Genomic DNA, 564,191 nt, shown 5'->3' on the forward strand with positions numbered 1-564,191 from the left:
CTTAAAAAAGAAGGAAATCCTGGCACTTGTGACAACATGGATGAACCTAAAGGATATTATCCTTAGTAAAAGCCAGACAGAAGGACAAGTACTACATGACTACTCAACTTACATGCGGAATCTAAACTAGTCAAACTCAGAGAAGTAGAGGGTGTAATGGTGCTTACCAGGGCCTGGGAGGAAGGGAAATGGAGGGTTATTAGTCAATAGATATAAAGTTTTAGTTATGCAAGATGAATAAGCCCTAGAGCTCTACTGTATAGCATAGGGCTGATAGTTAATAGCATATGCCTCGGTTATATATTTAAAAATTTGCTAAGAGGGTAGATCTTATGTTGTGTTCTTACAACAAACTAATCATAATAAAGAAGGTGGGAAGAAACCTTTAGATGTGATGGATGTGTTTATGGCACAGATTGTGGTTGAGAGTTTCACAGGTATATATTTATCTCCAAAATCATCAACTTGTATACATTAAATATGTACAGTTTTTTTTGTATGTCAATCATACCTCAATAATATGCTTTTAAAAAAAACTCTGAAATATTAACAGAAAAAAAACAAAACACCTCTAATTAGAAAATGGGCAGGGACTTCCCTGGTGGTCCAGTTAAGAGTTTGCCTTCCAGTGCAGGAGGTGCGGGTTCAATCCCTGGTCGAGGAACTAAGATCCCACATGCCTCACAACTGAAAAACCAAAACATAAAACAGAAGTAATACTATAAGAAATTCAATAAAGACTTAAAAAAAAAAAAGAAAAGAAAATGGGCAAAAAGTGTGAACAAACATCACCAAAAAAGGATATGGAGATAACAAATCAGCCTATGAAAAATAGTAAGTATCATTAGCCATCAAAGAAATGCAAGTTAAAACCACAGTGAAATATTAATACATTTATCAAAATCACCAAAGTAAAAAACAGTGACAACACCAAATGCTGTGGAAGATGAGGAGAAGCTGAATCATTCATATACTGCTGTTGGCACAGGCCTTCTGGAAAAGAGTACGGCAGTTTATTACAAAACTAAAAATGTGCTGATCATATGACCCAGAAATCTGTCCTCTGGGGCATTTATCCCAGAGAAATGAAGCTACTGTCACACAAAATCCTAGACGCAAATGTTCACAGAAGTTTCATTTATAATAGTGCAAATCTGGAAACAACCCAGATGCCCTTCAATACATGAATGGTTAAACAAACTGTTTACCATTATGGTAGCTCCATGGCATAGATAAAAAGAAGAACCCACAATAAAAAGAAGGACCTGAAATAAAAAGAAGGACCTATTGACACAATGACTTGAATGAATTTTAAGGGAATTATGCTGAGTGAATAAAACTGGTCCAAAAAGGTACTAGTATATAATACCATTATACATGACATTCCTGAAATGACAAAGCTAAAGAAAAATGATTAGTGGTGACCAGCCCGTCTCTCCCCCAGGTGTGACTTCAGAAAGGCAACAAGAGGGATCCTGTGTGTTGAAATAGTTCCCTACCTGACTGTGGTGGTGGCTATGGACCCACACACATGTTAAAACTGAATAAAACTAAATACATACACACATGAATACAAGTAAAACCAAAGAAATCTAAGTACCACCAGTGGATCTGCTCAATGCCAGTATCCTGGTTAGGACACTACCATAGTTCTGGGAATTGCTACCACTGTGGAAAACTGGGTAAAGGGCGTGCAAGATGCCTTCTATATTGTTTCTGAAAGTGCATATGAATCTACCATCAGCTCAAAATACTTTGATATTATTTTTAAAGTGCAAATGTTCCTGGGCTATTTTTTTTTTATTATAGTTGCCTTACACTGTTGTGCATTTTTTTTTTAATAAAGGACAATCCTCTTTAAAATGCCATGACTAGGGGCAGAAAGCTATTTCATAATTTTTAAGAAACCACCTAGCTCCTGAGTGCCACTCCCTCACCTTGCTGTCAGCGACGTGATGTGCGCTGCACAGTGCTGGAATTAGGAGTTGGAGAGCGATCCCGGCCTTGGCCTGCGGTGCTCAGGTGTGTGTGTGTGTCTATAGGTGGGCACTGGTGTGGTGGTGAAAAAGAGACAGCCAAGGGAGAGCTGCGCCTCCCATGCTGTCGGGGAGGGTGGCCAGCTGATGAAGGTGCTGCGCTGAAAGCCAGGGAAGGATTTCTGAAAGGTGCTGGCGCCTCAGGAACGCCCTCCTGCTGCTGTCTCCAGGAGGCCGTGGGCGGTGGCTGAACAGCCAGGGTGCAATGACTGAATCCCACCCTCCACAGGAAAAGGTGAGTGCGGGACGCGCGCGGGAGGTGCGGCCTCTGGGCAGCGGCCCGCAGGCGTGCTCTGCAGCCCAGCTGGCAGACGCGGCGCCTGGTCTTGGATGCTGCAGCAAAGGCGCCAAGGAGACTCCGAACGCTGCGAGCGAAGCGTGGTGGCCGGGGAGGGTGGGGCCGCCCAGAAATCCCGGCGGCGCCAGCCGGGTAGCTTCTGCAGGCCCGGGGCGCGCACACGCGGGGCACGTGGGTGTGGGGGAACCGGCGCCGCTGGGCCTCCTTCCTGCAGCGCCGCGGCGGCCGGGTGCCGGCGCTGGAGGAACCCAGGGTGGGTTACCCGCCCCGCGCAGGCGGCCCCCTCAGCCCCAGCCCAGCACCCAGCTGGCAGGCCAGGGGCGGGGACCGCACCAAGCCCGGCGCCTGGAGGCGCTCTCCGCGCGAGTCTCTTAGCCAGTGCGGGGACGAGGAGGGGGAGCCTCCTTCCCGCGCCAGTGCGGGAAGCCCGGCGGCTTTGTCCGGGGATGTCTGGGGGCGCGGAAGGGAGACGAAGGGACTTCCCTACCTGCCAGACCCTGGCATGGAGGAAAGACTGGGATGGACAGAGCCTGGTGGGATCACCAAGGGGCTCCGAAAGCTGCACCCTCAGCCCAGTCCGGAGACCGGCGCGGGGGGACCGGCGAGGGCCGGTGGGCTCCACGTGGGTGGACCCCGAGCTGGGCGCAGTGGTGGGGTCGCGGGTCGCCGTTGCGTACGCTGCCCTACGCCAGCGCACGAACGCGGGCATATAGCCCCTGACTGCCACCCGCCAGTGGAGGGGCTGGCGCCGGGAGCGCGCGGGGAAGGGCAGGCGGCCGTGTTGGGTGGTTGGCGGTGGGGGGCGGAAAGAGGGGGGTGGTTCGCGACTGAGGTGTGGCTGCGGGGGAGGGGGCGGGAGGCACCGCAAGGCTTTGGCCCTGCTGCCGCAGCAGCCCCGCAGTCCCCGCCCGGCTCTGAGGAGGCTGCGGCGCGCGGCGAGGTGCCTGCCGGCCGCACTGCAGTCCCACTCGGCGTTAACCTGCCCTCGGATTAAAAGCAAAAGGCAAAAAGAGTCCATTAAAGGGGCGTGGGCGGGCAAAGACTTTTGCGGGTTCCAGCCGGCGCTAAGAGGTTGGCCGTAGGGATGTGGGAGTTGCAAGGTACCGCCAGGTGTCATAATGCGGGGAGGTGCCTCCACCTGGGTTAAGCTTCCCAGTGCGCGACCTGAGACGGGGGAGATCTTGAAGTCGGGCATTACCCATCGTAGTCCTAAACCTAGCATTAACCCTTTCCCACCCCCGCTCTACACACCTTCAAATTCTTATTACTCTTTTGAGAGCTCAGTATTACCAGCCTCATTTTATGTCAAAAACCAGGACAAATTCTTTCCTCTATTAACCTCTCCGTGCCGAAGACCCCAGAGGCAGCTCTCCATATCCCAAGACGTGGTCACTCCAAACCCACAGTGAGCGGCTCCTGTGCTCGGCTTTTGCTCCACAAACTCGCTAGAGTGCCACCGGAGGATGCTGAAGGCAATGTCTCGGTGGCCGCCCGGGGCCGGTGAGACTACCGCGCGAGCTCAGTGTGGTCGAGCCTCGCGTCCCCCTCCCCAAGCGAGTGAGTCGGCCCTGCACGGACCCTTGGTCACTCTCTCTCTCTTTCACTCCCTCTTGGGTATCGCGCATTTTCTCAGCAGAGCGTGACCTGGTAGACAATGAACTCGGATTCCCTGAGAACCCGCTCGCTCTTGTCCGGTTGGCCTCCCGACATCTCTGCCCTTCACTGCGGCGGGCGCTGTGTGGGCACCTGGACCGCCCTGGTACCTCGGTTCCCAGCTCCCTCCTCCCCGAGCGGCGGGAGAAGGGCCTTTCCGAGTTACCTGACTCAGGTCAGCAGCCACAATGAGGCCGTCCCTCTCGCTCTGATTCCCAAGGGCAGAGCCCACAAAAGTCCGAAGCGTCTGTGGCACTCACCTCCGCCCAAGCGGGGCGATGCCCTGATGGTGTGTGTGTGTGTGTGTGTGTGTGTGTGAGTGTGTGTTTGTGTGCGCGCGGTACGCATGTAACCGCACAGAGTAAATTTCCAGACGTGCAAGACAAAGCATTTCACGCAAAGATGGCCCAGAGTTCTAGTAAAACAAACAAACAAACAAAGAACAACAACCCTCCGCCCCCAACACCACGTCTCAAGGCACGGAGTCAGGGCTCGCCGCCTGCGGAGGCTTCTAGAACGTCTGCATCCGGGAGAAAGGATTTTAACTCTGCATCTCCGCCGAATCCGCTTGGAAATCACCTCCTCTGGCGATGCCGCAACAAGTGGCCCCGCTGCCTACCCAGAGTTACAGCCTCTCGGTCCCCCAAGTCCTTATGGAGTAGCTGACTGGGATCGGCAGATGGGGGTGAATGCAGGGAGGAAGACTTTATTTTCAATTGTGAAGATTCTGTCTGTCTGCGTCCTGTGGGCTGGGATTCTCCTGTCACCATTAACCTCCAACGTTAATGTAGTGGTATCATTAAGACTTGGAAATGGAAAGCTTACCCATCTTCCTATTAAAAAGGTGTTGATTTTTAACCAAGCATTTTCCTCTCGACAGACTTACACTTTACTGATGGGATTTCCCCCAACCTTTTGCGGTTTGGAGAAGCGGGGTGGTGGGGGACGTAATGGTAGCAAGGCGTTTATTTTCAAAACAGATAGTTCTCTCCCCACGCAATTTACGAGTGAGTAGGCTTCCTCAAAGGTTCCCTCTCTAGATGTGTGCCAGAAGCCTTACGGGTAAAGCCCTTTGGGGGGTTGGTTAGTCTGCCCACCACTTTTTCCCTGCCCAGCGAAACCCAGGTACCAAGGGGTCAAGGTTCCACACTGTCACATTCCTGTTAGAAATTCCCTCGGGGGAGCAAGACGGATTGCCGGGCAGGTCGAAGTGGCGAACAGAGGCGACAGCGTCCAGGGACTAAGGGCCTCGGTCTTCCTCCCGGCGGTTTCCTGGACTCAACTGAGCGCCGCGGCGGCCTCGGCTAGAGACCGCCTCGCCCTAACCGAGTACGAAACTCCTTTGGACTAAAGTTTGAGAGAATCCAGTGTAGAGACAGACCTCCTCCAATCTCGTTATAACAAATAATCTTATAAGTTTACCCACATAACCACGCAAGCGGGGAGCAGGCACCCAGATCCACCGCCCCCACGTGGTGTTGGAGTTGGCGCAGACGCGTCCGTGGTCACAGCGGGGAACGTGACACCGCATTTTCTCTGAATTCCTGCCTTCTAGGGTGGTGCGGCCGGGTGAGAGGGCCTCAGGGAGGTGGGAAAGAGGCTGCGGAATTCATTCGCTCTGCAGAAGCACTGGGGCTCTAGCACAGCGCGCAACTCCGGGGGCTTTCCCACGGCCCCATTCCCCCACTTGAGACAAGCAGTGGTGGTTATGAGTGATTAATAGCCGGGCTTCCCACGACCGTGCGGCGCGTCCTCGCCAGCACCACTAGCTTAGCAGTTTAATCTGACCTTTACTATGAGCCACGCGTTCCCACAGGCTGGAAACTGGATTCGCACCCCAAGACCGTCCTCTAAACCACCCTCCCCCCCTGCTTCCTGAAGAGGATCGGAGACTTGCAGCTCTCCGGTGGTGCCCCTTCTCCAGAGGAAGCAGGCCCCAGCTCCTCTGAGACTAACCCGAGGGCCATCAGACATCCCTGGGGGGTCTCCCGGGCCTCCGAGTTGGACGGTGTCTGCAATGCATCGTCTTGGGTTCTCTCTAGCACATTGTGCCGGTGTGCAGAGAGAAGGGGGGGCGGGGGGAAGAACCACTTCTAAGTGCCACCGGCATCTACGGAGTGGCGATGGTCTATGCAGAGCGCCGGTGTCTGGAGTTGTGGGGGAGGGTACTGCGGCCAAGGGCAGGTTGGGAGGACCGTGAAGGCCGGCTGGCCGCAGGGGAACCTTTCCTCTCCGGGTTCAGGGGCCGGGAGCAAACCCCGAGCTGCGGCAAAAAGGGCTGGTAGGCTCTCCTGCACCCCCGCTTGCTCCCCCGCCTTCCCTGTGTCCCCCGGCTTTTCCAGGAGGAAGATGAGGTACCCAGCGGGGGTGGGGCGCGCCGGGCCGCGAAGCCGGGCTGTCACGTGCCCCCCTCTCCCCACACCCCCCGCCACTGCGGCGGGAGTTCCAATCAGAGCGCGCCAGGGGGCTCCTCCCGGGCAGGAACCACCCGGCTCGGCGGCGGAGGGTGGGCCGCCGTCACCTGACCGCCCGCCCCCGCCCCCCGCGAGTAAGGGGCGGTGGTAGCGTCTGCTCGGTTACAAATGGCCCCTCCCGCCCCGCTCGCCCGCTCGCTCGGGCTCGGCGCGGACCCGCCCGGGAGCGCTCCTCCCGCCGGCTGCCGGCGTCCCGCCGCCCTGCCCGGAGCCGGCCGGCGGTCCCCGCCAACCCCCGAGGGCGCTCCTGGCACCCAGCACGGAGGCTTGCCCGCGGAGGTCGCGCCGGGAGACTGGACCGCGGTGGCGCGCGGCTTGCCTTCCCGCAGGTGAGTGTGCCGTGTGGGCGTGGGATGCTGCGGGGAGAGTGCAGGGGCGACGTGTGAGTCCTCGGCTGTGGACGCGGGTCCGTGCAATGCGCAGGTTAAGTTTGCAGAGCGAGTCCGAGGTCTCTCTCCATCTCAGCCTCCTCTTGCGGCTCCCGCGGGTTGGGGGCTCCAGCGAAAGCCTCGATTTGGGGGCGGGGGGGGAAGGGCTTCAGGAAATTGTTGCCTTGAGATACTTGACAAAGGTTGAAAAGACACATCAGGTGGAGCTAGTAGCTACAGCTTATGGGGGTTAGACAGGTGCATTCGAGTTTGCCTGCGTTTGCGTGGCTCCCGGGCGAGTAGGGTGAGCCGGAGATGGGGTGAGCCTCTGCGGTGGGTCATTCCGTCCCCCAGAGCCACTTAGATGCCCAAGAGGAAAATTGCGCTGCTCTGAGGTGGTCACTGGATGTTAAAGCAGCAAACCGGTGACCCCCGTATTTCTGATATGCTCCTGTAGTAACAGAAGAGCAGGTGGCTTCAATAAAGAGTGTATGAAGCTTTAAGGCCCCCCAAAGATATTCCATTTACCTTTTAACTTCTTGGCAGGATTTTGAATTAAAAGTGCTGAATCATGCAAAAAGACATGGAACGGGAAAATAATGAAATAATTGAATGAAAAATAATTTACTTCATTTTTTGGTAAAGTTTTTCAAAGCTAGTAGTCATTTTTTAAATAAATGCTATAAGTTTAGGGCATAGGCACCAGGTATTTTAAAATCATGTTTTAAGACTGCCCTTGGCTTCCTGGCTGTGGGTTGCTCTTCTGTCTTTAGAGTGAGTTGTATCTATTCCTTTATTTCATGCCACTCTACTGCCTCAAAAAAAAAAAAAAAAAAAAAGCCAACCCAAGACATGGTTTTTTTTTTTTTTTTTGGTGTGTCCATGATTGTAAAGGGAGTGGATGAAACCAGTCCTTGGAAATAAAAAACTCCTTCGTTGATAAATGCGATGATGGACAATTTGATTTGTCATATGCCTCTGAAGGGAATGTCAAGCTGATAACATGCAGGCTGGAGAGAAACAGAAACAGGAGTTGCCCATCGAGGAAGAAATGAGCTCTAATCCAGTTGTGTTCAGTAAAAGAGCTGAAGGGAAGTGATTCCACCTGGGAGCCTGAGTCCGTGATGGTGGAGATGGAAGGGTGCCGTTTTTGATGCAAGTTCTGCAGTCAGACACCAAGTAGCATAAAGATGATAAAAAAAAAAAAAATCAGAGTGAGAATGAGCAAAATGGGTGTGTCCAAAGACAGCTCTTGCCCATTTACTCTGTCTGAACTGCTCATGGCCTGCTGACTCATAAGGAAGCCAGCATGCTTCAGGAGGGTTGGATTTGACTTCTGAATAACCATACCTGTTTAAAAAAAAAAAAAAAAAGAATTTTTTTTAAGGAAAAGAAAATCTTTAACAGAGACATCCATAAACAGGAAAGCTTGTCTCCTCCTCACATCTCTTCTTGAGGGAGGTTTTCCCAATTCCTTGACTTGTCACCTTCATTCCAGTCCCTGTCATCCATACTTGTGCCCGGAACATTTGGGTTGACACCAGAGATTTTTGTCTAAATCTTGACACAAGAAATAGTGGCACTCCTACCAATAGGATTATTTCAAAGGTGTTTGTGAAGGATGCTGAAACCCTGGACTATGAACGATTAATTGAATTTTCTTTGCAGCACCGTCTCCCTTGACATGGCATGCAGGGGCAGGGAGCCCCACCCTGTTTCTGAGCATCTGCATGAAAGGCCAGGAAAGGAATTCGACAATTGCAGTGGTGCAGACAGAGGCAGTTGCTAGACTTGGGTGTGAACGTTTATTTAAATAATCACTAAAAGGTTGGGGGATAGGCTTCAGTTCATAGGTGGGTCTTGGAAAAGCACAGTATTAAGTCCGTGTCGCTTGTCAGCGTGTGAAAATATCCATTTAACTTTGAGAGGTTGGTTTGGAAGAAAAGGAGTCTGAAGTGAATGCTGCTTCCCCATTTTAAGATCCTGGGGTTAGAAGACACTCTTGGAAGGACAAATATCAAAGCATCTGGTGAAGCCCCAAAGAGTTCTTTGTGCTCTGGTATTCTTAATAGAATTTCTTTATCAAAGTAAGTGTTTTAGAGAGGTTTCCTTTTCAGGCAATAAACCTGCTTGTGGAATAGACAAGCACCAGGCATCTCAGAACAGAGATGCACAGCGGAAGCAGGAAGCAGATGAATGAGTTTACCTTTTGCTGCTTGGTCCTTCCATCAGAAGCCAGTCATGTCACGTCAGGTGAGAGGAAAGCCATTCCTGCAACAGAACAAGGCGATTTCAAACCTTATTTCCAATCTATGGGAAAGAAAATATTTTGCGCCGCTCTGAAGAAAGAGGCATTCATTTATTGTCATTTAATTCATTTATTGTCATAGCCCTGCTAACCCGTGTCGTCTACTGCAGACAGCGGGTCTGACCATGAGGAAGAGAGAGAGCAAGATGACCTCTTTCCTTTTCTTCAAAAAACAAGAACAAAATTTTTCAAAAGGATGCCCACTTAATGTTAATATTTATTAATGCAAATCACTTACATAAGAAAAAATTCTACTTTTCCCCTGATGGCTGGAGTGAATGAATGCCTTTCTGAATCTGGATGTGGTGCCCATTTATGTAACAGGATAACTGTATCTCAGTAGTTATTCCAGTCTGAGGTGAGACTCCAGGTGAAAACTGCGTGTTCTGCTCAGATTGAATGTAAGTTCAAAGCTGCTGGGACCACCTTCTGCTTTTTGCCTTCTTCCTCTAATACTATCTTTCCCCTCTCTTAAATCCTACCTAATCCTAGCACCTAGAAGGCTTTGCGGTTTCACCAGGAACACACAATCAGGTAAATTGCCAGTGACAATGGGTCATTCTAAAATCAAAATAGATTTCAGCTTCAGTCTAAACATTCATTGGGAGGATGTCTCTGGCGCTTTGCTCAGACACCAGTGGCCCCAGTAGCCTGGTTTCAAAGAGGGACTTGTCCTAAGATTTGCAAGGATTATTTTGTGGAAGTTAGCCCTTCCCACTTGCATCGTTAATGTCAGAGCAAGAAGGTTCCAGAACACTACCTCCTTGAGTTACAACAGTAATGTGTACACAGCATTGTATGAGGAGCATTCCAGAACTCCCACCTCCCGGTGAAGTGAATGTGCTGCCTGAATAAACACCTGGGCTGCCTTGGCCCGCCAACAGATCTCATTTTTTATCATAAGAGATGGTTTTAGTGTACACTGAGCTTTTTTAGGACACTAGAGAGCCTTGTAGGATGGAGAGAGCCATCTGATGTCTGACTTCTTTTAGAACTGGCCTCCAAGGATCTACCTTTTCCCTTCCAGAATGTCAGGTTATATGTGTTTTTCAAGGAAATCAAAGAAAAACACACTTTGCTAAGCCACTTACTATAGGGAGTTGGAAGGTTAGTCATATTAGTAATATCATTGGCTGTAAGCATGTAAAAATTAAAAATTCACAGATTTGTGGATATGTGAGTGTTAGTAGGGAGTTGCCTTTAAAAAACTGTTTGGAAATCGATGCTTTTTAAAAAATCATGTGACGTTAAGTACTTCCACATTCATCTCTGTAATATGAAAGAATATACTTCAGTATGCACAATTTGCCACAAATGCACACATCCTACACAAACTGGAACTGCCCTTTAGAATTATTTATTTTGCAGCAACTTGGGGTAGTGGGGAGAGTTTTTCTTTTTTTCCTGGTGGATGCTGGGCTCTGATTCTGCTGTGCTTAAGTATCTTAGTGCCTACGACCCTCAAGAAGGTGCAGTAGACATATACAGTTGTTCGTATCATGAGTGAAGGAAATTTTGTTTTTTTTTTTTTTTTTTTACAATATGTCTTCCTTTAGGTTGCCAGTTTAAAAGTAGTCATGCTCTAGGTTTTAGAACTAAAAGTATCACAAGAAACAGGTTTTGTCCAGATGTAGCTCGGATACATTTCCTTTGGTCACATTGCAGTAAATCATCTTTGCTTCTCGGGGCTTCCCAGGTCGCTCAGTGGGTAAAGAATCCACCTGCCAGTGGAGGAGACATAAGGGACATGGGTTTGATCCCTGGGTGGGGAAGATCCCCTGGAGGAGGGCATAGCAACCCACTCCAGTATTCTTGCCTGGTGCATGCATCTTTGTTACTCACAAAATTGGGAAGCTACCTGGACTGCTAATGACCTAAATACGTTGGTCTTACAGATGTCCTTTGATATGGTGGATGGTGACTCTTCTCCTGCCTGCGAGTGGTGGTTCAAACCGTAAGTTCAGCAAACCAAATAATCAGATATCAGTAATTTTGGAGCTCTATGCAGAACCGTTCTTTCTATTTTCATTCCTTCTGCCCAGGACTCTAGCCTTATAAGTAAGAGTCAAGAAGGAAGTAACATCATCCTGTTGGGTAGGTGGAAGGATGTCCAACTTAGACCAAGTTACTTTGTTCACTGTAGAGCAGTGTGACTGCCATGACAGCCGCCCATTGGCGTTTTTCTCTCCCCGTCCCCGTCGCATTCTCTTTCTGGTAACAGAATATGAACCTTTAGTGTCTGGGCAGTGCTGAATTGATAATTCTCCAGATGTCACGTCTTTCTGTGTGGCCCTGCCCCTTCTGATCTTCTCCTGGCTCAAGCAGACAGATCCCAATATGTAGACACACGTAGGAGCAGCACCAGAAAATGTCGGATGAAATCTTAAGTCCGCTGTCGAGCTGGCTGTCCTACCATATCCATTAAGCAAAATATTTCTTTAGCTCAGCTGACGAAGGTCACGCTCTCAGGACTGGTCCGCTTCAGTTATAAAATGGAAAGTATTACAGTACACAAGAGACCGTTGCTATTTCATGCAAAGACATTGGATGGTGTTGGACTGTAGATTTCCTGGGGATGGGTCCACCTTCTCCACTTCTGGGTATCAGGTACTTCTAAGTATGGCTCTTTACTGTCTGTTCTCAGAAAGGGACCCAGAGGAAGACCCTTCCCTGCTTCTTCAGAGACCTCAACATGTAATTTAAGATTTTTGGAAAATCCTTAGGCATTTCAGGTGTTTATTTCCTGTATGTTTCATCAGTGGTCAGGTTCTAGAAAGCTGGTTGATTAGGAAAAAAATTTTCCCTGCCTGCTCTTCTCCTTGCTTTTCTGTCTCCCTGTCTCTGTTCCCTTTGCCCCAAATACGGCTTTCCGTGTAATTCAGTTCACTAAATATTTCTCCATTTTTGGTTTCACTGCAGAGTTTATTGCTAGAGCGGGTAATAGACTTTCAACACAAATAGTATATTGATCACTTGAAATCTTGTTTGAGCTTGACTGAATATACATAATGGGGTGTCAATCGGGGAAAAAAATCTCATAATAAATGGCAGGTGACTTATATTCATGAGAAAAAAAATGTCTTAGGCAGCACACAAAATATCATGTTTACTGTAGCATGACAGACTGATTCCGCCAGTCTCCTCATGTTCTTCGGGTGGCTATTTAATAGCAAAGGCAAGGTTAGAATACCAAGATTTTGGAACCATTCTTTCTTTGTTTATATGGGAAGGCATTTCTGCACACTCTATAGAGTATAAACATCTTCTCGAATCACAGCCAGCAAGAAAGATCTTTTCTACCTGAGGAATTCAGAAATTGCAAACAAATCTGTTGAAGTTGGTGTATATTTAAAATCAGATACTGATTTATGCAGTCCATATTTTTTAACTTTTTACCATGTGTGTATCAGTGCATACCCTCGCTGTATGCAAATATCATTTTCAATGTGTACATGGGAGAGCACAGTATATTTAGAGAAAATCCTGCTTTACATAAATTATTTTTAAGAACAACCGAGCAGAGGAGTAGCCATGCGTTAGGAAAGTGAAATCTTTTTTTTTTAATTTCCTATCGAATGCTAAGTAAAGGAATCTCAGCTTTAAAGTATTAAATGTAATTCTTCAAAATCGATTTTCTTGATAGAGCAGTGATTATGATGGCAAGTGTTTCTGGGAAAGTAGGATTTTTGATCACCTTCTGATGCTGACTTTCCTCTGACTCCATTGCTGCTGGCTGTCTGTGTGGAATCTGGCCCCAGAGGGAATGTGGGGTGTTGTGGGAGCTGTCATCTGGCTTCCCCCCAAAACTCGGTGGGGTACATTACACTGTCCCAGTCCACGGGGCGGGGTCAGCCTAGCTTCTCTCAGGAATTCTTGGTCTCTTGTAAGTGAATGGAGCCAACATGCTCTTTGCTTATCAGGTTTTAATTTGCCTTTTTTAACGGCAAAAATCAAATAATACTCTTGACGATCAGACAATCGTCTCTTCCAGTTCCTTTATTCTATTCAAGATTTTTAAAAGTGGATTATGGCAGAATTTTCACTTCTTAAATCTCAGGTCATGTCTCAACAACCGGAAGAACCTACTTATCCCAGAGTGTGTATAAAGGACCGATGAGGCTATGAGGGTATAAAAGACGTGACATCAGGCTCTGATCTTATCTGCTGTTTTTCTGTAGGGCTTTGAGCACTTTTGCCTGTTTTCATCTACTTCATTAAAATGCTTCTGATTTTTTGTTTTTTTTTTTTTTTTTTTTTGGTAAGGTTTCTGATTAGCAGTAAAAGAGAAATGCAAAGGTTGCTGAGAAAATGGGATTATCTGAGAACTAGCCAGTTGCAGTGATTCAACAGTATATGATTATAGGGGAGCTATGGATTTTAATAATACCTTTCGTAAGTAAAACATTGCCTCCATATCGTCCCTTAGGTACGTATACTGTTTTGTGACAAGTTAGAAACAATTTATAATGTGTGCTTTTTTGCACAAAGAAAGGCAATCACATTGAGTAGTCAAAGCTTGGGGAAGTACGCTGGTGAGATTTTAGCAGAAACTACCTTATATGAGATTTTAAACTTGGGATTTAGATATTTGAAATACGTTCTTAACTTTTAACCTGCAGAGAAATAAATGTCTGCAAATGTTAAAACTTGAACTTACTGGGTGTCACTAGTAAAAGGGAAAAATAAAATTGCAGGGCAGAGAGAATGGGAAGGAAAAAATTTCTCAGAGAAATTTGAGTCTAAAACCTGCATTTACAGTCCTTGCTGTTCTCTTAAATTTTGGATCATTTTACCGATTTATTATAATCAAGTGAAGGGAGAAAAAGAATAGGAGTGAAGTAGAAGCTTTGTGAGCTATTTTCTGATTAAAAGATATTCAAGATTACATGTTGGTAATATAAATACCTACTTTTAATAGATAGCTTTCTTACCAGTTTGTACCATCTTACAGTGAGAATATTTAAAGACAAGTTTAAGCACATACCTTTTATAGACCTTGTCAGTAGAACTGAAAACAACACCATATACTCACCAGGTGCTTGCTAAGCTTTTATGTTATTGTTGTTCTTGTTGTTTAACACCTTTATTTAACACAGATTTTTAATATCTAGTTGAATTGGCAGTCATTTCAGAGAAATGGACGTTACAATTTCTGGGGTTTGATTTCTACATACGCTTAGTGAACATCAGGGAGTAACTAAAACTCCTGGATTTTTGCTTGCTTGCAAATACAGCATTTTCAGAAGCAAGAATCAGAGCTCTCTTCTGTTAGAAGCTGCTCATTTAAAGTGATCCTCATTTAATAGAAGAATTGCAGTGGGACAACTTTTCCTTCCAACAATGATTTAAATAATAACTAGGCTGATGCAATGGATTAGGGTAATACTACTTTTTTAAAAATTGTTTTTTTCACTTTAATAAAGAACACACGGAGGCAAAATAAAGATAAATTACAGTGTATTACTTCAGTTATTAGTGAAGTAGTAGTTTGTATATTACTGCTAATAAATCTCACTTTACAATTAATAAAAAGTTTATTTTCAGGTTTAATTGCTCATGTTAAGAGAGAATCAACAGATAAAACTTGCTTAGGGCATAGAACTGCTGCTGAGCTTTGTGTGAATTCAGTTTATTAAACCCCAGAGCCTCTTAAGAATGAAATTTTGCTATTTGCAGCAACGCAGATGGACTTGAAGAGTATTATGCTCAGTGAAATAAGTCAGACAGAGAAAGACAAATACTGTGTGCTCTCATGTATATGTGGAATCTAAAAAATACAGCCAACTAGTGACTATAACAGAAAAGAAGCGGACTCACAGATACAGAGAGCAAACCAGTGGTTACGGGTGGGGAGAGGGGAGGGAGTGGGGCAGTATAGAGTTAGGGGACTAAGAGGTACAAACTGTTAAGTATAAAATAAGCTACAAGGGTATACTGTAAAACACAGGGAGTGGAGCCAATATTTTATAGTAACTGTCAATGGGATATAACCTTTAAAAATTATGAATCACTATATAGTACACCAAAAAAATCCCTATCTGCCACATAAAAGGGGATAACTTGGGGTCACAGTCAGCTGATGACTTACTATATTAATATGTTAATGATATGTTAATATATTCTCTATATCATGTAAATGTATACTTATTACAAATATAGTGTTATACTATAATTATTAACAAGCCAGAACCATTTCGGTTTCATTGGAAACCTAATCCTGAGAAATGGACATAGCCAAATGTCCTATAATATGAAAGAATATAGGCTCAACTGTTTGCCCAGCTTAGTGTTAGCTTGAGGTACACGCTATCGCAAAAATCATTTTCTTAGTGACAGGCTGATCCACCATGGTTATGTAAGAATTTGGTGAAAGGTACTTCATGATGGTTTTTCTGGGATCATTTTGATTTTCGTGTGTATATTTGGGGCGAGGGCACGTGGCTTTCAGGAATGATAGTCTCATTTTTAAAAATAAAAAAAGTGAAACCAGTTAATCCCATTTTCAGGTTAAACTTCTTCATCTTGCTGTGGTCTTTCCTCCCTTAAGACCGTGCTTTGGTTGCACTGACAAGCGTGGACCTGCAAACCCATTGTCTGATGGGCTTGATTTTGTCTCAGCCAAACAGAGGGAGTGGTCAGCCTATGAATTCTATCCCCACGCCAGGCATTTGAAATTGATGTTTTTCTCCAGCAAGCGGCCACACCCTCTTCAGAGTCATTGTTTCATCCCCGTGCCGCTTGTATGCTCCTACAAACACACCTATGCCTCTCCGAAAGTTCTTCAAAATCATTTTTCTCTCATATTGTTAAAAAGATAAGCATTCAAGATAAGACTTAAAAATATGAAACCTCCTGTAGACACACAATGTCAGGCTCGTCCACTCATACAGACTCTGGAAATAACCTGGAGAGCTTGAATTTTCAGCCTGGGCAGAGCTCTGACTCAGGACTTTATATGAATGCTCCTTAGGAGACGGAGTTTAGCCAAGATTTGCAGAGTTGAGATGCTGGATTAAAGCAGACAGACAGACAATCTCTCAGGCAAGGATTTAACTGGATTGTTAAAAAAAAAAACCCAGCACAAAGGTGAACATGTATAGAGATAGATGTTCATTCTTCAGAGATGTTAATGAATGCAGGAGAATCAGCCAAAATTCCAGAGTTTTCTTTTTCCTCTTTTGTAACAGTCCAGGGACATCATTGCCAGTGACCACAATGACTAATCATTCTTAATTTTTCTAGCTCTAAACCCAAGGCTGACTGATCCCTTCGAGAGCGGCCTTCTTGAGCAGCATTGTTCAATGGAACTTTCTGCAATGACAGGAATGTTTGCTTTCTGCTCCATCCAGTACAGAGCCACACGCCATGTGGAGCTACTGAGCGCTTGAAGGTGGCTAGTGTGACTCAGAAACTGACCTTCACAACCTTATTTGATTTTAATTAAAATGTAAATTAAAAAAGCCACATGTAGCTGGGGGCTGCATGTATTAGACAGTGTTACCACAGACAGTCAGAAAAGTGAGTCAGCTTTGCATAGAGTCCTCTTTATGGGCGATATGAGCAAAAGGCCCTGCACATTCCAGAAACAGGGGACCACCCCAGTGCTGACCACCGTGTGCGCGCTCTCCGTGTGGTGGCCTCCGCAGGGCTACCGGGCACATCATGGCTGTGCCGTTGCTGTCGTGCTTCCAGGTTTTTATTTATTTATTCATTTAAAATTTTCGTTGGAGTATAGTTGATTTACAACATTGTTAGCTTCAGGAGTACACCAAAGCACATCAGTTAGACATATAGCTATATCTACTCTTATTTTTAGATTCTTTTCCTCATATTTTAAAATAGAACTGCATCCTCCCAGATCAGACCCAGTGCATGATACTGTTTGTTGTCATTGTTTAGTTGTTCAGTCGTGTCTGACTCTTTGCGACCCTGTGGACTGTAGCCCGCCAGGCTCCTCTGTCCATGGGATTCTCCAGGCAAGAATACTGGAGTGGGGTGCCATGCCCTCCTCCAGGGGATCTGCCGGACCCACGGATTGAACCCACATCTCCTGGGTGGCAGGCAGATTCTTTACCACTGAGCCATCAGGGAAGCCCCCATCACCAAAAAAAAAAAAGATGATACTGTTATTCCTCTTTTTTTTTTCTTTTTGAATTGTGGAAAGAACGCTTAAAATGAGATCTAGCCCCTTCACAGATTTTTTTTTTCCCCCATGTACAGTATAGTATTGTTATCCATAGGCACCGTGCTGTACAGCACATCTCTAGAATGTATTCCTGTGGCATAACTGAAATTTCATACCCGTTGGTTAGTAACTTCCCATTGCCCTCTACCCCCGGCCCCTGGCAACCACCACTCCATTCTTTGCTCTCCTGAGTTGGACTATTGTTACTCAGAGACCCCGTCCCCAACGGGGTGGTCTCTCCTTGTCCCAGAACCTCTCTGGGTCCTGGCTAGCTTGTTTGGTTGTGACTGTACGTCTGAGGTACTCTTAGAATTCTGGCTTTAGGATATGAGGTTTAGGGGCACACGTCTCGATTTGCCCTTCTAGAAGGTTCTTCCACTACTTCGTCCTTCTTTTTGTTTCTGCACCCTGTTGCCCACGACTAAAGCTTCACCATGTATTTATCAACACATGTATTTATCTCCGTGTCTGAAAGGGTTTTACCTCCAGCGTTCTTCAGTACGGACCCCCTCAGACAAGACTGATTAAGAAGTTACAGCAACTCACATTCTGCAGACACAGGCCTCTTCCTCAAGGCAGTGAAAACTTCCTCTATAAATGGAGAGGGTCTTCTAACTGAATTGCCGGTGACGTTTTCAGAGCCTGTCCTTGAGTAAGTGGACTTCTCCAGGTGGAGCTCAGCTTTCTTTGGCTCCCATCACTCTGAGGTCTTCACAGACGAGGCAAGTGGGAGAGAAAGGGGATGGAGGGTACCTGGCAGGTGTGACCGTCTTGTGTTGCCAGGGAGACCCCATGCGTCCCGGCACACAGAGGAGGCTTCCGTCTGTGCCTGGGAGAGAGCCTGACTGAGGTGTGCATGTTTGGGTGGAGCTGCTCTGTCCTTAGGCAGCCCCCAGCATGCACTCCACTGTCTGCCCCAGACCCGAGGTCCTCCTGTCAGGTCCTGCCGCAGGATCACCCAAGTTTCTTTAGGAAAAACTTATTCCTAAGCAGATTCCTGGGCCACACTCCTCGTTTGTGGAATTAGACCATTTCTCTCAGTACTCTCAGCCCTGTCTTCACAGTTAGGGGGTTTCTAAGACATGCTGCTGCCAGGGTTGCACCCCCGACTGAGAATCTCTGGGGTGGGGTCTGGACATTGATGAATTTCAAGCCGTCCCCCTCCCCACCCCAGCACGGCTGATGCAGCCTGCATCTGGCTTCATCCCGGAGCTGCTCAGGGTGTGCAGTAGGGGTCTTGGCTAGGATGACTCCCTTAGCTTACATGTGCATGTTGTTTGTGCGTGCTCAGTCTCTCAGTGGTGTCCGACTCTTTGTAACCACAGGACTGTAGCCTGCCAGGCTCCTCTATCCGTGGGATTTTCTAGGCAAGGGTACCGGAGCAGGTTGACATGTTGAGTACCTGCTATGCATCCAGCCCCCCGCTCTATGATGCTGGGTTTCAACATCTTTGCTTCATCTGCTTTTCACAGTCTCATCTCTTTGGCTCCGCCCACTGAGCATATGACCTCTGGGCCTGTGTCTCTGCGGTGACCTTTCCAGATCCCATTTTCCAGCTCCTGCCAGCTGTGTCCTTCAGTGACACTGGGCCAAGTCCCCTCCCCCATGCCTGGCAGTCGGGGTGCCAACCTTGGTTGCTCCTCCTCCCCCAGTGTGGTCCCCGAGTCCCGCAGCTGTGGTCCCCTAGCAACATCCTGTTCTCTAGTCACTCTGATGCTGACCTAGTTCCAGCCTGTGCTGTCTCGTGCCCCGGTTGATTAGCAAGGCCCCGAGTCGGCCTCTACCTCCTTAGCTGGTTCTTCTCTCCGGTCGTCTTTCCTCAGTGAGGAACCATAGGCCAGTTCACAGAACTCACGTCAAAGCTCCTTAGGACTTCTTGATGAGCAAGGGCCATCCACACCTCCCCCACCCACCCCACCCTGCCTTCACAACCCCTGGCCCCCAGGGCTGCTCCCCCAGGCCTTCGTGTGTGGTCCTCCTGTCCGCCACCCCACTCTGTGTTTGCTGATCTACATCTCCCTCACGGCCTGGTTCACAGGTCAACTGCAAGCTTCCTTCCATGCCTTTGGCCAGACCCCTCATTCCCAAGGCCCCACACCTTCACCTGCACTTCTAGTTGTGGGCTCACTTTCCTCATCTTCCGGGGCTCCTATGTAGCTACTCACAGGGCCCCCACTCCCACAGCCGCCCCAAGTCCATCCTGCAGGCAGGATCCACAGTCAGTGTCTGTACCCGAAGGACAGGGGTCCTGCAAAACCCCTGTCAGCATCACATGCTCCCACCCAGGTGCCTGTGCCATGGGTTCTTTATATATTTTAATGTATCTGGCTACACCAGTTCTTAGTTGCAGCATGCAAGCTCTTAGTTGTGGCATGTGGGATGTAGTTCCCTGACCAAGGATCGAACTGGGGCCCCCCTGTAATGCCACAGGGAAGTCCCTATGGCATGGTTTTTAAGTGCCCCAACTGTATGCTCTCAGCAGTGACCAGGCTTTTGGTTTTCCCCTGCGTGTGGAGGTGCTGGACCCCAAGCCCGCTGACCAGACACGTACACACAGCGTCGTCCTCCCATGAGTGATCTCTGTTCCTCTCCCAGCAGAGAGGCTCACCCCTCCCTGTGTTCTCAGAGCGGCCTCCTAGCACCTTGGTGGTACCTCTGGAAAACACTTCTCCACCAGCCTTCTGTGAAGGAGCGAGAATTTTGAGACGCGGTTGGCAAGTCTTGGTAGTAGAAGGAGAGGGATGCCAGGACCCCTCCCACTCTTGTCGCCTCCCTGTGTCATCTGTCCCTGCTCCACTCCTGGCTTGGACTTAGCCAACCTGGCTGGACCCTGCACCCCCTTTTTGAGCAGCTGCTTTGAAAGTAACCTCAGATGACTGAGCCAGACCCTTGAAGGCATCTCCCATCTCCTGAGGAGAGCCCGTAGGGTCCCTGGGGACAGCCAGGGCCCCCTACTCTGGACAAATGCATAGAAATGAAGGATGTTTTTCTATCTCGCATTCCCCTGGGGAGAAAGACCGGCAGCCCATCAGAAGAGGGGGAGAAACACTGGCAGGGGTTGAGCCAAGGCTCTGAGGGCTTCATCCAACTAGGCTGAACTGGAGAAGCTTCCAGAGCTCAATGCTGGTGAAGGAGGAGGAGACAGAAGGCATCCTGAGATGCCTGCAGAGGCCTGAGGGAGGGTGCGAAGGCTGGGCTTATTTGAGGAACTACAAACACGTCAAGTATTTCAGTGTGGGGTGGACTTAGGGGTAGGACAGGCAGAGACAAGAGCTCCGGGTCTTAGAGCCCATCCTCAGGGGAGAGGGAGTGGCTGCCCAGCGGGCCCTGCAGAGCCCCTGGAGACCCGCACTAGGGACTTTCCCCTCCCGGCGCCACCACACTGGCTGGGCCTGGGTGTGGCCCCCCTGCGCCCTGCTCTCGTCCCACCCCTGAGCCTTGCCAGGTGGCAAGCCTTTGCTGCAGTGGCTGCCCCCGTGGTCAGGCCAGGGGATCCCCAGGCTTACCCCCAGAGGGGAAATGACAGTCAAGCCCCAGGGCACTGTGGCCTAAGGATGAACCACCATGCATTCCAGACTTAACCCTCAGCCCAGAGTCCCTTTGGCATCTTTTATGGGGAAGAGCATGGGCCATTTCCCCTTCCCCACTTAGGTTTCCTCTGCTGTGGCCCCACAGGGCCAGGAGCACATGGGCAACCCACCTTCCCAGGCCCCTCCAGGACCACAGCCTGAAAGGATGTGGGTGACTCCGCATGGCCCCCTGGAGCACCTCCCGGCGAACACAGCCAGTGCCTTCTCGGCTCTGCTGTCAGTCACTGGCTTGACAATCAAGGCACTGAAAAAGGACAATTCACAACAAGCCTACACAGAGAAGCCCTTTTATGCGCAAGAATGGCCCCATCGTTCACTCCAGCACCATTTGTATCTTTCTTGATAGGAGTTACTGTACTTGAGAATGGTTGAGCAGCGTGGCTTTAAGCAGGGTGTTGGGTCATTCGATGTTAAGGACACTGAGAGGGTTCATTGTCCCCGGGCAGCGCAATCGCCTGAGCCAGCATCCCCGGGTTGGATCCGAGTTGGCTGGGTGTGTGGGCAGTGCCAGCAGAGCCTTTGTCGTGGGGTTCGTAGGCTTTGGGGGTGGTGGGGGGCTGCCTTGTGGACACAGGCCTGGGACAGGCCCTGCCAGCCCAGGGTCCCTCTGCAGAATGACACAGGGGCCTATGTGGGCAGTGGGGAGTCGTCCTCACCTACTCAAACAAGCCAGAGAGGAAGCAGGCTGGTGTACGATGAAAGGTCCCTGCTAGAGCTCCACCTGAGAAGGACAGCGGTTACTTATAACCCTGGTTGTTGGCGTGAATGCTCCGTCAGCTGGTGAGGGAGACCCACACACACCCTCTGAACTTGCCCCTGACAGGTGGGCTGTAGGAGGGGTCTGGACTGAGACCCAGTGCAGTTTTGGAAATAGTCCAACATGCAGGAGGATCCAAAGACCCTGGGAATCTTTCTTGACCTGGACGCATCTACCCCTCCACTCTGCCCCCACCATCACGGCGGGACCCCTCCTTCCCAGCTCCCAGGCCTGCCATTCCTGTTCTGCCCAGCATCCAGGGCTCCCGTTCAGGTCAGGACCACAGCCCACAGTTGGCTCGAGCTCCAGGGCCATCATTTGAATTGGGAATGCCCAAGGTGCGTGCTCTCCATCTCGGGGCTAGACCTGAACTGGCCACCTGGTCCTTGGGTACTGTGATCCAGGACATAAAAGGGTCTGCCAGCCTTACTATGACTACCGTCATTAGTTATTACTTGGTAGTGTTTCCTTGGCCCTTGGTGTGGGGAATTTCTTTTTATTTTGCATCTTGATAACCATCCATGTAATAGGTACTGCTCTCACAATTTTTTCAACAAAGAAGTTGGCTCAGAGAGGGCAGGCCAGTGGCTGGAGGTCACACGGCTAGGAAGAGGTAGAGGTGGACCAAGTTGCTGTCCCACCTCTCCAAGGGCTGGACTCTGAGCAGTCTGAGCCTAGGCTCCTAAGCCCAGCTCACCCCCATCTCCAGGTGCTTCTGAGTCATGAACTGTGGAAGAAGCAAAAGAAAGAACAAGTCAGAAGCTCAGATGGGAGCTCCAGGGGCCTCACTTGCCTGCCTCCTCCTCCCAGCTGGGCCTCGAGGCTTCTGTAAACCACCCATTGGCTCCTCGGGGCCCACTTTCTCTCGCCTCCGTACACATCAGTGAGTCATTTCCTCAACTTTTTTTTTTTTTCCTTAGTTGTTTTTTTTTTTTTCCCCCTATTAGGAGGAAAAGTTTCCTTCACAATGATGATTTATGTCTGCCTCTGCAGATCAGTTTTTTGAAGTGTTTCAAAGACTTGCAGAATTACTTTCTGTTGGAATATTAGATTTCTATCTCTGTAAAATTTAGAACCATATGCTCTCAACCCTGGATATTGGCTTCTGTGCGGTATCCATCCTCAATTTTTTTTTTTTTAATCCTAGATAATGATCCCACATCTGTCTCAGGGCAATTTATACCTTAGCTGGAGGAAGACTGAAAGAATGGGAAATGGGTTCCTGAGCTGCTGGCTGCTCCTGCTGCTAAGTCGCTTCAGTCGTGTCCGACTCTGTACGACCCCATAGACGGCAGCACACCAGGCTCCCCCATCCCTGGGATTCTCCAGGCAAGAACACTGGAGTGGGTTGCCATTTCCTGAGCAGGGACACATAAGGAAGACGGGAAACCCGAGTAGGCGGGCACAGGCTTCAGGGCTGGAGGAGCAGAGAGGCAGGGTAAGCGGCTGTAGCACTCAGCACAGCGCTGAGCTCCTGAGCCTGTTGGTGAGAGCCCTGGAGTACAGGGTTGAATTCAGATCCTGGGTTCAAATCCTGGCTGTGTCATGGGTCAGTGCTGTGTGCCCTTGAGCAAGTTGCTTAAACTCTCTGTGCATCAGTTTTCAAATCTATAAGATAGTGGTACTCCCTCCCAGGGTGGATACAAGGACGAAATGAGTGTGTCCGTGTAGCTCCCTGAGAACTGTGCCCAGCACATATTAGGAGCTCAGCCTTGTTGCAGTGAGAACAGACTGGCTTCTGGAAAGGGCTCTTCAGAACAGTTGGGATGTTTTCCATCCAATGAAAAGCAGGAGTAATTCCTGTTTTTATATAGGCAGAGACAGTTGACAGCTTTAGCAAAGTGCCCACCCAAAATCAGAAGATTCATATCACAGCCGTCCGGGAGCTGATGTGATCTGTTGTTTGTTTAACGTGTCTCTGCCACACCGAGCTCCATGCGGGATCTGGGCTGTCTTCCTCTCTCTGGGTGTGCTGTTGCTTCTTGGTGAATGAGATCAGGTCTGGGATTGGCCCCGGTTCTGGAAGCTGGACTGGTCCTAGGAGTGCCCTCGTTCTTTGTGTATTTGCACTTGATTCATTGCTTTTGCTTGTGACTCCCTGGGCCACCGGTCAGGGGAGAGGGGAGTGTCTCAGTGTCACCTGCCGTTACGTACTTTGCTCTGTCTTTGAAAGACGTGTGCTTACCTGACTCCCGTCTGATTGGAGAAAGCTCCTCTTGCGATCCCAGCCAGGATCGGTTTCATCCAGCGGCGTGGTCTTCTCTAGGCCAGCTGGGGATCTGTGGGCCAACTCAGGTTTCTTATGGGTGCTTCTGCCCCATGCACCCCATGGGTGCTTGAGTCCCGCAGGTGAAGCAGACATCCGATGATGGCCTGAGGGGTTCAGGCCATTATGTACAATAAGAGGTGTGGTTCAGGGACCCACCCAACCCTCCCTGCCTCAGATGTTCCCTCTGGGATATCCTTGCCTAGTGGCCAAGAGGTGGGCGCCTGTTGAGGGACCACAGATCTCTCCTGTAGTTTCCAGGGACCCCAGCGAGCTGACTGCATGCCCCAAGCCTGCTGTCATCTCTGGCACCTTTGTCTCCCTGAGGCCTGTACCCACCCCATCTCCAGAACTGCTACTGGAGCAGAGGCCAACACCTCCCTTCTTGGGCCCCGACCCTGGCCTCAAGGTCTGCCTGTCTCCAGCCTCTATTCCATCCCCATTCATACAGCATCCAGGGTGGGCCTGAGAAACACAAATCTGATAACATCATGTCTCCCGTTTCCATCTTGGCGGCCTCGGGCTCCAGCTTCCTGTATTTCTTCATAACACACTGCAGTTTCGGCAATCTGCTTTGTTCTTCTTGCCCCCACTGGCTGGTAAGGGCCCTGAGGCAGGGCCCTGTGTTATTTATCTCTAGAGTGGGCTTACAACCATGGCTGGGGTGGACAGAGAGGGAAGCCCTAGAGAGTCAAAAGACAGGAATGTCTGGGAACCCATCTGCTAAGAAGCCAGGAGGACCTAGTGGAGGTAACAGGGCTGGTACAGGCAGGTGGAGAAGTAAGCACCCCCGCCCCCCTCCAGCCTACCACCCATCTGCCATTTCTCCTGACAGCCAGCCAGGGGCTCCCCAAGGCAGCTGGTGCACATGCTTCTGGGGAGCTTGGAGGGCGGGTCTCTTCTCACCAGGAAAAAGATGGTGATGCTGGACTAGCTCCTGGTGGCTGAAATCCTGGCTGAGTTAGAGGATGAACAGAGATTTGCCTTTGGTGCCAGATTTCTCACACGTTATCTCAGTTCCTGCTTGTTCAGTCACTCGGTCATGTCCGACTCTTTGCAGCCCCATGGACTGTAGCCTGCCAGGGCTCTTCTGTCCATGGGGTTCTCTAGGCAAGAATACTGGAGTGGGTTGCCATTTTCTCCTCCATATCTCAAGTCATTTCTACTCAGACTTTGTGGGGTGGGTTGTACATTTCCCATGTGACTGATAAGGAAATTGAGACTCAGAGAAGCTGATGCGGCCCCACCCCAACCCCGACCTGGTCTATCAGCCAAGCCTAAGAGGAACTAACCTGCTAGAAACAAGTAAGCAAATCTTCTCTGCCATAATGGGATCAAACCACTTTTTCTCCAGGTCACGGCCAAGACGAGGTCCCTCAGTGAGGACAGCTCAGATATGGTGATGGTCTGTGAAGGCAGGTGGACAGTTTTCCTCGCAAAGAATCTAGGAACTGTCTGAGTCTGTCTAGGAGAAGAGTTGTTTAGTCTCATCAGGATGTCAGTGGGATGGCCCCTCACCTCATCTGGAGCTCTTGAGGTCTGACGACAGGTCAGGTGTGGTCAGTCTCCAGACAGAGCACTGACAGCAGCAGGAAGACAAAGAGCAGGGGAAAGAACAGCAGGAAAAGAAACCTCCCCCTGCAGGGCCTGGCCCTGCCCACGTCCATATCAGCAGTGAGGGTTTTGAGTTGAGATTTTCACCGAGTCCAAGCTTATACTGCTGGCCACGCAACAGATTGAGAGATGAGTTGTTGGGACAAGGAATGGCAACTTTATTCAGAAAGCCAGCAGACCGAGAAGATGGTGGACTAATGTCCCAAAGAACCATCTTGCCTGGGTCTGGGTGCTAGTCTCTATTGTAGAGCAAAGAGAGATGAGGTAAAATAACAAAGGTGATAAACTGTGGCAAATATTTCCTGGTTTTGACCAGAGTCCAGGGAGGATATATAAATTTCTTCTTTCCTACAGCCATTCACAGGTAGGCCTGGTCATGATGTTTCCTCTGACCTTAGACAAAGGTATTGTAGCTGAACACTCAGGCAGCAGGGGCAGGGTTCCTGGAGATGGGCCATTACATATGCCTTAAGCTATAGGCAGCATCCCTTTAGATTAACTTGTAGCAAAAAAAATCACTTCTTAGCCTTTTGGCTAAGATCAAGCATAGTAACTTGTAGCAAAAGAAATAAAGGGTAAAGTAAAAGAAACAGATTTGATATGGAGTCAGATTTGTTCCTCTGTGTTACAAGACCTTCACAGATGATGGCAGTGGGGTACAATGGAGTTTCAGGCACAGCAGCTGTAATAGTCGGGCCATGATAGAAAGATTTTAAGGTGGTAGTCAAAGGGGAAAAGACCGAAGAACTCAAAACGAGAAATGGAGGTGCTTCTTGACCTTGTCCTTGAGGGAGACCCTCGTGTCTCATTTTGCACTCATGATCAGGCCGCAGTTTTAGATGCTGGCATTGGTCACACAGACTCAAGTTCCATGCTGCACACAGATGGAATCCCAGGCAGATGGTGGCATCACACAGGGGTTACCTTTACCTGTTTGTTGTTATTTAGTCACTCAGTCGTGTCTGACTCTTTTGCAACCCCTGGACTGTAGCCCACCAGGCTCCTCTGTCCATGGAATTTCCTGGGCAAAAATACTGCAGTGGGTTGCCATTTCCTTCTGCAGGGGCTCTTCCTGACCCAGGGATCGAATCTGAGTCTACCTGCATTGCACGTGGGTTCTTTACCGCTGAGCCACCTGGGAATGCCTGCGCTTATGTAAATAAAGGAGCTTCCAGTCCAGGCTCCAGCTGCAGCCCTCCTGATGCTGACAGTGTGGGCCCAGCAGGGGATGAGAGTGGCCTTGAGAGTGAAGGTGAAGGGGGATTAAGGTTGAAAGATGGTGAAGAATAACACGAGGCCCTTGCTTCCAAGAGGAACCACGAGGCAGTCCCATCCCAGTATTAGCTGGGCATTCAGAGCATCAGAGACTCCTGAGGGAGACACCCTGATTTGGTAAACATAGTCCTGGACTGGGACACGAGCCGGCTCTGTCACCTCATCACCTCATTGCTGACACGTTTCCTCTTCTGCAAAATAGCACCACCACGTACCCTCACCTGCTGCAGGGCTGCCACACCATGTTTGTATAAACACCACCCGCATTCAGGTCTACAGTATTCTCCTTTCAAACACTGATACTTTAACGGCTTAGTCCACTCTGGCCCCGTAACTCGAAAAGGTAGTGTTGGTTTTTTTTTATAGTTACCATCTTGTGATTCCTCATGAGCAACTCACAAAGCACTTGTGATCCAACTGGACTGTCTCCATGAAAACGTGAGGATCACACACAGCCATTAATGATTAGCACCAGGGCTGAGGAAAGGAATAGCCAAGAGTCTAGACCAGGAGGAAATCTTGGGGCATTGCCGTGAGATGAGGTGTTGCAGGTGGTCCTCACTCCTCCTCTAGGGATGCCCCATTGATAGTCACAGCCCCCAACCCCACCCCTCCCCAGGCAGTCGACTATGCTAACTCTCCATCCTGAAATAATTTGGCCATGAAGCAAAACAAATGGCTCTTCTCCAGGCTGGGGTGGTCCTGACTCAGTCCATTTGTTTAAGGAGTATGGATGGACCAATGCTCCAATAACTTTATATCTGGTACTGTTGGGTGAAAAATAGAGGGGAATCATTAAATAGTCCCAGGGAGGAAAAGGGAGGCTGCCCCGCACTCGGGTGAACAGTGGCTTTGTGCAAGTAGAGTTAGATCCCGTTATGAGAGAGAAAGTACAAGGTGTTTCAATAGCTGTAAATCCTATGAGCAGTGAAAATATCCCCAACATCTTTAAAAAAAAAAAAAAAAAAAAAAAACTTCAATCCCTACAATAAACATTTTTCTATACAAGATAAAAAATTCTAAATTTTACTCTGTAGTCTTACAGTCTGTGATGGCTCTGAGAATACTGACAGTTTCTTTTTCTTCCTAGAACTAGGGGAAAATCGTTTATATTCCACCCGAGATTTTTTTTTTAGTACCAAAGAGGATATTGTTTATAATTAATATGTATTCTCCTGATGAATAATTTGATAAAAAATATTGTTTTCCTATAAAACAATTTATTTAAATGAGACAGGGTGAGGGTTTTTTTCCCCTCCTGCTAACATGAAGTTTTCTCTATTTTCAGTGGCATTGCAAGACAGTTGGGCAGTGGTTTCTATACTGAAAACAGAAATGACCCCATTATCCCACCTGGTTAAATTTATACACTCTTCAAAATTCTATTAATTTTTCTATTAATACTTGGTTCTGTGGAATCTAATAAGTGCTTCTGGAGAGTCTAATAAGAACCTTGATACAGACTTTTAGGAAACCCAGGCTTAGTTCCTTTCTAAATAATGAATTTATTGAACCCCTTCTCCTGAACATAGAAGCTGTAATATGGATGCCAAAGTTTCATGATAGAAATTTGATGAATATATTACAAATCCCAGCTGCACTCAAAGGAAGTAGTTTGGTTAGATGTTGAAGGCAGGAAGAAAATTCCACCGCTTTGTGAACTCAAGTTAGAATGTCAGTTGCCCAAAAGAGGGATTTTTTTTTTTTAATGGGAGATTCACTTTTAAAAATTGGCAGGCTAACTAACCACAGCAGATTTGGAATTCCAGTCCTGACCGGGAAGCAGGGAAAAAACATCCTCAAATGTGCTATTAAGAAGTGGCTGTGTATGGGGAGAATACAAATTGATGATAATGTTAGAATAAACACAGCATACATTTGAAATACCAGTCGATAATACGTACATTGTCTCCCCAAACCTATGATAGATTTGGTGGATGAACCCTGATGTTGCATCTTCTGAAGTGTGTAGGTAGGCGAGCAGGGGTGATGTGCGTGCCAGGCCCTCACGTTCAGACAGATTCTCGCTGGCAGCCATGTTCGTCTGTGAGTGGTGAAAAAAATAAAGGAATCTGAAGGTGATCGGTCCCATCGTGGGTCTGGTAAATGAAAAATTTACATGTGTGAGACAGTAGTTTTGCAGTCCGAGGAACACAGATAAGAAAGTGCAAGGCATTGAAATTGTGTCGCTTCTAACAAAGCTTTAGAAACAGACACACACAAATGAGAATGACTTAAATTGATTTTTTAAAAAAATCCTTTCTTCTGTGGAGTCGAGTGACCCCAAAGCCTTTGGAGGCATATAGGAGGTGACAGAGGGCTAGCAGCTTTCTGTTTTAGAAGAGCCCGAGCAAATTAGAACAGAAATGTTGCCCGAACAGTTTGTGTTTTCTGGAGACCTGCACAGGAAAACAGCACCCGTCAGTGGGAACAATGAGGCGATCGGCTTTGTTTGCATAGAGGGACTTTGCAGAAAAGCTCCAGCTATAAAATACCAACACCCTCAGCTTGCCCCCAAGTTCCTCATGTCACCCAGCTAATTCTGAAGAACAGTGTCCTGTAGGGGCTTAGTCTGTGTGTGTTTGCTGTACCACAGTCAACGCTCCTTGCCCCTAATTTTCTGAAACTGACCAATACTTTCCTGGGGACAGAGGAGGAAAATGGTGTGGTCCTGGGTATTCATTTTGTGACACTGCCCACAAGGGCACACTGGCCTTTGGGCTGGATGCCAGCCACCAGCCCATCATTTCTCAGTGAAAAGAACCTTTCAGCTCGGTTACCTCCTGGAGAGAGCTGATTTTCCAGCAGTCAGGCTTGATCTGGGTAAATAATTAGAGAGCTGGAGAGCAAAGACATCGCTCTAGTGCTGTCTGTGATTCTGCTAGTATAGCCAGACCCTGAGATTCCATCCTTGCTACAATCTTAACTGTTGTCTTTCTCTAAAGATGCAGAGAAAGAGGGCGGGGGGAGGGAAGGAGGAAGAAACAGCAACAAAGCTGGTTGCTTGCATTTGTCTTGGAAGAATTAATGACATTTTTCATTCTTTGGGTGAGAATAAGAAAATCGCTGCGGTTCTTTATCAGCACATAAGAAGGTGACTCTCAGTCTGCCTCCCTCTCCCTAACCACTCTTACCTCCCAGGCCATGCATGTTCAGTGCAATTACTTTGGCATATTGACTTATTTTTAAAACTATATTACCCCTCGTTTACTGGAATTTGCAGGGCTCTGGGTCATGCAGGAGAATCACATTTCTCATAAAGCAGACCCTGAAGTGGTTAATAGGTTATTCTTGAGCTTTTGCAGCTGCTCATTAAAAGCCAAATTAAAATATATATATATTGATGGTTATAGAGCATGTATGTCTCTCTAAAAATTTCCATTGTTCTGAAACTTTATCACATTTTATCCTGTCCTGTGTGAAGAGAATAAGGAATTGATAAAATTATTCCAAGGTTCTAGTGAAATTCCCAATTTTTCTCTCACTTGTGTCTTCTGTTGCAACCTCTATAGTTTATTAGACCATTAATTCTCATTGATTGAGAATCATGGTCACAGGAGCAATCTGATTTGCTGAAAAATAGTAATTATACTAGTGGAGTTTTACTACTTTGGAGGAAGCTATATAGATAAGAATGAAAACTAAGAAATGGGAAAAGGTAGCATAATTAAGAATAGTTATTAATGCACAACAAGCATGTTTAACATGGTTCCATGTTAGCTACAAAGGACCTCTAACAATTTCTGCACCAAGAACTGGAAGACACAATCAAGAAACAAAGGCTGTTAGTTTTGGTGGCTTCCTTTTCCAAGCATATAAGATTCTGAGGGTCAAGAAGGGTGGAAGCCAGGCACTCCCCTACCCATAGCCCACCGCCACAGAAGGGTTTATCACAGCTTGCAAAATTAATGAGTCCTTCCCTGAGTTGAACTACAGACTTTTCTAGCAGATAGCAGCTAAACTGGTAACCTGGCTTGCTTCGGTCACCAACATGGCAGGCCTTGCTGGGTGTTGGGGGTGGGTGTGACAAACCCAGATGGTCTGACCCATCCGGGAGTTAAGTAACCCCACTAAAGGGGCAGACACAATAGTGCCAGGTATGTCTCCTGCTCACCTGCATTCAGACCAACTCTCCTCACCAGAGATTTTTTTTTCCTTTTTTAATTTTTCATCTTTTCAGGGAAACATTTCATCTTGGAACTAAAAGCAGCAAAAGTTGATTGATATTAACTATGGCACTTCTGAACGGATTAAACCTAATCCCTTCCTCCTTCCTTCCTACCTTTTTTCCTTCTTTCCTTCCTTCTCTTCTTTTTTCCTCCCCCTTGACTCCCTTCCTCCTTCCCTCCCCAAACCCAAGGGAGGCTAGAAGGCTCTTCCTGGCAGGAGAGGGAGGTCCCTGGGGACCCCATGCCAGTAGGATAGGTGTGTCAGGAAAGAACATGGGGTGTCAGGAGTCTGGGGGCCAGGAGCCTCCCAAGTGCTTTCTGGTCTCACACAAAGGGGACGGGGATTTTTTTTTTTTTAATCATAGGACATGATTGTCCACAGCTACGGGACAGCCTCCCGCGCGGTCTCGGACTTGAGTATTTTGGGATGTCCTAAAAGAATCCTCTGGAGGTGAACGACATGTAGGACCCCCTCTCTGCAATGCCACTGGCAGGTTACCGCTTTCAAAGCAAAGCCAGACTCCGGCCCTGCCGGAGGTGAAGTCTTTGTCTGCCTGCGCGCCCGGCCGCTCCGGCTTCGGATTGATTTTTGGCCCCCGCGGCAGCAAGTTGGGGGCTGGCTCGGAGGGTGGAGGCGGCTTGGGGGCGGAGTGCGGATTGGCATCCCCGGCTGCAGGGAGCCCACTGCTGCTCCAGGATTTTTTTTTTTTTTTTTAACTTGGAATTTCCAGATGACAAGAAAGAGGTTTCTACTGGATCTGAGGGAGCCATTAACATCTATTAGTAACGCCGATGGGGTAAGTAGCAGAGTGGCGCTCGGGGCTCCAGTCGGGTGTGCGGTCTTCGCCCAGCTCGAGCATCGGCCGCCCAGCGCTCCGGCTGGATGCGCTCCGGGGCCGGCGGGGACGTGGCCGGCTGCCTGCCCGTTCCGACCCCTGCCCAAGGTAAGGGGTCCTCGCCGGGGCTTCTGCTGCTGACCTCGGCCCCCGCCCTCCCCACCGGGACTTCTTAGCAGGGCATCTTCTCTGGCGGGTGAATTACTTGTCATTTCTCCCGGGGCACTGCCGGTCGCCTTCCTGGGACCGTCCTTTCAGATTTGGTGATCCGCCCCGACACCCACCGGAGTCTCTCCCTGGAGGTGCTGCTTATGCATATTCATTTTCTCTGGTAGCCGCTCCCCGACTTACCATTGCAGGTTGATTTATCGATATGCGTGTAAAGTGTGCTTTATTTGAGTAATTAGCAATCTTGAATTCGTGGAATCGTCTGCGCGTTCCAGATCAAAGACAAAAGGTGGTCCTGCCACCTCCCCCCACCCCTTCATTTTCTACCTAGTGACCACTGACTTCTGTTGTTTTAGGGAAAGCTCGTTAGCAATGGCAGATCCCCCCCTCCGGAGGAATCACTGAATTCAATATTAGTGTTGGTAAATAAAGCATACGGTTATTTTTAAAAGCCCAGCATTTGAGAACTAACTTCTTCAGGGCTCTGTGTCCACTGAATGGACAGTGTGTTGTGTTCTTTCAGTTTGGGGTTCATTCCAGGATTGCTCTTACTTCTGTGAAACAGTCAACCGCATGTTCCCATCAGGGTCCATGAAAAGAAATGTTGCCTTTCATTACAAAGGAAACTGCAGTGAAAGGGAGACACGACTTCAACTGTATATTCTATTTTCTTATTTTGTTCTTCAACTGTGGTTTTCATCTTTCCATGCTCCCAGCCCTCTCACATCCATCTATAACCCCATCATTAAACAAAATATTACCTTTGCGGACTTGCTTGTATTTCTTCAGGAGCTCTATTATGCCTATAAATTTGACCTGGGTGATGTTACTAATTTGATAGGTTATTCTGTCATACAGGAAGTCACAGTCTATGGATCAGTATGTCCATGTGAACCACCGCCCTCCCCCCAGTCACATTAGCTAAATTGTTTCTAAAAGATATTTTTAGGCCAGTGAACACTTAGCAAAAATGTCTCTACAGATCCTGATAGAACTATTTTTAGATTCAGTACTTTAAAAGCCTGTTCAACCCAACCAGTTCCAATCAATGTAAATGTGCTCCTAACAAAAGATCTTTGTATTGTTAGTGATTAAATCATTACACATTTCCTTTATGGAATTAGCCGATCTAACAATAAAAAAATTCTCACCCCATGAAATATTATTCTGATTTTAAACTCTAGAAAAAAGTATGCATTTCTTGTATTTTCAAGGGAAGAAGTCATGTAAGACTGAATCACTAGAGTATAGAACATTTGTTTGGGTTTTATCTTTTCTGCAGACTTATTGTGTATTCTATTTGATATGCCTCTGTTACTTTTTTAAAATGATCTAAATTTTCAGTGTGTTGCCAATTAGTATTCTGTATAAAATAGATAAATGTGTAGTACATATATACGTGTAGGATTTAATCCATGGGTAGAAACAACAGCCATTAGGGTGAGACTGATGAAGCGTCTGCCTCAATGAGAAACACCACGAGGGAAACCACTCCAGATCAGTAACTTATAGGTAACCCACATGAAAAGGGGCCCCAGAGCTTTTCTCTTCAAATATTAAACAAGCTTTCCCTGTTGGGATCGTATGCATGTTGGGAGGGTTAAGTAAAAGTGGGAGGACCAAATATTAAGTAGGCAATATATTGTTTCTATGTTATTTACTACACACATTTTTGACATGCCTCAATTGCTGAAAAGTAATCATAACTTGATATTCTGAAAATGGCACGAGGCTAGATTTTTAACAGGAACAGCAGAGATGAGCGACTCTGGCATGTGGGCACAGGGTATGTTTGGTGTGTCTTTGCGCCTGCTTCATAGGAGGCACATTACCCTTGTCTGTGAGCTCTGGTACTGACGTATCGAACACAGAATGAATATGTAACGACTTAACACAGCAGTAATACATTTAGCATGTAAGCAGTTACATAGATCTTTCCCAGATCTTGGGAATAGCAGAAATTTACCATGGACAGAATGTCAGGAAGGAAAAAATTAGGGTGAGCTGGGTTGACTGTCTAAGCAGAGAGATACTCTGCCTTGAAATGTGTGTTTTTGAGTGAGAACACAGTAATCACCAGCACTGCCTTTCGTGGTACTGTCTGCGTGGTCTTTTGTTCACTGTACGTGGAGTTGGCACTAAATCCCTGGGGAGGATAATGGTGTATCTCATCTTGTACTGAGAGTCTGAATCCTCTTGGTGCTCCTACAAGATATACACAAATGTTTGTTTATTAGACAGTAAGCCATGCAAACATGCGTTTGTGCAGTCTTCTTTTCAATTCATTGAAAAAATTACAGGGAATTTTTTCTTGAAGCTCCATTCAAGGCCATTACCATCAGGTCACTAGTTGTGATTTTTTTTTTAAGCCTAGAAAGTGACCCTCTTCCCTACCAGAAACTCTTAAATATTAAAAAGACAGGTGTTTGATTTGGTTGGTTGGTTAGGCTTCTGTCCTAAGAAAGAACAGCAAATGAAATATTCCTCAGTATCAGAAACATTTGACACAAACCTCCTATTGGATTGATTCAAGGATTCACATATGTATTTTCACCCCCATTTCTGTGAATGATTGAAAGGTAACTGTTGAATATAAAAGCCTGTACTTGGACTACATGATACTATATCTGTCTGTCATGGTTGAATCAGAAGCAAGGGGAAGGTCATTTCCACTCTGCGACCACCATTGGTCCCCTCTTGTTTATCAAGGGTGATGTTGAGAATGAATTTATGGGGAGTATTTCACATAATAGACATTATGTGTGTACTTATTTATTGACATACAAAACTGTTGTTTTTTAAATGCAGCTCAACATAGGATGGAATTCTTTGTACTTTCTGTGCACTGGGGGCAGTTATTCCACTAGGATATTTTGAATTCCCCTAAAAATTAGATGGGATGAAAAAAAAATCTTCTTGTGTTGGTAGAGTTAGGCTCCCGTAGTAGCTGGTATGTGACCTCTAACCACCTTTGAGTCAAAGCTGTCTCTGGTCTCACTTTAACATTATCATTTTGGGGGTTATGATGCCCCCCTAAAAAACCCCACGTCTTCTGTATGCTTGAAAAGGACCTGATTTTGGTGTACTTTTGCAGAGCTTAGTTCCAGGGAGACAGTAAAATACCTTAGTGGTTTTATCTTTACATAATTTACGTATTTTAAGCTCTTTATTCCAGGTCAGTGGCCTATTTTGCTACTCTGGATGGTTGACCAATGTTAACAAACCCAGCGGATCTTAGGATAAATGAAGAGTGACTGTGGGCAGCCCCAGAGGCCATCAGTAACCAGTTTCTAATAGATTCAAAGAGAAAGCTCTCACCCTTTCTTCAAACTTGATCCTAAAGTCAATGCCCTCCTGCCTGAGAACCATTAATGATTCACATGGGATTTGAGTTCCAGTGAAGTTTCTATGTCTGTGCCACAGAGGATTTCCTCATAACAGTCTCTGGATGGCTGGGGGTTAAATAAGCACTTTCCCTCTATGCTTCAAGGATAACCACAGAAAAATCAAAGTGTACAGTAACATCAAGGTATTGTTTAATTTACTATACAGCTGATGGTCTTTGAACTGAAGAGTGAAACTTAAGAAATTTCCTAAATTGCATGGCAAATACTGGATACTAGATATCAGTTCAACAGCCTCAAGATAAACTTTGGTGCCATATTCTCACACAGAATTTAAAGCATCACCTTCACACCAGTGTGGAACTGATTGTCACACGCACCTAAGTAAAACGTGGATGTGTTGAAGCGTAGGAATGTGTGGTCATCTGGGCCGGGGGCTAAATCAGGCTGGGCAGTGCAGCAGTCTGCATTTTGCTTAACTGCAAAATCCTTACAACTGGGGCCTGTCAGGATGCAAATGGATGCTCGGCACTGTATGGGACAGGTATGCCGGTCAGTGGTTGTGGTCACCTCTTAAACAGACCCTCTCTCCTGTTCTGAAGACTTTCCCTTCTTCCACAGAAGCTAGAGTAAACATTGGAGGTGCTTGTGTCTTTTCGAATTATGGTGTTCCCTGGATATGCCCGGGAGTGGAATTGTGTTGGTCACCAAAGGGGAAACATGGAAGAAAGTGATAAGTTGGGAGACTGGGATTAATATATGCACTGCACTATAAATAAAATAGGTAACTATTAAAGACCTACTGTCTAGCACAGAGAACTCTACTCAATGCTCTGTACTAACCTATATGGGAAAAGAACCTGAAAAAGAATGGATATATGTGTATGTAATGTATGTAATATGTATATATGTAATGTGTATGTAAGTGATTCACTTTGCTGTACACCTAAAACTTCACACAACATTGTAAATCTACGCCAGTGAACATTTTTTAAAAAGGCTAGAGGCAGTCGGAGAAGTAAGAGCCTGGGAGGAAAGCCATGGCAGAGGCCCTCCCTTGTCTGTGTCTGTGATGGAGCAGATAAATATAGGTGGTCAAGGACATTGGTGGCAAGTTGGCAGAACATGAATAACCCAATACCCGGGAAGATGATAGACCGGAAACACTAACTGAGGGATCATTTCCTGTGTGCTGTGTGGGTTGTAGGGACCCAGCGAGACCCCTCTGCTGTTCTTCCGCCTCCATACCCCGGGGAGGTTCAGGTCCTCGTCCTGGTTCAGAGCGGTCGTCCCTGGTGCTCCCAGGGAAGCCCCCATGGTGGTGGCGGTCACCGCAGCCTTATTAAGATGCTGCTCTTGTTCTCAGTGACAGTCTTCACAGGACAGGAATCAGGTTGAACCAGTTGAAACCACTAGCATCCAGCCATTTCTGACCTACAAAACCAGCAACTACTCATTTCCCAGTTTCTCACCTTGCTCTCCTTCTCACACAACCAGATCACAGAATTCCCCTGCCTGCAAAATGTCCTACTGGCTTCTCAGTGGGCTCAGAATAAAATCCAGGCTCTTCGCCTTGGCCTCCTCTGATCCTTCAGGACCTGGCCCCTGCCTGCCCTTCTTCCCCTACCTTCCTCCCCTGCCCCCGTCCTGTCCCCCAGCTCCCTCTTCCTCCGAACTGGCATCCTAGACTCGGAGGAGTTCCTGGAGCTCAAGTCAGGATCTTTGTATCTGCCCTGTGCGTTCTGTCTAGCTCCTCATAATTTGAACCTAAACTCAGATGCCACCTCCTCAGAGAGGCCTTTCCTGGGTCTTCTGTCTAAAGAAAGTTTTCCTCCTAACCCTGTTAGCTCATTGTAATTTTTTTTTCCAGGTGATTTATCCCTATCTAAAATTACTTTTTCCCTTGCTTTTTTAAAAAATTGAAGTATAGCTGATTTATGGTGTTGTACCCATCTCTGCTGTACAGCAAAGTGACTCAGTTATACACAAAAACACACATTCTTTTTAATATTCTTTTCCATTATGATTTATCGCAGAATATTGACTATAGTTCCCTGTGCTATATGGTAGGACCTTGTTGTTTATCCATTCTAAATGCAATAGTTTGCGCCTACCACCCCCAGACTTGCAGTCCATCCCTCTCCCTCCACCCTAGACAGAGAGAACAGACTTGGGCTTTGCTTGCTGCTTAATTGTCATCTCCTTCACGACAGTGGAGAAGAGAACAGACACTCTGCCTGGCTTGTTCTTTGCTCCGTCTGCCCTGCCTGGCCACACAGCAGGGAGGGGCTTAGTAGGGATTTGTTGAGTGGACACCTTGTGGACGCCTCGCTCACAGCTCTGAACCCTCTGCAGCCCCAGCCACTGCAGAGTCTGGCCCCGAGCTGCCAGTCAGAGGAGTCTCCGCCTTACCCTGTGCCGACTGCCCCGCTGGTAACACCTCGTCCAGGAAGTGGGAGTGAGGGCTGGTGGAGGTCTGTTTCTCCATTCTTTCTTTGCCCGTATTGCATAAGGTTCCCTGGACAGTTCTTGTAAGATCCAGCCAACCTGTGATGCTTCCCCTGCTTGCTTGAGCTCCTTCCTCGTCTCACCCTCCTGCCCCACTCCTGCTAAACCATCCTCCCTTGAACGCCTGTTGCAGGCAGTGCCCTTGGGGGGAACTCAGGCTGATGAAGGTGCAGTAGATTTTGTGATGTTTTTCTAAAATTAAATCTTGTTCAGTAAGTCGCAGTACTACCGGGGTGATCTGGTAACAGTGAATGTGGTTAGGCAAATGTGCTTACCCGCAAATGCAGGACACACACGTTTGATGCCTGGGTTGGGAAGATCCCCTGGAGAAGGAAATGGTAACCCACTCCAATATTCTTGCCTGGAGAATCCCATGGACAGAGGAGCCTGGCAAACTACAGTCCACCGGGCCTCAAAGAGACACGACTGAGTATGCACACACTAACAGTGCATACGGACTTGGTTTTAAGTCTAAACATTTAACCCTTACAGCAACCCTATGAGGTATCGTCCCCATTGCACGGATGAGGAAATTGAGGCATGGTGACATTGAATAGCCGACTGCAGGTCATAGCAGTCGGCAGCAGAGCTGAGTGCAGGTGAACCACAGCCAGGCTGTCAACCTCCTCTCCCGACCACGGTACCCTTGCTCTTCACTCAGGCTTTTTGCCCACAGCCTCAGTCCCTCCTTTTGAGTCCCTCTGTTCCTGCCTTTTTTCCTTTCCTTGAATTCTTACACCACCTCCCCCCAAAGTGGCATGGGTGCCTCAGAGTGCCAGGAGGCCATGAAAGGTGTTACTAATTCATTTTGCCCCGTGACACTGGCCATTGCACTGAGGCCAGCTGCATGGACTTTGGTCCTCAGGGTCCACATCTGTGATCCAGTGCTTGTTTGTGGAGCTTCCACCCAGCCCTCTCCAGCCCTCAGAGCCAAACACATGCTCCTGCCCCTCTCAGCTGTGCTTCCCTTCTGTCCTCAAAGTGCCCACCTCCCAGGGGTATTCTAAGCATCAAACAAGAGAGCGTTTTTCAAGTGCTGAGAAATCCCGGCTCCCAGTAAGCGCTCAGTGGATATCAAGTGTGAATATTCTTTTTATAGTAGTTGTTAGGAGATGAGGACAGGCCCCACGGTGGGGTAGATCGAGGGGAGGGCTGTCTTCTCTACTGAACCTTTTTTTTTTTTTTTCAATTTATTGGATTTTAGTTGATTTACAATTTTGTGCTAGTTTTAGGTGTACAGCAAAGTGATTCATTTATACATATATTCTTTTTTTTTCAGATTCTTTTCTTGTATAGGTTATCACAGCACTGAGTTCCCTGTGCTATACAGTAGGTTCTTGTAGTTTATTTGTCTTATATGTAACACTGTATGTCAATTCCAAACTCCTGATTTATCCCTGCTTGCCACATTTCCGCTTTGGTAACCATAAGTTTGTTTTCAATTTCTGTAAATCTATTTCTGTTTTATAAATGAGTTCATTTGTGTTATTTTTTAAAAATTAGATTCTACATACAAGTGAGATATTTGTCTTCCTCTGACTTACTTAGTATAATCATCTCTAGTTGTACCCATGTTGCTGCAAATGATATTATTTCACTCTTCCTTATGACTGAGTAGTATGTCATTGTGCATGTGGACCACATCTTCTCTATCCATTTCCCTGCCGGTGGACACTTAGTTCACTTCCGTCTTGGCTCTTCTGTTGCATCTTTGCAAAGAGTTAAGCTGCCACTTGTTTTCTGCCGTCCTCTGTAAAGTCCAAGATGATGGAGGCACTTTTGTCTCTCCTCTCCTTCTCTCCTTAAATTCCCACTGCCCTGCCTTAGCCTGCCATGGGTTTCCTTTTGTTTTGGGCTTCTAGAACCCTAAGCATCACCCCATCTCTTCTTAAAGCCCATGGCATAGCTACAGAACATATGGAACTGGAGGGTAAGATCAGTTAGAGCAGTGTTGAGTGGCTTCTCCTGCCCTGGGTGCGCCACGTAGCCAGTGAGCAGCGGAGAAGCCAGGGGCTCTGAAGGGTGGGCACACCCCAGAGTTCCCATTTCAGCATTCACCTGGAGGGACTGCCAGTGTCCTTCAATGCTTTGGACTCCTAACTTGCTAGATTATGCTTTTCCTGTCCACACAGAGTCCAGATGCATTGAAAAAAAGAACACTTCAAAGGTGGCTTTTAAGTTATATGCTGTTCCTAGTGTTTGCAAAACCACGTGATAAAAACACCAGGCAAAATAACTGATACTGACAATAAAATATCTCTTCTTTCCAAGCCCTTCTTTTGGGAAATGTAGAATCTTTTACTTGACAAGGGATAAAGCATCCTGGTATCTCTTCTTTGGATTCTTAATGCAAAACACAGTCACACTTTGGTGGCTCCCAATCTTTGTCCTCAGCTTTGATGGAAGGTACAAGGGTCTTTATGGGGCGTGAATGACCAGAACCGTCACTTTTATTGTAGGCATACCATCATGCTCAGAAGAGAGTATTCTGAAAACTGAAATATTATTTCTAAAAACTGAAATGACTTCAGTTTTTTTTCCATTTGGGCCTTGTTCAATCCTACAGACCTGAATCGCCCATTGCCCAGTATTTTAGAGGAATTTAATTCGACTGTGTTCTAAGAGTTTTTTTTTTTTTTTAACATTATCTGTAAGATCTTGCTCATAATTCTGTTATCCTCTTGCTTATGAACATATCAAGTCAGATTTTGCAAAAGCAGGTCTTTCATCTCTCTCTCCTTCTGCCAAAGCACATTCTTCACATACAGAGCTTTGTGTGTTTCTGCCGACAGCTCGCGATCAACGTCTTTAGAGTAAAAATCTGCATGTAGACTAAAGATCGTTTATTGTTCAGGCCAACTCCTCATCTTTTCTAGACTTTATAGCCCCAGTTTATTTGTGACTCCATCCTCCATTTTCTTTGAGGAAATGTCCCTGTGTTTTCTATGTCAAATGTTTCCATCTTTTGCTTTGTTTTCTTAACCATATTTTCACCTTTCTGAAAGCCTAGAAGTGAGAAGAAAGAGCAAGGATGTGACAAGATGGAACTGTTAACTGGTCCTCAAACTGGAAGTGCAAAATTACCAATAACATAACACGTAGGTGTAGATACACAGAATGACCACCACACTGAGTAATTCATTCAAACGTGTTCTCAGTTATTCCTGGTCACTTTCAGGGGGAGGAAGTGGGTTGGCCCTGGACCCTTTGCATATGAACTACTTAACTTCCTTGTCCCTCTTCCATTTGCTTATTTGGCCATGCACAGTACCATTCTGAAATCCATCAGGTCCTCTTGGTTATTTTAAAATTCACATTGATATCTGTGTAATTCAATGAAGTACCTTACAAGTTAGCACTGTGCAGAGAGAAACAAAATAGGTAAGGTTTAAATTTTATGTTGTTGATGGAATGTACAAAACCAGGGAATAAAACCAGCAAAATTGCAGATATTAAAAATTAGTATTTCTTTTCAGACCTTCCTTTGGAAAAGGTAGACCCTTTGACCAGATAAAGTTGCCCCATACAGACTCTGAGTTCTTCTTCTGGCTTGGGTCCCAGGATGGTGGTTTAAAATCTGGCCTGAATAGAGTTGCTAGATGAGAATAGTTTATGGTTGATCAAGGGACAGGACACTGGGAGGTAAGTGGGGAGCTGAAGTGAGAACACCAGGGGTGATGCTTATAAATTCAGATCCCCAGGCCAGCCCCTCCCCAAACTTAAGGTTCTGATTCAATAGGTCTGAGGCCGGAGCCTGGGATTCTACATCTTCACAACAGCTCCAGGGGCTGGGGCTAGCAGACTGGTTTGAGTACTTCTCTCAGCTTCAGCTTCCACATCCCTAAAGAGAGGGTAAGAACGTCTGTGTCAGAGCTGTTGGCAGGAACTGAGAGAACATGTGGGAAAGGTCCCTGTGAACCGTGAAGTGAGACAGACTACGATGTTGAATGAGTGGGTTTGACTCTCCGCCTCCTGCTGAAAGTCTATAAAGATTGAGGTGGGCTCTGCCCACACATCCCAGGATGCTAGAAATTACTCTTGTTCCCGGTAGAATCCTCTTCTCGGTCTTCATCTTCCCACATCAAAATGCCAGGAAAGGCTTTATAACCCCCTAACTCTTTCCTTCCTTTAACAAATATTGATAAAATGGAGCATCCACTGTTCTAGTTGCTTGGGACACATTCAAGACTGGTTTCCTGTCTTTCTTGACCAGAGTGGTTAGAGATGTACTATGGTTTTGTCCATGGAAAGAATAAGGTCTGTCTGATTTCTGCTACTTTTCAGATAACCCTTAAAATAGTATTTGGTCAGAAATGTCTGTAGTTAGTCCTGAAAACACTTGGTAAGAGATGACTCAGAGCCCTTCTGAGCCAGTAGGAAGCAAGGATGGGCTTTCCCAGGTCACATCGTTACAGCTCTGTCACCCAGAAAATCCTGAGAGAGACTCCTCATAGCTGAGCCTCAAATTGGGGGTTTCATCTTGCCTTCCCTCATCCAGAACTCACAGAAAACCTTGACCAACACCTGTCTCTGGGAAAAAAAAATCCCCAAATATTTTCACTTGCTGGAGACTGTAACTTAGTCTAAAGACCAAGAACTAACACTTTAATATGGTATGTGTTTTCATGAAGTAACTTCTCGGCCATTGTGGAAGGCAGGAGGGTAGTTCTCACTCATGTGACACAGGAAGTCCTTTCTCAAATACTGTGTGATAATCATAATGCAGTAATAACAGTACATGCCCAGTCAACATATGCCAAAATCCTTATATGAATCATGGCTTAGAGTTGGTTGGAAGATATAAGGAAGGAATGATGGAAATACTGGGCAGTAGCTGAGAGAGGAAGGTTAAGTCGCTTGCCCAGGGTCATGCATCTTGTAAGTGACAGAGCTGGAATTTCCACCCAAGTGGATGTGGCCACTGGGCTCTGCTGCCTCCCTCCGTGTGGTAGAACTTCGTGTAAAGCAGTTCAGCCTTAGACTTCCCTGAATGAGCGGTATGGTTACTAAAATAACAAAAGGAGGTTACCAAATACAGTGTGAGCCAGCCTTTCTCAGTCAGTTCGTTGAACGTATTAGCCCCTCAGGCAGGCATGGTGTAGTGAGTTAACTGCTCTCTGATGCATCTAGGCGGGTACAGATGATAAACTGTTCTTGGGAGAATTGAGCCAGTGGTCTCTTTAAAGCTTTCTGTTACCTTTAAAGGAAGACCAAAATCCTTTATTGCTCTCAGGGTCTCATCCCATTGGGCCCCTGCCCACCTTCTTTCGTTTCTTCGGGTAAGCCATTCTTCCCCCCAACTTGGAGATCTTACCTTGAAAGATCCCTCTCTTCTCTTTTCTCATTCTTCAGACCTCAACTTGAAAGACTTTTTTTTTTTTTTTTTTTTTGGTCTTGTTTCTCCAGCTTTATTGTGATCTTATTGACAGGAAATAAATACCCCAGTCCAACATGTTAACTGAAAAGATTAAAAAACCTTTGGCTAAAACCCACACTCTGTTACCTGGACAGGGACTGTCTGGAAATTCAGCTGACCCGTTTTATGGGGTCCCTTGCCTCCCTGTCCTTGGAGCTTTGAGGTGTCCCCCTTGCCCTTTCTCCACTGATGGCTCCTGGCGGGTCTCAGTTTGGCTTGTCTGGGTGAGGACAAGGGCAGTCACAGCATCGTTGGCAGCACCCTCAAAGCAAGCTGGTGGGACAGGAGTGGCTGGGGACTGCACGCTGAGCTTTGTTCCAAGGGTTCAGGGGGTTTTCAGGACCAGATGCGTCCCCTGGCAGCGGCTGTGGTCCTTCTCAATCCATCCTCTTCCTCAGCCCCTCTCCACCTCTATCATTAAATAGTCCCCCTTCCCCTGGTGTCATATGGCGCATTTGCTGGGATAAGAGGGGATTCACTTTCTTCTTTCATGTTATCCTTTCAGGAACATTAGACACATTGAGATAAAGACCAAAAATCAAAGGCAATATTCTATTTTACATCTTTTTGAAAAGAGAAAAAATGCAAGTGTAAAATTCCACACAAAGTCCTCATTGTTGCAGAGATTTCGTATTCTTTTCCTTTAGAGGTAAACTCTAGTTTCTCATCTTTTCAGTTCAAAAATGAAAAGCCATCCTCACATTGCAGACAGTTTACTGTTTTACAAAATCTGATGATAATAGTATTCATGATCATAAAACAGGAAGGTGATCCCTGAATGAGTCTGTCTCTGTGTTACCAAAAAATAATTGTTGAGAAGCAGTCTTTCTCATTGAGAAACTTCTCTTGTGTCTTTTGTAATTGGAACTCTGAAATCACCCTGAAGGTTTTTCCTCTTTCCCTGTTGTCCCCGATTTCCAAGAGTGCTTAAGCAGTGCTTTGGGCTTTTGGTTCATCATTTTGGTGATCTTGAAACCCAGTTTCCAGCTTTTCTGCTGGGGTTGGAGTCAAAGGCTCTATATTTTTCCAGTGATAAGATGCCCAAGGTTTTTCTGTTCTGCAGAAAAACCCCAAACAGGTTTGGGAGTATAGTCCGTTAGTGAAAAACCTTATTTCCACAACACCACCACTTCTTATAAGTGCTGTCTGGCACACATTTATCTCTTACTGTGTTTTTTTTTTTCCCCTCTGATTCTAAAAGTACTACATGTTCATTTTAGACAATTGAGGGAATACAGAAAAGGATAAAAGAAAAATAAATACCACCCATAGTTGTACCCCTCGGGACGACAACCAATAACACGTTCATCAGGTTCGTCTCATCTTGATCTGTGCAGATATGAGCTATAAATTGAAATTGTATTCTACACACAGTTTTCTTATCCTGTTTTCTTCCTACTTTTTTATTTTGAGCATGTTCGCATGACATTAAACATTCTCTGAAAACGTAATTTTAGTAGACAAACGGCATTCTACTGCCTGGCAGTCCCTGAATTTATTTCATTGTTCGACTATGGCTGGATGTTTGTTCCTGTTTTTCACTAGAATGCAGACTACTTCTATAAATGTCATGATTAATAAACCTTCACATCCTATTCTTCCTCCTATAACTTTTAAGATTGAAGTATATTTTACATAGAGTAAAACACACAGATCTGTAGTGTACACTTTTACACATGGACACCATTCATGACATGTTTCAAGGGTCCTTTTACAGTTCTCTTAAAATTAGTTGTGCTTTAGGTTGTTTGTTTGCGAGTCTTCAAACACAGACATTTACTGGGGACTTTTTGTGTCTGATTTCATTTAATGCTGATGGAAATCCTATGATAGGGATGCTACTATTTGAATTTTCTACTAATAGTGGAGAAAAATGAGACTCTGAGCCTCTGAGTTGGTTGCCCAGTCTCACAGAGGTGGAGTTAGGATCAGATCCCAGGCTTGCCTGCACCCAGAGCTTTGGCTCTTTGTGATGTTTTCTCTTAGATAATTAAAAGGAAAAGCTGCCAGCATCTTTTGATAGAACACAAAGCTGTCGGAGTTGGTTTTGTCTATCCCTCCCTTTTAAACTAAGGTTGGGGGTCAGTAACTGATCGCACTGGCTCTCCCATTTATAGCTTATGTTTAAAGTCAGCACAGAGGGACTTTCCTAGTGATCCAGTGATTAGGGCTCCGCACTCCCACTGCAGGGGGCCTGGGTTCCATCTCTGGGTCGGGGAACTAAGATCCCGAATACTGAACACTGCTCACTTTCAAGGTACATTTTGCTCCTGGCTAGAAAAGGGCTATGGGCTTTCATCCATTAAAAGCCATAACCCACCCACTCGCCCGCCCCCCAACCCCCACCCCCTGCCCAGGCCAATCCTCCTAAGAGGAGAGCAGTTCTGAAGACAGAGGCTTAGGAAAGCAGTGAACAAGTTGTTTCAGGCTTGGCTGTCCAAGTGTGGAAAGAGAAGGCCTCAGTGAAGGTGCACAGTTGATTGGGGAACATGAGAGAAGCCTCTGGGTCATCTTGTCCAGCCCGCCCAGTTTATGAAACTGAAAGTAAGCCCTGCGTCCTCTGCCTGGGGAAGACAATCTGTCAAGGGCAGGCGTGAGACTGGAATGAAGGACATCTGCCTCGAGACCAAATTACAGCTCATGGCATCAGTGGACACACCAGGCGGTGGGTGGCAGGAGGGATGGCTTAGTCCTGTGGTGAGGCCGGAGTCACTGCCTCCGCCCCTGGACACAGTCTTATAAGGGCAGTCAGCTTGGATGGTCTTCCAAGAGCACTCCCCCTGTAGGGAAATTCAACAAGATGGAAAAGGTTGTCTTCCCAGGACTCCTCGGTGGATATGGTGAGAGGGATATCTGGGGCCTGCCATTTGGGGTAGGCTAGGCGATGACCCTGAGGACCCTCAAAGAGCAGGCTAGATTAACAGCAGATACCCAGCGAGCTGCTGGCCCAAGTCTGTGAGGCCAGTGAATCCCAGAGCTCTGGTTGGCTGGGTGGGCGTGCCAAGTTTGAGGCCAGAACTGTCTGACAGCAAAGCCTCCGACTCCTGGTAATTCAGACAGAGGGGCTGGGTTTGAGCTTCAGTTGTGTGTATCTGGTTGCTTCACCTCCCAGGGCTTCGCAAAATGGGGCTGTTAACAGTACATGCTTGCTTCCCTGCTTGACGAGCATAAATATTAAGCGCTTAGAGCAGCACCTGGCCCAGCAAAAGGACTCGGTCTGTGTGGGGCTCGCTGCTGATCTGATGACCGTGATGATGACCTAGTGCTTCCCGGGGACCCTCGAGGAGACACTGCCCCCTGCCATCCCACCCTCTGCACAACTCCCCAGAGCAGCAGAGAACCTTGCCTCTCAGACGTGCGGAACAATATTTAAAGTTTTGATTTAAATAGGTGGCAGTTCATCACCTCGCCTGGGGTACCAGTACACGTCAGTCTGCAACTGGACCCTCTTTCTAGGCCAGCCCCCTCATTCCAGCCCAAGGACCCGTGCATCTCTGGGAGGATATCACTTTTTCTCGGGTTCTTTCTGGGGAAGTGAAAGTGGTGGCTGGGCTTCCCTGGTGGCTCAGTGGTAAAGAATCCGCCTGCCAAGCAGGAGACACAGATTCGATCCTTGAGTCAGGAAGATTCCCCTGAAGAAGGAAATGGCAACCCACTCTAGTATTCCTCCCTGGAGAATCCCATGGAGAGAGGAGCCTGGCGGGCTGCAGTGCATGGGGTTGCAAAGAGTCAGACAAGGTTCAGCGACTAAACAACAGTAAGAACTGGTGGCTAAGAGGCCACCAAGCCAAAGCTGGTCACTGAACCCTGTGCGCCACTTCACACTGCCTCTCTGGGGCTGACGGGGCGTGATACCACCGCCGGGAGGCTGTCAGGAGATGAGTGAGTGGATGCAGAGCATTTACAGTGGCGCCCGGCACCACGGGTAACAACTGTTGGGTTTTCTTTCCTCTTCCTGTGTGTTTCCTTCGTTTTTTTCCTTCCTCCTCTCTCCCTGATGCCTTCCACACCGTTAGACATCTTTGCCAACATTCTTGACAGAAGACTTCAACCATGCCACTCTGTGAAATTCACTCAGCTTCATTATATCTAGAGATAAGCCTCTTCCCTTTTCTTTTCTTTTTTTTTTGGAGTGGGGAGGATGTGTGGTTTTTCATACTGCTCTGCAGTTTTCTAGGGCTTAAAATCTTGGTTTAAGTGGGAGAGTCTCCCAGGAGACTCTGTGCTCCTGGAAGGCGGGGCCTGCCGACCCCCAGTGCACAGCCAGCTCCTGGCCCTCGAGCAAACGCTAGCACATGTTTTCCGAGTCCATCATTTTCCTTACAGAGAAGCTGGAGAGAGAGGTCGCTTGTGGCCAAGGGACGTCCTTGGGTAATCCACAGAGACGCTCCTGGTGCCGTGATCTCAGCCCAGCAGCCAACCTGCCTCGCCATCCTTCTAAGCCCTTTACTTAGGATAAGTGACTTGACTCTGGGGCTGATGAAAAAAATAAGTTCTTCCATCTCTTCTGTTTCTCTGTAAAAGCAAGGAGAAGAGAAGATGCCAGGAACAAATGGGTCCCCCGAGGACATCCATTCTCTGTTTCCTGCCTGGGGCTTGAGGTTTTCCCTCTTGGTTTGTGGCATCTCTGAGAAGCGGGTAGAATGTCAACATCTTTTATTTGTTGAACTGGCTCTTAGAATACGGAGGGACTTCCCAGGTGACACTGGTGTTAAAGAGTCCGCCTGCCGACGCAAGAGACGCAAGAAACTTGAGTTCGGTCCCTGGGTCAGGAAGGTCCCCTAGAGAAGGGATTGGCAACCTCCTCCAGTATTCTTGCCTGGAAAATTCCATGGACAGAGGAACCTGGCAGGCTACAGTCCATGGAGCTGAAGAGTCAGACATGAGTGAGTGCGTGTGCGTGTACACACACACACACACACACACTTGCAGAGTCAGATATGACCGCATGCACATGTACACACTCACACACACACGCACACATGAATACAGGCCCCGGGGCACTGTGGGGTTGGTGTGGACAAACCCACCTAAGCCTCCTAAGCTCCTGCCATGGCCCCTGCCCTCACCCAGCAGGTGTGAGGTGTCTGGCTGGCAGATATAGTTACCGGAGCTGAGCTCTTTGGCTGTAGAGTTCAGTGACAGCAATTTCTGACATGCCCATTAACATTTTCAGATAAAATCAAATGTGTCTTTCTGGGGCATCTTTGGTAATAATCTTCTCTGAAAATAATCTTTAAACTTTTTTCACTACATAAATATAATTTGCTTTCAAAAATTGTCTGATGCTTCAAAAAGTATTCTTAAAATGTTATCCACAGGGGATCATATCATACATGGGGTGTGATATTTTTCACAGTGTACGTATTTTTTTTTTAAACAGCCCTTCTCCCTTCCCCTGTCTGCGCCACTTCCAGAATAACCAGCCTCAGGAGTCTGGTAGTCTCTTTCCATACTTCTCTGCACGGGTGTGTAATCCTGTGTGCATACCATAGAGAAACACGATTTGGTCATTGTTTGAGGCATGAGAAGTCATCCTACCTGTGCTTCTCTGCATTTCGCCTTCGTCCCTTCACAAACGGACTGCTCCCTCCAGGGAATGGTGAGGGCTAACCCCCGCCCCTCCGTGTGGGTGGCGGCCAGTTCCTTGGGGATGCGTGGACCGCAGCGCAGGCAGCATGTTGCTGCAGCAGCCTCCGCTGGGATAGGCGTGCGTGTGCTTACAGCAGGGCCCACTCGCTTTGATTTCAGCGGTATCACACCAGCTGGAGCCCTTGCTCTGAGGAGATCTGACTCAAACTGGCTTAAAAAGTAAGAGCTTAGTAAACACAATAAATGTGATACACAAATCCCAGATAATATATAAGTAAAATGGATCCAGCAGCTTATTAGTAAAGAATACATCAATACAAGGGAATGGAAGAATGGCTTTATATTTGGAAATCTATTAGAACTGAGCACAGATCCAAGGAGAAAAGAGTTCAAGCATCTCAATTAATGCATAAAAAGCAGAAATTCTACTCTTATTCCCAGTGTTTGAAAATTTTTTTTATCCCATGTGAGTAGAGGGCCTGGTAAAGGGCATCTGCCAAAAACCTACACTAAACACCTGCTTACTGGTGAAATGTTACATGCAGAAATACTGCAGAGAGGCCCAATTGGACCACTTCTCTTTAAAATCTCCACCGGCAGTCCTAGGCATTAAGGTGCAACCGAAGATAAATAAGGGCTGTTGAGGATTGAAATGTGACAAATTTATCATTTTTTGGAAACCCTTATGGTACTCAGTTTAGAAAAATCCAAGATAATCTATGCAATTAGAACTACTCCATGAATTCAGAAAGTTTTCTGAATACAAATTCAGTAGTATGCCTAAGCAATTGCAACTTCTAAATAGAGAGTGAAATTTAGAAGATGCCGTGAACTGCAAAATCTCAGAAATAAATCTGATTACAGACATATGACGTGTATGCAAATAATTTTAAAATTTATTGAAGAACAAGAAAGGATGGCTAAATAGACATTAATATATTAATTTCCCCCAATTAATGTATTAATTAAATACAAATTCAATAAAAGCTTTGATAAAATTTTGCTCAGAATTTGATGAGCTGATTAAAAAATTTACATGAAAGAGTAAAGGGTAACAAAACCCAGGACAAAGCTTAGAGAAGGTGGCCTTGTGTAATGAGAGAGGTTTTCTCAAAAAGATAGTAATTAAAATAACGTGTTATTTACAAAGATGTTGTATTTGCATTCTGTAGTCTGTCCCTTTGGTCAAAGTGTGTATTGGAGTTACAGTTCAGAGGTGGCGTTATTTATCAGTGGGAAAGGACGCCAAGTCAGTATAGGATGACTGATTTCTCATACAAGGAAATGTAAACCAAGATTGCTTTCTCACATCTCACACAAAAATAAATTCCAGATGGATCTAAGTCCTAAATATGAAAGACAGGGTTTTTTGGTGTTTAGAAGAAAACCAGGCAAATTATCCTTATGACCTCAGGCAGGGAAGGATTTCTTTCTTTTTCTGTTTCTTTTTAAAAATTTTCCTGCATCACTAAAAAAAAGTGGGCGGAGAACCAGCCCTAGTAACAATGTAACAAAGTATTTATTAGCGAAGACTCTTGAGTCCCTTGGACTGCAAGGAGAGCCAATCCTAAAGGAAATCAGTCCTGAATATTCATTGGAAGGACTGATGCTGAAGCTTCAATGCTTTGGCCACCTGATACAAAGAACTGACTCGTTAGAAAAGACCTGATGTTGGGAAAGATTGAAGGCAGGATGAGAATGGGACAACAGAGGATGAGATGATTGGATGGCATCACCAACTTGATAGAAATGAGTTTGAATAAGCTTGGGGGGTTGATGATGGACAGGGAAGCCCGGTGTGCTGCAGTCCATGGGGTGGCAGAGTCAGACACGACTGAGCAAATGAATTGAACTGAAAGACATGAACCCGTGGCTTTAAAAGCCAGAGGGATGCTGGAGACAACCTCATCTCACATTCCTTTTTTATTATTGAGATATAATTGAGGTACAGCATTGCGTTAGTTTCAGTTACAATGTAATGATTCAATATTTGGATATATTGTGAAATGATCGCCACAATAAATCTAGTTATTTGATACCACACATAGCTATATTTTTTCCCCTTAGGATCAGGATTTTTGAGATCTACCCTCTTAGCAACTTTCAAATATGCAATACAATATTATGAGCTGTAGTCACCATGCTATACATTACATGCCCAGGACGTCTCCCTTTTATGATTGAAAGGTTGTACCCTTTGGGTCCCTTCACCCATCTCACCTACTTCCCACCTGTAGCAGCCATCAATCTGTTCTCTGCATTTGTGAACTGGGTTTTGGGATTCTGGGTGATTTTTTGTTTTGTTTTGTTTTGTTTTAGACTGCATGTAAAAGAGAGATCATATGATATTTGTCCTTCTCTGACTTATTTCCCTTAGCACGATGCTGATAAGGTCCCTCCATGTTGCCACACATAGCAAGATGTCCTTCTTTGTATGGCTGAATAATATTCCACGTGTGTGTGTGTGTGTGTGTGTGTGTGTGTGTGTATATACATACCGTATTATCTGTATCCATTTCATTCATCAGTGGGCATTTAGGTTGTGTTCATGTCTTGCCTATTTGAAGTCATGCTGCAGTGAACATGGGCATGCAGGTATTTTTTCAAGTTAGTATTCTCATTTCTTCAGATGAATTCCCAGAGGTGAATGGCTGGACCATATGATAGTTCTATTTTTAATTTATTGCAGACCCTCTATACCGTTTTCCATAGCAGTTGTGCCAATTTACATGCCGACCAGCTGTGCATGGTGTTCCCTTTTTCCACATTATCATCAATACTTATTATTTCTTGTCTTTTTAAAATAATAGCCACTCTAACAGGAGGAAGATATATCTCATTGTGATTTTGATTTGTATTTGAAATCAAACCCATTCGTGATTAGTGATATTGAGCACTTTTTCATATACCTGTTGGCTACCTGTATGTTATGTTTGGAAAAATGTATATTCAGATCCTCTGTTCATGCTTCAAACCATATTGTTTAATTTTAGTGTTAAGTTACATGAGTTTTTTATGTCTTAGATGTTAGTCTCTTATCAGATAAATGATTTGCAAATATTCTGTCCCATTCAGCGGGCTGCCTTTTCATTTTGTTGATGGTTTCCTTTGTTGTGCAGAAGCTGTTTAGTCTGATATAGTCCCACTGGTTTATTTTTATTTTTCTTGCCTTTGATTTTGCTGTCAAACACAAAAAGTCACTGCTAAGACAGATATCAAGAAGTTTACCACCTACATTTTCTAATAGGTTTATGGTTTCAGGTCTTAGTATACTTTCAAGCCTTTAAATCTATTTTGAGTTCATTTTTGTGTTTGGTATAATATAGTGGTCCAGTTTTATTCTTTTGCCAGTGGCTGTTCAGCTTTACCAACACCAGGTATCAAAAACACTGCCCTTTCCCAATTGTTATAGTCTTGGCTCCTTTACTGTAACTGATTGACCGTATATGTATGAGTTAATTTCTGGACTCTGTATTCTGTTCCATTGATCCAGTGTCTGTGTTCATGCCAATACCATAATGTTTTGATTACTATAGTTTTGTGATATAGTTTGAAATTAGCAAGTGTGATGCCTCCAACTTTGTTGTTCTTTCTTAGGATTGCTTTGGCTATTCGATCTTTTGTGGTTACATACAAATTTTATGATTGTTCTATTTTTGTGAAAATTCCCATTTGTATTTGATAGGGATTGCATGGCTTCTGTAGTTTGCTTTGGGTAGTATGGACATTTTAACAATATTAATTCTTCAAGTCTATGAGCATGTCAGACATGCATGCATGCTCAATCATGTCTGACTCTTTGCAACCCTATGGACTGTAGCCTGCCAGGCCCCTCTTCTTCGTGGGGATTCTCCAGGCAAGTGTACTGGAGTGGATTGCCATGCCCTCCTCCAAGAGATCTTCCTGACCCAGGGATCGAACCTGCATCTCTTATGTCTCCTGCATTGGTAGGCAGGTTCTTTACCACTGATGTCACCTGGGAAGCCCCCTATGAGCACAGAACATCCATTTATTTGTATCTTCTTTAGTATCTTTGTTTAATGTCTTGCAATTTTCAGTGTACAGGTCTTTCTTCTCCTTTGTTAAATTTATTTCTGGGTATTTATTCTTTTTATGTACTTGTAAAATAGGATTGTTTTCTTAATTTCTCTAATAGTTCATTATTAGCATATACAACTGCAATAGATGTTTATATATTGATTTTGTGTCCTGCAACTTTACTGAATTCATCTATAAGTTTAACAGTTTTCTGGTAGAGTCCTCAGTGTTTTCTATGTATATAGTATGTCACCTGCAAATAATGACAGTTTTACTTCATCCTTTCCAATTTGGATGCCTCTTATTGACAGTTCTTTTCCTTGCCTAAGTGCCCTGGCTAGAACTTCAATACCCTGTTGAATAGAAGTTGTGAGAGTGGGCATCCTTGTCTTATTCCTGATCTTAGAGGAAAGCTTCCGCCTTTTCACCATTGGGTATGACGTTAGCTGCAGGCTTGTCACGGCCAGCAGATTAGCACACATGTTGAAGGCTGGCAGAGAGGAGGACGCTTTGGAGAGGAAGCTAAGAAGTAGGAGCTGTCTTACTGGATGGTAGGACTGTGAATGCAGATAACACCTAGTAAACCTCAAGATCCTGCCTCTCTGCAGGGGCTCCACTTGAGTGTTCTACCCTGGAGAGACTCCCCACGAGCACCAGGAGGTGCAGCACCTGTGATTTTAAAAAAATGGAAAACAGGTCAACACCCATCTATAAAAGATGTGAAAAATACTTTTATCACTCATCAAATCAGTGCAATTCTGAGTGGCAGTTAAAATGCCAGGGATCAACATGGATAAACTTCAAAAGTTACTAGAATTGCTAAATTATACATACAGTGATGCCATTTGTAAAAAAAAAAAAAAATGAGGTAGAAATATATAAAATGTAGATAAAATGCATAGGTAAAAATAATATTGATCAATTTGTATAGTCTAATATGTACATAACATAGAGATTAAAAGGTAAAGGGAAGGCAAGCTGCAAGATAGTGATTGCTTTTGTAGAGGGAGACAGAGGAACCAAGTCAGGAAAACCTACAAAGGGAGCTTCAAATGTGTCTAAAGTTTGATTTAACATGCAGAACTGGAGCATATGGCAAAATGGGAACATTTGTGAAATCTGAGTTGTGGGCACTTGGATATACTTCCTTATCCTCTGTACAGGCTTCCCTGGTGGCTGAGTGGTAAAGAATCTGTCTGCCAATGCAAAAGACGTGGGTTCAATCCCTGGATCAAGAAGATCTCCTGGAGAGGGAACTGGCAACCCACTCCAGTATTCTTGCCTGGGAAACCCCATGGACAGAGGAGCATGGCAGTCTACAGTCCATGGGGTTGCAAGGACTTAACGACTAAACAACAACTACCACAACCTCTGTACCTCTATGTGTGTTTAAAATACTTCATAAATACAAAGAAAACCAGTGAAAGAGATGCATTGGCAAGAAAGGTCAGTGGCAGATGGGGTTCAGGGAAGCCTCTGTCCTCTGGCATATTTGTGATTTATTCTCAAACTGAAACCAAGATTGGTACAGTCTTTCTGGCCTGGTCACTGCATGTGACAACAGCCAAAGGAAGAGAGAGGCTTCTGATGAGTCTCCTTAGAGTTCAGACTCATTTCCCCCAGAAGTCCCTAGAAAACTCTAGCTTCAGTCCCATTGGTCCGGCCAGGAGAAGGCCAGGAGTTGATTGGCTTAGGCCTGTGTTCCAGAGTCAATCATAGGCAAGTTACTTTCGGGGTTACTTTTGGATCATGGGTACTTGAAAGGAGCTGTAGGTGAGAACTGGGGTGAATTATGTGGGAGGCAGAGGTGGATACCCAGGAAACCTGGTATTCTATAATATTAGAAAGAAGGGAGAAGTGAATGCTGAGTAGGAAACCAACCCAACGGTATCTACGAAAGAAAAGTTTGCCAGGAGTGAGATTTGAATTTAAGTGTAGGGGAATGTGGAGAAGGCAATGGCACCCCACTCCAGTACTCTTGCCTGGAAAATCCCATGGACGGAGGAGCCTGGTAGGCTGCAGTCCATGGGGTCGCTAAGAGTTGGACACGACTGAACGACTTCACTTTCACTTTCATGCATTGGAGAAGGAAATGGCAACCCACTCCAGTGTTCTTACCTGGAGAATCCCAGGGACGGGGGAGCCTGCTGGGCTGCCGTCTATGGGGTCTCACAGAGTTGGACACGACTGAAGTGACTTAGCAGTAGGGGAATGTATTCTTTAAGTTGGAGTCTGTGTTGTCAGATTGCTTTCTAAGCAGATGGAAATACTTAGCATTTCCACCAGTGATTTTTTGAGCCATACCCCACCTGACCCCCAGGATTTCTCACTTATCAGATTGGTAAATTAAAGAGTGATAAGTGACAGCTGATTGTTGCTATGATTTACATTTCCTTGATAACTGCTAAGGTTTAACATCTTTCCCTGTGTTTATTGGCTATTTGAATGAGCGCTTCCATGAACTGTCTACTCACATTGCTTGCCAAAATCATAGTTCTTGTCATCAAGCTTTTGGAGTGCATCCGATTTAAATGTGTTTTAAGGCATTCTCTGAGCTGGGAGGTGGAAAATGATTATCCATTTCCAGAAGCAGCTTGGTGGGTTGGTAATAAGAATCAGTAAGCAGGACACCCAAGATTCTTGTCCCCACTCCTCTGCCCCAGTCACTCGTTTACGGTGTCATTTTAGGGATCCAGAGGCTTGGAGAAGAAGGCAATTACCTACCTATACAGTGAGAAGGCTGGGACTTCCCTGGTGGTCCAGTGGTTAAGAATCTGCCTTGCAATGCAGGGGATGTGGGTTAGATCCTTGGTGGGGAAACGGGGACCCCGCACGCCTCGGAGCAGCTAAGCCTGTGCCCCATAATTACTGAGAAGAAAAAAATAAATAAATACAGTGAAAGGGCTGCATGTTTATTTGTAAGGGGCTTTCCAGGTGTGGTATTTGGCTGCAGCTTTAGCCAGGTTGGAGGACCTTGGTATGCCCTTGACCCACCAGAAGTGCCTACCCCTCTGACCTCACGGTTCTCTTTCTCACTGGACACGGTGATCTCTGGGGCTCGTGTCTACCTTTCCGGGCAGACCAGGATCCTCAATTCAGTCTGTGGCACTCTGTTGGGCCTTGGTCTCATCTTGATTCCTCGGCCGGAGGGCAAGCCCTTGCCTGTGTGAACTGTCTGTCACTGCTCTGAGGTGCTTCCTACAGGGCACAGGTGGGAGCTTTGGTTCTGGCGGTAGATCAGACCTTTCTTTCTTTACAAAGCAGCTCTGTAAAAGCAAAGCCTGACCTCGGGGCCAGCGTTTGATGGCAAAGCAGCAAGGCACCGGTCACACATCTCACAAGCAGGACAGACTGAGGAAGGCCGGAAGAGATCACCCAAGAAGGGGACAGAGCAGGTTGTTCCAAGTCATGTGTGTCTCTTGCTCATTCAGATCAAAATCGCTCCTCCGAAGAGCACCTTTCACTAATGAACATGTCTCGCCATCACAGTGGCGCTGGTTAACGATCTGCGCCTCACAGAGAAAGTGGGGTGCCCTGCGATTGCAGGTATGCCTCAGCCCCTTAGGTGTGGAGGAGGGCAGGTCCCAAGATGTGTGCGGGAAAGAGGGGGTGTGTAGTGCTGGGGGAAATGTGTCCTGCTGCTCCCCCCTACCCTGAGGATGAGGACGCCAGGACGCTCCTCTGGTGAGCAAAGGCTGCTGTGCACCCAGAGAGGGGTGTGATGACTGGCTTTCCCATTTTGGCTTCTCAGCTGTGTAGAGAGGCCCCATGCTCAACTCTGCTTGGGCCACCGTGCACCTCTCTTTCTGTGTATCAGCGTAAACTGCTGTTCTGGTGGCCAACGGGGTCAGGCAACCCCCCAAATGGTGCTGGTTTCACTGGGGCTTTGTGACACCTAATTTGCCTGCCCTCATTTTGTTTTAGCAACAGACTTTCATCAGTTTACCTCTAATGTTTACTTCCAAATTTTGAAAGAAGTTCGTCAGTGTGTGACGAGTATAAAAATCCCCTTAGCATCTTCCTCGTCAGTGTCGGTACAGCTGGCTGTCATGAGCCACTGGAGCGTTGGGGGACAGGGATGAGGAGGGGAACTGGCCAGCCAGAAGCCAAGGTCAGTGCTCCTGGGTGCCCAGACGGGGCAGCAGAAAGGAGCACCCATCACCCCTTATACGAGCACCCCTGTGGCTGTGCGCCCACAGAACTTGAAATGATGAGGGTGACCCTGTCCCTGGCAGCCCCTCCGTGTGGCCTCCCCACGAGCCCTGGATGCTGTGCCCCTCTTGATACGGTGACTTCACAGAGCTGGGCCCTTTCTGTAGCTTGGAGAACACCATCTCCAAGGTTCCCTACCTGTTATCTTCCTCCCTTCTACAGACTGGAGCGTGTACTTAATTGCAGTCACACCCAACCTGCGAGGCTCACCTTCCCCAAAGCCAACGCTCCAGCCTCCTTCCTTACTGTCATGAGATCGTGTCACTCAGGATGGCTGATGGCAGTTTATTCCAGTCAGTAGGCATGACTGTTCCTGTGCAACTCTCTCCTGAGCATCTTCCTGCCTTTTCCTGGGTGATTGTAAAGGACTGAAGCAGACAGAGACTTCGTTTTTGTGGTATCTCATGGACATGCATATTTTCTTTCTTATTTTTTTGGTTTTTAACACAGTAAGATTGGGTCAGCTTAAGTCTTTACTGTATCCTTCTGGAAAAAGCTAAGTCATTATTTGCATGCAGTTGTTTCCTTTGCAACATTGTCTAGCACACATTTCTAGGCAGCCATAGTCAGTTTCTTGAGGGGAGATTCAGGTATAACATCCATAGAAAGTGGGATCTCTTTCAGATGGTTCTACCCAATCTGAAGTTCCTAACAGACAACCACGAGGTGTACGCGCCTACAGTGGCTCTGGTCGGCTCTGCTCCATGAGGCAGACCCCCTTCTGATCAGGCAAAGCGTGCTCTGCCCCATTATTAATGATTGCGAATTGGGAGGGGCCATAATATGGAACAGAAGTGATATTTTAACCTATCTGAGCTCATGAATTATTTTTGGATATTTCCTGTTTTCCCGCTGTCAGAGCTCTCTCTCTCTCTCTTGGTTCAGATTCAGTCATGTTTTCAAAAACTACCAAAGTCTGTGTCCTACTTAAAGTCAACTCATTTCCTTGTTGCCTGCAGGATGAAATGAAAATGCCTTCTGCAAGCTGCTTGCCAAGCAGTCAGCCTCCTCCTTTAGGCCTGAGCATCTTAAACTTGGCAATGTTCCCCATTGGCACGCCCCAGGGAGTGCTTCCTGTGCTGGGGGTCCCCCGACCCCGACCTACCTTGTTGAGCAGCTCCCTGTCCCCCATCCCTACTGGCCCAAGGGCAGCTTCAGGCCTTTCTGCTCACCCACAACCTCCTGCAGTTTGTTCTGACTCTTGTGAGAGCACGCTAAATGGACCTTCTGTGCTGATCCTCTTTCTTCCGCACTCTTCTGTTAGCTCTTGGAGGCCAGGAGTCTTTGTGTCATCTGTTTTCCCAGTATATATTTAGTTGTGTTTTGTTTTTTTGTTTTTTTTTAAATAGCCTCTGGAAGGCTCCGCATGTCTGTAAAATCTCTGGAGTACACAGGCTGAGACCCACACCTCAGTGATGTACTTTAGAATGTCAGGGGATTATTCATTCATGGTTCGTTGGTTCATTCATTCATTCCGCAGAGGTATTGCATTCCTGCTTTCTGCTAATTCTTGGATGTTAGATGAGGTACTCCAAATCCTGGAGATTCTTAAGAGCCTCCACCTAGCAAACATGGAATTGAGGTTAGCAGACATTTTATGAGATTTTGTTTTGGATTCACAGAGTTTGGGTTTTTTTGTTTGTTTGTTTAACTTCTAGTTTCCATCATCCTCCAGATTTGAACTTGAAAGAGCTCTCCCATGTCACTCAGAACTTGTTTGGAGAAAATAGAGAAGCACACATATTCTCAGAATTTCTTTTTTTACTATTTATTTATTTGTCTATTTGATTGGGCCAGGTCTTCATTGCAACATACGGGATCTTTAGTTGCAGCATGCAAGACCTAGTTCCCTGACCAGAGTTGGAACCTGGGCCCCTTGCATTGGGAACACAGAGTCTTAGGCACTGGACCACCGGGGAAGTCCCTTAGCATTTCTTATTGGCTTTTTTAAAAACAGATCTAGATGCAGCCTTGCACCAGGGTGTTTTGACTTTTCGTAATGTCCTAACATCAGATTTTTGTAAAAAACATTTAGAAACCTTTGATATGACTACTCTGACTGCCATCTATTTGTATTTAAGGCTTTCTGAGCAGAAAAAGAATCACTGAAGCTTTTCTGTTTTATCATCTTGTAGACAAGCCATATGAATAAACAGGGGAATGTTTCTCTCTCAGAAATTCCTTGGAGCCTCAGCCAGCTGTGCTGAGGTCCCCAGGCAGAGCTGCTCTGAATGTCGCTGTGGGAAGGGACTTTGAGCCCAGGAAAAAGAGTTCCTGCTGGCAACCTACCAGGTACAGGCTGTTGAGGCCATGCCGCTCATCTGGTTGGAGATTTCCAGTGTGTGGCCCTGCTACATGTGAGAGACCTGAATGGTGGGGTTTTATGGAGCCTCTCAGGTGGCAAAATAACACCAGCCAAGTCTTGCTGACCACTTTTTTCTCAGTTGGCTAAACATGAGATCTCCAAAGTGAGTACACACAAGATAACCCACCGTGAGCACCAAAAATGCGCTGGATCATAGGTCCAATATGGTAGTTGTCGTTCAGTCGCTCAGTCGTGTCCGATTCTTGGCGACCCCATGGACTGCAGCACGCCAGACTTCCCTGTCCTTCAGTATCTCCTGGAGTTTGCTCAAACTCTTGTCCTTTGAGGTGGAGAAGCTATCTAACCATCTCATCCTCTGAAGTTGCAATACTTTGGCCACCTGATACAAAGAGACAACTCCTTGGAAAAGACCCTGATGCTGGGAAAGATTGAGAACAGGAGGAGAAGGGGACAATGGAGGATGAGGCTGAGTATGTTGGTACAGCAGTGCATATACCTGCTTTAAAAATAAGCATGCATCCATCAGCGGGGTGAACGCGGTTTCCTTATGCTAGTGGGCTTGTGTGCTCAGCACAGATTGGAGGCCACTGTGTTAGCTAGTTACCATTAATCTAGAACAAAGAGGGTCAGTTTTCACATGAGTGTGTAAAAATAAGAAATTTAAAGTAAGCATCAGTTGTATAAATCAAGTATGGTAATTTCCCTCACAGCATTGTATGATGTATTGGTGTGCCCTTCAGAACACTTGTGTTGTTTCCTGCAAAAATCTAAGAGTGTGAGCTGTCATATTTCACATACTCTATTGTTAGCCTCTGGTATGCATAATAGAATGAAGAACTTTCTAGGGGGAGTAGACACAATCAGTGCTGTGATTGTGTATGATATAAAACTTCAGAGGTAGGTGGTAAGGGGGAAATTTGTCTTTAAGTGTATGCTTCATTTGGAGGTTACCAAGTTATGGGTATATTGAACAGTGTTTTATAAACCCCCATGTTTCTACTGTGTTTGTATTTTTTTTCCTTGTCAAAAAAGTGAGAATAAGACAGCCAGGCCAGGTAATAATCATGAAGGTCAGTGGTGGTGGTTTGGCTTCTTGGTTCTGAGACTTAGACCCTGGAAACCACACCCTTGTTGCTTACATTTCTTGGTAAACTAAAAAACCCATCAGATGCTTTGCAGTGAGAAATACAACCTCCACACACAGCATGATAGACCAGGGAAAGCCTTCTCTTTCCAGCACTAGAAACACCTTAGAAAACCGTATTGAGATGGGGAAGCCTTTGGAAGATGCATTGACTTGACTGCACCTGGAAGTCCTCCCCAGCCAGGTAAGATGTTGGACTCCCCAGGGCTGAGCCGTAACCAGCTGCTCCGAGCGACAACCTCTGTTCAGTTCCAAGTTGTCTGTCAGTATCTTTCTGACTGCTTCAGATAAAGTGTTTTTGTTTTTGTTTTTTCCTAGCTGCACGGCTTGGCTAATGGGATCTTAGTTCCCCGATCAGGGATCACACCCGTGCTCCCTGCAGTGGAAGCATGGAGTCTTAACCACTGGACCACCAGAGAAGTCCTGCTTCAGAAGGAATTCTTGTCAGCCCACCCCAATCACAGGCATGTTAACATTGACAAGTGAAGTAGACTTCTGTGGGTATCCTTAGATTCCAGCAGAACTAACAGTAAAATCTCCGGCAGGGGAGTAAAGCACAGAGGTACTTAACGATTGCCATCACTATTAACAGGACAAGGTTCATGGGTACTCACTGAGCACTATGGCAGAGACAAGCAGGCTGCCAGCTCCGAAAAGTTCCCTGGCAGTCACCAAAGTCACCCCCTCTCTCCCATTCCAGCATCTCATCGGAATGCAAGGGATGTGGCCATATGGATAGACCTGACAATGCTGTTTTTAAAAGCAAGTCTGATTCTTAAAATGTTAACACCTGACAAACTCTTACTAGTTTCAAGGCACTGCCTTGGAAGTTGAGCTGTGGATCATCCCTTTCTGATCATGCATCTTCTCTGCCGATTAACTAGTGAAACCTCCTCCATCTCTGCAGGAGAGGGCTTATGAACCGTAGGGACCTCGTTGGATTTTTGTATACCAATCAGGGTCCATAAGTGCCCTCAGCATCCACGTTTCTTGTACCCTAGTTAATAGTGTAAATATGTTTATGGAAAGCCATGGAGTCTGAGCCCTCTGTTAAGCAACCAGTTCCCAGGATTAAAGAGGCAGCAGGATATTCTTCCATCTTTAGAGCAGTCTCTGGGCTCCCCCTTTATCAACCGACAGAGGCTTGTGATGGAGGTTGAACAGGTGATCCAGCAGGCACATAAGCGATGTTACAGCCTCTGTGATTTCCTTGGTTATCTTTGGAATGCAGTTTGACAGGAAGGTTCTGGCCTCCAAATAATTCACGTTTTATCGGTCCTTCTCGTGGCCCGCCCTCCAGTGCTAATCAGTTTGGAGCAACCTAAGAGGTCTTTTGGTGAATGGTCATTTCAGCTCTTTGTAAATACTTCTGAATTGGGACATTTCTCTATGAACAGCCCAGATAAACAAAGGGTCCAGTGTACTGGGTTTAGTTGGTATTTTTAACAAGTTTGTTGAGCTGGCCTTCTTCATACCAGTCCATTCTTGGAATTCTAGACATGACTGCTGGGAGCCATCTGAATGCTGTCTTTAAGCCTAAAGCTTTTGTCATCTATTTTCTTAGCAGCTCCACCCTGAGTTTGTGGTCCAAAAGCTCTAGATGAGAAAATTGCTTTCCGGGTTTGGACTAGGGGATTTTCCTTGTCACAGAAGGGGGACCTTACTGAGATGTTAATACATTGCTGCCTGAGTCGGTGTTAGGAGGTATGAGGTTGCAGAAGATTGACTAGTAATGTCTTCCATGGATGCAGACAAGGAGTGGACTAGTAATGTCTTCCATGGGTGATAACCGGCTGTTGGTCTGTTACCCTGTAGCTACCACCCTAAGGTCATTCCACCAATACCTGAAGCTAGATATCCGGGGTTTCACAGCACCTGGGTGAGGTGTCCTATTAATGAAAGCGTCGCCTGAGGAACATCAGGAATTAGCCTCTGAATTCAACAATGTCTAAGGCTAGAACTCCCTCTCTCCCCAGTGAAAAGTAGCTTTTCTGCTATATATAGTGTTCATCCTGCATTTTCAAAGTTTTTTCAGTAGCATAGACTTTGGTTCTGTGAAGGATCTTCCAGATACCGGCATCTGAGCTGATGCCTGTTCCGTAGGCAGACAGGACCTCCCCCACAAATCTCTCCACTAGAGATAAGAACTTTTAATACAGATTAAACCCCACAGCGCCAAACTCACAAAGACTGGGTTCATCGCTTATGCTAGAACATGAAGGCTTCACAATATTGATTGGGATGTACACTGCTAAACAGAGATCTTCTGGTAATAGTTTTTATATGAGGATTTGATTTGGGGATAAAATTTCATTTACGATTTTTGACCCACTTGTACCTTTGCATGAAATTGTGAAAAACTAGGGTAAATAGTTAGGTACTGTTACTGACTTCTTTTGCCAGGGGTATTTTTATGCATCATGGAACAAAGACCCTTTTGGCTCATGGCAGAAAGATTTTTTTTCCCCCTGCTTTTAAGGGAATTTTATCTACCAACTCAATGGATATAATTTTTTAGTCTTCATGTTTCAAGGACGATTTCACTTTCAAGTGTCAAAATGCTTAATCCAGTTTCAAAAATCAACTTCGGTTCTACTTAGAAATCAACATGTCATTAAGCCACTGAGATTTCACGTGTGAGAATGCAGGGGTGGTGGGCGAGTGGCATGTGGTGCCCTGGGGACCATGCTCAGGGTGGTTACAGGAGTGTAGGGGAGAAGGCCTTGGGCAGAGATGTTGGCATGCTCTGAGTACCACCTGCAGAGGGGCAGTGGGGCCCTTGAGATGCTGCAGAATGGACCATCCTGAGCAGAAAGCAAGAGTGTGCCTATTTATCCCTCCGTGACTCTCAAAGTCCCCAGCTCCCTTGACTCGGGTGAGCGGTTGGACGTGCGGGGACAATGAGTGCAAACATCTCTGCTCCTCAATCGGTGCAGCTCGATGCCAGGGGCTCGGCTGACTGCAGCCCTGACACCACCGTCTTGTCTTCTGTCCCTCCCCGCCAGCCTCTCCCCAGGCTGAGCGCAGTGCCTTGCACCTGGTGGGACCTCAATACAGTCTTGTTGAATTGAAATGGGTCCTTCATGCCCGGTCCTTATATCCCGGCACCTGGGGAGGGGCCCATCACAAAGGGCTTTCCATGGAACCATTGACGGCTCTGAATTGGTCCTTAGCGCACCGCCCCCCCCGCCCCCCAACATCTCCGGCATTGACGCAGTGGATCTCCCCACCCTTTTCCAGTCAGCACATCTGTCCTGTCACTGGTACAAAGGACAGAGCTGGGGAGGGGGCAGGGGGCCTCGACTGAAGTCTGATATAACTTCCCCAACAAACCCCCACTGTCTGTCTGTGTGACGCTGCTGGCACAAGAAGGCCCGTCCATCTGTGGGTGCGGAAGCGTGTTCAGTCGCCAGCTTTGGGTCAGTTTTATATATGTTTTCCTCTGATGAGCTTCTGTAGCGTGTGGGGGTATGAAATCAATTTTAGGCCTATAGGATTTCTTACAGACTTGCCTGGATCTTACTTTCCAGAGAAGCAAACAGAAGCGTGATCCAAAATGAAATTAGATCTTTCTTTACAGGGTAGAGACTGTGTGTTTTCTGAGTTGCAAAGCAAGCAAGCAAACACAACCTGGTTTCCTAGATAACATGTTCTCAAACTGTTTATCGGGCTCTGCCTTGCTTTGGGGAATCAGAGGAGGAGGGCGAGGCTTCGGGTCTAAGAGGAGGTGGAGGACAGGGAAGCTGGGGGTCTTAGGCCCAGAAGAAGCCTCGTGGGTGAAGGCAGGAGGAGGGGCAGGAGCTGGAGGGAAGCCCACACGGGAGAGTGGTACAGGCTCCCCTCTCCCAGGGCTTCGCTCCAAGTTACACTGATGGGAACCTTTGGGGTTGATTTATCAGTGGGTTCCTAATCCCCCCAAGGAAAGCAAGGAAGCGGTGACCACAGGACACCCACAGAGGGAGAAACTGGAGACTTCTGTTTATCCAGATGAGTTTAGTCTGCGATTAAACGCCCTCAGGCCAGAACATTTGCATTTGTGGTCCAACGTGCCTGGCGCCCAGGCCGAACACAAGGCCTAGGGGTGGGCTCTGAGCAGCAGCCCACCTCCCCCGCTGCCAGCCCCTTGGGTCACCATTCCCACGCCCAGAGCACCGTTTGCCCAGCAAGGACCCGTCCTCTCACCCCCTAGGGCTCTAGAGACAGATGCAAAATGTCCAGACCAAGTGCCATGTCACCCTGCCAGCCTCAGGGGAAAGCAAGGCTCATCCTTTCTAGTCCCACCCATCTCAGGCCACTCAGCCAGCTTCCCCAGTAGCGAGACTGGGACCACACTGGGGGTTTTGCAGTTCCGTTCTGCCTGAGTCTGGTGCCGATTCTGTGTGCTGACCCCCGCCTTCCTGAGCATCCCTGTCTGTCCCCAGCGCATCTCCCTGCATGGCCCAGGCCACCACCTCCCTGGCCGTGAGGCTGCCACTGAGTGGCCTTGTTCATCCTTTCATTCACATCCGTCTCCCTGAGCACTGCTGCGGTCAGCCTGCCACGTCTCAACCCGTCAGCAGTTCAGAGACATGGAGCAAAGAAAAGGGGGACCCCATCACTCCACAGGCGCCCTGCCGGCTCCTGCCCCCTAAAGTTGGAGGAGGTCTGTCTTCCTTTCTCCCCCATCTGCAGAGACCAACCTGTAGAGACACAAGCCCCACCCCCACCCCAGGGCCCACCCTTTGGCCTTTACCCTGCCCCCGCTCTGGAGGTGTGGGATCGTAGTCCACTCCTGGAAACTCGGAAGTTACTTACACCACCCTGGCCTCGGCCTCTCTCCATCGCCTGCCCCGGGCCGGTGCCGCTAGCACATGGCGTATTTCTGTAGGAAGGACCTTTTAGCCTGAGACTCTACCATCATCCTCATTGACTGTCACTTTGTAACCCTCTTGTAAGGATGACCTGGCTCTCAGGTGGTCAGTGCATCTCCTGAGCCCAGGATGTTTGGCCATTTGATGTAGGAGAACAGGAACAAAGAGCATCTCGAGGAAAGTCAGTTGTATTATCACACACAGTTCTGTTTAAACGGAATGAGGCAGAATATCGAGGGGAAAAAAAAATCACAGAAAGGAAGAAGGGGTTTAAAAATAAAAGAGGTGACATTAAAACCAGAGAGATGATCCTGCTTTTTTTTTTTTTTTAAGTGATGCTTTAAAATATCTGGATCTAACAAAGAGAAGGCAAATAGATCCTTCTCTTCCTAAGACTTAGGGTAGCTACTGCCATTGATTGGGTTTGGCATCCCAGATGAAATGTGAGATCTAATCAGTGCTCAACAGAGAGTCCTGTAATTGATTATTAATGTCTGTCAAGGGCAGGAGGAGGAGGAGGACTGGCTCAAGTGTCATGCATTTGCCATCTTTCCTGACCAGGCTTTTCCACATCCGCCATCTGTCCTCCTGCCCTCAACCCGAGAAGATTATTATGAAGGTGAAACAGGGAAAGCATAGCTGGACCTAACTAAGCTGCAGTAAACTGGCCATTCATTCAGTTGTGCGTGTTCATTCAAAAAGTCACTCCATGGTACAAAAGGCCAGTATACTGGAAAAGGAGGAAAGCAAAGACTCACTTGCTGCTTCAAATCCCTCTGCATCTTAACTTCAGAGATAGAACTTGAAATATAACCGATTACAGTACAAGCAACCGCTAGTTATACTGTGTGCTTCAGTGCATGCTCAGTCGGTTGAATCATGTCCGGCTCTTCGCAACCCCATGGACTGTATGTTGCCCACCAGGCTCCTCAGTCCATAGGATTCTCCAGGCAAGAATACTGGACTGGGTTGTCATGCCCTCCTCCAGGGGATCTTCCCAACCCAGGGATTGAACCCATGTCTCCTGTGGTGTCTCCTGCATTGCAGGTGGATTCTGTACCCCTGAGCCACTGGGGAAGCCCCAGTTAAACTATAAGACACACTGATAGGTGATGGCTGTTCGGTACCTGATGAGCAGTTTATAAGTATCGTTTGTTTTCGTGTGTGTGTGTGTGTGTGTGTGTGTGCGCGCGCTGTCAGCAGCTAAATGCTTGCCCTCAAAAAGCACAAAAAGTAATGTTTGGGGTGAAGGAAGAGGATAGAGAAAAGTCGCGGATGGGTCACCAGATGAAGCTAAACGTATAGCTCTTTAGCAGAGCTTTCAGATACACCCCTAGGATATGTGGGTTGTTTTCCCTGAAACCGTTCATGCTTTTGTGACTTCAGGATTCTGTGCACGGTAACCTTGGGGAGAGACTCTCTGCACTCTTTCAGCTCCTCATTTCATTTCTGAAGACAGGCGGGATTTACCTAATTGCAGTAACCTAAGATAGAATACCCTGCAGTCGGGGAATTGATGAAATATTCCACTCAGAAGTTTATGTAAGAAAACCAAGTCTCTTTCTGAAGTGCAGTTGTGGTCTCTCCTCACTTTCCCTCTTTCCTTCTGTGGCAAAGAAGATGGGCAGAGGGAGTCAGCCAGTGCCAGGAAAAGCACGGTGGGAAGATGTCTTGCATTTCCCCCAAAGGTTGGTCGTTTTATTTTATATCATCGCCTAACGCCGTGGCTGTGGGGTTCCTTTGAGAGGGTTGTGTGCCTCGGCGTCCTCTGTGCAGGTTCTGTGGACGAATGTGGGGTGTGCAGGAGACCCAGGGCTTCCGCTCGGGACCCCCACGGGATACCTACCTCCTGGGGCTGTGGCTTTAACACGCAGGAGGGAGAGAGGACAGCCCATCCCGCTGAGAGTCAGCGCTAGTGAATCTCCGTCCACACGTTCACCTAAAAATAAGGCCTGTGAAGTGCTTGTTCCTTCCTGGAGACAGACCCTGTTTTCTTGATCCTCCCTGGTCATTCTGGGGCCAGAGTAACATGGCAGAGCTGCTGCCTGCTGAGGGAGAACCAGCTTTCCGAGACCTGGAAACCGTCCTCGCTTATGTCGGCACTGCCGAAGGGCCAGCCCTCTGAGTCAGGAGGCTGACCAGGCGCTCAGTTTTCTTTGGCTTTTACAGTGGACTCTTGTGCCCCCGTTTCGTTTTGTGACCCCACATAGGTCCCTGGTCCAAGCTCACAAGAGCCTGTATCTTTTAGCCCCATCACTTCAGATAAGGCTGTGTTGTTTGTGACGGCTGACATTGGCCTCTCACTGTACTTGATCCTGTGAGGTGTGCAGGGTTCAGCGATGAAGGCAGCTGCCTGGAGCCCCCTAAACAGGAAGACAGTTCTGCACCGAGATGCTCCTTTTCTCTGTGTATTTCCTGTTCCGGTTCCTCCCCTGCCCTCAAATCCTGAACCCCAGCCACCTACGTCTACTTCTCACTGGCAGACACGTCTCTCTGCTTTGTCCTGCGAGCCCCCGTCCTGTGAGTTCTGCCTTCAGCTTGTGTCTCAGCTCTGACCCTTCCCTTCCACCCCCACTATCCTCACCCGAGTCCCCCTCCCCACCCTGACCGTCACCCCCCACACCGGAGCCGTCATAGGCATCCGATGACCGTCTACTCTCATAGGGGTCTCGGGGAGGCTGCCAGCCCCGTTGCCTGCCCGTCATGAACTGCCTGGTGGTCCCAGGTGTCTGGGTGCCCCCAGCACTCCCCTTTGCCTCCTGCTGCCGGGCCATTCTCTGAGGCCCAAATGCCACCTCCACCAAGACTCTTCCTGGTCCCCCATCATCCTCTGTGTTCCATCATGTTTCTTGGACACCACTCTTCCATCTGTTACCTTATTCTGCAGTTTGATATACAGATGGTCCCCAACTTACAAGGGTTAGACTTAATGGTTTTGTAACTTTGTGTCAGTTTGGAAGTAATACACACTCAGTCGTAAGCGGAGTTCAGATTTTGAATTTTGATCTTTTCTGGGCTAGTGATAGGTGGTACAGTCTTCTCCTGTGATGCTCACAGGGGTCTCCAGCCACAGCTCCCAGTCAGCCTCTTGGTCATAGAGGGTCAGGCAACCAGCATGCTTACAACCATCCTGCACCCAGACCAGCTTTCTGGTCTTCACTTTCAGTGCAGTATTCAGTCAGTTACATGAGAGACTTCTTGATTATAAAGCAGTGTTTGGGGCTTCCCTGGTGGCTCAGTGGTAAGTAATTTGCCTGCCAATGCAGAAGACACGGGTTCGATCTCTATTCCGGGAAGATCCCACAGCCACAGGACAGCTAAGCTGGAGCATCATGGCTACTGCCCCCGTGTACCGCAGAGCCCGTGCTCCTCAGCAAGAGAAGCCGCTGCAATGAGAAGCCCGCACACTGCAGTTAGAGAAAAGCCCAGGCAGCAGTGAAGACCCAGCACACCCAAAAATAAATAATAATTTAAGACAAGCAGCCAGGCTTTTTTAGATTTTTCCTCATCCAAAGGCTAATGGAAGTGTTCTGAGCATGTGTAAAACACATTAGGCTAAGCGATGATGTTCAGTAGGTTAGGTGGATTAAACGGATAGAGAGGTAACCCGATCGTAAGTTGGGGAAGATCTTTACTTGCCTGCCTGCACCACCACCCCCACCCCCCACCAAGCCATCATCTTCCCAAGGGCTGTTTCTTATGCTTCTCTGAAGGTTTGTGGAGTCAAGTTGAATCTGTTCAGTTGGTTGGAGCCCTAGAAGGTGAATGACCTCAGGATTTTTAGATGAAAGTGACTTCTCAGAGTATCTTAAGCATGACTTGAAAATTTGGGAAACCACCTTCTGTTATCAGTTTTTAAAGATGAGGGACAGAATAAAGGGTGTTCATTATTCATAATAGTTATTACTATTAATTGGACTTCCCAGGTGATGCTAGAGGCAAAGAACCCACCTGCCAATGCAGGAGACATAAGAGACATGGGTTCAACCCCTGGGTCAGGAAGATCCCCTTGAGGAGGTCATGGCAACCCACTCCAGTGTTCTTGCCTGGAGACTCCCATGGACAGAGGAGCCTGGAGGGCTAGAGTCCATAGGGTTGCAAAGAGTCGGACACTACTGAAGCAACTTAGAACGCACTATTGATTAATAATCACACTAACATTCTCTCTCTTACCTCACCTTTTCTGCAAGGAATTCCAGTTATCCCTCCCCCAACATCCCACGGTCCTGCATGGGGCCCGCACTGATGCCCCGGCTGTATGTCGGGCAGCATCATTGCATCCACTCAGCCCCACACGTCTGCCACGTCGTCCTCCTTTCTCGTCCTCCCCGCCTGTCTCCTCCTGCTGCCCATGTGCCTGCTCCAGCGGCATGTGGGTCCAGGCCTGAGATCTTGCTTTTCCTTTTGAGGAGAGAGTTGCTCATCCCTGTGGAGGCAGTGAAACAGGAGCTCAGAAGTCAGAGGCAGGCTGTCCATCCCCAGAGGAGTGCTTCCAGGCACACTAGGTGTATTGTATTTTGTTTGTTTGTAAGTGAGACAAATGTGCTTTTCAAAAGACAGCGTGTGTGTGTGCTCGCACCCCCTGAGTCGGCTTGAACATCTAACACCTACCAGCTCCCTGACGGGAACATTCGTGGCAGATAAAAGGCATTAAGAAGTCCTAAGAGTGAAGCGGGATGAGTCACGGGAAAAGCGAGCCTTGCCAGCCCTGGGTGGAGCAGCCGGTTGCAAAATTTTGCTCACACCTCATGCGAAGCTGGGGGTGGGGGGCACCCAGGGGTGGGTGTAATAGTTTCCCTCCCTCGAGGTCCCCCCACCACCACCTCCCAGCATACCCAGGACACCCTCGCTCCCTGCATGCCCTGCTGGGCTCATCTGAGTCCTGAAGGCTTTCTTTGCCAGCTGTGGGCTTCTTTTGCCCCAGACATGTGAGACTGAGCCCTGAGTGTGCGTTTGTCACTCTGCATCTTTCGTCACCACCCTGGGAAAGCAGCAGGAGGGTGTGGCCCTGCCGAGGAGGCCAGAGGGATTAGAATAGTTGCCTGCCTGCTGAAGAGCTGAGAAGATTTGCAACTGGAGATCACAGGAAGAGTGGGTTTCCGGCGTCCCTGGGCATGCAGTGTGTGTGCTCTTCAAGGTTCTCGTGCACCCTGGCCACACTTGCTTTCAGCATTGCTTGTTGTCTTGCACCCCAAGGGGCAGGGAGGAGACTTGCACCCACCCCTCTGTGGGGCTGGGGACTTCTACAGAGCCTGCTGAGTTTTGAGGTCTGCGCAGTCATGCTCAGAGCTCCTCCGGAAACTGTGGGGTTCACCAGACTGGAATGAGCAGGGGAGGATGCCTAGACATTTGGTGGGAGATGGGCTTGGGGAGCAATGAAAGATGGACTTGGTGGGGAACTGGGGATTGGAGCAGCTGGGGAGATCTTGAAACCCCCAAATGTGCCTGGAAGAGCCTCCGCACCAAAGCCTGTTGTTCGTGTGTATCCACATCTCTTTAGAACCTGTGGCCAGTGCTTCAGGGGCCTTCACAAAAGGGGAACTCAGAGCCACAGGCTTGCCTTTCCCCAGAGGCTAGTGAGAATCCATGGTCACAGCCTCACAGGCCCCTGTGCACACATCTAGGGAAGAGATGATGCTGGCATTCAGTTCAGCATGCCCCCTTCCTGTTACTGACGTGAGTTGGGGCCACAGGATTAGCCCATGCTTTGATATAATACTGCTTTGGGGGTGCCTCCTGCCTGTGTTGGGGACACACCTGTGTCTGCCAGGTGCAGCTGTGCTCCAAAGACCATTTTGTATTCTGAGGTCAAGCTCTTCTGCAGAACCCCTGATGCCTTTGGCTAGGTTCTAGGAAATTCAGCCACGGGTGGACTGTTGACCTCTGGGGTTATGAGAACTCCGGGACTCTGGGCCAGCCCTCCGTGCCCCAGCCCGTGGCTTGGAAATTCAGTCAAATATGGGAAGCCGGTCCTTTCACCCTCGGAGTCACAATGTGACTCTTGTGAAGAAATGTGCTATGAAAACGTGTTTTCTTTTTCATTTATGCAAAAGCAGGAGATGGCAAATTTTAAACCCCAATTACAATCAAACCTGGAAGAAAACTCACAAGATTTGAACAACTCGTTGGAGCCTTGCCTCTGTCTTTTTGTTTCTGTGTAGGTCTGTTTCTTCATAATTACTGGTCTCACTAACAGAACGCAGTGTATTTAGCCAGGGTATAGAGTTCCCATTATTTGTGAGACCACAGTGGCCCCACTGGAAATTCAGAAATGGAACTTGTTTTATTAGAAAGCTTGGAAGAAGGTGTCAAAATGAGGGGCTTCCCAGGTGGCTCAGTGCTAAAGAATCCACCTACCAATGCAGGAGACCTGGATTCGATCCCTGAATGAGGAAGACCCTCTGGAGGAGGAAATGGCAACCCACTCAAGTATTCTTGCCTGGAGAATCCCATGGACAGAGAAGCCTGGCAGGCTACAGTCCATGAGGTCACAAAGAGTTGGACATGACTTAATGACTAAAACAGCAAGAATCAAAAGGGAAGGAAAGGAAGAAAAGCAAAGAAACTAGCCACAGATCTGCCTCAGCAAACACCTAAGTCACCGTATGCAGCGGCGTAGAAACAGCATTGCTGTAGCCAGCTGGCAAGATTTGGGGGTGTGGACTCCTTCTACCTTATTCATCTGACAGGAGCCCTGGGACCTGCATTCATCATTTGGGGCTTAAACAAGGGATGTCGTTGGGAGAAAGGGTTTTCTTTTTTAACCACTTTTTCAGGTACGGTGTTTTCCCCCACCCCGCCATACTGCGATTTACCCAGGAAGTTAATTGCCTTATTCTTTTCCATTGACCTTGAGAGGATTTCATATCTGAGAAAAGTGACATTTTGGTTTTCTCATTTAGAAGCACAAAGGAAGTTGGGAGAGATAGTGTTTGAACCTGATTCACACTTTGGGAAGCCATGCTTTGGTTAAATTACAGGCTCCTGGAACTGGGAGCAAAGATAATACTGTTAGAGGTGTGCATTAAATATGATTAATGGGGCAATAGGGATAACATTGACGCCCCTTTGTGAAGACAGCGGTGACTCTCACTTCATCTGTGAAAACGCATGCAGGTTGAAGGATGCGAGTCCATACCCGTGAAGGTCTGAGATCGCTTAAACTCCCCACTTCCCTGGCGGGAGCAAGCACTCCTAAAAACCCGTTGCCTGCAGCTTCTGAACATGCTGTTTCAGGAAAGGGAGGGATGCGTTCCCTGAGAAGCACAAGTAGAAATGCCAGCCCTTTGGTGGAGGGTCACTGGGAGAAGAGTTAATAGAAAAGAACAGCAGACATCAGTAGCCTGGGAAGACAAGGGGTTCAAACCAGCCCGAATCAATGATCGTGCTACTTGACGTTGGTGAAGGGTGGCTAGTTTGGTTTTGCCCGTGAAGTGAAGGCTCTGGTTCCTGTCGGATCCCACTCCACCCCGGAGCCGGGCCAAGGCCTGCTCATTTGTGGTGCCAGCAGAGGCTTCTGGAACACATGTGGGTGATGCTTTAGGTAGCCTCATCTCTAGTGGGGAGAATTGAAGCTCTTGTTCAGCTGACAAGAAAAACCCATGTTTAACATGCAGTCGTTCTGGAACGCTAATGATGGCGGGGCGAGGGCAAGATGGAGCTGTCACCTGGTGCTCTCGGGGATTTGTGATGTCTTAGTCTCTTCAAAGATGAATAAAATATAAGGTGGGTAGGACTTTCCATATATATATATGAGACTTTTTGGCCACATGGCATACAGGATCTTGGTTCCCTGACCAGGAATCTAATCCATACCCCCTGCATATGGAGTCTTAACCACTGGACCCCAAGGAAGTCCTTTGATAAGACTTTTCCTGGGTGTTAGGGTGATGGTGGATGCCCCCCCTTATACCCTACAAATTGTTTAGGGGCTCATGCAACAATCTTGAAAGGCAACGCAAACTTGAAATCATTTGTTTTTTCAGCATCAAAGTCAGAGTAGCTTTTTTGTATTTGTATACGTCAAGTAAAAAATAGAAGAGTTAACAAGTTAACCCTTCTGGGGAATTTTAATTCTTCTGTTTCTTAAAAAAATACTTTGTGGAACTTTTCCAGAGGTCCAGTGGTTCAGACTCCGCCTTCCAGTGCAGGGGGCTCAGATTAGATCACTGGTCAGGGAATTAAGATACCACATGCCACATGGTGTGGCCAAATACATAAATAAATAGGACTCTAAAGAAAAGATTGTTTAAAAACATACTTTGTTTCCTTTTTTCTTTGGAAAGCACCACAAGTGACTATTTGCTTTCAATTCTCTCCTAGATTCTGATTTATCTTCTAACCATTAGAACAGAAATAGTTGATATTCACCTGACTTTTAAAATACTTGGCAAAACTAATACAGTTATGTAAAGTTTAAAAATAAAATAAAAATAAAAAATAAATAAATAAAAAAATAAAAATGAAATTTACTGTTTTAACCTTTATTATTTTTGTATTACTGTTATCATCACCAGTACCCATGGCTCATTTATTGGGGTGTGAAAAACAAAATCGATCAAAATTAGTTCTTCTCCCCCAGTGTAGACCTACCCTCTCTGTTCACCAGGTCCATCAGCTAAAACACTCTGGATAGGTCTTGTTTATGTCTGAGTCCTTTCAAATGACTGATTCCTACCCAATAACTCCCAGGCTGGCTCTTAGGCACTTGTCTGCCAAAATATGCTGACTGCCTGCCTGAAAGTGGATGGTGTGTTAAGAGCTGCTGAGGGGCTCAGCAGGATCTGGGGCCAGGTTATCACAGGATCACAGTCGGGCTGACCGACCCCTGGACAGGCAGCACCGAACGCAGGGGACGATCCACTGAATCAAGATAGGAACCGAGGCAGCTCTAGGTTCATCAAATAAAGTATATTCACACGTATATATGGAGTCTAGAAAAATGGTACTGATGGACCTATTTGCAGGAAAGGAAAAGAGAAAGCAGATGTAGAGGATGGACTTTTGGACACAGTGGGAGAGGGGGAGAGTGGGACGAATGGAGAAAGTAGCATCAGCCTATATGCGCACTCAGGTGTAACATGGGCTGCTGGTGAGAGGTTGCTCTGTGGCACAGGGGGCCCCGTTTGGTGCCATGATGGCCTGGGGGAGTGGGAGGCTCCAGGGGGCAAGAGGGTGTATGTATAATTATGGCTGATTTGCACTGTTGTATGGCAGAAAACAGCACAACATTGTAAAAAAAAATTTTTTTTAGTATTTTTTAATGTATTAATAAAGCAAAAATAAAGGAAGGGAACAGAGGTCTGAGGGCAAGTGTGCTGAAAAGACAGTGAGAGAATTAGAAGGAGCGGAGGTGGGAGGCGCTGGGGGCGTGCGAGCAGCAGGGACAAGGCCTCCGACAGAGCGTGAGTGGAAATGTAGGAAAAAGAAGCAGCCAGCCAGGAAAACAGCTGATAGGATGCTGACAAGCAGGCATGCGTTCCAAGCCTATTCCCAAAAGTGGACGTGGGAGACGCTGGGAAATGGGAACACCAGGCATGACCCCCCTCCAGAGGCCTGGCAGGGTTGGCAGACACGGTGGGCAGCCGCTGCTGAGAAGCGGGGAGTCAGTCCTGGAAGGCTTGGGAAGCTGAGAGGGAAGGGGTGAGCAGGATAGACTTGGCGGGGACTGCCCAGAGAGGGCTGGCTGTGCCTTATTATGCAGCTGCTTTTTTAATGATATGTTATCTTTTGATTATATTGTTGGATTCAAGTTGTTAAAAATTTTTTTTTTAATTTATTGAAGTATAGCTGATTTACAATGTTTTGTTAGTTTCTGGTGTATAGCAAAGTGATTCAGTTATATATGTTATATATTTTTCAGACTCTTTTCCATTATAGGTTATTACAAGATATTCGATATAGTCCCCTGTATAACAGATCTTCGTTGGTCATCTGCTTTATGCACAGCAGTGTGTATCCGCAAATTGCAAACTCCTGGTTTATCCCTCCCTCCCCTTTCCCCTTCAGGACCACACGTTTATTTTCTAAGTCGGTGAGTCTGTTACTGATTTTGTCGGTAAGTTCCTTAATGTCATATTTTAGATTTCACGCCTAAGTGATGACATGTGGGTATCTGTCTTGCCCTTTCTGACTTTATTTCACTTAGTATGATCATCCCTAGGTCCATCCATGTTGCTGCAAATGGCACGATTTCATTCTTTTTATGTCTGAGCAGGATTCCATTGTACACACACACACACACACACACACACACACACACACACACACAGGGTCTGCGTTTGTAGCTGACTGACCTCCGAGGCGTCACCTGCACGCTGTCCCCAGCCTCCTCTGTGACAGTGCCGTCAGCTGTCTCTGGCCCTCCAGGGTCTAACTTTCCTCCAGGGACACAGTCAGGAAGGCGAGGCCAGTGTCGCTGTGTCGGTGATGGGAACTTAGTGAGGTAGACGCGGCTTCACCGCAGCCTCCGAGGTTGGGGAACTGCTGTTGAAGCCAGTACTTGGAAGGGGGGAGCTCCCAGACTGAGTGAAAGAGCCTGAGGCCGACAACACGTGTCTGGAAAGAGGATGTGTGGAGCAGGCTTTGGAATCTCAGAATCTAGAAAATTCTAAGAGTACTATCCCATCTTTGCCTGGTGGAACAGTCTGTTTTTTTTTTTTTAATCCTAGTTTTTCAGTATGTGCTGGGCATACTGTGTGTTCCTAGACAAGCAGCAGCCAGACAGAGTTGAGAAGAATTAGGAAACCAGTTTGGTTCCAGTGACTCCCCAGTGATTGTCTGGCCTCCATGGCGTCAGGCTGGAGGAGCTCAGAGAGGTCTGAGCATCTGGGCTCGTGTGGCATCAACTGCGGCCCCTCAGGCAAACTACAGGTCTCTCCACATGGTCACTTCCTTTAACTCTAGAATGTGAATGGCCAAATCCCAGATCACAGTAGGATAAAACAAAAGTGGGAGGCCCTTTACCATCGTTTGAGGAACCCAGGAATGGTGCACCCTTGGGATATGGCTCAGAGAGGAGCCCCAGCAGATGTTAGCCGCTGTTACCACATTGTCATACCTCAGCGGTGGCCATGGGGGTGCCACACACCTGCGTGGCAGGCACGATCTCATGCTTCTCATGAATTAACCCACCCCAGCTTCATATTGCAAGTTACCAACACACTGCCTATAATCAGAGATCTGAAAGGTGCATTTTTGTAACTGCCACCAAGGATGGAAGGAGAAGTGGAAAGATGCACAGAAGGAAAGATATAAGGAAATCTGGATGGATGGCTAGATGGTGGGGGGATGGATGATGGCTGGTTGGCTGGATAGAGGTTAGGTTGATGAATTAGGTTAGGTTAGGATGGATGGAAGATGGATGGACAGATGGAGGGAGGGAAGGAAAATGAATCCATAGTCCAACCTCTATTCGACTTTTCGATCCTCCTCCCATAGCAATATAGAGAATTAGTAAGACTTTGTTTCCATTTAAAAAAAAAGTTATCAGGCTCCTACTATCCCTGGTCCATACTCTTATCCCCATAGAGCTCACTCCTAAGAAAGGACAGTGAACATAGCTGGTAATGACTTGAATGCCCAGCGGAAGTGATAAGGGCCCTGTGCAAAGGGCGCATAGAGGAGGTGTAATGACTGCCCACTGGGAGTGGGTGATGGACAACACGCCACTGAAATGCCGCCCTTCCCTTGTAGGAAACTGCAGATAATTTCTCTGGTTTGAGTGTAGTTTCCATTGGAGGTGGCAGGGGGACCTCAGGGAAACAGTAGAAAATGTAGGTTGGGACCTTATTATGAACAGCCCTAAATATCAGCCTAAGAAACATGGTGTTTCTTTTTTTTCTGTTGAGCATGAAATTACTGGATCCATATTTTGGAGATTATGCTGCGTTTACCATATGCACCAACATCGATTGACTTCAAAGGCCAGTCGTCTAATGGAAAATGCAAGTTGCAGAAAAATATGCCCAGCGTGATATCACCAGTAGAAAAATCTCACGCAAAACAGCTCTTGTGAGCTGGTGTTCTCTGTGGATCTGAGGACCCCCTGGTCTTCTAATAGTAGTTGCCTTCGGGGCAAAAAGAAGGAACCAGAGTTTGAGGGCAGAGAGTGCTGAAGGGGGACGTCTGCATTATTTGGTAATCTTTCAGTTTTATTTTCACAAGGAAAATGTTATCTTGCCATTAAAATGTAATTTTAAAATTCAAAAGATAATGGAGTCATTGGCTTACTTCCTAGCTCAGAAATTTTCAATTGGAGCTTGCATATTCTAAGAATTGGGAAGATATTCTCTGAAACCCAACAAAATCCAGGGATGGGAAAAAAAAAAACAACAACGCTGTCCCCTCAAAGCCTCTTCAGGCCTCTTTTTCACAGGCCCGAGCAGCATCGTTGGTTTGGTTCCTCACTGGTCAGCTTCAGGTGATGAAGGACACTCTTCACCTACGTTGACCTTGTGGGATCATTCAACTTTCCTGCCCATGACTGAATTCCACCCCGTGTCGGGGACCGGCTCCAGGCAGCAGTGGCGAGTGTGTTTGTCTCTTTCCTTGGCACTGGGATCATTTTCTTGGAGAGTCTCTGTGGACGTTGGCAAATAGTTTTGGCCTTCTTCCAAGAGATTGGGTTTATACCAGTCTAAATGAGGCAGGCATTTAATCAGTCACCCAGGGAACAGGCTCGGGGCTCTCTGGTGTCTTCTTTATAATTAATTTTTAACATTTGTTTTCAGTATAAAATTTGGGCCTTTATCCTCTTTGAAATAAAAACATAGCATGCATATTAGACTGGATTGGCACTAAACTTCACACAGCCTCCTTTTATTCCCTTCCAACTATTAACTCCTATTAAGCGAGACAGAGAGATAATAAGATCCCCCTGCCCTCCCCCGACTTGCTGGCTTGCTCCATGTCTCATCCTCTGTAATTGCCCTTGGTGGCCAAGCTCTGCCCTGTCGTTCCTGGGCATCAGAGGCTACCTGTCACAGACCTACACACCTCCCGAGCCCCCTCCGCTGTGTAGCCTCTGCCCGGCCCCAGCTATTCTGCTCCAGCCTCTGGAAGGTCCTGGCTGACCAGAACTCTTGTTAACCAGATGCAGGGGTTATTTCTGGATTTTGAACTCTGGGATTTAAAGTTGGACTGCTGGAGATTTTTTCTTGTTGGTTTGTTGGATTTGCTCTTGGCTCCCAGGAGCCCAGGCCTGGGCCAAAGGCACCAGAGACCTCACAGTGAACCTTGATGTGTGCCGATACCTGGGACTTGATTTAAAATACAGCTTCTACGGCAGCCCTCCCCAGGCTTTGTGGCACCAGGGACCTGTTTCATGGAAGATGATTTTTCCCCAGACCGGAATGTGAGGGGGGGATGGTTTCAGGATGATTCAAGCACATCACATTTATTTCACACTTGATTTCTATCATGATTATATCTGTGACATCAGCTACACCTCACATCATCAGGCATTAGATTTTGGAGGTTGTGGACCGCTCTTCTCAGGCCTGTCCCCAGACCTACTGAATCAGAGTCTCCAGGGTGAAGGGGAAAACCATTGACTTTTTTCTTTTTTGAGTTGTGTGCTATACTTAGTCATGTCCAACTCTTTGTGACCCCATGGACTGTAGCCCACCAGGCTTCTCTGTCCATGGGGATTCTCCAGGCAAGAATACTGGAGTGGGTTGCCATGCCCTCCTCCAGGGGATCTTCCCAACCCAGGGATCGAACCCAGTCTCCCTCATTGCAGGCGGATTCTTTACAGTCTGAGCCACCAAGGAAGCCCTTTGAGTTGTGTAATTATTTGCAAGTTACCCAGTTAAGTGATCTATTTTGTTTTCATATTCTTTCAGAAAACTTTCAGTATAGATACAGCTTTAGCTTTAAGGACACTGGGCTTGCCCTCAAGATTACTGTAGAGCCTTTGTGCAAATTATGAGCAGGGACCCATTTTTCCTGACAGCCACAGGCCACATAGGAGACATGGCCTGGTGTGCAGAGCTTCAGCCCCAAGTCCTTCCTTGGCGAAGGGTTTTTGTGCAGTTAACACAGGGTTTATCTAGAACCCTGACAGCAACTCTTAAGGTTTTATGCTGAGGAAACTGAGTTTCAGAAAATTTGATCTTCCTCAGTTGACACAGTCAGAAAAAAGGTAAGCCAGATTAAGACCTGAGCCAGGCTCTGACAAGGCAAGCAGTTAGATGGATAAGAAATTATTTACAGTCAGTACTTTGCTTCTCCAACAAGGCCATGGGTCATACCTCATCCTTCTCTTCCCTCTGAGAAACCTATTAACTCAGGAGCCTGGGAATGGTGCTCCAGGCCAGGAGTTTGCTGCTGTCCTGGCTCTGGGAGTGATCAGAAGCCTCAGGCCTCCAGATGCTGAATGAGTGAGTGTTTATGGCGCACTCAGGGACCCGGCAGAAGGCATGTGACACAATAGAGCATTAAGCATCTCATGTTTATTATTAGCAAAAGCGTCACACTGTCAGCCAACCACAATGATTAAAAGTTCAGTTTCTCTTTCATTATGTGTAGGGATGTGAGCAGAAGGGATCAGAAAATTGGAGTCAGCGATGACTGTTGGTGGCTTTGTCCTGTCCCCTCAATTAGCGACTTGGTGATTTGTCCCCTCTAGAGTCGGGGGTTGCCCCGCAGAGCACTGACTTGGCAGGCTGAGTGTCTAATGGCCGTTGAGTGTCTCCTTGGTCATCCAGGGCTGCATAAGGAACCATTTCAGAACCAGATGGCTTCAGAAGCACTCGTGTTATCCCATGTCTGCAGGACTGCTGGGACTCAGCTGATGTAGGGTTGGCCCGGCGGGGTCCCGGTGCTTCAAGATGTGGAAGCTGTGCTCTGCTCGTCTCTCGTTCTCCATGGACCAGTGAGGAAGCCGGGCAGCTCTGCTCATGGCAAAGGTAGAGGAGTGAGAGGACAAGTGGAAACACACCAGACCACTTGTGATCTAGGCTCCGGACTGCCTGCCATCACTCCATCTGTCTGCTGGCCAAAGCAAGTCACGGGGCCGTGCACCCCTCCCCCTTTAGTGGGAAGAGTCAGCAAATTCATGTGGCAAAGAGCCGGGGTGGAGGGTCAGAACCAGGTCCATAATGCACCCTACCCCTCACTGGAGGCTCATCTGGCAGAACCCTCTTCCCCCGCCCTCTCCCACTAGCAGGCAGTGAGGGAGCCTGTAGGACCCCCAGCCTCTATAATACCATCCCCATAGCATGCTCTCACACAGCACAGATCACCCAGCGAGCTGCTCCCATTTTCAGAGAAAATCTGTCCCACCTCAGATGTTTTCCATTTGATTCTCAAAAGCTTTTCAAAGGAGCGTTTTCTTTTTCTTTTTTTTTTTTTCTAGAAATGCCTTCCTGTACATTCGTTTTGTTCCTTTTCCTCTGATAAATTCGGAATTATCCAGATTGCCCTTCTCAGCACGATGGTGGCTCATCTGTGGCCCTGCCTCACTGTGGGCGACTTTGGTTCTGTTCAGAGAAGGCAGTGGCACCCCACTCCAGTACTTTTGCCTGAAAAATCCCTTGGACAGAGGAGCCTGGTGGGCTGTAGTCCACGGAGTCGCTAGAGTCGGACATGACTGAGCAACTTCACTTTCACTTTTCACTTTCATGCATTGGAGAAGGAAATGGCAACCCACTCCAGTGGTTCTGTTCACAGAGATAGGGGGCAGGGACCCAAGCCCCCACCCCCGTTCCCCTCTGTTAGTAACGAGACAGGGCCTCAACTTCACCCTCCCACCATGAGCCCTTAATCCCTCCATCCCCAGGTGACACGTGAGCCGTCCGGTCTTAGCCGTTGTCTCAGGCTGTTGCACCATCCCAGACTGAAAAGGCAGTTTGAGGGGTCGGCTAAGCTGCTGGTCCCCCAAACTGGTCGGGCGTTTGAATCAGCTGGGGAACTGTCTACACGTTCAGTTTCCTGGATGCCCCGGAGGGCAGAGAGGGAGGCCCGCTCATTTGGGAACCAGTGGTCTCAGAGCCTCCGCTCAGGTACACTCAGACTGTTCCAAATCTTGCTACATGCGTGTGTCTGCTTGGTCACTCAGTCACGTCCGACTCTTTGAGACCCCGGGCTCCTCTATCCAAGGGATTTTCCAGGCAAGTATACTGCAGTGGGTTACCGTTTCCTCCTCCGAGGGAATTTTCCCACCCCAGGGATCAAACCCAAGTCTCCTGCACTGGCAGGTAGATTCTTTACCACTGAGCCACCAAGGAGGCCCCCTGATTATTTGTGACCCAGATCAGGAAGACATGGTTGCATTAAAGGATGTGCAGTGTTATCAGATGTCATCTTATTAAGGCAGAAGCCTTGCATTCCCACAGAATCTGTAATTTCTTGTCCTTGTGTGACCTCAGGGGACGGGGCAGCTCTCTTTCTGTGGCCCTAAGAGTGCTGTACTTGATGAAATCAGCCCTCTTGGTTCCTTCAGGAGCCCCAACAAAGAAATGGGTTCAGGGACTTCCCTGGTAGACCAGTGGTTAAGACTCTGCACCTTCATTTCAGCCCAAAAATAAAACAAGGTAAATAATTTTTCTGAAAGAAGAAAATAAAAATAGATTTGGCACTGAGAGGTCATTACTCTGAACTTTATATTCTCACTTTGGGCTTTCACTTGGAGTTCAAAACTCAGCAGCATAGCCAAGCAAAATGCTGTCTAAGACTGAATACGAGGGGAGGGCAGGCCGCTCACCCCTGTTGCTTCCATGGTTAACTAAGTGATTCCTTTGAAGGGATGCTGGGCCAGGAATCACAGACCCAGAAAGATTCAGCTCATTTCTTACTCGAACCATCTTTCCGAAAGTAATTGCCCCACTCTGGACCTCAGGGTCCTCGTCTAAAAATGCAAAGACTGAATCAGGTTACCTAGAATCTTGCAAAGTGTGGTCCAAGGCGGCTGGTTAGAAACACAGACCTTGAGACTCCACTTCAGACCTGCCCAGTCAGCATCTGCAGGTAACTCACGTGTGCCGTAAATTTTGAGAAGCGTGGTTCTGTAAGGTGCCTACATCAGGTGAGACCAAAGCAAGACCTTTGGATGCTGCCCCCAAAAGCTGGAGAGGCCAGCTGCTCACTGCACCCTGGGTTTCCTGGCGGTTGAGGGAGCTCCTTCTAGCTGAGATGGTCTTTCGTGGTGCCGGCTTAGGGGATGGCGTGACGCAGGCAGAATGAAACTCTCTTCCTGACTTCTTGTGTGGTTATTCTCAGGGCTTTTGTTGCACTGTGTTGCTGAAAGTTCTTACATGGACTCTGGACTCTCCCAGAGCTGTTCTGTTCATGGCCAGCCGTCTCATAGTTGATCTCGTCAGAGACAGAGAAACTAGGTCTTCCTCCATCACTGTTTTTCTGTAGGCTTTAGTGTAAGGGACTTTCTAGAAGCCTCGAATTCAGTGCCTTGGAAACCACTTTTATTCTCCTATACCTTCTCTGTTGTTCTCCCCCCAGTTCCTTTTGTGAAAATCTGTCTCAAAGACCGTTCTGGTTCCTTGTGCCACCAGAGGCAAGGCCACTGCTCATTCATACCTCTGGGTTTTTTTGGTACCAAGGACCAGAGGCCAAGAACACAGGAGAAATGGATAAGCTAGAACCAGTCAAGAAAAGAGCTGTGGTTGCACAATGAAATATTACTCAGCCGTTAAAAAGAATACATTTGAATCAGTTCTAATGAGGTGGGTGAAACTGGAGCCTATTATACAGAGTGAAGTAAGCCAGAAAGAAAAATACCAATACAATATACTAACGCATATATATGGAATTTAGAAAGATGGTAACGATGACCCTGTATGCAAGACAGCAAAAGAGACACAGATATATAGAACAGTCTTTTGGACTCTGTGGGAGAGGGCGAGGGTGGGATGGTTTGGGAGAATGGCATTGAAACATGTAAATTATTGCATGTGAAATGGATTGCCAGTCCAGGTTCAATGCATGAGACAGGGTGCTCGGGGCTGGTGCACTGGGATGACCCAGAGGGATGGTACAGGGAGGGAGGTGGGAGGGGGGTTCAGGATGGGGAACACGTGTACACCTGTGGCGGATCCATGTCAATGTATGGCAAAACCAATACAATATTGTAAAGTAATTAGACTCCAAAAAAATTAATAAAGTGAAAAAAAAAAAAAGGAAAAAGAACTGTGGTTAAAATTCTAAGCGAGCCTCAAGCATGCCTGGGTCACTGGACAAGTCAGCATCACAAAATAGATTGAATGTTGAAAGAGCAGACAGAGGCAGAAAGCAGGTTAGAGAAGCAACAGTCAGGAGAGTAGGAGCGTGCAGGAAGCCTATTTTCCATTACCGCTTGTCAGGAATATAGGCTGATATATGTCCAGGAAAAAAGATTGTAAATTTCCCTCACTGCTTTTTCCTGCACTGTTTTGAAGAGGACTTTGCCGGTGACTTGGAGCTGTGTTGATTGGCAATTTATTTGTGGATTGTTTTCTGCAACAGGGGCCTCTCTTCTGGGCTTTCTGCGGTTCACTGCAATTAACCGGCTGTTTGGTGGAAATTTCCATTCACCTCTAGCCAGGTTCTACATCCCATTCCACTGCACGGTACCACCTGCAGAGACTATGACCATTTAAATAGCAGGAAGGGGGAAGGGAGAGTTAGGGAGTTGGGGATGAACATGTATGTACACACAGCTGTATTTAAAATGAATAACCGAGAAGGACCTGCTGTATAGCACAGGGAGCTCTGGTCAGTGTTATGTGGCAGCCTGCATGGGAGGGGAGTTTGGGGAGAATGGATACATACATATGCACGGCTGAGTCACTCTGCTGTGTACTTGAAACGATCGCCGCGTTGTTAATCGGCTGTACTCCGATATAAAATAAAAAGTTTAAAAAAAAAATAACAGGCCCCAAAAGCTGATGGAGGCTTTCTTTGTCCTGTGCTCTGTTGGAGCCTGGTGAATTTTCTCCTCTTCATGGTAGTGTGGCAGCTATTATGTGCTCTCCTATATGATTCTACCCAAGAATACTGGAGTGGGTAGCCTATCCCTTCTCCAGTGGACATTCCTGCCCCAGGAATCGAACCAGGGTCTCCTGCATTGCAGGTGGATTCTTTGCCAACTGAGCCATCTGGGAAGCCATGATTCTGCCAGGAAGCATGGTCTGCAAAAACGAAAGGGTCAACTTTTATTCACGTTTCAAGCTCTGGTTCAGGAGCCAGGGACGCTGCCAAACTCTGAGACATTGGATGACGGGCGCATCCCGACCTTTGCTAGACCAAAGTGACTTACATAGTTGTGGTAGAAAATAAAGTGACTTCTTCATGCATCATTTGAATAAGCAGGTGATTGACCAGGTGCTGGGTGGGCTAAGGATAATGGTGAGGAGTAAATGAGATGGTGTGTGCAGTCAGCCTCCTCCTGGTGAGGAGACACGTGGAATCTTTGGTCAAGGTCCAGGCCCAGTAGGTGGGACCAAGGGTCCACATGTGGACCCTTGGGAGCCTCCAAGCTCCCAAGCTCCCACCTCCACATCCCTGACTAGGAAATGCCCTTCCTCCTTAGCCCCTTGTCCTGCATCCTTTTTTTTTTTTTTTAATTATTATTAACTATAAATTACTGCTATTTGGTGTTCAAGACCCCGCCGTCAGTTTCCTTCCTGGGGGCTCTCCCTGACTCCCTGTCACCCCTACCTGACTCCTGACAGGATCAGTGGCCTCTCGTGTAACCAGCGCTGTTATCATAGCATCCTTTTTTAATTTTCTTTTTTTAAACCTCAAGACTTAGGCAGAAATAGTTCTAGAAATTAGGAGTCCTCATTCCCAACCCAGGGCTTCAGTTCACTTCAGCCACTCAGTCATGTCTGACTCTTTGCAACCCCATGGACTGCAGCATGCCAGGCTTCCCTGCCCATCACCAACTCCTGGAGCTTGCTCACACTCATGTCCATCGAGTCGATGATGCCATCCAACCATCTCATCCTCTGTCATCCCCTTCTCTTCCTGCCTTCACTCTTTCCCAGGGTCAGGGTCTTTTCCAGTGAGTCAGTTCTTCGCATTAGGTGGCCAAAGTATTGGAGCTTCAGCTTCAGCATCAGTCCTTCCAATGAATATTCAGGACTGATTTCCTTTATCTTCAGTTTTATTTATTTATTTATTTATTTTTGGCCTCACTGTGCATCACAAGGGATCTTAGTTCCTCAACCAGGAATCAAACCTGTGACCCCCATGAGTTGGAAGTGTGGAATCTTAACCACTAGACTGCCAGGAAAGTCCCTATCATAGCATTTTAAAGTGAATTCCCTGGTGATCTTTCTCATTAGACTCTGAGAACCTCAGGTCAGAGACCATTGCATCCTTCCAGGTACCCGCCACACTGCCTGGCATAAATGTCTGTGTCTTTTCCGCCATCAATGAGGGATGGGTGAGTTGTTTGTGTTGAAACAACCCAAATGCAAGATGTGGTGGGGGGGGCAGGGCTTGCATATGTGCATGGGTATGTCTCTATGCTTATTCCGTTGTGTCATAGTCTATTGTGATCATCATACTTTAGAACATTTTTAACTTGGCAGAGGAGATGGGATGAGGCTATTTCAGTGACTCATGAAAGCAAGATGGCAAGACCTTGTCAAGTGGCTGCCCTCAGTGGTGGGAAGGCCTCTGTCAAAAATCAGAGCCCTGACATCCTGGTGAACATTTCATCAGACGTCTATGGCTTGTTTCTCTCCATCAGAACCCTGACTTTAGCCACTAGTCACACAGAGCTGCTCTGAACGGGGCTCAGAAGAGCCTAGGACATTCCAAAAGGTGAGCAGACTTCGTTTTCACACGTGGATTCCCCATGGAAGTGAGACGGGTCTATCCCGAGGCTCAGAAAAGGAGGCAGCACAGACAGTGACCGTGCGAAATGCCGAGGGCTGGGCACAGGGGTTCAGAGTATGGTGCTGGGACCTGCTGTCTGGGTGGGACCCCGGCCCGACCCTTGACGGCCTGCTGACCCTGGGTGAATTGAGGCAGTGGGGTCCCATCGCCTCCTCACTCCATGATGAGCACAGCATAGTACGTCCTTCTTAAAGGGCTGCTGGAGGATAGAGCAGATGGAAGCTTTTGGAAAGCTGTGGCACATTTTCAGCACTTGTTACTATGGGTTCTGACTGGTCTGCCCCTCACTAGACAGGAGGCTTGGGAGGGCAGGTCTCTTCTCACTCAGGCTTCTCTGTGCGTCCCCCAACCCAGCATCATTTATCAGAGAGGGTATTCAATAAGTACTTATAAATAGGATTGCTCCTGGCCTTGGTGGGCAGGTTGGACTAAGCTGACAGTGGATAAAGAAGGAGAGGAACACATGGACTTTGTGGAATTTAGTAAGTTTCATTTTTATAATCAGTGTTTTGTTTTGTTTTTTAATTTATTTGGCTGTGCCAGGGCTTAGTTGCTGCACGTGGGATCTTTAGTTGTAGCATGCAAACTCTTAGTTGACGCATATAGGATCTAGTTCCCTGACCAGGGATCAAACCTGGGCCCCCAGCATTGGGAGTACAGAGTGTTAGCCACTGGACCACCAGGGAAGTTCCAGTGTTGATTTCAGCCCTGCAGCCACGCAGGTCCATTCCAACTGGATCTGTGAAAAGCTATCATGCTCCCAGTGCCAGCCACTGAATCAGGAAAGAAGGGCGCAAGATCCGTGACCTTAGTAACGACAGGATGTCCACTTACGATTGTATCGGCAACTGCAGACAGGCATGGGAGCTGGCTGCTGCTTTAGAAGCCCTACACTCCGGCTCTTGCCTTTTTGGCATCAACAGAGCACAATGGCTGTGTCACTGAATCTTTTGCTGTAGTCAGGAAAGGGTTAGCATGGCTGAATGAGCCTTGAAAAGGGACAGGAAGGCAGCTGGGAGGTTTCGATGACTGAGTAAAACCCAGTCCTCGGCTCCTGTGGTGGGCGGAGGCTTGGTGTCTGGTCTGGACCCACCCCTCTGCTGGCCAGCCCCTGCCTAGACATCTGAGTGTTGGCACAGAGGGCATGACGAGCCCCCGAAGGAAGGTGGGCTCCCGGCTACAGGAGTGAGGTGTGCTTGGGGCCTGACTGCACTTGAGTCCTCCCTGTGTGGGGGAGACACTGCTCAGCTTGCTGGGTGGGGAGGCCCGGAACCGGCGGAGAGCAGCCGCTGTCGTGAGCCTGGGGCGGGCAGAAAGGACCCCCTCGCCGCTTTCCCAAGAGGCTTTCCCGGGTGACTTCGGTCAAGATCCCTCTACGGGGAGCTGCTGGGCGGCATGACCGTGCTCCTGTGGGTGACAGTAGGGTTCTCCATCCACAGAGCGCACCCTGCTGTGGCCGCCCGGCTTCTCCCCCCATTGTGGCCTGTGTGTGCGAGGGAGCCTGGTGCAGCCCTTAATGTGGATTCCCCCTGAGGCAGACACTGCAGGCGGATTCAAGAGCAATTGGTTTATCTGGGAGGCGAGCGCAGGCTGCGCAGGGAGAGGGCAGATGGGGAGGGAAGGGCAGGTGGGTACAGCCACGAGGGTGAGAGTGTCAGTGGGGCATTCACCCCCCAGCTCCCAGGCCATAAGGGCTGCTCCCGGGGCTGTGTACATACCAGCACGTCCAGCCTGCCCTCTGCAGCCTCAGGCAGAAAATCCAGGGCAAGAAGACTTGGGTGGCACAGCAGGTGCCAAGGGTATGTGAGCAGCATGTTAGCGGCACCTGCTCCATTTTGCTGGGGGAAGGGTTGGAGCCACCCAGGGTCAATGGACAGATGAATGGATAAACGCAATGGGGTCTCTGCATACAGTAGAATGTATTTCAGCCTTAAAGAAAGAACCTGCTACAACGTGGGTGAGCACTGAGGTCGTTCTGCTAAGTGAAAGGACAAATACCGCGTGGTTCCTCCTATGTGAAGTAACAGAAGAATCACAGAAACAGAAAGCAGAACGGCGCTTGCCAGGAGCCAGAGGGAGAGGAGGAAAGTGGGGTTTCATGGGTTCAGAGTTTCAGTGTGGGCAGATGAAAAAGTTCTGGAGGTGGGTGTTGGTGATGGTGAATGCACAAAACTGTGCATTTAGAAATGGTTAACTTTCTGTTACACATACTTTACTCCTATTTAAAAAGGAGGAAAACCAAGGCCCAACATCTGGGTAGCGTCCCCAAGGCTGCTCGGTGGCTGGCCGTCCCCGGCAGGGCCAGTAAAGAGCCTGAGGTGTCTGCTGCCACCGCGGGCGCCAGGCGCCCTCACTTAGCCTGTCACCTCCTCATGGCACAGACAGAACAGGGTGCCCTGCTGGTAGAGCTCTGATCACTTTGAGACAAGGATGAACGTTGGGGCATGTGGCATGGCTCGCCTCTCTCTGAATTCCCCGTGCTCCAGTTGTCTCTTGAGGAAAGTGAAACGCACACATTGGGGACCTACTATGTGCATGAAGTTCCAGATGCTGAGAAAATCGCACCAGACTCTCTGCCGCTTAGTTTATGCCTTGGGGTCAGGAGGGCCTGTAGACAGGGAGTAAGTGACATTTAGGCCAGAAACCTGATGGATGGGTTTACCAGGCTGCTAGAGGGAGGGGCTGAGCTGGAATTGGGGGAAGGGTGAGCCATCCTGACAGGAGACGGTGGGGGGGCATGGGAGTGGCCTTGAGGAACTGAAGGATCAAGGCCATGGAGGACAATGACACGATCAACTTGGCTGTCATAAAACCTTGCTGCAGGGTAGAGCAGGTTAGACTGGGTGATGGTTAAGGAGAGGCAGCCAATGGGCAGCGTGTGATGGGGACAGGGTGCTGGCACCTGAACAGCGGCCGTGTTGCTGGTCTCACATGAGGGTCTCGAATGAGGGTCAGAATATAGAAGCATTTCAGCGTCTTTGGATGAGAAGAATGTCTGGATGTCGTAACCTCTATTTAAATAGAATTGGCAATATATTTAATCAGGTGTAATGAGGCCAGATTTATATAAAACACAGAAGCCACAAACTGGAGACCTCGTTTTAGGTGGTTTGGAGGACAGCAGAGGTTGATGACTGTCCCTGTGCCTCCTCTGGTTCCCAGGGCACTCAAACTCTCCCAGAGGCCTTTGCCTTCTTTTATTCACGTATGCCCCCATTGTAAAGTGGAGGAGGGTGGCATGCTGCCTTTCCAGCACCTTCCGTGCGCATCCCACTCTGCTCGATGCTGGGCGAGGCGGAGAGATGCACACGATAAGAGCACTGCGGGTCTAGCTGGAATCGTTAGGCAGGGGCAGCTGAAGAGTTAAGTGTGTGTCTTTCATAGCCGATCAAGGCAGCCAGAAGTAGGACATGACTAATTGTTTAATGATAAATGGGACAGAAAATAAGGGACTGCAGGAAATGAGAGAGGGAGAGCCCCCTAGGGTTTTCCGAGCCAGATCTGAACGCTAGAAGGATACCAGGCCTGGGACAAGAGTGTGAACGGGAGCAGCGGGCAGGGTGGGTGTGCTGGGCTGGGCTGTGGTGGGCACACCCAGGAGCCTGCATGGAGGACTGATGTCTGCAGGTGAGAGGAGGCTGCAGGCTGCCCAGTGTCTGGGAAGGTGGCAGGACACCAGATTGCATGCTTGGGCAAGGGGCTTGTGCAAACTGGGAAGCTGGGAGCCACGTGGAGCTGGTGGGTAGCATGTTCAAAATGGTATTTTTCGGATGACTTCATTATCCCAGTGGGTGGAAGGACTTAGAGAAGCTGGAATGGAGAAACCATCAAGAGGCTGATAAAGGGTATTTTGGGAGAATCAAGAACTCGAGAGGGTAAGGAGCAGAGGTGCCCATCACTCTGAAGCAGCCATGTCAGGAAAGGGGAAATGGGGGAGATGGAAAGAGCCTGAACTTTTCATCCAAGGACCCATATCCCCAAACAGCCAAGGCCAGACCCTTGGGCAGCTTGCTCACCAAGCCTCAGTGTCCCATTGGGGCAGACCAGGAAGTCTCGGGGCTCCCCCAGCTTGATGATTCATGAAACTCTCAGACAGGGAGGGGTGGTGGAGGTGATGGCAGGGTAGAAGTCTGGATCGGGCAAGTGGTGACGCCCCCAGAAGGGGGTGGGAGGAACACATTTGGGGAGCAGAATGAGTTATTTCAGACATCCTGAATGTGACGTTATGGGTGGGGCTGGATCCAAGAGGAGCCGTCTATCAGATGAAGCAGAAAGGATGAAGGTCAGAGAAACCACCATTGGCTGTTTTGCAGGAGTCTGTGGGGATTGTTTTAAGAATGCAAGGTGTGTCGGATAGCAGAGCTGTGTGTCAGTGGTCAGGGGCCCCAGGAGGAGACGGATGGCCCACTCAGGTTGGGTCATTTGAGGAGAATTTAATCAAGGGATGGTGTGCAGAAGTGTGGGTAGGATGTAAGACATGTTGCAGACATAGGACCAGAGTAGGGTGCTGCTCCCAAAACCTGAGACAGAGAGTCTCGGCGGCGAGGGACCAGCAGAGGCTGAGCCAAGCATCAATATCTTATCCTCCCCCATCAGGAGGGAAGGGAGCCATCGATGGAGTCCCCACTGTGCGTCAGCCTTCTGGATCCCAGAGCTGGGTGACAAAAGGAGGAGAGGGGACCCAGGGGGCAAGCAGAAGACATGGTTCCCACAGCCAAGGATCAGGGAGAGAGGATGATGCAGACACAGTGGCAGGTTAATGGCAATGGTAAGAGCTGGAGTTGGGGTGGGGTGGTGCTGGGCAGCCTAAGCAGATGATGGTTGTTGGCTAGGAGTGGAGCTGTGCGCACCTTTGAGCAGGGGAGGAGTGAAAGATGATGGGAGAGCAACCAAATTGGGAAAGGGCTGCATTGGGGTCCAATAACCAGGCACTGGGAAATATCCCTGGTCAGTCCTACCTCTAGAAAAAGCACCATTAAAGGGATAAGAAAGAAACAGATTAGTAACCCACAAAGACTGAGTAATAGTGATGAAAAATGCAAAGTGAGCTCCCAGCAACTGATGAGCCTTTTGATCCTGGGAGGTGCTTTTATGAAATTGGCAGAAACCAGAATTTCCAAACTGTACCTGCTCTTAATTTCTTTTTCCTGAAAGTTGGACCTACCCGGTGCATGAGAAAAAACATCTTGAACAAACAGCCTGATAGGAAGCCGCCTGTCTCCCACTTTTCACTTCATCAGACTCTGCCCTTGAGCTGGGTTCCTCCAGCTTTCTTGTGCTCACCCAGGGATCTTGTTAAGTGCACATTCCGATCCAGCAGGCCAGGGGTGAACCTAGGGGTCCTCTTTTGCACCAACTCCTCAGTGAGATGCTCGTGGTCTCTGGAGCCACTCTGGGTCTTGAGGTTCTGGGAGGCCTTTTCTGTGATCAGTGGGGGAGTATGGAGCAGCAGCCATGAGTTCATCACAGGTATGAGAACCAGATAGTAAACATCCATACCAAAAACTGCTTTCCAAAGGAATGAACTCACCTGCACCCCCAAAGCCTCCCCACCGCCACCTTTCTGAGCACTTGAAGCTCTGCATGTTCAGCAGATGTATTCCGCTGGTACACACAGCTTAAAAGCAAATGCTTCTGCAGGCAGAACGGCTCCTGCACATTGTAAATTAATTGTTAATTGCAGCAGCACCTTAAATAGATTGGCCAGGGTGGTTTGCTGATTTCCTTCTTCTTGAAATGGTTCTCTAGCCCACATGCTAGATGACTTCTCACCACCACCCCTCTCTCCCTGGCCCCCTGCACACACTAGAAGTGGTTTTCTGCAGCTTCTTGAGATGATTTCCACCCATGGATGGAGGCAGATAGTTCAGGAGCTTCCGTCAACACCTCCTTATCACCACTGTCTGCAGAACTGGCCTCCTGCCCTTCTGACTGCAGCAGTACATTTCAGAAAAGGCAGCTCCCAAGCGTTCATTTCACTCATTAACTGAAGAGGGCGGTTACAGGCTAGTGGATTTGAAAAGCACAGGGCATTGGAGGCTGACGATGTCTCACACTCCCACTGAAGGCCCTCCTTGGCTGAGAATAGGCCCATCCAAGGGCAGCTGGTGCCCTTCTGGCCTCTTAGATCCCAAGGGTTGTAAACTGGGACCCACGTTTCATTTGTTATCCATTATTATTTAGTTCTAATGTTTGGGTGATGAGTTCAGAGCTAGGGTGTACTTATTGTCATGAGACTTTATTTTGAAAATTGAGGCCCGTGAAATAGAAAAATCCATTCAAATTTCTCCCTCAGGCACCGTGCCCACCCCTACCCGTTGCACTGCGTCTTCTTGAACTTTTTTCTTAAGAAGCAGAATGCAGCATTTGCCAGCATTTGGGGTCTGGATATACCTGGATATCCAGTCATCATTTTCTTCACTCTTTCCTGATGTCTTCATACCCACTCAGACTCATCAAGCAAAACAGGTTCACCCATAATCTCTGGTTCACACTAGATTGCGTGCACGCTAAGTCACTTCAGTAGTGTCCGACTTTTTGCAACCCTGTGGAGTGTAGCCCGCCAGGCTCCTCTGTCCATGGGATTCTCCAGGCGAGAATACTGGAGTGGGTTGCCATGCCCTCCTCCAGGGGGTCTTCCCAACCTAAGGATCGAACCTGCATCTTGTATCTCCTGTATTGGCACGCAGGTTATTTCTCACTACCCCTACCTGGGAAGTCCTCACGCTAGATTATAGAGAATTCACTTCAAGTGGAATCACCCCTCACTACAGCAGTATTCCAGTAATAGTGATTATTACTGAGTGCTTACTGTATGCCAGGGGTTGTACCAAGCCTTTCCATACAATGGTGCATTGGTGTGCCAGACAGCTCTATGGGGTGGGGGTGAATCACTTTCCAACTTCACAGGAAGGAGACCAGGACATACCGTGGATCAATACCTTTGATCGGGGGCACTCAGTTGGGAATAGCAGTATTAGGCCTGCCAGGAAAGAGAACCCCAGTTCCTAACCATGCCGTCTAGTGTTAAAGGCAGCTTGAGGGGCTTCCACCCTCATGACATATGCTCGGGGGAAATTCAGGAGGTGCTCTTGGAAGTTGAGGGGATGCACATTTGAACAGCCCCTTCAGTAGAACATGGCACATTAACAGTGTCCGCTGTGTGCTGACCTAGAGCTAACGGTGTGCGTGGTTCCCTGCGTGCTTCATAAGCATCTACCTCCAGGGCTTTTGTCTGGCTGTTATGGGGTCCACGCTCATACTGACTGCCACATGGCAGGTCAGTAAATTGAGAGTTGAGTACTTGGGGACAAGGAAGAGCAACTTTATTTAAAAACCAGCAGACCGAGAAAACGACAGACTAGTGTCCCAAAGAACCATCTTCAGGCTTTTATACTAAAAGTGGGGTGCAGACTTGGCGCTGGAATCCTTTGTTCTTGTAGCTGCCCGCCTAGGTCCAATCACAACCTTCCTAAAGACCTCCAACAAGACAAATGTTATTCTTTGTTCTGTAACTTTTTATCTCTATGTGGATGGACTCTTTAAGGTCAGAGCCTTTAGAATAGGCTACCCTTTGTGTTTCCGGCTGCCGGCAGCATTCTTTTACAAGAGGCGCAGAGTCAGCATGACTCAGCACAGGCTGTCAACAGAGCACAAAGGTTGAGGCTAAAAGAGTAGATTCAATATGGAGGCAGGTCTGTTCTTCTCTGTTAACATACCTAGGATGAAAAGTCCCGTTCCAGCCCCAGCCCACCACATACCTTGGCAGAGACCACAAGGGATTCTTGGTCAGACATCTTTCCCAGTGCCCTGGGCAAGAGGGCTCATGTCAGGTTCTGGGAGGGACTAGCTCTGGTACGTTTGTTTATGTCTGAGTGAGCTGGGCACCTAACACTACAGAAACTGTCGGACTCTGATTCGGGGATCTCGGAAAGCTGGGTTACTAAGGTCATGCGAGGAAAGTAACAGTTCAGCCAGAGCACGGGGTATATCTATTGAGTACAAGCCAAGGATGGGGTAAGGTGGAAAAGCCAGAGGGATAAATAAGACACAACCCCTGTGTCTGGGCCCCATGACGACCCGTGTCAGTCCATAACACACACCATGTGACTTCATAACCTGCTAGGGGAGGCCAAGGAAGGAAGGGGAGGGAGCTGGCCAGCAGGCAACCTGGGAGGCCTCAAGGGGGAGGTGGCATTTGAGGCGAGACTGGAATGAGGCAGTAGCTCTCAGATGGGCAAAGCATCCAGGGGGCGGGGTGTTGCCAGTAGAAGCGGGGAGTCCCCCTGTGGGACTTGGAAGAGTGTCAGTCAGTCTGGGTGTGCCTGGGCCTGCAGCCGCATGGCCATGTGGCCTTGGATAGGACTCAACATCCACATGCTGTAACATCAGAGCCAACATCTAGAGTCTTAAACCACTGCACGTTTTGGAGGCATCAGTTCAGTTTCTCTCCTCCCCCTCAGAGGTAGGTTTTATTACCTCCATTTCACAGATGGAGAAACGGAAGCCCAGAGAGGCTAAGGGACTTGCTCAAGGCCAAGTGAGGAGCAAAACCCCAGCTGGCACCCTCGAGAGGCCCTGGTCCTCACCTGGGCTTCCTGCCACACTGTCGACCCCTATCCGGGGGACCCGATGTGGTCGCAAAGCCACAGAGGCTGGAAGCAGTGAGAGCGGCCCTCACCATGTGTGAATGGAGGTGTTTCTGGGTCACATCCTGCGTGGTGTTAGAGGTGGAGGCACTTTTGGGACCTACCTGGGTGACACAAGCCTCCAGAGTGGAACATCCCCAGGTGGCCAGAAGCACAGGCCCCGCAGGCTTGTGCTCCCCCCGCAGCCAGCTGCTTGCAAGAATGTGTGCCGAGCCCCCACGCACCAGGGAGCTCCTGTCTCTTCAGACCACCCTCCCCCCACCAAGGCAGAAGGAGAGAAGGGCCAGCAAATTAAAACAATCGAAGTCACATCACTTGTGCCTCTTTGAGCCACCCATAAATACATAAATACTCGAGCCTGCTATTCTGACTCCAGCTAATATGTTGTAACCATAGTCTGTGGGCTCTGGAAAGCAGCTGTGAGGAGCAGAGCAATAAATTGGATTGTAAAAGTGCAGGATAGAAAAATGATTGCAGCATTTTTACAATTACCTGGTGTTCCTCGGTGCAGAGGGGTGAGAGCGCTTTCTCGCTGTACTTCGGCGGTTAAAAAATGTATCCAGGTTAAGTCCGTTTCATTATTGCACCATCATCGTCCAGCCTGTATTGATTGCTCCCCACTCACCCACTCACAGGGCATTGCTGCTCATCACCATTACAGCTACTCCAGCCGAGGGCCCTCCTGGCACTACTCTTTTTCGGGGGAGTCAGCCGAGGTTCAGAGAAGTCAACCAGTGTTCCCAGCCCAGGGGCTGGTGACTGTGGACCAGGACCCCAAGCCAAGACATCAGACACTGGAGCCCATGCCTCCTGAGGGTGAAAGTTTTTGCTTTTCATTCCCTTATTGCCAGGGAAAGGGAAATAGGTCAGTTTCCATCTGTCAATTGCATGTCCTTTTCACAGCCAAAGGGTTGGAACAGTCTCCTCCTTGGTACAGTGGATCCACGATCAGTTCTGTGAGATTGTCAGTTATGTGAGGGGGCCCCCCTCTGACTGGAGAGGCCAGGTCCCCTCATGGCATCCAAGCATGTGGCCATTTTCCTGGTCTCCTTCCACTTCATTAAGAATCTCACGGAAGTGAACTTTGATCCATTGTACCGCAAACGGGCTGCTGTCTATTTTTTGCTCTTCTACTAAAATTTTCAAAGAATCTAAAATAGCAGTTGCCAACTCTTCCCCCCACCCCCCGTGTTCTCTTCTGAAATATTTAATTCTTCCTCGAGCAGTTTAACATTGCTTCACCCAAGGATTAACTTCCATTTCTGAAGAGAGTCTATTAGCCAAGAGAGAGAGGAGACGTATTTCACTGAGTGGCAGAGATGGGAGGCTGGCAGTGCACGTGGAGAGAACCAGGGAGGCCCACGGCTCGCCTTGATGGAGCCACTTGCCCATCAGCAAAGCCGGGACCCACTCCCTTGATTAAACACATACTGACTTTTAAAAAGCAAAGTTTCCCTGCAAAGACCAATTTTAAGGGGATTAGTGCTCAATGAATAATGCATCAGGGAAAGAGCTACAACAGTAGTACTTAATTGGAAGAGGTAAAATCAACTGCGGTGAAGAGCTCACTTCACCTTGTAGACGCCGAGCAAGTTCTGGAGGGTCTTCAGCCCATGAGACAGACGGGAAAGCGGCTCCCGAGTCGAGTCACCGGCCAGAATGGTACTGCTCAGGATTGCAGGCTGCTGCTCGTTTTCTGCTTATTTGTTTCTTAATAATGGCTCAAGAACAGGGGACGGGGAAAAGCATGCGTGAGATCAAAGCTTTAGTCATTTCTGCCTTTGTTTTTGAAGGTCCGAATCACACACGTAATTTCTCCGTCTTCCGTAATGAAGTCAGATGATGCTGGTGTCAGATGATTCACCCAGCTCTTGCTTCAGTTGGGTCCTTGGCCTTCATCTCCTGCTCCCCTTGGGCGAGACCTAAAAAGTGTGAGGTTTCTTGCCCCATGAGGCAGCTTCTTCCAGCAGCCTTTGATGAATAGCTGGGATGGTTTTACTGCCTCCCTCTCCACATGTCTTTCTGTTCAGCAAACTGTACCTCGTTTAGACTAGGGGGTGGTATGCAGCGTTTTATATCTTTGACCAAAAGTGTCAGACTTCAATCACAGTGATAGCAAGAGAAAGGGATGGTTCCTCCCTTAATCTTAATCCACTGTAAAAAAAAAAAATGTCTAAGCTGTGACGCTGGAAATGTGCTTGCCAGGCACCATGGGAAAATGTGATCCTTAACCGATTAATGATAAGGCTGATTTTCCCATATCCAGATTGGGTAGTGATGAATTACTAACTGTTGTCAACTGTCACTTTTTTTTTTTTTTTTCCTTGAAAATGAAAGAGGATCTCTAAAAATTAAAGGGAGATCACAAGGGCCCTACTTTGAGCACATTTTTTATCCTGCAGCTGGCCCCCCATGAGACACAGTGGACACTGCCTATCTTCCACTTTGCTTTAAGATCACTGAATTAAAGCCCAGAGAGACGAGAGGCATAGTGAGCCCTAGAGAGTGTGCAGGGATGCCCAAGCTGCTTCACAGTGCGTTTTGCAGCTCCTGGGAAACCGGGCCCTTTGGCTCCCATGTGGTCAGCTCTCCCGGGGCCCCAGGTTTGCAGTCACCTCAAGATCAGGCACCGAGGGGAGGTGTGTGGAAAAGATGCCCATCGGTAGTATCTTGAGGTGGGGCGTTTTAGAAACCCTCTGACCAGTTTAATTAGCCCCATGCTAATTAAACTGAATTTCTGGGCAATGTAGGGACAGAGGCAGCTGTGCTTTTTTTCAAACAGCCCACTGGAATCCGCTGTGCAGCCAAGTTTGAGAGGCACTGATCTCAGGGCATCTCCTGAAACAACTTTGGGCAAGGTTTCATTCAGGGTGAGGCTTCCATGGTGGCTCAGATGGTAAAGAATCCTCCTGCAATGCAGGAGACCTAGGTTCAATCCCTGGGTCAGGAAGATCCCCTGCAAGAGGAAATGGCAACCCACTCCAGTATGCTTGCCTGGAGAATCCCATAGACAGAGGAGTCTGGCGGGCTACAGTCAGTCCATGGGGTCACAAAGAGTCAGACACGACTGAGCAACAAATACTTTCACTTTCATTCAGAATAATGCCTGCCTGCATTCCAGTCCCTCTTACTTCGTAGAATCACCAGGTTTACCATACTTATCCTATTGTGTGTGTGGTTTTTTTTAATCTTTATTTATTTGACTATGCCGGGTCTTAGTTGTGGCACGCAGAATCTAGTTTCCTAACCAGGGGTTGAACCCAGGTCCCCTGCATTGGGAGCACAGAGTCTTAGCTACTGGACCACCAGGGAAGTCCTCCCCACTGTGGGTTTCTTTCTTTCTTTTTGACACATTTCATTCTGTAATTCCGTTATTCCTCCATGGCCGACACAACATTTAATAGTCATGTTTCTCACCAAGAAGATGGTTTAAAGCTTTCAGCAGTATGTGACCTTACAGCCTTTGTCCAGCTTAGTAAATCTGCAGATTTGTGAGAGCCATCGCTAAGATTTCACAGTTGCATTGTTTTACTTATTGAGTTACTTTGTTTTACTTCACCAGTTTTTTTCTAAAGCATAGATGTGTTTTGGCTTTTCCTTGAAAAGATTATAATTCTTTAAAATTAAAGAAGCTCAGGGAGGGAAGAAGATTCTTTTATTCTAGACTTTTCTCAGCATTATTTCTATAGAAAGTGAATTAAGCTCTTCTACCACTAGAATATTGGGTCTCTAAACTGTTAAAGAGTAGAGCTTTACTAAATATCTGCCAATTTTTACAATTTACATCTAAGGAGAGAACAGGTGTAAAGTTGAAGTATTATGTGAAACAGGAAGAACAAAGTGAAACAGCCGTCATTGCAATTAAGCGTTCCTTTTTCACAAGACTGTAACAAACAATGTGTTTATTTCCCCACCAGCACACCTTCCAGAACACATAAAAGCTTGAGATAATGGGAGGCAGAAATCTCTGGTTCGGTTTCTGACTCATCCACTGTCTGAACGTGAAATGTTAGGTATAATATTTCGTTTCTTGAAAATGTTTTATACTGCCTACCTCATGGGCCTATTATGTCGTTTCAAAGAGATGTAGGTGAGCAGACACTGAAAAGCCTAAAGCATGATATGATATAACGTGAAATTAAAATGTTGTCAATTAAGGGTTCACTGTCTGCTATGGCCTTTTTGTACTTGGGTACAAGGCTGCCCTAAAGTAGGCACATTTTAGCCATGATCTAGCCAAAAGAACTGAAGTTAAAAGAGAAATGAATCATACAACGAATAATGTTTCAGTGCTTCTTCCCTGAGGGCAAGGGGAATTGACATCGCCACCTGCAGAGGGCAATTAATTGGTCGAAAGACCACTATCGCTCAAGTCACGGCCTTAAAAATGCCTTGCACCGCACATCAAGACAGAAAAGCAAGGGGTGTTGGGAAGAGAGAAGGAGTCTCAAATAGGTAGATTTTATTTACATAAAGTAATTTTTCTATTCTAGCTTCTTAAGAATTTATGAATGTTTTAAGTTACTTGGACTTGTTTCGTATGGAAGGTGCATTTTCCACCCTGAGGTTGACCGGTATGCATTTTCAGAGACAGCCTGAAAGGCAGGGAGATGCTATAGCGGGCAGTTTCTGCTGTGCCCCTGGCCTGGTTGCTGTCGCAGACTCACTCACTGTCCTGTGCTTATGCCACAAGACTCGACCACTTGAGACCGCTCTGGTGGTCCAGTGGTTAAGACCCCACACTTCCACTGCAAGGAGCGCTGGTTCCATCCCTGGTTGGGGAGCTAAGTTCCCATGTGTCACACAGCCAAAAAAATGTTTTTAATTAAAAATTAATAAAGATTCCCCACTTGGGTAACCTGGTGGCTCAGATGGTAAAGAATCCGCCTACAATGCAAGAGACCCAGTTCCATCCCTGGCTTGGGAAGGTCTCTGGGAGAAGGGAATAGCAGCCCATTCCAGTATTCTTGCCTGGAAAATCCCATGGACAGAGGAGCCTGGCGGGCTACAGCCCATGGGGTTGCAAAGAATCAGAGATGACAGAGCAACTAACACAGACCATTTGTCATCTGTCAGGACAGTAGAAGGAAGACGGTGGGGTTATTTCCTTATGCTGCTGCTGCTGCATCGCTTCAGTCGTGTCTGACTCTTTGCGACCCCATAGACAGCAGCCCACCAGGCTCCGCTGTCCCTGGGATTCTCCAGGCAAGAACACTGGAGTGGGTTGCCATTTCCTTCTCCAATGCATGAACGTGAAAAGTGAAAGTGAAGTCGCTCAGTCGTGTCCAACTCTTCGCAACCCCATGGACTGCAGCCTACCAGGCTTCTGCGTCCATGGGATTTTCCAGGCAGGAGTACTGGAGTGGGGTGCCATTCCTTATATATGCATTTATTTGCTTTTTTTTTTTTTAAGGATAAGCACATATTACAGTTTTTAAAAAATTATTAAGATGAGAAAGATCTTCTTTTAGAATGATGGAGGTAGAAATGTGTGGAAAACATACTTCTACTCTGTATTTCTGCCTTGATTATAAGATCTCCCTTTCCTCACCTCCTGCCAGCTTCATCTCTCCCCGTCTCTGTCCCATCTCTGGGAAGATTCACCATTTGCCATTGATAATCATATGCCTTTGCAAACAAAAGCCGAAAGTGGGACTCTCACACATGAGTATTCAGCCAGCCCCCGGATGTTAATTGAGCAGCTCCTACAGGCAAGGCACTGTTTAGGTGCTAAGTATACAACACCCAAGAATTGTTGCAGTCCCTGATTTTCAGATACCATATAGTTTAACCTTTAGTAGCTTTTTTAAAACCTTTTTCCCCCATAATAATAATGATAGATTCCCAGAAAGTTTAAAGATAGTATAGAAAGGTTCTATGCATACTTTTCCAAGTTTCCCCAGTATCATAGGTCATCGTGCAAACCAGTCTTATATAATAGAATTGCATTTGTGGATTTGTGTAACCATCATACAGTCGAGATGAAGAACTGTTCATGACCATGAAGACCTTCATGTTAGCCCTTTACAGTCACACTCACCCCTCACCCCCCACCCTCTCTAACCCTGGCAACCACTCACCTGTTCTCTACCTCTACAATTTTGCCGTTTTGAGCTTATTATATAAACGGACTCACACTCTGTGTGAGCTTTCCTAATTGGCTGCTGCTTTCCGTTCAGCATAATGCCCCTGAGGTCTGCCCCAGCTGCTGTATCCTTAGTTTGCCCCTCTCTGCTGTGGAGTACTGCGCCACGATATGCATGGACCACAGTTTCTCTAGCCTGTGTAGCAACATTTTGCTTGTTTCCAGTTCTAGATTTTTTTAAAGTAAATCTTTTATGAACAATTGTGTGTACAGGTTTCCGCATGAATGTAAATTTCCATTTTTACAGGACAAATGCCCAGGAATACCATTGCTGGGTCATATAGCAAATCTGTGTTTATTTTTTGAAGGAACTGCCAGACATTTTCCAGAGTGGCTGTACCATTTCACGTTCCCAAAGGCAATGTATGAGCAATATTGCCACATCCTCGCCAGCATCTTGTGCTGCCACAAGTTTTAATTTCATCTGGACTGAGAAGTGTGTAGTGACGGCTCGTCATAATCTCAATTTGCGATTCCAAATGGATAGTTGTGTTGGGCTTACTTGCCACCCACCTAGCCTCTTTAGTGAAACGTCTGTCTGTTACGAGTCTTCTCGTATCTTGCCCACCTTCTGATTGGATTGAGTTTTTTGGGTTTTTTAATTGACTTTCTTTTGTGGCTGTGCCATGCAGTGTGGAATCTTCGTTCCCCTAGTTGAACCCACACCCCCCGTGTTGGAAGTGTGGAGTGTTAAGCCACTGGACCACTAGGGAAGTCCTGTTTGAGATTTTAATACTGAGTTAGAGTTCCTTATATCGTCTGGATAAAAATCCTTTGTGGACTGTGTGGCTTCCAAATATTTTCTTCCAGCCCATATAGCACAAGGTTTTTATTCTATTAAAGTCCAGTCATCAACTTCTTTTTCTTTTATGGTGTCATGTCCTATCTAAGGATTTTTTGCCTAGCCCTAGATCCTAAAGATCTTCTCTCATGTTTTTTTTTTTTTTCTCTAAGTTTGATAGTTTTGCATTTTATATTTGTCTGTCATCCCCTTTGAGTTAATTTTTGTATAAGGTATGAGGTTTGAGTTGAGGGGGGTGGTTTTCTTTTTTATCTACGGGTATCCAACAGTCCCAGAATCATTTGTTGAAAAAGTCAGCCTTCTGCTACTAAATTACTTTTGCACCTTTGTCAAAAATCAGTTAGGCAGTAAAGTGGAGTTATTTCTGGGTTCTCTGTTCTTCCCATTGATCTCTGTCTCTCCTTCTGCCAATACCACACAATAGCTCTCCAGTAAGTCTTGAAAGCAGGCAGAGTGATCCTACTTTATTCTTCCTCAAAATTGTTTTAGCTATTCTAGTACCTATGCTTTTACATAAAAAAATTTTAGAATCATCTTGTCTATAGCTACAAAATAGAGGGACTTTGTAAAGCATTGCATTAAAACCTATATCAACTTAGGCAGAATTGACATCTTTACTATGTTGAATTTTCAAATCCATAAACACAGTATGTCTCTCCATTTATTTAGATCTTTGATTTCTTTCATTAGCATTTTGTGGTTTTCAGCGTCCAAGTTCTGTACAAATTTTGTTAAATTTACATGTAAGTATTTCTCCTTTTTTTTTTTTTTTAGCAAATGTAAGTGATATTACATTTTTAATTTGGTGTTCATATGTTCATTGCTAGCTTACAAAGTACAATTGATTGTTAAATATTGTATTTATCTAGCATTCTGCAACCTTGCTAAACTTCCTTATGAGTTCTAGGAGTCATTTGTTCATTTTTCTTTTGGTTTCTTTTTAGGTTCCTTGGAATTTTCTATGTAACCTCATGTTATCTAGAAATAGAGATATCTTTTGTTCTTTATAAATTTGTTTTTTCTCACCTTAGTGCACTGACTGAGAACTTCCAGTGCTGTGTTGAACAGGAGTTTTGAAAGCACATCCTTACCTAATTCAATTTTATGTGGAAGGCATTCAGTCTTTACCATGAAGTATGTTAACTATACAGCAATTTGTAGGTGCTTTTTTCAAGTTAAGGAGGTTCCTCTTTGTTTTTATTTTTCCAAGTGTTTCTATCATGAATGGGTGTTGAAGTCTGTCAGCTACTTCTTATGCATTAATTGATAACTATCTTGTAATTTTCTTCTTCAGCCTATGAATATGGTGGATTACGCTGACTGATATTTTTGAATGTTGAACTAGCTCGAATCCCTAGAATAAGGCCCACTTGGTCATGGTGTATAATTCTTTTTATATTTTGCTGAATTATATTTGCTAATATTTTTAAGGAGTTTTACATCCATTTCTATGAAGGCTATTGATCTCGAGTTTTCTTATTCATAGAGTCCCTGCCTGGTTTGGATATGAGGATAGTATTGATTTCATAAGATGAGAAGTTTCCTCCTCTTCTAGTCACTGAAAGAGAACGTATACAGTCGTTCTTAATTCTTCCTTGGTAGGCTTTTCCTAGGAGACCATGTGGGCCAGGAGATTTCTCCTTTGGCAGACTTTAAATTACAAATTCAATTTCCTTAATACTTATAAGGCCATTCAAATGATCTATTTTATATAGGGTGAGTTTGTGATAGTTTGTATTTTTGTAGGAATTGGTTCATTTTATCTAAATTGTGAAATTTATGTGTGTCTCATTATTCATAGTAATTCCGTATTCTTTTGATATCTTCAGGGCACATAGTAATAGCTTCTGCTTTAATTCATGATATTTGTAGTTCGTGTTTTCTTTTTTTTTTCTTTTTTGTTTGATCAGTGTTGTTTTAAAGAAACAGACTTTTGTTTCTCATTTATTTTTCTATTTTCAATATTACCGGTTTCTGGTCTTTATTATGTCCTTTATTCCACCTGCTTTGGGCTTACTTTGCTCTTTTTCTAGATTCTTGAGGTAAAAGCTTAGATTATTATTTGAGACTTTTTCTCTTTTCTAAAATAAGCATTTAGTGCTAAAAAATTTTCTTTTGGCACTGCTTTAGCTGTGCCTCACAGATTTTAATATGTTTTATTTCCATCTTAATTAAGTTCTGTGTGTTTCTATTTCCCTTGAGGCTTCTTCATTCAACCATGGATAGCTTAGAACTCTTTAGTTTCTCTTTGGAGAATTTTCAGTTATCTTTTTGTTATTTGTTTCTAGTTTGATTCCATTGTGGTCAGAGACATACTCTGTATGGTTTCACGGGTGTTGTTTTTTTTTTTAATTTGTTGATCACGGGTGTTGTTTTTTTTTGTTTTTTTTAATTTGTTGAGTTTGGCTCTAGATACTGTTTTTCTTTGACTACTTCCATGAGCGTTTGAAAGGATGTGTTTTCTGCAGTTATTACATGCTGTTTTGTATTGATACCAGTGTTGCTTAGTTCCTGTTGCTCAATGATGCTGAGTTCTTCTGTACCCTTGCTTATTTCGACTACCTTTTGGGAAAGGGATGCTGACGTGTTCAACTTTGACAGTGGCTTCTCTGTTTCTCCCTTTGGTTCTGTCAGGTTTTGGTTTTCCTTTTTGCAGCTCTGTTGTTTGGTGCATACACGTTTAGGATTTGCTGTTTTTGTTTGTTGGGTGTTTTTTTTTTTTTTTTTGATCCTGCTAACCTTATGTAATGTTCATCTCTGTCTCTGGTAATCTTCTTTGCTCTGAAGCCTATTTTACCTAATATCAAAATCCCACTCCTGCTAGTTTTCGATTAATGATTACATGATACATCTTTTTACATTCTTTTGCCTTTAATCTGTCTTTAACATTATGTTTGAAGTGAGTTTCTTGTAGACAGCACATAGTTGGGTCATGTTATTTTATCCAGTCAGCCACTCTTTGACTTTCAGTTGATATAGTTAAATCATTTACATTTAATGTAATTATTGATACGTTAGGGCTTAAGTTGACCATTTTATATTTCCTTTCTAATTGTACTTTACCCCCTCTCTTTTTTATCTCTGTTTTTTTCTTGTCTTCCTCTGGGTTGCTTGAACATATTTTATAATTCCATTTAATTTATATATAGTATTTGTGAGTGTGCTTTTGTTTAGACTTTTTTTAGTGGATTATCTAGGTACTACAAGCATAAATGCATATATATATGTGTGTGCTTGTGTACACGTGTAATCTATCATTCTGCTGGTATCAACATTTTACTGGTCTGAGTGACATATAAAAACTTTACTTCCCTTTATCTTCTTTCACTCTCTCCTGTTTATATAAACATTTCCTCTACCTACATTTAGAACCCATCAGACAGTTTTGTTTTCAACCATCAAAGATACTTTAGAACATTCAAGAAGAGAGGGATGACATATTATTTGTTGTTCAGTCTCTCAGTCGTGTCCAACTCTTTGTAACTCCGTGGACTGCAGCACACCAGGCTTCCCTGCCCTTCACCATCTCCTGGAGCTTGCTCAAACTCATATCCATTGATATTTTCTTGTTCATCCTAACATTCCAAGATCCCTTCATGTTCATTTCCTGTGTGTTTAGAGAACTTCCTTTATCCATTCTTATGGGATTAATAACACATTCTCTTAGTTTTCCTTCATCTAGGAATGCTTTGAATTACCCTTGATTCCTAAAAGATATTTTCACTAGTATAGCATTTTGGGTTGACAGTTCTTTGAAAAGCACTTGAAGAAGGTTGTGCCACTTTCTACTTGGCCTCCCTGGTTTTGGATGAGAAATTCTTTCCTCTTTCCCCTCTGATGTTGAGCCCATCCACTGAGCATTCTGTTTCACTGAATGTATTTTGCAGTTCTAAAATTTTCATTTGGTTTTTCTTTTATAGGTCTATGTCTTTGTTCTTTTTCCATTTGTTTCGAGAGTGTTCCTAATTGTTCACTGAAGTATTTTTTGATGCCTGCTTTAAAACCTTTAATAGATAACTGTAGCATCTCTGTCATCTCAGCATTGGCATCTGTTTGTTTTTTCATTCATTCAATTCATTCAAGCTGAGATTTTCCTACTTATTGGTCTGAGCAAGTTTAGATTGAGTCTAGGACACTTTGGGTTTTATGAGACTTAGAATCTTACTCAAAGCTTTTTCTGTTTTAGGTGGCTTCTTTTAACACTGTTCCGGCAGGGGAAGGGATAGATAGCCTCACCTTGCTTCTGCCAGATGAGTGTAGAAGTCCAGGTTCCCCAGTTCAGCTGCTATTGATACCTAAGGGAAGAAGGAGCTCTTTATTATTGCTGTAAAGGGGTGGAGGGTTCAGCTCCCCACTAAGCCTGGTACCACCTGGCTGGGAAGAATATGGGTGCTTTCTACTGCTCTTCATACGGTCTGCACTGGCAACTCAGTTTGAGGAGAGTGGCTTGCCTCATTAGCACTGTTGAAAGTCTTTACATTCCTAAGGCCTCCCGGACCCCATCCCAGCATGGGGTGGTTATGAAAGATCAGGCTTCCTACTTAGACTACTCTGACACCACCCCGGCAGGAGTCGGGGTGGGGTATATTAGGGGTACCTAGCACAGGCTGGCAAGGTTGAAAGTTTAGCTTTTCCACTTGAGCTTTGCTGGTGGGAGTGGGGTCACAGTTTTTTTCTGCATTGTTTGGCTGGAATGGATCAGTTATTGTCTAAAAGTTTTCTGTCTTGCTAGGATGCCTCTTTCTAGTCCTTCAGCTGTAAAGAGCAGCTTGTTTGGGGGTGTTTTTGCCTGTGGGCTTCCCAGGTGGCACAATGGTAAAGAACCTGCCTGCCAGTGCAGGAGACACAAGAGACGTAGGTTCGATTCCTGGGTCAAGAAGATCCCCTGGAGCAGGAGATGGCAACTCACTCCATTACTGTGGCATTTCCAAGTTGTTGGGTTCTTCACCTCCGAGTCTGGAATATAGGAGGCAAAAGGACAACCCAGGACAGTCATCACGGCGCTCTTCAGCACCCCAGGCCCCGGCCAGTCTTGTCTTCTCTCCGCGTCTCACCTCTCTGTCTCCATGATGTAGAGATGCAAGTATACAGATATAGAGAGCCTCTGTCTAGGCACCTTACCAAACCACTGTAGTGGTTCTGATCATTTTCAAATGATGAGTTGGATTTTGGAGAATGACCGTCACATACTTGGAAAAGAACTATCCTGTTCTCTTCCTGTACAGTATTTATACCTCACTTCCTGTTTCATCACTGCCTTACCCAGAATCACTGGCGTAATGTGGCAGAGTTGTGATGATAGCGGGCACTCGTCCTTCTCTTGCATCTAATCTCTCAGTGTCCAATAGATTGTTTTTTAGGTTTCTGTTTATATCCTTTATTGGTGTTTTCCGCAAACATAGCTTATTAAGAATTTTTATTCAGAATGGATATGCAGTTTTATGAAATACCTTTACTGAATTTACCAAGATGATCAATTGGTATCATCAAAAATCATGTGTTTTTTCTCCTCCGGTCTATTCATAATAGAATTCTGCTGCTGCTGCTAAGTCGCTTCAGTTGTGTCCAACTCTAGTAACACATTTTTCTAATGTTGAGTCTTCCTTGCATTCGTAGGACAAACCCTCCTAGGTTCCGGTGTGTTACTCTGTTAAGACACTGCGACTTTGGACTGGTTACTGTATTTAGGGCTTTTGCTTATGTACGCATTCATGAGACTGTTTCAAAGCCCTGCATTACACAGTGGGTTGACCTATTTCAAGTGGGGCGTGTGTTCTACGTACTGCCTCAGACCACACCCTAAAATCACTCTGTTAAATGAATACTACATTTCCTATTAAATACTGAGTTTCTTTTTATGAAGTGTCCGGTCTGGCTTTCACAGGCGCTTTGAGCTATCGGCCTGTACTTCGCTGTGTTAGCACCATCCTATCCATTTTTGGTATCTAGGTTACATTAGGTTAGTAGAATGAATGGAGAATCTTTACATATTTTCTACACTGCACAGCAGTCTAGCACAGGAATTAATATGTACTTTAAACTTTAAAGGTGTTGAAAGTGAGAAAAAAGGAAGAGTGAGTAGTAAAACCATCTGGTTCTGGGGCCTGGTTAGTGGGGATTGGAGGTGGAAGAGGGGTATCTAACTACCTTTTCTGTTTTCTTTTCCTATAGTTACTGGTCTTTTCAGGTTTCCTGTCTCTTACAGAGTCATTTTGGTCGTGTACATGTTCCTAGAAAATCATTTTCTCTTTCTTTGCAAATTTAGGTTTCTCAAATCTATTGGAACTCGCATATGTATTCTCTAATAATTTTGAAATGACTCCATGCCTGTAGTTTTTTCTTTTTAAATATTTATTGGCGTATGGTTGCTTTACAATGTTGTATTCGTTTCTGCTGTACAGCAGAGTGAATCGGCCATATAGCCCCTCTATTTTGAATTTCCTTCCCAGGTAGGCTGCCACAGAGATGGAGTGGGGCTCCTCGAGCTGTCCGGGAGGTGCTCCTTGGTTATCTGTTGTATACACAGTATCAGCAGTATCCCAGTACTGTTGGGGTGATAGTCAACCCCAATCCCCCAGCTCATCCCACCCTCCCTCTCACGTCTCTAGTTCAGCCCCTTTATTCTAATTTTGTTTGGTTTCCTTTCCTTTTTCCCCCACAGGCTGATCTCTTGTGTTGGTCTTTAAATAATCTCTTGGTTTTAATGATGAGGCCGACTTGTTTGTTTTTTGTTTTATCAGTTCCTGTTTTTCTCTTTATTGATTCCCTTCCTTCCACTTTGTTGAGCTCTAAGACATTTCTTGAGATGAATGTTTAGTGCAATTTTAATCTTTTTAGTTTTCCAAATGCACTTGAAGCGTGGAGTCCCTCTTTGATGCATCCTGTCAATTTTGAGCTGAGTGCTCTTATCATCATTCATTGCTACGTGGGCTCCAATTTCTTTTGATTTTCTTTTGTAAATTAACTCTTGGGTTAGAGTTCTAGGAGGCCTGTGCTATTTATCTTCCAGGAGTTGTACTGAGATTTTTATCTGTGGCCAAATGATTGGTCAGGTTTTTTAACTGTTTCATGAAAATTCAAACAGCTGGGAACTGAATTGCCTGTTAGTTGGGAACTGAATTCAAAAAGGAAATGTATTTAGTTTGATGATTGTGTATTGAAATCATCTCTATCTTTACCTCTTTTTCTGTCTACCTGATCTGTCAATTTGTGAGGAAGACATGCTAAAATTTCCCACTATGATCATGGATTTAATAGTTTCTGCTTGCATTTCAAACACTTGTTACGTAATTCCATGCTGTGGCGTTCAGTGAAAAAGCTTTGTGACTATTGTCTTCTAGATTGTATCTTTAATCCATGTAAAATAGTCCTTTGCTTTTGACCTTGAATTCTACTTTTTGTCTAATGTTAATACTTCATATTTTGCCTTTCTTTTTAATAACATGTACTAGGTATATCGGGCTTCCCAGGTGGCACAGTGGTAAAGAATCCACCTGCCAAAGCAGGAGATGCGGGTTCAGTCCCTGGGTCAGGAAGATCCCTTGGAGACAGAAATGGCAACCCACTGCAGTATTCTTGCCTGGGAAGTCCCATGGACAGAGGAGCCTGGCAGGCTGCAGTCAGTCCGTGGTGCTGCAAAGAGTTAGACATGCCTTAGCAACTAAACGACGACAATTAGGTTTATCTCCGGTCGTTCTGTTCTGTGCCATTCTGTCTTTTAAAATAACATACAGCTCAGTTCTTAATATTTCTCATCACAAAGTCTGTCTTTTAATAAGGAAGTTAAGCTATTTGTATTTATTGTAAACATCACTATGTTTGACCTTGCCTCTGTCATTTATTTTCACTTTCTATTTAACAGAACTCCCTTTTCTTTATTGCTGTACTCATAATGTCGTCTTTATCTTTTTTTCTTTTGGTGCTTTGGAATTTCTACGTTCTGTTCTTTAGTTGTTTCAGGCAGAGCATCTAATTCTCATCACTGAGAGGAAAATATCATTTTAATCAGAATTTGTAACCTACCCTTGCCACGATACAAGATCTTGAGTGAATTTTTACCTGTTTTTAACTTCCAAGGACTCTTTCTTGGTCTCCGATGACTGTGTTCACAACAGCCTGTTCTGGTTTTCTCAATGCAGTATTCCTCTGAAGATAGCAATTGCGTGTGTGCGTGTGTGTGTGTAAGTTCTCTTCTCTGCATTGGAATCCCATTTAGGTTATTTTCATCTTTCTCTAGGGTGTAAAGTATTTCCCCAAATGTCTCCTACTTCCTGCTTGTCCATTCATGTTAAAATGCAGAAAGCTGTGGATCGGTGTTGGTCACTGCCGTGTGCTTCCTCAGCATCACATGCTTAGTTTCTACTGCAGATCCCTCTTCTGAGGGGGAGGGATGGCTAAGAACCGCATGTTGGTTCATGAGAGGGCAGTGGTATGACAGCCGATTTCCCTTCCGGGCATCTGGGAAGAAGCAGCCAGGCCAGCTGGGGACCCTCGTGGGGTCCCATTGGGCAGCTTCGCCCTGAGACAAACCAGTTTCCCACAGCTGACTTCCATGCTGAGTTGTGTTTCTCTTTTCCCCACCTTCCCCTCGACTCTGTCTGCTGAGTGCTCTCCACCTGTTGCTCTAGACTCAGCTCCCAGGAGGACACCCCCAACCCCCTCCAGCTCCCAGCCTTCTTAAAGCTGTACGTTCACAGCATGCAGCCTTCTGCATGCCGAGGGAAGGGGCAGGGAAGGGTGGTCCAGGTTATTTAGAGCCCATCTTGTAACTCCTTTCGCTCATAAGGGCCCCATGGTCTGCCTTGTGTCCAGATTTGGAGGTTTTCAGCACACCAGTGAGAAGGCTCTGCTGAACGGCTGTTGTGCTGGGCTTGTTTGGGGCAGCAGTTTTCCCCATTCTCGTTTTTCTGTCAACCTGCCCTTCCTGTCAACATGTCTGGGGCACTGAGGACACCCTTTCAGTGCTCATAAGGATTTCTTTTCCTTCTTGGTGTGGGGAAGACAGCGTATGTGCTTGGTCTGCCATCTTGAAGCAGAAATCTCAAAGAGGGTTTAGGATGACACAGACAGGTGGCTCTTTTGCAATGGCTTCTTTGTTTTTAATTTTATTGAAGTATAGTTGATTTATTTGCAATACTGTTAATTCCTGCTATGCAGCAAAGTGGCTCAGTTAGACACACATGTACTCTCTTTCCTTTTCTCTTCTGTTATGGTTTATCATAGGATATTGAATATAGCTTGCTGAGCTATGCAGCAGGACATGGTTATTTATCCATCCTCAGTATAATAGTTTGCATCTGCTACCCTCAGACTCCCACTCCATCCTGCCCCCCGCCCCCCTTGGCAGCCACAAGTTTGTCCCCTATGTCTGTGAGTCAGTTCAGTTCAGTTGCTCAGTCATGTCTGACTCTTTGCCACCCCATGAACCGAAGCACACCAGGCCTCCCTGTCTATCACCAACTTCTGGAGTTCATCCAAACCCATGTCCATCGAGTCGGTGATGCCATCCAACTATCTCATCCTCTGTCGTCCCCTTCTCCTCCTGCCCTCAATCTTTCCCAGCATCAGGGTCTTTTCAGTGAGTCAGCTCTTCTCATGAGGTGGCCAAAGTATTGGAGTCTCAGCTTCAGCATCAGTCCTTCCAATGAACACCCAGTACTGATCTCCTTTATGATGGACTGGTTGGATCTTCTTGCAATCCAAGGGACTCTCAAGAGTCTTCTCCAATACCATAGTTGAAAAGTATCCATTTTTCTGTGCTCAGCTTTCTTTATAGTCCAATTCTCACATCCACATAGGACCACTGGAAAAACCATAGCCTTTGCTGCTGCTGCTGCTAATTCACTTCAGTCATGTCCGACTCTGTGCAACCCCATAGACCAGACGACCTTTGTTGGCAAAGTAATGTCTCTGCTTTTTAATATGCTGTCTAGGTTGGTCATAACTTTTCTTCCAAGGAGTAAGTGTCTTTTAATTTCATGGCTGCAGTCACCATCTGCAGTGATTTTGGAGCCCAGAAAAATAAAGTCAGCCACTGCTTCCACTGTTTCCCCATCTATTTGCCATGAAGTGATGGGACCGGATACAAACAGGTAGCTTTTTGAGTGAAGAAAACAAATCACCTAAAATTTTCTTCCTATAAAGAATTCCAAAAGAGACATCCTTCTTCCTGTACCTGAAAGTCAAATAAATAAAAGGCAAGAATAGAGTCATGTTTGTCTAGAACCAGAATGAAGGGGCGCTTACTACTGCCCGACAGAGACTGGCGTTGGGACTGTGTTTGTATTGGCAGCATCAGTCATGTACACTAGCAGCCTCTATTAAAATGTAACTATTAGCAAATGAAATTAAATACTTCAGTTGCCTAGTAACTAATCTGATCTGAGAAAGAAGCAAAAATAGAATACATAAATTTAGAACTTTTAGGCCATGTGCCAAGCAAGATATTCTTGCTTGAATCCTTTGGATCATCTGCCATTTGAATAGAAGGAAGGATGTTTTTAGTGTCAAATCGGCAACATTTGTGTTGACCTTGCTTGCTAAAAGTGAATCCCCTTTGATGATTAGACATATATGAGAGGTAGGCAGGTTTCTCAAGGACTTCCAGCTCCATGAGCCTCCGAAATTGCCAAGGTAGGGGTAGGAGCAGGAAGAAGCTTTGAGGGGGATTACTAGGAATTTATTTTTCAGACTAATTAAAAAGCCAAAGGGCATTGTGTGGTTTAAGCCACCTGATGCAATTAGGGGGTAAAAATGTATAAACTGTCTGTTTTATCTATTTCCATATAAAAATAAAATATATTTCCTCCCAAAGTGGCTTTTAAACAAGGCAGAAAATTAAGGAACAGTTTATGATTGGGTAGTACATCAAGTAATGACTTGGGTCATATAATATTGGCATTTAAAGAAATACCATGATAAATAAATGGACATTCAGTGTGATGTCAGTTACTTCAGGTATTACTTTTTCCTGCTTCTTTGAAAAAATTGAGAAGAAACTTAACCACAGTTGCCTGTATTTATGGATGACAGATTTCAAAAGAGAAAGAAAAAAAAAATTTTTTAATGGGTCCCTCCAAAATAATTTAAAACTTAAAACAGAATTGTGAGAATAGTGAAATGAATTCTATGTACTCTGGACCCAGATTAATAATTTTTTGATGTGGACCATTTTTAAAGTCTTTATTGAATTTATAACAATATTGCTTCTGTTTTATGTTTTGGTTTTTTGGCCACAAGGCATGTGGAATCTTAGTTCCCTGACCAGGGATCAAACCCACAAACCCTGCAATGGAAATGCAGAGTCTTAACCCCTGGACCACCAGAGAAGTCCCCAGATTAGTAATTGCTTTATCATTTTTCTCTCTCCCTTTCTCTTATATACACACACATGTACATTTATATGTGCACACATATACACATACATTTTTCCTAAACCATTTGAGAGTTTGGTTCAGTAGCTCAGTCGTGTCCAACTCTTTGCAACCCCATGGACTGCAGCACGCCAGGCTTCCCGGCCCATCACCAACTCCCAGAGCTTGCTCAAACTCATGTCCATCCAGTCGGTGATGCCATCCAACCATCTCATCCTCTGTCGCCCCCTTCTCCTCCCGCCTTCAATCTTTCCCAGCATCAGGGTCTTTTCCAATGAGTCAGCTCTTCACGTTAGTTTATCTTAAAATATTTCAGCTTGTATTTCCTGAAAACATAATCAAATACAATATTCAATTCAGGAGATTTAACATCAGTATAATAGTATTATGTGGATGCAACTGTATTAGTACTGTGTTGTGTTGAGGCTGTATCACAATCCATATTCAGATTTTGCCATCTGCCTCAGTAATATTCTTTAAAGTACTTTCATTTTCCATGCATCCAGGATCCCGTTCAGTGGTGCTTGCTTGTTACATGTGGGTGTCATATCTCTTTGATCTTCTGTAATCTGACTCCTCAGCCTTTCTCGTCTTCTGCAGCATTGACACATGAAGAGAGAACAGAGAATGTCCTTCATTGGGGGTTTTTCTGATGTTTCCTCATCATTAGATGAGAGCCTATTTTTCCATTATTAATGGCAGTGTTCTTTTAAATAATCCAAATTCATAAGAGAATCATGCAGTGGCAGATGGTTAGCAAGCCTCAGAGCCCTGTCACCCCAAATTGTGTCTAGATCGGCCGTGGCTTATGGTTGGGCGTGGCTGGCAGTCCTGCCATGTGCCAAGGACTCTGCCCTCTGCCCTGTCCCACACAGGAGGCATTTTCTAACAAAGTATCCAGGGACTCTTTCCAAAATAGGAAAGCAACCATTTCAGCCCAAAACCTATTTTTTCCTGCCCCTCTCTGTTTTGTTTTATGTTTTAATTTATCTTTATGTCTGGCTGCTCCAGCATAAAAGCTGTGGCATATGGGATCTAGTTCCCTGACCAGGGATTGAGCGTGGGCTCCCTCCATTGGGAATTCAGAGTCTCAGCCACTGGACCACCAGGGAAGTCCCTCCAAGTGTTTCAGAGATATAAGACGATCATGAAAGAAAAGGCCACATATATTATCAAAAATATTTCAGCCATATAAACGTTCTTCTATTACTGATAGTTATTAGCAAGCTAAGTTTTTAAACTGATACTGACATTATCTACTAAACTAAAGAAACGTTGGCTGATACCTGGAGGGGCTGGGAACTATGAGTAAACATCATTGGCAAGGCCAAGAAACCAGTGAACAAGACTGACAAGGGATGTTCACATTCAGGCCAGTAAGTGAAATCTATAGCCTTCTTGTCTTCAAGTCGAGACCTACCCCACACCCAGCTTTTGACTAGTGGGTTCGGTTAAGAGAAGTTTTTGCAGGAAATATGGGACATGTGTGTGAGAGTTAATGTTTACCTGTGGTTGGATCTAGAAGAAGAAATAGTCAAAGAGCTGTTTCTTGTCCTTGGAACTGAAGAGGTTCACGTCTGAGTCCTCAGGTTTCTCGGGGTGTGGGCCTGTTTCCCTCGTGCCTGCAGCACAGCACATTCTGAATTCTGAACAGCACCGCACAGTTCTTCTGGGCTTTGCTTTATGACTCTGCTTCGTGCTCACCTTCACTGATGTCTGTAACTTTTTCCTTTTCCTCCTCCCCTTCCTGTTTGTCTGCACTTATTTCCAGTCTTAAAGATGCAGACTGGAAACATCATAACAACTGCCCCTGGGCTGTGATACCAGAATCTTGAGGCTTTTAACCATGGTATTGTGTTGGCCCAGAAGTTCGCTCGAGTGTTTCTATAACATGGTGTGGGAAAACACTCAAATGAACTTTCTGGCCAACCGAATGCTTGGTGCCTCCTCCTGATTTATGATTCTCAGTTTAGTTAGTTCTGAGCTAAGTTTCTCCTTCAGCTTCCACAAGACTCTCCTGAACTACTTTCTGTAGCAGAACTACAGTCCTGCTCTGTGCAAAGCCAGGGTGGAGGGGTGGCAAAGATCAGAGGAGCGTGGGCATCCCTGTGGACTGACACTGCTGCTTCTCATTCATTCATTCAGCAAGCACACCTTGAGCATCTCCTGTATGCCCAGCACTGCTCATGGAGCTGGAGATACACAGATGATGGATCAGATCAGATTCCTACCTTCATGGAGCTCATATGACAGTGAAGAGTCATGTGATACATTAGTAAGTAAAGCCAGGAAGACACACTTCCCGGTGGTGACAAGCACCACGATGACAATCAAATAGGGTAGCGTGAAAGGCAGTGGGAAAGGGTGCGGGCGCTCACCTGGCTTCCCCAGGCACTGTCTCAGCCGGGTGTCCCCACCTTACAGGGAGAACTTGGGGTCAAGGAATTGGACAAGACACCATTTGATAATCTGAGAAATTACCTTCTTCCTGAAGCAGAAGACTGTTTATACCAGGGGAAGCTAATAGAGCATTATCATTTGTTTGATGTTTATATGACAGAGAATCGAGTTATGGACCACAGCTTTAGAATAGGTGTTGTCTTGCTTATGCTTTCTAGACATGATGTGACTATACCACGCAGTTCATTCCAGTGAATCTCTATGACTCTTAGCAAAGTAATTACCATTCCATTCACATCTGCCCTTGAAAACGGGCCATATGCAAGTCTCTCTTATAGTAGTTATCTTCCAAATCAAAAGGTAACAGACTGAAATGATGACTGAAAACCGGGTAGATGTTATTCTTCTCAGATCTTTTCAAAAGGTCACATCTTTGAGCTTTTGCAGTGCATCAGGCTTCCCAGGTGGCTCAGTGGTAAAGAATCCGCCTGCCAATGCAGGAGACATAAGGGACGTGGGTTTGATCCCTGGGTCGGGAAGATCCCCTGGAGGAGGGCATGGAAACCCACTCCAGTATTCTTGCCTGGAGAATCCCTATGGACAGAGGAGCCTGGCGGGCTACCATCCATGGGATCATGAAGAGTTGGACGTGACTGAGCATGCCCACAGGGTAGCCTGGATGGGGCACAAGAGGAAGGAAGGGCTGAATCTATTCAGGGCATGACAGGTAACGAGCCTGCAAGCCGTCATAACAAATGGATTCTAGTCTCTGGGTGTCAGCCTGAGATAGTTGCATTATAAATTTATCAGCAACGGGCTTTCTCTTGTGCATTATGGAAAAGTGCCCGCACACCCTCCAAAAAACGTATATGTGTTCACCAAAACTTGACCAGAGATGCTTACTGCAGGGTGAGGTAGCAAGGCAGGTCTGATGCCTGTGGTGGGGCGGAAAATGGCACCCCGCCCACAAGCTTTCCCCTGGGTGGGCGGCTTCTCCACCACTTTGAAGTCAACTCTCCTGGTTTCGCCTCCCCTCCACACCCCTGAGCAGAAGCCCCCAGGGCCCACAGTGTGAAGGGAAAGGGAGAGCTCCCTCCTGGGAAGAACTGGCTGAGGCCTTGCTACTGCAGCTTATCTCAGCCAGCCTGTCCTCCCCTCTGCTCTTCAGCTGATTCCACAAACCCTGGGAATGGCAAAAGGCCCAGTGGAAGGGCTGAAATGCGCACCTCTTGTGTATTTCCAGTCACAGTGGGGGACAACAGAGGCCACTGTTACCTACATGACCCTCACCAAGGTCAGTAAAGCCAAGCCTGGAAGGTCAGACTTCCTGCCTGGGGTGGTGGTAGCGGGAGGGGTTGTGGCGCTTCAAAGCTTAGAAATAGAAAGTTCATCAAGAAGAAGAGGACCTGGAGAAGCGAAAGGCAACCCACTCCAGTGTTCTGGCCTGGAGAATTCCAGGGACTGTATAGTCCATGGGGTCGCAAAGAGTCGGACATGACTGAGCAACTTTCACTTTCAAGAAGAGGAACTCTGGAAAGGCCCAGTACACAGATTTTATCACAGCCAAACACAAGACAAAGGGTATCCCTATGCCACCTACTCGCCAACAGCACCGTTTCCGCCATCAGAAGGCTCCTGAGCAGAGCGAGCATAAAATGGACAAGCTCAGGTGTCCTTGTGGGTCCCTGCTGACCTGTCCCAGCCCCCAACTGCCTGTGCCAGGGGTCAGCCATCACTCCTCCTCGCCCTGGGGTCCCTAAGCCTGCACTTGGCCAGCCACAGCCTCGAAAGTGGGGACCACTCACCTTGTGCCTTACCCCAAGAGTGCAGCCCCATAATCTAGAAAGAGACTGGGAAAAGCAGGAAAAATAAACAGGCTTCCCTCTCTGAGAGGCTTTAATGACTTCTAATTGTCAACACAATGCAAAATTACCCTGAAAGATAAAAATGTGAACTTGAAGAGTCCCAGAAGGTGAACTAGACCTGCGAGCGCTGTATGTAGGCTACTGCACTCGGCAACCGTCGTCAGCCGCAGCAGCGGGAATCAGGGTCCCTTGGTAATTATGCGCATCCATTAGCATGGCATCCGTTCTTTGTCACAAGCGTTTGGTGACAGTCTCTCTCCAGAGAAGCACACAGCCTTGTGGTCTGCAGCAACGTGACCACCAGGTACCATCCCGAGGGAGATGCTACCGAAAACACCGTCTTCAAGGCAGAGTTTGCTGGGTTTCTGTTCTTGTTTTAAAACCTCAGGTGCTGGTGCAGAGGCACAGAATGTTTATGACAGTTCTGTAGGCCCTGCTAACAAAAGCCACACTCACAGAGGAAAATTCAGTGTTAGGGTTTCGTGGCTGATGGTGGTGGGGTGGGGGTGGGTAAGCGGCAGAAGGTAGGGAAGGATGGGGGAGTGTCGTTGCCTTTCCTTTAGCGAAGGAAAATAGGGGGGCAGGCCATAAACAGAGCTTCATTCCCAAGCCGGCAATTCTTACACTTAATATGTTTTGTCAGGCAAGTCTTCAATACAGATTAAAATGAAATGCCAAGTAATTTCCACCTCTCGGCCGCTCATGTCTGCGAACAATGGAGAGTGTTTTGATGAATGTCAGTTAATGGCACTTGCGTGCTTGTAGATTTAGTCCCAGCAGCAAGGACTAGGGGAGCGGGGGAGGCTGTGTGTGTGTGTGTGCGTGTGTGTGTGTGTGTGTGCGTGTGTAGAGGAGGGTTGGGGAACATTGCTCCCTAATCTCCTCCTGACTGAGGCAGTTCATGACAACCCAAATTGAAAGTGAACCCACAACAAAATCGGGATGCCAAGATGAGATGACCTGTTGTTGTTAATTAGGCTCAAAGCAGAAAAGACGCCTGCCAAGAGCTGCCTCCCCCCGGAGTAGGATTTCTTTGCATGTAGGTGGCATTGTGGGGCGGATGCAGCTTCCGTGGAAGGAAAGTGGGCAGCTGCATTGCTGCATGTAAGGCTGCGGTTCAGCTAGGATATTGAAACCAAGCCTCAGTAGTTGTACTTTTTGAGTCTGTCTGCTTCCGGTTGGGTCCTCTCCCCACAGAAATCAGACCCTGCCAACCTACAGGTTAAGCTATGATTCCTCATTTCCTGTACATCCCTGCCTTTGCAACTTCGCATTGTAAACTCCCAGTGTGGGATAATCAGAAAAGCAGGATAAAGACAGAAGCTCCAGCAGACTCTGTCCCCCAGGGATTTAAATTCTCATCTTCCTCGTGACTAGTGGAGCTTCCCGGGTGGCTCAGATGGTAAAGAATCTGCCTGCAGTGTGGGAGATGGGGGTTCGATCCCTGGGTTGGGAAGATCCCCTGGCGAAGGGAATGGCTACTCACTCCAGTATTCTTGCCTGGAGAATTCCATGGACAGAGGAGCCTGGCGGCTACAGTCCACAGAGTCGCAGAGCCGGACACGACTGAGCGACTTAACACTTCCACTTTCCTTCGTCGTGACTAATGTGTGCTGTGTTCTTATTTCTCAGCCTGTTCTTCAGCTGGATTGGGAGGATTTGGTTTCTGATGATTTTCTTATTGTTCAGCATAGGAGCTTTAATGGGAAGTTGCTGACTAATTTTATGGTTGTGTAGGTAGCAATTAATACTTCTGTCCAGAGTCATTGTGAAGGAAGTTTCCATGTTCAAAGTCTAGTAGATTAAATTGGTTTTCTCTTTCAGTACCAGGGACCAGGCTATTAACTGGACTTCGGTGCTGACTTGCTTTTTGAATCATTTGGTTACCAAATTTTTTAGTGTCCAAGCTGATTTTTTTTTAAGACATTGAATCAGAAAGAAATTCTTGCAGGAATGCTTAGGACATGTGTGAAAATTCTCTTCCTGTGACCAGCAGGTGAATCCCAAGGGCAAAGAGACGAGAGGCTGAGTTGTGTTGGGCTCAACTGTTCTCACTGTTAAGTTAATAGCGTTTGGACCCTCTGTTTATCTGGTTTGATCCCTGCAGCAGCCCCCTGTGAAAGGGTTACCATCTGCATTTTATAATGAAGAGACTGAACTCTCATGGTTTCCCCAAGATATCACAGAGCAAAGAATCAAGTTTATGGGTCTGTCTGACCCAAAGTCCCAGCTCTCTCACCAAAGCCTTATCTTTGAGACATTTTCCAACTATTTGGAACTATTGCCCACTATTTCCAAGTAATTCAGGATTGAACTGACTTGCTAAAAGATGCTTGGGGAAAGAAGTCATTCTATACATTTATACACTGGCATTGAACTGTTTAAAAAATTTTAACTTGGTATCCTTTTGGTCAGTAATTTGTCTGAAAACATCAAACATGGTGGCTGACAACTGAGTCTATTCCTCAGAGGATTGCTTTGCATGCAGCAGTTCATTCATTTCTCAGGTACATTTCAGAAGTGGCATGAGTTTTTCAGTTCTTAGTCTGAAAAGTTTGTGTTGCTGCCAATTCTGGGCTTTTCATAGCCAACATTTAAGGAGGTACTTCTATAGCAAGAATAAAATGAAATGGCTTGAGTTTTTCCCTTCTGCATCCAGGGAATTTGGGAAAGCAGTAGGGAGTGGGCAGCCTGCCAATCTGTGAGAGGAAGGGTGACAGTTCCTGCCGGTGTCTGGAGGCTGGAGGACTGTGGCCAGAATGCAAGTCACATCCCTTGTGACTGACCCAGAAGCCCACTGTCCCTCTCACTTCCCAAACCCTCCTCCACCGTCCAGCTTTGTTGTCTCACTGTCTGGGTAAGAGAGAGCCAACCTCCCTGTCTTGTTATCACTACCGTTGGGAGCACGTATGATGTCGGGGAAGCACGTGGGTGAGGCCGAGTCTTCATTTCCTCATCCATGAGGGAGTGATACCTCCCTCCCCGGGTTACTGAGTCTTCAACAGAAAACCCGTGGGGCTCCTGGGCCACCCGGCACAGCCAGGCTTGGTGAGAGGTGGTTACTGCAGCAGAAGCGTTCCCAGAGCCCCCAGACATGGCTCTCCTCCTCCGCAGACCCGAGCTCACAGTCTGTCTTTGATAAGAATTCCAGATCTTCTGGCATTTGGAGAGAGTGCCAAAGTGAGCGTTTACACTGCTGGGGAGGTCAGCGGGGAGTCCCCGCCTGCAAAGGTGATTTCAGAGGCAACTGTAAAAAGCAGAACTGTCAGGTCAGAGGGCCCCTGGGCATTTCCTAAGACTCAGTCTTCTGAGACTTCTTCCTGATCAAAAGGATTCTTCAGTTTCAAAAATGAAAATAAAATCTCGGGCAAAATGCCAAAATAGAGTTGAGCCTCTCTGTCAGCAAATTTCACTTCCCCGAGAACCGTCTCCACAGGCAGAAACACTGGTGGTGAGTAGGAGCCAAAAGATGTGGGGCCCAGGAGCCCTGCTTCAGCTTAGACCTCCATCGGAAGGTGGACAGGATGGGGTCTGGTCCCCAGAGTACGGGTGTAGGGAGAGGTCAGAAGGGGTGTTCCTCCAAAGGAACTTGGAGATTTTGCTCGTTTATATTGGGGAAGTCTGGGGACCTCGCAGGTGTCTCAGTGATAAAGAATCCGCCTGCCAATGCAGGAGATGCAAGAGTCACAGGTTCGATCCCTGGGTCAGGAAGATCCTCTAGGGGAGGGCATGGCAACCCACTCCAGTATTCTTGCCTGGAGAATCCCATGGACAGAGGAGTCTGGCGGGCTACAGTTTATGGGGTTGCAAAGACTTGGACATGACTGAAGTGACCGGGCACACATATTGGGAAAAACCTGAAGAATGCAGGCTGGAGTGGATTCTGAGCAAATCAAACTAAGATGAAATAGTCTGAATGTAATATGTTCTCTCAAACAGCTGGAGGTGGCTCTCAGAGATGGCTTTGTTGGTGGGCTGAACGTTGGCCTCAGTGGGCCCACGTTGAGTGCAATTCTGGTGTGTCCCTGGCATATCACAGAAGGAGGGCATTAGAGGCTTAGCAAGGTTGGCAGGTTGGAGTGCGTCTATCACGTGTGCCCTGCACACCCACTTGTCACCTTGTCCCCAGGCTAGACTCAGAGGACACTCCCTGCTCAGGCCTGAGAAGCATGTTAATGGTGGGGTGAGGGGCACTAGCCACTCTGAGGCCTGGCTAGCCATTCAGCTCTGGGGTGGCTGAACTCTGCAGGCTGGACGTGCTGGGGCCAGGCAACCATTGAGGTACTGATTTTGATATGGGTGATAGGGGTCACTGTGTGGCAGAAGACACAGACAGCAGTGTTACCAGAACCAAAACTGGGGTCCACTCAGCCGCATGCAGTAAACTGTATCTTAAGGACACGTGGTTTGTGAAGGAAAGCGTGCTATTTACTGTAAGGCACCAGACAGGGAGTCTTGGACAGTTAATGCTCCCAAAGCCCAACGTCCCCGATAGGTTTCAGCAAAGCGTTTCTAAAGGCCAGGCAAAGGAGGGAAGTCCCAGGGTATGTGATTAGCTCATGCACAATTCTAGGATTGGTGGATGGTGAGGTAAAGGAAAAAGGTGGTTATGACCAACCTAGACAGCATATTAAAAGGCAGAGACATTACTTTGCCAACAAAGGCGGCCGAGACAAGCTACCCCACGTCTGAGGTCAGGGGCAGTGGCAGAGACGAGCTACCCAACGGCCGAGGTCAGGGGTGGCGGCCGAGACGAGCTACCCCACGTCTAGGTCGGGGGCAGCGGCAGAGACGAGCTACCCCACGTCCGTCTAGTCAAGGCTATGGTTTTTTCCAGTGGTCATGTATGGATGTGAGAGTTGGACTATAAAGAAAGCTGAGTGCTGAAGAATTATGCTTTTGAACTGTGGTGTTGGAGAAGACTCTTGATGAGCCCCTTAGACTGCAAGGAGATCCAGCCAGTCCATCCTAAAGGAGATCAGTCCTGTGTGTTCATTGGAAGGTCTGATGTTGAAGCTGAAACTCCAGTACTTTGGCCCCATGATGCAAAGAGCTGACTCATTTGAAAAGACCTTGATGCTGGGAAAGATTGAGGGCGGGAAAAGGGGACAACAGAGGATGAGATGATTGGATGGCATCATCGACTCAATGGACATGAGTTTGGGTAGGCTCTGGGAGTTGGTGATGGACAGGGAGGCCTGGTGTGCTGCAGTTCATGGGGTCGCAAAGAGTCAGACACGACTGAGTGACTGAACTGAACTGTTGCAGATATTTCCTGATTCGACCAGGCTCCAGAGGAGATGTGTCAATTTCTTTCATTTGATGAGGTTTTTTTAGCATCTGCAGAACAACTCAGGAAACGTGTATCAGGTGCTGTTATCTAGGTACTTCACAGAGGAGCTACAGCAGAGGATACGGGGGAGGGGTCTGTCCCAGAAGGTCCTGCTCGATTACAGGCACAAGGTGGCCATTACCTAGTAGCCATCAAAACATTTGTTCAGTATTGCTGACCAGCTCTCCTACCAACATCATTTGTAAAATGTTTCCTTATGCCATTATTTTTCTTTGCTTTTACTGTTGATACCTAAATATTCTGTAGCCTGTTCTAGCTATAAATCAACTGAGTGCTTCTACTTTGATCCCTTTTTCTCTCTCTCCCTTCATCTTTGATGTTGGAGAAAACCACGTCCCAAAACATAATGGGTTCTACCAACATGTCATCTCTGGCATACTGAACTGAGTGCAAGAAGTGTGATTGAGAAGGAACGTTCCAAGTGTTCAGCACTCCTCCAGGGCTCCCCAAGGAGGGCTGGAACACCCCACTGCCTTGGCTGGTGAGCTGCCTGCCGATGCCATTCATGATCATGGCTGTGTGTGTGTATCAAGCCCCAGGATTCACTCTTTTACTCCCTCTAGTGGCCAAGGAGGATATGTGCTGCTGTTGTCTTCATTTTACAGATGAGGAAACTGTCAGCTAATCGTTGAAAATCTCTCTCACTGACCTTAACCCTTCCACCCCAGGCAACCAGGGTGTCTCTGTGAGGGTTCCCCCGGACCTCCAGCCACAATGCCCTCTATTTGATGGGCATGAGATGGCCAGACACTCAGAACCAGCCACGAAAGGTGGGCAGTGTTACATAGCTACAGGCTCTTGGCAGAGGTTGGGGGAAACATTTTGTAAATTGCAAAGCCTTCCTTAGACATATGGTCTTGTTCAGTTATAATAACCCAATTTCCTGTTATACGTGATGCAGCTGAAGCTTGGGGTAGATGACTAAGTGGCCAGGGTCACATGGCGGGAAGTGACCAAAATTCTCACCTTCTGACTCCAGGGCTCCCTCTAAAGAAGCAAAGTCATGATCCCATGTCCTTCCGTAAGCTCACCATAGTCCTATTAACAGAGGATTCAAGTGGGAAAGGCAGTAAGTAATGTTGGAAGAGGTCTGTCCACATTCTGGGTGTCACCGTGATGAGCCTTCCTTCCAAGTCCTCAAGGGCAGCCCTCTGCCCTGAACTTCCTGCTAACTCAGTCTGAATTAGTGCTGTGGCCCAAACAAGCTGCCTCATTCTTTATCTCCTTTTCACTTGGCTAGTCTGAACCCATTATAGCAGTAAAGGAAATAGAAAGCATTAACTATTAAAATTTGCTTCAAAGAAAAGTTAAAAAACATTTACAAAATATGTGTGGCCTCCAGCAACCTGTGATTTTCATCAGGGTCAACAGGCTGCCCCCAAGAAAAGTTTGCTTTGGGCCCCATTGCTTCAGCTTTCCCCATCTGCGAAATGGACACAAAACCATGATTCAGTCCCCTCTGCATTTTTAGTACCTGTCGAGGATGAGGGGAATGGAGGTCAGGTGTATCTTCAGCTGAAAAGACAAGCTTTGCAAAGGGTCTTCTGGTATTCCCCCATTTCTCTCCAGCCTGCCTGCAAAGTCCACCCCCCCCCCCTCCAGAGACCCCAGGTCTGCAGCTCTTGCCTCTGGGAGTGAGGGGGCAGAGGAGTGGCATCAGCTAGGTTGCAGGCCTGGTACTTGGTCTACAGAGTGCTGTGTCATCGTCCTGTCTGTCTTTTCTCCCTAATAATGTGGAATAGGGGTGAGGGGAGGTGGGGTGGGTGAGAGTGCCCTGGCCCTAAACCGGAAACTCGTCTACTTGCCACCTATGCTTGAAGACACATAAAAGCATGTCACTAGAGGCGTTGAGTCAAACAGGAGCTAAGAGGCACTTAAGGGTGCTGTGATGATGTTAGCTGTGCCTGTCTCTCTGTCTTAAAAAATACGCATGTGCAGAAGAGAATCCGGCAATGAGGACCCAAGCTGGCAGGATTCCCCACCTTCATGCCCACCCCCCACACACACCCCCACAGTTGTTCAGCCCAGTTAGGAGAGCAGGTCAGTGGTTAAAGGTGGATCAGCCTTTCTTTTTACTTTTGTGAAGCAACCATCAAACTGAGCACATTTATTATACAATGTTACGTGTTCACCTACCAGCTAGTCCCAATCTCTACATCAAAACATTATTTTCAAAAAGTTAAGAACCCAACAATGCAAATATAAGACAAATACATGATGAAGATCTCTGAGCCCGTTAATAAGCAATCCAGTAAACGAGCCTTTGGAGCCACACAGTCTCTGTGAAATTCAGCTGAACCCCCAGGTTGCCTTTGCTGAGTCTGAAGTTAGTGTAACGATGAGGGTGACTGTTTTCTGGAAATTTCTTGTGGAATGAAGGAGGCTGGATATCCCGGTTTGTGTCCAGAAAGGACCAGCAGCGCCTCCAGGTCAGTAGGGTTTTTTCTGGGCCTCAGGATCGGGGCTCAGAGTTAACTGTAGCTGTGGCTGAGGGAAAGACACATGTCTGATTTTGAGGTCCAAGGGTCTTGTTCTTGTTTGAGCAGGAAGGAAACTGAGGCACAGAGTGAGGCCAGAGCACATGGACAGCAGTAGCAGGCTGTGCGAATGCCGCAAGCTCCATAGGGCGACAGGTCTGATGTCGGGGTGAGTCTTTACAAACCCATACTGATGGCCACCCTCCCAGGGCATCTACATCCTTGGTGGGAAGGGGTCCTCGATCTTTTCTCTGCTGTGGACCCCTTCTCATCACGCTACCTTTAAATGCTTAAGGTAAAATGTCTAGGGTTTCAAAAGTGCTTTGCTTTGAGCAAAATCTGGGAAATATTTGTCTAGGTGGTTGTTGTTTAGGTGCTAAGTCATGGACTGCAGCCCACCAGGCTCCTCTGTCCATGGGATTCTCCAGGCAAGCATACTGGAATGGGTTGCTATTTCCTCCTCCAGGGAATCTTCCCGACCCAGGGATCGAAGTCGTGTCTCCTGCATTGCAGGCAGATTCTTTACACTGAGCCATCAGGGAAGCCTATTTGTCTAAGTAGTCCTCGTTTAATTTGATCAGTTAAAAAGTTACACAGAGACGTTTTTTAAATAGTATTGCCAAGGAAAAACTGCATGGACCCCCACCCCATCCCCAGATTCTATCCTCTGCCTTGGTCCACACCACCTTCCTGCTCCTCTGAACAATGCCCTACCCCAGGCATGCAACCCTCCACCGGCGGGAAAGCTGCCACGACCCCCAGGACTGGAAGGCACCTTTGAGGTGTGGTCCGTGGGGCCGGAGTCTAGAGGACTTCACTAGCTGGCCTGGGTCTTCTTTAGGGGCTATAACAGAGGTGGACTGTGAGCTGCTCCAGTAATGATGTTTTGCCAGCGTCAAGTCAGTGATGAGCCTAGCTCTAGAATCTGGGGAGTGGTTCCTCCAAGAGGTGACTGCGCCCAGCCTCCAGAAACTGCTTAATAACCACAGGAAATTTGTGATTTGTCCCTCAATTTTGCTAGTGATCTCCCTGAATAATGTTCGGGTGATCTCCTAACAGACCATGAATAGGGGTGGCGGGGTGTCACGTGGCTGTGCAAGCCTAGATGTGAGTGTGTGTGAGAACCAGCATCTCTGCGAACCCTGGGCTACGCAGGTAAGTGAAGTGAGGATAATTCATACATTCTCATAAGCCTATTCCTCATTATCTTCTCTTGAGTATTTTCTGGTGCATAGAGATAACTCGTTCTGTTCAGAAGCAAAACCTCCCTTAGCTACTGTGTTAAATCACATTTCACTCAAAAGCTTCCTTCCTCCAAGACTGCATTAGTTGCTGTTTTTTTTTAAACTTTTGTTGGAATATAGTTGTTACAACATTGTGTTAGTTTCCAGTGTACAGCGAAGTGATTCAGTTATACATATACATATATCTATCCTTTTTCAGATTCTTCTCTCATATACATTATCACAGAATACTGAGTAGAGCTCCCTGTGCTCTGCAGTAGTCCCTGTAGATTATTTTAAATACAGTGGTGTGTATATGTCGATCACAACCTGATCACTTCCTCACACATTTCCCCTTTGGTAACCATAAGTGTGATTTTGAGATCTGTGTGTTTCTGCTTTGTTTAAAAAAAAAAAATGTGTCATGTTTTTAAAATTAGATTCCACTTATAAGTGATCCCTGGGTTGGGAAGATCCCCTGGAAAAGGAAAAGGCTACCCACTCCAGTATTAGGGCCTGGAGAATTCCACGAACTATACAGTCCATGGGGTCACAAAGAGTCAGACATGACTGAGTGACTTTCCCTGTCAGGATAAGTGATATCCTATGGTATTTGTCTTCCCCTTTCTTACTTGACTTAGTATGATCATCTCTGGGTCTGTCCATGTTGCTGCAAATGGCATTATTTCCTTCTTTTCTACAGAGCAAAGAGACTTCAGACCTGTGGTGACAGAGGCCTTAAAACCTCACAGGGAGACATCCTTGGAGCTCCATGGCCAGGAAGTGCGGGAGGAAACAGGACTTTCAAAGCAGAAAAAGTAGGTCTGCTGAGAACCAGAGCTGGCCAGCCAGGCCCCTGAGGTCTCAGTGCCAGTTAAGGTTTCAAACAACACCTTCTTTTCTTCCCTGAGAAAAATGGCTTGGGCACGCTTCCCCGGTGTGCGTTTTGTCTGACAAGAAACGCTTTTGTCCTCTGTCAGTAGAAACGCCAAGAATAAAGCCTGAGGGGCACTGCCGGGAGACAGGTGCTGGAGCCCCGACCCCCTCCGCTGGCACCTCTGCCCGGGGGTCTCAGCTGAGCCCACAGGGACTCTTCCCCAGGGCCTGGGCAGGCGACAGGACAGGAGCCATCAGTCACCCCATGGATGCCCCAGCTCCGGGAGAAAATGGAGATGGGGCTGTCTGGTTCATATATTAATAGGTGTTTGTCACCCACCAGGTTAGGAAATAATCCTCCCATCATCAGCCTGGCTTAATCCTGCCGTTGTCGATATGTCTTCCGGGACCTCGCGGGGAGGGGGCGCTCTCTTGGAAGAAATCCCTTTTCAGAGGGAGAGGCAGATGTACCTCTCTCACCGTGGGCCTGTCCCCGCCGGGAAGTGTGTGTGTCTCATGCACGGTGTTCAAGGCATTGAGGAAACCTGCTTTGTAACGAATGAAATCCTAGATCTCTTGAAGTCACCCCGTAGGTGGTTTTTGCAGAAGTAGAGGCTTCTACAAACTGGGTTTCTTTAAAGCAAGGGTTTTTTTTCCTGCATTTTGGTTGGTTCCTAAAATAGAAGCAAACAGCATGATTCAGGAAAGGGCAAGAAGGCTTAGCCTGCTCTGAAGAAGGCCTATGGGATTGTCACCCAACGATTATCAGCACCCCACCCCCGCCAACACAGCCCTTCAGCCAAACCTAGCAACTGAGATGACCACAGTGTCTCTCTCTTTTTGGCCATGCTGTGCAGCTCATGGGATCTTAATTCCCCAACCAGGAATTGAACCCAGGCTCCCGCAGCGGAAGTGTGGAGTCCTAACCACTGGACCACCAAGGAAGTCCTCACAATTTTTTTTTTTAATTAACCCTAAAGTGTTTTCGAATTCAGTGAAGAATGAGAAAAGCAGTGTCCTGAGAGCAAAGTCAAAAGCAGGTTTCTGTCAGTTGTATGAAATCATCACAGTGAAAACCTTTTGAGTAAAGAAACCCAAGTACGTTCTTCTGTCCTTCTGACAGGACGTGAGTGCTGAGGGCAACCCTAGAACCACCCAAGAGGCAGGAATGAGCCAACTTGGATTTGGCTAAAAAAGAACAGGAAACACACACACATCTAAGCACCCAATTCACACAGAGGTAGGCAAGGAGAAATGATAAACTCCCTCTAGGATGCTAAGTCTTTGGGGCAAAAGTGAATTTTTTGACAGTGAATCAACACCTCACAGAAGCTTCCTGCAGCCCGTGGCATGGAGCAGCCTCTCTCAGACTCCGGGCGCTGCTTATTCTGCTCTTGGCCTTTATTTGCCTCCCACCTCTCCCCCAAGAAGGCTGCACTCAGCTACAGCAATCCATCCCGAGGCGGAGCTTCGCCTCTGAGAGATTAATCGAGAGCGGGGATGTGTGATTGATCCTGCCACCCGCAAAGCAGGGGGACGCCGAGGCCGTCTTTTCTGCAGTAAGCAAAGTTCAGAGCTGTTTGAGTTCCGCTAGGTAAGCAGGACTCTCCAGACCCGAGCCAGTAGGCTGCCCTCTCAGCAGGAATTCTCGCCCTGGCCACGCACACGTGTGCCTCAGTGGAGGCTAGAGGGTCAGCAGTGCTCATTTGTGCAAATAGCCTGACTCCATCAGGTTTTAATTAGCGTGAAGTATGGCAAATGAAAATCGGATTAAGATCTGTCCTATAAACTTAGGCTGTATAGGGTTTTTCCTAATCCCAGCTAGAGGCTAGTATATCCTAATTTTTGCAGAAAAGGAATCTTGAGTTTTGTTTTGTTTTGTTTTTTTGTCATATCCTACCCCTCCCTCTAAAAAAAAAAACCTTAAGTACACGATTCATCCAAAAATTAAAGGGAAAGGGAAAATAATTGCATTTGCTGTGGATGTAACTTGGAACAAATAAATGCTAAAGAGAGCTGGTAATTTGGGAGGACCCTTGACTCAGATGCTCAGTAGAAGAAATAGTGTCACATCACAGATGGATTAGGTAGCCTAGTGGTCCAGAGTGCTCACAGGCCTGGGCTCAAACCACAGCTCTGCAGCCACTTTTGAGCTGCAGCTTTGGGTAAGTTCATTGTCATTTCCGAGCCTGTATTTTCTTTTTATTTAAATAGTAGTTTAGTACTTAGGCATTTCTCCATTTCTTCAAAGTAGAAAATCAGTAAAACAGTACTCTCACCTCAACTAGAATTCAACGAGATGATGCCTGTGGAGGATCAGGCCCAGTAACAAGGACAGCATAAGTCCTCAACTTACTGTATTGTTAGACTTGATCAGCAGGTCTAGCGGGACCCAGGAGAGGTAGGAGTGTGTTCAGTGGCTGAGTTGCCAAGGGAAGCATGTAGTAACAGCACTTCCCCGCAGCAGAATTCCCCTTTCACATGCGGGGCAGGAAGTCTGTCCTGATCTACTCAGTATCAGATGGGTTTAGTTCTCCACCCTCAAGGTTATCACGGAAATGGCTAAATGCTCACATACATTCAGCTCCGTCCAAACACCGGGCAGTTTTAAACATGCACACACACTGTCATTTACAGACCAGTCACACACCTTAGGGCTCAGCCTAAAGGCTGAGGCACAGGCTAATGTAAAAGGGATGGTGGAGCTGAGGCTTTGGGATAAATTACGGTTTAATGGCAGTGAGTGTGGGTCATCTTCTGACCTTGTATTGGAAGCCAGACCCTGCGCTGCTTTCCCTACACGACTCTCACAACGTCTCCATGCAAGCTGAGGGGAGATGAGAGGGTAGGCGGATGGAGAGGGAAGCCCGTTACCTCGCAGAAGACTCCATAACTCATAAGAGCCGTTACTTAAGGGGCGATGACTGTTCTTGCAGTGTGCCAGGCAGTTCTCACCTGCTCGTCACCTTGTCCTCCCCAAACCTCACAGCATCAGGATGGTAAGAGTCTCAAAGGTTGAGTACCTTGTCCTGAGTCACATAACAACAGGCCAGAACTGAGTCCCTGGAAATCTAATCACATATCCTGTGCTTCTCCACCGAGAACCCCTCTGACTGCCCACCAAAGCTGCCAGGGATAACTCAAGAGACTAGTGGTGGTAGGGAGACAGGAAAGGGCTTCTCACAGCCAGGTCTCAGTAACTCACTGGCAAGACAGCGAGGTTTACGTTTAGGGTCTGAAGCCCCTACGAGACAGGCTCGCGTGGAACGTGACCATGCTCAGCCTGTGTGCTGCAGGAAGCTGCAGGGCAGTGTGGTGATGGGTTTCGCCGTCTGTGCGAGTACTCGCCTACCTTCACAGTGTCTGCTGTGTGTGTGGCGGCACCGCCCTCAGTGATGAGCGTGTGTGAAGGCCCTGCACCCTCGCAGCGATCCCATGCGGTAGGTTTTGCCCATCCTGTGGAAGAAGAAAGGACTTGCCTGAGGTCACAGAGGTAGAAGTAGTCTGGCGGGGGTTGGAACTTGGGTGATCCTGGCTCCAGCGACACAGACTAGAAGCGCAGCGTGCTGTGGGGCCTGGAGTTGCTTCTCTTCCCCGTGGTAGGTGCGTGCCTGGCATGGGTGTTTGCAGGTAAGGATGCACGTTTTGTAATAATTCACGTGAATGATCCCACTGGACACTGAAGTGGTGGCACCAGAGAGGAAGAGTATGATACCAACAGCCTCCGTTCAGTCATCTTCAAGGCCTTGGAAAAGGTGGATCTTTTATCAGATTTTCCTGTTTGAACCCTTCCCACTTAGCATATTCAGCTGCCAGCTGGGTGAGGCTTCTGGAAAGAGTTTGGAGGCCCGCTGAGAGCCTTGACATCCTTGTCTGAAAGGCACTGCCATTGGCAGCTGTCCAAACACTGTGGTTGACTTTCAAACTATTTAATTGAAACCATATTTAAGGGGGGAAAAGAGCGAGAAGGAAGGGGTATGGGGTGCCAGAGCAGGAGAAAGATCTTGGCAAAAAACAAAACAAAACCCTTCTGTGCGCTGTTTGCACCATCGGATTGACCAGACAGGGCCACAAAGCTGATACAACAGGATTAGCAAAACTGCATTGTTGGCCGTGGGCGCGGCGTGACACGTGCTACAGCAAAGGCATTTGGCAGGATTAACCTGCCAGGGATAAAGATGTAGCAGACAAGGGGCTGAATTAATGGACTGGCATGACCGAGGCGGGGAAATCTATTTGCATGCGATATTAACTGTGCTAATAAACTCCAGGCTGGGTTCGGCAGCCCTGTGGGTCCTCTCAGAAACAGGATTTTTTATTTTAAAGCCCACCTGGAGTCTCCCAACCAAGACCAGCTAACGCAGGCAGGCTTCCCAGGCTGCCTTTAGGTTCACGCTTGCTGTCATCCTAGAATAAACAAATGCACATTCTTACATACCCATGGCAGCATCGGCGCCCACTGACTGCAGAGTGATCCTTGTACCCCGGGCTTGAATGCCAAAGGGTCCTCCGTTCAGAGGGTGATTGTCTCTGAAAAACAATGAACGATCATTAAGTATAACACACTTGACAAAATACCTTCTTGGAATGGTTGGTTGTGCCTGATGCGTGTATTCTCATTGTGTGGAAGTCAGGGCGAGAGCACGGTGAGCAAGCAAGACAGACCAAGGCATAAATTTTCAGAAGGTGCTCCTGGTCCTGGCCATACAAAGGGCAGCATCAGCACCTAAGAGCAAGTGCCTCGTGCCTCTCATCCTGGTCCTGCTGAAAGCAGCGGTGGGAACGAGGAAGATACAGGCATTCAAGATGCAGGTGCGCTTAGACACTCACCCTGTCGCTAATGCATAGCTGAGTGTTGGGGGGCAGCGCCAGGAAGAGGCCAGGCAGGTGAGAGGAGAGGGGACCAAGAAAGATGGAATTACCCTCCAAGTTACTGCTGTGGGCAGCTGGGGACCTCTGCCAGCCTGGGTGGGATGAGAGAGCAGGAATTTTTCCACCAGCTTCCAAGCATCACTGATGAGGGATGTTAACTCCTTGTACCCCACAGGCCCACCATGTTCCTGCCCAAGGGAGGCCGCGCCAGCCGAGGGTACTCTGTGCAGAGGGCCAGTGGGGCTCCATACAGTCAGCACCTGCCACGTGAGTGAGATTTCATTTTCATCTGAAGATGCTCTCTATCAGACTCTCATCACCACACCAGGGTTCATACAAATGTCCATTTTTCACAGAGCCATAGATTTAGAGCAGCAGTCCCCAAATCTGGATTATCAGAATCCCTGGGGGTGGGGGTGGATTCCTGGGCTTCACTTTCAAACCAACTGCAGCAGAAGCTGGGAGTGGGGAGGGAGGGAGCCCTGAATCCCACCTCCCCATCCTGAGCCAGTCAGCCACGTTGGGGGGATGTCAGCTGCTGGAGAAAATCTGCATTGACCCATGGACACCATGGGAGCTGGTTGATGAGGAAACACACCCTATTTCTATTGCCATCATCTTTTTCCAGAAGGAATGGGCAGGAAAATGGTTTGTTGATTTGAGACCTCTGATGTTATAAAGCTTAGATAAATGTCACGTCCTTCCAATTGCCTTCACCAACTGATCATTACGTGACGTTAAACATACACACGCACACTCACACACACCAGAATTAGCTAGCTTGACCTTACCAAGCAAATAGTAAAGAGGAAGAAGTAATATAAACAAGCCAGAGTGGGAAATAAAGAGATAAAAAGCTTTGGTTAAAATGGGTGCAGAATTCTGGAACACCAGAAATGTTAACATGCTCGTCAATGCCCCTGGCATGGCTGAGGCACTTCAGAGGCAACAGCAGGTAACTGGGCCCTGAGCGGAGAGGGAGGGGCAGCTGTGATGCACCAGCCCCCTGTTCTGGGGCATGGGGGGGCTGGGGTCCAGCCCAGGCCACCCAGCAGGTGGCCACCCATATACTCTGTTCTGCATCTGCATCTGCCCAGGGAAAGGGGGACTTTCTTGAGCTCACAAAAGGCTCCGTCCCCAAGATAGGCCAGATTGTTTCCCTTGTAGAAGGCGCTGCGTGCTCTAGCTGTGTGTGTCAAGATCTGAAGGAAAGACGCTGCGTAGATGAGCAGACAAGAGGGAGGTGGGCGGGGCAGGGCCACCGGGACCTGTGTGCTTCTGCTGGACTTGTGTTTTACTCTGGATGGACGGGGGGAGGGAAGCAGGGGACAAACAGGAGAGTGACAGGCTCTGAGTCATCTCTTAGAAGCGTCACTCAGGCTGCAGTAGAGTGAACCACCGAGGGACGAGTTCGATGTGCGGAGCATTGTCCAGGTGAGAGGTGGGGCACCGGCAGGGGTAGAGGGCTGGACTGGCCATGTAGGGTGGCCATGGAGATGAGAAAACGTCCTTCAGTGGCAAGATGTCGGCCATCCTGATGGCTCAGAGCAGACACTAAGGACAAAGCTGTGTCTCTGCCTCTAAGATTGCGGGGACTTCCTCCACAGGAAGAGCGTGGCCGAGCTGCAGGTCCTGCTGTCCAGCGCTGGGCTGTGGGGGACCCCACGATCAGGCTGAGGAGTGGCAGACCCTGGAGCCCACGAGATGGGGGAGGGTGTTCAGAGCCACAGAGGCAGGCACACGGGGTGTACTGGGGGGACGCCAGCTCCACGAGGGAGGAGGGGCAGGTGCGGAAGTAAGGAGCCATGGGATCTGCGACTTGTGGGCGTGATGGGGGCCTTGGAGAGATTAATTCTGATCCGACTGGCCCTCTGGAGGAATCCCCATGGTGATGTTGTGCATCAGGGCACGAGAGCCGAGAGGCGGGGAGGTGAGTGAGGAGGTCTGACAGTCAGCTGTTCATTACAGAACAGCTGTGTGCACGTCCTGAGGACGCTGGGTGCCAGCTTTCTTTTTCCTTTTCCAAACGCTTAGAAAAGACGAGTTGGACCACTCAAGTCTTAGTTTAAATGATACGTTCACTCAACCAGTATTTATCAAGCATCCCCTACATGGTGAAGGCTAGGGACCCGAGAGGGAGGCTGGAGTCGAGTGGCAACAGCTCGCCGCACACTGTGTGGTAAGAACCTTCAGGAAGAGTCCCAGAGGCCTGGAAAGCACGTGACAGCGGAGTTGGGTCTGGGCTGGAGGACGGTGTCCGGGAAGTCGTGTTGGATTGGAAAGCCGAAAGAGGAGTTGGTGTTAAACTATGTGAAATAGAGAAAGAGGCATTCCAGGAGGAGGAAGCAGCTTGTGGTGGAAAGGAGTATGGCATGTTTGAGAAGTCAGAACAGCAGATAAATAGATGGACCTAGCGTCTGTCATACAGAGTGAAGGAAGTCAAAGAGGGAAACAAGCATAGCATATTAACGCATATATATGGAATCCAGAAAAATGGTACAGACGAACCTATTTGCAGGGCAGGAACAGAGACCCAGATGCAGAGAGCAGACATGTGGGCACAGGATGGGAAGGGCAGTGGGCCAAGTTGGGAGAGGAGCACTGACATATATGCGCCCCCACGTGTGAAACTGATCACGAGGGGGGGCTGCCGTGTAACAGGGAGCACAGCTCCGTGCTCTGTGATGACCTGAGGTGGGGCAGGCTGAGAAAGGGAGGCTCAAGAGGGAGGAGATAGATGTGGACATAAAGCGATTCACGTTGTTGTACCGCAGAAACTGACAACATCATAAAGCAGTTATACATCAATAAAAAATTTTAACAGAATTTAAAATATAAACGAAGTCAACGGGGTATAGACAGAGGGGGAGATGAAAGGCTGACTCTGCTGGCATTCTGCTTCTAACCCCTGGCTGCTCTCTGCCCCCTCCGCACTCCAGAGGCAGCACGGAGGTCCGTCGGCTGGCACGGTGCGGTGGGGCAGCTGGTGTTGTGAATCAGGCCGTCGCCAATCAGAGAACGGCTACTTCACAACACCAGGGTCACACCCCACCCCAGGCAGCGCTCCCAGCTCCAGCCCCCATGCAGCCTCCACCTCGGCCGATGGCCATCGCTGGGGCACCGCCAAGCCCCCCAGAACCACAGCAGGCGGCTTTCCAGTTGACACCTCACGCTGTGCAGACACCTCCGCAAACACAGGAGCCCCGAGGCGGTGTCTCCCCAGACGCAGACAGCTCCACTTCGAAGTGAAAGGCACTCCCACCAGCATCGGCTTCCTGCAGAGAAAACGGAGCCACCAGCTTCCCACGGTGAGAACGGGGTTATGACCTCGGGAGGGTTGAGCACCACCGACCCGCCCGTTCCTCCTGGTGCTAAGAACACAGCCGTGAGCCGGGCCGAGATTTTGATACGTGATGGTGACCTCTCTGACCTGGGCAGAGTGGAGGGAAGGGAGGCCCTAGGGACAGGATGGTGGCTCTGGGGACAGTCCTGGAGAGAGGAGGGCCTTTTGTGGCCACACAGACCGGGGACACATCTATTTCCTAGATGGTCCCGGGTGCCCGCGTCGGAACGTGTCCGCACGCCGGACGAGCCTTACGAGGGCCCTTCCAGCCATCGGTGTGTCTCACACTCCCATCCTGGGTAATGTGATCGGTCAGCTGTGCTGACAGGTGGGTTTCCTCTCCCCAGGACCCCACAGCCAGGGACCTGGCGGCGGGCAGGGGGAGAGGGGTACTGACAGAGGCCTCCCGAGTTGGAGTGTGGTTATGTTTGAGTACCTAAGTGAAATCTTCTGTATGACACCGCTGTTTCTTAGAGCCAAGGAGGAGTTTAAAGCAGAGCGGCTGGTTGACTAGCATGCTTTCTGAAGCACTAAGCAAAAAGGAGGATGTCCACCTCTTTGGTTTTCTATGGGACAGAGCGAGATCCAGGGCTGGTGCGATGAACCCAGGCTTCCGTCTGTGTCACCTCGGTGCTTGCTGCTGTCCCCAAGGAAGCCAGAGGGAGGGGTAAAAACACATCCGGTGCAGAACAAGGTTACACAGAGCCTGGGTTAATCATGGCCCTTGAAGCTTCTGTGAAGTTCTGTCCTTGACCCCAAACCGCTCAGGCATCTCTGAAGTTTGTAGTGTGTTATGCTTGGGGACAAGCATCTTTAGAGTGAAGCGCCCCAGTTTTTCCCAGAAAGGCTTCCCCCCGCCTTTTTCTTGAAGCATATAAACAGCATGTCTCTAAGAATCCGTCTACTAACCTGTTCTCCTTCTACCTCCAGTGTCCAAGTAGGCACCATTCAGGGTGTGGTCCACGGTGGTGGCATCAGCACACTGGGAAGGTGGCCCACACACACCTGCTACATCACAGTCCTGGGGCCTGGAGCCCAGCCTCGGCTCAGGGACTGGGTGTTAACACGACCAGCTCCTGTTGGCCACCCCACATCCTCTCCCGCTTCCATTCCAACCTCATCTCTTCTGCTTGTTCCAGCCAGAATGGTCTTTTCCAAACACACGCCTATATCGTGGGAACCCCTCCAGTCCGTGCCTTAAAACTGCTCAGGGAGCTGGCCTCACCTTAACAGCACTGGCCCCCCAAGTGGCCTTCCCCCCACCCCAACCACCTCTCCATTCACGCCCTTCCCCCCGCCAGCACCCCTGCCCCAAGACCCCTTTCCAGACCCCCACACCCTCCAAGCTCCCTCCTGCCCCAGGGCGTTCGTACAGCTCATCCCTGTCTGAATGCCCCCAGGATACTCCCCCGATTGGTGACTTCCTGTCCTCCAGATTTCAGCCAGCATTGACTCCGCAACCCGGGAGGCCACGTAAGACAGCTGATGTTCAGAGCAAGCTGAATTCTGCCCCTGCAGAACACTCGTCCCATTTTGTCATGATGCCTTCACTGGTGGCAATCTCTGCTGAATGTAATCCTCCCCGCTGGCTGAATGCTTCCTGTGGGCAGGGACCCTCAGCTGAGTTCAGTGTCTGGCACTGAGTAGTGACTCAATAATGAATTTGTTCAGTCTGTGTTCTTGAGTGTCCTTCAAAGTCAAATGGCTCTCTCTTGCTCATTGGAGCTTTGGGTCCTTGTTTCCTTCCAGTGACACTATAGTAACAGCAGCAAGCACTTAATAGAAACCGGGGCACGCGCTGCTCTGAGCCCTTTGCATCATCAGTTGCCTCCAAGTGGCAGGTCGTGTAGCCGCCTGTCAGGTAAGAAGCGAGGCCACTCCATCCCTACTGTTGGTAGTTGGCGCCACCCGGACCTACTACCCTGTTGCTGAGAAGCCACAGGGGACAGAGCTGGAACCCGCCTTCACTGTTGGTGGGAATGTAAATTGGTGAAGCCACTATGGAAAGCAGTATGGAGGTTCCTCCAAAAAAGCTAAAAAGAGAGTTTCTCTATGATTCAGCAATCCCACTCCTGGGCATATATCTAGATGAAAAGATAACATGCACCCCAGTGCTCACTGCAGCACTGTTTACCAGAGCCAAGACATGGAAGCAGCCTAAATGTCCATCAACAAACGAAAAAGACGTGGTACATACATACAATGGAGTATTACTCAGCCCAGAATGAAACAATGCCATTTGCCGCAACATGGATGGACCTAGAGATGATCATACTAAGTGAAGTCAGACAAAGACAAATATGCTGTCACATGTAGAATCTAAAATTGGACACAACGGAACCTATCTATGAAACAGACTCACAGAGAGAACAGACTCGGGTTGCCAAGGGGGAGATGGTGGGAGAGGGGGGATGGAGTGGGAGTGTGGGGTTAGCAGATGCAAGCAAGTATATATAGAATGGATGAACAAGGTCTTACTGTACAGCACAGGGAACTCAATATCCCCTGAAAAACCATTATGGAAAAGAATATGAAAAAGAGTGTGTGTGTGTGTATATAACTGAACCAGTCTGCTGTACAGCAGGAATTAACACAATATTGTAAATCACCTACACTTTAAAAACAGGAGGACAAGGCTGGACATGAAGGTCCCCAGGGCTTGCTCCCAGGTACCCAGCAAAGCCCACTCCCTTCTCTCTGGTCTCTGAAACCTGGCAGACCAGGCAAGTATTCTTCCTGTTTGTACGTTTCTAAAAGGTTAAATTCCAACCTTGTTTAAAGTACTTCATAATGAAACCTGATTAAAAACCTAATGAAATATAAAATAGGGTCAAGTCCAGAGAGAGAAAACTGCTTAAGAACCAGAGGAAGTGCTGCTTAATTTTGTTGTTAAGCTGGTGAATTCATTCGAGGTTTGCTCAGTTACCTTCAGAGGTCAGCGCTTCTGGAACAGCAGGGTTTAGAAAGGAAGTTTCCTGAGGAAGTATTTAATGTCAGATTGAGCCATGGTTCTCAAAGTGGGGTTTACCTTCAGAGGTCAGCAGCACCTGGGAACTTGTTAGACACACACATCCTCTCCACGTCCCCACAGCCCTGCTGAACCAGAAAGCCTGAGGGGAGACCCTGCAACCTAGGTGTTAATAAGCCCTCCAGGAGATTCTGAAATGCCTCAAGTTTGAGAACCACTGAAATATGTAAAAGGTAGGGGAAACCCGTTCGTTACCAAATGTAAAAGGGGCAAGGTTGTGGAATACCCATGCGGTCCATTCAAAGCAGTGTGAGAAGCCGAAGGGACTTACTGTGAGAAATGGAGTATTTCTTGACGTATCAGTTCACAAGGATGTCATAGTTATCAACGATTCCAGCCCTCCGTGTGAGCTAGTGAGCCTGAGGAAACTCAGGATGTTAAAATGTAGGGTACTGGCCCCAGATAGATGAGGCACATATCAAAGGCATGCTTTCAGTGAGCCCAGACCCTTGCATCTCCCCATACATAGAAAAGTGCTAAATTCCTTAACCTGGGGTATCTGGTTTTCTTTAAATAACAATCAGCTTTTGGCGTTTTTTGCATAACTTCTATATAACCTGGCTTCCCCCACCGCCCACCTCAGTGCAGTTCTCTCAGTGTTACTTGAGATGCTGTCTCCTGTGCTTCAAGTCCTAAAAATTCCCACCAAATAAAACATAACTCTCAACTTTTAGGTTGTCAGTATTTTTAAGTCCAGACTGATGAAGTGACCGGAGCAGATTCTTCTCCTTTGCCTGAACTCAGCCAGGTTTATATATGTACAGAATTTACAGGTACTTACTTAATAGGAAATTAAAGAAAATCTTGCCCTAAAAATGGGGGGGGGGGGCGCCTCTTTTATTACATACAGTTAAATTAAGGTTAAAAAACTGGCTTGATAAAAATCTTTTCGAATTCTGACTTTAAACAAAGCCCTTCTAGTGGGGAACTTGCATTTCTCTGTGTCTTGTCTTCTACCTGATCGTCCTAGGACATTCTATGCATGTCAGAGTGTGTGTTTTGCCCTCTGCTATACTATTTTTGAAAGTAAACTCTCCAGGCTTTACTTACATCCTCCCCTACTCTTGTGGAGAAGTCTCCTGCAGGTTTGAATCACTGTTAATATATATTTTATTAATGGCCAAATGATGGATCCTTTTAAAATTGGAGAAACTAACAAATTGGTGGAATCTAGAGGGCTCCCATTATTAAGTAGCTGTTTTATTGGTACTTATAAAAACAAACCAGAGGTGGAAAATAAGTATTTAATGGTGAACCCAAGTACTTCAGTTTAAAACAAGAAAAACTGGTTTGGGAAGCTCCGTCTGTGGTTTTTGCTTCCCCCTCCATGAGTCTTACAGATGGCATTAGAATAATTAATGTTAATAGGAAAAAGACAAAGTCTGGATACTATTTCAGCAAGATAGAAACTTTTAAAGGAATTGTTAAAGGAATTGTCTTCTCACTGATACATAACATATAGTTGGACAAATCAATCTTTTAGTGTTATTTAACTGACAGACTTATTCTTTGAGGGAATTAAAAGCAACTGTCTTTATCTTGCAAATCTCTACAAACCAGAATGTATTACTAAGTACAGGCCACAAAGACCTGAGTCTGAGCCTAATTAGCTCAATCGGTTAAGACCTGAAACCAAGGAGAAAAAAAAAAAAAATGACAAAGTGGCAGCTTTAAAATTCAAACCACTGGAATGCTCCCTCAGCCAGACTTCACAAATAGTAAAGCTTTAGTCATCTGAGCAAGCAGTTCTATTCCAACTGTTCTTTATAAATTAGTAAGTTTATATTATAATACCAGATTCATAATTTTTTTTAAGTGAATCTGTTCCAGGATGGGGGACCCCTTCTGAGGCCCAGAACTGGGCTCTTGTCTAACACTCGGAAATGAATTGTCCAAGGAGACTCATGCTGACAAAGCAAGAGATTTTATTGGGAAAGGGCACCTGGGCGGAGAGCAGTAGGGTAAGGAAACCCAGAACTGCTCTGCAGTCTCGGGTTTTATGGTGATGGGATTAGTTTCTGGGTTGTCTTTAGCCACTCATTCTGACTCAGAGCCCTTCCTGGTGGTGCATGGCTTGTTCAGCCAAGATGGATGCCAGAGAGGAGGATTCTGGGAGGTGGTCAGAGATATGGTGTCTCCTTTTGACCTTTCCTGAACTCTTCTGGTTGGTGGTGGCTTATTCCGTGTTCCTTACCAGGCCCTCCTGTCACAGAACAACTCCTGTAAATGGTTACAGTGCTGCCTGGCCAGGGTGGGCAGTTTCAGTCTGTGTGCTTCTCCTAACAAATCCATGAGATGTCTAGTTTTGCCTGTTTATGTCTGTGAACACATTATACATATGAGATATCTCTACTTGTGGATAATCTTATCAAAATTAAATTTTTAAAGAGTGCTTACAAATTAAAGAAACTGGCCAAAATGACCTTCAGGTTCACATGAACTAGGAAGTATTCAATGTTAAGTTGAAACCTAGTATTAAAATTTAGGTTTATTGATCTAGATAATGTAGACACTTCTTTAGAGTCACCAATATTAAGTACAATAATGTATTGTACTTAGGGTTGAAAAGTGAAAGTTAGTTGCTCAATTGTGTCTGACTCTGCGATCCAATGGATTGTAGCTGCCAGGCTCCTCCGTCCATGGAATTGAATTCTCTAGGCAAGAATACTGGAGTGGGTTGCCATTCCCTTCTCCAAGGGATGTTCCTGACCCAGGGATCAAACCCATGTCTCCTAAATTAGCAGGTGGTTTCTTTACCATCTGAGCCACCAAGGAAGCCTAGGTTTAACAGAAGTTAAATAAAACCCTATTCTATCTATTGCAAGGAAAATAACTTGACACTATGAGACTTGATCAGAGAAGGCAATGGCACCCCACTCCAGTACTCTTGCCTGGAAAATCCCATGGACGGAGGAGCCTGGTAGGCTGCAGTCCATGGGGTCGCGAAGAGTCGGACACGACTGAGCGACTTCACTTTCACTTTTCACTCTCATGCATTGGAGAAGGAAATGGCAACCCACTCCAGTGTTCTTGCCTGGAGAATTCCCAGGGATGGGGGAGCCTGGTGGGCTGCCGTGTATGGGGTTGCACAGAGTCGGACACGACTGAAGTGACTTAGCAGTAGCATGAGACTTGATGAGCTTTTGGGTAAACTCTTTAAAAATATTTTAGAAATGCCTACTTAAAATGATCTTTACAGATATTGGTAACTTACAGTACTATACCTGTGCTAATTGAAATGATGGAAGTTTTATTGACTAGCTAATTTCTAAAAACAAGTAAGATACTGAGACATAAGTTACTAAATAGAAAAACTAAAGGTATTTAGAACTATTAATGAAAATATTTAGTGCTACCTGAAATGCTGTTAGAAAACAAATGTTTTTAGAAAGTATTACTGATATTTATGTTCACCAGTATACAAAATACTAATGTAAAAGACAGTACATATTGCTTACATCTTAGCTTTTACTAGAAATTAGGGTTTTTAAGAGTTGAGGATTCTAGTTGTAGTTCATATACACAATGGAATATTACTCAGCTATAACAAAGAATGCATTTGAGTCAGTTCTACTGAGGTGGAAGGACCTAGAGCCTACTATTACACAGAGTGAAATAAGTCGGAAAGACAAATACAGTATATTAACACATATATATGGAAGCCAGAAAGGTGGTACTGATGAACCTATCTACAGGGCAGCAGTGGCGATGCAGACACAGAGAACAGACTTGGGGCACAGTTGAGAGACAAGGTAGGCCGATTTGAGAGAGCAGCATTGAAACATATATGTTACCAAATGTCAAGTAGACAGCCAGTGTGAATTTGCTACATGACACGGGAACTCAAGGCCAGTGCTCTGCGACAACCTCGAGGGTGGGATGGGGAGGGGACATATGTATACCTATGGCTGATGGATACTGACGTATGGCAGAAACCATCACAATACTGTAATTTACCCTCCAGTTAAACATTTTCTAAATAGCTATTGAAAAACCTTAATCACTGACAGGTCACCATGCAGACACCTTACGTGACATTTCTAGATGGAAGCTCCGAATTTGAATTACTCTAGAAAAACAATGCCTGTAGGCATTTGTAGTTTATACTATGGTGAAATATCCATTTTTAACTAGAATCCCACAGTGCCTAATAGTCATGAATAAATTTATAGACTTGTTTTTCAAAACAAAGTTGAAGATTCTAATTTAAACATGTAATTAAAACTACTAGGAATACTATAGAAACATTTCAATATTGAGTAGGAAATAGAATGTGTTTTCAGTAAAGAAGGTATGAGGAATGGAATTATATTTTATTGAGGAAAATAAGTTGGTTGGTTTTATTTGGAAGAAAAAATATAAGGGACAGGCTCATACAGATACAAAAACTGAAGAAAAATTGTGGAAAAGAAACCTGAGAAACAAGTTTTATGCATGGTTAGGATTAACTAAATTTAGATTGAAGTTAACTAAGTAAATGGATCTTGTTAAGTAAACTAATGCAAGACTGGAATTTGATTTCTCTCTCTGTTAGAAGTGCTCCTCTTTGGTAACATATGGTGTGAGTTTCTGTGCCTGCAGGAGAGGTAAGAGATTCAGGTTCTATCCCTGTGGGAAGATCCCCTGGAGGGCATGGCAACCCACTCCAGTACTCTTGCCTGGAGAAAAATCCCATGGACAGAGAAGCCTGGCGGGCTACAGTCCATGGGGTCGCAAAGAGTTGGACACAACTGAAGCAACTTAGTGCACACACAAGTGATTCATATTTGTTTTCCTGTTGTGTAAGTTTGGTTGCATTTTAAACCTCTTTGATATTTTTATCAAACTCTTAACTAAAATTCTTTTAGCTTCCAGTTGACTCTGACATACTTCAAAGGAACATCTCTGAAAGATCTTGGAGAGGAATATTAAACTAAGTTTATTTGGTATGTTAAATTACTTCAGAAGTATTGTCAAGTAACTGAAGATGAACCTTAGGTTATAGTCCTAGAACCTAAGACTATATAGAGTTATAGTCTTATAAGGTTATAACCTTAGGTTATAGCATGGATAAATGTCATTAATATATTCCAAAATTTATATGGAATCCCTACCCTCTGATATGTCCTGATATAATGTTATTAATCATAATTCTAGTTATTATCCTAAAATGTTATATCACAAAAATATCCAAGTTTCCTGGTAATTGCATTGTACTTAAATCTTTAACCACAGTATTTAACCACAGTATTTTAAGCTTTGTCCTTTATAGACAATAATTATTTTACACTGATGCTTTTACAAAATGAAGATTTTCAAGAAGACTCATAAAAAGAACTTTTTAAACAAAAATTTCTAATAGCTTAGATGCCACTGAACTAACTGGGTAACAAGCGACAAAACAAATGGAATATATCTGATTCCTTCCTCCAGACGAACAGGAGTTGATTAAATAGGACTGAATGGTGAATAGGATTTATAACTATGACTTTTGTCAATGGTACTAGCTGTATTACTTATATATCGTGTCTATTTTGTGAGATTGTTGTCTTTTACAGTGCCCAGTGTACAACCGGGCCTCCAACAAAATTGATGATGGCCAAACATCTTGAGAGTCCCTTGGACTGCAAGGAGATCCAACCAGTCCATTCTGAAGGAGATCAGCCCTGGGATTTCTTTGGAAGGAATGATGCTAAAGCGGAAACTCCAGTACTTTGGCCACCTCATGCGAAGAGTTGACTCATTGGAAAAGACTCTGATGCTGGGAGGGATTGGGGGCAGGAGGAGAAGGGGACGACAGAGGATGAGGTGGCTGGATGGCATCACTGACTCGATGGACGTGAGTCTGAGTGAACTCCGGGAGATGGTGATGGACAGGGAGGCCTGGCGTGCTGCGATTCATAGGATCGCAAAGAGTCGGACACAACTGAGCGACTGAACTGAACTGAACAATCTTGAGGAAATTGATCATATTTATGACTCTTATAACAGTGTGATTCTAGGTATGAGAATAGGCAACAAGGAAAAACATTTCCTGGATCCTACTAAGACAGAAGATCCAAAGAACCTTTCCTTATCAATAGGGCTTAATCTGGAACTTTGCACCTGGAGTGGCACAGGAACTTCCGCCTGATCTGGGATGAGCCTCCCTGTGCCCTGGGATAATAATGGGTCATGAAATGTCTCCCAGATATTGGTCAAATTCTGGTTCAAGAGAAGGATCTGAGAAATAGAATATTTCTGGCCATATCAGTAATCAAGTCATCAGCGACTCCAGTCCTGCAACACGGGAAACTCAGGAAAGACAAGACCACCTGCCATCTAGCTGCCGGGCCTGCAGCCACTCCCTATAGTGAGCCCTGAGAAAACTCAGAATGGGGAAACTGCATACTGGCCCCAGACAGGAGAGGTACATATCAAAGGAATGATTTCTCCTTGCCTCTTTCCATACAGAGCAAAGTGCTAAATTCCTGATCTTGAGATATCTGGTTTTCTTTAATTAACAATCATCTTGTTCTGACTACTTGCCCTTTGTTGAAAAATTCTGTGTAATGTAGCTCCCCCTCATCGCCTCCTTGGAGCAGTTCTCTCAGGATTACTTTAGAGCCTGTCTCCTGGGCTCGAAATCCTAAAAATTCCCGCCAAAGAAAACATAACTCTCAACTTTAAGGTTGTGAATATTTTTTTAAGTCCACACTTTAGTTGAATAATAATTTTTCTTAAACTTACTTTTTTGAATTTTTAAAGTAAATCTCCTGGTGTTCTACGCTGTGGAAACCTGACCCTTCCTTTCCTCACCTGAACAAACATCCCCAGAACATCCTTTTATCCCTCACAGCAGGGACACTGGAAGGTAAAAGTTTCCACCAATTTAAAGGCTTAGATGTTCATTTCTTAGTGACTGAATTATTAACAGAGTACAAGGCACATTTTCAGGGCTTTAGATTCCTTTCATCAGAGCTCACAACAAGCCCATTTATGAAGAGGTACCACAGGCAAGGAGAGGTTAAGAAACCTTCCCCCAGACCCACACACAGACCTGCCTTTGATCGGCCACCTCTGTAATGAACACTTGGGGACCAGGAAAGTCAGCCATGCCAGCTCAGAGTACCCGGGGTCAGTCTGAGGAATCAGAAGCCCTTTAGGATTTGGCAGTTAACTTGGGGAAACTCTTGACTCTAAAACATAACACCATAAAGATGAACACTGGGCAGTCATTTCATTTGAACTTGAAAAATTTTGTTATTTACCTTGAGGTGGGTTTCTTTTTTGATGGTGGAGGGAGGGGAGATTTTCCTGGTTTACCTCGCTTGTAGTCATGACTAAATGTTTACTTAGGTCCCACGGGTGGTGGTTTATGCATTCCTTGTGGAAGCCACAGCCAAGGACATTCAGCCCTTTGTTGAAAATGATACCCCAGGGTAGTGGCTTTTCCTCACTATATAGATACACATATATTATTAGTAATGTATTCGCTGTGCTGCCACAAAGCAAGAACTCCCATGTATCGTATCTTACCTACAGCAGTGAGGCTGCAGGGAAAACTATATACACAGATGTTGCTGAAATTTTAGGAAGAGTTCATGACCTCACAGAGGTGAAGTGGAAGGTTTTCACCATAGTGATGGTTGATGGGTTTTTAAAGAGAAGAGAGGCAATAAACATTCATTCCCTCATTCACTCTGTCCCCTAAACTCAAAGAACCTCAAAGAGTTTGAAATTGCTATTTTAAAAGGCACAGCAGTCCACCCCAATGTCGTAACAGCACTGTTTACAAGTAGCAAGGACACGAAACAACCTAAATGTCCATCAACAGAGGAAAGGAGAAAGAAGATGTGGTGCACACATACAATGGAAGATTACTCAGCCATAAAAATGAACAAATGCCATTTGCGGTAACATGGATGGACTGAAAGTTTGTCATACTGAGAGATGTGAGACAAATATATATTATCACTTCTATGTGGAATCTTTTTTTAAAGGGGGGATATAAATGAACTTACAAAACAGAAGTAGAGTCACGGATATAGAAAACAAACACGTTACCAGGGGATAAGTGGAGGAGGGATAAATTGGGAGATTGGGACCGACATATACACCAAGTGAAGTCACTCAGTTGTGTCCTACTCTTTGCGATCTCATGGACTGTAGCCTACCACGCTCCTCCATCCATGGGATTTTCCAGGCAAGAGTACCAGAGTGGGTTGCCATTTCCTTCTCCAGAGGATCTTCCCGACTCAGGGATTGAACCCGGGTCTCCTGCATTGTAGGCAGACGCTTTACTGTCTGAGCCACAAGGGAAGTCCTGACATATACACACTACCATACAAAAAATAGGTAATAAGAACCTATTGTAGAGCACGGGGAACTCTACTCAGTTCTCTGTAATGACCTATCTGGGAAAAGAATCTAAAGAGTGAATATATGTATAACTGCTGTACTTTGCTGTACAGCAGAAACTAACACACTGTAAATCAACTATACTCCAATAAAGATTAATTTTTTTAAGGCATAGCAGAAAAGAGTTTTGGTAGAAAAATGGATCAAAATAAGTAAGAAAGCCTAATTCTCTCCAGCTTCTGGTATACTGGGGCACTGCTTCTGATTTCTAATGGGTAGCACAGAGTCCAGAAGCAAGGAGAGCTAAGAAAGGTGAAGGCTGGGAGCTGCTTCAGGTCCGAGATGCTCTGCCATCTTAGCAGAGCAGGTGGGCACGTCCTAGCAGCCCATCAGTCACATCTCAGGTGAATGAAATCGGGGGTTGGGGTAGACACCGAGAGGAGCAGAGGGGCTGCCGTCATGGCTTCAGGGGGTGCCTGTGACTGTGGAAAGACCCCACCTGGCCTTGTCCCATTGCAGCTCCATTTTCCACTTGACGAAGCAGAGGCCCAGACAGGTCAAGTAACCAGGCTTAGGCCACACAGCGTGGAGCTCAGTTTCCAGAGCCACAGGTCTCTATGCTCCAGAACCAACATAGTGCCCCCACTCCCCTGCTGCTATGTCCTGCATCCCGGCCCTTGGACGGGGTCATCTCACTGAGGCTCGGGGCCTCTCTGGGGAGGGAAGCAGTGTCGTCATCCCCATCACTCAGGTGAAGAACCAGCTCAGAAAGGCCGAGACACTTGCTCAAGGCCTCACGGCTGGTGAGTGGGTATCAGGCCCCCAAATGTCTGCGGCCAACCCTGCTGAGGGGCTTCATCCTTCCTTCCTGGGCAGCGCCCTCCCCCCCCCCCACACACACACCTGCCAGCAGCCTAACGCTATGTGACCGAGTGCCTTCAAGACTGCTTACCTGTCTTCTGCTTGAAACTTGGGAGCTTGGGCAGAGAAAGCACTGGAAATGAGAGGGAAAAGCCATGCCCTCCTGGAGTGTACCTCCAAGTCTGTTCCCTTGAGGCCTGACTTAAGTGGAGGAAGAGGGGTGTGTGGGTGTGTGACTTTACAACTGTGAAACACAATCCATTCACTTTTTACTTTTTACCATTTCTTTTTGTACAATGCTTCCAGGAATGCCCCTCAGTGTTTAGAGCCACAGAACAAAACAGGAGGGAAAAAAAATACACTGTTGCAGAACCAAATCGCTCAAAAATCAAGAGGAGCACAGACACACATGATAGACCGTGGAAGGCCCTTATCATTCTGTCCCTAGAGAGAAACACTTCTTTAGAAGTAATTTGAATACTTTTTTATGATTACCAAAGCCATACACATTAAAAGATACAACAAGATGAAAGTAAACGCTTCACTGTTCAGCTTCCTTGGCGGGCACAGGGGCTGAGACCACAGCCACTGACGCAGCTCACCACCTGGAGGGTTGCCAGGGCCCCCCACCCTTGACCCTCTTGCTATCTGACTCCATAAATTGAAGAGGCAAATGCTGACCTGCAGTCTTTTAAAACACCAGTCAGGTCACAGGGCTCTGGCCTCCACCGCCCGTGGCCACGTGGGATCCACCCCCTTGTCTGCTGTTCCCACACTGCCTCCCCCAAGGCCTTCACGTGCATCCCCTCAGGTGTCACGACGCCCCTCCTCCCCCAGTGACAGCCCCCTGACCGTCCAGCAGACCGCATGCTGCCATCTGCAGCACACCCCTCCCTCCCATCTCCGGACCCTGCCCTGTCTTGTCATCACACGCAGCACAGGTCACCTTTAGACTCATGTTATTTACCTGTGATCTGATCTTCCTCCAGACCCAAGGGCTGGCATAACTGACTCCTGTGATCACTGGTGTATCCAATAGCACTTGGCATACAGTTGGTGTCAATACATGTTTGTTGAAACAGAGACCATGGACCCCATCTTTGTAGACAGGCCCTTCTCGGCCCAGCTTGGCCAGCCCATCCTGCATGAGTATGGTTCCAGGGGTGGCCTCCGCTAAGGTGTGTTCACGTCACACAAGCTCTGGGGAGCTGAAAGCTCAGATATGGACGGGAAGCCCACAGATGAGGGCTCTTGTCCGAGAGAAGGCCTTCCCTGGGGCACTGTGACCAGAGGCCATCAGAAACAAACCCAGGCATTTGGGAGGCATTCATCCTTGTGGAGCTGAAGGACACACAAAACAGCTTCTAGGCCGCCTTCCCTGAGCTCTGGACTAGGCCAGGATCCCCGTTACTTGCACGGCACCCTGTACTTCAAAACAGTTCAGCAAATAATTAACTATGACTTTGCCATATCCTATTTCTCCATTAGACAATAAGCTTCAGAAACTCAGGACTCGGCACATAGTAGGTATTTTGAGGGACAGCTAACACACTTGCCCATGCAGTGCCCTGCTTTGCTCTGGCTGGGGGGCATGCTTACTGCATTTCTGATCCTTCAGGAGACATTCAGTGCCCCTCTCCTCCCAGAGTCACCAAACAAATTGAGACACTAATGCCAAACAGATGGCACCACCATCTTTGGAAGAAAGTGTCTTGGTGAAGACACCCCTGTTTCCATGGAATCAGTGTGGTGTGGTAGGAGTGACTTAGGACCTAAAGGAAAGACCTAAACTTTGTTACTTGCAGCTAACAGCATTCATAACCTGCCTAATCAGAACTGTTATATCAGAATTATCACCCTTAACATGAAGCCTGGAGGTGAATCCAGGAGGATGAAATAACGATGCCATCAAAAGCCCAGGTTATTGGAGCCCCTCTGCTTTATCACCCTTATCACTTCACCGTCACAAGAGGGCTGCTGCTGTTCAAGGCATTACCTCCACCTTCTGGGAAGAGGAAAAGGGAAGTAGAAGAGCCAATACTATCCCCTTCCTTTCATCAAGAGACATAACCTCTGTAGAAACCTCCACCATCACCCAGCAGACTTCCACTTAAATCTCAATGGCCAGAACTCTATCAGCTGGCCTCCCTACTCACCCTAGAAAGATGAGAATTCAGATAAAGAGTGGGAAAGCTGAGACAGCAAGGGAGGAGTGAGTCAGTAATAGCTATAGACTTAGCCAGAAGTATCTGTCAGAACTATGTAAATTATTTTAATAGAACTGTTTCTGTGGGTTTTCTTATAATAAAAGCAATGAATATATATTACTTTAGAAAATAAAGATTTTAAAACATCTCTCCAATCCCATCATACAGAAGCAATCACTGTGTATCCCACTATTGTTAACCTTTGTAATTATCCTTTCAGATCTTTATTTTTTTTAACGGACGAAATCATACTGTGTGCTGTTCTGTAATTACCCTTTTCATTTGATAGGATGAAAAATCTTACCAAGTCATTAAATGATCTTTGCAGAATCATGTCTGTGTGTTCCATTGGCTAGACTACCATTGTTCGTTTGATCCCTTGGCGTTGGGCATTTTGACATTTATAAAAATAGAATTAGAAACCAACACTAAGGTCTCCCCTTGTAGCTAAGATGCAGCCCAGCTGCTCTGCTCCTAAGAACATGTCACAAGAAATCATCTTGGATATGTAGTTTCTTTGAAGCATTTGAAATACTACCAAATTGCCTTCCCAGATGGATTATTCCAATGTATTATCTCTCCAGCAGATACAAGTGCCCACATATCTCCCCGCAAATTTTCAATAACACTAAAAAAAAAAAAGAAGACTAGAGAAACATGAATGACAGCCTTACCCTGCCCACTCAGTTTCCAGATGACGGGATAGAGGGAAGAAGCTCCTGCTCAAGGTCACTCAGCCCAGCCAGCCTGGGAACCATGGCCTTGGCGCTGCGGGCCAGGCCCCTGGGCACTGCACCCTGCCACCTCCCAGAGCATCCATCAGGGAAAGAGAAGCACCAGATTCAGGAGAATCTGGGGAGCCATGGACAGGTGCCAGAGGTCCCCAAGGAGAGGACCAAGGCCAGGAGACCTCAGAGGCATGATGCCCTGCAGGCTGTGGGCATGAGCAGTCCTCAAGCTGGGGTCACCGTGGGCAGACAGATCTGCTCCTGACTCAGCACTGACTGCCACTCAAGCTGTGGGGCCCTCAGCTGTCCCCTTTCCTGTCTCTGGGGCCAGTACAACGAGGCAAGATGGCTGAGACCAGGTCCACTTGCCAGCTACTCGTGCATGATATGAATTGGACTGTGTCCCCCTAAAATTCGCATGTTAATGCCCTAATGCCTTAGAATGTGATGGTATTTGGAGATAGGCCCTTCAGGGAGGTAATGAACCTTAAATGAGGTTATAAAGGTGGGGCCCTAATCAGAGAGGAAGAGAGGGCCCTCCCTGGTGGCCTAGTTGTTAAGACTCCACACACGCTTCCACGGCAGAGGCTCTGGGTTCCATTCTTGGTCGGGGAATTAAGGTCCCCTAAGCCAGGTGGCATGGCCAAAAAAAAAAGAAGAGGAAGACTCATGCAGAAGGCACACACACACACGAGGCAGGACCACGTGAGGGTACAAGGAGACAGCCGCCTGCAAGCCAAGGAGCATGGCCTCAGAAAAAAACGAAATTGGTCATCACTTTGATCCTGGACTTCCAGGCTCCAAAACCATAAAAAAAAAAAAAAAAAAAAAAAGGCAATTTCTGTTGTTTAAGACACCCAGTCATATTTTGTGAGAGCAGTGTGACATGACTACTTCAGATGTCCCAGTAAAGGTGAGGATCACTGCTGCTCCTGCATCCTGAGCTGCAAGACTTGGATACCCCCAGACTGGAGGCAGGTTCTTTCCACAAGCCTTGGGTACTCAGTGTGGCCGCTGGTGTGAACGCCCGCCTGGTACCTGGGCTTCCTCAGGCTCCCTGGGGCTGTGACAGACAGGTGACCACATCCTTTCTGAAGCTCTGAACCTGAGGCTGTACCTGCTACCCTGGCATCACCGGGCCCCTGTACAGGTCACAGCCTCCAGGAAGTGCAGGGGGAAGCCAGTGCCACCGTGAGGACAGAATCACACCCGTCCCCACGTGGGGACCTGAGTGGGAAGGAAGTCCAAAAGGGAGGGGGTGTATGTTTGTGTACGGCTGACCCTTTGCTCTACAGTAGAAACCAATGCAACACTGGAAAGCAACTATACTGCAATAAAAGTTCATTTTAAAAATTGTCCAAACATTCTGCACAGCTCAAGAGTCCTCCCCTCAACGCCTGTTTCCTGTGATCCCCTCTCTATTAAACTACTCTTCTCAGCATCTGCCTAAGGCACATGGGGAAGAGAGCTGTGTTTTGAACCCAAGACAGATCCATCTGTGCATACAGCCCTCCCTCAGGATCCAGCAGCCACAGGGGATTGACTCCAGGACCCGGCCCCCGCCAGATACCGAAATCCGAGGATGCTCAAGTCCCACAAATAAAATCATATCAGCATATGATCTAGGCATATCCTCCCATCTCCTTTAAATCAGATTACTTATTATACTGAATCAATGTAAATGCTATGTAAATAGTTGTAAATACAATGTAAATGCTATGTAAAGAGTTGCCAGGGTGCACGGCAAATTCCAATTTTGCTTTTTTGGAACTTTCTCCAATTCTTTCCCCCCAAATATTTTTGATAGGATGCAGAACTGGCAGATACAGAGGGCCAGCTGTACCTACACCACCCCAGAGAGGAAACAGCCTTTGGGGGCAACGAGCAGGCACCGCGGCTGCAGAGCTCACGTCCCTCAGGGGATGATGGCAGCTGGGGCCAGCACCCCCTGCCCCACAACACAGAAGCAGGAATGTTCAAGTCAGATAGAGACAGGTTCAAATCCCAGTTCTGCCAGTCACTAGCAGGGCAGTCTCGGGTAAACAACTTGCTAGATTAGGGGAACCACTGCCTAAACATCCGCCCTGGCCAGGCCCAATAGTAATGACGTGCATAAGTTATCTTACAACAGGAAGTCCTGGCAAGGAATGCAGAACTAACGAATTAGCACCTACCACAAGAATTCGGGAAAGGTCAAAAGGAGAGAGACCACAATCCATATGTCTTGCCATCCTCCCAGAACCTTCCTTGCTGGAACCCATCCTTGGCAGAGTGATGTGTGCACCACCAGGAAAGACTCTGAGTCGGAATGCTTGATGAGAGACAATGCGGAAACTAATCCTGTTTCCATAAAACCCTAGACTGTGAGCCATGTGACAGAGCAGTTCTGGGTTTCCTTCCCCTGCTACTCTTCTCCCACACCCACCCAAGCACCCCTTCCCAAAATGTCTCTTCCTTTGTCATCACATGCGTCCCCTTGGATAATTCTTTTCTGAGCATGAGACAAGAGTTCAGCCTCGGGCCCGGAATGAGTCCCCTTTCTGCAACATCTCCATCATCCGCGGGAGTGGAAATGACACTGACTTCCCAGGATCAGTGGGGGACCTGAGAACGGCGAATGGAACGTGCCCACCTAGTGTGTGCTCGGCAGAAGGCGGCCGCCCTTTCTTCCCTATACAGCCACGGAGCTGGGAGCTCCCTTCAAGAAAGAGCCTGCCATTCAACTGCCAGGAGTGCAGTGAGCTGACAGCCTCCATGGAGCCTTCAGATGTACCCCAGTCTCAGAACAAAGGTCATGCCCTTCCCGGCCACTTCCTGCCAATGCGGAACTCCTCGGAGGGGAAGTCTTTGCTTAGGAGTGCCCCAGTGACCTGGCTGAGACATCAGCAGACCTGCTTGGCAGCTGGAGGTTCTTCCTGCCCAACCCACTCCCCCATTCCCTGCCCTCAAAACAATCCTCTTTCATTGCTATGTCCCTCTCAGTTGAGTCCTCTGTGAAAATGAGACTAAGATAATCTTTCCATTCCTCTCTCTCTCCTGAATAGATCTCCTGCACCAAATAACAGAAAGGTTTTCACAGGGCTTCATCTGAGAGCCTGTGGAAACAGTGTCAGACTTTATTTTGGGGGGCTCCAAAATCACTGCAGATGGTGACTGCAGCCATGAAATTAAAAGACGCTTACTCCTTGGAAGGAAAGTTATGACCAACCTAGATAGCATATTCAAAAGCAGAGACATTACTTTGCCAACAAATGTCTGTCTAGTCAAGGCTATGGTTTTTCCTCTGGTCATGTATGGATGTGAGAGTTGGACTGTGAAGAAGGCTGAGCGCTGAAGAATTGATGCTTTTGAACTGTGGTGTTGGAGAAGACTCTTGAGAGTCCCTTGGACTGCAAGGAGATCCAACCAGTCCATTTTGAAGGAGATCAGCCTGGGATTTCCTTGGAAGGACTGATGCTAAAGCTGAAACTCCAGTACTTTGGCCACCTCATGCAAAGAGTTGACTCATTAGAAAAGACTCTTATGCTGGGAGGGATTGGGGGCAGGAGGAAAAGGGGACGACAAAGGATGAGATGGCTGGATGGCATCACTGACTCGATGGACGTGAGTCTGGGTGAACTCTGGGAGTTGGTGATGGACAGGGAGGCCTGGCGTGCTGCGATTCATGGGGTCACAAAGAGTTGGACACAACTGAGCGACTGAACCGAACTGAACTGAAGGCAATGGCACCCCACTCCAGTACTCTTGCTTGGAAAATCCCATGGACGGAGGAGCCTGGTGGGCTGCCGTCCATGGTGTCGCTAAGAGTCGGACACGACTGAGCGACTTCACTTTCACCTTTCACTTTCATGCACTGGAGAAGGAAATGGCAACCCACTCCAGTGTTCTTGCCTGGAGAATATCAGGGATGGTGGAGCCTGGCAGGCTGCCGTCTATGGGGTCGCACAGAGTCGGACATGACTGAAGCGACTTAGCAGCAGTAGGATATTAATCCCACTGGGATCCCTCCAAAGGAATTAGAATCTGTCAGGTCTCTTCCCATGGCAAGCATAGAGACAGATTCTTATTAATTCCATAGGAAAAGGAAGAAGAATTTATTGAAATGCTATGGATCATAGAAAAAGCAAGGAAATTCCAAAAAAAAAAAAATCTACTTTTGCTTCATTGACTGTGCTAAACTCTTTGACTGTGTGGATCACAACAAACTGTGGAAAATTCTTAAAGAGATGAGAATACCAGACCACTTTACCTGCCTCCTGAGAAACCAGTTTGCAGGTCAAGAAGCAACAGTTAGAACTGGACATGGAACAATGGACTGGTTCCAAATTGGGAAAAGAGTACATCAAAGCCATATGTTGTCACCCTGCGTATTTAACTTCTGCGCAGAGTACATCATGCAAAATGCCAGGCTGAATGAATCGCAAGCTGGAATCAAGATTTCCAGGAGAAACATCAATAACCTCAGATATGCAGATGAAACTACCCTAATGGCAGAAAGCAAAGAATAACTAAAGAGCCTGTTGATGATAGTGAAAGAGGAGAGTGAAAAAGCTGACTTAAAACTCAACATTCAAAAACTAAAATCATGACATCTGGTCCCATCACTTCATTGCAAATAGATGGAGAAAAAGTGGAACTTTATTTTATTGACAGACTTTATTTTCTTGGGCTCCAAAATCACTGTGGATGGTGACTGCAACCATGACATTAAAAGACACTTGCTCCTTGGAAAAAAAGTGTGCAAACCTAGACAACATATTAGAAAGCAAAGACATCATTTTGCCAACAAAGCTATTGTTTTTCCAGTGGTCATGTATGGATGTGAGAGTTGGACCATAAAGGCTAAAGGTCGAAGAATTGATGTGTTCAAACTGTGGTGCCAGATAAGACTCTCGAGAGTCCCTTAAGACAGCAAAGAGATCAAACCAGTGGATCCTAAAGAAAATTGACTCTAAATATTCATTGGAAAGACTGATGCTGAAAGTTGAAGTTCCAATACTGTGGCCACCTGATGCAAAAAGTTGACTCATTAGAAAAGACCCTGATGCTGGGAAAGATTGAGGGCAGGAGAAGGGGATGACAGAGGATGAGATGGTTGGATGGCATCACCGACTCAATGGACATGAGTTTAAGCAAACTCCGGGAGACAGTGAAGGACAGGGAAGCCTGGCGTGCCACAGTCCATGGGGTTGCAAAGAGTCAAACATGACTTATCAACTGAACAACAATGGGATACCCAGAGAATTTTAGCGCCCCAAGAGCTCACAGTCTCCTGGAATTAGAAAACTCTGTTTCTTCAGGACACTACTGTTGACATCAATAAACTCCAGTCAAATTTTGTCCTTGTTACATCCCACTCAGGAGTCAGATTCCAAGGAGAAGGCATCTAATTGGTTCAGGAGGTGGTGGGGCAACTTCCAGAAGCAACTTGTCTTCCACTGATGGAAAGACCCACTGACTCTGCATCCAAAGCAAGACCAAGGTGCCTGACATTTGAAGGTGAATGGATCTGCCAGATGGTTGTTAGTTTCAATGGAACCTAACGAGAAGGCAAAATGCCTGCCTTGTCCCAATTCATGCCAAGAGCTCAAAGCAATGCACCTCCAATGCATTTCTACCTGTTTGCTCTTACCTAAACCACCATCCATTATACCCCTCAGTGTTTGAGTTAGGTTACCATTTGTTAACTCCCCGCAGGATCAGATATGGGAGTCAAGAAGGATGTACTCAAACTTTTCCAAAACCACTCATTTGGGATTTAATAGGCTGCCTCCTGAGCTTCCCAGATGGTTCAGCAGTAGAGAATCCACCTACCAATGCAAGAGACACAAGTTTGATCCCTGGGCTGGGAAGATCCCCTGGAGAAGGAAATGGCAACCCACTCCAGTATTCTTGCCAGGACAATCCCAAGGTCAAAGGAACCTGGTGAGCTATAGTCCATGGTGTCAGAAAAGAGTGGGACACAACTTAGTGACTAAACAACAACAACAAAACAACCCTTCCTCCACTCTCCAGTGTGATGGAGGACAGTCAGCCTTGCCCCTGGAAACACCAATTTCACCACCTGGCTCTCTGGAATTTTGGCAACCTTTCAAAGGTCCGTTTTTTATTAACATCTTTATTATTACATTCCTTTCACTTTTCAGTTGAAGCTCCTTAGCCCAACTCTAAAGCACTTTGGACAGTTGGGGAAATTCATGGACAGGCTGACAGACAGCTCAGCCAGGAGGCCCAGGACAGGTGACCTGCTGCCCTGCGCGGACCCTCTACATAAGGATTCACCTTCAAATGCTGCAGGCTGCTGCCTGCCAACGCCTGCGATTCTGCCTGATGACTTCGCTGGCGTTTTGTTTTTATTCTGATTTCTCACAGGTAAAGCTGGGAACATAGAGTTATGGCCCCTGGGAAGAGCACTCATTCAAGCACCCAAGGAGTTCGCAAGATAAATCCACCAGTTTCTTTGACCCGTGGGGGGATAACATGGCTTCCAAACTTCCTGGGGGCTGAGCTCCCTGTATGCAGAGCAGTCAACTTTTGATAAGACACCTTCACCAGCTGCCTCCCCTTCCCGCTCCGTTGGAGCTTCTTTGGATGGCCTCCCAGTGAAACTACTCGCACATAAATTCTTGTCTCCGTTTTTGTTCTCCCAGATGGAGACCTCAAGACAAAGCCCACTTTGAATCAGTTAAAGTTTCTCGCCAGAAAGACTCTGAGAACAGCAGCATCCATCCGCCGCTGGCAGAGGTCCGCGGCGGAAGCACCAGGCAGAGCCCTCCGCCAGGTGGGGAAACTGCGCTAAGTTACCTGCCTTCTCCCCAGATGACCCAGGAGGCCCGCCCCCTGCACACAGCTGCAGGCTCTGCCCTCGAGGCTGGGGGTGCCAGGAGGCTGCTGCTGGGAATGGAAGGGATGCAGATGCCAACAGCCTTTCACTGCCTATCGGCTCATTTCACACTGACAGGCTACCGGGGGTGGAGGACTATTTTTATTTAAAACATGGGTTGCCATAGTAACATCCACATGACCGAATACTTATTCTAAGTCACATAGAAAATACCCTTGGGAGGGGAGAAAGAGAGAAGAGAAGGCCTGTGCTGCCCCTGGAATCAGACAGTGAGCGGCAGTTCCTGGAAAAGAAAAAGCCACGCCAGCCCAGGGGTCCAGGCGCTCCTACAACACCTGCCTGAGTCTTCCAGGGCTTTCGATTTGCAGTCACTGAAAAGGTTTAAAGGGGACTCTGGGGAAGGACTGCAATCTGCCAAGGTGGCCTTGTGAGCCATAGTTCCTCCAGGAGGCCAGAAGTTTCCCTTGGTGTGATCTGCTCCACGGGTCAAGATGGGGAGCTAAGAACATGGGCCCTGCCACCAGCTGGTGAGGCCATAGGAGGACCTGCTCCTACCCCATTCAGCTTTCCACAGGTGTGCTCGGAACAAAGGGAGTTTGTGTGGGCCTGGCATGCCCCCCCACAGCCCTGGTGCAGAGCAGGCAGAGCTTCAGGAAGGCTGGGAGGACCACACTGCCTGGAAAGCAACCTCCAGGAGCAAAGGAACACATGGAAAAGAATTGTCTTTTCCGGACCAGAGGGAGAACTCATTCACAGCCACCTCCACCATGAGCCTCCCTGAGCCTGGGTCAGATTCAGTTTCCTCAGACCGTCCATGCTTTGTTTATCCCCCATTAGCATAGAGCCCAGAGTTGGTAATGTTAACATCTGAGGTTTTCAGAGGACCCCTGAGTGTCCCCACAAGACTTGCAGGGGTTTGGACAGAAATCATGGGGCTATAAGAACTTCCCCAGTGGTTCAGCAGTAAAGAATCTGCCTGCAATGCAGGAGACATGGGTTTGATCCCTGGGTTGGGAAGATCGCCTGAGGAGGAAATGGCAATCCACTCCAGTATTCTTGCCTAGAAATTCCATGGACAGAGGAGCCTGGCGAGCTACAGTCCATAGGGTCACAAAGACTCAGACATGACTGAGAAACAGCATGCACACATGTATGGGGTATGGTGGCTCAGTGTAATTAGTAATATGCATTAGCAGTAATTATTCATGGTTAATGTTATATTATGGACCATCTTTGGGGAACACCAACTGGACAAACCATATCATGCCTCTCCCTTCCCCCAGGTAGTTCAATTATTGCAAAGCTAACAGTTCACATTGACTGAACACTTAATATATGTGAGGGCCTGACCCACTTGATCCTGGCTCTGCCAGGGGCCATTTGTCATGTACAGTCAACAGATGAGAGACTCTAGTTTCCCCATCACTGAAGTCAGGTAATCTGCAGCTGGCAGGCCATGGAGCAGGGAATTGAATCCAGAGCTGTCTGACTCCTGAATATGTACTATTAGGCACTGTGCTATGAATGTGATTATGTGGGTCCACCTTGTCCAAGCTGAGAGTGGCCACAGTGCAGATGAGGTGTGTCGGGGGCAGGGAAGGGCCAGCTCTGACTGCGTGGGTGATGGTGGGGCTGGAAGGTGTTACGGGCTGGCTGCTTGTCTGTTAGTCTCAGATCTCTGTCTGCTGTTCGCCCCCCAGGTCTGGTCTGGCAGCCATCACAAGCCCTCGAGACTATCAATGTCTACCACTGTGTTACAAGATCTGGAGGAGGGAGCCATGACCCAGGAGGTACAGCTGAGAAGATGCTGCTGTGGCCCTGGGTCAGCAGTGGGGGTTCCCCTTAAGTGACTGCCCTTGTAGGCGCCAGGCTCTGTGGGACAGACAGAGGCACTCATGGGACAGCTCCTGCCTGGGTGTGCTGCCACCAGGAGTGCCACAGAGATGCCAGAGCTTCCAGAACCACAGCAGGGTCATGTCACGGTTGCAGTCGGCTCTTCCTTGCTCTGGCTGCCGCTGGCATGACCTTGAAGGTGGTGATGAAGTTTCAATGGGCCCTGGTCCCACTCTCACTTCATCTTGGAGCACGTTCTCACAGGACATTGAGCAACGTCTAATCCAGCAGATCTGAGCAGGGCCAAGCTGTCTGACGTTGGGAGCTCCTTCAGGTCTCTCATCTCTCACATGAAAGTGATGTGCGCCTGCAGCAGAAGCTGCTGGGATCTCACTCATAGCCACTGGGCTTCCTCAGGAGGCTGCAAGAGACAGTTTAAGGAAGCCCATGACTTCCTACCTGAGAGTGTCCTCCGCCCACAGCAGTGAGCACAGCTGAATGTGCAGGGCCATCCACATGTGCCCACAGCCTCAACCAGTGGGGATAGGGGTTGGTGGCAGCTTTCTTGCCCCTGGTGAGGTGACTGTGAGGTTTGTTTCACAAGTTTTTTTCTTGTGGGTCTCCATCAGGGTGGAGAACTGGGTGATCACTACATAACCTGCACTTCCATGCACAGGTATCATTTTCCTCCCTTCGCTGACTCACGTCCCCATACCATCACCACGCTTCCTGGGATCACCTCCCAAATAAACCACCAGGGGCCTTGGCTCAGGGTTTGCTTTGAACAGAACCCAACCTAAGACACCGCCTCATGATTCAGGGAAGACTGAATGAGGATGTGGGTCAAGCTCTCATCACAGTGAACACCTTCAGAACCTCTGATACCTCTTGTTGTATCTGATGCACATTTGGAGGTGGAGTGGAGTTTGGCTGTTGGTTACTTTGGACGTTTGGGGGATCTACATTCCCAGAGGCAGAAGACCTCTAACCTGGGATTAAATTTGACTATGGTTGCAAGTGTGCATGCGTGCTAAGTCATTTCAGTCGTGTCTGCCTCTCTGTGATCCTATGGACTGTAGCCTCTAGGCTCCTCTGTCCATGGGATGGATGATCATCCACCAAATGCTGGATCTTCACATGGGTCATTCTCAATAACTCAAGACTCTACCTTCTAGATCAGTTTCTCTAATAAAATGCCCCTCCAGGCCCAAAGAGAGGTTGTGTGGAGCAGGTCAGGCATCAGGCAAAATTATGCATTGTTATCTTCCTCTCACCCTTCAGGATCCTGGTCCTTCCCACTGCCCAAAAAGAGACCCACTTCTGCACAGTAGAGCCCCAGTGCCCCCTAAATCTAACTTATTTCAGCTACCAAAAATAAAACCACACTATGGTCAGATGCATTAAGGTGTGACTGATGTTTTCCACTGAAGTAGGGACTTCAGTCTGAGAAGCAGGATGAGAATGCACCTTGGCTGTCTAAAGGGAAGGAGCAGGGCATTCCTTCCCCTCCACTAGGCTGACCATTACTTTTGAAGATCCTGTTTCAGCGGCAACATTCATGTTCCACTCCATAATGCATCCATTGCTTAGACAAATAGAAATGGGGCCACGCACCTGCCGACATGTTGCATTTGAGTCCCATTCTCTGACCCCCTAATATGAAATATCCTGGTTTTGTTTAAGCTGTTGGCTTTTGTGTCCTCCTGTTCCATGGACTGCTTTGTGTTTTCAGAAGAGAGACAAAGAAATCAGGACATGTGTGATAGAATATTTGAATCATAAAATTAAAGAGAGGTTTGCCTCCTCCACCCACAGCACCCTCTCCTGTGTAGAGCAGAGAGCCTCAAATCTTAGGAGAGATGAGAGCTGTGGGGAAGAGAGGGGCCTCTAAAAGGCAGCTCCTCAGCTCCACCCCAGGAGGCTGATTTTAGGCTTTGAGGTTCTTTTTAATGCTGGGACGCTGGTCATTCTAATAAAGGCCATCTTTTGCATTCTCACTTTGTTCCTCTAAATCACTGGTTCTCAAAGAGAGGTGTCCTAAGGACATCCCTATGCCCACATCTGCCCTAAGCTCACAGAGCATTCAAGCAGATCAGAGAATGCTGCTGCTTTGCCTGTCAAAGGCAAAATGTGATGCTTCACAGAGACTCATGTACCTCGAGGATTAAAAGCTGACAAATGAACCAGTTTGTCCATTTCTACTCTATCCTGTGAACATGATTTTTTAATTCATAATTATATATAGATATTCTGGGTATATGAGCTAGCTATAATGCATACCCACTAAAGAGAAAATATATTACATCAAATAGTAACAGAAGAAACACAGGCTGCCCCTTGGAGGTGTTGGCATGGACACAGCAGGTATATGTTGTGCAGATACAAGTCCTTGGGAGCTTCCTGAGAGCAGAAGGTGAACATCTACACCTCTATCCCATATTCTTGGTTAATTCTCCTCATATATGTTCTGCCTCATACTTCCCAGGCTTCTAGTTTGACACACAATCATCTCCATTTGCAAAGGTCAAGAGTCAGAAAAATTAAAAATACCAGATTCAAATTCAGTTCAGTTCAGTCTCTCAGTCATGTCTGACTCTTTGTGACCCCATGGACTGCAGCACAGCAGGCCTCCCTGTCCATCACCAACTCCCGGAGTCTACTCAAACTCATGTCCATTGATGCCATCCAACCATCTCATCCTCTGTCATCCCCTTCTCCCATCTTCAATCTTTCCCAGCATCAGGGACTTTTCAGATGAGTCAATTCTTCACATAGGTGGCCAAAGTACTGGAACTTCAGCTTCAGAATCAGTCTTTCCAATGAATATTCAGGACTGATTCCCTTTAGGATGGACTGGTTGGATCTCCTTGCAGTCCAAGGGACTCTCAAGAGTCTTCTCCAACACCACAGTTCAAAAGCACCAATTCTTTAGTGCTCAGCTTTGTTTATAGTCCAACTCTCACATCCATACATGACTACTGGAAAAACCATAGCCTTGATTAAGGGACCTTTGTTGGCAAAGTAATGTCTCTGCTTTTTAATATGCTGTCTAGGTTGGTCTTAACTTTTCTTCCAAGGAGCAAATATCTTTTAATTTCATGGCTTCAGTCACCATCTGCAGTGATTTTGGAGCCCAAAAGAGCAAAGTCTCTCACTGTTTCCCCATCTATTTGCCATGAAGTGATGGGACCAGATGCCATGATCTTCATTTTCTGAATGTTGAGCTTTAAGCCAACTTTTTCACTCTCTTTCACTTTCATCAAGAGGGTCTTTAGCTCCTCTTCACTTTCTGCCATAAGGGTGGTGTCATCTGCATATCTGAGGTTATTGATATTTCTCCTGGTAATCTTGATTCCAGCTTGGGTTTCTTCCAGCCCAGCATTTCTCATGATGTACTCTGCATATAAGTTAAATAAGCAGGGTGACAATATACAGCCTGATGTACTCCTTTTCCTATTTGGAACCAGTCTGTTGTTCCATGTCCAGTTCTAACTGTTGCTTCCTGACCCGCATACAGATTTCTCAAGAAGCAGGTCAGGTGGTCTGGTATTCCCATCTCTTGAAGAATTTTCCACAGTATGTTGTGATCCACACGGTAAAAGGCTTTGGCATAGTCAATAAAGCAGAAATAGATGTTTTTCTGGAACTCTCTTTTTCCATGATCCAGCGGATGTTGGCAATTTGGTCTCTGGTTCCCTCTGCCTTTTCTAAAACCAGCTTGAACAACTGGAAGTTCATGGTTCATGTATTGCTGAAGCCTGGCTTGGAGAATTTTGAGCATTACTTTACTAGTGTGTGAGATGAGTGCAATTGTGCGGTAGTTTGAGCATTCTTTGGCATTGCCTTTCTTTGGGACTGGAATGAAAACTGACCTTTTCCAGTCCTGTGGCCACTGCTGAGTTTTCCAAATTTGCTGACATATTGAGTGCAGCACTTTCACAGCATCATCTTTCAGGATTTGAAATAGCTCAACTGAAATTCCATCACCTCCACTAGCTTTGTTCATAGTGATGCTTTCTAAGGCCCACTTGACTTCACATTCCAGGATGTCTGGCTCTAGGCCAGTGATCACACCATTGTGATTATCTTATTCGTGAAGATCTTTTTTGTACAGTTCTTCTGTGTATTCTTGCCACCTCTTCTTAATATCATCTGCTTCTGTTAGGTCCATACCATTTCTGTCCTTTATCAAGCCCATCTTTGCAGGAAATGTTCCCTTGGTATCTCTAATTTTCTTGAAGAGATCTCTAGTCTTTCCCATTCTGTTGTTTTCCTCTATTTCTTTGCATTGATCACTGAGGAAAACTTTCTTATCTCTTCTTGCTATTCTTTGGAACTCTGCATTCAAATGGGTATAACTTTTCTTTTCTCTTTTGCTTGTTGCTTATCTTGTTTTCACAACTATTTGTAAGGCCTCCTCAGACAGCCACTTTGCTTTTTTGCATTTCTTTTTCTTGGAGATGGTCTTGATTCCTGTCTCCTGTACAATGTCCTAAACCCTGGTCCATAGTTCTTCAGACACCCTGTCTATCAGATCTAATCCCTTGAATCTATTTGTCACTTCCACTATATCGGTCATATCTGAATGGTCTAGTGGTTTCCCCACTTTCTTCCATTTAAGTCTGAATTTGGCAATAAGGAGTTCATGATCTGAGCCACAGTCAGCTCCTGGTCTTGTTTTGGTGACTGTAGAGAGCTTCTCCATCTTTGGCTGCAAAGAATATAATCAATCTGATTTCGGTATTGACCATCTGGTGATGTCCATGTGTCGAGTCTTCTCTTGTGTGGTTGGAAGAGGGTGTTTGCTATGACCAGTGTGTTCTCTTGGCAAAACTCTATGAGCCTTTGCCCTGCTTCATTCTGTACTCCAAGGCCAAATTTGCCTGTTACTCCAGGTGTTTCTTGACTTCCTACTTTTGCATTCCAGTCCCCTATAATGAAAAGGACATCTTTTTTTTGGGTGTTAGTTCTAGAAGGTCTTGTAGGTCTTTATCGAACCATTCAACTTCAGCTTCTTCAGCGTTACTGGTAGGGGCATAGATTTGGATTACCATGGTACTAAATGGTTTGTCTTGGAAACGAACAGAGATCATTCTGTCATTTTTGAGATTGCATCCAAGTACTGAATTTCAGACTCTTTTGTGGACTATGATGGCTACTCCGTTTCTTCTAGGGATTCTTGCCCACAGTAGTAGATATAATGGTCATCTGAGTTAAATTCACCCATTCCAGTCCATTTTAGTTCACTGATTCCTAAAATGTTGACATTCACTCTTGCCATCTCATTTGACCACTTCCAATTTGCCTTGACTCATGGACCTAACATTCCAGGTTCCTATGCAATATTGCTCTTTACAGCATAGGACCTTGCTTCTATCACCAGTCACATCCACAACTGAGTGCTGTTTTTGCTTTGGCTCTGTCTCTTCATTCTTTCTGGAGTTATTTCTCCACTGATCTCCAGAAACATAATGGGCACCTACCCACGTGGGGACTTCATCTTTTAGTGTCCTATCTTTTTGCCTTTTCATACTGTTCATTGGGTTCTCAAGGCAAGAATACTCAAGTGGTTTGCCATTCCCTTCTCCAGTGGACATTCTGTCAGAACTCTCCACCATGACCCGTCCATCTTGGGTGGTTACACAGCATGGCTCATAGTTTCATTGAGTTAGACAAGGCTGTGGTCCCTGTGATCAGATTGGTTAGTTTTCTGTGATTGTGGTTTTCAGTCTGTCTGCCCTCTGATGGAGAAGGATAAGAGGCTTGTGGAAGCTTCCTGATGGGAGAGACTGACTGAGGGGGATACTGGGTCTTGTTCTGATGGGCAGGGCCATGCTCAGTCTTTAATCCAATTTTCTATTGATGGGTGGAGCTGTGTTCCCTCCCTGTTGTTTACCTGGGGCCAAACTATGGTGGAGGTAATGAAGATAATGGCAACCTCCTTCAAAAGGTCCCATGCAGGCACTGCTACACTCAGTGCCCCCAACCCTGCAGCAGCCACAGCTGACCCACGCCTCCGCCAGGGACTCCTGGACTCTTCTGGGCAAGTCTGGGTCAGTCTCTTGGGGGTCACTGCTACTAACTCCTGGGCCCTTGTGCACGCAAGGTACTGTTTGTGCCCTCCAAGAGTCTATTTCCCAGATCCAAATTAGCTACTGACAAAAGAAAAATTTCAGGAAGATTCACTAGATAGAGAGACACAAGGTGATGCAGTGATCACCTAGCAGCGTGACACAGCCCAGCACCACCCTCCACAGAGGCTGCTCTGTCCCACTGGCCATCTAAGCTAAACCTTGCTACTTCACACTGAGACTGTGGAAGAGACCTCAGGGAACAGAAGCCTCTTGTTCTGGATGCTTATTTTAGACTACACTGAAGATTAAACCAACAGGGAAGGGAAGGTCCTTCAAGCCAGGAAGTCTTGAAATTTCAATTAAGAGAAAAGTATCCCAAATGTTGTTGTTTTCATCCACCTATTCTGTCATTGGTGTTGGGGGAGCCATAAACCCACACACAGACATGGCACAGAACCTCTCATTAAGCCAACTTGGTTCCAAAGGAAGGGTAGGTCAAGCCCATTTCCAGGAAGGGTCATTCTTATCATCAGATGATTTGAGCATCTCACTCTGCTTTTCCACCACATTTCCATTGCTGCTACTGATGCTGCTAAGTCATTTCAGTCGTGTCAGACTCTGTGCAACCCCATAGACGGCAGCCCACCAGGCTCCCCCGTCCCTGGGATTCTCCAGGCAAGAACACTGGAGTGGGTTGCCATTTCCCTCTCCAATGCATGAAAGTGAAAAGTGAAAGTGATGTCTCTTAGTCGTGTCCGACTCTCCGTGACCCCATGGACTGCAGCCTTCCAGTCTCCTCCATCCATGGGATTTTCCAGGCAAGAGTACTGGAGTGGGGTGACATTGCCTTCTCCACACATCTCCGTTGGTTTCCACCAAATGGCTGTCCAGAAGCACTACATCACTATGACTCCACCGACTCCCTCCTTCCCTCCCTCCCTTGATTTCCCAAACCCCATAGTTTTTTCTTCTTCCTTCCCCACTTGGGTGCTGGCTCTATCTGGAGAGGCAGCATGGCGTTGCTGGAGTTCTGGTTCTGTGTATGGAAGAAGCTTTTCCTGTGGGTCACTCAACTCCCTTCAGAGCAGAGCTTAGGTGAGTTATATCTTATTTTAGGTTCTGTCCAGAACCCAAAAGGCAGATCCAGAGATAAGAGTGTGAGGGCAAAAAATTTTACTTGGGAAGTGATCCTAGAAAACACAATTTGGGGACTGGAAAAATGGGATAGGGAAGGGTTCCTTATTAAGCTAGTTACCTCTAAGGACCATTGGAGATTTATGCCACCCACAGGGACACACTGGGAGCTAGCAGAGAATGAACACCTCAGACAACTAGGGCACTGTTTACAACAGCCAGGACATGGAAACATTCAATGACAGATGAAGAGATAAAGAAGATGTGATACATAAACACAATGGAATATTACTCAGCCAGGACATAGAGACCTCCAATGATGTCCAATGACAGATGAATAGATAAAGAAGATGTGGTACATAAACACAGTGGAATATTACTCAGCCTCTAAAAGACCTGCCTCTTGAGAAATCTGTATGCGGGTCAGGAAGCAACAGTTAGAACTGGACATGGAACAAGAGACTGGTTCCAAATAAGAAAAGGAGTACGTCAAGGCTCTATATTGTCACCCTGCTTATTAAACTTATATGCAGAGTACATCATGAGAAACGCTGGGCTGGAAGAAGCACAAGCTGGAACCAAGATTGCCAGGAGAAATATCAATAACCTCAGATATGCAGATGACACCACCCTTATGGCAGAAAGTGAAGAGGAACTAAAAAGCCTCTTGATGAAAGTGAAAGAGGAGAGTAAAAAGGTTAAGATCATGGCATCTGGTCCCATCACTTCATGGGAAATAGATGGGGAAACAGTGGAAACAGTGTCAGACTTTATTTTTTGGGGCTCCAAAATAACTGCAGATGGTGACTGCAGCCATGAAATTAAAATATACTTATTCCTTGGAAGGAAAGGTATGATCAACCTAGACAGCATATTAAAAAGCAGAGACATTACTTTGCCAACAAATGTCCATCTAGTCAAGGCTATGGTTTTCCCAGTAGTCATGTATGGATCTGAGAGTTGGACTGTGAAGAAAGCTGAGCACTGAAGAATTGATGCTTTTGAACTGTGGTGTTGGAGAAGACTCTTGAGAGTCTCTTGGACTGCAAGGAGATCCAACCAGTCCATCCTAAAGGGAATCAGTCCTGAATATTCATTGGAAGGACTGATTCTGAAGCTGAAGTTCCAATACTTTGGCCACCTGATGGGGAGAACTGACTCACTGGAAGAGAGTCAACTTGCTTGATGCTGGAAAAGATTGAAGACGGGAGGAGAAGGGGACGACAGATGATGAGATGGTTGGATGTCATCACCAACACAATGGACATGAGTTTGGGAAAACTCCGAGAGTTGGTGATGGACAGGGAGGCCTGGCGTGCTGTGGTCCATGAGGTCGCAAAGAGTAGGACACGAAATGAACTAAAAGAATGACATATGGTCATTTGGAGAGAGGTGGATGGACCTAGACTCTGTCATACCGAGTGAATTAAGTCAGAAAGAGAAAAACAAATATTGCATATTAATGCATATACGTGGAATCTAGAAAAATGCTACAAACAAACCTATTCTCAGGGCAGGACTAGAGACACAGGTATAGAGTACAGACATGCAGACATGGGATGGGGAGGGGAAGGTGGGACAAACTGGGAGGTTAGCACTGACATGCGCACACTGCCTTGTGTGAAACAGACAGCTAGTGGGGAGCCGCTGTATAGCACAAGGAGCTCAGCTCAGTGCTCTGTGATGGCCTGGTGTGGGTGGTGGGTGGGGAGGGAGGCTGAAGAGGGAGGGGATATATGTATACATAGGCTGATTCACTTTGTCATACAGCAGAAACTAACAACATTGTAAAGCAATTAAATTCCAATTTTAAAATTTTAAATTTAAAAAATAAACAATAAAACAGCTAGGTATTCGTTAGTTAATTCCCTGTTAATTCCCTGGGGCATTGGGCCTGCCCATGGTTAGGAAAAATGTCCTCTGCTGTCAGAACAAGTCCTCAAGCAACAAAATGCAGCTGTGAGCAGCTGGAAAAGTCTGATGGTGGGATGATAAGGGCAAGGGATTGTGGACACCAGCAAAGGGAGTTACAGATTCTTAGGTTAATAGAATTTTCTGCTTCTTTACTCTCTTATCTAATACTACTTCCTATCTGCGGTGAGACTCAGGGAAAGGAAGAAGGAAGGGAAAGAGAGAAAACCCACTCTTATCACAGTATTTCTAATGTAACAAATCTCAAGATTATGAAAATGGCAGGGTGATCTCCAGGGAAAGGAAACTGGTATGAAAGTATTTTAATATAATTCTACATGGGGCTGGCGTGTCCTGCTTTTTGAGAATACCAGTATAGAAAGACAAGTTCAGGGAAATCTCACCATCCACCATACACAACAAACAGAGCAGTGATCCCCAAGCTGGTGAGTCTCATGTAATATTCTCTTGGGACAGGTAGCAGATCCTGAGAAGTTTAGTGATTACCAAGAAGCAACCTGGGTTTTAAAAAGTTGGGAAACAGTAGACTTCCTGGTGGTCCAGTGGTTAAGAATCCACCTTCCAATGCAGGGGACACAGGCTTGATTTCTGGTCAGGAACTAAGATCCTACATGCTGTGGGGCAACTAACCCTGTGCACATCACAACTACTGAGCCCGTGCTCTCTGGAGCCCATGCCACAGCTAGAAAGCCCGAATGCCTCAATGAAGAGCCCTTGAGCCGTAACAAAAGACCCCAAGTGCCACAACTAAGGCAGCCAAATAAATAAATCTTTTTTTTTTTTTTTAAACAATAGTTGGGGAACACTGTCAGCATAAGCAAGGTCAAGAGGCTAAACACTATGTGACCAGGGACATGGGGAAGTGGATGAGAGCCATCTCATGGTTTAAAAAGATGAGACACTTTAAAACAGAGTGTGTTGGGAAACCCAGCCTCCCTTATAAAAACATGTCTGGCACCACCTGAGTTTCACCCTGGAGGGAACTTCAGCCCTGTACCCTGGAATGTCACCCCCTTTAGGGAGTTCTCACTCTGGAGCAGTGCCACTGATCCCCAGGAATGCTCAGCTTCTCAGATGTGTTACTCTAAGTAGATTCTCATCTAAGGGCTTGTATGAGGGTGGTTTCTTTGTAAAGTGGTCTCATGAAGCAGAAGGGAAGTTGTGGGAATAGGGGGAAAAAATTACAGCAAAGCGTGGATTAATGAACTAATTAGTATTGTGGGCAATGAGTCTCAGTCCTGTTGGGGATCATCAGAGGAACCATATAGAATCTGCCCCAGACACGAAGCTACACACTCTTCATAGGTCCCCCTCTCCCCTTGCCTAACTGGGCTAAGTGTGTGTAAAAGTCCAGGGATCTTTATCACCTTTGGAGAAAGCTATGAGGCATAAAATTAGAGAGAAGTTATAGGGACCATTCATAACAGCCATGGAGGTTTGCCACTCAAATCACCTTCAGCAGAACCTGCTACAAGGTATCTCCTGATGATGTACCCTTGAATCTGCCTCAGCATTCACCCCAAGGTCACACTTTCTCTGGTTGTCCCCATCAAACAAGAACACAACAGGGGCACTAGACTCAGGCCATTCCTGCCCACTGAAGGACTCCTCTAAAGGGCATCTGTTCACAGACAACCCAATGGCCTAGCCAAGGCTGTCTCGGAACTATACTGTGGTCTGAGGTTCTCCCTGCCTATTTTCACTTCCCCTACCATCAACCCCCAGCCCCTTCAGCCTTCACAGACATCTCCCCTAGTAAATCTCTTGCTCATCTAACTCTTCTTTAGCATTTGCCTCTAGGAGTAACTGAAGTGACAGAAAGTTTGCAGGACACCATCAGTTAATTTGGAACTGTCCACCACTGTGGTGCTGAAATCAGAAGTAGTCCAAGGGAGAGGTGATGCACAAACAAAATTTATCAATATCTGTGTTCTTCCTCCCTGAATGGTTAGCCATTAAAGAGTACAGCATATTCCCTTGGTCCTTCCTAGCCAGGGGAAGTAGCTGGTACTTTAAAAAATGCCATGTGAGGGAGGGGTCGGGCCAAGATGGCAGAGTAGAAGGACATAGAGTTCACATCTCCTCATAGGCTGGGGGTTGGGCCTGAGCCCCTGTAGCAGGAGCACTGAATCCAAGCTGCTGGACTAATAGAGAACTTCAGTCCTCAGGAAATGTTAATAAGTGTGAGCTCTCCCAGAGGTCCTCATCTTGGCACCAAGACCCAACTTCCTGAAAGCTCCTGTGCTAGATGCCTCAGGCAAAACAACCAGCAAGACAGGAACATATCCCAACTCATCAACAAAAATAAGACAACAGAGAAATATGTTCCAGATGAAGAAGCAAGGTAAAAACCTACAAGACCAAAGAAATGAAGAGGAAATAGGCAAGCTATCTGAAAAAGAACTCAGAGTAATGATAGTAAAAAGGACCCCAAATCTTGGAAATACAACAGAGGCATGGATAAATAAATGTTTAACAAGGACGTAGAAGAACTAAAGAACAAACAGTGAACAAAGAGTGAAAAAGAACTGAAATTAAATATACACTAGAAGGAATAAATGGGAGAAGGCAATGGCACCCCACTCCAGTACTGTTGCCCGGAAAATCCCATGGATGGAGGAGCCTGGTAGGCTGCAGTCCATGGGGTCGCTAAGAGTCAGACACAACTGAGCGACTTCACTTTCACTTTCCACTTTCATGCATTGGAGAAGGAAATGGCAACCCACTCCAGTGTTCTTGCCTGGAGAATCCCATGGACGGAGAAGCCTGGTAGGCTGCAGTCCATGAGGTTGCACAGAGTTGGACATGACTGAAGCGACTTAGCAGCAGTAGCAGAAGGAATAAATAACAGAATAACTGAGGCAGAAGAATGAAAAAGTGAGCTGTAACACAGAATGGTGAAAATAACTGCAGAGGAACAGAACAAAGAAAAAAGAATGAAAAGAAATGAGGACAGTCTCAGAGACCTCTGGGACAACATTAAATGCAAAAACATGCAAATTATAGAGGTCCCAGAAGAAGAAAAGAAACAGAAAGTGTCTGAAAAAATATTTAAAGAGATTATAGTTGGAAACTTCCCTAATATGGGAAAAGAAATAGTCACCCAAGCCCAGGAAGCAGAGAGGGTCTGATACAGAATAAACTCAAGGAGGAATATACCAAGACACATATCATTCAAACTGAGAAAAATTAAATTCAAAGAAAAAATATTAAAAGCAGCAATGGAAAAACAACAAAATATATGCAAGGGAAATCCCATAACGTTGTCAGCTGAGTTGTGTATGTTTTGTTTTGTTTTGTTTTGTTTTTAGCAGAAACTCTGAAGGCCAGAAGAGAGTGGCAGGATACATTTAAAGTGATTAAAAGGACGCACGTACAGCCAAAATTACTCTACTCAGTCAATTATATCCTGATTCAACAGAGAAATCAAAAACTTTACAGACAAGCAAAAGCTAAGAGAATTCAGCACCACCAAACCACCTTTACAACAAATGCTAAAGGAACTTATCTAGGTGGGAAACACAGGAGGGAAAAAAATAGACATACAGAAACAAATCCCAAAAAAGAAAAAGGTAATAGGAACATAAATATGATAATTACCTTAAACGTATGTGGATTAAATGCTCCAACAAAAGACATAGACTGGCTGAATTAACACAAAAACAAGACCCAAATATATGCTGTTTACAAGAGACCCACTTCAGACCCAGGGACACAAATAGTCTGAAAGTGAGGGGGTAGAAAAAGATGCAAATGGAAATCAAAAGAAAGCTGGAGTACCAATACTCATATAAGAAGAAATAGACTTTAAAGACTATTACAAGAAACAAGGAAGGACACTACATAATGATCAAAGGATCAATCCAAGAAGAAGATATAACAACTATAAATACTTATGCAACATAGGAGCACTTCAATACATAAGCCAAATGCTAACAGCCATCAAAGGGGAAATCAACAGTAACACAATAATAGTGGGGGACTTTAACACCCAACTTACACTAATGGACAGATTATCCACACAGAAATGTAATAAGGAACACAGTTTTAAATAACATACTAGATGCTGCTGCTGCTGCTGCTAAGTCGCTTCAGTCATGTCTGACTCTGTGCGAACCCATAGACGGCAGCCCACCAGGCTCCCCTGTCCCTGGGATCCTCTAGGCAAGAACACTGGAGTGGGTTGCCATTTCCTTCTCCAATGCATGAAAGTGAAAAGTGAAAGTGAAGTTGCTCAGTCATATCCTACCCTCAGCGACTCCATGGACTGCAGCCTTCCAGGCTCCTCTGTCCATGGGATTTTCCAGGCAAGAGTACTGGAGCGGGGTGCCATTGCCTTCTCCGAACATACTAGATGAGATAGACCTAATTGATATTTATAGGACATTCCATCCAAAAGCACAATATGCTTTCCTCTCAAGTGTACACAGAACATTCTCCAAGACAGATCACATCTGGTTCACAAATCAAGTCTCAATAAACTTAAGGAAACTGAAATTGTAAAGCATCTTTTCCAACCACAGCACTATGAGATTAGAAATCAATTAGAGTAAAAATAATAATAATAATAAAACACACAAACACATGAACGCTAAACAATATGCTACTAAATAACCAAGAGAACACTGAAGAAATCAAAGAGGAAATCAAAAAGTACACACAAACAAATGACAATGAAAACACAATGATCCAAAACCTATGGGATGCAACAAAAGCAGTTCTGAGAGGGAAGTTTACAGCAATACAATCCCACCTCAGGAAACAAGAAAAGGACTTCCCTGGTGGTCCAGTGGCTAAGACTTTACCCTCTCAATGCAAGGGGCCCAGGTTCGATTCCTGGCCAGGGAACTAGATCCCACATGCCACAACTAAAGATACCATGTACCACAACTAAGACCCAGAGTAGCCAAACAAATAAATAATTTTTTTAAAAAAGAAACAATAAAAGTCTCAAATAAACAACGTAACTTTACACCAGATAACCACAATGATGAAATCACTCACCTAGAGCCAAACATCCTAGAATGCGAAGTTAAGTGGGCCTTAGAAAGCATCACTACGAACAAAGCTAGGGGAGGTGATGGAATTCCAGCTGAGCTATTACAAATCCTAAAAGATGATGCTGTGAAAATGCTGCACTCAACATGCCAGCAAATCTGGAAAACTCAGCAGTGGCCACAGGACTGGAAAAGGTCAGTTTTCATTCCAATCCCAAAGGAAGGCAATGCCAAAGAATGCTCAAACTAGTGCACAATTGCTCTCATCTCACATGCTAGCAAAGTAATGCTCAAAGTTCTCCAAGCAAGGCTTCAACAGTATGTGAACCGAGAACTTCTAGATGTTCAAGCTGAATTTAGAAAAGGCAGAGGAACCAGAGATTAAATTACCAACATCCACTGGATCATCAAAAAAGCAAGAGAGTTCCAGAAAAACATCTACTTCTGCTACACTGACTATGCTAAACTCTTTGACCATGTGGATCACAACAAACTGTGGAAAATTCTGAAAGAGATGGGAATACCGGACCACCTTACCTGGCTCTTGAGAAATCTGTGTGCAGGTCAAAAAGCAACAGTTAGAACCAAATATGGAACAACGGACTGTTTCCAAATTGGGAAAGAAATACGTCAAGGCTATACATTGTCACCCTGCTTATTTAACTTCTATCATGTGAAATCCCGGACTGGATGAAGTACAAGCTGGAATCAAGACTACTGGTAGAAATATCAATAACCTCAAACTTGCAGATGTCACCACACTTATGGCAGAAAGCGAAGGGAAACTAAAGAGTCCCTTGATGAAAGTGAAAGAGGACAGAGGAAAAAATGGCTTAAAACTCAATACTCAAAAAGCTAAGATCATGGCATCTAGTTCCATTACTTCATGGCAAACAGATGGGGAAACAATGGAAACAGTGACAGACTTCATTTTCTTGGGCTCCAAAATCACTACAGATGGTGACTGCAGCCATGAAATTAAAAGACGCTTGCTCCTTGGAAGAAAAGCTATGACCAACCTAGAAAGCATATTAAAAAGCAGAGACGTTACTTCGCCAACAAAGGTACATCTAGTCAAGCTATGGTTTTTCCAGGAGTCATGTATTTATGTGAGAGTTCGACCATAAAAAAAAGCTGAGCACCAGAGAATTGATGCTTTTGAACTGTGGTGTTGGAGAAGACTCTTGAGTCCCTTGGACAGCAAGAAGATCAAACCAGTCAATCCTAAGGAAATCAACCCTGAATATTCATTGGAAAGACTGATGCTGAAGCTGAAGTTCCAGTACTTTGGCCACCTGATACAAAGAACTGACTCATTGGAAAAGACGCTGATGCTGGGAAAGACTGAAGTTGGGAGAAGGGGAGAACAGAGGATGAGATTGTTGGATGGCATCACTGACTCAGTGGACATGAGTTTGAGCAAACTCCAGGAGTTGGTGATGGACAGGGAAGCCTGGTGTGCTGCAGTCCATGGGGTTGCAAAGACTCAGACACGACTGGGCAACTGAACTGAACTGAAACACCATATTAACAAACTGAAGAATAAAATTTATATGATAATTTCAATGGATGAAGAGTAAGCTTTTGACAAAATGAACAGCCTTTTATGATAAAATCTCTCCAGAAAGAGGGCACAGAGGGAGCCTACCTCAACATAATAAAGGTCATATATGACAAACCCACAACAAACATCATTCTCAAAGGTGAAAAACTGAAAGCATTTCCTCTGAGATCAAGAACAAGACAAGGATGTCCACTCCTGCCACGTTTATTCAACATTGTTTTGGAAGTCCTAGCCACAGCAATCAGAGAAGAAAAAGAATCCAAATTGAAAAGAAGAAGTAAAACTGTAACTGTTTGCGGATGACATGATACTCTGCCACCAGAAAATTAGGGCTAGTGAAAGAATGTGGTGAAATTACTGGATAGAAAATTAGTGCATAGAAATCTCTTGCATTCCCATACACAAGCAACAAAAGATAAGAAAGAGATATTAAGAAAACAATCCTATTTATCACTTCAACAAAAATAATAAAATACCTAGGAATAAACTGTCCTAAGGAAACAAAAGACTTGTACTCAGAAAACCATAAGATATTGAGAAAAGAAATCAAAGACAACACAAACAGATGGAGAAACATACAATGTTCTTGGAGTAGATGAATCAATATTGTCAAAATGATTATACTCCCCAAAACAATCTACAGATTCAATACAATCCCTATCAAATTACCAATGGCATTTTTCAGAGAATTAAGACAAAAAAATTTACAATTTTTCTGGAAACACAAAAGAGCCCAAATAGCTAAAGTAATCCTGAGAAAGAACAATGGAGTTGGAGCAATCAGACTCCCTTACTTCAGACTGTACTACAAACTACAGTCATCAAGACAATGTGATACTGGCACAAAAATAGAAATATAGATAATTTGAACAGGAGAGAAAGCCCAGAAATAAACTCAGGCATCTATGGTAATGACAGTAATCTATGACAAAGAGGCAATAATACACAATGGAGAAAAGACAGTCTCTTCAGTAAGTGGTGCTGAGAAAACTGGGCAGCTACATGTAAAAGAATGAAATTAGAACACTCCCTAACACTACACACAAAAATAAACTCAAAATGGCTTAAAGACCTAACTGGAAGGCTGGACACCATAAAACTCTTAGAAGAAAATTGAAGCAGAAGACTCCTTGACACACAGCACAAACTTTTTTGACCTGTCTCCTAGAGTAATGAAAATAAAAACAAAAATAAATAAATGAGACCCAATGAAACTTAAAAGCTTTTGTATAGCAAAGGAAACCATAAACAAGACAAAAAGACAGCCCTCAGATGGGAGAAAATATTTGCAAATGAAGCAACTGACAAAGGATTAATCTCCAAAATAAACAAACTGCTCATGCAGCTCAATATCAAAACAACAAACAACCCAATAAAAAAGATGAGTGGAAGACCTAAATAGACTTTTCTCCAAAGAGAACATACAGATAGCCAAGAGGCACATGAAAAGATGCTCAACATCACAAATTATTAGAAAACTGCAAATCAAAACTACAATGTAATATCAACTCACACCAGTCAGAATGCCGATCATCAAAAAAATCTACAAACAATAAACGCTGGAGAAGGTGCAGAGAAAAGGGAACCTTCTTACACTGTTAGTGGGAATGTAAATTGATAAAGCCACTATGGAGATCACTATAGAGGGTCCTTAAAAAACTAAAAATAGAATTATCATATGACCCAGCAATCCCACTACTGGGCACATACTCTGAGAAAACCATAATTCAAAATGACACATGCACCCCAATATTCACTGAAGCACTATTCACACTAGCCAGGACAAGGAAGCAGTCTAAATGGTCATCAGCATAGGAATGGATAAAGATGTGGTACATATAGATGATGGGATATTACTCAGCCATAAAAAGAATGAAAGTGTGCCACTTGCAGAGACATAGGTAGACCTAGAGACTGTCATACAAAATGAAGTCAGAAAGAGAAAACAAGTATCGTATATTAACACATATATGTGGAATCTAGAAAAACTGTACCGATGAACCTATTTGCAAAACAGAAATAGAGACAGACACATAGAGAACAAATGTATGGACACCAAGTGGGGAAGACGGGGGATGAATTGGGAGACTAGGATTTACATATACACACTATTATGTATTAAACAGATAACTAATGAGAATCTATTGTAAAGCACGGGGCAGAGGGGGAAGAAGGTACAATCTGTGTATAGCACATATATAAACTCAACCTTCAAAATGCATTCCAATATACACTGCTGCTGCTAAGTCGCTTCAGTCGTGTCCGACTCTTAGCGACCCCATGGACTGCAGCCCACCAGGCTCCTCCGTCCATGGGGTTTTCCAGGCAAGAGTAGGTGCAGACAAATATTGTTTGATTCCACTTATATGAGGTACCTGAATAGTCAAATTCATAGTCAGAAAGAACACTGGTAGATGCTGGTGGATGGAATGGAGACGAGGAATAGGGGTTTGGTGTTTAATACGGACAGAGCTCCAGTTTAGGAAGGTGAAAAATTTGGGAGATAGATGACGGTGAGAGTTGTGCTTAGTCTCTCAGTCGTTTCTGGCTCTATGTGACCCCTTGGACTGCAGCCTGCCGGGCTCCTCTGTCCATGGGATTCTCCAGGCAAGAATAGTGGAGTGGGTTGCCATGCCCTCCTCCAGGGGATCTTCCCAACCCAGAGATCGAATCTGCATCTCCTGCCATGGCAGGTGGATTCTTAACCACTGAGCCACCTGGGAAGCCGATGAATGTACTTAGTGCCAAAATACACAGTTAAATATGGTGAAAATAGTATGTTTTATATTATGTGACTTATGCCACATTTTTTTTAGTAAAGCACATTTTTTTTAAATGCCACAGGGGGAAATGACAAGCCTGCCATCAGACTACACAAACAGGTAGTTTTCAAGGGTGCTGCTCCTAGAAACACGAATGCTGCTAAAATCTGCCAAGTCACCCTCAGCCATTCACAGCTCCAGAACCAGGAGCAGAGTGGTTTCTATGCTTCCTGCTGTTTAGCCTCCTGCAAATGGTTTGCATCAGGAAAGATGGACAGGAACCCAGTTGGCAAGATAAACTAAAAATGCAGCTCCACACGTTCACCCTTCACAGTCCAGACAGGGAAGAGAGCGCTGGAGAAGGTCGGTGGGGCCGAGGACCCACAGAACACCTCCTGGGCTGGAGAGCAACATACCTGTTGGCATCATCAGAAGGCACGCTCTCACTGGCGTCAGATGTCTCTCCCTCCCAGAGGTGACGAGGTAGAGGGCAGGGACACTAAGCTTGGTTCTGTCAACAAGGCTGAAGTCCCACCCCTGCCAGAGAACATTCCTGTGACCTTGGGCAAGTAAGCTGACTTCTCTGAGCCTCAGCAACCTCGTATGTAAAGCTCAGGTAGGACCAGACCAGAGATTTTCAAGCAGTGTTCTGAGGAACCCTAAGGTACCACAACCCCATCAGGGGTTACTAGCAATTAGGGAGAGAAGAGGAAACCAGGCCCACCTGAATTAAGAGTAATCCAACCGTTATCTGATTCCCCTTTGACTGTTTTCCAGGATTTTCTCTGAAGCTTAAAAATAAAAGTTTGAAAATCTCACGCCTCGAAGATCTTTAAGGCCCTTTTCTACCCCTATCTTTTGTAAGTCTATGGGGCTTGAATCAAAGCCTAGGTCCTGCCTCGTAGAGGTGTGTGACCTTGGGAAGCTACCTAACATTTCTTACTCTCTTCTCATCTGTAAAACACCTCATCACTTAGTGGTTATCTGTGATGTGTCGGGTGATTTGCAAACATTCCTAAGTCCATACCCATCCCTCTAAGAGACACACCATCAATACCCCCACTTTATAGCCAAGGAAACTGAGGCTCAGAGAGGCTGAGCAACAAACTGCATTACTCATCCGGCGAATGGCTTTATATATATCAGGCTCCAATATTCATATTGTCTCTGCTCTGCTGTCTGCCCGTTATAGAGTGGTGTGAACAAGAAATGAAACTATAAATGCAAAACGTTTTACGAAAATACAAATCATGATGCAACCATAAAGAATTATAACTTGGTTTCAGAATCAGAGTTATTTTGCACTAGCGAACCTAAACCCCCTTTCACAGGGAAGGTTACCTAGCTCCACAGCCAAAGCTGTCCTCGACCACAGTGGGACACTTGTGCAAGGAGAGCTACCATGGCCAGTGGCGGAAGCTGGGGGCAAGGCCAGTGGGTCAGGAGTAGTGCATGAACTGAGTCTAGAACAAATGCTGGACAAGGATTGCAAATTCTGTCAAAAGTGGGTTTGAATTAGCTCCTCTATTTACAAGTCTTGTGGCCTAAAAGTAAGTTATCTTCTTTGCCTTGGTTAGTTCATAGAGAAAATGGGGATGAAATGTGTTTAACTAGCAGTAAAGTTTGAGGGAAGAAGTCTTTATACAAGACCTCCCTCAGGATTTCCCTGGTGGTCCAATGGTTAAGACTCCCCTTTCCAACCCAGGCAGTGTGGGTTCCATCCCTGGTTGGGGAACGAAGTCTCACATGTCCCATGGCCAAAAAACCAGAACAGAAGCAATACAAGTTCAATAAAAGCCTTTCAAAAAACGATCCACATTAAAAAAAAAAATCTTAAAAAGAGACCTCCCTCACTTCTGATATCAGTTGGAAGAGTTCATAAAACCACCCACAAGCTCGATAATTCGTTGAGAGAATCTTCAGAACTCATCGAAAACTATTATACTCCCAGTTTATTACAGGGAAAAGATACAGGTTAAAATTAGCCCAAGGAAGAGACTGAGGGAAGAGTCTGGAAGGGAGTCTAATTGTGGAGCTTCTGAGTGTCTTCTCTTCATGGACTCCTGGATGCTGGTACCTCTTTGCACCCACAACGTGTAACAATGCACGCGGAGCACTGCCAGCCAGGGAAGGTCACCCAAGGCTTTGGTGTCCAAGGCAATGTTTGGAGCTGATCACTACTGCCCAGATGGCTGATCTGTAGTCCCCAGCCCCTCCCAAGAGTCCAATACCTTTAGTCTCCAGTTCTTCTAGAAATCAGAACTCATAATGCACAGCCCAAAGCCTTCATCATAAGTCACGCTGTTAGGGACTTTCCTGGTGGCGCAGAGGATAAGAATCTGCCTGCCAATGCAGGGGACATAGGTGCAATCTCTGGTCTGGGAAGATTCCACATGCCATGGAGCAGCTAAGCCCAAGTGACACAACTACTGAGCCCACATTCTAGAACCCATGAGCGCCAACTACTGAGCCTGCAATGTTGCAACCGCTGAAGCCCACACATCTAGAGCCTGTGCTCTGCAACAAGGGAAGCCACCACAATGAGAAGCCCGAGCACCACAACTAAAGAAGTAGCCCCTGCTCTCCACAACTAGAGAAAGCCGGTGTGCGGCAATGGAGACTCAGAGTAGCCAAAACTAAACAAATACAGCGGTGTGTACATGTCAAAAAGATTAAATCACACTGTTAGACTATCTGGTAACCAGAGCCTCCAGGCAAACAAAGACACTCCCACAGACAGGACATTCCGGGGCCTGAGAGACCAGCTTCTGTAAGCCAAGGCAGAGCCCAGACCACTTGGTGGGAAAGGTTGATTCTTCTCTACACAAGATAACACTTCCTATTTCATGGGGTCATCGTGAGGATTGAGCGACAGAACACGAGTTGACCAGCCCATGTATGCAATCTCAAAATTCCAAATGCTCTGAAAACTGGAGTTTTAACAAAAATCATTTAGAGGGAAACTTACATTGCAGCTAGCGGGAATCGTTACACATTTTCCTACTGAAATATCACTGTGTGTGATCTGCTGGACAGTGCCACAACCCCCCCCCCCCCCCACAACCCTGCCCACCCCGCCCTGGGGGTATAATGGTAGAGTGAGCACCTACACATTTTGCACTTTCTAAACTCAAAAATGCACCTGGCCCTGAGGGACTTGGACAAGACCTTGTGAGCTGTAAATGTATTAACAGGTACTAGTAACAGCCCCTAGCATATAATAACTGCTCATTAAATGCAAACTTTAATATTTCTCCTCAGACAAATACAAAAGTAGTAAAGGAAGAACACACCACCAAAGTGGTCAAGCCCACTGATTTAATATCCCTTTGGCAAAATTTTATCCCAATTTAAATTATCACAAGCAAATTCCAGGAGTGTATGTGGTGAAAATTAAATTCTTTTTTTAGACCACACCATGGAGAAGACTCTTGAGAGTCCCTTGGACTGCAATGAGATCCAACCAGTCCATTCTGAAGGAGATCAGCCCTGGGATTTCTTTGGAAGGAATGATGCTAAAGCTGAAACTCCAGTACTTTGGCCACCTCATGCGAAGAGTTGACTCATTGGAAAAGACTGATGCTGGGAGGGATTGGGGGCAGGAGGAGAAGGGGACGACAGAGGATGAGATGGCCAGATGGCATCACCGACTCAATGGACATGAGTCTGAGTGAACTCCGGGAGTTGGTGATGGACAGGGAGGCCTGGCATGCTGTAATTCATGGGGTCGCAAAGAGTCAGACACGACTGAGCGACTGAACTGAACTGATCTGATGCAGTATGTGGGATCCCAGTTCCCTGATCAGGGATCAAACCTGTACACCTTGCATTGGGAGTGTGGAGCCCAATCAATGGACTACCAGGAAAGCCCTGAAAATAAATTCTGTAGAAGATTTATCTTGTGTTTATTATCATAAGTATTATATATTATATGCTTTGACATAGTAAGTAAAAATTAAACATAGTCGTGGCACAGTTAAGCAGGGCTTGCTGAGGGTGGGAGAGCAGAGACAGTACCATGGCAGTTTGGAGGATCTGCCATGGGCTTTCAGCCTTTTGTGTACACTGACAAATTCTTGCTGTGTGTTTCCTTCTGAACATCCTGAAACTTGCCACCTGGGGAATTTCTTCGGACTTCCTACCAACTTTTAGACAATTCAGTTTCTTAATGAAGTACCAATTAAGTAATGCCATTATCGTTTTTCCCACTCTAGAACCTTTAGTCAAGCCTATTTGTGTCAAAACACTTGTGCCTGAAATCAGAGAAGCAAATTAGGATTTAAAATGTCAAAGAAGAAAGGAAAATTCACAAGAGCCCACTCACACCACAAGCAGGGAGGGAAACCGAACCACCCTGGGAACAGACCTTTCCACGTGCATAGCTCCACCACACTGAGTCATTATTGGAGCCAGCTGAAATGAGTGGATAGACACAGAGACTGTCTCATCACAGGACCACAGCCTCTGATTGCCAAGCCCCCAGTCCAAAGGGCTCTGGAGAGAGAGAGATCTGTATATAACTCACTTGGTTACAAACCTTGCCCTGGACTAATGAGAGGCTATTTTTAGTCTTTATGCTACTCTATATGAATATTCATGGGTTTGGCTGGAGAAATATTAATGTGTTTGATGACAGGGTGCTTCCCAAGGCTCCACTGGGAGTGTTAAGTAATATGATCCACATGCTGAATTGCCTTCCTAAAAAAATCCAAAAAATTATGAATTCAGAAATTCATCAAGTTTTTGGATAAGGGATTATAAACTTACATTGCACAAAATCCCAACAGGTAGGTGTTATCTTCACTTTAAGGATAATAAACAGAGATTTAAGTAACTTGCCCAAGGTCATACAATAAGCAACAAAATATAATACACTTTGATAAAACAACTATGTCAATTGCAACTTCCAATGGCTGCAGTTTTTTTGCAAAATCCAACAAGGTTTTGCATGACATCATCATGGAGCTGATACCTGAAGGTAGTCAGAAAATTATGAAGAGATGTTTTGCCGTTGGCAAAGTTATGCTGTTAAGATTTTAGACCAGCCTCCAGAGAGCCTTCTATTTCCAATTTCAAGGAAACCATGCCCTCTGACTTTAAGGACATACATTTCTTCTCATCCTTTAAAAGCAGAGGAATTTGATAAAGAAGTTGCCCGGTGAAGGAAAAAAAAAAAAAAGCCCACTAGACTGAAATCAAAACAAATCATTTTTTGCATATTAATCAGGCTCCTGATTGAAACTATGCTTGCTACTTCGAGAGAGGAATATTAAAAGTAAAGCGTTGCTAATTTAAGCACAACTTATTTTAAAAGATGTACCTAGAAACAGCCACATGGGAGAATCACTTAGGCTGTATCAATCACCCACTTCATTTGATGGGATCTGCCTGGGTTGCAAGCCCCAATGACATGACATTTGCCTCATCCCTATGGGTAGAGAATGACGTCAGCCATTCCCTATAATGTGCAGGGCTCTGGTTTTCAAGTATCCATGCCAACTTACTCCTGCCTCCCAAATGAGCAAGGGGAGTCCAGAGGGAAGACCCTGATCTGGAGTTAAAATGACTATCGAGGAGCTGCCACCAAGCTTGAGCCCCATCCTTATGGAGTTGGAAGGCCACCTCTCCCAGGGAGGTGTTCCCATAAGAGCAGTTTCTGTAGGACTTCTACCAACTAGTTGGCTCACTAGTCAACCTCATCTGTAGCAGACTGCTGTAGCTCTCCCCCTCTCATACCTATACCCATAGCTCTCTTGGAAAGACTGTGCTGGGGCTATGAGGGCAATTTTGTTTACACACACTGGCAGTTTATCCACTGAAGCAACCATCAGTCCATACAGAACTAATGTAAGAATACAGAGGCTCAACTCTCTCGCCTCCTGCAGAATTAAGGCTCCAGAGGTCCTCTGTGGGATCAGGTCAAGGCTGTGACTCCGCCTGAACTTGCCCCTTTCTGGTCTGCTTCTCCTTGTTTGTCAGCTGTTTCCCACTCCCTTACTGACCTCTCCTGGAACCTCACTAAAAAAGTCACTGCTTCTGGGTTATCCCACCTATGACCATTGTACCCAAAGCTCTGAGATTTCAGCATAGATAGTACATGTTACACTTTAAAGTGAGTAACAGAGAACTCCCTGGTGGTCCAGTGACTAAGACACCACGCTCCCAATGCAGGGGGCCTGGGTTCAATCCCTGGTCAGGAAACTAGATTCCACATGCCACAACTAAGAATCTGTATCTCACAATGAAAGATCCTGTGTACCACAGCTAAGACCTAGCAGGGCAGTGTCCAACTCTTTGCGACTCCATGAACTGTAGCCCAGAAGGCTCCTCTGTCTATTTAGTTCTCCAGGCAAGAATACTGAAGTGGGTTGCCATACCCTTCTCCAGGGGATCTTCCCAACCCAAGGATCAAACCCAGGCCTCCTGCATCAAATCTAAGACCTGGGGCAGCCAAATAAATAAGTACATTGTGAATAACCTCAAGTGAATTGTCTAGATTTCTGAAAAGGGCCTACTTACATGACAATCAACTATTCCACAGCTGAACTCATCCTTTGCCACTCTGGGGACTCATCGTTTGCCATGGGGATGAGGGAAAAGGAGAATAAGCTAGAAAAGAACAGAGAACATCACCTGGTAAGGTGTTCCTTTTCTCTCTCTACAGACCTATGGATAGCACATAAGCATATCCATGGCAGAGGGTCCTAGCTATCCCAAGGCATGGTCTCCCTTCTCCCTCACAATCGGGGAGCACAGCATGTTCAGTTACAAACTGAACATACAGCTCCCCAGCCAGCCTCCATTCCAGTTAAATAAGCTCTGGCCACTAGGTTCCAGCCAATGGGTTGTGAACATAAATGATGGGCACAACTTCTAAGACATGCCTTCTCTTCCCTGTCACCCTGCCTGGATGTAGTGGGAAGCCATGGAGATGGAGGCCATACCTGAGGAACGCAGGAAAAATATAGGATCCTGATCCTCAATATTATGGTCTTGCCCACATTGTTTCATGAGCAGAAAGAAACCTCTATCCATGTTCTGAAAGTCACCTGGGGCTCCTGTTAGAGCAATCAAATCAGTATTCTAAAGAATACATACCTTAGAGTGCAGGAGGATTATACATTTCAAACTGTGTCACGGATAAAGAGAAAAGTCTCTCTTATAGGTTGAATTTCCCACAAAAGATCCTGAGATGAGGATTTCTGCCAAAGTGACTTACAAATTATTAGAAAATATTCCCAGGAAAGACTGGTATTGAAGTTGAGGGTAAGAAGAAAAGATGGCCAAGCAATGGTGTAATATCAGATAAAGCCCCACAGTCCTCTAGGAGAGTTCTGGGACAGTATAGGTCACAAGTTATGGATAAGAGAACTGCAGAATTTACACAACCCACACTCACCAGTCAAGGGATGCTTGCAGAAGAGCTTAAATCCCCTGGCACTTTCAGATGCCCAAGCACATAAGAAGAATAGGTCCAGCAGCCTGCAGGAAGCCCTCTAACATGCAGGCACAGGTGCTGGCCGACACCATCCTTATGGCAGAAAGTGAAGAGGAACTAAAAAGCCTCTTGATGAAAGTGAAAGAGGAGAGTGAAAGTGTTGGCTTAAAGCTCAACATTCAGAAAACTAAGATCATGGCATCTGGTCCTATCACTTCATGGGAAATAGATGGGGGAACAGTGGAAACAGTGTCAGACTTTATTTTTTTGGGCTCCAAAATCACTGCAGATGGTGATTGGACCATGAAATTAGAAGATGCTTACTCCTTGGAAGGAAAGTTATGACCAACCTAGATAGTATATTCAAAAGCAGGGACATTACTTTGCCAACAAAGGTCTGTCCAGTCAAGGCTATGGTTTTTCTGGTGGTCATGTATGGATGTGAGAGTTGGACTGTGAAGAAAGCTGAGCACCAAAGAATTGCTTTTGAACTGTGGTGTTGGAGAAGACTCTTGAGAGTTCCTTGGACTGCAAGGAGATCCAACCAGTCCATCCTAAAGGAGATCAGTCCTGGGTGTTCGTTGGAAGGACTGATGCTGAAGCTGAAACTCCAATACTTTGGCCACCTCATGCGAAGAGTTGACTCATTGGAAAAGACCCTGATTCTGGGAGGGATTGGGGGCAGGAGGAGAAGGGGACGACAGAAGATGAGATGGCTGGATGGCATCACCGATTCGATGGACATGAGTTTGGGTAAACTCCAGGAGTTGGTGATGGACAGGGAGGCCTGGCGTGCTGCAATTCATGGGGTTGCAAAGAGTCGGACACAACTGAGTGACTGAACTGAACACACTGAGAAGTCAAATGCCAAAAAACAGTACCTGAATCTAAGAGGACATGGGTGGAGTGCAGACAAGACCTGCTTACAGAGGCCTTCTTGTAAATTTTTGCCAGGAACTCAAACTTAGTCATGTGATCCTTTGCATAGGAAACAACTCTCACCCTTACCTGGACATTTCTCTTGGTTATATCTTTATATTTCAAGGGTCTACAATGGCATTCTGTGGCAGCCACAATAATAGACAAGGTTTTATTTCAGAGATCTCTTTCAGTCCTAAAAGAAAGAGTAACAAATTTATAGGAGTCTCTGATGGGGCTCTTTATTACCTACTCAAGCTCAAACAACCCAGCAGCAGAAATCATCATGCTTATTCCAGAAATGACACTGTTGGGAAATGTATTGTATACCTACATAGGAACAAGCAAAGACAATTTATAATATTAAAAGACATTTAACAATGTGACCTGAGATGGACATGCGACTCAAAACAAACTAGAGCTGAAGACTGCTTGCTAGACACACACACGCACATATACCTTTTAAAATCCCATCTAACATTTATATCTATCTAACTAGAGAAGGTTATAAAGAACAGTAAGTACCAGTGATGGGGAAGACAGGCAGTCTCAGGTGCTTCTGACTGGCATGTAAAACATAACAATCCTTCACAAGGCCAATATAGGAATACATATTTAGAAACTTAAATGCATACTCTTTGGCTCTCCAAGCAAAATTCACGTTTAGGAAATTTTGGGGGTGTTTAGTTCAATGAAGTTTGATACATATATAGATTCATGTAACTACCAATACAGTGAGTGAAGTGAACGTCACTCAGTCATGTCCGACTCTTTGAGACCCCATGGACTATACAGTCCATGGAATTCTCCAGGCCAGAATACTGGAGTGGATAGCTTTTCCTTTCTCCAGCAGATCTTCCTGACCCAGGATTGAACAGGATCTCCTGCATTGCAAGCGGATTCTTTACCAACTGAGCTATCAGGGAAGCCCAATACAGTAGGGGTACTCAAAAACTCCTTTGTTTTATTTCTTTGTAGTCACTCTCTTTCCCTTATAGTCCCTAACCACCATTGATTTTTTTTCTTCAATCCCCATAGTTCATCTTTTCAAGAAGCCCCACACCACAGCTGAGGAAGCCACAAGTGCGTGCCCTAGAGCCTGTGCTCCGCAATGAGAGAAGCCACTGCAATGAGAAGCCCGTGCCCCGCAACTAACAGTAAACCCACTCGCCACAACTAGAGAAAATCTGTGTGGAACAACAAAGACCCAGCAGAGGCAATAAGTAAATTAAATGTTTTTTTAGTTTTTTTTTTTAAATAATGTCATATAAATGGAACAAAAGAGTACATAACCTTCTTTCCCAGCACAATGTTTAAGACGTATCTAAGTTCTCATCAAAAAAGCAAGAGAGATCCAGAAAAACATCTATTTCTGCTTTATTGACTATGCCAAAGCCTTTGACTGTGTGGATCACAACAAACTGTGGAAAATTCTGAAAGAGATGGGAATACCAGACCCCCTGACCTGCCTCTTGAGAAACCTGTATGCAGGTCAGGAAGCAACGGTTAGAACTGGACATGGAACAACAGACTGGTTCCAAATAGGAAAAGGAGTACGTCAAGGCTGTATATTGTCACCCTGCTTATTTAACTTATATGCAGAGTACATCATGAGAAACGCTGGGCTGGAAGAAGCACAAGCTGGAATCAAGATTGCCGGGAGAAATATCAATAACCTCAGATATGCAGATGACACCACCCTTATGGCAGAAAGTGAAGAGGAACTCAAAAGCCTCTTGATGAAGGTGAAAGAGGAGAGTGGAAAACTTGGCTTAAAGCTCAACATTCAGAAAACGAAGATCATGGCATCTGGTCCCATCACTTCATGGGAAATAGACGGGGAAACAGTGGAAACAGTGTCAGACTTTATTTTTGGGGGCTCCAAAATCACTGCAGATGGTGACTGCAGCCATGAAATTAAAAGACGCTTACTCCTTGGAAGGAAAGTTATGACCAACCTAGATAGCATATTCAAAAGCAGAGACATTACTTTGCCAACAAAGGTCCGTCTAGTCAAAGCTACGGTTTTTCTGGTGGTCATGTATGGATGTGAGAGTTGGACTGTGAAGAAAGCTGAGTGCCGAAGAATTGATGCTTCTGAACTGTGGTGTTGGAGAAGACTCTTGAGAGTCCCTTGGACTGCAAGGAGATCCAACCAGTCCATTCTGAGGAGATCAGCCCTGGGATTTCTTTGGAGGGAATGATGCTAAAGCTGAAACTCCAGTACTTTGGCCACCTCATGCGAAGAGTTGACTCAATGGAAAAGACTCTGATGCTGGGAGGGGTTGGTGGCAGGAGGAGAAGGAGATGACAGAGGATGAGATGGCTGGATGGCATCACTGACTCAATGGACGTGAGTCTGAGTGAACTCCAGGAGTTGGTGATGGACAGGGAGGCCTGGCATGCTGCGATTCATGGGGTCGCAAAGGTTGGACACGACTGAGCGACTGAACTGAACTGAAGTTGTTGTGTTTATCAGCAACTTGTTTCTTCTTATTGCTGAGATTATTCCATTGCCAGACCTGCCTGTGAGTGCTTGAGGGTCTCTGGTGGAGGTGTGGGTCAGCAGTGGCCTGCCATGGGGACAGGGGCACTGGCAGCAGCAGTCCTGGGAGGCGTGGCGTGTGGCCTAAGTCCTCTTGGAGGAGGTCGCCATTAGCCCTACCATAGAGCTGCCCGGTGGGCGATCCACAAACTGGAGACCAATTATACCAAAGAAATTCTTCCACTAATGAGAAGATTATAGGCCCCACAACAGACTTCCCAACCTGGGGATCCAGCAAAGGGACTAGGAATCCCCAGGGAATCTGACTTTGAAGGTGAGCAGGTTTTGATTACAGAACTTCCACAGGACTGGGGGAAACAAACTCTAGGAGGGCATTAACAAAACCTTGTGCACACCAGGACCCAGGGGAAAGGAGCAGTGACCCCAAAAGAGACTGAGCCAGACTTGCCTGTGAGTGTCCAGCAGTCTCAGGTGGAGTTGTGGGTTGACAGCGGCCTGCTGCAGGGTCAGGGACACTGAATACAATGATGCTAGGAGCCACGGGGCATGCTGGCATAAATCCTCTTGGAGGAGGTCACCATGAGTCCTACCATAGAGATTGAAGACTACTGGGTGGAAGCACAGCCCCACTCATCAGCAGAATATTGGATTAAAGATTTACTGAGCATTGCCCTGCCCACTAGAGCAAGCCCCAGTTTTCTCCAAAGCTAGTCCCTCCCATCAAGAAGCTTGCACTAGCCTCTTATCCTCATCCATCTGAGGGCAGACTGAAAACCACAATCACAGAAAACGAACCAAAATAATCACATGGATCACAACCTTATGTAACTCAGTTAAACTCTGAGCCATGCCATACAGGGGCACCCAAGACAGACGGGTCATGGTGGAGAGTTCTGACAAAATGTGGTTTACTGGAGAAGGGAATAGTGAACCACTTCAGCATTCTTGCCTTGAGAACCCCATGAACATTATGAAAAGGCAAAAAGATAGGACACTGAAAAATGAGCCCCCTAGGTCAGCAGGTGTCCAATCTGCTGCTAGGAAGGAGCAGAGAAATAGCTCCAGAAAGAATGAAGAGGCTAGGCCAAAGCAGAAACAACACCTACTTGTGGGTGTGTCCAGTGGTGAAAGTAGAGTTTGATGCTGTAAAGAACAATACTACATAGGAACCTGGAATGTTAGGTTCATGAATCAAGGTAAATTGGATGTGGTCTAACAGGAGATGGCAAGAGTGAACACTGACATTTTATTAACCAGTAAACTAAAATGGATGGGAATGCGTGATTTTAATTCAGATGACCATTACATCTACTACTGTGGGCAAGAATCCCTTAGAAGAAATGGAATAGCCCTCATAGTCAACAAAACAATACAAAATGCAGTACTTGGCTGCAATCTCAAAAATGACAGAATGATCTCAGTTCATTTCCAAGACAAACCATTCAATATCACAGTATTCCAAGTTCATGCCCCAACCACTATTGCTGAAGAAGCTGAAATTGAACAGTTCTATGAAGACTTACGAGACTTTCTAGAACTAACACCCAAAAAAGATGTCCTTTCATCACAGGAGAGTCCAATGTAAAAGTATGAAGTCGAGAGATACGTGGAGTAGCAGGCAAGTTTGGCCTAGGAGTAAAAAATGAAGCAGGGCAAAGGTTAACAGAGTTTTGCCAAGAGAACGCACGGGTCATAGCAAACATCCTCTTCCAACAACACAAGAGACAACTCTACACATGGACATCACCAGATGGTCAATATAAAAATCAAACTGATTATATTCTTTGCAGTTGAATATGGAGAAGCACTATGCAGTCAGCAAAGTGGAGCTGCTTGTGGCTCAGATCATCAGCTCCTTATTGCAAAATGAAGACTTAAATTGAAGAAAGTATGGAAAACCACTAGATCATTCAGGTATGACCTAAATCAAATCCCTTATGATTATACAGTGGAAGTGACAAAGAGATTTAAGGGATTAGATCTGATAGAGTGCCTGAAGAACTATGGATGGAAGTTTGTAACACTGTACAGGAGGCAGTGACCAAAACCATCTCAAAGAAAAAGAAATGCAAGAAGGCAAAATGGTTGTCTGAGGAGGCCTTACAAAGAGCTGAGAAAAGTAGAGAAGTGAAAGGCAAAGGAGAAAATGAAAGATATACCCAACTGAATGCACAGTTCCAAAGAATAGCAAGGAGAGATAAAAAAGCCTTCTTAAGTGAATAATGCAAAGAAATAGAAGAAAACAATAGAGTGGGAAAGACTAGCGATCTCTTCAAGAAAATTAGACATACAAGGGAATATTTCATGCAAAGATGGGCACAATAAAGGACATAAATGGTATGGACCTAACAGAAGCAGAAGATATTAAGAAGAGGTGGCAAGAATACATGGAAGAACTATACAAAAAAGGTTCAAATGACCCGGATTTCCATGACGGTGTGATCACTCATCTAGAGCCAGACATCCTAGAGTGTGAAGTCAAGTAGGCCTTAGGAAGCATTACTACAAACAAACCTAGTGGAGGTGATGGAATTCCAGCTGAACTATTTCAAATCCTAAAAGATGATACTGTGAAAGTGCACTACTCAATATGCCAGCAAATTTGGAAAACTCAGTAGTGGCCACAGGACTGGAATACGTCAGTTTTCATTCCAATCCCAAAGAAAGGCAATGCCAAAGAATGCTCAAACTATCACACAATTGTACTCATCTCACACGCTAGTAAAGTAATGCTCAACATTCTCCAAGCCAGGCTTCAACAGTATGTGAACCATGAATTTCCAGATGTTCAAGCTGGATTTAGAAAAGGCAGAGGAACCAGAGATCAAACTGCAAACACAGATCACAGAAAAAGCAAAAGAATTCCAGAGAAACATCCACTTCTGCTTCATTGACTATGCTAAAGCTTTGGACTGTATAGAGCACAACAAACCAGAAAATTCTTAAAGAGATAGGAATATCAGACCATCTTACCTCCCCCTGAGAAACTTGTATGCAGGTCAAGAAGCAACAGTTAAAACCAGACATGAAACAACAGACTGGTTCCAAATTGGGAAAAGAGTACATCAAGTTGGTATACTGTCACCCTGCTTATTTAACTTCTATGCAGACTACATCATATGAAATGCCAGGCTGGAAGAAACACAAGCTGGAGTCAAGATTGCCAGAAGAAATATCAATAACCTCAGATATCCAGATGACACCACCTTTATGGCAGAAAGCGAAGAACTAAAGAGCCTCTTGATGAAAGTGAAAGAGGGGAGTGAAAAAGCTGACTTAAAACTCAACATTCAAAAAATGAAGATCATGGCATCTGGTCCCATCACTTCATGGCAAATAGATGGGAAAACAATGGAAACAGTGAGAGACTGTATTTTCTTAGACTCTAAAATCACTGTGGACAGTGACTGCAGCCATGAAATTAAAAGACATTTGCTCCTTGGAAAGAAAGCAATGACAAACCTAGACAGTATTTTAAAAAGCAGAGACATCACTTTTTCAGCAAAGGTCTGTATAGTCAAAGCTATTGTTTTTCCAGTAGTCATGTATGAATGTGAGTTGAACCATAAAGAAAGCTGAGCACTGAAGAATTGATGCCTTTGAACTATGGTGTTGGAGAAGACTCTTGAGTCCCCTGGACAGCAAGAAGATCAAATCAGTCAATCCTAAAGGAAATCAACCCTAAATATTCATTGGAAGAAATAACACTGAAGCTGAAGCTCCAATACTTTGGCCACCTGATGCGAAGAGTTGACTCACTGGAAAAGACCCTCTGCTGGGAAAGACTGAGAGCAGGAGGAGATGAGGGTGGCAGAGAATGAGATGGCTGGATGGCATCACCAACTCAATGGACATGAGTTTGAGCAAGCTCCAGGACATAATGAAGGACAGAGAAACCTGGCGTGCTGCAGTCCATGGGGTCGCAAAGAGTCAGACACTACTGAGCAATGGAACAACAAGAACAACAATTCCATTATCTAGGTGAACCACAGTTTCTTTATCCATTTGCTAGATGAATGACATTTGGGTTGTTCACATTTTGGGGCATTTATGAGCAGAGCTGCTACAAACATTCATGTAAAGGTTTCATGCGAACATAAATATTCATTCCTCTACGGTAAATAACCAGCAGTGGATTGCTAGGCCATATGATACATACAAGTTTATAAGAAAATGTATTATAACAAACAGGCAAACTATTTTCAATATTTGCATTCCCACCAGAAATGTAAAGAGTTCCAGTTTCTCAATGTCTTCACCAACACTCAGAATTGTATTATTAATTTTTGCCTTCAGATAGATAATTTCAAACTAAAACCATGCTGACATACCACTTATCTAATGGATAATGATATTGAACAAGACATCTTTTCATGTGCTTATCTGCCAGCTATATATCACTGTTAATAAAATGCCCATGCTGTTTTTTTTTTAAATTTTGATTTTAAGAACTTTTTATATATTTTGGATACAAGTCCTTTGTAAGATTTGTGATTTGTAAATATTTTCTACCAGCCTGTAGCTTGTGTTTTCATTCATTTTGATGGTGTTATTTGCAGGCCTTTTAGTGGAGTCCAATTTATCATTTATCCTTTTATGGATTGTGCTTTTGGTGTCATGTCTAAAAGCTCTTCACCTAACCTCAAGTCATGAAGAGTCTCTTCTATGGTTTATTCTAAAAATTTTTATACAGCAATATTTCTATTTAGATTTATTTTTTTCAGTTAATTTTTCTATAAGGTATGAGATTTAGGAGCAAGCTTATTTTTTTGCCTAAGGATCTCCAATTGTCCCAACATCATTTTGTTGAAAAAAAAATATTTCACCCATGAATTACTTTGAGATCTTGTCAAAAAATCATTTAGGATGTTTGTCTTCTGCCTTCTGACCACCTCGTGTTTTGCCCTGTGACCCTGCCTGGCATATGGTGACTCTCAGGATCTCCAAGAAGTAGAAGGATTGAGTTCACCTCCTGTTTCAAAAACACCAAAATCACAACTAGCTGTTCAACAACCATTGACAAAAAGTATCAAACCTACCAAAAAGTCAGTCTACACCGAACGAAGAGGCCACACTAGATGGTAGAAGGGGTGCTCTTGCAATATAATCAAACCCTATACCCCCAGGTGGGTGACCCACAAACTGAAAAATAATTATATCATAGAGGTTCTCCCACAGGGGTGAGAGTTCTGAGCCCCATATCAGGTACCCCAACCTGGGAATTTGACACTTGGGGGAGGAGTCCTCAGAGCAATTGGCTTTAAAGGTCAGCAGGTCTTAAGTGCTGTGAGATCAGAAATCAACTATAGGAAACAAACCATAAAGATAAGAGCAGAAATGAATGAAATAGAGATGGAGGAAACAAACAAACAAAAAAGGTCAGTGAAACTAAAAGTTGAATCTAACAATATCTTAAATGGATCATACACCACAATCAAGTATGATTTATCCCAGTAATGCAAGTATTCTTCAATATATGCAAATCAATCATGTGATACAACATATTAACAAAGTGAAGAATAAAAATCATAAAAAAAAAAATCATATGATGATCTCAACAGATGCAGAAAAGGCTTTTGAAATAATTCAACAAACATCAATGATAAAAACTAGAGGGAACATACAGGGAACCTACTTCAACATAGTAAAGGCCATATATGACAAGCCCAGAGAGATCACTCAGTGATGAAAAACAGAGCATTTCCTCTAAGGTCAGGAACAAGTCAAAGATTCCACCCTTGTCACTATTATTCAACACAGTTTTGGAAGTCCTAGCCATGGCAATCAGAGAAGAAAAAGAAATAAAAAGAATCCAAATTGGAAAGGAGTAAAAATTGTTTGCAGATGACATAATATTATACTTAGAAAATCCTAAAGATGCCACCATAAAACTACTAGTGCTTACCATTGAATCTGGTAAAATTGCAGGATACAAAATTAATGCACAGAAATCTCTTGCATTCCTATACACTAGCAATGAAAATTCAGAAAGAGAAATTAAAGAAGCGATCCCATTTACCACTGCAACAAAAAAGAATAAAATGCCTAGGGATAAACCTACCTAATGAGACAAAAGACCTGTACTCAGAAAACTATGTGTGTGCTTAGTCGCTCAGTCATGTCTGATTCTCTGTAACCACATGGACTGTAGCCCACCAGACTCCTCTGTCCATGGGGATTCTCCAGGCAAGAATACTGGTGTGGGTTGCCATGCCCTCCTCCAGGGGATCTTCGCCACCCAGGATCAAACCCCAGTCTCCTGCACTGCAGGTGGGTTCTTTACCATCTGAGCCACCAGGGAAGCTCAGAAAACTAGAAGATACTGATGAAAGAAATCAAAGATGGCACAGACAGATGGAGAGATATGCATGTTCTTGGATTTGAAGAATCAATATCGTGAAAATGACCCTACTACCCAAAGCAATCTATAGATTCAATACAATCCCAAATTACCAATGGCATTTTTCACAGAACTAGGCCAAAAATTTTTACAATTTGTATGGAAATATAAAAGATCCTGAATAGCCAAAGCAATCTTGAGAAAGAAAAACAAAGCTGGAGGAATCAGGCTCCCTTGACTTCAGACTATACTACAGAGCCGCAGTAATCAAGACAGTATGATACTGACACAAAAACAGACAAACAGATCAAGGGAACAGGGAGAAAGCCCAGAAATAAACTCAGGCATCTCTGATTACCTAATTTATGACAAAGGAAGCAATGGAGAAAAGACAATCTTTTCAACAATTGGTTCTCAGAAAACTAGACAGCTACATATAAAAGAACGAAATTAGAACACTCCCTAATACTATACACAATAATAAACTCAAATGGACTAAAGACCTAGATGTAAGGCTAGACACTATAGAATTCTTACAGGAAACATAGAACACTCTTTTGACATAAATCAGAGCAATATCTTTTTTGACCCACTTCCTACAATAATGAAAATCAAAACATAAATAAATGAGACCTACTTAAATTGAAACCTTTTTCACAGCAAAGGAAACAGTAAACAAGACAAAAAGACAGTTCTCAGAATGGAAGAAAATATTTGCAAATGAAGCAAATGACAAGAAATTCATCTCCAAAATATATAAATAGCTCATGTGGCTTAATACCAAGAAAAACAACTCAATAAAAAATGGGTGGAAGACCTAAACAGACATTTGTCTAAAGAAGACATACAGATGGTCAAGAAGCATATGAAAAAAATGCTCAACATCAATAATTAGTATAGAAATGAATGAGGCAGCACCTCACACCACTCAGAATGGTCATCATCAAAAAATCTGCAAGTAACAAATGCTGGAGAGGGTTTGAAGAAAAGGGAACGCTCTTGCACTGTTGGTGGGATTATAAATTGATACAGCCACTATGGAGAATACTACGGAGGTTCCCGAAAAAAACTAAAAAGAGAACTACCATATGACCCAGTAATCCCACCCCTGGGCATATACCCAAATAAAACCATAATTTAAAAAGACACTGAACCCCAATGTTCATTGCAGTACTATTTACAACAGCCAGAGAAATGGAAGCAACCTGAATGTCCCTCAACAGATAAGTGGATAAAGGAGATGTAGTACATATAGACAATGGAATGTTACTCAGCCATAAAAAGGAATGAAATTGTGCTATTTTCAGAGATGTGGATGGACCTAGAGACTGACATACAGAATGAAGTCAGAAAGAGAAAAACAAATATAGTGTATATTAATGAATATATGTATAATCTAGAAAATAGTACAGAATACAGACATAGGCATAGAGAAAAAAAGTATGGACACCAAGCAGGGAAGGTGGGGTGGAATAAATTGGGAGATTGGGATTGACATACATACACTACTAGGTAAAAACTAGACAGCTAATGAGACCCTCCAGTATAGCATAGGGGAGAAAAAATGAAGGCAGTATCTGTCTCCAGGACATATATTAAGTTAACCCTAATTTAATCAATATACAATAGGTGCAGACAAATACTGTTTGATTCAATTTATGCAAGATAACTAAAACAGTCAAATTCATAGTGTCAGAAAGTACACTGGCAAATGCCAGTGGCCGGCAAGGGAGGGAACTGGGGAGTTAGTTGTTAATGGGGGACAGAGTTTCAGTTTAGGGAGGTAAAAATTCAGGAAATAAATGATGGTTGAGAGTTGCACAACAATGTAAATGTACTTAGTGCTGCTGAACTATTTAGTTACATGTAGTTAAAATAGTTGTTTTATATTATGTGGCTCTTACAACAACAACAAAACATTTAAAAAAGGACTATAATACCCAAGGCAATTTACAGATTCAACTCAATCTCTGTGAAATTACCAATGGCATTTTTCACAGATCTAGAACAAACATTTTTTAAAATTTGTATGGAAACACAAAAGACCCCAAACAGCCAGAGCAATCCTAAGAATGAAAAACATAGCTGGAGCATTCAGGCTCCCAGACTTCAGAGTATGCTACAAAGCTACAGTCATCAAAACAGTACAGTACTGGCACAAAAACAGAAATCTGCAACAATGGAACAAGATAGAGACCCCAGAGATAAACCAATACACCTATGGTCACCTAATCTATGACAAAGGAGGCAAAAATATACAATGGGAAAAAGTCTCTTCAATAAGTGGTTCCAGGAAAACTGGACACCTATATGTAAAAGAATAAACTAGAATATTCTTTAATACCATACACAAAAATAAATTCAAAATGGATTAAAGACCTAAATGTAAGGCCTGATACTATAAAACTCTTATCAGAAAACATAAGCAGGATACTCTTTGACATAAATCACAGCAACATCTTGTATTCACTTCCTAGAGTAACAAAAAAGTTTTAAATGGAACGTAGTTAAACTTGAAAGCTTCCTCACAGCAAAGGAAAGCATAAACAAAATGAAAAGACAACTCACAGAATGAGAGAAAATATTTGCAAATGAAGCAACTGACAAGGAATTAATCTACAGAATATACAAACAGCTCATGTAGCTCAATTTTTTTAAAAAACTCAACCAAAAAATGTGCAGAAGATCTAAATTGACACTTCTCCAAAGAAGACATACCAATGACCAAAAAGCATGTGAAAAGATGCTTAACATCAATAATTATTAGAGAAATGCAAATCAAAACTACCATGAGGTATGATCTCATACCACTCAGAATGACCATCATTAAAAAGTCTACAATCAATAAATTCAGGAGAAGGTGTGGAGAAAAGTGAACCTTCCTGCAGTGTTGGTGGCAAGGTAGATTGACATAGCCACTATGGAAAAAGGTATGGAGGTTCTTGAAAAAGCTAAAAGTAGAGCTAATATATAATCCAGCAATCCCACTCCTGTATGTGGAAAATGCACAGAAAACCATAATTTGAAAAGACACATTGCAGCACTGTTTATAATAGCCAAGACAGGGAAGCAACAATAATGTTCACAGACAAATGGAAGGATAAAGAAGATGTGATATATTATACACAATGGAATATTACTCAGTCATGAAAAAGAATAAAATAATACTATTTGCAGCAACATGGATAGACCTAGAGATTGTTGTACTAAGTAGGTCAGACAGAGAAAGACATATATTACTTATAAGTGGAATCTGAAAATGGACACAAATGAACTAATTTACAAACACAGACTCACAGACTTAGAAAACTAACTTATGGCTACCAAAGGGAAAAGGTAGAGAGAGGGATAAATTAGGAGTTTGAGATTAACATATATACACATATATAACATCATACATACAAAATAGATTATCAACAAGGACCTACACTACAGTACAGGGAACTCTACTCAATACTCTATGATAACCTATATAGGAAAAGAATCTGAAAAAGAATGGATATATGTATAACTGAATTGTTTTGCTGTACGTCTGAAACTAACACTACATTGTAAATCAACTATAATATAAAATAAAAAAATAAAATCAGTTGCACATATTTATGTGGAGCTATTTCTGTACTCTCTAATCAATGCTTCACTGATCTATGTGTCTATCTTGTAATAACTGAAAGTCTTAAAATCAAGTAGTACAATCCTCCCAACTGTATTATTTTTTTTAATTATTTTACCTATTTCAATTCATCCGTTTTCCATCAAATTTAGAATAGCTGGTCTATATCTACTAAAACTTTTTGGGGATTTTGATTGATAATACATTAAACCTCCACGTTAATTGAGCAAAATTGACATATTTACTTTTTTGAGTCTTCTAACCCATAAAAACAGTCTCTCTATTCACTGGGTCTTCTTTGACTTCCTTCATCAACTTTTTATAGTTTTCCAACACACAGACTCTGTACATAATTTTTTCAGATTTATACATGAGTACTTTTTGAAAAAGTGAAAGCGTTAGTCATTCAGTTGTGCCATTTGCGTGAAAGGAGTATCCTCTGCGACCCCATGAACCCTGCCAGGCTTCTCTATCCATGGAATTCTCCAGGCAAGAGGATGGGTTGCCATTCCCTTCTCCAGGGATCTTCCTGACCCAGGGATCAAACCTGAAAGGGGCTATCTAAAAAATAATTTTTTTTCTGGCCACACCACACATCTTGCTCCATCTTAGTTCCCTGACCAAGGACTGACCTGTGCGCTTAGCAGTAAAAGAGCCAAGTTCTAACCACTGGACTGGCTTGTATTTTTTTAAATTCTTCTTCTCAATTGTACATGGTTAGTGTACAGAAATATGACTGACTTTTGTGTCTTGATCCTGCATCCTGAAAAGTTGCTTATCTTTATTAGTTCTAGAGATATTTTTTAGTGATTCCCTGGGATTTTCAACATACAAAATCATGTTGTCTGTGAAAGGAGATTCTTTGCAATCTCTACAGTTTCTTATTTTTATTTACTTTTTTCCTGATTACTAGCTAAGACTTCCAGTGTGATGCTGAATAGAGGTGACAAGTATGCACATCCTTGCCTTGTTCCTGTTATTAGGGGGAACTCATTCAGTCTTTTTACAAGTATGATGTCAGCTCTAGGCTTTTTTTTGTAGATGTCCTATATAAAGTTGAGATTTCCTTCTACTATTCTACACCCAGTTCCAATGTGTGTATTTTTTTCTACACCACCAAGTAGTTCTGACTCTAGCTGAGTGTCCTATGAGTCAACTCAAGTCTGATCTACCTGAAGACTGTCAGATGCCACAGGTTGCTCAGCCTAACAGGACTACCCTCCCACCCACCCATTTGAGATGTCAATTACAAGGTTGTCACCTTTGTTTCTGAGTGACTAGCTGTAAGTTAGAGGTTCTGACACCCTCCTCCTTGGTTTGATTAATTTGTTGGAGCAGCTCATGGAATTCAAAGAAACATTTTACTTACTAGATTACCAATTTATATATAAAAAGCTGTAACTCAGGACCAGCCAAAAGGAAGACTGCATAGGGCAAAGTATGTAGACAGGGCTGTACCCTCTCCCTGAATATCCATGTGCTCACCAAGCAGGAAGTTCTCTGAACTCTGTCCTTTGGGGTTTTTATGAAAACTTCATTACACAGGCATGATTAGTTAAATCACTGGCCATCAACAACTGAAGCCAACCTGGAGGCCCCTCTAGCCTTCCTAGAAATCTGGGGGTGGCATTGAAAGTTCCAACCTTCTAATCACATGGTTGGTTCTCCTGGCAACCAGCCCCTTTCCCTTCCCTAGGTACTTTCCACAAGTCATCTCATTAACATAACAAAAGAAACCTTCATAGCTCTCATCACAGGAAATTCCAAGGGTTTTAGCTTTGTGCCAGGAAAGAGAATGAAATGAATACATATTTTTTATTGTAATTCATCATTTCATACCTTCTATTCTTGGTTTCTTGAGAATTTTTATCAGGGACGGATGTTGAAATTTGTCAAATTCTTTTCCTGCACCTATTGATATAATCATGTGGGGTTGTTTTTTTCTTTAGACTATTAATATATAATGAGTTACATGCGTTGATTTCTGAATATTGAATCAGCTGCATTCCCAAGCTAAATAAACTGCTTTTGGTCACAGTATATTGTGCTTTTTATATATTTCTATTATTTGCTTGAGCATTTTCATATTTATATTCTTGAAAATAGTGATATGTACGTTTTTTGTGTGCTAATTTTGTCTGATTTTGGTATCAGGGCAATGTCAGACTCATAAAATGAGTTGGGAAATATTTCCTTCTCTTTATTCTCTGGAAGAGTGTGTTCAGAACTGATATTTGGTATAACTTGCCCATGAAACCATCTGGACCTGAAGATTTCTTTTTTGGAAGGATTTAAACTAAAAAATTCAATTTCTTTAATACTTACAGGTCAATACAGGTTTTCTGTTTTAGCTGAGGTTTGATAGCTTTTGGATTTTGAGAAATTAGTCCATTTCATCTAAGTTATGTGTAGTTCGTAGTGTAGGCTTAACAAAAGCCTGTGAAGTCTGTAGTAATATCCTCTTTTTCACTTATTCCTAATATTGGTAATTTGTGTCTTCTCTCCTCTGTACTATCTCAGTCCTCCTAGAGGTTTACTTTTATTGATCTCTTCAAAATATCAGTCTTTGGTTTCATTGATTTTATCTACTGTTTTTCTGTATCTATTTTATTAATTTCTGATCTTTCTATTGGACTTTCTGTTGTTATCTCACAAGTTCCTGGGATTCTGTTCACTTTATTCCAACCTTTTTTCTGAGTTTTCTGATTGGATACATTTTATTGAAGTAAGTCAAAATTCATGCTTCTGGCAATGGCTCAGCAGTCAAGAATCCGCCTGCAATGCAGGAGCCCTACAGGAGAATGTGGGTTTGATCCCTGGTCAGGAAGATCCCCTGGAGAAAGAAATGGCAACCCACTTCAGTATTTTGCCTGGAAAATTCCATGGAGAGAGGGGCCTGGTGGACTACAGCCCATGGGGTTACAAGAGAGCAACTAAACAACAACAAAAGTCAAAGTTCACCGACTTTGCTCTGTCTGCTACTGAGTCCAGCCAGTGAGTTTCTAAATTTGGTTGTTGTGATTTTCAGTTCTCAAATTTGCATTTACTTCTTCTTTATGTTTTCTACTTCTTAAGAGACTGTTTTTAGCATTTAAGAGTGTTCTTGATTGTTTGAGCGTCTGTATAATGGTTGGCTTAAAATCTCTGTGGGATAATTCTGTCGTGTGTGTTCTCTCTATTTTGGCATCTGTTGATCATCCTTTCCTGTGCAAGTTGAAATGTTTGTGGTCCTTCATGTGCTGAATAATTTTGGTTGTATCATGACATTATAAGAATTATGTTACAAGATTCTGGATCTTGTTTAAATCCACAGAGAATGTCGATATCTTTGTTTTAGCAGGCAATGGGCCTGGTGGGGTTCGGAGTGAAAAAGCATGCCTTCAACCTGGAGGCATGTTTCCAATGTCAGATTGAGGCAGGAAGTAGATGTGCCCATCCCCACTGGGTGAGCAATTGGAGTTCATTCCCTATGGAAACTCCAAAATATCAACAGAAAGACAATCGAAAGAGAGGCAAGGCCCTGCCCTGATAAGAGACCACATATTCCTCATTCTCTAAGTCAGGGAGACCTTCCTGACTAGAAAGCTCCTTGGAGGTCAAAAAAGCATACCCACAGGCCTTTGCACTGGAATTCTTCTTGGCTTAGAGATGCACGAGCACACGTGGGAGGATCCTGTGATGTACCAAATATGGACTAAGAATTGGGCAATTCAAAATGACTGGCTAGAGAAAACCCAGAAGAAATGCCCACATAAGTGATTTAGACTACCATGAGGGTACAACTGTCTGAGTCTGCCCAGGTGGCTATCCACATGTACTGTACTCTTTTTTTCCTCCTGATAAACACTTTACTTGTTTCACTAATTTTCATCTTTGTGGGAATTCTCTTCTGCAAAGCCAAAGGGCCAGGGCCTTGTCATCGGCCAGTGGTCTAGTGGCTAGGACTCAGCACTCTCACCACTGCAACCCAACTTCAGTCTCTGGCCAGGAACCAAAACCCTGCTTCAAGCTGCTGCAGGCTGAGGCCACCTGAGATCACATTTGGTGCTGAAACCTGGGAGGTCAAGGTGAACCATGGACTTCGCCCAGCTGCAGCTTGAGGCCTCTGACTTTCACTTTTGCTTTCTTTCTCTTGCTTTCTACTTTGCTTTCTTTTCAGGACCCACAGGGCATAACCTCTGTCTGTCCACAACCTTATGGCTCCCCCTAACACTGGGGGTGCCAGGGCATTCCCCTAGGTTGTGCAGATTCAAATAAGGTTTGGGTGACAACTGATGTGGTCATTTGGGACATGTGGAAACATGATTTCCAACTGTGAAGGAGCCCACGGGGTCTGTCTCACTGTCCCATATAGAACCCTCCACTATGCTTTTCTTTCTCACCTTACTTGCACAACAAGGTCTCTTTCTCACTTCCTATCTCCGTGCCCTTTTAGGGAAGGATTTCCTGGACACGTTTCCCAAACTGTGTCTCTACCACTGTCAAACTCTGTGTTGCCTGTGTCAGACAAAATCATCAGACGATTCCCAATTCTTTGTTGCCAGACAGATAGGGCAAAGGCTTTAGTGTTCTTCTGCTCTCTAGTCTCTCATCTCCCTCAATGCCTAGAAATCTATCATGAGAATTTCTCTGCCTGCTGGTTCTCAAGCCTTGAACCCCTCGCTGTCTTTCATAGCACCCAACACCAATTTCGGAGAAGGCAATGGCAACCCACTCCAGTACTCTTGCCTAGCAAATCCCATGGACGGAGGAGCCTGGTAGGATACAGTCCATGGGGTTGCTAAGAGTCAGACACAACTGAGCGACTTCACTTTCACTTTTCACTTTCATGCATTGGAGAAGGAATTGGCAACCCACTCCAGTGTTCTTGCCTGGAGAATCCCAGGGACAGGAAAGCCTGGTGGGCTGCCATCTCTGGGGTCACAGAGAGTCGGACACGACTGAAGTGACTTAGCAGCAGCAGCAGCAACACCAATTTAGGTTCCAAGGGTTCCTCTTTGAATCTGTTGAACCCCCTCCACTCCAGGCCTTGGCAGCCTACACACTGCTACAGACAGCCTATTGAGCTAGCCGCAACCCAGAAACTCAAAATTATAAACTTTATAGATGCTCAGTCATGATAAATATACCCAAGAGAGTAGAAATTAAAAGATGCTTGCTCCTTGGAAGAAAAGCTATGACCAACTGAGACAGCATATTAAAAAGCCGAGACATTACTTGGCCAACAAAGGTCCGTCTAGTCAGAGCTATGGTTTTTTCCAGTGGTCATGTATGGATGTGAGAGTTGGACTATAAGGAAAGCTGAGCGCCAAAGAACTGACGCTTTTGAACTGTGGTGTTGGAGAAGACTCTTGAGAGTCCCTTGGACTGCAAGGAGATCAAACCAGTCAAACCTAGGGGAAATCAGTTCTGAATATTCATTGGAAGGACTGATGCTGAAGCTGAAACTCCAATACTTGGCTACCTGATGCAAAGAACTGACTCATTGGAAAAGACCCTGATGCTGGTAAAGACTGAAGGCAGGAGGAGAAGGGGACGACAGAGAATGAGATGGTTGGATGGCATTACCAACTCAATGGACATGAGTTTGAGCAAACTCTGGAAGTTGATGAAGGACAGGGAAGCCTGGCGTGCTGCTGTCCATGGGGTCGCAAAGAGTCGAGCACGACTGAGTGACTGAACTGAACTGAAATAAGGAAGACTTATCATAGTACATAAGCCCTATAGACAAGGGATCCCTCCTAAGGAAAGTCCTGGCAACCAACTGGTCTGCCACTGGTTTAAATATCCTCTCTTGGGCACGTGGGGAGACACCCTGCACAAGGTACCAAGAAAGACCAGAGACACCTGGTCAGGAATCAATGGAAAGTAGAGGACGCTTGAAACTGTATCAGGTTCAAAGGAAAACTGGGGAACGCCCTGAACCCCTTCAGGTTAAAGCCTCCTGGTAAATGTTTCTGGGATGTCAGATTACATTTCTAATAGAACCGTCTTATTCTTGGTTGTAGGTTACTCAACTTTGGAGGGTACCCCTCCAAGCCAGAAGAAACACCTCTGAAGTGTATCCTTAAGAACTGGGAATATTTTAAATAGAAGCGCTAACAAAGGAAAAACTTGAGTGCTATTGTATTTGGTTGGGGAATGGAGAAAAATAGCCTGAAAATGGTCTTTAAATTATAATACCCTTCTGCAATTGGATCATTATTGCCATGGGATGAGAAAGTGGACTGAGGTTCCCTCTATTCAGGTTTTCATGGTCATTTACCCAAATCTCACCCTACGTGGCTCTTGTAATTCAAAACCTAGGGAACCAGAAAACTCTCCCAACATTTTAGGTGATCCCCTTCTAAGCTTTCCCATCTCTCAGGGGGAAACCTAGCCCCCCCTACTCCTGACAGTATCCCTACTTCTTCCAGTCCCACTGATCTGTCCCAAACTCCACTTCCCTATGTCCTTCCTTACTCTCCATTATCCAAAGAGAGACTAGTCCCTCTAGGGTAACTCACAGTGGAGCTTCCTATAACCCAGGATCAGCAAAATTAGGCCTTCTCAGGGAAGTGGCAAAGGTGAAGGGAACAATCGGAGTACACAATGCCCTTCTCTTTAACTGACTTAGTGCAATGTAAACAGAAACTGGGCCAATTTTCCAAAAACCCTAGTTTGTTGAAGAGTTTCATGCCCTCACTCTGGTCTATGATTTAACTGGAAGGATGTCCTAATAGTGCTACCTACTTGTACTTTTGAGAAAAACACAAAATTTCAACAGCAGCCCGGGGGCACGCTGACCAGCTTGCTAGAGACCAGCCCAAACATTATGCTATGAGTGGAGACGCAGTCCCAATTCAGGAATCCTCTTAGCATATTAATTTCTGGGTGGGAACAGAAGTCAGGAAACCCATGATCCAATATGTATTAGAAGGGATGAGAAAGTGTATCAAAAAGCCAGTTAACTATGAAAGGTTAAAGGAGTGACCCAAGAAGGAAAAGAAAATCCAGTCTTCTTCCACAGGCAGCATGTAGAGGGTTTTAGGATGTATACCAACATAGATCCCTCCACTTGTGAAGGTCAGTCACTGTCAGGACAGCACTTTATTAGCCTGTCTACCCCTGATATTAGGAAGAAACCTCAAAAGTTACAATTACAAACCCCCATGCCTCAACTCCTGAGCTGGATGTGACCTCTCGGGTATTTGGGCTTCCCAGGTGACACAGTGGTAAAGAATTCACCTGCCAATGCAGGAGACATAAGAGGCGTGGGTTTGATCCCTGTGTTGGGAAGATCCCCTGGAGGAGGAAATGGCAACCCACTCCACTCCAGAATTCTTGCTTGGAAAATTCCACGGACAGAAGAGCCTGGTGGGCTACAGTCATTCGGTCACAAAGAGTCAGACACAACTGAGTGAAATGAAATAGGATACTCTTTGGACTATTTAATAATGGAGGTCAAGCTGAGGAGGAAGAAAGAAACCAACATGAGAAAAGACAGGCCAGGGCCCATACAAAACTGATAACCATTTCTGTCAGCCTTGCTTTTCGACCTCAAGACAACCCAAGAGGGCCAAGACAGTTCAACTTTCTGTCTGGAGGTAAGGCCAACAAGGAGGAATGCTACAAATGCAAGTCAACTGGCCACTGGGACCAAAACTGCCAGAAAAAGGTCCCAGGGCCATGCCCAGCCTGCAAACAAACAGGTCATTAGAAGAGGGACTGTCCCAAAGGGAAAGGGGGGGCTCCCGCTCCCAAGATGCCATGACGGATGACAGAGGCAGTGGAGGGACCCTGGCAGTTCCCTCCAATGAGAAGTCTATCTCTATCAAGGAGCTCTGGGTGGTCCTTGACATGACAGGTAAGAAAATAAGTTTTTTAATTGATAGGGGAGCCACTTATCCTGTCCTGATCTCTCATGCTGGGCCTCTCTCCTCCAAAAGCTGTACTGTGACTGGTGTTGATGGAACGCCTCACACCCATTTCTTTACTGGGGCTCTCACTTGCCAATTTGACCAGCGGTTGACTTCACATGCCTTTTTAGTTGTACCTGAGTGTCCCACCCCACCACCTTCTGAGCTCCCTCAGGGCCATACTCCAGTTAAGAGGCCCTGAGTAGCCCCTTATCTTGACTCTAAGACCAGCTGGAATATTAAGGTCCTGTTCCCAGCCATATTCTACAGGCAGTGGACTCTTCAGTATGTGACAAAGGAATCTCTATGACAATTAGCCTTAGACCAGAAGCTGCTTACCCTAACAAGAGATAATATCCCATAAAGTTGGAAGCAAAAAAGGATTTACAACCCCTCATAGATAAATTCTTAAGACATGCCTCTCGGTACCCTACCAGTCTCCATGCAACACTCCTATTCTGCCAATTATTAGGCCAAATGGGGGATATAGTATGGTACAAGGCCTTAGAGCTGTAAATGACAGTGGTCCCTATATATCCCCTCGTGGCCAATCCTTATAACAATATTAATCAAAATTTCTGAGAACACTAAATTGTTTACTGTGCTCAACCTCAAGGATGCTTTCTTTTGCATCCACTTCGTCCCTCATCACAGTATCTGTTTGCCTTTGAGTGGACTCAAGCCAAATGCAATAATACACCTGAACTGTATTGCCTCAGGGGTTTTAGGTCAGCCCACACTTGTTTACCCAGGCCCTAGGAAAGGAACTCAGAGAAGGCGATGGCACCCCGCTACAGTACACTTGCTTGGAAAATCCCATGGACAGAGGAGCCTGGTAGGCTGCAGTCCATGGGTTCACGAAAAGTCGGACACGACTGAGCGACTTCACTTTCACTTTCATGCATTGGAGAAGGAAATGGCAACCCACTCCAGTGTTCTTGCCTACAGAATCCCAGGGACGGGGGAGCCTGGTGGGCTGCCATCTATGGGGTCTCACCGAGTTGGACATGACTGAAGCAACTTAGCAGCAGCAGGAAAGGAACTAAAGGAAATACACCTAAAAGAAGGTGCCATTCTACTGTATGTAGACAATATATTAATATGCAGTCCCTCTATGGAGGACTCAGATCAAAATACCACTGAAGTCCTTATTTCCTTGAGGCCCATGGTTAGCATCTCAGTCTCTAAGACAAAGGTACAAATCTCAAAGCAACAAGTTAAATATCTGGGATATATTATAAATCTCCGAAGTAGACAGTTAACTCAAGATAGAAAAACAAGCTATATTAGGCCTAAGCATTCCAAATACAAAGAAACATATCCACATCTTTTGGAATATGGCAGGATTTTGTAGAATTTGGATTCCAGGATTTGGGCTAATGGCTAAGCCCCTATATAAAGCCACTAAAGCTTTAGATACAGAACCATTACTTTGGAACAGGTAATAGGAAAAGGCAAAAACCATTCATCTTGTCTGTGGCTGAAAAGCAGAAGACAGCTTTTGGGGGTCCTTATACAGAAGCTCAGGGAAGTTCCTCAGCCTATAGGCCACGTTCCCAAGTAACTAGACTCTGTGGCCCTAGGTTGGCTTGGCTGCCTCCAGGCAGGAGCTGTCACCACTTTATTAGTGGAAGAAGCTAACAAGCTCACCTTTGGACAGCCACAGGAAGTGCAGACCTTTCATCAAGTACAAGGGATTCTAGAGATAAAAGGCCACCATTAAACTTCCTTGGTACTCCAGTGGTTAAGAATCTGCCTGCCAAAGCAGGGGACACAGCTTTGATCCCTAGTCCAGGAAGATCCTACATGCCTCGGAGCAACTAAGCCCATGCACTGCAACAAGAGAAGCCACCTCAAACAGAAGCGGGCATGCTGCAACTAGAGAGTCGCCATCCCCATGCTGTCTGCAACTAGAGAAAGCCCATGCATAGCAATGAAGACCCAGTGCAGCCAAAAATAAAGAAATACTTTTTAAAACGTTGTCATTAAATTTACAAAAAAAAAAAAAAAAAAAAAAAGGTGATCACCACTGGCTAACTGGAGGCCGCCTCATTAAGTCCCAGGCTCTGCTCCTCGACTCCCCAGAGCTAACCCTCAAAACTTGCCACACTCTTGATCCTACTACATTAATGCCCACCAAAAGCCCATTGCTAACACCTTCTTGCCTTGAAACTCTTGACCAGATCTATGCCTGTAGGTCTGACCTAACAGACTTGTTGTTGTTTAGTTGCTAAGTCATGTCTGACTCTTTGTGACCCCATGGACTGTAGCCCACCAGACTCCTCTGTCCGTGGGATTCTCCAGGCAAGAATACTATAGTGGGTAGCCATTTCCTTCTCCAGGGGATCTTCCTGACCAAGGGATTGAACCCATATCTCCTGCATTGGCAAGCAGATTCTTCACCACTGAGCCACCAGGGAAGACTTGACTTAACAGACTAGGGCATAGAAAACCCCGAGGAAGAATTGTTCACTGATGGCAGTAGTTTCATTAAAGATGGAGTCAGGAGGGCAGGGTACACTACTGTGATCACTCACAGCATCACAGAAGAAAAACCTTGTCACCTAACACTTCAGCCCAAAAGGCTGAATCGATAGCTCTAGCCCAAGCCTCAACCCCAGGGGAAGGAAAGATTGTAAATATACACACAGACTCAAAATATGCCTTACTTGTCTTATATGCCCACGCATCTGTCTGGAGAAAGAGAGGATTTCTAAATGCAAGAAATTTCCCTATAAAATATGCGGCTAACAGTTTATATCTCATAGAAGTGGTTCAAAAACCAAAACAGATAGCAGTCATCCACTGCCACGGGCACCTAAAGGGAACTTCTCTAATGTCCCAAAAAAACAACAGGGCAGATCAGGAAACAAAGAAAGCAGCCCTGATGTCCCTAACTGTAATGGCTTTAATCCCATCCCTTATCCCTTGTAACATTATATCCAGGTATTCGACTTCCGAAGACACCTGGGCACGAGACAGAGGGGGAACTAAGGGGACAGACAGATGGCTGGGCCATATAGATCGGAAAGTGCTCATACCTCCCTCTGACCAATGAGAAATTATTAAAGGGCTACATGATTCTCTCCATATGCAGAGAGAAGCAATGTCTACATTTGTTTTCTGACTTTTTACAGGGAAAGGGCACCCAGAGACAATTAAGAGTGTTACTCAAGCATGTGCCTTTGCACCACCCATAAGCCAGGAGGCAACCCCAAGACTCCCCTTCTTGTTAGCCCAGTACAGTGACATGGGAGACCTATCCCATAAGGATAAGGAAGATGACTGGCAAATAGATTTCGCTCAGATGCCCTTCTTCCAGCGCTTCAAATATTCGATTGGCAAAAAAAATTGTTCAGATTTTTTCCTAAGTTGTTATAGAAAAACCTAAATGAACTTTTTGGCCAGCCCAATACTTACTAGGCTTTAAGTATTTTCATTGGACAGACAGAAGCCTCCCTCACTAGAACTGAGAAGGCAACTGAAATGGCTAAGGTGCTTCTAAAAGAAATTATTCCTAGATTCAGATTGCCTCATCACCTTCAGAATGATAATGGACCTTCATTTGTAGCAAAGATGACCCAGTTTTCTCGGGCTTTAGGAACTAAAAACCATCTCCAGTGGGAGGGAGGTTTAAGAGGGAGGGGACACATGTATACCTATGGCTGATTCATGTTGTTTGACAGAAAACAACAAAATTCTGTAAGGCAATTATCCTTCGATCTCCATTCATTCTGAAGACCTCAGGAAAAGTGGAATGGACTAATGATACTCTAAAGAAAACCTTGGGCAAACTCTGTCAGGAAACATCAGAGTTGTGGTATTACCTGCTGCCGATTGTCCTTTTAAGGGTCAGGGCAGCCTGTAAAACAACCACTAAGTTAATAAGCCCTTTTGAAATAACATATAGAAGACCATTCCTTACTCTGGACATGCTAACTGATCCAGAAACCCAGGCTCATCTTAAATACATTATAAACCTAGGCCAGGTCCAGAGGGCTACATAAGAATATGGCAACAGCTTGGGCTGGCGGACCTCGAGGAGTGCAGATGGGGGCCGCATCGCACCAGGAGATGGCGGCAGCGGTGGCCGTGAGCGGCGCCACGCGGAGCCTGCGGGCTGAGCTGAAGCAGCGTCTGCAGGGGCTGAGGAGCGGCTGCGCCAGTCCCACCTCTTGGCCCAGAAAGTGTTTACTCATAGTGAATGTCAAAAGTCCAAAAGAGTGTCCATCTTTCTGAGCATGCCAGATGAAATTGAGACAGAGGAGATCATCAAGGACATTTTCCGACAAGGCAAAACCTGCTTTATCCCGCGGTACCAATTGCAGAGCAATCACATAGATATGGTGAAGTTAGCATCACCAGAGGAAATCGCTTCACTGCCCAGAACTTCCTGGAACATTCAGCAGCCCAGTGAGGATGAGGTTCTGGAGGAGGCCTTGTCAACAGGGGGACTTGACCTCATTTTCGTGCCGGGTCTCGGGTTCGACAAACAGAGCAACCGTTTGGGATGGGGCAAGGCCTACTATGTCAGTCTACCTGAAGCGCTGTCTGCAGTCCCAGGACGTGAAACCCTACACCCTGGCCTTGGCTTTCAAAGAGCAGATCTGCCTCCAGGTCCTGGTGGATGAGAACGATGTGAAGGTAGACGAAGTGCTTTACAAAGACTCATGAGCACCTTTGGCTCTGACGACTGCAGCTGAATAATCAAGGTTTTGTGCCAGAAAAAAGTCAAATATATGTATTTTCTCTTTGTCAGAAATTAGTGGAAATTGCACACCAATGTGAATATGGGCTACATTGTTTTTAACGTAAGATACACCTAACACGAAACCAATTTTAAAAATCAATAGCCGTGTGTCTAATAGAACATTGATTAAAACAGAGGCTATCACCGTGTGATTTTCAATTTAACTTTCTGGCCTTAATGTCCCAGGTTGGTCTGTCTGCTTGGTGGTGTTGGTGGTGGTTTAGTTGCTCAGTCAAGCCTGACTCTTGGCGACCCCATGGACTATAGCCCGCCATGCTCCTCTGTCTATGGGATTCTCCAGGCAAGAATACTGGGGTGGATTGCCGTTACCTCCTCTTGACCCAGGGACTGGACCCAGGTCTCTCAAATCGCAGGCAGATTTTTTACCACTTGAGCCGTTAGGGAATCCCTGGTTCTGCTTTGAAGTGTAAGTTGAACATTTATGAGATGCTGTGCTCCAACTCAGAGTGTGAAGGGAAAGGAAATTTTATGGGGAATGGACACTGTCATGAAGTCCTGTCAGGGGTCTGGGTCAGTCTGGCAGGCACACAGAGACCCAGCAATTACTAAGTGACTTGGAGTTTGCTTTGTATTCAAAGTTCCCCAAGAATATTCTCCCCTTGCATCATGGCTTCACTTACTCAACTGGAAATTATGTCTGACGCTTTCTAACATTTGATGGACAACAGACTGAAACCTTTTATGATTTAAATATTTAAATCTGGCTAATGTGTTCCCATCTATGCTGTTCTGGGTGTCAGTCACTGATGAGTTTAAGATCTGGTATCTTAAAAGGATGCATTTTAATCAGTTCTAATGAGATGGATGAAACTAGAGCCTATTATACAGAGTGAAGTAAGTCAGAAAGAAAAACACCAATATAGTATAATAACACATATAGATGGAATTTAGAAAGATGGTAACGATGACCCTATATGCGAGACAGCAAAAGAGACACAGATATAAAGAACAGACTTTTGGACTCCGTGGGAGAAGGTGAGGGTGGAATGATTTGAGAGAATAGCATTGAAACATGTATATTACCATATGTAAAATAGATGACCAGTCCAAGTTTGATGCATGAAGCAGGGCACCCGGAGCGGGTGCTCTTGGACAACTCGGAGGGATGGGGTGGGGAGGGAGGTGGGAGCAGGGTTCAGGATGGAGGACACATGTACACCCATGGCTGATACATGTCAATGTATGGCAAAAACTGCCACAATATTATAAAGTAATTGCCTCCAATTAAAATAAATAAGTAAATAAATAAAAAAAAGAATATAGCAACAGAGCACAGCCCTCTCCAGATGACAGTCCCAGTCACTCTGGTGTAAAGTGAGTGACTCACTCACTTTTAAAAACCTGGAAAAATGAGTCACCTGGCAACCAGCTACTCCCAAAATGGAAGAGTCCTTATTGTGAGAAGTTGTGCTGAGCACCCTTACAGCAGTTGAACTCCAGGGAATCACCAGCTGGGTTCAACTGTCCAGGATTAAACCTGTCTCCACTGATATGTTACAGAAACCTGAAGACCCACTTTCTAACCATCCCTATGAATTTGCCCCTCCCTCCGAGTCTCCGTGGGATCTAGAGGACACAGGACAGCCTGAAAATTCCAGGTGGATGAGTGGGCCTCGCCATGAACTGAAGCTCTTCCTCAGAAAGAACAAAAAGACTTCTTAGACCCTAGGCTAAGTACCCACAGTCACTTGTCTTCCTTTCTGCCTCCCAGTACTCCAATCCACTTAAAGAATAACTGATATGCTCTGGTAAATTTAGATAACTATTGTCTTCTTTGCTCTCAGAATTTACTAAACTTCTCTGCCCATGCTGAGTGATTCAAATATGACCCTATTATGAAGTTACTAATTGCCTTAGCTTTTCTACACTTCTTTCCCTTATCCACAGGATGGATAGACAACTCCCTGGTTCGCATTGCCCAGACTCCTGTGTCCTCCACTCAGAATGCTGGATCCATCATAGACCACAGTGACCCACTTGTCCATTCTGTAAGGAATTTTAGCCAAGTTCCTGGGGGAAAATGGTCTTCTACCAGAGACTCAAGGTTCAGAACAGTAATGTACAGAGTTGGATTTTTTTTAAATTTTCCTATTGAAGAAAATTCAAATGTCTCTTGCCTAACCCTCCCCTTAGCAACAGAAGAATATTAAATCAAACTGGGAGGATGAAGAACTGGCATTAACGTACCCCAGCACTTTATAATGGCATGTCCCCCCTTCTGCAAGCCAGAACTCCAAATACCTATTTGTGCTCAAACTGAAGCTCACTACCTGATGGAAGAAGGATCCACGTAAGAGAAGCAGATACCAGGATGGAAGCGAATGGAAGGACTTGAGCTTGTAGCTGGAGAATATTTCCATAACAACAAAACTGGTTGGCTAGGCTTTAAAACCTTGGGCACGTTAGTCAATTGTGCCCTGTCAGGTTACATTTTCATCTGTCAGGTAGATAAAAAACCAGGAGCCACTAACTGCCTACCCAAAAACTCCATGCCCACACAGTGCATGCTGGGAACCCTGATTACTCCTTTCTCAATCCACTCCTTAAATGAATCCAAGCACTGAGCAAGTTCATTAAAACTGTACACTCAATTAACTCAAGATTTACCTGGTGGCATCCCAGACAGAGATGCCTATTTCTTTGGGTACGCCTTGTTACCATGGTGGGGAGCAGCTGCCCACCAATATGTCAATGAAACTTGTCTGGGATGCCACCAGTACTGCTAACTCTCTTACTAATTTACCAAGGTCTCTAGATTCACTGGCCAAGTTGGGTGTGTGACAACCAACTGGCCCTGGATTATCTGTTGGTAAAACAAAAAGGGGTATGTGCAGTCACCAATACTTTTTATTTAGCTGCGCTGGGTCTTGGTTACAGCATTCAAGATCTTTGTTGACTGCTCTGGGTCTTAGTTGTGGCATGTGGTATCTTTAGTTGCAACATGTGGGATCTAGTTCCCTTACCAGGGATCAAACCCAGGCCCCATGCATTGCGAGCACAGAGTCTTAACCACTGGACCACCAGGGAAGTCCCAACTTGTTGCATGTACATTACCACCTCTTGCCAGGTAGGCAGTGAGAAAACTTGACAACAAGCCACCTTGAATCAGCAGACAATTAGCCACCAATCCTTGATATTTGGTTTGGGCAGGGAAATTGAAAACCGGTTCTCTAACTTGTTCTCCTGGATCCCACAAGGTATTAAAAACTTTCTGACAGGAGGTTTCCATTTTCTTACAACCATCTTCATTTCAGCCATACTGATTTATGTTATATTTCACCTAATGCTTTGTTGTCTTCTATACTGTTGCAAACCTAAGACCTTTCAGTCCAAGGAGGAGGCCTGGGACCAAAAGGTTCAAACTCCATTTTAGGAAAAGAGAAATATACTAAATTTTAAGCCTGAGATTAACAAAAATGTGCTGACCTTGTATTATCGCACCTCATCTTCCCAATAAAGATTTCTTAGCGTCTACATATCTCAGGAGGAATTTGAGGCAGGAGATAGATGGGCCCTACCACCCGCACCCCCTCCAACCAGGGTAAGCAATTTGAGTTGGTTACCTGCATACAGAAATTGCAAAATATCAATATCAGGACAATCGAGAGAGAAGACTGGGCCCTGCCCAGATAAGAGACCACATTTTCCTCGTTTATTGATGTCAAAGAGACCTTCCAGACTAGAAAGCTCCTCAGAAGTCAAAAGGGGAGTGATGCTAAGCCACCCATAGTCCTCTTTGGTGGAATGCATCTTGGCTAAGAGGGTGTGTACACACTTGGGAGGATCTTGAGATTTTAAATACAGACTCAGAATGAGGTAAATCAAAATGAAAACCCAGAAGAAATGCCTTATATAAGTGATTTAAAACTATCACCAGGGCATAAGTCTCACTGAATCTGCCCATGTGTCTATACATACGTACGATACACTTTTCCTCCTAATAAACACCTCATTTGTATCACTACTTTTATCTTTGTGGGAATTTTTTCTCTGCAAAGTCAAAGGGCCAGGGCCTTGTCACTGGCCACTGGTCTAGTAGCTAGAATTCAGCACTCTTGCTGCCATGACCTGACTTCAATCTCTAGCCGAGAATTGAAACACTGCTTCAAGCTGCTGCAGGCCAAGGCCACTTAAGATCAGTGATGGGTTGCATGCTTAGTCCATCTTACTCAGAAACTCAAAACCAGGTTTAGGAAGTTATCCTAGGGAAATAATGAAAGATATATGCTAAGAATGTATACTCAAGGATTTTCATCACAGCAGTGCTTACAATAGCTATATACTCTGTTGATCTTTGCATGCAACAGAATCTCATTGTTTTAACTTAAATCTGACTGATTTAATCAGAAAACACATTTTTAAAGGGATATTTAGTGCCTTTAAAAAATGCCAAGGAGGACGAGAAACTAGCCTAAGAGGGTGTAGAGTACAAAACAATGACCAAATTCAAGCCAGTGATGACTGGCTCCTAGCACTATTGTACACTAGTCCTAATCACTACCAATCATATTGTTTCCATTAATACTCCCAGAAACCTGATCTTTCTTCCTCTGCCACAATCACCAAGGACAATTTGATAGGGACAGAATGAAGGGAAAAAATAGGTGGTTAAATAATCTCACTAGGGCATTGTAAGTAAAAAAAAAATATGGGAGACCGTCTGTAAGTTAATGATTACTCAAGAGAGCAGGTTTGCTTAACCACAAAACCATGTAATAGAAGTACAAGACATGCCCCAAAACAATAAAACAATGGTAGCATGAGACTCACATCTGGCCCAGTGAGCTTAGTAAGTTACTGATCCCTAGGACATACCCTCTGCACACATTAAAAAGTTATTTGTGGACCTAGCTTGACCATGCAGGGACAAGAAAACTCCCCTGCTCAACCTAGAGGAGGAGCTGATGATGAAAACATGACATCTACTCAAGAAAGACAAAGAAGGTCTTCTCCCCCTACCCACTTTGCCCTTGATTAAAAAATTGTAGCCCACTAAGTTCTCAGGGCACAGTATTTCTCACCTACCTTCCTGTAGCCTCACAAGCATCCTATTCTAATGAATCACTTCTTACCTCCCACTTTGCTGTCACTGAATTCTTATTTGCACTGAGACATAAAGAACTATAGTCCGGGAACTCTTCAGAGGCCCCCGAAATGATACCAATTGGTTTCAAATTCTCTGCTATTGCCACTTGTTTGTATCCCTCTGACCCATTCATAGTGTCCCTTTGCTATAAAACTCCCACAAGGCCACTGAGGCTTTGCGTTTTTCAGTTTCTTTTTACTAATACAAGATAGCTGGGCACTAAAAGTATGTAACAAAGGTGATAAAGGCAGCAGGAATTTAGAGGAGAGGGACACTCCAGAGAACATGAGTTGTAGGAGACAGGCTTTTTATAGAAGGTATGGGCAGAGCTGGGTCTTCAAGTAAAACCTCAGAAAGAGGGTTGTATCAGTCACCTACTGCTGCACAACTCAACTGAGCATCAACAAAGCATCCTTGAAGAATATTTCTCTTTCATAGATTTACAGGGCTTCCCAGGTGTCTCAGTGGTAAAGAATCCGCCTGCCAATGTAGGAGCTGCAGGAGACAAGGTTCAATCCCTGGGTCAGAAAGAGCCCCCAGAGGAGGAAGTGGCAATTCATTCCCATGTTCCTGCCAGCACAATCCCATGGATTACGGGAGGATTACAGAGGAGCCTGGCGGGCTACCACTGAGCAACTGAGTACACAAAGTCATGGACTTAAAGCCAAGTGGTGGAGTTCTGCTTCTGATTTTAATTTCACCCTCTCCACAATTTCCCTAAATTCCTGTGGTTTACATCCTCACCTTTCTGAAAGTTTTCAACCCGGCAGCATACATTGTTCCAAGTTTGCAATTACATCAACCTGGCTTCACTGGTTCACACAATACATCTACTCATGTCAAGTATTTGGGGATTTAGCTGCACTTCACCAAGGATTTGAAAGACGGTGTGACAGGGTCACATTTTGGAACACACGGCCTTCCTAGCTACCCCGCTAGCTATTCCCTCTTTCTCACTCTCTACCATTCATCTCCACTTCTTCCAAACCCAAATTAACTCACAAATCCTTTTTCTTTCACAGACTATTCTATTCTCACCCAGGCCCCTCAGGGTCTCACCTGTTTCCCAATGACTTTAAAAAGCAATTCTTTCAAACACATCCAGGGCTTTCTGCAGAAGAACATTTGGCAAATCATGGGTTCTTTCCAAGCAACCATAATTATATGTTTTTCATCTTATCCTTCCAATCAGTTATTCTTTTCCAGTTCTTCTTACTTGAGAATAACTAGACATGCAACAAGCAAATGATCTGTGGAAAATTTAACCTACTTAAAAGGGGAAGAAATGAGATGTGGCTACCTATGTGTTATCACTTGAAGAAGCTTATAAAAGTATAGCCCCAGTAGCCAGGATGCTCTGAGGAGAACCCCATTGGGGAGAACAATGGCTAAAAATAGTACTTGACCTTGGGTATCTGAAAGGAAAAGGATGAAAAATGTTGACCAAAGAGTTTAAAGTGTCTTTGAAGAAAAAAGAAAAGCACACCCACTTTTTAAAACTGCACGGAAGTCACCTTCTGCACTTTTTGGAAAGGAAAAGCTATTCAACCAGTGTACGCTGACAGATAGGCATGACCTTCAAAATAGACGAGGGGCAGCCCTCCATATACCAAGTGGATGGTAGAGGTAACAGGGCAGCAAGAGAGAATCTCAGATAGCTCAAACACTGGAGAGATCACAAAGTCAATGAACAGATCAGGAGGCAGAGATATCATCATGGGATCAAACCTAAAAAGGTCAGCAGTCACCATCAGCAAAGAAATAGATGTCAGATGGGCTGCAGATTCTGGAATGGATGACATTTGTGGGAACTAAATGTTGCCATGGAGAAGGCAATGGCAAGCCACTCCAGTACTCTCGCCTAGAAAATCCCATGGATGGAGGAGCCTGGTAGGCTGCAGTCCATGGGGTCGTTACATGTCGGACGCGACTGAGCGACTTCACTTTCACTTTTCACTTTCACACAATGGAGAAGGCAATGGCAACCCACTCCAGTGTTCTTGCCTGGAGAATCCCAGGGATGGCAAAGCCTGGTGGGCTGCCGTCTGTGGGGTCGCACAGAGTCAGACACGACTGAAGCGACTTAGCAAGCAAATGTTCCCAGAAGGGAATGATGGAGGAAGAATCCCATTACATCTTACTACAAGTGTGTTCACCCATACCAGCTAGCTACCTTGTGATGAAGAGTCTTCTTTAGTGAGAGGAAATGGAAGACTCTGAGAGAGGTTTCTCCTTGGCTCTCACACTCCCCAACTGCTGTCTTCCTCTGATCATTACCTTGGGTTTCTCCCCTTGTTCTGAATGAGTTAAGGGCTCCCCAACTGCTAGGAACTGTGAAGAGCTCAGAAAGGAATGAGACCATAACTATCCAAGCAATCCAGAACCTAGTCAAGGAAATGGGCTAATAAAACATGTTGGGAGGAACGAGATGGTGGAGGATTAGGTGGATGTGGAGTACATCTCTCTCCACGGATACATCAGGAATACACCTTCAGACACAGAAGTGCACACAGGGCACCAGCTGAGGGCAGACAGGAGTACCTGACTAGTGGAAAAGAATATACAGAACCGTGGAAAATTCAGTAGGATGAAGGAACGGGGGTAAAACACGAGTGTTAGTAGGACTGGACCTGCCCTCGGTGGTGGGTGGGGCGGCGGGGGGAGGGGGGGGCCGGCGGGGAATGGAAGAAGGGGTCTGATCCCGACACCGGGGCAATTATCTGAGTCAGAGGAGAAACATTTAAGGCTGAGAGTGAAACAGCTGATCTGTGGCAGCCTAAATAGAATGAGAATCAGACAGTCCTTGCCACAGCCATACATACCCTGGACAGGGTCGCAGGTCCGCTGGAAGGCACAGTGACTGCGAGCTGGACTTCAGGGATTGTGGAGCAATCCCAGGGCGAGGGCTGCTGTTGACTGCGGAGACATGGACGAAGGGGACGTGAGCAAGGCGATTGTGGTGGGAAATGCCTGTGGAGGAAAGCCAGGCAGCCGAGGAAGCAAGGCGATACTGCTGAGTCATGTGTAGGGGGTAAAGCCATCACTATAGACTATTTCTCCCCACACACCAGCATCGGCAGCTGGACAATAGAGAGGCTGGCCCATCAAACGCCTGACTCACTGAACTACAGAGTGGGACCCCACCCAGGGTGCCACTTTAAATGCTTGATGCACCAATCTACAGAGTAGAACCTCAGCCAAGGGGACCCCTCTAAGTGCCTGACACACCAAACAACAGAGAAGGACCCCAGGCGAAGGAACCCTCTAAGTGCCTGAATGGACAGAGCTACGGAGAAAAAGTGGCCAAAGAGACCCTCTGATCGCCAGCTACAAGAGGCTCAGAAAAAGACTCTGATAGGGCCATAACTCCTGCAGCGGAAGCAGTCCATGTCTCTACACACTTGGTGCCGCCAAGGGTCCCACAAGCCAAGCAGCTGCACTATCTTCACGCTCAACTGTCACTGGGTCCGAGCTGCCACAACCTTCCCACCAGCTATACAAGCTGCAGATTAAATCCACACAATCAACAATGCAGACTCTCTGTCTATGGAATATATAAAAGGACATTGAGAGCTCTCACAAAAATCTTGCATCTATGCATGCAAGGTTGCTTCAGTCGTGTCCAACTCTTTGTGACTCTGTAGACTATGGCCTGCCAGGCTTCTCCATCAGAGGGGTTCTCCAGGCAAGAATACTGGAGCGTACTGTCCAATACTGGGTGCCATACCCTTCTAGAGCACTATATTTCCTGCTGCTCTAGCCGCCAACTCCCCTGAGTTCCTGGTGCTGCCAGAGCCCCTGTGACCCAAGCAGCTGCACCACCTCCACACCTGGCCCTCACAGGGGGCAAACCCAAGCCCTCCAGGGCAGCCTCAGGAGCAAACCCCAGTGGATGACCCACATGCAGGGGTGGAAATAAAACTGCAATTGAAACCCAGGGGCAGTGTGACTGAGGAAGAAGACCCAAAACCTTCCCACCAGCTATACAAGCTGCAGATTAAATCCACATGATCAACTATGCAGACTGTGTCTATGGAATATATTAAAGGTCATTGAGAGCTCCCTCCCACAAAAGAAAACACACTAGTTCTGATAGCTGTGGACATTGGAAGCAAGAATACACAGGAGTAGGACCAGATTAGAATCTGAGCTGCCCCCAGAGCAGGTCCAGAGATCAGCAGTGTTGGAGGGCATCCTAGGGAGATGAAGTAGACTGCGACTCCTAGAGAGGGAAAGGACTCTGACAGCAGTGACTCAAGAAAAACATTTATTATTCTTATGGTTTGACTTGTCCTGTAGATTCTTTTGGATTTTTTTTTCTTTTTTCTTTCCCCCTCTGTTGTAGTCGTCAATTTTATTGGCACTATGAAATTTAATTAAGCTTTTGAGCTTTTTTTTCCTCCTCAGTCACATTTTTTATTGTTGTTATAAAGCTCTGCCTTGGGCTTTTGCAGTTCTGTGGAGTTTTCCTTTTTTTTTTTTTTTTTAATTCTCTTTAATTTTAATTTTCAATTTTTAAACCTATGATTTTTTTAATACATTTATTCCTTTGTTTGCTTTTCCTACTGCTCTTTTCCCCTTGAAGTTAATCTTCAATGTACATAAATCTTCCTTATATACCTCTATTTAACTTTGCATATCTATTTATTCTTCCTTTCTTTCCTCTCAACGTGTTAGTTTTGTTTTCATTGCTCTAATCCCCAGTTGGCACTTTAGTTTTGTTTTCCAGTTTGTGCTTTAGATAGTTTTGTTCTTAACTGGTAGATATAATTTTGGTTTCCTTTGTTTGCTGTGTCAATCTATTGTACTTTATTTTTGTTGGACTGTTTTGATTTTGCTTAAGGGTGTATATGTGTATATTCAGTCACACTTTTTATTTTTATTATAAACATCTGCCTCTATGTTGGGCTTTTGCAGTTCTATGGAGTTTTCCTTTTTTCTTTCTTCTTCCTTTTTTTCCCCTCTTTTTTATATTTTTAATTTTTTAAACATTATTTTTTCCCTACATTTATTCCTTTATTTGCCTTTCCTGCTGTTCTTTTCCCTTTTCAGTTAATCTTTAATGTATATAAATCTTCTTCATCTACCTCTGTTTAACTTTGCATGTCTATTCTTTCTTTCTTTTCTTTCTTTCCTTTCCTCTCAACATAAGTGTTAGTTTTGTTTTCATTGTTTTATTCCCCACTTGACACCTTGCTTTAGTTTTGTCTTCCAGTTTGTGCTTTAGTTTTGTTCTTAAATGGTAAATATAATTTTTGATTTCCTTTGTTCACTGGGTCAATCTATTGTACTTTATTTTTGTTGGACTGTTTTGACTTTGTTCATGTTTGTATATTTATATGTGTATATTCCATTATTTTAATTACTCTTTGCCTGATTTTGTAACTGCCATTTGTCTGGGGTTCCTCTTTGGTTTCTTGTTTTTGAGTATTTGTTTTAATCTCACTTAATGCCATAACAAACCACTTGTGGAATCTTTGTTCCTGACCAGGGATCAAGCCCTGAGCCTTGAGAGTGGGAGCACTGACTCCAAGACCCTAGACTTTCAGAGAACTAACCCTCAGAGATCAGATCAGTCGCTCAGTCATGTCCGACTCTTTGCGACCCCATGAATCACAGCACGCCAGGCCTCCCTGTCCATCACCAACTCCCAGAGTTCACTCAGACTCACGTCCATCAAGTCAGTGATGCCATCCAGCCATCTCATCCTCTGTCATCCCCTTCTCCTTTTGCCCCCAATCCCTCCCAGCATCAGAGTCTTTTCCAATGAGTCAACTCTTTGCATGAGGTAGCCAAACCAAATAGTGAGAACCGACACAAAGGAAACTACTTGAATCCAAGATCCAGCATCACCCAACCACCAGTAGCACCCTGTGCAGGACACCTCATTTAAACATCAAACAAAACAAAAATACAAACCCTATCATCAGCAGACAGGATTACCACCTCACTCAGCCTTGCCCTTCAAAGGAAAAACAAACAAACAAACAACAACAACAACAAAAAACTTAGGACAAATCTCACCCTATACAAAGCTTACACAAATCACTGGACCAATCTTAGGAGGGCAAAAACCAAAAGGAAGAAAGAATTAAACTTTGAAGCCTGGAAAAAGGAGACCTCAAACACATAAGTTAAAAAAAAAAGAAAAGAAAAGGCAGAGAAATACTACACAAATGAAGGAACAAACTAGAAACACAAAAGTCCAAATAAATGAAGAGGAAATAGGCAAATTGCCTGAAAAAGGATTCAGAATAACAATAATAAAGATGATCAAAAACCTTGAAAACAAAATGGAGAAAATGCAAGAATTAACAAAGACCTAGAAGAATTAAAGAATAAACACACAGAGACAAACAACACAATTACTGAAATTAAAAATACTCTAGAAGGAATCAATAGCAAAATATCTGAAGCAGAAGAACAAATCAGTGAGCTGGAAGATAAAATGGTGGAAATAACTTCTGAAGAGCAGAATAAAGTAAAAAGAATGAAAAGAACTGAAGATAGTCTCAGAGACCTCTGGGACAATATCAAACACACCAACATTTGAATTATAGGGGTCCCAGAAGAAGAAGAGAAAAAGAAAGGGTATGAGAAAAATTTTTAAGAGATTATAGTTGAAAATTTCCCCAACATGGAAAAGGAAATAGTCAATCACGTCCAAGAGGCACAAAGAGTCCCACACAAGATAAACCCAAGGAGAAACATGCCAAGACACATACTAATCAAACTAACAAAGACTAAACACAAAGAAAGAATATTAAAAACCACAAGGGAGAAGCAAGTAACATATAGGGAAACCCCATATATTTAACAGCTTATTTTTTAACAGAAACTCTGCAGGCCAGAAGGGAATGGAAGGATATATTTAAAGTACTGAAAGGGAAAAATCTACAACCAAGATTACTGTATGCGGCAAGGAGCTCATTCAAAATTGATGGAGGGAAAAAAAGCTTCTCAGATAAGCAAAAGTTAAGAGAATTCAGTACCACCAAACCAGACTTACAACAAATGTTAAAGGGACTTACATAGTCAAGAAATACAAGAGAAGAAAAAAGATCTACAAAATCAACCCCAAATAATTAAGAAAATGGCAATAGTAACATACATATCAATAATTACTTTAAATTTAAATGGACTAAATGCTCCAACTAAAAGACACAGACTGGCTGAATGGATACAAAAACAAGATCCATATATATGCACTCTACAAGAAACCCACCTCAGACCTAAAGACACATATAGATTGAAAGAGAGAGGATGGAAAAATATTTTCCATGAAAATGGGAAGCAAAAGAAAGCTGGAGTAGCAATTCTCATAACAGACAAAACAGACCTTAAAATAAAGATTACAAGAGATAAGGAAGGACACTACATAATGATCAAGGGATTAATTCAAGAGGAAGACATAACAATTGTAAATATCTATGCACCCAACATAGGAGCACCTCAATGCATAAGACAAACACTAACAGACATAAAAGGAGAAATTTACAGTAACACAATAATAGTAGGAGACTTTAACACCCCACTCACACCAATGGACAGATCATCAAAACAGAAAATTAATAAGAAAACACAAGTCTTAAATGATACATAGGTGAGATGGATCTCATTGATATCTTCAGGGCATTCCATACAAATGCAGAAGAATACACCTTCTCAAGTGCACATGGAACATTCTCCAGGATAGACCACATCTTGAGTCACAAATCAAAGCTCAGTAAATTTAAGAAAACTGAAATCATATCCAGCATCTTCTCTGACCACAAATGCTATGAGACTAGATATCAATTACAAGGAAAAAACTGTAAGAAACACAAACACATGGAGATTAAACAACATGCTTATACATAACCAACAGGTTACTGAAGAAATCAAAAGGAAAATCAAAAAATTTCTAGAAACAAATGACAATGAGAACATGACAACTCAAAACCTATGGGATGCAGCAAAAGCAGTTCTAAGAGGGAAGTTTATAGCAATACAATCCTACTAATACAGTTATGTAAAGTTTAAAAATAAAATAAAATTAATTAATTAGAAAAAAAAAAAAAAAAAAAAAAAAAAAATTGCAGAGGAAGGAACACTTCCAAAATCATTCTACGAGGCCACCATCACCCTGATACCAAAACCAGACAAAGACAACACAAAAAAAGAAAACTACAGGCCAATATCACTGATAAACTATAGATGCAAAAATCCTCAGCAAAATTTTAGCAAACAGAATTCAGCAACACATCAAAAGGCATATCCATCATGATCAAGTTGGGTTTATTCCAGGGATGCAAAGATTCTACAATATACACAAATCAATCAATGTGATACACCATATTAACAAGTTGAAAGATAAAAACCATATGATAATCTCAATAGATGCAGAAAAAGCCTTCGACAAAATTCAGCACCCATTTATGATTAAAACTCTTCAAAAAATGGGCATAGACAAACCTACCTCAACATGGTAAAGGCTGTATATGATAAGCCTACAGCAAACATTATTCTCAATGGTGAAAAACTGAACTGCTACTGCTAAGTCACTTCAGTCGTGTCCGACTCTGTGCGACCCCATAGACAGCAGCCCACCAGGTTCCCCCGTCCCTGGGATTCTCCAGGCAAGAACACTGGAGTGGGTTGCCATTTCCTTCTCCAATGCATGAAAGTGAAAAGTGAAAGTGAAGTTGCTCAGTCGTGTCCGACCCTCAGCGACCCCATGGACTGCAGCCCTCCAGGCTCCTCCATCCATGGGATTTTCCAGGCAAGAGTACTGGAGTGGGGTGCCATTGAAAACATTCCCCTAATCAGGAACAAGGCAAGGGTGTACACTTTTACCACTATTATTCAACAAAGTTCTGGAAGTCCTAGCTACAACAATCAAAGAAGAAAAAGAAATAAAAGGAATCCAGATTGAAAAAGAAGAAGTAAAGTTCTCACTGTTTGCAGATGACATGATACTGTACATAGAAAACTCTAAAGATAGTATCAGAAAATTGTTAGCGGTAACCAGTGAATTTAGCAAAGTTGCAGGATATAAAATCAATACACAGAAATCACTTGCATTTCTATATACTAACAATAAAAATTCAGAAAGAGCAATCCCATTCACCATCGCAACAAAAAGAATTAAATATCTAGGAATAAACTTACCTAAGGAGACAAATGAACTCTACACAGAAAATTATAAGAACCTAGATAGCATATTGAAAAGCAGAGACATTACTTTGCCAACAAAGGTCCATCTAGTCAAGGCTATAGTTTTTCCAGTGGTCATGTATGGATGTGAGAGTTGGACTGTGAAGAAGGCTGAGCGCTGAAGAATTGATGCTTTTGAACTGTGGTGTTGGAGAAGACTCTTGAGAGTCCCTTGGACTGCAAGGAGGCCCAACCAGTCCATTCTGAAGGAGATCAGCCCTGGGATTTCTTTGGAGGGAATGATGCTAAAGCTGAAACTCCAGTACTTTGGCCACCTCATGCGAAGAGTTGACTCATTGGAAAAGACTCTGATGCTGGGAGGGGTTGGTGGCAGGAGGAGAAGGAGATGACAGAGGATGAGATGGCTGGATGGCATCACTGACTCAATGGACGTGAGTCTGAGTGAACTCTGGGAGTTGGTGATGGACAGGGAGTCCTGGAGTGCTGTGATTCATGGAGTCGCAAAGAGTTGGACACGACTGAGTGACTGAACTGAACTGAACTGAATGAAAGAAATCAAAGATGACATAAACAGATGGAGAGATAGTCCATGTTCCTAGGTAGGAAGAATCAATATTGTGAAAATAACTGTACTTCCAAATGGAATCTATAGATTCAATGTGATCCCTATCAAATTACCAATGGTGTTTTCACAGAACTAAAACAAAAATTTCATAATTCATATGGAAACACAAAAAACCCCAAATAACCAAAGCAGTCTTGAGAAACAATAATGGAGCTAGAGGAATCAACCTTCCTGACTTCAGATTCCACTACAAGATACAGTCATCAAGACAGTATGGTACCAGCACAAAAACAGAAATATAGACCAATGGAACAAGATAGAAAGCCCAGAAATAAACTCATGTACCTATGGGTACCTTATTTCTGATGAAGGAGGCAAGAATATACAATGGAGCAAAGACAGCCTCTTCAATAAATGGTGCTGGGAAAACTGGACAGCTATATGTAAAAGAACAAAATTAGAACAATTCCTAACACCATACACAAAGATAAACTCAAAATGGATTAAAGACATAAATGTAAGACCAGAAACTATAAAACTCTTAGAGGAAAACATAGGCAGAACACTAGATTACATAAATCAAAGCGAGATCCTCTATGACCCACCTCCTGGAGTAACAGAAATAAAAACAAAAGTAAACAAGTGGGACCTGATCAAACTTAAAAGCTTTTATACATCAAAGGAAACTATAAGCAAGGTGAAAAGACAACCCTCAGAATGGGAGAAAATAATAGCAAATGAAACAACTGACAAAGGATTAATTTCCAAAATATACAAGCAACTCACACAACTCAATACCAGAAAAACAAACAACCCAATCAAAAAGTGGGGAAAAGACCTAAACAGACAGTTCTCCAAAGAAGACATACAGATGGCTAACAAACACATGAAAAGATGCTCAACGTCGCTCATTACTAGAGAAATGCAAATCAAAACCACAGTGAGATATCACTTCACATGGGTCAGAATGGCCATCATCAAAAAACCTAAAAACAATAAATGCTGGAGAGGGTGTGGATAAAAGGGAACACTCTTGCGTTGTTGGTGGGAACATAAATTGATACAGCCACTATGGAAGACAATATGATTCCTTAAAAAAAAATAGGAATAAAACCACCATATGACCCAGCAATCCCACTCCTAGGCATATACCCTGAGGAAACCAAAATTGAAAAAGACACTTGTATCCCATTGTTCACTGCAGCACTATTTAAAATAACTAGGACATGGAAGCAACCTAGATGTCCATCAACAGATGAATGGGTAAAGAAGTTGTGGTATATATACACAATGGAATTTTACTCAGTCATAAAAAGGAATGCATTTAAGTCAGTTCTAATGAGGTGGATGAACCTAGAACCTATTATACAGAGTGAAGTAAGTCTGAAAAAGAAAGATAAATATCGTATTCTAACGTATATATATGGAATCTAGAAAAAAGGTACTAGAGAATTTATTTACAGGGCAGCAATGGAGAAACAGACATGAAGAATAGACTTACTGACATAGGAAGAAGGGAGGAGAGGGTGAGATACATGGAAAGAGTAACATGGAAACTTATATTACCATATGCAAAATAGATAGCCAATGGGAATTTGCTGTATGGCTCAGGAAACTCAAACAGGGGCTCTGTATCAACCTAGAGGGGTGGGATGGGGAGTGAGATGGGAAGGAGGTTCAAAAGGGAGGGGATATATGCATACTTAAAGCTGATTCATGTTGAGGTTTGACAGAAAACAATAAAATTCTGTAAAGCAATTATCCTTCAACAAAAAATTAATTAATTATGAAAAAAAATTATGTTGACCCATAATTGTGCCCCCAGAATGAGGAAGACTTTGCTTTACACTTGGTGGAAGCTTCATGTTAAGAAGTGGCTTTGTGCAACTCCTTGAAGACTGTACTGACTTAGTTGGGTGGAGTTGAGCTGGGAAGAAAGGCCTTTAATAGGTAAGAGTGCCTGCCTCATGTTAGATACTGATGCTACCTTTGGGCTATTTTAGTTCAGTGTGTTTCAACAATTCATTGAGTGATACCAGACACCAGACCCTGGAGATCCAATTATGAACAGAGGAGTCACGTTCTTTATGGAAGTTGAAGTCTTAAGGTTTGACAGACAGAAATAATGGCCTCCCCCTGTGTCTACATCCTCATCCACAGAACCTGTGAATATGTTATGTGGCAGAGAGGAATTAAGGGAGCAGAAGGATGGCCTTAAAATAGGGAATTCATCCTGGACCAATGTAATCACAAGGGTCCCTAAATGTGGAAGAGTGAAGCAAAAGAATGAGTATCCACATGATTGAGGTGAGAAAGACTTGACCAGTCACTGCTGACTTGGAGGATACCAGAGGCCATGAGCAAGTAATGCAGGCAGCCTCTAGAAGCTGAAAAAGATGATAACATGGATTCTCCCCTAGAGCCTTGAGGAAGGAACACAGCCATGCTGATACCTTGGTTTAGTCCAGTGACATTCACTTGGGATTGCTGACCTCAACAGCCATAAAATAATAAATTTGTGTTGTTCTAAGTCACTAAGTTTACAGGAATTGCTGCCGATGCTTCTAACTGGGGAACAGTCAGGTAGAGGGGACTGCAGAAGATGTGTTGCAGTAAAAGATAGCAGACCAGAGTTTGTGCCAACTCTGCAATTAATTCATGGACTATGTATTCATTCAGCTGGAACTATGTGTGGGGCAGAGTGTCACATACTGAAATGTAACAGAGAATAAGACAAAGAAGTTTTAAGGTCTTGGGGAACTTGCAGTCTAATTAGAAAGCCAATAAAAAGTCAATAAAAGATAGATAATCCAAATTCTTTGGAATGAAATTAACATGGTGTGGTAAGAAACATAATGGTCAGGGAAGGGGTCTCTGAGAAGATAACATTTAAGTTGCAATCTACAAAAAGAGAAAACCATGTGAAGGATATATGCAAAGCAGACAGAAAAAACAAGGTCATGTGCCTGGAAAAAGTGGTTGGCATGGTCTAGGATTTGACAAATGATTTGTATGACAAGAGAACGGTAAGCAACAGGGAGGGGGTAGTCCTGGGCTAGATTATAAAGGCATTACAAGTCACAGATGAGAAATTTTTCTTGGGACTAATGTATAAACACTAGGAGTTATAAACAAAAGCATGTCATGGCCATCTATAATATTTCACATTACTGTTTACCTTTTTATTTTGAAACAATTACAGATTCCTAGAAAATTGCAGAAAAACATACCAGAAGTCCCATGTACCCTTCATCCAGTTTCTTCCAATAGAAAAATATGACCTAACCATAGCATAATTTGAAAACTAGGATATTGATATTAGTACAAACTACAGAATTTATTCATATTTCACCAGTTTACATGTACTTATTTTTGTGTGTGTACCATTTTATGTTTTTGCCACATGGATAAATTCATGTAACCACAACCACAATCAACAGACAAAACTGCTCCCTTGACACAGGGCCGCATTACACTCTCCTTATAACTGCTGCTGGTGCTGCTGCTGCTAAGTCACTTCAGTTGTGTCTGACTCTGTGCAATCCCATAGACGGCAGCCCACCAGGCTCCCCCATCCCTGGGATTCTCCAGGCAAGAACACTGGAGTGGGTCTCCTTAAAACTACATCTAACTATATCTTCCTTTTCCACCTAACCTCTGGCAACCTATAATCAATCTCTTTTCCATCTTTATATTAGTATTATTTCAAAAATGTTATATATACAATGAGGTACCACCTTCCACTGGTCAGAATAGCCATCATTTTAAAAATCTACAAATAACAAATGCTGGAGAGGGTATCTAAAAAAGGGAACCCTCCTACAAAGTTGGTAGGAATATTAACAGGTGCAGCTACTATGGAGAACAGTATGGAGGTTCCTCAAAAAACTAAAAGTAGACTTGCCATATATCTAGCAGTCCCACTCCTGGGTATATATCCAGTCAAAACTATAATTCAAAAAGACACACGCACCCTAATGTTCCTTGCAGCACTATGTACAATAGCCAAGAAATGGAAACAACCTAAATGTCCATCGAGAGATGAATGGATAAAGAGAAGGTACATATATACAATGGAATACTACTCAGCCATAAAACAGAATGAAACAATGCCATCTGCAGCAACATGGATGGACCTAGAGATAATACTAAGTGAAGTTAGTCAGAAAAGGACAAATAGCATATGATATCATTTCTATGTGGAATCTAAACTATGACACAAATGAACCTATCTGTGAAACAGAAAAAGACTCATAGACATAGAGAACAGACTTGTAGTTGCCAAGAGGGAAGGGTAGGGAAGGATGGATTGGGAGTTTGAGATTAGCAGATGCAAAATGCAAACTAGTATATGTAGAATGGATAAGCAACAAGTCCTATTGTATAGCACAGGGAACTATATTCAGTTTTCTAAGATAAACCATTATGGGAAAGAATATGAAAAAGAATGCATATATATGTAGTACTGAATTATCATGCTGTAGGGCAGAAATTAACACATTATAAATCAATTACACTTGAATAAAATAAAATTTTTAGAAAGAACATTATATAAATGGAAACATACAGTAAGCAACTTTTGAGACTGACTTTTTTCACCGAGCATAACACCATTAAAAGCCATCCAAGTTGTTGCTGGTATCAACAGTATGTTCCCCTTTATTGCCAAATAGTATCCCATGGTACAATTTGATTAACCATTCACTTACTTAATGACATCTGGGTCATTCCTAGTTTTTAGCTCTTACAGCTACTATGAACATTTGCAAACAAGTTAGTATATGAATATGTCTTCATTTCTCTGGGATAAACAATCAAAAGTGCAACTGCTGGGCTGTAATGTAGCCGTTTGTTTCATTTTAGAAGAAGCAGTTTTATAACAAACTGTTTCCCAGAGTGGCTGTACCATTTTATATTCCCACCAGCAATGTATAAATGGATCCAGTGTCTCCATATCTTTGCCAGCATTCAGTACTATGACAATTTTTATTTTAGTTATTCTGATAGGTGGATCATTGTGGATTTAATTTGCATTTCCCTAAAGGGCTACCTGCTGCTGCTGCTGCTAAGTCGCTTCATGTCGTGTCCAACTCTGTGCGACCCCATAGACGGCAGCCCACCAGGCTCCCCCGTCCCTGAGATTCTCCAGGCAAGAACACTGGAGTGGGTTGCCATTTCCTTCTCCAAGTGAAAGTGAAAGGTGAAAGTGAAGTCACTCAGTCGTGTCTGACTCTTTGCGACCCCATGGACTGCAGCCCACCAGGCTCCTCCATCCATGGGATTTTCTGGGCAAGAGTACTGGAGTGGGGTGCCATCACCTTCTCCAAAAGGGCTACCTAGACAGCATATTAAAAAGCAGAGACATTACTTTGCCAACAAAGGTCTGTCTAGTCAAGGCTATGGTTTTTCCAGTAACCATGTATGGATGCAAGTTGGACCATAAAGAAAACTGAGCACCGAAGAATTGATGCTTTTGAACTGTGGTGTTGGAGAAGACTCTTGAGAGCCTCTTGGACTGCAAGGAGATCCAACCAGTCAATCCTAAAGGAAATCAGTCCTGAATATTCATTGGAAGGACTGATGCTGAAGCTCCAATACTTTGGCCACCTGTTGCGAAGAACTGACTCATTGGAAAAGACCCTGATGCTGGGAAAGATTTAAGGCAGGAAGAAAAGGGGACAACAAAGGATGAGATGGTTGGATGGCATCACAAACTCGATGGACATGAGTTTGAGCAAGCTCTGGGAGTCAGTGATGGACAGGGAAGCCTGGCGTGCTGCAGTCCATGGGTTCACAAAGAGTCAGACACGACTGAGCAACTAAACCGAACTGAAGGGCTAATGATGAACACCTTTCATGGGCTTATTGGCCACTCACTTACCCTCTTTGGTGAAATGTCTGTTCCTGTCATTAAAACCCATTCTCTAATTGGATTATTTCCTTTTTCTAAAGATTTTTTTAAATGTGGACCATTTTTAAAGTCTTAATTGAATTTGTTACAATACTGTTTCTTTTTTCAGTTTTGGTTTTTTAGCCACTAGACGTGGCATCTTAGCTCCTTGACCAGAGATCTAACCGACACCCCCTGCATTGGAAAGAGAAGTCTTAACACCAGGGAAGTCCCTGGATTGTTTTCTTATGCAACTTTTGAAAGTGTTTTACATATTCCATCAACAAACCTTTTATTACCTTTATGCTTTGAAAATGTTTTCTTCAACTCTGTGGTTTGTATTTTCACCCTCTTAAAGTCTTTCACAGAGCAAAAGTTTTTAATTTTTATGAGATCTGATTTATCAGTGTTTCATAAGTTGGGTTTCTGGCGTGAAATCAATTCTTTAGCCCTTGGTGGTCTATTTTTTTCTAAAAGTTTTCTAATTTTATGTTTTACATTTATGTTTGTGATACATTTTGAATAATTTTTCAAGTAAGCTGACAAATCAAGGTTGATTTAGGGTTTGAGGATTTTTCTTTTTGCTTTAAGAGGTCCATTTGTTCCAGCGCCATCTGTTGGTGCTCACTCCACCCCTGCACTAAGTTGCTCTTGCACCTTTGTCAAAAATCAGTTAGGCATAATTTTGTGGGTCTCTTTCTGTGTTCAATACTCTGTTCCATTGATCTGTCTGTCCATCACTCTGCAATATACTGTATTATATAATTATTATAGTTATATAATAAGTCTTTAGACTGATTCTTCCCCCTTTACTCTTCTTTTTCATAACTGTTTTAGCTATCTTAGTTCCTTTGTCTTTCTATGTAAATTTTTAGAATAAGCTCATGTGTACATGACTCCAGTGAAAGTGACAAACAGATTCACAGGATTAGGTCTGAGCGAGTATGTGAGGAACTATGGACGGAGGTTCGTAACGTTGCACAGGAGGTGGTGATCAGAATCATCACCAATAAAAAGAAAAGAAACACAAAAACGCAAAATGGTTGTTTAAGGAGGTCTTACAAATAGCTGAGAAAAGAAGAGAAGTGAAAGGCAAAGGAAAAAAATGAAAGATATGCCCAACTGAATGCAGAGTTCTAAAGAATAGCAAGGAGAGATTAGAAAGCCTTCTTAAGTGAATAACGCAAAGAAATAGAAGAAAACAATAGAATGGGAAAGACTAGAGATCTCTTCAAGAAAATTAGACATACCAAGGGAATATTTCATGCAAAGATGAAGATCAGAAAAGGTAAGGACCTAACAGAAGCAGAAGATATTAAGAAGAGGTGGCAAGAATACATGGAAGAACTATACAAAAAAGGTCCAAATGACCTGGATTTCCATGATGGTGTGATCACTCATCTAGACCCAGACATCCTAGAGTGTGAAGTCAAGTAGGCCTTAGGAAGCATTACTACAAACAAACCTAGTGGAGATGACGGAATTCCAGCTGAGCTATTTCAAATCCTAAAAGATGATGCTGTGAAAGTGCTCTACTCAGTATGCCAGCAAATTTGGAAAACACTGCAGTGGTCACAGGACTGGAAAAGTTTGTTCCAGTCCCAAAGAGAGGCAATGCCAAAGAATGTTCAAGCTACTGCACAATTGCACTCATTTCACATGCTAGAAAAGTAACGCTCAAAATTCTTCAAGTGAGGCTTCAACAGTACGTGAACCGAGAACTTCCAGATGTTCAAGCTGGATTTAGAAAAGGCAGAGGAACCAGAGATCAAATTGCCAACATCCATTAGATCACAGAAAAAGCAGGAGAATTCCAGAAAAACATCTACTTCTGCTTCATTGACTATGCTAAAGCCTTGGACTGTTTGGATCACAACAAACTGTGGAAAATTCTTCAAGAGATGGGAATTCCAGATCACCTCACCTGAGAAACTTGTATGCGGGTCAAGAAGCAACAGTTAGAATAGGACATGAAACAACAAACTGGACGTCAAGGCTGTATATTGTCACCCTACTTATTTAACTTATATGCAGAGTACATCATGCAAAATGCTGGGCTGGATGAAGCACAAGCTGGAATCAAGATTGCCGGGAGAAATATCAATAACCTCAGATATGCAGATGATACCACCCTTATGGCAGAAAGCAAAGAGGAACTAAAGAGCCTCTTGATGAAAGTGAAAGAGGAAAGTGAAAAAGCTGGCTTAAAACTCAATATTCAAAAAGCTAAGATCATGGCATCTGGTTCCATCACTTCATGGCAAACAAATGGGGAAACAATGGAAACAGTGACAGACTTAATTTTCCTGGGCTCCAAAATCACTGCAGATGGTGACTGCAGCCATGAAATTAAAAGATGCCTGCTCTTTGGAAGAAAAACTATGACAAAAATTAGACAGCATATTAAAAAGTTAGAGACATTACTTTGCCAACAGTGGTCCATACAGTCAAAGCTATGGTTTTTCCAGTAGTCATGTATGGATGTGAGAGTTGGATCATAAAGAAGGCTGAGTGCCAAAGAATTGATGCTTTTGAACTGTGGTGTTGGAGAAGACTCTTGAGAGTCCCTTGGACTGCAAAGAGGTCAAACCAGTCAATCCTGAAGGAAATCAATCCTGAATATTCATTGGAAGGACTGAAGCTCCAATACTTTGGTCACCTAATGTGAAGAGGTGACTTATTAGAAAAGACCCTGATGCTGGGAAAGATTGAAGGCAGGAGGAGAAAAGGATGATAGAGGACGAGATGGTTGGATGGTGTCACTGACTCAATGGACATGAATTTGAGCAAGCTCCAGGAGATGGTGAAGGACAGGGAGGTCTGGCATGCTGCAGTCCATGGGTTCACAGTCAGACATGACTGGGCAACTGAACAACGGATGCTTGACTACAGGCTTCCCTGATGGCTCACTGGAAAAGAATCCACCTGCGATGTAGGAGACAAAGGGGATGTGGGTTCGATCCCCATGTTGACAAGGTCCCCTGGAGGAGGAAATGGCAATCCACACCAATATTCTTGCCTGAAAAATCCCATAGACAGAGGAGCCTCAGGCCACAGTGCAAAGGGTCACAGAGAGTCAAACATGACTGGGCACACACACTACCTCTACTACACTATGTATGACTACAAATACTAACAAGAAAGCCTTGCTGGGATTTTGATTGCAATTGCATTAAACCTGTAGGTCAATTTGGGCAGAACTGATATCTTTATTGTGTTGAGTCTTTTAATTCAAAAACACAGTATGTCTCTCCATTTATTTACATCTTCTGATTCCTTGCATCAGCATTTTATAATTTTCAGCATACAGAAGCTGTGTGCTTTGTCAGACTAACACCAAAGTACTTCATTTTCTTTGGAGTGATTAGAAATGGTATTGTTTCAAATTTTAGTTGGCACATATTTGTGATCAGTAAATAAAATTGTAATTGATTTTTGTATGTTTCTCTTGTACCATGAAGCCTTGCTGAAATCACCTACACCTTGAGATTATTTTTTAAACATAGTAAAGCGTTTCATCTGCAAACAGGGACAATGTTATTTCTTCATTTCCAATCTGTGTGCCTTTTAAGTCTTTTTAAAAATTTTCCACTTCTTAATAAATGGGTTGTAGGGGACAACTGATTTTTGGATATAGGAAGTGGGTGGAAAGGAGCCATTTGTTGAAATTGGAAAGACTACAGGAGAAGACTAAGGCAGAAGGGGTTCTGCCTGCTGTTGAGTGGGTGATTAGAGATTTGAGGACACAGCTTGAGAGGAGAAGTCAAAGGTAGAGTTACTGGGAACAGTCTGCAGTTAGATTGCATTGAAATCCAGGAAAGAGAGCAGATGGAGGCCAGAAGAGGACCCATCTTAAGGGCTGAGCCCTTGAGACTGCAGTTATTTATAGACTGTGTATAAAAGGAAGAGCCCACAAAGAAGACCAGGAAGGGTATCCAATGACTTCAGACAAATCATTGCATTTCTTCATACTTCAGTTAACTCACTGGGGAAAAAAGGGGAGGGGGGAGTGGAAAGTTTTGATGAGAGCACTAGTGTACCTCTTCTTTAGCAAAGTGCTAGATGGGAGAAGGTCAGACAAAGAAGCCATTCCCTCATTTGCTCACGTGGCGAGATTTGGCATGTTGGGACTGATGAAGCATAGTATTTCTTGGGACAGGCAGCACTGATCCCAGCTAAGGAGACATCATTTGAGTATCTCCTGCCTGACTCTTTGACCAACCACTACGATAAGTTAATCCTCACAAGTCAACGGCTTCATCAGTCATAAAGAAAAGCATTTTGCTGATAGGAAAGACCAAACAGGTTCTCAATGGTCTGTAAAGCCAGCGACTCATGACCACACCACTGCTTAGATTCTGGCAATTTTGATCTCGTCTGCCCTGTGCAAGTTTTTTCTTTTTTCCCTTCCTTATTACCATATCTTTTAATGTAATAAACAAGATAAATAGATAAATCTGATGATATTTCTTTTTTGTCTCCCACTATAATGTCAACTCCTATCCAACCCCAAAGCCTAGACAGGTGGCCAGATCACAATAAGTGTTCCAACATTTGTTGATGTCTTCAGAAATAACGTAAATGAGCTTCAGATTTTAAGTGCTTCAGGAATCATGGTCCAAAGCTAAATGTCAGTGGTGTTTGTTATTAATACATAGAGAAACTGCTTGAGTATTCCTATTTATGAAAAAGAGTCCTGAATTATGCAGAGTTTAAATTATGTAAGACTGTCATGAATGCATCCTTCATGTAAAGTATAACCAGTTTATAATTAATTACATATTCATGCAATAAATTAATGTGTATTCATTAAGCAAGGTCTAAAATATATGTAATGATGTATGAAAAATAACCTCATGAACAGTTTTGAGTTGAGATGTAAAACTATATACATAATATAATGAGCACATTTTTGAAAAGGGGGAAAAAATGAATCAGAAACACACACACATACCCAACACATAGGCCAAATAGGGCCATGGCCGAGAGTGCCAGGCTGTGATAGCATAGGAGCAGCCGAAAGGAGCTACCCCACGCCCAAGGCCAGGGGCGGCGGCTGCACGGGCACAGGAGGGCCTAGAGGAGCTATTCCACATTCAAGGTCAGGAGGGGTGGTGGTGAGGAGATACCCCTCGTCCAAGGTAAGAGAAACCCAATTAAGACAGTAGGTGTTGCAAGGGGGCATCAGAGGGCAGACACACTGAAACCATAATCACAGAAAACTAGTCAATCTAATCACACTAGGGCTACAGCCTTGTCTAACTCAATGAAACTAAGCCATGCCCGTGGAGCCACCCAAGACGGGAGGGTCATGGTACAGAGGGCTGACAGTATGTGGTCCACTGGAGAAGGGAATGGCAAACCACTTCAGTATTCTTGCCTTGAGAACCCCATGAACACTATGAAAAGGCAAAATGATAGGATACTGAAAGAGGAACTCCCCAGGTCAGTAGGTGCCCAATATGCTACTGGAGATCAGTGGAGAAATAACTCCAGAAAGAATGAAGGGATGAAGCCAAAGCAAAAACAATACCCAGTTGTGGATGTGACTGGTGATAGAAGCAAGGTCCAATGCTGTAAAGAGCAATATTGCATAGGAACCTGGAATGTTAGGTCCATGAATCAAGGCAAATTGGAAGTGGTCCAACAGGAGATGACAAGGGTAAACGTCGGCATTCTAGGAATCAGAGAACTAAAATGGATTGGAATGGGTGAATTTAACTCAGATGACCATTATATCTACTACTGCGGACAGGAATCCCTCAGAAGAAATGGAGTAGCCATCATGGTCAACAAAGAGTCTGAAATGCAGTGCTTGGATGCGATCTCAAAAACGACAGAATGATCTCTGTTCGTTTCCAAGGCAAACCATTCAATATCACAGTAAGCCAAGTCTATGCCCCAACCAGTAACACTGAAGAAGCTGAAGTTGAACGGTTCTATGAAGACCTACAAGACCTTTTAGAACTAACACCCAAAAAAGATGTCCTTTTCATTATAGGGGACTGGAATGCAAAAGTAGGAAGTCAAGAAACACCTGGAGTAACAGGCAAATTTGGCCTTGGAATACAGAATGAAGCAGGGCAAAGACTAATAGAGTTTTGCCAAGAAAACGCACTGGTCATAGCAAACACCCTCTTCCACAAACACAAGAGAAGACTCTACACATGGACATCACCAGATGGTCAACACTGAAATCAGATTGATTATATTCTTTGCAGCCAAAGATGGAGAAGCTCTATAGAGTCAGCAAAAACAAGACCAGGAGCTGACTGTGGTTCAGATCATGAACTCTTTATTGCCAAATTCAGACTTAAATTGAAGCAAGTAGGGAAAACCACTAGACCATTCAGGTATGACCTAAATCAAATCCCTTATGATTATACAGTGGAAGTGAGAAATAGATGTAAGGGACTAGATCTGATAGATAGAGTGCCTGATGAACTATGGACGGAGATTCGTGACACTGTACAGAAGACAGGGATCAAGACCATCCCCGTGGAAAAGAAATGCAAAAAAGTAAAATGGCTGTCTGGGGAGGCCTTACAAATAGCTGTGAAAAGAAGAGAAGCGAAAAGCAAAGGAGAAAAGGAAAGATATAAGCATCTGAATGCAGAGTTCCAAAGATTAGCAAGAAGAGATGAGAAAGCCTTCCTCAGCCACCAATGCAAAGAAATAGAGGAAAACAACAGAATGGGAAAGACAAGAGATCTCTTCAAGAAAATCAGAGATACCAAGGGAACATTTCATGCAAAGATGGGTTCGATAAAGGACAGAAATGGTATGGACCTAACAGAAGAAGAAGATATTAAGAAGAGGTGGCAAGAATACATAGAAGAACTGTACAAAAAAGATCTTCATGACCAAGATAATCACGATGGTATGATCACTCACCTAGAGCCAGACATCCTGGAATGTGAAGTCAAGTGGGCCTTAGGAAGTATCACTACGAACAAAGCTAGTAGAGGTGATGGAATTTCAGTTGAGCTATTTCAAATCCTGAAAGATGATGCTGTGAAAGTGCTGCACTCAATATGCTAGCGAATTTGGAAAACTCAGCAGTGGCCACAGGACTGGAAAATGTCAGTTTTCATTCCAGCCCCAAAGAAAGGCAATGCCAAAGAATGCTCAAACTACCGCACAATTGCACACACCTCACACGCTAGTAAAGTAATGCTCAACATTCTCCAAGCCAGGCTTCAACAGTATGTGAACCATGAACTTCCAGTTGCTCAAGCTGGTTTTAGAAAAGGCAGAGGGAACCAGAGATCAAATTGCCAACATCCGCTGGATCACTGAAAAAGCGAGAGAGTTCCAGAAAAACATCTATTTCTGCTTTATTGACTATGCCAAAGCCTTTGACCGTGTGGATCACAGTAAACTGTGGAAAATTCTGAAAGAGATGGGAATACCAGACCACCTGACCTGCCTCTTGCGAAACCTATATGCAGGTCAAGAAGCAACGGTTAGAACTGGACATGGAACAACAGACTGGTTCCAAATAGGAAAAGGAGTACATCAAGGCTGTATACTGTCACCCTGCTTATTTAACTTATATGCAGAGTACATCATGAGAAACGCTGGACTGGAAGAAACACAAGCTGGAATCAAGATTGCCGGGAGAAATATCAATAACCTCAGATATGCAGATGACACCACCCTTATGGCAGAAAGTGAAGAGGAACTCAAAAGCCTCTCGATGAAAGTGAAAGTGGAGAGTGAAAAAGTTGGCTTAAAGCTCAACATTCAGAAAACAAAGATCATGGCATCTGGTCCCATCCCTTCATGGGAAATAGATGGGGAAACAGTGGAAGCAGTGTCAGACTTTATTTTTCTGGGCTCCAAAATCACTGCAGATGGTGACTGCAGCCATGAAATTAAAAGACGCTTACTCCTTGGAAGGAAACTTATGACCAACCTAGATAGCATATTCAAAAGCAGAGACATTACTTTGCCAACAAAGGTCCATCTAGTCAAGGCTATGGTTTTTCCTGTGGTCATGTATGGATGTGAGAGTTGGACTGTGAAGAAGGCTGAGCGCCACAGAATTGATGCTTTTGAACTGTGGTGTTGGAGAAGACTCTTGAGAGTCCCTTGGACTCTCATCTCTTTCAGAGTTCCCATCTCTTTCAGAATTTTCCACAATTTACTGTGATCCACACGGTCAAAGGCTTTGGCATAGTCAATAAAGCAGAAATAGATGTTTTTCTGGAACTCTCTCGCTTTTTCAGTGATCCAGCGGATGTTGGCAATTTGATCTCTGGTTCCCTCTGCCTTTTCTAAAACTTTTCTAAAACAAGTCCCTTGGACTGCAAGGAGATCCAACCAGTCCATTCTGAAGGAGATCAGCCCTGGGATTTCTTTGGAAGGAGTGATGCTAAAGCTGAAACTCCAGTCCTTTGGCCACCTCATGCGAAGAGTTGACTCGTTGGAAAAGACTCTGATGCTGGGAGGGATTGGGAGCAGGAGGAGAAGGGGACGACAGAGGATGAGATGGCTGGATGGCATCACCGACTCGATGGACGTGAGTCTGAGTGAACTCCGGGAATTGGTGATGGACAGGGAGGGCGTGCTGCGATTCATGGGGTCACAAAGAGTCAGACACGACCAAGCGACTGAACTGAACTGATGATTAGAAGTGATTTTTGTTTGCATCCTTTTTGTTGTTTTCTACCATTAACACCTTAACCTGTGCAATCAGAAAACACAAACTACCAATAAATGGAGAGTGGTTGGAAGATAATGTTCTCTCAGAATTGAAAGCACTTTTAGAAACAAAAAAGATAGCACCACTGAACTGATCTGAGAGGTCTCAAGGCCTCTTAGAAATCAGTTGTGAAATAAAGGAGGAGCCATCAGCTATGGAAATGCATCAGTTTTTTCCAGGAGTGTTTCTGAATTGGACTAGGCATTTTAAAACTTTGAGGTTGCCCCAAAGCTCTTCCAAAAGACCAGAGATTCACCTTCAGCCATACTCCCAAGTAGAATACCTAAGCTATCAGTAACAGAAAACCAACTCTGGCTGCAACTACGAGAAAATTATTTCACATTAAAAAAATTTTAATGTAAAGGGGAGCTCCTGGATAGGTTCAAAATGATGGGATCATAGTCTACCCTTTTGATGACTCCAACTCATTCAATTTAACTCTAATTCTCATCCTGCAGTTGCCATCACCATTCCAGGGATCACAAGCTGGTAAACAGCCAGAGTCAGAAGAGGTTTTGCCTCTTTCTTGTAACTGAAGAATTAGTCTTTCGCCATTCACAACAGCCAAGACAAGGAAACAACCTAAATGTCCATCAAGTGATGAATGGATAAAGAAGATGTGATCCAGATATATAGCATTACTCAGTCATAAAAAAGAATGAAATAATACCATTTGCAGCAATCTGGATGCAATTAAAGATGATCATAGTAAGTGAAGTAAGTCAGAAGGAGACAGATAAATACCATATAATCACTTCAATGTGGAATCTAAAATATGACAAATGAATCAATCTGTGAAATAGAATTGTTGCAGTGAAAAGGAAAAAAGAGGAGTAAGTTTCTCTTTTTTCCCCCTTTCCTGAGAACAACAAAAAAATAAAGAGAACAGTGAATAGGCCAGAGAAGAAACATAAATGGGTCTGAAAGAGCTAATCTCTATTAGTTTTACTTTAACTGCTTCTAATCTATAGTCCATATATTTTCTTTTCCCAAAACAAACCTGACACTACATCATTTACATCTTGTACCTGTGGCTCCCTTACTCTACATGAGCTCTATCCTGCTGTTACACTTTACCTCTATGCTAATTACATCCTGTACATGGTGCTTACCTTCACCACACTCCCTTTAGAGACCAATCCTGTAGCTTTTCACATTTCAGGAAGAAGGCCACAGTACAATAAACCAGAGACAAATGGACCCAATTACTGGACTATCAGACTGTTTAAGACTCAATCACCAGATCACTTGACCCCAGATATAACTGTTTTGAAACACTGCAAGAAACAGAAGAATGCAAGGTTCTTTTTTCTTATTCCATACCCCAGACTGTGAACCCCATCTATCAAGTCTCTCAGTTTCCCATGCAAGAGAAGGGCACAGTCCTTGGGGCACTAGTCTGCTGTCTTCTCCCCTCAGTTGTCTGAGGATTAAAGTTATCTTTCTATCTCCTCCAAACTCTATCTCCATATTTTTTTATTTGGCTTCAGTGTGCAGAGAAAGCCAAGATTTTGGCGGTAAGAGAACCATGGACATAGACTGGTTGCCAAGGGGAAGGGGGTTGGGGTTAGCATATATAAGCTATATATAGAGAGAAAGAATGGATAAACAACAAGGTCCTACTGTACAGCACAGAGAACTATACTCAATATTCTATGATAAATCATAATGGAAAAGAATATAAAAAAGAATGTGTATATATATATTGTATAATTAAGTCACTTTGTTGTACAGCAGAAATTAACACAACATTGTAAGTCAACTATACTTCTATACAAAAGAAAGAAAGAAGGAACTTTTAAGAAAGACTCCAGCCTCCAATTTCTCACCTTCACTGTGTCACTCTACCTTTGCTTAATCCTATTACCTTAAGGAAAAAGGAGTTTTCTGATTATATCACTCAAACCCACCCCTGGGGACAAGTGGGCTAGTCTCCTCTGAAACCCAGAATGTATGAACATTAGGAGGTACATATTTGGGAACACCAGAAGAATGTGTGGGAGATGCTGGGGGTGGATGTCAGGCTGGCAGCCGACAGCATCTGTGGTAGCTACTGGATTCTCCCTACCAGTCAACAGGCTGTGTTATTCCAAACTGAAGGAAGCAATGTGCAGTTCTCTTTGGAACAGCCTTGTTTCAAACACGAGGCCTTCCCAGGGACTGATACGGAGCAGGACCCTGCAGGGCTCATGGGCACAAAGGCTTTTCTGTGTCCCCCACTGCTTGGCTTCATTCAGCCTTCATGACTTTCCCTGAGTTCAAATGAGTAGGCAGAAACAATCGCTAATCAGGGAAGAGAGGGGATGGGGAGACAAGGGAGGAACAGTCAAAAGAAACAATAGTGCAACTTTAGGGCAAGGTCTTGTTTTCCCCTCAAGTGACACAAACAACCATCTCTAGCTGTTCTGAAGATACTGAACCCTCACCAGGCTGAAGGTAACCGTATAGTGCTCACAAGTAGATCCCAGATGGGATCTGATGCTGACTCCCACTTGCCTCACCACCAACCAATCAGAAGAATGTCCACACACTGAACACATCGTCTTTGAACCATTCCTATAAAACTCCTCACAATCCCCTCCAGGTAGAGACACACAGTTTTGAGGGCATAAGCCCACTGTGGCCCCCTTTGCCTGGCAAAACAATAAAGCTATTCTTTTCTACTTCACCCAAAACTGTCTTGAAAAATTAATTTGGTGTCAAAGTACAGAAGCTAGTCAGTCAGTTTAGTCACTCAGTTGTGTCCGACTCTTTGTGACCCCATAGACTGCAGCACACCAGGATTCCCTGTCCATCACCAACTCCCGGAGTTTACTCAAACTCATGTCCATTGAGTCGGTGATGCCATCCAACCATCTCATCCTCTGTCGTCCTCTTCTCCTCCTGCCTGAAATCTTTCCCAGCATCAGGTTCTTTTTCAGTGAGTCAGTTCTTCGCATCAGGTGGCCAAAGTATTGGAGTTTCAGCTTCAACATCAGTCCTTCCAATGAATATTCAAGACTGATTTCCTTTAGGATGGACTGGTTGTATCTCCTTGCAGTCCAAGGGACTCTCAAGAGTCTTCTCCAACACCACAGTTCAAAAGCATCAATTCTTCGGTGCTCAGTTTTCTTTATGGTCCAACTCCCACATCCACACATGATTACTGGAAAAACCATAGCTTTGACTAGACGGACCTTTGTTGTCGAAGTAATGTCTCTGCTTTTTAATATGCTGACTAGATTGGTCATAGTTTTTCTTCCAAGGAGCAAGCGTCTTTTAATTTCATGGCTGCAGTCACCATCTGCAGTGATTTTGGAGCCCAAAAAAGTCTCTTACTGTTTCCAGTATTTCCCCATCTATTTGCCATGAAGTGATGGGACCAGATACCATGATCTTAGTTTTCTGAATGTTGAGTTTTAAGCCCGCTTTTTCACTCTCCTCTTTCACTTTCATCAAGAGGCTCTTTAGTTCCTCTTTGCTTTCTGCCATAAGGGTGGTATCATCTGCACATCTGAGGTTATTGATATTTCTCCCAACAATCTTGATTCCAGCTTGTGCTTCACCCAGCCCGGCATTTTGCATGATGTATTCTGCATATAAGTTAAATAAGCAGCGTGACAATATACAACCTTGACATACTCCTTTCCTGATTTGGAACCAGTCTGTTGTTCCATGTCCAGTTCTATCTGCTGCTTTTTGACCTGCATACAGATTTCTCAGGAGGCAAGTAAAGAGGTCTGGTATTCCCATCTCTTTAAGAATTTTTCACAGTTTGCTGTGATCCACACAGGCCAAGGCTTTGCCATAGTCAATGAAGCAGAAGTAGATGTTTTTCTGGAACTCTCTTGCTTTTTTGATGATCCAATGGATGTTGGTAATTTGATCTCTGGTTCCTCTGCCTTTTCTAAATCCAGCTTGAATATCTTGAAGTTCATGGTTATTGTTGAAGCCTCACTTGGAGAATTTTGAGCATTACTTTGCTAGCATGTGAGATGAGTGCAATTGTGCGGTAGTTTGAGCATTCTTTGGCATTGCCTTTCTTTGGGGCTGGAATGAAAACCGACCTTTTCCAGTCCTGTGGCCACTGCTGTGTTTTCCAGATTTGCTGGCATATTCAGTGCAGCACTTTCACAGCATCATCTTTTAGGATTTAAAATAGCTCAGCTGGAATTCCATCACCTCCATTAGCTTTGTTCATAGTGATGCTTCCTAAGGCCCACTTGACTTCACATTCCAGGATGTCTGGCTCTAGGTGAGTGATCACACCATTGTGTTTATCTGAGTCATGAAGATCTTTTTTGTACAGTTCTTCTATGTATTCTTGCCACCTCTTCTTAATATCATATGCTTCTGTTAGGTCCAGACCATTTCTGTCCTTTATCGAGCCCATCTTTACACGAAATGTTCCCTTGGTATCTCTAATTTTCTTGAAGAGATCTCTAGTCTTTCCCATTCTATTGTTTTCCTCTATTTCTTTGCATTGATCACTGAGGAAGGCTTTCTTATCTCTCCTTGCTATTTTTTGGAACTCTGCATTCAAATGGGTATATCTTTCCTTTTCTCCTTTGCCTTTCATGTCTTTTCTTTTCTCAGCTATTTGTAAGGCCTCCTCAGACAACCATTTTGCCTTTTTGCATTTCTTTTCCTTCCTCAATCCAGATTAATTTACAGAAGCCACCTCTGAGTCATCCCAAAGTGTGCCTTCCACGTTGCAGAGAATCTCAAAAGGCGAGTCACTCGGCTGGTTCTGAGAGCCTCTTCTCAGAACCTCTTTCCTGCCCTAGCTGCCAGGTACATTTCCACACCGTTTGTGCCTAGGCTTGTGCCAAGTCGCACAGTTTATGCCACTCTCTGTCACACAGCAGGGATCACCTCTCACTGTCAGGTGTGATTGTTAGGACAGTTGGACATTTGTGCCACTAGCCACACCGTGCTTCAGTTGCACTCAGAGAGTTCACTGGGGTGGTTGGAACGCCTTCTGGGCCTGGTGAACTCTCAGGACCTCCATTCTATGGCCTTTTGCCTAAGAATGGGCTTGGGTCCGTCTCAAGACACTCCCTCAGACTCACCTCTAGGCTATATTCTCAGGAACTGGGTAAAAATTTGACCCTGAAAATCTTAAAAAGAAGAGACCGAGATTCTTTTGCAACAAATCTTGGAGCTGGTACAAATTAGGGAACCAAGAAAAATGGCCTGTTAATGGCACACTAAATTATAATGCAATCCTCCAACTTGATCTATTTTGCAGTTTCTTATGCTCAAATCTTTATGACAGTCAGTCAGAATCCAGATCTAACAGACTCATACCACATATATCTTTCTGTTTCCAATATCCCCCCATCCGCCTCGTCTCCCTCTCCATCAAATCTCCTAGCCCAGGACTTTCTCCTATAATCAAAATCCTGAAAACAAAAACAAAAACAAAAAACAACTCTCCTAACATTCTAAAGAATCCCCTTCTAATTCCTCCTGTCTCTCAGTATGGGAGGCTGGAAGGGGTAGAGGGATGGAGGGAAGAAAGTGAAGCTTCCCCAACTCCTGCAAAGTTCTCTTACTCCTTCAAGTTCTTCTGATCACACTAAGACCCTATGTCTCCAAGGAACAATCCTTGCTAGGACAATCCTATCAGCCCCTGTCATCAGAGCCAGTTTGGGCACTATTTGGTCTATATTTTAGCTACGAAACTATGACCACATAAAAGAGAGATGACATTTTTGACACAGGATGGCCATGATATTCTTTAGACTCCAGAGAAAACTGATTAAAATGAAATCTTTTTGAAATTATGAAACCAGTTTTGTTTGCACATACCATTAGAAAAAGCTGGCTTCTTACACTACTTTTTTTTGGAGTACCAACCCTGAGAAAACAGAAACACGCCTACAAAAAAGCCTGAAGTTAACTCTTACCACATCCTGGAAATCTCCCACTCTGCTGGAGACTTCAGCCTTGGGCAAATTAACAGAACTTCAAGCCAAGGATAAAAAGGGGGCAAAGAGACATTTTAAATCTCAAGTGGAAAACTATAAGATCTTTGTCTGGCTTTATGTGTGTCTTAATGTGTGTCTTTGTATTTGGGTAATATTACTTTGTAAATAAGCTCTTATTTAATTGGCCTAAATAAAAGTAAGTGCTTAGAAATGAAACAATTCTAAATACAAGAGAAATTAAATGAATTTCGGGTTCACATGAATTGGGAAATATTCAATATTAAATTAATACCTGGCATTAATGTTTATTTGTTAATCTAACTAATATAGATATGTCTTAAGGTTCATCAATATTGAGTGTAATACTTTTACTGTGCCTAGGTTTAATAAGATATTATTATATCTATTGCAAATCTATCAGCAATGTGAAGAAACTTTTAAGGAAAGAAAATGCAAATGAAGTCAGACTTTTGTGTGATTTATGTTTACCAGTCTACAGAGTGCTGATATAAAGGACAGTTCATGGTTCCTTAAGCAAAGTAGGATGTGTGTTTTTAATAAAAAGGTATGAGGAATGGAATTACATTTTATTAAGGGGAAAGTATGTCAAAGCTGTATATTGTCACCCTGCTTATTTAACTTATATGCAGAGTACATCATGAGAAACGCTGGACTGCAAGAAGCACAAGGTGGAATCAAGATTACTGGGAGAAATATCAGTAATCTCAGATAGGCAGATGATACCACCCTGATGGCAGAAAGTGAAGAGAAACTAAAAAGCCTCTTAATGAGAGTGAAAGAGGAGAGTGAAAAAGCTGGCTTAAAGCTCAACATTCAGAAAACTAACATCATGGCATCTGGTCCCATCACTTCATGGGAAATAGATGGGGAAACAGTGGAAACAGTGCCTGACTTTATTTTTCTGGGCTCCAAATCACTGCGGATGGTGACTGCAGCCATGAAATTAAAAGACGTTTATTCCTTGGAAGGAAAGTTATGACCAATCTAGACAGCATATTAAAAAGCAGAGACATTACTTTATCAATAAAGGTCTGTCAAGGCTACAGTTTCTCCAGTAGTCATGTATGGATATGAGAGTTGGACTATAAAGAAAGCTGAGCACCGAAGAATTGATACTTTTGAACTGTGGTGTTGGAGAAGAGTCTTGAGAGTCCTTTGGACTGCAAGGAGATCCAACCAGTCCATCCTAAAGGAGATCAGTCCTGGGTGTTCATTGGAAGGACTGATGTTGAAGCTGAAACTCCAATACTTTGGCCACCTGATGCGAACAGCTGAATCATTGGAAAAGACCCTGATGCTGGGAAAGATTGAGGGCAGGAGGAGAAGGGGATGACAGAGGATGAGATGGTTCGATGGCATCACCAACTCAATGGACATGGATTTGGGTGGACTCCGGGGGTTGGTGATGGACAGGGAGGCCTGGCGTGCTGCAGTTCATGGGGTCACAAAGAGTCAGATATGACTGAGTGACTGAACTGAACTGAAGGGGAAAGGAAATAAGTCTGACTTACAGTTGGCTGTTCTCTGACTGGACAAATAGAGTCATGAATACAGAAAGTTTTGGGGGAAAAAAAAGGTTTGTGGAAAACGAACCCCAAGAAAAGAGTTTTATATATAAGACAAGTTTTCGTACGACACTGAGTTGCCTTTGAAGTATTTTACTTTGGCTAAGTGATTAACTACCGTTTCCAACAAATATAAACAAGTACCACACTGGAATTTGATTTCCTCTCTCTATTAACAGAATAAAATTTTCATGAAATGTTGCTTTTGATAATCAGATCAGATCAGATCAGATCAGTCGCTCAGTCGTGTCTGACTCTGCAACCCTATGAATCGCAGCACGCCAGGCCTCCCTGTCCATCACCAACTCCCGGAGTTCACTCAGACTCACATCCATCGAGTCAGTGATGCCATCCAACCATCTCATTCTCTGTCGTCCCCTTCTCCTCCTGCCACCAACCCCTCCCAGGATCAGAGTCTTTTCCAGTGAATCAACTCTTTGCATGAGGTGGCCAAAGTACTGGAGTTTCAGCTTTAGCATCATTCCTTCCAAAGAAATCCCAGGGCTGATCTCCTTCAGGATGGACTGGTTGGATCTCCTTGCAGTCCAAGGGACTCTCAAGAGTCTTCGCCAACACCACAGTTCAAAAGCATCAATTCTTCGGCACTCAGCCTTCTTCACAGTCCAACTGTCACATCCATACATGACCACAGGAAAAACCATAGCCTTGACTAGACGAACCTTTGTTGGCAAAGTAATGTCTCTGCTTTTGAATATGCTATCTAGGTTGGTCATAACTTTCCTTCCAAGGAGTAAGTGTCTTTTAATTTCATGGCTGCAGTCACCATCTGTAGTGATTTTGGAGCCCAGAAAAATAAAGTCTGCCACTGTTTCCACTGTTTCCCCATCTATTTCCCATGAAGTGGGGGGACCGGATGCCATGATCTTCGTTTTCTGAATGTTGAGCTTTAAGCCAACTTTTTCACTCTCCACTTTCACTTTCATCAAGAGGCTTTTGAGTTCCTCTTCACTTTCTGCCATAAGGGTGGTGTCATCTGCATATCTGAGGTGATTGATATTTCTCCCGGCAATCTTGATTCCAGCTTGTGTTTCTTCCAGTCCAGCGTTTCTCATGATGTACTCTGCATATAAGTTAAATAAACAGGGTGACAATATACAGCCTTGATGAACTCCTTTCCCTATTTGGAACCAGTCTGTTGTTCCATGTCCAGTTCTAACTGTTGCTTCCTGACCTGCATACAGATTTCTCAAGAGGCAGATCAGGTGGTCTGGTATTCCCATCTCTTTCAGAATTTTCCACAGTTTGTTGTGATCCACACAGTCAAAGGCTTTGGCATAGTCAATAAAGCAGAAATAGATGTTTTTCTGGAACTCTCTTGCTTTTTCCATGATCCAGCGGATGTTGGCAATTTGATCTCTGGTTCCTCTGCCTTTTCTAAAACCAGCTTGAACATCAGGAAGTTCACGGTTCACATATTATTAATTTCTTTGCCTTTAAGTGATTTAGTTTTTAAAATCATTTGTTACTTTGATAAGATGACTAAGCATTATTTCACAATGATCTATGAAATTTATGGCACACACAGATAAAGCTCATTCTGCTTCTACAAAAATTAACCCCTTATCTACTTCTAAATCAAGGATTTAAAATAGATAAGCAATGACTATAAATCAAAAAGTTAGGGCTATGGGAAATCCAAGATGGCCACTTGGCTTTTCCCAGCTCCCTGAAAAAAACCTCATTTTTATTTGATGGAATAAAGCCTTCTCTAGGTGCAGGGTTAATGTCCTCACAGTGGGGAAAAAAAAAATTGTTAAAAATGTATTTCCCACCTGGGGTATACTTTCTACAAGCTCCAGTGATCAAGGCACCCACCTCACTGGACAAATCATACAAGCCTTAATCAAAACTCAGCAAACATCTTAAAACGATCACTGTCACTATCATCCTCAATTATTGGACAAGGTCAGACAGAACAAAGATTAATTACATTGAATTAAATAAACTGCTACTTATGGACTCTGTGGGAGAGGGAGAGGGTGGGAAGATTTGGGAGAATGGCATTGAAACATGTAAAATATCATGTATGAAACGAGATGCCAGTCCAGGTCGATGCACGATACTGGATGCTTGGGGCTGGTGCACTGGGACGACCCAGAGGGATGGAATGGGGAGGGAGGAGGGAGGAGGGTTCAGGATGGGGAACACATGTATACCTGTGGCGGATTCATTTTGATATTTGGCAAAACTAATACAATTATGTAAAGTTTAAAAATAAAATAAAATTAAAATAAATAAATAAACTGCTAAACATGATTATAATTTTCATGACTTTTTATCTGACATATTACTGGTTTCTAATCTTTGTTTTGCGATATAAAGAAACTTTTCCCAAACTATGGTTTAAGTCAATTTGGTAATTTAAGCAAGTAAATAAAATTAAAACATTTTTCTTTTCTCTCTGCCTTGTCCGTCCAGAAATTTGAGACATTTTAGTTCTGAACAGCCTTAATAGGTAAATAAAAGACTGTCTCCTGACACATACAAGAATCTCAAAATATTTTGAGAACCTCTAGAAGAAAAATCCATCTAGACAAAATATGATGGCTGGTCTTTGGCATGGCTTTCTTGGCCTTGAGATGCCTTTGGGAATTCAATCCAAGACTTCTTCTAAGGAAATACACCAGTCAATGTAAAAGCCTATGTAGTTAATGGTCTAAACTTATTATCAAAACAAATTAGTCTTGGTTGTATTTAAAAAAAAGTGGAGGTAACTTTAGGAAAAAATTACGTTTCACTAAATATTAAATTCTAATTTTGTCAATTAATGTGTCTACTAAGACTCACTTGCCAGATAATTCCTTGTTATTATGTCATAGTGTTTACAAAATTTAATTTAAAGTATTAAAAGGATATTCTAAGTTTGTTCTGAAGCCTAACTTCATAATCAATCTTTGGATAAATATCAGATGCTCCATGATCTACAACCAGGAGATTAACATCAGGCTATAGTCATTTAATGGACTAAGTCAGATGTCATGGGATATACTGGGCAAATATCTCAAGAAAGTTCTTAAATTCTTACTTGTGACCTTGCTGATCAGTCAGTTCAGTCACTCAATCCTGTCTGACTCTGCGACCCCATGGACTGCAGCACGCCAGGCTTCCCGGTCCATCACCAAATCTGGAGCTTGCTCAAACTCATCTTCATCAAGTCAGTGATGCCATCCAACCATCTCATCCACTGCAAACAATGACAGTTTTACTTCTTTTCAATGTGGATTCTTTTTCTTTTGCTTCTCTGATTGCCATGGCTAGGACTTCCAAAACTATGTTGAATAAAAGTAGCAGGAGTGGACATCCTTGTCCTTGACCTCAGAGGAAATGCTTTCACTTTTTCACCCTTGAGAATGATGTTTGCTGTGGGTTTGTCATATATGACCTTTATTGTGTTGAAGTTGGCTCCCTCTGTGCCAACTTTCTGGAGAGATTTTATCATAAAATGTTGTTCAATTTTGTCAAAAGCTTACTCTGCATCCGTTGAAATTATCATGATTTTTATTCTTCAGTTTGTTAAAATGGTGTATCAGTTTGGTCGCTCAGTTGTGTCTGACTCTTTGCAACCCCATAGACTGCAGCAAGCCAGGCTTCCCTATCCATCACTGACACCCAGAGATTGCTCACACTCATGTGCATTGAGTTGGTGATTCCATTCAACCATTTCATCCTCTGTCGTCCCATTCTCCTCCTGCCTTTAATCTTCCCCAGCATCAAGAGAGTTGACTCTTTTGCAGTGAGTCAGTTATTCCCATCAGGTGGCCAAAGTATTGGAACTTCAGCTTCAGAATCAGTCCTTCCAATGAATATTCAGGGTTGATTGCATTTAGGATTGACTGATTTGATCTCCTTGCAGTCCAAGGGACTCTCAAGAGTCTCCTCCAACACCACAATTCAAAAGCATCAATTCTTCAGCGTTCAGCTTTCGTTATGGTCCAACTCTCACATCCATACATGACTGCTGGAAAAACCATAGCTTTGACTAGATGGACCTTTGTTGGCAAAGAAATGTCTCTGCTTTTTAATATGCTGTCTAGATTGGTCATATGGTAATATGATCTAGGTTGGTAATATGCTCCTTTTCTTTCAAGGAGCAAGTGTCTTAATTTCATGGCTGCAGTCACCATCTGCAGTGATTTTGGAGCCCAGGAAAATTAAGTCTGTCACTGTTTCCATTGTTTCCCCATCTATTTACCATGAAGTTATGGAACTGGATACCATGATCTTTATTTTTTGAATGTTGAATTTTAAGCCAGCTTTTTCATTCTCCTCTTTCACTCTCATCAAGACGCTCTTTAGTTCCTCTTTGCTTCCTGCCATAAGGGTGGTGTCATCTGCATATCTAAGGTTATTAATATTTCTCCTGGCAATCTTAATTCTAGCTTGTGCTTCATCCAGCCCAGCATTTTGCATGATGTACTCTGCATATAAGTTAAATAAGCAGGGTGACAATATACAGCCTTGGTATACTCCTTTCCAATTTGGAACCAGTCTGTTTTTCCATGTCCTATTCTTACTGTTGCTTCTTGACCTGCATACAGGTTTTTCATGATGCAGATTATGTGATCTGATATTCCCATCTCTTTAAGAATGTTCACGTTTGTTGTGATCCACACAGTCCAAGACTTTAGCATAGTCAATGAAGCAGAAGTAGACATTTTTCTGAAGTTCCTTTGCTTTTTTCTGTGATCCAGTGGATGTTCACAATTTGATCTCTGGTTCCTCTGCCTTTTCTAAATCCAACTTGAACATCTGGAATTTCTTGGTTCACATACTTCTGACGCCTAGCTTGGAGGATTTTGAGCATTACCTTTCTAGCATGTGAAATGAGAACAACTGTGCAGCAGTCTGCGCATTTGGCATTGCCCTTCATTGGGACTGAAATGAAAACTGACCTTTTCCAGTTCTGTGACCACTGCTGAGTTTTCCAAATTTGCTGGCATACTGAATGCAGCATTTTAACAGCATATTCTTTTAGGATTTGAAGTAGCTCAGCTGGAATTCCATCACCTCCATTTGCTTTGTTCATAGTGATGCTTCCTAAGGCCCACTTGACTTCGCATTCCAGGATGTCTGGTTCTAGGTGAGTGATCACACCATTGTGGTTGTCTGGATCATTAACATCTTTTTTGTATAGTTCTTCTGTGTAGTCTTGCCACCTCTTCTTAATATCTTCTGCTTCTGTTAGGTCCATACTGTTTCTGTCCTTTATTGTGCCCTTCTTTGCATGAAATACTCCCTTGGTATCTCTAATTTTCCTGAGGAGATCTCTAGTCTTTCCCATTCTATTGTTTTCCTCTATTTCTTTGTGTTGATCACTTAGGAAGGCTTTGTTATCTCTCCTTGCTATTCTTTGGAACTCTGCATTCAGATGGATTTATCTGCTAATACTGCTAGCTATATTATTTTTTTATTGCCTATTTTATAAAACTGCTGTCTCTTATATTACAAAACACGTGACTGAGCCTCTAATAAAATGATCATATGGAGTTCCATATGAGATCAATGATTGTAATAATGTAACTCTAGATATGGGAAGATGCAACAATAGGGAATATTTTCCTGGACTACTAGTAAGGCAGATACAGTCCAGGACTTTTGCTACTTTCATAGCCTAGTTCAAGAATAGCACATTGAGTGGTCTATCAAGGAAAAAAAAAAAAAAAACTTTGCCAGGCCTGGGAATTAGTATTCCTAGCACTGTGGGACAAAACAGTCATGAAATGCCCCCCTAAACATGGTCAAATATATAGCTATGACAGCACCATGCCACTGTAGCTGCTGACCTTCAACACCCCTGAAAGGGGTTCAGGGTGGAAGCCAGAAAAAAGGCACTCCTTGCTCTGGGAAAACTGGCAGAACAGGCCTTCAGATAATGAGCTGTTTTCAGGTGAAGATTTTCATGAGCCCCAGTTCTTACATCTTCTCATACCTAAATAAACACTAACCTCACAGACCAGCATTTCATCCTGGTTCTCCTGGCTAGCCCCTCTTCTAGGCCCCTTGGCCTACTTTCTATTTCTATTCATCTTTGTGCCACGTCTCTAACATTCTTGTTTAGTTTGCTTCTTCTCAGTTCAGTTCATTTCAGTCATTCAGTCATATCTGACTCTTTGTGACCCCATGAACCGCAGCACACCAGGCCTCCCTGTCCATCACCAACTCTTGGAGTTTACACAAACCCATGTCCATCGAGTTGGTGATGCCATCCAGCCATCTCATCCTCTGTCGTCCCCTTCTCCTCCTGCCCCCAATCCCTCCTAGCATCAGGGTCTTTTCAAATGAGTCAGCTCTTCACATCAGGTGGCCAAAGTATTGGAGTTTCCACTTCAATATCAGTCCATCCAATGACCACCCAGGACTGATCTCCTTTAGGATGGACTGGTTGGATCTGCTTGCAGTCCAAGGAACTCTCAAGAGTCTTCTCCAACACCACAGTTCAAAAGCATCAATTCTTCGGCACTCAGCTTTCTTTATTGCTTCTTCTATAATACAACAAATAAATCTCCAGATAGTCCTATAACAAGGATACCAGCCAGGCAACACCCAGACAATGCTGGAACAAGCCACCTTGTCATTCCGTGGACTCTCATCTCCCTCCATAAATGCACCCTGACAGAGAGCAGGCATTAGGACCCAGGACATCATGACATCCCTATCCAGCCTGAAGAAGCCAGAGAGGTCTTCACCTTTCCCCAAGAACCTGGGTCCCCATGACCTGAGATGGAGATAGGCAGGTAGTTAGGAATGAGCAGGGTGTTAAGGGACCAAAGATTTGACCCATAGAGAAAAAGAAAGAGGAATATGGGGTCCTGCCCCAAGGCCACAAGTGCAAGGCCTTGCACCAAGGCCACAGAAATGGAACCTAGAACCAAGGTCACCTCCAAAGCTGACTGAGCCCCTTTGTAGCCAAAACCTCCCCCTGATCATCATCACCAGCAGCCTTCCTGACCCCACATTAGGCAAAAATTGCTCACCCCAGTAATCATCCTATAGTGCCCTAACCAATCACCTAATGCCAACCTTCCAGCAGGCATTTTCTTTGTTTTGAGGATATAAAAATTGGCTTCTAACCCATGAAAAGCATCAATTCTCCCTGGTTTGTCAGGAGCTGACCAGCTGCATTTGCAATGCCTTCATTATCTCTGCTCCCTGCTCTTAATAAACACTCCCTTCTGAAATGCTCTGTGTCAAAATTCTTTTCCAACCCATGCTCAGACTGCCTCAACACTTTTTAGTTCACTGAACGAGGCTCTAGATTGCCAAGTTTGTCATTTCCTCAGTTAAACCACAGCAATATCTCCCAGGAAATAAAAACCTGCATCCTGGCTTTGAAGAGCAGAAGTGTTCATCCAGTTGGACTTGGATTACAGTGAGACAGCACAAGGATGGGATGAAAAAATTATGGGTTTTTGTCTGAAATATCTAGGTTTGATTCCTGACTTTGTTAGTTAATTGCTGAGTGGTTTTAGGCAAGATATCGAACCTCTCAGAAACTACTTTCCCATGATAAAATGAAAATACTGCTACCCACCCAGAGGTCTGTTGGCCTGATTAAATGCCTACTGATCTTTTCTCTAGACTGGTTCTATAAAAGGCAGAGGAACCAGAGATCAAATTGCCAACATCCGCTGGATCATGGAAAAAGCAAGAGAGTTCCAGAAAAACATCTATTTCTGCTTTATTGACTATGCCAAAGCCTTTGACTGTGTGGATCACAATCAACTGTGGAAAATTCTGAAAGAGATGGGAATATCAGACCACCTGATCTGCCTCTTGAGAAATTTGTATGCAGGTCAGGAAGCAACAGTTAGAACTGGACATGGAACAACAGACTGGTTCCAAATAGGGAAAGAAGTTCATCAAGGCTGTATATTGTCACCCTGTTTATTTAACTTATATGCAGAGTACATCATGAGAAACGCTGGACTGGAAGAAACACAAGCTGGAATCAAGATTGCCGGGAGAAATATCAATCACCTCAGATATGCAGATGACACCACCCTTATGGCAGAAAGTGAAGAGGAACTCAAAAGCCTCTTGATGAAAGTGAAAGTGGAGAGTGAAAAAGTTGGCTTAAAGCTCAACATTCAGAAAACGAAGATCATGGCATCCGGTCCCCCCACTTCATGGGAAATAGATGGGGAAACAGTGGAAACAGTGGCAGACTTTATTTTTCTGGGCTCCAAAATCACTACAGATGGTGACTGCAGCCATGAAATTAAAAGACGCTTACTCCTTGGAAGGAAAGTTATGACCAACCTAGATAGCATATTCAAAAGCAGAGACATTACTTTGCCAACAAAGGTCCGTCTAGTCAAGGCTATGGTTTTTCCTGTGGTCATGTATGGATGTGAGAGTTGGACTGTGAAGAAGACTCTTGAGAGTCCCTTGGACTGCAAGGAGATCCAACCAGTCCATCCTGAAGGAGATCAGCCCTGGGATTTCTTTGGAAGGAATGATGCTAAAGCTGAAACTCCAGTCCTTTGGCCACCTCATGCGAAGAGTTGACTCACTGGAAAAGACTCTGATGCTGGGAGGGATTGGGGGCAGGAGGAGAAGGGGACGACAGAGAATGAGATGGTTGGATGGCATCACTGACTCGATGGATGTGAGTCTGAGTGAACTCCGGGAGTTGGTGATGGACAGGGAGGCCTGGCATGCTATGAATCATGGGGTCGCAAAGAGTCGGACACGACTGAGCGGCTGATCTGATCTGATCTGATCTTTTCTCTCTCCATTTTCCTAGAGAAGTTTGCACAAGGAGTATTCAGACCACATTAGTGGTTAACCAATACACAGGCTGATCTTCTCCTTTGTAATTTTCAACACTTGGCTTAAATGCCTTTTGAATTGAACCAGAATAACACAAAATAAGTTGATTGGCTTTTAGGAATTATACTGTAGAGAGTCAGACTTCGTTGCACACATGGCTAGAGTCAGAAGACAATCCGTAATTCAGGGAAGCAATGAAATGCTTGCCTGGCATTTTGATTTTCCTGTAGATGAGGAGTCATGACATTTTCCAATATATCTGGAGGCATTTACAAAATGCAAAGTGATATGAGCAGCAACACTGAACACCATCAAGACTGAACACTGTCAATGGCGTGGATAATTTGTGTTATTGCTACTTAAATTATTGCAGCCTAAACACAGGGTATGATGCAACCTAGGCTATCTAAGATATGTAGGAGGAGAACAAACATTTCTATCAATATTCCAAGAGCGTTAATTTTCAGCCAACTTGTCTTTGTCTACATTGAAATCCCAATTGGGAATTTCTGTCCATAATATATTAAAATAAATCTCTCCATCAAAATTTAAAAAAAACAGATAAACCTATTTTCAAAAGCTTTTCAAATATGTTGTATATTTGATTTTATTCTGCAGTTCTTATTTGACATCAGCTATGCTATCCTGCTTGTGGAATCTAGTGGTTTGCATTATCAGTGGTACTGAGGATTCTGACCTTCATTTTGCACAAACCCTAATTGTGTCCCAGAAAAAACAAAAGTGGAATTCCCCTAAGTTGTCCTCCTTCACCATGCCTATTAGCAAATATCCATCCAGAACCAAGCAAGCCACCACTCTATTGGTCTCACCCTGTGGATCTTGGCTCACTTGCCGTGAGGATGAATCAGGTCAATTCCATAGGAAGGAAAACTTAATACAGCTATGAAATAACCCATAGCTGAGAATATGGGGAAGAATGAAATTACAGCTCCCAATTTCTTAAAATAACACTGTTTTATAAACAGACTCACAGACTTAGAAAATTATGGTTACCAAAGAGGAAGTGGGGGGTGGCAGGGATAAATTAGGAGTTTGGGATTAACATATACACATTAATACATATAAAATAGAAAATCAATAAGGACCTACTGTATAGTACAGGGATCAGTACTCAGTGTTTTGTAACAACCTATATTGGAAAAGAACCTGAAAAAGAACAAATATAACTGAATCACTTTGCTGTACACCTGAAACTAACACATTGTAAATCACCTGCCCCCTAATAGAAAATAAAAATTAAATCTAAAAAATCACCCCACAATGAAATAAATGCCTCTTCTTCAAGAGGCAGTGTCAAACATCTTTTAAGTCCTGAAATTCACCTACTGAAATGATTTCAGACCACAATCATTCATTATTTTGTGGTGCAGAGATGTTCACACTCTCCAGGAGGTAAACATGGATACCCCTTCCTGTGCCTGAGGAAGGTGGCCCAATACTCTTCTGCCTGCCAGTCTCACACAGATGCAGGCAGGCATGGAAGTATCCAGTCAGGTAAACCTGATGTAAATGCCAGTCATATCACTCTCCCCAGTGTATTTTCATTTTCCGGGTCCATTTCTTTTCCCTGATCACGTGGCCTCTATTTTCAACAAAGGCTGTATGACCTTCCATATATATTTATCAGTCATAGAAATGGCAAGGCAGAAGGCAGTTGGAAAGGACTGAATTTAATGGAAACCCTTTAGCTGACAGAAGAGCTGCCCAGATTCAAGGGCAGGGTTTCTCAGTGGTCGTATCAGTACCATGTCCAGTTTGCCATGTGTCTCTGTCTCCATGTCACAGGGAGGAATGACAAGGAATGGAGAGCAGAGTGTACCTAGAGTTGCAACATCTGCTCTGGAGACCACACTCTAAAAAAGAATTTAGAAGTGCCAAGAGCTGATAACAGTAGGTATCATTTATGTAGTGTGCTCTATATACTATTGATTATTATTAGTTATTAGCAATGGCACCCCACTCCAGTACTCTTGCCTGGAAAATCCCATGGATGCAGGAACCTGGTATGCTGCAGTCCATGGGACTGCTAGGAGTCAGACATGACTGAGCGACTTCACTTTCACTTTTCACTTTCATACATTGGAGAAGGAAATGGCAACCCACTCCAGTGTTCTTGCCTGGAGAATCCCAGGGATGGGGGAGCCTGGTGGGCTGCCGTCTATGGGGTCGCACAGAGTCGGACACGACTGAAGCGACTTAGCAGCAGCAGCAGCAATTAATGATTAATAAATACGTATTATGCATGTATGCACATATACATTTGGTATGTATTATATCATTGTGAACTATTTCTCCAGTCTTATGAGCTTGTTCTGTTTTAGAAGTGGGAAAGCCGTTGAGTGTCTTGCTCAATGTCCCAAACTCAGGTCATAGAAATCTATCATGGCATCCTATGAGGCAATGAAGAAGTGTGTTGTGAAAAGCTTTCCACTCAATGAACAGGCTTGTAGCAGGAGCCATCAGTGCCTCACCCAGTCTCTGTGGGCAGCTTTCCAAGCTCATGGGCCAGATTTCTCACTGCCAGTACCTGCTTTGCTTAAGGGCTTTCTTTGGCCACCAGAGCCCCTCCGTCCCTGTGTGTAGGAGCCTGGAGGTGCTGAGAAATTAGTGTCCAATGACAGACCAGGGCACCTCTGATGTGTTTGTAATAGTCAGGGTCCCTCAGAGAACTAGAACTCATGAGGTGTTTGTATGTATACACATACATATATATACACCACACATACATATATATATCATATATATACTGAGAGAGAGAGAGAGAGACAGAGATTTTAAGAAAGTAGAGGCTGAAAGATCCACCATCTGTGGGAAAGTCTGGTAGGCTGAAGACCCAGAGAGAAGTTGATGCTATAGTCCAAGTCCAAAGGCAGATTGCTGGCAGAATCCCTGAGGGAAGGTCAGTCTTTCTAGTCAGGCTCTCACCATTAAGGAGAGGAATCTGCCTGATGCAAAGCCTGCTGATTTACACATTAGTCTCATCTAAAAAACACACCTTGACAGAAACATCTCGAATAATACTTGATCAAGTATCTACGTACAGTGGCCTAGCCAAGCTGACGCACAAACTCAGCCCTCACAGTGTTCTGTGCTGTTCCCCAAGTTCCCAGGTGCCCACAGTGATCACTGCCTTGATGACACGCCCTGGGCTGACTCCCTCCCCTACTCTCTCACTTCCCTAGGTCCCCAGCCTAGTGCATTCTCAACCCTATTCTTTGTATCAGGGGCTGTTCTGGGGGATTCTAAACTGAAATGATATGCTTTGTGCGTGGCCCATTTTGCTTCTAGAAGATAAGACCAGACTAGATGTGAATCCTGCTGCAAGGAACAGAGTGACATCAAGGAGCCAGCGGGGACTGAACATCTACAACCTGGTTGGCAATGCGCAATGATTAAGAACCAGCCCTTGGACTTTCCTGATGGCCATCCAGTGGTTAAGACTTAGTGCTCCAACACAGGGGATGCAAGTTCAATCCCTGGTCAGAGAACTAGCATCCCACATGCTGCACAGTGCTGCCAGAAAGATAAAGTTGTTAAAGCTTTAAAAAGAAAAAAAAAAATGAAAGAAGAACCATCCCTGATGAAAGTAGACAGCTCTGCTGGTGGATCTAGCTGCAGAGGAGGAGGTGGGGCTAGCACCCAACCAAAGGAAACAGGCCCAGGCAGAGATCCAAAAGCAGGAAAGAATTTGATGTGTTCCAGAAACTTCTAAGAATGGGCAACTCTCCTGGCTCTGCAGAGGAGGGTTGAAAGGGAACAAACAAGGTTGGGTGTGGGAGGCTGAATGGGAAACTTTTATTCTAGTCTAGGGGAGAAAGGTGAGGACCTGACCTGAGGTGGGAAACACACAGGAAGCAAGTCTACACAGGCTGAAGTGGAGATGTGCTTGTGGAAAGCCTGTGATTCCTACAGTCATGACATAAATAGAGATGTGTGTGTTTCTTTTTTTATTTTTGGCTGAGCCACATGGCATGTAGGATCTTAATTCCTACCAGGGATCGAACCTGCACCCCATGCAGTAGAAATGTGGAATCTTAACCAATGGACCACGAGGGAAGTCCCAAATTTGTATGTTTCCATGCTTCATATTCAGGCTGGGGAGGCACAACGTGTGCCCTTCAGTGTATCTTAGGAGAGCCATGCCATCTATAAGAGAAGGGGCCCCTAACTCAGACCACACCCTGAGGATAAACAGCCGCTCCCCTGGAGAGGGCTGAGCTGAAATCTATCTGCCTTGGTCCAGGCTCAGAGAGCAGGGACATATCTCTTCTAGGAAATAACCCAGATAAAGCCTATCTGGACTTCCCTGGTGGCCCAGTGGTTAAGAATCCACCTGTCAACACAGGGAACACAGGTTTGATCCCTAGTCCAGGAAGATGCCACATGTCACAGAGCAATTTAGGCCATGTGCCCCCAGCTTAGCCCTCAAGCCCTAGAGCCTGTGCTCCACAACAAGAGCCACCGAAATGAGAAGCCCAAGCACCACAACTAGAGAAAGCCCACACACAGCAACAAAAACCCAGCACAACCAAAAATAAATAAATACATAAAATGTAAAAGGGGTTTCCCTGGTGACTCAGATGTTAAAGCATCTGCCTGCTATCCAGGAGACCTTGGTTCGATCCCTGAGTCGGGAAGATCCTCTGGAGAAGGAAATGGCAACCCACTCCAGTACTCTTGCCTGGAAAATTCCATGGATGGAGGAGCCTGGTAGGCTACAGTCCATGGGATCACAAAGAGTCGGACACGACTGAGCAACTTCATTTAAAACGTAAAAACAAAAATAGCCCGCCTGATACAAGAGCCTAAATCCGAAATCTAGCCCTCTCTATCCAGAAGGCATAGACAGAGACATGGCCTCTCTCAAGAGCCCTTATGGGGAGTATCAGCCCCTCCAAATCAAGAGCTGGGGATAACAATGCTCTCTGTTTTCAGCAGATGCTCCCCTATGTCATACTCAGTTCGGTTACTCATTTGCCATCTTCCTTTGGGGAAGCTCTGTGAGTGGGCACACCTTGTCCACCATGGTCGCTGCTGTACATGGAGCCCTAGATCTATATTTGGCACCAAGGACACACTCACTTGTTGTTCAGTTGCTCAGTCATGCTCGACTCTTTGCGACCCCATGGACTACAGCACACCAGTCTTCCCTGTCCTTCACTGTCTCTCGGATTATGCTCAAACTCATGTCCCTTGAGTCAGTGATGATATCTAACCACCTCATCCTGTCTTCCTCTTCTCCTCCTGCCCTCAATCTTTCCCAGAATCAGGGTCTTTTCCAAGGAGTCGACTCTTTGCATCAAGTGGCCAAAGTATTGGAGCTTCAGCTTCAGCACCAGTCCTTCCAATGAATATTCAAGATTGATTTCCTTTTGGATTGACTGGTTTGATCTCCTTTCTGTCCAAGGGACTCTCAAGAGTCTTCTCCAACCCCACAGTATGAAAGCATCAGTTCTTCGGTGCTCAGCCTGTTTCATGAGGACACACTTATATGTGATAAATAAAGGGATGCTAGACCCCTGGGAGAAGGCAATGGCACCTCACTCCAGTACTCTTGCCTGGAAAATCCCACGGACGGAGGAGCCTGGTGCGCTGCAGTCCATGGGGTTGTTAAGAGTCAGACACGACTGAGTGACTTCACTTTCATTTTTCACTTTCACACATTGGAGAAGGAAATGGCAACCCACTCCAGTGTTCTTGCCTGGAGAGTCCCAGGGACGGGGGAGCCTGGTAGGCTTCCGTCTATGGGGTGGCATAGAGTCGGACACGACTGAAGCGACTTAGCAGCAGCAGCAGCAGCAGCAGACCCCTTGAGCAGTAACCCCTGGCTCCCACGAGTCTATGAAGGAACTTGTCACCCACTCTTTTCTGAACATGTCCCTCTCAACCACTTCTCCTCAGCTACAGTGAGGCTGGGTGGAGGGACTCTGACGTCCTGTGGTTAGATGACTGGATGCCCAGAGGCGTTGGCAATGGCAAATTCCACTGAGGAGTCTTCCAGCCCAGCCCAAGGCAAAAGGAATAGGCTGGATGATATTCTGTCATCTTGGATCCTGAGGAAACAGGATCTACTTACACCACTTTTTACCTAGAAAAAAAGCAGGCATTTCTGCACTCCTTGATTTAGAGATGAGAAGACAAACACCACCAGGAATAAAGCAATGAGCCGACGGCTTCTCCTCCAGCCCATGAATAGCTTAGATTTATCTCAGGAGCACAGTGTCAGTCCCAAGTGGGTCCTCAACAAGTCTAGGTTGAATGCAGCATGAAAGATGGCCATCACAGAGAGACCCCAAGTGCCGCACAGGCCACGTGTGAGTGTGAGAGTGAGCACATGCACACTAGAAATGGAGTCCCATAGGAGGAAGAGCTGGGTCTTATTCTCCTTGTTCCCAAGAGATCTTTGTCTCTTTGAAAATGGACACACCCTCCCCCTTATACCCAAATCAAGAATCTGAAAAAGAATGAATATAGACGTGTGTGTGTGTGTGCGTGTGCACGTGTGTGTAACAGAATAACTGTTGTACATCTGAAACTAACACAACATTGTAAATCAACTATACTCCAATCAAATCTTAAAAAACAAATACATGTATAGCAACAGCAACAATAATAACACCTAGCTCAGATACCACGAGAGGCAACCAATAATCAAGAGGCAAGTTTCCAGGTTTTGCCTGACCGCATGCACAGAGCTGCCCTGCAGGCCAGCGTTAGTTGGGTTGCCTCTGCAATGCCTCACCATGATAATTGTGATGTATGTGTAAGCAAGTTCATCCTCATCTGTATCAACACCAGGATATTAGCATTGGAAGAGATCTGAATCAGGAGCATTAGTGATGCTTAAAGCTGGATGGATTAGGAGGCATCCTAGAGAAACTTCCACCTTCTATGAAAATAGCACATGAAGAACTGGAAAGCCCAGTGGCCTGTGCCACCAGCACCCTGACAGTGTAGAGGAGCCTTTCCTCTTGGGGTTGGTCTGTTTTAAGAAGGATCTTGCTACCTCCCAACTTTAAGATGTCCCATCTGCTTGGGAGGGTTTCTTCCAAGCAAGTGCTTTGAGAACTGCCAGACGAGAACTAGAGGGATAGTGACCTCTTCCCACTCCAGACAGGCTAGGAGACCTCTGTTAGCAGAGCCCGTACACTTGGTCTAATTTGGTCTGAGACTGAGGAAGCAGTGAGGCCGCCAGCTGTGACACTGTCTCACACATACATCCCACACCCTTGACCTTCAACAATCAACCAGACTGGTTCAGGTTGGTAGGTTGGTGAATGACACCCACTTACTCATTTCAACTCCTTTTCTCCCCACTCCTAATGGCTTTGCCATGGGCTTGTCATAGTCCCTGTTCAGCCTGACAGCATTCTCTTCTCACCTCTTTCTTCTACTGTCCTCCTTGGCCTCTGCTGGCTAACTCCATATTCCCCAAAGGGGAATCTGATCGGTTCTACTGATGTTTTTAAATCAGGCCACTTGGGTCATTGAATAGTGTAATGCTGGACTTTCCTTGGGTCAGTTTACTCAACATCCAGGCAGCCGTGGCCAGAGAGATGGGGCCAGATGGAAAAAATATGGCAAATGCCCAACTTCTCCTCAGTGAGTTATGGTCAGAGCTTCCCATCAATAGGAAGAGGGGCAGGAACACCGAAAACTCAAAGTGGACACAAGTCTGTATACTTGGTAGACTTCCTTAAAAAAGAGTTGCTTGGCTAGGATTCATTTTCATGGTTAGGTTATAAACTCTCAGCTGGGGTGATGAAAAATAGTCTATTAATTTGTTTTCCTCTAAAATTCAGTTTTACATTTTCCTTTTTGAAGGGATGCTGACTTGATATGAGAAGTGTCAAAAACTGATACAGCCTTCAGCACCCAGGAGTGATTAAGTCAGCTTAGCAAAGTCTCAGTAATTAAATCAGAGACCAAGTCGGGACTGAGCCTACACCCAGCTAAATTTGTATTTAAAGGCAGAACTCCAACTATACCAAACCTATCATCATTTCACAATGTATACATGTATCAAATCATCACATTTTACACCTTAAGCTTATATATGTTACTTGTCAATAATCACTCAAAGCTGGAAAAATAAATAAAAAGCAATGCAGTTTAAAAAAAAAAGTATACATATATACACCACAGGTTGGTCAAGTATAGCTCTAATCAAACTCAAAAACTCACCAGCTTTGCCTCTTCACTGACTACACTGCAGATTTTGCTTTTAAGCATTTTGCAATTAATTGTGAGGATGCCTGTATCTCAAGGAGCGTGAAACAAAAGATAGGAAGTGCACTGCAGCATTTCCAAAGATGATAAAGATAATTAATTCCGTTGCACCAACACTGAATGCATAATTAAAATGGCAGCCTGGTTTTCCCTCTGCTCAAGGTCATTCCCCGCACCCTGCTCATGGGGAGTTCTTTCTAATTTAGCATGTTTCACCAGGGTTTTTAGTTAGTGAACACTTCCCAAAAGTGACCGTGACCATTCTGTGCTTTGGGAGGTCAAGCCTGGGTCCATGAAATTCACTGCGGCATCACCAATGCCAATTGACATTTGATAAATGAATCAGAAAAATACCCAAGATTATAAAAACTCTCTGAAAGATGCAGGGAAACTTACCACACCTGACAGCCAGAGAGCTCAAGGAGGGACCCTGGTAGTCCAGTGGCTAAGACTCTGTGCTGTCAATGCAGGGGCCTGGGTTCCATCCCTGATCCAGGAACTATATTCTACATATGCCACAACTAAAGATTAAAGATCCCACTTGCTGCAACCAAGACCCAGCGTAACCAAATAAATAACTTTTTAAAAAAGAGCAAGAGTGCTCATGGAGAAATGAACCATTCTGTTACTATTATGTGTCTGTCAATTTTTTTCTGTACTTCTGCCATTTAGCTATCACCCCCATTTCAACCTCATTGTTCCCTACCATGAAACCTCTAATCTACTTTCTATATCTATAGATTTGTCTCTTCTGAACATTTTATACAAATGGAATCATGTAATATGTGGTCCTTTGTGACTGCCCGCTTTCACTTACCATCATGCTTTCAAGGCTCACCATTCATTTCTGTGGCTGAATAATATTCTACTATATGGATTTGGTTTATCCATTCCATCTGCTGATGGACATTCAGGTTGTTTCCACTGTTTGGCTGTTACAAATAATACTGCTACAGCCTTTTGTGCACAACTTGCTGTGGACATATGTTTTCATTTCTCAAGTGAACAGCCAGGAGTAGAATTGCTGGGTCAGATGGTAACTCTATGTTTAACAGATTCCTGCTACCTAATTTTTTTTTTTTTTAAGCTCGCTCTTTCCTATATCAGTACCACCTACCACCCACACACCTTTTTCTTGCCTTTTGTTGAATTAAGTCTCTTTAGTTCCGATTTTTTTTTCTTTCACTAGTTGGAAAGTTATACATTCTACAGTTATTCCTTTAGTGATTTACCTTTACACTTCAAACCTTTAATTTTAATCTGTAAATGTTTAATTCACATACTTTTCTAATGAGGTCCCTCTTTGTATCTTCCCCCCAAGACAAGGCAAGCAGCAGAATGTTGGACAAACAGCCAGGCCCTATTGTATAGCACAGGGAACTATATTCAACATCCTGTAATAAACCATAATGTAAAGAATACGAAAAAGAGTGTATATATGCATAACTATTGCTGTAAGGCAGAAACTAACACAACATTGTAAATCAACTATACTTCAACTAAAAAAGAGGCAGAATGTTTTTATACTGCGCTACTCTCCCCCACCACCTGCTGCCCTACTTCAGATGCTGAAATCATCTAGAATTCTAATTCCAGATCACTCTTCTAAAACATTTCCTCAATTAGTACTTATTTAGAGAGCTCTAGATTTTACTCACCACTGCATCTCTCCACTTCCTCCCAAACTAATTTTTCTTCTTGCTGAAATACAGCCTCTAGTAGTTTCAGAAACAGTCCTGGGGGTGGGGGTGGGGGGGCCAGCAGGCTTTAAATCCACACATTTAGTGAAAAGAGTTAAGTCACTCGGTCGTGTCCAACTCTTTGCAACCCCATGGACTGTAGCCCACCAGGTTCCTCTGTCCATGGAACTCTCCAAGCAAGAATACTGGAGTGAGCTGCCATTCCCTTCTCCAGGGGATCTTCCCGATCCAGGGATCGAACCCAGGTCTCTTGCCTTGCAGGCAGATTCTTTACCGTCTGAGCACTGAGAATGTCCCATCTGAGCCACTGGGACATTTGAGTGGCTGATGAAAACCATGCAGTGGCTTCTGATTTTACTCACAGTAAAAGTCACACTTCCTAAGTGCCCACATGACCTGGCTCCCATGCCTCTCAGCCATATCTCTGGTCCCTGACCCTGCATTTGTCCTGTTCTAGCCACCTTCCTCACAGCTTCTCTAATAGAACTAGAAAGGTGACATCTCACCTTGTGCCTTGGCTTTAGCTCTTTCCTCACTGTAATACTGCCTTCTTCCCCCAAACAGTCATTCAGCAACTCCCTCACCTCAATCCTTTGCTTCAGTGTCACCCTCTTGGTGCAGTCGTCCCTATCACTGCCTCCCTTCCACTTGAAAATCCCTGGTTCCCTTTATTTTTCTCTATAATTTTTTCCCCAAATTAAAACCCCTTAAATTTACCACCTTCTGAACACACTATGCTGGGGACTTCCTCTGGTGATCCAGTGGTTAAGACTCTGTGTTTCCAATGCAGGGGACACGGATTCAATTCCTAATCAAGGAATTAAGATCCCACATGCCTCATGGTGTGGTCAAAAAGTAAAAAAAAAAAAAATTTAAATACATTAAAATGAATAATAAATAAACACACCCTGATGTTCAATGACGGTTAACTCTCAGCCCATTCCCTTTCATTCTCCTGCCCTGCTCTGTATCATAGGGATCTAAGTTTCCCAGTTTCAGTTGTCCTCTGGCTTCTGGGAGATTCAGCCAAAGGGAGGTACTGGCAAGAGGTTGAAGGATGGGAAAGAAGAAAAAGATTGAGGCCTTTCTCCTGTTCTCTGTTCCTAGGGCACCTCCAACAGCATCTCTGCCCTCTCTCCATGCTTCCATCTCCTTCCATCTGACTCCTTCCTTCCTCTGTGACCCAGTGCCATCCAGCCTCTAGCCCCGACCAATAGCCTCAACTCCTAGGTTCCAGTAAAAGTGCCCCTTCCTTCTGGCCCCAGGGCTACAGAAGAGCCCATTTGGCTTACCCACTCTTTTTTAATGCTTATATTAATCCTCTGTATAAAACTCCTTCCATATGAAAATCAGAGTGGTCTGGTTTTCTTGGCTGGACACTGATGGACACCCAACTATATAACTTCCCTATTTCTAACTTTTACAATTTGCCTGCTCATAAACTCCACAAGGGTGGGGATATTGTTTCTTTTTCTTACTGATATAGGGCCTCTAAGTACCTAGAATGGTGCCTGTTACATAGTAGGTACTGAATAAACATTTGTTGAATAAATGTTCATCTCTGTGCTTGACACTGGGATGTGACCCCCAGATCCCTCCCTCAAGACAGAAGAATGTATCCCTCCTCCAGCAGCTAACAGTGTTGTTCTGTTGGCAGACATATTTTAGCTTTTAGCCTTCTCCAAAAATGACTCTCAGCTAGCAAGAGCTGCCTCATCCAACGTTGCACCCCATTCCTGGGAGCATCCTGAACCCAGTACTGGTCCATAGTGTGTTAGTGGCTTAGTCGTGGCCGACTCTATGCAAGTCTTTGGACTGTAGCCCACCGGGTTCCTCTGTCCATGGAATTCTCCAGGCAAGAATACTGGAGTGGGTTGCCATTCCCTTCTCCAAGGGATCTTCCCAATCCAGGGATCAAACCTAAGTTTCCTGCATTGCAGGCAGATTTTTAACCATCTGAGCCACCAGGAATTGGTCCATAATGGAGTAGAAAGACCCCATGCAATACCAGACAACTCTGAAGGCCTTCCCATCTCAGAGTTCCCCTGGGGGTCTGCTGTAGCCTCTGCCAGCTCTTTTGCAGTCCAACTTTCCTTTTTGCTTGACCTTGCTTCCCTATCAGTACAAGTGTTAACTCCTTATGCAACTCCCCTGTGCTAACCTCCATCTCAGCCTCTGCTTCCTTTTGAGCCCAACCTGGAGCAGTTTCACTGGATATAAAGCTCTAGTTCAAAGTTCTTTTCCTTCACCTCTTTAAAGCAGTAGTCCTGTCCTATTATCTTTCTAGAGCTACTGATTTGAATTTTAATTCGATCTTATTCTAGCTCTTTTAGAGCTGTGGCAAACGTTCTGTTGCCTCCTGCTTTTCCTTCTCCATAAGCAGAGTGTTGTTCAGGTTGCTGACGGCCAGTGTGCAAGATCTTCTGTCTAGCCCCGGGGGTGAAGGTCAATTACTCTTAACCCGTTGCTTCCCATCCTTTTAGATATCAAGGCCCACACAGAATATGCTTTTCATATGACATCTTTTAAGTGCTTCCATTTATCCTGGGAAAAGACTAGGCTGGGAGGCTCTGGGTACCCAAGGTGTCACCCAGGCTGCCCTAAGAAATCCAAAGATCAAAGTCTCAGGACTGTCACCCACTTTCAGCACTGCCCACCAGCCAAGCATTCCATCATGCTAATGCCATTCCCCCTCTGCCATGGTTGTGTTTTCTATGGAAGACAGAGTAGTCTTTTCTAGCCTTTGGTCATTGTGGTATAAATAAGTGATCCAAGTGTTAATAGCTGTACCATCTTGTAACCATCAGGTAACAGCCTAGGAGCAAAAATCAAATAGTCTAGGGGAGGCAAAGCCCAAAAATGGAAATAATCTGGGTATCTGGTAACACGGAGCCACTGAATCAATGCTGGAATTTCTTGCCTCAGAACTTGTATGTAGAGAATTTTCCTCATTTAAAGATTTTTTCCTTTCAATTGGGTTTTCTGTTGTTTGCACCAAAAAGCATCCCATCTGATACAGTAAGTAACTTTGTTTCTAGTAGATTTTTGGATAGGGTAAAAAGAGAAGTCATTAGTTAAAGCCAATGACAAAATCCTTTTGGTCCTTTTCCTGCCATCTTTTTCCTGAGACGGGAATGTACATACCTTGTCTGAAGTTCTAGAAGTCATTTACTATAAGAAAAAGGTCAAGCAAATGAAGGTACTTCAGCCCTGAACCAGGACCAACCATCTCCTCCCTCTGGACCTATTACAAAAATAAACAAATCCTCCAATCTTGAAGCCACTACAGGAGGGTCTCTGTCACAAGCAATCAAACAAAAGTCCTTAAGTGATTCAATATCCTTTGCATATTTGTCTAGCAGGCTGTCTATTTCTTGTCAAATTTTATGAATTCTTTATATATTGGAGAGGTTTACTCTTATCTACACTACAAACACTTTCTCAAGCTGTCTCTTGCCTATTCACTTTTACACTATTTTGCCATGCAAATGTTCCATATTTTCATATAATCAGATTTTTCTGGTCACTTATTTTCCTCTTGGATACTGTGCTGGTGTCAGAGATGTGCCCACAAATTCAGTGATACTCCTCTCATCAAGAGGTAGAGTTTCATTCCCTTTCCATTGAGTGTTGGCTGAACTTCATGATCTATTTCTAGTGCATAGAATATGGCAGAATTGATGAGAAGTCACTTCTAAAATTAGGTTAGAGAAAGACTGAGGCTTCCACCTTAGGTGCATTCATTCTGATTCTCATTCTCTCTATCTTGGCTCTCTCACTCTGGGGGAAGCAAGCTGCCGTGATGTGAGCAGTCCTATGGAGAGGTTCATGCAGGGGAGAAACAGAGACCTCCTGCCAATGACCAGTGAGGAAGTGAATCCTGCCAAGAACCACATGAGGGCACTTGGAAGCAGATTCTCCAGCCCCATTTGAGCCTTCAGATGACTGAAGCCCTTGCTGACTGACTGCAACCTTACAGGAGACCTTGAGCCAGAACCATCCAGCCAAGCCTCTCTGATATTCCTGATCCTTAGAAAGTCTTTGAGATAATAAATGCTTGGTGTTTTAAGCTGCAAAGTGTTGGAGCAATTTGTTACACAGAAACAGATAAGTAATACAATGGCAAACCATGTCCAAGATCCTAAATTATTTCTGAACTCTCCTATAATTTCTTCCACTAAGGGTTTTTATTCTTAACTTAGAGTATAATTGCTTTACAATTTTTTACTAGTTTCTGTTGTACAACAGTGTGAATCAGCCTCATGTATACGAATATCCCTGCCCTCTTGTACCTGCCTCCCACCTCCTATCCCACCCCACTAGGTCATCACACCGAGCTGACCTCCCTGTGCTATACAGCAGCTTCCCACTAACTATTTAAAGGAGATCAAACCAGTGAATCCTAAAGGAAATCAACCCTGAATATTCATTGGAAGGACTTGGTGCTAAAGCCGAAGCTCTAGTACTTTGGCCATCTGATGTGAAAAGCGGACTCACTGGAAAAGACCCTGATGCTGGGAAAGATTGAGGGCAAGAGGAGAAGGGGATGACAGAGGATGAGGTGGTTGGATGGCATCACTGACTCAATGGACGTGAGTTGAGCAGACTCAGGAAGATCGTGAAGGACAGGAAAGCCTGGCATGCTGCAATTCATGGAGTCACATACAGTTGGACACGACTTAGTGGCTGTACAACAACAACAAAGTGTATATATGTCAATCCTACTCTCAGTTCATCCCATCCTCTCCTCCCCCACTGTGTCCACAAGTTCATTCTCTATTCCTGCCCTGCAAATAGGTTCATGAGTACCTCTTTTCTAGATTCCATATATACATGTTAATATATGATCTTTTTCTCTTTCTGACTTACTTCACTCTGCATGACAGACTCTAGGTTCATCCACATCACTACAAATGACTCAATTTCAATCCTTTACATGGTTGAGCAGTATTCCATTGTATATGTGTACTACATCATCTTTATTCATTCATCTGTCAATCTTGCAAGGTCTTAATACATTTCAAGTCTTGAATCTACCAGATGTTTTTTTAATGTGGGATAAAATAAGTCCACATACTTTTTCCAATATGAGCAGCATTTTTATGTAATCTATTAAAAGTCTATTAGCTCCTTGAAATGTTAAATTTTTAGAAATTAAAAACTCTTGAATTTTCTCCTGGAACTAGTATTTGTCCATCCCTAAACCAGTAGAAATTGTTTGATTGCAGTGGTAATTGGATGGGGTTAGAGGTTCAGTGGGAGCAGCCAAGAGGGGACTGGGCCACAGCAGGAAGAGATATATTATATGGAGGGAGATGGAGCCATGAAGAAGACACAAATCTTGCTGGAGGTATCACAGGAAGCAGAAGTATAAAGGAGAAAGACCCTTGTCCTTTCTTTCCTCCAATTCTCCCAATTTCTGTCAATGCTCCCTATTGCTGGAATTCCCAGAAGGAAAGAAGGAAGGATAGAGAACTGGGGAGAAAGAGTCTAGGACTGTAGTGTAGTTTCAAGGAAGTTTCAACCCAGTCAATAGGGAGTCTTCAAGCAAAAGCTTAGAGGACTCCTCAGTAAGAGGATTCCTATACACACACAAAAAAGAGGAGTCCCACATGCAACTAGGGTGCCTACCATGCTTGGTCAATGGCAGGCTAAGGGAAGCATGATTTTAGTGCAAACACAATGTCAAATCCAGAGGAGCAGCATCTGGAGCTGCCAGTCAACCACATTCCCCATTCCCCTTGGCAAGAGATGAGCAACATGTTTCCACAGTCACCACCTTTGGTTTTAAAACTCAATCTATATTAGAATCACTAGAATGGCATCACTGGTGGTCTCTAACTGCAAAGTATGGTATATATTCTCTGACTAGGTAAGTACTTGGCATCATGCATTTGTCAAGTTACTATGTTACAGGAAAAATGCACACCATACTCCATTTATGTGAACTGTTTTAAACTAATTACGTTTTATACCTGAAATCATATCAAAATATACTTGGTATGTTCAAATTGAACATTTATCATGTTCCAGGCAATGTTCTTAGGCACTGGGAGGACACAGTGATAAAATAAGACAGATTGTTTCCATCTGAGTTTACATTCTAGAGGGGAAAGTGGCAGGGTATGAAATAAAAGAGGGTGATAAGATGAAGAACCCTGATTTGTAGCATGACAAGTACCCAAATGGAAGGAGCCAGGGAAAGATGTTAGGTCAGTGGTCCTTTTTCGGTTCCTTTTTGGCACCACAGACAGGTTTCATGGAAGATCATTTTTCCATAGACAGTGTGGGATGGGGGAATGGTTTGGGGATGATCCAATTGTGTTACATTATTGTACACTTGATTTCTATTGTTATTACATCAGCTCCACCTCAGATCAGCAGGCGTTAGATCCTGGAGATTGGGAACCTCCGTGTTAGGTGGAATAGTTCAGGCAAGCCCATGAAGAGGTGACAATTGAGCTCAGACTTGGATGAAATTACTTCTGCTGTCTCAAAATGTTTCATACATTATCCTAAATACTTCAAGTGCTTTTGGATAGTCTTGCTTAGTGACAAACAGAAGTCAATATATTAGAGGTATAGACTTCTTCTGAGAGAAAAATCAACTAGCTTCTTTTCATAATCATCATGATTTTTAAAAATGACTCATTTAGAAAGAAAGTTTGAGGCTGCTATTTGCAAGCACTGCTCTACAAATAACACATTACAGATGCCAGTAGTATTTATTCCCAATAAATAGAAAGTTAAATTGGAGTAATTTTCACCATATTTTCCCTTTAGCACTGGTTTCTTGAGTAAGAGAGATGTATTGCTCTGCTATGTAAAGACCTTTATCAGATAAACATGCAACTTACAGATCTGGGAAGACCATATTAAGACAAATCTGAGGAACTATCATTTATCTGCTTAAATACGTATTTCTTCTTTTTAAAATTTATATTTTATTTTTAATTGGAGGATAATTGCTTTATAATAGTGTTAGTTTCTGTCATATATCAACATGATTCAGCCATAGGTATATAAACATGGATGTCAACATCAGTGTTTCTCAAGTTTCCTGCCTTCCATTACGTGTTTATCACGGTTGTGAAATAAACACTATGGAGGGGGAGTCAAGATGGCAGAATTCGCTATCTCCTCACAACTAGGGCTCCTACAAGGAGCTGATAGGGAGCCTCGGACACCTAAACAGACAGTACAAATCCCTGCAAGAACAAGCAGGATGTGGAGGGAAGGTGGGGAGGAAAAGTGGAGGTGGGACAGGACCAGCACCCCTGAGGCATGGCTGGGGGAGGGGAAGGGTTCCCATGATCAGAGGGGGCCACTCACAGTGTGGGACTCAGTGGGGACAGGAAGAGACTTTCAGAGAATCAGATGGGAATGTGGCTAGCATCTCTCCCACGTACTTGCGCCCTGGTGAGCCTGCTGGGGTCCCAAGCCTGAACCACAGTTCTCTGGGGGGCCCCCTCTGGCCATAGGGACCATGGGGGCATGCGAGTGAGGGAGTGGGGGAGGAAAAGTGGACGCGAGATGGGACTGGCACCCCTGAGGGGTGTTGGGGGAAGGAGAGGTGTTCCCATGTTCAGAGGGGCCTGTTCATGGAGCAGGGATTAGCAGGGATGGGGAGAAACGTTTGGGGGATTGGAACGGAACAGAGCTAGTGACTCCCCTGCCTGCTCAGGTCCCAACGAGTCTGCTTGCTACATCATTTTCATTTTTTCTTATATATTTTATTTTTCTAACTTTATTTTATTTTTTTATTCTTCATTATTGTTCTCTTTCTTCTTTGTTGCCTTTTTTTCTTTGTTGGTGACATGGCTTGCAGGGTCTTAGTTCCCAGGCAGGGTGTTGGACCTGTGGTAAGAGTGCCAAGTCTGAACTACTGGACTAACAGAAAACCTCAGACCACAGGGGTCATCAGTGTGAGCTCTCCCAGAGGTCCTCATCTCTGCATGAAGACCCATTTCCACCCAACTTCTTGAAAATTCCTGTGCTTGATGCCTCAGGCCAAACAACCAGCAAGAAAGGAATGCAATTCCACCCATCAAAAAAAAAAAAAAGAAGGAAATAACAAAAAAATATGGTACAGACAAAGGAACAAGGTAAAAACTGATAAGACTAAAGAAACAAAGAGGAAACAGGCAACCTACCTGAAAAAGAATTCAGAGTAGTGATAGTAAAGTGAAGTGAAGTGTTAATCACTCAGTCATGTCCAACTCTTTGTGACCCCATGAATGGTAGCCCACCAGGCTCCTCTGTCAATAGGATTTTTCAGGCAAGAATACTGAAGTGGGTTGCCATTCCCTTTTCCAGGGGATCTTCCCAATCCAGGGATCAAAGCTGGGTTTCCCACATCACAGGCAGATTCTTTACCATCTGAGCCACCAGGAAAGCCTGATAGTAAATGATAGGAAAGATAATCCTAAATCGTGCAAAGAGAATGGAGGTAAAGATCGAGAAAATATAAGAAATTTTAACAAGAATCTAGACGAACTAAAGAACAAGCAGTGATAAGCAACACAATAACTGAAAATCAAAAATATACTAAAAGGAATCAATAGCAGAAAAACTGAAGCAGAAGAACAAGTAAGCGAGCTGGAAGACAGAATGGTGGAAATAACTGCAGAAGAGCAGAATAAAGAAAAGAAATGAGGACAGCCTCAGAGACTTCTTGGACAAATTAAATGCACCAACAGTCTAATATAATATAATATAATTTGATCCCTATAAGGGGTCAAAAGACTCTGATTCTGGGAAAGATTGAAGGCAGGAGGAGAAGGGAAAGACAGAGAATGAGATGGTTGGATGGCATCACCAACTCAATGGACATGAGTTTGAGCAACTCCAGGAGATAGTGAAAGACTAGCAGGCCTGGTGTGCTGTAGTCCATGGGGTTGCAAAGAGCTGGACATGACTTAGTAACTGAACAACAACAACAACAGAAGAAGAAGAGAAACAGAAAGGGTCTGAGAAAATATTTGAAGAGATTACAGTTGAAAACTTCCCAAACAATGGAAAGGAAATAACCACCCAAGCCCAGGAAGCACAGGGCATCCTATACAGGATAAAGCCAAGGAGAAACATGCTAGTCAAACTAATGAAAGTTAAAATCAAGGAGAATTACTAAAAGCAGCAAGGGAAAAGCAACAAATAACATATAAGGGAATCCCCCACAAGGTTATTCTCATAAGTTGAGTTTTCAGCAGAAACTCTACATCCCAGAAGGGAGTGCCAGAATTTATTTCAAGTGATGAAAGGGAAAAACCTACAACCAAGATTACTCTATGCAGACAATAAGATAATTCAGATTCAACGGAGAAATCAAAAGCTTTACAGATACGCAAAAGCTAAAAGAATTGAGTACCTCCCAACCAGCTTTAGGGCTTCCCAGGTGGCTCTAGTGGTAAAGGATTTGCCTACGAATGCAGGAGATTTAAGAGATGCTGGTTCAATCCTTGGGTTGGAACAATCCCCTGGAGAAGCGCACGGCAACCCACTCCAGTATTCTTACCTGGAGAATCCCATGGACAGAGAAGCCTGGAGGGCTATGATCCATAGGGTTGCAAAAAGTAGGATATGACTGAAGCAACTTAGCACACATGCATGCAAACCAGCTTTACAACAAATGCTAAAGGAACTTCTCTAGCTGGGAAACACAAGGAAGAAAAAGACCCAAAACAATTTAAAAAATTGTAATAGGAACATACATATTGATAATTACCTTGAATATAAATAGATTAAATGCTCCAACAAAAAGACACAGACTGGATAAATGGATACAAAAATAAGACATGTATATATGCTGTCCACAGGAGAGTCACTTCAGACCCAGGGACAGAAGCAGACTGAAAGTGAGGGGACAGACAAAGATATTCCACACGAATGGAAATCCAAAGAAAACTAGAGTAGCAATATTCATATCAGATAAAATAGACTTTAAAATAAAAAGAGACAGGAAGGTCTCTTTTTTACAAGAGACAGGAAGGTCAATACATAATGATTAAGGGATCGATCTAGGAAGAAAATATAACAATTACAAATATTTATCCACCCAATATAAGAGCACCTCAATACATAAGGCAAATGATAAGAGTCAGAAAAGGAGAACTATAACAGTAGGGATTTTAACACCCCACTTCCACCAATGAACAGATAATCCAGACAGAAAATAAATAAGGAAACAAAAGCTTTAAATGATACAACTGACCAGGCAGGCTTAATTGATACTTATAGGACATTTCACCCCAAAGCAGCAGAATACACTGTCTTCTCAAGTGCACACAGAACGTTCTCCAGGATAGATCACATCCTGGGTCACAAATCAAGCCTCAGTAAATTTAAGAAACTGAAATCACATTGAGTATCTTTTCTGACCACAATGCTGTTAGATTAGAAATCAGAGAGAAAAAAATATAAAAAATATAAACACATGGAGGCTAAACAATATACTACGAAATAACCAAGAGATTACTAAAGAAATCAAAGAGGAAATCAGAAAATACATAGAAACAAATGACAACAAAAACATACTGACCCAAAACCTATAGGATGCAGAAAAAGCAATTCTAAGAGGGAAGTTTTTAGCAATTCAATCTCACCTCAAGAAACAAGAAAAATCTCAAATAAACAATCTAACTTTATACCTTAAGCAACTAGAGAAAGAAGAAAAAAAATTAGTGAAAGGAAAAAAATCATAAACATCAGAGCAGAAATAAATGAAGAAAAAATAGAAAAAAAATTTTAAAAGATGAATAAAACTAAAAGTTGGTTGTTTGAGAAGATAAATAAAATTGATAAACCTTTAGCCAAACTCATCAAGAAAAAAGGGGAGAAGATTCTAATCAATAAAATCAGAAATGAAAAAAGAGAAATTACAACTGATACCACTGAAATACAAAGGATAATAAATTACTGCAAGCAACTACATATGCCAATAAAACAGACCACCTGGAAGAAATGTTCAAATTCTTAGAAAAGTACCACCTTCCAAGACTGAACCAGGAAGAAATAGAAAATATGAACAGATCAGTCACAAGTAATTAAAAATTTTCCAACAGGGACTTGACTGGGGGTCCAGTGGTTAAGAGTCTGCCTTGCAATGCAGGAGATGTGGGTTCAATCCCTGGTTGGGGAACTAAGATCCCACATGCTGCAGAGCAACTAAGCCCATGTGCCACAACTACTGAGCTGGTGCTCTCCAGAGCTCATGTGCCACAACTAGAGAGCGTTCATGCAACAACTACTGAAGCCCACAAGCTCTGCAGACCAGGTACCACAGCTACTGAGCCCACACACCACAACTAGAGAATATGTGTGCTGCAATAAAAAGATCCCACACAATGCAACACAGACCCCACATGCTGCAACTAAGACCCGATGCAGCCAAAAAGGAAATAAATACTTTACAAAAAAATCTTGAAACAAAAGTCCAAGACAATATGGCTTCACAGGTGAATTCTATTAAACATTTGAGATGCAGAAAAAGCTTTCAACAAAATTCAACACACATTTTTGATAAAAACTCTCCAGAAAGTGGGAATTGAGGAAACCTACCTCAACATAATAGAGGCCACATGTGACAAACGCAAATATTATTCTCAATGGTGAAAAACTGAAAGTACTTCCCTTTAAGATTAGGAGAAGTACAAGGATGTCCATTCTCACCACTATAATTCAACATAGTTTTGGAAGTCCTAGCCACAGCAATCAGAGAAGAAATAAAGGGAATCCAAATTGGAGAAGAAGAAGTAAAACTGCCACTGTTTGCAAATAACATGATACCATACATAGAAAAACCTACAGAAAGCTACTACAAAACTACTACTACAAAAAACCTACAGACGCCACCAGAAAACTACTGGTGCTAATCAGTGAATTTACTAAAGTTGTAGGATGCAAAATTAATGCACAGAAATCTCTTGCATTCCTATACACTAGCACAAAAGATCAATAAGAGAAATCAAGGAAATACCATTTGCCATTGCAGCAAAAAGAATCAAACACCTATAAATCAATCTTCCTAAGGAGGCAAAAGACCTGTACTCAGGAAACTATAAAACACTGATGAAAGAAATCAAAGATGACACAAACAGATGGAGAGATATACCATGTTCTTGGACTGGAAGAATCCATATTGTGAAAATTGACCCAAAGCAGTCTACAGACTCAGTGCAACCCCTACCAAACTACCAATGGCATTTTTCACAGAACTAGAACCAAAAAATTACAATTTGTATGGAAACATAAAAGACCCCAAATACTCAAAGCAATCTTGAAAGAAAAACGAGTTGGAAGAATCAGGCATCCTGATTTCAGACTTTACTACAAAGCTACAGTCATCAAGACAGTATGGTACTGGCACAAAGACAGAAATACCGATCAATCGTACAGGATAGAAAGTCCAAAGATATACCCATGCACCTATGGTCGCTTATTCTATGACAAAGGAGGCAAGAATATACAATGGAGAAAAGAGAATTTCTTCAATACATGGTGCTGGGAAAATTGGACAGCTACATGTAAAAGAATGAAACTAGAACACTCCCTAACACCACACACAAAAATAAAGTCAAAATGGATTAAAGACCTAAATGTAAGGCCAGACACTACAAGGCTCTTATAGGAAAACATAGGCAGCACACTCTTCGGCATAAATCACAGCAAGATCTTTTTTGACCCACCGCCTAGAGTGATGAATTAAAAACAACGATAAACAAATGGGACATAACTAAACTTAAAAGCTTTTGCGAAGCAAGGGAAACCATAACCAAGACAAAAAGAAAACCTTCAGAATTGAAGAAAATACTTGAAAAGAAGCAATTGACAATGGATTAAACTCTAAAGGATACAAACAGCTCATGTAACTCAGTATCAAAAACACAACCCAATCAAAAAATGGGCAGAAGACCTAAATAGACATTTCTCCAAAAAAGACCTACAGATGGCCAAGAGGTACAAGAAAAAATGCTCAGCATCACTAATTATTAGAAAATGCAAGTCAAAACTACAATGAGGTTTCACCCTTACACTGGTCAGAATGGCCATCATCAAAAAAATTACAAACAGTAAGTGCTGGAGAGGGTATGTTGAAAAGGACCCCTTTGCAACCTTGGTCAGGTTGTAAATTGATACAGACACAATAGAGAACAATAGGGAGGTTCCTTAAAAAACTAAAAACAGAACTACTATATGACTCAGAAATCCCACTCCTAGACATAAACCCTGAGAAAGTTCAGTTCAGTTCAGTTACTCAGTCGTGTCTGACTCTTTGTGACCCCATGAACCGCAGCATGCCAGGCCTCCCTGTCCATCACCAACTCCAGGAGTTTACCCAAACTCATGTCCATTAAGTTGGCAATGCCATCCAACCATCTCACCCTCTGTCATCCCCTTCTCCTCCTGCCTGAAATCTTTCCCAGCATCAGGGTCTTTTCAAATGAGTCAGCTCTTTGCATCAGGGGGCCAAAATATTGGAGTTTCAGTTTCAACATCAGTCCTTCCAATGAACACCCAGGACTGATCTCCTTTAGGATGGATTGGTTGGATCTCCTTGCAGTCCAAGGGACTCTCAAGAGTCTTCTCCAACACCACAGTTCAAAAGCATCAATTCTTCGGCACTCAGCTTTCATTATAGTCCAACTCTCACATCCATACATGACTACTGGAAAAACCATAGCCTTGACTAGACGGACCTTTGTTGGCAAAGTAATGTCTCTGGTTTTTAATATGCCGTCTAGGTTGGTCAAAACCCTGAGAAAACCATACTGAAAAGACACATGTACCCCAATGTTCAATACTGTTTACTCTAGCCAGGACATGGAAGCAACCTAAATATGTCCATCAACAGAGGAATGGATAAAGAAGATGTGGTACATATAGGAAATGGAGTATTACTTGGTCATAAAAAAGGAACAAAACTGTAGAAACGTGGATGGATCTAGAGTCTGTCATATAGAGTGAGGTAGTCCGAGAAAAACAAATATTGTATATTAACACATATGTGTGGAATGTAGAAAATGGTACAGATGAACCTACTTGCAGGGCAACAATAGAGATGCAGATGCAGAGAACTCATGTGGACACAGTGGGGGAAGGGGAAGGCAGGATGCATTGAGAAGGCAGCACTGACATATACACACTATCGTGTGCAAAACAGATAGCTGTGGGAGCCTGCTGCTAGTGGGAATGCAACTCTGTGCTCTGTGATGATGTAGATGGGTAGGATGACTGGGTGTGGTTGGTACAAGAGGGAGGGGGTATATGTATACACATAGCTGATTCGCCTCCTTGTACAGCAGAAACTAACATAACACTGCAAAGCAATTATACTCCAAAAAAAATAAGTAAAACACAAAATGGTTAAGGTAACTGCAACGTCCACTCTGCCCCACCAGCCACAGTGGACTTGGGTTCAGGTAGACAAATTCACAAGACCCAATAGACCCCACCCACCACCAAGTTTACTTAGCTTTACTAAAGGAAACAGGACATCCTATATTGTGGAATGCACAGCAGCAACACAGCAGATGTCCCGTGACTCCCAGGCACAGTCATTCTGAACCTGGGACATGTGTTCCCACAAGAGACAAGACAGTGCACGTGATCTCACTTTAGAGAAGCCATCAGTTCGGAGCCCCTTTCAGCTTTATGCCAGCTGGTTGTGTAGCCCCTCAGGCATGTGACCGTCCCTTGCCCATTCTTCAAGGCAGCTGCATCTCATCACTGTCAATTACTCATTACTCAATAACCAGTTTTGACAATGTGCATGTATAGAGTATAATTCTTAACCAGATTCTATTTAATCAGTAGCCTACCATCCCAACAATTCCTTGAGTTGATATTCCAAAGAGAAAGTCCTAGAGTCATATCCTCAGATACCCTGAGGCTAGAGGAAAGACCACAGAAGCAGCTGTTAACCCCTTTTTCTAGTTCACCTGAACTCTGTGAAAACCTCCTTGATCCTTGATACATATTTGAGGCATTTTCTTACTTTTAGCACAGCAACTTCTACAGTGTTTGGTGTACACACAAAAAATAAATCTACTAAAATATAGACAACCACCAAGACCTGTATCCTCCACTGAGGAGTTGGAATTCTCTCCATGAAACAAGTTTACAAGACTCTGTTCTAGTTTCATTTACCAGTTTTCTGATACACAATCTGCCTTCCCCAGATTCTTCCTTCCTCCATCTCCCATTCTCCCCTCTCCCCTCCACTGTTTGCCCTTTTTAGTAGATGTTGATAGAAACATTCATTCAACTCCATAATGTCCTCTAGCAAGTTTCCATGGAAACTACATTAACTGGGTGTCTTAAGTCAAGTTTCCCAAAACATCTCTTCATCCTGAAGATCATCTTCTCCATTGACTTGATTTTCCTTTAGCTCTGTATGTAAAGCTAAAAATCTTTTATTATGTCCTGCAACTATAGCAGAGATTAAAGTCATGCTTAACTTCATGACACACCAGTTAATACTACGGTGACATTTTTCTAACTTTCCAAGCAAAAACACCCTTTTTCTCATATAGCACTTATTTCCCCTAGAGGCCACTGCTCAGTGAACTCGGGGTCCTGTCTGGTCTGGGACTTGATCATATCCCAGCCCCAAGGAAACAAGTTTTCACTAACCCAAACTTCCAGGTTTCACTGTGCAACCCACCCACCTGCCTTTCCAAAGTTCCAGGGCATTTGATGGGGTGTGCATGCCATACCATGCAGATATTCATCTTCTTGGACACTATTCTGATCCTATGAAGGCTTTCCATAGTTTTTATCCACATTCATAATTATGTAGTCAAAAGGCAAAGCAGATTCTGAGATACTGCATAAAAAGCAGGATGTGACTCTTCTTATACTCTTAATATGATGTCATTCTGGCTCACAGCAATACAGGGTGTCAGCTGTCAGACACGATGAGACAATGTGTCCATCCCAGTGCAAAGGCAGGATTTCTCTGAAGGCCAAAAAAGCACCTATATCACAAATGTAACCAAAGCAAGACAAAAACCACTCCAAGCTAGCTTATTGTTATTCAGGGGGTACTGAATGATGCCATGTCTCTAAATCAACCAAGCAGAATTCTGAACTATCTTGTATTCTGACGTCAATCCAAATCTCCTTCTCTAGGGAAAGGAAATCCAGAGGTGTCTCCCAGAATCTGCCATGGTTTGGCACCACAAACGTATACTCTTTCTATCAAATGTAATCTTGGGAAAATATGACATTATCCATTTCTGGTATCATTATCCATTTGTGGTCTCTATTTCCATCTGCCACGATTTTCCCTTTGTCCATTCATTATCTATCTCAAATCAGATCATGAAACTTCTCTGATTCAGCCATACTGTCCACCCAGAGGACAGAGAGCAGGACTGAACTCACCATACCTTCTCCTTTTATTCATTCCAAGAAAGGAGGGGGAATAGGGTTAGAAAAGCAAAGGATGATGGGACTTCCCTGGTAGTCCAGTGGTTAAGACTCTGTGCTTCCAATGCAGGGGGTGCAGGTTTGATGCCCAGCCAGGGAACTAACATCCCACAAGCCTTGAGGTGCAGCCCCCGCCACCCTCCCAAAAAAAGAAAGAAAAGTAAAGGATGATGGAACTGTACTAACAGGCAGCTAGGCAGCATTTAGAGTCATCCTAGTTTAGACATATGAGATGTCATTAGCTAGCCCTGTTGCCTTTGGGGAAAAAAAAATCCAAGACATTGAAACTTAGTGTCCTAAAGCAGCACTATCTTGGTCTTGACCCAAGTTATTCCAAAGATTTGAACTGATTGGCTCCAGTATTTTACCCAGGTGAATTAACCATCTTTTAGCTAGCTGTTGGTATTATCCAAGTTCTCCAATATTCCCTCACTGCTTCTTCTGAAAGGAGACCATCACAACATCACCAGTGAGAAAAAACAACTTACTTTGATGGCAATCAAATCAAAATCTCAGGACTACCATGGCAGACCAATGGTTAAAATTTGTTCTTCCACTGCAGAGGGTGTGGGTTCCATCCCTGGTCAGAGGGCCAAGATCCCACATGCCGTGCAGCCAAAAAAATTATTTTAATTAAAAAACCCTAAAATTTAAATCTGAATATTCACTGGGAGGACTGATGCTAAAGCTCCAATACTTTGGCCACCTGATGCAAAGAGCCAACTCGTTGCAAAAGACCTTGATGGTGGGAAAGATTGAGGGTAGGAAAAGAAGGGGACAACAGAGGATGAGATGGTTGGATGGCATCACCAACTCAATGGAGATGAGTTTGAGCAAACTCTGGGAGACAGTGAAGGACAAGGAAGCCTGGCATGCTACAGTCCATGGGGTTGCAAAGAGTCAGACATGACTTAGTGACTGAACAACAACATCAAATCTCCTCTTAGCAAGTTGTGACCATATATTGGAGACTTCAATGGATGACAGTGAATGGATCCTGCATTCCTTCCATAAGAAAATGAATTGTGCCTGGCTTCCTTCCAAAATCCATATAGAAAAACAAGCATTAGTTAAATCTGTCTAATTTTAGCCTGCTGGACTTTTTAACAGTTTTCACTGTGTCTAATTTGTGAAAAGCCATGATAGCCAATATTTAGTCTTCCAGAGCCACCTGCTTTACTCTTAAGCCAAATAGGACTATTACAAGGATGGATAGATGATCATTCCTGCTTCTTCCACTTATTAAAGCTGCAATTTGGGGAGACTTCCCTGGTGGTCCAATGGTGAAGACTCTGCACTTCTAAATTAAGATTCAGGTTCAATCTCTGGTCAGGAAGTCAGGATCCCACCTGCCTCACCTCCAAAAGATTTTTTAAAAACCTGAAATTTATTTTTTAATTAATTTAATTGGAGGCTAATTACAATATTGTGGTGGTTTTGCCATATATTGACATGAATCAGCCACAGGTGGTATTATTTAATATTCAATCACTACACTTAAAGTGTGTGTGATGGGAAGGGGGAGAAGAAACTTTAGTATATGGAAAGTGAACTGCATATATTTGATCTCCCCCAGGGTAGGTTTTCTTCCCAAGGATGCTGGAATGGTGAGTGTTAATACATGAAGGGCCTGAGATTTTACCCTATTTGCAAGCTAACAAATTAGCCTACTATAGTTTCATGGTAAAAGATGGGAGACTCTTAGATCACAGGACTTTATTTCTCATGAAACAAAAGCATAACCCGCATGTCTACATAGTTCTTCTCTACACCAGGTGGATGCTTCACTGCAGGTATGCAAGTCTCAAGATGGGCAAGGCATTAGCACACTTAAGAAGAGAAATAATGCAAGTATGCCTGGAGCCTGGTCATCAGGTGAAGAAGTAGAAGGAAAAGATTAGCAAGGTCAACAAGAGCCAGCTTTGCAAGTTCTGTGGATCATGGTAACATATTCTGAATTTGATTCTGGAAGATAGGGAGCCATGTAACTCTTAAAGGTAGGAAATGCCATCATCTGATTCATGCCGAAGGGAGATCATTTTGGCTGCCATGCGGAGAAAAGATAGGAGAGGATCAAGAGTCAAAAGTTCAGTCCATATGAATGGTGAAGATGGTTTGACTGGGAGATGCTAGTGAGATGGAACTCTTGAGAGTCCCTTGGACTGCAAGGAGATCCAACCAGTCCATCCTGAAGGAGATCAGCCCTGGGATTTCTTTGGAAGGAATGATGCTAAAGCTGAAACTCCAGTACTTTGGCCACCTCATGCGAAGAGTTGACTCATTGGAAAAGACTCTGATGCTGGGAGGGATTGGGGGCAGGAGGAGAAGGGGACGACAGAGGATGAGATGGCTGGATGGCATCACTGACTCGATGGACGTGAGTCTGAGTGAACTCCAGGAGTTGGTGATGGACAGGGAGGCCTGGCGTGCTGCGATTCATGGGGTCGCAAAGAGTCAGACACGACTGAGCGACTAAACTGGACTGAACTGAGTGAGGTGGAAAAGTAGAGATTGATTCAAAACAATATGGAGGGACTTCCCTAGTGGTCCAGTGGCTAAGACTCCATGCTTCCAATGCAGGGGGCCCAGGTTCCATTCCCGGTCAGGGAACTAGATCCCACATACCACAACTAAGAGTTCACATGCTGCAACTAAGGATTCTACATGCTGCAATTAAAAAATCCATATGCCACAAAGAAGACTGACAATCTCGCATGCTGGGACTAAGACCTGGCACAGACAAATAGATAAATACTTTTTTTAAAGACAAGATAATATGGAGCTCGAATTAACACTACTTGTGTGTGGATTAGTGGGGAGAGGTTTTGTGCTGGGGGTACAGGAAGAACTGAGAGTGATGTCTAGGTCTTTGACTTAAAGAAAGAACATACTAGGGGTAAGATATAGGAAACAAGATTTGGGGAACTCGAGGGGCATCATTAGCACTTCTTTTGAATAAAAGTGACTTGATATCGACATAATTTTTTAATGTTCATATCAGCTTTTATTTACAAAAACACAAATTTTGGAGTGTTAGTGTCTAGGGTATAATTAAAAGCATAAGACTAGACATGACGACCTAGTGAATGAAAATAGAGAAAAATCAGACCGAAACCATGGATGAGGGCAAAGATTTACCTACAAAAGTGGCCATCATGGTGTTTATCATAAGAGAACAAAACAGTAGCCTCAAACCCTTTAAGAGGAGACTGGTTAAACAATACCATGCCATCAACAGAAATTGTGTTCTAGAATGCATTAGCTCACATGGAGAGAGGTTCATGATATTAAGAGAAAAGAGTTATGAGGCTATTAGTATAACCCGGCTTTTATTCAGGAAATTCACTGTACTTGTGCATAAAACTAAGAGTAAAAAAATATCTACCAAAATACATAAAAATATTTATGGTGGTACTAAAGATTTTTTTTCTTGCTATTTTCTAAATCCTCTTCAATGAACATATATCATTTGTATAACAAGAGAACTGCTATGAAAACTTAATCTAATTCTTCACAGCTATCTCTGGGACTAAATCTTGCCTCTAGAAACTCCAGTGTGGGCCTTAAGCTAGCCTGAGTGGATCAGGATAGTCAAATCTATCTTATTTCTTAGCATCATTACCATGGTCGGCATTTCTGATACTTGGCTGTATGCTAGAATCAGCTGAGGAATTTCCATGTCTATGCCAGGGCACCACGCTGAGAGAGATTCTGATATCAGTGGTTTGGAAAGTGACCCAAGTATAACTATTGGGCTATAAAAAGTTAGCTTGTGTTTTTCCAAAACATCGTATAGAAAAAACGCCAAATGAATTTTTTTGGCCAACCCAATATTTGGGGTCCCAGGTGATCCTGACGGGAAGGTGGGGCTGGAAATGAGCGGTAAACCCTGGCTTGGTCTCTCACGCAGAGGTTGCAAATATTTAGAGAGGAGAGTACAGTAGAAGGTAGGTCAAGAAGGAGGAAATGTGGAAGAAAGGAGACTCGGAAATAAAGAATTTGAGAGAAAGTAATCAGGACACAAAATGCATTGAGGAAAAGGTTGAGAACTCCTCCCACCTCAAAATAGCTTTTATTTCACACCAGGCACTAGCGAGCTGCAAAAATCTGATCCCTGCACAGAAGCTGATAATCAGAGGCCATTTCCAAAGCTGCTCGAGCAGGTGTTCCCTCCCAAAAGAGGGTGGGCCAGAACTGTAAATCTCTTTTTGGACGTTTCGAGCCCAGGGATACTACTCTGTGTCACCGCCACCACTGCTGCCATCTGGACTGCATCCCGGCTCCCATTTCTGGGGCAGCCCTCCAGCCCACTCGCAGCCCCATGGTTCGCATTCTTGCACAGTGTGTGAATGGAGTGGGAGAGCCTTCGGCAAGGCAACCCTGGGGTCTCCTCCCCTCAAAAGATTTGCCAGTGCTCCTCGCCCTGCTGGCTTCCTCTTTAATTGGCCCACGCTGTGGGGAGTGATTGAGATTAAATGGCCACTTGCTGGGTGGCTGTGTGACACTGGGCGTGCGTGGCCCGATTTGGAGCATTTGTTGTCTCCCAGGGTTGAATGAGGCAACCGCTGCGGCGGAAACTCATGGCGTGTTCCTTAAAGCCATGTCAAAGCAGCCTCTTAATTTTGCAAAACAGCCTCTAAAGTCAAATCGCTTCTGTACTAGAGCCATTCGAGTCAGAGAGATGTCACAAGCAGAAGCCAGAAGGCTCAGAAAGAACCAGGTAGAAGGAATCCAAAAAATGGGTTATTGTGTAATTGCTAGCGAGCTAGCAATTACACAATAAGAGGTAAAGAATCCACCTGCAATGCAGGAGCCAGAGGAAACGCAAATTCAATCGCTGGATCAGGAAATGGCTACCCACTCCAGCATTCTTGTCTGGAGAATTCCATGGACAGAGGAGCCTGGCAGGCTACAGTCCATAGGGTCAAAATGAGTCAGACACAACTGAAGAGACTTTGCACATATGACAACTCACTTCCAAAAGCCAGCAAAGGAGAGGGAAGGACCCCCTTCACTCCCAGAGGTCCCACACTTCTCTAACAATGCTCTGGGGCAAATTCCGGGGCAAAGATCATCCCAAGAGAGTCCAAAAGTTCTCCATCTTTTAAGAAGAATTTATTTGGCTTATGAAAAGGAAGGCCTATGTACAAAGGTCCTATCATAGTATGTGTGCAAAAAGGGCCCTTTGCATTTATTATTATTATTTTGGCCATGACACACAGCATGCTGGATCTTAGTTCCCCCACTGGACCACCAGGGAAGTCCTAGAAGTTCTGCATTTTAGATGCTAAAGGTCAGAGTGGGCCCTGGCTGACTATGACCTTGGGCAAGGTGCTGAGCTTCCTGAAGCCTTAGATCCCAGGTTCTGCCCAAGGGTGACAGGAAATCAAAGATTGTTTTTCATCTCCTGGGCGTGTTCTCAAAGGTGAGCTTTGAGCCTTGTTCAGCCCCAACATGGAAGATAGATTGGGGACCTCATTGAAATGGAATCAAATGTAAATGCCGGTTCTTTGGCAAACCCAGAAACCTGACCATCTGCTACCACCTGCAGCCACACACCCTCCTTGTATGAAACTTCTGGCCTCATCTCCTACTACTCCCCTCCTTAACTTACTTTGCCCCACTCCCACACTCATGCCCTAGGGCCTTGGCACTGACTTCCCTAGATTAAGTCCATATTGAGTAAACTGAACTTCTGGTAGAGAGAACAAACATTTCTATCTACTAAAGATCTCTTCAGACCTACTGCAAAAAAATTGCAAAGTATATATATCAACACAAGGAGATATATCAATAAGGGAATTGCCGCCTGGGATTATTAGCTATAAATAAATTATAAATTGGGAATTATTTACCACCCAGAACACTTTGCTTATTCAGCAGCCCTTGGATTCTGGGCGAAATTAGCTGACAGCGCCTATTCCACAGCAAAGTGCAAGTGCTAGTCCCTCAGTTGTGTCCAACGCTTTGCAACCCCACAGTCTGTAGCCTGCCAGGCTCTTGTGTCCATGGAGTTCTCCAGGCAAGAATAACTGGAATGGGTAGCCATTCCCTTCTCCAGGGGATCTTCCTGACCCAGGGATTGAACCCCAGTCTCCTGCTTTGCAGGCAGATTCTTTACCGTCTGAGCCACCAAGAAAACCCATTCCATAGCAATGTTCTTCCTAATTTTCAGTTCATAGATGACATGGTTTGGACTTTCTTCCACTGATACCCAGCTCAGCCCAATGTGCTGGGCAATCATTAAATGCAAAAAAAAAAAAAAAAAAAAAAAAAAAGGAGGTGAGGTAACTACATCAGAAACCAAAGCCGGAATCACAAACAGAGGTCTAGTGGGTGATGAGCAAAAGGGAAGATGGCAGAAGCCAATAGGAGGAAGCTGTCCCACCTAAATGGATAGTGCTGATACGCAGCACTAATTATTAACCCATGGGAAAGTGAGTCGGGGGCTACTGGATATGACTTTTCAATGCAAGCCAGAAGCCAAATTTCTGTGAAATCCTTTCTCTTTTTTTTTTAGGCTATGCTGTGTGGCATGTGGGATCCTAGTTCTCTAACCAGGGATTGAACCCATGCCCCCTCCCACTGGGAGCACGCAGTCTTAACCACTGGACCACCAGGGAAATCCACTTCCATTTTTAAACACTGGTAACTCATTCAAATTAAAAATAAAATGGGTCAAACTACATCTTTGGGACAGAATCAGCCAAAAGACTGTCCATGTGTGGTCTCTGAATTGACACAAAGAAGGTTGCAATGAAAAACGAAAGAGATGAAGGCAGCTCTACAAATGCAAAATGAAGGCTGATGACTCCCAAGCCTGAGGTCAGGAACGGTATCAGAAAGGAGACAAGTCTTAGACTGGAAAACATGGCTCAGGAGGAGTGGCAGGCAGGTGTGCATTATATAATAAATCTGCCAAACTTCAGCACAGCGAGCAAAATTAATGTTGCTGGCTGGAGGTTAGATGGACAATGCAGTCTGGCCAACTAAAAGCCCCGAGAGGGTGCTGGGGCATCAGGGTATTCCATCTTTCCTTTTCCCGCCTATGTTTCCACCTTTCAAAAATTTAGGCAGCCCGGGACCTCCCTGGTGGTCAAATGGTTGGGACTCTGCATTTCCACTGCAGGGGGCCCAGGTTTGATTCCTGGCTGGGGAATAGGGATCCTGCATACCGAGTGGTGCAGCCAAAAAATATTTTTAAAAACTAATACAGTTATGTAAAGTTTAAAAATAAAATTAAAAAAAATAAAAATAAAACCCCCAATGATGAGTTATAACAAAAAAAAAAAAAAAAAGAATAGACAGCCCTGAAGTCCTTGCCTCAGGGCAGATGTGACAAGCAACTTGAGACTCCACAGGTCCCATTTCCAAAGTCTGAACATCTTGGATCTAGGATAGAACTCTCAAGAAAGGTCTTCAGACCAAAAGAGAATAGCCTAGAATGAACTCTCCCTGGGCTGTGGGGTGAAAAAAGGCAGACGTGTCCAGGGGTTCCCTGGCAGAGGCTACTTGTAATACAGTAGAAAGGACCATTTGGGAAGCAGCCAGATTCTAGAAAGGAAAGGAATATAGTACATCAGGGGCTTCTTAGGTGGCACTAGTGGTAAAGAACCCACCTGCCAATGCAGGCAATGTAAGAGACACGGGTTCAATCCTGGGTTAGAAAGATCCCCTGGGAGAGAGCATGGCAACCCATTCCAGTATGTTTGCCTGGAGAACTCCATGGACAGAGGAGCCTGGCAGGCTACAGTCCATAGTGTCACAAAGAGTTAGACAGGACTGAAGTGATTTAGCATGCACACATGTAGTACATCAAAGCACATGAAATTCTACATGACTGCCCAGGAGTCCCTGCTGCAGTATGGAAGCAGCGGAGAGCTCCAGGAAGATGCTTCATAACCAGGGAGAATTCCTTCCAACACTTTGACTCTACTGAGAAAACGTGAGGTTAAAGTTTCTACAACTCAGTAAAATAGAGGCTCAAAAGTTTATTTTCGTACACCCGGATTTGTGGATAGAGTCATACAAGTCTCCTTACGGAGGGGCTAAAGGTAAAGGTGGAGAGGTCTAAAGCAGTTTCTGAACTTGAGTCCAAGCTCCTCTGCCGATGTTCACGGGTAGGCAGTCTCTTAGGATGGCTCCTAATGATCCTCACCCCGCCCGCCCCCGCCACCCGTGGTATTCACAGCCAGAGTGGTCCCCTCACAACTCTACCAGCACTGGTCTCCCTGAGACCAAGAGCATATGGCAGAGATGATGTGCCACTGCTGGGTTTAGGTTATAAAAAGACTGCAGCTCTGTCTTGGGATCCCTCCCTCCTTTCTCTTTCTCTCCTCCCCCTAGTATCACTCTGTATGGGAGAAGGAAGCTGCCACACTGTGAACAGTTCTAGGAGAGGCCCAAATTGTAAAGAGTAAAAGCCCCTGGACAATAGCTAGTAAAGAACTGAGGCCCTCAATCCAAAAGACTGCAAGTAACTGGGGCTGCCCCTGACCATGTGAGTGAACTTGGAGGCAGATTCTCCAGCCTTGGTCAGTCCCCGAGATGACTGCAGCCCCAGGGGCATCTTGACAGCAATGAGAGACTCTGAACCAGAATCCCCTAAGCTGCTCCCAGATTACTGACCCTTAACAACTGTGAGACAGGGACTTCCCTGGTGGTCCAGAGATTAAGAATTCACCTTTCAATGGGGACATGGGTTCAATCTCTGGTCAGGGAACTAAGATCCCACATGCCTCAGGGCAACTAAGCCACAACTAGAGAGCCTGCATCGCAAGTATGAGAGAAGCCAGGAAGCCTGTGCAGCAACAATGAAAGATTCCGAGTGTCGCAAAGAAGTTCCCGTGTGCCCCAACTAAGACCAGACACATCTAAAATATATATATATACACACACACACACACACACACACACATTTTTTGACAACTGTGAGATAATAAATGTTTGGCATTTTAACTTGTTAAGTCTGGGAGTGATTTGTAACATGAGAGTAGATAACGTATTTAGCCCAACCTCAGTCAATAAACTGGGTGCTGAACCCAGTGAATTAGATGATTGGCCCACAACAAAGCACAGAGGTGTTGCTTTTTTCCTGCCCAGAAGGTGCCATAAACCCTCTGCCAGAGAAGCTGGTTCAGGAGAGAGAAGTGGATGAGACAGATAGAGTGGGATGCGAAGCCATGCTCTGTGCTAGGCGCTCCAGGGTGTTCCAGCTTCAGTACAGGATTTGGTCAGGGTGTCAGAAGAAGGAAGTGTGCCTCCATGGCTTACACCAGTTGAGGAACCACGAGTTCCCAGGCAAGCTTTCAGTCAAAGAAAGCCCCACAAGTTGGGCAGCACAGGAACTCACACCCACTGGGTGAGTTAAGGTAAAGACTGATTTTCAAGAGCAGCAAATCTTTGCTAGTCACTTCTTTCCTCCCACTCATTTTTTTTTTTTTTAACACAGAAGGGGAACATTTGCTGTTTTTTTTTTTTTCCCAACTGTCTAGAGCTTTAGCATCTGCCCTCATGTCATTGGGAATTGAGGATTATGGCACTCAATGATTTTTAAAGTAGCCATTAATTCCTCAGCTCTATACTGTTCTATACTTACTTCAATGACACATCAGAAATGATCAGCTGTGATCACTAAAGGGTTAACTCAATACTTCATCTCCTGACATGCCTAACATTTGTGCTCCATAGTCTATGAAGCCCCTAGGACCTAAGAGAGAGGTTGAGGTGGGAAACCTGGAACCCAACCCTCTCTGGAGAGATCTTCCATGGCCTCCCTTTCAGTACCTCCCAGTGCCCAGGGGTACCCTTCTCTCTTGGGAGACATCTCACAGGTGGATATTTCCAGAACACTGCCAGTGACCTCCCTAAATCATGGGATGCAGCCAAAACCACCACAGCTGTTTCCACTAGAAAAGCATACAAACCTCAACAAACTCACTTTGGATCCCAAAACTTAAAGGGACTCCTCCAAATTAACACAGGGGTTCCTCTCCCCTTCATCTTCACTCTGATGGTTCTTCTTTGTAACCTTGTGACAAGGCATCCACTCACAAAGGACTGAGTTTTAAGCCCTTATCTGGAAGCTGGCAAGCTGAGAAGTACTGAAGGTGAGCTTGTGGAATAAGGGCAAGGGCAATTCATGAGTTGTCTTTGTCAAGTGTTAAGAAAGATCGAAGTCAATGACCTGTGACCTTTTATCACTGGGTGTTTACGTGGGCTGAGTTGACCTAACAGCCAAAGCAAAACTTCTTGCATCAATCTCTGTTTGTGTCCACTGGCATGTAGGAGCTTTTGCTTCTCTACTATAGGAAGAGGAAGAGGTTTGGGTGGGCCAGGGAGGGTATGAGAGAAAGCCAACCAAGACAGGAACCAGAGGTGGTGTGGAGACAGGTCTTCTCCTGGCCCCCTGATGGATCTGAACACCTGCAGGTAGGGACATAGGGGCTATCACCTTCCCATTGCATCTAATTTGTGACATATACACTGGCCTTGTCAGAACCTTATTCCACTTATTTCCCAAAAGTCTGCAAAAAAATTGATTTCTGGCTTGTGCTTGAGAACAAATAGATTTCATGTCCCTAGAGTAAGCCTGGTGGCTCAGATGGTGAAGTGTCTGTCTACAATGTGGGAGACCCAGGTTCAATCCCTGGGTTGGGAAGATCCCCTGGAGAAGGAAATGGCAATCCACTCTAGTACTATTGCCTGGAAAATCCCATGGACAGAGGAGCCTGGTAGGCTACAGTCCATGGGGTCGCAAAGAGTCTGACACGACTGAGAGACTTCACTTTCACTTTCTAGGGTTGTGAGGCTTTGGAATTTTGATTCTCTGTAACAGCTCATCTATTTCCTTCAGTCCCCTAATGTGGTGCCTATAGCCCATTCAAAGTTGCAAGTACTTCAGAAAGTGGGAGCTGGCACTTGGTTGGTGAGGCTTAGTCACGCTGCCAGAGCCTCATTTTCATTAATAATGTATCAGGGGCTTTTCCAGAGGTTCCTCTTCCCTCCTTCATGGTCAGACCACACACCTAGCAAAACAATTTTAGGAGCCTCTTGTAGGTTATCAACCCAAGGCCTCTTGACATTGAAGATGCATATTCCCACAGGATAGTGGTTTCTAAGCCAATTCTCAAGCCAAAATTATAAGAATCCCAATGTATAGAATAGCTGCGAGTGGAAATTTTGATTAAATGAGGGGCCATGGCATCCAGAGTCCCACCAGACCGAGTTAGAAACCACACAGCGACATTAGATGGTATCTTTAAATGTGGCCAAATGGGTCCCCTTGGTTCTGTTGCCCAGGCTGATATGTATTTTGTTTTTTTAGAATGACATTCAATTTTAGGAATGGCACCCCACTCCAGTACTCTTGCCTGGAAAATCCCATGGATGGAGGCGCCTGGTAGGCTGCAGTCCATGGGGTCGCTGGGAGTAGGACACGACTGAGCGACTTCACTTTCACTTTTCACTTTCACGCATTGGAGAAGGAAATGGCAACCCACTCCAGTGTTCTTGCCTAGAGAATCCCAGGGACAGGGGAGCCTGGTGGGCTGCCATCCATGGGGTTGCACAGAGTTGGACATGACTAAAGCAACTTAGCAGCAGCAGCATAGCTCTAAGACAAGTACAGTCTCCAGGTCCAGCAAAAGCACCATGGGGAGATGACCATGGGGACCCAGTCTAAGATGCTCTGGTGCCTGTGATGGCAACATGGCAGTGGTTTAAGCCACTGCAAGTTTCAGGGTCTGGTGCAGTACTGCCTATGTTGCCACTTGTGACTCTTTCAGGGGACCAGTTCTGGGATGCTATTTGGGGGTATTGCTCCTGGCTGTGAAGCCTCCAAATCTGACTTTTCGTCTTTCCTGCAAATTACTTTATTTTCTGCTGAGGTTAGCCAGAATCAGTATGAGCAACCCAAAGAACCCAAACCCTGCCTTTCAACCACCACCAAGAGAAAGACAAAGGAAGAGAAGTTACTACTGAAGAAAAAGACTCCAATGTCTCCCCAGACAGAAATTTGCTTGAGGCACCCTTTCCCCCTGGAGGGAACCCTCCATTTCCAGTGGCTTGGGATCCCTGCTTGGTGCATGGTTCTTTCAGTTTGAGCTGTGACCACTATCTCAAGGGCAGGGCACATACCTAGAGGGGGTGCTCTAGCAGAGACAGAAGAGCCATGGTCCTGAGGGGCTAGCTGAAAGGTGGAGGGAGAGGCCCTACTGCTAATTAATACAATATAAAGAATGGTCCAAAAGAGCCATTTTCCCACACATAAAGCACTTTATGCATCAAGTGCCTCAGATGATCCCCTGCCTGAGGGCTGCTCCCTGAAGCAGAGCTGAGATAGAACTTGCCTGCTGGTTGTGCAACTGACAAGGCTCCTAGGGATGGGCAGTGAGGGGAAGGGAAGCGTGAGGAGAGGAGGATGAAAAGCCATCCCCAGATGTGTCCTCACCAATGACTGGTCACACTGTGGGCAGGGGTGCCCCACTGGGACCTAACCCCTGCACACTGGATTGCACATATGGCCACAGGAGGTGGGCTCCCACAGGCCCCCCAGACTGTAGGATCAGCCCCAGTGTAGGCACGGCCCTGCCAGTAGAAGGTGCTGACTCCTGGGAACTGAATACACCAGCAGTGGCTGGAATCAGAGGCCCCCCAATGGGATGTGAGGCGAGTAAGATATCTAATATCCCTCCACTGCTTCTCTCATGGCACTCCATGCATTTCAGAAGGTTATACCATGTGCATGTCTGTTAAGAAGGATAGCTGCCTGGCACTTCCCTGGAAATCCAGTAGCTAAGACTCCATGCTAATATTCCACTAATAACTTGAAGCTCTGCCTTATGTTTCAAATTTTCCCAATTATCAGAACTGTTTGCCTTAAGTTTTTTACAGCTAGATTTGAGAGTTGTCTCATCTTCTCCTAGGGAAAGCCCTTTATCAAAATTGCCAGCATAAAAGTAATAATAAAGTTTGGGGGCAAGGGGGAGCAATTGTGACCTCGGACCATACTTATGTAATAATCTCTCTGAATTTATTACCCTTAGCAAAGAATAGAAGTAAATTATGAAAGAAAGAGCTTGAGGTTTGTACATTTCTTTTCTTATAAACAAGTATATATTAATTCCATTCTTCATTCCTAGTGATATTGTAATACTGACACAGTCACTGAACACTTTTTTGTGTCAGCAAAAAACCTCTCTGTACATCTACAAGCCTCACTCAGTTAACCAGTTTTGCTCAAGTCCATTAAGTGAAGGTGAGCTGTTAAAATTTTCTTCCTACAAGGAGAGTGATTCAAATAGCACACACAGATCTGGACGTTAAATATGGTAGCTAGTAGATTGTAACGTCTGTGTCATAGATCTACCCCCCACATAGAAGTTACAAGGTGGTCTCGATACAGGCTGAACTGTCACTCACAAGTAGTGGTGCTGACTCAGGGAAGCAGCAGCCTAATCTAGTGCTGGTGTGCTGCAGTCCATGGGGTCACACAGAGTCGGACACAGCTGAGTGACTGAACTGACTGAATCTAGTACTCAAGTCAGAAACTGCCCATGGTGGTTACCCTGAACTCACCTTTGCTAAGTCGCTTCAGTCGTGTCTGACTCTGTGCGACCCCATAGACGGCAGCCCACCAGGCTTCCCCATCCCTGGGATTCTCCAGAAAACAACACTGGAGTGGGTTGCCATTTCCTTCTCCAATGCATGAATGTGAAAAGTGAAAGGGAAGTCGCTCAGTCGTGTCCGACTCTTAGCGACCCCATGGACTGCAGCCTACCAGGCTCCTCCGCCCATGGGATTTTCCAGGCAAGAGTACTGGAGTGGGATGCCATTGCCTTCTCCGCTGAACTCACCTAGCCCTTCCAATTATTCTTTTGCCCAGAGACAGCTCTCCACGAAGTCACACTAAACACATCAAAGCATCTTGCATCAGACTTCAGCACTGATGTATCAACAAAGCTCCAAGTTCACACTTCTGCCAGTATATTCTGGTGTCTAAACACTTATAACTTTGTTTTCTCAGAGTAGCCGAAGAATTGATGCTTTTGAATCATGGTGCTGTAGAAGACTCTTGAGAGTCCCTTGGGCACCAAGGAGATCAAACCAGTCCATCCAAAAGGAAATCAACCCTGAATATTCATTGGAAGGACAGATGCTGAAGCTCCAATACTTGGGCCACCTGATGAGAAGAACTGACTCATTAGAAAAGACCCTGATGCTGGGAAAGATTTCAGGCAGGAGGAGAAGGGGACAACAGAGGATGAGATGGTTGGATGCCATCACTGACTCAATGAACATGAGTTTGAACAAGCTCCAGGAGTTGGTGATGAGCAGGGAAGCCTGGTGTGCTGGAGCCCATGGGGTCACAAAGAGTCAGACATGACTGAACAACAATAATAATTTGGGAGAAATAAGGTTATCCCATGTCTGACTTTAAAGAACATGGGCATGCTGTGTGTAACCAACCAACATATGATATAAAAGAGTGCTACGTGGAATCTAGAAAAATGGTACAGATGAACCAATTTGCAGGGCAGAATAGAGACACACATGAGGAGAACAGACACATGTGGACACAGGGTTTGGAAGAAAAGGGAGTGGAATGAATTTGGAGATTGGGATTGACGTGTATACACTACTGTGTGTAGAATCGATAGCTAGTGGGAAGCTGCAGGGAGCTCGGATTGGTGCTCTGTGGTGACCTAGATGGGTGGGGTGGGGAGGGCAGGAGAAGGATATGTATACATATAGCTGATTCACTTCGCTATACAGTAGAAACAATACAACACTGTAAAGCAACTATACCCCCTCCCCCTAAAAAAAAAAGAGTGCTATGGGAAACAGATCAGTGGGCATAGCAGTTGCCAGGGATGGAACAATGAATGTGTACTGATGTTTTGTCATGGAGAGTAACACCTCTCTCCTCTCCTTTTAGAAGATTGCTTCCCCACACCCCTCCAGACTCATGATTCAGCCTGCCAATCCTAGACTGAGCTGATCAGTGATTTGTCACATGTCCCTGCCCTGTCTCAATTCAGGCCAATCTGAGTCCATTCCTGGGATTCTACTTACTGAATTTGTCAAGGAAACGCTCTTTCTCCTCTCTGATCAGATGGCTATGAAAAATCTGTCTGGAGCTGCCTAAAGCTTTGGTTCCATTTTCCTAAGCACAGGAAGCCTGGGAGAAAAAGAAAATCAGCATGCAAAAAGAGTTGGATACAAAAGCAGGGGAATACCAATGACATCCAAGTCTCTCAGTCCTGAGAGATCTAAGGGTGATCTAGTCACCCTTAGATCAGCATCACCTGCACCCCATCTCTTCTTTGGAAAAGGCTGGAACTTGGAACTGACAGAGTCCTAGTACAGAATGCTTCATAAATGGATATATTAATACAAGTTGGGTATGGAGGGCAGGTTAAGGCCCTGGATGCATATTAAGAAAAAGGAGCATGAGGGGACATGAAGAGGAACAATGATCAGACCAAAGAGGCAGGTGTGTAAAGCAACTATGCTCTATCAAAAATTATTTTAAAAATAAATAAATGAATAAATAAAAAGAGGCAGGTGTGCTGTCCAGGAACGGGAGAAATAATTGATCACAAACTGTATACCAGATGGCATACTTCATGGTATTGTTGGAATAAATACATTCTAAGTTGATTCAAATTTTTACAGTAAAGGCTCAAAAGTTCCCCTCTCACACCTGTTTCACAATCACTCAGTTCCCATTGCTAGAGGAAATCATAATGATCAGTCTCATATCACAGAGCCATTTTTTGCATACATAAGCAATATACATAACTATTCTAGAAAGCTTTGAATGCCAAGACAACATACTTGGTCTGCATTTAGTTGGCAATAGGGAAACAGTGTAGTATTACTTTCATGAGGTATAATTTACATATAAAACATATCATGTAGTTTTTAAAAGACCGACACAGTGAGAATCATGTTTGCAGGTGATCTGGCTATCAGAAGGGTTTAGAATTTTACTGGATGGGCTTAATAGCATATTTGAAATGACCCAGAAAAAAGAATATGGCCTGTGGTAAAAATCAAAATGTCTCAGTTCAGTTCAGTCCAGTCACTCAGTCATGTCCAACTCCATGCAACCCCTTGGACTGCAGCACACCAGGCCTCCCTGTCCATCACTAACTCAAAATGTCTAACATGGGTGTAATTAGAGTCCCAGAAAGAGAGAAGACAGAGGGCACAAAATATTTGAAGAAATACAAGTCCAAATTTCCAACTCGATAAGAAATGTGAATTTACAGATTGAAGAAGTTTAGTTAGTTCTAAGTGGGATAAGTACAAATAAACCACATGAGGCACATAGCACTAGGCACTGCTGAAAACCAAAGAATTAGCAAATTTTGAAATAAGCCTGACAAAAAGGATATTTTACACACAGAAAAGCAAAATTAAAAATTATGGTTTATGTCTCATCAAAAATAACGGAGGCCAAAAGTCAAAGAAAATGGTCAAACCCAGAATTCTATATCCAGTCAAAATTAATCCTTCAAGAATAAAAGCAAAATAAAGACATTTTTAAATAAACAAAACCAAAAAAATTCAAATTCATCACCAGCAGACCTGTTCCACAGGAAATGTTAAAATAATGTTCTTCATACTGAAGAAAAATAATACCAGATGGAAACATGGATCTTCAAGAAGGAATAAAGAACACCAAAAATAGAAAATATATGGGCAAACATGAAACAGTATTTTGTCTTACTTTTAAAAAGTACATATGACAATATGTACAAAGCAGCAGTGTTACACTGAATTGGGGCCTATAAAACATGTGGATGTGACATATGTACATGCATGTGTGTACATATATACACACATAAGTATACACACATATACATATATATACAGGCATACTGCTGCTGCTGCTGCTAAGTCGCTTCAGTCGTGTCCGACTCTGTGCGACCCCATAGATGGCAGCCCACGAGGCTCCCCCGTCCCTGGGATTCTCCAGGCAAGAACACTGGAGTCGGTTGCCATTTCCTTCTCCAATGCAGGAAAGTGAAAAGTGAAAGTGAAGTTGCTGAGTCTTGTCCGACTCTTAGCGACCCCATGGACTGTGGCCCACCAGGCTCCTCCGTCCATGGGATTTTCCAGGCAAGAGTGCTGGAGTGGGGTGCCATTGCCTTCTCCAACAGACATACATACATGTGTATATATACACACACAACTATCATATAAAAGATAAGATAGGTAAATGGAAGTACATGACTACAAGGCACAGTTTAGGTGAGATGGTATGATATTAACTCAAATTAGATTGTGAAAGGGCTTCCCTGTGTAGCTCAGCTGGTAAAGAATCTGCCCGCAATGCAAGAGACCCCAGTTCAATTCCTGGGTTAGGAAGATCCACGGGAGAAGGGATAGGCTACCCATTCCAATATTCTTGGGCTTCCCTAGTGGCTCATCTGGTAAAGAATCCACCTGCAGTTAAGAAGATCTATTAATATGCAATCCCTAGGGCAACCACTAAAATAAAAACCAGCAAATAAAAACAGAATTCAAAGAATTATTTAAACACAGATGATAAGAAGGGAAGAATAGAGGAATAAAATACAACTAAGACAAGCAGAATACAAATAGCAAAATGGCAAACCTCAATCTAACCCTATCAATAATTAGATGTAAGTGGACTAAACACTAATTAAAAGGCAGAAATTGTTTGAGAAAAGTAAGATATACCTAACATACTATCTGTAGGAGACATTTCATACATATACACACACACACACACATATGCATGCAGGTTTAAAGTAAACCTATAGAACATATACCCTGGAAACAGTGAGGGTAACAAAATTAGAATGGTTACACATCAGATAAGGTACTCTTTATGACAAAGAGAAATGCCTTTAAGATGAGGAGAAATGCCATCAGTAAAGAAAAATATTTCAAATTACAAACAGGTCAACTCGGGGCGGGTGGAAATGTCATAACCATGCATAAACCAAATAATAGAATTTTCAAGTACAGCATATCTCGCTTTATTGCATTTTGCAGATACTATGGTTTATTTTGTTTTTACACAAATAGAAGGTTTGTGGCAACCCTGTGTTGAGCAAGTCTATCAGTACCATTTTTCCAACACCATTATTTTTTTCTATCTGGTAGAAAAAAAAAATTTTAATAGAGCTTATTTTTTTTTTTTTAGAAAAGTTTTAGTTTCACAGCAAAAAAAAAAAAAAAAAAAAGAAGAGTCAGAGATTTCCCATACACCTCCCCCCACCAAAGTATATTTTCCCCCATCAACTTCTCCCAACACAGTGGTACATTTGAGCCTGAGCTTGTGTTGACACATTATCAACCCAAAGTCCATAACTAACATTAGTGTTCACTCTTGGAGTTGTATAGTCTATGCTTTTGAATTTTTTAATTAAAGTGTGTACATTTTTTAGATATAATACTATTGTATTCTAATACTATTGTATTGTATTCTATTCTTTGGCAATGCCAAAGAACACACAAACTACCGCACAATTGCACTCATCTCACATGCTAGTGGAGAAGACAATGGCATCCCATTCCAGTACTCTTGCCTGAAAAATCCCATGGCTGGAGGAGCCTGATAGGCTGCAGTCCATGGGGTCGCTAAGAGTCGGACATGACTTCACTTTCACTTTCATGCACTGGAGAAGGAAATGGCAACCCACTCCAGTGTTCCTGCCTGGAGAATCCCAGGGACGGGGGAGCCTGGTGGGCTGCCGTCTATGGGGTCACACAGAGTCGGACATGACTGAAGTGACTTAGCAGCAGCAGCACACGCTGTCAAAGTAATGCTCAAAATTCTCCAAGCCAGGCTTCAACAGTACGTGAACTTACAGATGTTCAAGCTGGATTTAGAAAAGGCAGAGGAACCAGAGACCAGACTGCCAACATCCATTGGATCATCGAAAAAGCAAGGGAGTTCCAGGAAAACATCTACTTCTGCTTTATGAACTACACCTTGGCCTGTGTGGATCACAAGAAACTGTGGAAAATTCTTCAAGAGATGGGAATACCAGACCACCTGACCTGCCTCTTGAGAAATCTGCATGCAGGTCAAGAAGCAACAGTTAGAACTGGACATGGAATAACAGACTGGTTCCAAACAGGCAAAGGAGTACGTCAAGGCTATATACTGTCACCCTGCTTATTTAACTTATACGCAGAGTACATCATGAGAAATGCCAGGCTGAATGAAGAACAAGCTGGAATCAAGATTGCAGAAATATCAATAACCTCAGATATGCAGATGACACTACACTTATGACAGAAAGTGAAGAACTAAAGAGCCTCTTGATGAAAGTGAAAGAGGAGAGTGAAAAAGTTGGCTTAAAGCTCAACATTCAGAAAATGAAAATCATGGCATCTGGTCCCATCACTTCATGGGAAATAGATGGGGAAACAGTGGAAACAGTGTCAGACTTTATTTTGGGGGACTCCAAAATCACACTTCATGATGACTGCAGCCATGAAATTAAAAGATTCTTGCTCTTTGGAAGAAAAGTTATGACCAACCTAGACAGCATATTAAAAAGCACAGACATTATTTTGCCAACAAAGGTCCATCTAGTCAAAGCTATGGTTTTTCCAGTAGTCATGTATGGATGTGAGAGTTGGACTATAAAGAAAGCTGAGCGCCGAAGAATTGATGCTTTTGAACTGTGGTGTTGGAAAAGACTCTTGAGAGTCCTTTGGACAGCAAGGAGATCCAACCAGTCCATCCTAAAGGAAATCAGTCCTGAATATTCATTGGAAGGACTGATGCTGAAGCTGAAGCTCCAATACTTTGGCCACCTGATGCAAAGAACTGACTCATTTGAAAAGACCCTGATTCTGGGAAAGACTGAAGATGGGAGGAGAAGGGAACGACAGAGGATGAGATGGTGGGATGGCATCAGTGACTCAATGGACATGAGTTTGAGTAAACTCTTGGAGTTGGTGATGGACAGGAAGGCCTAGTGTGCTGCAGTCCATGGGGTCACAAAGAGTCGGACACAACTGAGCAACTGAACTGAACTATTGTATACTTAACAGACTACAATATAGTGTAAACATAACTTTTATATCCACTGGGAAACCAAAATATTCGTATGACTCACTTTATTGCAGTGTTCTGGACCAAACCTGCAGTATCTCCAAGGTATGCCTGTACATGAAGCAAGAGTAGATAAAACTATAACAGAGAAAAATAATTCCATAGTCAGAGTTGGATTTTTTTTCCCAATACTCCATCCGTCAGTGATAGGAAAACTAGACAAAAAACAAAAGTCAGTAAGGGTAGAGATCTGAAAAATTCTATTGGCCAATTTGACCAAAGTGACACGTGTGGAACAGTTCACCAACAGTTGCAGAATACATGAGATACAGTGATCAACACTGATCATGTGCCGGACCATAAACTGAGTCTCAGTAAATTCAAAAGATGAAAATCATACATATATCCTATGTCTCTGCCCACATGGAATTAAAAATACCTAGAAGGAAAAAAAAAATCTGGAAGCTAAATGGCATATGTCTAAACGAGTCAAAGAAGAAATCAAGGAAATGATGAAATATTTTGAAGTGAATAAAATAAAGCAGATTAGGTATCAAGGCCCCCCATTTTCTTAATAAAACTCACCTGAGGCTGGGTTTTTACTCAAACTACCAATACTTGAATCTTTTTAATTAATTACTTTTGAGTGTGTAAAACACTAACATGATTTTTAAAGCACTGAAGGAGGTTATGAGAAGATATGAACTCTGACCCCTGAGCTGGACCCAAGCAAATGGGAGCCTCCAACCCACTCCCCTGTCCTTGGACTTTACATTCCACTTGCATTCCCCAAGCTAGAAGCTGCCCAAGGAAGACACAGCCTTGAGGAAGTAATGTGTTGTTTGGATCATCTGAACACTACACATGACTGAACCCAGTTAAATCTTCTATATAAACTTTTAAGACTCTGTAAGGCAGATGTGAGGATCTATGCATTTTGCAGCTGCCCAAGACAAGACTCTTAAGTCCCCTTGCTTATGAAACCTGCTACCAGTCAATCAATTTTCTTGTTATTCAGTCATTAAGTCATGTCCAACTCCTTGAGAACCCATGGACTGTAGCCCACCAGGCCTCCCTATCTATGGGGTTTTCCATGCAAGAATACTGGAATGGGTTGCCATTTCCTTCTCCAGGGAGTCTTCCTGACCCAGGGATCAAACCTACATCCTCTGCATTGCAGATGAATTCTTTACCACTGAACCACCAGGGAGGCCAATTAATCAATCAAGCATATTAAAACATGTATGATGCACCTAAAACAGTTTAAGGGCTCAAAGGCAAATTATAGCTATAAATGTTTATCTTAGAAAGGAGGAAACCTCTTAAATCAAAAGTTCCACTTAAATAGCTATTAAAGAATAAAGTCAACCCAAAGCAAGTCGACTATGAGAATAATTTTATGAAATTGAGGAAATTAATGAAGGCTAATAGAGAAAATACAAAAACAGAAAATGAAGATGAAAACTTGGTTCTAATAAAAGATTTAAAAATTGATAAACTCCTAGCTATACTAATCAAGAAAATAAAAACACAAATTACCAATATCAGGAATGAAAAACATTAAAAGGATAAGCAAATACTATGAACTTTATGATAAATTAAACAATTTAGATATAATGAACCAAGTCTATAAATAATATCACTTATTAAAGCTGATACAAGAAGAAATATGAAATGTGAATGCCAATATCTATAAAAGAAATTAACTATTAAAGTTTCTCAAAAACAAGTCTCCAGGTCCAGATGGTTTTATTAGCATATTCTATCAAACATTTAAGAAAAAAAATAACAGCAGTCTTACACAATCTCTTTCAGAAAATGGAGTAGAAATATTTCAGCTTATTTTATGGAGCCAACATTTCTCCAATACCAACACTAAACAAAGATAATACAGGGAAAGGGTACTATAGACCAGTACCTCTAATAAACATACATGCAAATATCCTTAGCAAAATATTAATAAATCAATATATCATGAATAAATGGAGTTTATGCTCAGAATACAAAGTTGGTTTAAGATTGAAAACCATTCAATAAAATATGCCATATTTACATAACAAAGGGGAAAATCACACGATTATTTAAATATACACAAAAAAATTTAATAAAATCCTACATCAATTCATGAAGAAGCAAACACTCAGCATACTAGTAGTAGAAGGGAATTTCCTCTGTCTGAAAATGCATCAATGTAACACCTACAGCCAACATCACACTCAGGAATGAAATGCTAAATGTTTCCTCCCTATAGTCAGTGACAGAGCAAGGATATCCACTCTTACCACTTCCATTCAACATGGTTCTCAAAGCACAAGGAAAAGCCATCATGATCATAAGAAAAAGATCAAACATTTTCTTTTCAAAGAAGACTATGTAGAAAATTTTCCACTGTCTATAATCAATTACTAGAACAAGTAAATTTAGTTAGGTCAGAGAATATAAAGTCAACATTGAAACAGATTAATTGTATATCTACATATCAAATGAAGAACTAAAATGTAAACAACGGTATCATTTACAACAGCTTTCCAACCTCCTTGGCATTAGGTGTGGTCTTTGACCAAGCTTGGCCAATGAGACTTAGCAGAGGCGACTGCACTGCTCTGGGCATGACCCAGATAATCCTCCAGGGAAATCCTTAGTCCTCTCTCCCCTGCCTCATTACCAGAAACTTTGGCAGCCTTGGTAACCTTGGTCTGAAGGTAACAGAGCTACAAAGATCATGCCTGGATCCTCAGAGCCCTGCCTTAGGAGAGAGGTGCCCGCTCGCAGAAGAAATTTTTGTTGCTAATAATAAATTCATCGTGTTTGGTCCATTAACTCATATTACCTTAACTGATACAGTGAGAATCACTTGGGGATCAGATAAGAAAATACTCTAGAACACCAGGCTGCAGTTATATGCCAGGAATAAGATATATCCACGCAGCTGCGCATACATCTTAAACAAGCACTGAGTGGAAAGACTGAGATCCACAATGTGGCGCCACTTACGTACTTTGGAATGCACTCCACTGTATGTTGAAAGAGTCACGCATATATAGGAACATATTATTAAATGCATTAGAAAGGCTAGGGTGGAATGGGGGTGGATTTTAGGAACAAGGGGGAGAACAAGTAACCATGAAACAATACTCAACTCAGCCACTGCAAGGAGACAACACAAAAAGACAACAGGTTGGAGACGGGGAGTGTGAAAGTACATGCTTATATTAAGAGGCGATGTGAACAGGGAACTACATTCAGTACCAAACAATAACCTGTAATGGAGAAGAAAACAAACACAAACACACATACATATAACTCAATCGCTTTGCTGTATATCTAAAACATTGTAAATCAACTATACTTCAATACAAAAATTAATAAAATAAACATTTTAAAAAGAGGTTGTATGTGGTGAGCATACAAAGTCATGGACTGTTTAAAAATGTTGAGGATTGTTTAATAGCGGCCTGTTTAATAATGTGTTTATATTATTAAACAATAATAGTGATTGTTTAATAATGGCACAGTCTGTTTTTGCAGAAACAACAAATAAAATACACTCAGTTAAGGAAAGCACTTTGATATTCATTGTCACATTTACAAAATGTGTGTATTTTCTGGTAATTGCAAAAACTCATATGTCATAATAGTGCTTATCTATGCTTTTACAAAAAAAGTTTGTTAGCAACAGTAATATGATAACCCAGGTACCATTAAGGGGCACCTCAAAATAGTTTTGTTAGGATTAAGACCATCTGCCACTTAACCAAAACCTCTGCTCTGGATCTGTAAAGGAACTGCGAAGAACCCGGAACCTGTGAATCACATGCAGCGATTCACAGCTGGCCTTTAATCCTCTTCTGGAAACAAACTGCTCAAGACTGAGGACATTGTCAAGTGGCGTGTGTGAGAAGATCCAACCCCTTAATAATCCTCCTGTTTGAAGTTCCCATGTAAGAGAAAAGAGGCACAGTACCAGTTTGGCCATTTAGTCCTTGAATTATATATGATTTTAGATGAGGCTTTTAGACTAGAGACTCATCTCCATGTCTAACTGCTGGAAAGGGTGCTGTAAAAATACACTTAAGACCCCGTGGAAAAGCAACAGCCATTAAAGTTGTACGACTACTTAAAGAAAAACTTGTAATTGAATGAGACTGCAGTGCTCACACCAGGATTTCATATAAGAGGACAAAATGAATGATCCAGGAAAAGATAGTCATAATGTTTTTGGATCATTACTGACTTTGGCAATAAAATGTTTCAACACACTTGCTGGCTCTGCACTACAGTGCATCTCAAGACTTCAATGCATCAGCATCTGTGCACCATGGGAACTTTGTAAAGATGTGAAGATAAAATGCCTTACCTGTGAAACCCTTGTGACTTGATGAGGACACAGTGGTTGATCAACACCCATGGCAAACACTCTGCAGATGAAAACCCAGAATTAGGCCACAGGGCAGAGGCAGGCAGGGAGCACTATTTAAGCCAAAATGTGAAATCTTCCCTTTGAATTGTTCTGGGACACAGTGGATGGGGAAGGGGAAAAGGTTAGGAAAGATTCCTAGCTCCCTCCTAAAACTTTTTTCAAACTGTTGCTGCTGCTACTGCTGCTGCTGCTGCTGCTGCTAAGTCGCTTCAGTCGTGTCCGACTCTGTGCGACCCCATAGACGGCAGCCCACCAGGCTCCCCCAACCCTGGGATTCTCCAGGCAAGAACACTGGAGTGGGTTGCCATTTCCTTCACCAATGTATGAAAGTGAAAAGTGAAAATGAAGTCGCCCAGTCGTCTCCGACTCTTAGCGACCCCATGGACTGCAGCCTACCAGGCTCCTCCGTCCATGGGATTTTCCAGGCAAGAATACTGGAGTGGGGTGCCATTCAAACTGTTAAGACTTGTAAATGCCAGAGCAAAACTAGTGCCTAGCATCCTGGTAGGAAATAGCCTTTGGCACAGCACCATCTAGTGGTGTCCAGAAGAACTCAAAGCTCTTTATTTCTTTTTTCTTCAAACTCCTTGGAGGGGAGGAAGGCGAGTTTATGCATCCTGGGAACCTATTTTCTTTGCATTCTAGTCCCTCCTTGAAAGGGGGACCCTCCACTGGACTTCCATGATGGCAGTGCAGACTGCCCTCATTTGAATGAATCTTCCCACATTTCATCATCTCAGGTGAGGATAAGAGCATTTATCCCCAAGTTTGTTGTGAGGCTAAAAGTGCCCATACATGCAGTGCTCATGTCCATGTCTGGTATAGAACAAGCACTCAGATGTCTTGCCAGCAACCAGCGTTAGAGCCAATGATGTTCCTATACTGAAAAACTCAACTCACCATGAATCAGCACTCACCCAACCAAGCAATCTAGGCTTGTCAGCTGGCCCTCCCACAACCATCCACAAACGCAGGTGGCTAAGAACACTGTTGGAGGCAGCAGTACTTCCATGGAGCAAGGGCAAAAGGTAGATGAAAAAAGCTTCTATTCTTTCCTTGATTTTCAGGATCATTACAGGTTTGTTTTGTTTTGTTTTTGGCTGTGCCAGGTCTTGGTTGCAGCATGCAGGATTTTTTTAGTTACAGTATGTGGGATCTCATTCCCTGACTAGGGATCGAATCCAGGCCTGCTGCATTAGGAGCATGGAGCCTCAGCCACTGGACCAGGGGAATTCCCAGGACTGTTACTCTTTACAGCATCCCCAAACGAAAGGATGATTTTAGCCATTTTTGGTTTTAAGAACACCTCTGGGAATCCAGTGTTTCTGGCTTACCAAAAAAAAAACCCCGCACTAACATCTCTAAGATGTTAGTGGGTAGTTCACTGACCCCCAAAGATTATTTCCATGAACCCCAAGTTTAACACTGCCTCATTATAGAAGGTGATCTGGAAAGACAGATGAGGGAGCATTTCCCCCGCTCCAGCCCACTTTTGAGCTTATCGCCGGAAGCAAGGGGGTCACAAAGGGGTTGGAGGGGAGAAACGTTCCCTCTCCTTCCTCTCAACCAGGAAAATGTGCTTCAAGACTGCCCTTGGGCAGTGTGATAGCTCTATGTGGAGGATGAAAGGTTTACGAAATACAGTGACATTAAGACCCCAGCCATCTGTCAGATAATTTAGAATTTTAAACAATAAAATGAACAGCTGCCCAGGCTTGCCAGCAGGCCTGGCCACCCATATCTGCCTGAAAACCACACCTTCTACTAAAGAACTGAGTAAGGTGACCAGAGCTGTAGCCCACTGGCAACCACAAGGCTTTCCCAACCCATCTCCAATCACTCCTGGGCCATGGCTGCTTGTTGGATCATACAATACCTCGTCCAAATTCCAAAGTTGTGCATGGCTCACTGTGATTTTAGGGATGTCACTTAATGTAGTTTACAAAGTTCAGTAGTTTTGGAGATATATGATCTGGTCTGTTTTGTAAGTTCCTAGATGCTACTCTTCTTTCTTTCTCCTCTAGGGTGGATTTGAGAGCCCAACTGCCCCCTTGGTTTACATTTGGATTTCACAGGAATCATCTGCTTATTCTTGTTTTTAAAATATTTATGTATGTTCACATGTATTTGGTTATGCTGGGTCTTAGTTGCGGCATGTAGGATCTAGCACCCTGACAAGGGATCGAAACTGGGTCCCCTGCACTGGGAGCTTGGAGTCTTAGCCACAGGATCAATAAGGAAGTGCTCCATGTACTTATTCTGAGGGCAAGTCTCCTTCCCACGTTTGTCATGAGTTTAACTCCTAAAGACTTTGCTCTAGATGACTAAGCAGTATCAGGAATAAAAGGCTTTAGCAAGAATTGAGAAAAATAAGCACCATTGTTTCCTAAATGTAGTGAAAATATGATTTTTAATCTAGAGAAATGAGATCTTCACCATCCCACCATGACCCCAGTGTTATTCTCCTAGGATTTTAAATAGAATTGAGCAGAGAAAGGTGATAAGATACAAGCAGGCTATTGTAATAGCCTTAGGTTAGTAGCTATATTTTTGGAGAAACTGAAGGCCTACCTGGTTAGAATGCAGGAAATAAATATCTATACACACATCCTATTTCCTGAAGAAGTGAATCATATTTTGCTTTAAGAACATTAAGATGATCCCCAAATCCCAAGTACACAGGAACAATCTGATGTCTTTGAAGTAAAATTTCAGTCACTAATATATTCCCAAATATCTTTTGGATTCTCCAAAAATTGAGTTTCATTTTCTAAAACATCAGATAAGATTAAGGAAATCATAGGCAAATTGCTGAAAAGGTGACAGGATGGCTGGCTAGCTATGACCCTCAGTCTGTCCACTGCATGGGTAGAAGAAATGTGACTTCCTGTGTCCTGGCAACAGCTTTCTGATTCCACTGACCGTTTCCTCCAAGATGCAGTGACCACCAGCATGGTGGTCATGTGACTACTTCCACACAGCAAGTTTCTTTATGCTGGGCATTTACCAGGGTACCAAATAAATGGTGTGGGTGCTATTGGCAAAAGAGGAATAAACAGTAGGGAGGGAGGATGAAGAACAAAGGAAGGGAAGAGGTGAATAGGAAAACCACTCTGGTGTGCTTGGTTACAAATGCATCTCCCATCAGGCTTTGCGAGCCTTGGGGCCAAGATGCTCTTCATTTTAAGCTCCAAACTCTGCTGCAAAATATATGCTCAGTATGTGCTTGAATATAGGAGCCAACCAGTGCCTGAAGAATTACATCAGCAACTCAATAGTTGGCTACAAATCCTAGCTAACTGCCTAGACAGAGGATTCTAGTCCTCACCAGTTGAGAAGACTCAAAGTTCACTCCATTTACAATCTTGATCTTCATGAAACAGAGATCCTGAAACTGCATTTCAAGATGAACATAAGCTATAGCAAAATGTTCCAAGTCCAGCTCTTAGTGGACTGGTCTCTAGTAAATGCAACTTTAAAACCAGCAACCCTAACAACATACTTCTTGAATAAAGAGAAAGGAAATAAATGATTTGGTTTCTATTTTATGTGCTATTATAATAATATGACACTTTCCCATAACCCGTTTTAGAAATGTAATAACTGCATATAGACTATATATACATATATGTGTGTATATATATAACCATTTCCAAAACACTGTTCCCAGAGGGATGCAATGAAAAGACTCAGGATGATTTCAACCTCCATTAGCCTTAATTGAGAAGACATTTCAGGCAGAGTTTAAAAAACATATCTAGCCTAGCAGTTCTGGAAGAGAACAGGTACTAAACAAGGACTTCCCTTCCATACTGCATCAGTCTTCTTATCCTGCTATTCAGAATGGCCTTCAAATGTCTAGAAAAAAATACCAGGAAATCAAACCAATAATAAAATGAACAGTAATGACCCTGTCATTAGCTGTTCTGTTACAGAGAACTCAAAGGAGAAAACTTGTACATCTCACACATAGTGTTTGCCATCTCCATGGATGCATTATTCATAAGATTATAATTAAAAGGTGATGGGGGTAGATTGAAGCTCCCCACAGAGGTGCCACTCAAAGCTCTGGCTTTAAGTGTGCCAACTGGTTCTTGGGGACCAATGCCAAGAAAGGAGTCAAATGCTTTCTGTCAAAAGCAATGATAATTTAATCAACATGGAAGAGCAGACCAAGCTGGGCTCCTCGACCAACACAGCCTTTAGGATCATGAAGGATTCTTTTAGGATTTTCTGAACCTGTGCCAGGTAGAGACAAGAGAGAGATTGGAGCCACAGCTGAAGGGTGGCCAAAAGGAAAAGACTCCCTCTGAAAGGGAAACTGACCATGTGGAGAAATAAATCAACAAGTTGTGCCCCCTACCAGCTTTATCTGTGACTATTAAAGAGCCTAGGAGCACAGGCATTAAGAACTGGAAATAAAATCCAAAAAGAAATGTTCCTCCAGTGCAAGCTGGCAACCTTCTTCTTAAGGAAGGCATAATGTAGATAAGCCCAGCAGTGTGGTGAACTCACTGTATCTCTCTCTGTCAAAGGAAAGTGAATGAGATGGGATGGACAATAATGGTCAGTATCAGGACAGATCCCCCAATACTACCCTACCACTGACTAGTTATGGAAAAGTCTGACATGTGGGTTTCAACGGCAGAGTCTGGAAGGGGAAAAGAGTGTTCTTGTCATTTTGTGAAAGCATAAGAAGGGCAGATACACTAGATCATCACCAAACCCCTTTCAATTCAATTTCCCTAATAGCAAAGCACCTGGTCCCTTAGGTCTATTTTCAGCTCCCTTTCAGCCAGTATCATGCATAGTGTGTTTGCTGCAGTACTCGTCAGCAATTAGGGTCTCCTCACAAGCCTACCTGGAATTTTCTGAAGACCTTCAAACGCCAGAGAACCTGTATCTCATGTTAACCAACACTTTGAGTAGCTTTTTCACTCTAAGCACAGAGTTATTTCAGTGCAAGTCGTGGGAATGTACGACCTGTTTCCTACTGTCAATGTGTTTGGCCATCTGAAGGCAAGGAATTAACTGTGGCTTAAACACTAGGGAAAAAGAATTTCCTTTATCAGAAATCAAACAGCATTAAACACTTTTGATCCATATCCCAAACAGACATGAGAAAAGCCAAGTTCCTTGGCTGCTCCGATCCACACCCCCACCCCTCCACTTTTTTCTAATTTGGGTATAGCCTCCTAAGCCAACCCAAAGCTGGGGAAGAAAGACGAGAATATCTTTGGGTTCCAAGTCTTACTGCACATTTCCTTCAGAGCAGCAGTGGCCTACCATGGAAGGGAATGAGAAACGACACACGAGGTCTTGAGGGACAGACAGAGCTGTGAGGCAGGGCTTCAAGGCGCGGTGTCATTCTGGTTTGGGTGCTGGGGCAGGCTGTGTTGCTGACCCAGGCTGGGTGGCCAAGGAGAGAGGTATTCTAGGTTAGTAGGTGACGTAAAACAAGGGCTAACGAACCAGTGCAGATACCCAAGGAAGCACTATCTTTTACTTAATAACACTCAGTCTTGACAGGATTCAACCCTGGCTTATCTCCAGATACATTACAGCCATGAAATAGAATCAAGACCCAACACCTGAACTGAGTTGAAAACAAACTCAGGGATTTACTATCAACCAAAATAGCATCCATCTGGCCTCTTCATAGCCACAACCAAAATTAAAGCAACTGGGTGGTGTTTCCATGGTGATTCAGCTGTCACCAGCGCAGACTGGCCTGTCCCTTGGGTAGACCAAGTAGGTCTCCATGAGGCCCACATGGTCCTGCACTTGACTTCTTTTTTCTGACCACTGCGATTCAATTTCAACTTCTGTTTCTAACCAAAGCCTCAAAAGCCCATAATAGCACAACCTCCTTTCAGGCGCCATTATTCTGGGCAGAGGCTGCACTGCTTAAGTAACTTCATGTCCTACACCCTTCTACGGACCCTAATGTTGGATGCAGGCTTTCCCTCTACTTAAGACTTAAAAAGAAAGCTACAATTCAACCTCTTAGTAATTTTAGAAAAGCCCTGAATCTAAAATAGAAAAAAACAGCTTGAAATAAAAACTTACTCTCCTGAAGCAATTGTAAATTACCAGTCCCTCAGGTGGGGCTCTTCAGACACCCCCCCCCCAAAACAATAATAACTGGCTTAGGACTCTGCTGTTCCCCTTTCCAGCTGCTTGGGGAAAAAAAAACAAAAAACCAACCATGCTGCTTCAGAGCAAGTTTGGATGGATGGGGCTGTGGTTGGAGGCCGTACTCCAGGGAGCAGATTAAAAGCACAGTGCAATTCATCTCTCTGGAGACAGGGAGTCACAGAAATGACCTAAGCTCCTCTTCACTCTTGGAGACATAGCTTTTCCTACAAACCCATTTGTTCATCCCAGACTTACCTTCTGGAGGCCATAAAGCTCGCATCAACAGCAATTTTCAAAATGGACTCTAGGCCGCAGGCTGGATTTCCCCCACCACCCATGAAGGCAGAGGCTGCAGCTGCCCAGAGAGAAGCTTTTATAACCTATGGCTGGATGTGCTGCTCGAGGAAACCTTAGAGGGAGGGGCACCCATAATTCCACTCCCCTGCCCCTCACCGCACGAGGGAGGCTTCATTTGAGCAACAACGCATTGTTTTACTTCTTTGACTACAAAAAATATGCTAGGTGGGTTCTTAAGAAAACTTGGGGTGGCTATGCTTTTCATGAAATACAAGGCCATTACCTAGAGTCTTACATACCATGGGGAGAAACTACTGCTCAACAGCACTTGCAAGCAGGGGTTAAGTAGGCGGTTCTCAGGCCATATCCTTCATGGGTCACACCTGGAGCTTACTACACACGGTTATCTTTGGGTAGCCTGTGACTCTAGAATCCAGTGTGAGATTCTAAGCTCATTGAGGACAAAGCTTGTGTGCTACTTCTCTTAGTTGCCCCGGGAGAGCCTTCCATGCAGTGGGTGCTCAGTAACTAGTTGGCGAAATTAATAGCTGTACCTTCACATATCCCATAAATCTTGCCCTGATGCCTAGAGGCAAGTGCAGTGCCTTGAACATTAGAAAGCACATCCCAAGTATTTACAGATCTGATTTAATGCTTCAGTTCACTTCAGTTCAGCCGCTCAGTCCTGTCCAACTCTGTGATCCCATGGACCACAGCACACCAGGCCTCCCTGTCCATCATCAACTCCCAGAGGTAACCCAAATTCATGTCCATTGAGTCAGTGATGCCATCCAACCGTCTTATTCTCTGTCATCTCCTTCTCCTCCTGCCTTCAATCTTTCCCAGCATCAGGGTCTTTTCAAATGAGTCAGCTCTTCACATCAGGTGGCCAAAGTATTGGAGTTTAGCTTCAACATCAGTCCTTCTAATGAACACTCAGGACTGATCTCCTTTAGGATGGACTGGTTGGATCTCCTTGCAGTCCAAGGGACTCTCAAGAGTCTTCTCCAACACCACGGTTCAAAAGCATCAATTCTTCGGCACCCAGCTTTCTTTATACTCCAACTCTCACATCCATACATGACTACTGGAAAAACCATAGCCTTGACTAGACAGACCTTTGTTGGCAAAGTAATATCTCTGCTTTTTAATATGCTGTCTAGGTTGGTCATAAATTTCTTTCCAAGGAGCAAGTGTCTTTTAATTTCATGGCTGCGATCACCATCTGCAGTGATTTTAGAGCCCCCAAAATAAAGTCAGCCACTGTTTCCACATCTATTTGCCATGAAGTGATGGGACCAGATGCCATTCTAAGTCCCCCTAAATCAGAGCTGCCACACAAGGGTGTGCACAGCAAAGAAATACCACATGTAAGAAGCTCCCATTTACACTGAAGTCATTAAAGTACTGCTGCTGCTAACTGCTGCTAAGTCGCTTCAGTCGTGTCTGACTCTGTGCGACCCCATAGATGGCAGCCCACCAGGCTCCCCCGTCCCTGGGATTCTCCAGGCAAGAACACTGGAGTGGGTTGCCATTTCCTTCTCCAATGCATGAAAGAGAAAAGTGAAGGTGAAGTCGCTCAGTCGTGTCCGACTCCTAGCGACCCCATGGACTGCAGCCTACCAGGCTCCTCCATCCATGGGATTTTCCAGGCAAGAGTACTGGAGTGGGGTGCCATTGCCTTCTCCACATTAAAGTACTAGGCTGGCTAAAATATTCGTTCAGTTTTTTTCTGTAAGATGTTATGGAAAACCTGAACATTTTGGTCAACCCAATATCTGAACAGAAAAGGGAAAAGTATCTGATACACATTTATCCAAAGAAGATGTGCAGGGACTTCTCTGGGTGGTTGCCTTCCAATGCAGGGGGTACAGGTTCAATCCCCGGTTGGAGAGCTAAGATCCCATATGCCTCACAGCCAAAAAAAAAAACACAGAATACAAAACAAAAACAATATTGTAACAAATTCAATAAAGATTTTTAAAATGGTCCACATTAAAAAAAAATCCTTTAAAAATATGCAAATGGACAACAGTCACATGAATAAATGTTCAGCATGATTAGTCATTAGGGAAAGGAAATCAAAATCACAATGAGATATTACTTCACACCCTGTAGTATGATTAGAATCAAAAAGGCAGAGAAATGATGGCAAGGGTGTGGAAAAACTGGAGCCCTCACACACTGCTGGTGGAAATGCAAAATGGTTTAGCTGCCTTGTAAAACAGTCTGGCAGTTCCTCAAAAGGTTAAATATAAGGTTGCCATATAACCCATCAACCCCACTCCTAGCTATATACCCTGGTGACATGAAAACATATGTCTACACAGAAACTTGTGCACAAACGTTCAAAGCCACATTATGCATCATAGCCAAGAAGTGGACCCAACCCAAATGTCTATCGACAAACAAAATGTTGTATAACCATACAATAGACTATTATTCAGCAGTAAAAAGGAATAAGGTACTAACGTACTATACGACATGGATGAATCTTGAAGACATGCTAAATGAAAGAAGCCAGATACAAAAGATCACATATTGTACAATTCCATTTTTATAAAATGTCCAAAATAGGCAAATCCATAGAGACAGAAAGTGGATTGGTGGTTGCCAAGGGCAGCGGTGGTTGGAAGAAATGAGGAATAACTCCTAATGACATTGGGGCTTCTTTTGGGCATAATGAAATGTTCTAAAATCAATTGTGGTGATGGTGCATAAGTCTGAATATGTTAAAAAACAACTCTGTGTTTTTAATGGGTTAATTGTGTGGTGTGCGAATTATCATTAACATTAAAATAAAGCTGTTATTTTTTTAAACCCATTACAATAAAACTAAAAAGTCTAAGGGAACAAAGTTGTTCTATATTTCAAAAATCTTTTTGGGTGAATTTGTTGACAATTCGGAGAAGGCAATGGCACCCCACTCCAGTACTCTTGCCTGGAAAATCCCATGGGCGGAGGAGCTTGGTGGGCTGCAGTCCATGGGGTCGCTAAGAGTCGGAGATGACTGAGTGACTTCACTTTCACTTTTCACTTTCATGCATTGGAGAAGGAAATGGCAACCCACTCCAGTGTTCTTGCCTGGAGAATCCCAGGGACGGGGGAGCCTGGTGGGCTGCCGTCTGTGGGGTCACACAGAGTCGGACACAACTGAAGTGACTTAGCAGCAGCAGCAGTTGACAATTAGATCTACACAATAAGATAGTCTTCCAAGTGCATTTCATACAAGCAGGGCCACTGGGAATGGTTGGGCAGGTTGTGCACTTAACAAAGTATTAATATTACTACTTAGCAGTGTATAGCAATCATGCCCAAGGGGAACTCCATCTCAGACTGTGTGCTTTATGGAGTGGGAGAGTACAGCTGACCTGTGCCTTTGACCCTTCTTTGTGTCAACAATCAAACAGTAATTATTCTTCATTTTCACTCATTATTCCTTATTTCACATGGCCCAACTCACCTAAATCCTCCAAACAATTCCCTTGAAATGCATGGCACCCAAAAGAAGGCCAGAGCCAGGAACAGAATGGGTGTGAAACCTCAGCCTTCCGGCTGGTTGAATTTAAAACTTTTCTATCTACTTCCTGAGTCTGTACTGACCATCTGAGGACTCCATCTGTCTCCTCCTAGGCCCTGCAACCCTGGATTATAATTCTTGCTAACAATTGATTGCCATGATTCCATTTCAACAACAATGATCTGGAGTTTTACTTTGAGTGTTTAAGAATCAATCCTTCATTATCTCCTAGTGGCATAACAGAAAACACACTTTAACCACTAAAGAAAAGTGAACAACTTGGTATTATTTTGAGAATAAGATGAGTTGACACATGTGAAAAAAAACTTGCAGGTTTATAGAGAACCAATGATTTGATAGAAATAATTAGGGAGTCTACAGTAAAACAGTTGAAGGTATGTGTTAATTATTTTACTGCCCTGGGCCTCAGTTTATCCATTTGTAAAGTAGGCAAAATGGTAGTAACCTTCCCATAAAGTTGTTGTGAGTACCAAATGAATTAATACATATAAAGAACTTTAGAAAAATATGTAGTTCCTGCTGCTGCTGCTGCTAAGTCGCTTCAGTTGTGTCCGACTCTGTGCGACCCCATAGACGGCAGCCCACCAGGCTCCCCCGTCCCTTGGGATTCTCCAGGCAAGAACACTGGAGTGGGTTGCCATTTTCTTCTCCAATGCATGAAAGTGAAAAGTGAAAGTGAAGTCGCTCAGTTGTGTCTGGCTCAGCGACCCCATGGACTGCAGCCTACCAGTCTCCTCCTACTTTGCTTTTATTATAGTGTTTGCTGTTTCATTGTACATTCCCAATTTCCCTTTGAACAAATTTTGGTGGGATTTGCTCCAATGTATTGACTACCAATTTATGGGTTTCTTCTTATCCTGGCTCTAATAATTCTACATAAATAAATTAAGCAACATAATTCAGTGGTTAAGAAGTTGATTCTGGAGCTGATCATCTGCATTTTAAACCTGGTTCTGTCATTTCCCTATAATCTCTCTGAGCCTCAGTCTCACCATCTGCTAAATGGAGATAACAGTAGTACCAGCTCTATAGAGATGTTGTGAAGATTAAATGAACAAAGACTGGTAAATAGTAAGCACTGTGTAAATGTTTGTTATTATTATTAGGTTCAAAATATAAAAATATTACTGATGGTCTTATGATCAGTATTCCTCACTCCTCCAGGCTGCTGCTAAAGTAAAAAAAAAAAAAAAAAGATCTCCCATGATAATTAGGTACAAACTAGGTCCACCCTCTCAGGGCAAGGTAAGATAGACCTCACTAGTGGAGAAGAATCCCAGGATATCCATCTTGAGTTTAAAGCCCAGAATTTACATCAGTTTAAACACTTAATCGAGTTAAACACAAAGGAAAACAACTAGTAGGAACCATTCAAGGTGATTATTTCTTCATCCAAATTCAGATTTCAGAAACACACAAATGATGCATGCCTTCAAAGGAGAGCAAATACAATTTGTACCCGTCACAATAGGGCAGTGAGTTTGTTAGCAATGAGGAGGGAGTGCTACAGTTGTGACAAAACAATTCATCACACTTTAGAATTGCTCAGTGACTGCCATTTTTCCCATTTGCACTTTCCAAGGCCGCAGTCTCACAGTGGTTAAGATGAACATCACCCTGATGCAAGGCCGTAAGCTCTAGAACTGTAAGAGCAAGTACCGCCGGACTGGTTCTGACCTGGTGTACCACCAGGGAGAAAGCTGAAAGCATATACTTGAAAGCAATACTATTTTTTTTTAATCTTCATGATATTATGCTGACTTTTTTTGCTCAGTCGCTAAGTCATGTCCCACTCTGCAACCCCATGAACTGCAGCATGCCAGGCTTCCCTGTCCTTCTCTGTGTCCCAGACTTTGCTCAAACTCATGTCCCTTGAGTCAGTGATGCCATCCAACCATCTCATCCTCTGTCGTCCCCTTCTGCTCCTGCCCTCAATCTTTCTCACCACCAGAATCTTTCCCAGTGAGTCTTGGGAATAATGACTTCTGACTGTTTTTGTTTTTTTTTGTTTTTTTGAAAAAGAAAAGAATAACAATAGTCCATACTAAAGCCCAAGTCAGTGTTGGACCCCCGTCCTACCAGAGTATGGTCATGAATCCTGGACTTTAGATCCTAAAAATGGGCAATATTCTCCTGATTAGCTTTGGTTAGATTAGAAGTCAAAGGATCAGAGGGAATTCGACACAATAGTACCCTCAAGGGGTTACTTCTGAAGAATTTCTTACTGATTCACACAGAAATTATTTAACCATTTAAAACATTCAGTGAATCACAAAACCAAGTGATGAATACTAATGTCAGCTAATGATGAAGAAAATGAAGGAAATATAAAAAATATTAATCCTGACATACTGTTATGTGTCTATAGATGCATATGAGAATTTGGACCCCTAAAATTGAATATAAGGGAAGATTCATTACCATCCTACTTAAAAATCTGTTTATTAGCCATAAAATAAATATCCCTCAGAAAGGGGGCCTCTACCTCCATATTTCTCTTCTTTTTAAAACCAACTGTGGAAAGGAAAACATTGACAGATTGAAACAAAAAATCCTAACGCTTTGTTTAACAAAAGATATTGCAGACAGAATTAAAAGACAAGCTACCCGTGTGAGAAAAATACTGGTAATATACATAACCAGGAAAGTAATCATATCTATAATTCAGAGACTCCACAAATCCAAAGAAGAAAAAATAACAAAACCACCAAACTGGCAAAGGACAGGAACACAAATTCACAGGAGAAACAATAGTAATAAATACATGAAATATGTTGAACCTCAGTAATACTCAATGAAGTTCAAGTTAGAAATAGAGTACACCTTTTTTGCTAATCACAAGGTAAAAAATATTAACAATAATACTATGAATATTGTAATTTCCATCTTCATTAAAATAAAGAGACTTTTCAAATCTCTTTATGACTAACTTCATTTATTCAACCAGTATTGACTGGATGCTTCTAAAGCTGCTGACAGTGCTGGATGATGCAGTAGTTACTAAAACAAACGAAAACCTACAAGGAAACCATAGTCTAGGGAGGGGGAGAGAGAGACCAACATCCAAGCAACCAACAAAATACAAGACAGAGTGAAGGAGCTACCTACACGAGAGATTTGGAAGGTCAGAAAATTCCCAGTGGGAGATGTCCTCAAGAAAGGTTGGCATTTGAGCAGAACCTGTAACATTGAGCTGAAATAATATAGGCAGGAGGAGGAGGGAGACTATTCAGTCAGCGTTTTTTAAAAAAGGAATAAGAAAGAGAAAAGTGAAATCACAGAACGAAGGTCACATGGAAGTCCATGAACATTGAGACTAGCGTGGACATGGCAGCAAAGTGACCAGCAGGGAGACCGTCAGGTAGAAGACGGCCTATTCAGATGGAGCCAAAAGCCAGCATTTAAGAACTGATGCTTAGGTACACACATGGAATAGACTCGGGGTTGCCCAAGTGGCAGGGAGGAAAGGGACAGACTGGGAGTTTGAGGTTGGTAGATGCAAACTATCACATTTGGAATGGATAAACAAGGTCCTGCTGTATAGCACAGGGAACTATACCCAGTACCCTGTGATAAACCATAGCGTAAAAAAATGTTTTTTTAAAAAATAATGTATATATGTATATAACTGAGTCACTTCGCTGTGCAGCAGAGATTGGCACAACATTGTAAATCAATTAAATGTCAATAAAATAAACTTTTTTATAAAATAAATTTAAAAAAATCATTTTTGAAAAAGACCATGTCTTAATCTCTGAAATCGTAAATCAACTATACTTTTTTTTTAAAAAGAGCAGGTACGTAGGGATTAAAACTATAACAAAAACAAGAAATGGATACCACAAGAGGCACGAAAGAATTGGAGTGGAGTTAGCTTCCCATAATTGGGAAATGTTCCCTTTGTTGGCCCCAAATGGTGGTCACATAGGTGTGCAGTTTACAATTATGGGTTAAAATATTCATTGATGAATGCTATGGTTCACAATTAAAAGCATAATTTTAACACTTTTTTAAAATACAGATTTAGATCTCCTTTCTGTCCTAAACTATTTGGTAAGATTTGTTTTTAGGTATTTACATGAAATAGTTTGTAACAAGTGGAAATCAGTCGTTCTACCTTTATGAGAATTTCAGTATTAAACTAGTGAACACAATTCAATTTTATGGGTCTCAACACTAAAGGAAGGAGAAAGCAGAAGAAAGATGAGCTCAGAATTCACCCAGCACCAGATCATGAACAGGCTGCAAGTGGCCACACACTCAGAAGTGATATAGAATGAGGTCAGGAAGGAGTTATGGGAATTCTAGAGCCTCACCAAACTTTTGAAGGCAAGACTTGCCACATTTATAAAAAGATCATAGCATCTGATACTGAAAACTAGATTTCTTTCCAGAAACTTTTCCTTCATAAATTCCTGCTCACAAAGAATCAGAGGCCAGAGCTCTTTTTATCCCTCCTTTTTCTGAGAGAGAAAAGGAGATTCTGAAGAGATGTCTATCTTGGTTTGAGATTTCCACAAAGAAGGAAACAAAGGGCTGTCTGAAATATCCAACTGTCTGAGCTATGCTGAACTGGAGGTTAACTTAAGAATCTAGCTGTCTGGGACCTGGGGTGGCAGGGTGGAGTGGTAGGGAGGGGAGGAGTCAATCTGCCAGGTGGAGACTGTAAACTAAGACTTCTCCCTCAAGCCAGCTGTTCCCTATGAACTCTAAGTCTGCTAGGCAGCAAAATCCATCCAGAAAAGACATACCTCTCAGGCTTTCTAAGATGAAGGGGAGATACAAACAATTTAGCATTTCAAAGTTATTCCAGTCTGTACCCCAACTCCTCACTCCTTTGAAGGTTCTAATAAAGAACTGGGTGACTAGGAGAAGGCAGAACTCCAAGCGAAGGACAAAGAGCAGGGATAGGCAGGAAGGTTGGGACATAGGAGCTGAAGTTGACTTATAGGAACACGTGCTTAAAGCCTGGTGTGTTCATGTCACTACTTCCCAACTGCCTCTGTCTCTGCTTCTCCCAAATTCCTACCATTCTCTCATTAGGAAGATCCATGGGACTATAAAAGTAACTTCAGGGGATAACCATATAAGAATTGCTAGAGACAGGAGGATGCATTTTATGACAGCCCTTTGCAGTTGCTTTTCCTGTTGGCTCTGCTTCCCACTTAAAGGGACCCAGAAGAAAAATTGGTCAGGGAGAAGGCCCCCCCCCCCGGGTGAGCTCATGGACAGTAGTATCTAATGCAGCTCACTGAATGGGGCTTGAAGAGCATTAAGGCCTAGTGCCCCTTTTTTCCTGCTCCACTGGCCTCTCTGGCAATAACTCAGGGGGCCAAGATTCCCCCCAAATTGAATTCAAGGTAAATCAAAGGGCAAGTAGGCAGCAGTAACTGGGGGACCACACCAGGCTCAGGGAAAAACCCATAAAATGTGAACGTGGCTTACCACAGTGACAGGCAGAATTTTTAAAGTCTGAATTCTACTCGGGGGAAAAAACACTTCTGGAACACATTTAACCCAAACATCCTATAGAATCGTACCCCATTTAGTCTTACAAGGCATGTAGGAAGTGACTTCTCACCCAAATCATAGATGGCAGTTCTCATACATGAATGTGCATGAGAATCCCCTGTAGGGTTTGTTAAAACACACATTGCAGGGTCCCAGGCTAGAGTTTCTGACTCAGGCAGTGCAGAGTAGTTCCCAGGAACCTGTATTCTAGCAAGTCCCCAGATGAAGCTGTTGGTTAAGGATATTTCTCACTGACAAAAATATTGTGCACAGGAATGGGCAGTAGTTTAAGTGGTGACTTAAGTAGAACTTCAAGCAAATACTGTCTTTCTAAATTTTAGTATATACAAAGGTGGTTACATTGTCTGAAGCCACTGATTTCATGAAGAGCAAAGGGTTTCAATTTTAACAAAGACCTAGCTCTCTGAGATAAACTGTGTGTCCTGCATTGTGAATACACTAAATGAAAGTTGGGGTTGTACCTTCCTGAAGTCAGAAGTTTGCTATTAACTTCCAACGGGAAGTGCCAATCTTTTGGGTAAATGGTTTTTGAGAAAGTCACAGCAGGTATCAAAGGCTCTGGAAAGTGTGTACAAATGAGAATCACTGAGCTGCTGTTTACTTTGTCTGATGGGATAATGATAGGAGTGAAGTGCACATGTCAGCACCACAGAGCCAAAAACAACTTAGATAAATAGGAGAGTTTTGCGTGATTAATTGATTTCATTTCCTGAAAGATTGCCTGTTTTTCCTGTCACTTACACCTGCATCACCAAGTACATTGTTGCAGGTATTAAATTGCTACTTTGCTTTTCTACAGGTAGAGCTTGCATTTGATGACCACATTGTCCAACTTACAATATACCAGTAATATCCTGACAGCTTCCACTTATGGAACTGTACTACTATCTTTATCAAGACATCTGAGTTGCATTTTCATGATTCCAAGTATAGCTTGTTTGTTTCTTCTCTTTATCTGAAGTGACTTTGAGAATGTTGGAAGTTCTGGTGGAAGTTATGAGAAAAAGTAACAGAATCCGAACTGAAGTTTTAATTGACAATATGGAATTCCAACTTTAGGAGTCCCTCTGGGTGATGTGAGTTTGAATAATTTTCTAAAAATATATTTCTATATTGTTGGAATGCTTAACAAAAGGCATGTGGGTTTTTTTTTCCCCCCAAAGGAGACACAGATACAAACTTTGATAATAAAACTTTGAGTACTTCCTCTAAGAATTGCCCTTCCTTTTGTAATCCTCCAAACTCTAGAAATTTTCTGTTATTTCTTTGCTTAAGAACCTGGAAGTAGCCATGACTGTGACCTTACTTTTACATCCTTTATGGTAACATACCATCTGGTGAGATTATTAGAATTGCATAACCCAAGATGTCAGGTGAAGGGAGGGAAGAGTGTACATGTTCACAACGATGAAAATACCTCTGTAAATACATGACTTTGGTCGAGTGCACCTCCTTTTTCTTTGAAATCTGCTCTTTTAAATACATAAAGGTCTTGTGCATAGGAGATGCTGAAATGTCAGTTTTAGCCTAAATAAGGCAATGGCACCCCACTCCAGTACTCTTGCCTGGAAAATCCCATGAATGGAGGAGCCTGGTAGGCTGCAGTCCATGGGGTCGCTAAGAGTCGGACACGACTGAGTGACCTTCCTTTCACTTTTCACTTTCATGCATTGGAGAAGGAAATGGCAACCCACTCCAGTATTCTTGCCTGGAGGATCCTAGGGATGGGGGAGCCTGGTGGGCTGCCGTCTATGGGGTCGCACAGAGTCGGACACGACTGAAGCGATTTAGCAGTAGGAGCAGCAAGCTCCTGTTTATGGGGAATTAGGGTTATAAGGAAGAGAATATAAAATGTAATACCTATTTGCTCTGGGAGTATAGATGGAGCAAACCATTAAAAGTAAAGAGAATGGAGAAAGCACAAGGAAAATTTAGCCGTCTTCAGCATTCACTTTGGTGGTGGTAGCGCATTGGTTTTGTAGCTCTGAGAGTTATAGCATGTGCAATGTAGGAGAGCAAATGTGTACTTATGAAATATTTTAATCTATCATCTTCTGTACCCTTGAGAACCAGGATTCTCTATGTAGAAGAAAGGAGATGACAGAGATAATATGAAGGAAGTTAAGAAAAAATCCCACAGTTACACATTTCTCCAAAGAAGACATACAGATGGCCAAGAGGCACATGAAAAGATGTTCAACATCGCTAATTATTAGACAAATGCAAATCAAAACTACAATGAGATATCACCTCACACCAGTCAAAATGGCTATCATCAAAAATCCACAAACAATGAATGCTGGAAAGGGTGTGAAGAGAAGGGAACCCTTTCTACACTTTGGTGGGAATGTAAATTGGTATAGCCACTATAGAGAACAGCATGGAGATTCCTTTAAAAGCTAGAACAGAGTTATCATATGATCCTGAAATCCCACTATTAGGCATATATCTGGAGAAGAACATGATCTGAAAGGATACACTGCAGCACTGTTTACAACAGCCAAGACATGTAAGCAACCTTTTAAACATCAACCAACAGAGGAATGGATGAAGAAGATGTGGTACACAAATATAATGGAATATTACTCAACCATTAAAAAGAATAAAATAATGCCATTACAGCGACATGCATGGACCTAGAGATTGTAATACTGAGTGAAGTCAGAGAAAGAGAAATATCATATGATATAACTTATATGCATAATCTAAAAAGAAATGATATTAATTTATAAAATAGAAACAGACTCACAGACTTTGAGAAGGAACTTATGGTTACCAGGGGTAAGGGTGGGAAGAAGGGATAGTTAGGGAGTTTGGGATCCACATGTATACACTGCTATATTTAAAATGGATAACTAATAAGGACCTTCTGTGTAGCACAGGGAATGCTGCTCAATCTTCTGTAACAAAGTAAATGAGAAAAGAATATGAGAAAGAATAGGTACATGTATAGTATAATTGAATCACTTTGCTGTCCATCTGAAACCATCACATTATTAATCAATAACAAATATAAAATAATATAAAATTAAAAGTTTTTTTTTAATCCCACAGTCATGCATTTGAAATAAAAGTATTAGCATGAACTCAGGGTGTTTTCATTTAGCTTCTTAATTCTGCCGAGGAGATCTAGAAATCATGACCTACCCGATAGCAGTGAACACCCCTAACACCTAGACTATGGCCTTAAAACACCCCATTTTCTGTTCAAAGAAACCAGGGCTTCTTAAATAAATGAATAACTCCAGGGACACTATAGAAAATGCACCCGACAAGCCTGGAACATCTTGCCATGGCAGAATGTTAAGGAAGCTATCAAAGCTATCAAAGTTTAACAGAACTGTGTTTCTAAGGATGAGGCAAAAGCCAGACAGGAGAGAATTTACATGGTAATAAAAAATATAACGGTAATAAAAATATTCAAATATGTAAGTCATCAGTAAATCTATTACGAAATTTTACTAAAAGGAAAAAAGTCACCTCTAGAGCATGATAGAGAACAAACTCTTTTTAAAAAGTAATCAATTGAACCAAATATTTGCCTGCTTTTTCTATATAGACAGAATCACTAGGTAACCAACAAATTGATGAGAAGAATTTTCTATGGAAGTAGCTACCCAGATAATACATGAAAGAATAATATATTTAGAATGTTACCATTTTGCACTCTTCAGTTAAGTAGCATTGAAGGCTAATAATACCATAGAAAGAGAAATGACCAGACATTATGTGTTTCCCAATGCAAAAACACACTGCCACCTATGAAATTATCTTGGAAAAAAAGAAATCTGAATAGGATCAAGTCTTAAAATTCAGAGGACAGAAGAAAGTAACAAGTTACATTACAAGGATGCAATCACCAAAATCCAGTCTATAGGAAAGTTTAGAAGACAAATAATTCAATTTCTTCAAACTATTATACAAACAAAAAAAGGGAGGTGGGAGAAACCTGTAGATTAAAAGATTTCAAAGACATTTATTTTTTTAGAAGCAAAGCTAAATTATTGCATATAAGGATGCACATTTGGGGGTTAAAACTATAAAGAAGGGACTTCCTTGGGGGGGCGGGTGGGTCCAATGTTTGGGACACTGTGCTCCCAAAGCAGGAGACATGGGTACAATCTCTGGTTGGGGAGCTAAGATCCTGCATGCTGCTCCATGTGGCCAAATAAAATTTTTAAATTAAAAAAAAAAAAAAAAAAACTGTAAAGAAAAGCAAGGAAGAACTGTGATTGCACAGGGCGCAAAGGTGGTGCCAAAATAGATGGCAAAGGTCTATTTCTTGACCTGGGTAATGATTGAAAGGTTAGTTGTTTTATAATTTATGAAGTTATATTTTATGTGGGTTTTCTGCTCCTGTTTTACAAAAAAAAAAAAAAAAAGTAGTGGGAGAAAGAGATACATGTGACCAATGGGGTTCATATCATTTGTCAGAGGAAAAGACTCCTAGTAAGAAAAAGACAGTCAACATAATAGAAAAATTAGTAGAAGACTTTAAGAAGCACTTCACAGAAAAAGAAAATCCAAACAGCCAATAAGCAAAAGTGCTAAAGTGGAATTCAAATTACAACAATTAGATACTCCTGCATGCCCACCAGAATATACTTTAAGAGCTAGCAGAGATGTACAGGGACTCTGAAATTGCTGATGGGAATGTAAACTGGTACAACTGCTTTGAAAATGGTTTGGAATTATTTGATAAGTTTGAGGATACACATCCACTGAGGGCTGTTAAATGTTTTAACAGTCAGCTCTTTGGAAGGAAAACCCTGATTTGTAGTGTCTGCTGATTTCCATGTGTGTAAAAACTAGTGATGAGTCTTTTTGAGAAATGTAATTAATTGCAAGTTTATATAATTAAAATTTTATTTAATTTTTGGCCATACCCCATGGCATGTAGGACTTTAGTTTCTCAACCAGGAATCAAATCTACATCCCCTGCTTTGAAAGACAAAGTCTTATAACCACTGGACCACCAAGACAGTTTCATATGTTGCATTTCTAAATATTTTTCTGTATGTGTGCTGCATTTCCTAATTTTTTAAAAAGTTCAAATGAATATAAAATTATCTTGAAGCCTAACTTTGAAGGTGCTCTGCCATGTGGCTCATAGTCTTGGGGTTTTATGATGATGGGATTGGTTTCCAGATTGTCTTTAGCCAATCATTCTGACGCAGAGTCCTTCCTGGTGGTGCATGCCTTGTTCGGCTGAGATGAATGCCAGCGAGAAGGATTCTGGGAAGTGGTTGGACATGTGGTGTCTCCTTTTGACCTTTCCTGAACTCTTCTGGTTCCATGTTCCTTACTAGGACCTCCTGTCATAAAACAACTCATGCAAATAGTTACTATGGTGCCTGGCCAGGGTGGGTGGTTTGCTTCCCCTAACAAGACCAGAAAAGTGCAGTGGAGGATTATCACATCTTCCAGTGGTGTCCATGTTAAAGCTACCTGGGTCCTATGATCCTGAAAAACAGGGAAGATTAAGGAACGCCCCCCCCTCCCCCCACCTCCCCATGCTGTCCTTTGTGTTCTAGACAACTGCTACTGCAAAGAGCTACCTTTTCTCCCATAACTCAGATAAGACTGCTGCTGCTGCTGCTAAGTCGCTTCAGTCGTGTCTGACTCTGTGCGACCCCATAGACGGCAGCCCACCAGGCTCCCCTGTCCCTGAGATTCTCCAGGCAAGAACACTGGAGTGGGTTGCCATTTTCTTCTCCAATGCATGAAAGTGAAAAGTGAAAAGGAAGTCGCTCACTCGTGTCTGACTCTAGCGACCCCATGGACTGCAGCCTACCAGGCTCCTCTGTCCATGGGATTTTCCAGGCAAAAGTACTGGAGTGGGGTACCATTGCCTACTCTCAAAATTCCCTTTCTTTGCCTTGTAAATGATTAGCTGAAGTTTGTCCCCACTGATCAACTGGAAAAAAATGCTTGTTTATCAGACTTTGGTTAAGCTTCTCTCCTCCCTCCAGGTTCCTGAACTTTGGCCTACCTTCAAATCACCCTGAGCCAGCATACCACACTCCCACCTCCAGAAAACAGGCTGGCCTCAGGGTCACACATCCTTTGATCTACTATCAATGCCACCCTGTCATTCTACTACTCAAAACCCAGTTCCTTCTAGCTTTATATACTCTTCTCTATAAATAAACTCTCTGAATCAACCTATTAACACCAACTAGATCTGCTGCTGCTGCTGCTAAGTCACTTCAGTCATGTCCAACTCTGTGTGACCCCACAGACAGCAGCCCACCAGGCTCCCCCATCCCTGGGATTCTCCAGGCAAGAATACTGGAGTGGGTTGCCATTTCCTTCTCCAATGCATGAAAGTGAAAAGTGAAAGTGAAGTTGCTCAGTCATGTCCAACCCTCAGCGACCCCATGGACTGCAGCCTTCCAGGCTCCGCCGTCCATGAGATTTTCCAGGCAAGAGTACTGGAGTGGGATGCCATTGCCTTCTCCACCAACTAGATCAGTGATGTGTTTATGTGTATAGGTGAAAAGATGTACTTTGCCAGTTTGTGAACTACACTCCTACTTTATGCTACACAAAGGTTAAAGTGAGATGGTGTCCTACAAAGACAGTTTCTGGTTTCAAAATTTAAATTATATTAATGAAGATAATATGAAACCAAAAGTTCAAAATAGACCCATAGACATAGAAAACAAACATGGTTACCAAAGGGGAAAGAAAAGAGGGGTAAATTAGGAGTTTGGGATAAACATATGCACACTAATATATATAAATTAGATAATCAACAATGTCATAATACATAGCACAGGGAACTATACTCAATATTTTGTAATAATCTATAATGGAAAAGAACCTGAAAAAGAATATATAGATAAATATATAACTGAATCACTTTGCTGTTCACCTAAAACTGACATAACATTGTAAACCAACTATACGTCAATAAAAAAATAGTAAACTATAATTAAAATAAATAAAATTAAAAGTTCATTTTCTCAGTTGTACACCTTACCTTTCAAATGTTCATGAGTTACATGTGGCCAGAAGTATATCTTTGAGACAAGAGCATTTTTTAGAAAAACTGAATTTTATTCCTTTAAATATTGAATGAGAGGTCATTTAGATTGAAATATTTAAATATACTGCATAGCATCTGCCCATATTAAATATTTTTGGTGATTCAGATAATTCATTTTTGAACTATGTATATAAATAATGGTACTGTGCATATACATTGTACATACTGTGGTTTCCTCTCCCTTTGATGTTCACTGTGTTTTGGCATTCATCTGCTTTTAGTATTATTTTCTCATCTGTGAAAAAGAGATGTCGACTAAAAAAGATGCACAACTTGAGAGGTGCAAGTTAAGTTTTATTTGGGGCAAAATGAGGATTGCAGCTTGGAAGGCAGCATCTCAGATAGCTCTGACACACTGCTCCAAAGTGGCAGTGGGGGAAGGTCAATATATAAGGTTTCGGTGAAAGGGGAGTTCAATACCATTAAGCACTCATTTTACAGGTTTTTTGTTAGTCCTGAGAACCTGATGTCACCATGAAAGGATTTAGTGCTTCTCTAGATATGAGGAGATTCAAGGATTGGGATCATAAAATCTGTTCCTAAAAACATCCAACTATGTAAAGACCTATCCCACCAAGATTCCCTGGAACACAGAGTGCTCCTTCCACCCTGAACTCCCTCAGGAGTTGTTGAAGATCAACAGTTATAGCAGCACAGGGTTCAGTCTCCATAGAGGCAGATGGCAAATGCCTTTGTTGTTCAGTCATTGGCATTGCTCTTCGTAAGTGCCAATTTGTAGTTGACAGAAATAACAATACTATTAACTATCTCATAGAGTTAAATGATGTAGTGGATATAAACCACTTAGGACAGTACTTGATATAAAGAAAATACCCAATAAATATTATGTATGTTCAAATTACAGTATATCAACTATTCAGTTCAGTTCAGTTCAGTAGCTCAGACATGTCTGACCCTTTGTGACCCCATGAAGCGCAGCACACCAGGCCTCCCTGTCCATCACCAACTCTGGGTGTTTACCCAAACTCATGTCCATTGAGTCAGTGATGCCATCCAACCATCTCATCCTCTGTCATCCCCTTCTCCTTCTGCCTGAAATCTTTCCCAGCATCAGGGTCTTTTCAAATGAGTCAGTTCTTTGCAATAGGTGGCCAAAGTATTGGAGCTTCAGCTTCAACATCAGTCCTTCCAATGAACACCCAGGACTGATCTCCTTTAGGATGGACTGGTTGCATCTCCTTGCAGTCCAAGGGACTCTCAAGAGTCTTCTCCAACACCACAGTTCAAAAACATCAATTCTTCAGTGCTCAGCTTTCTTCACAGTCCAACTCTCACATCCATACATGACTACTGGAAAAACCATAGCTTTGACTAGATGGACCTTTGTTGGCAAAGTAATGTCTCTGCTTTTTAATATGCTGTCTAGGTTGGTCATAACTTTCCTTCCAAGGACTAAGCATCTTTTAATTTCATAACTGCAGTCATTGCATAAATCTGCAGTGATTTTGGAACCCAAAAAAATAAGGTCTGCCACTGTTTCCACTGTTTGCTCATCTATTTCCCATGAAGTGATGGACCGGATGCCATGATCTTCGCTTTCTGAATACTGAGCTTTAAACCAACTTTTTCACTCTCCTCTTTCACTTTCATCAAGAGGCTCTTTAATTCTTCTTCACCTTCTGCCATAAGGGTGGTGTCATCTGCATATCTGAGGTTATTGATATTTCTCCCGGCAATCTGGATTCCAGCTTGTGCTTCATCCAGCCCAGCGTTTCTCATGATGTACTCTGAATATAAGTTAAATAAGCAGGGTGACAATATACAGCCTTGATGTACTCCTTTTCCTATTTGGAACCAGTTGGTTGTTCCATATCCAGTTCTAACTCTTGCTACCTGACCTGCAAACAGATTTCTCAGGATGCAGGTAGGGTGGTCTGGTATTCCCATCTCTTTCAGAATTTTCCACAGTTTATTGTGATCCACATAGTCAAAGGCTTTGGCATAGTCAATAAAGCAGAAATAGATGTTTTTCTGGAACTCTCTTGCTTTTTTGATGATCCAGTGGATGTTGGCAATTTGATCTCTGATTCCTCTGCCTTTTCTAAAACCAACTTGAACATCTGGAAGTTCACGGTTCACGTATTGCTGAAGCCTGGCTTGGAGAATTTTAAGCATCACTTTACTAGCGTGTGAGATGAGTGCAGTTGTGCGGTAGTTTGAGCATTCTTTGGCATTGCCTTTCTTTGGGATTGGAATGAAAACTGACCTTTTCCAGTCCTGTGGCCACTACTGAGTTTTCCAAATTTGCTGGCATATTCAGTGCAGCACTTTCACAGCATCATCTTTTAGGATTTGAAATAGCTCCACTGGAATTCCATCTCCTGCACTAGCTTTGTTCATAGTGATGCTTCCTAAAGTCCACTTGACTTCACATTCCAGGATGTCTGGCTCTAGATGAGTGATCACACCATCATGATTATCTGGGTTGTGAAGATCTTTTTTGTATAGTTCTTCTGTGTATTCTTGCCACCTCCTCCTAATATCTTCTGCTTCTGTTAGGTCCATACCATTTCTGTCCTTTATTGAGCCCATCTTTGCATGAAATGTTCCCTTGGTATCTCTAATTTTCCTGAAGCGATCTCTAGTTTTTCCCATTCTATTGTTTTCCTCTATTTCTTTGCACTGATCGCTGAGGAAGGCTTTCTTATCTCTCCTTGCTATTCTTTGAAACTCTGCATTCAAATGGGTTTATCTTTCCTTTTCTCCTTTGCTTTTGGCTTCTCTTCTTTTCACAGCCATTTGTAAGGCCTCCTCAGAAAGCCATTTTGCTTTTCTACATTTCTTTTTCTTGGGGATGATCTTGATCCCTGTCCTCTGTACAATGTCACGAACCTCTGTCCATAGTTCATCAGGTACTCTATCAGATCTAGTCCCTTAAATCTATTTCCCACTTCCACTGTATAATCTTAAGGGATTTGATTTAGGTCATACCTGAATGGGCTTCCCTGGTGGCTCAGTGGGTAAAGCATCTGCCTCCAATGCGGGAGACCCAGGTTCTATCCCTGGGTCGGGAAGATCCCCTGGAGAAGGAAATGGCAACCCACTCCAGTACTCTTGCCTGGAAAATCCCATGGACTGAGAAGCCTGGTAGGCTACAGTCCATGGGGTCGCAACGAGTCGGACACGACTGAGCGACTTCACTTCACTTCACTTCATAGCTGAATGGTCTACTGGTTTTCCCTACTGTCTTCACTTAAATCTGAATTTGGCAATAAGGAGTTCATGATCTGAGCTACAGTCTATTGGTTTCTCCTACTTTCTTCAATTTAAGTCAGAATTTGGCAATAAGGAGTTCATGATCTGAGCCAGAGACAGCTCCTGGTCTTGTTTTTGCTAACTGTATAGAGCTTCTCCATCTTTGGCTGGAAAGAATATAATCAATCTGATTTTGGTGTTGACCATCTGGTAATGTCCATGTATAGAGTCTTCTCTTGTGTTTTCGGAAGAGGGTGTCTGCTATAATCAGTGTGTTCTCTTGGCAAAACTATGAGCCTTTGCCTTGCTAAACTTCAATCTTAAAAAATAAACTTAAAAAAAAAAAAACTTTTTGCCTAACTCTGGAGGCACTTGTAAATCTTATGGTCAAAGTGTTTTCTCCCCTGCAGTTGTCTCCCTGCCCCACCCCCTTGCAATAATCCTTTTGAACAGAAGTCTCCCCTTGCTAAGTCCAGATTTGTTTTTTCTTTGGCTTGGTCAGGGAGAGTCTCTTTCTACAGGAACATTTCAGCAAAGACCTGAGGGAAGTCAGGGCATGGAGCATATACTAATAGATTCTGATGAGAAGAGACATTCCAGACAGGGGAGGAGCAAATGCAAAAGCCCCAAGAAGAGAACACACTTAGCATATTCAAGTGATAATGAGAAGACTACTGGGTTAAAGCCCCACAAGGAAGAAGAATGTGATCTAATTATGGTGAAGGGATGCCAGAGACATCATTATGTAGAGCCTGTGAAACTTCAGAAGGCCTTGAGATTTTATTTTAAATAGGGTGGGTACCCACTGGAGGGTTCAGCGACAGAGACAACTTGGATTTTACTGAATCAACATGACTATCAGGTGAAGAATAGTGGGACAAAATTAGAAATAGAGGAATGAGTAGTTTGATAAGAAAGATGGTAGCCTGGCTAATGGACGTAAGTGGTGGAGATGATAAGAAATGAGGACATTTGGGATGTTTATAAGGAAAACAGGCCAAGTTTACTGAAGATTGAATGGGAGCAGAGATGTGGGCTAGTGAGTGAGAGGATTCCAGAATGAATCTAAGTAACTAGAATTATAGAGTTATTGTTTACTGAGCTGAGCTGATGAAGCTATGGGAGAAATGGGGAAATCAACAGTCATATTTGGGGCATGGGAATTTAAAATGTCAAACAGATACTTATCTCAGCTGGGACAGAGACCAAGGCAAGCACCAATGTGTAAGTCACTTAGGGGGCCAGTGATAAGGATGGGGACAGTGAGACCAATAAAAAGGTATGCTACCCACTACTATACATAAAATAGATAATGAATAAGAATCTACTGTAGAGCACAAGAAACACTACTCAATACTCTGTAATGACCTATATGGGAAAATAATCTGAAACAGAGTGGATACATGTATATGTATAATTGATTCACTCTGCTATACATCAGACACTAACACAACATTGTAAGTCAACTATACGCCAACAAAAATTAATCTAAAAAAAAAGCATGATATTAAGAAGATTGCTGCCATGAGCAATGAGGGCTCAAATCTTCAGAGACGCCTAAGAAAATATACCAAAGGCCTCCAGGATTGTCTATCTGAAAGGCAGGAGGCAGGAGGATTTATCCGCTAGCTCCCTACCCCTGCTGGTTGAGGGTTTCTCCAGGCATGCTAACAACACTGCACTAGCTAGCTGCCCACTCCCTGGATGAAGCCAGATGTCTGCTTGGGGCACTGGAGGAATCCCTGAAGCAGGAAAGCGAAACTCTTGGTGACTGCTCTCTGCTAAATGAGTCCAAGTCTTCAAGGAACTGTTTATCCCAGCCATTTGGATCCAAGGCGTGGACAAGGGACTACAAAGCAGGACACTGGTATGGAGATACAAAGTCATCAGTGTATATAGAAACATAACACATTCTCTTGAGTGGGTAAAAAGACTAAATAGGAGGAAATTTTCCCTCTCACACTTCAAATCAAACCATTTAGACAACCACCCACTCTATCCCTTGGCAAACTTGATCTTGACACCATAGCACAGGCATAGCCCCCTCCTCTTTGAGGTTCTCCCACAATGGAAAGTGAAAAGGGAACTCCCTCCTCCACCAAGGATATAATAGACAACAATGCTGGTGCTAATTCAACTGGAAAATTAGAGAGGCATAAATACAAGATCCTTTACAGAGATGCTAGAACATGGGTATATGCACCACAGACATCCTTAGACAGGTGTACAGCCACATGCAGAAGCAGGAGAATAAATTTGTGCTTGCTTCACTCTCTCTCAGACCAGAGGTGATTGTCTCCTGAAGAATAGCTACTTGGAAGTGTGGGCGACTCAGCAGCAAACAGAGGAAACACTTAGGAAATGACTGATTCACAGCACTTTTAAATTACTTAGCTTCTTGTACCTCACAGTAGTAAAATGAAGAGGTTAGAATGGATGATTTCTGAGGTCCTGTTCTGCTGACAAATTCCCATTGTTCTTCATTTTGAACTTACTACATTGAGTAATAGACTTTATCTGATTCAATGACACAATCAAAGGCTCTTAGGTGTGGAGATTCCTTAAAAAACTGGAAATAGAACTGCCTTATGATCCAGCAATCCCACTGCTGGGCATACACACTGAGGAAACCAGAAGGGAAAGAGACACGTGTACCCCAATGTTCATCGCAGCACTGTTTATAATAGCCAGGACATGGAAGCAACCCAGATGTCCATCAGCAGATGAATGGATAAGAAAGCTGTGGTACATATACACAATGGAGTATTACTCAGCCATTAAAAAGAATACATTTGAATCAGTTCTAATGAGGTGGATGAAACTGGAGCCTATTATACAGAGTGAAGTAAGCCAGAAAGAAAAACAGCAATACAGTATACTAACGCATATATATGGAATTTAGAAAGATGGTAACAATAACCCTGTGTACAAGACAGCAAAAGAGACACTGATGTATAGAACAGGCTTATGGACTCTGAGAGAGAGGGAGAGGGTGGGAAGATTTGGGAGAATCGCATTGAAACATGTAAAATATCATGTATGGAACGAGTTGCCAGTCCAGGTTCAATGCACGATACTGGATGCTTGGGGCTGGTGCACTGGGACGACCCAGAGGGATGGAATGGGGAGGGAGGAGGGAGGAGGGTTCAGGATGGGGAACACATGTATACTTGTGGCGGATTCATTTTGATATTTGGCAAAACTAACACAATTATGTAAAGTTTAAAAATAAAATTAAAAAAAATAAATAAATAAAGCTTTTCAGACAACCAAAAAAAAAACAAAAAACAAACAAAGGCTCTTAGGTTAAAGAGCAGAGAGTTCCTGAAGCCAGATAAAAGAATGGTGCCTCATCCTTGGATGCTCTGGATCTGGGGCCCCCTAGTGGATAAAAAGTTAATCGAGTTTCGAATTGAAAGAGACACATGTACCCCAGTGTTTATCGCAGCACTGTTTACAATAGCTAGGACATGGAAGCAACCTAGATGTCCGTTGGCAGACGAATGGATAAGAAAGCTATGGTATATATACACAATGGAACATTACTCAGCTATTAAAAAGAATGCATTTGAATCAGTTCTAATGAGGTAGATGAAACTGGAGCCTATTATACAGAGTGAAGTAAGTCAGAACGAAAAACACCAATAAGTATATTAATGCATATATATGGAATTTAGAAAGATGGTAATGATGACCCTATATGTGAGACAGCAAAAGAGACACAGATGTAAAGAACAGACTTTTGGACTCTCTGGGAGAAGGTGAGGGTGGGATGATTTGGGAGAATAGCATTAAAACATGTATATTACCATATGTGAAATAGATTGCCAGTACAGGTTCAATGCATGAGACAGGGTGCTCAGGGCTGGTGCACTGGGATGACCCTGAGGGATGGGAAGGGGAGGGTCAGGATGGGGAACACATGTACATCCATGGCTGATTCATGTCAACATATTGCAAGAACCACTACAATATTGTAAAGTAATTAGCCTCCAATTAAAATAAATTAATTTAAAATTTTTAAAAAAGTTAATTGAGTTTCCAAGTCTGGACTCTAATATTGGAAGCAAAATATTTGGGACCACAGGCCAATTTTGAAATCTTTGATTTTTTTTTTCTCCCTAGAGGTATAATAGGTTCATTGACTTTTTTTTTTTTAACATTTAAAGGGTTAGACCATGTTTCTATAGGGCCAGCTTCATGGGCACACAATCTGTGTGGTTACACAGGGCCCCACACTTGGTTTAATGCTCTGCTGTGTCTCAAAATCCTTTATCTTCATCAGAAGGTCTCCAAAAAGTACATTTTCATTTTGTACTGAGCCCCACAAATTGTGTAGCCAGTCCTGTGCATAAGTCATCTACAATTTTAGTTGGAGAATACAGAGAATGTAACTTTGCTGTCATCTTTCCAGCATAAACCTAGGCCTTGCCATGCACAAAGGACATGGGTGAAGCAGTGACCCCAAAGTTGACTTCAAGGGCTAAGCAGTAGTGTCCATCAGGATTCAGAGACAAGGGGGAAAGTGTAGAAAATAAAAAGTGGGGAGGGGAACTGTTGGCGCCAGTGTGAGGAAAGCAGGAGAGACTCCATCTTGAAGCCTGTCATCCATCTTAAAGACAGGATGTGAACTGGGCCTGAACCCTGCCCAAGAGTGAGGAAACCATTGCTAGTGAAAACCAGGTCTCCTGGAGACTTCCCTCCTTACAGATGACAAACGGAGATTGTAGTTGAGGTCTGGCTGCCCGTTAGATTAACCATGGAGACATTCCCCCTTGATGTGTAATCATTGTTCCCCACCTTTAACCTTGTGTATTCTCCTAGCATCTACTTGTTGTAAAACTCAATCATATACAACAAAGATGTTGCTAACATGTAACCAGTCACATAGTAGGGGGGTATAAAACTGGGCCTCTCAGAAACATCAGGGTTCTTGTTGGGAACTGATTCCCCTTGGATCCGCTGGCATAATAAACTGTACTCCACTGTCTTAAGGGTCCTCCGAGCTATGTTTTGCGACTCCAGATTCCACAAAAGAACTAGAAGAGAAGAGCCCCCCAGGTACCCACAAAGGGCTGAGTCTATGGACTGAGATGTGGCTCAATAGGTAAGGGTAAATACGGGGTAAACATTCTGCTCAATCTTCTGAACTACCAAGTATGTGAGATCTGCCACCAGGAAAATTGAGTTCTCTGGTAAACAACTGTGCCTGCCCTTTCCAGATACTGCAAAGCACAATAGTAGGATTATGATAATCATTTCACAGAAGAGGACAGAAGAAAACTTGTATAAACATACCTAATCTCCTTAAGTTTTCCATAAAAGCAGTTTGGTATGAGGAATTTAAAACCTGTAATAAAGATTATAATTTTTTTATGCAGAACATTCAGTGAGCTTGATTTTGCAATTTCCTATGCTACTAAGCTCTTCCCATTTCTCTTTCATGCATTTCAACAGTTATGAGCATACGTCTTTAAATTCCTGGGCCTATAGCCGAGTTTAAGACCATCTGTTTTTATTCAGACCAAGGAAGCTGGATTCTTGAATTTTTATCTTTATTTTACTAAGATCTTGGTAGCAATGTTTATTTTGAAGATAGTAAATATTAGAATTATATAGGATTTATCTTTCAATATAGAGGTTTTTATTTAACAAATCTTAGTGTTTGCAATCTGCTAGGCATTGTTCTAAGTGCTTTACAAATATTAGCAAATTTCATTCTCATGAGAACTCTTTAGAACTCACCTTCTCTATCATCTTCAACAAGGAACAATAAACCCACACAGAAATTACAGGACAAGGGAAAGTATCTTGAGGTTTCTAAGAGTGGCAAACTGCAGGAAGGTAAATATATGGGAAGACGCTAATCGAGGAAATTTTATTTGCAGATTCCTCTAGTACCATTTCTCAGCTGCAGAGAATTGAGAGTCATCTCCAGTAAAGGAGAATTTATATCTTGCCTCTAGGTAGAAATGGGGGGGGGGGGGGGGTAGAGAGTTTTCCCTGCATTTCCTGCTGTTTAATTGCCTTCAGCTCAAAAAAATGTTTATGTCAAAGAGACATATTTTGGGATGACAGATTCTGGTTTCCTTCAGGATGTGCTCTTATTTCATTTCACAGATAAGGAAACTGGTGCACAAAGTGAACTTGGAATAAGCATGTAGCCTGAAATCCCTAAAATTACTTTTTCTAAATTCTGCTATTCTTCAACTGGTTTTCCTTTTACTGGGGATATTTCCAAGCAGGAAAAAAAAAAAAAATTCTAGGTTCTTTACACCTCCTTTACCCAAGCTCTATTTTCTAGAAGCTCCTAAGGATATTTCACTCATCCAAACTGCCACAGTACTCTAAACGAAACCTACTATTTTTTAATGCGTAATATACATTGTGTTCAATATCATCAATCTCCTCTTTTAACATACAAAGATTAAACAAACAAACATGCAAAGATAAAAGAAGATACCTGGAAAAGAATCTAAACAAGAGTGGACACATGCCAATGTATATATAGCTGATTTACTTTGTTGTACAGCAGAAACACAACATTGTAAATTAACTATACTCCAAAATTAATTTTAAAAAAATAAAGTACCTGCCCTGAGGGGAACATACAGTAAGTCCCCTACATATGAATGAGTTCCATTCTGAGAGCATATTCATAAGCCCAGTTTGTTTATAAGTCCAACAAAGTTAGCCTAGGTACCCAACTAACACAATCAGCTATACAGTACTGTATGTAGCTGATTAGTACATAGCACTCTACAGGTTTATACTTTTCACACAAATACATAAAAAACAAACACAAAAAATACTGCTATTCTGTAAAGTACACAAAAACACAACCACCTGTAGAGAATGCACACACATGACAATGTACACCAGACATGTGAACTAACTTACTACATAAATGGACAGGCAAACATGTAGTCTTACCTTTGAAAGTTCACAACTTGAAGGTTTGTATGTAGGGGACTTACTATACAAGTAAACAGTTGAAAATGATGTGTTGACAGGCAGGAACATCTCACTCCTCCAAGTATAAGGAGAAAGGCAGCTGGGAAGCATCCTTGAGGGGCGATCCTTACTGAATCTTGAAGGGAAATTTGTACTTCATCAAGCAGACAAGCAAAAGAATTTCCAGGACCAGCATATATTGAACCAGCACAGGTATTGAACAACTTTTCTCAGGAATTAATGAAGCTCAGGTTCTTTGTGTCTAAGCACAGAAGGAATTCATTGAGGGACAAAGTGGTAAGTAAAAAGTGGGTTTATTAGTATAGGATGCTTGTGAAGGATATGAGGGCAGGCAAGATAGCTCTTCCCTGAGAACAAAGAGGGCTTCATTTTTGTAGTCAATGGAAAAGTGGGGAGGAGGAGAAGACCACCTTCCTCCTCATTTTTTGAGTAGAGAGTAGGCTTATATCATTAGCTCCTCCTTCATGGCAGGTTATTGACCCTATATGGTTAAACCAGGAATGTCATGGTGCTATTCAAATCAGCAGAGAAGTGGTTAAATCATCTCAGATTAGAGTTTGAGGTCTTCTACTTTGGAATGTCATCTTTGCCCTATGTCCTGTACTTGGTGTGCAGAGGTCTTTGTCTTAAGGATCATTATCTTGCTGACCTCGGCCAGCATGAGGCATACAGGTCTCATTTTTTTACCTAATGACCTGGAGGATATCTTGTGCTTTTATTACATGGGTACATTGTTAAGCAGGCCTGTTTTGTTTCATGATATTCTGATTCCTTTCTTGAGCAATCATTAATGTATAATGGTCTCCCAAAGTTAATTCTCTATACATAATTCCCTAGTGGGATTTCTAAAATTATCTGTGTCACTGCCCTACTCTATTTCTATCAGCAAGCTGGATCACATGGAATCTAGGGAACTCCAGCAGTAGCCCAACGTGAGGTAAATGCAGGCAAGGGTATGTGTGGTGTTAACAAACAGCCACCCTCCATCCCCCAAAAAGATAAAATTCTTACCCAACTGAACTTGAGTCCTTTTGCCTGCAGCACAAGAAAGCCAATTTACTATCACCAGTTGTGAAGGAAGGCACAGTAAATATCTGCAGGGCACCAAACAAGGAGTATTGGCAGTTCATGCTCAGAAGACCCAAACTCGGAGTCCTGCTCAGTTTCAAAATTATGACTGTCATATAGATATAAAAATGAACATGTTAAAGATTTTGTTTCTTGTATCAGGCAGATTTTATAACCATCTGCTTAAAGGACAAGACCAAAGAATAGACACATTTATAGACCAGATATATTGAAATAAATGGAGGCAAAACCATCTTCTTTCACAGGGAGTGCAAAAATCGATTGAACTTCGGGAGAGAATTTGTGTTTCCACAGACCACCATTTTGCACTGCTACCACTCATTTACAACTTACACAGCTGTAAAATAGCTCCAACAGAATTAGAGTCAGGTAATGCAGAAAGGTAACTTCTGTGCATAGATTTCCAATGAAGCACACCTTCTCCCCCACAGTGGCAGTGAGAGACAAAAATCAAATATTCAGGGGCCATACCCGAAAGAGCAAATAACACACTTTCTGTTAGTTTCAGTCTTTGAGCAAAGGAGGTTCAAGAAAGGCCAAGGTGGGAAATGCCAAGATACCCTTTCAATGGAAGGGCATGGCCTGGCGGCAGGTGGAAGCTGACTGAAAAAGCACAAGGATGGAAGCACGAGTAACATCCAGTAGGCTGATGCAGTAGGTCAGTCAGAGTCTGCAAGCTGGAGCCCAGGTGAGTGGCTGACAAACACAGAAAGTTGAATCCAGCTGCTGCTACTGCTGCTAAGTCGCTTCAGTCGTGTCCAACTCTGTGCGACCCCATAGACGGCAACCCACCAGCCTCCCCCGTCCCTGGGATTCTCCAGGCAAGAACACTGGAGTGGGTTGCCATTTCCTTCTCCAATGCATGAAAGTGAAAAGTTTAAATGAAGTCGCTCAGTCGTGTCCGACTCTTAGGGACCCCATGGACTGCAGCCCACCAGGCTCCTCCGTCCATGGGATTTTCCAGGCAAGAGTATTGGAGTGGGGTGCCATTGCCTTCTCCGGTTGAATCCAGCAGATGTCCTCAATGCAGATGTGAGGGATCAAGTCGAAAGGGTATTTCTGAAAGTTTCCAGGTTCCTTACTCAGACAGCTGGGTAGACAGCGGCGCTTCCACCAGTACAAAAGGAGCAACTCTGTGAGGAAAAATAAGTTCAGTTTTGCATAACAGGAGGCTGAGGTGCCTACACAACGTCGGGAAGGCAGATGGAACGGGACCCCAAGAAGTCAGGGGTAGAGTTAGAAGTCACTCGGTCTTTCAAAGCAACCAGGCATGAGAGGTGGCAGGTGAGAGAGGGGCCCCGAATGGTCCCAGGAGAGTCCAGCCTAGTGGAAGGTTCGACCCGACCGACGTGGAGGCTTCACGGTCGCGCAGTGAACTCCAGAAGCGACAGCCACAGACCCTCACGGTCCTTCCGCCCGTTGAGCCTCATCGTATTTGCCACTGCCAGGCCGCGCGGGCCCCACTTCCGCTTCCGGTCCCGGGGTCTTGGCGGCGAGAGACGCGGGGCGGAGCCTCAGGTACCTGGCGGAAGGAGCAGCCTTCCCGCGGTTGGTGTGGGCTCCTGCGAGCGGAAGCGGCCTGCGTTGGCGGGGAGACTGGCAGCCCCGGGCGGATGCCGCGGGCTCCACCCTCGGGCCCCACGACGGCCCCAGGGCGTGAAGGCGACGCTCGAGGCCTGAGGAAGAGAAGCCGGCGGCCAGGGCTAGGCGAGGCAGGAGGCTGCGGCCCTGAGGCGGAGGGGCGCGAGGAGAGCAGGCAAAAGAGGAGGATGGTGGCTCGGGCGTCTGGGAGAGAAGAGGTGGAAAGTGACAAGTCAGGTGAGGCATCCGGGACTGGGAAGGCCTTACTTAGCGAGGCGGCGAGCGGAGGGGCTGGGGGAACATGGGGGCCTTTCAGACCCATCTGACAGGTCCACTTTAGAAGCGGCGAAGGAGGCGGAGCTCCCATTGCAAGCGGGAGGACGCCGAAAGAGAGCACTTAGGGGTCACTCCCTTTCTAGCCTTTGCACCCATTCTCCTTCACCCGTGTTTTATCGGTAGCTTTTCACTTGAATCTGCATGGACTTTACTGATGCGCACAGTTGACCAGAAAGGGGGAAAACAAAGATATTTGTCCCGTTAGGGTGCCTTGGTCAGAAGTACTATAAAAGGAGGGCTTCCCTGGTAGCTCTCCTGGTAAAGAATGCTCCTGTAATACAAGAGACCTCGCTTCCATTCCTCGGTGGGGAAGATCCCCTGGAGAAGGGATAGGCTACCCACTCCAGAATTGTTGGGTTTCCCTGGTGGCTTTGGAGAGGGCAATGGCACCCCACTCCAGTACTCTTGCCTGGAAAATCCCATGGACGGAGGAGCCTGGTAGGCTGCAGTCCATGGGGTCGCTAAGAGTCGGAGACGAATGAGCGACTTCACATTCACTTTTCACTTTCATGCATTGGAGAAGGAAATGGCAACCCACTCCAGTGTTCTTGCCTGGAGAATCCCAGGGACGGGGGAGGCTGGTGGGCTACCGTCTATGGTGTCGCACAGAGTCGGACATGACTGAAGCGACTTAGCAGCAGCCTGGTGGCTCAGACAATAAAGAATCCGCCTGCAATACAGGAGACCTGGGTTGGGAGGATCCCCTGGAGAAGGGCATGGCGACCCACTCAAGTATTCTTGCCTGGAGAATCCCCATGGACAGAGGAGCCTGGCGGGCTACAGCCGATAGGGTCACAAAGAGTCGGATACAGCTGAGCAACTAAGCACAGCACAGCACTATAAAAGGGACTCCTACCAGTGAGCCACTTTGGCTAGTGTGGAGTGATGATGCTAGAGGCTATTCAGTTACCTTAGAATTTATACAGGTTCGTATGTAGTTCCTTAATAGAAATTAGGTCTTTGATTTTAAAAACAAACCTATGTTTTCCTAGAGCTATTCAGGGAAATAAAAATGGATGACTTCACTTTTTTTTTTTAATTTTAATTTGTATTGCTTTTCCCCCCTCAATATAAAATCTTCTCTGGTATGTTTTGTTGTTTTGATCAGCCAAGGAAAAAGGAAAAGTTACTGAAGCCTCAAGTGATGATCCACAGCCAGGGATTGACCTGGTAAGAAAGGAATCATTAACCAGTTCCGAATATTTCCCAACAGTGGAATGCAGTGAATTTCAAAGTATGGCTTTCTTGCAGTCTTTGGGTAAGGAAAGGTTGGTAGAAGGTATTAAAAGAAGAATTCGAATTAAAAAATGTAAAAGCTTAGAAAGCCCAGCTCTCAAAATGACTGAAAATAAGGCTACACAAAACAGTAAGGTTGAATTCCAAGATGAACTGTACAAGAATACTCTGAAATATTCTTGTAACAGCTTGTCACCTGGAGTAGAAAATAATTCCATTTTAAAATTACATGATTGCAGTTGTCTCTCCCATTCCAAGGATTGTAATGATGAAAATAACCTTGCTTATAAACCTGATGGAGGATGTATGCATGTACCAGAAAATTCCTCAAAGTCAAAGAAAGAAAACCCTAGGAGTCTCATAGATAAGACTGATCCAAGCAATATTCCTCAGCTTTTACAAACTGAAGAAAATGTAATGCGAGTAAGTCAGTTATTGCTTGAAGAAAATGATTCATACCTAAGTAAAAATAATGGCTTGTTTTCCTGCCTTCAAAGTGAAAAAAATAAACATTCAATAGAGGAGAGCAGTATTGGGAGAAAATCCAGAAAAAGGATGAAGGTGTCTGAAAAAGGAAATGGAATGGTTATTGAGATGAAGTTTTCTAATATGTGTAACAAATCTGAGCTGATGTTACAAGGAAACCAAACAGGTGCTGATGGTAAAGAAACAGAGATTTTAGAAGCTAAAAAAAGTTCTTTGAAAGTTTTGAGAAAAGTAAATAATAATACGCTGTCACCAATGGATCCTTTATTAAGTCTTCCAGAAACGGGGGAAAAAACAAGTCCTGAACATTGTGCAAATGCTGTGTTTCAGAAAGCCCTTGAGCAACTTTCAAAAGAAGAAACAAAGAATGTTTCACAGCCTTTAGGATGTACCAGCATGGATCCACCAGAAGATTATTTTAAGTCAATGAAAAATTCATTAGTGAAGTCACTTAGTGATTGCTTTCCTATTGAAAAGAGGTCTTCTAGGGAAGGCTTGAAGAATGAAGCTGAAGAATTTAAATATAGCTGTCAGAGAACAATACCAATGACTGGCAAAAGAACTTGGCCTTGTTATTCATGTGCTAGAATATCTGCCCAGTGTTGGAAAAAAGCTTCCTTGCGACAAAGTTCTAGGCAAGATGATTTTCTTAAACATCAAACGAATCAAACTCACTTAACTGACTCCAAATTAATGCTACAAAGTTCTGTAACAGAAACAAACAGTGCATCTTTAAGTATAGAAAAATTGGATTCTAATTTAAATTGTTTACCTTCAGTCTCTACAGTGGAACCTACTTCAGTGGTTATAAAGGAACCTATAGTCAATGATGACGAAAAAATGAAGTCAGAGGAACTAAGCAGAAGTGCATCAGAGGTAGTTTCTAATACTCCTGAAGATACTCCATTGACTAATAGGACTCACAACTTAACAGGAAGTAAAAAAAAAGATAGAGGGAATTTAACAAAACTGAATTTGACGGTGGCTTCCCAGGATGGTCAGGAAACAAATAACTCTACAAGCAAAACTGTTCATCGAAAAGCATGCATTACTAAGCAAGCACTGGTTGTTCCAGACCTAGTTAAGATACTGAACACAGGACGGCTGACTAATTTTAAAATTCCTTTACTTAAGAACAAAACAGAAAAAAGAAAAGAAATTAATGCCAAGTCATCAGAGAGAGAAGTATATAGTCCCCTAGAACTTCTTGACAGTTTATCTGGAGCAGAGGTAAGGCAGAGTAGGACTAAAGAAAATGCTGTCACAGTAACTTCAGGACCTCAATCTTTGAGTATACAACGTAGTGTGATTCCAGTGCAAGCTAGTTCTGACTCATTCTGCAGTAAGAATTCCTGTATTATTGCTCCGAGCTTTTTAAAGCAAGGTAATAATAAACAACCATCTAACCACATCTCTGCATCAGGCCCTGTCATTTCTAATAAGGCAGCTGGTTCTCTCACAGTTGAAAATAATACATTTTCTTGTGATCCTGGATGTATAGAGAAAAATCCCACCTTCTATTCCAATGAACAAGAACCATTCAAAGCAGTTTCCTCTGAAGTTAGTGGTAGAAAAATGACTAAGAACTTTTCAGAAATTAAAGTGGGGTTTCCAGATATTCTGAAAGCATATGAAGATGATGTCCTCTTAATTGATGTAATTCAAGATGACCCAGACCTCTTTGGAGTCTCCAATGAAGGGGAACTCTCATTTCCTTCAGAGGTTCCCATGATAAGCCAGGAGCCCAACGTTGCTGAAGAGCATCAATCGACAGACTCCAAGCACATGAAACTTCCAGAAAAAAAAGAACCAAGCAATGACTTGAGGTATGCATGTTCAAATATGCCTTTTTGTGCAGATTATTGTTGCAGGTTTCAAAAGCACTTTTTGGTCTTAGATGTCACTAATTTATTCAGTGATCATATTGATGCTCCATTATTTTTTCAACCCAGTTATTTATTAAATGTAATATAGTGTATTATTGCTGAGACCTGGAAGTGTCATTATCCTGAAACTTAGACTTGAAATAAAATGATTATTATATTTGAAATTATAATGGAGCAGATCAGCTGTTCAGAATTTTAAATGGTGGTTTATAAAGTGGCTTTTTAAATTACTGAGATTTCTTCTTTCAAAAGTCACTTAAATTGATCTCTATGTTTTTTAATCATTGTAAATATACAGATATACTTTCATTTCAGTCAAGTTACTTATTAAGAAAAGTGCTGTATATATATTTTAACCCATTTTCTGTGGCTTCCTTGTTAGATAAAAAAATTTATTTTTCACTTGTCAGAGAAGTCTTGGAAAAGTTTATTTGAATTAAAACTTAAAAGTAAATCAAAAGTTAAACTACTTTTCAGAGGGAAAAAGCTTAAAATTTTTTTTCATGGTTTTATTTTTAGGGAGATGGTTTTAAATGATAGTTTAGTCCCCAAAGAGGGTGAGTTTGCCTGAATCATCTTTAAACAGAGCCAAGTAATAACCTTCATGTTCAGGAACTTGATCTATCTGATTGGCCCGAATTTTATTTAATATTATATTTTACTAAGTTTCATAATTTTGAAGCTCTAATTTGTTTTTGTATAATACTTGAATATTGGAATGTTTTGTGGACAGAGTCAAAATAAGAAAACACATTTCACTAAGATTCAAGGGTGCATGACTTAAATTTCTCTGGTATTTATAAATTTAGTGATACTACATTCTTCTTGATGTTCTTAGTGTTACAAGAACTTGTAACCTATCACCCAATAGAGTACTTTTTATATCCCAAAGGAAGAACCAAGAGCTCTATTATCTATAGATAATACTAATTATTATTTTTAAAACCATGTAATGAGGATGGTAATCTGCCATTTTGAAGTGGAAAAAAATGAGGGTGACAAGTTGTCACTTGTCCAGGTTGACACTACTAGTAAGAGAATCTGAACTTGAACTACCTTATAGCCCGACCTAAGTTTCTGAGTCTTCTCCTTGCCCTAATAGCTCTGTGACCTTTTAGGCAAATTATTTTACCTTATTTGTTAAAAGGGGAGGTACTTGCCTCAGGGTTGTAAGAATCAAATCAATGAATGGATGGGACAGGTATTAGTTTGACACTAGATGAATAGTGAGAGCTCAGTAAAAGGTAGTTATTAAAGATGCTTTTAACTCTTCCTCTACCATGCTTCCTTTGAGGAATGCAAAGAGAAATCAGAGCAAATCTGGCATTCAGAAGCAAACATCTGTTAGTTAACAGGATGTTGACAATGAACTGCAATTGAAGCGAGAAAGAGAGAAGTGTTATGAAGTGGGCATAAAGTTTGTTTTTTATACTTTTTTTCCCTTTCTTAGAATAATGGCTGATTGCATTAAAATGACACATGTTCATTACAATAGAAGTGTAAAAGGGAGGGAATCCTACCACCCAAAATAACAAATTAATTACTCAAAATTTGTGTGCGTCATTCCAGACTTCTGCCTAGGCATGTATGGGGATATAATTTCAGAAAAATTAGATCATGCCACTTTTTAGTAAAAACATTTAATTTTACTTACACTTAACTTGGGGAAGGAGAGACTGAAGTAAAACTAAAGGAATTGCTGAATCAAAAACCTCTTTACCACAAGAAATTAGTTCCTAACAGTTGGTCCCAAGCTAATATGAAAGATTATTTTAAAGTTTGAGTTTTGTTATCATGACTTTTAAAAATTGTGTTCTAACTTCAGACAGTAACATTTGCTTTCCTGATAAAAGACGAACATATTCACTTTTTCTCCCAATCTTGCCCCTTACATTTTTCTTAAAATTTCTTGTTTTTTCTTGTTAAGGCTTGTGACGTTTACATTCTCATCAATAATCTGAATTTCCAAAGACTTCATTCTATATTTAAGTTGATTCAGTCTTTACCATCAATTCTTTTTACTCTCCTTTAATCTTGACTATTTTGATTTATTTCTTAGTTGACTAGATTTCAGAGCAATTTTTTTTCAATGGATCTTGATTGTTGTGTTTCCTAAGATCTTGGGCACATAAGAATGCCTATTGTCTGTGAACAAATTGGGTAAAAAATTCTTAGTTTGTATTTTTTCTTCTCACAACTATATAGTTATTCATCCCGGCTTTCTGGCTTTGAGTGTTATAGTGGAAAAGTCTGAGGCCAAACTAATTCTGCATTGCCCGTCTCTAAACTGCCTTCTTTTTTTTTTTTTTTCACTTCTTGCTTTCTGTTTTAGGATTATGTATTGTATCAAATTATATATCAGATTTTCCTGCCCAAGCTGAACCATTTTGGTTTGCAGTATCAAATTTACTTCAGATAGTTATTCTGTTATTTTAACTTCATTTTCCTTCATGGCAGAAACATCAATGATACTTGTATTAGCTCTTCTTTTTCTTTCATTTCTGCTTCTAAAGTTTGGATTTTTAAATAAACTTGAAAATTTCCTTAGTAGTTATTTTAGTATTTTCCTTTTTCTACATTGGAAATACCAGTTTTACAGTTATCCACAGTGCTAGAATAAACTTTAACAGGAAAAAATGGAGGCCTGATCACCAGAGGGTGTAATAGTTGTACAGAAAATTGTTAATGAATGGTTCTAGAACTAGATGAAGCTTAAAATATAATTTCTAATGTCAACTCTCTCCCTTTTACCAACCAGTTGCTAATTAATACATTCTTTTGTCCTCAATATGTGACACTAAGAGTTTGAAACCTGTTAGATTCTGAGTTTCTGTGTTATTGCTGTTCAGTTTTCCAGTCCTGTCCAATTCTTTGTGACCCCGTGGGCTGGAGCACACTAGGCCTCTCTGTCCCTCACCATCACCTGAAGTTTGTCCAAGTTCATGTCCATTGCATCAGTGATGCCATCCAGCCATCTTATCCTCTGTCTCCGCACTCTCCTCCTGCCTTCAGTCTTTCCCAGCATCAGGGTCTTTTCTAATGAGTCAGCTCTTCGCATCAGGTGACCAAAGTATTGGAGCTTCAGCTTCAGCATCAGTCCTTCCAACAAGTATTCAGGGTTGATTTCCCTTAAGATTGACTGGTTGGGTCTCCTTGCTTCCATAGGAATTTCAGGAGTCTTCTCCAGCACTGTAGTTTGAAGGCATCAATTCTTCCGCACTCTTTTTTACGGTCCAGATCTCACAACCATATATGACCACCGGGAGGACCATAGCTTTGACTATACAGACCTTTGACGGCACAGTAATGTCTCTGCTTTTCAGCACACTGTCTAAGTTTGTCATAGCTTTCCTGCCAAGAAGCAAGTGTCTTCTGATTTCATGGCTTCAGTCACCATCCGCAGTGATTTTAGAGCCCAAGAAGAGGAACTCTGTCACTACTTCCACCTTCTCCCCCTCTATTTGCCGTGAAGTAATGGGACACTGACTCAATGGACATGAGTTTGAGTAAATTCCAGGAGTTGGTGATGGACAGGGAGGCCTGGCGTGCTGCAGTCCATGGGGTCGCAAAGAGTCGGACACAACTAAGTGACTGAACTGAACTGAATGGGGCCAGATGCCATGATCTTAGTTTTTTTTAATATTTTAGTTTTAAGCATCTCTTTCACTTTCCTCCTTCACCCTCATCAAGAGGCTCTTTAATTCCTCTTCACTTTCTGCCATTAGAGTCATGGAAGAAACATCAACAACTTCAGATATGCAAATGATACCACTCTAATGGCAGAAAGCAAAGAGTTCCTGTTTTACAGAAATAAAAATTGAAGATGGCTAAGCCTGGAAATTTTCAGAAGCTCTAGACTATCTCTTCTTGGTAAAATAGGTGGACAAACCTGAGTTAATTTAATGGTTGGGGGAAGTAGTCTCAGACCTTGTTAAGGAGAATTTGTAAGGTATTTCAGTTATGTTAGAATACGTATTCATTGTCGATCTCCACAGTGTTGGAAGTCCATATTAAATTTCAAAGCATTAGCATGTTAGAACTAATTCCTAAAGACTTGAACTGATGAACTTAGAAATGGATAATGAGTAAAATTGGTAAAACTTTTGAGTTAGCCTGTGAGTATAGCGACCTGAAAATGTCTGTAATAGTCAATGTTGTTAATCTGTACTAGGACACAGCATTATCTTCAGTCACAAATACTGAAATTTCAGTTGAGTGATATTATACAGTGGATCATTGAGATTTTTAAAATCTGCCAAATATTCAAGGGAATTACTATTAATATATAGCTGGGGCTTCCCTGGTGGCTCAGTAGTGAAGAATCTGCCTGCCAGTGCAGGAGACACAAGTTTGATCCATGGGTCAGGAACATCCCCTGGAGAAGGAAATGGCAAGTCACTCCAGTATTCTTGCCTGGGAAATCTCATGAACAGAGGATCCTGGCAAGCTGCAGTCCATCAAATCACAAAGGGTCAGACGTGAATTAGTGACTACACAACAACTATATAACTAGGGAATTGGGAACTAAAGTGTTTGAAATGAAAATATGTAAACTGAGGTACAAGAACACTCAGTTCAGTTCAGTTGCTCAGTCATGTCTGACTCTCTGCAGCCCCATGAGCTGCAGCACGCCAGGCCTCCCTGTACAACACCAACTCCCAGAGCCTACCCAAACTCATGTCCATTGAGTCGGTGATGCCATCCAATCATCTCATCCTCTGTCATCCCCTTCTCCTCCTTCCCTCAATCTTTCCCAGCACCAGGGTCAAATGAGTCAGCTTTTCGCATCAGGTGGCCAAAGTATTGGAGTTTCAGCTTCAGCATCAGTCCTTCCAATGAATATTAAGGACTGATTTCCTTCATAACTGACTGGTTGGGTCTCCTTGCAGTCCAAGGGACTCTCAAGAGTCTTCTCCAACATCACAGTTCAAAAGCATCAATTCTTTGGCACTCAGCTTTCTTTATAGTCCAACTCTCACATCCATACATGACTACTGGAAAAACCATAGCTTTGACTAGATGGACCTTTGTCGGCAAAGTAATGTCTCTGCTTTTTAATATGCTGTCTAGGTTGGTCATAACTTTCCTTTCAAGGAGTAAGCGTCTTTTAATTAGGTTAGAAAAGAGGGTTGTGTATGTATGCTCTTGTATGTTTGATGCTCAGTTGAACCCACATCTCTTATATCTCCTGCATTGGCAGGTGGATTCTTTACCACCTGGGAAGCCCAGATAAGAGGGTTGAGAAAAACCAAAATTTGTACTGCTCCTTAGCGATTGGATTGATTTAGATTAACAAAGGGAAAAAAGTTTGAGTCCCATTCGACCCATGCCTAGCATGAATGTACCCTGGGTAAACTATATCATCTCAAGAAACCCACCCCACTTACTTCCCCAGAATCTTAGAAAATTAGTTTTTTTCCCCCAAGAGATTGGCCTTCTGTCACCAGGTTTACCATGCCAAATTCCAAAAAAAAAAAAAGAAAGAAAAACCAGTTTCCAGCAAAAGTAAAGGTCATTCTCTCTCTCTCTCTCTCTCATGTATTGTATATAGACTCCTTGGCCTGTCTTTCAAGAAGCTCACTTTGGTCCATTCTCCCTTTTCACTGAGTGTCTGAGGCACTCTAATTCTAGTACACAATTTTACACTTAATTGTAAGAACTGACATTTTGTGTCTGTCCTGTGCTAGCTACATATATTATTTCAGCAAGTGGAACCATTCAGAGATTGAAACTGGCCCTATCTTTAAAACTGACTCAAAGTCACTAACTTTCCAAAGAACACTCAGCTCAGTCAGTATCAGAGCTGAGATCTGGACCCAGGCCCACCTGCTCCAAAATCTGTCTCCCCTCCCCAAAACAGCATGCTGGAAGAGTGGCATTTTGGCTATCTCTATGGCTTCAAATCCACTACTCTATAGACTTGCCAGCAAACATTGTTTTCTTTTGGCCCCTTTCCTCTCTCATCTCATCTTCCTCTTTAAAGTATCAGGTATAAAGAAGCATCTTTCTGATTTTTACTTTTTTGTCTTTTGGACCACATAAACCATTGTTTGTTTTTGCTAGAATAAATAGTATTGTACTTGATGGAGTTATTTGTAATGTCAGGAAACCGAGCACTGCATATCATGGCATCAGGCTTGGGAACCTCTGGCCCAGTGAATTGGATACTGTAATAACTTATCTGCTTTTTGCCACTACTATCTACAGAATAATTGCCCCAGTAAGTTTACGGTAGTCTTTTTCACAATCAGGATGTGAATATATAAATAAAAGTGAACATCGACTGCATTCAGCTATAGTTAGCATCTCGAAAGGAAGCAATAACATTCTGAATTTTTCTTGGGCAATAGTTTTCAAGTTTCTTCTGTTAATAATTATTCTAGAGCTGTCATCTTCAAACCTTTTTGTCAGTTACCCATACTAACGATACATTTTACATTACAATCTGGTACATACTTATGAATATGTAAGACACTAGATTTATAAAAATAATATTTTCCTTACTACAAGTGGTGTAGTATCATATTTTTATTTTATTCTGTTTTACTTAAAAATCCTGGTTGGAACCCATTAAATTTTATCACTCCCTTGAAAAATGCTCTGTTAGAGGATAAACTTCATGTGATCTGTGTTGTTCTTCAGAAGCTTCGCTAAGTCTCCTCTCCTTTTTTCTCAGATCTTCTCTTTTGATTCCCTGTATTCTGTAGCCTCAACCAAGTCTGCTTCTCTCCTTTCCTCCTCCTTCCTTTCATTTTTCTCCCTTTCTGCTCCACTGACACAAAGTTGTAATATATTTATGGGAGTTACAGTTTTGTTTTTTCTACTCTAGGTAAAGTTAAAAATTTTACATCTCTTTGTGTCTCACAAATTCGAAACAAAATTACTTCTAACAAGACTGGCATGTGCAATCTTACCTTCCTTGTAAGTTAGTTATTCATAGTGAAAAGTTTCTCACCCTTATGAACTATACCAGCAGTATTAAAAGTACTCTTGTAATACTTTGATATAAAAGCAGTACACTTGCTATACCTATTTGCCTTTTGGGGTTTGGATTTTTTTAAGGAGTAATCTCTTATGTGTCTGGAGCCATACCTCTTTGTGCATATAACTTTCAGGATAATTTGAAACATCCTTCAATTCTCTTATTTATTGAGTCAGTTCATCTTTTTCATGCTATTACCTTAAATCTCTCTCATGGTTTTTCCTTTCTCTCAATTCTCACTGTTATTATCTTATTCATATTTTTTCTATATTATTACAATTAGCTCCTAGTTAATCTTCCTGAGCTCTTTTGGTATATCCTCCTCTTCAGTAATTTTCGGAAATAGAAATTGATCTTCCAGTGACTGCTGGCAATGCTCCAGTGGCTTTCAGCCATCTAAGGTCAGAGTCTAAATTGCTTGGCGTGGCTTTTTATGGCTCTTTGGTGGATCTGCATCCGTTCTCTCTTTGGCAGCTATGGGGCTGTTGAGGGGAAAAGTGCAAGGAGAGGCTAATAAAAGATGAGCAGCGCAGGCAGCTCACTGTTTCCACAATGTCAGATATTTGAATCCTTTTACATATGTTTCTTTATCTGCAAATTCCTTTCTTTTCATTCAGTTGTCCTTTAAATCACATTTGAGATGTTATTCTAGGGATTTGTTCCAATAGTTCTCTTGGCCTGTATCTCAGGATATTATGTATGTGTGCCTTCTCCTATATGGGAAGTTCCTAAACAGGAATATTCATTTGAGTCTCCCTCATGTCTGGCCAGGAAGATGTTAGGGGCTGAGTGTACAGAGAGCAACTAGATGCCTATGGACCTTATTTTCATAGAGTGTTTAGTCTATCAAGGGCTGCAAATGATTAAACAAATACAATAAAATATGATAGGAAAAATACAAGATGTTGAAGGCTTCCTGGTCCTCATGACATTTAAGATAAACACTAAAGAATAAGCAGAAACAAGGCAATAGGCAAAGAAAAGTGAGTAGAAAAGTGAGAGGGAAGCACGAGTCTATAGACAGGCCCACAGGGAAGAGCATGTTACAACTGAGAGACAGAAATAACATGCCACGGCTTAGTGTTCAGGTGGTAGGAAATGAAGCTATTTTGAGAGGGACATGGGGAGGTATTAATAATTAATACACCAGGTTAAGAGGCATACACAAATCATCCTAGATAAACTAGAATCCATGGTGAGTTTGAACTTTATCCTAAGAACATATCAGGATTCACTGAAGGACTTTTTAAGTAGAAAATTTGATCAGATTTACAGTTTAAAAATCATAATAACTTTGGTGTGGAAAATAAATTGGCAAGGAGCTGTTGTAATAACTAGATCAAAGCACATGGTGACTTCAGCCAGAAGTGGGGGTGGATTTAAGAGAGATTTTAGGAAGTGCAGATCTATTCATCAAATGGTGGCAAGGTCCAAGGTAGGAGTTAAGGATGATACCTGGTTTCTCTTGTTTCAAAGAAGGGCATTTACAATTCCCTGATCAGAACAGTCAGGACTGTGGAACAGTGCTGGTTATGAGCTCAAATTTAGACATGTTGAGTTGAAGAGACCTTTGAAATATTGAAATGGAGATACTCTAGTAGATAGACATGAGTCAAGATGGGGTGGGGGAGATTTGTATATGTTTCTGTCTTGTTTGTAATTTTATTTTTCCTTTCTTTAAACTGTATACTTATAATTTGCAGCCTCATGAGTTTTCTAGGTGTAATCTGAAACTGTCCCCCCAACACACACACACACACACTCACACACACACAAGGCAGAGGGAAACCAGAGAAAGAGGCAAATCACTCCAGATTAATAGGTAACAGGTTTAATAAGCAAGTCCTTCCCTGGTAGCTCAGATGGTAAAGCATCTGCCTACAATGAGGGAGACCCAGGTTCAATCTCTAGGTCAGTAAGATTTCTTGGAGAAGGAAACGGCAACCCACTCCAGTATTCATGCCTGGAAAATCCCACGGATCTGGGGAGCCTGGTGGGCTACAATCCATGGGGTCGCAAAGAGTCGGACACGACTGAGCGACTTCACTTTCACTTCACTTAATAAGCAAAGGAACTTACTTTCGAGGCTTGTCTTGGGCAGCTGCATGATGAGCAGATCTTCACTCCAGTCCACCAGAACCCTTTTTTCTTTGGACTGTGCTGGGTCTTTGTTGCTTGTGCGGGCTTTTCTCTAGTTCTAATGAGCAAGGGCTATTCACTAGCCATGGTGCGTGGGCTTCTTGTAGCGGTGGCTTTTCTTGTTGTGGAGCACAGGCTGTAGAGCACACGGGCTTCAGTAGTTGTGGCTCGTGGGCTCATTAGTTGCAGTTCTCAAGCTCTAGAGCACAGGCTCAATAGTTGTAACACATGGGCTTAATTGTTCCACGACATAATGGGATCTTCCTGGATCAGGGATCAAACCTGTCTCCTGTGTTGGCAGGAGATTCTTTAGCACTGAGCCACCAGGGAAGACCCTCCAGAATATTTTAAGATTACATAGAAACCTTAACTGAGTTCAGTCACATATAGCATCCAGATGGTCTCAACAGCACCTACCATCCCAAGGCAGTGTCCTTGGGCACCTGCCAGTGTGGGAAAGGCAAGCAGAACACACATTCCAAGGACACATGAAGGAATGAGGAGTCCCAGATTACCTGGGTCCAGCTCACAGGTCGGTCAGCAGTTACCATAAATACTAGAAACAACTTCTGTTTCTAGTATTTATGTTGGGGGAAAATTACTTCATGTTTTCCAAAGCCTTCAAAGAATGGTGTATATAAAATATGTTTTCTTCTTTCTTGGCTAGGAAGTATCCCTGAACCAATGGGCAGTCATAGAACTGTAGGACAAGTTTAATAAAACTCATTTATTAAAGGAATAAGTAGTGAGGTCATGGGTGTTTACTATATTGTATTTGGTGTACTTTTATTTATTTTTTGTCTTAAGTTTTTAAAAGTGGAATATTAAGCCATTTTTTGAGTGGCTCCTGTAAATGTAGTTTTCATTTGTTGAGCCTATGCCATAGGCTTTAAGAACATTTTATCTCATTTAATCCTCACAGTAACCTCCTGAGTGGGTGGTATTCTCATTTTATAGATGTGGTTAGACTCAAAGAAGTTTAATAATTTTACCACAATTGACATAGTAAGTGGCAGAACAATATTCGAACCCAGGTTGGCTTAACTGTCATCTCCATAGCTGTTACTTTAGATCTTAGGTTGTATTCAGAGACTACCAAAAAAAAGACTCAGACTGCTCACAAACTCATCCTTTTACATTGACAGTAAGACATATATATGCATGCTTGAGAGTAGGAGTTAGTCATTATCTTGCATTGGTGTAATACTTAAAAAAATGTTTCAAATGCTTGGTGTATGTTCTCAGTTCTCTTTGAGTAACAAAGTTTGAATGGCAGCACTTCCTAACCATTGTGGTGAATGTGATTAAAGAATCAAATTCAGAATTGACTTAGGTGTGTGTCCCTGAATAGTACTCTGACCTTGGAGGACTTGAGCTGATGTTCACCAGCTGCTAAAGCTAGTGTTATATAATGTTTAGAGAAGTGGATAGTTCTGCAAGAATATGTGATAATGTTTAAGCCCTGTTTGCTTTGTAATAGAGAACTGCCTGTACCGGATCCTGGATCAATGAAGTCAGAGATCTGTGCTTCCTTGTCAGCAGGTAAAACTTGACATTTTCATAATGTATAGCATTGAAGTGTTTTTGTATCTCTGTTTAGGCACAGTCAGAATGAATTCATTTAAAAAGGAGGCTTTTCATTTCAGAGTCTGTCAACCCTGTTGTACACACTTTGTCAGTTTTTCTCAGTTTTACCTACCTGGTTGGCAGATCAGATTTTGAGAAGTTTTCCATTTGATTATTTAATAAATAACTTTGTTAGGCTTTATCTACAAAAGATAATTGAACTTAGCAATTTTTGTAGTCTTATTTTGAAACCGAAATATGTATTTAAGCTTAATCATATTTTAAATGAGTCCTTTTTAATATTTTTTGTAATTAACAGTTAATCATAAGTTTAAATAACCAGATCTTTGCAGGAAATAATTTAATTGGAAAGTTAATTTCAGAAACTTCCAAGTTTTAAAAATACATTGAAAATAACTGGACATGATCAAGAAAGATTCTTAAATTTATCTTTATGTCTTAATTTTGTGTTACTGCCATATCTTTTTATACCATGTAATGGAGTTATTTTGATAGAGAGGGAGGAATAAATGTATAATTTGCTGAAAATGCTATTTCATATTTGTCACATTGGACTTTAAAAGAGTCTCTGAATTCTAACTCACTTTTAGAACAATCTCTAAATGACTTGGTTATTTTGCCATTTAAAGTTTCTACAGTTGAATATTATTTCTTTTCAGCAAGTGAGATAAAACATGATTCCAAAGATGCAAACATTTCCTTAGGAGAAGTTACTCATGAAACTTCTTCAAATGAAAAACCAAGAGGCCTAAGTGAACAGACAAAAAGTTCAGACTTGGACGAAAAGGTACTAGAGAATTTTTTGCATTTCCTTATTTCTTGGTCCAGATGGTGGTAAATATAGAAGTTCATCTTAGCCGTGCACTCACGCAACAGGATAATGCCTTTTTTTGAATAAAAGTCACATCATTCTGGCCATGGACTATATAGTTTGGTACTTGGCATAAGCACAGTATTAACAGAGTCTCACTTGTCTGAGAAAATGGGGTGTACTATTTAATTACATATTTAGCTTTTAAGGTTCTTCTCAAACCTATATGAATCTTTCAAAATTGTTACATATCTTCCTGCCTCAGTAAACACAAAGTACTGAATATCATTTGATATTCTTTGAAATTTTGGAATATCACAGTGCCTGAGTGCTATGAATGCAAGCATCAGTTATTCAACCACAGATGCAGAAGGCCTAGGAATTGAATATAAACCTAATTTGATGTTGAAACACACCACTGGTGTATGATATGGGGAAAACAGGATATCAGTTATCTGCCAGATAAAGTGTATGATTGCCTTAACCTGTTGAATAATTTAATTGACACTTCAACAACTATTTCATGGTTTCTTCTTTCTCCTTATTCCTCCTGATTTGTCCTCACAGCTAGCGACTTTATTTCCTGCTTCACCAACAAAATTGAAACAATTGGAAAGGAACTTAAGTTCCCACCAACATGTTAGACCACCTACCTGCATCTGTTCCCAAAACTCTGGTTTTTCCTGTTACAATGGGTGAACAGGCCAAGGCTGTTCCTTCCACCTGTGTGCTAAAATCCACCTCTTCTCTCTCTTAAAATACGCTGCAGCAATTCTCCTTTCATTACTGGATCATTCTGTTTGACATCAGCATTCTTTTCTCCCATCTTCAAACAAAACCACAAAAAAAGCACTTTCAAGGTTCCTTTTTCCTTTTTAGCAGTCATCCTGTTTCTCCAAAAGCTTGTCTAGACTCACCATCTCCAGTCTTTTTCCTCCAGTTCCAAAGATACTCGCCTTCACCTCCACCAAAACTACCATTCTTACACTCCCCAGCCACCTCCTCGTTGCTGAATCTAATGGACATAGTTCAGTCTTAATCTTACTGAAACTGTCACTAGTATTTAGCAGTTAATTACACTTTTGTTGAAACATTTTTTTCACATGACTTTCAGGATAAATATAACCTGCCTGGTGTCATTTCTGTCTGCAACTTCCCAGTTGGTTTTGCTGGTCTTTCCTAATCTCCCTGACCTCTATGTGTTGGAGCAACCCAGCACCTAGACCAGGAATCTGTTCTTTATTCTGTCTAGATTTGCTCCTTAGATGATCTCATGCAACCTCATTGCACTGAATGCCACCTGTGTGCTAAGACTCTCAAATTCACATCTCCAGCTTGAACTTCTTCTCTGAGCTGCAGAGCTTTGTATCTAGTTGCCTGCTTGACTTTTCCACTGGGATGTCCAATTGGGCTTCTCAAACCTAACATGTTCCAAACTGAACTCCTGTTGTATGTCCCCTCCCCTGCCACACACCAGCCTTTCCTGTCATTTTTCCCCTTTTCTATTAATGGCAACCCCATCCTTGATAAATCACTTAGGCTTGAAACCTTGGATTTTCTTCCTTTCTTTTTCTCTCACTCCATATGCAGACTGTAAGGAAATCCTGCTGGCCTCAGCTTCAGATGATGTCTGGAAATTGTCCTCTTTTCTTCACTCCCACCCACACCACATCACACCCAGGCCCAGCCTTGTATCATCTCCTGCCTGAATTACTGCAGGGGCCTCTTAACATTTCTCCAGCTTCTAATATTATTATCTTATAGTTTATTGTCAACACAGCATAGGTTAGATCATGTTACTCTTCCCCTTCAAATTTTCCAGTGGCTTTTAATATTCAGGCTCAAAGCCACAGTCCTTACTATGACCTACTTGACCCTTTATCTGTCCCCTCCTCCTCCTCCCCAACCTTGATTCCTCTCTGATCTGCCTACTCTCCTTAGCTCTTGCACCCTGACCCCCTTAGCCTCCTGCTGTTCTTGGAACAAACCAGGCTTTCTCCCACTTCAGGGCCTTTGATTTTGGCATTTTATCTCCTAAAAAAAATAAAAACTATATAGCTGACTTTCTTATTTCCTTCACATCTTTACTCAGATTTCATGTTCTCAGACCTCCCCTGGCCGTCCAGTCTAAAATTGCAATGTTCTCCTTGCTGTCAACATTTCATATCCCCCTTTCTTGTACTTGTCATAATAAAACATCCTTTACATTTACTTATTTATGTTTATCTCTGTCTCCTCCTGCTAGAATGAAACTCCGTAAAGGCAAAGATTTTTGTCCATTTTGCTCACAAATGAATCTTTCACGCCTAGAGCAGTGGCTGATAGAGAATAATAATACAAATGATTGTAGGTTTTTGTTTCTTGTATGTGTTTTTGTTTGTTTTGGCCACCTTGCATGGCAGGTCATGGGCCAAGCCTTTAACAGATAACATATGGACAACCCAGATTTACTGAGTTAATACTTTACTGTACATGAAATGTGTACTATTATTTCCCTTCACAGATGAAAACACTGAGACTTAGTATCTTATCCAGGGTCACACAGTAGAGTCCCTTGACTCTATAGCAGGGGTCAGCAAACCTTTACTTTAAAATTTAGACTAGATAGTAACACTTCTCTGGCTTTGTGATCCCTATGGTTGCTGTCACAGCTACTTAACTCTGTCGCTATAACAAGAAAGAAGCCATAGACAGTATGAAAACAAATGTCAATTGCTGCATTCAAATAAATCTTTATTTACAAAAACAGGCAGCCTGCAGGCTATTGCTTGCCAACCTTTGCTCTAAAACATTAAAAAATAAACAGTTTGTATCCTGTTCTACTTAAAGCAGAGAGAAGACTTAATGCATTCTCTTCTGCAAGGATAGATTTTAAGAGATGTTTGCCAGAATTCACTGAGTTCTTAACGCTAAATATTTTAAAGATGTAGACTGTTTTCAATATTAGCTCTTTTAAAAATAATCCACAAAAGCATTTAGCTGCTTCCTAGAGTGATGCTATTTTTTGGATTTAAGAGAAGAGAAATGATGCTTTTATCCTTCTGATACCATGGTAAGCTTCAAAGTATCAACCCTTTAGAAAATACATGACCCTGTCAATAATATTTGTCTCTAAGATATCTGGCCCCCAGATTTGGGGATTAACAAACTTTAACTATCTATCACCTTACATTTTAGGAATTTTAGAGGGTAAATAAGTTGATTTATAGGGCATAGGTCTAGATTACCATTTTTTCTGCTTTTATGTATGGTTTTCTGTGAATTTTTAGAAATGCTTCCTTATTGATCTTATATATCTGTATATATTTATGTCTTTTTCACCTATAGGCCTTGTTTTTTCTTACTTTTATGTATCAGTTATACTCAGAATCCATATACAACAATTTTTAGGTTTACCATGGTGGTAATTGCTTAGTGATTCTAGTTTTGAGCCCCAGATAGTCAAAATGCTAGTGTCCTTAATTTTTATTTGGAAACAATTGTAAATTCACAAGAAGTTGCAAAAGTAGTTTCCCCGCATGATTTCATCTTAACGCCCGGTATCAGAAGCAGAAATTTGGTGTTAGTATAATGAGGGTGTGCAGTTCTGTGTATTTTATCAAGTGTGCAGATGTTTGTAGCCTGTAGTGCAATCAAGATGATAATTACATCATTACAAAAACCCTCCTTATACTACCTCTTTGTCACACCTCCCTCCCTACCCCTAACATCTGTTAAGCTTAGCAACCATTAATGTTTTCCGTCTCTGTAATTTGGTATTTTGAAAGAAGCTCCCAGGTTTGCACTTGCTGGGCTCTCTGGTGATGGCATGCTTAGGTTTCTTCAACAACTTTGGTGGGCTCATCCTCCAGGTTATTTCCCAGGGTAGTAGGCAGTTGAAATGTTTCTTCAGTTCTTTTAGTGTCACCTGGGTTGTTTGGAGTCTGCCTTACAAAGGTATAGCTCAAGGGTCAGCTGGAGGTTTGGACCAAATTTAAAGCACATTTAGGGACTTCCTCTCTTAGGCTCTCTCCTTTCCAGGGTCCCCAACCTCACATCCCAGTTTCTGACTTTGCCTCAACTCTGTCTTCTGGTTCTTTGTTTCATTCAGAAGGGCACATTTATAGCCTTCCACATGGTTACAACTGAGTTCTCCCTTTAAGAATAAATTCATAAAAACAAGTGTCATAAAAACAGGACTGTTACCCGGTGTCATTCCCTCTTTCTCTCCAGACTGTGTCTGCTTTTCTTATCTCTCCGGTGTCTTCAGGCAGTTAGTTAGTTTGTTTGTTTGTTTGTTTTTGTATTTTTTCTAGGGTTTATAGTTGTTACTTAAAGAAGGATTAGCCCAGTAAGAGATACTTACTTGCCATTTCTTAAACTGGACCTATTGTGTATTCTTTTTATTTTTTGTTTCAAATGTTAAACTTTTCATTTTATTGTGGGATATAGGCCATTAACAATGTTGTGGTAGTTTCAGGTGAACAGCTAAGGGACTCAGCCATACATATACATGTATCCATTCTCCCCCAATCCCATCCAGGCTGCATCCATTTTTTTTTTAATATCTTGTCTAAGGTTTATAGTTGTTACCTGAAGAAGGATTAGTCCAGTAAGAGATACTTGCCGTTTCTCTAACTGGACCTATTGTGTATTCGTTTTAATTTTATACAAACGATAGCATACCATTCTTTATCTTTTTTAAACTTACTATATAATAGAGAGTGTTTCCTTTCCATATATGTAAGGATGCTTTCTCTTTACAATTATATAATTATCCACTATATGGATATACTCTGTTCAACAAGTTCCACTATTGATGGGCACTTGGTTTGTTCCCATTTTTTTGCTATTTTAACATTGTTGCATTATGCATCCTTGAGCATAAGGCATTTTGCATATGTGCAAGCATTTTTGGATTGATTCTTAGAAGTAGAATTTTCAGATTGCCCTACATAAAGATTGCTTTGATTTATGCTTCCATCAACATTGTATGGGAATGACAGTTTTCTTCCCCATACACTCACCAACTCAGTATTAAAATTTTTTTTTATTTTTTGTCCATCTGTGTATTTTTACAAATGACTTTTCATTTGCTTTCCTCTTATGAGTCTAGTTAAGCATCTTTTAGTATGTGTAAAAGCCATTTACATTTTCTTCTGTGAACTTCTTTTATGTCCTTTGCCCATTTTTCTTTTCGGATTTTGATCTTTTTTTATTTGTAAGAAATTTTCATATATTAAACATATTGGTTCTCTGTCATATGTTGCCCTAGTTTTTCCTATTTTTCATTTGTATTCGACTTAGTATAGGAACTTTTTACCTTGAAGGAGCTTTTTATTTTTATTTAGTCCAATGTATCAGTTTTATTTTATGATATTTGAGTTGTAAGTTGTATTTAGAGAAAGACTTCCCTGTTTTGGAGTTAAAATTTTTCACCTGTATCTTTTTCTAGTATTTTTTGGTGTTATTTATTATATTTAAATTTATCAATATAAATCTAAATTTTATCTTGGAAGAAAGAATGTAGAAACAATGTAACCTTTCTATTCTTATTTTGACAGTTGATTTTGTCATCTTAGCATATGAAAATACTTTAAATGTTTGTATTCAGACCTATTGATCCATAATTCATGGTTTCTGCCTTTGGTGTTATCTTAGGCTTTCTCTACCCTCCAAATTACATAACTACTCATCTTTTATTTTCAATGCTTTCAGTATTTTTTATATTTAAATATTTATTGAATGCATTTTGGAATATGGTGAATTGGTGCCAAGCTTATTTTCCATCCAACTTAACTACCTGTTAGTTGTTCTGTTATTATTTATTGAATCATTTCCTCACAAATTTCAAGTGCCATCTTTAATATTTTCAGTTTTTATGTATAGAATGACTCCTTCTCTTTTATTTCATTAATTGCTCAGGTCTGTACCAATTCTATACTGTCAATTACTTGAAAAATAAAAACAGTAAGGAAGGTTTGCTTTAAAAGATATCAAAATGTTTTATAAATCTAAAAATTTTTGGCTGTTCTTATATTCTTTTTTTCTAAGAAAGAAATATATATTCTTTTCTTTTAAACTCATGTTGTAATTTTTTAAGTGTATAAATTAATTTGGAGAGAATTAGCATTTTTTACATTTAACATTCTCATCCAGGAACATGTTATATCCTAATATTTCATGTTTCTCAGTTGATTTTTATAGTGTTCTTCCTAAAGGTTATAATAGCATATATAATGTGTACTGTTATTATAAAATATTCTTGTGTAATTTTAGAAAGACTAGAAAGATATAAAGTAAGATATTAAGTGGTTAACTCTGGCTACCCAAATGATGGGTGATTTGGGGGGTTTATTTTGTTGTCTGTTTTTCAAAAGCCTAGTATTTGAGCATATATAACTTTCTCATAATTAGAGAATCACAATTCCCAAGATAGTAATTGTAAAGAGCTTTAAGTATACCAACATTTTAAATAGATATAAATATTCCTAATGAAAAATACATTTATGTTCATAAATACCACCTATAAATAAAAATCACTCAAAGCTGTTCTTTCTAACTAAAAGGAAACATGGCTATAATTGTTCAAAATAATTAGAAATGGTAGTTTGCATAATTAAAGGTGATATCAAAACTAGGGTAAATGTGTTGATTTATATTTTTCTGAACACTGGAAATTTTGAAGTCAGTGTTCAGTGTTTTAAATAATGTAGAGTAGAATTACTTCCTGGCTTGGCCATAAGCTAGTTGTTTAATTAATATCTAATACATTCTGATCTGGTAAGCCTCGTAGCCTAGTATAGAATGTAGAGATATTCACTTACATTTTTTAACCATAATCTCTCCGCAGTGTAGATTTTCAGACAAGGTAGCTATTCGAGAAGAAAAAGAAACTATTTCTGAAGTTTGCAGAAGGTTTGTAACATAATTTTTAATTACATAATGTTAAAATAGTCATCCATGTAATTTGTGTCTTGAGCCTGTTTTTCATTCTCCATTGTATGTAGTTGGGCTACTATGTCATAAACAGTATGCGGGTATTATTTAACGTGTCAGGTATTTACAGAGTCAAGGATATTATAAGTTACTTTAAAGCTGTCACTAACTGTTTTCAGCCGTAAATTATTTTTTGAGAAAGGAATGAGGAATGGTGATACAATAAAAGAAAAAAAAAAGATGTGGATGTGATTGTTATGAAGGTAAGAATAGCTGAAATCAGATGAGCATTGCAGCTTGCGGGTATCTTCCATGTCTGCAGTGATTAGTACTGAGAGGTACAGTACACTCACTGGGACATATTACAGATGCCACATTTAGGTTTGGAGGGTACCTGGGAGATCATTTGATTCACCTCTCACACCCACTTTGCTATGAGGCAAGGCAGAGTCAGGTCAGGTGACAAATCTGTTCAAGTTCTTTTGTGTTAAGACAGTGTTTTTCCAAGTGTGAGCCTTACAGTAGCAGCGTTGTGTGGGAACTTGCCAGAAATGAGAATTATTGTTCCCATCCCTGACCTACTGAATCAGAAACTCCAGAAATAGGGCCCATCAATCTGTGTTTCAGCAAGATCACCAGCTAACCCTGATACATGCTCAAGTCTGAGAATCTTTATGTTAAAGAAAAGCCTAGGTAAGAATTAGATTGGCACAGTATGATTCATTACCGCTTGAAGATCTTAAAAAGAAAATGTGACAAGGTCAACTTTTTTTCCTATAAAAAACATTATGTTTACAAGCTAAAGAGTTGCAACCTGCAGAGTTTTGTCATCACCTTGGCTCTGCCATAATGACCAGGCGTGTGATATTGGGCAAGTGACCACCTTACCCTGGATTTCATCATCTACTCAGAATAAAAGAAGTTTACTAGAAAATCTTTTCCATCTATAAAATTCCATAATTCGTATTTCTTTGTTTTGTGTTACCTGGTTCATTTTGTTTTATTTGGAGGAGAGTTATGAAGATGGCACATCTCAGGGATATCCCTAGTTGGGGAGAGAAGCAGAAATTTTTATTTTGTGTGAAATGATTAAACTCTATCAATGCCACTAGGTTTCAACTGGTATAAGCATTGTCCCCTCTTACTATTTTTACTCGCCTATGGCTTATTAGAATTGTATTTAAAGTAAAATGTTTTAGTATCTGAATAAGGACATGAGTCTTTCTCTGAGAAAGTAAATTCATTTATATCTGTTAGCTCTGAGGTACTTTGCACCCTTCCGCCTGCTTAAGTTACTTATTTTTCTAGGTAAGTGACCTCAAGATTAGAGTGGTTTCTTTAATTGGTTATATAGGATCTCACTAATTAGAATATAATCAAAGCTGTTTAAATCAGAAGCCTCAAACTATATATTTCTTATGCCTTCTTCTCAAAGGAAGATCTCAAGTACATGTATGAATTTATCATATATACTTGTCCTGAAGAATAACTTTTAATTCATTTGTTTCACTGCACTGTCACTAGAATCATTGAATGGTCTTTTCTGGATCTGGACATTGATCTAGGTCTTCCTCTAACGTTTTGGCTAGCGTGATCAAAAATGTTTTGCTATAGTTTCAACCCCACCACCCCACTTCTCCCCATACCCTAGCCATTTAACAAGTGTTGGTTTTCTAATTAAGGCAGGAACAACCTATTGAAAATACTGAAGAATCATAGTATATAATAGTAGTATATAGCATAGTATGTAGAACATATATATCATTAGGATGTGTTTCTACTTATTTTATTCTCATTACTGTAATGTTTTTAGAATAAATTTAAATTCTGATTTTGGTTTTTCTGCTCACACAACAGCGATTCTAAAAATACAGAGATTATGGTTGGTGAATGTCACTTAGCAGCACTGGTCTCCAAACCTCTGTGCTTACCAGTGCCATTGCCGCCTTTGAATCTTAATGCTCATCAGGAAGACACATTACTGAATCCATGGATGAATGGTACAATTTTCTTAATAAAATTCTATTGACTTTTGACAATATAGAAATGATACAGGAGATTTTTCCACCCAAAACAAAAAAGCTAAGGAAAATAATTGAGGAAACTCCCTAATGGTTCAGTGGTTAGGACTTTGTGCTTCCACTGCAGGGGGCACAGGTTTGATCCCTGATCAGGGAAGTAAGATCCTGCAAGCCGCAGGGTGGGGCCATAAAAAGAAAGTGGAAACAAGCATAGGATGTGTTAAGATCAGAAGGTTTGTGTACCTTTAGTTAGTACTTTTGATTAAACAACTTCTGGGTTATCTGTATTCACACAATAGTGGCAGTACAGGTAGATTACAGTTTATACCTAAAATATTCATAATTTGAGTGTTTTAGAAATTTAGAATGTACTTTATACTTTGTGTCATTTTTAATAATTCATAGTGATGTATGTGAACAAAATAAGCTAGATTGAAGAATTAATTTAGAAACAATAAAATCCTCTTGTGTATGTAGTTCACACCTAACTCTTCCATACCTCCCATCTCTGCCCTCATGCTGCCTGCTTTTGTGTCCTGTAGCAGCAAGCCCATGATTATCACGTTTTTAAAAGCTTTACAGGTGTCCCAGTAAAACGTACTGCAAAGCTATACAGCAAAAACTTCAACTTGTCTCAAATTATATCTGGATGCAGCCAAAGTAAAAATTGAGATGACTTAAGATAAAAAACATTTCTATGTTATCTTTAGAAAAAATAATTTCTAAATGTCATAATTCTCATTTTAAAAGACTAACATTAAGGAATAATGATGCCTGGTATAGTAGTCAGCCTGGGCTGCCATAACAAAATTCCACAGACTGGGTGGCTTAAACAACAGATACTCATTTCACACAGTTCTGGAGGCTAGAAGTCCAAGATCAAGTTTCTGGTAGGGTTCAGTTTCTGGCTCTCTTCCTGGCTTACGGACGGCAGCCTTTTCACTAAGTCCTTACACGGCCTTTGCTTGGTGCATGTGCTTGGAAAGAGAGAGGGAAAGCTCACTCTTGATGTCTCTGTAAGGACACTGATTCTGTCAGATCACAGCCTCATTTTTATAACCCCATTTAATTTTAATTACTTCCACAAAGGCACATTGGGGGTTAAGGTTCAACATATGAATTGGAAGAGACACAATTTAGTCCATAACACCTAGGTTTATCAGTAGTTTTCATCCCTACAAAAAGTTTATTATGTGTTTAACTTAACAATCATTTGAATATAGTACTCAATGCTGCTATGTGAGGCTTTTAAGAAAGTATCTTTAGCTTATAATGAATTTAAAATGTTAAATTCAGATCTAGACATCCTTAAGGAACACCTAAGATGTAAATTATTGTATATTTCACAGAACTATACCACTGGCAACAGCCTGTGAATTGAACAAAAGAAGTCCAAAGTGAAATATTAAAACATATAGTAGTAGTCTATTTCACTTTGTGAAAGGCATAAGTTATAACATATTGGAATGTAATGTCATTCTTAATCATTTCTAGATTTCAGATTACCAGGGAAACATTCTCTCCTAAAGCTGCAGAATCCTGAAATTTGTGAAATATTTAAGAGGGAAAAAAATGTAGGGGTAAGTACGTTACTTAAAAAATAATGATGATCTTATAAGCATATACTTTGGGGCTTTCTGGTTTTATTTCCTTATTATCATTTAAGCAGTTCTGGACATTTTGTTGATTTTAGTGAAAAGGAACAGAAAATGAGTAGCAATTTAGAGAATGTTCAGAAACAATATAAGACGTTTAAGACTGGGGGAGCGGGGAAGGGATGGGATATCCAAAACAGAAAATAATAGAATGAATAGTTTTCTATGGTGAAGGAGAAAGCTATTAATAAAAAGCAGTTGATAGGAAAAGCTTGTTGTAAATAACTTTCACTCATTACCTTTTTTCTGTTAATTAAAAAAGCTAAGGAAATTTTCAGTTCTAACAAATGCATCTGAAATAAGCATATATAAAAGTAGAAGTAACTTTTTATAAAACTAAAAAGGGCAGGCACATGACAAGGAGGGAAAGTATAAACATTTAAAGCCATGTATAGTGAAACAGTAGTAACTGGTGGACTATAAGTTTTACACTAAATGAAATTGCAGAAATTCAGACAAATAACTTTAAATTGATTGTATCATAATTTTTTAAAATATAAATTGTTTGGAATTATTTTTTAATCACGTTAGCAAACAATTTATCTTGATACTTTTTTTGGACATATATTATCTCTGATTGTTTCAAATGCTTTCTCACTTGATTGCAGCAAGTGTTTTACAATTAACACAGAAGGGGAATTTGCCTAATTTTCTAGGTGTTCCAGAAGCCACTAGGGTTGATGATACCCCACAGATATTGCAAATTTCATTTTAATACGTTACGTGGCTGTGAGCGATCACAGTGCAAGTTTGGTCACGTGCCTGAGCAAGGGGATGAAAAGGTAAAATGTGTTAAGTCTGAAGTAGAGATTGTTTTAATAACCATTTCAGTCATATGGTTTTAATTCAGATTTGCATCAAATCCTAATATAAGAGCTTTGCCTGATTTTGAGCTTTATGTAAATGGAATCATACACTCCGTATGCTTTTGTTTCTAGCTTCTTTTGTTCAACATGTTTGAAATTCATCTGTATTTTTTTACTTAATTGTAGATGTTTCTTTCTCATTACTGTATAATGTTGACTATACCATTGTAGAGTATAGAAAAATTTATTTTGTTGATAAATACTACTTTGATGGATGGCTTCTAAATTTGGTAAATACAGTAGTAATGCCATCAGTGTTGTGCATGTCTTTTGGTGAACATATATAGCCATTCTTATGGGTTATACTTGAAACTGGAATTATTGTGTCATAGAGTTTGCATATGTTCAACTTTAGTTAGATACTGCCAGATAAATTTCCAAAGTGGTTTAACAAATTACATTTTTAATTTGGTCTGAGAGTTCTGGGTGCTTTACATTTTCACCAGCTCTTGGTGTTATCAGCCATTTTAAGCCATTCTAGTGTGTGGGCAGTGATGCTTTCCCTCATGATTGATGAAATTGAGCATTTTTCAGAATGTTTGTTGGGTATTTGAATATTCCCTTCTTGTAAGTATCTAAATATTTCATCTGTATTCTAGAGGATGTCTTTTTCTTATCCATCTCAAGAATTCTTTCTATATTCTGAATACAAGCTCTTTGTTGAATATGTGTATTGCAAATAATTTTTTCTACTTTGCAAGTTGCCTTTTCATACTTTAATTTTTTAGTTTTTAAATTTTTATTGGAATATAGTTGATTTGCAATATTGTGTTAGTTTCAGGTGTACAGCAAAATAAATCAGTAATATATATTTATAACCACTCTTTTTTAGATTCTATTCACATATAGGTCATTACAGAGTACTGAGTAGAGTTCCCTGTGCTATACAGGAGGTCCTTGTTAGTTAGTGAATATATGTCAATCCCAATCTTCTCCCCTTCCTGTTTTGTAAATAAATTCACTTGTACCATTTTTTCAGATTCCACATACAAGCGATATAATATTTGTCATTCTGTGTCTGAATTACTTCACTTAGTATGATCATTATCTCTAGTGCATGCATCCTCCTGTAGATGACATTATTTCATCCTTTTTATGGCTGCATAATATTCCATTATATATATGTACCACATCTTCTTTATCCAGTCCTCTATCAGTGGACATTTAGGTTGTTTCCATGTCTTAGCTATTGTAAATAAAGCTGCAGTGAATGTTGGGATCCATGTATCTTTTAGAGTGATAGTTTTCTCTAGATATATGCCCAGGAGTGGGTTGCTGGAGCATCTGGTAGTTCTGGGTTTAGTTTTTTAAGGAACCTCCATATTTTTCTCCATAATGATTGTACCAATTTATATTCCCACCAACAAGCCTTTTTACCCTTTTAGAAGTGTCTTTCGGTAGATAAAATTATTAATCTTTATATAGTCCAATCTTACCTTTTAATTTTTTTTTTTTTTCCTTTTATGGTGTTGACTTTTTACATCAGTTCAGTTCAGTCACTCAGTCATGTCTGACTCTTTGTGACCCCATGGACCACAGCACACCAGACTTCCCCGTCCATCACCAACTCCTGGAGCTTGCTTAAACTCAAGACTTTTTATACACTACTGAAAAAAATTTTCTAGATCGTGAAGGGGCTTCCCTGGTGGCTCAGTAGTGAAGAATCTGCCTGCAATGCAGGAGACCCAGGTTCTGTCCCTGGGTTGGGAAGATCCCCTGGAAAAGGAAATGGTAACCCACTCCAGTATTCTTGCTTGGGAAATCCAGTGGACACAAGCCTGGAAGGCTGCAGTTCATGGGGTCACAAAAGAGTCAGACACAACTTAACAAATAAACAACAACATGATCATGAAGATGGTCTTCTGTGTTTTTCCTTTAAAAAATCTGTTGTCTTATCTTTCACATTTAGAAATCTAAGCTATCTAGAATTAATTTTTGTTTAGGATGTGAGAAGAAGGTCTAGATACATATTTTTTCCCATGTGGATCTCCAGTTGACCAAACACCATCCTTTCCCCCACTGTGTTACAGTATCACTGTGTCATAAATCTGCTAATTGTGTATGAGTGAGTCTCTTTATAGGATCTATTTTCTAATCATTGGTCAATGTGTTTTTCCTTATACCAGTAAAAGAATCCCTCCCTTCTCCAGTTGATTTCTAATCTTGACTTTGTTTCCTTGACTCTTTCTCTGAACAGCTTCTCTGAATAAGGGTTTTGTAACAAATTCAGTATGCATTTCCCATCTTAGTTAACCTAACATCAGCTTCTTTATTCCATTGCCTTAAATTGACTTAAAAAAAATAGAATAAGCAAAAAGATAGGACTGAAATTTGTATAGTTTTTGTGAAATATGAAAAGGTAATTTTACATTTTTCATAACTTTTACAGGTTTGTATGGATGTGTTTAAGAAATATATAAGTATCAATGAGCTGTGTTTGCTACAACGTGCAGGTATGAGATAATAGAATGATTACTATAAAATCATTAATGCAAGTGTTTCAAACAATGTGCTTTTGTCCTCATGGTTTAAAAGTAAATTCAATACTTTTGAGTATGAAAACTGAGTGTCTTAGATTAGTTCTGTTGGTCTTAGAAAGGGTTAATAATAAGTGTGGCATTTTGGTTAATTTTAATCCATGTAACATTGTAATTCACTTACATACTAGTATTTTCATGATGTATAAATTTTATTTACAGGTGTAAGACAGAAAAAAGGATGTCATTAATTAGCTTAAAATCTTTCTGAAGGGATCTGTCAGAAACTGGATCTTCCCTACATCTTCATCCTTTTACACATGTCCCTTGTAAGCTGAGGAGAAAGAAATGGCAACCCACTCCAGTATTCTTGCCTAGAGAATCCTGTGGACAGAGAGCCTTGTGGGCTGCTGTTCATAGGGTCGCACAGAGTCGGACATGACTGAAGCGACTTAGCATGCATGCATGCATTGGAGAAGGAAATGGCAACCCACTCCAGTATTCTTGCCTGGAGAATCCCAGGGACAGAGAAGCCTGGTAGGCTGCTGTCTATGGGGTTGCATAGAGTCAGACATGACTGAAGCAACTTAGCAGCCACAGCAGCAGCTTATTGCTAATGCATATCAATCATTCTCTGCAGTTCCCTAAACAGGCCAAAATGAAAGTTGCTCAGTCGTGTCTGAGTCTTTGTGACCCCATGGACTGTACAGTCCGTGGAATTTCTCCAGGCCAGAATACTGGAGTGGGTAGCCTTTCCCTTCAGGGGATTTTCCCAACCCAGGGATCGAACCCAGGTCTTCCACATTGCAGGTGGATTCTTTACCAGCTGAGCCACAAGGTAAGGCCAAAAATACTGGAGGAGGTAGTTTATCCCTTCTCCAGTGGATCTTCCGTACCCAGGAATCGAACCAGGGTCTCCTGCATTGCAGACAGATTCTTTACCAACTGAGCTATCAGGGAAGCTTCCCTGGTGGCTCAGATGGTAAACAGGCCAAGCTCTGCTATAATAGAAAAGGCGCTGCTCTTCTACCTAGGATGCCTTTCTTTTATCCCACTTCCCCATAGCAAAGACCTATTCATCTTTCAAAGCCTAGTCATAGAAAATAGGATTATCTCCTCCATTACACCCTTATCTGACTCCACAGCCTCATCCCATTCTCTGCTCCCATCTCCCCCTACTATATTGTGAGTCCCACAAGGAAGGAACCAAGCTTTAATATTTGTCAAGTTGACAAGTTCACAAGGGGGAAGTACTGAGAAGGTGGGACTCCCCATTACACTATTTAACCATAGGTTCATTTTTATCTGTTTGATATTTGAATTTCCACATAAAATCCTGTTTCCAGAAGTTGTCTGATTAAAACCATTGTGTAAAACTACTGCTGCTTGGCATATACCAGAAGGAACTCTTCACTGTTGAGTTGTACCAAACATTTAAAGAACTAATATCAATTCTCAGTCTTTTCCCAGAAATTGAAGAGGAGGGAACACATTGATATAAAATTCCTCAACAAAAACTAGCAACCAGAATTGGAAGGATCATAGACCAGGACCAAGTAGAATTTGTTCTTAGAGTACAGTGTAGTTTAACATACAAAAATCAGTCCAAGTAACCACATAAACAGAATGAATGGAAAAAAACACATGATCATCTCAGTTGATGCAGAAAAAGCATTTGACAAAATTCAGTACCCTTTCATTGATTAAAAAAAAGAAACACTCAACAGACTAGGAATAAAAGGAAACTACCTCAACATTTAAAAAGCCACATCTGAAAAACCTCACAGTAAACACCATCAGTCAGTTCAGTTCAGTTCAGTCACTCAGTCATGTCCGACTCTTTGCAACCCCATGAATCGCAGCACGCCAGGCCTCCCTGTCCATCACCAACTCCCGGAGTTTACTCCAACTCATGTCCATCGAGTCGGTGATACCATCCAGCCATCTCATCCTCTGTTGTCCCCTTCTCCTCCTGCCCCCAATCCCTCCCAGCATCAGAGTCTTTTCCAATGAGTCAACTCTTCGCATGAGGTGGCCAAAGTATTGGAGTTTCAGCTTCAGCATCAGTCCTTCCAATGAACACCCAGGACTGATCTCCTTTAGAATGGACTGGTTGGATCTCCTTTCAGTCCAAGGGACTCTCAAGAGTCTTCTCTAACACTACAGTTCAAAGGCATCAATTCTTCAGCGCTCAGCTTTCTTCACAGTCCAACTCTCACATCCATACACGACCACTGGAAAAATCACAGCCTTGACTAGACAGACATTTGTTGGCAAAGTAATGTCTCTGCTTTTGAATATACTATCTAGGTTGGTCATAAGTTTCCTTCCAAGGAGTAAGCCTCTGTTAATTTCATGGCTGCAGTCACCATCCGCAGTGATTTTGGAGCCCAGAAAAATAAAGTCTGACACTGTTTCCACTGTTGCCCCATCTATTTCCCGTGAAGTGATGGGACCAGATGCCATGATCTTCGTTTTCTGAATGTTGAGCTTTAAGCCAACCTTTTCGCTCTCCTCTTTCACTTTCATCAAGAGGCTTTTTAGTTTCTCTTCACTTTCTGCCATAAGGGTGGTGCCATCTGCATATCTGAAGTTATTGATATGTCTCCCGGCAATCTTGATTTCAGCTTGTGCTTCTTCCAGCCCAGCATTTCTCATGATGTACTCTGCATATAAGTTAAATAAGCAGGGGGACAATATACAGCCTTGACGTACTCCTTTTCCTATTTGGAACCAGTCTGTTGTTCCATGTCCACTTCTAACTGTTGCTTCCTGACCTGCATATAGGTTTCTCAAGAGGCAGGTCAGGTGGTCTGGTATTCCCATCTCTTTCAGAATTTCCCACAGTTTATTGTGATCCACACAGTCAAAGGCTTTGGCATAGTCAATAAAGCAGAAATAGATGTTTTTCTGGAACTCTCTTGCTTTTTCCATGACCCAGTGGATGTTGGCAATTTGATCTCTGATTCCTCTGCCTTTTCTAAAACCAGCTTGAACATCTGGAAGTTCACAGTTCACATATTGCTGAAGCCTGGCTTGGAGAATTTTGATCATTACTTTACCATACTCGGTGGCAAAAAACTGGAAGCTTTTCCCCTAAGATTAGGAACAAGGCAAGGATGCCTGCTTTCACCACTTCAGTTCAACACAGAGATGGAAGTTCTCACAAGAGCAATTAGACAAGGCATCCATTTCAGAAAGGAAGAAGTCAGTGGCCTGTGTGCAGATGATATGACCTTATATGTAGAAAATACTTAAGATTCTGAGGGGAGAAAAGCTGTTAGGGTTAATAAGTGACCAAGTCAACATGCAAAAATCATTTGCATTTCTATATACTGAAATTGAGCACCCTGAAAAGGTAATTACAAAAACAATTGCATTTACAATAACTTGAAAGAATAAAATACTTAAAAACTAATTTAACGAAGAAAGTGAAAGACTTGTACAATGAAATCTACACAACATTGCTGAAAGAGAAATTAAAGACACACCTCCCATGTTCACAGATTGGAAGACTCCGTAATATTAAAATGTCATTACTAAGATCATGGCATCCAGTCCCATCACTTTATGGCATATAGATGGGGAAACTGTGGAAACACTGACAGACTGTATTTTCTTGGGTTCCAAAATCACTGCAGATGGTTGACTGCAGCCATGAAATTAAAAGACACTTGCTCCTTGGAAGAAAAACTATGACAAAACCTAGATGGCATATTGAAAAGCAGAAACATTACTTTGCCAGCAAAGGTCTGTATAGTCAAAGCTATGGTTTTTCCAGTAGTCATGTATATATGTGAGAGTTGGACCATAAAGAAGGCTGAATGTCAAAGAATTGATGCTTTTGAACTGTGGTGTTGCAGATGACTCTTGAGAGTCTGTTGGATTGCAAGGAGATCAAACCAGTCAGTCCTAAAGGAAATCAAACTGGAATATTCATTGAAAGGACTGATGCTGAAGCTAAAAGTCCAGTACTTTTGCCACCTGATGAGAAGAGCCAGCTCATTGGAAAAGACCCTGATGCTGGGAAAAATAGAAGGCAGGAACAGAAGGGGATGACACAGGATGAGATTGTTGGATGGCATCACCAATTCAGTGGACATGAGTTTGAGCAAACTCCAGGAAGAAGTGAAGGACAGGGAAGCATCCATGGGTTCACAAAGAGTCAGACACAACTAAGCAACCAAACAACAACAACCCATGTCATAGATTGGGAGACTCAGTATTATTAGAATGTCATTACTCCCAAGAGATCTGCAGAGTCAATGCAATCTCTATCAAAATGCCAATAACTCAGTATAAATAGAAAAACCCATCCAAAAACCCATATGGTATCTCAAGAAGTCCTGAAATAATCTTGAAAAAGAAAAAGCTGGAGGACTCATACTTCGTAACTTGAAAACTTACTCCAGAGCTATAGTAATGAAAAGTGTGGTGCTAGCATAAAGGCAGGCATACAAATCAATGGAAGTGAATAGAGAGCCTGGACAGAAACCCTCACATATATGATCAAATGGTTTTTTAAAAGGATGTTAGATCATTCACCAGCAATAGATAGATTTTTTTCAGCTAATAATGCTGGGAACACTAAATATACACAATTCAAAACAGTAAAATTGAACCCTTAACTAACACTGTATACAAAAGTTAGTTCAAATGGATTGAAGACCTTAATGTAAGACCTACAACAATAAAACTCTGAGAAGAAAGCATGAGGACAAAAACATCACATCATTGGATTTGGCAATGATTTCTTGGATATGACACCAAAGACAGAGGCAACAAAGAAAAAATAGATAAATTGAACTTCATGAAAATTTGAAAATTTTGTGTGTTAAAAGACAGTATCAGCAAGATGAAACAGCAGCCCACAGAATGGGAGAAAATATTTGTAAATCATATATCTGATAAGGGATTAGTATCCAGAATATATAGAGAACCCTTAAAACTCAACAACAAAACCTGATTCAAAAATAGACGAAGGATTTGAAGAGACATTTCTCCAAAGAAGAAACACAAATGGCCAATAAGCATGTAAAATGATGCTCAACATCACCAGACCTAATGGAAATGCATATCAAAAGTACATTGAGATACCACCTCACACCCATTAGAATGACTGCTATCAAAAAAAGAAAAAAGTGTTAGGATGTGGAGAAATTAAAACCCTCATGCACTACGGGAAGGAATGTAAAATTGTACAGTACTGTAGAAAAACAGTATGACAATTGCCCAAAAAATTAAAAATAGAATTACCATATGATCCAGCAATTCTTCTCCTGGTATATACACAAAAGAATTGACAGCAGGGTCTTGAAAGATACTTGCACACCCATATTTATAGCAGCATTATTCACAGTAGCTAAAATGTGAGGCAATGCAAGAGTCCATTAAGAAATGACTTTTCAGAGCTTCCCTGATGGCCCAGTGGTAAAGAATCCACTTGCCAATGCAGGAGACACAGGTTGGATCTGTGGTCTGGGAAGATCCCACACGCCACAGAGTAGCTAAGCGCATGAGCCGAACTGTTGAGTCTGCTCTTGAGCCCAAGAACTGCAACTTCTGAGCCCATGTGCCACAACTACTGAAGCCTCGGTACCTAGAGCCCATGCTCCACAATAAGAGAAGCCACTGCAATGAGAAGCCCACGCACCACAACTGGATAGTAACCTCCACTTGCCATAACTAGAGAAAAGCCTATGCAGCAACAAAGACCCAGCCCCAGCACAGCCAAAATAAATAATTTCTTAAAAATAAATTTTAAAGAAACACTTTTTCAGTGAAAATCAATCAGTGTTATAATTTTTAGGAGAATGTTCATATCATAAACTAGACTAAAAATATCCCCAGGGTCAACATGTTGATGGGGTTAAAACAGAAAGAAGGGGTATTTGTCAAAATAGTCTGCTTCCACTCTTAAACAGGCCACTACCTGAAGTCCCCCTGAGAGTGTGGCTCCCTCAGAGTTCATATTGAAACCATGATGTATGAGGCAGTTTGGTCCTATTTTTTGTGGATAGCACATGAGTTAGATCCCAATCTAGTACCTAACATCCTGGTTGACATGTTGTTGCCATTTAACTTTTGCTTTAATGTATTTTCATCAAATATTTCTGATACTGGAAGTGTATCTTTTAAGAAATTGAGTTAATGCTACTTGATCTTTAAATATAGAAAAATTGTCTAATTTAGGAGAGATGAATCTTAAAAGCAGCAAATGACTTTATTATGTATTTCATCATTTTCAGCAAGCATGTTTATGGAGTACTACAGAAAGTTTCTTCCAGGTATACACTTTGATTTACAAGTATTAAATGACCTTCTAAGTTCTTTACTCAAACACTGTTTATTGAAAGAAGTATTTCAGGTCATGAACCTCTGCATAATGATTAAGATGCTGGTAAGTAACCTGAAAATACATTTTTCTAATATTTTAAGTTAATTTCTCTGATACATTTCTTATATGTATAATTTAGCAGTTAAATTCCTATTTGTTAAATACTTCCTAGAGAACACTTGTGTTTTTCAGCATAAACAAATTTGAGAAACTTAAAGTATACTGAAGTAAGACATGAAAATGAGTGTAATATTTTTGTTTTATCCAGCCTGCTCTGAAAATATTACTAAAAATATTTGAGTATGTGGCAACTATGAAATTAAGGAATGCTGTACCTGCTTTAATTAATATCTTTTGCAAGGTATGATTTTTTTGTTTTATCCATTTTATTCTCTAATAGTGAATAACCAATAAAATAGTGATTTCTGCTTACTCTTTTTTTTTTTTTATTTCTGCTTACTCTTAAGTTGCCTTTAACTCACATTTTTTATACCAAAGAATTATATTTTCAGAAATGTTCTTTTTCTCCTGAAGTAGGACTTAGTAACAGACTCCAGTGACTAACAGGCCTTGCCCTTAATTGAATAGTTCTAAGCATGCCAGGTTGAAGAAGGCAATGGCAACCCACTCCAGTACTCTTGCCTGGAAAATCCCATGGACAGAGGAGCCTGGTAGGCTGCAGTCCATGGGGTCACGAAGAGTTGGACACGACTGAGCGACTTCACTTTCACTTTTCACTTTCATGCATTGGAGAAGGAAATGGCAACCCACTCCAGTGTTCTTGCCTGGAGAATCCCAGTGACGGGGGAGCCTGGTGGGCTGCTGTCTATGGGGTCGCACAGAGTCGGACATGACTGAAGTGACTTAGCAGCAGCAGCAAGCATGCCAGGTGACTTCTTACAAATTCATGAACCATCCTCATCTCTACTTCTTAAGAATGATTGAAGAAAATTTTCTTTTTCAAAAAGATTTGAGGTCATATATAACAAAAATAAGTACACAAATCGATGTATAAATAGGACACTGTTACCAAACATGGTAGATGGATAAGAATATGGTGGTGGTGGTTGTTTACTAAGTGGTGGTCACTAAGTCATGTCCAACTCTTTGTGACCCCATGGACTGTAGCCTACCAGGCTCCTCTGTCCATGGAATTCTCCAGGCAAGAATACTGGAGAGGGTGGCCATTTCCTGCTTCAGGGGATCCTGAAGACACAGGAATCAAAACCACATCTCTTTTTACATTTTTTAAAGTATATTAAAATTTTTACTGTTGTTGAATATTTCTTAGTATTTGGTACTACTCAGCATTTCATTTCAGAGTAGGCCTGTAGCAGGAAAACACCCCACTTCCCGCCCATTCTCTTTAGGAAGCAGCATTGGAACCATTTTAGCAGATGAACAGATATTTCAGTGAATACCTCTAGTTTCACATTACAAAACTTGACAAAATTACTTGCCTGGAAATTTTTTGAATCAGGAATTACTCAAACGTCCAGTTACATAAGAATTGAGTAACAGGGATGAAATGTATGGCATGGTATAGTTAGTAATAATGTAATATCTTTGTATGGTGACAGATGGTAACTAAACTTATCATGGTTATCATTTTGTAATGTATAGAAATGTCAAATCACCATGTTGTGCACCAGTAACTAACATCGTGTTATAAGTTAATTATACTTCAAAAAACAAACTTGCAAAAAAGGAAATAAGGTTTCTGGTTACCAGAAGCATAAAGGAAATTGGAAATTGGACGAAGGTGGTAAAAGGTACAAACTTCCAGTTATAAGAGAAATAAGAACTGTGTGTGTGTCACTCAGTCGTGTCGGACCCTTTGTGACCCCATGGACTTCAGCCCACTTGGTTCCTCTGTCCATGGAATTCTCAAGGCACAAATTTTGGAGAGGGTTGCCATTCCCTTCTCCAGGGGAACTTCCCAACCCAGGGATCAAAGTGGGGTCTCCTACATGGCAAGCAGATTCTTTACTGACTGAGCCACAGGGAATCCCTATGTATTATACAACATGATGAATATAATTAACACTGCTGTATGTTATATATGAAAGTTGGTAAGAGAGTAAATCCTAAGAGTTTTTAACACAAGGAAAAATTTTTTCCTTTTTCTTTTATTTTGTGTGTATATGAGGTGGTAGATGTTCACTAAAATTATTGTAATCTTTTCATGATATATGTAAATCAAATCATTATGCTGTATACCTGAAACTTATATAGTTGCTGTATGTCAGTTATTGATATAGCACAGTAAAATTGAAGATAGATAATTTTTTTTTAAAAAAAAGAAGAAATTACTGATCACCTAAAGTCATTGTAGAAAACCTCAACTTGTTATGTCTCAGGGATTTTATCATCAGGTATACAGTATAACAACAGTGCTATACTTAATAAAAGACAGAATTAGTACCAAGCAAGAGGTTCGATTGATAAAGTAGTTGACATAACTTGAAGAAAAGGACTAATGTTCAAGTTTAAATTCAGAAGTATTATTTTCATTTTTGCTTTAAATTCTTGATGTAAGGTGTCTTATGGTGGTTCTCAAATATTTGAAGAAAAATATGCTTCAGATTTTTTAATGAATTTTAATTCTGTCTCCATGTTTCACTTCTTCCATCAGTCTCTTAGTTTTTCCCACACACATTGGTTTCACATTTTTAAAAGAATGACTACTGTTTACCCTCTTCCACAGCTCATTGAAGCTGGGATGGTACTTGACCCAGAACACTTTAACTATATTGTTAAGCTTTTATACCAAGTACAGGCTTCCAAGCAAGAAATAACTGCAGTTCTGGAAATGAAATCCAGGTAAGAAAACCACTATAATTAGGACTAAAATATATGTATTTTGGTGGGGACTTAAAAAGGATGAAGACAAAGTACTTATCATTCTTCATATGCCCACCAAAGTCCTTCTCGCCCTCTTGGCTATGGCCTGGTCACGTTGTCATCATCTGCCTCTAGCTAACCCTCCTGGCCAGCCTCACCAAATCTTTTTCATCACCTGATTTCATCTCGCTACCTGGCAGATCAAATGTAAAGACTCTCTTGCTCTGTTTTACAACTTACTTAATTCTACTTAATGCACTCTCTTACATGTATTCAAATTACTTTAATCCTTCTTTCTCTTTCACTCACTTCTTGTCATGTTAACTAGGTAAAATATTTTAAGGTCTCTACTTCATTCTTTCTCTGACTTGTTTGCTTTCTCTGTTTCGCTTATGAGCCTCAAAAGGCCTTAAAAAAAAAAAAAAAAAAAAAAAACCTATAATAATTACAAGGGTAGTACCATAACATACTTGTATTGAGAAAAAGGAAAGCCATGACTTTGATAAAAATTGTATTAAAGTGTCACATACATAGAGAAAAGTATACAAATTTTAGGTGTTTAAATGAACCATAACATTTTAACAAAGGCAGATTTGATAAAGTGCAAATGATGCCAACCAGAAAACTCCTTGAGAAAGCCCAGAAAGTTCCTTCAGAGGCACTTCCACATTTATTTCATTTCTCATAATCCTCTAATACAGAAGTTTCCACACTAGTATCCAGAGGCCAAAAGAAATACATTAACAGTAGCATTTATTAAGAGGTTAGATCCAAACAAATTAATAGTAGTTTGAGGGTGTCTGACAGATGTCGTGAAAATATCAAAATTACCTGAGGAGCCCCTGTGAATTTGCTCTAGTGCCGTTTTATCCGTTCCCTTTTTTCCCCCATACCCATTCAGTGTGATTATTCATTTATAGAGCATTTAGATTGATTTATTACTGTTTGTAGTATATTTTCAGTTATCCCACATCGTAGTCTGTTTGATTTGGGAAAGTATGTGAAATACTACTGTTGGTTGTAACCATCAGTATAAACAGATACGATGAGAAATGTTGCTCCCCCTTATCCCTGCTCTACCATTTCTGTTTCCCCCTCCTCTTCACCCCTTTTCCACCTACATACTAGAGGTAACCAATCTTTCAGTTTTGGGGGTTATCCTCTTATAATGAGCAGATATTTATATATTTTCTTATACCAACTTCTTTGTTATACACAGTGTAGCATATAACGAATTTCAAATTTGCTCTTTTCACTCAAACAGTATATCCTGGAGATCAGTCTAAATCAGTTTGGAGAGAAATTTGTTGTTTTTTAATAAAGACAAACGTACTCCATTGTTTGAACGTACTTCTGGTTATTCAGTCAATGTGTGGGTATTTAAGTTGTCCCCAATATTTTGCAATTTAAAACAATACTACTAATCTTGGATTGGAAAAATTAATATTGTTAAAATAGCCATACTACCCAAAGCAATCTAGATTTAATGCGTTCTCAATCAAGTTAACCATGACACTTTTCACAGAACTAGAACAAATAATCCTAAAATTTATATAGAATCACAAAAGAATCTTCAGTGAAGGAGTCAAGAATATTCAATGGAGAAAAGACAGTCTCTTCAGCAAGTGGTGTTGAGAAAGTTGGACAGCTTCATGTAAATCAGTGAAGTTAGAACATTACCTCACAAAATGTACAAAAATAAACTCAAAAAGATTCAAAGACCTAAATATAAGACATGACACTGTAAAAATCTTTGAAGAAAACATAGGCAAAACATTTTCTGACGTAAAATGTAGCAATATTTGCTTAGACCAGTCTTCCAAGGCAAAAGAAATAAAAACAAAAATAAACAAATGAGACCTAATCAGACTTAAAAACTTTTGTACAACAAAGGAAACCATGAACAAAATGAAAGACAACTTACAGACTGGGGGAAAATATTTGTAGAATGAGGCATCCAACAAGGGCTTAATTTCCAAAGTATATAAACAGATCATATAACTCAATACCAAAAAAACACCAAAAAAAAAAAAAAAAAACCCACCCAGTCAATAAATGACAGAAGACCTAATTAGCCATTTCTCCAAAGAAGACATATAGATGGCCCACATGAAAAGATGTCCAATATTGCTGATCATCAGAGACATGCAAATCTGCAGTGAGGTACCACCTCACACCAGTCACGATGGCCATCATCAGAAAGTCTACAAACAATAAATGCTAGAGAGGGCGTGAAGAACAGGGTGCCCCCCTACGCTGTTGGAGTGAATGGAAATTGTTGCAGCCACTGTGGAGTATAGTGTAGAGATTCCTTAAGAAGCCAAAAATAGAGTTGCCATATGATCAGCAGTGCTATCCCTGGGCATTAATCCAGAAAAGATGAAACCTCTAATTTGAAAAGATATGTGCACCACAGTGTTCATGGAACACCGTTTATAATAGCCAAGACAGCGGAAACAACCTAAGTGACCATCAGCAGATGAATGGATAAAAGTTAGGAACTTGTCCTTCCTTTTTAATGCTCTGGAATAGTTTATGAAACATTGGGACTAATTACCAAAATTGACCCCCTAGTTGGCTCTTCTACAGTGTTATTAGTTTATTGGCACCCTGCTCTTTGCACCTTTTCTTCTCTTCCCAGTTGCCAAAGCCTACGTCTTTCATTTTTTTTTTTTTTCCCTCTCCCTGAAGCTATCTATGCATTTCACATTTGCTTTGTTCAGATCACACACACTTATAAATTCCTTCTGTGTCATTTATGTTCTCATCTACCCACGTTTTCTACTTAGCATTTTCAAGCTTGGTGTGGACTTTGTAATGGTAATTTTTAGTCACTGTTAGGTCCTTCTGCTAGTTTCCTGCTATGGTTCTCCCCTACAGATACTTTTGGTTTGCTTGCTTTGGTTTGTTGTGGTTAGTGTTTGCTTGCCTCATGTCCTTCTGGAGCAGTGAGGGTGGAGTGAGAGCCGCAGAGAGCAAGTGCTAGGATTGGTTTTGCTTTTTTTTTTTTCCTCTTTGTATTCACAATTATTTTGAAGCTTTGACATTCTCTGTCTTCAAGTTGGGTGAAAGTACGGTTTCATATGAAATTGTTTTTCCTTCTCATTGCCTGTGGTTCAGGAGGAAATAGTTTAAGTAAGGTAACTGCAATTACCATTTTATTTAGCACTAAAGAATTTTTATAGCATATTACTCTCTCTTTCTCCAGTCTTTTAGGTATAAGTTAACAAATGAATTAGGAGCAATATTGACTTTGGGGGAGTGAACGTAATTAGCCCTTTTCTGTTGTTAAAGGTTACACATGAGGCAATTTAAAAAGAACTGGAAATGTGACTTAGAGGCAGCCTTGAATGAAATAGAGGTACATGCTTATCTTTTATTTATTTATTTTTGGGGGAGGGTTGGTGGCAAGAATACTGGAGTGAGTTGCCATTGATGCTTATCTTTTAAATACATAGCTGGGAACTCTGAAAACCAGTAACAACAAAGAAACTTTGAATAGTAACCCAATTTTAGAAAAAGGTTTACAAATGCAGCTGTTTCACAGAGAAGAGAAGGAAAAGAAGTTTAATTTCTTACAAGTTAATCCTTTCAACTGCAAACATAATTTCTAGAGTTTGACCTATTCTAAAAATCATTCTAGACATAGTTGTTCAGTTTAAAATTAACGTATGTTAGGCTATAGTAATCTATAGCTTGGCTTTTAATTCTTATAACTAGGTAGACTCCTTCAGTGCATGAGTGAGTTGGCTTTCTTGTCATGATCCATGGGTGATCATATTAAATGGACAGTATGTGACCTGACAGGGCAAAGCCATGGTCACTGTGTGCTCTCCAAGCATTTAAAGTCTGAATAAGAAATAGAGGACTTTCAGGATGACTTGACTTTTTAATTGAAGATCATTTTTATACTCATTCTAGTAATTGTTGATCTAGTCTAAATTAATATTTATATCCTTGAAACAGTATATTTTGTTGGTATAGAAAACTTTTACTTTAGAAAATAATAGAAAGATAGTAAGTTTACTGAAATTTACTTTCTTGGTCCTTTTGTAGAAGAAGTGTAATGCCCAAAATTGTGTATGGTCCCCAAATCACAAATGGCCAAATAATCGTAAAATGCAATCTCTAACAGTAATAAAATAATGTATTACTGTGGAGGCAGCTCAAATCGTGCTGCTAGTCATCTCTTCTCCAAAAATCTATCTCCACTGTGTATTCCAGGTTTGGGGATGATGTCATTAAGGACATTAGGAACTAAATAATTAAAACAAGTGTACGTTGACATCTGAAACTTTTATAGGCTTTGCCATGGTCAGAAAAGCAAATTGTACAGTAACATGTTACTGCTATTATAACACTTGCCAGGAAGCTTATATAAGATTTGCAGAGATCATGTCTTATTAATTTCTGTAATGCCTACATGTGCCTGCCCCATAATATGTTTGCATAAATAACAGCTTACATTTTTTGTTTTGTTTTGAATAATTCTCATAGCATTGTAAAGAAAAAGGTGACTGGACCAAATTGGGAAATGTATACCTTAACATAAAAATGAGCTGTGAAAAATTTGCAGATTTCCAGAGGTTTTGTGCTTGTATTGCTGAAACACTAACAAAAGACTGTAAAGAAGAGCAACCAGGTGTTCCATTTTGTGAATTTGCTGAAACAGGTAAATGTTGCTGTTTTGGTCAGAGTACTGCATGTTAGGGTGATACAGTGTTCTTTCTTACTGATTGATAGATTGACTGGGACAGTGTTCAAAACATATAAAGCTCCTAATAGTTTCCATGTTGAAGATAAATTAATATTGCAGGATTTAGATACTATTTCTTCTTTATAAATTTTTCCATCTATTTATTATTAATTTAGATTATAATGATAAAAAAGTGATAAAAGGTCAGTATATCACATGTTTCATGTTCTTATTTTTCTTTTCATTCAGATTGGTAAAACTATTGCTAGCAAATTATAGTGGAGAATCTGAATTTTGAGATCATTGTTACTATCTTCACTGTTGCAAGTCAATAAAATTCATGTGTTTTTGAGACTTTTCTGTGTGTGTGTGTGTGAGCCCTTCACTGCTATATTCTCTATCAGGGTTGGCAAACTCTGTAAAGGAGCAGATAGTAAATATTTTAGGTGTTGCACACACAGCATATGATCTGTGTCACATAGTGTTCTTTTCAAACAACCCTTTAAAAATAAAAACTGTTCTTAGAAGCTCACAGGCTATACAGAAACGGGCCACGGGCCAGATTCGGCCCATGGGCTGTAGTTTGCTGACACCTGGTCTTTGTGGTAGTATCACTAATTCCATATTAAATTTGCCTTTTCCATCATTCAAAGTGACTATTTCATTTTCTTCCGTGTATCTACTTTGTGTTTCAGTTAGCAAAGATCTGCAGAATAGTGAAGTAGATAAAACTTTGCTGGGAAGAATCGGAATCAGTGCTATGTACTTCTATCACAAGCTGTTGCAGTGGTCCAAGGTACTTCACTAAATTTTTGTTTGGGCTTGGTCTGTAGAGTGTTCATTTTACATTTTTGTATAGAATATAAGTTAACCCTGAATGTTAAAATTTTGCTGATTATCACTACAGGGGCAAATTGAGCCTCAGACAGTAAATTAATTATTAGGTGATATTTTGGGTTTTCCTGATAGCTCAGTTGGTAAAGCAGAGAAGGCGATGGCACCCCACTCCAGTACTCTTGCCTGGAAAATCTCATGGACAGAGGAGCCTGGTAGGCTGCAGTCCATGGGGTCGTGAAGAATTGGACACGACTGAGAGACTTCCCTTTCACTTTTCACTTTCATGCATTGGAGAAGGAAATGGCAATCCACTCCAGTGTTCTTGCCTGGAGAATCCCAGGGACAGGGGAGCCTGGTGGGCTTCCGTCTCCGGGGTCGCACAGAGTTGGACACGACTGAAGCGACTTAGCAGCAGCAGCAGCAGCAATTAGTAAAGAGTCCACCTGCAATACAGGAGACCCCAGTTCAATTCCTGGGTTGGGAAGATCCCCTGGAGAAGGGATAGGCTATCCTCTCCAGTATTCTTGGGCTTCCCTTGTGGCTTAGCTGGTAAAGAATCCACCTGCAATACGGGAGACCTGGGTTCGATCCCTGGGTGGGGAAGATCCCCTGGAGAAGGGAAAGGCTACCCACTCCAGTATTCTGGCCTGGAGAATTCTATGGACTGTATAGTTCATGATGTCGCAAAGAGTCAGACACGACTGAGCGACTTTCACTTCACTTCACTTAGGTGGTGTATTAGGAACATGTGGAAAGGAGGTGGCATGAGACTGACTACTAAGAAGAATCTCAGTATAGGGAATACTTAAGAAGCTGTGCTAAATATCATTTTTACTTGAAGCACCTGTCAATTCAGTATATTTTGCCAACTCCTGAGTATTGGTACTATTACAGTTTTTGAAGACCTCTCTTAAGATGAGCCCAAGATACAATTAATAGAACTACTTTAAAATTACTTCCTAGGATTCCCTGGAACACTGTTGGTATCTTCATGTCTACCTTTGAGATTTAGCTCATCATAGAAGCAGTATAGCAACTCTAGACCATATTGTACTACCTGAGGTATACTTCCCTGAGGTGCGGGTAGAGTGAGAGATTCAATAAAGTGAAGTAAAGGACAGGAAAATCCAAAGTAGGGAGAGAAGTGCTGAGATATGGAGAGTAGGATAGTTGAGAGTGAGGTTGCTATTGAATCAACTATTAAAACATAACTTTTATTCCTTCTTTTTTTAAAAAATTCTTATACTGGTTTATTTCTATGAAGTCAAATGCAGGTTGTTTCCTCGCTTTCGATTCTCTAGTTTTTCCATTTCTTTTTTTTTTAATTTGTTTTTTTAATTGACGGATAATTGCTTTATAGAATTTTGTTGTTTTCTGTCAAACCTCAACATGAATCAGCCATAGGTATACATATATCCTCTCCCTTTTGAACCTCCCTCCTATCTCCCTCCCCCCTTCCTTCTTTTTTATGAAGAGGTTGTTTCACAATTGAAATAATATTTAAGGACATTAAATATGTACATGGTCACTCATGTACATATACAAAATTCAAAATTTTTTTAAAGAAGAACATTTTAAAATAATCATTGTACAGAAGATCTCCAGTTTCCAAGCTCTTCAAGAGCACCTGGACTGGACAAAATGTACTTTGTCCCCCTTCTCACAGTCTAGCTTAAGGTCTATCATAGCATTAATTTCTTGGGTATTTAATGCTTGAGAATTTGAGGACTACCTAGTAGGGAAGTTGTTTTTAAAACTCAGAATGATTCTGCTTTAATTTCAGAGTATATTTTAATTTTATTTGGTTGTTTTTATTTAAGATATAAGTGGTTGGTGAATTTGTGCCTATATTTTAATTTTAAATGTTCACTATCTTATTCAGAATGAGTATTTTATTTGTTATCTTACTTAGCTGAATTTTTAATGAAATGTAAATGAAAATTTTTAATAAAGCTTCCTTTATGAACATAAAGTAAAACCATTGGAATTAAACTTAAGGTATCCCTTGAAAAATGCACTCATTTAATGCAGTCAGATTGAAAGTGCTTTGACATCATAATATGGACCTGACTCAAAATAGCGTATAATATAATATGAAACAAGAGTCTGTAAACTAAAAGCCAGATCTGGCCCACAGCCTATTTTTATACTACTCATGAGCTTTAAAAATGTAAGAATGTTTCTTACATTTTTAAAGGCTTAGAAATTTAAAAACAACCAAAAAGAATATGCAGCTGACCAAATGTGACTTGCAAAGCCCAAAGCATTTTCTATCTGGCTTTTTATAGAAAAATTTTGCTGACCCTAATAGAAATAATAACACATATCCAATTTCTAATGTCTACCCTAGAGACAGTCTTTATGTAGACTATGTGAAACTATTAGCCTATTGACTCAGAAAAACAATTTTAAGCCAACAATCTTATCCCCTTTTTTCCCCACTATCATTTTTTCTCAATTTTATATTAAGTTATCTTTTCATTCAGTCTCCCTCCTGGGTCTCAGGGTGATCAACATAAGAAGAGCAAGAACATATAATGGGTAGTTTTCCACTTTAAGGCATGAAATCTTTTTGCCAAATGAGGTCTTTAAAAAGGAAGCTCACTGACTAAAACAGATGAAGGGAGATCCACTGAAAGGATGCCCAGTGGTTAATGAGGCAAAGTCCTGCTTGCTCCCCTTCCTTTTCCGTTTCATGGCTGAGCTGGAAAGGGCTTAAGGAGAGCGTCTTGAAGCAGTTTGATAGCCATCAGTCTCGAATGATTCAAATTGCATAATTACCTTCTATATAATCTTCAGTGACTTTGTATCTCTATAATATTCTAAATGATTAACAATCAGTGTTCTTTTTTTTTTTACTCTAGGGAAGGAAGGTCTTAGATAAACTATATGAATTAAAAATACATTTTACAAGTTTAAAAGGACTTATAGGGCCTGAGAAGTTAGCATCAAGATGTCAAATTGTGAATATTGCAGCAGAAATTTTTCTAAAAAGTGGAAGCCTAGATGGTGCCATTTGGGTATTAAGGGGTAAGTTTCGATACATACCAGCATGGAATATTTTGTAAGCTTATTATAAATTCTTGGATTTGTAATTACCTCAAGTTGATATTAAGTGGTGGGTGATAATTTGGCCTAAGCCTCTAGTGTTCATGTGGGTAGGAAAGGTTGTTGTGTAAAATGAAAGGAGAATGTTAACCTAGCTTTAAAGAGAAACTGTTTGAACCTTTGTTGAGAAGTTAGTTGTTACTTTGGCCTCAGCACCATAGAAATGCTTTACCTGATTATCTCAGTTAACCTTCATGGAAACCCTATGAGTTTGAAATTATTATAATCCCCATGTTACTGATAAGAAAATCTTGTTAGAAACAATAAGCAGCTTGCCCAAAATGACATAACAAGTAAGATCTGGAGGCCAGGTTTAATCCCAGAAAGCCCAGCTTCAGAGCCCAAGCTTCAGCTGCTGACAGAGGGAAATCCTGATTGCAATCTGTGTAAACCCTATCTTTGCATGTGCCAACAAGCTGGCTCCAAACCAAGACAATAAAACTTGTTTTCCCTAGTAAGTCAATTCATCTAACAGAAATTACAATGCAGTTAAGCCAGCAGAAGCAACTAAGGTCAGTTGGGCATGAGGTAATTTAGAGAGCAAAGTAGTAGCACAGCATCTAATATAGCTTTGGCTACTTAGACCATCAAGCAGATTTTATTTGATAAAATGGGATAAATAAGAATGAAGATGGAGAAGGAAATGACAACCCACTCCAGTATTCTTGCCTGGAAAATTCCATGGACAGAGGAGCCTGGTGGGCTGCACAGTCCATGGGGTCGCAAACAGTCGAACACGACTGAACAACTGAGCGAGCAACCACCTGAAGGAAAGCGAGAGCGGCTGGTGTGCGATTCAGTGGCAACATAGGACCAGTGAGTGGTGACAAGGACCCATGATGCCACACACAGCTACTCTTGGCGCAGGAACGTGGAAGCCACCATTCACAAGTCTATAACAAGATGACTGACAACTGGAGGTAATTTCCAATTCATCGCAGCCCACTGGGTCCCAGAGTGATATCCCTGGCTCTTGTTCACAGGACTTTCAGTGTATTATGGATATTAACCCTGTGTCTATGACGTATTTTCCCCAGTGTTCAGAGTTGCTGTATATGTAAATGAAGCCAATAAGGGTCTGGATCGTTAAGAAAAGGTACGAGGGGAGAGAAGCCCATTTGGTGACCAGGAACGGCAACATAGAATGGAAACAGTTACTACAAAGAAGCTGGTGCTTTGGAAGGAAGAGCACCTGGGATGAGTGTCACAAGCAAGCGTTTTTACAAGGATCTAATGACATGAAGCAGATGAAGTCCTTGATGAACCACTCAGTGCTGTGCACACCAGAGCTGGTGCCAGCTTTTGCACTTCTTATACACGAGAGAGAAATAAACCCTCTTGTTTAAAAAAAAAAAAAAAGAATGAAGAAACCTCAAGAATCTCAGAGTTTAGGTAGAAGACAGAATAAACCCATAAATAAATAAAATTGAAAGCTTTTGCACTTAGACACAAAACTAGCATATGTACATATTTATCTATATATAAAACACCTGCATTTATCAAATGCTGAGATTTTATGGAATATAGAGGTTGTGATTAGACTTTGTGATCAAAAGCTTGTTGGAAAAGGTTTTCTTCAACTTAACAAAGGTAGCCAGTGAAGTTTCCTGGGAGAAAGATTAACAAAAATAGAAGGGTACAACACAAAATACAAATATACAAATACAAAATAGAATGTTTATAAAAAGAGGAAGTAGAAAAATGCAAGCCAGAGTTCACAAGCTCCATGAGAAAGAAAAAATGTGTTAAGAAATGGAAAGGGTAAAATAGTTGGTAAAAATGGGTATAGGTGATCATCTGCCTAAAAGTTTATGGCAAAACCAGTCTTTAACTGGAGATTCTGGGAGAGTTTGTGGGAAGGGTATGGAATGGGCTATGGAGATTTAGAATTTTTACAAATTTGATGTTTCAATTTTGAGATTATATTTTTAAATTCTGTCAGTTATCAACACAAGATTTTCTTTTGCAGTGACCTTTTCAATTGAAAGTCATTTTTCATAAGTAAAATTTTATTTCTTCTAAAAAAGGATCCACAGAAGTATGTTAAGTTGTCGCCAGAACTTTTTTGTTCTTCAAAGAGTTCTGCAGTGAACAGGCCGTTGTCAAGAAAGGAAATACAAGTGGCTTGATCTCACTTGTAATAACTGAGAAATAAATATTAAAATCCTAAGCACCTGTCAGACCAGCAAAGATTAGAGTTTAGTGATATGCTATTTGTGAGGGTATAAAGGAATGAACCTTCACACAGATTGTCTTTAGGGGCTTTTTGACAACATATCTGTCAAAATTTAGTAATGCATATTTCCTTTAATCTATTAACTCCATTTCTAGGAATTTGTCCTACAAACACATTTATTTCTATATTTGAAGGTATGCACTGTAAGTTATATGAAATCTCTTTTTTTTTACCATCAACAATGATAACAAAGAATTCCAGATAACTTAAGTTTTCATTAAGGATGTAACAGTTAGTGAAGCTGTGTAACAGCCATATGATGGAGTAGAATGAGTTAGAGCCACACTCACTGGAATGATCTCCAGGATTTATTACCAAATAAAAAAAGGAATGTCCTGAATGGTGTACACAGTATGCTACCATTTGTGTAAAAAAAAAAAATTTAATGGATATGTTCATATTTGCTTTATACCCTTAAAATAGTTGCAGAAGGATGCATAAGAAACTGTTGATGGTGGTTGCTTCTGGGAAGAAGAATTGAATGTTTGGAGGACAGCGATGAGCAGCAGATTAGCTTACATATTTTTCCCATATTTTTCCCTTTTAAAAACATGTGCAATTATTACCTACTAAACTTTTTAAAGAAGGGGTTTACATACACTTCGTTTGAGAACTGTAGAATATTTTACACGTTTTTATTTATTGTGCAGCAGACTTTTTGGTGAGAAGTACTCCATTGTTTTGACTTTTCATGTGTTCACTCTCACATTTTGAACTCTTGCTCAGCACCTTGTTTCCTGGCAAATGAGCAACAAATTCCTACCTTGCCTTATACCCTTACCAGCATTTAAAAAAAGGGGAAAAAAACCCGTTAAAACCACAATTTTATAATCAAGGTTTGGAGGCTGAAAAATAAGTATCTTTTAACATTCTAGAATACAAATTTTTGCTTAGAAAAAGTTATGCTATTTGTTGAGAAACTGCTCTTAAATTTTAAAGTAACTTTTATTGCCTTTATTGGGCTTCCCTGATGGCTCAGACGGTAAAGCGTCTGCCTGCAGTGCAGGAGACAGGGTTCAATCCCTGGTTTGGGAAGATCCTTTGGAGAAGGAAATGGCAACCCACTCCAATACTCTTGCCTGGAAAATTCCATGGACTGAGGAGCCTGGTAGACTACAGTCCATGGGGTCACAAAGAGTCAGACACGACTGAGCAACTTCACTTTTTCTTTTTCTTTCTTTTATTGCCTTTATATAAGTAATACTTAGTCATTATAGAGAAATAATAAGGGATAGATAAGCAAAACTGATGATAAAAAAAATTCTTATTTAGCCACCCATCCGATGTTATAAATAACACCATAGTGTTGCTATACAGACTCTTTTGTATCTTGCATTTTGTTTAGGCAGAAGTCTTTCCTTGGACATTTTTCTGTGAAAGGAAATGTTCCTCTCCAACATCACTTAATGGGCTGCATAGTTTTCCATCTTATGAACAAATATAGATAAACACAGATATATAGATATGTCCATGCATCCACTTTTCTTGAACTAGCTGGTTTTTAAATTGCTATGATAAACAATAATCCCTTCTAAACATCCCTGCTAAATCTTTATTATGCCCTTGGGGTAAATTCTGATGGAATTGCTGGGCAAAGGTAAGGGCAGTTTAAAGCTATTTGGTAAATGTTGGCATATTTGCCCTTAGTGCCATTCAGATTTGCAACAAATTATTTTGAGTTTATTAGAAAGCTTCCCTTTGTGAGAAAATCCTTAGAAAACTATTGCATAGGTACCATCTATACAGCCTGTCCTGTTAGGGCCATGGGTGTACATTGACAATACAGATGTTAGTCCCCAATTTCATGGTTTTTAGTTATCTGACAAACTGGTGCATGTTAGTTTAGGTAAACCCTAATCTGGCTGTTCTGAATATTCCATTCTAGGTTTTAAATATGTGACTAGAATTCAGAAGCACTCTACACCTTTAGAAATTTGCTAATTATAGTCATCTTACCAGCGTTTAAGTTATGAAACAACCTTGGCACCTTTGAATATTATTATTTTTCCTATCTCTTTGCTAGTTTGATAGGATAAAAGTGATAGTCACTGTTTGATTTTGCATTTAATTGCTTATTACAGAATTTAACTATTTTTCTTTTTGTTTCCATTTTTACTTAACTCTTTTGTGAATTACTAGTTCATGTTCTTAGTCTCTTCAGTATTTCTCTTCATTATTGATTTAATCACTTTACAAGTAGGTTAATGAAAGTATCTGTGTAAATGAATTCGTAATAGTAGAGCACTAATATTTGCTTACTCCTTGGAAGGAAAGTTATGACCAACCTAGATAGCATATTCAAAAACAGAGACATTACTTTGCCAACAAAGGTCCGTCTAGTCAAGGCTGTGATTTTTCCAGCGGTCATGTATGGATGTGAGAGTTGGACTGTGAAGAAAGCTCAGTGCTGAAGAATTGATGTTTTTGAACTGTGGTGTTGGAGAAGACTTGAGAGTCCCTTGGACCGCAAGGAGATGCAACCAGTCCATCCTAAAGGAGATCAGTCCTGGGTGTTCATTGGAAGGACTGATGCTGAAGCTGAAACTCCAATACTTTGGCCACCTCATGCGAAGAGTTGACTCACTGGAAGGGACCCTGATGCTGGGAGGGATTGGGGGCAGGAGGAGAATGGGATGACAGAGGATGAGATGGCTGGATGGACATGAGTTTGGGTAAACTCTAGGAGTTGGTGATGGACAGGGAGGCCTGGCGTGCTGTGATTCATGGAATCACAAAGAGTCGGACACGACTGAGCGACTGAACTGAATATTTGTAAAATGTTGCCTCGTAGGTAGTATAAATCAAGTCTTCCAGTCAAGTGGGCTCTAGTAATTTTAAAACAAGCTCCTGGTTTAAAGTTTTCTTCTCCATACTTAAGGCTTTATTTCGGCATTGTATACTTGAATTACCAAATATTTCTGTAATACTTTCTGTATTTATCATGCTGGAAAGGGCACAAAAGCATAACTCCTGTTCTTAGTCCAGTTGAAAAATAATGCAGAAATGTGATTTGACTGTTACATAACAGCATTTCATTATGAGTCCCATCACCTGTATAATGATTGAGGGATTAGGTAAATAGTAAAATACTGACATTTCTACCATGTTAGCACCTCGGTGTTCTGTACTACAGTCTGCCATTGTTTTTCTCAATGTGAAAATTGGCAGAAATTAAGGAACTTCAGTATAGGTAATACTCTCTTTTTTTTTTTAAGCTATGTGTTGGCTACCTAAGTGTTCTTTTTATTATTATGCTTTTATTATTTATATATGTTAGATGTTAACTTGTACATAGCAAATATTTTATTTTAAAAATTTTAAATAGGCAGATATTGTGGGGAAAAGCTGTTCCCCAAGAATACCAAAACTAATTAAATTATGTATTCTTTACTGTAAAATTGTTCAATTTGTCCACACAAATAATATTTTACAGTATAACATATACACATTATAATCTTAAACATCATATAAAAGTAATCATTAACTTCAGAATCAATAACTGATTAGTACATTTAGAAAAATGAAGAATTAATAAAAAGATTAAAATAACAGTGGTCATTAGTTTGCATCTTCTTAGGATGCTAATCATCACTATATACATTGTTTCTAATAAATCTGAGCTGTGGTTATCTTTCTGAGTATGCATATTTCAGTTTTGCCACTTTCTCCAAAAGATATTTAAAAACATTAGTTGTGATTATACTGGTAAGTAACTTTCATGGTGTAAAGTACTTGTACTTTTCCTTCTTGTAAGAGTCTGAGTGGATCATTAATACACCAGTATGGCCTTGCGATCGACTGGATGTGCTCAATCGGCATAATCTGCTCTGTACAATCGCACACGAAATCTTAGCGAAGAGTCTTTACAGACAGACATTTGAAGTTTTGCAAAATCTACCAGGTTTTCAAAATTCTCAAGGTATGTTTTGTCAAAGTCTAGATTAATTATCTCTGGCCCATCTGGTATTTAATAAGAAACAGTTCTCCACCTGTCTTGGTTGAATTTTATATTCCAGCATATATTTTTAATGATATTTGTTTTTGTAAAATGTGCTCTCTGCAAATTGAATATGCTTTCCTGATGGTTAAAAAAAAAAAAAAAAAAAAAAACAGAAATGTTTATCTTTGGGTTGTCTGTCAGCAGTTCCTGAAAGCAGCATTTCATCATTCCCCTTTTCCTTCCTCTGTCAAGTCATCAGCAAACAAGTAAATTAATCACGTAACAAAGATGGAACTTAGTCTCCATTGTAACATAGAAAAACATGGAATAAATGGAGGAAATACAGCAGATGACAAGTTCAAAGAAATAGATGCCCACGTGGGCAGTGGCAGGTAGTGCTGAATGCTTGCAGGTCATAGGTCAGTAGCAGGAGAGAGTCCATGTCAAGGGAAACAGCAGAAGCTTTGGGCCAGGAATGAGCTGAGCAGTGGGTTCAGGGCATGGGTTCATGTTTTAATGAAAACGTTGACCTCTCCTCTCAGTGCTTTGTCAGTCTCCATTTTCCCATGTATTCCACTGAGATTCTGTATTGTCATTAACATTCTTATCCTTTTCTCCCTCTAGATAGTAAGGTTCTTAAAGTCAATGAGGTTTTCTTTATTTTAGTATCTCTGGTACAATGGTTGCTGTAGAACTAGCTTTTGATATACAGTTATCTTAATAATGAAACAAAGTAATAATAGTGAGATTGATCAGATAGTTGTGCCAGATTTTGGAAGACCCTGAATGGCAGGCTAAAAGAATTTACTTTTCTATGTGTAGTTGGGGATCCCCTGAGTTTTGGGGTCAGGGAATGACATAATGAAGTTGGTATTTTAGGAAAGTTCCTCTGGTATAAGGTAGGAAGATAAATTTCCTGATAAGGCCTGGACCACTGAAAAATCCAAAAGTGATAAAGACCGTGAAAGTGAAAGTCACTCAGTCATGTCCAACTCTTTGCGACCCCATGCACTATAACAGTCCATGGAATTCTCTAGGCCAGAATACTGGAGTGGGTAGCCTTACCCTTCTCCAGGGGATCTTCCAGCCCAGGGGTTGAACCCAGGTCTCCTGCATTGCAGGCAGATTCTTTACCAGCTGAGACATAGACCTACCTAATTGAATTTAGCGAATAAAAGAGTTAGAAGTCTCCAAGGTGACTTCACTTTCTTCTGAATGAAAGGCAGAAAGGAGCAGACATACCCAAGAAAGGAAGGTTGTTGTTTTTTTTAATTTGAGAGTGAATATTTGTGAGTGGTTGTTTTATTTTTAGTAACAGGAGATATAAGTCTGAGGTCCACGCTATAGATAGAATGCAGACAGAACCGTACAGATGCAGTCACATGGGAAACCATGGACAGGGATGTTAATGCAGCCTCTATGGTCACATTCCTTTCACATCCTCCATTACAAAGTGGACACACCATTTTGCTTTTGTTGAATGCTTTTTTTTTTGTTAACTTAGTGTATAAGATGATTGCATTTTGGTGACTGTGTCTCCTACAGTAGGTAGGAATGGGCCAAGGAGAGAAGAGAGGAAACGAAGGGAGTAGAAGAGAAGTTTGAGAGATGAAAGTAGATCAGTTTCATTTTATCAATTTTTTTTTTTTTCCAGAAACTGTGGAGGTCTCACAGTATAGCCTACTTTTTAATAAACTTCTAGATGCCTGTATAGAAAGCAACAGCCTTGGTATGTCATCCTCTGTAGCAGAATTCATGATTTCAAAGAGCATCCCTATTGATTTTTCCTTTCTTAGAAGATTAATTACTTCTTTAGGAAGGAGTTGTTTATGGCTCAAAGCCAGAGCCCACTACAAAAGTAAGTTACATTTTAAACTTTAATTTTGATATATTGCTTTTGAATTTGATTTTCTAACCTGACATCTATGTATAATATTCACAATGTGACATTAAATGTATGAAAAGGTCGGTTTATACATGTTTAAAAACAGTGGTCTACACAGATTTGTGCTCTTTTGAAACCTGTTATGTCCCTTATTTCTAATTACTATATTTTTATTTCTTTGCATATTGGCATGTCCACTGGAGGTTATGAAAAGGAAATAGATGACAGAATTTGAACCAGTTTGGCGTATTTTATAAATATATAGGAGTAAAACAGTTGGTAAAATGAAGTTTCAGGAATGTGTACTTATCCCTGACCTTTTTGGTTAGAATATTTTAAAACAGGAACACAGGAAGTACAGAGGCTGTCATTACTGTGCAACATGATATGTAATGGGTTTTCACATGGCTCTCAGTAATAGAACTTTGTTCATCTGTTAACAGTTGTTCTTTTCTAACAAGTAAGCCTAGAAAAGGAATACTTCCTCCAGTCCCAACCTCCTCGCAGGTATTTTAATTAGAAAACAATTCTGTGATCTACAAAGGAATTCTTTTCTGCCTTCATGCAGTGATTTGTCATAAATGTCCAATTCTACCACTACCATCTGTATAAAAAACATTTGAGTACCTACTCTGTCACTATTGTGCCGTACATGTCAAACATCCCAGCCACCCCATCAGCGCCAACAGAAACCTCTCGGAACTGGACATGTTTCTCATGTTGCCAGCTGGGATCAGTTTAGCAAGTGGTAACTTTTATTTCCCCAATGAGATGTGAAAGAAAATATTAGTATGCATTGCAGATAGTAAGATCATATATTATTTGATATTCTTATATGTGTGTTAGGTCATTATGTAAAATGTATTTCTTATTGCCAGTTACAATAAAAAGTTTTGAAAACTGAATTTTTTTAAAAGGATGATCAGAAATCTAGAGGCAAGGTGGAACTGTTTGTTCATAACACCTCATTTCAATTTTGTGGTTATGTTTCAACTCCTCATACTCTCTCTGCAGAATGCTAGAAATCACACCACAAAGTATATAAGTTACTATTAGCTATAACTTCTTGATTTTAGTTTTTAGAATTGATGTTAATGAGATTATTTTTTTCCTTTTTTCCAAATAACTGTTTGATTTGGGGAAAGTACCATCAGAAGGCATTTATATATGCCACAGAAACAAATTATTAACTTGGAAACATTTAACTGAGATTTCTATGATCTTTATGTTTTTTAGCTGAAGATGAAATTTTGTATTAAAACAGCTAAACTTAACCATTAAAAAATTTTAATTAATAGCTTTATTAAGATAAAATTCAAATACCACACAGTTTACCCATTTAAACATGTACAATTCAGTAATTTTAGTGTATATACAGAATTGTGCAACCATCACCACAATCAATTTTAGAACATTTTTATCAAGCCAAAAAGAAACCCCATATGCATTGATTCACCCCCCATCCCCCCAGATTCTTTCAACCCTGGTAATAATTTATTTTTAAAGACATTTTTTTAAGCAGCGTGTTAAAGCAATTAATGCCTGAGTACAATTCAGTACTTTTCTTATTAGTACTTTTCCTCTTATGTAAACACAGCTATGCCTGATTTTCATATGCAGTGAAGCTTTAGGGACTTAAACAAGTGAGGTTATAAAGAGTATTTTTGTTGTTTTTTTTCCTAATGTACCTGAGTTATAAAATGAAATGAGTAATTTATAGTCACTGGTTGGTCTTCAGAGCATCACATTTCCCAACACTGTTGACATTTAAAATATCGATGGAACTCTCTTTGGATTTATCTTCACACACAGGTTAACAAACACTTATAATCACATCTAGTGGAAATATTTTATTATGTTGTATTGACTATGGCTTAAAGTAAATGGGCAGTTTTGAAAATTTCTCGCTTCATACTTAATATTTCAAAAACATTTTACAAAGAATGATCTCAAATGTACTAGGATAAGCTTACTACCATATAATTTAATGTGATAAATCTGCCTCTAATGTGAAGATTTATTCTGAAACAAAAATAATTATCACCTATAGATATTTTGGAAGCCTATGTTTTCACCTGTTGGAGTTTTAGTAAAGTTTGATCTATTACTTGATTTTCAGGTGCTCTTTCACTGGGTTGCTACCCACCATTGGAAGGAAATTTGTACCGAAAACTTCTACTGATTCCATCCTATTTGTCTGAAATTGAAATGCTTTTAGCTATTGAAATCTTCCTGGTATCTAATGCTAGTAGTATTCAGAGTCCTGGAACTTCTACACAGATGCTGCAGATAGTTTTAAAAAGGTTGGTTGAAATATTTCTAACTGCATCCTGACAGTAGGTCATCCCTACACCTGCCCTAGGATGTAAACGTTTTATCTATTTGTGTATATATATAAAGCATTTACATATGTGTGTGTGTGTGTGTGTGTGTGTGTGTGTGTATATATATATGTTTATATACTTATGCATGTGTGTATTGCCAAACTTTGGTAACATGTTGAGAAAGGATTTGAGATTTAAAACTAAATTAAGTACCTTTCAATAAACATTTAAACAGTTTCAAAGATCTTGTTAGATAGCCAAAGAAATGGGTCTTTTTTAGATATGGACCTTTGTCCTTTACTGGTGGTTTTCAGATAGGTACCTGAAAGTTATTTTTTTTTTTGGTCAACACAAAAGATGTAAGAACCAGGTCCAAAAGGGAAATACATGATCATTTATTAGATTCAATCAAGAATCCTGTTGAAAATAAAGCCATCAGCCTAGTTTCAATATTTTAAAATGTTGTAAGAAGTGCATGAATATTACTGTGTGGCTGTTGGACCAGAGTGGCATCCTTTCCGATCATTTTGTTCAAAGTCCCAGGATGTAGTTGTGCACCATTCCAATTTCTTGTCAGCTTTATCCAGGAAGCTTGTAAGATAAGGGCCTCACAGGGCTCCTGTTTGAGAGTATCTTAACAAGAATTTTACTTCAGTTTACTGGTGTTAGAAACCAGATCTTCAGACTGAATATTCTGTTAGCTATCTCTTAACAGTGCATGTTATCCCAAAACTTAGTGGCTTAAAATGGCAGAAATTATCTTAGTTCCTGTGGGTCAGGAATGTTGGGGGACCTTAGCCAGATGGTTCTGGCTCAGAGTCTCTCACATCCTGGAGTCAGGATGTGGTCAGGACCTGCAGTCTGCCACCTGATGACTTCACTGAGGTGGGAGGATCCATCTCCCAGCTGGCTTACTCATGCCTGTCAGCAGGAAGCCTCAGCTCCTCACCACACAGGCCCCTCCATAAGTTCCTCAAGTGTCTTCATGGCATGACAGCTAACTTCTTTCAGAGTGAGTAGTCCAGGAGAAAACAAGGAGGAAGCTACAGTGCCCTTTTTGACCTTTGTGACCAGATCTGTGAAGGCTCTGACATTTCACCTATTTGCAGGCTATCAGTGAGCCTGCCGCAGTTTCACAGGTCCTGGCATAAGACACAAGACTTGTGGGTTGGAGACAGGACTTGATCACTCATGGCACAGCAAGCAGCAGGATTATCTGCAGATTTGCATCTCTTCCTCTTGTTCCCAAGTCCCACACTCGAACCCTCATAGATACCTGTACATGAAGTGAGTTCCATTACAGGAGAGGAATTCTGAACTTAGGGTCCCAGATCTTTTCTAATGGATTATCAGCATGCCTGCCCCTTTGCTCCTCAGGTAGAAAGGCTGTCTCCACCTTGTAAGGCTGTAAGCAAACCTGTCTTTGGCTCCCAAAGGAGAAGCTATCTTTGTCTTTCAAAGTTGCTCACTGTAGTAAACATCCTTAAAATCTGGAACAAGGGAATAATCAGTCTCTGCTGTCAAAATTTCCAGAAATGCAAGAGACCTGAAACATTTTAAACTCACTAAAATTAGTTTTTTGCTAGAGCTCTTTCCTGAGGGCCTTGTATTTATGACTGTGCACTACAGTAGCATGAGTTATTCGCATTCCCCATTATCCTAATGAGGGTTTGGTTTTCTCATAACTTTCCATTCCCCACACATATGCAGTCTCTATTCATTACTGAATGTAGAGGGGGATGGTATTTGTGACACCAGTCCATAACTAGTGACATGCCTAGAGCCTCTGTTTTGTCCAAACCAATATTGTTTTCTCTATTATCATACTGAGCCCTGCTTTGTTACATTAACCTCTGAGAGAGAATTTAATTCATCTTCATACTGTCAAAAACTGCACGTAGTTCGCATATGCCCAGATTTCAGACACTAATCCTAAGCTAGAATGTACTAGAAGCTGCCTGACCAATCTTTGCTCCCTGTGATCACTGATTCCTGTTCCAAGTGGAAGTCCTCACTCCCCCCACTGTGTGGGTCACACTTGGTGCTAATGCAGGTACACTTACACTTGGGCTTTACTGCCGGACCCTCTGTGTGCCCAGGGCAGGATGCAGGGAACACAGAGGAAAAGGTGATGCCTAGTAACAGCTGTATCTCTTATTTTATATACTCTTTCTCCCTATCCCACAGGAGAAATAGCTATAATGTATGAGTTTTTTTTAATTTGGAGACTGGTAGAAAAGTTAGTTTAAAAGTAAATTCTGGAAAAAAGAGTAAATTATAGCACTTTAGTGAAATACCTTTAATCAGGACTGAAGAAAATAACTGGAAATTGAGTAAAGGCATACAGCAACTATTTCTGTTACCAAATGTGAGCTTCATATTAAGTATATACTTACAATTGAAAATAGTTGTATCAAGGTAAAACATGGAATGTTAGTATCTCCAAACTTGATTAAATTTGATATTACTTTATGCATTATAATAATTAATTATACAGTTATTAATGACAAAGAGAGAAGTAATAAGTTGTGTTCTAGATCATTGTTTCCAGACTGCAGGTTGTAGCCTGTTTGGGTAGTGAAATCAATTTAGGGGGTTGTAACCATTTTATTTTAAAAAATAAACTAGAATAGAATATAGGGTCATAAGGGTAAGTCTTGTTCTGTAAAACTTTTATTTAAGTTTTTATGTAGCAGGTTTATACTGGGTCACAATATAAAGTGTCTTTATTACTGTACATCATAGTCAAACAAGTATGAAAGCCACTGATAGAATATAGTAAAAGATTGTCACAGCTTAGAACTAATACACTTAAATTACTATCTTTTAAAGAAACTGTATAGCTTCCTTTTAGAGTTTCTGACTTTGTGAAGTGTTCACTTTGTAGATCTGAAGAAAACAAATCTCGGAGCAAGGATGATTATCAAGCTGCAGTGGAAAGATTAATTATGGCTGCTCGTATATCAGATCCAAAGCTTTTCATTAAGCACATGACTGTCAATGTTAATAAGGAACAGGTTTATAGTTTGGAACATTGTTCTGCCCTGAAATGGTTGAAAGAGAATATGAAGTGGGCCGGAAAGGTTTGGCTTTTCAATAACCATTAGTTATTAAGGCTTTTTTTTTTTTTAAGTTCAAGTAATCATTGTTGAAAATAAAAGGCAATAAAAATAGATAGTTTTCACTATATTCGGCTTTTGCTCTTTATTGATGTGTAGTATGTCAGTAGTGTTCAGACATTAAAAATTTTGATTGATGTATGCAATTTAGAAGTTTTCCCATACTGCAAATGATTTTTGAAATTACTTCTTGACTTCTCTTTAGGTAAACTCAAGAATGGTGCAGCATTTAATAAGACGGAGACATAAAGGAGCAAATATGCAAGCAGGTGTCTGGAGCTTTCAGAACAACCATTAGGGGTCTGAAGTAAATTTGGTGAACACTCAGTCCAGTGTCTAAAGCCTGTTCTACATTTTTACTCTAGAGTAGTAAAAATAATACTGGAAAATGACTTAAAACACTAAAATTCCAGAATACCTTCTGAGTTATACCAAAAATTTTATTCTCTAAATTTTCTTTCAGTGTATCTTAAAATACTGTTTCTTGAAGATTTGTAATTTATGTACATTAGGTATGACTAAAGACAACAGTATTTTAAACAAATATGCCAGAACTTAAATATCCAAACAAGAATTGTACCTTTCAAACTACTTTAGGAAGTTTAAACTCCTTTTCTGAAGCCATCTGCAGAATCTGCAGCAGTCATTCTCCAAGGTAGTCATCCTCAATCCTTGATTTGATACTTCAAACCATAATTTAAATCATTTAGAGAAATGTTTGAGTAAGGGGACTGATTTAAAAAGAATAAGTGGTGACTAGGGGGACTGAAAGTATTTCTTAATGGAGTTCCCAGAATATGTAATGGCAGCATTACTGAAATAAGTCTATAACCTCACAAGAATAAAAAAGATAAAACCTAGCACTTAGCAAAATGCCTTACTATGATAAAATGTAGAATGAATACCCTCGTGAATGGTATATGGGAAGTGAGGCAGAAGATGACCAGAAAGAAGCCCAGTTTTCCAATATGAACAAACTGGGTGACTAATTGCCATCACTGAAATTCAGCACCTAGGAAATAAATTGAGTTTGGAGATTACTACCATCAGTTTGAAGTACTTTTGAGGACAAGTGAAGAACAGTAAGTGGACAGTTAGAAACTTGTTTTTTGTATAGCTGGTAACTAAAACCCAGAGAAAAGAAAGAAATATGAAGCCATTTCAATGCTGGTGGCAAGGTTGGACGTGAAAGGATGAAGATGCAGAAGATGGTAAATTAAGCTTTTAGGGAAAAGGGGATTGGATGGAACGGACCACAAATTGACCAGATTGTTTCTAACGAATGAGTAGTCAAGAACCCTTAGGGCTGAAACAAAGGGAGGGCTTGGGTTTTTGTTTTTTTTCCCCTACATCGGTCAACAGTACCAAAAGATAGGAGAAAGAGGAGAGCGGTTATAGTATTTGCTTTATTTCATCTGTGGCAGTTTATGGGAATAACCAAAGCCATAGAAGCGAAATACAGCTAACAGTAAAAACCCCAAACTGATGGTGGAGAATGCTCAAGGTTTCAAAACATCTAGATACCGAAGGGGCCAAAGTAAAAAATGCAAATCGGAGACAATAAATTGTTTTCATTGGTATTTGTGTAAAGGAAGTCAACGGATACTCAGCAAGACCTTTAAATCTGGAGCTGTCAAGTGAGAGTCGTCCTAAGGCGACAGACCCGCGCGCTCTGCGGACTGATCCGCCAAGCCAGCCTCCTCCCCTCCCAGGTTGAGGGGACCCGGGCCGGGGCGGAGAGCAGAGCCAGCGCATGCGCGCGCTCGGTCGCCCTTCCCTCCTTGCCCTCTCCGGCGACCCTCGAGCCAAGCCTGGCTACCTACCGCCCAGTCACCTTCTGACTCCCTACCACCTAGTCCTTCATATCCGTTAGCGCTCATTCGCGCCTCCTAAAGCTTTCCGGTGAGTGCGCACAGCCCCCTCCAGGCCAGGAGGTAAGAAAACGGAGGGACTGGGGGCTTCTACGCTGCGGGAAGGCAAGCGATCACCGGGTCGCCGACGTCACCGCGGGGCTGAGAACCGCTAGGGTTTTAACCCGCGTCCCGGGCTGCGCGCAGGCGCCCCAGAGAGGAAGGCCTGGCGCGCTTCAGCCAATGAGAGCGCGACCTGCGGCCTGTCCCCGAGCCCCGGCTCCTCTCGAGCGAGCCTCGGCGCAGGGTGCTGACGGACTGGCAGAGCAGTACGCGCCCAGATGAGATTTCAGGGGTGGGGGCTCACAGAGCCCCGGGGGTAGGAGCCTGTCAGAGCCAGTCGCCAGGTGGGGCAAGAGCAGGCGGGAGAGGCGCGAGCTCGTTGGGCGGGCTGACGCCCCGGTGCGCATGCGCCCCCGCGTGGCCCAGCGCGTCCCGCACAGTCCTGGAGGAGAGACCGTCCTTCCACCTGATACCTAGTGGAAGTGGAGCAGGTCAGAGCAAGCCTTCACGGAGGAGACTTGCTAGAACTGTAAGCTGCAGGACCGAAGGGACTCCGTTTGTACTTTCAGGCTGCTCGGGGCAGAAGCGGGGTGGCGGGGCGGGGCGGGGCGGGGCGGCTGAGCAGCAGTCAGAGTCACCTTAGCTCGACGTGCTAACTTTTGAACTCAGGCAATGCCAGCGGCCAGCGTACGCGTCGCATCTGTGTTAATTGTTTGAAATGAGAAACTTGAGACGATTTATATTTTGTTTCCGCTATCGTATTTCCCCGAAGTCTTTGACTTATCATAGAAAAATGTTATGATTCAAATCTCAGAGCATAAGATATACGAAAGGAAAGCTTTAAAAACCTAGATATTTTACTACAGTTTATTAATTTATCTAAAAGGCTTCCTGCTTTTGCTTTTTCTTTGCTTTTCCCCTTCCCTAAGAAGTATTAAACTGAAGAGCGATGAAAAATTGCCTGCTTTTATCTCTCCTTGATAGAACATACTACTTTTTAAAACCGTAGAAGATAGTTACTAAGGAAAGCCACAGTTTAAATGAGAGTAAACCTAAGGATATTAACCTCGTTAAAGGAAATGACTTTCAAATAAAAATTATGCTGACTAAAGATCAGTACTAAAACTTCTATGTGGCAAACATGGTTTCTGTCAAAAGTAATTTAAACAAAAATTTTAAACTACCCATAATTTGACTTTTCCACCTATTTAGATAATCTATTTCTACCCAATTTGATTTGAAACTGCCCAGATTAAATGCCTCACTTTAAAGAGCACAGAATTTGGGTTAAAATCAGAAATTCTCGTGTTATGAAATAGACATAGAAGCTAGTGTTGTCACTATTACGTGTATTACAGCAGCCATTTACTATGGTTTCTAATTGAATTGCATCTTTCCTGGTCTTCCTCCCACCATGCAGAGGATGCAGGCTCAGTGGAAAAGCTTTCCAGAAACCCGCCTTTCTAAGTGTAGCCCCTGGGAATTCCCCTTGGCACTTTGTGCATTGCTATGTCATTTCATTTACTGCAGTGTTTTATAATCATCTGCTTATGTCTGTTTTTCCAATTCCTCCCTCTCTCCTAGACTGTACACTTTTGGAGTGGTGGAGTTATCTTGGTATTTTTCTATTCCCAGTGTTTAGATAGAGCCTGGTACATAAGTGTTTGGGTAAATACCTGTTGATGAGCTAGGTAATTAAGGCCCTGAGTTTCTCCCAAGTGTGGTAAGAGAGAGGGATGTTTTAGTCATTTTGGAAAATTCCTGAGGCCTTTTCCAAATGGAGGACTAGTGGGCCAGGTGGAATGCATGCAAGATCGGCCCAGGTATGAATTTGAAGACCATAATCCTGCCGCTGACCTGGGTGCCTCCGCCTTCTGGACTTATTTCTCACTTGCAAACGGGAGCGCCCAGCTCTGCCCTTCAGTCAGCTGATAGTGATTTGATTTTCTGTGTAGCTGGTCCTGTAGATCTGAATCTTCTAGTCTTCTTAGCAATTATATTTCTCATAATAAATTTAAAACTGGATCATGGGAGTTGTCAGCCTCTTATGTTTCATTTTCCCAGGGCCTGTTTATTTCTGGCTGAAGTGATAAAATTGGGTGTTTGGTCTTGAAAAGATGAGAACTGATCCAAGATCTATGCCACGCAAAAAGGCAAACAGCCAGCCCTGTGTACCAACCTGCTGGCCTATAACCTTATTTCCACTTAGTTGTTTTTTTTTTTTTAATCTCAAGAAGTAGGTTAACCATACAGGAAACAAAGAACAAGGTCAAGCAAAACTTAGAATTTTCATTTGATTTTGAGCATACAATTGACCATATAAAAAACTTTCCCTCAAATTGTACTGAACAGGTATATTTAAAGAATTAAAGCTTAAAAGTTTCCTAACAGACCTCTCAATCCTGTAAAATGATAGAATGCCTAAAGGCAGTGATTCTTGACCCTGAATTTGGAGAACCACTGCCCTAAAGGATATTCCCTGTTTTCTTTTTCTTCTCTTTCTTCCCTTGTGTGTGTTAGCCACTCAGTTGTGTTCGATTCTTTGAGACCCCATGAACTCCTCTGTGCGTGGGATTTTCCAAGCAAGAATGCTGGAATGGGTTGCCGTTCTCTTCTCCAGGGGATCTTCCTGACCCAGGGATAGAACCAGGTCTCCTGCATGGTGGGCAGATGCTTTACCATCTGAGCCACCAGGAAAGCCTCTTCTTCCCTTCTTATTCTTCCTGTTTTTTCAAAAAATGGGTCCTGATCTGATCACGCCTTCCCTATCACTTAGTTGTCAGAGCCTGCTCTTAAAGGAGGGCTAATGGGAAATAATTTTTTCCAGTAAATTAAATAGGAAATGAACATCTTAGAATTGTAGTTTGGTTGAGTGTCTATCAGAATTATTAAGTAAAAATCTTTCTTATGTACATGGGCTTTTTCCTGTAAAAAGATGAATGGCCACCTTTGGGGAAGGGAAGGATTGTTGGCAAAAGGAAAAGAAGTCACGTTCCCTCTCATAATGCCTCTGCACCTCCTAGTTGCGAAACACTGTCTTTAAAAAGCCATGTTCATTCATTGAAAAGGCAATTGCCACAGCACAATACACTTGACTTTACCCCATCGGTTCCTTTGCATTTTGAAGAGAGAAATGCTACTAACATGCAAACTTATATTTTTATACTAAGCAAGTGCTTTCCAGCATTTTAAATGTGTCTTTCAACATTTTTTCTTAAATACACAGCACAGATAACTTCAGCCTAGTGAGCATCAGATAAAGCTCAACAATGCTACATATATTTGTTGTTGTTTCATTTGTATTAAACTTATTATTGGTAGTATTAGAATTGTAATTTATTACAATTATTTTTTATTTATTAGTATTAGAATTGTAATTTTTCCTTTTCATAAAAGGGAGACAAATTTCAGTAAAATATTTAGTCATTGAATAGACTTTTTAAAATTGAACTATAGTTGATTTACAGTGTTGTGTTTCAGATGTACAGAAAAGTGATTCTTTTTCAGATTCTTTTCATTTATAAGTTGTTTAAAAAATACTAAGTATGGTTCCCTGTGCCATACAGTGGGTCCTTGTTGTTTATCTGTTTTATATATGGTAGTGTGTATATCGGAGAAGGCGATGGCACCCCACTCCAGTACTCTTGCCTGGAAAATCCCATGGACGGAGGAGCCTGGTGGGCTGCAGTCCATGGGGTCACTAAGAGTTGGACACGACTGAGCGACTTCACTTTCACTTTTCACTTTCGTGCATTGGAGAAGGAAATGGCAACCCACTCCAGTGTTCTTGCCTGGAGAATCCCAGGGATGGGGGAGCCTGATGGGCTGCTGTCTGTGGGGTTGCACAGAGTCGGACACGACTGAAGCGACTTAGCAGCAGCAGCAGTGTGTATATGTTAATCCCAACTCCTAATTTATCTCTACCCCCCACTTCTCCCTTGTTAACTGTAAGTTTGTTTTCTATGTCTGTGGGTCTGTTTCAGTTTTGTAAATAAGTTCATTTGTCTTTTTTTAAGATTCTACATATAAGTGATATGATATGGTATTTGTCTTTCTCTGTGACTTGACATTTTCTACAATGAAGATAAAGTTTCTGACTTAACTACTCCTGCCTAGCAGACTAAAGTATTGTGTTAGCTCACAATATTCTCTCAGTTAATAAAAAATTTTTCTATTTCAGTTTGACATGACAGTACATGTTATGCAGGTGTTTCTGCTATGACATAAACACATTCCTGGAAACCTAGACATTCTTTAAGATAATATACTAATCAAGGTTCATCGGAAAAAATATACACCTCTCAAAAAACAAGACGTGGGAATCTCTAGCTGTTTCATTTGTGCTATTGCAGCTCCCCAGGTTGCTTGATGAAGTGGAAAATGCAAAGGTACTTGAAGCGACTAACCATCTGCTTCTTAAACGAAAGGAAGGAACTACTGGAGGATTTTCAGGGGTTTTTTTTCAGGGTTTTGTTTATAGCTAAAACTTTCTTTGTAATAGCAGAAAGCCCACCACTGATGATCTCAAATCATTAACATGGTGGGGAAAATGCATGTGATGTAACATCTTACCTCTGCTGACCAGATGCACATAAGCTATGTTAATTCACATTAAAGAAACTTTTTTTTTTTTTTTGTAGCAGAACAGACTGCTCTTAGATCATCTGTCTTGTTTATTAGATGAGGAGCAGACTCAGGGAGGTGAAACAACTTGTCTGTTCTCACACAGCTAGTCAGTGATGAAGTCAGGATTTGAATATGGGTTGCAGAGACTCCGGGCTTCCCAGGTGGTGCTAGTGGTTAAGAATCCACCTGCCAATGCAAGAAATGCAGGAGACACAGGTTTGATCCCTAGGTCAGCACCCCACTCCAGTATTCTTGCCTGGAAAATTCCATGGACGGAACCTGGCAGGCTGCAGTCCATGGGACTGCAAAGAGAGGGACACAACTGAGCATGCGTGCTCGGAGACTCCAGCCTCCCTAACCATCGTGCAGACTGCCTTCCCCAGCAGCGTCATGTTCACTTAAATTTGCCTTGAGTTGGCCTAAATCAGCACCATCCAATAAAAATACAGTATGAGCCCCAGATGTAATTTAAATTTTTCTAGTGGTAAACCACAAAACACAGTTAAAACCAGATTGTGTTTTGCTTTTAAAATAGAAACAAGTGAAATCAATAAATTATCGTTTCAACAGCTCATCAGAATCTAAAATTCTTAATGTGATACTTGGCATTTTCTCTCTGTGCCCCCTGCCTTCCCCTAGAAGTCATATTCATAACCACTGGACCCTGGGAAGTCCCTGTTTTGTTTGTTTTGTTGTCTTGTTTTGGAAAGTGGGCTGTGGAGCATAACTTGAATCACCTATGTTGCACATCAGATGGAGGCATTGTGATTTCTTGAACTTATACTGCTGCCGCAGACTGTTAAAACAGGCATGTTGTTGTTGCAGCGGGAGGCCTATGTGCTTTCCATTGTTTAGTACTTAGGACTTTTCAAGAAAAAGCATAGTGGTTAGAGTGTGGCTGCTTAGTGTTTTCATCTGTTTCCCATTCGTGTTCTTGGGTGACCATATGCCTCTAGAGTATTATTCCTCATTTCTTATCCACAGTTTTAGCTCATTTTATCATCTTTGCAGTTAAGTGGCATAAATGTTCTTAATATGAAGAATGAAATATCGTCATGTGTGAATGTGAAGGACTCTTTTCTTCTTGAACTCCACTGGGACCCCAGTCCAGGGCAATCACTGGACAGGTTTCCCAGGGCCAGGGGCCTGTCTTAAATACTCAGTGAACAACACACCTGTCATTTTTGTTGTTTAATTTTGTATGCCAGCACTGTTTTTGTTTTTAATTTTAAGAGCATACTTTGCATGTTTATGGTAAATAAACTAGGAAATATAAAAAGTAAAGGGCTTCCTAGCCTACACCTAGAGAGAGCCAGTTTGGGGTTGGATATGTATAGTCTTCTGGTCTCTTCTTTGCAAACTTTAAGCCTTGTACCTGTTCTCTCTTAACTAAGTCGCGATTGTTCAGTTACTTGTTTATTTTCGGTTGCACTGGGCCGTCACTGCTGCGCACGGGTTCTTTCTAGTTGTGGCACGGGGGCTGCTCTTCTCTGCTGTGCACAGGCTTCTCATTGCAGTGGCCTCTCTTGTGGAGCATGAGCTCTAGCTGCACAGGCTCAGTAGTTGTGGCACAGGGCTTAGTTGTTTCAGGGCTTGTGGCATCTTCCAAGACCAGGGATTGAACCTATGCCCCCTGCATCAGCAGGCAGATTCTTATCCACTGTACCACCAGCAAAGTCCTGTTCAGTTAATTTTGTGATGACGTTTGGTAAGAATTCAGTCCATCATGGACAGCACTGAAACTTGAATAAAAACGATTCTTCTTCCCTCATTATGTCTCCATTTAATCTCAGAAATCTTCCAAATGGTAGGAATATTTCTAGTATCTGAATTTATTACAAACAAAATAGCAAGGTGAATGGTTAAGTAAAACCTTTTTAAACATTTAAATGAATGCCTATAAACACATTCTGTATCCAAAAGGGTCTTGCCACACCAGTCAACCAGAAAATAAATGGAAGCATCGACTGTTGTCTGCAAATACACTTTTTAAGTGGGTAATTCTTGACTTTTCTTTAAACTACATCTTCTGTTAGTGGCAGTTATGCTTCATTACATTCCGTTGGTTCAGAGACATTAACTGCATTATGAAAACATTTTTTATTTTAAATTAATTTATTATTTTTTAATTGAAGGACTATTGCTTTACAGAATTGTGTTGGTTTCTACCAAACATCAACTGAAAATTTTTAAACCATTTTAGTGCTTAAGATTTTGAAAGAATAGGACTTGAGCCATGTGGTGGTTTGTTTTGAGGGAATATTCTGCTCCCCATGGCTATTAAGAATGGAATAGTGTAGAAAGCTCCAAGCTTCATAAGCCAGGGGAAGAAAGGAGAAAGGCTTTTTTTTAACCTGGTAATTATCATATGAATAATAAGTCATTTCAAGACTTAAATAAGAGACTGCTCAGAGTTTTTAAAGTCACTCCATCAGTTGACACGGGAACAATAGTATAGTTGAAATTCTTGCTGAAGCTCTGAATTATTGGAAAAGTTCATGTGATTAAAATCATGTTTCCCCTTTATCTGCTTAAACTTAAAAAAAAAAAAAGGTTTGTTTTTTAGAGCAATATTAGGTTCACAACAAAAGTGAGCAAAGTACAGATTCCCACTTCATCCCTACACACACATAGCCTCCCACAACTGAGTTGTACATGTATTACAATCGATGAACCTATATTGACACATGATAATCACCCAGAGTCCACAGTTTACATTAGGGTTCACTCTTAGTGTTGTACATTTCATAGATTTGGGCAAATGTATAATGATATATATCTACCATGTAGTAGTATTATACAGAGTACTTCCACTGCCCAAAAAATCCTGTGTGCTTCACCTATTCATCCCTCCCTCCCTGCCAACCACTGATCTTTTTACTATCACCATAGTTTTGCCTTTTCCAAAATGGCATATAGTTGGAATCATACAGTGTATAATCTTCCCAGGTTGCTTCTTTCACGTAGGTATACGCATTTAAATTTCTTCCATGTCTCCTCATAGCTTCAGAGCTCCTTTGTTTCAGTACTGAGTAATATTCAATTAGCTGGATGGACTACAGTTTATCCGCTTACCTACTGAAGGATATCTTGGTTGCTTCCAGGATCCGGCAATTATGAATAAAACTGCAATAAACATCCGTGTGCAGGTTTGTGTGTAGACATGTTTTCAGTTCATTTGAATAAATACTAAGGAGTGTGGTTACTGGATCATATGGTAAGAGTCTGTTTAGTTTTGTAAGAAGTTTCCAAACTGCCTTCCAACATGGCTATATCATTTTGCATTCCCGCCAGCAATGCATGAGAGTTTCTGTTGCTCCACATCCTCACCAGCATTTGTTGTCAGTGTTTTGGATTTGGCCATTCCAATAGGTGTGTTGTAGTATATCGTTGTCTTAATTTGCATTTCCCTGAAGACCTGTGATGTGAAATGTATTTTTATATGCTTTTTTGCCATCTGTATATCTTCTTCCATGAGGTATCTGTTCAAATCTTTGGCCCATGTTTTAACAGGTTGTCCATTTTCCTGTTGCTGAGTTTTAAAGATATTTTTGGTGTATGTTGGATAGCAGTCCTTTGTCAGATATGTATATCCTTTGCAAATATTTTCTCCCAGTCTGTGGTTTGTCCTTTCTTTCCCTCTACATTGTCTTTCACAGAGCAAAATATTTCATTTTAATGAAATTCAGCGTATCAGTTCTTTCCTTCACAGACTGAACCTTTGGTGTTATATCTGAAAAGTCACTGACATACCTAAGGTCATCTAGGTGTTCTCCTAGGTGCTTGTCTATGAATTTTGTAGTTTTGTGTTTTATATTTAGGTCTTTGAGATCCAGCTTGAGTTAATTTTTGTGAAGTGTGTAAGTTGTATGACTGGATTAATATTTTTGCATGCTGATGTCCAGTTGTCCCAGTACCATTTATTGAAAAGATTATCAATGCTCCATAGTAGTGCCTTTGTCAAAGATCAGTTGGCTATACTTTTGAGATCTGTTCCTGGGCTCTCTTACTGTCCCATTAATCTATTTGTGTATTCTTTCACCAGTTACTTACTATAACTTTACAGTAAGTCTTGAAGTCCACTAGTGTCAGTCTTCCAACTTTTTTCTTCTTCAGTGTTGAGTTGGCTATTCTATTTATTCTACATATAAACTATTATATGTTATTTCCAAATGATAATTTGCTGAGATTTTGATTGGGATTGCATTGAATCTGTAAATCAAGTTGGAAAGAACTGACATCTTGACAAAATTGAGTCTTGCTGTCCATGAACATGGAATATCTCTCCATTTCATTCTCTGATTTTTTTTAATCTGAGTTTTACAGTTTCCTCATACATCTTCTACATATTTTTTTAGATTTATAATTTAAGTATTTCATTTTGGGGGTTGCTAATGTAAATGGTAATGTGCTTTTAATTTCAAATTCCATTTTTTCATTACTGGTATCTGCTTAACTTTTTAAGTGATTAATGGATGCCTGGAACTTGACCTACATATATATTCAGAAATGTTTTGCCACCTGAGACCTGTGAGGAGGTAAGCTTTGTGGTTCAATCTGTTATTAGTATTTGGGAGGTGGAGGGAGTATGTGGAAGCTGTTAGGTGTTGAATTTCAATTTATTATAATTTATCAAATTCTAACTATTTTGTCTGTATTATGGTGGAGGTCAGGAGTAAGAAAAAGAAAATTCATGTAAACATCCATGTCTTTCTCCCAAGTATCTATTCAGAGTAAAAGGTGAAAAGAATAGATACCATCTTTCAAAACAGTTCAGTATGAAAAGTTTAAGAAGAAAAGAAGATAGTCTGTCCTTGGAATAGATCTTACTGTGTTGCCCCCAAGTCTGTTGCTGTCATAAAGAAAACCACTTTATATTGAAATTGTATAATAAGATCATTTGATTATTATATTTGCTATTTATATGTGTATAGTCTAAATGCTACCTATTTCAGGAAAGAATTTAAGGAGCTCAATAAAATTTAATTGGCATAGTAATAGGCACATATACAGTTAACCAAAATGAAAACCAGATACCCTCTAGAGAAAAAAGATCATTTGTTTAAAAAGTAGAACTGATTAGACAAGTATTCAAATATCAGATTTCTGGCTTCTTGGTAGCCAAGTCAAAAAAGGTAAATTTATTTGGCTCAAAGTATATAACCAAAATAAAATTTGATCTGTTCCATAAAAATAATGTCGGGGACTTCTCTGGTGGTTCAGTGGTTAAGACTCCACACTTTGAATGCAGGAGACATGAGTTCAATCCCTGGTCAGGGAACTAAGATCCTACATGCCTCAGGGCACACTCTCCCCCCAAAAAATGACATGTCAAGTTTTAGATTACTAAAACACATTTGGCACTAATTAGTACTTTTAAATAATTATGCGTTGATACGTGACTATCTCAGCCAATAGTCACGGTTAAAAGCAGTGTCTTTAGGGGCAACAGACTGTTCCCACCAAATCAGTTTATGATGAGGATTATCCAATAAAGGGAGACTTTCTCTCACTGAATTTATGACATAAATGGTTTAAAAGAAGAAGAAAAGAGAAACAAAAGAAGCTGTGAGATACTGGACAGCATCCCCAAAAGTTGTTGGGCAGATGTTGAGACATTCTGTATGTTGTGGTATCTGATGGTAGTGTTCAGCTGTAGAAAACCAGGCTAACGTGCTGTGTCCTCTTGCTCTGATACAAAGAGAGGCTGTAGGAGCTTGGAAGGATGGGATTTACAACACTTCCTGGGCTGTTTCCTTCAGTGATACCCGCTCCTTCACCCCCATGCCACTGATGGCAGTGAGCGCTAGTTGTCGTGGATAGAGACACAGTTTTCTGGCTTTTTTGATCTCAGTCCTTAGAAAACTATATTTTAACTCTAACCCATAAAAATAAAAGTTTCATAACAGTAGTTAACCTTGCCATATATAATATCCCAGAATATTTTCTGTTCTGAGATATATTTTCTGGGTTGTTTTTTTGTATGTTTTTCATGTAGGTCATGGATTACTAAATTGATTTCACAACTAAGTTGACTGTACAGTCTGTGTGTGTGTAATTGAAGCTTCATTCGCCCCCAGCCACCTCCTTATTTCTTGCTTGTGGCTCGTTTCCTACTACAGCAGTGGAGTTGCAGAGTTGCATCACAAACCAGATGGCCCTGAAAGCCTAAAATATTTCCTCTCTGGGCCTTTACAAAAGAAGTTTCATGTACCAGTTTTGCTCAATCTAAAGCAACACACACACAAAATAAAGCAACACAATATTGCTTTCAGTTCAGTTCAGTTCAGTTGCTCAGTTGTGTCCCACTCTTTGTGACCCCATGAACCGTAGCACGCCAGGCCTCCCTGTCCATCACCAACTCCTAGAGTTTACCTAAACCCATGTCCATTGAGTCGGTGATGCCATCCAACCATCTTATCCTCTGTCATCCCCTTCTCCTCCTGCCCTCAATCTTTCCCAGCATCAGGGTCTTTTCAAATGAGTCACCTCTTCACATCAGGTAGCCAAAGTATTGGAGTTTCAGCTTCAGCATCAGTCCTTCCAATGAACACCCAGGACTGATCTCCTTTAGGATGGACTGGTTGGATCTCCTTGCGGTCCAAGGGACTCTCAAGAGTCTTCTCCAACACCACAGTTCAAAAGCATCAATTCTTCTGCACTCAGCTTTCTTTATAGTCCAACTCTCACATATATACATGACTACTGGAAAAACCTTACCCTTGACTAAACAGACCTTTACTGGTAAAGTAATGTCTCTGGTTTTTAATATGCTGTCTAGGTTGGTCATAACTTTCCTTCCAAGGAGTAAGCATCTTTTAATTTCATGGCTGCAATCACCATCTGCAGTGATTTTGGAGCCCAGAAAAATAAAGTCAGCCACTGTTTCCACTGTTTTGCCATCTATTTCCCATGAAGTGATGGGACCGGATGCCATGATCTTAGTTTTCTGAATGTTGAGCTTTACGCCAACTTTTTCACTCTCCTCTTTCACTTTCATCAAGAGGCTCTTTGGTTCTTCTTCACTTTCTGCCATAAGGGTGGTATCATCTGCATATCTGAGGTTATTGATATTTCTCCCGGCGCTCTTGATTCCAGCTTGTGCTTCTTCCAGCCCAGCGTGTCTCTGGTTTTTCTTGCTCTTATTTCCTTGCGTTAAATACCTGCTGCACAGTCATTTACTATACATTAGCCAGACCCTGTAGTGGGAGCCTCTGCGCTCTCCTGCCCCTCTGGGTCTACCTCAGCGTTTGCCCTGAGGCCATCAGTGGCTGAGAGGAAGAGGAATATCAAGTCAGGCTCACTCCAGCAGGACACAGGATGCCCCCAGTGGGTAACTGGCTGGAAGACTTCCCACTGGCCGGACTGAACCCTTCTTGAGACTGGACAGCAGCCCCAGACATCCTCCCCAAGGTTCGTCCCTTCCCTTTCTCCTTCTGTAGGTGTCTGGCCTGAACCATGGTCTGAAAAGTCTCCCTACTTCCTTTCTTTCCCAGTCATTCTCTTGCATGTCTACTTCTGTCTTGACTTCTGCTTTTCAGCAGACCCAAACTAGCATAACGAACAACAGTAAATACCTGTGAAATGTTTTTCCTGCCCTCAAGGATGCCATGGTAGTTGAGGAGGATGAAAATATATCATTTCTACTTTATGGTATTCTGTTCCACGTATTTGGGGCACACAGTTTGTTTTATTAAAGCTTAGAAGAGGGAAAGACTTTATAATGAGGATACAAGAGGGAAGGTTCTGGGGGACTGGGCACGTTGCCTCTTGGCACATCGCTAGGACTGCAGTAATTAGTGAATGAGTAAGTACAATTTGGACAGACAGAAGTGGGGAGCAGAGAGGATGTCTGAGAGCTTAGAAATCATGAGAAGAAAGGGAAGGACAAGGCAGATCACCAGTGGGGCTGAAACTGAGGGTTTCTGTCAGGGGTGCTTGAAGATCAAGTTGGAAAGATAGATTGGAAGTTATAAATACCAGACTAAGGAGTGGATTTTACTCTGCAGGAGTTGAAACACCATCAAAGGTGTTTAAGTAAGGAATCCAAGGATAGTGGGATTTTAGGAAAATTAACCTGTATACAGCATGGTTAGGGAAAAGAAACAGGAGAATACTGATTCGGAGGCAGTGCAGTCCAGTTTTGTGGTGATCATTGCTGGAAAGAAGGAATGGTTTCAAAGGACACTGTAAAGTGAGAAGTAAGACTTCAGGACTAAAAATGAGGTGGGAATGGTGAGCTGATTCAGGCAACAGTAGATCTGAGAGGTTCTGCACTGGCAACAGGAAGAAAAGAGGACCTCAGTAACAGAAATAAAGAATGTAATCCTGGATGGCACTGTCCAACTGCTTCCTTGCCTTTTGTATCCAAGCTGAGTTTAGAAGAAAAGTAGTGACCTCGGCTCCGTTTTTTAAGACATGTAAAATTTGAGAGGCTGGCAGGATAGCTAAAGTGTCCATCACACATTTGGAAATGGGGGCTTAAACTCAGATAGAGAGGAAATGGAGCTGTCGCTAACATTTACTTATCCTGCCTCCTATTGAGGAGTTTCAGCTTTTCCTTTACTGTCCAAACTCCTGTTATATAATCCTTAATACACAGCCTGTATGTTAATTTATAGAAGGTTCAAGTACAGGTTGGAAAAAAGAAAGGTAATCTGAAAATATGATGGTGGTGCTCAGATTTTTTTTTTTAATCTCCAGAAATGATTCTATAATAGCATTTTATTTTTTGAAAATATATATTTATTTGGCTGTGCCAGGTCTTCCTTGCTGCACACGGAATCTTAGTTGTGCATGTGGGATCTACTTCCCTGATCAGGGAACAAACCCGGACCCCTTGCATTGAGGTCTATGCTAAGTCCTAGCCACTGGACCACCAGGGAAGTCCCTCAATTACTGTAAAAGTAGAAAACTTCCCCAAAGACTCAGTGCACCTAATGTAGCAGACCAAAATGGGCACAGTATTTAGAGATTTCTTCACAGCCCACTGGGACTTCCCTAGTGACTCAGATGGTAAAGAATCCGTCTGCAGTGCGGGAGATCTGAGTTCAATCCCTGGGTTGGGAAGATCCCCTGGAGAAGAGAATGGCAACCCACTCCAGTAGTCTTGCCTGGAAAATCCCATGGACAGAGGAGCCTGGCAGGCTACAGTCCCTGGGGTTGCAAAGAGTCAGACATAACTGAGCAACTTTCATTTCACTTCACTTCACAGCCCATTATAGAGTGAAAAACGTAAATTATTACATTCAAAAATAGAAGTCATGAAAGTGCTTCCCAGAAATTGCAAATAATCTCACTTGAATTTAAAACTATTTTTTTTAAAAAACACTCCCAGGTGAGTTATGCCAAAATTTGAGAATAAGATGTCAAGGTATCTAACTGGAAAATTTTTAGCATGCTGGTAATGATGAAATGAACTAAAAGATATTTTATATCTCTTATGAAGCATTACAATTCTCAAACTATTTTCACTTTAAAATAAAGATTATTCTTTTGGATATCGGGGCTTTTTTTAAATCTGAAAAAGAAAAATGATACTGAAAATTGTTGTCATTTGCAGTAAAGCCAGTTTACATTTCAAGGTAGGCTTTTGAGAGGAAGTTTTATTATTATTAAATATTATGATATTACATCAGAGAAATTTATAACCAATGTTTATAGAAATCATGTAGCACTCAATGAAATCTACTCTTCTGTAGATTTCAGAAAACCACAAAGTTTTACACTCTGGTTTCTATATTGTTTCTATGATATTTTCCATACATAGTAATCTTATTGTTACTGTTACTTTATTCATGGGGGATTTGTGTCTATGTCAGTGATCCAGTGAGTAATAAATCCATATCTTTTAAAAAGGTTATGTCCAGGAAAGATACTTCCATACTGCTTTCTGTTATCAAGAGCTTTATCAGGAGCTGAAGCAGTCAATGCCTTGAGGCCATTTTATTTTGCTGTACATCCAGATTTCTTTGGACAGCACCCCAGGGAAAGGGTAAATATTTTTCTTTATGTTTAACGTTCAGTCTACGTTTATTTATTTACCTTTGCTACAGTGTAATACAGAGTGTTCTATAAATTGGGTTTGTTTTGTCATAGTGGTATAATCAGTGCTTTGAACTGTAGGCACTGGAAACTGAAACTTAGACTATTGTTTTTTTATGAAAGCTGTCATGTTTCTGGCAGACAATAAAGATACCATTTAGGAACTTCCCTGGTAGTCCAGGGGTTAAGACTTCACCTTCTAATGCAGAGGGTGTGGGTTTGATCCCTGGTGGGGGATCTTAGATCCCACATGCCTCACAACCAAGAAACCAAAACATAAAAGTAGAAACAATATTGTAACAGATTGAATAAAGACTTTAAAAATGGTTCACATTAAAAAAATCTAAAAAAAAAAAAGATACTGTGTAAACTCTGTATGTGAGTAATCATGTGTTCTGTACCAGTTTTGAAAGTAAAATTGAGGGTCAGAAAGACCACTTCTGGCCTCTGTTACTACAATCAGTCCCTTTTTTAAGGTTGATATAAGGAAGGTTTTTCAGTGGCTGAATAGTTGCCTGCTGTTGGTCCACTTCCCTGTGCCATCAGCTCATGTGTGCTCAAGGAACACAAACTGATGTGAAAAATAACTCATGATAAACTTAATTAGGAACACTAGTATTTTTTAACATTAGATAAAATATTACAGAACCAAATGCTTTGAAATTATCTCATTGGTTCCTTTTATCTTCCTTACACTGATAACTGGTTTAACATGAAAAGGAATTTAAAACTCTTGAAAATTAGAACCATACTGTATTGCCTTTTTCTACTTACCATGGAAGATAAATCAGTTTTACTTCTTTGCTTTAGGAAAATACTCTGATTATGATGGTTGTTATATTGGTTGTTAGAAATTAGATCCTTTTTAACTAATTAGTAAATTGAATCAACAGCAAAATAACTACTACCTTGGAGATGTAATAAAGTAATACAAATTATTGGGAATGTCATACATGAATACAGTTTAATGTTTCACAATTTACAGTTTTTAAATTCAACGTGTGTGGAAAAATTAAGCTTAGTACTAGGTGATGATTTCCATCCTCTACCAATATACTTTTTTTTTTTAACTAAAACTTTTATGTGCCGTAAAACGTAAACTCGGCAGGCTTGGGTTACAAAGAAATGCCTGGCTTCAGTCCTGGCTCTTCACTGCCTCCTGGGAGATGAGCTCTGAGCCCCGGGATATCCTTGCCTGATAAGAATATTTCTGGGTGCCCAAAGCCTTGGGCCACACCAGACAGTTTATCCTAACAATGTGGGTTATGGTAAAAGGCATAATTTCTCATGCCTGAGACCCTGTGGGGAGGCTGGAGACAAATAACTAAGGTCAGTCACATGGGCACATAGTGCCCCAGTAAAAGCCCTGGCCCCCAAGGCTTGAATGAGCTTTTGTGGTTGGCAGTGCTTCTGATGTTGTCACATGTCCTTGCTGGGAGCTTAAGCACTGTCTGTACAACGTCCTTGGGAGAGAACAACTGGAACCTTGCACTTGGTCCCTCCTGGACTCCACCCTACACACATTTTCCCTTTGCTGATTTTAATCTGTATCCTTTTGCTGTAATAAAGTGTAACCATGAGTATAACAGCTTTTCTGAGCTCTGTAAATCCTTCTAGTTAGTAAATCATCACACCCCCCAACACAATATAGCTGAGAGTCAGTTTATGTCTATAGAATTGTTTGTGTGTGTGTGTGGTTTTTTATGTGTTCTTTTTTTAAGCATGTTTTAAAATTGAAGTATAGTTGATTTACAGTGTGTTGATTTCTGCTATATAGCACAATGATTCGGTTATACATATATATGTATTTTATATTCTTTTTCATTATGGTTTATCACAAGATATTGAATATAGTCCCTTGTACTATATTGTTTTAATTATGTAATTGGATTTATAAATCATTTATTACTTGAGATATTTAGTCATAGTTAGACTTTTTCTAGGAGAAGGCAATGGCACCCCACTGCAGTATTCTTGCCTGGAAAATCCCATGGACAGAGGAGCCTGGTGGGCTGCAGTCCATGGGGCTGCTAAGAGTTGGACACGACTGATCGGCTTCACTTTCACTTTTCACTTTCATGCATTGAAGAAGGAAATGGCAACCCACTCCAGTGTTCTTGCCTCAAGAATCCCAGGGACGGGGGAGCCTGGTGGGCTGCCGTCTATGGGGTCGCACAGAGTCGGACATGACTGAAGTGACTTAGCAGCAGCAGCAGGCTTTTTCTACATCTCATTTATAAAGGAACTCAGCCATGTTTTCTTCTAATACCTTTGTAGCTACATTTTTTTTTTTTTTCATCTCTTCTGTGTGGAGTTACATGTTGTGAGGTATGGATTCAATTTTATCCTGTACCGAGGAGCTATGAAATTTTTAATACTAAATTCTTTAATACACTCAGTAGTGTGTTTAAAAGGTTGGGATATAATTTCTGATGTTTCCTTGTCTATTTTGTACATAAATGTCTCAATTTTTTCTTTCCAGGAAGTCAATGAAAATTCCCTTAAGAGATTAAGTGCCTACTTAGAAAACCTTCAGAAACCAGGCTTCAAGTCTTTGAAACCAACCCAGCTTGTGTTTTATGTAAGAGAAACAGATCAGAATCCCTCTGACGGCCAGGAACACTTCAGCGCTTCGGGTACATTTCTTATTTCTCATGTGTCCCTCACACCCTTGCAGGCTTCATTTGGTATGAGTTCAACCTGTCTAAAAGTTGCTAGAAGACCTTTGGAGTGAAGCCTTGTTGTAGAAAGTAATATCATTTAATCAGGTGTTTTCCTGGAGTTAGATTTTATTCCTGGCTACTTCTGTTTGATGAGCCTCTTTTTTTTTCCCTTAAGGATAGTTGCTTTACAATGTTGTATTAGTTTCTGCTGTACAACAGAGTGAACAAGTTATATGTACACAGACACCCCCTCCCCCTTGAACTCTGCCCACCCCATCCCCATCCCACTGCTCTAAGTCATCACGGAGCACAGAGCTGAGCTCCCTGTGCTATGCGCGGCTTCCCACTGGCCGTTTTGTATATGGCAGTGTATATATGGATGAGCCTCTTTTAATGTTTAAACTTTTTTGACTAGAAACCGAAAATGTTTCTGTTTGTCCCCTTCCTATTTCAGTGCTGGTTTTAAGTATTAAATGTGTATATGATAATTTATACATTTTTTAAAGTATAGCTTACCTTTTCTCATCTAGTCCTCAGAGTACCCTGTAAGGTACCTAGTGTTTGCCCAACTGTAACTTAGTAATGCCCCAGGACCATGGAGACAGAATAAGGGTCTTTGAGCTCTCTAACCCCAGCCTCATACTATTTCTAAAATCTGATCAGTCTTAACATACAGCGTTCTGTTTGGTCCTTTGCCACTGCTTTGCATGTCCAGCTCTTTTCGACCCATGGACTCTAGCCCACCAAGCTCCTCTATCCATGGGATTTCTCAGGCAAGAATACTGGCGTGGTTTGTCATTTCCTGCTCCAGGGGATCTTCCCCACCCAGGGATTGAACCCAGGTCTCCTGCACAGTAGGCAGAATCTTTACCTTCTGAACCACCAGAGAAGTCCCAGTAATACTTAAAACTAAGGGTAAATGTGGGTCCATTCTTCTCTAAACATCCATCCTTTTTGTCATTCTTGAGGAAATAACTTTTTTGGAATGAACTTTAAAACAATTTAAAGATTTACTAAGAGTTTTCTGTGAATTAATGCTAAAACAAATAGCTATAGTCAGCTTTGGCTAAGTAAAGAGAAAAATCCTCTACTTGCAGTTAATGGTTAACTTTGAACCATTTACTAAATAAAAATAGATTGTGAAAAATAATTAAGAGATGAGAGAAAATGTAGCATAAGTGAGAAAAAGATAATGTAAGTATATAAGGAGTTTTTAGGTGTCAGAAAGAAAAGAGTAGCTCAGTTACAAAGATTGGCAAACAGTGTCTAGGCACTTCAAGAAATAATACCCATAAATAGCCAATGGGTCTTCCCAAATGGCTCAGTGGCAGAGAATCCACCTGCCAAGCAGGAGATGAGGGTTCCATCCCTGGGTTGGGAAGATCCCCTGGAGAAAGAAATGGCAACCCACTCCAATATTCTTGCCTGGGAAATCCCATGGATAGAGGAGCCTTGTGGGCTACAGTAGTCCATGGGGTTGCAAACAGTTGGACACAACTAAGTGACTGAACAACAAGTAGCCAATAAGCATGTAAAAATGTTTAGCCTTAGTAATCAATGTAAACTGAGTTAATTAGATAATATTCCCAATAAAGGATGCATGCAGTCTGGCACAGGCATTCCAAACTATGTAGCAGCTCTTACATTGAATTAAGTGATTAATGGAGTTGATAAATTAGGAGAGAAGTTGAGATTTATTCCTTGACTCATCTCTTCTGAGGATAAACTATTTCTTCCGAACCTCAACTGCAGGAATTTGGATTTCCCTTTCCTCTTTCACCGCCTAGAATAATTCTACCAGTATTTCTCTCACATTACCATCAATGATTCAACTAAAAACTCTTAGTTTGCATGTTCTAGACTCTGTAAATCTGTGTGGCAGGCAGAATAGGTATCTCTGAGAACAATCTAGATTGTGATGACTGTCATCAGTGGCAAAGGCACGAAAAAAGCACATTTCAGCCTTGAATGGAGTGGTGAATAATTAAGAACAATTTTTATGCCCATCAGTTTCAGAAGTGTAAAATAAATTATGCTACATTCATTATGTGGATTAGCATAGCACTACTAAAACGAAAGAGGTTGACATATACATACAGATATGGAGGAGTCCCCCAGGTTAAATAACAGAAGTAAGTTCAAAGTAATACATGCAGAATGGTGTAGTTTATATGGGGCTTCCCTGGTAGATTAGACAGTAAAGAATCTGCCTGCAATTCAGGAGACCTGGGTTTGATCCCTGGCTCAGAAAGATCTCCTGGAGAAGGGAATGGCAACCCACTGCAGTATCTTGCCTAGAGAATTCCATGGACAGAGGAACCTTCAGGCTACCATCTATGGGGTTTCAAAGAGTCAGACACAGCTGAGTTTATATGTTTAAGTGGAGCAGTTCATGCCATAGGGGGGTGTGTGTGCAAAGACATAAGTGTGTATGTCATGTGTAACATGCACACAAAGCACAGAGGAAAGGCCTAGAGCAGTGCTGTGTCAGAGAACCTTCTGCAGTGATGTCACTCGTGTGTGTGTGTGCGTGCGTGTCTGGTACAGCGGCACTGGCCCCGTGTCACTTGTGTGTGTGTGTGTGTGTGTGTGTGCGCGTGTCTGGTACAGCGGCACTGGCCCCGTGTCACTCGTGTGTGTGTGTGTGTGTGTGTGCGCGCGCGCGTGTCTGGTACAGCGGCCCTGGCCCCGTGTCAGTCGTGTGTGTGTGTGTGTGCGTGTCTGGTACAGCGGCACGGCCCCGTGTCACTCGTGTGTGTGTGTGTGTGCGCGTGTCTGGTACAGCGGCACTGGCCCCGTGTCACTCGTGTGTGTGTGTGCGCGTGTCTGGTACAGCGGCACGGCCCCGTGTCACTCGTGTGTGTGTGTGTGCGCGTGTCTGGTACAGCGGCACGGCCCCGTGTCACTCGTGTGTGTGTGTGTGTGTGCGCGTGTCTGGTACAGCGGCACTGGCCCCGTGTCACTCGTGTGTGTGTGTGTGTGTGTGCGCGTGTCTGGTACAGCGGCACTGGCCCCGTGTCACTCGTGTGTGTGTGTGTGCGCGCGTGTCTGGTACAGCGGCACTGGCCCCGTGTCACTCGTGTGTGTGTGTGTGCGCGCGTGTCTGGTACAGCGGCACTGGCCCCGTGTCACTCGTGTGTGTGTGTGTGTGTGCGCGTGTCTGGTACAGAGGCACTGGCCCCGTGTCACTCGTGTGTGTGTGTGTGTGTGTGCGCGTGTCTGGTACAGCGGTACTGGCCCCGTGTCACTCGTGTGTGTGTGTGTGCGCGCGTGTCTGGTACAGCGGCACTGGCCCCGTGTCACTCGTGTGTGTGTGTGTGTGTGTGCGCGTGTCTGGTACAGCAGCACTGGCCCCGTGTCACTCGCGTGTGTGTGTGTGTGCGCGTGTCTGGTACAGCGGCACGGCCCCGTGTCACTCGTGTGTGTGTGTGCGCGCGTGTCTGGTACAGCGGCACTGGCCCCGTGTCACTCGTGTGTGTGTGTGCGCGTGTCTGGTACAGCGGCACGGCCCCGTGTCACTCGTGTGTGTGTGTGTGCGCGTGTCTGGTACAGCGGCACTGGCCCCGTGTCACTCGTGTGTGTGTGTGTGTGTGTGCGCGCGCGTGTCTGGTACAGCGGCACGGCCCCGTGTCACTCGTGTGTGTGTGTGCGCGCGTGTCTGGTACAGCGGCACTGGCCCCGTGTCACTCGTGTGTGTGTGTGCGCATGTCTGGTACAGCGGCACGGCCCCGTGTCACTCGTGTGTGTGTGTGTGCGCGCGTGTCTGGTACAGCGGCACTGGGCCCGTGTCACTCGTGTGTGTGTGTGTGTGTGCGCGCGTGTCTGGTACAGCGGCACTGGCCCCGTGTCACTCGTGTGTGTGTGTGTGCGCGCGCGTGTCTGGTACAGCGGCACGGCCCCGTGTCACTCGTGTGTGTGTGTGTGTGTGCGCGTGTCTGGTACAGCGGCACTGGCCCCGTGTCACTCGTGTGTGTGTGTGTGTGCGCGCGTGTCTGGTACAGCGGCACGGCCCCGTGTCACTCGTGTGTGTGTGTGTGTGTGTGTGTGCGCGTGTCTGGTACAGCGGCACTGGCCCCGTGTCAGTCGTGTGTGTGTGTGCGCGTGTCTGGTACAGCGGCACGGCCCCGTGTCACTCGTGTGTGTGTGTGCGCGCGTGTCTGGTACAGCGGCACGGCCCCGTGTCACTCGTGTGTGTGTGTGCGCACGTGTCTGGTACAGCGGCACTGGCCCCGTGTCACTCGTGTGTGTGTGTGTGTGTGCGCGTGTCTGGTACAGCGGCACTGGCCCCGTGTCACTCGTGTGTGTGTGTGTGTGTGCGCACGTGTCTGGTACAGCGGCACTGGCCCCGTGTCACTCGTGTGTGTGTGTGTGTGTGTGTGTGCGCGTGTCTGGTACAGCGGCACGGCCCCGTGTCACTCGTGTGTGTGTGTGTGCGCGTGTCTGGTACAGCGACCCTGGCCCTGTGTGGCTCCTGAGCACTTGAAGTGGAGCTAGTGTGACCAGGAACTGAATTTTAAATTTAACTTCATTTTCATCAATTTAATTTTAAATAGCCACCTATGCCTAGTAGCTACCATATAAGGCAGTGTGTACTTGACTAGGATTGTATTTAGTAAAATTGTGTGCCTGTCAACAGGAGACTTTTACTTTATATGTATCATTTTACAATAAGGATGTACTTATATAATACTTATATAATTTTTAAAACCAATTTTTAAAAAATTTTAAAGGAAAAGGGTTCAGCACATTATTTATAGTGGGGAAAATGCTTGGCATGGTGTCAGCTCAGATGTAAACCCTCACTCACTATTCTTAACCCCTTGAGCCTGTGCTTCTTCACATTTCAAAGGAGATAATAATGGTACCCGATGCGAATGTTGATTGAAAAGTGATACACTTTCAACTGCTGCCAAGTTTAATAACCAATAAGTAGCGAGGGAATCCAGTAGATTTCCTGTTGTTGACTTAACAAGTTAGATTACTAGTCTGAGCACAGTGGCTACCTGTATTAAAATCAGATTGTGAAGTGCTGACTTTTAAAAAATTAGGGAATTTTGAGTCACTTCTGAAAATACTGAGTCACAAGATGGGGATAGGGGAGTATAAGCACATACTCTTTAATCATAGAGAAAATTTGAGATGAGTTTCTGTGACCACTGAGACTGGATTGGCCCCCTTCATGAACCACTGTCCCTGGGCAGCCTCCCCTGCCTCTGCCCTTCCCCTGGGCCTTAGCCCTGGAGACTCTCTTTGGTGGACACTTGCTTATAGAACTTTCCCATTCCTTAGACTGTAGAGATACAATTTATGAACAGCATTGAAAAATATTCTCAATCCTCTTCTTGGCCCGGGGTCACTGGTGCCAAACTAGAAAAGGGAGCTGACAGAGAACTTCATAAAGATCAAGATAGTATGGTACAGTTCTGAAGAAGGGACATCATTTTCCATTTACAGATGATTTTTCAATAGGGTGAATTTTAATTGGTAATGGAGTGTTTTAAAAGATTTTGATTCTATAAATGTTGTATAAAAAAATGTTTTTAAAGTAAAGCAAATAATCATCTGTATTAACTGTTTGGGGGAATTATATTCTCTAGGATTTCGAGCAGTCAAATTTACTTTGCACACCAGAGATCTGCTAAGCACAGTATTGTATATTCTCAACTCCTGCAGTTTATCTATTGAACATGTCCAAAGCTTGAATACTAATGTGCATTCCCAGCCTCTCAAAGAGGCCAAAAGGACATCTGACAGGCCCATCAAATGGGACAAGTCTTACTACTCCTTTACTGGATTCAAGGACCCTGATGAAGACCTCGAGCAAGTCTGGAGAACAGAAACAACCCTAACGTATGTAAGAGTTTTTACTTACCTGTTGTTTTTGTTTAAAATTATAGTCTAAGATCCTGGTGATCCACTGGTTAAGGCTCTGAGCTTTCACTGCAGGGGGCACAGATGCAACCTGCTTGGGGAACTGAGATCCTGCATGCTGTGTGGTGAATCCAAAAGAAAAAAATTTTAATTGAAAAAATAAAAATAAAAGTTTAATTTTCCAGGAAAAGTAATGCAATCAATATAGTTAACCCAGTAACCATTACAAAAAAGATATTTCATACTTCCTACTCAAAGTGGCCAGAATACTTCTAATGGTATTTGATTTTTTTTTTGGCCTTTTGATACCAAACACTGAAAATTGTTTTGTTTTGAGTGTGAGCTAGAAGAGAGTGTCTCAGCCTTACATGCACTGGATTCCAGCCCATGAGGCTTCTGCTTACACCGTTAAGAGGGTATTGCTCTGCTTACGCCCTTAAGAGGGTATTCCTCACAGTGTGTCCAGATGAACCAAAGCTTGGGAATGTGTTACCTATACCTTTCAGTATAGAAAAAAGTGGGATTGGATAAGTCAGGGCAAAAGAGCAAGAATAAGATTTGTTGCACCGTTAAGTCAAGAGGCTTAAGATAACCTATTAAAGAAATTCAGAGAAGCAGTTAGCCTGTGGTTCAGTTGAGTGTTTCATAGGGTACAGTTTTGGCCTGGTGCTACATGTGTAACCATTGTGAAAAGACTGTTCCAGGGACCCTGAACTCAGAGTTAGTCAGCTGGCAAACTAATGAAAAAAGATTGGAACTGGGAAAAGCCAGTTCCCCAAGATAACTGTTCTTTTACTGGTTCCTTGTCCAAGCCAAGTACGATTTCCTTCCTTGTATGTAGTTCATCCAGTAAAATTCTTGAGTCTTTAATAAAAGACGCTCTTACGTTATATTATATTATACTATTAATAGATAGAGTTTTTAAGAGTAGGGACTATGTTTTAATCATCTCTCTCTCTAATACTAATCTGCTTCACAGATTCATAAAACCTATCCAGCATTTTTATTAACACTGAATTAAAGAACCGTTAAATAAGTGTGACTGTAAAGTGCTGTAGGCGCGGTATGGAGAACTCAAGGTTTAATATGGAAATGTAAAGGAGCTTAATACAGATGATAGCAGTAGAAGTGGCTCAGCAATGAATGTAAAGGGCCTGTTTTTTGGGGGGTGTTTTTTTTTTTGAACAGTGCCTCTGTTAATTTCACTAGTGTTGACTTAATAAAAGTATCTGCTGTTTTAGTAGGAGAAACATTGTCTTAAAGGAAAATTCCTGAGTGTAGATGAGTTGTGTTACTATGAATTCTTGATTTTCTCCATAGGTGTACTTTTTTTTTAATTGATGCTGTCATGGATTCTTTACCATCTGCGCCACCAGGAAAGCCCAATAATTACCAGCACTAGCTCAAATCATGTCATTTTGACTTGTCTCCTCTCAAAGAAGATAACATAAATTGAGTAAACCATTGTTTTAGAAATTGAAGTTGGTGGAAATTTAACATTCTAATTTATTGACAAAATGCAGTGTCCACTGCTATGTATCTTGTCAGACAATGAAGTAAACCCCATTATTAGCTATATAGCTTTTCTTAGTTTTGGCAAATGAAATTAATGATACAGCATTACATGTTTTAACATGTTTTAGTCTTGCTTATAACAGACCTTGCAGTCCCCTTAAAACTGATTTAATGGGGAAGAATGACTGCATGTATATGTATGGCTGAGTCCCTTCGTGGTTCACCTGAAGCTATCACATAGACCTAATGCCTACATAGATAGATAAATGCCAACTGTAGAACCTTCATTTTTGTCTCAGGGTTTAGAAGCAAAACACAAAAATTGTTAAACTAGGCCACTTAAATTTTATACATTAAATGTAAGAATTCAAAAAATCAGGTCATGAATATATAATCATAAGATTCTATTTCAGTCCACATTTTAAGACATTTGGTCCCAAAAGGAAACATGGTATTTGCTTGATAATTCATTTGTCTACAAATCATCCTTTTTCTTACCTAATTTAAAGTAAATTAATATGTATTACTTAATAAATGAGGGAAAATGGAAAAATTGTAATAGCTAATAATCATGACATAAAGTAAGATATTTTTACTTTTCTTATTTCTCACACACCATGCAGAAATGACAAAGTCTTTACCAATATTCTTAAAAGGGGAGTAGGAAGAATTATTAACAACTGTGCACAATTAGTGAATCAAAAATATGTGGAATGTAGAGACTCCCCTGGCGGTCCCGTGATGAGGACTCTGCACTTCCACTGCGGGGTCCAAGTTCACCTCTGTCCAGGAACTAAGATCCCTGCAGCGGCCAAAAAAAAACAACAACGTAGGACACCTTTACTTAAGAGTGCAAGGTCCCAGTTCCTTATCCCAGTGTGCAAGACATTTTATGATCTCTCTCTCTCTCTCTGTCACACACACGCACACACACACATCCCTCTCCAGTCTCATTCACGCCCCACCCCACCCCCAAGCATTGTGTGATCTGGTTCATCTCACAGTTCCTGTGTACTAGCCTGGTGGGCACGCCCTTCCCTCTCACTAATCTGCCTGGGAAAACCTGATCCATCTCTCAGGTTCCAGGTCACTTACACCTGTTCTGTAGAACCTTCCAGGCAGAAGTAATTCATTCTTGCTTTGTTCTCATAGAAGCTCATATATTCTCTTCTAGTTGCTTATCTCTCTACTCCTTGCTAGATGTGTCTTCCTTATACTGTTAGGCCTTCAGGATAAATATTTGTCTGGTTCTGAGAGTTTCAACTTGACTTTTTTTTTTGGCCACACCACATGTCTTTCAGGATCTTAGTTCCCCAACTAGGGATCAAACCTGTGCCCTGTGTGGAGTCCTAACCACTGGACCACCAGGGAATCCCCTCAACTTGATTAGTTTTTAAATATTGTAGATCACAACATCTAAAACCTTTAAAGTGACTATTAAAAAGAACCCAAAAAAAGTTTACTTGGCAGGCATTTTTGAGATGGACAAATGAGCCTTTCTACACCATTATCATAACACCTGGACTCACTGACAGGTGTCCAGTGGGGTGTCAGATGTCCTGAGGGTGGGGCACTTTAGACCATCTTCCCCCAGCCTCCCTGGAGCGTTCTCTTTCTCAGCTGTACCCAGGGCCCACTCCACCTCCACCCAAAATATTCCTCTGGTCCTGGAGTCTGCTTGCTATTCTACCACGGCCACTCTTGCACTCCCAGGCACAACCCAGGCCCTGTTTGTGCAGACCTCCCTTGAGAAAGAGAAACCCTGCCCCAGAGCCAGCATGCCTGTGCTGTGGCCGTTATAACACTGAGGGAGAGACAGCCTGAGAGCGGGGAGCGGGTGGAGCGTGCTGTTCTGCACAAGGCCACCTCGGCTGCCTGCAGCTCTGTTCTGAAAGCTGTCCCCCTCTAATCCCTAGGCAGACTTTGATGTTCATTTTCTCTTTTAACTTACTGAGGTAAATGTTCTCAGAAATGCAGATTTAAGAGAATATCTTTCTGCTGAGCCCATGATAGGAGAAAGATCAAGGTTGGGAGAGGTGAGAATTGAGCAGGCCGCTCAGTTGGGTGGGAAGAAACTAAGGGGCCAGCTGACCCACTTGGGAGGAGGAGGTGGGCACTGACTGGTAAGGTCTGAGCAGTGGGAGCCTTTGGACAGAGAGGTGGGCAGGGGGCAGGGTCTGCGGTGAGCAGAGAGAACTCAGGGTGCTAATAGACAGGATGAAAACCAAGGAAGAAGCTGGATCTACCCAGTTAGAAGCCATAGAGTAACCTTCGCAAGTTCCTTCATCAGGAAATAGTGCCTTTTAAATGGCACCAGTGCCATTCGGTATGTCTTCTGAGTTGACTTTTTCACCGTCTAGCTGCGCGACCACATCATTTGCTCTAGTTGGAGAAGGGGATAGTCCTGCCCTCGTGTGGAGATGACTGATGTAAGTGAAGGCCTAGTGGAGCCTTCTGGAAAGTGTGATAAACATAATGGAGGTTTAATTTTTTTTAACTTATTTATTTTTAATGCTTTTTTAAAAATTATTAGTCTTTATTTTTTGGCCACACTGCAGGGCATGCAGTATCTTAATCCCCAAACCCAGGATCAAACCCATGCCCCCTGCAGCAGAAGCACAGAGTCCCAACCACTTGATCACCAGGGAATTCCTAAATATTCAGCCTTTTGGGGGAAAGGGGGTTGGCACATGCAGGATTTAAGTTCCCCAGCAAGGGATCAAACCTGCACCCCCTGCTTTGGAAGCATGGAGTCTTAACCCCTGGACCACCAGAGAAGTCCTTGAAGCATCTTTGATTTTTAAAAAATCATCCCATCTCTGAAAATCTAGTAACAAGCTTGTTGTAATGAAAGTTTAATTTTTTGATAGGCTAAGGAAGTTGTCATAACTAAAATATGATTAACAGGTACTGGCAGTTCTCCAAGAAGCCTGTTTTAGAAGTAGGAGTTTACTCTAAAAGTAGACTTGGCAGGAGTACTTATAACTTGGTAAACGTTTGATGGGAAACTCACTTTAACATTGGGACTGCTTTAAGGTAATGAACACATCTTTCAATAGTAGAAATGTTTGCATTATAGTTAGTATTGCAAAGTGTACATCTCTGTTTTTTTTTTCTTTCTAGATCCTGGTTAGATAACAATGGGGAAAGTGCTGTTAAAAAGCTGAAGAATAGTTTGCCACTTAGAAAAGAACTGGATCGTTTAAAAGATGAACTGTCTCATCAATTGCAGCTGTCAGATATCAGGTAATGAAGATGAGAAAACGTGATTTATAGATTAAAATAAACATGTGTTACCTATTGGTAAAGGTTTCTGACAGTTAAATATTTGCATCTTTAATTATTCTGTTCACTAAATTTTCAATTATCTTTTTATGAAACTAATCAAATGTTTATCTAAGAAAACCATTATGAATTTCTTATTTAAAAAGGTGAAGTAAGGCTTAGATACTGACATTTTTAGCATAATAATTTGTTTTAGCATAATAACATAATGGGCTTATAAGAAAAATATACTTTTCCATATGCATATAATGTATAAAAAAATCAGTATTTCTCCATCATATAAATTTGGTATTTGAGTTTAAAAAGAGAAAAGGAGGACTTCCTTGATGGCTCAGCAGGTAAGGAAGGAATCCACCTGCAATGCAGGAGACACAGGAAATACAGGTTTGATCCCTGGGGAGGGGAGATCCCCTGGAGAAGGAAATGGAAACCCACTTCAGTATTTTTGCCTGGAGAATTCCATGGACAGAGGGGCCTGGTGGGTTACAGTCTATAGGGTCACAAAGAGTTGGACACATCTGACTGAACAACTAAAAAAAAAAAAAGGGAAAGAAAAAAAAATGTTGTATTCTTTGGTTCTATGTTATATAGCATGACTTTTTAAAATTTTTTTAGTTGAGATATAGTTGATATATAGCGTTATACTAGTTCAAAGTGTTTTACATAATAATTCATTATTCATAGTCATTATAAAACGATGACCACAATAAGTCTAGTTGACATCTGTCATCATACATAGCTAGGAAAATTTTTTTCTTGTGATGAGAACTTTTAAGATCTACTCTTTAAGCAATTTTCAAAATGCATTACAGTATTTTTATTAACTATAATCACCATATGACTTTTTAAAAAGTTTTCACAAACTTAGTAATTATTTGCTGAAGTTTATTATGAAATAGATTTAACAGCTACAGCCCTAAGGAGAGGGTGGTGTGATTCATTCATGGGACTCCCTGCGGTATTGTCGTCTGGCTTGGTGCTTCAACTTCTATGACCATTTTGCTGCAGCCTGTTTTGCTTTCAACCTTCACTATGAGAACTGTTTTCTTATATTGAACCAAATGACTATTTGGATACAGTAATAGCACCTTTATCCTGTGCTTGCAGAATCACATAGTACTTATATATTCTTCTATATTTAAATTGTAATTGTTGAAGATAACTCAGATTTATAAGGAAAGTGTTTACACTTGGAGCTTTCACAGGAGTCAGGCAGGTGGGGGTGAGTATGCGCCTCCCTCTGGGGGGACACGGGTGATAACGGGCCTGTGTGCTCTGTTGGACCAGGTGGCAGAGGAGCTGGGGCATCGCCCACCGCTGCAGCCAACTACACAGTTTAGGCCGCTTAGCCCAGCAGAACTTGGAAACCCTTAAAAATGCAAAAGGTAAACAATTTCCATTCACTTCTGAAATCCATATCCCTTAACAGCTATACAAATCTGTAAATTCTAGAGGAAAACTGTTGAAAGTCTTTGTAGATGTGACTTGATCTCAGCTGAATTGTTAGGTCTCCTCCTTTGAATGAAACAGTAACTTCTACCAAGTTTACTCCTGAATTGATACATGAAATGTAAGTAATTATTTGCACAGTGCTAAAAAAATGAAGCCTCTCTGGACAGTGACCAAAGGGTTTGTGTTTTATCATCAGGATGTACAGTAATATTTACAGACCGGTCCGGGATGAGTGCAGTGGGCCATGTGATGCTAGGAACAATGGATGTCCATCACCACTGGACAAAAGTAAGAAAAAGCTTAAAAGCAAAACAAACAAACAAAAAAAGATTTGTCTTCAACATACTTTTGTTTCAGAAAACTGCTAATATGTCAGCAAACTAAAAAAAACTTTGAATCATAGTTTCAGCTGTTTGCAGAGCAGATGTCTTATATTTAGTAGTTTAAATTCTTAGATGACTGATTTTTAAGTCCATTTTTATTTGGAAAATTTTACAGTCTTTTCTAAAGCACAGCCTAAAGGCCTACATTCTATTGGGCTTTTTGGTTTTCTTTTTAACAGATTTACTGTATATAATTGACACAATAGGCTGTACATATTTGGTGGGTATAATTTGATGAGACATGACGTATGTAAATACCTGTGAAACCATTACCATAATCAAGAGCGTGAATACATCCATTACCCACAAAATTATGTGCGTGTCCCTGTGTAAACACTCTCCTCCATCCCACCACCTCCTCCCAAAGCAGCCACTGGTCTGCTTTCTGTGACTATAGGTTAGTTTACATTTCTAGACTTGTATCTGAGTAGAATCACAGAGTATGTTGGGGAGGATCTGATTTCTTTCAGTCGGCATAATTATTTTGAGATTCATTCATGCTATTGCATGTATCAAGAATTATTTTTTTTATTTCCCCAAAGTATTCTGTCCGGTGGATATATACCAGTTTGTTTTTCCTTTCACTTATTGATGGATATTGGGTTATGTCAGCATTTGGCCACTTAAAAATAAAGCTGCTATAAACATTTATCTACAAAGTTTAAATGAACATATATTTCCTTTTCTATTGGGTAAATAACCTAAAAGTGGAACGGCCAGATGTGTTGGGGTATTTTAACTTTTCAAGAAACTGCCAATACTTCCTTTGGTGATCTTTTTATTTATTTATTTTAATCTCACTGCATGGCACGTAGGATCTTAGTTCTCTGACCAGGGATCAAACCCATGCCCCCTACATTAGAAGCATGGAGTCTCAGGCCCTGGACCACCAGGGAAGTCCCTACATTAGAAGGATGGAGTCCCAGGCCCTGGACTACCAGGGAAGTCCCTGCTATGGTCATCTTTTTATTTTTAGCCATTCTAAGAGGTGTGTGGTCTTATTTCATTGTTGGTTTTTACATTTCTCTCATGATGAATGGCAGTGAGCATCTTTTCATGTACATCTGCCATTGTGTGAAATATCTGTTCGTATCACATATCTGACAGAAGGTATTTGCAAACCACCTATCTGACAAAGTCTAACCCTAACCCTTTGTATCTAAATATACAAAGAACTCTCAAAACTCAACAGATAAAAAAATAAAACATAATTCAGTTAGAAAAGGGGCTGAAGACATGAACACGCATGTCACAGAAGAGGACATACACATGACAAATAAGCTCATAAAGAGCCACAGAGAGATGCAAATCAAAACTACAACGAAGTACCACTGCACACTGTCAGAATGGCCAAAGTGAAAAATAATGACCACCACATGCTGGCAGGGATGCAGAGAAACGATCCCTCATCCATTCCTGTTGAGAATGTGAAATGGCCCAGGCACTCTGGAAACGAGTCTGGCAGTTTCTTACAATACTAATAAACACATGCTTACCATGTGGTTTGGCTGCTGCCCTCTTCCTCTTACGCAAGATACAGTCAGGATCTTGGGTGGATCTCAGGGCCATTGTGCGATATGAAAAAAGTCAATCTCACAGGATTACATGCTGTATGATTCCATTTATATAACATTCTTCAAACAATAAAACTAAAGAACAGATCAGTGGTTGCCAGGGGTCAGGAGTGCAGGGAGCAGAGGTGTTGGTGGCTATGGAAGTGCAGCCGAGGGGACCCTCGTGATGCTTCCAAGTTTGCACAGGCTTTTTTCTTCTGAAACTTTCCCACATGCAACTGACCTTCTCTGCTCTTTTTTTTTTTTTAATTGAAATACATTTGATTTACAACATTGTGTTCATTTCTGGCATACAGGAAAGTGATTCAGTCATATATACATATATGTATTCTTTTTCCTATTCTTTCTCATTATGGTTTATTACAGCATACTGAATATAGTTCCCTGTGCTAAACAGTAGGACCTTGTTGATATTTTATACAGCAGTTTATCATACTAACCGCAAACTGCTAATTTATCCTCCCACCCCACCTCCTTTTCCTTAGACAGACTCTTGTTTGTCTTCTATGTCTGAGGGTCTGTTTCTGCTTCATAAAAAAGTTTATTTCCATCATATTATTGATCCATATATAAGTGATACCATATGGTATTTGTAGTATTTGTCTTTGTCTTACTTCGCTTAGTATAATCATCTCTAGCTCCATCCTTGTTGCTGCAAATGGCATTATTTCATTCTTTACTGTGGCCAAGTAATATCCCATTGTGTGTATATATGTACCACATCTTCTCTATCCATTCATCAGGAGACATTTAGGTTGTTTCTGTGTCTTGGCTGTCGTAAATAGTGCTGCTGTGAACATTGGGGTACATGTATCTTTTTTATAGTTTTTGAAGGAATTTCCATGATGTTTTCCATAGTGGCTGCACCAAGTTACATTCGCACCAACAGTGTAGGAGGGTTCCCTTCTCTGCACACCGTCTCCAGCACTTGTTATTTGTAGACTTTCTGATGGTGGCCATGCTGACCGGTGTAAGGTGATGCCTCGTTGTAATAGTTAGGACTTGCATTTCTCCAGTAATTAGCAATGCATCTGACCTTCTCTAAATCCTCTTTATCTTTTATCGGTCACGTCAGATGTCCTTAGGAACCTTTGCTTAACTGTCCCTTCACCCTGATGTGGCATTTGTTACGCTGAATTCTGATTCCTGTTTTGTTTCCCTGCACCCTGACAATGAGCCCCTGACAAACGGGCACAAACTCTTAATCTCTACACTCCAAGGGCCCATTTTAGTGCTTTAATTCACTTACAGATGCTTCATTCAAAGTGAATTCAGTTGAACTAAAGTAAATTCTGAAGAAATAGACTTGGAGTTGAAATACATAGACTTTATTTCATTATACCTTCATTATACCATTTAATTTGTGTAAACTAAGATTTCTACCTGAATATTTACATATTAGTACTTAGGACTTATTTTTATTTGGGACGTATTTATTTTCTTTTGCAATCCCTTCAGTTCCTATCTAAAAGTCCCTAAGATTTACAGTGGTTTGTTTTGAATATTAATATTTACAGCATTCCATAGTCTTTTTATCACTTACTTGAACTTTCCCTATAAGAAAAAAATTTTCATGTTAGAATTTCTCATACCATTGATTGGAGTCCTAAATTTGGACTCTTAAAGTAACAAAACTAAATATTCCTTCCTTTTCCTTTTTTAAATACTGTAGCTTTTTGAAAGATTACCGAGTTATTTTGACCTGCAGAGGAGGCTGACACATTTGGAGGACCAAATAAGCTATCTTCTCGGTGGCATCCAAGTTGTTTATATTGAAGAATTACAGCCAGTGTTGACACTTGAAGAATATTACTCTCTTCTTGACGTGTTCTATAATAGACTCTTGAAAAGTCGAATACCTTTTCACCCTCGAAGTCTGCGTGGTTTACAAATGATCCTTAACAGGTTAGTATCTAAAACAATTACTTTCATTCATTTACTCATACCACTTGTATATGTATTGGATGAAATTGTTTTGTATTTCCGTGTGTGATTCTTAGGAGTTAAAGAAAGGAATGTTACTACCTCCATTGGCAACACTTTTTACACATGAGAAAAGTCAATATGAGAGGATTAGAAAGATTGAGTTTCTTGAACATTCTGTAAATACATTGCCACTTACAGGGCAAGTCAGTCCTGTGGAAAACTATAGGATTAAACCAATGTGAAATCAGCAGTGTGCATTTCCGGCACTGTGCTTGGAACTTAAATGCATTCTCTCTCTTTAGCTCTCGGAACCTCACCATGGAGTGGGTTTCTGCCCCCATCTTACAGATGAGAAAGGCCGCAGGAAGGATATGGTCATCCTGATAAAATGTGTCTCTTTGGGGACAGCAAAACTTCAAGGCAGTTTTGCTGTACCTTTAAGGTGGATTTTCTTAATGAATTCTTTTTCCATTAATCAGACTAATAAAACCGTTCCTTCAGAGATGGAACTTAGGGGATGGAGAGATGGTTGATTTTTCCTTTTATGTATACTTTATTACAGTGACAGATATGCCCCAAGCTTGCATGAACTCGGGCATTTTAACATCCCAGTCCTTTGTGATCCAGCAAACCTCCAGTGGTTTATTCTCACCAGAGCCCAGCAGGCAAGAGAGAACATGAAGAAGAAAGAAGAGTGAGTACTCTTAGCCCTCTTCCTGTCTTACCATTCTAATCTCGTCTAACATTTTAAAATATTTAGGTATTCAGAAAGGTGGGGTGGAGGGATAAATTAGGGGGCTGGAGTTAACGTATACATTAGTATACATATGAAATAGATCATTAACACACACCTACTGTACAGCACTGGGAACCCTACTCAACACTCAGTAATAACGTATATGGGAAAAGAACCCAAAAAAGAATAAGGTGTATGTGTATGTAAAACTGAATCAACTTGTGTGACATAATAGAAACACATTGTAAATAAACTATACTCCAGTAGAAAATACGAATTCCATGGTAAGAAAAATACAAACGCCCATCCTCGACCCCTCTATCCTGATGGGCTACGCTGCTGTCACATCCCATGGGCCTGAGCAGCCGTGGGTCCCCAGGGTGGACTGTTCCTGGCTGGGGGAGGTGGGAGGATGGGTATGCAAATGAGCCCTTCCCAGGATCTGCAGGGCCTCGTCCTTAGTGCATGGGACCTCAACCTTCAGATCCAGGCTGGCCCTCCTCCACCCACACTAAGCCTATTGTTGCCCACGAATGCTGGACGGCTCTGTGCTGGAAGAGCTTTGGAAAGTCACCCTCTCTCCATGTTGCCTGGTGGTAGGGCTTCCACTTCCAAGCGCCTTCCTTAGAGTCGCTCCACCTACACAGGACAGCGGCCTCAGCATCAGCGATTTGCCGGGGGTAAGATTTGTTCGGAGAGTGATAGGTAAGGGAAAAAAGTAATGGGACACAAGCCCTTCCGTGTTGGTTCAGGCACTTTCCACTCCAATTTAGAGCCTAGAAACACAACTTCTAGGGCTCTGGTTGCCCGAGGAAGCAGAATTGGGCGTGAAAAATGCTGCGGCCTTGTGTGGCCACTTCTCATAACAACAGCTTCCAGCCAGTGCTGATGGACACTTAATATGCACAGGGCCTGCAGGGCTGTAAATGACACCTGCCTGCAAGAAATGTCCTGCAGTAGGTAGTTGAAACAGATGGCAAAACAGGGCAGACTTTCAAGAAGCCAGTCTCAAACTATTTAAGAAAAAAGTACATGAAAAGATGCTGAACATCGCGAAATACTAGAGAAAAGCAAATCAAAACTACAAGGTATCTCCTCGCACCTGTCAGAATGGCCATCATCAAAAAACCTACAAACCATAAATGCTGGAGAGAATGTGGAGTAAAAGGAAACCTCCTCCACCCACCATTGGTGGGAATGGAAATTGGTAACAGCCGCTGTGGAGAACAGTATGGAGGTTCTTTAAAAAATAAAACTAGAGCTAGCATATGATCCAACAGTGCCACTCCTGGAATCACCCAGAAGAAACCTACGTATCCAGAGAAAACCATCCTTCAAAAAGGAATGAATGCACCCCAGCGTTCATTGCAGCACTGTTTACAATAGCCAAAACATGGAGGCCACCAAAATGTCCCATCAATAGAGGAATGGATAAAGAAGATGCAGTACATGTAGCAATGGAATATTACTCAGGCATAAAAGAAAATGAAAAAATGCCATCTGCAGCAACATGGATGACCTAGAGATGATGAGAGAAAGTGAAGTAAGTCAGAGAGACAAAGACAAGTATCATAGGCTATCAGGTGGAATCTAAAAATTGATACAAATAAAGTAATTTGCAAAACAGACTCATAGACCTCGAATATAAAGTTATGGCAAAAGGGGAAAGGAAAAGGAGTACGTCAAGGCTGTATATTGTTACCCTGCTTATTTAACTTTTATGCAGAGTACATCATGAGAAACGCTGGGCTGGAAGAAGCACAAGCTGGAATCAAGATTGCCGGGAGAAATATCAATAACCTCAGATATGCAGATGACACCACCCTTATGGCAGAAAGTGAAGAGGAACTAAAAAGCCTCTTGATGAAAGTGAAAGAGGAGAGAGAAAAAGTTGGCTTAAAGCTCAACATTTAGGAAACTAAGATCATGGCATCTGGTCCCATCACTTCATGGGAAATAGATGGGGAAACAGTGGAAACAGTGTCAGACTTTATTTTTTGGGGCTCCAAAATCACTGTAGATGGTGATTGCAGCCATGAACTTAAAAGATGCTTACTCCTTGGAAGGAAAGTTATGACCAACCTAGATAGCATATTGAAAAGCAGAGACATTACTTTGCCAACAAAGGTTCGTCTAGTCAAGGCTATGGTTTTTCCAGTGGTTATGTATGGATGTGAGAGTTGGACTGTGAAGAAAGCTGAGTGCTGAAGAATTGATGCTTTTGAACTGTGGGGTTGGAGAAGACTCTTGAGAGTCCCTTGGACTGCAAGGAGACCCAACCAGTCCATCCTAAAGGAGACCAGTCCTGGGTGTTCTTTGGAAAGACTGATGCTGAAGCTCCAATACTTTGGCCACCTCATGCGAAGAGTTGACTCATTGGAAAAGACTAATGCTGGGAGGGATTGTGGGCAGGAGGAGAAGGGGACGACAGAGGATGAGATGGCTGGATGGCATCACCGACTCAATGGACATGAGTTTGAGTGAACTCCGGGAGTTGGTGATGGACAGGGAGGCCTGGTGTGCTGCGATTCATGAGGTCCCAAAGAGTTGGACACGACTGAGCGACTGAACTGAACTGAAGGGAGAGGATAAATTAGGTGGTTAGGATTAAGATATACACACTAATTTATATAATCAACAAGGACCTAATGTAGAGCACAATACTCAACACTCTTTGTCATAAGCCATATGGGGAAATTATCCAAAAAAGAGTATACAAGTGTATGTATAACTCAGTTTAGTTGCCCTATAGCTACTGCAAACACAACGTTGTAAATCAAGTATACTCCAAAGATTTTTTTTAAGAAACGGGAATTCCCCGGTGTCCACTGGCTGAGACTGTGTGCCCTCAATGCAGAGGGGCCCAGGTTCAATCCCTGGTTGGGGAACAAGATCCCACATGCCACAGCTGAGACCCAGTGCAGTCAAATAAGTAAATATTCCAAAAAAAAAAAAAAAAAATGGGAGGACCATTTTCAGTGTTGAGAGTAGAAACTAACAGCCCAATATACGAAAAATGGGTTCTACATTTTACGTTGTTTTATTTGGTTATAGCTTGTAGCAATTGTATGTTTTGTTTTTGACATAACAGGTTGAAAGTCATTGAAAATGAATTGATGCAGGCTTCCACGAAGAAATTCTCTCTGGAAAAGTTTTACAAAGAGCCCAGCGTTTCTAGTATACAAATGGTGGATTGCTGTAGGAGACTTCTAGAACAATCACTGCCTTACCTACAAGGGATGCACCTTTGCGTTTCACATTTCTACTCTGTCATGCAGGATGGAGACCTTTGTATTCCTTGGAATTGGAAGAATGGAGAAGCCATTAAATAATACAGAAATCTATTATTATTTTTTAAAGAGATAAGAAACTGTTATACTTATTTAAAATCCACAACTTGATATAACAGTATTATTTACATGTTACAGGAACAGAGTTTCTAATTGCTGCTTTGGAAGTAGACTTTTTAAATTAATTTCTATTAGGAAATTTGTTTTTAAAAGGTTTTACCTGCCAATGGTTTCTTATTCCCCCCCAGATAGTGTTTATCTGATTGGCAGAAAAGATGTTAGAAAGAACATATTTGTAGTGGTATGAAAATGGAGGATTCTACCTCCATGAAAGAGATATATATATATATTCTTTTTTTTTTTATATGAGTGAACACTGGTAAGTATAAACAGGTCTCATTCAGTATAGCTCTGAAGTCGTGGAACTCATTTCCACATGCAGCAATTCAACGTGCAACTTAATGATTATATCACATGGTATCAATACACATACCTGACTTTGTAGCCAATTATGCACCCTCTTGAGTCCAAAACAGGTGACATGGGTAGCACAAATTCATGAACCAAATTTTGCCTAAAGACAGAGTAGATGGGAAAAAGTTGTTGAATGAATATATGATATTGCCGTTATCGTAAGCCATCTGCAGCAGTTTGTTAAAGCACATCCAGTGACAGAGGATTTAAAGTTTTCAACAGGTACATGTATATGTATGACTGAGTCCCTTCTCTGTTCTCCTGACACTATCACAACATTGTTAATCGGCTGTACCCCAATACAAAATAAAAAGTTTGTTAAAAATAAAGTTTTCCTACCCGTTAAGATACTGTAACTGTCGGCAGCCTGTAACCAAGAGACAGTGAATTTTTTTTGAATCATTGAATGAGGTGATTTATTTGTTTTCATGGACAGACACTACCCAGAAAAATCCTTGTTTCTCGAAGAGTTCCACCAAGTAGGGTCCAGTTTAAAATGATTTAGACCACTCAGGATCTGTCACCCTCTCAACCCTGGTCTTCCAGTGGCTGGAACACAGATTGAAACGCCCGAGTTACCTCCTGTCCACAGTTGCGTGGACTTCGCTGAACCGATAACCCAGCCCCAAGCTCTGTAGACACAGGGCTCCTCTGCAGATATTTCCCTTAGGATAATATTTTTTTTACCAGATCCCAAACCTCTTCTGCTTATTTCTCAAAAGGACAAGGTGAATCCAGGTCTGTAACACCCATTTTTGAGGCTCCTGCTGCCAAGAAATAAAGGAAATTTTCCATAGAGTATTAGAAAGGCAAAGAGATGTTAAAATCGATTCTAGAAGCATGTTTTAAATTTATCTAAAATTGATTATTTGAACGGTTAAAGTACAAATGTGTGTTTGAATAAGTATTGATTTGTATTTAGTATAGTTTGTGCATACCACCCCTTTTAACCTGTGCTTAACAACTGTACTTATTTTTTTTCTAATGTAAAAATGTTGCTGCCTATGAAAGTTTTCCAGAACCAAACAATAGGAGTGAAACATTCTTCAGAGGTTACGCAGGAAGATTTACTGGAGGGGCTTCAGTGGTGGCACAGTGGTTCGGGCTCAGTGCTTTCACCACTGAGGGCACAGGTTCGATCCCTGGTTGGGGAGCTAAGATCTAGCAAACTGCATGGCCAAAAAAAAAAAAAAAAAATTGGAAAAACAAGTTCAGATTATGCCATTTCTAAGATCAACTAATACAGAATCCTCAGTAATATGTTTTGAATTGCACTTTGTCTCAGAAGTGTTATATAATAAATAATACGTTAACCAGATCATTGCTTTCTCATTATTCATTAATGGTTTGCAACTATTTCAACATAAAGGAATTTACCAAAAAATCGTTGCCTGTTTATGCCTGTTTGACTTCCTCTCCCAATCTAACAAAAAAGTTCTGGAAAATTCTCTCCCGCCACTGAAAGCTAGGACAGGATCAGACCCCTCTAACCTTGAATCCTCAGCTCTCCATAGGGACCTGAGCCCTGAGCTCATCCAGGGGTGCACCCTCTGCCCGGGCCGTCCCATCAGGGAAGTGTTCATCCAGAGGCATGACTACTGTCCACAGGACAAGTCTCCCGAGGCCCTGCTTCTTCCTCTCTCCTCAAATCCTCCTCCTCCAGGCAGCCTCCCCGAGTCATGAGAGGGCTGTGGCCCTTGAGGCGTGGACAGTTGGGCAAGAGGAACCATGGCTGCCTCAGGAGCCAGCTTACCTTTAGAAACTGCAAACCCTTGGCCTCAGTCTCCCCATCTGTGAAAGGAGGCCCAGGGCATGTTCTTGGAGCTCCTCCTCACCCTGAGTGAGTCTGACCCTGGAAAAGAGCTCTCCCTTGGATGGTCCTTGGCCACCAGCCCAGGTGCCTCTTGCTCCTTAGCAGTTGGAAGAGGAGGAAGTGGCCAGAGCAGACCTGAGTTGACACGAGGGGACCCTCTTCCCCCCTACATCCCAGCTACTGCAACCTGGTTCTACTGGTCACTCCAAACCCTTCCCTGTTAAAGAGCACTTTAGGGGCTTTTTTCTCTAAGCTGACGTGTTTCATATGGGGAAACTATAGGGTGAAGACTTGGCACCAGGCCCTTCTGTCTGCAGCAGGCAGGAGACGTGGGATTAGAACCCAGGCACCCCAAGGGCTGTGAGGCGTCCACGCGTGCGGGAGCACCCCCAGCTCTGGGAGCGTCCACCCCCAGGTCAGTACCAGGCGTTGGCAGGACCCCCACACATCCAGCAATACGATGGTCCTGTGAGGGTGGACAGCCTTGGGGTCAGTCGTGTCAGTCCTGGCCACAATGGTACACACAGGTCAGTGGGGGGTCAGGGCTGACTTTACCCGGCCCTGGGCGACCATTGTGAGGACCAGGAGAGGTGGTGCCCCTCTGCTCCTCCTGAGTGACCTTGGCAGTGGCCTTGGCCTTGCCCCTCAGTCCAGACTGCTCAGGCAGCCCCACTGTCCCTGCTCTAGCTGGGCCAGGCCGTGCACTGGGCCCTACCAGTGGCTACAGTGTCATTCTGGAAGCAACATCTGTATACCCCTGCCCCAAAGTCCACCATAGCAGCTCATGCCGGGGGAACTGGCTCAGCACAGGGCATGGCCATGCGGGAAGGAGCCATTGGATTTCACCCTCAGAGTCTTTGGGTGGAGGTCAGTTTTTCTTTCTGTCACCACTTCAGGCACTGGCCTAGACCAGGTGTCAGCAGGCATAAGGCAGGGTTTCCGGGTGAGCAGGATGAACAGCAGGAAGGCGTCAGAAGGTGTGACAGAGACACACGACACCACCCATGGAGACAGTGGCCCTGGGAACTTGCTTTATCTGCACCTCCAAGACAAGTAGGATGAACGAAGGGGGAAGAAAGGACAGGACTTGCACCCCTAGGAGAAAGCTGTGGAAGAGGAAAGGTTCCCTCACTCTGGGAAGCCCCTTCACTGGCAGGGAGATCAGTTGGGACTGCAAAATTTGAGGCTTAGAAGAGAGCAGAACAGCCAGCATGTGGCAGGCAGGACACAGAGACCGATCAGCAGGCAGTCCTGGCCAACTCTGCACTCCCCAACCCAAGTCACTCATCTACTGTTGCACAAGGGGGCTGAGGTGCAGAAACTCCGTTTTCTGCAGACAGACCCGGGGAGAGGACTGAGGTTTGCTGCCTGCTGACACTAGAACGTGGTCTGGGCCACAATTCGGGGTGCAGAGGACAGAGCCCGAGTCTGCCATAAAAGCCTCGCTGTTAACACACGCGCGAAGAGAGGGGCGCGTCCCCACATCAGCCTCACGCTCCGTGTGCTCAGTGGACACAGCTCTGCTGCCAGCAGCTCTGGGAGCACTCGAGCCAGCAGGCTGCCCACACGTGGAGGCGGGGCTGAAATCTGAGCCAGTTCCCAGGGGCTGTTTGTCTTTGTAGGCACAGCGGCTGTGGGACATTCCTGGTGCTCCCATGCTGGGGCAGGTCCCACACTAGCAGCCGTGGGCTTTGCGGGCACACACACAGAGGCGAGCAGGTTCTGGGCTTATTCCATAGCTCCCACAGCAGGTCCAGGTGTCTGACTCCAGCAGGTCCGGTGCCAGACTCGAGCACATCTGCACCTGCAGTTCTGCAACCACAGTGCCTGAGAAACACCTGGGCCAACTGTTAGTGTTCCCATGAGTGAGAACGGTCAGTCCCACAAATGAGGCGGGGCTGAGGGCAGTGCCAACAACAGTGTACTTTGTGAGCGGGCACAACGGATGATGGGCGACACTGTGGAGACACTTCCCAGTAGACACATCCTGCAGAGGAGTATTCAGCAGCTCCTCTCTCGGCAGGCTCAGACGGTTAGAGAGTCTGCCTGCAGGGCGGGAGACCGGGGTTCGATCCCTGGGTCCGGAAGATAGATCCTTGGAGAAGGGAATGGCAACCCACTCCAGTAGTCTTGCCTGGGAAATTCCATGGCCGGAGAAGCCTGGTGGGCTATAGTCCATGGGGTCGCAAAGAGTCGGACATGACTGATCACACACTCCCAGCAGGAGCATTCCAGCCCCACCTCCCTCACACCACAGCTTAGAACCGGACCTGGAGGCCTCTGTCCTAACAAGTAGGAAGCAGATCCTGCTCCCGGACAGGGCTGTGAGAGCAAAAAGGAGGCCCCACTCCACATCCAGGGCAGGCTCCAGTCATTGTACCACCAACCACAACCACACCTCCTATCCGGGGGATAATGGCTAGCACACACTGAGGAAAGATGCGACAGGCAGACATACTAAAAACAGCGCTCACGCCAAAAATATTAGACTCACACAGGCTACGCAGGGACGGGCCCACATAAAAACAGCCCTTCAAGACCAGAGTAGATAACTGGTATTTCTAAATTCACAGACAAGTAGGAAGGAAAAGGAAGAAACTAAGAACTGATTAAAAGAACAAGAGAATTTCCCTGAAAGACCAAATGATGAAAGAGACCTCTCCAATCTCAAGAGACCCCGAGATCAAAAAGGAGGTCATAGAGGTCATAAAAATACTGAAGGAATTAAGAAAAGCCATCAGTAGAAATGCAGATCACTGTAACAAGGAAATAGAAACTAGAAGCCCCTGCCTTCACAGCTCTGTGATCCTCACTCCACTCTGACTTGAGAACCACCCACAAATCTTTTTTTTTTTTTTTTTTGGTCATGTTGCTGAATCTTAGTTCCCTGACCAGGGATGGAACCTGACCCCCTGCTGTGGAAGTGCGGAGTCCTAACCACTGGACCTCCAGTGAACTGCTCCACCCACAGATCTCTATTTTTCCTTCCCCCATTTCATGTCCCCTAATGTACGTGTGTGCACATGTGCACACACACACACTAGCCCACAGTGCAGACCTTGGGTGAAGTATGTGGTCTTGTTAATTGTAGGGCCCTTGCTTGAAGAGGTGTGGGGATAACGGTTACACTCACTGCTGGCTAACTTTCCAGATTAGACACCCTATGGACAGTCAGACCAACCTGGACAGGAAATTTCTGCCAAGCTTTTGTCACATGAACACGGTCAGCAGAAGAGGCCCTGCTAGGTCATGAGGCAAAAGACCAAGCCATGCTATATGCTCCAAGGGCTCTGGGTGGTTTGTCCACAGGATGAGTAATAGTCACTGTTCCCCTGGGGACTCTGCTGGTATAGACTGAGCCCTGATCCGTGTCCCAGGCTGAGCTTGAACCTCTCTGGGCATCCCTAGGATACTTGCTGGGACTCTTAGGGGCTAGATAGAGTGAGGCTAAGAAGCTCCTGCAAAGTCAGGACTAGGGGCCTGGCCACAACTCTGCCTGAAAGGCCAGCACCCCTAACCATGACAATGAGGTCTTTGTCAAGGCCATCCATCAGGGATCCTGGAGAGTGTACATTGGTCATCCCCCCCAACCCTGTGGAGCTCATGGCCCCTGCCCTCTGCCATGCTCAGCCATGCCCTTGGCATCAGCTGACCCCACCTGAGACCTGACCTCCAAGCCTTGTGTCCTGGGGCCTCACCCAGTCCTGGTTTCTGGGGACACAGTCACAGACTGTGCAGTTGAGCAGACGTGCAGACAGGCTGGCTCACTCCCACATCACACGGAAGGGAAACTGAGGGCAAGAGAGGTGGGGTCCTGGCGGTATCAGAGGGTCATTGGCCAGAGGATCGAGGCTGGATCCCAGGCCTTTCTTCTCCAGCCCAGAGAACTGGGGTTTCCTGGGGTCCTCAGGCTGGGACAAGGTGTTTCAGAGCCTCCATTTACCACCTCCTGCCCAGCATGATCACGTCAGTAGGCAGGAGTCACTCCACTCCTGCGAGGGCCCAGAGGCTGCCCACTGTCCCACCAGAGCTTCGCCCAGCCCCTATTCCAACTGGGGAGGCTCTTTGCCCAAAGTCTCCCTGGCCCCAGGCTGCCCCCCACCACCCAGATCCAGTTTTAACCCCTTTCTGATTAGAGCCCAGGCTGGTCCTCAATGCAGCCCCAAAGCCCCAGTGGCCCTAGATTGTGCCCAAAGACACCAGGCCTTCGAGTCCCACTAAGCCCAGCTTGTTCCTATCTCAGCCAAGGCCGGGATCCTTCAGGCTCTGACTGGGAACTAGGCATATTACTCTGCAGCTGAGAGTAGAACCAAATTCTTGAATCCCAGAGTTAAAAATACCAAGATGTCTTGAGAGGTAAAGGAAGTTCTTAAAAAAAAAAAAAAAAGTGTCAAAATCAAAGTTAAATTTATATGGGGTTTGAAAGCACTGGGCATATTCTTATAAGAACTCCTTAGTGCTTCTAGGGGAGGCAGGCTGGTCTTTTATGGCGTGAAGGAGTACTGGTGCCAGGCGACAATAGAAGCAAGGTGCTTAGAGGGCGTGGTCAGGCGTATTTGCTCAGGCTCAAAAGGAAAATCGGTTATTCCCAGTAAGGATGTTTTTCAGCTTGCAGGTGAAGCCCCAGAGGGCTGAAGGGCTGGGAGGAAAGGCAGAGGTTTGCGGCAGAAGGGCTGGCCCAAGGGGGCTGAACGGTGGCCGAGCGCCTCCTGGCGGTGAGATGGTGACAGGAACTGCAGAGAACGGCGAGGGGCTCAGGGCTCCATCTTTGGTCAGGAGAAAGGGCGGCGGAGCTGGGAAGGAGTTTCGGGAGCCAACGTCTTTCAGTGCAGCTTTAGGAGGGGGTGGAGGGGCGGCCTTCTGCGCAAGTGTGCCGGCCGCGCCCTGGGTGCTGGGAGGAGCACCCTGCACGGTCCCGCGCTGAGATCTGGGTCCCTCTCCTGGCTTCTGGAGAGGAGCTGGCGACGTTGCGGGTGCGTCTGTCTTCTGCTGGGGGTAGGTGATTTCTCCAGTTACCTCGTTTATCCAGAAAAATGTATCTAGAGTTTTCTTCCCGTGTCCAAATTGACTCTTTGACATAGCTACAAAGGAGAAAATGGAGACAACACGGGAGCGTCCTCAGTCTTCCATACTGAGGACGGAGGGCTCCACCTACGGCATCAAAGGGAACCATCAGCCACTGGGCTTCTATAAACCACCTGTGCTAGCCCTCTGTCATCCAATATGCTCCAGAAATCTTTCCAGGACCAAGAATAGACCTACCTGGCGGCTCCAATGAATTCTAGGACCTTTTTTTTTTTTTTTTTTTTTTTTTGGTAGTACCCGTGGGTCTTATGGGATCTTAATCCCCAGACCAAGGATTGAACTCCTGCCCAGCAATGAAAGCATAGAGCCCTAACCACTGGACCACAGGGACTTTTATAGGTTCTTTTGTTTCTTAATTAGCTTTTCAAATTTTAAAATTTTAATGAAGTATACTAAAAAGTATACTTTGGGGGCTTTCCTGGTGCAGTGGTTAAGAATCCACCTGCCAATTCAGGGGACACCGGTTCAATCCTTGGTCCTGGAAGATCCCATATGCTGCGGGGCAACTAAACCTGCAAGCCACAACTACTGAGCTTGTGCTCTGCACCAAGAGAAGTCCCGGCAATGAGAAGCCCATGCACTGCAGTGAAGAGTAAACCCCAGTCACTGCAACCAGAGAAAGCCTGCAGCAAGGAAGACCCAGTGCAGTCAAAAAGAAATAAGTAAAAATAAATCTTTTTTTTTTAAGTATACTTTACATCTTTATCTAGTTCAAATATACTTGTGTGTATATGTTTGTGTGAATGCATGTGTGTGTGTGTGAATGAATAGTAATAGTTTCATAATGTCAATGGTTGTGTGCCATGGTCTCTGATATTTTCTATGCAATTGGGTTCCCCCATAATCTTTAAGAAAATGCTCGTTGCCATTCCTGAAACTTATTTTATAAAGGAAGCAACAATGATTAAAGAATGATAGCTTCAAAAACACTGTCTTAGATTAACAAGAGAATGGAGAATGCTGGACCTTTTACAAAAGACAAAAAAAAAAATCACTTACAAATTTTACAAACACATGACCATGTGTAGTCAGTGGAAAGGCCCCCTAAAGATGTCCTTGCCCTAATCACCAGAACCTGCGATTATGTTTTATTATATGGCCAAGGGAACTTTGCAGATGTAATTAAAATTATGGACCTAAATCTAGGGCATACTATCCTGTATCACCTGGGTGCCCCAATCTAATCACTTGGGCTCTGAAAAATAGAGAACTTTTTCTCACTGGGGTCAGAGAGAGAGAGAACAGAAGAAGCAGAAGACAGACTAAGTATGAGAAGGGTTCTACTGCCATTCCTGGCTTGATGATGGCAGGGACCAAGTGAAGACCATGAGAAGGAAATCAACTCTGTCAACAAAACAAATGAGCCTAGAAGTAGATTTTCCTCAGTCTCCAGGTAAGAGCCAAGGACAGACAAAAGCTTGATGGCAGTCTTGTGAGACCCTAAGCAGAGAAACAAGCAACACTTGCCAGTCTCAGGCTCTGTGAGATAGTAAATGGCTCTTGTTCCAAGCAGCTACATTTGTGGTCATTTGTTACTGCAGAAACAAACTCACCATGGGAACACTTTTCCAGGAACACTGCAAGAGAGAGGCTTCCCAGCTGGTTCTTTCTGAGCTCAGGGTAAGCCTGCCTTGGTGTGGGCCTCTTGGCCAGTCTGGGGACTCCTCTCACTTTCCTTGTCAATACTGATAATTGCTTTACTTTCGTTGGAATGGACAGGGACTGCCACCCCTGAGACACATCAAGTTACACTACTGAGAACGTCAGCGAGCTTTCAAGATCCTGACACCTACATCCTGTATGAAGCTCTGATTTGCCCTCAGGCAGAGAGGGTTTCTCCACCTTCCCCAGTGGTCCACAAGGCCATGGAGAAGTCAGCACACTGGGCAGAATTCCCAGAGTCAGGGTTGCTTGTAGCAAGGGCACACCATGGGTTGAATAGGTAGGGGCTGGCCAGGAACTAGGGGACTAAAAGCTGGGAAAGATTTGAAGCTCACCTGTCTGAAGGTGCTGGAGGGAGTCGTCTATGGAAGGAGCTTCAGAGAGAAAGGGCCATAGAAGACTGGGGGCTCCTAGCAACCTGATTATTGTGTCAAGTGCTTCCCATCCTATCCCAGTCCAGATTCTACCTAGTAACCTCAACTCTTTCCAGCAAAGCCATACACACACCTCACCCCTTCTCTGGTCCCCTCTGTCATAGCACCTGGAATCCCAACCTAGAAGTGTCCCTGACACCTGCCCTTCCCTTTCCCATAGTTGCCAACTTGTGCCAGCTCCACTGCATGGCTCCTCAAAGCAGCATCTGTTTTCTCTAGGACATAAGCCTATAGACAAGGGGCATGTCCTCCCCTGGCAGGGTTAGTTCATGTTTAGCGTAGTGGATGCCAGGCTAGAAATTTCTCAAATCTACTCCCTACTCGTGGCTCACCCTTGGACCCAAACTCTCTCCATGGCCTCAGCTCCCTGAGAACTAGACCTGTTCCCCATGGTGTCTTGTTTGCCGGAGCAACACATCATTTTGTTTCAAGCAGGACACATCGCTTCCTTCCCTTCCATACATCAGGCATTAATAAGTGCTGGCTTTAAATATCTTTTGGCTAAATATAATTTTCAAGGACCAGGGGCTTCCTGGCAGTCCAATGGTTAAGACACTGAGCTCCCAATATTGGGGCATGGGTTTGATCCCTGGTCAGGAAACGAAGATCCCACATGCCCTATGAAGGAGAAAAAAAAAATTCAAGGATCAAATTATGTCAGAATCAGACACTCTTTTGTTGTATATGTGCATGTCTAAACTTTTCCTCTTTCCTTACAGAGAAGAACAATTAGCTGTCTAAAGTCAATTCCCTCTTATTTTTTCCTGTCACATTTTATCTCTTTTCCCTCTCCTGAATATGTGAAGGATTTACTCATCAAAAAAACACATTTGGATATTATATATATATAGATATTCTATGAACATTTAGGTTGGATGAAGCCAAAATTGTCTAAGAAAAAGGAAAGAAATGTTACTAAAGTTTTTTTCTACTTATAAACATTAGAAAGTATACTTGGGAGTTTCCAGGCTGGTGGACACGTAGAAATGCTGGCACATTGATCACTCAGACGGGGCATGGATGCTACCCTGTGAGCCTCTTCCATCTGGCTGTTCCTGGGTTATATCCTTCTATAATAAACCAGTAATCTGGGGGGGGGGGGAGTATATTTACTTAATAGCCTTTGTAACTATTATGAGATAATAAGAATTTAAAAGAAAATCTATTTAAAAGAAAAATAATTTAAAATGAATAATTTAAAATCAATTTAAAAGAAAATCTGGTATGATTCAGTCTTCATTAATTTATCATTTAAAAACATGTTAACACAATATTTTGGTTTGTCTAAGACCAAAATTAGATTTCTCATGATTCAAACTTCCTATATTTCTCATACTGGTTTCATTAGTTAAATCTGTATCCATTATATTCCATTCTATAACTTAGTGGAAAGTAGGCTTCATCCAATCCATTGAAGACCTGAAGGGAAAAAAAAGCTCTCGTGACTGTCTTCAGCCTGTAATACCAGTCTTCTCATGCCTTTGGCCTCCATCTTAGACTGGAATGCAGTACCAGCTCGCCTGAGTCTGGACTTCTCAGCCTTCATAATAATGTAAGCCAGTTCCTTATACACACTCTCTCTCTCTCTACATACACACACACACGTACACACATAGGTTGGCTCCATTTATCTGGACAACCCTAATAGAGTCTTTTTAAATGACTACATTAGTAGAGGTTCCTTTTTTGTCACCAAACTATTCTGCTCCCAGTCCTTTCAGCATACACTTAAATCCTGTTGTTCGCAATTCCCTTGCATAGATCTAGTTTTCTTTTTTTTTTTTCAAAAAGACATCTTTACAAAATGTTCATGTTTTTAAAGATTGCAGAAATAAATTCACCCTTAAAAATAAAGACCGCCCCTCAAAATTAAATTTCCCAGAAATTAAAGTTCACAGGACTAAAACAATTGCCCTTGCCCAGGCACATTCAGCGGCAAAAGCAGAGAGGTACATATCTACACTGGTCGCAAAGGTGCTTTCCTCCACAAATTGCCTTGGAGGGTCCATGGTGTCAGGACAGGGCGAGCGCTGTGACTGGCTGAAGACCTTGATGTCATAAAGGCCAGCTGCCGGCGCCAGAGAATAAAAGGAGATGGCCGTGGGGCAGGGAGGGGATGACCAGACTTCAGCCACTCCTCCTCCTGGTCCTTTCCTTGGAAGTCCTCCTTCCCTCAGACCCACTGAACATGGCCTTGGAACCCCCGTAGCATTCCAGTCCCAGGCCCGAAGTCTTCTCACTGCCCCTCAACCGGACCCACCTTTTTCACCCAGCGTCGAACAGCTGAATAGCTGCTCAGATCTTGAAACATACTCCAACCTAGAAGGTAGGGGCTTTCAGATTTCACCAGGAAGGATGGTCACTTCATACCTCCTAAAAGAAATAGAACTTACAAATGCATAGGAAATAGCCTTTGGCAAACAAGGGTGTCAGTTATTTAGACCAGGAGTGGAGACACATTGGACTGAAGGTCTGATCAAACCTAAAAATGAATTTTGGACAGTTTAGGAGACCTCTCTTGTTTCTGGCAAAGCTTCTGAAAAGCTGTACCCCCACAGGGTATGGGGTTAGTTCATTGAAGCCCAGGGACCATGGGGTTCCTTGCTGTGTGAGGGGTGGATGCCTCCATTGCCCACTGATGGAGAACTCACTGAGGTTTTCTCTCCCCTCCTGTAGATGTCTAGAAGTCAGGTGGGGTCAAAGAACAGGCCTCTGCCCACATTTATGTGGGTAAATGAAGTCACAGCACAAGTCACCTACCCCACGTGGAAGACAGATCCCCCAGCACTGTCTTCTGCTTGTCTGCTGAACCTGACATGTGAACCCCCATCTGGATGTGGGGCTGGGGATGTGGTTCCCCCCTGTCCCAGAGGCCCACCTATTGTCCCTACACAGACATGGGGTCCAGTAGCATCCCCCGCTTCTGCCTCTCCAAGAAAAAGTGGCCCAAAGAGCCCTAGCTACTCTCCAGGTGCTGACCAGGTGCCTGCTACTCTCAACAGACCTGCATCGCTGCCAGATACAGGCCCTCCTCCACTTTGCAGGCCATCCATACCGCCCCCCCAGCCACTGCCTGCTACGCTCCCCTCCCCACAAGGCACTGTCCCAGCGCAGAGGCTTTCCTACTTTCATGATTTGTCCCTAAAGCTGACATCCTTCAGCCCCGAGAAAGTCATCTTCCAGGTGGTTAGCCTTACTCACAGGATGCTCCACAGGATTCTCAGAGGCCTCCAGCCGGACACAAATCATGACCTGGTTTGATCTTTAAAATGTCTCAAAATCTAGTTTTGTAGGCTTTCTTCAATTCTTTTTATCGTTTTATATACATATAATTATTTTAGATAATTAAAAAAATAATGTCCTGTGTGTTAGTCTTTGTGCTACTACGTGTTTCCTGTTTCAAAAAAATATATATGATTATTAGGAAAATGATGAGGATATACACTGAAAAAAGGCTGGGATCTCGAGTCTTTCATTTCAGTGGTCCTATAAAGAGATAAGCCTTATACTATTGAAAATGAAAGGAATCCAAACCATAGGGACCATTTAGTGGCCTCTGCCACACCAATCGGAGAAGGCGATGGCACCCGACTCCAGTCCTCTTGCCTGGAAAATCCCATGGATGGAGGGGCCTGGTAGGCTGCAGTCCACGGGGTCGAAAAGAGTCGGACACGCCTGAGCGACTTCACTTTCAATTTTCACTTTCACGCATTGGAGAAGGAAATGGCAACCCACTCCAGTGTTCTTGCCTGGAGAATCCCAGGGACGGGGGAGCCTGGTGGGCTGCCGTCTATGGGGTCGCACAGAGTCAGACATGACTGAAGCGACTTAGCAGCAGCAGCCGCCGCCATACCAATTGCATATGGAATCTTTCAGAGAGTTGGAGACAGAAACACAAGGGAGAAGAAACAACAGAAATATAAAGCAACCAAAAAACAAAAGATAAAATGGCTGTCGCAGTCACTGATGTCAGATTTTACTACAAGGCTAGTAATCAAAACAGCATGTATTAGCAGAAAAATAGATGCTTAAGACTCTTTGCTTCCACTGCAAGGAGTGCAGGTTTGATCTCTGGTCAGGGAAGTTCTGCACACTGCGAGGTGCAGTCAAAAAGAAAAGAAAAAGAAAAAGAAATGTGTTGGAGAGAATGTAGGAAAGAAAGAATCTCATACATTGTTCATGGGAAAGTAAGTTGGTGCAGCCACTACGGAAAACAACATGGCAATTCCTCAGTATATTATTAGAATTACCGTATGATCCAGTTCTTCTGCTTCTGGGACTTATCCAAAGAATATGGAAATATAATTTTGAAAAGATAAAATGCACCCTATGTTCACTGCCACAGCATATACAATAAGCAAGATGTGGCAACAACTGAAGTGTACCCATCAACACAAGGGTATGTTGTATATTATATATAAAGATGTGGATAAAGGATAAAGATGTGGTGTATATATACAATGGAAATGTTATTCAGTCATAGAAAGATGAAATCTCGCCATCTGTGACAGAATGGACTTTAAGGGTATTACACTAAGTGAAATAAGTCAGATGGAGAAAAACAAAATACAATTTTATTCATACACAGAATATAAAAAACAAGAATAAAAACAGATACAAAGAATAAGTTGGTGGTTATCAGAGGGTAAGGGTGAAAAGGGTAAAAGGGATCAATTGTATGGTGGATCAAAACTAGACTTTTGGTGGTGAGCATGCTGTAGTGTATACAAAAGTAGAATTACAGTGATGTACACATGAAACTTAGGCTACAAACCAATGTTGACTCAATTAAAAATGTTCCCATGAATGAATGAATGGACAAATGAATGATTACTCCAACTACTGTGACCAATGATAAGTGACAAGTCATCCTAGGACTGAAGCTTCAGTGTGTGAACAAGACATTTGAAGACAGGAAAACACCAACTGTTATTATACACTGGATTACTCTAGTACTAGAAACCAAGGCTCACCAGTTGGAACATTCTACAATCCAAATCATAGGGGTAAAATCATAGTAGTAAGACTTTCTACTTACCTGAAATAGCTCCTTCTGATGATATTGCAGCACCGAGCTTGCTCTCAGGACTCCAACTAGACTTTCTTTTTTTTTTGGAAGAAAATTAAGTCTTATTTATTTTTAAAACCAAACCACTAGGAAAATATATCACAGTCTTGAAACAGCAAATAGACAATATTATCAAGTAATAAGTTGGTAAAAACCCAAGGTCCTTATCAAAATGATAAGGTGCCAGAACTGGGACAAGAATGACACATGTAGCAAAGGCCCTGGCAAAAGTGGTGTTTGGTAACATAGAGAAGTCCCTTTATCGCTCTAAAGGAGCTAAAGCTCACCCCTAAATTGTTACTTTTCCTCCCTTGACTTCTGTTGCCAGGGGATTGTCTCAGTAAAGCTCTGTTATTTCAGGGGGCAAAGGGAGCACCACTGGGTTTAGGCTTTCATTCTGTTTCATGAAAACCAGATTTTTCCAAAGCCTGTACTTCACAACCCTCTTAATTAAGCAGCTAACTCTTCCTCTTTCACTGTTCATTCCTGAATATGAGCATAGAACGCTGTCAAAATCCCGTTTCCCTTCAAGGGTGAGTGTCACTCTAAGACTCTCTTGTCGCTTGGCTGACGTTGCTGCAGGCAGCCCCAGGGCTCACCATGGCTGCTAGTGAAAGGGAACACTTGCTTCCTTTACCCGTGTGATACCACTTCTTATATTTTTGCAGGGTCTCCAAGCTGAAAAATGTAGTGTGAAAATTTTAAGAAATACACAGCCACATCTTGATGGTCAGAAATGAGTATCTGCAGGGACCCTTTCGAAGTTTTTATCCAAACTGCCTCTCCCAACTTTACATCTTAAATTAACATCATGCCCTTGTTTATGAAACAAAACCAAGCAAAACAAAATCCCTAGAAACCCCCTGTCCCTTTCTAAATTAGTGACTGCGTGGGTTTTATTAATTTGTGGGAAAAGTTGTAGTGATCCTTCTGGTAAACAGCAGGTGGGCAACAAACAGAAACACCTCTTCTCATATTCCACTAGACCATAAGCAGGTTAGATGAACCTGCCAGCCTCTTGGTATCTGTACAGTAAGAGAATCTGGGCCCTGGTGTGGTACAAGGGAGACTCCCTATTACCAACAGAAGCACTTGCCACATGAAATTCAGGCTCACAAAAAACCTCCTGAGCTATCTGTGACCCAAACTTTAGTTGTTTTTCCACTTCCCTTTCTAGGATTGAAACACAAAGGAAGCAGCGTTCAGAGCAAAGAAATACAGGCCTTAGACTTGCTGCCATCCTTAATTTCCTCATTCATCAACTTTCCTTAAAAGACCCAAATCCCCATTCCTCTTTTTAAATCGATTCCTGCCCTCACCCCTGATGGCCACTAGCAGACAGCTATTTCCTAATGGATGAGAGAGATTCCTTCACCTTCCTGGTCATGGTCGGGATGAGGTTCACATGATCATCCACACACTTGGTCGCGCAGGTCTCCAGCCGCGGCTCACCTGAAGCTCCTCACTCCCCACATCTATTGAATCTTTGGCCTTGTCACTGCAGCATGTGGTGTGCCGGGCCAGGCGTCCTGGAACTTCTCCAACCCGCTGGTCACCAGGGCCTGGGCTTGAGCCAGAGGTGCATGGCAGTGCTCAACGCACTGGTGCACTTGCTGCATGGACGCCTGGCTGTCTTTGCAACAGCCAGCGCTGCACTGGAGCATGAGGCCCTGCATCTTCCAGATATTTTCCCTCTCCAGACTCTTCACCATGGAGTCCACCGCCTCCTGCACTCGGAGCTGCTGCAGCTCCATGGTGACCCGCACTGTTCTGGCTGCGCCGGCGCCCACGTGGACTCCCGCACACAGACTAGACTTTCTGCTTATATATACCTTCTATTTCTTTTTTTCTCACATGACTTTTTAATTTAATTGAAGGCTAATTACAATATTGTGGTGGTTTTTGCCATATGTTCACATGAATCAGCCTTAAGACATAGAAGTTCCTGCTTATGTTCACATTAGACTGCAGCTTGACAGAATAAGCTTCTCAGCTGTGGATCTGATGATAGAACATTTAAATGTATATAATTAATTGTAAATGGACCAAGAAGGAAAACCTGTGGATTTACCCAACAACTTTATACTTCTACATGAATAAGATTCATGTGTCCAACTATTATGTGGAAATGTCTGCTTGACTCTAAAAGCACATTTCTCTTGGATTGCTGATGTCAGTACTTAGTATTGTTCTATATACGTAATGCCTCCTTGGACTGACTCTCACCAAGGGAGAATCTTCCATGGCCATTTTAAATAAGCCACAATGATGTATCTGAAGGCAGTCTGTTTTCTGCTCTCATTCAAATCTTAAGTTGCAGAGGGAAAACATCCATACTTAGACCAATTTTTTCTACCTCTATTCAATATATTTATCAGATTCTTTAATTCACACCAAAAGGAACCATCTATTGAAACCACATTAATATCCTATGAATCTTAACCAGTACACCTAGATGCACACGTTCTCCTTGCCTTTAATAGTGATTTAATAGTGAAAGATTTAATACAGATTTAATAGTGAAAGGCATGAACTGATGTGTTCCCAGGTCATTTGGGCATCAAAGATAGCTCAATCATGAATGTAAATGGAAGCATCCTTGCCTTTTTGCCTTTTTAATTGGTTCTAGGACTCCACTGTCTGGTTTCCCCTGTGCTCTGTTGGGGTCTTATCCAGGTCACTGCTCCATTTGAGGCAAATCTGGATTCCGTGTTGTGTTTTGTTAAAGTCACTGCTGCTGCTGCTGCTGCTGCTAAGTCGCTTCAGTCATGTCCGACTCTGTGTGACCCCATAGATGGCAGCCCACCAGGCTCCCACGTCCCTGGGATTCTCCAGGCAAGAACACTGGAGTGGGTTGCCATTTCCTTCTCCAATGCATGAAAGTGAAGTGAAAGGGAAGTCGCTCAGTCGTGTCTGACTCCTAGCGACCCCATGGACTGCAACCCACCAGGCTCCTCCGTCCATGGGATTTTCCAGGCAAGAGTACTGGAGTCGGGTGCCAATGCCTTCTCCGGTTAAAGTCACAGATTTCCCTTATTAAATTTATTAATTGATTGAATCTTGTAAAATAAATGTTCATGAAGAGGAATACTCTTAACTGTGTTCTTAATTTTGAGAAATTCTTCCTGAGACTTTCATTAAGTTCATTACAGCAAGATAAGGTCAGTCAACAGCTATTACGTCGATGGGTAAAACCAACTGATGACATAATTCACACCTTTAAGTGACGAACTGTCTACAATTTAACACAAAATCTCTTCAACAAGTATTATCAGCCTCAAAATTTTAAGTCAAATATCCTAGGAATTTTAAAAATACTTCAGCAAAGTTGCATCATTTATTAGCTTATTATCTTTCTGCTTCAAACCTGCCCTTCTAGAGATGCTCTGTGATGACGGGATTGGAATTCTGCAATCCACGTCTCTGCCTTGCCTGCTGGTTTCATTAGGTTCTGCAATCAATGAGTATGAGTGAGAAGCTTCAATACTGGAGGATATGATGATTCATTTTGTGTGCCAGCTTGTCTGGGCCACAAACATTTGGTCAGATATTATTTTGTAAGGGTGTTTTTTTGGATGCGATTAACACTTAAATTGGTGGGCTGTGTAAGTAAAGCAGATTACTGTCCATAATGTGGAGAGGCCTGTTCTTATCAGTTGAATGCTGGAATAAAACAAAGACTGGCCTTCCCAGGCAACCAAGAATACTCTAGCAGACTCTCTACCGACTTCACCCGCAACATCAGCTCTTTCAGGTTCTACTGCAAACAGCCTTTGGGCGGAACTGGAATATGGGCTCTCCTGGATCTCCAACCTGCTGGCCCACTCAGTGAATTTTGGACCACATGAGCCAATTTTATTCTATTTATATACACACACACACATATCCTATTGATTCTTATCCTCTGATGAATCCTAACATAGGAGGAAGAGGAGACTTGTTCCTTCTTGCTTTTTGTGGGCAATGCTTTCTGTTCCCAATGCATCTTCCTTCTGCGGCAATTCCTTCTGGTAGTAGCAGTAGAGTCCGGCCCAGCTGTGCTCTCCTTCTCACAGGTCTGAATTCAGTCCCACAAGGGTTCACATGCAATGTCTACCTAATCTTTTAACAATTCAAACCACTCCTCTTGGTTCCTGCTTTGTAGCTTGCCCTGTAGAGGTGGAATCAATACAATACCACCATCTCAAACTGGTTCAGATGTTGAAACTAATGACATCACAACATATCAAAAGGTTATGAAAGTTTATTATTCACATAATGAGGGTCTGTGGGGACAGCAGGATAGGTACCAAAGCCAGTTGGTTTGCCTTGATAAAGGAGGGGTGAGTGGCTCTGGTTTTTATTGTGGTTAGGCGTGAGGATTCCAGTACAACTGAAAAGGTCAGGGTTGGCATAAACCTGGTCATCTTGAAAGCTGAGACGCTGTGCTTGGAATTTCTTTTCAGCTTGTCCAGATGCAAGGCAAAATGTGGGCAGAGCTTGAAATCCGTCGGTGGCCAAACATCCACAATGAGGCCAGATTCTCTCTCAGCTCCTCCAGTCGTGGGTGGTAGCTCCTCCTCACAGTCACTACCTCCATGATACCTTAGCTTTCTCTTTTTGCCTTTTTACTTAGATAGATCTAGCGAAAAATTCTCTGCAAATTTTTTGTTAAAATAACTGACATGGTTTCTGGCTCCTGACTAGAACCTGGCTGAGAAAAGGTTCAGCCTCTTTGCTCTTCTTAGCTGGCTTAGCACTAACTTAAAAAGAAGGGTGTTTGGTGTGTAAACCTACTCACTACCCTAAAACAGAGCAACGGATGATGAACCATCTTCCATCCACAGGATCCCAGGCTACAGCTTCTGATATCACTTGTTATTTTTAGGCAAGGAGGAATTAAAGGAGACATAGCTTATAACATCCTTTTAAACTGCAGGTCTTGAAGATTACATGTCAATACATGGAGAAGATCCCCACTCTTTTTAGCTGCTGCCTGGTTTACCACTGTGGATGCTCCAGACCTGCTGATGCACTCCTTGACTAGGAGCAATTTGTGCTGCCCTGCATTTCTGTAGGCCAGGAACCTGAAGCCTTGAGAGAAGGAATGGCCTGCTCTAGGAAACACCACATAAATGGCAGAGCCAGATTTCTAAAAAATCATGAAATGGCAGAGCCCATGCTTAAAAATACTTTTATTTTGAGATATCTTAAACACACAGTTAGAAAAGAACCCATCACATATCCCATTAAATCAACATGCTGACCCAACTACATCAACATTTTAAAAGAAATAAAACACAACTGAAACCTCCATGTACCCTCCCTGATTCCATCAGCAACTCCTGCTCTGGGAAGGCAGAGCATGGCTTTCACACATCATTCTAACACAGGAGTTTACACTCTTCATCTCATATAACTTGAATCACAGGAAATATATTATTGTGTAAAACAGTAACACTGGTTACCTTATGCCAACAATGCGTACATGCCCGCCACTACTCTAAGCAGTTTACATGCATTAATTCATTAACTGTCCCCCTCCCCCATCACCCTGTGAGGCTGGCACTACTATCTCATTTTACAGAAAAAGTGAAACACGAGTAAGTTTAAATAATGTGCCCACAGATACACAGTATGTTTAACTTTACATAAATGGTGTGTAGCTTCTGCAGCTTTCTCTGCATCATTTTTGATTCATCCATGTTGAGAGATGTAACTCTAGTTCTTTCATATTCACTTACCAAAAACCACCTGTTCTTCTGCTGATGGAAATTTAGGCTTCTCCTAATCTTGCTATCTACACAGTACTGCAATGACCAGTCATAGACACATTTCCTTCTTCAAATGGAGTTGCTTTAGGGTTTATCCAGGAGTAGAATCCTGGCTGGCAGAATCCACGCAATTTTACCAGATTTCACATATTGCTTGGCACAGCAGTTGCCATAATTTCCATTCCCACGGCAGTGGGTTCCCATGTACCATACACTTACCCACACAAGGGCTTCCAAAAATTAGCCAACTTCATGAGTATAAGATGGTCCACATCAATTTACATTTCCTGTACGTTCTTCTCTACACTCACCTCTGTCTGGACTGCCAGGTTCTGTCAGCAAGGGTGAGACCAACCACACTGAACACTTGCCTGAAACATCTCCTGATATCCACCCCTCTGTGGAGTCCCAGCCCATCTGGCTCCCACGAGCCCTAATTTCAGTTCCTCCCAGGAAGTGGGAGAATGCGGGGCAGGTTTCGAAGAAGGGGTATGTTCTCCAGGCCAAGCCAGGTGTGAGGTGAGCACGGATGGCCATGGCAGTCAACTGGGTCCCCTCTGGCTCGGAGACACCAGTGGCTGGGCTCCCAAATAGCAGGCGCGCTTGTGGGCAGTCTCCAGTCAACATTTCACTCGCAAACACCTTTGAAAAGTTCCAATCGTGCCTTAGCTAAAATAATGAATTCAGTTCTACATTCCTTAAAAGAGGCAACTTTGTGCAAAATCTACTCTGCCCAGAAAAAAAACACCCAAACCTGGCTTCTGGAGTACTCAGTCTGGCTGCAATAACGGGAATAACTTTTGGAAACCCAGACAACACCCAACAGAGCAATATACAGGCACGAGGCGAGATGGGACCAGAGGAGAATGCCCAGAGGGACAAGGGTCAGGGAAGGCTGGGACTGAAAGAGTAGAGACCTCGGCCAGATCAGACAGGAGTGTGGCACTCCACGTGAAAGGAACAGCGCGAGTCAGGTCAGCCCAGGGGCGTTCAGGGAGAGTTATGAAGTTAAATTCAACACTGATTATGCCAAAATGTTTAGTAGTTAGCTCCAAGTAGTCAGACTTTTCCTTTTAGTGAATCTGTACATACTAATATTTCTATCATAATCATATACTACTTACATGATTATTTTAAAACTCAGGTTACCAAACAGACTGCATCAGTACAATCCCAAAATATTAAAGGTTTATACCTCAGTACAGAGGGATTTCTGTTGACTTTTACTTCACTCTTTACATTTTAAAAAATCTGACTTGAATGTTTAAAAATAAATATTTATCATTTTATAAAAATGGCAGTAGAAACACCCCTACTGGGGCAGGAACTCTATGAAGTACCAGGTGGCACAAGGAGCAGGGGGATGAAAAGATGGACAGAAAAGGGGTATTTCTGTGTTTGTAGTGTCAACTGACATGGGATCTGCAGCTCAGTGAGGCTCTGGTCTAGAGATCAGACTCCTAACCCAGAATCTTAGTAAGTCAAGCCTCCTTTTCACCAATCCCAAGAGCTGGGTAGCAGAGTCAGCCACTCTAATTTTAGATGCCAATGTTCAGTGACTCACCCAAGATCATCCTGCCAAGAAAAGGTACAGCAAGCCAGGAACACACACCTGATGACTCTGAGGCCCTTCCCATGACCTTGGGCCCTCAACACGTGAGACTCTGAATCTGAACTACATTCTGTAATGGTTCAGATTCAGACCACAATCCTCAACTCAAAAACTGTCCAAAAGTTCCCCTCTGAGGAAGCCAAGGCCCAGCAAGGACCCATGATGCTCACCTGGCTTGGCCATCTACCTTTCTGGGCTTCTCGCTTCCAGATGGCTCACTTCACTCTGGTTCAGGGGCCTACGGGCCATTCCCTAAGGAGACTACCTCCTGTGAAGGCTCCTGAGTAGGAACAAGGGACCTACGTGGCTGCCTCCATGATCTCCTTTGGGTCCTTGTTCAAATCTGACCTCCTCAGTTGACACCCTCCCTGACCAGCCTATTTAAAATCCCAATCCACCTTCCAACCCAGCATTCCCTCTCACTCTGCTGATTCATTCTGTCCACAACACATATCATCACCCAAAATACTACATATATCTCATTTGCTTATTGTCTGTAAAGATCCAAGATGGCAGACTTTTTTGCTCCAGTCCCCTGCTGGGTCTATGGCACACTCGACAGGGCCTGGCATATGGAAGATGCCTGATGCATTTATTTAGCAGATGGACCGCTGCTGTCCATTCAGACCTGGGGGATGGAGCTGGCGATGGGAGAGCTTCATTCAACAGATGATCAAGCCCAGGACCCTGTTCTCCTCCGCTTGTAGCTGAGACAAACTGTTATGCCCACAGCAAAGACCCAAAGTCAGCTGTGAAGATTGAAGGCACAGCCGGAACTCCCCTGGAGGTATCTGGAGACACTAGTTCTTGCTGCTGCTGGTGCTTTTTAGGTCAAATGGACCAGACACCATTATAAGTCACACTTAAAGGCAAACTAAGGCTCCAACTGGACCCTTCCCAGCAGCCACAGCCTACCATGCCATGGACATTCTGTTGAACCACCATGAAGTACAATGGTCTCTCCCTTCAGAGTTACAGAAGAAAATTTGGCTGGGGGGAAACTCCAGGCCATAGTGTGAAGCCCACTCCGAGGGGCCCAAACCTCCTTCTGGAATGCACTGAGGCTCTTCCCCAGCATCTCATTTTCCAGCAGTAGGATGGAGGTGCCCTACATTTTTGAATCCTCAGGATTCTCTGCCACAAGCTTCCAAATAAGGACTGGGCACTCTGTGAAGGTCTGCCCCACATCCCCTACCATCAGGGGTTCTCCAGTAGGATAACCAGGACCCCCTCTCCCCAACTGTTAGACCACAAGTTAATCTCTAATATGGTTTTTCATATGCCGAGCCAAGTTTGAAGACCACCTAAAGGTCTTCCCACACACTCTGCATTTGAAGGGCCTCTCCCGAGTATGGAATCTCTTGTGGCTGATGAGTTGTGAGCTCTTGCTAAAAGTTTTCCCACATGTGCTACATTTGTGGCACTTTCCCCGAGTGGGTATGTCCTGGAGTCCAGGGAGTTCAGATGTCTGATCACAAGTTTTCTCATCATCTTCAAGAGGATTCTCCTGGCCTGATTTTAATTCATGTAACTTTACCCCTGTCTCCTGGCAGGAAGACAGCCCAGCCACACCATTTTCAGACTGGGCTGCTCTGATGTGTTTTCTCTGATGAATGGAGAGGGTATGTTTTCCAATGAAATCTTTCCCACAGCACTGACATTTAAACGGTCTCTCTTTAGTGTGGATTCTCTGATGATTAACAAGGCGATAATTTCTGTCATAAGATTTCCCACACAGGTTACATTTATAGCGCTTCTCTCCACTGTGTATTCCCTCATGATCTAAAAGACTTCTTTTACGTGTAAAGTTTTTCCCACATTCTTGGCACTGAAAAGGTTTTGCACCAGTGAGGACTTGTGACTGAAGATTTAGAGCATCTTCGCTTTCGGAGTACTCATCCAGTTTTCCCAAAGAGTGAGTCCTCTGATGTCGGGAGAGGTTAGAACTCCATCTGAAAGATTTCCCACACTCTTTGCACTTATAAGGCTTCTCTCTGGTGTGAACTCTCTGATGGATGAGGAGGAACGAATGATTGCGGAAGACTTTGCCACACTGGCTGCATTTGTAGGGCTCCTCTGTGGTGGGACTGGTCTGAGGAACTTGGAACGCTCTATCATGACTAAACGAGGGTGTGTCCTCAGGTTTTCTTTTGGTGGCATGCTGCCTCTTATGAACAATGTAGGCCGACCTGTGAGGAAACTCTTCTGCACATTCGTGGCATCGGTATGGTTTCTCGCCTGTGTGAATTCTCTGATGATTGATGAGAGTCTTCTTTCGAATGAAAGTTTTCCCACACTGCTGACACACGAGAGCTTTTTCCATGGTGGGGGCGCTCTGGGGCTGGCTGGAGTTGGAGGTCTGCCTCAACTCTTCTCTGCATTTGTCCAGGTCATAGAACTTCTCTTCCTGGTGCAGTCTCATGTGACGAGTGAAGTTGGACCTCCACCTAAATGTTTTCCTGCATTTGGGACATTTATAGGGTTTCTCCTGGGTGTGAATCCTTTGATGTTCAAGAATGTATGATTTACAGTGGAAGGATTTCCTACACTGGCTGCAGTCAAAGAGTCTCTCCCCACTTTGGTCTCTCAAATGATGATCAAAATCTGAATCACAGGTCAGAGCTTCTTCATCCTGAGCAGATTCAAGATATTTCTGCTTAGCATGGGTTTCCTGGTGCAGGCGGTAGACAGACATGCGACGGAAGGCTTTGTCACATAAACTGCACTTATATGGTTTCAGTCTGGTGTGAATTTTCTCATGTCGCACCCGGTTCGAGCTCCACCTGAAGGCTTTCCCACATGCCCTGCATTTAAAAGGCTTCTCTTGAGTGTGGAGTCTCTGATGACATACAAGGTGGGAGCTACGACTGAAGGTCCTCCCGCAGTCGCTGCACTTATACAGCGTCCCCACCACGTGAAGATTCTGCCCGTGTTGGTGATGGGAACTAAGGCTGAAGTCCTTCCCATGCGCATCCTTGGCCTTGCCTTTCAGTCCAGCATGAATTCTCTGATGTAGGCTGAACCCACCCATCATGCGTCTGAGCCCTTTCCCATACTCCTTATAGTCATAGTGGTAGGAACTTCCCCTGAAGTGTTTGCCATAGCCGTGTTTAAGGGACTGCTTTCTTCTGGGTCCTCTCAAATATGTAATATGTCTTAGATGAAGACTATTACTTCTTCCTGAATCTTCGCAGTCTTTCTCTGCCCCATGGCTGGAATTGGTGTCTTCTTTCTTAACTCTCACTTGTGGGGGGTTTCCACATCGTTCCTTTAACCTGCTCTTCTGTGCAACGGATTCTCTGAGCCCTGGTCCCTCAGAAACAGTCGCTGCACCATGACATCCTGATGGCATGGCTAAGGTTACTGCTTCTTCCAAAGGTTCAGGTTTTAAGATGAACTTGTCTGTTTTCACATGGAGCTCATCTCCTGACACAAATAAAACATAAGAGAATGTACTACTCTTGGGAGTGCCCTGGTTGCCTAGTGGTTAGAATTCCAGGCTTTCACTGCCATGGCCCATGTTCAATCCCTGGTAAGGGGACTGAGATCCCATAAGCCACTAGGTGTGGTTTAAAAAAAAAGGTGGGGGGGACTAAAGAACGTTCTCTTTTCCCATACTTGGAAATACAGAAAGCACCAAGGGACCAAAAAATGTCATGAACTTAGGTGGTGAGGCTTTTGCCTGACTGCCAGTAGCTTTACAAAAACAGTCAGGGATAAGGTAAAACATGGAGGGGTATTCCAGATGACAGAAAGGGGAAAGCAGAAGCAAGATGGGTACACCAGCTGGCCACATGCAGGGATCAAATCCAGGGGAAAACCCAAAGGGTTCAGAAGGGAGTGTTAAACAGCAAGAGAGGGGAGAGAAAGCATGACACACACACATGACAGGAAGGTCTTCAAGAGTTGACAGGAAGGGCTTGAGGAGAGCTGGCTGCAAGGGCTGCAAGCTGACCACAGGGGAAGGATCAAACAAAGAACAGCAGCAAAAGTGGGATGAGGCGTGCCAGGAGCAGGAAGGGCAGCGCAGTACAGGGCTGAGGAGGAGCATCAGTGAATGGACAAGACGACAGTGATGCTGTCCCATGGGCAAGAGCTGCTCCTGAGAGGGCTTCTGGGTGAGGGGCAAGGCTGAAAACCAACATCTAAGAGGCCACTCTGGAGGGGAGAAGCCCAAGCACCCAACATTTATTAGCAACACTGCTAAGGCTCTTCCTTCTAGCAAACAACAGAGAGAGTCTCCCATGATTTTCGTAGTGTAAAAGACCTTAAGAAGCAGAAGAGCAGATGTGAAAGGAGCAAGACCTGGTCATTTCTCTGGAACTCACCTGCAGGGGCAGCACCTGGATTCCCCTTAAACTGAACTCCCTGGACATTCAGGCCCCATGGCTCCCTTGCCTCCAGCCAGGAGATGAGAGCAGGTTTGGTGAATGGCCCCACTGCAGAAGAGAAAAGAAGGGGATGTGACTGGACAGTAGATGAACCAGGCAGAACTACTCTCCAGAACCCTCTCAGGACTGAGCTCCTGAGGGGAGGAGGGGAAGCCCAGGAGGGATTCAAGGAAGTCAAGGCAGGATGCCCAGACAGGGATTTCTTTCTGACAGTTCTGAGCAGAGACAAGATAGTTCAGTTCAGTTCAGTCACTCAGTCATGTCTGACCCTTTGCAAACCCATGAACTGCAGCACGTCAGGCCTCCCTGTCCATCACCAACTCCAGGAGTTTATCCAAACTCATGTCCACTGAGTTGGTGATGCCATCCAACCATCTCATCCTCTGTCATCCCCTTCTCCTCCTGCCCTCAATCTTTCCCAGCATCAGGGTCTTTTCAAATGAGTCAGCTCTTCGTGTCAGGTGGCCAAAGTACTGGAGTTTCAGCTTCAACATGATTCCTTCCAATGAATATTCAGGACTGATCTCCTTTAGGATGGACTGGTTGGAACTCCTTGCAGTCCAAGGGACTCTCAAGAGTCTTCTCCAACACCACAGTTCAAAGGCATCAATTCTTCGGCACTCGGCTTTCTTTATAGTCCAACTCTCACATCCACACATGACTTCTGGAAAAACAATAGCCTTGACTAGACGGACCTTTGTCAACAAAGAAATGTCTCTGCTTTTTAATATGTTGTCTAGGTTGGTCATAACTTTCCTTCCAAGGAGTAAGCGTCTTTTAAGTTCATGGCTGCAATCACCATCTACAGTGATTTTGGAGCCCCAAAAAATAAAACTCAGCCACTGATTGCACTGTTTCCCCATCTATTTGCCATGAAGTGATGGGACCAGATGCAATAATGTTAGTTTTCTGAATGTTGAGCTTTAAGCCAATTTTTTCACTCTCCTCTTTCACGTTCATCAAGAGGCTCTTTAGTTCTTCACTTTCTGCCATAAGGGTGGTGTCATCTGCATATCTGAGGTTATTGATATTTCTCCTGGCAATCTTGATTTCAGCTTGTGCTTCTTCCAGCCCAGCGTTTCTCATGATGTACTCTGCATAGAAGTTAAATAAGCACAGTGACAACATACAGCCTTGACATACTCCTTTTCCTATTTGGAACCAGTCTGTTGTTCCATGTCCAGTTCTAACTGTTGCTTCCTGACCTGCATATAGGTTTCTCAAGAGGCAGGTCAGGTGGTCTGGTATTCCCATCTCTTTCAGAATTTTCCACAGTTTATTGTGATCCACACAGTCAAAGGCTTTGGCATAGTCAATAAAGCAGAAATAGATGCTTTTCTGGAACTCTCTTTTTCAATGATCCAGCAGATGTTGGCAATTTGATCTCTGGTTCCTCTGCCTTTTCCAAAACCAGCTTGAGATGAGATAGGCACAGACAAAAGGACTGCTAGAATTCTCCAGAACCAAGTGACAACAAGTGACAACTCAATCAGTTAAATCAGCTAACTTTTTTTTGAGGCCTGAATAAACTAGGAACTTGACACATATGACTTTTAATTTTTTACAGTATCTCAGCAGGACAGGCAATATATCCCCATCTTTAAGAAAGAAGACTGAAGTAATGGATTAAGTGATTTGGTTAGTAGTGAGACAGACAGGACCCAGACTCAGGTCAGGACCCCTTCCTGGCACCACAATGAGAGCTATGGAGGCAGAACTAGAGGCAGGCGGAAGGTGGCGCCAGTGACACCTTACCCACAGAAGCCATGTTTCCGTAATTCTCTAGCATCACGTCCCTGTACAGGTTCCTCTGAGAAGCGTCCAGCAATCCCCACTCATCCTGGGAGAAGGTCACCTCCACATCCTTGAAAGTCATAGTCCCCTGGAAAAAACACAGTCCAATGCCTGAGAACCACTCCACAGCTCCCAGCTTTTAGAGTGGGGAAGTGGGGCTGACTCTGAGTACAGGATGGATCTGGTCAAGGTGAAAGGGAAGGTAATCACCCAGCCCAAGAGCTCTGGGCTCCAGGGGGAGAATCTGGTCTCTGGGACGTGGGGTCACTGGACAGAAAGACCCAGGACAAGGAAGAGCTGCAGCTACCCCATTAGGCAGCAACGGTGGGACAGCAGGAAGGCTCAAAGGTCTTGTGGCTCACCTGAGGCTGGGCTGTCACCTGGTTGTCTGTACATCCCTCCTTCGAGCAAAGGGCAGGCACCTGTGCAGCAGGAGGATCTGAAGAAGAAAGAGCTGTGAGAAAGGGCAGCCCGGTTCCAGCATCCCACTGAGAAGCCCACTCTTCCCCCCACATAGAGGACTCCTGGGCCCCGCAAGCAGGTATGGGCTGTTTTAAACGCCCATTTCAAATTTCCCCCATGTCTGCTGGGGTCAGGGAGCAGGGGGTGCAATGGGAGGAAAAGTCAGGTACACGTGGGTCACAGAAGGATAAAAAGGACACAGAGCTCAAGGCCAGGACAGAAGGGATTGTAGTGAGAGGACAGAGGGTGGAAAGACGATATCATAGGAGGTTCGGGAAGTGTGGCACAGGCTGGGATCTTAGAGCCGGGCAGCAAGTACCGGGTTGCCCAGCCAGGAAGTCACGCACTCCTATTTCATAGGGAGGCTGCAGGTGGTCCCCCAGAGCCGAGCCGCTCCTGAGAGGTGAAGCAGGGGGCCATATCTGTGCGGCTCGCAGGGCTCCTGTGCCCATCCAATGCACATCTGGGCTCTGGGCAGGGGCTGGGTCCTGGCAAGAAGAAAATGTTGTGAGAGGATCCCTGTAGGAATCAGAAAGCACACGCAGAGAACAGGCCACCCGGCTGATCTCTAAAAGGCAGAGGCCCAGGAAACGGTGAGCCGGGCCCTTTATTACCTACAGGCAGAACAGAAAGGAGGACCAGAAAGCCCAGGGAGGATCCCCCTCACCCCTCCACCTCCCTGGGCTCTAATAAGTGCCATGCAGAGATAGGTAGAGCCGGATTCTCACTCGACACAGGAAAGCACCTGGTTGGTCAGCGACAGTACTGCTGTTCCAGCCTTGGGTGCTACAGCGATACCTGCCCCCTAGCCCTCAGCCCCCACCCCTGGCCTGGAACTTAGAAATGAGAGAAGAGATTTCTCCCTGAGAGGTAAACTGATAATGGTTCCCAGCAGAGATGCAGCCGGATAATATCTACCAAGTGTCAGACACTGCTCTAGGTAACACTATGCCAAGTGACCTCAAAAAGGCAGCAAGACTCCCCAACTGTAAACCTGAGTGAAAGAATAATACCACTGGAGCAGCAATGCTAACTGTGAGTGCCAGCTGTAGACGCACGCAAGAAAAGGTCTCAGGAGCAAAAAACAGGGCAGCGCCCATGCAAGCCGAGACCTGGAGACACGGCCTTTGTGCTGGGACTTCAAAAGTCCTGGTCTCGGGAAGTAAGGCTACTCCTGACACAGAAGTGAGCATAGGAAGCTGCAGTCAATGAACTTCAGGTTTTTCTGGTCCTGTGGCCAAAACATTCTCTGTACTGATTTGGATGGATCTTAGCCTGAGGCCATTAAATATCTAAGACACAGCTACAGCCTGAAGAGGATACAGCCATCATAGCAGTTTATCTCCTATTCCTCCCAAATCCCACCAAAGGGAAAATAAAGCAACAACAGCACAAATGACCTTAAGGACAAACTCTCAGGCACCAGTTTCTCACAGTTTGGTAAGTCTGATAAACTATAGGGGATTCTGTAATTTTATATGCATCTTGAGTATTTCTGCTCATTTTTTAGAATTTGGTAGGCTTTTTACCAGCCTGTTTTCTGTTTTCAAATTCCTAACTAACTTTCAACCAGATAACCCCTTTCTGCTCATGTGACTATGTTTTCATCCATTTTTAAACCACACACTTTGTCCTACCTGATTTGAATATACTCGAGCCACAATTTTGTACCTACTGTGTACTTTATTTGCTTTAAAAGTTATCTTTAGGTCATTTTGAACATCTCATTGTTTTTGGTAAAAATTATAAATGTTCTTTTAGATTTTAAAAAATAGTACCCAATACTGAGCAAAGAGGTTTTCTCTTTTAACATCTGTTACCATATACTGCTGGTAGACCATGTTCAGAGACCACATTCAGAGGATTTATTGATCTAATTTTTATTTTACTTTTAGGGGAAAAGTGTCTTAAACTTTTGTTTCATAAATTTTAAACATAACTTTCATTTATGCATGAATGAATCATATATGAAGAATTACACACATTATATAAAAATTTTTAAAAGCCTACAAAAATGATAAAATACTCTTTAAACACAAAAACCTCAAACGTAGGAGAAGCACCGAGAGGCGGGCTTGTGTGGGGCAGAGGAGCTCACGGGGTGCACTTGAACTGATCCGCTGCTCCGCTGCCAGCCCCGGGACTGTCAGCTCCATCCTCCAGCACCAAGCGCGGGACGGGCCCATGGCAGGCACTCAAGGATGTTCCTAGCCCCAAGCTGCCTCTCACCATTCATCTATCCCATCTCCCCCGCACAGAACAAATCTTCAAAAGTTTACTGAAAAAGAGATAAGATGAAACATGTAGACTGCTCTTCTAGGTCTGATCAATATGTATTTAGAAACCAAGGATCCTGACACTAACTTTCCTACTTCTGAGCAAGAGATAACCTCCACTTTACACATGGGTAGCAAGTCAAGTTAGGTATATGGAGATACACTTTGTGTAAGTCAATGTGTCCAAAACCTCATTACTGTTATTTTTGGATACTTGCAGACCCTCTTCTTCCTGGAGCTTATATTCCCCTGCGAAGGAGGAAGGAGCTGCCTGCTAAACGGTCCTTGGCTTAGGGTCCAGTTCTTTTCTGTTCAGGTGCCATGGAATGAGAAGGGAAGGCTTCCTGTGAACTCCTCCATGGTGAGGGTTCAGAGGTCCAGCCCCTCCCCCCCCAAGTGGACTCACTGGCAAAGTTGACTGGGCACCGCACACTGTCTCACACTCACCCTCCATGGGGTCTCATCAAAGTCCCTCTGAAGCTCTTCCAGCAAGGCCACAGCCTCCCCACCACTCTCAGGGTGATGCAGCTGCACCCAGGTCCGGAGCTCCTCTGGCAGGATGCTCAGGAACTGCTCCAGCACCAGCAGCTCGAGGATCTGGGCCTTTGAGAGAACATCTGGCCTCAGCCACCAGCGGCATAGCTCCCGGAGCCGGCTCAGGGTCTCCAGAGGCCCAGAAGACTCGTGGTAGCGAAGCTGCCTGAAGAGCTGGCGGAACAGCTCCTGGCCAGGACGGTTGAGTGTCTGTGGTCTGGCAGCCGGCACTGAAGTGTAGCTTTCATCCTCTTCTTCCTTCTTTACCATCTGAAGGCGTCCTCGCTCCCTGGAAGCTTTGGCCTGAGCTGGATGGACAGCGTACCACCTGCCTGGAGGCATCACCCCTGTTCAAGGTCTTCCCAGCAGAGTGCTACCAAGTCTGCATTAGTTGTGGCTATCACTGCTGGGCCCTTGGGAGTATCTCTGCAGCACCGCTGGGGACAACGCCATTTGCTGGGACATCAGAAGTCACTGGTGAGAGACTGAAATAATCACTGTTACCATTCAGGAAAGATGTGAGAAGGAAGGTGCAAGCAGATGCTGTTAGATCATCTTTGGATTTATGAGAAAAGGGCCTATGAACATTTGCATAGTGGAGCCTGTCGAGATCAAGCACACCAGGAAAAGGGATATTTGTGGTTACCAAAGGCAGGGGCGGGGACCACTGGATGAAGGCAATCAAAGGTACAAACTTTCACTTATGAGATAAACAAGTACTAGGAATATAATGTACAAAATATAAATAACCCTGTTGTACATTATATATAAAAACTGCTAGGAAGATAAAAATCCTAAGAATTTTCATCACAAGAAAAAAAACTTTTCTATTTCTTCAATTTTCTATCTAAATGAGATGATGAATGTGTACTAAACTTATTGTGACAATCATTTCATGATGTACCTCTATCAAATCATTATGTTGTCCACCTTAAACTTACAGAGTGCTGTATGTCAATTATATTCCAATAAAACGAAGAAAAACATTTTTTCATTAAAAAAACAATGGCTGTTTCTACATAATAGAAATGAACAAACTGAAAACAAAATTAAGAAAACAATTCCATTTACAATTACATGAAAAAGAATAAAATACTTAGAAATAAATTTGACAAAAGAACAAAACTTATACTCTGAAAACAACGGAACACTGCTAGAAGAAATTAAAGGTTTAAATACATGGAAAGACATTCTGTGTCCATGGCTCCGAACACAAAGCACCATTAAGACGACAGCATCACCGACTCAATGGACTTGAGTCTGAGTAAAGCTCCGGGAGTTGGTGCCTGGCGTACTGCAGTCCATTGGGTCGCAAAGAGGCAGACACGACTGAGCGACTGAACTGAACTGTCCAAATTAATCTATAGATTCCAAAACATCCCTATCAGAATCCCAGCTGGCTTCCTTATAGAAACTGAAAAGCTAATCCTAACATATGGAGACTCAAGAGACCCACACAATACACAACACAGTCTTGAAAAAGATTAAGTTGGGAACTTCCCTGGTAGTCCAGTGGCTAAGAATTGGCCTGCCAATGCAGAGGACACGGGTTCCATCTCGGGTCTGGGAAGATCCCAAATGCCTCGGGACAACTAAGCCCATGTACCACAGCTACTGAGCCCATGTATCACAACCACTGAAGCCAGCACCGCCCAGAGCCCATGTTCTGCAACAACAGAAGCCACTGCGAAGGAGGAACCCGAGCACTGCAACTAGAAAGTAGCCCCCACTCGCCACAACTAAAGAAAGCCTGTGTGTAGCAATGAAGACCCAACACAGCCATAAATAAATAAAAATTTAAAAAAGAAAACAAAAACACTAATTTAAAAAGATAAATACACCCCAATCCTCATAACAGCATTATAAAAATAGCCAAGGCATGGAAGCAATCTAAGTCCATTAACAGATGACTGGATAAAGAAGATGTAGAGTATTATTCAACTAAGATGTAGAGTATTATTCAATCTAAGTCCATTAACAGATGACTGGATAAAGAAGATGTAGAGTATTATTCAACCTAAAAAAGAATGAAATTTTGCCATCTGCAACATGGTTGGACCTGGAGGGCATTATGCTTAGTGAAATAAATCAGAAAAAAAATACTGCATGTTATCACTTAAATATGGAGTCTAAAAAATATGGGCTCTAGAAAATGAAAATATAGAATCTAAAAAATGAAACAAACAAATGAATTAACAAAACAGAAACAGAACAAACTAGTGGTTACCAACTGGGAGAGGGAGGGGTGGAGGGGCAAGATAAAGGTAGAGGATTAAGAGATATGAACTACTATATATAAAATAAGCTACAAGCATATATTGCCCAGCACAGGGGCTACAGCAATATTTTATAATAACTTTGAGTAAGAATAATCTATTTAAAAAATCGAATCACTAAAAATAGAGTAAGTTGGAAGATTCAAATGACAAATTTCATTACCTTCTTTATAAAAAAAAGGCTTCCCAAGTGGCTCAGTGGTGAGGAATCTGCCAGCCAAAGCAAGAGACGTAGGAGACATGAGTTTGATCCCTGGGTTGGGAAGATTCCCTGGAGGAGGAAACAGCAACTTATTCCAGTATTCTTGCCTCGAAAATCCCATGAATAGAGGAATGTGGCAATCCATGGGGTCACAGACAGTCGGACACGACTTAGCAACTGAGCACATACTTTATAAAAAAGCATCAAGACACCGTGGTACTGGCATAATGACAGACATATAGATCAATGAAAAATAACTACGAGTCCAAAACTAACCCATATATCTATGGTCTATTTAGTTTTAACAAGTGTACCAAGACCACTCAAATGGGGTAAGAATAGTCTTCTCAATAAATGGTACTTGGACAACTATATATCTACATGAATGGAATAAAGTTGGATAAGATGGTAAATCAAAGTTAACTCAAAATGGATCAAAGACCTAAACATCAGATGCTAAAACTATAATATTCTTATCATAAACTCTTAAGTGCAATATTTTGTGACAAAAGATTAGTCAATAGATTCTACCAAATGCATATCATATGCAAAAAAAGAAAAGAAAAAATAGATAAATTGGACTTCATCTAAATTTAAAATTCTTGTGCTTCAAAGGGCACATGAAGAAAGTGAAAGGCCAGTCCACAGAGAGGGAAAAAAACGTGCAAATCGTATATCTCATAAGGGACTTGTCACTAGAAAAAATAAATAACTTACAATTCAATAATAACAAGACAACAGAATTAAAATTGGACAAAGCATCTTAATAGACATTTCTCCAAAGAAAATATAAAGATGGCTGAAAAACACAAAGGATATTCAACAATAGTCATCAGAGAAAAACAAATCAACACCACAATAAAACACCACTTCACATCCACTAGGATGGCTAGAATCAAAAAGTCAGAAAACAATATATGCTGGTAGGGACGTGAAGACAGATACTGGAACACTCATACACTGCTGGTGGGAATATAAATGTGCAACTACACTGGAAAATAGTCTCATCATTAAGCTAAACATCCAGTTACTATTAATACTGGCAACTCCATTCCTAAATAGACAGATACAGCTGTCCTTCAGTGTTCACAGGGGATTCACACACAAAAAACAAAATTCTAACTAAAGACTTAACTTCAAAAACAAATATAAAAAAGTAATAAGAATCCTAGGATAACCAAGGACTTCTTAAAAATGAAAGGAAATAGGTGACATATGACTAGGTCTCTGTATTTTAACACCCTTGCTCAAAAAAAAAAAGAAAAAAGAACAAAAGCACAAACCAATGGAAAGACGTGAAAAGATAAACTGCCACCAGGAAAGGTAGTTTGAAAGTCTGCAGTAGACCTAAAACGTCATGTTACTAACGCCCCTGAAACGTCATTTCTAGGAAGCTCCCTGGAAAAGCTGTCCAGGTATTCAGGCATTTGCACAGGTCTTTACTAGAGCACTCTCTGAAATAACATAATATCGAAAATGACCTATTTGTCCATCAATACAACTAAATAAAAGTGCAGCAATTTATAGACTGAAACACCATACAATAATTTAAAAGACTGTACTAGACCCTTAAGCAGTAATACAATTGTTTCACTGTTGACTGGGTGGTCAGGCTGTGCAGCTAAGGTTAAAAAGCAGAAAAGTGCCAACCACAGAAGAGACCAGAGCATAATTTTCAGTTGCTGAGAACAGACAAAACACACAGTAGGCTCTAGTCACACAGTCTACTTAAAGCAAGAGAAGAAAATATGCGCTTCCCTGATAGCTCAGCTGGTAAAGAATCCACCTGCAATGCGGGAGACCCCAGTTCAGTTCCTGGATCAGGAAGATGCCCTAGATAAAGGATAGGCTACCCACTCAAGTATTCTTGGGCTCCCCTTGTGGCTCAGCTGGTAAAGATTCTGCCTGCAATATGGGAGACCTGGGTTCGATCCCCGGGTTAGGAAGATCCCCTGGAGAAGGGAAAGGCTCCCCACTCCAGTATTCTGGCCTGAAGAATTCCATGGACAGTCCATGGGGGTCAGAAAGAGTTGGACACGACTGAGCGACTTTCACTTCACTTCACTTCATAATAGAGTAGGACCTTGACCCCCCTTCTGAAATACAGAAAGTGGGGTGAGCATGGGGGGCCACTGACACATGCACTTAAGAAGAAAAGAGAGGTATAAACACCAAACCAGGAAAGACAGTCCCTCAAAAGGCTGGAAGTACAGCAGAGGCTGTGAGGATTCAATTTCTTTGCAAGAATATGTCCTCAGCCAGAGGCAAGTATTACAGTGCTATGCAAGAGAGAAGTTGCACCTAAATTTGCTGTTTTTCCCGACAAACATAGAAAACATAAGCTAAGTGAAAAAGAACACCCTAGACATAGCTGGAGGAAAAAACCTAAAATTCTATTTACATATAAGTATGTCTAGGTCAGGGGCAGCGGCCGGGAGGAGCAATCCCACGTCCAAGGAGTGGGCACAGGAGGGCCGAGAGGAGCTATTCCCCGTTCACGATCAGGAGGGGTGGCCGTGAGGGGATAACCCTCGTCCAAGGTAAGGAGCAGCGGCTGCGCTTTGCTGGAGCAGCCCTGAAGAGATACCCCACGTCCAAGGTAAGAGAAACCCAAGTAAGATGGTAGGTGTTGCGAGAGGGCATCAGAGGGCAGACACACTGAAACCATAATCACAGAAAATTAACCAATCTGATCACACAGACCACAGCCTTGTCTAACTCAATGAAACTAAGCTATGCCATGTGGGGCCACCCAGGAAGGGCAGGTCATGGTGGAGAGGTCTGACAGAATGTGGTCCACTGGAGAAGGGAAAGGCACACCACTTCCGTATTCTTGCCTTGAGAACCCCATGAACAGTATGACAAGGCAAAATGACAGGATACTGAAAAATGAACTCCCCGGGTCAGTAGGTGCCCAATATGCTTACTGGAGATCAGTGGAGAAATAACTCCAGAAAGAATGAAGGGATGAAGCCAAAGCAAAAGCAATACCCAGTTGTGGATGTGACTGGTGATAGAAGCAAGGTCTGATGCTGTAAAGAGCAATATTGCAGAGGAACCTGAAATGTCAGGTCCATGAATCAAGGCAAATTGGAAGTGGTCAAACAAGAGATGGCAAGAGTGAATGTCGACATTCTAAGAATCAGCGAACTGAAATGGACTGGAATGGGTGAATTTAACTCAGATGACCATTATATCTACTACTGCGGGCAGGAATCCCCTAGAAGAAATGGAGTAGCCATCATAGCCAACAAGACAGTCCGAAATGCAGTACTTGCATGCAATCTCAAAAACGACAGAATGATCTCTGTTCATTTCTAAGGCAAACCATTCAATATCACGGTAATCCAAGCCTATGCCCCAACCAGTAACACTGAAGAAGCTGAAGTTGAACGGTACTATGAAGACCTACAAGACCTTTTAGAACTAACACCCAAAAAAGATATTCTTTTCATTATAGGGGACTGGAATGCAAAAGTAGGAAGTCAAGAAACACCTGGAGTAACAGGCAAATTTGGCCTTGGAGTATGGAATGAGGCAGGGCAAAGGCTAATAGAGTTTTGCCAAGAGAACGCACTGGTCATAGCAAACACCCTCTTCCAACAACACAAGAGAAGACTCTACACATGGACATCACCAGATGGTCAACACGGAAATCAGACTGATTATGTTCTTTGCAGCCAAAGATGGAGAAGCTCTATACAGTCAGCAAAAACAAGACCGGGAGCTGACTGTGGCTCAGACCATAAACTCCTTATTGCCAAATTCAGACTGAAATTGAAGAAAGTAGGGAAAACCACTAGACCATTCAGGTATGACCTAAATCAAACCCCTTATGATTATACAATGGAAGTGAAAAATAGATTTAAGGGACTAGATCTGATAGACAGTTGCCTAATGAACTATGGACGGAGGTTCGTGACATTGTACAGGAGACAGGGATCAAGACCATCCCCATGGAAAAGAAATGCAAAATGGCGGTCTGCTGAGGCCTTACAAATAGCTGTGAAAAAAAGAGAAGTGAAAAGCAAAGGAGAAAAGGAAAGATATAAGCATCTGAATGCAGAGTTCCAAAGAATAGCAAGAAGAGATAAGAGATAAGATAAGCAAGATAAGATAAGCCTTCCTCAGTGATCAATGCATAGAAATTGAGGAAAACAACAGAATGGGAAAGACTAGAGATCTCTTCAACAAAATTAGAGATACCAAGGGAACATTTCATGCAAAGATGGGCTCGATAAAGGACAGAAATGGTATGGACCTAACAGAAGCAGAAGATATTAAGAAGAGGTGGCAAGAATACACAGGAGAACTGTACAAAAAAGAGCTTCACGACCAAGATAATCACGATGGTGTGATCACTCACCTAGAGCCAGACATCCTGGAATGTGAAGTCAAGTGGGCCTTAGAAAGCATCACTACAAACAAAGCTAGTGGAGGTGATGGAATTCCAGTTGAGCTATTTCAAATCCTGAAAGATGCTGCTGTGAAAGTGCTGCACTCAATATGCCAGCAAATTTGGAAAACTCAGCAGTGGCCACAGGACTGGAAAAGGTCAGTTTTCATCCCAATCCCAAAGAAAGGCAATGCCAAAGAATGCTCAAACTACTGCACAATTGCACTCATCTCACACGCTAGTAAAGTAATGCTCAAAATTCTCCAAGCCAGGCTTCAGCAATATGTGAACCATGACTTCCAGATTTCCAGAGATCAAATTGCCAACATCCGCTGGATCACGGAAAAAGCAAGAGAGTTCCAGAAAAACATCTATTTCTGCTTTATTGACTATGCCAAAGCCTTTGACTGTGTGGATCACAATAAACTGTGGACAATTCTGAAAGAGATGGGAATACCAGACCACCTGACCTGCCTCTTGAGAAACCTATATGCAGGTCAGGAAGCAACAGTTAGAAGTGGACATGGAACAACAGACTGGTTCCAAATACGAAAAGGAGTATGTCAAGGCTGTATATTGTCATCCTGCTGATTTAACTTCTATGCAGAGTACATCATGAGAAACGCTGGGCTGGAAGAAGCACAAGCTAGAATCAAGATTGCCGGGAGAAAAATCAATAACCTCAAATATACAGATGACACCACCCTCATGGTAGAAAGTGAAGAGGAACTAAAGAGCCTCTTGATGAAAGTGAAAGAGGAGAGTGAAAAAGTTGGCTTAAAGCTCAACATTCAGAAAACTAACATCATTGCATCTGGTCCCATCACTGCATGGGAAATAGATGGGGAAACAGTGGAAACAGTGGCAGACTTTATTTTTTTGGGATCTAAAATCACTGCAGATGGTGACCCGCAGCCATGAACTTAAAAGATGCTTACTCCTTGGAAGGAAAGTTATGACCAACCTAGACAGCATGTTAAAAAGCAGAGACATTACTTTGCCAACAAAGGTCCGTCTAGTCAAGGCTATGGTTTTTCCAGTGGTCAGGTATGGATGTGAGAGTTGGACTATAAAGAAAGCTGAGCACCGAAGAATTGATGCTTTTGAACTGTGGTGTTGGAGAAGACTCCTGAGAGTCCCTTGGACTACAAGGAGATCCAACCAGTCCATCCTAAAGGAGATCAGTTCTGGGTGTTCTTTGGAAGGAATGATGCTAAAGCTGAAACTCCAGTACTTTGGCCACCTCATGCGAAGAGTTGACTCATTGGAAAAGACCCTGATGCTGGGAGGGATTGCAGGCAGGAGGAGAAGGGGACGACAGAGGATGAGATGGCTGGATGGCATCATTGACGCGATGGACGTGATTTTGAGTGAACTCCGGGAGTTGGTGATGGACAGGGAGGCCTGGCGTGCTGCGATTCATGGGGGTCACAAAAAGTCAAACATGACTGAGCGACTGAACTGAACTGATGTCTAGGTATGATGTACATATAAGCACTTGAACGATTTTTAAATGGCCAAAAAAGCATGTACAAAAACTTACTGACAGTGGAGGTGGAGAGGTTGGGAATAACAGTTAAAGGAGACTTTATTTGCAGTGATTTGATTTTTTAAATTTATATACGAGGTCTCTTTACTAAAATGTACATCAAAAATAATGAATGCAAATATCCCAAAATGTAAGAAGAGGTTTACTTCTATGTACTGCCTGCCAGTTAGTTTCTTCTTTATATTTTTTGTCTTTTCCCAATTTCCCCAAATAAATTAAGTTTTAGAAATTATAGTTATGAACTCTTTTATGTCTTAAAAATAAAACACACTTGCTTATACACAAAAAAAGTTCCCAAGCCTTGGCCACGAAAGTGTTTTCCACAGTTATCTACTCTGGCAAGTATAACTAGAGGGTTTTCCCTTCCTATTTTTCTATATTTCCTAAACCGTTCAACATTATTTCTATAATCAGCAAGGTGATCAATAATTCTGTTTAAAAAACAAAGCAACTGGAATTCCCTGGCGGTCCAGTGGTTAGGACTCAGTGTTTTCACTGCTGGGCCCAGGTTCAATCCCTGGTCAGGAAACTAAGCTCTCACAAGGAGAGCAGCGAAAAAAGAAAGAAAGCAACTGAGTATTAGCACCCTGGACTGAAAGGTGGCCACTAAGCAGAAGAGGCTGCACATCCTTGAAGGGAACTTGTAAGTCGATCTCAAGCAACTGTAAAAGGAAAAAGAAACCTAGTTGACCCTAGTTCTAGTTAAGCCACTCAGTCAACAACCAAACCAAAGAAGGCAAGCTGAACTGAGAGCATGTCAGATAAAAATTTTACAACTGAGGCACAGAACAAGAGAGTAAAATGCTGCCCAAAACCACAACATGCAAAAGAAAACAAGAAAGAGCATGTTAAAACTAAACAAAGCCAAAAAATGCCTATAAAGAGCTATTCACGATGTACCCCTATGTCCAAAGCAGCACTGCTCATAATAGCTGAAACATGCAAACAACCTAAATGTCCATTGACAGATGAATGGATAAAGAAGATGTGGTACATATACACAATGGAATACTACTCAGCCATAAAAAAAGCAATGAATGAATGCCATTTGCAAAACATGGATACAACTAGACGTGATCATACTAAGTGAACTAAGTCAGACAGACAAAGACAAATGCCACACAGAATCACTTATATGCGGATTCTAAAGTATGACCCAATGGACATCCCAGGTGGCTCAGTGGTAAAGAACCCGCCTGCCAATGCAGGGAACACATTTTTGTTTGATTCCCCGTCTGAGAAGATTCCACATGCCGCAGAACAACTAAGCTTGAATACCAGAACTACTGAGCCTGTGCTCTAGAGCCTGGGAGCCACAAGTACTGAAGATCTCAAGTCCTCAAGCCTGTGCTCCACAACAAGAGAAGCCACTCCAACAAGAAGCCCAAACACCCTCCACCACTAGAGAGAAGCCCATACTGCCACAAAGACCCAGAACAGTCAAAAATAATAAAGTAGGACACAAATGAGTCTACCTACAAAACAGAAACTGACTCATAGACACAGAAAAAAGACCACTTGGGGTTGCTAAGGGGGAAGGAGAGAGGGAGAGGGATGGACAGGAGTTTGGGGTTGGCAGACGCAAGCCATTACATTTAGAAGGGATAAACAAGGTCCTAGTGTATATAGCACAAAGAACTATATTCAATATCTTGTGATAAACCGTTAATGAAAAGGAATATAAAAATCAGAAGAAAAGAAGTATGCATGGCTATTAGCATAACTGACACCATCACGGGCCCGTTCAATTCCTCCTGTCCCTCCACTGACCCTACCTATGACTGTACTACAAGGTAAGTCACTTTTCTGTCATCAAGGGCTTTGAAGTTAACAGACAGTTTTTTTTTGGATCGTTAGTTCTAGGCAGCTGCAATGCTCTGTTAGTCTCCAAACAATGATGAAGACCTTCACTGACGTACTTCCATTGCCTCCAAGACGAGTTAGCCATTCATAAAACCTAATTTAGCAACGCACTTCCTGTTTCCAATTACATGCTCCCACACCCTAGGTTAACTATAAAACTGTCCCAGCGGACCCTCAGCAGCACAAAGTGAAGCTGTAACTGCTTCCAGTTCGTCCACCTGATCTCACCATGTGAGTTGACGACCCTCTAATAAACTGATCCATTGAGTACATGGAGTCACCTGCCTAGGTTTTCCGTCTCAAGATACCGTCTCAGTTCAATGGGCACTTTTCATTCCCTCTTTCCTCCAATGGAAGCCGGAGGCACTCAGCAGGCCTTAGCACCTGCTGTAAAATGGCCCCATTACTCAGTGCTCAAGTCACGGACAACGGTCATCTTCCCCGGAAAGGGTGGTACCCTCCACCTCTCACCAAGCTAAGAAAATTTAAAGAAATCGTTACTTCAACCAAAAGCCAAACACAGACTCAGCTAGTATTTCTAGGACTGTCAAAATAGATGACCAGTGACAGAAATGGGACAAAGAAAGCATGCCATCTATGTGGCTGGACCACACTGACTTCCTCTTGTCAGCTCCATCTTAGAGCTCCCTTTCTGAGCTTTAACCTGACTCATAAGGAATGCACCCAAGCCAGATAACTTCCTGTCAGCTCTTATTCTTGCCTTCATCTGATATGAAAACTGGAAGAATGTATTGTGCTGTCCCAGATGGTTAATGGTCCATGAGGAATAATGTTCATGAGACCTCAGAGCGGAAGAGAAACCCAGTTTCCACTTGTGCAAATGTGCTTCTCATTTAGTAGTCCGATTCTATCTTTACCCTGGCCCCTTTAAATTCCCCCGTGCCTCTTCTGGCCACAATGAGTTCAGCTTCAAATGCCTCTTGATGGTTGTGCACCCACAGCTACTGCCTGATGTAAGTACCTATAGTAAACGTCATAATTACATTTCAAGGAGTTGCCAGCTTCATTTTTCAGTCTCAAAGTTCGTTCTCAGTTCAGGGGCTATTATTCAATATTCCCTCTGTCCAACACTATCATCCAGATAAAAGAAATGGCGGTGCTGCTACAAGGGCATGGACAGTCAAATGAAGAACTACTTTGGGATCACGCATGATGAGGAAGCCGGCTAAAGCTCTAGCAGAGAGATGAAGCTTTGCAGTGAAAGGAGGGGGAAGGATAAAGAAAATAAATATACAGAGAAAACAAAAGCAAAGGCAAACTGAGAAGTGATAAGGTACGGAACTGCAGGCCTACAAAAAGGGACCTGAAGACACAACAAGAGGAGGCTGAAGAGGAAAGGTGCTTCCGGAGGGCCAGGGGCAGGCTCCAGGCTTGCAGAGCCCCAGCAGCACCAACAGGAATAGAAACAACCGCTCAGGAGGAAGCTGAGAGTCAGATAAACAGGCAGAGACTTTCCCAGCCAAATGTGCAGAACAGACTAGAGAAGAGAATGACGGTCAGGTGAAGAGAAATCTAGCAGTCAGACTCAAGAGAATGAACTGGAGGCTAGACAGAAAGATTCTGAAGAAATGCACCCAGTGGGAAATATAAAGAATTGACCTGGTATGGGGAGGGAGGAGGGAGGAGGGTTCAGGATGGGGAACACGTATATAACTGTAGCAGATTCATGTTGATATATGGTAAAATCAATACAATATTGTAAAGTTAAAAAATTAAAAAATTTAAAAAAAAAAAAGAATTGACCTGTCTCTGGAAACTGGGGCATACAGTCAAATTAGCACCAAACATAAGCCTCCAAGCTGACCTGTTATGAAGCAGCTGCTGTAGGAATGTCCAAAGAGGTCAGTGAAGTATTTGTAAAGAGACGATGAGAAGGAACAGCAGAAAAATGAGGACAACTGGCTGTGAATATGGCAAAAGAATACAGTCCTTTGAGCCCAGCCTCTGCAACCATGAACATGGATAAAAGCTAATGACTTCCTGGGCCTTTCAAAGTCTGAATGAAAGACCCACAGCACAGTAAGTAAAGATGGAGGCCAGTGAGCTGAAACTGCCCAATTAAATTCAGGTATCCTAATGCCTCAGGGTTCCTCCCAGGTCCCAACCAGCTTTTGAGGACAGAAGAAAAGCTTCATTCATTGACTTAAGATGACACCACAAATGTGAGCCCCCAAGCTGGGGAGGAACCTGAGATGGATCAGGCCTCTTTTACCCTAGAGCTTCACCCTTTCACTCAGTTTCATTCCCAACTGAAAATGGCCTGGAAAAGAACCCGGGAAACCCCAAGCAATCACATGGGCATTTTTCAGGGGCATTTTCTTCTGTCATTTTGTTTTAATACAAAGTCATTTTGATTTCCTCTTAAAATCCTCATTGCATAGTCTCTTAGTCTCATGGTTTTCCTACCAGTGAGAGGGTACATAAGGTTTATTTTACACACTGATAATAAGCAAGCAAGTTTCTAAGACAATCAAAAACTAAAGAAAGACTGCTTCTGGTACACATTTAAAATGCTAAAACAAGTACTCCCCTGGTGATCCAGTGGTTAAGATCCCACACTTCCAATGTAAGGGGCAGATGTTTGATCCTTGATCAGGGAACCCCACATACAACACAGCGTGGTGTGGCCAGAAAAGACAAAAATAAAAGTATTTTTTAAAAAAATTTCAGCATTTCAGTGTTAAAATAGTATTTACACCAATTTGCTAACTAAGAAATCAGCTCAACCTACTGCCCCAAATTTGGTTTCTCAGAACCATTCTATAATAAATGAAACCAGGAATCCTTGCAGAAATGGTTGATTCCAGGGTTGGGGGAAATGAAAATACAAGATGTATCTTGTGGCGCCTTAAAAAATCAGAGAAAGACACAAAAAAAGGATGGGAACTTGTAAGGGGAAACAGGTGCTTTGATTTGAAAGAGCTCCCAATAGCCAAAGTTAGAATAATTTAAACTACAAAATAAATAATACACTTCAATAAACCCCCAAAATAAATATCCAACATCACACACTGACGTAACTGATATAATTAAGTAAACAAACAAATGGGAGAGAAGGTACAACTCTTCCTCACAAAGAATGCCAGTTCATATAGATGCAGAAGGAACGGAAATGAAAGGCACCTAGAAGACGTCACAATAATAACTGCTTCAGGCAAGATGCACCAAGAAACGATAGTTAGGTGAAAGGTGAGAAGAAAGAATATTTCTATGCCGTCTCAAGGTGTCTATCTCTAAATAATGGCTAATTACAAAGGACAGACAGTAACTTTACAGGGTTGATACTTGGCAGAAATACTGGGTCAAGAGTAGTATCACTGAATGAACATGTGGACACAGCAGGGGAAGGGGAGGACAGGATGAACTGAGAGGGGAGCACTGACATATATACACTCCATGGGTAAAATAGCTGGTGGGAAGCTACTGTAGAGCACAAGGGTGGGAGGGAGGCTCAAGAGGAAGGGGAAATATGTATACATGGACCTGATTGACTTTGCTGTACACCAGAAACTAGAACCACATTTAATGCAATTATACTTCAATAATATTTTTTAAGAGTAATATCACCAGTTCAAAGACCTATCGACATCATCCTCAATCGAAGGAGAACATCTGACAAAACCAAATGAGAGGATTACTCTAAAATTACAAATACGAAATATTTCAAGATTGTCAAGATTGTGAAAAACATGTAAAACTGAGGAGCTGTCACAGACTGAAGGGGAGCTAGAAGACATGACAATTAAATGGAATGAGAGATCCTAGACTGGATCCTGGAACAGAAAAAGAACGTCAGCAAGACAGTGAGGAGCTCTCGATAAATCAGAACTTTAATTACCAGTACTGGACTACTGCAAATGTCTCAGGTTCAGTGACTGCACTATGTTTATGCAAGATTCTACCTTTAGGCAAACCAGGTAAAGATATAAGGGAACTCTATAGACTTCTGACACCCTGTGTGAGTCTACAATTACCCAAAATGAAAAGGTTTTTAAATTGAAGACGAGTTGTTTCTCTTTTTCTTAATTTTTTTTTGTATCTTAGATACTAAGGATTAACTTGGTGATCAAGGATACTGAATACTGTCAAGTGTTACCTAAAATTTGAACTCACTCTTTCATTAATTCAACAAACATTTACTAAGCACCTATTATATCCCAGACACTATGGTCTCTGTAGGCAATAAAGCAGACAAAATACACTGCTTTGAGCAGCTTATGAGAAGACAGACAATAAGACAAACAGTATCAGGTGCTATGCAGTAAAATAAAACAAGGAAGGAGGGTAAGAGATCTAAGATCAGGGAAAGAAAAGTATAAGCTCAAAAATTCAATCTTGGGAAGCACAGGATGACTCACCAGAGGAACCTCCTTTCTGATGTTAAAAATACTGAAGACTACAAAGTAACACTACATTTTACCACCCTTTCAGTGTTTCTGCTCAGGAGCATGACATCAGACTGCCCATGCATTAATAATTTGAGATACTAGGAGCCACAGAAAAGTTAACAGTGGCACAGTTACAATTTTTCACGATTTTATCAGTTTCCCTTCCTCACAAGTATACACAGAGCTTTATCATTCCCATCTTTTTGGCTTTTCTCATCAAAAATTGTCAGTCTTTCCTCGATCTTAAGAACATGTAAAGCAGTCTCATTCATCGGCCCCTGAAAACACACACAACTACACACACGGGTATAATAAATGGAAAGACTCCTGAAATCAAATTACAGCTCAAACTGCTCTCTGACACTTCTGTGCATAATAACCCACCTAATATGAATGAGTTTTCAGTTTTGAAATGCAAACAGTTTGAAACAGACTGGGGTTCTTTCCTGGCACTACTTTTACTTAGGAAGGTGAACATTCTCTGAGTTTTTAGGCCAAGGTAAGTGAGAAGACAGAAGAGTGGCTTTAGGTTACAGCTGTACCTTGTGTTTAAAAACTGTATTTTATATATTACTCTTTCATTTGGAACCCAGAAACAATCAACCTAATACATATCACTTGTTAAGCATTTACATCATCATGTAATGTGTACTATGGAAAATAAACTGCAAACAAAAATGCTTTAATTATACTTGCAAAATTATGTCTCAGTGGTATCAAAATGCTGGCTCCAATTTTAACCAATTTATGAACAAATGCATTCCACAAGTTGACAACATCACAGTTTTCAAAAATAGGATGAATGTACTTAATGCCACTGAATTACACTTTAAAATGACTTAAACGATCAATGATTACATATGGTAAATGTCATCTGTATTTTATCACAATAATGCTAAAAAAAAAAAAAGCTTTTTAAAAGTAGCACTATACAAATATGGAAACATGTTGTACCCCTAAAACCAACATGATGTTCTCTGTGGATTACACCTCAAATTTTTTTAATCAATTAAAAATAAAATATGTGGACTATATATTTTTAAAAAAGAAGTATTTTACTGCTGGAGAGTTATTTCAACCCCACTTTTAAAAAAATATATTTGTATATGTATAAGCGTCTGCATAATTATGCACACATTTTAAAAGGTCAAGAAGCCTCCAGACAAAAACATTAACGAATTGTGGGTACTTCTACTTTTCTTAACAATCACCCAAGTCATCTAATTACCTGTAATCAGTTCGCTTTGTTTGCATAATTGGGAGAAGTGATAAAAACACCGAAACCACTGCTCCAAATTCGCGCCCCAGGCGACGAAGAGCAGGCAGATACCGCGGCGGGTCAGGCTCCCAGGCCAGATCCCCTCGGGTCGCAGCCTCCAGGCTGAGCCTCACTCACTGCCCCCAACCCGGGAACCCCGCGCTCGCACCGCAGCCCCCGACACCCGCGCAGTCACCCGACTCACCGACTCGCGCGGCCGCGAAACGCTCAGCCCCCTGACCGCACGCCCCGGCCCGCACCAGTCACCCCCACGCCGACTTCTTCGCTGGCCCGTATCGCGCATGCGCGTCACCGCCCCAGGCCTCTCGGCCTCTCTAGGAAGCTGGGAGGGCCAGCGTCTCTGTTTCTCCCAGGCCCCAGTGCCTTGTTGGCAGGCCTCTGAGCGAAGCCCAAGGGGCTTGGCCCCACACACCCCCACCCAAGGCACTGGACGCCTGTCTTCTGTTCGTGCCACAGAGCTCCATCAGTTTGTCCTGTTTTCCTACCCCCACTCCCAATCTGTGTGCAGGGCTTCCCTCCAGGGCTCCCTCCCCCCAGGGAAGAACGGGATCAAAACCGGGGGTCCAATCAGGGACCAGCAAGATTTAGTTGACCAGGTTGCCCAGGAGGAGCTGTAAAGGACTCATTACTCTCTGGTAACCCCCTTCAAGGAGAGGAATCAAAACCTAAGGGAGTTCACAGCAGTCCCTTTCCTCATCACCACCACAACCAGGAGTAGTTGCTCATTCCCAGTCCACAGGCACACAAACTTCCTGACCACAGCTTCCAATGTTTCCTCCTGTTAACAAAATTAAGTAAATTTTAAAGATCTCTGGGCTTTAATCAGCAATTCATAAGTCAAACTGCATTCCATTTAGCAGATAGAGAACAGCTCTGAAGAGTATGAAAAGAGGTTTTATCCTGAGAAGGCAGTAGAAATGAGGGACCGTAGGGACAATTTTTTAATATATATTTATTACTTATTTATTTATTTTTTTGGCCATCTTGCACTGACTGAAGGATCCCAGTTTCCTGAACAGTGATTGAACCTTGGCCCTCAGCAGTGAGAACCCAAAGTCCCAGCCACTGGACTGCCAGGGACTTCCTGGGACAATTTATTATAGTTAACCTACAATATGGGGGTAGATGCATTCATAAGTTATGATTTATGGATGTGTAACTAGTCTTGTGAGACTGGAAATACACCAGGGAAGGTTTTCATCATTGTTTGGGGACTAATAGAGCATAGAACCTGGACCTAATGATTATTAAAAGAAAGGAAAGTGAAGTCGCTCAGTCGTGTCCAACTCTTTGCGACCCCATGGACTGTAGCCTACTGGGCACTTCCAGCCATGGGATTTTCAGGAATATCTATTAATAGTAACTACAAAGTTATTGATGACAGAGAAATGACTTACTACACAGTACAGTCCTGGGTAGGGTCAGCAAAAAAACAGGAGAAACTCTAAGGGCCAGATCAGATCAGTCGCTCAGTCATGTCCGACTCTTTGTGACCCCATGAATTGCAGCACGCCAGGCCTCCGTGTCCATCACCAACTCCTGGAGTTCACCCAGACTCACGTCCCATCTCATCCTCTGTCGTCCCCTTCTCCTCTTGCCCCCAATCCCTCCCAGCATCAGAGTCTTTTCCAATGAGTCAACTCTTCGCATGAGGTGGCCAAGATGACATCAGTTATGCTAACAGCTACACACAGGGTCTGGTACAGGTGAGATAGGACATCATTGGGTCGCTGGGTCAGACACTTGGTATTTGTCAAGTGGAGTAAAACTGATGCTTTGTTCTCACCCAGACACTCCAAGGACAAAACTAGTGGCAAAAGCTGAGCTCTGCTAAAGTATAGAAATAAGGTGCCCACTCCCCAGGTCAAGGAAGACTTCACTGTCTGCACATGCGCAGGAAGGCTTCTTGGGGGTCAAAGAGGGAGGGCCAAAAAGGAAGGGGCCCCAGACTATAATAAGTGTGGATCTGCACCCACAAGCCTCCACGGTGGTATTCTTCTTAGCAAAAATTTGCCCACGTATCTTGGGAAGGGTCCAAGGACCAGTCAAGTGTGAAAAAAGAAACAAAAGTAATTGGCCAAATGTAAGCAAAGATCCAGAAGGACTGTCCTATATCAGGCATTTAAATCACTTCTTTACTGTGTCCCTGTTCCTCATTCAGGACACTCACACTCCTCTCAGTGTGTGTGGTGACTTACTAGGCTCCTCGCCATTACAGCAGATGCCCATACCCTTTTCTCTCCGGGAGTGTATTCCTGCATATTCCTGCCTTGCTTCAGTCTTAAATGGTTTCTCTGTGTGCTCTTCCATGCATTGTGCTGTGTCTCTAATAATAAACTTTGTATCTGTTTTTACAGTTTTTGCTTCTTTGAGACATTGTTGATTCCAAATGGAAAGATCCAGGGCCACTTTGCCTCTAGACTCTAGCCCCTGGTGGTCTGGTGGCTAACCATTCCTAGTTTTCATCCAGGCTGAAACTGAAAGTGTTAGTCCATCAATTGTGTCTGATTCTTTGGGACCCCATGGTCAGTAGCCTGCCAGGCTCCTCTGTACATGGAATTCTCCAGGCAAGAATACTGGAGTGGGTAGCCTTCTCCAGGAGTTCTTCCTGACCCAGGGATCGAACCCAGGTCTCCTGCATTGCAGGCAGATTTTTTACTATCTGAACCATGAGGGAAGCTCAGATATCCAGGCTCAATTCCTCAGGCAGGGAACTAAGATCTCTCTTCTGAATCGCTCACTGCTGTCTCTGGGAGAAGGCAATGGCACCTCACTCCAGTACTGTTGCCCGGAAAATCCCATGGATGGAGGAGCCTGGTAGGCTGCAGTCCATGGGGTCGCTAAGAGTCAGACACGACTGAGCGACTTCACTTTCACTTTCCACTTTCATGCATTGGAGAAGGAAATGGCAACCCACTCCAGTGTTCTTGCCTGGAGAATCCCATGGATGGAGAAGCCTAGTAGGCTGCAGTCCATGGGGTCGCACAGAGTCGGACATGACTGAAGCGACTTAGCAGCAGCAGCAGCCCTGCTGTCTCTCTGATATCACAGGGAATGGTTAGCCCCTGGGTGATTAGATCTTCTGCTATTAATGTGAGGACTTGTGTGGTGGATATTGAGATAATTTGGGAAGAGGTTAGTTGTATCTATCTGAATATTTATAGATTCCGCACTTAAAAAAAGATACTTATTGATTTGGCTGTGTTGGGTCTTTGTTAAGAATAGTTTTTAAAAGATCCATTGCTATTTTGCGAGCTCTTTCTGATCCATAAGGGGACCGTGTTGGAGATCGAAGACCTTGAGTATCCTTCTCAAGGTTATGCCATTCTGCCTCCATCTTGGGGGGCTTTGCCGGGTACTGCAACATAAGCACAAGCTGGTCAAGATCTGACAGTCTAGATGAGGACTCTAAATTCTTTGGAGTCCTTTGATTCTTTGGGGATCCTCCCTGGGTTTAGGAGATTCTTTAACTGTGGCCCATCCTCTTTGACCAAGAAATGGAAGATACCCAAAGGAGATCGCCAGCAGTCTTGGGTAGTCTTATTTTCAAAGGTAACTTCGGGGGCTTCCTTGTTGGTCCAGCAGCTAAGACTCTGAACTCCCAAAGCAGGGGGCCCAGGCTTGATCCCTGGTCAGGGAACTAGATCTCACATGACACAACTGAGAGTTCACATACCACAACTAAAAGATCCCACACGTCGAAATAAGACCCGGCACATCCAAATAAATACAGATAAACACTAAAAAGAAAGGAACTTTGGCAACTCTCCAGCGCAAGGCATGTGCACTCCTGTCAGCCAGTGCAGTCCTTCAGGAAGGACGTACAGGCCTGGTGTAATCTTCTGTCTGGACAGAGTGAAAGAAAATACTGCCTTTATATGGACTTTGGTTACGCAGCACTGGTTGCTCCCAGGGGGCCCACTAGCTACGCAAAAGCAGACAGTGTCCCATCCCTGGCTACTCGGCTTCCCTTTGGTAGTTTAGCAGGCCTGGGTGCCTATCAGCTGTCTCAAGATCCAAGGAACATTTAGGTTTTCTTAGTTACATCTGGAACCTTGGCTGGCATCACGGGAATGAGATTCTACCACTCTGGGAAACTGATGCCCACAGGTTTAATTGGAGGTGCCAGTTTGCTGATGGTCGCTAAACTTGGAATTAGTGCACTGAGTAAATTCAACAGTAGTAGTCATGGCCCAGCTTGGATACATGAAGAGTCTTTACACTTCCACTATTTTTAGTGTGTTAAGTAAGTACAACACTTTCACATAGTCTCACATTTTCAGTTCAGTTCAGTTCTGTTACTCAGTCGTGTCCAACTCTTTGCAACTCCATGAATTGCAGCACGCCAGGCCTCCCTGTCCATCACCAACTCCCGGAGTTTACCCAAACCCATGTCCATTGAGTCGGTGATGCCGACCAACCCTCTCATCATCTGTCATCCCCTTCTCCTCCAGCCCCCAATCTTTCCCAGCATCAGGGTCTTTTCCAATGAGTCGGCTCTTCACATCAGGTGGCCAAAGTATTGGAGTTTCAGCTTCAACATCAGTCCTACCAATGAACACCCAGAACTGATCTCCTTTAGGATGGGCTCGTTGGACCTCCTTGCAGTCCAAGGGACTCTCAAGAGTCTTCTCCAACACCACAGTTCAAAAGCATCAATTCTTCAGCACTCAGCTTTCTTTATAGTCCAACTCTCACATCCATACATGACCACTGGAAAAAATATAACCTTAACTAGACGGACCTTTGCTGACAAAGTAATGTCTCTGCTTTTTAATATGCTGTCAAGGTTGGTCATAACTTTCCTTCCAGGGAGTAAGCGTCTTTTAATTTCATGGCTGCAATCACCATCTGCAGTGACTTTAGAGCCCCCAAAAATAAAGTCAGCCACTGTTTCCACTGTTTCCCCATCTATTTGCCATGAAGTGATAGGAGAAGGAAATGGCAACCCACTCCAGTACTCTTGAATGGAAAACCCCATGGATGGAGGAGCATGGTAGGCTACAGTCCACGGGGTCGCTAAGAGTCAGACACCACTGAGCGACTTCACTTTCACTTTTCATTTTCATGCATTGGAGAAGAAAATGGCAACCCACTCCAGTATTCTTGCCTGGAGAATCCTGGGGACAGAGGAGCCTGGTGGGCTGCCACCTATGGGGTCACACAGAGTCGGACATGACTGAAGAAACTTAGCAGCAGCACCAGCAGCAGATGGGACCAAACGGCATGATCTCAGTTTTCTGAATGTTGAGCTTTAAGCCAACTTTTTCACTCTCCTCTTTCACTTTCATCAAGAGGTTCTTTAGTTCTTCTCGCTTTCTGCCATAAGGGTGGTGTCATCTGTATATCTGAGGTTATTGATATTTCTCCCAGCAATCTTGATTCCAGCTTGTGTTTCTTTCAGTCCAGCATTTCTCATGATGTACTCTGCCTATAAGTTAAATAAGCAGGGTGACAATATACAGCCTTGATGTACTCCTTTTCCTATTTGGAACCAGTCTGTTGTTCCATGTCCACTTCTAACTGTTGCTTCCTGACCTGCATATAGGTTTCTCAAGAGGCAGGTTAGGTGGTCTGGTATTCCCATCTCTTTCAGAATTTTCCACAGTTCATTGTGATCCACACAGTCAAAGGCTTTGGCATAGTCAATAAAGCAGAAATAGATGTTTTTCTGGAACTCTCTTGCTTTTTCCATGATACAGTGGATGTTGGCAATTTCATCTCTGGTTCCTCTGCCTTTTCTAAAACCAGCTTGAACATCTGGTAGTTCATGGTTCATGTATTGCTGAAGCCTGGCTTGGAGAATTTTGAGCATTACTTTACTAGCATTTGTGCAATTCCGTGGTAGTTTGAGCATTCTTTGGCATTGCCTTTCTTTGGGATTAGAATGAAAACTGACCTTTTCCAGTCCTGTGGCCACTGCTGAGTTTTCCAAATTTGCTGACATATCGAGTGCAGCATCATCTTTCAGGATTTGAAATAGCTCAACTGGAATTCCATCACCTCCACTAGCTTTGTTTGTAGTGATGCTTCCTAAGGCCCACTTGACTTCATATTCCAGGATGTCTGGCTCTAGGTGAGTGATCACACCACCATGATTATCTGGGTCGTGAAGATCTTTTTTGTACAGTTCTTCTGTGTATTCTTCTGACATTTTACTTAAAACAAAAGCAAAAAAAAAACAAAAGATTGAACTTAGCGAAAAGAAAGTCAGTCATTATTATTACAACCCTAAAGAGGTGGACAGAGTGTATCAGCTTCTTCCTATAGTACCCTCATATGGTTTGATTCTTGTATGTTGGTGTTATGTGTTCTTTCTGTATCTATAGGTAAAATCTCCAGGGACAAAATGTTAAGTGTCACCATTGGGGCCCCTGAAACCCTTCGCCCTACTCAGAGGAACAGTGTGAAAAAGATCTATTAATGAGATTTAGGATATCTCTTCTTTTGCTTATTTTAGCGCACAGACTTACTTTGAAATTCTGTTAAAGGAAATCAACAAAAGTAAAATTTACTATAAATAAAAAATGAAATAAAAAGTAATTGGTTAATAGTCTTTTCAGCATGAAAAGGTGATTCCACTCATCCACAGAGGATCAGTAGACTGCGAGTACTCAGGTAAAGGAAGATAGATGGGAGTGGTAGGAGTCACGTCAGTTTTGTAGTCTTTGGTTTTGGGTACCTCTCATGCCTTTAACTTTTCATTTGCCTTTTGCAATGAATCTTTCTGTGAAGCTATTTTAGAATCTTCAAACCTTTTGGAGGCTTCTGCATATCAACTAAAGTAATAAGTATCCCTTTTGGTTGATTTGATTTGGGAACCCTTGATTTCAGCTGTACTTTTAAAAAAAAAATAATTTTAATTGAAGTCTTACTCCCTTTTTATTTTAATTTTTTCTTTTTTGGCCTCGCTATGCGGCATGTGAAATCTTAGTTCTCCAACCAAGGATCAAACCCACAGCCCTTACATTGGAAGTACAGAGTTTTAACCACTGGATTGCCAGGGAAGTCCCTCAATTGTACTTCTTGAATGAATGACCTTGTCTAACTATGGAATGTTCTCCATAATGGCCATTGTAAATCGAGTTGTCTTCAGTAATATTTTGACATTTTTGTATGTATCTATAGCTTCTAGGACCACGGTTCTTAGACATAAAATAAGCAGGTATGTCAGAAGGTAGAGCACTTAGTTCTTTTGAACTTGAGGAGTCTATTTCTATCTAACAGGAATATACCACTGAGTTGGAGATTTTGTAGTGTTTTATGTTTTACTGGGCTCCTCAATGCACAAAAATTTTCTGGAGGTTGGAGGTCAACTCATATTGATCTAACCCACTCCTTAACCAATCTATCCTAGCATTGGAAGTCTTCGGCTAGATGGCAAGCTCAAACAGCTTTTAGGTGCTCAATCTAAACCCATATTTTGCATCTTGGCCTTCCAAGATTCCCATTAACAATAAATCTATTTTTCTTTTAACTTATGTGTATGTATATCAGCAGAAACCAACAATAATTAAAGAGGAAACAGACCTGTGGATGCCAGTGGTAACCAAAGAAACGGTACTGTGGACTGACCAAGAGCTAAGAACTGGTGCTCTGTTAGAGCCTCCTGTTAGCCCAGGCTGCCCTGTTAACCCTGGACTGGAAAATTGACGAGTGCAGCAGGCTCAGATGCAAAGAGAGAACTCAGATTCAAGAGAAGCTTACCCATGAACTTCAGAAGCAGCAAGAGGTAATTCCCTGGTGGTCCAGTGACTGGAATTTTTACTTCCACCGCAGGGGGCGCAGGTTCAATCCCTGGTCCAGGAAATAAGACTCTGCATACCCAAAAAAAAAGATTTCAGTGGTGCCAGTACCTGTGTTTTTCATTGTCCTTGAGGATGTTAGTAGACTCCCTTGGATCCTATTCTCATCACTAAAACTGTTAAAGAACAAATTCAATGAAGAAAATTTTAAAGATCTTATTGGCCTTAAACTCATAAGTCAGACAGCATACAAGCTATGAGACTGAAATGAGCTCCAAAGAGTTATGCAAGGCAAGAGAGTTTATAGACAGAAAGGAACAGGAACAAGGAAATTATACTAGGCAAAAAGATATGGGTTGTTGCAAGGTTGATTTCCTTATAAAGGATGACAGGGGGTTATCAGGTAGATTACCTAACTAGTGCTGATTAGGAAATTCTTGATAGACTGGGATTGTTTTAAAATTCCATTTCTGGCAAAACCAAAACTTTAAGTTTTATTTTGGAGCTTAGCATCAGTTACTCCATTTTGGGCCTGCTGTCTGGTCTTTAAAAGCCCCATTGGTGAGCTTTAACAAGGCTCACCTAGTTATTGAGCAAGTGGTGTTATTTGCCAATCTGTGGAATCCTGGAGGAGTAGGTTTGGGGGTACAGAGGCTGCTTGAAGAAGGGCTGAAGCCACATCAGGAGACTGCCCAGTGCCTGTAGGAGCAAATGTCCTCTATCAACACCACCAGAGAACCGGGAGGGGTTGGAGCCAATACTACAAAGACCACCTGCTCCCATTGGAGCACACATGCAAGCTGCTGTGCCAAGGGGCCAGGGAGCTGTCCTGGTTGTCTTCTGGGAGATGCATCCTAGTGCCAGGCCTCAGCATGTTCCCAAACTGATTTTTCAGTAGGAGGGATGTCCCATCTTTGACCTGAGGCTCTGCTCCACTTGTTTGAACCACCCTAGATTCTTTTTCAATGTCCCAGCCACCAAGAATGGAAACAGAGAGTGGATCCTGGCAAGAGAGCTATTGATGAGATGGAAGAGAAACCAAAGGCACAGTATAACTAAGGAGGGTTCAAGGGGTGATATATAAAAAGTATAATTGTTAAGGACATGGTACAAAACCTCAAGGCTAGCTATATTTGAAATGGTAAAAACAAAACAACAGGCCCAAAATGGAGTAGCTCATGCTAAGTGCCAAGCCATCAAAATAAAACTTAACTAAAAGCTTTAACTCTGCCAGAATTGAAATGTTAAAACTAGTTCCAGTCCATCAGAAATTTCCTGATCAGCATTAGTTAGGTAATCTGCCTGATAGACCCTTGCCATTTCCTTATAAAGGAAAGTAACCTTATAATCAACCCACTTTTTTTGCCTTATATAACTTCCTCATTCCTGCTCCCTTCTGCCTGTAAGTCTTTTGTTTTGTAAAGCTCCTCTGAGCTCCTTTCTATCTGCTAGGCTGGCTGATTCATGAATTGTTGAAGAAAGCCAACGAGCTCTTTAAAATTTATTCCATTGAATTTTGTTTTTTAACAGGAAGCTATTACCACCTCTAGAAGCAGACTACCTGACAGAAGCTGTAGCCTTCAGCTTAGGGACATACTCAATCCACAGTCCAGCATACAGTGATCTGGGGGAGCAAGTTCCTAAACTTGAGCTTCATTCTGATCTGTCAGGGCCTGCCACTGGCATAACCCAACTGGAAGCTGGAGGGCAGTCCAAGAAGGTCAGCTTCCCACGTCTTAAGGCAGGGTTCAGAAGAACCAAGAGTGAATATGATGGTTGTGGGGCAGCAGTGGGGGACAGAGTGCAACTGGAAAATATCCAACACACCCAAAAGGAATATAGGAACTGTTCGTCTATGCCTAATATGTCCATTAATTTCCTTCTGAAATATGTGAAAAGAAAATAAAAATGAAGTCAGTATTGCTAAGAGCACTCACTCACATGGAGACAAGAGGGCATTGAGGAAGTAGGACTTATACCCATCTCAGCCAGGATGGAATCTGAACTTTTGACTGCTTATTGACTTAAAGCAGGCACACAGAACATCTACACAATATTCCAGAAACCCAAGATACTTATCAGAACCTTTCCCTAAATAACTTATGACAGTCTATCCCTTTTTTACATTAGACCCAATCATAATTCTTACAAGACAACTTGAACAATCTCGTGGTTTCTGCCTTTATAAGCCCCTGATTCTTTCTCTTCCTTGGAACATTCTTTTGGTTTTATCCAAGACTGTGTCTCCCAAATTGCAATTCCCCAGATCCAAAATAAAGCTCTTTGTCCTGTGGACACAGAAAAATGAGGATCGCTAAGCCAAAGAGCATTGCTCACCACCCAGTTTTGCAAGGGTTAAGTTGTAACCCACTGTAGTTGCTGACCTGACAGTTAAAAACAGACCCCATAGATAGCAACAGTCACTCATTCATGTCCAACTCTTTGCAACTCCATGGACTATGCAGTCCATGGAATTCTCTAGGCCAGAATACTGGAGTGGATAGCCTTTCCCTTCTTCAGGGGATCTTCCCAACCCAAGGATCAAACCCAGGTCTCCCACATTGCAGGCAGATTCTTTACCAGCTGAGCCACAATGGAAGCCCGACCCCATAGATAGTTAGATGTATATCTCAGGAAGAATTTTAATGGCCCTGGATTTTTTTTTTTAATCTTCCCATACATAGAAATGCACTAAAACCATTAACTTGAGACATCTGTTCTGTATGATCTGCCATATTTTCTTCTTTTGATATATGCATTTGAAATTTTGTACCAAGACATATGGTTTCCCAGGTGGATCAGACAGTAAAGAATCCTCTGCAATGCAGGAGACCTAGATTCAATCCCTAGGTCAGGAAGATCTGCTGGAGAAGGGAATGGCTGCTACCCACTGCAGTATTCTTACCCGGAGAATTCCACAGACAGAAGTGGGCTACAGTTCACAGGGTTGCAAAGAGTCACAGGGTTGCAAAGGTTGAGAGACTAACACACACCCACCAAGACATATGCCTGACTACATGTATTTCCTTGCCAAAATCATATATAAACTGGTTTCTCCCCTCTTTCTTCAGAGCAGCTCCTCAGAGCCAACTGAGGGGCTCTTTCTTGGACTTTCATCTTCAAAAAGACCCCCAAATAAAACTCCAACTCACAATTCTTTCATCGTGTGTCTTTCTATAAGTCAACAGTTCTTTGCAACCTTGGTACTGATTACTGTGGGACAAATAATGTTCCTGATAACTGGTCTCCACAGGGGTGGAACTCAAGATGGCTGGGACAGCTGGAGTGGGGCTGGGGGTGCTGAACATTCATAACCATCCACCGAAAAGAGCTTTTTGTTTTGTCTGAGAACAAAATGTTCCCATCAAAGAGGAGCTTGAGCAGGTTCTGTGTTTGGGGTGGACTTCCCAGGTGGTACTAGTGGTAAAGAACCAATTCAGGAGATGCAGGTTCAATTCCTGGGTTGGGAAGATCCCCTGGAGCAGGAAATGGCAACCCACTCCAGTATTCTTGCCTGGAGAAATCCCATGGATGGAGGAGCCTGGTGGGCTACAGTCCATAGGGTTGCAAAGAGTTGGACACAACTGAAGCAACTTAGCACTACTCAGCAGGACAGCAGCTAACATGGACAGCACCCAGACTGCTGTGGTCCAACAGATTCAGCAGATCAGCCCTCCAGCGTTTGCAGAGCTCAGGAGCAGACTCCTCCTTCTGCTCTGTTCAGACAGCAGCTCTGTTCTGAAGTCCTGCCCAGCTTCTTGAAGCTCAGCCCACCTCTGCTGTTACACGATTTCTCTGAGAGTCAACGCACAGAGCCTGCAGCAAGGCGATCTCTCCCCTCCTCTGCTGGGAGCCTGTCCTTGGAACTCTGGTTCCTGAGAGCTTTACTTCCCTTCATGTTGGGCTGCTTGACTTGGCAGGAGCCAGGGCAGAGCTTCTCCAACTTGAATGTGCATATGAATACAAATCACTTGGGGTTACCCTGGTTTAACCGGTTGTTAAACTGCAGATTCCACTTTGGGAGCTCTCTGGAAGCTGGTAAAGACTGAAGAGGAAAACTTAAAACTTAAGACTCAGCTAGAAATAACTTCATGCTCATTCTGCTTCTGTAAGATACTGGCTGCACCGAGATAGGAACAAGATGACCTAGCATCTTATAGATATAAGATGTTCTGATAAGTATGGAATGTTCTGTTTCTGCTTCTACGAGTTTCTGTTTGGAAATTCCCTGCACATAACCCATAACAATTCCCACACACTGTAGCTGCCCGTAGCCCATAGCAACCAGATAACCAATCAACCAGAGCCAACTGTAATTGTGTGTACTGACCCCATAAGAATGAAGCTCACCCTGAACTTGGAAGGCCCCAGAACTAGAGGGCGTTAGCTCATCTGGGACTGCCAGCTTAATAAACCTGAGTTCTCCAACCCTCCGAGTATGGTGCTTAGTTTCTCAACGGTCCGACTTCTGCAACAAGACTATTTCTTGAGAAACTTGCAAATGTGCCCAAGTTGTGTTCCTATACCAGGCTTTAAACTGCTACTGTAAATCACTGACTTTTAATTTTTGCTGCTCAATATAATCTCCTGGCTTGGAAAAGATCAGTTTGCTTTCCAATCCCAAAGAAAGGCAATGCCAAAGAATGTTTAAACTACCATACAATTGCACTCATCTCACACACTAGCAAAGTAATGCTCAAAATTTTCCAAGCCAGGCTTCAGCAATACATGAACCATGAACTTCCAGATGTTCAACCTGGATTTAGAAAAGGCAGAGGAACCAGAGATCAAATTGCCAACATCCGCTGGATCATCAAAAAAGCAAGAGAGTTTCAGAAAAACATTCTACTTCTGCTTCATTGACTACGCCAAAGCCTTTGACTGTGTAGATCACAACAAATTGTGGCAAATTCTTGAAGAGACGGTAATACCAGACCACCTTATCTGCCTCCTGAGAAATCTGTGTGCAGGTCAAGAAGCAAAGTTAGAACTGGACATGGAACAATGAACTGGTTCTAAACTGGGAAAGGAGTACATCAAGGCTGTATATTGTTACCCTGCTTATTTAACTTCTTTTTTTTTTTTCTTATTTAACTTCTATGCAGAGCACAACATGTGAAATGCTAGGCCAGATGAAGAACAAGTTGAAATCAAGACTGCCAGGAGAAATATCAATAACCTCAGATACACAGGTGACACCACCCTTATGGCAGAAAGCAAGAACTAGAGTCTCTTGATGAAAGTGAAAGAGGAGTGAAAAAACTGGCTTAAAACTCAACATTCAAAAACAAAGTTAATGGAATCCAGTCCCATCACTTCATGGCAAATAGATGGGGGAATAATGGAAACAGTGAGAGACTTTATCTTCTTGGGCTCCAGAATCACTACATATGGTGACTGCAGCCATGAAATTAAAAGACACTTGCTCCTTGGAAGAAAAGCTATGGCCAACCTAGACAGCATATTAAAAAGCAGAGACATTACTTTGCCAACAAAGGTCCATCTAGTCAACGCTATGCTTTTCCAGTAGTCGTGTATGGATGTGAGAGTTGGACTATAAAGAAACCTGAGCACTGAAGAATTGATGCTTTTGAACGGTGTTGGAGAAGACTTTTGAGAGTCCCTTGGACTGCAAGGAGATCCAACCAATCCTAAAGGAAATCAGTCCTGAATATTCACTGGAAGGACTGGTGTTGAAGCCGAAACTCCAATACTTGGCCACCTGATGTGAAGAGCCGACTCATTTGAAAAGACCTTGATGCTGGGAAAGATTGAAGGCAGGAGGAGAAGGGGATGACAGAGGATGAGATGACTGAATGGCATCACCGACTCGATGGACATGAGTTTGATCAAGGTCTGGGAGTTGGTGATGGATAGAGAAGCCTGGTATACTGCAGTCCATGGGGTCGCAAAGAGTCGGACATGACTGAGCTACTGAATTGAACTGATAATCCCCTGTGTTGGCTTCCCAGATGGTAAAGAATCCATCTGCTAATGCAGGAGACTCTGGAGACACAGGTTTGATACCTGGATCAGGAAGATCCCCTAGAGGAGAAAATGGCAACCCACTCCAGTATTCTGTGAAGGACAGGGAAGCCTGACATGCTGCAGTCCATGGGGTCACAATGAGTTAGACATGACTGATCAACTGAACAACAACCAGTATTCTTGCCTGGAAAACCCCATGGAAAGGTGATCCTGGCAGGCTACAGTCAATGGGGTCGCCAAGAGTTAGACAGGGCTGAGAGACTGCAAATGCATGCATAATCCCCTGGGGAGTTTCTCAATTAAGTGCAAAACTGTGGGTGGGGCCTAGGTTTTCCTACTTCTTTAACTACCCAGATGGTCACAAAGTGTAGCTAGGGCTGACAACCTGAGGATGAAGGATCCTTCCCTTTACACAGATTCCCTGCAGAGTTGCTGAAGGGTTTTATTCATTTGCTTGTTCTCAAATTTAAAACGCATTAGCTTTTGACTTTGAAAAAGGAGGAAAGTTTTACCGCCCCTGTTTTTTTTACCTCTTATTTTGTTTGTTTGATTTTGGCCTTGCCACAGGGTTTTTGGAGCTCTTAGTTCTCTGACCAGGGACAGAACACAGGCCCCAGCAGTGGAAGCGTGGGGTCCTAACCATTGGACCACCAGGGAATTTCCTTTACCTCCTATTTGGAAATGTGAAGAGATAAGTCTTAGTATATCGAGGCGGGGGTGGGAGTTGCGGGGGGGCTCTGGACTGTGGCCAAAGAAAGATCAGAGTGTACAACTGAGAATCAGCTGTGGCCAAGTGACAGAAAGAAAACTGTCCTGATGGGTGAAGGAAAGTTACATGGCTCAAAATAGCCTGGAGTTAAAACCCTCCTCCAGGTCCTCCCAACCATTCTATGCAAAACAAAGAACTGTCTCAGCCGGAAAAAAAAAAAAAAAAAGACATTAAGGCTGATTACGCCCAGCTCCCAGCGGGTCCAGCCTCTGGCCCAGCTCCCAGCGGGTCCAGCCTCTGGCTGATCTCCAAAATTCCTTGCCCCAGCCGTTTAAGAGATAACTACTCTGAACCACCTTGGAGAACAGGCCCCCTTAATACAGTAGCTTTTCACATATATGCCTATATATACTTACTCTTTTCTTGGGTTAGTGCAGCAGCTCACTAATCTGACTGCTGCCCCTTCTCGCCTCATTAAAGGTGATCTGTTCCTGTAAAATGCTGGTCTCATTCTTTTTTCGAACCTCGCCTTCTCTAACTCCCTTACCCTACAATGGGATTTTCCACTCCTGGTCACAAACTCAGCCCTGCTTCATGGGGGAAAACAAGGAATCAAAAAATGTGTTCTCTTTTACAAAGATGATGTTTGAATTTTTAAAGTACTTTCTAACATAGCAAAGAAATACTGATACTTTAAGTAGTACTAAAAAGATTTTAAAGTGGAATTCAGCCTCTCCTCCCTTGCCAGGAATTCACACACATCCTTCCTCCATCCCTAACACTCGAAAAGCCCTCCTCTGTCTTCCTCCAACAAGATGATGGTATGCCTTTGGATCCAGGGATAAAGACAGCATCAGGAAGGCTCTCCTGGAGAGATGAATCTCTATCGGTAATGGGTAGGGGATCCACCTTTGGGTCAGGTAATAGGAATGGGAAAGAGAGACTATAAAATCTGTTTTTATTTATTGCTGTATCCCAAGTGTTGTTGGATGGCAGGGATACTGAATGATAACTGTCAAGGGGTGTGGTGATGGGTCAGCAACTCGGTGGTAAAAGGATTTACTGAGTCAGAAGTGAGGGTACCAAGTGATATTTATTGAGTACACTGCAAGGGAGCAGCAAGAGAGACCCACAAGTGTCTGCCTCCGGTTGGGGGGAGAAACTGGGCTTCTTTTATGGTCCATTCTGGTCACCCTTGGGTTAATGTTCCACCCACATCGTGGTTAGGGCTGGGTGTGTCATTGCTCAATCTTCCTGGACCACTAACTGCTTGTGACTGCTGGTGATTTTTCCTTGGGGAAGGGTATGACTGTCTTGAAATGACTTCCCAAGCCTAAGATGACTGTTCTATTGTTAAGTTCCACAATAACCTCTGGACGGAGAAGGAAGTTTGAGACCCAAAAAATGAAGCAGGCAACTCTAGAGAGAGCAATTATGAAATATGTTGTGGGTAATTTGCCTACAGGAAGGATCAGGCAGGCGACCACCCAGAGGCATTAGCAGCTATACTCAGTGTTGCTCCAAGAGGTAAAGATTCACAGTGAATTGGTTGAACCCAGGACGCTTTGTCCCAAAATGTGTAAACTAAAAAAAGGTGCAAACAGAAACCATACCATCAACTGGAACATCTCTGAGCCGTGCACCGCACTTCACTAAGGGTGTGCTGAGAGCGCTCTCTGCAGGCTGTTCAGCCCTTTCCGGCAAGGCAGCTGCTTCACGGAGTTGGCCCACCCCTGGAATCCCACTGAGGCTTGATATTGGATATAATATTAATGATAGCACTTTGTTAAGCCTGTCTTATTTTATTAGTAAGATAAGTGAGTACTCACGTGAGGATGGGCAACTCGGGTCTTAAGGTCACATACAGGGCTTTGGTAGTCAGGAGCTCTGTTTTCATTAGGGCCAAAAGCCAACTAGGAGTTGCCATTTGAAGGGGGTGTTTCTGGCAGCTGCCTTTAGTATTCACATGTCCCAAACTCAAGAGGCCTATGTATCCAAATAGCAGTCTCTTGTTGCTGTAGGCTCCAATTATCACAGTAAGTCTCTACGATACATAGCTCCAGAGCTGGCAAGCATCATTGGTCCCAATGACAGGGCCCATGCCAACGCATCTAGCACAACCTCTAGAGTCTGCTGCTTTTAGGAGCCCCATTCATAGATGGCTCTCTTGCAGGTAACCTTGCCATAAAGGACATTTGGTACCTGTTGCTTCCGATAGCCAAACAGCCCTAACAGTTAGCTTCTTTCTTGTTGGTGGAAGCTGCCAAGGACAGCAGCTTTTGGTTGACTTTATCAGGGATACTCCTCTGATGATTCGCCCAGGTGGCTCATAGAAGCTGCACTTTTGAGCAGGTCTTGCATATCATCAGGGTTGTCAACCTTTCTTGCGTGTCATAAAATCTATGACCTCATGTAGAGACTGGTCAAGGCCAGCTTGTTGGTCAGGTCAGTAATGAGGATGTCAACACAGTGGATGAAAAGTAATTCTTTTATCTTTTTTGAAAAGTAATTCTTGAGAGGGACTTCCCTGCTGGTCCAGTGGTTGGGAGTCCTCCTTACAATGCAGGGGACGAAAGTTCAAGCCCTGGTCGGAGAACTAGGATCCCACATGCTGAGGGGCGACTAAGCTCACACACTGCATCTACTAAGCCTGCATGACAGAACTATTGAGCTCTCGAAATAATTTTTTAAAACAAGTAATTCTGAGGATAACTGGGTTGTTGCAGATCGAGGCCTACCACTGGTGGCATATTGCAGGGGAATGGGGGTATTGCTAGGACTGAATTGTGTCCCCCCTAAATTAACAGGCTGAAGCCCTAACCTCCAGTATGACTGCATCTGAAGTTTTAAAATGAGAAATGAAGACAGAGTGTGAAAGTGTGCTTCTTCAAGACAAAGGAAGACTAACCCTTAGAATGATTGAGATCATCAGGGTTACCACTTCAGTTTCAGACAGACCAGACAACTCCCACAGAATCCACGAGGGCAGAGCCACTTAGAGGTTTGAGAGCAAGACTCCCCTAGAGCTCTGATAAGCTGGTGGATCCAGAAGGTGGGACTATCACCCCTAATCCTGGAGAGCAGAGAAGTGAGCCAGAATTATTCTCGAGCCTTAACATATCACTTAACTAAGTTTTGAACAAGCACACTTTTTCCCTTCAGATTTCTCCTTTTTGGAATTGAAATGTGAGATAATACACATTGGTCTCTGTCCCTAGTTCCTAGCACAGAGTCCCTTAAGTCCTTGTAATTTTCTAAGTGGTAAGAGCACCAGGAGCACCTTTTGTTCTATATTTGGGTCTTTGACCCTGGTTCCTGACATAGGGTTCCTGAAATCTTTGTAATTTACTAAGTGATAGGAAAATTGCTTTATTTATTTATTTTTGGTCACACTGTGTGGCTTGTGGGATCTTAAGTTCCCCAACCAAGGATTGAACCTGACCCATGCCTCCTGCATTGGGAGCACATAGTCTTAACCACTGGACCACCAAGGAAGTCTCATCTTTCATTCTAATAAAGTAACTCTGTGTAGGCTCCTGGATGAGGGCTGGTCACAGGAAAGACAAAACCATGGTTAAAGCTTGAGATTTTCAGCTCCTTCTGCCCCCACCCCATTCTCTTGATAATGGAGATGCCTGCACGATGAAGCCTGCATAAAAAAACAATAATACCAGGTTCAGAGAGCTCCTCAGAGGGTGACACATCCTAACTCCATAGAGACAGCAGCTCTTGTGCTCGGGACCCTCTCAGATCTTACTCTATGTATCCATCCTCATACACTTTTATAAGAAAAAACAAAAACCAGAAAATATAAGTAAACTGTTTTCCTGAGTTCTGTGAACCACTCGAGCAAATTAAACCCAAGAGGTGGTTGTTGGAACCTCTGATCTACAGCTGGTTAGTCAATAGCGCAGGTGATAACCTGGGCTTGGAACTAGGATCTAAAGTTGGTGTGTGTGTGTGTGTGTAAATTTTGTGAGACCAATCCCTTAAACTGTGCAGTTTGACACTGTCTCCAGAGTGTCAGAACTGGGCTAAATTGTGGGACACCCAGCTGGTGTTCCAGAGAATTAGTGTGGGGGAAATTACCCACATTTGGTGACCCCAAATGTCAGAAGGTTAATGTTCTGTATGAATAGTAACAAAGACACAGGAGAGAAACACAGGAGGGAAGGACTGTGGGTTTTTATTGACATCAAATGTCTACCCTATAAACACTCAGAACTGTATTTGGGAAGCATATAACCTGTCTGGTTTTACAGGTTCACAGATGAAGAATTGACTCAGCTTGAATTTGACCCATATCTGATTTAGATAATGTTTAGATGAGACTTTGGACTTCAGACTTTAAAGCTAATGCTGAATTAAGACTTTGGGGCTGCTAGGATGGAATTAATTTATTTTGCAAATGAAAAGGACCTAAATTTCGGGAAGCCAGAGGCAGAATGTATGGACTGAATGTCTGTGTTTTTGAAATTCATGTGTTAAAGCCCTAATCACCATAATCCACCTAAGGGTGATCCTATGTAGAGTTGGGCTTTGAGGAAGTAACTCAAAATAGGTTAGTTTATGTGGGTAGGGCACTCACGATGGAGTTAATGAAGTTCTTATTAGAAGAGGAAAGGACTTCGCTGTCCAGTAGCTAAGACTATATGATCCCAATGCAGAGGGCCTGGGTTCCATACTGGGTCAGGGAACTATATCCTACATGCTGCAACTAAAGATCCTGCACACTACAACAAGGATCAAAGATCCCACACGCCGCAACTAAGACCCGATAAAGCCAAATACATAAAAACAAATACTGAAAGAAAAAAAGAAGAGGAAGAGACAGCTGCTCTCTTTCTCTGCAATATGAGGATATAGCAAGGAAGCAGCTGGCTGCAGCCAGGACTCAAAGGATTCGTACCAGAAACCAACCATGCTGGCAACTTGATCTTGGATTTTCCAGCCTCTGAGGAATAAATGTTTGTTAAGCCACCACTCTATGGCATTTTGTTACAGCAATTCCAACTAAGACAGCTGCTCAAGGTATGTCCCTCCCAATCCCCTTCCTCCCAAAAAGGGATCAGGCCCAGTTATCTGTACTCTTCAAAGAATATCTCCCTTATTATGCAAACTCTTCCAGGTAACAAAAGAGAAACAAAACTCCCAAATTAATTTTGCTAAGCAAATTGAATCTAGTTCTATACTTCAAAAATAAGATACAATCACCATGAAAAAACAGATTTTATTCCAGGAACACAAGAAAATTTCAATTATTTGGAAACCTGCCAACAAAATTGATACAAAAAGAGTAAAGGATAAGACCCATGAAATTTTACCAACAGATTTTTAAAGTTTTTGATAGAACTTAGTTAGCATCCATTCGTAATAAAAACTTTAGTATGATAACTTCCTACAGTATGTGTACACTACATGTCAAGTACTGTTTCAAGTTCCTTACACTTATAAATGAATTTTATCCTCAAGGCCCTATGAGGTAGCTCCATTTTACACATGGAAGACAAAAGGAAGGGCACTCATGATGGAGTTTATGTTCTTATTAGAAGGGACTTCCCTGGTGGTCCAGTGGCTTGTCCAAGATTACACACCTAAGGAAAGTGATAGAGGCAGGATTTGAACCTAGGTTTCCAGGCACAAAATCTGTGCTCTTTACCACTATAACATATTGCTGCTTCTAAGAACAGGAATAGAAGAAAACTTCCTCAACACAGTATTTATCAGAAACAATGAGGGTGAACCACATGTACAACTGTGACATGCTTAAAAACCTTTCTGAAAATTAGAAACAAGACATGGAATATGCCTGTTATTCACTGTTCAACTTTTTTTTTAATGCTGATGTTCGACATAAGTGGCATACAGATTGGAAATTAAGAGAACACTAATCGTTACTGTTTTATTGTATACCTAGAAAAGCTAGGAAATGAAACTAAAAAATTCTTCAAACCAAAATTATTTAAACGAGGTAACTGGATCCAGGTAAAATTTTTTAAAAATCAGTTAACTTTTAAAATACTAGCAATAGCCAATAGAAATTGAGTTGTAGCATTCAAATGTAGCTCCTTTTCCTCCAACCAAGAGCCTGAGTGCTTTCCTAGGAAGCGAGGACATTCATTTCTATTGAGAACTTACTGGTGCTGCTGGTGGTCAGCTCACAGAGTTATGAGCAGTGCTGGATCTGTCCCCCAGAGACTCAGTGTGGTAGGGTATGAGCAGAACCAGAAGATAATAAATTAAAACATTCAACAGACAAGAGTTTCTACTTAAGATATGACCAGCCACATTCAAATCAGAGTTGAGGGCTGGACGCGTGTGTTCATATGGGGTCTCCCCTGGAACCTGGGAGTTTCCAAAGTAAAACACTTTAAAAAAATAAAGTCCTGGATCTTAAAGGTTCAAGGGACACAGACTGGCAAACAGGAAGAAAAGCTTTTCTTCCTAGAGAACACAAGTGGTGAGGGTCTAGATTAAACCAAGCTTTAAAAGGGCCACACTCAAGAGGTAGGAAGAACGACTCAGTCTTAGAGGATGACTTTATATAAACAGCAAAATGGAGGAGGTCCAGTGGTTCAAGCAGTCCAGGACTTCGTGCCTTCATTTCTGAGGGCACAGGTTCTATCCCTGGTTGGGGAACCAAGATCCTGCAAGCTGCCTCATGCAGCCAAAAAAAGAAAAAGGAAACCTATAAGCACATGAAACATGTAGTCCTTATTTCCCCAAGAGGAGGAGGAAGATTCCACTGTTACTCCAACTCTCCCACCTTTGTGACCAGCAGCGAGCATTTGGAGATGGTCCATATTTTTTTTTCTAACTTTTTTTCTTTATGGTAGCCACACTGTGTGGCATGTGGAATCTTCATTCCCAAACCAGGAATCAAAACTCATGCCCCCCATTTTGGGAGCTCAGAGCCTTACCCACTGGACCACCTGGGATGGTACACATGGAACAGGTGGTTCCAAGTAGAGATCAGGATGAACATACTTATACAGAAACCTTAACCTAAAGTTTCTTGCTGTCTTAGACAATCATGTCTTAACAAACAGACCGAGCCAGACCTGAGTGCTTCTCTCTAGTGTGAGTTCGCTGGTGGTGATTGAAAGTAGAACGCTGACTAAAGGCTTTCCCACACTCAATACATTCATAGGGTTTCTCTCCAGTATGAACTCTTTGGTGCACGGTGAGTTGTGAGCTATCACGAAAGGCTTTCTCACAATCTTTACATTTATAAGGCTTCTCCCCAGTATGGGTTCTCTGATGTACCATAAGGCTAGAATTATGAGTGAAGACCTTTCCACATTCATTACATTCATAAGGTTTCTCACCAGTGTGAATTCGCTGATGAATAATGAGGTACGAGTTTTGATTGAAGGATTTTCCACAATCATTGCATTTATAGGGCTTTTCACCAGTGTGAAGTTGCTGATGTCGAGTGAGACATTTACTCAGACTGAATGCCTTACCACACACATTACATTCAAAAGGTTTTTCTCCAGTATGAATTCGCTCATGGTCAGCAAGTTGAGAGATCTGATTGAAGGCTTTCACACATTTGCTACACTTGTATGGTTTTTTCCCGGTGTGGAGACTCTGATGTCGAGTAAGACATTTACTCCGACTGAAGGCCTTGCCACATTCATTACACTCATAAGGCTTCTCCCCAGTGTGGATTCTCTGATGGTCAATAAGATTTCTGTTAGAACAGAAAGCTTTCCCACACTCCTCACACTTGTAAGGTTTCTTACCAGTGTGAAGTACCTGATGGCGGATAAGGCTTTTACTCCGACTAAAGAGTGCTCCACACTCATTGCATCCATATGGTTTCTCCCCAGTATGAGTTCTCTGGTGGTCAAACAGTTTGGAACTTTCGTTGAAAGCTTTTCCGCATTCATTACATTTATATGGTTTCTCCCCAGTATGAAGTCTCTGGTGTTGAATGAGATGGGAGCTGTGGCGATAGGTCTTTCCACAATCACTGCATTCATAAGGTTTTTCCCCTGTATGGATTCTGAGGTGGACAATGAGCTGAGAGGTCTGCCTAAAAGTCTTGCCACACTCAGTACACTCATATGGTTTCTCTCCAGTGTGGATTCTCTGATGCCCAATGAGGTGTGAACTCCAATTAAAAACTTTGCCACATTCATCACATTGATATAATTTCTGTCTCTTCAGAACTCCCTGATGTTTTGAGAGACTGGAGGACAGATCTGGATGTCCCCCAAGTTCCTTATACTCATCACATCGATCCTTTGTAGATTTCTTTTTATCTTCCTGTGTTATCTCTAAGAAATCACTTTCCAGTCTGGTTCCTTCTTCATCTGAGGGTTGAACTTTTAGTTTCTCTAAAGCTTCTTCACAGGAAGCCCCAGCTTCTGGTCCTCTAAGAATCAGTCCACAAAGTATGCCTGAGGTCCTGTCAGCTGACTTTGACTCTTCAGAAATGTCCTGTTTCGGAGACAACTGTGAACTTGCCATCCTGTTTTCACCTGCTGCCAAAAGACAGAAGAAAACAACTTTCATTCACTTCTTGTCCTATTGAGGAAATGAACTGTCAGGCGTCTATGTAGCTTAAAAAAAAAAAATCCACATTGAGGGTAAGGAATAAGGAGACACATTGAGAACAGGAGGGAAAAAGCAGAGCTATCAAGACAGAGGGATGTGGAGCCAGCACAGCCAGGGGGGCAGGCCAATTGAAAGGCAAGAGACCAGACTGTAAAGCACAGTGTGATCTCCCAGAAGTCACTTAGATGTGGTGTCTCCTTAGTAAAATGATGAACTCTCGGATTCACTCCAACCATGACACTGTACAGCTCCACAGTTCACAGCAAAGAGGTCGAGGACAGTGATGCCAAACACTTGAAACTAAATATGAGAAACATGTAGGCAAACATGAGAGTTGAAGGGAAATGTGTATTGCGAGGGAATGATCAGGAAAAAGTGCACAAAAAGGAGTGATTCTGGTATGAAAGAATAGTAATGATATTTGGAGAAGCTATGGGTTCAAAAAGGCTGGGAAAATGTACTGAAGGAGAGAGTAGAGCTCTAAAATTGGCAACATCCTAGTCTCTGGACCACTGGACTAGGAAGTGCCAGTAGGCACTTCTATGAAAATTAACAAAGGCAATAATCTGAAATACAAATCAAAGTACATGTTTTGTAGCTTGATAACCTGTAAACATAATAAGACTGAAGAGCTGAGTATTTGCTTTTAAATTATGGAATTAAATATAAAAGCTGGGAAAGGCAGAGTATCCATGGTCATAGGTAAACACAAAAATATTGGTTCCTTTCAATCACATCTTAACCAAGCCACAAGCTATCATACCATCTCAGCATATGGAAAATGAAAGGTATCTGGCCCTTTAATTCTAAGCCCATCCTCTCCAGAGTAGGCTACTGTCCGAGACCGGTCAACCCCAGCAACTCCTCTGACAACAGCCCCTTTCAGGAAGCAGCCCTGCCCTAGTCTTTCTGAAGGGGAAGCTGAGAAAACCATGTTTTGTGCAAAGCAACCCAGATCATCCCAGGATGGACGAGGACCAGGACTAGGTGACTGGACCACGGCCAAGCACCAGACCCAAGTGCAGCTTATGGAGTAGTCATCAGCTCTGGGTGACCTGGAACAAAGTTCTGCCCAAAGAAATATGATACTTAATGGCTGAACCACCAATGGAGTCCCTTTCTACATAAATTCTGAACTGAAAGTAGGACAAAATGAAGGAAATTACAAGTAGTAGCTCAAGTTGAAATGATTCATGAAGAGAAGAAATCCATCAGGAACCACAGCAAACAACATATGAGGAAACAGGAAGTCTAATTAAGAAAGAGCTTGGAGGGGGACAAAAGATTCAGAGTAAAGAGAATGGCCATCAGTGGGAATAGAAAAACAGATACACAGGACACAACTGTCTTACAACACTGCCGTAAAAATCCTTTCACTTCTGCTGCTGGGTTGGAAAGATCCCTTGGCGCAGGGAAAAGCTACCCACTCCAGTATTCTGGCCTACAGAATTCCATGGACTGTATAGTCCATGGGGTCACAAAGAGTTGGACACGACTGAGTGACTTTCACTGTCACTTTTCTGCTGCTGAGGCTCCCAGGTCCTCACAAAGCTTTGTTTCCCAAAGCCTGGTCTAGCTGGTGAGTCTGTTCAGGGTTTCCAATCCTTCAATCTTACTCTAAGTAACTTAGCTCATAACGTATAGTCACTGAATGGCTCTCTATTCCTTCCAACTACAAAGCTAAACCAGCTCACTTCAATTAATAAGGAAGTACAGAGAACCGTCTGAGCCACCAGGGAAGTCACAGAGAATGCTAGTAACTATCAAAGTGAGTGATGATGTAGAGAGACTCATTATACTATTCTCTCCATTCTCTTTATATTTTCATAATTAAAAGAATAAGAACATAGCAAAGAAAATGTAAAGAAGGCAGACTCTAAGTTATTAGGGAGCAGAGTCATTACCCAATGGGGCCAGGCTGCAGCAATTTTCCAGCATGATGTTCCAGTACAGGGCTCTCTGGCTGAGTGCTGTACCTTTCCACTTCTGCAGAGTATAGTTCACAGACAGAAACTCCAACTCTGCAGCCTCCTGGAATGACAAGCTTCTACTGCTCAGGGACATTTGCAGCCTAAGGGGCAGAGTCAAGAAGGGTACCAAAACAGGGTTGAGACCCTGGGGCCAAAGGGGTAGGGGGACAGAAAGAAGCTGGGAGGACACGTTCAGGGTTAGATAACAGTCCATGAACTCAGTGGATGGGACCAAGTCCAGGGAGGCAGTTAGGAAGAGAAGTCACAGGAGCAGACTCTGAATGGGCCAGAGCCCTGGAGATGAGGTCGTGCTATTCCTGGGCCACAGACTTGGAACTCAGGAAGCTCACCTTGGGCCTGACCATCTGGAAAATTCACTGGAAATTCAAGGATTCCAGCAAAATGAAAAAAAAAAAAAAAAAAAAGCCTTGAAAAATAAAATTAAGTTGAAGAACTCACACTTCACAATTTCAAAACTTATTTGACAAAACAGCACTGATCAGGACTGTGTAATACACACATAGATCAGTGAAACAGGTAACAGTCCAGAAGTAAACATCTACAGTTAACTTTTTTTTTTCCAGCTGCACTGCGTAGCATGTGGAATCTTAGTTCCCCAACAGGGATTGAACCTGTGTCCTCTGCATTGGAAGGACAGAGTCTTAACCACTGGACCACTAGGGAAGTCTCCTAAGGTCAACTTACTTTTTAAATATATTTTAAATTTATGTATGTATTTTATTTGGCTGCACTGGGTCTTAGTTGCAGTGTGTAGGATCCACTTCCTTGACTAGGGATCAAACCTGGGCCCCCTGTATTGGGGGCATGGAGTCCCAGACATTGGACCACCAGCAAAATCCCCATCAACTTATTTTTTATGGAAGTCCTAAGAGCACTCAAAGGGGAAAGAAGACACTTTTCAACAAATGGTGCTGGAACAACTGGATATACACATACAAAAAAATGAGGTTACACCTCTACCTCAGTCCATATATAAAAATTATATGGACAGTAGGCTTTGGCACCTGTTGCAAATTAGCCCCACTGCTCTGTGTACCAAATCATACATGACAGCTAGCTTCCCCTGAGAGCATGGAACTCTTCAACTCCCACCACTTTAAAACAAATTTTTTAAAAAATCACTATCCTCATCCATGATTAAAACAGAGACCATCATCTCCTACATTTGCTACAAACCAATACCTAGTCAATGTCTCCTGGACTCAGTGAGTGCTGCGAGGACTGATAAGACATGACTGTTAACTGAAATGGGAAGAAAGCTCACACCGGAATGCTTGTCACCACCCAGATAAAAGAAAATGCAGTATCGTTACAGGGTCATGGGATCGCGCATGATGAGGAAGTTGAAGTTTTGGCAGAGAAATGAAGCTTTGCTGTGAAAGAAAAAGGCAGGGCCTTTGCCAGACAAATTTGCACAACAGACTGGGGAAGAGAAAGATGCTCAGGTGAAGAGAAATCCAGGAGTAAGACTCAAGACAATGAACTGGAGACCAGAGAGAAGTATTATGAAGAAACGTACCAGCAGGAAATATAAAGCACTGACGTATCTTAGTGAAATAAGCACCAAACGTAAGCCTCCAAGCCGACCTGTTGTGAAGCAGCTGCTACAGAAATGTCCAAGGAGGTCAATGAAGTATTTGTAAAGAGATGATGTCAAGGACCAGCAGAAAAATGATGGCAACTGCCCGTGAATATGGCAAAAGAATACAGCTCTTTGAGCCCAGTCTCTGCAACCATGAACATGGATAAAAGCTAATGACTGCTTCTGCCATGAGAGGACAAAGCAAGAAGGCCATCTATGAACCAGGAAGCAGGTTCTCACTGGACACCTAATCTGCCAGCACCTTGAAAGTGGACTTTCCAGTCTCTAGAACTATGAGAAATAAATTTCTGTTGTTCATAAGGAATCCAGTCTATGGCACTCTGTTACAGCAGCCCAACCGGATTAAGACTTTGAGAAAGAGCTTTCTTTAAATTTCTATTTATCAAAGTCCCAGAGTTAAGCCTGGCCTGGCTAACACATCTCTTTGTGAACCAACCACTGTGGCGAGGTGATAAAATGCTCTGATGGGTCACATCTGAGTCACTATCTGCCACTGGAATATCCTGGAAGGGGAACTGAATGCATCAAAACCTCAGGAGCACATGGACTGAGGGTGGGGACAGTAGTTCTCCCCAAGTTGAAGTGTTATAATCAAAAGAAAGGGGCCTGTGTACCAGACAGACAGAAAGAAAACAGACATTGCTACCAAACCAACTTGGGTCCACTTGCTCTGATGCAGTAAAGCCAATGTACTGAAGCAGCATTAAAAAAAAAAAGTTAATGACCTCCTGGGCCTTTCAAAGTCTGAATGAAAGCCTCACAGCACAGTAAATAAAGATGGAGGCCAGTGAGCTGAAACTGCCCAATTAAATTCAGGTATTCTAACGCCTCTGGGTTCCTCCCAAATCCCAATCAGTTTTTGAGAACAGAAGAAAACATCAACTTGTTAAGACGACCCCATAAATGTGAGCCCCCAGACTGGGGGGCAACCTGAGATGGATCAGGCCTCTTCTCCCCAGCTTCATCCCTTCACTCAGTTTCATTCCTAAATGAAAATGGCCTGGAAAAGAACCAGGGAAATTCTTGGGCAGTTTTTAGGAATATTTTCTTCTTTCTGTCATTTTGCTTTAATACAAAGTTATTCTGACTTCCTTTTAAAATCCTCTTAAATAAGTAGTCTCTTACTCTTTTGTTTTTCCTGCTAGTGAGAGGGCGTGTGCTGTGTTTAGTTGCTCAGTCATGTCCAACTCTTCACAATCCCATGGACTGCAGCCTGCCAGGTTCCTCTGTCCATGGGCATTCTCCAGGCAAGAATACTGGAATGGGTTGCCATTCCCTTCTCCAGGGGCTCTTTCCAACCCAAGGATCAAACTCAGGTCTCCTGCATTACAGGCAGATTCTTTACCAACTGAGCCACCAGGGAAGCCCCCAATGAGAGGGTACATAAGGTTTATTTTATACACTGATAATACGCAAACTAGTTTCTAAGACAATTAGAAACTAAAGCAAGACTGCTTCTAGTACACATTTAAATGTTAAAATTTTATTTATACCAATTTAGAAATGAACTTAATCTAGTGCCCAAAATTTGATTTCTCAATACCACTTCTACAAAAAAAATGAAACCAAGAATCCTTGCAGAAATGATTGATTCCAGGGCTGGGGAGGTGAAAATATAAGATGAGTATCTTGTGGTGCCTGAAAATCAGAGAAAGACACAAAAAAGGATGGGAACATGTAAGGGGAAACAGGAGCCAACTTGAAAGACACCCAACAGCTAAGCTAGAATAATTTATGCCACAAAATAAATAACAACACACCTCAATATACTCCCCAAATAAACACCCAACATCACACACTGATGTAACTGATATAATTAAGTAAATAAACAAGTGGGAGAGAAGGCACAACTCTTCCTCACAAAGGATTCCAGTTAATAAATGTAGACAAAGAACACAAAAAATGACAAGCTCCTAGGAGAACATCACAATAACAACTACTGTAGGCAAGATCCACCAAGAAATGCTAATTAGTAGGAAAAGCATATTTCTATGCAAAGTCTCAAAGTATCTACCTCAAAATAATTGCTAATTACAAAGGACAGACACTAACTTTACAATCATTAATCCTTGGCAGAAATACTGGATCAAGAGTAATATCACCAGGAAGAAGACATATGAACATCAACCTCAATCTAAGCAGGAGAACATCTGACAAAACCAAATCGAGAGGGTCAGTCTAAAATTACAAATATAAAATACTTTAAAAGTGTCAAGTAAAACTGAGGAGCTGTCACAGACTGAAAGGCAGCGAGGAGACATGACAATTAAATGGAATGAGGGATTCTAGACTGGATTCCGAAACAGGAAAAGAACATTCGCTAGCCAGTCAGCAGCTCTAGATAAATCAGTAGTTTAATTACTAGTACTGCCACCACTGGAAATGTCTCAAATTTGATGACTGTCCTATGGTTATGCATGACATTGCCTTTAGGTATACCAGGTAAAGATACAAGGGAAGTCTACAAAATTCTGACGGTCTCTGTGAGTCTACAATTATTCAAAATAAAAAGGTTTTCAAACTGAAGTTTGAGTTGTTACTGTGCTTATTTCTATCTAGAAATAGTAATGTCTATATACTAAGGATTAACTTGGCAATAAGGGTGTTGAATAGGGGCTACTCAGGTGGCACAGAGGTAAAGAATCCACCTACCAATGCAGTAGATGTGGGTGATCCCTGGGTTGGGAAGATCCCCTGGAGGAGGAAACGGCAACCTATGCCAGTATGCTTGCCTGGAAAATTCCATGGACAGAGGAGCCTGGCAGGCTAGAGTAGGACATGACTGAGCATGCACGCATGCACACACACACACACACACCACACAAATATTTACTGAGCACCTACTACCTTCTTAGACACCATGGTCTCTGCAGTGAATAAAGCAGACAAAATGCACTAACTTAAGGAGCTTATAAGAAGACAGACAATAAGATAAAGACAGTGTCAGGTGCTATGTAGCAAAATAAAACAAGGAAGAAGGCTAAGAGGCCTAAAATCAGGCAAGGGAAAGTATAAGATCAAAAATTCCATCTAGGGAATTCCTTGGTGGTTCAGTGGTTAGGATTCGGCACTTTCACTCCTGAAGGCACAGTTTCGATCCCTGATTGGGGAACTAAGAACCTGCTAGCTGCACACAGGGACCCAAAAAAAAAAAAAAAAAAATTCAATCTAGAGCACATAACGACTCATTTGAGGGACCTTTTTCAGACTGTTTCTAATACTAAAAACACTGAAGATTATAAAGTAATGAGTTATATTTTATTACATCTTCTGTATTTTTGCTCTGGAGTATGACATCACAGAATGCTCACAATACTAACATTCCTGGATACCGGGAGTCACAGAACTGTAGCAGTTACCATTTTTCAGTTTTTGTCAGTTTCCCTTACTTGTAAGTACACATAGAGATTTATCTTCAAAACAGTCCCACAGTCTTTTTGGCTTACTTTTTGAACCAAAAGCTGTCTGCCTTTCTTCAGCATTAAGAAACACATGTCAAAGCAGTCTCATTTGTCAGTTCCTGAATGTGCACACAGATATTTATGTGTGTAACAAAGGGAAATTCCCTGAAATCCTTGAGCAAATTACTTACTTGCAAAATAAGAGACCTAACATTAAGGAGTTTTTAGTTTGGAACTGAGGCAGGCTGGGACTTGGGACCCTTTGTTGCAGCGCTTGCACCTGAACAAACGTTTCCTCCAGCAACCAAATACAAAGAAACTATAAGGGTCTAAAAATAACTGCGCACATTTGCAGTTGGGGCATATTATGAACGATACGCTAAAAAAGACCAAAAACCCAACTGCCACTTCTGAGGAACTGGGAGCAAAGGCAAAGTATTGCCCAAGCACCCCTACACACAGCATCACCTAGAAGGTGGATAGACCACCTAAGTCACCCCTCCAGCCAGATCTCTGGAAGCACTTCTACCCTCATTCTGTGTAAGGAACCACCCTCACCCGCTAGGAAACAAAGGAACCTGTTAACTTGTTTTCACTCCCTCCTGCTGCCGCATAAATTCCAGTAAAGCCTTGACTGAATTTCAACTTTTATTAAGGAGACCAAGAACTCCAGTTCATAACAAAAGTCCAAATAAAAAAACAGTGTTCTTTTCCTTGCCACTACTCTTAACTTAGTAAGGAGAACATTTTCTTATTTCTTAAGTCTATGTAAGTCAGAAGACATTAGAGTGGTTTTAGGTTAGTGCTTTAGAGAAGGAAATGGCAACCCACTCCAGTGTTCTTGCCTGGAGAATCCCAGGGACGGGGGAGCCTGGTGGGCTGCCGTCTCTGGGGTCGCACAGAGTCGGACACGACTGACGCGACTTAGCAGCAGCAGCAGCAGCAGGTTAGTGCTGTTACTTGTGTTTAAAAACTGCATTTTATACATGCTATGCTAAGTCACGTCGGTCGTGTCCGACTCTGTGCGACCCCATAGACGGCAGCCCACCAGGCTCCCCCGTCCCTGGGATTCTCCAGGCAAGAACACTGGAGTGGGTTGCCATTTCCTTCTCCAATGCATGAAAGTGAAAAGCGAAAGTGAAGTCGCTCAGTCGTGTCCGACTCTTAGCGACCCCATGGACTGCAGCCTACCAGGCTCCTCCATACTACTCTCTTTATTTTGTAAACAGACATAATCACCCTAATGAAGCTTTTGGTATTTTTCTGCACAAATGTCACTTGCTCAATTTACAGCTTCATGCAATATCTACTATAGGAAACTGCAAACAAAATGTTTAATTATAGCTGCACATATGTGACTCAGTGGCGTCATAATGCTGGCAACAATTTTAACCAATATATTAAATGCATTCCAGAAATTGAAGACATCATTCTCAGAAAGCAATAGTATGGGAATGTACTTAATACCACTGAATTATACACTTCAAATTGTTAAAATGGCAACATTTACCATGATACATGAAAATTTATTACAACTGTTTTGCTATAATACCCAAAAAATTAAAACAATAGTGCCTGTTTTCTAATAAAAAATATATACTCGTATAAGAGTTTGCGAAATCATGCACAAATTTTAAAGAGTCAGGAAGACTCTTTAATTAACGGATTGTGATTACTCTTCCTTTTCTTACGGTCACCCGACTCACCTAATTATCTGTGATGAATATGCTTTGTTTGCATAACTGGCAGAGGAGATAAAATTCAGAAACCATTACTTCAAATTCGCGCCCCGGACGCCCGGAGCAGCGAAGGACCCGGGCTGGTTGATCTCCAAAGCCAGATCCTTGCCAGGGCGCAGCGTCCAGGCCGATCCTTACCCGCCACTCCCCGGGGAACTCCGCACCCGCACAGTAGCCCCCACCCCTCCACCGTCGCCCGGCTCACCAACTCCAGAGGCCGCAAAACTCTAAGTGCCCTGACTGCTCGACCCGCCCCACTCCACACTCTTCCAGCCCGGCTCTTCGCCGCTCCGTATCGCGCATGCGCATCGCCGCTCCAGGCCTCTCTAGGAAGTTGGGAGGGCCAACTTCTCGGCTTCTCCCGGGCCCCAGTGCCCTGCTGGGAGGCCTCTTGAGCTCAGCCCAGAGGCTTGTCTCCACACCCCCCACCTAACCTACTGGACGCCTGCCTTCTGTTCCTCCCACAGTGAAACGCCTTACCACCACAACTAGAGAAAGCCCTCGCGCATCAACGAAGATCCATAAGGTTGCCCACTTTTGAGGACTGGGGATACTTAAATTCCTTACTGCTAGTCGGACAGTAGGAAGAGAACCAAAAAGCAGCTGAGCCCTGATACTCCAAGGAGCTTGTAAATTCTCTTTACATATGAGGCCTCCACGATGTCTCCATCTGTTATTGGAGGTTTGCCACGGTTAAACCTAGTCTTTCCTGAGACGATCTAGCAGATTACTCTGTGCTCCAATAACACCAGTGTTCCATACACTCGTATCTACAATGTAAGCATGTAGAACTTCATAGTGAGTGGATGTTTCCTAATTCCTCAGAAGAGGCTTTCTGGAGGGCCAGGTTGGCTCTCCCGGGAGGTGGGAGAAGTATTGTTTTCTCTGTCTTTTCTATTAGTGTCTGGACCAAGGTTGTCCCCAACGGCTGCTCACCTGAAATGTGTTGAGCCTGTTCCCCTGTCGTCCTAATTCCCTGTCATTTCTGGCTTCCCTCTATTACCCAGAAACTGATGGAGTCTGGGAAGAGTATAAGTGAAAGTGAAGTCGCTCAGTCGTGTCCAACTCTTTGCGACCCCATGCACTGTAGCCTACCAGGCTCCTCCGTCCATGGAATTTTCCAGGCAAGTATACTGGAGTAGTTTGCCATTTCCTTCTCCAGGGGATCTTCCCGACCCAGGGATTGAACTCTGGTCTCCCACATTGAAGGCAGATGCTTTACCATCTGAGTCACCAGTGATAACAAGAAGAAAAGTCTGATACTTCTCTAAGTACCTTTTAGAGTTATAAAGGGCTTGTTTTTCAGTCATTGGCATTAAATTTACTGATAGGAATGCACAATAAAGTTTGGAAAGTAAAGCTATAGTGAAAATGTCTCAATGTGAAAACATCAGTTGTGTACTGTAATACCTTGTGTTTGCACTTTGCTTCTTGGACTATGATCAGTTCAGTTCAGTTGCTCTATCATGTCCAACTCTTTGCGACTCCATGGACTGCAGCATGCTAGGTTTCCCTGTCCATCACCAACTCCCAGAGCTTGCTCACACTCATGTCCATTGAGTCGGTGATGCCAGGCAACCATCTCGTCCTCTGTTGTCTCCTCCTCCTCCTGCCTTCAAGCTTTCCCAGCACCACGGTCTTTTCCAATGAGTGGGCTCTTCACGTCAGGTGGCCAAAGTATTCGAGCTTCAGCTTCAGGATCAGTCCTTACAATGATTATTCAGGGCTGATATGAGAAGTGCTACAATTCTTCTTTAGAAGAAACACCACCTCCAAAAGCTTTAATATATCACTGTATCCCTGAGTCCAGAAGACGAGGAGAACCCCTGTCTTCCCAGAATCTACCCTGAGGCCGTTTTGTGACCATCAATGACCCTCCTCAGAACAGGGCCTGATACCACTAGCAGGAAGAAATCTGAGAGTAATTAAAGAATGAGGAATGAATGAGGGTGAGAGAGAGCGAGACAGGATCTTAAAACAGAAAAAAGAGGAGAAAAGGGGGTCTATGGACCTGAATTCAAAGTCTTCCGTGCCCTTTTTAGCCAGTAAAATGTAACTCAGGTAGCAGGACGTTTGCCGAGGCTCAGAATCCTGATCTGCAAACTGATTCTTTCCTACAGAGCAGATACGAAGATGTAATTGATGTCCAAATCTCCTTCCCTCCAAATCCCTCAGTATAAATGACAAAGTCCAGACTGAGTAGATTCCTTCCCTGCTTAAAAACCTTCCCGCAGCAGTCTGGATGAAGGACACATTTCTTAGAGGTTAGCCCATGTTCTGTGCTGGACAAAGGGGCAAACCTGGTGTGCGTCAGGGTCGCCCAGACTCAGAACACGTGAGCCTACTAACGCCTCAGTTGAGACCCCAGCCCCACCCCCGCCTCCGTCGCTGTGCGTAGTTCCTGCACCAAAGTGCAACCAGCTCTCTGGCTGCGGGGGCGCGCGTGCCCACCTTCTCGATCGAGACTTCCGGGATCCGACGCTTGGAGGGGAGAGGGGGGCGGAAGTGGGGCTTCTCTTGCTTCCGTCTCGGCCATTGTTTTCGCTTCTGCTGGCCACTGCGGTGTCTGGCGCTCGGGGGTCGCCGCGGCGGTGCCCCGGTGAGCGGGCCTGGGACGGGGAGGGAAGTGTTACCAGGGCCAGGGCCGCTGGGCTGGGGCTGCTCGGCTGGAACTGCGGCCGCCCACTGCCCAGGTTGGCGACGGCGGCCCGACTCACTCTTCTCCCCCGTGGTCGGCGCGCGGTCCCGGTGACGCTCAGAAGGCGCCAGATGTAGAGCAGCCTCTTTGTCCTAGTGCTCTGACCAGCTGTGCCTGGCACAGAGCCCGGCACCCGCGGGCACAGCGATGAGCAGGGCAGACGTGGCCAGGTGAGCGGCGCAGCATAAGCCTGGTTGAACGCGCATGTAGTTAGACGTTTTCCCAGCCTTGCGCCGGGAAACAACAGAACGAAGCATCGGAAGTGGGTCAGACCTAGTCGGAATTTTAAACGTGAAGTATGACTTTTATGAAGGAGACATAAAAGTCCAGATAAGAGGTTGAACGTTCGGAGCTGTAAGGGAAGTAGGAAAGTGGCCTTTCTTTGTGTGTGGGATCTTAGAGCAGAGTCACAGATTTTTACGTCTGTCTTTTCTTGAAGAAGTCGAGGCCTGGAGAGAGTTAGTTTACTCAAGTTACCAAGATGCATGGTGACTTTGGAAGTGTAGCACAGATGCCCTAATTAACACCACGGTGCTGATTTTCAGAATTTTATAATATGTAAACTGGTAAAAGTTGCCCCACCCCCAACTTCAGTATCATTCATTAGTTTCCCAGATATGTGCCTCAGTATCCCAAGTACACGCACATGTACTAAGGTGATAGGGAACCAGCTCTGCCCTTTGAATCCTCCCAGAAAGTGGAGGTGGCCGCGGTGTAAGTCATAAACACAGTGTAAAAAGTGTTCTAGCAGAGGTGTGAATGAAAAAGGTACTGTGAGTTCCCTGAGGCAGTCATCACTCTTAACTCCTGGAGAGATCAGCAAAACTTGCTAGGGGAAGTGGGATGAGTGGAAAAGGGTCTGATATTTCTGACTCCATTGTGTTCCTTTCCTTTTGTGGCATACAGTTTGGGGGGTGTGAGTGGTGAGTTATGGATAAAATAGTTAAAATACAGTGTGTTAGAAGTACAGAGAGGTAGGCTCCCAGCTCCCCTTCCTGGATGAGGCAATCAGGAATGCCTTTAGGAGAAAATGGCATTTGATATGGATCATGCCAGATGAATAGGTGTTTGTCAAAAGTTTCAGAAGAAGAAAAATCCAAGGAGACAGTATGTGTGGCTTATAGCTGTTTCTAAAGCTTTAGTCCCTACCTTTCTTTATGGTTATCTCTGTCATATAAGAGAAGAGTAGAAGACTTTTGAGCAAGCATTTCCAACATAGGTTTATTTGTAAATTAAAAAATGTACTGTTCTACAATGCACATTGTAGCACAGCTACTAAATAGTTAAATAACAACTTACTATTTTTTAAATACACCTTTTGGATTATCCTGCACATCCCATATTTGGAGATCATCGCAGTATTTCAGTTTGGGTACCTGGGGAAAGTGGTAGGGTGGGTGGCCAGAATAGAGGCCTCAGACTAGGTTGTGAATGCTGGGCATTGAATTTAGGTTTTATCCTGTAGTTAGGTGATGGAAACCACTGAAACTTTAAAAAAGGAAGTCACTTGAAGAGATGCTTAGAGAGTCTGCCTTGGTTGTGCTCTTCCCCACCCCACCCCCCATGAAGGTTTGCCTTTTAACTGGAGGGTCTGTCATCAGCCTGAGGCTGAACACTCGGGGGAATCTGATTTCTCTCTTGATGTTTCTGTAGGTGACACTCCCATCATCCTATATCCTCAATTCTGACAATAGCTTCTGAGACCTGAATTACAGACCATCATTTTAATTGGACATAAACTGCAAGAGCAACAAGCCTCTCTTTGGTGTCACAATGGCTACCCAAGGCAGGGGAACTTCAGGCCTCTTCCCCAGGGGCGCTGTTCTCCAGAGACAGGAGGGCTGCCTGACCGTGAAACAGGAACCAGGAAGCCCGACCTGGGGGCATGGCTGCAGTCTCCAAAAGAATCACCCTCCTGTCTGTGAAATTTTCCGGCTCCACTTTAGGCAGTTATGTTATCATGAGATGTCTGGGCCACAGGAGGCACTGAGCCGGCTCCGGGAGCTGTGCCGCTGGTGGTTGATGCCAGAGGTGCACACCAAGGAGCAGATCCTGGAGCTGCTGGTGCTGGAGCAATTCCTGAGCATCCTGCCTGGGGAACTCCGGACCTGGGTGCAGATGCATCACCCTGAGAGTGGTGAGGAAGCTGTGGCTGTGGTGGAGGACTTCCAGAGATACGTCAGTGGACCAGGAGAGGTGAGCAACTGAATCTAAGTTGGCATCTGGAATTGTTTTTTTTGTAATTTAAATTTATTTATTTTAATTAGAGGCTAATTACTTTACAATATTGTATGGGTTTTGCCATACATCTGGAACTGTTTTCTACTGCTTGGGGTAGCCTAGGAATAGGCGTTCTCCATTCCATAGTCTCTAAACTGGTTTCCCTTTAGGATTCCTGAGCCAGTGCCCACCCCCACTTTTGTTTTTTACAAGGAGTTTTGTGCTCCCAGCCTTAAAAATGCAGGGCCCAGCCAAGTTCTGTGAATTGCTTTGTGAAATACTGTGTTGTAACCTAGCTTAAGCCTGGAGCACCACACAGTGCTCCTGACACACAGGATCTGCACACTGGTTAGAATAGGGAAGCATGTCAGGGAGAAGCAGCCCTGAAGATGTGCTGATAACATGATCCCTCACTTGAGAAGTTTCTCATTACTTCCTTGGACTTCTCAGAGTTCATGGGCTCTTTTCCTGTCACATCTCGTAAGGAACCTTTCCGGTTCCTCATGAGATGTGACAGGTCTGGGCTTCAGCGTCATTTTTTTCCTTTGTAGCTTTCCAAACCCAACTGGCGTCTTTCTGCTTCTTTAATTCTAATTTTGATTTTCCCTATTTTTAGAATTCTTTCAAGTTTTAAGTCAAGGTAACACAAATGAAAGGAAAACTTGGAGAAGTCACCAGTGTTATAAATAGAGTGAATGCTGACTCCTAGGCTCATAGAGCTAACTAGCTCAGTGACCATGTGTATCAGTCAGAGTTCAGCCAGAGAAACAAAACCAGTAGGAAATTATATATTGGGTTGGCCAAAAAAGTTTGTTTGGTTTTTACCATAAGATGTTATGGGAAAACCCAGATGAACTTTTTAGTCAACCCAGTGTATGTCTGTTGCTAGAAAGTGACATGTCACTATGGACCTTGTGAGTCTAGTCAGGAATTTGCAAGGCAGGTTGTCAGAAAGTTAGGCTAGAACTGTCACTCACAGGTTGAAGCAACTGTCCACAGAAAGAATTCCTTCTTCATGGAACTTTCAGTTCTGATTTTAAGACCTTGCTACTGTTTAAATCAAGCCCATCCAGACTATCTAAAATAACCTCCTTTACTTAAACTGATTATGAGTTTTTATCACTTGTATAAAGTATCATCACAGTAACACCTATATTAGAGCTAAATTGACATCAAAAGACGATCACACTGTGGATAATCAGTTCTTCCTGAAGAGTCTTCAGTTGCTTCTCTTGTAACTGTGCAGGATGGATTAGCGCATTTCCTCCTTTGTGCTTTACCAGGGAAAACCAGTGTGTGAAATTTCCCAGGTACCCAGTACAGCATTCTATTCAGTGCTTTTTCAAAAATGATTATATGTCTGGCCCTAGGAAATCAATTCCAGTTGATTGGAGTCCTAGGGTTAGACCTTTTTCCAAAAGTCTAAACGCTTTGACAGTAACAAATCCATTGTTCGATCATTATTTCCTTGGGTATACAAGTAAGTGAAAATCGCTCAGTTGTGTTCATCTCTTTGTGTCCCCATGGACTGTAGCCCACCAGGCTTCTCTGTCCTTGGAATTATCCAGGCAAGAATACTGAAATGGGTTTCCATTCTCTCCTCCAGAGGATCTTCCCGACCCAGGGATCGAACTCAGGTCTCCTGCATTGCAGGCGAAATCTTTACTGTCTGAGGAATAAGGAATAAGTTAATTATCAGCAGAGTCTAGAGGGCAACTTGGCCCAACCATAATCAAGGACAAGTGGTTGTAGAAATGTTTAGAGTGCCATTTAGTGAGGAGTGTAGAAAGAAGATTTCCCTATCTTCTGCCTTTTGCTTAAGCATAAGAGAATGTCCCCTCCATTAAAACTGTCACTTGGGACTTCCCTGGTCATCTAGAGGTTTAGATGCCGTGCTTCCAATGCAGGGGGCCCAGGTTCAACCCTTGGATAGGGAAATAGATCCCACATGCCGTAACTAAGAATTTGCGTGTCATGACTAAAAGATGCCTCATGCAGCCAGATAAATAAATAATAATTTTTTAATTAAAAAAAGTACTGTCTTTTATCCAGGGAACCTCAAGAAAAAGGTGACTGAGTCACAAACCCAAGAGAATGACTAACAGTTAACAGGGCCACTGAACACTCATGGGGCTCTAACCTAGAAGTGAGATATTTGGACTCCATTTCTTACTCTGCCACTGTTGTCAGTTTAAGTTTTTCAACATAAAAACATGAGAACAGGGCTGTCTCAACTAGCCTGAACTCAGAAAGTGTTTTTTTTAACTAAATGGAAAAAAAAAAACAAAAACACAGAGGCTTTTCCATGAAAGTTTGCCAGGAGGAGATGACAAGATGTCATTTTGATCAGCAGAAGTGAGTGAGCATGTGCATATGTGTACACTGGGGCCAGAGAGGGTTGTAGGGACATCCCTGCTGCGTTGCAGAATCACGCAGTTTACAAAATGCTTTATATCTGTTTTAATTTGTGTTCCTAGCAAGCTTCCAAATAGTAGCCCAAATAGTGATCATCTCCATTTGACAAGCGATGCAAGTACCGAGAGGTTAATTGGCTTATCTAAGATGACAGAGCTAGTGTGTGTAAGATGATAGAGCTAGTGTATGTGTTTGTGTTAATTGCTCAGTCGTGTCTGACTCTTTAAACATTCCCTTGGTCCATGTGTATGAGACCAGGATTTTCCAGTTCCTATATTCTAAGCCACTACCTTCCCCCTAATGTGTTGCTGTGGAATGCTGTCGGGATGAAAATTGGAATGGGGTTTTCATGGCCTGCAAGAAAAGGACTCCTATGAGTCCTAGGGAATGAATAGGAACTTTATTAGGATTTAATTATCAGTGAGTTACAAGGTTGTGTTATCACAGTGCAGTTAAGTTCTGTTTTCTGCCAGTACCCACAGCTGCTGTGTTTAAGAGTGCTAAGTCCCATTGATAAGAACCATCCAATGGAAAGATGGGGAACCACAGGCCCTAAGGAACCTCTTGGACCTACCATTTCATTGGAGAGATACACACTAAAGAAGAGAGCCCCCTCACTTCTCAGCAGATGTAACCCAAGAGGGCAAATCCAGTGTAATTTTTTGAAGAAGTTATTCTCAGCTTATGCTATACTATGTACCTGCCAGAATGAGTGAGCTTATAAATATGATTTATTTAAGATAACCAACAAGGACCTACTATATAGCACAAGGAACTCTACTCAGTATTCTGTAATAACCTAAATGAGAAAAGAATTTGAGAGTGAATGTGTGTAATATGTATAACTGAATTACTTTGCTGTACACCTGAAACTAACATGGCATTGCAAATCTACTATATTTCAGGTTTTTAAAAATGTGATTTATTTAGATATTTTAGGTTTTCTGCTCCAAATGTTGGTAAAAGTAGTAACCATGAGATTATGGGGAACTGATTTGATGACAACAAGCAAGGGTTAGAAATAAAAGGTCTGTACTGAGATAGTCTCAAGGTCTCTAATGATTGGTGTTAACTGATCCTATTTGACTTTTTTTTTTATTCTTTTTTTCCCTATTTGACTTCTTACATAAATTTTTGGAGAGAGGTAGAACATACTGAAAACCAAGGTTTTTTTGTTTTTTTTTTTAATTTATTTTGACTGTGCTGGATCTTTGTTGCTGCTTGCAGGCTTTCTCTAGTTGCAGTAAGCAGAGGCCACTCTCTACTTGCAGTGCATGAGCTTTTCATTGCGGTGACTTCTTTTGTTGCAGAGCACGGGCTCTAGGCATGCAGGCTCAATAGTTGTGGCTCACAGACTTACTTGCTTCAAGGCATGTGGAATCTTCTCAGAGCAGGGATCAAACCTGTGTCCCCTGCACTGCAAGGCAGAGTCTTTGCCACTGGACCACCACAGAAGTTCCTGAAAACCAAGTTTGCAGGTCAGTCAGTCAGTTCAGTCGCTCAGTCATGTCCATCTCTTTGCGACCCCATGGACTGCAGCACACCAGGCTTCCCTGTCCATCATCAAATCCCGAAGGTTGCTCAAACTCATGTCCATTGTGTCAGTGATGCCTTCCAACTATCTCATCTCATCCTCTGTCGTCCCTTTCTCCCACCTTCATTCTTTTCCAGCATCAGGGTTTTTTTCTAGTGAGTCAGTTCTTCGAATCAGGTGGCCAAAATATTGGAGTTTCAGCTTCAGCATCAGTCCTTCCAGTGAATATTCAGGACTGATTTCCTTTAGGATGGACTGGTTGGATCTCCTTGCAGTCCAAGGGACTCTCAAGAGTCTTCTCCAACACCACAGTTTAGAAGCATCAATTCTTTGGCGCTCAGCTTTCTTTATAGTCTAACTCTCACATCCATACATGACAACTGGAAAAAACCAAAGCTTTGACTAGACAGACCTTTGTTGGCAAAATAATGTCTCTGCTTTTTAATGTGCTGTCTAGGTTGGTCATAACTTTCCTTCCAAGGAGCAAGTGTCTTTTAATTTCATGGTTGCAGTCACCATCTGCGGTGATTTGGAGCCCCCCAAAATAAAGTCTTTCACTGTTTCCATTGTTTCCCCATCTATTTGCCATGAAGTGATGGGACCGGATACCATGATCTTAGTTTTCTTAACGCTGAGTTTTCCCTAGACCACATATTAAAAAGCAGAGACATTACTTTGCCAACAAAGGTCCATCTAGTGAAAGCTATGGTTTTTCCAGTAGGCATATATGGATGTGAGAGTTGGACTATAAAGAAAGCTGAGTGCTGAAGAATTGATGCTTTTGAATTGTGGTGTTGAAGAAGACTCTTGAGAGTCCCTTGGACTGCAAGGAGATCCAATCAGTCTATCCTAAAGGAAATCAGTCCTGAATATTCATTGGAAGGACTGATGCTGAAGCTGAAACTCCCAATACTTTGGCCACTTGATGCGAAAAACTGACTCACTAGAAAAGACCCTGATGCTGGAAAAGATTGAAGGCGGGAGGAGAAGGGGACAATGGCAAAATATTGAGAGGAAGGCATTCAGCATAATGCCACCATTGGGCTAAGCATTGTTCTAGGAACACGTGATGAAGACAGAGTTCTCACCCCCAGAAAGCTTATATTTCACTGGCAGAGAAATAGACAATAAAGTAATAAATACGGTAATTAAAAATTAATATGTGCCATAGAAAATATTATCAGGTAGTTTGAGAGAGAGAATGACTATCCTTGCTTTGTCAGCATGGTCCACGATGGTCTCTCTGAAGATGACATACTTTTGCTGAGAGAAGTTGGAAAAGCTAAGGTTTGTCAGCTGCTGTATTGGAATACTGCTCCAGGTGTCAGCCTTGGTAGCATAATTCGTGCACATACAGGTACACACACCTATCACTTTTTACTTCCTTGGTACTTGTGATTGATCTGTTCTGTAGGTTAAGGCCCTTGGGAGCGTACAGAGTTACTGTCCTGACTCCTTTTTCTAGGTGGTTCTTCACGAGCACGTGTGTGTCTGAAGCACTAGCCCAGAGTGGAAATAGTTCTGTAATCTGGTCTTGAAGCTCCTGCCAAGAGGGGCAACAGAGGGATGGCAAGTAGGACTGCAAGCTGTAGATCCTGCTTGGACAGTATTCTCCCACTTGGCTAACCTGGTAGGGCTAGAGGGACCCTCTGGCTCTTCTTTTCCTGGCTTCCTCTCTTGGGGGTGCTTCCTGTTCTTGGGTTCTGTACCTTCATGAATGCTGTTTTGGACCCAATTTTATTTCCTTGTCTCTAGGTTTCAACTCCAGGGCGGGAACAGGAGATGCATTCTGAAGAGAAGACAGCCTTGGGTGCAACACATGAATCTCCTTCTACCTCACCCCACAGTGAGGGTTCAGCCCCTGGAGCCCACCTGGAGCCTCCTCGTGATCCTGGGGCACACCACCACCTCTCCAGTGAGCACTCTGGTACTCACCTCCCTGGCTCTGGCCTTCAGTTATTCTTCCTTGCTCTCCTTTGGAGTCTTCCTTTCCCTCATCTCCCATCTCCCAGCCCATTGGCCCCTTATCACCCTGCCCTGTGTCTTTCTTCCCTGGTGACTTCGTTCCTTTTGCTTATTCTCCAATCATTTATTTATTTAGTGCATTTTTATCAAGCATGTCTCATGCAAAGACACTGTTGAGGACCAGAGAGATGTACTACACCATGGATACTTATAAAGAGCTTGTTGTCTAGTTGGCAAAGGGTCAGTCCTAAGTGCAAGAAGGGGCAACCTCATAAGATATATCTGAGTGATATCAGTCCCCAGGCATTTGGGGCCATCACAGACGAGCCATGTGGGCATTGTAAACAGTGAGCAAAATCATTGTGGGTTAGAGTGGTTGGAGGATGTTTTTTGGCAGAGGGATTGAACAGTGAAAAATGGGGAAGGGATTAGAAGCGGGGAGAGAGGTGGTTGGTGCCAGAACAGAATGTAAAGCAAAGGCTCGCTAAGTTGGGAGTTCCTTGGACCACACTGAGGTACGGTCAGGAGGGACTTATCTGGGAGCCTGAGTTGTGCTTGTGTAGGGCCTTTGAGTGGAACCCGGGAAGATTTGTGGGGTAGGTGAAGTGTTAGAAAACAGTATTCTGGAAGGATTACGTAGCACATAGGCACTGTGGATAGAGTGAGGAGCCCAGTGGCTGGGAGCCTTAGGAGGAGGCTAGTGTCACAAAACAGAAGTAATTGCCTGAGCAGATTTGGGTGGAATGAAAAGTGATAGAATGTGACACACATTTGAAGGAAAAATCCATGAGACAATGGAGAGGAGTGGGGATTAGTAGGTTTTAGATGATGTTTGGAATCACTGAGGAAACTTGGGAAGTCAGGAAAGGAAGATGGAAACATGCATTTTAAACAGTGAACTTAAGGTCTTGTGGGATACCTAAATGAAATGTCCAGATAGGCAGCTGGAGGCTTGTGGTAGGGGTCTCAGAGAATGGAGAACTTCAGAGCAGCATTAGAGAATGGGAGCCATGAGATCTCTGACAGAGGGAAGTGGGTCACTCTGGGGCCTAAGTGCCTTCAGCATCCTTGATGAATGGGCAAATGAAGAGAGGCTCCACAGCCTCTCACAGGCAGAGAGGTAAGGGGAGGGCAAGCAGGCTGCTGCTGGGGAAGCCACAGAGGAGACAAGGTGGTCAGAAGTGTAGCTTCCTACCTAGTGTGGCAGAGAGAGGACTGGAAGGAGCTTGCAGCTCTGTTTGACCAGGGACCTTCTGCATCTCCAGGGAAAGTTCACAGTTTACATGGATAAAACCTTTATGGAATAGGTGTGAGGGTCAGTGTATGTGGAGCTGCTTGGGTTCTCTTGAATCCATTTACTGGGATACAGACCTCCTCATTGGAAACAAGAGCAGGGCTGGTCCCACTCAGAGATTTCTTTCTTCCTGCAGCTCAGGGTGCTTCCCCGGTGCCCATCCTTCCCCAAGTGGGGAACTTATGAAACCAAGTAGTAGCAACTGTGCTTTGGATGGTCAGGCCCCAGGTGAGCTTCCTGAGTTCCAAGTCTGTGACCCAGGAATAGCAAGGCCTCATCTCCAGGGCTCTGGCCCATTCTGAGCCTGCTCCTGTGGCTTCCCTGCCTAACTGCTTCCCCTGGAGCTGGTCCTGTCCACTGAGTTCATGGACTGTATCTTACCTTGAACTTGTCCTTTTATTAATGTGTCCTCCTAGCTTCCCTCTGTCTCTCCATCCCGTTGGCCACCAGGTACCCAATTCTGTGCTCTTGGTAACCCTGATGACTTGGCCCCTTAGCCTGGGAATGTCCCTGAGCAGTAAAAGCTTGTCATTCCAGGAGGCTGCAGAGTTGGAGTTCCTATCTGTGAACTATTCTCAGAAGTGGAAAGGTGCAGCACTCAGCCAGAGAGCCCTGTACCAGAACATCATGCTGGAAAACTGCCACAGCCTGGCCCCATTGGGTAATGACTCTGCTCCCCAGTAATTTAGAGTCGGCCCTCTTTGCTAGGTTCTTATTCTTTTAAATTATGAAAATATAAAGAGACAAAGTGGGGAGAATAATAAAGTGAATTTCTCTATATCAACACCCACTATAATTATTGTTAACATTCTCTTTACTTCCTTATTAATTAAGCTGGGCCTGTTTAATTAGAATTTGTAGTTGGACAGAATATAGAGCCACTCAATTACTGTCAGTCATGAGCTAAGTTACTTACAATAAGGCTGAAGGAATGGAAACCCGGAGCAGACCAACCAACTAGACCAGACTTTGGGAAAGAAAGCCTTGTAGGAGCCTAGGAGCCTCGCAGCAGAAGTGAAAGGATTTTCATGCCATTGTTTTCAGATAGCAGCACCCCACATATTTGTTTCCAATTGTCACTGATAACCATTTTCTTCACTCTGAATGTTTTTTCTTTCTCTGAGCTCCTTAATTAGCCTTTCTGTTTCCTCATATGTTCTGGTTGCTGTGGTTCCTGATGGATTTTTTCCTCCATAGATCATTTCAACTTGAGCTCCTACTTCTCATTTCCTTCGTTTCCTACTTTCAGTTCATAATTAAATATCATCTTTGAGCAGAACTTTGTTCCAGGCTATCTGGAGCTGGTTGACTACTCTACAGATAAACTATACTTGAGTTTGGTGTTTGGTCGTGGTCCAGTCACCTGTTGTCCATCCTTGAATGAGCTGAGTTGCTTGGCACAAGGCATATTTGCCTCGGGTTCCCCTTCAGAAATAATGGGGCATGGCTGCTTCCAGGAAGTGGCTGTTGTCAGGGGAGGTTCTGGGGTTGACAGGTCTAAGACAGTAGCCTACTCTGAAGAGAATGGACTTAGAAGTCAAGGATTCAGACATCTGTAACTTGTACACACTAAAGTACTTGAAGATTTATACCCCTGATGTCTATGTGAGTGAAAGGAACCAACATTTTTTGTATTAAACTATAACTATGATTGCTCTGCCTTCTCCCACCTATTATAAAATTTAAAAGCAAATATTTATTGCTTATTTTCCCATGATTCCTGATTATCAAGATACCAAAGACATGTTTGATTTATATTTCAAGTTATTGATACCAGTCTTAATTTTCTGTATAGTACTGCACCTACCAGTCCAGTGTTGCAGGGACTAGAAGGTCCCCAGGTTTAGAGCTCTGCTCTCCCCTTAACACTTTTCCTCAGTGTTTCTCTACTTGTGGCTTCTCCACACCCTGTCCCTGTCCTGTTACTCAAGAATCACTCCTTTTTTGTACACTTTTTTTCCTGATCATACCCTCATAATATACATTTCTCTTCAACTCTCATGTTTGCCCACATCATTTCTCATATTTGGTTTAAAGTATTTACCACCACTCTCCTCAACATCTTTACTGTGAACTGTGGAGCCATATAGTGTCATGGTTGGAGCAGACCTGAGAGTTCATCGTTTTACTAAGGAGACACCACATCTAAGTGACTTCTGGGAGATCACACTGTGCTTTACAGTCTGGTCTCTTGCCTTTCAATTGGCCTGCCCCCCTGGCTGTGCTGGCTCCACATGCCTCTGTTCTGATAGCTCTGCTTCCTCCCTCCTCTATGGACTAGCTTCCCCTCTTTGTTTTTCTGTCCATGAAGAAAAATTTGAGCCATTTCCCGTTTTTCTCCTGTTCTGAATGTGTCTCCTCATTCCTTACCCCCAGTGTGAATTTTTTGTTAGCTACGTAGGCTCCTGATAGTTCCGTTTCCCCAATAGGACAAGAAGTGAATGACAGTTGTTTTCTTCTGACTTGGCAGCAGATGAGAACAGGATGGTGCATTCACAGTTGCCTCCAAAACAGGACATTTCTGGAGAATTGAAGTCATCTGACAGGATCTTAGGGGTGTTCTGTGGAGTGATTCCTGCAGGACAAGAAGCTGGGACTGCCAGTAAAGAGGCTTTAGAGAATCGAGAAGTTCAACCCTCAGATGAAGAAGGAACCAGACTGGACAGTGATTTCTTAGAAATAACACAGGAGGATAAAAAGAAATCCACAGAGGATCAATATGATGATTATAAGGAACTTGGGGGACATCTAGATCTGTCCTCTAGTCTCTTAGAACATCAGGGAGTTCTGAAGGGACAGAAGTTGTATCACTGTGATGAATGTGATAAAGCTTTTAATCGGAGTTCACACCTCATTGGGCATCAGAGAATCCACACTGGAGAGAAACCATATGAGTGTTCTGAGTGTGGCAAGACCTTCAGGCAGACTTCTCAGCTTGTTGTCCACCTCAGAATCCATACAGGGGAAAAACCTTATGAATGCAGTGATTGTGGAAAGACCTATCGCCACAGCTCCCATCTCATTCAACACCAGAGACTCCATTATGGGGAGAAACCATATAAATGTAATGAATGTGCAAAAGCTTTCACCCAGAGTTCCCAACTCATTGACCACCAGAGAACTCATAGCGGGGAGAAGCCATACGAATGCAACGAGTGTGGAGAGGCCTTCATTCGGAATAAAAGCCTTATCCGCCATCAGGTACTTCATACTGGTAAGAAACCTTACAAGTGTGATGAATGTGGGAAAGCTTTCTGTTCTAACAGAAATCTTATTGACCATCAGAGAATCCACACTGGGGAGAAGCCTTTTGAGTGTAATGAATGTGGTAAGGCCTTCAGTAGGAGTAAATGTCTTATTCGACATCAGAGCCTCCACACTGGGGAAAAACCATACAAATGCAGTGAGTGTGGGAAAGCCTTCAATCAGAACTCTCAACTTGCTGACCATGAGCGAATTCATACTGGAGTAAAACCTTTTGAATGTAATGAGTGTGGTAAGGCATTCAGTCTGAGTAAATGTCTCATTCGACATCAGCGACTTCACACTGGTGAAAAGCCATATAAATGCAAAGAGTGTGGAAAATCCTTTAATCAAAATTCACACCTTATTATTCATCAGAGAATACACACTGGTGAAAAACCTTATGAATGTAATGAATGTGGAAAGGTCTTCAGTTACAGCTCCAGTCTTATGGTACATCAGAGAACCCATACTGGGGAAAAACCCTATAAATGCAAAGATTGTGAGAAAGCTTTTAGTGACAGTTCACAGCTCATTGTACACCAGAGAGTTCATACTGGAGAGAAACCCTATGAATGTATTGAGTGTGGGAAAGCCTTCAGTCAGCGTTCTACTTTCAATCACCACCAGCGAACTCATACTGCAGAGAAGCACTCAGGTCTGGCTCGATCTGTTTCTTAAGACATAATTCTCTAAAGACAGCAAGGAACTTTGGTTAAGGTTTCTATATAAGGAGTGTGTTAACTCTGTTCTCTGTGTTCAACCACTGATCAAAGTAGACCATCCCTAAAGGTTCTCTGCCAATCACAGTGGTGGGAGAGGGAATAACAGTGCAGTCCTTCCCAACTACTGTTTAAAAATCTATCTCATTTCTTAATTATTCATCCCCAAATCAGAATGTGTGTTTTCTCTAGGACAGAGATAGTTCCTTTTTCTGTTTCATTTCCTCCCTTTTACCATTTACATAAAGTCATTCTCCAAGATACTGATTCACTTCTTGGCTATGGCCCTCTTTATGTACTATTTTTTACCTCTTTATCTACTTTTTAAACTCCTACTCTAATATGGTCCCTCACCACTTAGGTTCCCTGTCTAGAAAATCTTTTTTTTCATTCCTTTGCTAATCTGTGTCCCACAGAACCTGCCAGATCCAGAACCAGTCTTTCTTGAAAGACTCTCTTCTTCAAATACTTCTCCATTCATGTTAAACTTCTATTCATTGGACTTCAGTACTTTGAGTTAGCTGGTGGTGTATGTACAACTGTTGTTAAATGACCTTGTAAATTATTCTCAACCTACTGTATATGTGTGTACGTTCATGCCAACATATTATAGACTCTTTGAGGTTGGATATAGTATTTCTTTAAGTACATAGATAATGATTTTCATATGGTGGTAGTGTAATAAATACCTTTTTAAAACTCAGCTTTCTAACTGAACCATTCTTAAATTGGGCACAATCTCCCCTCCCCTTGGCCTCCCACCAGACTAGAAGCTTCTAAATATAGATCTTATATCTTCATAGAATATCACATACAAAGCCCTTATCGATTTCTGCATATACCTCTGGAAGTCTCATTACTGCTACTTCGTTGTTTTCTGATAAATTTTCTATTGGGTTTAGGAAGTTTCCTTCTATTCTTATTTTTAGTAGCAGTGGTATAGTGTAGTAGTTAAGTGCATAGATTTTTTTTTTTGGCCACAGCACAAGATGTGGGACCTTAGTTCCACAGCCAGGGACCGAACGTGTGTCCCCTGCATTTGAAGCACTGAGGCTTAACCAGTGGACCACCAGGTAAGTCCTATGAGCATAGATTTTTGTGCCTGGTATTCTAGGTTCAAATCCTGATTCTTCCACTTTCTTAGGTAGGTGATCCTCAATAAGTCATTTAGTTTCCTTGTGTTTAGCTCTCCCTTGTATAAAATGGAGCTACCTCAGGACTGTGAGGGTAAAATTAGTTTGTAAGGGAAAGGCACTTAAAACAGTGTTGGCACTTAAAACAGTGCTTGGCACATACTGTGCCACCTAGTTTTTATTATGATGGCTTTTAAGTTCTACATGATTTTTTTTTAAAAAACCCACTTGTATAATTTTATAGACAATGTCCTTTATTTTTGTAATTTTGGGGAGAGTAAGTTTCTAAATAATTGCAGTTTCCTTGTGCTCCTGGGATAAAACCCATTTGTTCCTGATGATTTTTTCAAGTACAGAACTAAATTGAATTTACTATTAAGTTTTTGCCTGCTTTACAAAATGTTTTTCTTTAATTACTTTGGAAGAACTTGAATAATATGGGAATGATTCTTTGAACAATAAAAATAACTCTGCCCGATCTGTTTTGGGGGATGAGGGAATTGAGAGGGACAAATTTTTTTTGTTCCCACCCTGAGAGGCATAAATCTTTAGCAGCATTTTTATTTTTTCAGTTGTTGCCCTCTTTAAGTTTCCATCTCTGTGTAAATTTTGGTGATACATATCTGGAAGTCATCCTTTTTACTGGACTGACAGTGGCGTAAAGTTGCACTTCGTATTCTATAAAGTTCTACTCTTTTGTATATGTAGTTAGAGCTTTGTTTCATCCATAATGTTTTACATTTTGGTTTCCTTTCAGTTTTTCTTTCATGATTGCCATGTTTATTTTGTTTTTCTTTGAAACTCCACTTTTTCTTGAATATATTTTTTCATATGTTCTTTCACTGCCTCAAGTTGCAGAGACTTTTCATTAGCCTCATCTCTCTTTTTTTTTAATTACTCAGTGATTTTGAGTCCTGATATTTGTCCCAAGATAGGGAAATCAACTTTTTCTTGAATTGTTTTATAGGCTATTTGCATGCTATTAAATTATCTGTTTAGATCTGGAACTAGAAGGTGAATTCTAAATTTTCATTACTAGTATGCTATGTGGGAATAAAGAAGTAAAGGAGCAGCTCAACGTTTTGCTAATCTGGTTGAAAACTTTCCACCCACAGCCCCCTTTTTTCTTTTTTGTTCGGCTTTTATATGAGTCCAATGAAGGCTCCTTCCACATGCACTACCTATTGCAAATAGCTTTGTTGTAAAAGAACTGAGTATGGAAAACTCTTCAATCCCTAAGACTTTATTTTGCCTTGGCAACTCCAAATTGAGAAAAGAACGTATCCTGAGATGTTTGAGAAAACATTCAGTTTTATGAAAACATCCAGTTTTATGAAAACATCCACCAGAGACTTTTTATGCTTACAAGAAACCTACTTATTTGAGTGTGTGAAAATGTTGGCTATAGTTTATTTCTTGTTTGACATCACAAAGTCCACCTGTGTTGGATTTTAAAAGCAAGAAACCATTCATCCAGAGCTTGTATTATTTGCTACACATTTTTGGAAGATAGTATTCCTGGAATAAGTGTTGAAAGCTTTTAGTTATTGCACATGGGTTCTGCTTCATTCATGAATCCACAGTGCAGGTAAAGAAGAACAGCAGTCTGATAAAGCTTATAATTTATTTTTAAAAATCAGACAAAATTTATGCCTAGGAAATAGTTCAGATGATCACATGTGGTGGTGAATATACTAGGAGCTGGACATTTACCCTCTTATTTCTTACACAAAAATTACTCTACAGGTATATTCTGCATCTCAAACCCTGGTAATTTTGCTTCTAAGACAAGTAGGAAAGGTCAAGAGATGTTGGGTTCTGACAAGTTGTTGAGTATTGTCCCATGTTGGAAGACATTTCTCTTAAGTCGACCTCTCTGAGTGCTACAAAGGATACTGTAGGTGTTAAGGACAAATTGTGAACACCCACAGGGCAGCTCTTTCTCTATAGAAAATTAGAAACAACCCCCCTACCCCTAACATTAGGATGTGTTCTAGCTTGATGTGCCCTTATATAACACTTGTCCAAAGGGGATAATGCGAAGGTGTTATGACATCAGCTTTTTCCAAGTACCTAATGGTACAAGTATCTGACCCAGATAGTATAGACTGATTTACTCCTTGCTGTACCAGAACAGTCTTCCCACTAATATATGCATAAGGCTAATGGACTGTACTTTGCCCAGTTGGATGCCCTGTAGGATGGGTTCACTTTCCTTTTTAAGACGTATGAACATCTTACATGAAAACAATAAGATATATTTGGCATCCCTAACGCTTTTCAGATCAGTGGCTCTTGGTTAGAAATTTCTAGCTGACTGAAAATGTAATGTTTTTCAGGTCACCGAGTTCAGTGACTTAACGATTTCTCAAGATGTACGTACAGTTGGCATTTTATGATGTCAGGCGTCTCCCCCAAGCCCCCAGTTGCATTGTCTTGTAAATAGATGATGTATTTACAAGATATTCAGTTTTCCAACTTTGTGCCATATGGATTGTGGGTGGAGAGGCACAGAGCCAACAGTCACACAAGTTTCAGCACAATGAGATGAATGGATAGAGTAACCACAGAACAACATGCATTCTCCTAAGACTAAATACAAGTGGCTGTATGTTCAGGGCTACACGGTGCATAGGTAAATACTCATCCACCAGGATGTGTGCATTATACTTTGATTGCCAGTTAGGTAAGGTTGAAAAATGCTATATCCCATCTTTGAGACTGTGTGGCTGCCCAGGGAAGGAGGAGACAGAACAATGCAATTACACTATACCAGTAGTGACCCTGGCAAGTCAGTATGGTTTTAAAAAAAAAGGATATTAGTGAAACCTCTAGTTGGTATTCAGGCTGCCTTTGTGATGAGCAAAAATTGATGACATCCAAGCTCTCAACGGGGAGCCATATTGCTGGTGCCCCTAGGATTCAAGGGAGGTGCACCCTAGTACAGGGGCCATTTATAGAGAAGATGATCATGGCAGCTGCTGTAGTGCTAAAATTAAAGCCACTGATGTGTATTCTCTAAGCTGTGCATCCTATCCATTGTCAACATTTATCCTAGCAAGGAGCACTGAAGTAATGACATAGAAGGAGTCATTTAAAAGACTTTCAAAAGAGAACCATTAGAGGAACTCTAAATTCACCTCTTCTTGGGGTTCCCTGAGGTTTCCATTGAGAGTGTGTATATGGGATATTTGAACCGTAGAATCAGCAACAGCTGGACAATTTCCCCAAAATCTACAAGAATAAGAGAAGTTGCACATCTTGTTGGGGGCCTCTGAGCAATACTGTATATAAAATAAGAGTTAGAAATATCTTATACTGGGGCAGAGCTAAAGATATGCTCTACCTCCCTACACCATACAAGAAGTTATCATGTCCTGGCCCATAATTAATATCAAGGGCAAAGCCATCTTCAACAAATCACCTGGTCTGAATCTCCAGATTCTGGAACACCCTTTTCCCTCTTGAATCATGAGTGGGTCATCACTAAGTATATTGCTTCTCAAGGAAGTCAGGTGTATTAGTCTGCTTGGACTGCCATAGTGAAGTACCACAGACTGGGTAGCTTAACCAACAGAAATGTGATTTTTCAGTTAAGGAGTAGAAAGTTTGAGATCAAGGTGTCAGCAGAGTTGATTTCTTCTCAAGCCTCTCTCCTGGCCTTATAGATGGGTGTCTCCTATCTTTACATTTAGTTCATGTCCTAATTTCCTCTTACACGGTGGCATTGAAGTAGGATGTGCCCCCAGTGAGCTCTTTTAACCTTTATTACCAGTTTAAAGGCGCTGTCTCTAAATAAAATCTCATTGTGAAGTCCTGGGATTTAGGAGGACTTCAACACACAGATTTGCAGGGAACACAATTTAGGCCATACTATAATTTTATCCCTCTCCCTAAACATGTTCCTCTTACAGTCTATTTCTAGAGAACAATCTTATTTTAGTTGCTCAGATCAATAACCATGGAGTCATCCTTAACCAACATCCAATTCATTAGCAAATCATGTTGGACATGCGTTCAAAAAATATTTATCTTCTTATCACTTCCATCACTTCTAAGCTAGTCTTAAGCCACCATCATTTCTTATCTGGAATACTTTAGTAGCTTCTTCATCTCTCTACTACTCTTGTCCACCCTTAGACTGTTCTCAATAGAGCAGCCAGAGCAAACTTTTAAAGCGTTATGTTATGGAGTGAAACACAGAACTTACGGAAACAGGTTTCTTGGTTGCTCTCATAGCTAATAGCTAATAAACCTTTGAACATGTGGCAAGAGGGAAGAAAAGGTAAGATCATGTCACTTTTCAGTCCCCAAACCCTCCTGTGTTATTTGTGATATCCAAAGCCCTTATGGCCCAAAATGTGCACCGTCTCCTTTTTTAAGGCCTGTGATTCCTGATGTTTCATCTATCAGGGTAGCCACGTGCCTTAACTGATCACTTCCTGTCTCTGCCTTCCCTTTCATAGTCCCACTGCCACCTATCCCCTTCTCTCTCTCTCCGTTTCTTTCTCCTGACTCACTATGTTCTATGTATTTATTGTCTTCTCTGACTTGAAGTTAAGCTTCATGGGGCAGCAAGTTCATTTTCTTCACTACAGTATCTGCGGAGACTAGAACAATGATATAATACGCACTCAACACTGTTACATGCTGCGGGTACGCGATAGCTTTGAGGCTGAAAGGAGAGGGATGTGTGGAAAAGATGACTTCTGCTCAGCATCCGGAGCTCGGGCTATGACTTAAGGGAGACTCACTTCGAGAAAGGCAGCCTGACAGCCCAGTTGATTGGTCCCTCTTCCCGCCCTAACCAAGTCCCTTCCTCAGGCTCCATCTCTTCTAGGGCTCTCCGCGTATTGGCTGATCTCTCCGCCCTTTCGCCCTGCCAACCAATGATAGGATAAAACTGGGCTAGAGGCGGGGCCAGAGCTCCCACAGATCAGTGAGTGAGCTGGCCAGGGGTCTGGAGGACTCCAGCCTCCAGGGCACAGAGGTGCAGAAACCTCCCGATGCCTAGAAAGACCGGAGGTTTAGGGTGGGAGTTAATGGAGAGTCAGTGACGTAGTTCCTTCTCCGCTTTGTTCCGAGACGTGGGTCGGGCGCTTTTGGTGAGGGGTATGTGGCGGCCCGGTGTGGGGTTTGGGCCGGTTCTGGGAGCGGGAAGGGCACACAGGCCCGGGGCCAGGCCTCCCTCACCGCTGCCAGCAGCAGAGACTGAGGCGCGGCAGTTCAAGGGGTCGTTGTGGGGCCCCTCTCCCCTCGTTCGGAGCTGGCCCTTTGTCTTTGAGTCTTCTCCCACTGTGCTCACTTCGGACTGGGCTGACAGTAGTGACTGAACTGGATCATCCCCGCTGCTAGCCATGGGACCAACCTGGTAAAAGCGGTCTGAGTCCCGCCCAGGCTCCAAAGGCCTCCCCAACACTACGTATTTGATTCAGATCACCAGTATAATCCCTGATGTGTTCCTTGGGAGAAAACGGACCCAGAGAGGAGGGCAGAGTCTTGCCCAAGGTTACTTATTCTTTCATTCATTCAACAAATACTTAGCACCAACTAGTAGTGTATTAGATCCGGGGATTACAGTTGTGTACAAGGCAAAACTATATTCTGGTATGGAAGAAATGGAACAATCTTTAACGGTTAGACGCACGGTGTGGGAATCTGAAGGAGGAAAGACAAAACCATCTTTGAGTCCTATCAATCCGGAGAGATAGGTAATCATAAAAAATTCTCCTTCTAGCATCCCATCTAGCTTTAGCCTTATTTCTTCCCGTCTTTAAAGACACTTAGCAAAGTTTCCCTCATCTCTTTTCTGCAAACTTTTGTTGGAAAGTTGGATTTCAGAGAATTTCTCTGTTCAAGTGCATTTTTCAGAGGAGAATATGGAGACTTATGCTATCAGCAGAACAGTTGAAAAGGAGCGGCTGTGGTATGATAGAATGAGGATTTCCTTCGGACACAGAAAACTTAATCTCTTACCATACATACAGCTTTCAGCAAGTCATTCAATCTCTGGGAACTTCATTTCCTCATCTTTAAAATGGGAATGATCATCCTTACTGCTCGCAGTTCAGTAGGAAGGGAAGTGACCCAGGGATGGGACATTGCCCTGAGTGTCTGCTTGCAATTAAGATCTTAGAATACTCAGTCACTTCTATGTGTTTACAGTGATCCAAGACCCCACTAGGAACTTTTTCACCAAACCCAAAGAAGAGATGAGGCAAGATCTGTGCTGGGCAGAGATCCTTTGGAGTGAGGCTACTGTACACAGGTGTGAAAGTGAGCCATTTTCTTCTCTTCGGCAGGTGAGATCTTTATTGTGATATTAATTAGTTTGGGGATGGGAATCCTACCTGCCAGAAAATGTGGGGACCAGGGCTGAAAGGGAGCATTTCTGAAGAAAAACAGAAGTGAGAGGAGGCCCTCTAGATCCTGAGGAGTAAAATTTGGGGATGGGAGCCTCCCATCCCAAATGTAGTGATGTAGTGCAACTCCAATTTGGGTGTCAGGAGACTTTAACTTGAGTCTTAGCTCTCCTCTAAGTTCCAGTTTCCCCATCTCAAAATTTTTATGAGACTAGGTGGTCTGCAAGGTTCCTCCCAACTCTGACATTCTGAGAATCTCTGAACAGTTACACTAAGTCAGTCTTTTAGGGAATTTAAGCCCTTGGATGGCCCTGTTGAGACAGAACTGCCAAGAATGTCAATATTGTCGTGGTGTTTAGACAATATGAAGTACCAAAGGGATGAACTGGTGGAGGAGGGATGGAGGTGGTCGTGTGTAGAAGGTGCACTTCTCACCATTGTACACCCAGATTAAATTGGCTAGCATCCTGAATTTATTGAATATTTCGAATCAAACATTTATTGAGCCCTCTGTGCCAGGAACTGTGTGGGATACACATATGAATATCATGGGCCCTGTTCTCTGGAGGCTTAGAGCTTAAAGTGTACATGTGAAGAGGAAGGATGCAGACATACACACAAGGAATTACAGTATAAGGCAACCTGATATTACAGATATATTATGGCATTTTTTTAAGTGCAGAAATTTTTATATGGTCAAATCTATTAGCTTTTTTTCAGCCTTTGTTTTATGCGTAAGGCCTAGGCCTTTCTCTCCCTGAGATCAAGGTATTTCCTTCTAGTTTTTTTTTTTTCCTTGAAATTTTTACATTTCACTCATCTGCTTCTCTTGAATTTATTTATTTTCAGATATTGCCTCTTATTCATCACTCCACTGAAGCTAATCAGTAACCAAAGACCGTGTGACTCAAAAGGACCTGAAAGGCTGATGATCCTTGTATATTAGAGGAACGCAGCCTCTCTAGGTAAAATCTCTGTCTCTCTCGGAATAGAACTCTGCTCTTTGTGAGTTCCTCACAGCCTAAAATGAATGGTACTGCTGAGATTAAGACACTCATCCGTCAGACTCAGGCATTGTGGGTCAGAGACCTGTGGGGCCTCTTTGGTCCTATTCCACTTGCTGGTTGCCTGAGGTTGTAGTTTTGTGCCCAGTTGCCTGGATACCCCTAGTGATGTCCTGTCCTTATCGCCTTATCTGTCCCTTGTCCTCCTTTAGCCAACACCTCATCTCCATACTATCAAGGAATTCTTCCAGAATTTCTGAGCAAATTTCCCATCTATTTGGGCAGAGAAAAAATAGTTAGGTTTTCTTTTGATCAAACTCTCCTTGAACTAGTGCTCCCTGCTCTACTGAAAAGTCTTGCTTTCTCCTCAGATCTTCCAGAACCACCCTGAGCTTCCTTATTGCACGTCCTTGTACATTTCTTTCTCTCTCCCTGCCCTTTAACCAAAACCTCTATTTTAGCAAGTTTATATATTCTCACCACTTCCTCTGTCCTCTGTATCTTATTCTTAAGTTTGTATTCCTAACATATTCTTCCTCTTGCCTAAAGTGTTTCCCCACATTTTCATCTTTTTTTTTCTTTTTCTTTTTTTTGGCTTGGACTGTTTTAAAAGTCTTTATTGAGTTTGTTACAATATTTCTTCCGTTGTTTATGTTCTGGTTTTTAGCCCCCAAACATTTGGGATCTTAGCTCCCTGACCAGAGTTATAATCCACACCTCCTACATTGAAAGGCGAAATCTTCACCAGTGGACTGCCAGGAAAGTCCTTCCCATCTTTCTTAGTGATATTATCATTCTCAATATTCAGATCTGGATCTGATGATCTAGAATTCTTTTCTTTAGTCATCCTCTATATTCAGTCTGATATATGCATATGCTTTTCTGAAAATAGCTGGACTTATTTTCTCTCCTGTCATTATTCTGGACCAGGGTCTTGCTATCTCAGACATCTGTGTATCCATTTAGCAAACATTCAGTCAGCACCGAGAAAGTGGCAGGCCCTCTCATAGTCACCCATACTGCATCCCTAAATTCCCAACTCATTTCCCTTCCTCCATTATTTGTTTCTACTCTAATCCATCTGGGCTAATCTTCCTAAAGCATTTCTTTCCTAATTTCACTTTTGGATAGGGTGATGTAAAATTTATTGTCTAAATTGGGATGCTTTTGTAAATGAATGGGGGAACTATTAATAATGATGTGTAAAAATTTATAATATAAAAAAATAAAGAATAATGATGCTGTAATATAAGGTATAAACCAGGACTGTTCTGGGGAAACTAGGGTGTATGATTACCCTACTTCTAGGTGGCAAGTTTTGGAGTCTTTCTTTTTAATTTACTCAATTTACTTCTCATGGGATACCCCACTGCCTCTTTCTTCTGTTTTTCACTTCATGAAACAGAGAAACATGAATGTGCTGGGGGTGGAGGGAGGTCTGGGACTAGGGGAAATGAATGGCATTGCTTGAAAAACTATATTCTTGATAAGTGAGAATGAGATGGAAAGTAACAAGAGAGGAGAATAGCAAGGTAGAAAAAAGAATGTAGAAAATAGAAAGGAAGCTAAGGGTAGATTTCACTCTTCAGTTTAGAACTTTTTTCCCATTGATTGTCAGATTGTATCCAGATGTTTTGCCCTGAAATTTCAATATTCTGGCTGATATCACTTCAGGCAACTTGATTGTTTCATTCCTTCATTTGTTCATTCAAGAGCAACAGAAATTTCGAGTGCTTAGTATTTGCCTGGGACTGTGCTTGGAATATGATAAAGAACAAAATGGACAAAAATCCCTGCCTTCATGAAGTTATGGGATAGTGTCACTACCCAGTTATTTTCAGTACATCAACCTTGTGCCACATTCCTTTTGAGAAAACAGTTCTTGCTTATCCTCAGGTTCAGCCAAAGTTCTGCCTTTCTTTTTAAACTTTATTATTTATTTATTTATTTTGGCTGTGCTGTGTGGCATATGGGATATTAGTTCCCTGACCAGGGATCAAACCTATACCCTCTGCAATGGAAGTGCAGATTCTTAATCACTGTACCACCAGCGTTGTCCCATTTCTGCCTTTTTAAAACACCCTTCCCCAAGCATCCCAAGCCCAAGTATTCACTCCATCTCCTAGCCCCCTTCATGTCCTGATTGGGTACATTGTAAACTTGTAATTTGTTCTATTAGTGTATTACCATTATGCCATTGTAAGTTCCTTAAATGTAGGTATGATATTGCATGCTTGTATTAGTCTTCTTGGGCAGCCATAGCAAAATTCCACAGACTGGGTGGCTTAAGCATTAGACATTTGTCTTCTCACAGTTCTGGAGGATAGAAGTCCAAGATCAAGGTGACTTGACTGTTTTTGGTTTCTGATGAGGACTCTCTTCCTGGCTTGTAGATGGCTAACTTCTTGTTGTGTGCTCACATGGCTTCCCTCGGTTTGTGCATGTGGTAGGGAGTGGGCAGGAGTGCAAGTGCAAGTGGTAAGTCTTCTTGTATGGACACATTAATCCTATTGGATCAGGGCTCCACCCTTATAACATGCTTTAGTCTTAATTATTCCCTTAGAAGTCACATCTCCAAATATAGTCACATTGGGGGCTTGGGATTGTACATATGCATTTTGGAGGGATACAGTCAGTGTGTACCAGTCCTTTTTTTTTTTTTTGCATTCAATATGGAGTTGTGTAAATACCTAGCTATTAATGTTTTTCCTGTCCACACCTTTCTGGAAGGCTGCAAGACATATTTGCATAATAGCCTTTAAGGATAAAATAGATACTGCACTAGCTAACTGGGAAGCATTGGATCAGCCATGCCTAGAAGTGGGGTGCCCAGGGGCTGGCTTCAAGGCACTGTCTTATTCTGAATTTCTAAATTACTTTATTCTAGTAATTATGAAAATCTGTTCCTTTAAGTGAAAGTCACTTAGTTGTGTCCAACTCTTTGCGACCCCATCTACTATACAGTCCATGGAATTCTCCTGGCCAGAATACTGGAGTAGGTAGCCTTTTCCTTATCCAGGGGATCTTCACAACCCAGGGATTGAACCCAGGTCTCCCGCATTGCAGGTGGGTTCCTTACCAGCTGAGCCACAAGGGAAGCCCAAGAATAGTGGAGTGGGTAGCCTATCCCTTCTCTGGTGGATCTTTTTGACCCAGGAATTGAACCAGGATCTCCTGCATTGCAGGTGGGTTCTTTACCAACTGAGCTATCAGGGAAGCTCCATTCCTCTAAAGTCATTTCCTAACTTTTCATAAATAATATTGTAGAAAGGAAAATAATTAAACAGTAATACAGTTTAGCAGAGGACAATTTGCCAACAAAATGGGAGGCCTTCATAAGAGCAAATACATAAACATATCTACCTAGTCATCCATCCATTCATTCATACAAACAGTTTCACTTTTCTGCAACGGTGTTTTTTAAAAATTGCTCTGTGTGAGATCCAGAACAGAGATATGTACATGGTAGAGTGTTCAATAATTACTAGTTTAAGAAATGTATGAAGAAAAGAGAAAGTTTCAGAGAAGATTAAAAATGGAAAAGAAGCCAACAACTTTCTCAGAACTCGGGAGGTAGCTTCACTAGCTGTCCTATTTGGCTCTGCAGTCCCCTGACTACTTCTCATTGGCTTCCTCCACCTACTGACTCCTGTTTGATTAGGAGGGTGTAAGCAGCTAGGTGTGAGTATGCTCAGGCTCCTGCCAAGTATCCTCGTCTCCTACCATTTTCTGTGCCTGCCCTTCTTGTCTTGGGCACAAGTCTGTGTACATGTGCCTGTGTATCATATCAGTGGCACCAATACACTTCTGAGATGTGAACTCCAGCCTTCACATTTATTTTCTTGCTGGCCTTGAGCACTCACCATTGGATATGTCCCTCCTGCAGAGAGCCTGACTCTGTTTATCACAAAGCTGTAAGATAATAAAAATTAGTCAGACTTTTAAGTCTTTATTGAATTTGTAACAATATTGCTTCTGTTTTATGTTTTGGGTTTTTGTATGCAAGGTATGTGGGCTCTTAACTTTGCCTTCAGTGGAAGGCAAAGTTTTAAGCACTGAACTCCCAGTGAAGCACCCAGTCAATTTTTTTTAAAATCAGTAGGCAGTACTGCAAAACAATGTCATTCCTTCCAACCCAGTAACTCACTTATGAAAGTTTTATCCTAGGAATATATTTCAATGAGAAGAAAACTTTTTGTGTCTAGAGTGATCATGATAGCATTATTGATAGTAGTTAAACCTCAGGGAACAACAGAAACGTCTGATACTAGCAAAATTATAGGTAAATTGTAATGAGTTTAATTGGTGGTGCATTATGTAGTCAAAAAATGATACTGAAGTGGAAGTGAAAGTGTTAGTCAGTCGTGTCCAATTCTTTGTGACCCCATGGATTGTAGCCTGCTAGACTCCTCTGTCCATGGAATTCTCATGGACAGCAGTGAAGTGGGTAGCCATTCCCTTCTCCAGGGGATCTTCCCGACCCAGGGATCAAACCCGGGTCCTGCATTGTGGGCAGATTCTTTATCATCTGAGCCACAAAGGAGTTAATAGCAATATGAAAAATACTTATAAAAAACTAAGTAGAAGAAGTAGAATGCAAAATTGTACTTATTGTATATTTACAACTATCATTATGAATATGGACAAGTCTGAGAAGGAATATAGTAAAAGGAGAATTAGTGATGTGTTAGTATCATGGAGTCATCTTTCAATTTTCTCTTATGACTCAACCTTCTCTAGATTTGAGGTCTACTAGCGTTATCTATCAGAGAAGGCATTGGCACCCCACTCCAATACTCTTGCCTGGGAAATTCTGTGGATGGAGGAGCCTGGTAGGCTGCAGTCCATGGGGTGACTAAGAGTCGGACACAACTAAGCAACTTCACTTTCACTTTTCACTTTCATGCATTGGAGAAGGAAATAGCAACCCACTCCAGTGTTCTTGCCTGGAGAATCCCAGGGACTGGGGAGCCTGGTGAGCTGCCGTCTATGGGGTCGCACAGAGTCAGACACGACTGAAGTGACTTAGCAGCAGCAGCAGTAGAGTTATCTATACATTGGTTTCCCTAGTAACTCAGACAGTAAAGCATCTGCCTGCAATGCCAGACACCTGGGTTCAATCCCTGGGTTGGGAAGATTCCCTGGAGAAAGAAATGGCAACCCACTCCAATATTCTTGCTGGGAGAATTCCATGGATAGAGGAGCCTGACGGGTTACAGTCCATGGGGTTGCAAAGAGTCAGACACGACTGAGTGACTAACATATACACATACACACACACACACACACACACACACACACACACACACACAGTTACTTGTATGTTCAGAGTTTGACGACAAACCAGTTGGGAAATTCCTGCTTCTCTTGACATTGGTTTCATGATATAATCCCCTTTCGGTTGTGCTGTCCTCCGCTCTCACCCTCTTGCTTTTTTTTTTTTTTTTTAGCTGGTTGGGGAGGGAGGCTTATGTGTGGGATCTTAGTTCCCTGACTAGGGATCAAACCCATGCCCCCTATGTTGGCATTGTGGAGTCTTAACCACTAGACTGCCAGAGAAGTCCCTCTCTTGCCATCTTTAGATAGTTTACCATTGTGCCATGCAAGGTCCTATCAGAGTTTCCCCCTCTATGCTTTAATTAACCCTGTTCCCAAGTTTAGCCTCTCAGTTTAACCACGTAAACTCTGACTGGTAAAAAACAGACAGACTGAACTTGCACAATGTACCTGGATCCAGTTACAGACCAGCCCCTGCACAGTAGGCTATGATGTGACTAGACTTCAATATTGGAAGAAAAGTGTTACCCCTATCACAACAGAGCTTAAGAAAAGGGATATAGACAGGGACCTAGTACCTATACTAGAGCAAAAAATGAAATCTTAGTCACACTCTAAGACGGAATCCTCATTACTATTTTATGAAACAATTTTTGAGCACCTATTTTGTTCCAGCCACTATATCACTGGTGCTAGGGGAATAGGTCAGCATGAACTAAATGCCAAATTGATCTGAAGATTACACATTTGACCTACTGAACTAAAGATCTTTCAGTACATTTTTTTCTAGGGACCATATTATGAGTTCAGTTTAGTTCAGTTCGGTCTCTCAGTCATGTCCAACTCTTTGCAACCCCATGAATCACAGCATGCCAGGCCTCCCTGTCCATCATCAACTCCCGGAGTTCATTCAAATTCATGTCCATCGAGTCAGTGATGCCATCCAGCCATCTCATCCTCTGTCATCCCCTTCTCCTCCTGCCCCCAATCCCTCCCAGCATCAGGGTCTTTTCCAATGAGTCAACTCTTTGCATGGGTGGCCAAAGTATTGGAGTTTCAGGTTCAGCATCAGTCCTTCCAATGAACACCCAGGACTGATCTCCTTTAGAATGGACTGGTTGGATCTCCTTGCAGTCCAAGGGACTCTCAAGAGTCTTCTCCAACACCACAGTTCAAAAGCATCAATTCTTATTTCATGGCTACAATCACCATCTGCAGTGATTTTGGAGCCCAAAAAAATAAAGTCTGACACTGTTTCCACTGTTTCCCCATCTATTTCCCATGAAGTGATGGGACCAGATGCCATGATCTTAGTTTTCTGATGGTTGAGCTTTAAGCCAACTTTTTCACTCTCTTCTTTCACTTTCATCAAGAGGCTTTTTAGTGCCTCTTCACTTTCTGCCATAAGGGTGGTGTCATCTGCATCTCTGAGGTTATTGATATTTCTCCCGGCAATCTTGATTCTAGCTTGGGTTTCTTCCAGCCCAGCATTTCTCATGATGTACTCTGCATATAAGTTAAATAAACAGGGGGACAATATACAGCCTTGACGTACTCCTTTTCCTATTTGGAACTAGTCTGTTGTTCCATGTCCAGTTCTAACTGTTGCTTCCTGACCTGCATACAGGTTTCTCAAGAGGCAGGTCAGGTGGTCTGGTATTCCCATCTCTTTCAGAATTTTCCACAGTTTATTGTGATCCACACAGTCAAAGGCTTTGACATAGTCAATAAAGCAGAAATAGATGTTTTTCTGGAACTCTCTTGCTTTTTCCATGATCCAGCGGATGTTGGCAATTTGATCTCTGGTTCCTCTGCCTTTTCTAAAACCAGCTTGAACATCTGGAAGTTCATGGTTCACATATTGCTGAAGCCTGGCTTGGAGAATTTTGAGCATTACTTTACTAGCGTGTGAAATGAGTGCAATTGTGCGGTAGTTTGAGCATTCTTTGGCATTGCCTTTCTTTGGGATTGGAATGAAAACTGACCTTTTGCAGTCCTGTGGCCACTGCTGAGTTTTCCAAACTTGCTGGCATATTGAGTGCAGCACTTTCACAGCCTCATCTTTCAGGATTTGAAATAGCTCAACTGGAATTCCATCACCTCCACTAGCTTTGTTCGCAGTGATGCTTTCTAAGGCCCACTTGACTTCACATTCCAGGATGTCTGGCTCTAGATGAGTGATCACATCATATTGAGTTAGATGGCTCCGATTATGGGAGCAGATCATAAAATAGGAAGAAACCAGGGTGGGTTTTATATTACTCATTATTCATTCTAATACTGCACCTGTTGGGCTCCTGTCAGTCCCTCGCTTTCCATAAGCTTCCTCTTTCCATAAATTTCCTTGCCTTTACCTTAGCCTCTATGTCTAACCTCATTTTTCTCATCTTTTTGATCAGTCTTCCCAGCCTTACTTTTCCATGTGAGATCCTGTGGTCCACCACATCTTGTTATCCTTGGATAGTTCTCCTTCCTTTAGTATAGAGAGCAGGTGACATGTGCAAATTCTGTTTCTTCTTTCAGGTGGTGAAATGAGGACTGAGGAAGTATTGATTCCAAAATATCATTCCTGAAAAATCAAAGCCTCAACTTTCAAGAGAGCACCACAGAGGTATTGCCAAGGAAGTCAAAATTTTGAAAGCACTTTTGAAGGGAAAGAAAAGACTTGAGGGGCCACTGAGATGCTCCAAGCAAGAGAAAATGAGGAGAAAGACAAGAAACTTCAAACAGAAGACAGTTCAAGACAATAAAACACTCACAGAAGTGAGTGACCAAGAATCTGAAAAAGATGGCCCTACAATAAATGAGAGAATTCAGGCTGCAAAGAGACAGTATGTGTGTACTGAGTGTGGGAAAGCCTTTAGTCAGAGTGCAAACCTCACAGTACATGAACGAATCCACACAGGAGAGAAACCCTATAAGTGTAAGGAGTGTGGAAAAGCCTTTAGTCATAGCTCCAACCTGGTTGTTCATCGGAGAATCCACACAGGATTGAAGCCTTACACGTGCAGCGAATGTGGGAAATCTTTCAGTGGTAAGTCCCACCTTATTCGGCACCAGGGAATCCACAGTGGGGAGAAAACCTATGAATGTAAGGAGTGTGGGAAAGCCTTTAGTCGGAGTTCTGGCCTGATTTCACATCACAGAGTTCACACTGGTGAGAAGCCCTACACCTGTATTGAATGTGGAAAAGCCTTTAGCCGTAGTTCAAACCTTACTCAACATCAGAGAATGCACAAAGGAAAAAAAGTTTACAAGTGTAAGGAGTGTGGGAAAACATGTGTTTCTAATACAAAGATTATGGACCATCAGAGAATTCACACTGGTGAGAAGCCTTATGAATGTGATGAGTGTGGAAAAGCTTTCATCTTAAAGAAGACCCTTAATGAACATCAGCGACTTCATCGTAGAGAGAAACCCTACAAATGTAATGAGTGTGGGAAAGCTTTTACTTCTAATCGAAATCTTATTGATCATCAGAGAGTTCACACTGGAGAGAAACCCTATAAATGTAATGAGTGTGGAAAAACCTTCAGGCAGACTTCACAAGTGATTCTACATTTGAGAACCCACACGAAGGAGAAACCTTATAAGTGCAGTGAGTGTGGGAAGGCCTATCGTTACAGCTCACAGCTTATTCAACATCAGAGAAAGCATAATGAGGAGAAAGAAATGTCATAAATAACATATTGTTACAAAGTGGAGCTAATTGCTGCTTTTGGGAAAAGCAGTTTTTCAGTATTATCAACCTTAATTCTTTAAGAAATCCACACAGGGAAAGTAATCAGAAGTGAACATAGATTAACAGAAGGGGGTATTCATGCCAGCATCATGTAAAACTGGAGGAAGAAAACTAAATTTTCGACAGAATTGGGTTTAAGTGAATGATGGTCTATCCATAAGATGGCTTTGCATCCATTGTAAAAATTTTTTTAAATATTTAGTGCCATGGAAGAAATGATTTGAATAAAATGAAAGATAAATGAAAGAGAAAAACAGTGAAATATACAAAATTTTAAAAAATATATGCAAAGGAAAAAATGGAAATGAAATAATACCAAGCCAAAATATTAACAATGATTATCTTTGGGTAATAGGATTATAGGTAATTTCTATTTTCTTCTTTATACTTTTCTATGCTTTTTAGATTTTCTACAGTGAGAATGTACCACTTTTATATTCAGGGCAAAAAAAAGTAGAGTATTTTTTAAATGCAGTGAGCACATACCCATTTTCATTCAACAGTGTTATGAAAGTTACAGACTCTAAAGTCCTAGGACTGCACCCTAATACTGACCTTAGTAGAAGGGGAACCCTCAGCAAGTCACTTCCTTTTAGAGCCTGTTTCCTGTGTATTATATCATAAATACCAGTTGTTGGCTTTTGCAGTTTTAAGATAAACTGACTTTACAGTCAACAAAATATCTAATCCACTTTCTTAATCACTTTTAGGTTAAAAGAAAACAGTAAAAATTTACTATATTCTCTCCCACTGCTGTAGAAGGATGCAGAGAGAATAAAGAACCATCTAGGCTCCATCTTTTCAATATATGTCTACAGAACCAGATAAAAATACCCCCTTATGAAATTGGAACAATTGCAGTTTCATAACCTTTAAAGAGAGTCAGCATAATCTAACACAAGAGAAATACTACCTTCACATGTTTCATAGACTTTAGTAGCTAAAATTGCAGAGTTTTGGGTCAGAGATATATAAGTTCTAGTTCCAGATCTATTATGCACTAGCTTGCTAGTTTTGGACAAGACCCTTAAGTGCTCTGAGCTGTAGGTTTATCTGTAAAATGGGAGTAACTACCTACCTCACCAGATTGTTGTGAGGATTAAATGAGATAATGCCTATAAATGTGTGACCAGCCTTTATGTTCAGCCCTGTGAGAAGGCCTTAATCTGTTTTCAGTAAGTATTTTAAACTTTTAAGACAGCTCAGAATCTGGGAAACCTTAGAATTGCCCCATTCTTAACTCAGTGGTTCCTCCTCCTTTGTATACAATGAATGCCTAAGCCTGACACCATTTGTCTTCTGCATGTACATTGTTTCAGGAACTACTGCGGATTTGATATCCCATTTGTAGAAGAAAATGGAGTCTCAAGTGAGGCTAGGTGACTGGCTAATAAGTGGTTTAAACCAGAATTTGAACTCAGATCAGACTTTCAAGTCCATGCTTTCTGTGTTTTACCAAAGTGCCTCTGCCCATCATGATGGTTCTGTGAATGGGAGACCGAGAAGTTGGGATTCTCCGGAGTAGCCACTTCTATGAAAGGTGGTTGATGATATGTGGACAATTATAGGTTGATCATGGTTTCATAAGGAAGATGCTAAAAAGAAGTGGATGGTATGAAGCATATATTTGGGTGGAAAGAGATTGTTTAGTTTTTGTCCTATTTTGTTTGATAGGTTAATGGCTTATATATAATTTTGTGCTATGATAGTCCCTCTTTGCATAGTTATTTAAAGCATGGTTTCTAGGCTCTGTTGCTGTGTTCAGGGGGTAGGACTGTTGTATCATTGGTCACCCTTGGGTAGGCACTTCCCCAAGAGTCTGGGTGGACACAAGGGAAGGTCACTCACTTGTGACTGTGGCTAGACAGAACTGTAGCAGGAAGGGACTTGCATCATTTTTCCCTAGTCATGTGTTCTTTTCAAAATTCTACAGGGAGGGTGTAATTAATATTTTATGCCTTTTGTCATGCCAGCCATTCTCAGCTGCTGATTACCTATATGGAAACTCCCATGACTAATGTCTCCTGGCCCTGCTAAAACTGCTTTATAAGAAAACAGGCAACTAAATTCCTGTGTGCCTGTTGGTATTTTTTAAGCATTTATTATTGCTGAGCAGAGTTTTTGATGCTTCTGATACTGCTGAGCAAAACATTTTTCCACTACTGTGTCATAGTGTCTGAAATTCTTTCTTCAAATAGCCTTTCTTTTTCATCTTAGAAAACTCTGTGGTCTCCAAGAGTAAGTATCTTCTAGGAAGGAAGCCGGAGAAGGCAATGGCACCCCACTCCAGTACTCTTGCCTGGAAAATCCCATGGGCAGCGGAATCTGGTAGGCTGCAGTCCATGGGGTCGCTAAGAGTCGGACACAGCTGAGCGACTTCACTTTCACTTTTCACTTTCATGCATTGGAGGAGGAAATGGCAACCCACTTCAGTACTCTTGCCTGGAGAATCCCAGGGATGGGGGTGTCTGGTTGGCTTCCATCTATGGGGTCACACAGAGTCGGACACAACTGAAGCGACTTAGCAGCAGCAGTAGCAGCAGCAGAAAGGAAGCCAGAGGTCTGAATAAATTGACATTTCTTACCCAGGCAAGCCAAGATAATGGGCCCAGGAGGAGGCCCTCAGTAGCTTCTAATCTTCTAGGCTGATAACCTGTCTTAAGCTGCAGGAGTAAATGTTAATAAGTACGCTCTATACTCTCATATACCCATTCTGCAATGTAGTTTGAACTGACCGGCTCACCTTTCTGCAGAAGTTTTTTAAGACTACCAGCTGCCTGTTTCAGTCAACATTTAATTTTGCAGTTCTTACCATTCTTTCAAGCCCTTTTATGATACACTCTGAAATTCAAGTTCTATCTGTTTAAATGTTTTTTTCCAACTTCGTGTTATAATGGAAGCCTGGTTGTTCCCTAACAGCAGTGCTTCCTCTGCAGTTCCTCAATTGCTAGTTTTTGTCTCCCCCAACCCATTTACCTCTCTGTACACCATTTCTTCTCTATTCTGTCAAAACCCCAACTCTCTTGAAATGTGTGTCACTAAACTACTGTGTATTGTCCATCTCTGTTTCTGTCATCTGCTGGTTTCCTGTGCACTCATATTTACTCACTTGTTTTTACTACTCTGAATATTCCCAAGGAATATGAAGTCAGTATTTTTTGACCACAGATACCCTGTATGTAGAATTGCTTTGGTGTGGACTAGAAATATATACATCTGTTTTAAGTTGTGAGAAAAAGTGTGAAGTTAAAATGTTATGTAGCCTTGATTAAAGGGAAATCTGAAAGACAAAGAATCTTGCATAGAGAGGTGAATGTTTCCCTAGATTTAGAGATATTTTTCATTGATGGTGTGTATTATATTAGATCTTAGTAGGAACTCAGAAGAAAATTTAAACCAAAAAGAGCTTTAAATAGTAACTGAGCATTTTCATGACCATGAATCCCATAAGACTATATTTCATTTTCAGCTCTGTATCCTGAGTGACAGAATTGCTTTTTAAATGTTTTTCCATTCAATATAAATAAAAGAGTATGTTCATATTGTTAAGTTGTTTTTAGAAACTAGACTGTCTATCTTCACCTCTGATGTTATAAAACTGGAGTCATAACACTTTTGCTAAAAATGGTTATAATTCCTCCAATAAATATCTGTTGTTATTTCCTTTTTATAAATATCACTAAATTTTTTTTCTTTTGCTTCCTTCCTTTATTCAGATTGGGAAGAAAACAGCTCAATTTGCTTTTCTTTAAGCAGATGTTTTTGGAATGAAGATGTGATTCTGGCTTGTTTCAGATTCAAACACAACATGAAGCTTGTTATTTTCATACTCTTTTTTTTTTTTTTCATACTCTTAATAGAGTTGTTCCTCAGTAACTGCAGGGGATTGGGTCCAGGACCCCCACCACCATACCAAAATCAAAGGATACTCAAGTCTCTTCTATAAAATGACAAACTATTACATATAACCTATGCACATCCTCCAGTATACTTTAAATCATCTTTAGATTACTTATAAAATGTAATACAATGTAAATGCTTTGTATATAGTTGTAAATGCAATGAAAATAATGCCTATAAATAGTTGCCAGTATGGCAAATTCAAGATTTGCTTTTTGGAACTTTCTGAAGTTTTTTCATTTTTAATATTTTTTACCTGTATTGAGTTAAATACATGATGCAGGACCCACAGATATAGAGGGCCAACTCTAGAAAATTAGAGCTCTAGCCATTAGAAATTGTCCTTCTGGGATTTCCCTGGCAGTCCAATGGTTAAGACTCCACACTTCCAATGCAAGGGATGCAGATTCAATCCCTGGTGGGGGAACTAAAATTACACATGCTGTGTGGCCAAAAAAACCCCAAAATGTCCTCTTCTGTTATTTCGCTGGAGAACTTGTATAGCAAGTTATTGTCCCATCCCCTCTCTGGTCTCATCTCTGTTCAAACCTATACTATTATATAGACATCCTTTGGCTGTATAAAACCAGCATGTTCCCTGAGGTCCATTTCTACTCCAGAAGGCAAATTTGTGAGGGGTCCAAAGGAGATAGCTAATTCCTTTCTGGGCAATATAGATACAGGACTTCACTAGTTCTCACTCCTTCCACTGACGATTTTAAATCCACACAGCACAATTTGATCAATAAGGACTGTAGCCATGACAAAGCTGTAACCATTCCTTTAAGTTCAATGGTTCCCAAATCTAGGAATCACAAGAAGTAATTTCACATTTACAGGTATATTTCCCAAGCCCACAAAATTAGCATATTTGGGTCAGGGTATAGGAATCTATTGGAGAAGGAAATGGCAACCCACTCTAGTATTCTTGCATGAAAAATCCCATGGACAGACAAGCTTGCAGGCTACAGTCCAGAGGGTCCCCAGAAGTTGGACCCAACTGGGCTCAATAAAGGACAGAAATGGTATGGACCTAACAGAAGCAGAAGATATTAAGAAGAGGTGGCAGGAATAAACAAAAGAACTGTACAAAAAAGATATTCACAACCAAGATAATCACGATGGTGTGATCACTCTCCTAGAGCCAGACATCCTGGAATGTGAAGTCAAGTGGGCCTTAGAAAGCATCACTACGAACAAAGCAAGTGGAGGTGATGGAATTCCAGTTGAGCTATTTCAAATCCTGAAAGATGAGGCTGTGAAAGTGCTGCACTGAATACGCCAGCAAATTTGGAAAACTCAGCAGTGGCCACAGGACTGGAAAAGGTCAGTTTTCATTCCAATCCCAAAGAAAGGCAATGCCAAAGAATGCTCAAACTACCGCACAATTGCACTCATCTCACATGCTAGTAAAGTAATGCTCAAAATTCTCCAAGCCAGGCTTCAGCAATACGGGAACTGTGAACGTCCAGATGGTTAAGCTGGTTTTAGAAAAGGCAGAGGAACCAGAGATCAAATTGCCAACATCCGCTGGATCATGGAAAAAGCAAGAGAGTTCCAGAAAAACATCTATTTCTGCTTTATTGACTATGTCAAAGCCTTTGACTGTGTGGATCACAATAAACTGTGGAAAATTCTGAAAGAGATGGGAATACCAGACCACCTGACCTGCCTCTTGAGAAACCTGTATGCAGGTCAGGAAGCAGCAGTTAGAACTGGACATGGAACAACAGACTGGTTCCAAATAGGAAAAGGAGTACGTCAAGGCTGTATATTGTCACCCTGCTTATTTAACTTATATGCAGAGTACATCATGAGAAATGCTGGGCTGGAAGAAACCCAAGCTAGAATCAAGATTGCCGGGAGAAATATCAATAACCTCAGATATGCAGATGACACCACCCTTATGGCAGAAAGTGAAAAGGAACTAAAGGGCCTCTTGATGAAAGTGAAAGTGGAGAGTGAAAAAGTTGGCTTAAAGCTCAACATTCAGAAGACTAAGATCATGGCATCTGGTCCCATCACTTCAAGGGAAATAGATGGGGAAACAGTGGAAACAGTGTCAGACTTTATTTTTGGGGGCTCCAAAATCACTGCAGATGGTGACTGCAGCCATAAAATTCAAAGACGCTTACTCCTTGGAAGAAAAGTTATGACCAACCTAGATAGCATATTCAAAAGCAGAGACAGTACTTTGCCAACAAAGGTCCGTCTAGGCAAGGCTATTGTTTTTCCGGTGGTCATGTATGGATGTGAGAGTTGGACTGTGAAGAAGGCTGAGGGCTGAAGAATTGATGCTTTTGAACTGTGGTGTTGGAGAAGACCCTTGGACTGCAAGGAGATCCAACCAGTCCATTCCGAAGGAGATCAGCCCTAGGATATCTTTGGAAGGAATGATGCTAAAGCTGAAACTCCAGTACTTTGGCCACCTCATGCGAAGAGTTGACTCATTAGAAAAGACTCTGATGCTGGGAGGGATTGGGGGCAAGAGGAGAAGGGGACGACAGAGGATGTGATGGCTGGATGGCATCACTGACTCGATGGACGTGAGTCTGAGTGAACTCTGGGAGTTGGTGATGGACAGGGAGGCCTGGCATGCTGTGATTCATGGGGTCGCAAAGAGTCGGACACGACTGAGTGACTGATCTGATCTGATCTGATCACCTCTTTATTTATGTCCCTAGTGCCTAGAACATTCTCTAGCACGTTAGTACTCAGTAAATTGTTGTTGAATGAACAAAGGAGTAGAGAATGAGATGTTTAAGCAAGTGTTCAGTGAAAGCTAGAAGAAAACATATCAATAGAATAACACCTTGCTCATTCAACAAGCATTCGTCTAGCACCTACTGTGGCTTTGTGCTAGGTGCTAAGTGTATGTGGAATCCATATAGTTGTTAGGGGAAGCACACTGATTGAAACCATCCACCCTGGCCAGGCACCATAGTAACTATTTGCATGAGTTGTTTTATGACAGGAGATCCTGATTAGGAATACGGAACTAATAAGCCACCACCAACCAGAAGAGTTTGGGAAAGGTTGAAAGGAGACTCCGCGTGCCCGTCCACTTCCCAGAATCCCTCCCACTAGCATCCATCTTGGCAGAGCGATGCGTGCGCCACCAGGAAAGACTCTGAATTAGAATGATTGGCCAAAGACCACCTGGAAACTAATCCCATCACCATAAAACCTGAGACTGTGAGCCATGCATCAGAGCAGTTCTCCTGGGTTCCCTTACCCTACTGCTCTCCACCTGGGTGCCCTTTCCCAATAAAATCTCTTGCTTTGTTAGCAGACGTGTCTACCTCGGACAATTCATTTCTGAGTGTTAGACAAGAGCCCGGTTTCGGGCCCTGGAAGGGGTCTGCCATCCTGCAACATAGTCATGGCCTTTGCCCTTGAGACAGGAGAGAAAGAGGCAGGAAACAAATGCTGGATAAATGAAGATGGGGGTGCAGTTGCTGGGGTTTGATAAAGACTGACTGGAACCAGCTGAAACCAAGGTTGTTTTGAGAAGTCTGGTCATGGACCTTTAGTTCATTATATCTTTTTTGTAATACCAGAAATCACTCTTTGGCCATGACAGTTCTGAGATGGACCATCAAAGGCCAGAAAGTGGACAGTGGTCCAACTCCTGGGAAATACCCCCTCTTCCTGACATAGCAATATTCCTGGAAGTAGTAATATTCCTCCCATATGTTAGCATATTAAATTACTTAGCCCATGAAAACTACAACCTCATTCCCTGGTGCTGCTCTCACTTTCCGAGATAGTTCACATTTGGGCCTGTGGAGTGTGAATTTCTCTAAAAACACTTTCACTTTTCTTTGACTTGCTATTGAATTCTTTCCTGCACAAAGGTAAGGACCCTCACTTGGTGATCCATCCTAAAGGCTCCTGTGGGTCCAAGGATGTGACATTTCCCTCTTTTGCAATACCCTTTTGGAGCCTCTTTCTGTCATCTTATATAGAGGGTGACAATTCCAGGAGTCCAAACTTAAAAGATTTAAGTATCAAAGAGAGAAGCAGAGTTCCAGTACCCTTTACACAGACCTAACTTTACTCAGGGTGGTGGACAACTGCAAAGACTTTCTCATTCCAGGGAGGCAGTGTCCCTCCATCCTCATTTCAGGTTTATTTACATTTAACACCAGAGCTCCATTATCTCATCATTTGGGCAAGAGCTCCAATATTTTGGCCACCGGATGTGAAGAGCCAACTCATTGGAAAAGAC

General features: G+C 43.1%; 8 protein-coding genes, 1 long non-coding RNA gene, 1 other non-coding gene and 2 pseudogenes across 63 annotated transcripts; 7 read left to right on the forward strand and 5 right to left on the reverse strand.

Annotated features, from left to right (window-relative positions):
- Positions 1-3,809: 3,809 nt before the first annotated feature.
- On the forward strand, positions 3,810-137,346 carry LOC123331058. Its single transcript, XM_044934278.2, has 10 exons — positions 3,810-3,891; positions 3,968-4,162; positions 5,103-5,316; positions 6,050-6,268; positions 6,469-6,790; positions 9,630-9,671; positions 11,033-11,091; positions 127,257-127,371; positions 132,477-132,568; positions 135,241-137,346. The coding sequence occupies exons 1-10, from the start codon at positions 3,810-3,812 to the stop codon at positions 135,548-135,550; spliced, it is 1,650 nt and encodes a 549-aa protein (XP_044790213.2). The 3' UTR covers positions 135,551-137,346.
- LOC123331025 lies at positions 127,875-132,475 on the reverse strand. The gene is made up of 4 exons (XR_006547451.1): positions 132,352-132,475; positions 131,868-131,959; positions 130,782-130,885; positions 127,875-128,103 (listed from the first exon to the last, which is right to left on the reverse strand). It is a non-coding gene; the product is annotated as an uncharacterized LOC123331025 (long non-coding RNA).
- On the reverse strand, positions 135,468-342,635 carry LOC123465257. 23 transcript variants are annotated; one of them, XM_045163928.1, is made up of 6 exons: positions 341,716-342,635; positions 340,663-340,819; positions 339,028-339,079; positions 307,892-307,952; positions 184,447-184,536; positions 135,468-135,576 (listed from the first exon to the last, which is right to left on the reverse strand). In XM_045163928.1, the coding sequence occupies exons 1-5, from the start codon at positions 341,886-341,888 to the stop codon at positions 184,458-184,460; spliced, it is 522 nt and encodes a 173-aa protein (XP_045019863.1). In that variant the 5' UTR covers positions 341,889-342,635; the 3' UTR covers positions 135,468-135,576; positions 184,447-184,457. The 23 variants fall into 23 exon arrangements, 12 of the variants coding, with proteins under 12 accessions (XP_045019863.1, XP_045019862.1, XP_045019861.1 ...); XM_045163927.1 differs by lacking the exon at positions 135,468-135,576 and adding an exon at positions 159,261-159,885; XM_045163926.1 differs by lacking the exons at positions 135,468-135,576; positions 184,447-184,536 and adding exons at positions 159,261-159,885; positions 219,320-219,413.
- On the forward strand, positions 173,380-173,452 carry TRNAE-CUC. Its single transcript has one exon. It is a non-coding gene; the product is annotated as a tRNA-Glu (tRNA).
- On the forward strand, positions 210,715-211,456 carry LOC102403521 (annotated as a pseudogene).
- A 46-nt stretch (positions 342,636-342,681) lies between the features above and the next one.
- On the forward strand, positions 342,682-404,170 carry TOPAZ1 (testis and ovary specific TOPAZ 1). 9 transcript variants are annotated; one of them, XM_044933931.2, is made up of 21 exons: positions 342,682-343,611; positions 344,819-344,880; positions 345,763-347,258; positions 357,920-357,981; positions 358,686-358,813; positions 365,670-365,734; positions 367,613-367,755; positions 369,271-369,356; positions 370,088-370,213; positions 372,687-372,750; positions 379,023-379,174; positions 379,380-379,472; positions 381,819-381,934; positions 385,250-385,316; positions 386,453-386,627; positions 387,347-387,447; positions 390,353-390,518; positions 396,587-396,751; positions 398,427-398,630; positions 400,777-400,960; positions 403,869-404,170. In XM_044933931.2, exons 1-21 carry the CDS (start codon positions 343,407-343,409, stop codon positions 404,086-404,088), a joined length of 4,080 nt encoding a protein of 1,359 aa, XP_044789866.2. In that variant the 5' UTR covers positions 342,682-343,406; the 3' UTR covers positions 404,089-404,170. The 9 variants fall into 9 exon arrangements, with proteins under 9 accessions (XP_044789866.2, XP_025128716.3, XP_044789865.2 ...); XM_044933933.2 differs by having other exon boundaries at positions 343,532-343,611; positions 347,153-347,258; XM_044933932.2 differs by having other exon boundaries at positions 343,535-343,611; positions 347,099-347,258.
- A 1,549-nt stretch (positions 404,171-405,719) lies between these two features.
- Positions 405,720-445,170, forward strand: TCAIM (T cell activation inhibitor, mitochondrial). Of its 5 annotated transcripts, XM_025272938.3 has the most exons (12): positions 406,161-406,542; positions 410,194-410,401; positions 415,105-415,177; positions 420,498-420,633; positions 423,166-423,319; positions 428,944-429,196; positions 433,856-433,978; positions 435,305-435,402; positions 435,666-435,757; positions 439,099-439,331; positions 439,915-440,046; positions 443,180-445,170. In XM_025272938.3, the coding sequence occupies exons 3-12, from the start codon at positions 415,149-415,151 to the stop codon at positions 443,418-443,420; spliced, it is 1,491 nt and encodes a 496-aa protein (XP_025128723.3). In that variant the 5' UTR covers positions 406,161-406,542; positions 410,194-410,401; positions 415,105-415,148; the 3' UTR covers positions 443,421-445,170. The 5 variants fall into 5 exon arrangements, with proteins under 5 accessions (XP_025128721.3, XP_025128722.3, XP_025128723.3 ...); XM_025272936.3 differs by lacking the exons at positions 406,161-406,542; positions 410,194-410,401 and adding an exon at positions 405,720-406,034; XM_025272937.3 differs by lacking the exons at positions 406,161-406,542; positions 410,194-410,401 and adding an exon at positions 405,720-406,002.
- Positions 445,171-457,402: 12,232 nt separating this feature from the next.
- On the reverse strand, positions 457,403-460,758 carry LOC102407080 (annotated as a pseudogene).
- A 2,310-nt stretch (positions 460,759-463,068) lies between these two features.
- Positions 463,069-522,740, reverse strand: ZNF445 (zinc finger protein 445). Of its 5 annotated transcripts, none has more exons than XM_044933937.2 (8): positions 522,657-522,740; positions 498,418-498,527; positions 474,650-475,221; positions 472,246-472,414; positions 471,827-471,903; positions 471,426-471,552; positions 469,608-469,718; positions 463,069-468,705 (listed from the first exon to the last, which is right to left on the reverse strand). In XM_044933937.2, exons 3-8 carry the CDS (start codon positions 475,076-475,078, stop codon positions 466,535-466,537), a joined length of 3,084 nt encoding a protein of 1,027 aa, XP_044789872.2. In that variant the 5' UTR covers positions 475,079-475,221; positions 498,418-498,527; positions 522,657-522,740; the 3' UTR covers positions 463,069-466,534. The 5 variants fall into 5 exon arrangements, with proteins under 5 accessions (XP_044789872.2, XP_025128576.2, XP_006070745.3 ...); XM_025272791.3 differs by lacking the exon at positions 522,657-522,740 and adding an exon at positions 522,419-522,642; XM_006070683.4 differs by lacking the exons at positions 498,418-498,527; positions 522,657-522,740 and adding an exon at positions 490,895-491,347.
- On the reverse strand, positions 510,365-522,795 carry ZNF852 (zinc finger protein 852). 6 transcript variants are annotated; one of them, XM_044933938.2, is made up of 4 exons: positions 522,657-522,780; positions 522,419-522,454; positions 515,622-515,788; positions 510,365-513,644 (listed from the first exon to the last, which is right to left on the reverse strand). In XM_044933938.2, the coding sequence occupies exons 1-4, from the start codon at positions 522,758-522,760 to the stop codon at positions 512,191-512,193; spliced, it is 1,761 nt and encodes a 586-aa protein (XP_044789873.2). In that variant the 5' UTR covers positions 522,761-522,780; the 3' UTR covers positions 510,365-512,190. The 6 variants fall into 6 exon arrangements, with proteins under 6 accessions (XP_044789873.2, XP_025128579.2, XP_025128580.2 ...); XM_025272794.3 differs by lacking the exon at positions 522,419-522,454 and having other exon boundaries at positions 522,657-522,795; XM_025272795.3 differs by lacking the exon at positions 515,622-515,788 and having other exon boundaries at positions 522,657-522,736.
- Positions 522,796-524,740: 1,945 nt separating this feature from the next.
- On the forward strand, positions 524,741-539,245 carry ZKSCAN7 (zinc finger with KRAB and SCAN domains 7). Of its 11 annotated transcripts, XM_025272530.3 has the most exons (7): positions 527,206-527,345; positions 531,095-531,262; positions 532,542-532,675; positions 532,784-532,948; positions 533,074-533,245; positions 535,115-535,238; positions 537,048-539,245. In XM_025272530.3, the coding sequence occupies exons 5-7, from the start codon at positions 533,138-533,140 to the stop codon at positions 538,499-538,501; spliced, it is 1,686 nt and encodes a 561-aa protein (XP_025128315.3). In that variant the 5' UTR covers positions 527,206-527,345; positions 531,095-531,262; positions 532,542-532,675; positions 532,784-532,948; positions 533,074-533,137; the 3' UTR covers positions 538,502-539,245. The 11 variants fall into 11 exon arrangements, with proteins under 11 accessions (XP_044789877.2, XP_025128310.3, XP_025128311.3 ...); XM_044933943.2 differs by lacking the exons at positions 531,095-531,262; positions 532,542-532,675 and having other exon boundaries at positions 527,219-527,345; XM_044933944.2 differs by lacking the exons at positions 527,206-527,345; positions 531,095-531,262 and having other exon boundaries at positions 532,212-532,675; positions 537,051-539,245.
- Positions 539,246-554,841: 15,596 nt separating this feature from the next.
- On the forward strand, positions 554,842-557,520 carry ZNF660 (zinc finger protein 660). The gene has a single exon (XM_006070685.4). It carries the CDS (start codon positions 555,019-555,021, stop codon positions 555,997-555,999), a length of 981 nt encoding a protein of 326 aa, XP_006070747.1. The 5' UTR covers positions 554,842-555,018; the 3' UTR covers positions 556,000-557,520.
- Positions 557,521-564,191: the final 6,671 nt, after the last annotated feature.

Source organism: Bubalus bubalis, chromosome 21, assembly GCF_019923935.1.
Source record: "Bubalus bubalis isolate 160015118507 breed Murrah chromosome 21, NDDB_SH_1, whole genome shotgun sequence".
NCBI lineage: Eukaryota > Metazoa > Chordata > Mammalia > Artiodactyla > Bovidae > Bubalus > Bubalus bubalis.

What these genes read in the sequence shown, in the direction of transcription:
- LOC123465257 (XM_045163923.1), bottom strand. Translation starts at nt 341,888, where the DNA reads ATGACAGTCATAATTTTGAAACTGAGCAGGACTCCGAGTTTGGGTCTT. An exon ending in AAGGACTCAAGTTCAGTTGG is followed by an intron (nt 340,820 to 341,715) that starts GTAAGAATTTTA and finishes TTTCCCTTCAAG; the next exon opens with ATTCAGTAAGGATCGCCCCT. An exon ending in GGAAAACTTAAGGAGATTAG is followed by an intron (nt 307,953 to 339,027) that starts GTATGTTTATAC and finishes TTTCATCTGCAG; the next exon opens with AGTGTTTGCCATGGGTGTTG.
- ZNF660 (XM_006070685.4), top strand. Translation starts at nt 555,019, where the DNA reads ATGAGGAGAAAGACAAGAAACTTCAAACAGAAGACAGTTCAAGACAAT.
- ZNF852 (XM_044933938.2), bottom strand. Translation starts at nt 522,760, where the DNA reads ATGCGCATGCGCGATACGGAGCGGCGAAGAGCCGGGCTGGAAGAGTGT. An exon ending in TTTTGCGGCCTCTGGAGTTG is followed by an intron (nt 522,455 to 522,656) that starts GTGAGCCGGGCG and finishes CTCCTCTGCCAG; the next exon opens with TTATGCAAACAAAGCATATT. An exon ending in TATTCATCACAGATAATTAG is followed by an intron (nt 515,789 to 522,418) that starts GTGAGTCGGGTG and finishes TCTGCCCCTTAG; the next exon opens with GCTGCAAATGTCCCTGAGCA.
- TOPAZ1 (XM_025272931.3), top strand. Translation starts at nt 343,407, where the DNA reads ATGCCGCGGGCTCCACCCTCGGGCCCCACGACGGCCCCAGGGCGTGAA. An exon ending in GAACCAAGCAATGACTTGAG is followed by an intron (nt 347,259 to 357,919) that starts GTATGCATGTTC and finishes GCTTTGTAATAG; the next exon opens with AGAACTGCCTGTACCGGATC. An exon ending in AGCCAGAGCCCACTACAAAA is followed by an intron (nt 398,631 to 400,776) that starts GTAAGTTACATT and finishes CTTGATTTTCAG; the next exon opens with GTGCTCTTTCACTGGGTTGC.
- ZKSCAN7 (XM_044933942.2), top strand. Translation starts at nt 526,923, where the DNA reads ATGGCTACCCAAGGCAGGGGAACTTCAGGCCTCTTCCCCAGGGGCGCT. An exon ending in ACGTCAGTGGACCAGGAGAG is followed by an intron (nt 527,346 to 533,073) that starts GTGAGCAACTGA and finishes CCTTGTCTCTAG; the next exon opens with GTTTCAACTCCAGGGCGGGA. An exon ending in CCTCTCCAGTGAGCACTCTG is followed by an intron (nt 533,246 to 537,047) that starts GTACTCACCTCC and finishes CTGACTTGGCAG; the next exon opens with CAGATGAGAACAGGATGGTG.
- ZNF445 (XM_044933937.2), bottom strand. Translation starts at nt 475,078, where the DNA reads ATGCCTCCAGGCAGGTGGTACGCTGTCCATCCAGCTCAGGCCAAAGCT. An exon ending in TTGATGAGACCCCATGGAGG is followed by an intron (nt 472,415 to 474,649) that starts GTGAGTGTGAGA and finishes TCTTCTTGCCAG; the next exon opens with GACCCAGCCCCTGCCCAGAG. An exon ending in AGGTGACAGCCCAGCCTCAG is followed by an intron (nt 471,553 to 471,826) that starts GTGAGCCACAAG and finishes TGTTTTTTCCAG; the next exon opens with GGGACTATGACTTTCAAGGA.
- TCAIM (XM_025272936.3), top strand. Translation starts at nt 415,149, where the DNA reads ATGTTTTGCCACCTGAGACCTGTGAGGAG. An exon ending in GGAACACTTCAGCGCTTCGG is followed by an intron (nt 423,320 to 428,943) that starts GTACATTTCTTA and finishes TATATTCTCTAG; the next exon opens with GATTTCGAGCAGTCAAATTT. An exon ending in AGAACAGAAACAACCCTAAC is followed by an intron (nt 429,197 to 433,855) that starts GTATGTAAGAGT and finishes TTTTCTTTCTAG; the next exon opens with ATCCTGGTTAGATAACAATG.
- LOC123331058 (XM_044934278.2), top strand. Translation starts at nt 3,810, where the DNA reads ATGTCTCGGTGGCCGCCCGGGGCCGGTGAGACTACCGCGCGAGCTCAG. An exon ending in CACCAGGAACACACAATCAG is followed by an intron (nt 9,672 to 11,032) that starts GTAAATTGCCAG and finishes TTGGTCTTACAG; the next exon opens with ATGTCCTTTGATATGGTGGA. An exon ending in ATACAGTCAGCACCTGCCAC is followed by an intron (nt 132,569 to 135,240) that starts GTGAGTGAGATT and finishes TCCGCACTCCAG; the next exon opens with AGGCAGCACGGAGGTCCGTC.